Source organism: Balaenoptera musculus, chromosome 5 (assembly GCF_009873245.2).
Source record: "Balaenoptera musculus isolate JJ_BM4_2016_0621 chromosome 5, mBalMus1.pri.v3, whole genome shotgun sequence".
NCBI classification, from domain to species: Eukaryota; Metazoa; Chordata; class Mammalia; order Artiodactyla; family Balaenopteridae; genus Balaenoptera; species Balaenoptera musculus.
Window position 1 is genome coordinate 66,470,069 of NC_045789.1, and position 487,587 is coordinate 66,957,655.

Consider the following 487,587-nt stretch of genomic DNA (forward strand, 5'->3'; position numbering starts at 1 on the left):
CAGAAGCAGAGGGGTGTCTAAGACCCAGGCCCGGCCCTCCAACTTCTTATCTAGGACCCTTCCCTCCTCACTGCACTTTATTGAGCTTGAACAAACATTGTCTTGATACATTAACAACTCTTAAAGTGAAAGTATTAATGATGCATAAATAAACAGGTGGAAAACAGAAGTGTGACCTAGGCATTATTCCTCATTTGTTGACAGTTGATTGGCATCAGCTAGCACAGAAGCCAAACAAAAGGTCGAAAAGAAAACTGGGGAAACTCCTGTCCTATTACTTGGGAATTGCTCAATGAATTTCTGCTTTCAGGATAAGTCTGGGTACCTTGGGATATGAATCCTTGGTAAGCATTTTACCTTCCTGGCACTGGGTGGGCAATGTCCCCTTAAGTACAGGTCTTTATTTGAAGTCAATATGCCAGTGACCTGCTCTAAAATGGTGGATGCCCTAGGCTGCCTCCTGCCTGTGCTGTCAATGTGCCCAATGGCCCAGTTCTGCCAACTGGCCCATGAATTCACATGGAAATCAATTACCAGCTGAGCAAGAGCTATGGGAATCTCTGAGTGCTGACCCGTGCACTGGGATGAAGGCAATCAAACACAGGGTCACCTGGGGTCAAGCCCATGGCTTTGGATAGCCATTTGTCACTTGGAATTGGGCAGAGAACCGTAAACACAAGAGACAGTGAGTGAAGTTAACTAATTATACACAATTGTGGCCACAGCTTGGCCTGATCAGACAGGGCAAGATAGACAGTTAAAATGCAAAATTATATTTAAAAACATAGCCTTTTCCAGCCAGAAATGGTGCAGGCAGTGTTGGAAAGACACGAGTAGGAGTTAGAGTGGCCCAGTCTTCAATTTGGAGGCCGTGAGACATGATCTTGGAGAGGAGTGGGGGGTAATTTTAAGGCTCCCTGACAATTAAACCAATGAAAGCTGCATTACGTCAGCCTCCGGTAACCACCATGACAGTTGAAGTCAAAAACAGAAGGCTCCGAAAAATGCTTCTCCACCAACTACTAACTCTGGGGTAATGTAATCCACAATTCCATGGAAGAGAGGTTGGCTGCTGGACAGTCAATTCAGATTGGCTTAGCCATCTGGTTTATTTTTATAAATAGGGTGAAAAAAAGAAACATATCCAACAGTAGTATGAAGACTTTGGAGTTAAGCAGATATGGGTTCAAATCTCATCTCAACCGCTAGAAACTACGTGACTAGGATCAAATTAATCAATCGTTCTTAGCCTGAGTTTCCTCAACCATAAGAGGAGGATGATTACATCTACCTCATAGGATTGTTATGAAGGTTAGGAATCGTATATGCATGTACATGTAGCAGGAGTGGGTAAAAGTGTCCTCCTCCTCCTTCTCTTCATCATCGTCATCATCATCATCATCACTTGGATGTCTTTGGGCAAGCCACCTCCTTCTTTGCCTTTAGCTTTTTTTTGTCTCAGCATAGAAAAACTATGAGCATAATCCTGGTCATCAGACCAAGCTGTGCCACATTAGGTGCTAAGCCAGAGCTATGAGCTGGGAATGAAGACCAGAATCCTCTCTCCTCTGTGGGTCATATAACACTGCCTTCCTCTCCACCCAGGTGGTAAAGGGGGCTCTGACACCTGCTATTTCTGGGATTAAGTGTGACGTTGCCAAGACCAGGCCTCTGTATTATACACACACACAGAGCTAGTTTCTCCTGCCCTAAGCTATGTATCTGTCCTCTGTTTGACTAGAAGAACTGAAAGTAGCCACAATTAAATATATTTATTTAAATATCTATCAAAAAGCAATAATATGTCAGCTAGTCAATTGCAACTCAACTCATCTATTACATAATTATTTTACATACATTATATTTGATTTTGATGATGGATTTTGGAAGCAGTTAAGGATGTCTGCAAAGGAATCCTGCCCAACAAGGACAGTTTGCCCTGCCTGTAATTTCCAGTAGTATCCTATCCTCCTCACATAAACATAAACACGATAAATCTCAAAATAAGCCCCAAACCCCAAGTGAGAGATATGATTACCACTTCCCCTAGCCCTTGCTGCCTTGTTTTTTCACACTTCTATTGGATTAGGTAGAAACTATTATTCTAATTCTGCCAGATAAAATTTGGGCTGGGCATCTCTCTCTCTTTTTTTTTTACATAAAATAATAATACCATGATTAATGCCTCATTTTTTTTTTTTTCCTGAGAGGAGAAAGGAGTTGCAGTTGGAAACCTTGCCCTCCAGATACTGCTTCCTGACATATGGTGTTTGCAGAAGTCCTATAGTAGAATGTGTTATGAGGAGAGACTGAAGGCTTGGGGTATCATATTAGTCAGAATTCTTCAGAGAAGCGAACCTATAATAAAGAGATTTATTATAAGGAATCGGCTCATGCAATTATGGAGGCTGGCAAATCCCAAGAGCAGTAGTTGGTAAGCCAGGGACCCAAGTGAGCGGATATGCAGTTTTAGTCCAAGTTTGAAGTCCTGAGAACTAGCAGGGCCAATGGTGTAAGTTCCCATCTGAAAGACAACAGGCTCCAGACTCCAGAGCCAATATTTCAGTTCAAATCCAAAGGCAGAAACAAAAAAGTCCTAACTTGAGGGTAGTTAGGCAAGAGGAATTCCCTCTTATTCAGGGGAGGGTCAGCCTTTTAAATTCTATCTAGGCCTTCATCTGACTGGACGAGGCCCACCTACATTAGGGAAGGCAATCTGCTTTACTCAGTCTATCAATTTACATGTTAATCTCATCCAAAAACACTCCCACAGACATATTCTGAATAATATTCCATCAAATATCTGGGCACTTCATGGCCCCATCAAGTTGACACACAACATTAACCATCACAGGCACATATGGGCCTACCTTGTCTGATGATTTTAGTACAAGAAAGTACCAGACAGCATGGTGAAGCAGAAAACGTGTGCTGTGAAGTCGGTTGGACCAAGGGTCAGATTCACCTGTGCCTCTCATTACTCCATCAGCCCTAGTTGTCTCATTAGTAAAATGTAGATCATATTTACTGCGTAAGGTTATAAGTTTAACTGAGATGATATATACAAAACCTCTAGTAAGCAGTAAATACTTATAAGGGGTAGTTGTTATGATTGATAATAATCTATGATGATGATAATAAAATCAGATGTGTAATCTTTACCTCATTAGTTATATTCTCTTCCATATACAGTTTTCCTTACCCTAAGATGAGCAAAATCCCACGGTAAGTGCAAATTTACCATTTCTAAATGTGCAGTCAGTCCCCTACATACAAGAGTTCTGTTATGAGAGTGCATTCATAAGTCCAATTTGTTTGTAAGTCCAACAAAGTTAGCCTAGGTACCCAACTAACACAATCGTCTATATAGTACTGTACTGTGATAGGTTTATAATACTTTTCACACAAATAATACGTTAAAAAGAAATAAACACAAAAAATAAAGAAAACATTTTTAATCTTACACTACAGTACCTTGGAAAGTACAGTAGTGCAGTACAACAGCTGGCATACAGGGGCTGGCATCGTGTGAAGAGGCCAGAAGAGTTACTGACTGGAGGAGGGGGAGGAGGTGGGAGATGGTAGAGCTGAAGGATCGTCAGCAATAGGAGATGGAGGGCAAGCTGCAATTTCACTCACGCCTGACGCTGATGGCACAGGTTCTGGTCCCTTGCTGGATTCAATTCTATCTACCCTCTTGAAAAAGCGATCTAGGGGTGTCTGGGTCATAGCTCTTTCTTTCTCATCATAGATGAAGAGATTGCATTCTGAACAATGACACTGGTTTGCGTTCTGAACGGCTGCTGCAACCTTCGTGTACCGTTCTGCATTCGGGTCCTGTGCCTCAAAAACGAACAGGGCCTCCTCAGATAAAGAAAAGCCCCTTGCCATTTCCTGCATCATGAATTTCTTCAGTTCTTCAGTTACTTCTTCTTCCTCTTGTCTCTCTTCGTCCTTTCTCTGGGCATATTCGCATCTTTGAAATTTCACAACTTGAAGGTTCGTATGTAGGGGACTTATGCACTGCTTAGCTTCCCAAACTATAGGAGATTGGTTAGCTTTCTAGCCACTACCTTTGGTTGAAGAACAGGGCCATTTAATCTACTACAGGCACAATATCTAGGGCCTATGAGATTTTCATAGGACAGGAAAAGTGTTTTCCTTTTGAAAAAAATTCTGGTTCCAAAATATAAAAAGAAAGCTGCGAAATTGCAATTAAAATGTTTAATTAAATATCTATAAAAAGTAATCATATGTCAGTCATATGCAACTCAATTCATCTGTCATGAAATGGAAATTATATTCAATGATGGAAGTGGATGCAGTTTAGGATGTCTGCTTTGATGTGGGGTGAAGCCTCCAGAAGTAAGAATGCTTAGGGTCTCTGAAGGTCTTAAAATAACCCTAACAAAGGCTGGGAAATGTGCATTGGCCAGCAATGCAGAGCAAATGGAAGATATTTGGAGAGAGGAATATGGGGGAATTTGAGACTGACCGGGTGTGCAGGCCATGGCCAGTGAGGCTCATGAGTGCCAGGAAATGGGATGGTTCTGGAGACCCAGTGGGAACAAAGGGGGAGTAAAGGAAGCCCTCTGATGGTCCTACCACCAGCAGATCCCCCACTTCAGCATCTAAGTCAGTGGAGAGAAAGATTCTCTGCCCAAGCATCTTTCAGCAAGTAGGTCAGGGAAAACCATCAGATGGAGAAGGAAGAAGTAACTGCTGACAGGCCAAACCACAAATACTTCTAGCTAAATAGGAACAATTAAGCGGGAGCTGATGCCAAGAGCAATTCTAGTTCTAGTAATTCACTTGTCCTTTCTCATATCACCATTGACATTCCCCCTTTTTGTTCCCTTTCTCTGGCCTTCGTGCTACAATCCATCTTCATTGAGCAGAAGGCTAGAATATGCCAACAAAAACCAGAGAGACTGAGCTGGCAGGGACTTTCCATCCTTGAGTGATGGCTGGAGCACGGGCTCCTTGGAAAAGGAGGCATTAACCATGAGCCAGGGAGATTCCCCTGCAGCAGGGCGGCTGGGCTGCAGTTGCCCACATTGCCACCTGTGTGCCCATCACCAAGGGAAAAGGACATCCCATTATCAGGGGAGGCAGGAAGTGAGTGGCTGAGATGGTAAAAAGAGAGAAGGATGGAGCCCATAAGTATGCCTGACTACCAAGCAACACAAAAAAATGACCAACACACGGAGTCCCCAAATCTGAGGGGGTGGGGCTGTCCCCTCTGTCTGTGTTTTAAGATAGCTTGTCATTGCATGGACCAATGGGCCAAAGCCTCATTACCCTTGGGGGAGGCGTATCCTCCTCTTCTCAAACAAAATAAATAAGGGTCAATTGATAGAACTGACCCCAAACAACCATGACACAAAGACCCTGTGGGCTGATTTCCTTTGATCCTCTTCTCAGTGTCAAATGGCATGTGGTTAGCTCGGCAAAGTTCATATTTGCTATTGAGAGGTTTTCTTGTCTTTTTTGAAAGACTTCCTCTCCAGGCTAAATAAACCACCTCAGGTTCCCAACTTTGACTTAGGGGAAACATTGATTATTTATTTTAACAAACCCTTATACGGCCCTTGCTATGTGCCACACACAATTCTAGGTACATTACAAATACCAAAATATTTTATTCTCGTAACAGGTCCATGAGATAAGCATATATGTTATTATCATTTCCATTTTAGAGAGGGGGTAAAAAATGGAACAGAGAGGTTAAGTAACTTTTCCAAGGTCACACTGCTCCTGAGAGGCAGAACAAGGCTTTGGGCCCTGGCAGTCCCTTAGCCACACTCCATGCTGCCTCACTTCTCTCACTGTGGCTTTCCTCAGATTCTCTTAAGGTCGGGGAGTGTAAAGTTAGTCATGATGTGCTAATGACGATTTGGCCTGCACTAGTTATGAGGGAGCGGCACTGCTTAGCCCCATCTCTGTTCTTAGATTCTGGTAGCAGCTTGGCTTTAAGCCTGGATTCACCTTATGCCCTTGTCTTTCCACAACTCCCTGTTCAGGGGCCCAACAATTTTCTCAGATTGTGTCAGAAAACTCACAGAAGCAAGCAGGGTAGGCCAGGGAGGGGAGGTCAACATCACCAAGAGCAACAAGGGGTGCAAGACACCTGTCCCCTTCTATGTAACTAGACCTTAGGTAGATGCCTGGATCGTTTGCATTTGCTTGTTTACTTATAAGCAGCAGAAATGAACTTTGGTTAACTTTTGTTTGTTTGTTTGTTTAATAAATTTATTTATTTTTAGCTGCGTTGGGTCTTCGTTGCTGCACATGAGCTTTTCTCTAGTTGCGGTGAGCGGGGGCTACTCTTCGTTGTGGTGCGTGGGCTTCTCATTGCGGTGGCTTCTCTTGTTGTGGAGCACGGGCTCTAGGTCCGCGGGCTTCAGTAGTTGTGGCACATGGGCTCAGTAGTTGTGGCTCACAGGCTCTAGAGCGCAGGCTCAGTAGCTGTGGCACATGGGCCTAGTTGCTCCGCGGCATATGGGATCTTCCCGGACCAGGGATCAAACCTGTGTCCCCTGCATTGGCAGGCGGATTCTTAACCACTGCGCCACCAGGGAAGTCCTGAACTCTGGTTAACTTAAGAAAAAAAAAAGAAGAGAAGAAAATAGAAAAAGTAAAAGAGAAAATATTGGAAGGATTCTGGGTGGTTCATAGACTCAAGGAAAGGTTGATTTATCAGAGCAATTAGGCCTCCGAAAGGACTGAAAACAAGGCAGCCTTGGAGATTTCGGTAGCAGGACTCAGGAATGGTCTTTCAGGGTGCTCTCTAGAAATATATTCACCCCAAATATTCCCCATCCTTGTGTCATTCCAGTAAAGATTTCTACTCCCGGCAAATGGAATGTGATTGGACTAGGTCCGGCCACAGGGAAAGCGCTTGGTTAGGCTGTGGGCATGGCGCACGCAACGAGGGAGCGGCGAGCTCCTCCGGAGGAAAGCCGGGAAGGAGGACTGGGGGCTGGGCAGGCACAACAGCAGCTGTCGGTTCCATGCCCTGGGCCCTCCGCGGCTGACCCCCAGCATCTCTGTGTCCTGGTCCTGTTGAAGGCCTGGACTCCCCGCCAGCCCCACATCTGTGTGTCTCTGATCCAGCCCGTTGATCTGGTCCTGATTCCTCTCTGTTTCCTCCCTTGATGGTTTGGTGTTGGTGCTCCGCCCCGCTACCCACGGCTTCCGATGGGTTCATAGTGTCTTTGTAGGAGGGCCTGGCACAGATTTCATTTCTCTTCCTGTATTTGTGCCTATGGATCATTACCAAGTTTTATTCTGTAATTATTAATGTTTGAATGACATTTTCACTTCTGTCATCTCATTTAATCGTCTCAAAACCCCTATGAAGTCGGCAGAGCGGATATTACTTCCCCCGTCTTGTCGATGCGCGATCTGGGGTTTAGACAGACTGGCTACCTCAGTCACGAAGTAATTACGAAGCAAGCAATTGCACTAAAATTTAGGACTTCCAGTTTTGCAATTCTGAGTTGCTGTCCATTTCTCCAAGTGTTATGGTTTCCAGGTTGCTATGCACCTCCCCCAAATAGTGTCTTCGATTAATTTAATAAACATCTCTTCTTTTTGAAAAAGGAAACAATGAGCAAGAAAATGGTAGAAGGAGAGAGGCAGTTTCCTCTGCTGACCAAGCTCTCATGGTCAAACAAGAACGATGTGTGTTCATGTCTGGCTGTTCAGAGTACCCAGTGCTTTGTTCACAAGGCATTCCTGTTTTTAATCCCTTGAAAAGTAACAGTCACAACTTACTCAGTAGGCGAGCAGGACCCAGCTCTCATGGTGGCCGCTCTTCAGCTAACACCCGCAGCTCCGTCGTATCTCCCTCGGCTGTTGTAGGAGAGCCCCTTGCCATCTAGACCTCCGTCAACGCCAGTGAAAAGCCAAGCGCAAATGACAAATAGGTTGTGATTATAAGCGCTGTCAAACCTCAATCCCCACTGAGTCAGTTCACATGTGCTGTATTTTAGGATACAGCAAGCTGTCTGGGTAGCCAGGGGCCTGGCTGCAATGGGTGTTCAAGGATCCTTAATGCTACCTGGAGAAGATCTCGGGGATTCCTCTAGTGCCAAGTTCCTGGGGCTGTGACCACCTCTAGGCTACCTCTTAAATTAAGTTACTTAGGGAAACACCTGTGAATTCATTTATTCATTCAAAAGGTATTTATTAAGGGCCAACTGTGTGCCAGGTGCTGTCCTGGGGGGCTGGAGGGAACAATTTAAATTCCCTGCCGTCACTTAATAATCAGATACCTATAAATGAGCGTGCGTGAGTGTGTGTACACATATGCCCGTGGAAAGGGTCTTCGATATCTTAAAGTGCGAGTCACAGACCCAAGTGCTTTCATAATGCAGGTGATAAGGTAAGTGAGTGAGGCCCAGGGTGGGTGTGCTATCAGTTAGCATAACAAAGCACCTCATCTAGTGGCTTAAGGCAACAGTGATTTAATAATAGAACTTGGTTTGGGCTCAGCTTGGTGTCTCTCCCTCTGGTCTCCCCCGGGCTCATCCATGCGACTGTGGTCAGTGGTGGCTCGGCTGGGGCTGGATGGTCTAGCTTGGCCTTCCGGTCTGGGGTAACCCTGAGTTACCAGCCAGAGTGCTCGGTTTGCCTGCTCACGGCCCCTCCTGCAGGCTAGCTTGGTTTGTTCACACGGTGGCCTCAGGGTTCTCAGCAGCCAGGGACACAAGCCACCACGTGCAAGCACTGTTCAAGCATCCGCTTGTGCTTACATTTGCTCTGGTCCCACTGAGTGAGTCACACGGGCAAGCCCGGAGTCATAGGAGTGTGAAGATGATAATGAAAGGGCACGGTGCCAAAAGGCACGGACACCTTGGCCATGACCGCAGCAGTCTACCCAGATATCATGCTGCAGGCGGAGGGGAGCACGTGACAGCGTGCCTCTCCAGCACGGGGTCGCCACCACCCAGCTCCACGTTCCAGAGGGAGTGGAGACCCGGTGTAGCCAGATCCCTGGAATTGTGAAGAGAGGCCAGAAATCCAGATTTGTACTTAAATTCTCCTATTGGAAATATTGTCAGTTAACGTAGAATGTTAAAATCCACTGTGACCAAACCGAAATACCTCTGTGTTTGGGCTGAATTTGACTCAGGAGCCCCCAGTTCACGGCCTCTGTCATTGGGGGTGGGGCACCGTGGTGCAAAGTGCCTTGGTTCTTAAACATTTGGAGTTTTCAAATAGTAAAACTGTAAAAGGGAGGACTATCAGTTCTTATTTTTGCCAAGGATTTTTTGAAAAAGCAACCATCATCTCTTACCTTCTAAGTTTATAAAAGAAAGAGTTAAACATGCAAAACTAGGAATGACATGAGCTGAGAATAAGTGCACAGTTCTTATGTTATGACAGAATCTCACCAACTCTGTGGTGAACGTGCCCTTTCCCCACTCTTTGCTTATGCCCTGTTTGTCGGAGCTCTGGAGGAGAAAGTGACACTTGGTGGCACCAAGCCCAGGTGTACTGTACTCAGGGGTGTACTTAGCTGTATTGGCTCTTGGTTCAGCTCGGTATTAAAGGGTCCTACCCTCTTCTTTCTGTTGGCAACCTCCTTCCCCAGTCCTGCGTTGTTCCAGGGGTGCCATCCTTACCTCGGCTGGTCTTGACCCCTGGGGTTCCTGGTCTTCACCTGACAACTGGACTGACCTTCATGGGTTCCTATCTGTGGTCTGAAAATCTTAACCTGATTTAGCTCCTTTATGTCCCTGATTTTACTTCCTGTTTTCCTTGTGGAAAGAAAGTAGTGAGGTAGAAAAGGATGGAGAGTTCAGGGTTTGACAGACTTGGGTTCCACTGCTGTTTACTAGCCCTGCGATGTTGCATAAGTTAGCTTTTCTGGGCCTCAGTTTCCTCGTCTGTAAAATGAGCATGACAACACCTGCCACTCAGCACTGTCGGGAGGATTAAATGTGATGTCATAGGATGTCATCATCATGGAAGGAGCCCAGCATGATGCTGGGGGCAGAGTAGGCACTTAGCTTCTGAGCAACAAGCATCTATTCAGCTTTTGCTCTGTACCAGGGGGCATTTCAACAGCGGGAGGAGACGCAGAGCAACGCATATAACTTCCTGCTCAAACCAAACTTACTTTCTAGAGGGGAGAAGCAGACACAGACAAGGAAACAAATAAAGGAATAAAAGGCGAGATAGTAAAGTGCTCTGAAGAGAATATATGAGGGCGAGGGGATGGGGAGAGATTGGGGAAGAAGATCAGCCACAGCGTCGCAGAGGAGGAGATGGCTGAGCCAAGACCCAGTTGACGAGAAGGAGCCAGACATGGGAGGATCTGAAAGAGGCACTTTCTGAGCAGAGGAATTGGCAGATGCAAAGTCCCCACGGGCCAGTGGAGCCTGGGTGAGCGTGGGAGAGAGGGCACCGTGGCAGCAGCAAGAGTGGGAGGTGGAAGACCCCAGGGGAGGCAGGCAGCGCTTTGGAGGCCAGTGTGGTGTTGTGTCTCTTTCTGCCCTTCCTCCCAAATCTGACTTCAGGCTGGTACCTTGTTATCTCCTCTGCCTGACAGTTCAGCTTGGGAATCTCAGCCCAGGACCAAATCTTGACCCTGTTCCCAGTGGCTCAGTGTTAAGGACTTAAGGCTCTTCCCTCCCACCCACCCCCATCCCCCAGATACAACCAGATGCACAATTTATCCCCAGCTGCTAAGACTCATCTTCTTGAGACACCTGTCCTTCCTCACTGTCGCTTGCCCTGATCACGGCTTTATGTCCTGTATTTCCAGGTTTGCATGTAGGTTTTTGCATATTCATAATTTCTTCTGAACTCTTAGATACTTCTCTCACCTCTCCAGCTACACATAAGGTCCTTCAAACAGAATCATCACTCCTCTTTCTTTGGTAACCCCCCGGGCCTCCTACCTTGTTTAGCTGCTGAGTGAATGAAAGCTCCCCTCTTTCCACTCAAACTAAAACTGCCATCACTGTTGACACCACCTTCCTGTTTTATGTTCTTTATAGCTTTATCGCTACCTGAGTTTATCTGGTCCGTTCACTGGCTGCCTGACCCAATGAGAATGTCAATGCCAGGAGAGCAGGGACCTCACCTGTGTTTTCACTGTGCCTGCCCCCAGGAGAGGCTCAGCGAATGGACCAATTTGCACCAGAGACTGGGCCTCTAGTGGGTGCATTGTTCAAGTTAGCACCATTGGTCAGGTGATCCTGACTTCCTTGTGCAATGGAGACACTGTCCTGGAAAGGCATTTTATGCCTTTCCCCTGGGTCTGCTTCTCGGAACTCAGACTCTGGGGCTCTGCCAAAGGTACTCTGCTTTGGGTCAGTGGCAAAATCGTTAATGTCCTGTTATGTCCCTGTGGACTCTCCCTTGGTACTTGATCTAGAGGTGGGGAGTTTTGGAGGGTTGGAAGCTGCTGCTCTGGGGTATACACCTTCCCTGAAACGGTGACTTCATTTGTTTAATTCATTTCAACCATCTCCTTTTTAATTGACCATTTACAATCCGCTAAGACTATAGCGATGGCCTGTAGGGTTAAGAGAAAATAATGGTGTGTCAATGACGGAGGCTGCTCTCTGCCCTCTAACACCCCCCTCTGCCTCCCCCATTGGCTCAGGGAAGATGTGGTTTATATTAGTGACCTGGAGAAAGTTCGTGCCCTCCGGGAAAAGTATGTCCATGAAATGGCAGAGTGATTAATGGTTTATTTGCAGCTCTGACATCCATGCTGTCAGGACCCTTCAGTGGCCTTTGATGTAAAACACACCGAGAGGCCTTGGGTCGTCCTTATCTCCTCAGAGGAGAGAAATCAGAAATGAAGAATGGTGGGCTGAGGCTCTGGACGTGAGGCTTCAGGGGTCCGAATGGTGAAAACAGACAGGGGCCAGGGATGGGGGGTGGGCAGCACTCAGCAGGGTGCCCTGGTGTCTTTCTCTGGGCGCTCATTTTTCCTTTTTTTCCTTGTATCTTCTTCTTCCTTGGGCACCCCTACGTCAACCCAGATCCCTCAAGTCACACAGGGTAATGATTTCACAAATTACGCATGGATGTTCCCAGGAGTAATGTCATGGATCTTTGTACTTCTAAGGGCAGGTGGGTGGGCAGGTAATGGCTATGCCTTGGTATTGAACCACTAATGATAATTTAAAACTCTCTGGCCTGTGGTTGAATTAGCCATGTTTCCTTAAGAGAACAAAAGAACCCCAAATGATCCCCAGTTGCCCAGGACAGAGGACAGAGTTTGCAAACAGCCTACAAGCTGAATCCAGCCCACAGCTGTATTTTGTTTGGCTACAGAGAGCTGAAAAACTTTTTAATAGCTGCCAACATTTAACAATAAGATTTCAATTTCACATAAAAATTTGGATTTCTACTTTCTCTTGAAAGACTGGAGATTTAGAAAAACTGGGCCTGGGCACCCTCACAGCAAAAGGGGCTGAAGTTGAAGAGAGGTTGCTCCCCTTAATTGGGGCAAGGTCTCCTTTCATTTGGGGGGCCCAAATGGTGCTGTGTTCATTGCCATTTATCACTGTGTTTGAACTGTTGTTTCAAACTGTTGTTTCATTTATTCCTAGGTCACTTTATGCATGTCTTGTGTGAGTTATGTAATGCAAATTCTTTGAATCTCAGTGTTTTCATCAGTAAAATGGGAATAGCAGAACCACCCTGGAAGGGTCATTGTGATGTTTACAAGAGATAGAGCAAGTAAAGAGCTTAGCACGGTGCCTGGTATATAAAAAATGTTTAACAGATGGTAGTGATTATCTTATTGTAGACATGAATTTAGGCCTTCCACTCAGTAAAATCCCTCTGGCAGTCCCTTGTTGGTTTTGAAGCTAAATTTATTCAAATCAACGCTTTAGAAAAAGGTTCTGCCGTACTTTATCTATAAAGAATCCCCCGAGGTCAGTAATATTCCAAAGCAGCCTGGATTCTGGAGTTTTAAAGAATTCTTTGGGGACACTGATTGCAAACATTCCACCTTCTGAGGTGAGAATTTAGGAAGCACAAAGTGCCTTATCACTTCAGGGTAAATTGGTATTGAGCTAACCAGAAATGCATCTGGCCAAGAACGAATTCCAGATACAAGAGAAGAAACAAATAGCCCATAAAAAAATATTAGGATATTCTCCAGCAGCTTTCCTGCTTCTATTTCTCTGTCCTCCTGTGGAAAAAAAAATGAGGCAAGGGAGAACAGCAGTTGGTCTAATGAGTCATGACCCATAACGAGACACATGTGGCCTCAAACACTTGACTTCCAGCAGACCTTCTGTTTGCCTTCCTTATTTTCTAATTCCTCCTGTGGTTCTTCCCAGGCTATTACCTACAGCATGGGAATCTGGAGGCGATGGTGTTTAGTACAATTTGATGTATGGTTACAAGTAATCCTGTTTATAGCCATGAAACCTCACTTAGATGCAAGGGATAGGTTTGTTCATTTGGAATGAGGTCCACACTAAGGAGATCACCAAGTCTTTTCTTTTTTTTTGACCATGTTGTGCAGCTTGTGGGATCTCAGTTCCCCAACCAGGGATTGAACCCGGGCCATGACAGTGAAAGCCCAGAATCCTAACCATTAGGCCACGAGGGAACTCCTTTGGAGATCACCGACTCTTGATTATTTTTTCCACATTATTTCCTAACTAGAATGAGCTATGTACTTCTGGATGTGTGCCTCCAAGATGTTATTTTCCATCATGGTTGCTGTGGTGTGCTTAAATTTGCATGAATTAGAATGTTTTTGGCTGCAAGTAACAAACACATAAAGATATTTTGTTATTTCACTCATCAAGAAGTCTAGCGTGGGTTTAGTTCTTTCCTACCAACAGGGCTCAAGTTTTTTTTTTTTTTTTCTCTCTCTTTTTAAAATTTTTAAATTTTTTTTTTATTGGAGTAAAATTGCTTTACAATGTTGTGTTAGTTTCTGCTGTACAATGAAGTGAATCAGCCATATGTATACCTATATACCCTCCCTCTTGGACCTCCCTCCCCCCTCCATCCCACCCATCTAGGTCATCACAGAGTACTGAGCTGAGTACCCCAATGTTCATTGCAGCACTACTTACTATAGCCAGGACAGGGAAACAACCTAAATGTCCAATGATAGATGAATGGATAAAGAGGATAGGGCTCAAGTTTTTGCAGATAGTTGAGATACGTTTCCCATGGCACCCATGGGAGAAACTTAGAATAAAATTCCAGGAATAGAAAAAAAATACTCTAGTACTAAAGCTCTGTTCTATGTCACAGATAAAATCTTACATTGAGAAACAGTTGATAGTTCATGGATGAACTGCACTGGGGCCTCATTTAAAGATTTTTTTCCTGCCACATGTGGGAGAAGAAAAGCCATGTTGAGAGTTTGTTGACATCCATCAGTCAAAGGAGAGATTATCCATGAGCTTGTGTAATGTGGCAGACATCATCTGAGATTTCTGGCTGCAGTGGTAGTGGGATGGCAACTGGATGAGCAAGGAATGCAGTAACATGCTCTGTGTTGGGTGGTTCAGGGCTCTGGTATCTGGAGCAGTAGCTGGCACATGGTGAGGAGGCCTCTTGGGGGTGGTGTTAGAAGGTGCCCTGACAGCCAGAACAGCATCTGAATTCACAGCAGTAATTGCAGAAGGTACAAAGTAAATTCCCAGATAGAGATGGTACCATGAGGGAATAATAGGCAAGTATCTGGGTCAGTATTTCTCAACAAGTAATCCCTAGTCTAGCTGCATCAAATCATCTGGCAGATTTCTTGACCTTGCTCATCAGCCTTACATTTTAAGAATCTTTTGGGAGCATGGCCTGAGAATCTGCATTTTAATCAAGATCTCCTAAAGGATTTGAAGGCATAGAGAACTGATGAGGCAAAGAGAACTGTAGGACTCCAGAGAGGGGTGGCTTCAGAGAAGGGAACTGACTTCTGCATCAGATTTAACCCTGGGAGTATTTGACATTTCTGGCCTCAACCTGAAGGCTAAGAATCTCAGGTTTATACCTGAAGAGGGTTGCATCTTTTGGAAGAGAATTGAAGGCCTCAAGCACATGATCAGCTTTTGGCTCAGGACTTTTGCATAATTTGGGGGCTGTACTGGGTGGGAGGTCACAGACATAGGTCAAGAAACTTTGAGAATCAGAGCAGAATTTTGGCAATCTTTTTTTTTTTCAAAGGATGTAGTCTTTTATTTTTTTATTTTATTATTTTTTTAAGATTTAATTTTATTTATTTTTGGCTGTGTTGGGTCTTCGTTGCTGCTCACAGGCTTTCTCTAGTCAAGCAGGGGCTTCTCTTGTTGTGGAGCACAGGCTCTAGATGTGCAGGCTCAGTAATTGTGATGCACGGTCTTAGTTTCTCCGCGGCATGTGGGATCTTCTGGGACCAGGGATCGAACCCATGTCCCCTGCACTGGCAGGCGGATTCCTATCCCCTGTGCCACCAGGGAAGTCCCAGAATTTTGGCAATCTTGCAAAGCAAAGGTTGGTGTTCAAGACCTGCCAGGAAGAGGGATTGTGTAGAATATACCAGGGTCTCAGTTGAAAACCCAATAGGTCAGGGGAAAACAAGAAATATATTAAATTACAAGAGCCACAACAGAGTTTGATATAACACAACATTTATAGACCTAGTGGAACGTAGGGTTTTGAAACCCTCTTTGAAAGAAGTTGCCATCATCTGAAGCACCGACACCCTTTAATATGCAATATCCTTCATTCATTCAGAAAAATTATTAACCATGGCAAAAGAGAGGATGACAAGAATAAAAACCAAGAAATAAAACAGATCATAGAAATAGTCATGCATTAAAGTTAGCTAACAAGAACTTTTTTTTGGCCGCACCACGCGGCATGTGGGATATTAGTTCCCTGACTAGGGATCGAATCCATGCCCCCCTCATTGGAAGCATGGAGTCCCAACCACTGGACCACCAGGAAAGTCTCAACAAGGACTTTAAAATAACTGTGACCACTATGTTTTAAAAAATAGAGGAAAAGGTAGAGAAAAATATATGATAAAAGAATTTCACCAGAGAATTGGAATCTGTAAGAAAGAATAAAATCAAATTCTAGAAGCAAAGAACAATATCTGGAATTAAGAGCCCATTAGATAGACTTAACAGCAGATTAGATAAAGCAAAATATGGGAACAGGGTAATTGAAAATAACCAAACAGAAGCACAGAGAGAAGAAAAGATTGGGACTGCAGGAAAGATTATTGAGATATGTGGGGCATATGTGTCATTGGAGTCCCAGGAAAAGAGGAGAGAGAAATAATGGGTCAGAGAGAGAATAGGACAAAAGAATATTTGAAGACATAATGTTTAAGAATACTTCCCAAACTGATGAAAGATATTCACCCACAGATTCAGGATATTTTTGCAAACCCCAAGCAGAATAAATACAAAGAAAACCACTTATAGATACATCATAGTAAGACAGTTGAAAATTAAAGGCAAAGAGAAAAGTCTCAAAAAGAGCTAGGAAAACACACACATTACCCTCAAAAGAACAAAAATTAGTCTGATAATTTACTATAAGACAATGAAAAGATATCTTTAAAGTGCTGAAAGAAAAATCTATCAACCCAGAATTCTATACCCGGTGAAAATATTCTTCAGAAATCAAGGGAAAAAAGGATATTTTCAGAAAAGAAAAATGAGAGAATTCATTGCCAACAAACCTCAATTAAGAGAAATTCTAAAGAGAATTCTCAAGACAGAAAGAAAATGATCGCAGAGGAAACCCCAGAATTGCAAGAAACAAAGAGCGACAGAAATGTTGTTATACACCTATGGGTAGGTATAAATGAATATTGACTAAATATTAATCATATATTTATATATGATTATATATAATATTTATATATAATATTAATCATTATATATATTCCCTCTATGTGTGTATATATATAGAATTAAAACACAGGACAACATTAATGCAAAAGTTGAGAAGGTTATAAATGCAGTTAAAATTTTCTAAAGTTTTGGCATTGTATGGGAATTAATAAAAATAGTAATTTAGATCATAGTAAGTTAAGGAAATATTTTTTAACATGTAAGTGAGCACTAAACGAGATGTAAAATGTGCATAAGAGAAAAATGGAATAATAAAAGATATTAATCAAAAAAGGCAGGAAAAGAGACAAAAAGAAATATGGGTTACATATAAAATAAATGGTAAGATGCTAAATAAAAACACCAATATATCATTAACTACACTAATTATAAGTGGACTAAATACTCTAATTAAATCAAGTGACAGTGTTTTAGTAGTCAGATGGCAGGCAGTGATATTGGAGGTTGGAAGACAGTGATCCAAGTTTTGCAGTGACAAACACATTTGTTAAAATTGTGCCTGAGCTCATGTGTCAGGAAGATCAAGTAGCTATCAATTCTTTAACTTCAAGGAAAAGGTTTGGAAGATAGAATGTTAATAGTGTGTGTTGGTTGTGACTGGATGTATTATTAGAAGAAAGAGATGAGTTCAGACAAGGATGAATCTAAGGAGTTCAGATATTTGGGTACTGAAAGATTTAAAAAGCCATCTGCTTCTAGACTCCAAGCAGTAGGAAATAAGATGGAGAAACCCTTTGAAAAACAATGGCTTATTAAGATGCAGATTTATAGTAAAGGTCAGATTATACGGCTTTTCTATCCAGGCTGGATGGCCTGAAGTTGGTTGCCATTAAGTTAAGAGAGAGTCATGAGGGCAAGAGAACAAAGAAATGTATCAGGCTTTAGAATCATATCTAAGAACTGACATTTGCAACTGACTGGAGGCAGATAGATGGGAAACACACTATATTTTTGAGGAAATTTTATTACCAAAGAAATATGAATAAAGAACCATGAAACTGGACTAAAAACCGACATTCCCTACTAGTCATCTCCTACATTCTTTGACACCCTTTAATTTGTATTACACACCAATGGTACAGAGAGCCAAGAATGAACTTTGATAGCTGGGTAGCCAATAGTACATAAAGAAGTAGATTGTCTTGCTGGATTTGGACATCCTAGAGAATTGAAAAGGATAAAGCATATGGTCATGGATCCAACCACTGGGTGGAGTGTCATTTTACAATCTCATTTCTGAGCCACCCTCCACGGTCTTAAAACTCTTTTCACAATTCCAGTCATTGAAGTGGTGGCAGGGATTGTGGAGAGAGCCTCCTCTTAATACCATTGAAAAGTTTTATTCTGCAGTGGGTATGCTTACAACATGTGCCTCTTAGAGCAGTTTTCTGCAATGGGGTCAACATATTTTTCCACAGAGCGAAATCCTGGAAATGTCTGACTAACTCTAGCATCATGCCTTAAGGGGGTAAAATAGTTTTGCTATCTGACCCCAGGAATGTAGGCCTCCTAATTTCAAGTAATTCATCTCATAGAGGTGTTTTTGTGTGTTTGCATGTTTTTCTTGGTCATGCAAACTGTATAGTTGGTCAACTATACAGTCATCTCATTCTGCAGCCAGAAGCAATTTTTTTCTCTGAAACCATCCAGCTTACACATTTTGCTTTCCAACCAGGAAGGGTGTTGTGGGGAACAGTCCTGTCTGACACAGACTGATTCATGGTTACGTTAGAGAAATAGTTACGTGTCATCCTATTAGAATATGAACTTGGCAGCTGGATAAGGCTTCAGTTCAGTTTGCACAAGAACAGGGAAGAACAAGGGTGTTATTGAGCTCACGTGTGACTCTGTGTGTCTGTCTTTTATTATGCAATGAGACAAATAAAAATAAGCGGATTCTTAGAGCCCTAGAGCATGCATGATTTGTCATGAGAACAGGAAGCAGGTTTTCTGGGAAGTCTGAGTATAGGCCCAGTTCAACAGTTTTGAATCTGATGATTTATTTAGGAAGTCTGATGGGAGGAAGCATGACCCTAACTGGCTGAGTCCAGCATAGGAGAGCTGACAACAGGAGGTTGTACTTGATTTTGTCAGTAAGAGGAGTCCTCACTCCTTGCCTCACACCTTCTGAGAGTCTGAGGAAGGTAACTTCAGAGAGACTGTGTCTTGGATTGTGTTATGCCATTCATCTGAGAGATTCAGGAGTGAGAATTTGAGATTTGGGGATCTGGTGATAGAATCTTGCCCTTACAGTTGGCAACAAGGCTGAGGTTGATCCAGTGACTGATCCTTTCCTTCACTATGTATTTATTGAACAGCTGCCATGGTCGAGGTTCTGAGCCAGGCCCTGGGGGTACGGTGGGGAGTGATGCAGAATTCCTGTCCCTGTGGAGTTGACAGCCAATGGGGGAGACAGATCAATACAGAGACTCACAGTGAGGTGTAGGGAATGCTGTGAAATGGGTAGTATAGCTGCTAAGGGAGGCCAGAGAAGGGTCAGCCAAGCCAGCTTTGTGCAAGTGTCAGGGAAGGCTTCTTGGAAGAAATGATGTCTAGACCATGACGTAAGAGATGAGGGGGAAGCAGCTAGGCATAGGGCTGGGGGCAGGGGCAGGGGCAGGGAAATTGGGTGAGGGAAGGGAACAGGCTAGAGCAGGGGTCCCCAACCTTTTTGGCACTGGGGGCCAGTTTCGTGGAAGACAATTTTTTCCACAGGACGGGGGTGGGGGGATGGGGGGGATGGTTCAGGCGGTAATGCGAGCGATGCGGAGCGGCAGATGAAGCTTCCCTCTCTCGTCCGCCGCTCACCTCCTGCTGTGCGGCCCGGTTCCTAATAGGCCATGGACCGCTACCCATCCGCGGCCAGGGGGTTGGGGACCCCTGGGCTAGAGAGTTTTGAGAGAGGGAGTCACAGAGACTGTATTGTGGGAACTGGGAGCAAGTGGCAATTGACTAGATACTAACATGTGAGGCAGGAAAAGTTGAAATCTGAGTGAAGGCAGGAGTCGGATCTTTTTTTTTTTTTAATTTGTCTTATTTATTTATTTATTTATTTACTTATTTATTTATGGCTGTGTTGGGTCTTCGTTTCTGCGCGAGGGCTTTCTCTAGTTGTGGCAAGCGGGGGCCACTCTTCATCGCGGTGCACGGGCCTCTCACTATCGTGGCCTCTCTTGTTGTGGAGCACAGGCTCCAGACGCGCAGGCTCAGTAGTTGTGGCTCACGGGCCTAGTTGCTCCGCGGCATGTGGGATCTTCCCAGACCAGGGCTTGAACCCGTGTCCCCTGCCTTGGCAGGCAGATTCTCAACCACTGCGCCACCAGGGAAGCCCCAGGAGTCGGATCTTGCTGAGCCATGTGGAATAAAGAGGCTGGCCTTTATTTTAAGAGAGATGGGAGCTATTGAACAAGATCGATCTATCTATCTATAATTCTTTTCCATTATAGGTTATTATAAGATATTGAATATAGTTCCCTGTACTATACAGTAGGTCCTTGTTGTTTATCTATTTTAAATATAGTGGTGTGTATCTCTTAATCCCAAACTCCTAATTTCATGTGTGCATTTTTGATGTAAAAGAGTATTTTCCAGGGTACCTTCCATGGAACTCCAAGTTCTTAGATTTTCATGAGATAATATTGAAAAATGGGGTTCCAGGTTAAACAATTCCGGGTAGCCTGAGGTGAAGTTGAATTTCTTTATTAAGAAATTGAATATGCTAATGTGCATTGTGACTCTGAGAACGGAACACGATTTGCAACATACTTAAAAATGTTTTCCTAAGATTCTCCTAGCCTGCCGGACCACAGAAACCTTTTAATTTTTTGGTGGAGCAACGTGAAACACAGGGCTGATTGTAAGCTGTTTGGAGAAAAGACATCGTGTCTCTGTGGCTGAGAGCTGCCTCTGGGGTTGGGGGATCCCAGCCGTCCCCCCTCCGCAGCTTGTGATTTGCATGTGTATCTGTGACAGAAGCACAGAGTGGCAAACACACTAAGGGCTACTGGATTCTTCTCTCCAGGAGAGACAGTTTGTCGGTTTTCTGAATTCTCCAGGGAAACATTCAGAGAATGAAGGAACAGGACTTGGGGAACGGCCATTCCTTTGTCAAAACAAACACAGGCGCCCCTGCGTCAGCAAACCCCATGGAGAGTAACTTGCTCAATATTTGAAATAGATTTTAAAGGAGGATTTGGGATCTTAAACTTGACATTGGGGAGAAAAAAAATCTTCGTTAAGAAAGAACATACGTGAGACAAATGTTGGGCAGCTGAAAACCCTGGGTAACTTTGAAACATCTTAATTTTTAATTGAAAATAAGATATAGAAAACTCTCTCTTAAAAAGCTCACCTTTCAAAAAAAAAAATCCTGTTGAAAAAGGCAAGCTGCACTGGGTGACATCTGCCTAAGGACGTGAAGTTTTGAAAACAACCAAAATGTGAGAGAATTCCTAGGACACATTTGTTGAAAGATCTTAAAGAGCCACAACCGCGATCCGGAGTAGTTTCCTGAAATGTACTTTCTCAAAATATTCTTATCAATCCATATAATTTTCACCAGCTCTTTGGATCTTACCGATATCATCGGAAGGGGGTGATTCAGATTAAATGAACAGATAGACACATGATTTAATAAAAATATTAATAGTAACAATACTCAAGGAATAGAAAGATTCAACTGTTTACATCAGAAAATCACCCCCAAATCTACTATGAATCCTTGATCAGGCTTTTGAAAATTGTAAGAAAATCAGTTAAATGCAGGCCGGCTAAAGCAAAAAGATAAAGGCTGAATCTTACCAGGAAGAGAATATTTTTTCCACCACCAGACTATCTGCCAAGTACTTTCCACAATAACTTTTATTAATTTCATAACCCTAAGAGGTTCGTATCATCCCCAACTTGCTAATGAATAAATTGAGTTCAGAAAACTTAAGAAACTCTCTCAAGCCCTTACAGTTGAGTGTTGAATTCATATTTTAACCCAGATTCTTCATGTAATGAATGCATGATCTCTGTTCAATGTTTCTGCTTCCAAAGGCAAAGTTGTCCCCACCTGAATAAATTTAATTTGAAAGACAAAGATAAAAGATCTCAGACAAGCCAGAAAACTTCTAGTACTGTTTTTAAATGAAACAGAATCCGTGGATGAAAAGAGGTGGCACCAGAAATGAAATCGTTTCTGCAAATCTCTTCATTTTATTCAGCGTACATTGATGTAAGAGTGACCAGGCATAAGTTTAAGCACTTTGCAAATGAGGGTCCTCCTACCATCTCTATGAAGTAGGTACAATTAACATCACCCTTTTACAGAAAAATAAACAGAGAGGTTAAGTAATTTGCCCAGGGTTCCCCAGCTCAGAAGTGGCAGTGCAGGGTCCAGATCCAGGCAGGCAGGCTCCCAAGTCCTTGTTTTTAATCTCTCTGTTAGGTCGCATCTTTGATGCAGCACTCCGGGTCTAAGGACATGCCACATTAGGGTGCCCGGTAAGATGTTCAGCTTTACAGGGTGTCTCCTTGCCTAACGTCAGATGCACTTTAGGCCAAAGCAGATTTTCAAAGCTTTCCTGACTCCTGCCATGTCGAGGAGCATGAGGTCTGCATGTCTATATCTGGTGAGGATCTCGTGACCCCGCACAACCTGTCTGTGCTTTTCTCAGGGGTGGTCCAATTTCCATGGCCACGGCGAATCAAAACCCCACTGGCTTCCCATTTGGGTGGACAGTGGGTAGGGGGTTTGTGTCACCTGTGACATCGAGACCATCTTATTGGCACAGGGTAATGAAGAGGATCACTCTGTGCTCTCCATGTTCCAGAAAAACCCAGATTAAGAGTAACCCTTGCCACTACTAACACACACACACACACACACACACACACACACACACAGCTGAGTCAGGATCCATATGAACAAACATCTGTGCAGAGGCCTAATAGAGCGGTATTGTGCTTGGGATAAGGGCTGAGAGCCCTCCCAGAAATGGTTTTAGCAGAGTCAAGCCTGCAACTGGCCCTATAAATAATTATGACATTGAAAAATAAGGGGGGTGGGTAATAATACAGCACTTTTGAAAAGCAGTTTATTGACTGACAAAGTACTTCATGATGTTAAAATCTTCCCACTGAAGTCCCTTCCCTCTGTCTAGGTCAAGGCATAAATAAACAACGTTTTTTCCCTCTGCTGAAAGACAAATTATGCAAGCTATGAAGCAAAAGATAGGACAAGGTATAAGTAAAATTCTCTTTAAACTGTGAAGTAGACACTTCTATTTGCTTCAGCTGACCATTTTCTTTTATGTAAAATAATGATAAAAACTTCCTTTAAGTTACTTCTATTTTCCATTGGTCTTCTAACTTTACCAAAAGTCCATTTGTTTCTTTTTCATAATTTTCCCTTAGGCAGGTCTAAGGCACAAGATTTAAATTGTCAAGTTTAATCGGTTCTTAAAAGACATGCAAAGTCTTGGAAGAAAACATTTTTTCAAATGGTCTATTTAATCTAGGGAATATTATCTAAAAATATGTCTCCTGCCTCCCGTGACCAGAACCTAACAGGTAGCAGATCTACACGGGTCTGGATTTTTCCAGCCGAAAACACTGGAAAATTTCACCTTGTGGCCTGAACCTGTAAACCCATCCCTTTTTCGGAGAGTTGGTTGCTGGAACGCCCAGGGCGTCTGGAAAGAAGAACGCTTGACTGCGAGGTATGTTGAAGTTTTGCTGAAGAAGAAAATGACCACAATGCTAAGAATCATAACTGACCCTCAGCATTTCCAGATGTGGAACCAAGTGTCAGCATAAATTTCCCCAGATTTGTTTGGAGTCCAGGCTTGGCTCTCAGTGCTGCCCGGAACACACAGGCAGAAAGCGCCAAGGTAGGCCTGTGCTGCCCTGTTTCCACCCAGCATATATCTTATGTGGAAGCCAGCTCCACAGAGAAAAGCAGAGCTGTAGTATTGGCTGCTTTGGAAGGCACTACCTACCTCCAATACCAGAATAAGAAATTCCAAGAAACTGAGGAGCATAGAGACCCAAGAGAGAGGAATCCATCCCTCCCCCATGCATCTTAAGCTTTGTTTCCAGACAAAAATATTCAACTTTCTTCCCCAGACTTCTGTTCCTACACATTTCCGTGTGTATAGATCGTTATATAATCTTTTCAATCATAATTTAAATTATTGAAAATATTCCTTTGGGTAGCTATCTTGTAACTTAATTCATCATTTTCCTGCTATTGGAAATCGGGCTTCTTCTAATGGTTTAACGTAATAAATAACCTGTAATTAGTATTTCCATGGATATGGTTACCTTCAAACCATTTTGTGACGTTTCCTAGTTTTCAGAGTCTCTCTTTCAATGGCACTTACAGGGATCATTGGTGTATGTAGCCCTTTAGCTCTTTAGTCACACCATCACTTGGAAATCCATGAACAGGAAGCCAAAAAAAAAAAAAATCTGAAAAAAATGTCCATTTAATGAAATATAAATGCAAATCTGTTGTGAGATCTACACAAGCCTTTAAAAATCAAAATGATTTTTTAAAATGCAAAAATGGAAAAAATAGTCAAAAGTTCCCACAATCTTAACCATCCTGATGTAATATTTCCACAACCACATACACCAGAATGATACTGTTGTGTTATTTTTGTCCAGCACTTTTGCATTTGCAGAGATAAAACAGCACAGCAAACACTTATATAAAGTGCTTACTCTGTGCCAAGTAGTTTAGTATAAGAGTTTTATGTGATAGTAACTCATTTAACCCTTAGAAAAAAACCTGTGAGGAAGCTATTATTACTTTTCCTACTCTACAAATGAGGAAATCGAGCATCAGAGAGGTTAAGTAAGCTACCCAAGGTCACAGCAGGAAGGTGGCAGGGCTGGGACATGAACCTAGCCAGTTTAGCTATGGAATCTATGCTCTTAACCACTATACTTACTGCCTTTCTAGAATGCACATCTAAGTCTGTATTTGGCTCTCTTCAGTAACGTTACATCATATACATACTTTTGTATATATATGTGGCTGGATAGATTTTATAACAATCATTTTAATTATTGCATAGTACTACCATAAAATTTTCCATAATAATTCAATGAGCCATTCCCCCACTATTGGAAACTGAGTTTCTCTAATTGTTTAAGGTTTTCAATAAATTATTCCATGAACATGATTGTTCAAACCATTTTGCAGAATTTTCTTGGCATACATTCCCATAAATCGTATTTCCAAGTCGAAGAGTAAACATTTTATGACTCTTGATACATATTTCAAGAATGATTTCCAAAAAGTCATTCCAATTTACATCACCAACATTACTATATGAGAATACTAGATTATTTGAAACCTAGCCAGAGTTGGATATTATCAGTTATATTTGTAAAATTCATCATTTTCAGATGTATTGTTTTTGGCAAATGTTTATAATCATGTACCCCCCTCATCTCAATCAAGATATAAAATATTCTTCACCACCCCCAAAAGTTCTCTTTGTAGACAATCTTCTCCTTAGATCTCCAGCCCTTGGCATCCTCTAATCTGTTGTCTGTTCCTATAGTTTTTCTTTTTCCAGAATGTCACATACATGGAATCATAAAGTATGTGTGGTTCTTTTGTGTCTGGCTTCTGTCACAGCATAATGATTTTGAGACTTCGTGTTGTTCCATATATCAGCGGTTGTTCCTTTTTCTAGCAGTATGATATTCTATTGTACGAATGTGTCACAATTCGTTTATCCATTAGCCAGTTGGGTGGTTTCCTCTTTGGACAACTATGAATAAAGTGGCTATAAATATTTGCAAACAAGTTTTTTAAATCTTCTTTTGGGAATTTTTGTCCAAGTAATTTTCTTTACCAGTGTCTTAGGGGTTTTGTTATCTATTTTTATCAGCTCAGGATTGAAAAATTTTTAACTCTTTCTCAAACATACTTTCAACATCTGTTTATCTTAGCCTTTACAATTATTTTTTATCTTTAGTTCTAAATTCTGAAATGTAGTGAAACCAATCAATCTCTTCCCTTCCCTTATTATTTCTTCTATTACTTCTATTTTTTTATATAATTTTTTTCTTTTTGGCCGCACCGTGAGGCTTGTGGGATCTTAGTTCCCCAACCAGGTATTGAACCCGTGCCCTCGGCAGTGAAAGCACAGAGTCCTAACCACTGGACCGCCAGGGAATTACCTCTTCTATTACTTCTATGTTTAGAATTTTGTCTTTTGTCTTCTATGCTTAAAAAATTACTTAGAATTTTGAAAAATATTACATTTTCTTCATTAGTTGGTGGCTGGGATTTTTATATTAAATTTCTATTCACTTGGAGTTGATTTTGATTCATGGGATAACATCTTTAACGTTTAACTACTCTATGATACTATTTGTAAATATCATCCTATCACAGAAATCCATAAAGGGCAGTAAGTAAAGTAAGTCTGTGCAAGAGTTGTGTGTTCTTCCAGGCTTCAAAGAGATGGAATTAGTAAAGGATACAGTTTCCGCTCTTGAGTAGCTTTTAGATGAGTTAAAGATCAGATGGTGTATCAGTCAGGGTTCTCCAGAGAAAGAACCAATAGAAGATATGTATATGTGTGTGCACACAGACACTTATGTGAGATTTATTTTAAGGAATTGGTTCACCCAGCTATGGGGGCTGTGAAGTCTTACGATTTGTTGTCTGCAAGTTGGAGACCCAGGAAAAGTGGTGCCATAGTTCCAGTCTGGGTCCAAAGGCCTGAGAACCAGGTGTAAGTCCCAATCCCAGAGCAGGAGAAGACCAATTCCTCAGCTCAAGGAGTCAGGCAGAGAGCAAATCCTCCCTTCCTCCACCTTTTTGTACTATTCAGGCTCTCAAAGGATTGGATGGTGCCTACCCACATTGGGGAGGGCCATTTACTTTACCCAGTCTGCTGATTCAAATACCTTTTAAAAATATTATTTATTTATTTTGGCTGCACTGGGTCTTAGTTGCGGCACGTGGGATCTTTAGTTGCAGCATGTGAACTGTTAGTTGTGGCATGTGGGATCTAGTTTCCCAACCAGGGATCCAACCCAGGCCCCCTGCACTGGGAGCATGGAGTCTTATGCACTAGACCACCAGGGAAGTCCCTGTTGATTCAAGTATTAATCTCATCTGGAAAGCTCTCACAGACACACCCAGAAATGATGTTTAACCAAATATCCGGGTTCCCCCATGACCTAGTCAAGTTGACACATAAAGTTAACCGTCACAGATGGGTAGTTAAGGTAGAAGGATAATTTAGGTGAGATATTTCCGTTTGTGTCAGTAGTTATAGTCTCTGTAGTCCCAGAATGTACAGCACAACTAGGAGGGCTAGAATGTTGATTTGGAATTTTAGACCTTGTCAAAAGTGTGTGCTAATTGGACTGATTGCCCATCAGCCTGTATCAGAAATAACCAGGCCAAATCTGCAACTGATAGACTTTGCCTGATCTTCTAAATGTGATAACAGTCGACCAAAAAGGCACTTCAGGAAAGTTCACTGTCTCAGCTAACATCTTCAGCCACTCACATCCTCTCTGCTCTCTGTCCAGACTCATAGAGGAAGGAAGTTGAAGGAGCAGAGTAGGTACTAGCTTGACTTGTACACTTAACTGCTTGAAGAGAAAAGGCAGGAGCAGGAGAGTGAGTGGAAAATGGTGCACCAACCATGCCTACTAGTCACAGTGACCTAACAGGTGCCTTGGTCTCTCCCCATTCATGTTAGCAGAATATCCTTCTTTGTTTGGAAGGAGGGTGGGAGGGAAGTGAATAGGGAGGTGGGGAGAAGGGAAGGAAGATCCTCTCTCCTTTTTGTGTGGTTGGCACTTGGGTTTTCTGAACGTAATATCCCTGAGTCTTCATTGTGGCTCTGGAGTCAGATACAGGTTCAAATCTTAGCTCTACCACTTTGTAGATTGCAACTGTGTAAATATATTTCTCTCTGTGTGCATATACACACACACACACGTTCACAGGAAAAAACCCCACTGTAAATCACTAAAGGAGGGAGAATTACCACTCTCTTGGGAATTACTGTGGAGGTGGCATCAGTAACAGTGATCAAACCCTAAGCAGAAGATGACCCTGTCCTAATAACACCAGTTGACATCCAGTGACTGCTTGCCTTGAGCTGACACTGCGTGCATACTTCACATGCCCTAGTTCGTGAAGACGTTATTAACTGATTTTACTAATGATGAAGTTGAGGCTCAAGGGACTTAGATAATTTCCCTCATAACCCTACGTAGTGCTGAAGTGGAGCTGGGATTGGAATCTAAATATGTCAGATTCCAGAACATGAATTCTAACCTTGACACTGTACTTAGTGGCACTAGTGGGTCATTTCGCCTTCCCCTCTTGGGGCTTTTGCTTCCAGTGTTAGACTTTAGAGGGTCTGTGTTTTGTTTTAATAAGGGCGGTGATTCCTCTAAAGGCTCCCAAATCCCCATGAGTATGGAGTCTCTCTGTACGGGTCCAGAAACACTTAGTTTCCTCTCATTTCCTCAATCATATGATGTTTCATTATTTTCATTTACTCTTTATAAAAGAAATCAGCCTAAGGGTATGGAAGCTTTCTCAGGACTAATTCTTATATGGTTGCAAGACAGGCCTCATGGGTGGTTCCAAGGCTCCCGCTATTATAGTTGATATCTCTTCTAGTGACCTTGGATCCCATGCTCAAGAAACTTTCCTGAACCTGTTTAGTGGCTGGACAAAGTGAAAGGCAGATCCTCTCTCTATGGAATCCCAGGGCTGGCCTGACCACGAGAGAGGTGTTTAAGTGGAGGGCTACAAAAGTAACTTGGGGAGAAAGGAATGGAAAGTATTTGACATCTTTGATCTGTTGTCAGATTGGGGCAATGAGAAGTGAGATAGGTCAGCTGTCAGAGTGGAGAGACCTAAATGTGAGTGGGTGGAGGAGACTAGGAGGCTTGCAGAGAGGTGGTGGGTTACTTGCGGGGAAAAAGAGATTGAACTTCTCAGGTGTCATTTGGTAATTTAATGTTGGCCGTGGAATCCATTGACCATCGGTCTTGATGAGCTGCCCTGGCCAAAGAGGTCACGTTTAAGCTTCCCAATCAGAGCTCTTCATGTGCTCTCTGTGCAGGAAGCCAGGCAGTCTGTTGGGCTCATTGTTATTTGTTGTTCCTGCTCCCGCCTGCCCATCCACTCCCTCTTGCTTACGGTAGAAGATTCTAAGGCAGGCAGGGGTCTGGGGCTGCTGGTTTATATCAGCATCTGATGTCTGAGTTGAGTAATCCATGGCTGTCAGACTCCCACAAGAACTATGATAATAGATTTAGGAATATGTGGGAATATGTTCAACTTTACATCTTTGTAAAGACGGTTGCCTCACTTTAAAGGGCAGAGAATTTGAGCCAAAAGATATCCAGACGTGGAATGTGTAGACTTGCTATTTACTCGCTGTGTGACTTGGGTATGTTGCTTAACCTCTCTGAGTCTTGGTTTTCACTAAGGTTAAAAAAGGAACTCAGGTCTCTAGGAACCAGTTCTGTAAAGTTCTGTCCAGGCCCTTGGGAGCAGTAGCTGTGAGTCTGTTACTGATTTACTCAAATTTACAGACTCAGAATAGGTGTGTCCATCACCCTTAGGTAAATTGATTCATTTTCTAAAGAAAGAGAGGAATTCACCACTTAAATGAATCTTCTGGTAACTCCTCTGGTTAATCCAATGGATATAATAATATATATATTGATGTTTAGCCAGTGGTCTTATTTCAACTGAGAAGTTATGTTGGTCGGCTAGGCAATTCTCTTCCTACCCTGAGTATTCTCGAAGGATGCACCACTAGACATGAGCGTCCCCCAGTGGGTCTCCCACATTTATCACCTTTGGGATAACTTCCTTGGCCATCTCCTGGGAAAACAGGAAAGGTGCCTCCAAAAGTCAGGTTTCAGATTTGCATCCGTGCTTTACCTTTAGCCCCCTTCAAAGCTATTGCCATGACAACCAGCCTCATCCTGGGTATCCGGTCAAGAGTAAACTGACATCTAATCCAGTGTGAGAGAGCTTAGGACCACGGCCTCCATATTTAGTGCTGAGTGAGACTCAGTGACAGGATGAACCTCTGGACAACCTGGGCAGGAGAGTGAGGGGCCAGAAAGGAGTACCACTGTGGCCTAGGTGTGTTGACTGTAGCTGGCAGATTTGTGAGCCTGCGTGAAGACACCTTTGAAGACTCCCCCAGTAAGCTGAGGAGACTTTGAAGTGGGTGAGGACTGTTGTCTTGAAAACGAGCAAGTGGGCACTCTAATTTGGCTTTAATCTTAGTGTGACGACTCGGGAGTTCACCAGTTGCAGAAGCCCGTAATAATACGATGGACTCTTCCCAATTTCCTCCCAACCAGCAGGCTCCAGCTCCGACCCTGGAGTCCGGGAGCTCTTAGGTCCCTCACATGTCATCACTCTACTTCCACCCTCTGGGCCAGAGTCAGCTTTTTCTCTCAGCATTTTAGGTCCCTTGAGAAAAATATTTCCTCAACCCGGGCTCCACGCCAGCAACTGATCAAAACTGCCCTCCTCACAGCATTTAATCCAACAATCTAGTTGTGTCCCCTGGTGTCTATCCCTGGAGGCATTTTAATTTTTAATGTAGTTTTAAAAATCAAGGTTATACCGCACAGCATTTAAAGAATCAAATGCATCTACAAAGCTTTCAGAAAACACAGCAGCCTCTCCCCATCCATTTACCACTCCTCCAAAGCCCCTGCTTTCAACCCCTTTGGCCTTTCTTGTGGTCTTTATCCTTAACATGGTTCAACTGCAATTCTTGATTTTTCAGTGTTAAACATCATCTATTGACTTCCAACTATGGAAGATGAGGATTTATCCTTCCCCATCCGCCACCCAAGCCTGCTACACATAGACTTTTTTTTGTCCCTTATCTTTTATAATTTTGGTTAGATTGATATGTAGTACTTGATGACTTTGTAAACTCCATACCTGAGTCATGTATGATTACCTTCCCAGCACAAACATTTGTTGTCCTAAAGTTAATAATGGCTTTGTTTTTACATGTGCTTAGTTTTCTGTGCAACTGTCATTACCATATTCCTTAACTGTCCCCCAACTGTGTATCTCTTTCCGCATCTTCACATACATTAGAGAGTCTATTAATTTTATATGCTCTGAAGAGGTCCCTCCTGAAGCCTGCCCTATAGGCCTGTTCACAGCTGTCATCTTGGGATCTTCCTTCATCATTTTCCTGGACTTTCTCTTCGCCTCCCCTTTTCGTTGGGTCTTCTATTTCCTGCATTCTATGTCTGCCTCTTCCTGGGTTTACTTCCTTGTTTTGGTGAAGTATCTCTGAGAAAGAATGAAAATGAGATAGACTTTTGGAGATCTTGGAGTCTGAAAATCCAAAATCCTTTGATTTCCTCTTCCCCTTCATTATCTTGGGTACTCAACATCCACTCCTATATTGGAAATCATTTTCCTTCAGAATTGTTAAGGAATTGCTCCCTTGTCTTTCAGCTTCCACTGCTGAGAAAGCTGATGCCATTCTGATTTTTGAGATTTTGTATAATGCCTGCTTTTTACTCTGGAAGCTTTTAGAATCTTCTTTGTCTTCTATCACCTTAGATTGGGTTTCCTAGAAACTGAGATTGAGACAGGATTTTGAGTACATGTGACTAATTGAGGGATTAATCTCAGGAGAAGATAAATGAGGGAAGGAGGATGGTTCTGGGGAAAGAGCTAAGGACGTGGTTTGGCTGGAAGTTAGTTTGGCCTGATACCCCGCTCTGCTCTGGAGCACAGATTGTACCAGAGTTGGTTCCCCTTTCGGGACAAGACTCTAGACATTTCCCATCAGTCATTGGTGTGAGCTCTCCTGTGTAGGAGCTGGAGTGGTGGGTGGAACCTCCCAGGAGACACAGCTGCCCTTTGGCTGAGGGCAGTTCCCCAGAGAAGGGGGCTGTGAGCCCAGAGTGGTCAACAGTTGGATGTGCTGGCCCCATACAGGGAATCTGGACAAGGTACCAGTGATGTCTTCTAGACACGTGTTCTGAAGGTCACAATGATTGTTTTTCACTCTGGAAACATATACTAGAGTTCTGAGAAATTTTCTTCGATAGTTTTGTTGAAAACATCATCTTCTCTGGAACTCTTTTTATTCGGATGTTGGAGATGCTGGAATGGTTTTCTGTCATCTCCTTATCTGTCCTTTCCTATTTTCCTTCTCTTTTTCTTTTTGTTTTTTTGAATTTTTGAATTTAATTTAATTTATTTTTTTATACAGCAGGTTCTTATTAGTCATCCATTTTATACATATTAGTGTATACATGTCAATCCCAATCTCCCAATTCATCACACCACCACCAACACCCCTCCCTGGCTTTCCCCTCTTGGTGTCCATACGTTTGTTCTCTACATCTGTATCTCTATTTCTGCCCTGCAAACTGGTTCTCTTTTTCATTTTGTTCTTTATCTTTTTTCTGAGTTTTTACATTTCTGCTATCTTGTTTTTAATTTCTGAGACCTCTTCTTTGTTCTGAGTATTCTTCATTTATTTATTTTTTTATTATTTTTTAATTAATTAATTAATTAATTTTTGGCTGTGTTGGGTCGTCACTGCTACTTGCGGGCTTTCTCTCTAGTTGTGGCGAGCAGGGTCTATTCTTCCTTGCGGTGCATGGGCTTCTCATTGTGGTGGCTTCTCTTGTTGCGGAGCACGGGCTCTAGGCACGCAGGCTTCAGTAGTTGTGGCACGCAGGCTTCAGTAGTTGTGGCACGCAGGCTCTAGAGTGCAGGCTCAGTAGTTGTGGCACGTGGGCTCTAGAGCGCAGGCTCAGTAGTCATGGCACACGGGCTTAGTTGCTCTGCGGCATGTGGGATCTTCCCGGACCAGGGTTCGAACCCATGTCCCCTGCATTGGCAGGCGGATTCTTAACCACTGTGCCACCAGGGGAGTCCCTGAGTATTCTTCATTTAAATAGTCTCCTGCTTCTCTTTTATGGCTGCAATATCTTTTTTTTTTTTTAAGCCTTATTCTTTTAAATTTTATTTATTTATTTATTTATGGCTGTGTTGGGTCTTCGTTTCTGTGCTAGGGCTTTCTCCAGTTGTGGCAAGTGGGGGCCACTCTTCATCGCAGTGCATGGGCCTCTCACTATCGCGGCCTCTCTTGCCGTGGAGCACAGGCTCCAGACGCGCAGGCTCAGCAATTGTGGCTCACGGGCCCAGCTGCTCCGCGGCATGTGGGATCTTCCCGGACCAGGGCTCAAACCCGTGTCCCCTGCATTGGCAGGCAGACTCCCAACCACTGCGCCACCAGGGAAGCCCTGCAATATCTTTTTTCCCAAAGATATTATAGGGTTTTTTTTTCAGTTTTTCTCTGCCTCCAAGTTATTTTCCTCTGTGTATTGGTTTTGTTCCTAATCTTTATAATTGAGATTTTCCCCTAATATGTCTGGCTTGGCTAGATGCTCATATTTAAAAGCAGGACGCTCAAAGGCTGATTGGAAACTCTGAGTCAGTGGGGTTATCGACTGTGAGCTTCATGGTAGGGTGAGCTGGACAAGCCATTTTCTGCAGAACCCTAAGATCTTTAGGTCTTTTCCTGTAAGCTGATCAGATTCCAGTAAGAAGGCTCTGTTAATTTGCTGTGTGGAGGATATAAACCTGATTTCCAGTGTTTTGAGAGCCAAGTAGAGGGAGAAGAATGTCTGAGTTTCAACATTCAGTAAGTATTCATTTAATCCTCCTATTTTTATTACACCATCTCCACCCTCAGCTGTGGCTGGTGTCCTCCAGTCCAGAGACTATGATTTATCTTTTCCAAAGACCAACCCTCTTTCTTCTTCTAGGGTGGCGGGGGAGTCTGTCACCTGGCTCCATGGGAGAGAAGGGATATGAAGGGTCTCAGTGCTTCTTAAACAGACTTTTACTCAATACCACCTCTTGTAAGCTTACCTCTCCCCCAGCTTCTACAAGTACCCCCAATTCCTAAGACTTTTGTGGGTTCTTCACTATAAATTGTGTCTCCACTTCCCTCACTTAAGATTTATCTTTGTTGAGGTAATCAGTAACTATGCAGGCATCTGCCTTCCAACTTCCAAAATTTCGTTGCTATTGTATCCTCTCTGGAATTCTTTGTTTTTATATGTTTATGCCTTTTTGTTTTTTAATCCTTTTACTGTTATTTTAGAGGAATTTCAGGAGGGACTAGACATTAAGACATGCGTTCAATCCAACATCTTTAGTTGAAATCCCCAACAGGATCTTGTAATCTTTCTGCCAGGAGAAAGAAATTTTCACTGAAATTTCTCTCTGCTCCTTACTATTCATTTTAACTGTGTTGAGCCTGCCTTCTTCACTGATAAGGACTGTCCTCATAACCGAAACCTCTTTCCTAGAGTGTACTCCATAACAGGTACATAATAATAATAAATTTTTTGTTAGATATTTATACAACATTGTATACTCAAACATTGTACTAGATCCTCAAAGAGCTTATCTAGTTGGGGAAACACACACACACACAGTACCACAAAGGGTTGTTCTAATATGTTAAAGAAATAATAATCCATTCAGAGATTCTGCAGCAACAGATTTTTAAAACAGCATATTCAAAAATCCACATTAAGATTTCACTAATTCACATGCATAATCCAATTTATCTCGATCCACAAACACTTACAACAGATGGAGTTTTCATCATGTGCTTCTAAGTTATGCTCCAATGTCAAGGAGCTGACTAGAGCTGTAGCATCAGGAACAGATGTGGTCGTGGAATACAAAGCTATTTCCACCTTCCCCCTTCCCCTCTTCACTCTTGAAGGTCATGAAAAAGACCAGTGCCTAGAATCAGCAGAAAGAAATTTCAAAAGTTGAGAACCACAAAGACAACAATCTAGCACACACCATTTGCCATTTGCCTTGGCATTCGCCTCTACACACCCAAGGCTGCTTGCTGTGAACATCGACAACTCTGTTCCTGAAGACTTTCTACCTGATTGCAGGATCAAGTTCCACTTGTACACAGGGGAGCTTGTGTACAATCTGGTATTAATACCAGAGTTTAATTAATACCGGATTCCCTTAGGAATCACCCTTGAATCAGTGGCAGATTGGGGATGTTATGGGTGGGTAAATCCCCCAGCTTCTTAATCCTTCAGTTGGGATAACTCTGAGGCATGTTCTACACTATCTCCCAGAGCACCCCAGCAGGACTGAATTCCAGTTGCCCACCCTGCTAACAGGCTCTGAAATGTACCCTTCATTGGCTTCCTTCCATTTCCTGTCCCACTTCTTCACTTCCTTACCAGTGCTTCCCATGGTCACCCCCTAAATAAACAACTGGCACTCAAATTTTTGCCTGTAGTGAAACCCAGACCTAGACCAAGATCTTCCCTAAAGAATAATGTATCTCAGAGAGGTCATACTCTTAATCTGAACTTTACAAAAGTAGAATGAACCCAAAAGATATACCAGGAGACTGTTACTCCAGATGCACAGAACAGTAGAATAACTCAACAGCCAACCAATGCTTACACAGTTAAATTTTGGAGCCGGAAAGGGTTCAAATGGTAATTCAGTACAACTCCCACTCAAAGCTAGAACCTCTCTTCTAAAGATCCCTGACCAGTGATCATCTCAAGTCTCTATTCGAATATTGCAAAACACAACAGAAAACCCAAAGAAACTCAGCCCTTCATATTTAAGTTCCCACTTTGGGTTGACCTTGGTAGACACTAGAAAAGAAGGAAGATAACAAAAGATGTCCAAAATACATGGGTGGTTTTTGAGTGAGAACAATTTAGACTGTCATCTACAAGAATACCAGTTAAAAGTGGACTTTATACACATTCCCAAGCCATTAAACCAAGCGTTAAATTAAGTTGTTTCTTTGGCAATGAATTTCCAAAAGATTTCCTTCTCTAGTTTCTAACCCATCCTTATTTTCCCTGGATAGAATATTTCCTTCCTCTCTCTCTCTCTTTTTCTGTCCTTCTCTGTTTGAACAAGCATCTCTTGACAGCCACACAGTGGACCCTGTTGACACTCAGTAGATGGTAAACAGTTTTAGCAGCAATGTCCACTCTTAGTCACATAAACCTCATTAGAGACTGCTTATCACAAAGTCTCACCCCCTGGGGGAACAAAGAAAGGCTAAGAAGTAGAGTGAATACACAAATTATTGCCCAAAACAGGAGCTGCTTATACAAAGCACAGTGGCAAACTCAGCCTTCCATAGAGGATGCTAGAACACTGGGCTGTTCGCCATAATCCTCCTCCTCTCCCCCAACACAGAAACACTCTCAGAACCACTGAACGTTTTCAAGAAATATTAACATGAAAGTTTCTAAACAGAAAGCAACCAACCAATCTAGGATGTATTAGAAGCCAGTCACAAAAGTTTAGGAGCTGAGAGCAATTGACTATAGCAGCTAGATGGATGCGAATGTGTAGGGCAGTGTGGTGGAAAGAGAATGTATTTTGGAGTTTGTTAAGATTTATATTTCAATCACCAATTATGTTAGCCGAGGCATGAACTTAGGCTCTCTTAACTTCATTTGCTTCAGCAAAGTGGGAATGATACTGATATTTAAAAGATTCTTTTGGGGAGTAAACAAACATTAAAATATGTTTGGTAAAATATCAGATTATAAGGCAAGGTACCCAGACTAGTTATTATTACCTTTCCTTGCTGCTATACTGCATTTGGTGGCAACAATGCCCTATTGCCATTTGAACGATCCAATCTGAATCAGGTAGCCTTAGTTAATCCAAAGCAATTATCAATTTTAATTAAAATAATCGTTAACATTTTTAAGACTATGACTTACAGACCACTTACTGCATGTAAGGTACTGTTAAGCTCTTTTCATTATCATCTCATAGAATTCTTAAAATAGACCTCTATGAGATGAGATACTTTTCCTGTTTTACAGCTGAGGAAACTACACTTCAGGGAAGTTGAATTACTTTTATGAGGACTCCAACGAACAAGTGGTAGAGCCAGGGTTAAAACTCAAGTCTGTTTGACTATAAAACCTGTGTTCTGAACCATCAGTAGATACAAGGTAACCCATGGTGATTGGAGTTGGTGAGGGTGAGAGCCAGGGCACCCCCAAAGGAGAGGAAGCGGAGAGGGGGGGACACAGAGGAAGGCATTGGCCAGGGGCAGCCTGGAGGACCAAATTTTACATTCTGATGGAGCTAAGTGAAGAGTTTGGCCAAGGAATTAGGTGGGTGGCCTAATGGTCACGTTGTTAGATGTGTTCCGTGAAGGGGAAAAGCTCTTAACGTGAAACATCTAGCTGCAAGGAACCGAAGACTCAACTACCAGTGGCCTAAGCAGAATGGACTTTATATCTCACCACGTCCAGAGGAAGAGTGGTTCCAGGGTCAATCTGGCCATTTGACTGTGTCATCAAGGATCCAGGTCATTTACATCCCGCTGTTCCGCCATTCCCACAATGTCTACAACCCGCTCCCCATCTCCTGCCGAGCTGCATACTTGTGGTAGTTCCTGATATGTCACACAGAAAATCCACACCCAGCAAAGAAGGGGGTGTTTCTTTCCATGTGTCTGCCTCTTCTTATTATGGAGAAAAATCTTCCCAGAAGCCCTGAAAGGGCCACCCCTCAGGTTCCATTTGTCAGACTTGTGTTACGTGGTCGTGCCCAACCAGTTCATGGCAACAGGGAAGAAATTACTATAATTAGCTTAAACTAACCAATGTTCATCTTCTGGGGTGAGGTGTTCCTTTCCCTGACAACTTGGGGGTGGGGCACCTAGACAGAACCAAGAAGAAGTGTGTGTTTGTGTGTATGCACACTTGCATGCGTGTGCAAGTGTGAGCTCTAGGAGAGGCAAACAACAGGGTCGGCCACAAGCAGGCTGCTTGCAATGTCTCCTGAAAGAGATGAGAAGGGAGAAAACGTCCCTGGAATTACTCCAGTAAAAATTAGTCTGCACCGAACTCTCCAAGCCAGAGGTCTCTCTTTTCTCCCTGAGCATTTTCCTTTTATTGTTCGTTGACCCCTTTTGCCTGGAACTCACCTCCTTTCTGCCTGGTCTGCATCAGGCCTGCCTTGGACATCGCATTTCCATGACTGCTGTAACCTTTACCGCTTCCTTTGGTTGGTCCTAGAGCCCTTGTTCTCCAGATCTTTATTTCCCCAACTTTTTTCTACACTTTTAAAAAGAAATATCTATTGACACCATGGATCCCTGTTTAGGAAATGCTAAGCCAACAATGAATTCAGCAGTAAATTATTATTTAAGGGAAAAATAGAACCATAGAGACTGTTTTGGGGAAAGAGCATCCCTCTTAAATATTCCTGTATTTTTTAGTTCCCAAAAAGCTGCTCTCTGTCTTCCATTAGATACCAGAGAAACAAATCCCTCCTCGCCACTCCCAAGGGTACATCCCTGTGGCAATCTCCAGTCACTTTGCTTCCTTGGCAGGCGCTGAACATGATGGGCCCATCCTTCCTCATTCAGATGGCGGCCAGGGTGGGAGGATTGGCCTAATATTAAACAGACCTCCATCTAGTCCTGCAGTGAGCAGTGGCCAGGAGCCCAGCGTTAAAGACATAAATAAGCTGCAGGTTTGCAGAAACCTGCCAGCAACTCTCTGAAACAGGAAGAGGATACTTAGAGCTGTCTTGCTAACTCTCAACCGTGGGCCTGCTGCTCAGGTCTGAGGCTCCCTGGCTGCCGAAACCACCAGCCTTGGAGTTGACTCCAAGGGCACCAGTCTGAGAGGCCGCCTGAGATGGCAGGGACTGCTGATCGGGGAAAGAGCTAGATAACCCCTCCATTTGCAGCAGCAGAAGGGGGTTATAAATGTCATTCCTCTTCTGGGAGACGTGGTATCTGACTCCATTAGACTTCCAGGAGAGCCCAAAACAAACAAACAGAAAAGGAAAGGGCTTAGGATAATGGAATAGGATCAGGGCTGTCGTTGGGGAGCTGCTCCCAGGCACCCTGCGTTCCGGGCCCCCGGCTTGACTGCCATTGAGAACTATGCTGCTGACGTGGAGATGGGGCTGGAACAAGGCTTTGAAACTCTGATGCAATCAAACTAGGCTTTCCTGGGGGTCAGTTTTCTCAAGTCTGAGAGCCATTAGTTTTGTATGAAAAGCCATTATGGATGAATCCAGTCAATACAATTAAAACAGATTCCTTGTATGACAACAAATGATAAGCAATCAGAATGTAGCTGATGGCCTACTTAGTCAAGTAATAATTGATACCATAAAATTTCTATCCAGTGGAAGACTGGAGATCATTCCTTAGAGTTCATGGCAATTAGAGTCAAGCCTAGGAGGTAGAACTCTAAATGTCATTATTCAATAAGGAAATATTTATCAAGCACTATGTGTTCATAGACACAAAAGATGTGTCTCCTTCAAAAGCATCACAGACACATATGAAGTTAAACGATGATTTAAATAATAGAACGAGAGCGCGTGAGGAGTCACAGGCACTATTTGAGAAATTAGAGTGTGTATAGGTTAAGACGCTCATAGGTGGGTTCAACTATGATGAGGTGGAATGGCCTGAGAAGGCCTCTGAGAGAAGGTAGGACTTAAGCTGGGGCTTAAAGATGAAGGATATGGATAGATGAAGGGGAAGGAAAAGGAGGGGTTTTAAGAAAATTGCAAGGAATAATCACGTGTGAACAGTGTTGTTTATACTGGAGCTTTCATGTACAGGTATACCCGTCCACTTATAATCACCTGCCTGAAAATCATTATTATGGTCTTTTTGTTGCTGTTCTCCAAGTGAATTATTTTCCTTTTTAACTGCTTTATTGAGATGCAACTGAAATGCAATACACTGTACACATTGAAAGTATATAATTTGATATGTTTTGACATATGTATACAACTCCACAATCAACACAGTGAACCTATTCATCACCCCTACTGAAAAGTTGTAATCTCCTTTTCAATTTGGAAAGCCAGATATATGGCTTCAAGACACGCATTCTACGCAGATTCTAAAAGCCAAGTCTTCTCCCTTCTTTGACATGAGGGCCCCTTTCTCTCCAACCCAGAACATAGGTTTCTTCTTTTAGTAATGATCAAAGGAACCACACTTCGTTGAGGGCATTTGGCAGCCTGGAATCGGCTTATTTCTTTATTATTCCTAAGCACAATCCCAGTGAGGAAGGTATTAACTTTCTTCCCATTTCAGAGGCAGAGAAAGCAAAGCTTAGGGGGTCAGTCACTTGCCCAGGTCTGATAGGTTGATAGTCTGCTATCAGTAGATGGCAAAGCCACTGTTGGATCTCAAGGCTGCCTGTTTTTCAGGCATACACTCACATGTATGTACTCTGAGACCCTTATAAACCTTTTCCAAGAAAAAGGATCCTGCTAGCCTGGCACACAGGCAAGGAGGATATTGAGGATAAAGTTCTAATCACTGAATCCTGACCATGGATAGGACAGTGAACTCAGGTTGGCTCATTCAGCTTTCAAAAGTATCAATTTACATTCCCTCCAAGAGTGCATGAGGGTTCCCTTTTTTCCATATCCTTTCCAACACTTGTTATCTTTTGTCTTTCCGATTACAGCCATCCTAGCAGATGTGAGATGATATCTCACTGTGGTTTTACTGGCATTTCCCTGATAATTAATCTACACTCCCATGTTCAAATCAACATTATTCACAATAGCCAAGATGTGGAAACATGGAAACAACCTAAATGTCAATGGATGAGTGGATAAATATATCATATATATATATAAACATTTTCTTGATATAGATATATATAAAGGAATGTTACTCAGCTTAAAGAAAAGGGAATCCTGCCATTTGCAACGAGGTGGATGAACCTGGAGGACATTATGCTACATGAAATAAGCCAGACACAGAAAGGCAAATACTGCATGATTCCACTTACATGTGAAATCCAAAATAGTCAAACTCATAGAAGCAGAGAGTGGAATGGTGGTTACTAGGGGCTGGGGATTGTCAATTATACCTAAATAAAGCTGGAAAAGAAGTTAGACTGTGACTTCCCTTCTGTTTCCTATAAAAGAGCTTTGGTGGTCCTGAGTGGGAGTGGGTAAAGTTTCCTCCATCTGCCGCTGTCCCTGCAATTCCACCCAGTCACTCATCCTTCCCAGAACTCAACCAGGCTCTCTTGTAACGGACAGAAGAAGCCCATCTCAGAAAGAAGAGAAAAGATGGGCGTCTTGCTCTCAGAATCTCCCCTGCTGACCTCTGGCACACCGGGGAAGGAGTGTTCTGCTCCGACTGCTGCTGTGTAAATGTCCTGTCAGGCTGTCTATACTCACAGTGCATTTTCTTGGCTTCCCCAGATCTGTTAATTGCCACCAGTTCAGGAACCTTTGAAGGGAAGAAAGCCAGATTGCAGAGACATACCAGTGTTTAGCATGAGCGACTTTCCAGGGATTCCTGTAACAGCAAGGGGCAGGTCCTTTTCTTCAGAAGACAAGGCTTTGCTGCCTCAAGTCTGAGCCTGACTTTCGCTCCTGAGGGTGCTTCTGATGCATAGGAGATGGTCGATTCCTCTTCACGGGCTCTCACTCAGAAACTTGTATAGAGTTGCGGCTCATGACGTGGAATGGCTGTGCTGGATAAATGGTTTTTTGATCATGTGTTTCTGCATCACAATATCCCATCCTCCAAGCCCTTCCAGATAAGGGGCTACCATATGACCCAACAGTTCCACTCCTGGGTATTTATCCAAAAAACACAAAAACACTAATTGAGAAAGATACATGCACCCCATGTAGTGTACATGTTCACTACAGCACTATTTACAATAGCCAAGATATGGAAGCAACCTAAGTGTCCATCGACATAGAAATGGATAAAGAAGATGTGGCACATATATACAATGGAATTTAACTCAGCCTCTGAGTACTGATCTCATCCTCTCTCTTTCTTCCCAGCAATGTTCGCTCCTGGGCTTAGGTACTTCTTTGCTGCATTTATAAATACTCAAGGGGGGTGTTTAAGAGCATATAGTTGCAAAGTACTGTGTCAGAAGGACCCTTCTTTTTCTTCCCTTTCTTTCATTTATTTTTATTTTTAAAATGATGTATAGTTGATATACCATATTATATAAGTTACAGGTGTACTATATAGTGTTTCACAATTTTTAAAGGCTATACTCCATTCACAGTAATTATAAAATATTGGCTATATTCCCCATGCTATACCATATATCCTTGTAGCTTATTTTATACCTAATAGTTTATACCTCTTAATCCCCATACCCCTATATTGCCCTTCCCCCCTTCCCTCTCCCCACTGGTAACCACTAGTTTGTTCTCTATATCTGTGAGTTGCTTCTCTTTTGTTATATTCACTAGTTTGTTGTATTTTTTAGATTCAACATATAAGTGATAATATACAGTATCTTTCTTTTTCTGACTTACTTAACTTAGCATAATGCCCTCCAAGTCCATCCATGTTGCTGCAAATGGCAAAATTTCATTCATTTTTATGGTTGTGTAGTATTCCATTGTGTATATATACCACATATTCTTTATCCATTCATCTGTTGATGGACACTCAGGTTGCTTCCATATCTTGGCTGTTGTAAATAATGCTGCAGTGAACATTGGGGTACATGTATCTTTTCGAATTAGTGATTTTGTTTTTTTTGGATATATACCCAGGAGTGGAATTGTAGGGTCATATGGTAGTTCTGTTTATACTTTTTTGAGAAACCTCTATACAGTTTTCTACACTGGCTGCACCAATTTACATTCTTACCAACAGTGTACGAGGGTTCCCTTTTCTCCACATCCTGGCCAACATTTGTTATTTGTGTTCTTTTTGATGATAGCCATTCTGACAGGTGTGAGGTGGTATCTCATTGTGGTTTTGATTTGCATTTCCCAGATGATTAGCTATGTTGAGAAGATCCCTTCTGTTAAGGAAAGTACTATATATATAAAGACAACTAGAATATAAGAGAAAATGTGACAAGTTCTTAAGAAAGACTTAATGTAATATGGGTCTTCAAAGGAGGAAGAGAAGGTACCCAACTGGGGTGCAGTAGCAGAGGTGTGTTAATTAAGCATATTTCAGAAATCGTATTACTTCATCTTCACAGTAATCCCATTAGATAAGAAAACTCAGGCTTAGAGATATGAAGTAACTTAATCAAGGTTCCACAGTGAGCAAGCAGTAGAATAGAGATTTGAACTCTGGAAGCCTGGCTCTTCTGCCACACTGCAGAAGTGGAACTGGAACTGGCCCGTGGAAGATGAATCAGATTATGATTGGTAGGGTTGGAAGAGGGCATTCCCAGTTTGGAGAACAGGAGGAGAAGATTAAAAGATATGTAGTAAGAATATTGTTAAAAGCATCCCTAGGGAAATTTATTCACTCATCCATCCATCCATCCATTCATTCATTCAATAAATATTTGTTGAGAACCTGTTTTGTACCAGGCACTGTACAGGCTCATAGGAACTATCAGGGTACAAACAAAGACCCCTGCCCTCATGGAGCTGATTCTAGAATGGAAAGACAGATGATAGAAATAAAGTATGTTAGAGGTTGTAGAAATAGAGAAATACAGCTCGGTGAGGGAAAGTTGGGAGTACGGGAGGCGGGGGCTGTGTGGAGTCAGTAACAGTTTACAGTAAGGTGGCAGGGGGTAAACCTGTCCCTCTCTGCTCCCTCTAACTCCACCTTCTCCTCCTCTCATCCATCTGTTTATCCACCTATCACACCAGACTCAGAAACCGTGAAATTGTTGAGGTGGCATCTTAGGACAAATTCTTCCTGCAGCATTGACAACCCCAAGCTGCTGGAACGATCTTGGAACCGGCCTGGGAGGCGTTGCAAACTCAGAAGCTTGTGATCCGGGCCCAGGGCTGAGCGTGGTCCCTGATGTTTCCTGCTCTCCAGGCCAAGTAGGGCTTGCTGCCTTCCTGTTTACTATATCCCACTTTGCCTTCTTCCACACAAGAGGGTCAGCTGCTAGGATAAGGTTGGGTACAAGCCCTCCAGGGGCTGTGCAACCAATAGCTTTGCTGCCCAGTGACCCTTCAGCTCAGAGGAGGCACCGAAGGAATGCAGAGTGTGACTCAGGAAGGGGCGTGCAGAATTCCACTAAAGAAATACAACCCATCCGCAGCACCCTGGCCTGAATTCTGCAGTAAAAATTTCAGACGGAGAGTAACATGTTGAGAGGATGTGTGGAGAGAGACGCTGTCTCAGAGCAGAGACTGCTTCTTAGAGAGCCATTAGGGAACTCAAAAGGAACCCGAGCGGCTTTGAAGAATGTGTGGGTGAGCTCAGAGTGGGGGGTCTTTCTAACGACTCAGTAACAAGGATGCGGAGTAACTCGGTTTTGGTCTAGACCAGCAGCATGTGAGCGCGCAGAAGGTTAAGGCAAGAGAAGATGACTTCTTTAGTCCTTTGTCTCCCCGCCCCCCCTCCCAACTAAAACATCTCCTTTTCTGACCTCCAACTAAGTAATGAATCGGATCACAGACATGTAGATACAGTGCCCTCCCTGGCACTATTCTTTCCGAGTGGGCTCTGTTGACTCCACCTCAGTGTTTTCCAGCAAGACTTCATTATTTTTTCAGGGAGGAAGTAGAGGAGAGGGTTGAGGCTGTCATGGGCTGGTTGAGACAATGTTAAGGTTGGGTGTTGAAAACTCACAAAAAACGAAGGGCCTTTTGTAGTCAGATATTGTTTAATTTCAAAGACCTGAAGATCCCTCAAACTAGTTTAAGTAAAAGAAAAGGGTGGGGGGAGGTGAGGACATATTTTTGGAATGGTACGGAGGCATCTCCCACGCTTGGGTTGGGGGCAGAGTCGGGCTTCGGCAGCGCCTGGTCAGGAAGGCTTGAGCTGAGCCACTCTGAAGGCTTCTCTCTGCACATCTGCCTCTTCCTTCCTTCTCTCTCTGCAACTGGCTTTCTCGATTTCCCATGTACATGCAGACCCTGTCCTAGCTTCACATGATGCCCGGTTCTGCAGGGCACCGACCAGGGTCTCTGGATCTCGATTCTAAATGCCTGCGGGACAGAGTTGGCCCATTAGTTCAGCTATTTAAACTTTCTTCAATTAGGTGAAGCCAGGGAGGACTGAAGTTATTTATTACAAAAGTGGTCACAGAAGTTCCCAGAAAGGAGAGGTGGGGCGGAGGTGGAGAAAGGGGGAAATTTTCCAAGAAAAGGATTTAGTTGGGCAGTTATTCCAGGAAACGGCTACTGCAGGGTCTTCATTAATTGGAATAATGTTTCCTAGAATGAAACAAATACTATCAATTAGAATACAGGTGTGGCTACTCTAATGTACACCCTGCCTTAAAGAAGATGAGCGTTTATTTAACCTCCCCTAACGGTTGTAGCAGAAACAGACCAGCAAGGAGAGGGCAACTCCACGGTGTCAGGACCCATGGCAGGCAGCCTCTAAAATGGCTCCTGGTGACCCTCTCCTCCTGGTCTTCATGCCCTGGTGTAATCACTTCCCCTTGAATGGAGGCTGGATCCTGTGATTCCCTTCTAACAAACAGTGCATGGCAGCGGTGATGGGGTGTCGCTTCTGACACTGGGGTACGAAAGGACTGCCTTCCATTTTGCTGGCTCTCTCTCAGTCTCTTGCTTACTCTGGGGGAAGCCGTCTGCCTCGTTGTGAGCTGCCTCATGGAGAGGCCCACAGAGCGAGAAACTGACGTCAGAGGTCAACAGTCAGCTGGGACCTGACGGCTGCCAACAACCACGTAAGTGAGCTTGGACGTGAATCCCACCTCAGTTGAGCTCTGAGATACAGCAGCCCTGGCCAACACCTTGGCTGCACCCTTGGGAGAGACCCTGAGCCAGAGGATCTAGCAAGACCGTACCCAGATTCCTGACCCAGAGGAACTGTGAGATCATAAATGTTTGTTACTTAAGCCACTATGTTTTAGGGTGGATTATTATAGAGAAATAATACAACCAGTACAGGATACCAGGCTTCTTCCATCTTGTTTCTCTGCTATCCTTCCCATCCACATGGTACAAGATGACTCACCACCTTGCTTGCATCCCAGCCAGCAGGAAGAGGGAAAAAGGAACGGGAGGGCATGGCTTCTTATTTTTCAGGGCATAATTCAGAAGTTGCATACATCACTTCCACTCACATCCCACTGGCCAGAACTTTGTTGCTACCAAGGAGGATGGAAGGGGCGGCCTTGTGCCCAAGTGAAAATCAAGGATACTATACAATGAAAGAACAGGAGAATAGATACCGAAGAACAATTAGCAGTCTCTGCCACAAACACCCATGCCCATGTTTGTTTGCTTTGTGTGTGTGATGAGATTACAGCCATATCTCTCTGGTCCAGAGAGGCCTGGATACATAGAGCATCAGAAAGACTACAAGAAGATGAGAGATGGAAGCCAGCTCCACAGAGCTAGCACGGGGCCTGCATGGCAGGTGACAAATGCACATTTGCTGGAGGAATTCATGCACCAGAAACCTTGGTGCAGGCGGCTCTCTTGTGCAATATTCCTTCAGAGATGACCCACCACCAGCTCCCTTCCTCAGGGTCCACACTTGGCCCAGGAAACGTGAATGCATCCTCACCCTCCCCATCCCAAACCCGGCAAGCACTGACCTTTCTTAGGCAAGCTGCTACTCCACTCCACACTGGCTTTTAGACATTTTAGGTGAGAATACCAGTCTCCCCAAATTTCTTTCTTTTTTAAAAAATAGTTTTATTTTATTAATTAATTAATTAATTTATTTATTTATTTTTGGCTGCGTTGGGTCTTCGTTGCTGCGCGTGGGCTTTCTCTAGTTGTGGTGAGCGGGGGCTACTCTTCCTTGTGGTGCGTGGGCTTCTCATTGTGGTGGCTTCTCTCGTTGCGGAGCACAGGCTCTAGGCACGTGGGCTTCAGTAGTTGTGGCACGCAGGCTCAGTAGTTGCGGCGCACAGGCGTAGTTGCTCTGCGGCATGTGGGATCTTCCCGGACCAGGGCTCGAACCCATGTCCCCTGCATTGACGGGCAAATTCTTAACCACTGTGCCACCAGGGAAGTCCCAGTCTCCCCACATTTCAGGGAACATAGGTTGTGGGTTGCTTGAAGTACCCTACCATGGAGTCCCCGCAAGTCTTTTTACTTTGTGCTGAACAAGAGAAGGACTAGGTGCATGTGCTCTCCGCAGAAATCCTGCCGAGGGCTGGTCCTCTGGTCCACTTCTGACCTGGCTTCTCTCTGCAGAGGTCCCCATAACCCAGCAAGGCCCCCAAGGGCCATTTCCCTAAAGCCCTTCTTGCTTGTGGAGGGTGTCAGGCAGGATGTTGGCAGCAGCCTTGTGCCCAGCTGCGTGGGCTCAGGGGCAGGGGCTGGATGTGAGTAGGAGAGGCCTCCCAGCCGCCCACTGGACTGGGCCAGCCGTTAGCAAAACCACCAGCAAACAAGCAGCGTGCCAGGCCCCGGGAGTTCCGTGTGGTCCGACCAGCCTCACACAGAGCTGCGGCTCCAGCCCTGGGATGGTACAAACACAGTCCAGTGAGGAGGCCCCAGTAAGCCACCAGGGCCTTTTCTGATTTATGGCCCACTAGACTCCCACCAAATTGAACACATGTGTCATAAATGCTTGGTGATTCAACCACCATTTATTTTTTGTTTTTTGTTTTTTAACCTAAGCACCTTGATTATTTCATCTATTGATAATAACATCTTCTCTGGGTTGTGGCTAAGAGTCAAGCTGGGTGAACTTCTGTGGCTCCTTTTAGATCTGCTTTCTGTTGGTGGCTGATGTAGGGGTCAGGGGGACTCGGGGCACACTTCTCTCTGCAGCCAAACTCCATTTCAGATCCCATTAAAGAGGAGGTAGTGTTGTGGTTAAGGGCCCCAGACTCTGGAGCCAGACTGCCTGAGCTTGATTTCTGGTACCATCAGTCACCAGCCGTGTAACCTGGAACAAACAAGACACGCATTAACCGATATACATTCCCATTTCCTCTTCTGTTCAGTTAGGATAACAATCCGTGATGTGTTCAGGATAGGGCCTGGCACACAGCAAGTTCTCAATCAATGTCAGCTGTCAGCATAAGCAGAGGATGCTTGCATACTTCAGTTACGGCGTATTTTCCATCGTGTCACACTGTACTGTGGTTCTGTATCGGCTTGCTTGGTCAAAGGTGCCCAGAGCCCAGCATAGTTGCTGTGTGTGGTGCGTGTCAATCTGATACAGATGCTGATCTTCAACACACTATCCCCAACTGCATCCCATAAAGACCTGGCAGCATTATTTTAGGGATCTCCAATTGTTTCAGCGCAGCCTGCTGTAACAAAACACCAAAACTGTGTGGCTTATAACGGTAATCATGCATGTAAAAGCACTTAGCACAGTACCTGGCAAACAGAAATGTTGAATAAATGTTGGCTATTAGCATTGTGATCATCCTTAAAATGCTTATTGTTGAAAATGAGTGGTGCGATGGTTTTAGGCGATGAGGGTCACCCTGAGAATCACCTGGAGGGCTTATTAAACTATTACTGGTTCCTGCCTTCCAGGTTTCTGAGTTCGTAGATCTGGGGTGGGGCCTGCAATTTGCATTTCTAACCGGTTACCAGGTTACTGATACTGCTGTTCTGGGGACCACACTTTGAGAACCACTGATTTAGACTCTCTCCACGCGTAACTACATCATCCCCTTTCTTATTTCTTTCAAGGGAAATCAGGAGCACACAGAGTGGGCACTTTCACCTTGGCCTTAAGCTTTGTGCTGAGTCTTTTAATGACGATGAGGAGTAGATTAGCCTTCGAGCTCTGTGTGGACGACAGAAGCTCTCACTCTGTAGGAAAAGAAGCGGCAGCTCCTAAACTTTGGGGGAGGAGAGATGGGGCCTCCACGCTACCCTTCCTCCCACTGACAGCCACATGTTCCAGGCAGGAGAGTTTGCCCAGTTTTGCCTGGACTTCAAAGGAGGGTCTGTTGGCCAAATGTCTGCACGTGCTGAGCAGTTGCTCTGTGTTGGGAGCCCCTGGAGTTGCTGCAGCATCAGGGCCTCGTCTTACCTTGGCGGAGTCTGGCTTGAGCATTTCCAGGCTGTCCTGAAATGCTGTCCACGTGCAGCAGTGGAGACGCTGTGCTTCTCTTGTGCAACTTTTGCGATACACCTGCGATCGCTCAAACTCACAAGCAAGTCGGAATTTTATCTGAAGTACTTTGGGGGCTCACGGACAAATATTTTCGGAATGATTGCTGGGAAGGGCCCAGCTGGCGGGGGGATACTGGGATTGCAGAAAGGTTCCCGGTCACTGCTGTGTCCGCCCTTGTCCCTCAGCCCCCGGGATGGGCTGGGCAGGAGAAAGCAGCTGATTTCTCCTTGGGGTTGGCCCTCACTTGATTTAACCACTTTGCCTGATGGGCGGTTTGGAGGTGGTTGTTCCCATGAATGTTGAATGAATGTCTGGGGATCATCTTCTGATTCCACCCAGGATTGGACCCTTGGCTGGTGCTTCCTTTAACACCGGTAGACATTGGCTATGGGAACTACCCTCCAGGTGGCAGCGGGGCCGGCTTCCTGTGTGTGACACCCGAACAGTCACAACGTGTCCCACACTCAGAAGAGTCCACACCAGGTTTAATGTTCTATGGTTACTGTCTTGAAATTCTGAGTAAATTTTGAATGGGCCCTGAATTTTCATTTTGCACTGACCCCTGCAAATTATATAGAGGTCCTGGGTGGCAGTCTCAACCATAATGTAAGAATAGAGACATCAGGAAGGAAATGGATTTCAATCAGAGCTACTGCATCAAGTGAGCTTTCAGTTTTGCCCTCCTGAAACCCTGCGAGCCACTAGTGAAGAAGGACTGCTCAAGGTCACTAACTCCAAGTCAATCCACTCAGCTCTGGGGGCTTGGAAACTTCTGTGATGAAGGGTTGTTGGGTGTAAATACTAGGGTGGTGGGTAGAATCAGGAAGAATCCTTTCACTTTAAAGTTCTTATTTCTCAGTCAGTGTGCCCTGAAAGAAATCTAGCCAGTCTGAGTCAATTCAGATGGAATTGCATTCAGACAGCTTCTCCCCTGATGGAGCAAAGAGGAGACCGCAGTCCAGGCTACAACCTGTCTGCTAAGCATCCTTAGTGAAAGGAACTTATCTCTTTCCTAATAATATCAATGAAAGTCTAGGAATTGAGTTTTATTGGTCTAGCTTGGGTCACGTGCACATCCTTGAACTAATCACTGTAGCCAAGGGGAGTGAAATGCTCTGATTGGCTAGGTCTTACTCCTATATCTATATAGTGTCAGGGGGTGGTCTCAGCCCCTCCATCCCAGGTTTGGTCCTGCAGTGGGATCATAGCTTTTCTAGAGCACTGGTCCTACTATACACCTCTCAGAGTTTCCCCCAGCACTGGGCGTACAGTAGGTGCCCTCAACATTTGCTGTTTGCGATAATGGTACTTACAATGAACACAAGTTTCACCTTCATCTCTCTGGATTCCCATGAAGCTAGGGCCACCTGTCACCCAGAAAGATCCCTCCTACTGAAATTGCCACTGCTTATTCTCCAAATTGCTTTCCTCAATTCAGGTAGGAGTCAACCCCAAACAAACCAAACCAATCCCCCAAAGATATTTATAGCCCCTGACTGTATTGGTTAGCTCTGTTACTACACAATGCTGCTTAAGAAACCACCACCCCAAACTCAGTGACTTAAAACAGCAATTGCTTCTTCTCTTGAGTCTATCAGTGAGTTTGGCTGATCTAAGTTTGGTGTGTCTGGGAGGCTCTGCTTCAAGCTGTGGGTCCAGCCAGACTTCTCTGGGGAGCGCTGCTCCAAATGTGTTCGCTTTGGGCCTGGAATGAAAGGTGGCAACTACTCAGGGGAAACTCCTCTCAGTGCTTTGGCAAAAATGTGCGAGGGCAATTGGAGATACAGAAGGTCTCTTAAGGCCCAGATTGAGAACTGGGTACTGTTGCGTCTGTCCACATTCCATTGGCCAAAGTAAGATATATGGGCAAACTTGAAGTCAAGACATGGGGAAGTATTCTCTGCCAGTATGAGGTTAAGGCAAGGATGTGTCTCTGGAGATGAAGAATTGGAGCTAATTCAATTTACTCCACTAATTCTATTATTTAAAACACTCCATCTGTACTCTAGTCATGACCTGGGGCCATTGTTTCTTGTGCATGTGGCGTCAACAAGATGTCAACTAACCAGGTGCTGAGCAGACAGCAAATGGAATTAAATGGAAACCTTCACCCCATGGTGTAAAATCCCCAGATTTTACCATGGAAGCCAGTTTATTAAACATTTCTTGGAGAGTATGTGAAAATGCTGATATCCTATTCCCAGATGGCATGATAAGGAGGTCTGTGCCCCAGGATTCTGCACTTTTATAAGCACCTCAAGTGAAACAGGGCCCGTGTTTGGGATAAACTGTCTTAATTGTTAACTATGCCGTTAGGTTAATCAATACTGGGCTGCTAGCAAATTTGAGCAGATCTGGTGAAATTCTTAGTGATGGGCATTTAGTAAACTTCTACACAAATGAACTATTTTTTTTTTTAATCTCCCCCATCCTCTTAATTTCTCGGCATGTCACCGACTACCAGTTTTGCAGGTAGCTTCTGGTCTCTAGATACTTGTTCAGCACGTATATCTTTGTGTCATCTTTAGAATCTGAAAATGAGCTTCTTGTGATTGTGCATAACTATGAAAGGTATCCATCATTTTTACTCATTCAGCAAAGTCCAGCTTTTGCTACTTCACTCAGATTTTTTTTCCAGGAGCCACACCTTTTCCTCTTTCAATCTATGGGGTCACATCACAGCTGACCCCACTCCCATAAGCGACCCCTGTTTCCAAAGGAAGGCACATGAAGTCACAATGATGGTTGTGAATAGCCATGTATCCCAGTCTGAACTAAATCTCTGTCCATAGTTTTGCTGGTAGAAAAAAAATTTCTGGAGCTTCTGGGGCTCATCTTGGCCACCACAAAACTAAAACCTGCCTGAGAGTGAAGTCAATACAAAGGAAAGCAGAGCAAAGGATTTTAGGAACAACTCTGAGCACCCGAATCCAACTGTGCCTGAAGGTGTTCTCCTGGACCTTTCCATTATGTAAGCAAATGCATGGCCTGTGTAGTTTAAGCTAGTTGAGTTTGGTTTCTTTCATGAGCAACTGAAAGAGTCCTAAATGATATATCATAGTCTGATATTGAGCCCAATAGGACCACAAGCAAATGAGACTGGTCAGAGCTTAGCAAAGCCCAGAATTCACTCAGCTAGTCACACACACACACGGAGCTTATTCTGATAATCAGACCAGACTTGGGACCAAATCTTATCAGTAGTTATTGAGGTATTTTAAAGCAAAATAGATTGAAAAATGAATACAACTAGTAAATATATCTGTGTATTCTTAGCAAGGTCTAATTGCATTTTAAAAAACTATTCCCTTGGGCTTCCCTGGTGGTGCAGTGGTTGAGAATCTGCCTGCCAATGCAGGGGACATGGGTTCAAGTCCTGGTTTGGGACGATCCCACATGCCGCGGAGCAACTAGGCCCATGAGCCATAACTACTGAGCCTGTGCATCTGGAGCCTGTGCTCCGCAACAAGAGAGGCCGCGATAGTGAGAGGCCCGTGCACCGCGATGAAGAGTGGCCCCCGCCTGCTGCAACTAGAGAAAGTGCTCGCACAGAAATGAAGACCCAACACAGCCAAAAATAAATAAACAAATAAATAAAATTAAAAACAAACAAACAGAGACTATTCCCTTTTAGGACTTCCCTGATGCAGTGGTTAAGAATCCGCCTGCCAATGCAGGGGACACGGGTTCGAGCCCTGATGGGGGAAGATCCCACATGCCACGGAGCAACTAAGCCTGTGCGCCACAATTACTGAGTCTGTGCTCTAGAGCCTGGGAGCCACACCTACTGAAGCCCGCGTGCCTAGAGCCCGTGCTCTGTAACAAGAGAAGCCACCGCAATGAGAAGCCCGCGCACCACAACAAAGAGTAGCCCCTGCTCGCCGCAACTAGAGAAAGCCCGCGCGCAGCAACGAATACCAAACGCAACCAAAAATAAATAAATAAAACTATTCCCTTTTAAAGGCATAACTCATTTTATTAGCACTTTGCTTTATTGCGCTTCTCACATACTGTGTTTTTTTGTTTGTTTTTGTTTTTACAAATTGAAGGTTTGTGACAACTCTGTGTTGTTAGATGATGGTTAGTTAGCATTTTTTAGCAATAAAGTACCTTTTAATTAAGGTATATATATCATTTTTTTAGACATAATGCTATTGCACCCTTAGTATAGTGTAAGCACACCTTTTATATGCACTGGGAAATGAAAAAAAATCGTGTGCATGCTTTATTGGGATAGTCTTTTTATTGTGGTGATCTGGAACCGAACCCTCAATATCTCTGAGGTATGCCTGTGTTTGCATCTGCTACAACAGTTACATTTTCTCTCTCCCAACTCCCACTAGTAACATTTTCAGTGGCTTCCTCCCAGGTATTGCATAGAAGGATCTCTCTGAAATCATTTCTTTTTTTCTGCTTGGCTGTGGTAGAAAGACAGAAGCCTCACTCTGGACAGCAGGAAATAATGCATCACTTTGAACAAGTTGTCTTTTTATTATAAATATGATGATATGGCTAGGTGGGATGGTTTCAAAGAGACAGGATGTTACCTTAAACATTTACAATGCTGTGGTTAAAACAGTCTCCTTAAATTACCTTTTCAACCCATGGAGCTTACATAAATATTTGGCTGTTGGTGACAAGCCTAATAAATCTGTTTAGGATGTTGCAGCAATATTTACTTACAAAGTAAAAGCATAAGCCTACTTTGGCCAATAATTTTAAGAGGGAGAGATGCTACTTTTTAGCACCTTGCATAAATATTTGCAAGACCCATAAATCCAAGATAACCTTGCCTCTTCCCTAAAGCTATTTACTACTTCCTATCATGTTCCACCAAAATGCCACTTTTAAATGTCTTTCGATTCACTTGGCAAAGCTTGACATTTACTTGAGATGTATTGGAAGACATCAACTGATTCTGGGCTGTAATGGAGGAATTCTTAGATTTCCTAATGGCCTAAAGTTCTTTCTTTTTAATTAATTTTTATTGGAGTATAGTTGATTTACAATGTTGTATTAGCTTCTGCTGTACAGCAGAGTGAATCAGTTATACATATACATATATCCACTCTTTTTTAGATTCTATTCCCATATAGGTCATTACAGAGTATTGAGTAGAATTCCCTGTGCCATACAGTAGGTTCTTATTAGTTATCTATTTTATATATAGTAGCATGTATATGTCAATCCCAATCTCCCAGTTTATCCACCCCCCCACCCCTTGGTAACCATAAGTTTGTTTTCTACATCTGTGACTCTATTTGTGTCATATTTTAGATTCCACATATAAGTGATATCACATGATATTTGTCTTTCTCTGTCTGACTTACTTCACTCAGTATGACAATCTTTAGGTCCATCCATGTCACTGCAAATGGCATTGTTTCATTCTTTTTCATGGCTGAGTAATATTCCATTGTATATATGTGCCACATCTTCTTTATCCATTCCTCCGTTGATGGACATTTCGGTTGCTTACATGTCCTGGCTATCATAAATAGTGCTGCAATGAAATAGTGCTGCTGAAAAGATACATGGGATACATGTATCTTTTCAAATTATGGTTTTCTCTGGATATAAGCCCAGGAGTGGGATTGCTGGATCATACTGTAGCTCTATTTTTAGTTATTTAAGGAATCTCCATACTGTTCTCCGTAGTGGTTGTACCAATTTACATTCCCACCAACAGTGCAGGAGTGTTGCCTTTTCTCCACACCCACTCCAGCATTTATACTTTGTAGATTTTTTGATGATGGCCATTCTGACTGGTGTGAGGTGATACCTCATTGTAGTTTTGATTTGCATTTCTCTAATAATTAGTGATGTTAACATGTCTTCATGTGCCTCTTGTCCATCTGTATGTCTTCTGTGGAGAAATGTCTATTTAGGTCTTATGTCCTCTAATGGCCTAAAGTTCTGCACGATACTTTCAGGCTAGGGGAAGAGCTGAACTTCCTTTGCCTCTAAAGCTTGCAAATCAGAACACGAACATTTGGGGAATACATCTCATCATGTCTGACCAGGAACTGAAGGTCACTCTCTTTATTTGACCTCCCACATCATAGGGAGTATAGAAAGTACTTGAAACGAAAGTAGACAGGATGGTGGCTTTTTGGGCAACTGTTTCTCCTGGAGAAACTAAGATGTGACCTCAGTGTTTTGGGCAAGGCTGTTGCACAAACTGGAAAGGATTCTGGCCTTTCTGAAATAGAAATGAGATGCCATCTGACTTCTCTCCAACCTGTTCAAGAGATGAGTTTCTTCTTGATTTCAAGAGATGATTCCCCAAGGGAAAGATACCAACAGTGACAAACATCTCTATATGGACGTCAAACAACAAAATAACCTCTTGATTGTCCAACACATCCCTAAACTGTTGTTTTTTCATGGTTGAGTTTTTCAAAAACTTTAAGAGCTATTTCCGTTTACTACATGGTTGAGAAACAGGCTATGGAAAACTCATCCCAAGCACAAATACCAGAGAATTCCAAAGTGCCCGTCATTTGCATATAACAGTTATGTTATCAGATTTAATTTCCGGTGAGTGTTAACTAAGCAACTGGTAATCATTCTGTTTTCTTATAAACTGCTCACAGTTTACAAGAAAACAGAATGATTGACTTAGAAAAATAATATTTCCAGGTATCATGAGAAATTGCTTTTTTTCCAAACTTATGATGAGGCCTCCTGGTCTGAACATTTCTGAGGAAGGAGAACAGAAGAGGTTTGCTTTGGCATTTACATTATCTAGGGGTGGAAGAAAAGACTACGACCAAGACTTTGATGTTTCTGAGGAGGACGAGATGATTTTGTATTTATCCCTTTTTAGTATGTGAATTTATACCAGATGGTCCATTTAAAATAGACTCCATTCTAAACCACTTTTGAATTAAGTGGGGCCATCCAGAAAGCTCTCATTTCCTCTCTGACAGTAGCTGGTGTGAGGTCAGCCTCCTAGTAGTGGCAGGGCTGCTACACTTGCTTCTGCTGTCAGCCTGCAGGAACTCACCTGCACTGCCATCCACTAGTAACAGACGGCCAAAAGTAACTGCAGTGAGAGAAGTCCTAGCCAGTGCCTGCCAAACGGGTCACAGCATTTTCTCCTGTCTCTGGGAATGGTGGAGGCTAACGGTACTTTCTTGTTGTGTTTCATTTATTCCTGGGAGAATTGGGAAAGGTGTCACAGAAGGTTCAAGGAGTAGATTAGTCAGGTTGCGCTAGGTGCTGTAACAAGCATCCCCAAGACATGGCACTAGGCTCTGGGGGCACAAAGTAAGCAGAACAAAGTCCTTGCTCTCACAGAGCTTCCATCTGAGTGTAGCTTTCAGGGTTACACTGAGTGTCTAAAGTGAATAATCCTTTCCATCAAATCTTGGCTCTGGACTTTTCCATATCATGGTCACTCTCTGTAAGGGGTGGACCTGGATGAATGGATGGTATTTACATACAGAAAAAAGGGAAGGAGAAGCAAAGAACTCAAGCAGCTCTGTTTCCTGCCCCCTAGAAGAAATACCTTCCAGTTCCTCTCACTTGATCCTCCTTCAAACATCTTAGTCTCTTCTGTGGTTTCTGGTCCTGGCTGCACATTAAAATCACTGGGGAGCTTTAAAAAATATGGGAGATTTTGACTTAGTTCGTCTAGGAGTGGGTACTGGAAATGAGGTGGTTTGTTTTTGTTTTTTAAACTTTCCAGGTAATTCTGATGGGCAGCTATGGTTGATAATCATGGAGTCAGCATCCTTCTTAGGCTGGTGGCAGTAGTGAGACCAGTTTTTATTATCGTGGATGCAAAGCATTAAGCTAAAATGAGCTCAGATGTTAGGGAGCTGGAAAAATAATTTGAACATTTTGCCCTGTAGGCCTCTGTCTCTATGCACAAACCAGCACTGAGCATCTTCCATGTGCCATATATGTGATGAAAGGCAATGGAGAAATCAAAATAAATAAGCTGTAATCCCTAACCTCTAGCTACTCACGGTTTATTTGGAAGGGATAATACAATTAAGCCTACAATTACTGTCCAATGAGAGAGATGAAACATGAGGACAGGAATAAGTTTCTCTGATTTGTTCACCGATGTGTCCACAGTACCTAGATATTGCCTGACACAAAGTGGTGCTCAATAAATGTTTGTCGAATGAATAAATTTGAACAGTTAGGGATGACATGACAAAGGATTGACACCTTTATTAAGTATGTTGTAAACACAAGCAAGAAATGAATCAATAGTTAAAAATAGACAACTCTATAAAGACTCAAACAGAAAATTAACCAAATTGAAAACAGGAGTAAATAATAATACAGAGAAAAGTTTAACTCAATTAGTAATAAGTAAATTAAAATACAAATAAGTTCAATCTTTCTTTAATTAAATTAAAGATAGTATAAATAATCTATGGGAGGATGCAGGAAGGTGAACATTGTACACTTTGCTCTTGGCACCGTACATTAGTACAACAATTTCTAGAAAGCAATTTAGAAAAAAATACAATCATCCCTTAGTATCCATGGGGGAATTGGTTGCAAGACCCCCACAGATACCCAGACTCAGGGATGCTCAAGTCCCTTATAAAAAATGGTGTAGTATTTACATACAACCTATGCACAGTCTCCTGTATAATTTAAGTCATCCCTAGATTACTTAATACAAATGTAAAGGCTGTGTAAATAGATGCCAGGGTGCAACAAATTCAAGTTTTGCTTTTTGGAAGTTTCTGGATTTTTTTCCCGAATATTTTAGATCTGCAGATGGTTGAATCCTTGGATGCGGAATCCATGGATGGGAAGGCCTACCATGTTAAGCCAATAAAAATATTCGCACCAGTAAACTCATTCCTGAGAGTCTATCCTAGGAAAATGGACCAAAATATGAAAAGCTATATTTTGAGGATATTCACCATATTTTTATCTATAATAAAACTAAAAACAGTCAAATGCCCCCAAACAGAGCAATAATGAAGTAAATTACAGCCAACCCATTTAATGCAATATTATACACTCATTAAAGGTGATGGTTCTGAGGAATCTCTCAATGTAGAAAAATGCTTATGCCGTTATATGAAGAGAAAATGTGAGATACAAAATTATATATATCTCTACCTTATAATAATTTTTGGAGTGAAACAGAAATAAAGATTACATTTTAGAAATATGCTGTGTGTGAGATTGTTTCAAGATGGTGGAGTAGAAGGATGTGCCTCACTCCTTCTTGCGAGAGCACTGGAATCACAACTAACTGCTGAATGATCAACAAAAAGACACTGGAACTCAACAAAAAAGATACCCGACATCCAAAATAAAGGAGAAGCTGCAATGAGACGGTATGAGAGGCGCAATTACAATAAAATCAAATCCCATAACTGCTGGTTGGGTGAGTTACAAACTGGAGAACACTTATACCACAGAAGTCCACCCACTGGAGTGAAGGTTCTGAGCCACATGTCAGGCTTCCCAACCTGGGAGTCCGGTAATGGGAGCAGGAATTTCTAGAGAATCAGACTTTGAAGGCTAGTGGGATTTGATTGCAGGACTTTGACAGGACTGGGGGAAACAGAGACTCCACTCTTGGAGGACACACACAAAGTACTGTGTGCACTGGGACCCAGGGGAAGGAGCAGTGACCCCATAGGAGACTGAACCAGACCTACCTGCTAGTGTTGGAGGGTCTCCTGCAGAGGTGGGGGGTGGCTGTGGCTCACCGTGGGGACAAGGACACTGGCAGCAGAAGTTCTGGGAAGTAATCCTTGGCATGAGCTCTCCCAGAGTCTGTCATTAGCCCCACCAAAGAGCTGGGTAGGCTCCATTGCTGGGTTGCCTCAGGCCAAACAACCAATAGGGAGGGAACCCAGCCCCACCCAGCAACAGACAATCGGATTAAAGTTTTACTGAGCTCTGCCCACCAGAGCAACACCCAGCTCTACCCATCACCAGTCCCTCCCATCAGGAAGCTAGCACAAGCCTCTTAGATAGCCTCATCCACTAGAGGGCAGACAGCAGAAGCAAGAAGAACTACAATCCTGCAGCCTGTGGAACAAAAACCACATTCACAGAAGGACAGACAAAATGAAAAGGCAGAGGACTATGTACCAGATGAAGGAACAAGATAAAACCCCCCCAAAACAACTAAATGAAGTGGAGGTAGGCAACCTTCCAGAAAAAGAATTCAGAATAATGATAGTGAAGATGATCCAGGACCTCGGAAAAAGAATGGAGGTAAAAATCGAGAAGATGCAAGAAATGTTTAACAAAGACCTAGAAGAATCAAAGAAAAAACACTTATAAGAATTAAAGAACAAAAAAACAGCGATGAACAATACAATAACTGAAGTAAAAAATACACTAGAAGGAATCAATAGCAGAATAACTGAGGCAGAAGAATGGATAAGTGACCTGGAAGACAGAATGGTGGAATTCACTGCTGCAGAACAGAAAAAATAAAAAAGAATGAAAAGAAATGAAGACAGCCTAAGAGACCTCTGGGACAACATTAAATGCACCAAAATTTGCATTTTAGGGGTCCCGGAAGGAGGAGAGAGACAGAAAGGACCTGAGAGAATATCTGAAGAGATTATAGTCGAAAACTTCCCTAACATGGGAAAGGAAATAACCACCCAAGTCCAGGATATGCAGAGAGTCCCAGGCAGGAAACACCCAAGGAGAAACACGCCAAGACACATAGTAATCAAATTGACAAAAATTAAAACAAAGAAAAATTATTAAAAGCAACAAGGGAAAAATGACAAATAACATACATGGGAACTCCCATAAGGTTAGCTGATTTCTCAGCAGAAACTCTACAAGCCAGAAGGGAGTGGCATGATATATTTAAAGTGATGAAAGGGAAGAACCTACAACCAAGGTTACTCTAGCTGGCAAGGATCTCATTCAGATTCGAGGGAGAAATCAAAAGCTTTACAGACAAGCAAAAGCTAAGAGAATTCAGCACCACCAAACCAGCTCTACAACAAATGCTAAAGGAACTTCTCTAAGTGGGAAACACAAGAGAAGGGAAAGACCTACAATAACAAACCCAAAACAATTAAGAAAATGGTAATGGGAACATGCATATCGATCATTACCTTAAATGTGAATGGATTAAATGCTCCAACCAAAAGACACAGTCTTGCTGAATGGATACAAAAACAAGACCCATATATATGTTGTCTACAAGAGACCCACTTCAGACCTAGGGACATATACAGACTGAAAGTGAGGGGATGGAAAAAGATATTCCATGCAAACGGAAATAAAAAAAAAGCTGGAGTAGCGATACTCATATCAGGTAAAATAGACTTTAAAATAAAGAATGTTAAAAGAGACAAGGAAGGACAAAAAATAATGATCAAGAGATCAATCCAAGAAGAAGATATAACAATTGTAAATATTTATGCACCCAACATAGGAGCACCTCAATACATAAGGCAAATGTTAACATCTATAAAAGAGGAAATTGACAGTAACACAATAATAGTGGGGGAATTTAACACCTCACTTACACCAATGGACAGATCATCCGGACAGAAAATTAATAAGGAAACACAAGCTTTAAATGACACAATAGACCAGATAGATTTCATTGATATTTACAGGACATTCCATCCAAAAACGGCAGATTACACTTTTTTCTCAAGTGCGCACAGAACATTCTCCAGTATAGATAACATCTTGGGTCATGAATCAAGCCTCGGTAAATTTAAGAAAATTGAAATCATATCAAGCATCTTTTCCGACCACAATGCTATGGGATTAGAAATCAATTACAGGGAAAAAAACCGTAAAAAACAGAAACACATGGAGACTAAACAATACATTACTAAATAACCAAGAGATCACTGAAGAAATCTAAGAGGAAATCAAAAAATACCTAGAGACAAATGACAACAAAAACACAATGATCCAAAACCTATGTGATGCAGCAAAAGCAGTTCTAAGAGGGAAGTTTATAGCAATACAAGCCTACCTCAGGAAACAAGAAAAATCTCAAATAAACAATCTAACCTGACACCTAAAGGAACTAGAGAAAGAAGAACAAACAAAACCCAAAGTTAGTGGAAAGAAAGAAATCATAAAGATCAGAGCAGAAATAAATGAAATAGAAACAAAGAAAACGAAGCAAAGATCAATAAAACTAAAAGCTGTCTCTTTGAGAAGATAAACAAAACTGATAAACCTTTAGCCAGAGTCATCAAGAAAAAGAGGGAGAGGACTCAAATCAATGAAATTAGAAATGACAAAGGAGAAGTTACAACGGACAACACAGAAATACAAAGCATCCTAAGAGACTACTACAAGCAACTCTATGCCAATAAAATGGACAACCTGGAAGAAATGGACAAATTCTTAGAAAGGTATAGCTTCCAAGACTGAATCAGGAAGAAATAGAAAATATAAACAGACTAATCACAAGTAATGAAATTGAAACTGTGATTAAAAATCTTCCAACAAACAAAAGTCCAGGACCAGATGGCTTCACAGGTGAATTCTCTCAAACATTTAGAGAAGAGCTAACACCCCTCCTTCTCAAGCTCTTCCCCAAAATTGCAGAGGAAGGAACACTCCCAAACTCATTCTATGAGACCACCATCACCCTGATACCAAAACCAGACAGAGATACTACAAAAAAAAAATTACAGAACAATATCACTGATGAATATAGATGCAAAAATCCTCAACAAAATACTAGCAAACAGAATACAATAACACATTAAAAGGATCATACACCGTGATCAAGTGAGATTTATCCCAGGGATGCAAGGATTCTTCAATATATGCAAATCAATCAATGTGATACACCATATTAACAAAGTGAAGAATAAAAACCATATAATCATCTCAATAGATGTGGAAAAAGATTTGACAAAGCTCTACACTCATTTATGATAAAAACTCTGCAGAAAGTGGGCATAGAGGGAACCTACCTCTACATAATAAAGGCCATATATGACAAACCCACAGCAAACATCATTCTCAATGGTGAAAAACTGAAAGCATTTCCTCTGAGATAAGGAAAAAGACAAGGATGTCCACTCTCACCACTATTACTCAACATAGTTTTGGAAGTCCTAGCCATGGCAATCAGAGAAGGAAAATAAATAAAGGGAACACAAATTGGAAAAGAAGAAGTAAAACTGTCACTGTTTGCAGATGACATGATACTATACATAGAGAATTCTAAAGATGCCACCAGAAAACTACTAGAGCTAATCAATGAATTTGGTAAAGTTGCAGGATACAAAATTAATGCACAGAAATCTCTTGCATTCCTATACACTAACAGTGAAAGATCAGAAAGAGAAAATAAGGAAACAATTCCATTCTCTACTGCAACAAAAAGAATAAAATACCTAGGAATAAACTTACCTAAGGAGGTGAAAGACCTGTACTCAGAAAACTATAAGACACTAATGAAAGAAATCAAAGATGACACAAACAGTTGGAGAGATGCACCATGTTCTTGGATTGGAAGAATCAATATTGTGAAACTGACTATACTACCCAAAGCAATCTACAGATTTAGTGCAATACCTAGCAAATTACCAATGGCATTTTTTTACAGAACTAGAACAAAAAAACCTTAAAATTTGTATGGAGACACAAAAGACCCCAAATACCTAAAGCAATCCTGAGGGAAAAAAACGGAGCTGGGGGAATCAGACTCTCTGACTTCAGACTATACTACAAAGCTACAGTAATCAAGACAATATGGTACTGGCACAAAAACAGAAATACAGATCAATGGAACATGATAGAAAGCCCAGTGATAAACCCAGGCACCTATGGTCAACTAATCTATGACAAAGGAGGCAAGGATATACAATGGAGAAAAGACAGTCTCTTCAATAAGTGGTGCTGGGAAAACTGGGAAAAATTTCATAAAAGAATGACATTAGATCACTCCCTAACATCATACACAAAAATAAACTCCAAATGGATTAAATACCTAAATATAAGAGCAGACACTATAAAACTCTTAGAGGAAAACATAAGAAGAATAGTTTGACGTAAATCACAGCAAGATCTTTTTTGACCCACCTCCTAGAGTAATGAAAATAAAAACAAAAATAAACAATGAGACCTAATGAAACTTAAAAGCTTTTGCACAGCAAAGGAAACTATAAACAAGACAAAAAGACAACCCTCAGAATGGGAGAAAATATTTGCAAATGAATCAACAGACAAAGGATTAATCTCCAAAATATATAAGCAGCTCATGCAGCTCAATATTTAAAAAAACAAACAATGCAATCAAAAAATGGGCAGAAGACCTAAATAGACATTTCTCCAAAGAAGATGTACAGATGGCCAAAAAGCACATGAACAGCTGCTCAACATCATTAATCATTAGAGAAATGCAAATCAAAACTGCAGTGAGGTATCACCTCACACCAGTTAGAATGGACATCATAAGAAAATCTACAAACAACAAATGCTGGAGAGGGTGTGGAGAAAAGGGAACCCTCTTGCACTGTTGGTGGGAATGTAAATTGATACAGCCACTATGGAGAACAGTATGGAGGTTCCTTAAAAAACTAACAATAGAATTACCATATGACCCAGCAATCCCACTACTGGGCATATACCCAGAGCAAACCATAATTCAAAAAGACACATGCACCCCAGTGTTCATTGCAGCGCTATTTACAATAGCCAGGTCAAGGAAGCAACCTAAATGCCCATCGACAGATGAATGGATAAAGAAGAGGTGGTACATATATACAATGGAATATTACTCAACCATAAAAAGGAACGAAATTGGGTCATTTGTAGAGACGTGGATGGACCTAGAGACTGTCAAACAGAGTAAAGTCAGTCAGAAAGAGGAAAACAAATATCATATATTAACACGTATATGTGGAATCTAGAAAAATGGTACAGATGAACCGGTTTGCAAGGCAGAAATAGAGACAAAGATGTAGAGAACGAATGTACGGACACCAAGGGGGGAATGTGGCGGGGGTGGGGTGGTGGTGGGATGAACTGGGAGATTGGGATTGACATGTATACACTAATATGTATAAAATAGATACATAATGAGAACGTGTTGTATAAAACATATAATAAAATAAAATTCAAAAGAAAAGAAATATGTGTGAAAAATATGTGTGTACTAAAGACAGAAAGGAATTATACAAAAATTATAAAAGTTATTGCTAAAGTGATGGGTTTATGAGTAATTTTTAAAAACTGTTTTCCAAGCAGTCTATGATATTATTCTATTAATCCTATCATTAAAAATAACACTAAAGTTTTTGTTAAGAAAACAACACCAACAAAGGCTTATGAAAATACCTAGAAAGGAGTGTTAAGGGCAACTCATCAAAACTGATGGAAATTGATACTTAGCTGCTGTTCAAGAATGAATATATTAGTCAGGATAAGATAATGTTGTAACAAACAGTCCCATCTCAGTGACTAACACAACACAACACAACATTATTTTCTCACTTCTAATTGAGTATTGGGTATGTGGGCTTCCATATGGTGATTCTGGGACTCTGGATCTTTCATCCCACAGTCCTATGGGATCTTGAAGTCTTCCACATCCAGCCATCAGATGATGGGAGAGACAGAGCATGCAGAATCCCACAGGACATTTTAGAAGCCAGATCAGGAAGTGACCCACATCACATCCACAAGGATACCATTGGCCAGAACTAGACATATGACGCCATCTAGATACAGTGGAACTGGAAAAATGTAGTCTTCCAATGTGTCCAGGAAGAAATTGAAATCGTTTGGTATTCATAAATTATTGTCTCTGCTACAATTAATGATACAATAGAGGGAGGAGAAATGGTGTGCTGCAGGTGAAGAGGCTAGCATGTTGGGGGTTATTGAGTACCCCAGTTTGGCTCAAGTTGAAGACTGAAAGAACATGATGCCCTTGAGGCATGCAGCATTTGAGGGTGGAAAGATGACAGATTAACCTACAAGGAAGTTTGAAGCCAGATTGTGAAGTCCTTTCCATGTTTTGTCCCTTAAGTGGCTTTCAACTCTGGCCTTTATACAATGGAGAGCCAATGAAAATATTTAAGAATCATTACATTTACGTATTAGAAAAGTAAGTCTGGCTATAGTACAGAGTATATATGGGAAAGGGAAAGGCTGGGAAAAGGGGGATTTATTAGAAATTTATATTTCTAAGAGCATTGTTGGCCTCTTTAATTCATGGAGGTCATGTGGACTTTCTGTTTTATGGTCAAATGGTACATGAAACATGAAATCAAGGTGTCCGGAGGACCACACTTCCCCTGGAGGCTCTAGGGACTGTCTTTTCTTTGCCTCTTCCAGCTTCTGGTGGCTGTAGGTTTTCCTTGATTGTGGTCACATCATCCCAATCACTGCCTCTCTGGTCACATCACCTCCTCCTCTTCTGTCCGTCTTCTCTTCTGTGTGTCTCTCAATTGGACACTTATCACTGGATTTAGCACCCATCCAGATAATCCAGGATGATCTCCTCATTTTAAGAGCCTTAACTTAATTGCATCTGCAAGATCCTTTTCCCAAGTAAGGTAACATTCACATGTTCTAAGGATTAGGATATGGACATATCTTTTGGGGGCCATCATTCAACCAAGTGCAGAGGCAATACACTCATTTAGACATAAGTTCATCAACTCCTCCATGTGAAGGGGTACATGCAGCCATTTTTACTCTTTGCTGCTTGGGGACCCACACTGTGTCCCTACTGGACTGAGGAGGCTGAGGGGAGGGAGAGACACTGAAAGCGGTGGAAGATGTAAAGACAACTGCAGTTGCTTTACAGTGTAAATACAAATATTAGGGAAATAGGTACTGACTTTCACCTTTTCTTATTCTCTCTTTTTCTGTTGTTATAGGTGTGCTTCGTTATTTAGCTTTTTTTTAACTTCTACTTCGCCATCGTAGAGTTTCTCTCTTAGCACAAATTACATGCTGTCATGTTTCTCAGTGAGTTTACATGTTGCCCTTCCCTTTCATACCATGAAATAAGGACAGAAACACCTATTCTTCTCCGCATCCTCCACTATAGCACGCAGAACAATCCTCTATGGAGTACAGAATCCCACAAATGGTGGTGAAGCTTTGTGCGTATGATGGGAGTCAGAAAGGGTGGCTGTCAGGTTTATTTCAAAAAATAATCATTTTCTGGTTCTGCTGCACCTAGGGGCAGGGCAGGAATAAAGACACAGACGCAGAGAATGGACGTAAGGATGCGGGCAGGGGGAAGGGTAAGATGGAATGAAGTGAGAGAGTGGTATGGACTTACATACACTACCAAATGTAAACTAGATAGCTAGTGGGAAGCAGCCGCATAGCACAGGGAGATCAGCTCGGTGATTTGTGACCACCTAGAGGGGTGGGATAGGGAGGGTGGGAGGGAGACGCAAGAGGGAAGAGATATGGGGATATATGTGTATGTATTGTTGATTCACCTTGTTATACAGCAGAAACTAACACAACATTGTAAAGCAATTATACTCCAATAAAGATGTTAAAAATAAATAAATGCAAAAAACAATAATCATTTTCATTTACCCAACCGGGTTGAAAACTTGTCTACACAAAGGCCTGAATGCAGATTTTTATAGCAGCTTCAATACTTTGAAGCAAACAACACATCCTTTAGTAGGTGAATGGATAAATAAACAGTGCTACAACCAGACAATGAAATATTACTCAATGCTAAAAAGAAATAAGCTATCAAAGAACATAACGACATGGAGGAACTCTAAATGTGTATTAGTAAGTGAAAGAAGCCACTAAAAGGCTACATACTATATGATTTGAAATATATGACATTCTGGAAAATGCAAAACTATGGAGACAACAAAAAGATCAGTGGTTGCCAGGGGTTGGGGGAGAGAGGGGTGAGTAGGTGGAGTGCAGAGAATTTGGGGGGCAGTAAAACCACTCTGTCTGATACTATAATGGCGGATGCATATCATTATACATTTGTCAAAACCCACAGAATGTGCAACACCAAGAGAGAACCCTAATTTAAACTATGAACTTGGAGTGATTATGATGTGTCATGTAGGTTCATCAGTTGTAACAAATGTACCACTCTGGTCGGGGAAGTTGATAATGGGGGCATATGCGGGGGGATAGGAGTATACAGTAACTGTATTTTCCACTAAACTTTGCTATGAGCCTAAAACTGCTCTAAAAAATAAGATCTGTGTATTTTCAAAAAGCCAATCATTTTTTTTCCTCCCAGAAAATGTCAGTGTTTCATAATTACAAGACCCAACTTGGAGACTGCCTCTTGAGCAAGTTTTGCCGTCTTCTCTTTTCCCCTTGAGGATAAAAACCAAGGTTGATATTCAGACCACTAGATAAATAATATTTCTGGATTAAAATGTAACACTAAGAAGTCATTGAACTAGCATTTCTTCTGAAATGTTAGTCCCGGGCAACTGAGAACACTGCCCTTTTGATGGTGTTCATTGGAAAGGAGAGGATAATTTCCCAGCCCATCTCTTAAGGACAGCCCACCGAGGGAACAAAACTGCCTGGGCCTGAGTGTTACAAAGAAGGCCGTGTTCCCCTACAGGGCATCATTCCCCTGGCTGCTGGGCAGAGTCAGACAGACGTATTCTATGGTGAAAAACTTAAGTGTTTGGCATCCAAAAGTGATGTCATACCCACCTAACTTTTGGTAAATGTGGGTTTAGTTAGATTGGTTGCATTTCAAGACTAAGAGGAAAACTGGAGGATAAAGTTGGTTCCTTTTGATCACATCCTGGTGCACACAGACAGAAATCAAATAGAAAAAGCAGCTGTCATCAAGTAGTGAAAATATTGGGATAAAAAATAGACTGTGAGGCATCACAAAGAAATTCTGCAAGGCTGAGTTAGCTGCAGTCAGCCATGGGGGTCTGTTAAATGCCTGCCAGCATTTCCCTCTTCTGCCCTCTTCTGAGTATTCCAGTACTCAGTGAGGTTGACTCAGGGCTAAAGGATCTTTGAAACCACCTGATTCGAGAGCAGCCTGCCCTCTCATGGCCTGAGTGGCCCCCCAAGGCCCCCAAACAGTAAGGCACTGATGTGCTTGCCAACTTAAGGCCGCCCTACCCTGAGAGTCCTGACAACCACACACACATACACGATAGATTTCCTCACCTTGTTCTTTTTTTTTTTTTTAAATGCTTCTCTCTCTTTTTTTTAAACATGGATTTAATTAATTAATTAATTAATTAATTAATTAATGGCTGTGTTGGGTCTTCGTTTCTGTGCGAGGGCTTTCTCCAGTTGCGGCAAGCGGGGGCCACTCTTCATCGCGGTGCGCGGGCCTCTCACTATCGCGGCCTCTCCTGTTGCGGAGCACAGGCTCCAGACGCGCAGGCTCAGTAGTTGTGGCTCACGGGCCCAGTTGCTCCGCAGCATGTGGGATCCTCCCAGACCAGGGCTCGAACCCGTGTCCCCTGCATTGGCAGGCAGATTCTCAACCGCTGCGCCACCAGGGAAGCCCCTCACCTTGTTCTTTAAGGTTTAAAAACTTTAAACTTTTCATAGGTGTTTCAGAGATAGAATCTTCATAATATAGGGACAGGTAGCAAGTAATTTAATAATAAACCCCTTAATAATTTATTAATAATAAATAATAAATGAATAATATCGTTCATTTAATAATAAGCCTCATCAGTGCCAGCCACAGTGTTTGGTGTTGGGAGAAATCAGAGATGTCACAGACACAGGTAATACATCCAGAGACTCCAGGCCCAGGCAGGTAATGTGACGTACTCCCAAGTAGCAATAAGGCGAGGCAAACGAGATGGTAAACGCCATGAAAGAGGCTTACCTGACAAACGGCACGGGCATGAAGGATTACTCCAGCTGGGGGAACGGAAGAGGTAATGCTAGTGATATTAGAAGTCAGTCTGGGAGGGCAGGACTGGGTCTGCAGGCAGAGAGATGAGAGGACAGAAAGCATCCTAGGTGCCATTTTATCACAAGCTCCTGGGGAGGAGATGGCCTGCGTTTGTAAGCGTGATAGGAGGCGGGGCCGGGAGACGGAGGAAAGTCAGGATTAGCCCCACGAGGCGCTGCACCCTAAGTGGACACCTCAGACACGGAGCCAACAGGGGTGCGCCTTGCCTCCGGGGGGACGTGTGGGGACATAGGAAGGAAGTGGGAGGAGTGGTGAATGGTGGACTCAAGTTGGGAGAAGGATTTAAAAAAAAAAAAAAATTTTCTTTCTTACTTGTAAGTTAGAAGAGTTAAGAGTTCTGGCCACGTGTGTAGGCTGAGGTGAAGAAACAGGGGAAAGGAAGGGATTGGAAACTCGAGGAGAGAATTGACGGGGAAGGGCATAAGGAACGAGCAAAGACTTGGACCAGAATGTTCACAGCAGCTGTATTTGGAATAGCCCCAAACTGGAAACTCAAATGTCCATCAATGGGGGAATGGTTAAAGAAACTGCAGCGTATTCATTCATATGGAAAGGAAAGCTAGAATACTGGTATTTTATGAACAACCTGGATGAATCTTACAGACTCAATGCTGAGTGAGAGAAGCACAAAGTTGAAATAGAACAGACACAAAAGAATTCCTATTGTATGACTGCATTTATATGAAGCTCAAAAATAGGCATAACTAGTGTATGGTGATAGAGGTCAGAATAGTGGTTGCCCTTGAGGGGGGTGCTAGCTGGGAAGGGCCACGAAGGAGTCAGCTTGGGGGGCTGGAAATGTTCTGTATCTTGACTGGGTGGGGATAGAACAGGTGTGCACCTATGTACAAATTTATGGCACTCTACAGGTAAGATTTGTGCACTTGATGTAGGTTATTCCGAGAGAGAGAGAGAGAGAGAGGAGAAATTGGGCAAAGCAAAGAGGTGGATGAGATAAAGATAGGAGGAGAGGGGAGGGTGTAAGGGCAGGGATTTTAAGGTAGAGTGAAGACAAATTGCACTGTTGCCTCCAGCTTCTTCATCCATCCAGGTGCGAGCAGATAAATGCCTCACCTGGAGGGGTGGGGATGACGGGCCTGGGAAGACAGGGATGGGTTCTGCAAAGGAATAGTCTGCAAGACGTTGTAACTTAGCATGGGACTTGACGGGCATCTGAAGAAGAGGAGGGGATCTCAGGTGCTCCCGAGGTCCGGAATCTAGATGTGTGCCCTACGTCGTTGTGTCCAGTAAATGGTTGTTGACTTACCTACTAGGCGCTTATCCCATTTATGGAACCTGACTACACATCTAATTCATGGGCTGAGTTGCCAGGAGCGTTCAGAGGATAAAGAAATATCTCAGGGAATACTTCAGTATAACATCAGCTCTCTGTCTTATCCTTGATAAGACTGAATGGGGTGGAATTTGGAGTTTTCCCCAAAATCTGTTAAATGCAGTCACTCACAATGGAGCTGATGTCACTGTGAATTGAGGGGGTGCAGTCACTCGCAATGGAGCTGATGTCACTGTGAATTGAGGGGGTGCAGTCACTCACAATGGAGCTGATGTCACTGTGAATTGAGGGGGCCTATGTATGGGTTCACAATGCACACACAGCAGACACCTGCTCTTCCTGATACCGATTAGTGAAGCCAGTTCAGTAGCCCTGGGCAGAAAGCAAAGGTAAGGAGAGGCAGCGAACCCACTGTGGGCATAAGGCTTCACCTCCCTGGGCATCATCAGAAAAGCCAGGGAGGTACAGTGGGGTTGGCCCTGCCCTGCCATCAGCCTCATGTCCTTCCTAAGGCACCTGGAGTTCCACTTGGATGGAGTTGTTATTCTAGGTGACAGTGAGACTCAGAAAGTCAAGAAATTGGGCCATCAGGGATGCTGAGAGCTGGGGCAGAGATGTTGTCCAGCTGGCGTCTTCTGGGCACTGACCCTGACTTCTGATCCCAGCTGAGGATATGGTCTCATTGGTGCTGAGTCCAGGTCAGATCCAGGAGAGCTTACTGCTTATAAACAGTCCCACAGACGCAAGTACATGGGTTGTTAGTGTAAGTTCTTCCTGGGGTGGGGTGAGCCACCCCAGGGTGGGCTAAAACGACAGTGGCCGAGCAAGCCTGGGTTGTTTTCTCAACTCTGGCAGAGCCCCATCTGCAGAGTGCTGCCGGCAGCTGTGTGTTGCAAGGGGACCCAGCAGCAAAGGAAAAACCCCACCAAGAAACACGTTGCATCTGCTCCTGCCTTGTGTGACCACTTCCCTTCCCTTTCTCTCTGTATCTTGGCTACATAAACAGGATTGTCACACAAACATGTGCATGCAACACGCGAGAGTGCGTAAGAGCTCTTCAGTGAGCGTGTAACTCGCTGAAGCAGTGCTCTAAGGCATTGTGACCGCATCACAGGCTTCGGAGAGAGGTGGGCATGAAGGTCTGGGGTGTGGAGGACTCAGGGGACATGAAAAGCATGAGATGCACCACTGGCCTTTGGAAAACATACGGCTTAAAATATGTGCCACCCCATGTGGGCCCAAAAGACAACTCCATGCCAAGCGAGTGGTATGAAAAAGAGGTGTTGAGAATGGACAGGGGTCGAGAGAGAGAAAAGGACAGGGGAGGGGAGGGGACAGGAGAGGAGAGAGCTGTCAGCAAGGGCAGTTGGAGAAGGAAGACATCGTGATAAAAGGACACTTGATCTGGGGTCTTAGAGGAAGCAGCTTACATTTACAGTGAGAGAGAGAGAGAGAAAGGAGAGCATTCCAAAAAAGGAGCTGGTAGGTACAAAGTCCTGGAGGTAGGAAAGTGGACAGAATGTTCAGGCAGAGAAGGAGCAGAGACTTCGTGCCCTGGGAGTTAGCTCTGTCGGGCAGAGTCCGACTTTGCAGAATCAGCAAAGTGTAACTCAAATATTTTATATACATGTGCATCTCTCTTTATATAATATAATTCATATATAATCCTATATATGAATATAGGAGGGTATGGGGTAAGTAGAAAGTGGGAAGATTAAGAAATTTTTTTTTATTTGGGTAGAGTTGTTTTACAATGTTGTGTTAGTTTCTACTGTACGGCGAAGTGGAGTTCCCTGTGCTATACAGCAGGTTCTTATTAGTTATCTATTTTATACGTATTAGTGTATATATGTTAATCCCAATCTCCCAGTTCATCCCACCCTCCCCCTTCCCCCCCTTGGTGTCCATACGTTTGTTCTCTACATCTGTGCCTTGCAAACAGGTTCATCTGTACCATTAAGAAAAATATTTTTAAAGGAATAGTGACATATAACACCGATCGTCGCCAAGTCAGTATTGCGTGCCTAGTTAATGTAGCAAAAAGAAAGGCAAGGGACTTCCCTGGTGGTCCAGTGGTTAAGACTCCACGCTTCCAATGCAGGAGTGCGGGTTTGATCCCTGGTGGGGGGAACTAAGATCCCACATGCTGTGCAGTGCAGCCGAAAAAAAAATAAGAAAGATGAGGCAGCTCTGTGGCCGTGCTCCCTCAGTTACTATCCCACGGGGTGACCTAAGCCGTCCCCTCCAGCCTCCCCAAGGTCTCAGAGCATCCCAGCCCGGTGGGGCAGCCATCGTGGAACCTGGGCTATGTGACGGGCATATCTGGTTCCATCCTGGCTCTGCCACTTTCCAGTCATGTGATCCTTGGCAAATTACTTGCTCTAACTGAGCCTCAGTTTTCTCATCTGTAAATAGGAACAGTGCAATAGGACCAATCTCAGAGGGTTGTTGTAAAGTTTAATGAACCTGGGAGGAACAAAGCCCAGTGCTGGGGACCCCTCAGCAAATGTTAGCTACTTTTATTATTATTACAAGGTAGAGGCGGTGACAGTGTTCTCTGCTTCTGCCTCTGTTCTCTGCTCTCTGCCTCTGCCGCATGAGTGCTAAGACTTGTGTGCTTACAAGGGTCCCATGGTATGAAGCTCTGGTTGCCCACCCAGTAGCCAGTCTCTCCTTCTTCCTTAGTGATTGACCCTTCATTTTATTCAACATAGCAGTGTACCTAGATTAAACACACACACACACACACATACACACACACAGACACCTATTTTCCTTGCTTCCTTCGCAGCTATGGCCCATCCTGTTCTGACCAATGAGACGTAAGCGCTAGGTGTACCCTCTATGAAGCTCTTTAAGTGAGCCGAGTCACAAAGCATATACCACTTTGCCCTTCCTAATCTTCCTCCTTCTTCCTGCCTAAAATGTAGATGTGATGGCTGAAGCTTCAGCAGCCTGGCTGAACCATGTGGTCATCTAAGGATGGAAGCCTTGAACTAAGGCTGGATGGGGAGACAAGGAGCAGAAGGGTCTCAGACGATGATAGAGCAGCATAATAGTCTTAGGATGTCTATCTCTTAGCTCTCATTACATGATAGACATAAACACCTACACTGTTTGAGTACTGTGTCTATGATACTCACCACTAATTGTAAACTGGAAATGATACATTTCCCCATGACTAAAAAGTGGGATTAGGGGCTGGAGCTGGCTGAATCGATGCTGGGATCCTAGGGTAGGCAACTGGTTTCTTCCATGCCCTCGCCTCTCTCTTTTCCTCTCTCTCACGCTAGTACACACCTGCAGTGGACTGAATGGTGGACCCAAAAAACTTATGTCCATGTCCTAATCTCCAGCACCTGTGAATGTTACCTTCTTTGGATGAGGAGATCATCCTGGAGTATCTGTATAGGTCCTCAGTCCAGTGACAAGTGTCCTCATAAGAGACACACAGAAGAGAAGACAGAAGAGGAAGTGATTGTGACCATAGAGGCAGAGATTGGAGTGACGCCGCCATGAATCAAGGAAAGCCATCAGCCACAGAAGCTGGAAGAGGCAAAGAACAGACTGTTCCCTAGAGCCTCCAGAGGGAGTGTGGCCCTGCTGACACCTTGATTTTGGGTTTCTGTGTTTCTCTCCAGAACCATAAGAGAATATACTTCTGTTGTTTTAACCAATCCAGTTCATGTTAATTTGTTACGGCAGCCACGGGAAACTAATACATACCCACTGGCACACTGCACCCAAGCTTGCATCATGCAGGGTGGGAGCCTTGAACCCTTTGCAACTCTTCAATAAATTCTTCTTGAAACAAACGGGCATGTTCTCACATCAGAAACTTGCAGGCCAGGCTGCTCTCCCTTCCTCAGGGATAAAGAAGCCAGCCCACAACTCTGACATTCCCCGCATACTCCCCTGCACAGACTCTGTAAACAGCTGTGTTCCAGTGGCAGCTGCATCCCTATCGTACACAGAAGAGTAAAACCATTTGTAACCATCTGGAGGACACAGCCTGATCCTCTTTCCTCTGAAATGTCTCCGAGTTTAGAAATCTAAACACATATTCTAGTTTGTCAAACTTCCTGAAGGACTGGGATCTATTACACGGTTGCATAATACAATTAAATGACCGCCCTGCCTGCGCCTCTCTCCACCCCCGCGCCAGGACCAAGTTTAGGAGAGGAAGTAGGCTGGAGAAGATGGGCCGGAGGATGGGAAACACAAGGGCAGAGAAACATGGGCAAGCATGTTCAAGAATCAAGAACCTTCCAACGGACTGTGGAAGGAAAACCTGCCACACTACATTGGTCAGAACCGGAAAGCAACATAGGGTGGTGGCATGTAAGGTGACAGTCATGAATCTGAGCCTGGGTTCTTCCTCTAACCTGCTATGTATCCTGGACCAATTTGATATGTATGATTTCTCTTACTTATCCACAAACCGGGGTTAGTAACTACATCTTCCTCATGGAGTTGCTGTGGAGATTAAGTGGGATAAATGTGTGAAAAGTGCTCTGGGCAGTACCTGGTAAGTATACACACTTACCTGGTAAGTATGTATAATTAACAGAAACCCCTAGTGTTTCCTTTTCAATAGAATCCATGGTAATCAAGACACTAGGCTTCTCCCAGTCACAGAAGTCTATCAACAGTGCATCCGTTTCCTGTGGACAAGTTGCTCAACTGCAATCTTTCAAGGACTTCTCTTTGCATCTTTATTTTTGTTTTTAAATAAAGCTGGCCCAAGCCTCATACCACAAAATTCCTCCACCCCTCACTCATGCCTGTAATTCCCATTGCTAAAGGCTTTACTCCTCTAGAATCCAGAGGGGTCAGCAAACTTTTAAGGGCCAGAGAGTAAATAAGCTAGGTTTTGTAGGCTACCTGTGGTCTCTGGATTTGGCCCAAGCGCCATGGTTTGCCGACTCCTGCTAGATGAAGGTTTAAAGAGACTCACAGTTTTCTGATTAGATTAGCCATCTGCATAAAGGAGGCTCTGGGAGGTATCTAAGAGAGAAAGGAGTTTTCTGTCTTCTCTCCATCAGGAGAGGAAGAGATGGCAATGGTGGCCCCCAAGGGAAAGGACTCATTGAAGGGATTAACTGGCTATAGGACGTAAAGCAGACCTGGAAGACAGAGTCAGATCCTGACACTGCCTGATTCTGCCTGAACCCAGCCTGTTTCAGAGTTTGCCGCCATTAGTGAAGAACAGGTGAGAACCAGACTAACATCTGTGCTTCAATATGGCTCTCTTCTCACTACTCAAAAGTGCTGTCATTTTCCAGCAATCCAACCCAGTATGATGCTCAGAAATTAAAATGCCAAAACCTGATTTCATAAATAATTCACTCATGTTGATAGGTTCTCCTCATCCCATAACCTTTCATTCCAAGCAGCAGAAGACAGGGCTACAATTTTAACTCTGACAACAGCAAAGGATCCCCATGGATGATAGAATGAGATCATAGATACGATCCCCAGGGCCAGGAGACTCCCATCTACAGTTGGTAGAAAACTGGCTCGTGAAGATACTGGCCACCGGGCCAGGTTCTAACAGATCCGACTTCACAGAGAGGAAAAGAAGAAGGCTGAAGTTTAATTAAATTGATCCTGGAAGGAATGTAGACTACTCTGTGATCAAAAGAGAAAGTGGAATAAATCAAGTTTTTCTTTATCCAGGAATCACACACACAAAAAAATAAACATGCTTAACAAAATCTGGAATGAAAATCCTTAATGGTTTCCCCTGAGGTATATATATCAAGGGTCTTTGTTTCCCACTAAGAGTTTATTCTTGGGACTTCCCTGGTGGTCCAGTGGTTAAGAATCCATCTGCAATGCAGGAGATGCCGGTTTGATCACTGGTCGGGGAAAAAAGATCCCACATGCTGCGGCGCAACTAAGCCTGTGTGCCGCAACTACTGAGCCCACACGCCACAACTAGAGAGAAGCCCGCATACCGCAATGAAGATTCCCACATGCTGCAACTAAGACCTGACACATGCAAAAAATAAATATATTTTTTAGAAGTTTATTCTTTCCCTGAGCTTCTATATATACAATATATTAGTCATGGTTCTCCGGAGAAACAGAACCAATAGGATACATGGTTCTGTTTCATATATATATGTGAGAAATTGATTGATTTTAAGGAATTAGCTCCTATAATTATGGGGGCTGGCAAGTCTGAAATCTATAAGGCAGGCCACAGGGTAGAAACCCAGGGAAGAGTTCATGTTGCATCTCAAGTCCAAATGCAGTCTACAGGCAGAATTCTCTCTTCCTTGGGGAACTTCAGCCTTTCTCTCTTAAGGTCTTCAGCTGATTGGATGAGACCCATCCACATTATGGAGGATAATCTGCTTTACACAAAGTCTACTGGTTTAAATGTTAATTTCATCTGAAAAATACATTCACAGCAACATCTAGATTGGTGTTTGACCAAATAGGTGGATACCATGGCCTAGTCAAGTTGAACACATAAAATTAACCACCATACCCATTAATCTATTGTTTTTTCTTTGGACTCCCCATATTAGTCACTGGTATTGGATCATCTAATTGTGACTGTGCCATCCTTATCTGGGATGATAAAAGGGAACAATAGTAGACTATTCCTGAATGGCAGACTTTATACATTAGAAATGGATTTGACTGCAAGTGATATAAAATTGAAAGAACAATAGCTTAAAAGGAAGAATTAACTTTCCTCCTATATCAAGAAATCCAGTGATGCCATGAGACCCATATTCTTTCTATCCTTTGCTTTGCTATCTTACATGTGTTGGGTTTTTTCCCCCCTCATGCTTATTGCTTCCCTCACGCTCATAGTTTCACGTTAGCTGCAGTAGCTCTGGATGTCACATCAACATTCAAGGCACAGAAAAAATAGGGTGGGAAGAAAGAGTAGTATCGGCTATGCCTTTTCCCTTTTATTAGGAGAGCAAAGCTTTTCCAGAAACCTCCCTGGCAGTCTTCACTTGTTTCACTGGATAGACCTGTCACATGGCCACCTTGAGCTGCAAGGGAGGCTGGAAACATTGCTGCTCCAAACAGAACTAGGGTTCTGTTAGCAAGAAAAAAGGAGATGTGACTATTGAGTGGGTAACTTATAGTGTCTGCCACAAGGACAGTATACAATTATTTTTATCTGGATTTGAAAAGTGTTTCTTTAGTTCTGCATTCTGTCATTCATTTAATAAACACTTACTTCTTCTATATGATAGGTCTGTGATACCACATTTAATACAACAATGTACTTGCTCTTAAGAAAATTAAGTCTATACTGGTTTCCAAGAATAAACCGCTTATTATGAGAGAGAGGTGATAGAAGAGGGATACACAATTCATTCTTCAGGAAGAAGTGGGTGGAAAACTGGGACAGTTTCAAAGAGGAGGTGATGGTAGAACAAAGTCTTTTTTTTTTTTTTTTCAGACAAGGCTTTACTGGGGCCCCTGCTACAGCAGGGGGGAGCGAAAATAAGTAACAGGCTCCCTTGCTCGCTCCCCAAGGAGGGACGAGCTCATTCCTGTATGGGGTGAGAGTAGGGGTGTGTCCAGGGGTCTGGCCGGAGGGATGGCTTAGGTGCTTTGCCCACCCCTTTGGTGGTGTAGAGTACAGGGGGTATGCACAGTACCCTGCTTTTGCTCCCAACATCTTGTTTTTGCTCCTGGCTCTTCAGAAGTAGCAGTGGGATTTGGTCCTTTTGTTTCTGAACAAAGTCTTAAAGGATGACTAAGAGTAGGCCTTGGGGATGAAGAGGCACAGGTAGAGAATAAGCAAAGGCCTGTGGTGGGAAGGCAGGTTATGTGAATCAGTCAGGTTTCTGCAGGAAAACAGACACCTCCTCAAGTATTTACAACAGAGGGAATTTAAAGCAGGGGATTGGCTGTATGGTAGAGAGAGATGCTGAGAGTTAAACATGGGATAATGAGTCCATGCAGGAAAAGGCATCAGCAAGAAGCCGCTACAGTAAGTCCCCTACATGTGAACGAGTTCCGTTCTGAGAGCGCGTTCGTTAAGTCCAATTTGTTCATAAGTCCAACAAAGTTGGCCGAGGTACCCAACTAACACAATCGTCTATATAGTACTGTACTGTAATAGGTTTATAATACTTTTCACACAAATAATACATAAAGAACAAACAAACACAAAAAATAAAACATTTTTAATCTTACAGTACAGTACCTTGAAAAGTACAGTAGTACAGTACAATACTTGGCATACAGGGCCTGGCATCGAGTGAAGAGGCCAGAAGAGTTACTGACTAGAGGAGGGAGAGGAGGTGGGAGATGGTAGAGCCGAAAGATCGTCAGCAATAGGAGATGGAGGGCAAGCTGCAATTTCACCCACGCCTGACGTTGATGGCACAGGTTCTGGTCCCTTGCTGGATTCAATTCTATCTACCCTCATGAAAAAATGATCTAGGGATGTCTGGGTAGTAGCTCTTTTTTTCTCCTCATAGATGACACAGTAGCACTGGATTGCATTCTGAATGGCTGCTGCAACCTTCACGTACCATTCGGGTCCTGTGTCTGAAAAACTAACAGTGCCTCCTCAAATAAAGAAAATCCCCTTGCCATTTCCTGTGTTGTGAATCTCTTTGGTTCTTCAGTTACTTCTTCTTCCTCTTATCACTCTTCGTCCTTTCTCTGGGCCTCCAATTCCATCAGGTCTTCATTAATAAGCTCCTCGTGTTGCACAGCAACAGTACTGTACAGTAAAGTACACAAAAGCACAACCACTTGTAGAGGATGCACGCACGTGACAATGTACGCCAGACACGTGAATTAACTTATGTGACTGGACATATGAACGCACGTTCACATCTTTGAATGTTCACAACTTGAATGTTCGCATGTAGGGGACTTACAGTATCACCTCTCCTAGAGGGAAAAAGAAGGGACAAGAAGCTGAAACCACAGTGCGCCTCTTTGGTAAGAGCTGGAGCTATAGAAGAGACATAATTACTGCTGCAGAAGCCACCAAGACAGCAAGGGGAGCAATATCCTATTCTTCCCATCCTCTGTTATTTCACCAGTGCCTCTCACTGGCCTAACCTAACCAGCTGGCCATCTGAAACAATGCAGCCTGCAAGCGTCAGCCGTGGTGGATAATAACAAAGCAAGGGGAGGGTGAGGTTGGACTCAGGGCAAACAGGCCCAGGACCAGTGATGCATCTTCGGGGAACTACGGGTTTCACTAATGTGCAATAGTGATAGCCAACATTTATAAGCACTTATTAAATGCCAGGAAGTATGCTAAGTGTTTTGTACGCATTCACCTATTTACTTAGTGTAGGTTAGGTACGTAAAGAGGAATGGCAAGAGATGATGCCGCAATATGGAATTAAAAGCAAGGCTCGGGCTTCCCTGGTGGTGCAGTGGTTGAGAATCCGCCTGCCAATGCAGGGCACACGGGTTCGAGCCCTGGTCTGGGAAGATCCCACATGCCGTGGAGCAACGAGTCCCGTGAGCCACAACTACTGAGCCTGCGCGTCTGGAGCCTGTGCTCCGCAACAAGAGAGGCCGCGATAGTGAGAGGCCCGCGCACCGCGATGAGGAGTGGCCCCCGCTCGCCGCAACTGGAGAAGGCCCTCGCACAGAAACGAAGACCCAACACAGCCAAAAATAAAATATATAAATAAATAAATAAATAATTACTATTAAAAAAAAAAAAAAAAAAAAAAAAAAAGCAAGGCTCACACAACTGAGGGCTTATAAACCGTATCAGTGTTTTTGAACTTAGTCCTGAAGGCACTCGGGAATCAATGAAAGCTTTGAAGCAGAGGAATGATATGATTCGATTTGTATTTCTGAAAGGTCATTCCATGATTGTGTCTGAAGTCCTGAGCATTGGTAATTCATCAAAGTAAGTAATGGATATATGACTAAGGAGACTTGGGAGTGTGACCAGCTTCTCTTCCTGTTTTCTCTGTTCATCTACTTGGAGCAGAAAGCATCACTTCTGAACACTTGTGTCATCTGTTGACATACTAGGATCTTTGTTTACTTTAGCTCAGCAGAACTGGAGCAGTAGACCTTTTAAAAGCAAAATATTTATTACCAATCTATACAATAGTTACAATAGTTAATGTATTAGTATATTACTCACTTCATTAACATAGTTCTGGAGAAATCTACGTCCTAGTAATGTTTTAGAGATGGTCTTGCTCTATCTGCTAGTCCCTTAAAGCATATGTAGTCCTTATGATTTGGTTTTCAACTTTTAAAATAAATCAGTGTCATTTGTCATTGGGTATGGAGGTGGCAGTTGGAGACAGAATCTCAGATTAACTTGAAGTGTTGACACAATGTTATCACAGAGCCGAGACTTACGGCCCTCGAAGAGATATTTAGAGTTTCTTTCTTCCAACAACCTCTTCTAGATGAGAAAAGTGAGCCCACGCAGATAAAGCCACTCGCCCAAGGATTTGAAAGTAATTAGTGGTGGTAGCGCTACAATCCAGACTCTCAGATCAACTCCTTTTCAACTTGCCTTTATTGCCAAGGTGTCTAGAGCTAATAACGAAGTTGCTATTTTCAGAAATATTGCTCAGGTGATGGAACTCTCATCTCAATGGACTTGAGCAAAAAAGAGGGTTTACTGGCTCAGGAAACAGTTTAGGGGGATTCCAATTTTAGGCGTGGGTCAGTCTAGGGGCTTACTGCAGTAGTCAGGACTCAGCCACCTTCCATTTCTGCTTTCCTCTGAGCAGGTTTCATTTAGATAGGCGCCTCCCATGATTGGGCAAGGAGGAGACCAAAGTCCAGGCTCACAACCTATCTTCTCAGCATCTCTAGTGAAAAGAACTTGTCTCTTTCCTAATAATATCAATGAAAGTCTAAGAATTGAATTTTATTGGTCTAGCTTGGGTCATGTGCCCATTCTTGAACCAATCACTGTAGCCAAGGGGAATGAAACGCTCTGATTGTCTAGGTCTGACTGGTATGTCTATATAGTGTCAGGGGCTGGTCTCAGCACCTCCGTCCTCAAATTACATATTTGGAGAATGAGGGCAGTAAGATTCTTCAAAGAAGATCAAAGTTCCATCAACCCAAGAAGAGAGAATAGGTGCTGGGCAGGCACAAAACTGAGATGTACTCTAGACGCTGAGACTTGTGTCAGATAACAGAGTGGATTTCTAGATAATATATTGGTGAGGTTTTCCTGTTGGCTATTACCCTGCTGTAGGAAATAATCCCCTTTAGGTAAAATGAATTTCTCATGTGCAAAGCACATGTACACCCACGGAATTCCGAGGAGTCAGTTATTTCTGAGGCTTTGAGTCTTTGGAAAGATGGTGATGCTGAGTAGGGGACTTCACCCACCTACCCCTCTCCTACCCCCATGGATTGATCGCTTTTGAGTCCTAAGCAAGTCTCTGGGAAACTCTCCCTTAACAAAGAGCTCTTGCCTTGGCCCTGCTTTAGAGGCAGTACTCCAACAAGTTTAACAAACTGAGCATTTGACACATTAGGTGCTCAGAGGTGAGAAAGGAGTTCGAGGTAAGGTGAGTGTGCCTGCTCAGAACTACCCCCAAAGAAACAGGGTTCCAAATGAATCTGAGCATTCAAATGAAGAAGCAGCATGCCTTTGGGCATTATTCTCTCTTGCGGGGCTCTGCTGAATTTTCATGCTCTGTGTAAATAAGCAAAAGCAAGCCAACTCTTGTAAGCAAAAATATATGGAATTTTATTCCACTGTAATTTAAGTCTCACTGCGTCTATTCACTGCCTCTGTTCTTTTTGTTTAAAAATGCATAAAGGATAGCCATGGAGGTTTGATGAAGCATTGTCTAAAAGCCTCCATCTTCCCTCAGAGAGCAGAGATAAATGGAGAACTTTGTAAGCATGATTCCAAGGCAGAAACCTTTTTATTAAAATCTGAAAAAAAATTTAAGTATATGGCAAAACACTATTAAAAAGCTAAAGAGCAAAGGACAAACTTTAAAGAAATATGTAACTTGTATTAAAAGCTGATAACGAATATCTTTTACATGTAAAGGGTTCTTATGAAGAAAAAGAGGAATACTGTACCACAATAGAAAAATGCACTAAGGGCATGAATAGCAAGTTAATGAAAGAAAAACAAATGGATAATACACATATGAAAAAAGTTCATTTTACTAGTAATTAAAGCAATGCAAATTGAAACAATGAGACACCACTTTTACACAATCAGATTAGCAGAAGAGAAAAGTGACGCTACCCAGAGTTAGCCACAGGTAGAATAGATGGGAGTGAGGACTGATAAAACTTGGAGTGGAAGGTGGGTGAGTGGAAGGTTGCAATTTGGAAACAACCATTCTAGGAAGCCTCACAATATGCACAGTTTTGACCTGACACCTAGGAATTTATCCTAAGGAAATAAGGAATTTGCACAAAGATTTAAGGCTACGGGTTGTTTATAAGAATAAAATACTGGAAACAACCAGACTGTCTAATACAGGGGAATTAATTAAACACACTATGACATGTTCATTGTAGTGGGAGAAACAAGTAAATTATAAAAAAAAGTTTAGTGTTATCTGTCATTTGGTTTTCTGTGGAAAGCTTTGGAAGAATATTTAAGAAAGTGTTAACAGTGGTTTTCTTCTTTTTGGCCCATGTGTACTTTCTCATTTATCTTAAATGAACACAAATGAAGATTGTAACATTAAAAAAGAAAGAAAAGACTGAGGAATGGTAAACTGCCTAGTTGAACAGGGACCTTTCAGGGACCTTAGGCATCCCCTCCCAGCTGGGAGAGAGACGGATACTTCTGCCTCCTTTCTGGGGTGTCCCTACAAATCTCTTGGGAAGACAGAACTGAAACACCCATCTGCCCTGCTCAGGGCAGCTTCTAATTTCATGGTGGGTGTCTGTGCCCAGTTCTATTGCATTGGGGGAGCCCCTGAAGCAGGGATAAGCGAGCCTGGCCAACACCAGGGGATTTTGATCTTTATGCCTTGACAAGCGATTCCAAGGCTTAACGAAGCCTTGCTCACTATGCCAACGTGAAGGAGAAGGGGCTTTTCACATACTCCAGGGCCGGTTTTCCTTTTACTTTAGAAATATAATGTTTCTTGAATTCTCTGTCATTGCACGCAGACGTTTATCAGCTTTTACAAGAGAAAAAGAAAAGTGGAAGGAAAGACGAAGGGAATTCGAGTCAGCTCAATTTGTCCCCAGATCCTACCTTGTGTATGTTTTAAGTCTGCTTGTTCGTATCTCCTTCTGGATTCTAAAACCCCTTGATAAGATTCCCTTTTGGTATCTCTATGCCTGTCAGGGAAAGAGGCTCAGAACTGGTCAGACCCTTTCATCTCTAACTGATAAAGCTGTGTGTTTATTTAGATTCGGTCATATTGAATGAATCTCAACAATTACACATTACACCCTCCATCCCCTGAACAATAGATGTTCCCTTTGCCCCTTCCCTTAGGCCTGGACTTCCAAGGAATTTGAGAGATGTGAATCAGGGCTCTGAGAGGGAATAATAGAAATATTTCTGAGGTCCAGGAGTATTCAGAACTGACATGCTTTCCAAGGCGTCTATCCTTCCTAATCCCTCACTCTAACCTCAACTCATCTCCTTTGATTTCATTTGGTTTTGTTTCACTTTTCAACGTAGACCCTTCGTGGCTCTGATCGTGCCTCATCTGGATGGAATTGCAGCATTATCCTCTCCCACCTGATGGATAATTTCCTGCACTGAACGTTGCAAGACAATCTGGTGAACACTCCTTCCCACCCAGCCAAAACGTTTCATAATTCTTCAACCCTTCACTAGGGGATCCAGCTCAGAAGCTGCAGTGAATCAGAAGAGGATGAATGTTTCCTTCGGTCTTATCTTATTTTTTTTCTTTTAGGTTAGTTTCTAAGTGTATGTCTTGAGCTTTATCTGGGCCTGTTGGATCCTGTGGGTTGAATTCGGCTTCAGAAATCAAGGGACTACATCTCCATGACCATCCCCTTCACTGCTGTCTTTCTAAGTAACTCTAAAAAGGTCACAGAGAGTCGATATACTTTCTTTCCCATCTGTTTATAATAAGGCCTCAGACAGCCCCATCGGGTTGGATGAGCCTAGTTTATGGAGTGTTTAGAAATCCCTGAAGGACACTCGTGCCCCAAAAGCCTTTTTCATAGTTAGCAGACCTGCAGCTAGGAAAGCAGAGAGTCTCCATAATGGGGTAATTAGTTCCTCTTACAGCTCTTACAGTCAGCTTTGTAATGGAGTTTTCATCCCATTTCCAGCTCCTCTGCCCAGGTTCCCCATATGTATTAAAAATCTTTGCTTCTAATGATAAATAAATAGTGTTTTTGTTTACCCTAGAAAAATTGCACATATTCTAGAGGAAGGGGAAAGAGACATACAAACTCCAGGAATTTCTGGGGGTGTCTTATATCTTCTTTTTCATGATCGTGATGATGGTTTCACAGGTGTATACATATGTCAAATCTTATCCAGGTTGACACTTTAAATGTGTACAGTTTATTATATGTCAATTATACCTCAATAAAGCTGTTGAAACAAGAAAAAACAAAACCCTATATCCAACATTGCCCATTTCCAATGCCAAGAGTCCTCTGTACTGCCCTGCATTGTTACTAATAAATAGGTGTTTAAGTTAAAAAACCAAAAAACTCTGCAAGGAAATAATGTTGGCCCAGGCAAAACTTTCTAAAGTGTTACATTTTATCCAACTATTATTTGGCCTACTTTCAGAATCTAAGAGAACTTAAAACAAGATTCTGTTTCCGGGAAAAGAGATTTAAGAGTAACTTGCCATCAGAAAGAAAGCAAAGTGATAAAGTTCCACCAGAAATTATGGAAGACCAAGCTGGCATAGGACCAGCTCCTGGTATACACAGGAGACAACTGGGAATCCACTCTCAAACAACCTTTAACATTTTCAGCCTTTGCTCAGGCACCACCTTAATTGTTATCGTAGTGTTAACTTCTCCCCAGTTCTCGTGGCCTATGATTTAGGCAATATTTATTGGTCATTTTTAAGGCTAAAATTTCCAACAAGACTCTATGGATTGGAACAGGAAGCATGAAGCAGGGAAAGAGAAGAGTCAACGATCATTTAAATGGTGAGAAATTGCCTTTTCTCTTTCACTATCAAATGTATACTAGTGTTGCTAATTTACTTAGATCAAATGTTAAAACTGTTTGTAGTCGGGGAACGATAAAGGCGTTCTTAAAGTAACTGAATATTCAAAAGTAACACGGGATTACACTCACTGGAGAGGGGTAAACAGCAGGGCTCTGTCTCCCATTGGGTCTTGGTTCTCTCTCCATGGTGAGGGTGTAGGAACGGGGCCAGGAGTTGTAAAGCAAGGACATTTCCCACCTGATGATGGCCAGCCTTGTTTGTTTGCAATATACTGTGCTCTGTATGTGTTGTTTTTACCTATACCTCACACTTTAAAATAGGTGTAGCACTCCCATTTTATGGAGAGGCAATCTGAAGCACAGAGATGTGAGGCAACTCGCCGAAGGTCACATAATACTAATACTAATATTAATAGTAGTACTAAAAAAACCAAGCAACTAGATAGCACTTACTGTGAGCCAGGCAGGGAGTACACCAACTGCTTTACATATATGAACACATTTATGTTCCTATGAGGTATGTTCCTAATATCGTTATTCCCACTAAAGACTAGGACATAAGAAGGGGGCAGTAGCTCATCCAGTCACACATTTGATAATCGATAGAGTCTGTTCTTCACTAAACACAACATTGTGTGTCTTTCTAGTATATTGTAGGCACTCAGTCAGTAGGTGTTTGTGTATGTGACTTTTTTGTGTGTATCGTTGGGAGAGTAGGTTCTGGACCATAATAAAGTAATTTTCCTATTTCTAGCCCAAATCCCCTATTTAGCTCAAACGATTAAGGCTAGATTGGAGTTGACCTTCACTGCAGTTTATGCTCTGCCAGGGCCACAGAATGGCCCATATGACACTGACCAATTTCTATTTACATGTTCTGACACCCCCTGGGGCACTGCACCCACCCCCTCTCCCAGAGGATCTAGAAAGGCAGTTAATCACAGCACTCAAGCAAACTTGACCATGGAAGTGAGCATGTGTTGGATACTCGACCAGTCTCAAGCCTCTCCATGGCCACAGGAACTGGCCCAGCATTTAGCATTTGATCAAACAAGAACCAGTTAGGGTACTTTGTTGGATTGCATATTTAAATGCTCAGAGAGAAAACCTCTCTGTTTCCTCTGGAAATTTTCATTAGGAGTGGTTATGCTCAAAGCTGTAAGAGACCATGTTCCTCTTCATGGCAGAGGTTCAATCATCATGGGAGGAACTGAGGCCCGAATACCAAGAAAAGCAAAGACCGGCAGTGGGGACAGAGAGGGAGAGAGAGCAAATGACATCATTTGAGTCTTAAAGGATCCTCAGGCCCTCTTGATTTCTAAATGTCCTAGTTATATGAACCCATTTACTTCATTATTTAAGGTGGTTTTATTTGAGTCTCTTTCATTTGTTACCTTAAAAGTACTGACAAATACAGGAAATATTCTTTTTCCTTTTTCTTAAATATTAAAATTATACCCACTCCAAAGTTACTTTTGATAATAATAAGCATTATACCTACCATATTATGAGGGAAAGTAATTGCAATTCTTTAAATACTCATTGTGAGAATATTATTCTATTTATTTTTAGCTAAGTCCTTCTATGGACTGTAGTATCATTAGGGAGGAAAATAGGATCAAAAGATCAATATCATCCTCTCTATCATAATTAGAACAGAATCAAAAGAGTGGAGACGTGATTTGGATACAAGTAGTGAAATCCTCTGGGTCTGAGAATAAAAATAGACTCTGTATTGAAAATGATTCCCTTGGGCAACATGAAAGATTAACCGGGATCAGTAAAACTTGGGGCAACAATCTAGAATTTCCCTTTAAACCAGAATGTATTTGAGAGTTTTCCTACAAAATCTATTCCACTTGAATAGATTTCAAAGACTAGGGACTACCAGAGATAAGAGTCCTTTTTAGCCCCATATGCTTCCTTTGGTCCCCAACTACCTGAGGGTCCTCCTTTAGGAAGTCATCCTTTTGATTACCATTCCCTCTTTCTCTAGTTTTCCTTGAGAAAATTTCTTTGCAGGGTAATATTACGTCACTTTTGTCTTAAGACAGTAACTTTATAGTATTTAAGTGCATGGATTTAAGCCAGACAGCTTGGGGTCTCATCCTAGCTGCACCATTTACTAACTATGTGACTTTCCCTTTACTTTACCACCCCACACCATACCTTATTTTACACCTCTGTAAAATGGGGATAATAATAATAATAGCTACCCGGAGGGTTACGGTGGGATTAAAGAAGATAACACACGTAAGGCTCTCAGCATGGTGCCTGGCACATAATACCTGTTTGATAAATGTCAGCTATTCTCCTGAGAGTGAAACATCCTGGCTGTGTGCAAGGGGCACTGAGAAACCAGCCAGGAGCACTGATGCTAAGCCTGCATCTCCAAATACTGTCGACGTGACCTTGACCAAGCGCACCTTGGTTTTTCTCACCTGATAAAAGGCAATACTAATGGCCCTCATGCCAAGTTACCAGGGATGGCAAACCTGAGACCGGGGTTTGGAGGACACAATGAAGTAACAGAAATGAAAGAGGTTTGGAAAGAGTAAATGGATTTTACAAATAATCAGTACTATCAGGGGGATAGTTTATTCATAGTTTATAGTTTATTCATTCAACTAATATTTAAAAGGTGTCTACCAGGTGCAAGGACCAAAAACAGTTTTATTTTCAAGGAGGTGGCAAATCTTGCTCTATGATGAAAGAAAGTCAGACAAGAGACTAAAATCCAGATAAAATTAGGGAAAATATAAGAAATGGGAGATGAGGGAAAGACCAACCTCGCCTTCTCCACACTTTTGCAACAGGCTAACTCCACAAGGTTTTCCTGAACCTTCCTCAGTGTGGCCAGTCCAGAGCCACTTTAATGTCATCTGTTCTTCAAGCCAGTCCAAGGCAAAGTTAAGTTGGACACGTATTTCTAAACAGCTTGGAAGGGAAGCTACTTCCACACGTCATGCCCTTGGCTCTGAATTAATGCAAGTTGCTCTCCAAGGAGCAGAATATATATATATATATATATATATATATATATACACACACACACACACACACACACATACATACACACACACACACTATATATAAATGTATATAAGTATATATTTATAACTTATATAATATAATTATATATAAATATATATGTATATAGATATATTTAATTGTAGTAAAATGCACATAAAATTTACCATCTTAACCATTTTTAGTGTACAGTTCAGTGGTATTAAAGACTTTCATAATGTTGTCCAACCATCACCACCTTCCATTTCCAGAATTCTTTTTATTTCGTAAAACTGAAACTCTGGGAATTCCCTGGCGGTCCAATGGTTAGGACTCGGCACTTTCAGTGCTGAGGGCCGCAGGTCCGATCTCTGGTCGGGGAACTAAGATCCCGCAAGACGCATGGTGCGGCCAAAGTTTTAAAAATAAAAAAAAATGTTTAAAAACTCTACCTATTAAACAACATTCCCCATCTCCTCTATACTCCCAGCCCCTGGCAACCCCCATTCAACTTTCTGTGTCTATGATTTTGACTGTTCTCTGTACCTCATATAAGTAGAGTCATGCAGTATTTGTCTTTTAGTGATTGGCTTATTTCACACAGAGCTTTTTTGGAAAAGGTCTGAGATCATTGTCCCTGGAAGTTTGGGATGTGGCCACATTCCTTTCCTTTATTTGCGGGCCCACCAGTTTATGAGAAGTTCTCTCTGTAGGTTTCAACAACAGCCAGGCTTCAGTAAAAGCGGGAAAGGGGATGTATGGCTTTTAATCCAAGCGGCAGTGTCTGGTTCCTTGAATTTCACCTTTTTTGGCTGCTCTCCGTTTTCCTTCACTTTCCACGTAAACAAGGACTTGGGGGCTGGGGTGGCTGGTTTGTGAGCCGAGGCCCCTCGGACACTTTTGTCCAAGGAGTTTAATGGAGGCTTCTGAAGTCTGTAAAGCACAGTGAGAAACAACAGCTGCTTGTTCGCCCCGAGCCCCCATTAATAATGAGATGTGCCTTTGTCATAAAGGTAAACACACTGAAATGGGAACGTTACCAAGAGGCCCTGCGAGAGGCTTATCAGCAGGGGGAGAGGCCAAAGGTAAAGGTCACCAGGGATCCAGAGCCATCAGACAGAGGTCTGATGCCACTGTTGCCTTGGGAACAGGGCTCCGCACCCAAAACCTGGAAAGAACACGGGGTCTGTGTGTCCTCATCTGCTACATCTGGGCTCCCAAGACATGATCTCAGCTAAGCAGAGCCCACCTCCTTCGTACAGCTGACTTTTTTAAAAAACATGCATTCCAGAATTTATGCTTCCACATGGAGATTGCCCTCAAAATCACCACGCCATGGGAACATCATATTGTCCACCAGGGCCACCTGGAATGCTGTTCTGCACAGGCCTACAAGCAAAGACAAAATCCTGTGAGCTTTCTCAGTGGTGGCAAGTCAAACTTCGGCTTGGATTTTGAGACAGATGGTGAAATCTGATAGGGGAAGCGTGTGATCAACACAGTCATTTTATATGGGGCGGAAAATAAGGCATGAGGGCTTCCCTGGTGGCGCAGTGGCTGGGAATCCTCCTGCTAACGCAGGGGACACGGGTTCGAGTCCTGGTCCAGGAAGATCCCACATGCCATGGGGCAACTGGGCCCATGCGCCACAACTACTGAAGCCTGCGCACCTAGAGCCCGTGCTCCGAAACGAGAGAGGCCACCACAGTGAGAAGCCCGCGCACCGCAACGAAGAGTAGCCCCCTCTCACCGCAGCTCGAGAAGGCCCGCGTGCAGCAACAAAGACCCAATGCAGCCAAAAATAAATAAATTAAATAAATAAATTTTTTTAAAAAAAGAGCATATGGTTACTTTGTGAAAAAAAGAAAAAAAGAAAAACAAGGCATGAGTTCATATAAAACAATAGCTGAATGTTAATTGAGGCAGGCCAGGTACTAGTCTAAGTGTTCTGGATAGAATGTCCTATTTAATTCTCACCATAACCCCATGGGCTGAATAGTATCATCTCAATTTTACAGAGCAGGAAGCTGAGATACAGAGACGTTAAGTAATGTGCCCAAGTTTACGCAGCCACCGAGTGGTAGAGCCAGAGTCCAGGCCCAGGCTCTTAACCATTCACTATGCCAACTCCATGATTTACTTGAGTCACTTCTTTACTAGAATTGCTGAATTAGAGGTTACCAAAGGGACTTGTGACTCAACCTCTTACTCTTCCCCACGTCCACAAGGCCTGGAGTCTCTCTATTAGAGTTATTCCTCAGGCATTTTGTTTTGACCACAGCTCCTGTTAAAATACATGTGCTTTGCTCTGGAGAGAATTTATTCAGATGTGTCTAAAACATTAAAAAGACTCAGAGAGCAAGGAGATATAAACATGGAAAACAAGGCAATGCATTTTGATGGGACAGGAAGTAGTGAGAGATCCTGATCTTAGAGTTCCAGGGGATGATAGTAGTCTGGGTACCCCATCCATCCATCCATATATCCATCTCTTCATCCCTCCCTCCCTCCATCCATTCATTTAACAGATATTTATTGAAGGCCTGTGATGTTCTAGGAATCATGCCAAAAGCTGGGATACAATGTTGAGCAAAAACAGACTGAGCCACTCTGAGAGTTTAGAGTCTGGAAGGGGAGAAGTAAAATTTGAATTGTGATAACATCTGGGAAAGAGAAATACAAGGTGCTATGAAAACAGATAACAGGGGGTTGGAATAGCATGATCTGAGGGCACTGGGTGTTTGGGAGGAGACAGAAAGAGATGCCAGATGAGAGGCAGGGAGGGGCTCAGCATGGTAGGTGGTGATGAATGCTCGACACAATTCAGCTAGATCCCCAAGTTAACTCTGCTTCAATGTTTCGTGATGGACAGGTACATATATGTGCATACTGCCTTAGCCCTGTGAAGGAAGTTATGGTCATAGAGTGTGCTATTTAGAGAGGAAGAATTAATGACTTTGAACATGCACTCAGCCCTGACTCTTTTCCTCCCTAACTTTACAGCTATGTCACTTTGACATCCTCCACTGTAGTTACCTCGTGGATAAAATGAAAAGGTCAGACAGACATTGTCTCTAAGCTCCCTTGAGAGTCTGCGTGTGGCTGTGATAGGAGCCCGGAGGGCAGCCACCACTGTCTGTCTTTGGTTGTCCTGGTGTCTCTGTGGAAACTGAAAGACATGAGGGGCATCCAAGGCAGCATGGCGGTCAAGGCATTTGGTGCCAGGGAGTCCGAGATGGGGAGTTGGGGGAGAGCAGAGATGACTTTCTTCCCTTTGTTCTTGGAGGGGGGAGAATCAGGTGAAAAAGTCTCGACACTTAATATGCTATAATCTGAAAGCTGGGCTCATTTAACAGGGACCAAACCAATTCATTTTGGAAACATCCCAGAAGACACGGTTTGTGTGGCAAATTCATAATATATGGAAGAGTGCAATCCAAACTCTTGCTAAGAGTCCATGTTTCAAGCACTCATTTATTTATTAATAATGTTAATAATAGTAATAATGTTCATTGATTGTTTACTATGGGCTAATTCCTTCACATTCATTTTCTCATTTCTTTCTCACATTAACTATAAGAAATAGATACTGTGTTGTTATTATCCCCATTTTACAGATGAGGACACAGAGGTCTAGAGATGTCATGTGACTTGCCCAAGATCTTACTGATGTTAGTGGTACAACCAAGGTTGGAATTGAAGTCTGACTGATTGTGAAGTCCAGGCTCTCAAACACTACTCACTACTGACTCTGTGGCAAAAGAGATGATTGATATCCAGATGTTTACCAACCTGTTACTTGTTCATTAAGAAAAGGAGGTCTCTAAAGACACTGAGGCCAACATTGCTAGATTTTACAGATGAGTAAAATTCTAAAACTATTTGGGAGTCAGACAAAGGGGTGTCAAATTTTTGCTTTGCTAAATGAACAAGTTATTTTTTTTAAAGCCTATTACATCATTATTTCTTGAAAGAAAAAATAATTTAAAAATCAAAACATAATCCTGCAGCCTGTGGAACAAAAGCCACATTCACAGAAAGATAGACAAGATGAAAAGACAGAGGGCTATGTACCAGATGAAAGAACAAGATAAAACCCCAGAAAAACAACTAAATGAAGTGGAGATAGGCAACCTTCCAGAAAAAGAATTCAGAATAATGACAGTGAAGATGATCCAGGACCTGAAAAAAGAATGGAGGCAAAGATCGAGAAGATGCAAGAAATCTTTAACAAAGACCTAGAAGAAATAAAGAACAAACAAACAGAGATGAACAATACAATAACTGAAATGAAAAGTACACTAGAAAGAATCAATAGCAGAATAACTGAGGCAGAAGAAAGGATAAGAGACCTGGAAGACAGAATGCTGGAATTCACTGCTGTGGAACAGAATAAAGAAAAAAGAATGAAAAGATATGAAGACAGTCTAAGAGACCTCTGAGACAACATTAAATGCAACAACATTCGCATCATATGGGTCCCAGAAGGAGGAGAGAGAGGGAAAGGACCCGAGAAAGTATTTGAAGAGATTATAGTTGAAAACTTCCCTAACATGGGAAAGGAAATAGCCACTCAAGTCCAGGAAGCACAGAGAGTCCCATACAAGATAAACCCAAGGAGAAACATGCCGAGACACATAGTAATCAAATTGGCAAAAATTAAAGACAAAGAAAAATTATCGAAAGCAGCAAGGGAAAAATGACAAATAACATACAAGGGAACTCCCATAAGGTTAACAGCTGATTTCTCAGCAGAAACTCTGCAAGCCAGAAGGGAGTGGCATGACATATTTAAAGTGATGAAAGGGAAGAACCTACAACCAACATTACTCTACCTGGCAAGGATCTCATTCAGATTCAATGGAGAAATCAAAAGCTTTACAGACAAGCAAAAGCCAAGAGAATTGGGCACCGCCAAACCAGCTCTACAACAAATGCTAAAGGAACTTCTCTAAGTGGGAAACACAAGAGAAGAAAAGGACCTACAAAAACAAACCCAAAACAATTAAGAAAAGGGTAATAGGAGCATACATATTGATCATTACCTTAAACATGAATGGATTAAATGCTCCAACCAAAAGACACAGCCTTGCTGAATGGATACAAAAACAGGACACATATATATGCTGTCTACAAGAGACCCACTGCAGACCTAGGGAAACATACAGACTGAAAGTGAGGGGATGGAAAAAGATATTCCATGCAAATGGAAATCAAAAGAAAGCTGGAGTAGCAATACTCATATCAGATAAAATAGACCTTAAAATAAAGAATGTTACAAGAGACAAGGAAGGACACTACAGAATGATCAAGGGATCAATCCAAGAAGAAGATATAACAATTATAAATATATATGCACCCAGCATAGGAGCACCTCAATACATAAGGCAACTGCTAACAGCTATAAAAGAGGAAATCGACAGTAACACAATAATAGTGGGGGATTTTGACACCCCACTTACACCAATGGACAGATCATCCAAACAGAAAATTAATAAGGAAACACAAGCTTTAAATGACACAGCAGACCAGATAGATTTCATTGATATTTATAGGACATTCCATCCAAAAACAGCAGATTACACTTTCTTCTCAAGTGCGCACAGAACATTCTCCAGGATAGATCACATCTTGGGTCACAAATCAAGCCTCGGTAAATTTAAGAAAATTGAAATCATATCAAGCATCTTTTCTGACCACAATGCTATGAGATTAGAAATCAATTACAGGGAAAAAAATGTAAAAAACACAAACACATGGAGGCTAAACAATACATTACTAAATAACCAAGGGATCACTGAAAAAATCTAAGAAGAAATCAAAAAATACCTAGAGACAAATGATAGTGAAAACACGATGATCCAAGACCTATGGGATGCAGCAAAAGCAATTCTAAGAGGAACGTTAATAGCAATACAATCCTCCCTCAAGAAACAAGAAAAATCTCAAATAAACAATCTAACCTTACACCTAAAGGAACTAGAGAAAGAAGAACAAACAAAACCCAAAGTTAGCAGAAGGAAAGAAATCATAAAGACCAGAGCAGAAATGAATGAAATAGAAACAAGGAAAACAATAGCAAAGATCAATAAAACTAAAAGCTGGTTCTTTGAGAAGATAAACAAAATTGATAAACCATTAGCCAGACTCATCAAGAAAAAGAGGGAGAGGACTCAAATCAATAAAATTAGAAATGAAAAAGGAGAAGTTACAACAGACCCTGCAGAAATACAAAGCATCCTAAGAGACTACTACAAGCAACTCTATGCCAATAAAATGGACAACGTGGAAGAAATGGACAAACTCTTAGAAAAGTATAAACTTCCAAGGCTGAATCAGGAAGAAATAGAAAATATGAACAGCCCAATCACAAGTAATGAAATTGAAACTGTGATTAAAAATCTTCCAACAAACAAAAGTCCAGGACCAGATGGCTTCACAGGTGAATTCTCTCAAATATTTAGAGAAGAGATCACCCATCCTTCTCAAACTCTTCCAAAAAATTGCAGAGGAAGGAAAGCGCCCAAACTCATCCTATGAGGCCACCATCACCCTGATACCAACAACCAGACAAAGATACTACAAAAAGAGAAAATTATAGACCAATATCAGTGATAAATTTAGATGCAAAAATCCTCAACAAAATACTAGCAAACAGAATCCAACAACACATTAAAAGGATCATACACCATGTTCAATTGAGATTTGTCCCAGGGATTCTTCAATAAATCCAAATCAATCAATGTGATATACCATATTAACAAATTGAAGAATAAAAACCATATGATCGTCTCAATAGATGCAGAAAAAGCTTTTGGCAAAATTCAACACCCATTTATGATAAAACCTCTCCAGAAAGTGGGCATAGAGGGAACCTACCTCAACATAATAAAGGCCATATAAGACAAACACACAGCAAACATCATTCTCAATGGCGAAAAACTGAAAGCATTTCCTCTAAGATCAGGAATAAGACAAGGATGTCCACTCTCGCCACTATTATTTAGCATAGTTTTGGAAGTCCTAGCCACAGCAATCAGAGAAGAAAAAGAAATAAAAGGAATACAAATTGGAAAAGAAGAAGTAAAACTGTCACTGTTTGCAGATGACATGATACTATACCTAGAGAATCCTAAAGATGCCACCAGAGAACTACTAGAACTAATCAATGAATTTGGTAAAGTTGCAGGATACAAAATTAATGCACAGAAATCTCTTGCATTCCTATACAGTAATGATGAAAAATCTGAAAGAGAAATTAAGGAAACACTCCCATTTACCATTGCAACAAAAAGAATAAAATACCTAGGAATAAACCTACCTAGGGAGACAAAAGACCTGTATGCAGAAAACTATAAGACACTGATGAAAGAAATTAAAGATGATACCAACAGATGGGGAGATATACCATGTTCTTCGATTGGAAGAATCAACATTGTGAAAATGACTATACTACCCAAAGCAATCTACAGATTCAATGCAATCCCTATCAAATTACCAATGGCATTTTTTACAGAACTAGAACAAAAAATCTTAAAATTTGTATGGAGACACAAAATACCCCGAATAACCAAAGCTGTCTTGAGGGAAAAAACGGAGCTGGAGGAATAAGACTTCCTGACTTCAGACTATACTACAAAGCTACAGTAATCAAGACAATATGGTACTGGCACAAAAACAGAAATAGAGATCAATGGAACAGGATAGAAAGCCCAGAGATAAACCCACGCACCTATGGTCAACTAATCTATGACAAAGGAGGCAAGGATATACAATGGAGAAAAGACAGTCTCTTCAATTAATGGTGCTGGGAAGACTGGACAGCTACATGTAAAAGAATGAAATTAGAACACTTCCTAATACCATACACAAAAATAAACTCAAAATGGATTAGAGACCTAAATGTAAGACCAGACACTATAAAACTCTTAGAGGAAAACATAGGAAGAACACTCTTTGACATAAATCACAGCAAGATCTCTTTTGACCCACCTCCTACATGGAAAGTGAAATGGAAGTGAAAACAAAAATAAGCAAATGGGGCCTAATGGAACTTAAAAACTTTTACAAAGCAAAGGAAACTACAAACAAGTCGGAAAGACAACCCTCAGAATGGGAGAAAATATTTGCAAACAAATCAACGGACAAAGGATTAATCTCCAAAATAAACAGCTCATGCAGCTCAATATTAAAAAAACAAACAACCCAATCCAAAAATGGGCAGAAGACCTAAATAGACATTTCTCCAAAGAAGACATACAGATGGCCAGGAAGCACATGAAAAGATGCTCAACATCACTAATTATTAGAGAAATGTAAATCAATACTATAATGAGGTATCACCTCACACCAGTTAGAATGGGCATCATCAGACAATGTACAAACAACAAATGCTGGAGAGAGTGTGGAGAAGAGGGAACCCTCTTGCACTGTTGGTGGGAATGTAAATTGATACAGCCACTGTGGAGAACAGTATGGAGGTTCCTTAAAAAACTCAAAATAGAATTACCATATGACCCAGCAATCCCACTACTGTGCATATACCCAGAGAAAACCATAATTCAAAAATAGTCATGTACCACAGTGTTCATTTAGCACTATTTACAATAGCCAGGTCATGGAAGCAACCTAAATGCCCATCGACAGACGAATGGATGAAGAAGATGTGGTACAGATATACAATGGAATATTACTCAGCCATAAAAAGGAACGAAATTGGGTCATTTATAGAGACGTGGATGAATCTAGAGACTGTCATACAGAGTAAAGTAAGTCAGAAAGAGAAAAACAAATATCATATATTAACGCGTACGTGTAGAACCTAGAAAAATGGTACAGATGAACTGGTTTGCAGGGCAGAAATTGAGACGCAGATGTAGGGAACAAACGTATGGACACCAAGGGGGGAAAGTGGCGGGGGTGCTGGTGGTGGTGGTGGGATTAATTGGGAGATTGGGATTGACATGTATACACTGATGTCTATAAAGTGGATAATTAATAAGAAACTGCTGTATAAAAAAATAAATTAAATTAAATTAAATTAAAATTAAAACACTAAGAATTAAATAATCTCAGAATTTGAAAGCTGAATAAATTTAAACCCATGAACAAATCACTGCACAATTCTTGCTTTTCTTTTTGCTTCAAACCAGTGAAAACAGGGCCCTAAACCACTGACTGGCACCAGTGAAGGAACTAATATTGGGAGTATCTATCCATTGGCCTCTTATTAACAACACTTTGATTTTGAATCTAGCTTAGAAAAAAATAAGATGGTATTTCTTAAAATCTTTTACAAGTCAGACTTTCTACTAACTTCATCTGGTTTCTATCCTCCCCCACCATATAATTAGTCTGAATATTTGAGGTTTTCCTATTGTCTCCAGTAAGGTGCTTGGAGACGAGGTCAAATTAAGGGCAAGTCTCACAGGTCAGAGTATTGTTTTGAGCCATATAAATGTGTCTCTTAATAATTTTTAAAAAATAAAATCACTGAGTTACTGAAGTTATTCAGTGTTCAAACCAAATGGGCGAGTGGGTTTGGGGCCAAAACCAAAGACCATATTTTAAAGATGACCAATGATTTAAAAATGATATTCCATCACAACTCAAATAGGCAAAGAGAATTCACTTCAGCCATGAAGTAGACATGGGTCTGATCGACGTTCGGGTGAGTCTGATTTGTTTGGGGCCAGTGACCTTTCCCTGCTCTGGTATTTTTTCAGGCCTTTTTTGACCATTCAGCATTACACAGTTCTTAGTTTATGAGTCACAGGTTATCTTGAGTGCAGCATCTCCTTTTCTGGGGGTGTACATGAAGTTTCAACCCTGTAAGCTGTGTGCCATCATCTTACTTCATTATTCGTTTCTTTGACACTTTGGGAACAATCTGTCGAAAGTGTGTGAAACATCTGAACATCTTCCTTTTAAAATAAAGCAAAGCAGATGAGGAAATACTATCTCAGTGAAACTTTTTAACATTAAAAATAAAATGCTGCACTTGATATAAGAGAATCACTAATCTTAAACCCAAGTCTTCATATCTTCAAGTCACCCAGATAATTTGAATGGTGCAGACATCATACTTCAGGATTTTAACCTTTCATTTCCCCCTTCAGTTTTCAGAGTGATTCAGAAGACAAATAAAAGTAAAGATAAGGGCTTTGAGATTTTTAGTAAAAAAATTTCCCATCAGTATAGCCTAGGGCTATGGACTTCTGGAAATAGACATATCTGAATTCCCATGTGAGTTCTACCACTTACTTTTATTTGACCTTGGGCAACTTAAGCTCTTAAGTCTCAGTTTCCACATTTATTATAAAAGAATGAAGCAAGACACTATATGTAAAGTTCTTAGCCCTATAGCTAGTACATAATGAAAGTTCAAAAAATGTGACAGAGACCCTCATAGCTCAGCAAACATTCTAAATGCTCCCCTACATTTCCCAACTACCCTTGATGTTAGTTGGAACAAATGGGTCATGAGCATATTGTCACATTGGGTTTAGGCAGTTAAAAGCTGGGTTGTATGCTCTTTCTCTCCCCCTGCCATGGTGATCTTGAAAGGCTCGTTTTTAAAAATCTATATATTTTTTTACTGAAGTATAGTTGCTGTACAATATTATATAAGTTACAGGTGTATAATATGGTGATTCACAATTTTTAAAGGTTATACTCCATTTATAGTCAAAATATCAGCTCTTTCCCCCGTGTTGTACAATATATCCTTGTAGCTTATTTTATACCTAATAGTTTGTACCTCTTAATCCTCTCCCCCTACACCACCCCTCCCTGCTTCCCTCTCCCCACTGGTCACCACTATGTTGTTCTCTATATCTGAGTCTGCTTTTTTATGTTATATTCACTAATTTGTTGTATTTTCTGGATTCCACACATAAGTGATATCATACAGTATTTGTCTTGAAAGCCCCGTGCTGACATGGCGGCATCACAGGATGGGGGGATCCTGGATCCTTGAATCGAGGAGAACTCCTGCTGAGCCACATCTTTTTTTTTTTTTTTGACTGCTTTGGGTCTTCGTTGCTGCATGTGGGCTTTCTCTAGTTGCGGCGAGCAGGGGCTACTCTTTGTTGGGTGCACAGGCTTCTCGTTGCGGTGGCTTCTCTTGTTGCGGAGCATGGGCTCTAGGCACGTGGACTTCAGTAATTGTGGCACGTGGGCTCAGTAGTTGTGGCTTGCAGGCTCTAGAGTGCAGGCTTAGTAGTTGCGACGCATGGGCTTAGTTGCTCCACGACATGTGAGATCTTCCTGGTCCAGGGATTGAACCCGTGTCCCCTGCATTGGCAGGCGGGTTCTTAACCACTGAGCCACCAGGGAAGTCTCCACATCAGTTTTTATTGTAAAGACACATCAAACTTTTTCATATAAAGACCCTAAAGTTTTGAAGTAGCTTATGTTAATTATCTTAATTCACCTAGTGATTGAGATACATATATACTTTCATTCAAATCTTCAGACCACATTTCTTGTACCAGGAGGCATGTGCATGGGGCTATGTCAGCTCCCCTGGGTAAGAAACTCAGAGAAGCCTCTCCAGCTCATGCATAATCTGTCCCTTCCTCACCTGTAACAGGAGAAGCTCATTTTAAGAGTATGACTTCCAACTGGTCAGTTACCAAGTCCCTGGCAAGAATCTGCCTACCTGATGGCTATGAGTTTGCCAAGATTTCCAAATTCTCTTCACAGGTGATTTCTACTCACTACAAGCATGTGTCACTTTTACAGTCCAGTGTATTATTTTTTTTTAGCTTAAATAGTAAACTTAAGACCTGAATGAAAGTTGAGTGTATTAGTTTCCTACAGCTGCCATAACGAAGTACCCCAGACTGAGTGGCTTAAACAACAGAAATTTATGTTCTCACAGTTCTGGAGGCTGGAAGTCCAAGATCAAGGTGTCAGAAGGATTATTTTCTTCTGAGGCCTCTCTCCTTCCCTTATAGATGGCCATCTTCTCCCTGTGTCTTCACACGGTCTTTCTCTGTACACGTCTGTGTCCAATTTTCCTCTTTTAATAAGGATGCCAGTCATATTGGATTGGGGTCCACCCTAACAACCTCAGTTTAACTTAATTACCTCTTTTAAGACCCTATCTTCAAATACTGTCACATTCTAAAGTACTGGGGGTTGCTTCGGTGTATGAATTTCAGGGGAACACAATTCAGCCCATCACATGGGGCAACCAGGATTTCAATGAGAGGCGAAGCCCAAACATTGGTGCTCTTGGGCTTTCAGCTTCCCGTGTGTGAATCTGAGATGAAGGACTCATAAAAAGAGTAAATGCACATGTTGTGGCCCAACAGTGAGATTCTTGGACCCAGTTACCAGGCAGTAGCAGCTGGTCAATCTGTACAATTTTTACTTGAGCTAATTTGGATAATCTCAAGATTGATCATTGATCTATCCAGAGCCAGTTAGAAGAATATACAATTTAAAAACTCATTTAAGGGACTTCCCTGGTGGCACAGTGGTTAAGAATCTGCCTGCCAATGCAGGGGACGCAGGTTCAAGCCCTGGTCCGGGAAGATCCCACATGCTGCGGAACAACAAAGCCCGTACGCCACAACTACTGAGACTGTGCTCTAGAGCCTACGGGCCACAGCTACTGAGCCCACGTGCCACAACTACTGAAGCCCACATGCCTAGAGCCTGTGCCCTGCAGCGAGAAGCCACTGCAGTGCGCACCGTAACGAAGAGTAGCCCCCGCTCACCGCAACTAGAGAAAGCTCTCGCGCAGCAACAGAGACCCAACGCAGCTAAAAATAAATAAATAAATAAATTAAAAAAAAAAAAAAAACTCATTTAAGGTAGAAATACGAGTGGACTTTTCACTAGTTTCTCTGCCTCAAGTTAGTAAACAATAGCAGAAAACGTAAAAGCAAAAGAACAGTCGGTTCCCACTTTGCCCTTTAGCTTTCATGCTTTTGTTTAGTTTGTGTTTATCAGTCAGCTGGAACAGGAAAACTGGATCAGCCTATTTACTGACTTAGTCTGAGTGGCTGGTAGTGTGCCTTCCTCGGGGGCATACTTCCAATTCTGCCGAGGAAAGACTGTATCTGAATAAATAAAACTTGGTCATAATCTTTCCCAGTGAGAGGAAAATATTTTCTTTTAAATTGATTTTACTCCGCTTTTTGAACATGCAAAAACCCAATTTGAGATTTCATATATGCTTTAGGGTCGTTTCACCGTTTCAAACTCGTGCATAGGAGTAAAAACATAAAAGGAAGTTAAACTGAGACCCTTGGAGCAGGGAGATGTGATTAATTGCGGGCCTTTTTAAGACAAGTCACTACACAAAGCAGAGTAATAAATTAATAATGCCTCAGAACATGAGTTAATAAAGACGGCTTTGCCTAAGGGGCAGATGATAATTTGTAAAGGCCTGTGCAGGCAAAATGTCTCAGACAGCCCTTGGGAGGTAAAACAATTGGGAGGAACATCCACCGTGACAGCCTTCTCTTTTGCTGTAAGAAATGCAACAAATGAATCTCAGATCCCAGAGCTAACTCAGTTTAGATTAGAAAGAAAACTGTTTCTTTTGACCTGCACGGACTTAGGGCAGGGATGGGGGGCTGATTGGCGGCGGTATTGGAGGGTCTCCAACAAAAGCCTCAGTGATCTGAGCCAACACGCCACGTATTTGCTGATGGCCCAGACGTCTGCAAGTGGGCACTGTGGAAAATAAAGGTGGTCAGTCTGTCAGGCCAGCGGGGTGGGTGATGCTGCAGGGGTCTGCGGCCCAGCTTCTAGCGGGGAGTGGGCTCGGCTGCGGTCTGCCGGTGCTCAGTGACAGCCGCGGTCACCCAGTCCGGCTTCTTACTGGACTTATTTGAGGAAAACAAGCCGAGAGCACTGTGGGAAGAGCCCTGTGCTCAGGGTCGGGGTACCGGATTTGAGTCCTGACTCTCACCCATGGATCCAGTGTGTGCTGGCAAGTCCCCTCTCTGCCAGGGGCCTCTGTTTCTTCATTGGTAAAATGAGAGCTGAGGGGTTGCTTTCTAATGTTTTTAGCTGTCTGGCTTGTTCCTCAACCCAAAGCTTAAGTGGAAGCCCAAGGAGCTGGGCCTCTGGTTGTAGCAGGAACGAAGGTGACCCCCTCCCCAGGCCCACGCCACCCCAGGGACGTGCTCAGAGACCACGGCTTAAAAGCCTCAGTCCAAAGCAGTGCTTCTGAAATGTGAACGTGCAGTAACATCAAACACAGATTCTGATTCGTCAGTTTGGGGGTGGGGAGGGGTAGTGAGGTAGGAGCTGAAATTGTGCATTTCAATCAGGCTCCCCTCTCCCCCGACCCAGGGTAAGCTGGTACTGCTGGTGCACGAACTCTTCTTTGACAAATGAGATCATTTCTGTTTAGCTCCAAAAGGCTACGAATTCTTCTGACCCCTGACCCAGTGCCCATCATTACCCCTCCAGTGATGGAGAGGTACCAGGAGCAGGTTCGCTCTCTGTCACTTTCTCTCTCTCTCTTTTTTTTTTTTTTTAAAGACAATCAGATGTTTTTATTTATTTATTTTTGGCTGTGTTGGGTCTTCGTTTCTGCGCGAGGGCTTTCTCCAGTTGCGGCGAGCGGGGGCCACTCTTCATCGCGATGCGCGGGCCTCTCACTGTCGCGGCCTCTCTTGTTGCGGAGCACAGGCTCCAGACGCGCAGGCTCAGTAATTGTGGCTCACGGGCCCAGTTGCTCCACGGCATGTGGGATCTTCCCAGACCAGGGCTCGAACCCGTGTCCCCTGCATTTGGCAGGCAGACTCTCAACCACTGCACCACCAGGGAAGCCCCTCTTTCTCTCTTAATAGAAATGTGGTGGGGACACTTGTGGGCTCCACAGCCTTTAGGGGTGTTATCGGCATTTAGTAGATTGAAGCTCAGGAAGGGCTAGATGCTCTGCAAAGCATACAGCTGCCTCACATGGCAAAGAATTATCCCCCATACTGCATAACTTTGCTTTCTTTAAGCTCTGCAGCCAACAAAAAGCTTTCCCCCTTCTTCAGCTTTTTATTTTGGAAAATACATTTGTCTCTCAGTATCCATGGAGCATTGGTTCCAGGACCCCTGTGGATACCAAAACCCACGGATGCTCAAGTCCCTTATATAAAATGATGTAATATTTGCATATAACCTAGCCACATCCTCCTGTATCCTTTATCTCTAGATCGCTTATAATACCTAATACAATGTAAATGCTACAGTTACCGGTATAAGGCAAATTCAAGTTTTGCTTTTTGGAAATTTCTGGAATTTTTTCCCAAATATTTTTGATCCATGGTTGGTTGAATCTGCGGATGTGGAACCCACAGATACTGAGGGCTGACTCTATTCACACCTACAGAAAATATGCAAGAATATTTCAAAGAACACCTGGGTACCTTTCATTTATATTCTCCAACTGGTAATATTTTGGCACTTTTGCTTTATTATTTTCTCTGTGTATATATAAGAAAATCTCTTTCTCTCTCCTTGGCTGAATCATGTGAGATTTAATTACAGACATCCTAATACTTTACCCCTAAATATTTCACCTTAACTTTTCTAATAACAAGGACATTCTCTTACATAACTGCAGATTATATACTCAGGAAATCTAACACTGATACAATTCTCTTTTACATTAATAATTTGCAGTCCATATTTATAAATTTCCCAAGTTGTACCAATAATGTCCTTTTTAGATTTTTTTTTTAATGCAGAATATAATCAAAGATCTTGCCCACATGGCTTTCTAACACCCACTGGACATTCAGGTGCATAAAAAATTAAATAAATCTCTTTGCATCTGAGCCTAGGATCTAACTTTATATGTAAGTACAAAGCAATTTTTCCATAGTTTTAATAAATATTAAATGTTACACAAATGCATTTCCTAGGTAACAAAATAAAGAACATGCTTTGATTTCTCTGGAAATTTAGGTAAAGTTGTTCACCATTTTGGTTAAGTCACATCACTGAGGGCAGTGTCGCTTATGGGGTTTGGGTTGCCAAATGACACACCTGCATTGATCTGCGTTTGTCATTGGAGCCCTCACAGTGACTCCACATGCATGTGTGAGCATTTGACTACTTAATTATGGCTTCTAGTTTATGCCCACCTATTTACATACTGAAACACACAATATTTTATTAGAAAAAATTTTTTTTAATTTCTCTTTCACTTTACAGTTAGGGCATTGTGTTGACATTTTTGTAATTACTCATTATGGGTAGGTATAATAACAAATTTTATTTCTGGATAATACAGGGGGTGTTGCAAAGTATTTATTATAGAAAGAGTTGTTGACCTCTATGAGAATGTGTAACATTAGAAAGATTATCAAGTGTTGGTGAAGATGTGGAGCAACTGGCATGCTCAGACACCATTGGCAGGAATATAAAGCGGTACAACCGCTGTGGAAAACAGTATGACAGTTTCTTAAAAAAGTCAGGGGCTTCCCTGGTGGCGCAGTGGTTGAGAATCTGCCTGCCAATGCAGGGGACACGGGTTCGAGCCCTGGTCTGGGAAGATCCCACATGCCGCGGAGCAGCTGGGCCCGTGAGCCACAACTACTGAGCCTGCGCGTCTGGAGCCTGGGCTCCGCAACAAGAGAGGCCGCGATAGTGTAAGGCCCGCGCACCGCGATGAAGAGTGGCCCCCGCTTGCCGCAATTAGAGAAAGCCCTCACACAGAAACCAAGACCCAACACAGCCAAAAATAAATAAATTAATTAAAAAAAAAAAAAGTTAAACATATACCTACCACATGATCTGGTTGTTATCTTCCTAGAAATTTATTCAAGAGAAATAAAAGCCTCTACACAAAGGTTCACGGCAGTTTTACTTGTAATAGCCCAAAATGGAAGCAACCCAAATGTCCATTAACAGATGAATGGGTAAACAAATTGCAGTTTATCCATACAATGGAATACCACTAAGCAATAAAAAGGAATGAACACGTGATACACACAAATCATAGGTGAATTTCAAAATAATTTTGCTGATTGAAAGCAGCCAGAAAAAAAAAAGAGTACACTTTGCATGATTATTGACAATTATAGAAAATTCTAAAATTCTAGAAAATATGAACTAATCTATAGGGATGGAAAGTCAATTAGTGGTTGCCTAGGGGCAAAGAGTGGGTAGGAAGGGGCCTGAGGGGGGGGTTGCAAAAGAACAGGAGAAAACTTTTAGGGGTACTGGTTATGTTCATTATATTGATTGTGGTGATCTTTCACAAGTGCATACATGTGTCAAATCATATCAAATTGTTTACAAGTATGTGAAAATTTAAATATATCAATTATACCAAAATAAAACTGTTAGAGAAAAAACGGGGCTGCTGTAAACACCTGCCCTATAAATGCAGTTTATACAGCATCCTCTGCAATCTGGGCCCTTATTGTCTTTGTTTAGGTAACTACTGTTCTCTTGGGTGGTGGATCCCTAATGCACTAAGTTAATTATGGGTTTTTTTAAATCCCTTTTTCCCCTAATTATGGTGTATTTTTTCCTTTTTTGGATTAGGTGTGGGGATGAATAGCCATTCTGGACAATGAAATATGAGGGAAAGTGTGTAGGTCAGGCTTCTGTGAAGGATTTACTTCCTTCAAAGAAAGACAGAAAGAGAAGGACCCTTACCTTCTTCTTGACATGTGTATGTCCAGATGTGATGTCTGGAATTTCTGCAGCCATTTTATGACCATGAGGGATGGTGGTTTGGAAACACAGCTAACATGTTGAGGTGGGAAAAAGAGAGACATGGAAAGAATCTGGGTCCTTGACAGTCTCTAGACTCTATATTATGTAGTATAATAAGTTCCCCCATCTTGTGAGACAGTTGAGTTTAGATCTTTTGTTACATGCAGCCAAAGGCATACTACTTGATATATTCCTTATCTTTTAAGACTCAACTCAAGCACTACCTCCTCCAGGAAGTCTTCCCTGATACCTGCTCTCTTCTGGGCCTGGACTGTGTTATATACCCCTACTTTGTGTTCTCGGGATATCCTTTTAATGGCCCTTTTTTACACTGCATGTATTATCTAATTACAATTCTCCTCCTGCATTGATTGAACTAGGAACTTCTCAGGGCAGGGCTGGGTTTCATTTGTTTCTACTGCACCAGAACCTAGAGAGTAATTAGCAAATAGTAGGCATGTAATAAATACCAGATCAGCTGAATTGAAACTCTCCTTTTCATGTACTAGCAAATGAGTCTCAATGTCCTCCAGTCATTACCAACCTAATTAGATTTCTCACATCTGAGAATTCCTTTCTTCTGTTCCTCAGTCTTTTGTGGTTGCTCTTCCCTGAGTATCTTTAGAAACTGGAGTTATCTTTGAAGTCTCCCTGCAACTACAAAAGGCCACCTTCCAGGTGTGCCCTTGCAGGCTGCAAAGGAAGGAGGAAAGGGGTTCCCTTTCTCCACTTTTGGGGCACTACCTCTCCAATTTCTCCCTACTGTGGCCTTGGCTCTTTGGGGAGTGTTGGCTTTCCTGTCACAGAAGGACAGTTGACCTAAAGACCTGTGCCTTCCCTGCCTCTCCCCTGTCTCCTCTCCCGAGTGTGATTTGGATTATTTTTCTATAGCTGTCTTGGCCCAAGTGGGCCAGGATTTCTGAATTCTCTCTATTAGAACATTTCGTGTGTCCTTTGGGGCCCTTCCCTATAGCACCAGCTCCAATGACACTGACAGGTAATATTTTTCTGTTTCCCAGATCATTACCAGTGAAAAAAGATGTAAACCCAGAGCTGGCCAACCCCCTGCCCCTGGGGGCTCCTGCTGAACATTTTTCTTCCCTTCCTTGGAGCCTCAGGCTGGAGGCAACATTATTCATCATTTCTTTGGCTGCAAATTGTGCAAGAAGATGGATTCCATTTTTAGAAAATGGAATAAATATAAAATGGTATCTTCTCTCTCCTCTCTCCTCCCCTCCTCTGTCTTCCCCTCTCCCCTGCCCTCTCCCCTCTCCCTCTCCCAGCATTTCTTCCATATCTTCCCAGATTAGTGCTTAAGCACACAGACTCTGGACTAGACAACCTGGTTGTGGATCCTTGTTCCATCACTTAATAGCTATATAGTCTTGATGGAGAAACTTAACGCTTCTGTACCGTGATGTCCTCATCTCAAAAGCAGTGATAATTATGCTTAATTGGGTCATTTTAAGTATTAAAATGCAGTATGTACAAGGTTCACAAACATACCTAGTAAAGATAAATTCAATACAGGTGTTAAGTATAATTGCTACTACCACCTCCACTGATACTACTACTGGCCAGCATTATTGAGCACAGATTATTTATTATGTGCTTGGTGTTTACTATACTAAACTTTAATAACATAGTCCCTTTTAAGCCTCATGACAGCCCTAAGAGATGGTTCCAAAAAACCCACAGTTTTTGAATGCTCTGTGACAGACTCTTTTCTAAGCTCTGTACACTTATTTTATTATTTAACTTTCATAACAATCCTATCAGGTAGCTACGGTCAAGGTCCAGCTGACACATGGGAAAACTGCAGCTGGGCTTAAAAATCTTGCCAAAGTCACACCGATTTTAAGTGGAGAAGCAGGGACTTGATTTCAGGTCTGTGTAAACTTGTGACTCTCAAACATTAATACGCATCAAATCATCTGGGGTTTGTTAAAACACACGTTGCTGGGGTCTCTGATTTAGTAAGTCTGGGGTGGGGTCTGAGAATTTGCATTTCTAATAAGTTCCCAAGTGATGTTGACACTGATGGTCTGGGGACATATTTTAAGATCCATTGTATTAGTGGTAGGCACGGATTTATCCTTAGGATAGGCGTAATCCTTTATTTGGTGTCTTGAATTTTGCTATAGAATCTTAACCGAGAGATATAGTTCTCATCATAGGAACAGAGGGGAACATTTCATGTTCATCATCCCACTCATGACGTTCCAGGGACATTATGACTTCAGCTCAGAATCTTATTTACAGGCTGGTGGTTTCGTGTTAGTAGTGCTCAAGGAAACAGACTCTCATCTGCATCCCATGCTCTGGTTAGGCTGGTCTCCTTGTTTAGATTTATATTCTTTTATTCTGTCTTTTCCCACAAAGAGGTCATCAATTCTGGAAGTTTTCCTTGCAAACGAACCATAAACCTGAGCACCAAGAGATGCTGATGTTGTAGATTTCAAATGCCAATATGTGGAGAAAATCAAGCACCAGATTGAAGGGGTGTGATGGTTAATTTTATATGTCATCTTGACTGGGCAGTGGGTGCCCAGATTAAACAGTATTTCTGGATGTGTCTGTGAAGGTGTTTCTGGATGAGATTAGCATTTGAATGGTTGGATTTAGTGAGGTGGATTGCCCTCCCCAAAGTGGGTGGGCATCATCCAACCCATTGAGGACCTGAATATAACAAAAGGTGGAGGAAGAAGGAATCTGTTCCTTTTTCCCCTGCCTCACTGCTGTCCTGGGACTCCAGCTTGCAGGCAGTCAGGGAACTTCTTAGCCTCCATAATCCCATGAGCCAATTCCCCATAATTAATCTTTCTCTCTCTTTCTCTCTCTATATGAGCTTGAGCGCAGTGATCAGCTCCTTGCCAAGGGGAAATGGATCCTAATAATTCATGGCATTTGGTGGCTTCATAATTAATCAAACTAGGTGGCTGTGATGACATACAAATGGAAGCAAGGACTGTGGTGCTGGATGGATTCTCCTGAGGGCACCGGAGCATCTACAAACAGCTAAGTTTCTTTCAATCTCAGCTCAAGTCATGATCTGAGAGCCAGAAAGTTTCCATGGCAGCCCTAAAAGAATCTTTTATTTATTATAGCCACAGGCTCATATTGCTAAAAATCAAATAAAATGTAACTGGGAGGGTTGCAGAATTGCAATGTCAGTTGAATTCACAGCCTTACCAAGTTTCTCATGTAAAAGTCAGGGAATTGATTGGAAAAGAATGAGACACTGAAACCTGGAAGGGGGACATTATGTTGGAACTGATACTCTAGCACCCCCACGTCACTCTGAGCCCCCCTTGCTAGTACAAGTAGCTCATCCTCCTGTGTCGGAGGGGACGAGCCTTCCTGTGATTGAAAGCCCTGTGGTGACCTCACCCAGGACAGAAGGCTTGCAAGGGGAAGCTCATTCTCCTCAAGACCCACCACAGATACCCCTTGTTGTCACTAAAACAGTAACTAGGGTCAAATCTCAGTGTGCCCAGCGGTCCAGAACATGTAATGACCTAGGAGGAAAAAGCATATATACGTTGTAAGATTTTGCTGACCTAAAACCTGAAGGATATGTATGATAATGGGCTTTGTAAAATATAATACTATGTCTTTTCTTTGGAGCATAACCAAGTGTCCTTTAAAAACAAAAAAACACAAAAAACCTTCATTTTATGAAAGAGTTATGGAGAGATTAGCCTTCATAGAAACTAAAGATGTATTATAAATCTACAGTATTTGAAACAGAATGCTGCTGGTACATAGGTGAACAGAATAATCAGTGGAATGAAATAGAGCCCAGAGAAATACCCAAGTATGAAAAGTAATTTGATTTATGGAAACAGTGGCATTTTATATAAGTGGTCAAAGAACAAATCAGTCAATCAATCAATAGTGTTGATACAATAGGCTAGTGATCTGGGGAAAAAAAGAAAGAGAGAAAGAAAGAGAGAGAGAGAAAGGGAGAAAGAGGAGGCTGAGGCCCTGCATCGCACTTAAAATAAATTTCATTTTGGTCTGTTATCTGCAATATGTAGAAAATCCATAAAAACTTTAGAATAAAGGTAGAATTTTATCCTCTGAAGCAGTGAAGCTCTTTCAAACAGGACATAAGACCCAAAAGGTATAAAGAATAGATTTGACCACACAAACGTTTTAAACAGAAAAACAAACACAGAAAGCCAAGAGACGAAAAACAAATGGGAACATATAACTGCCACCCATATCTCAAAGATTCATTTATTTAATTTACAAAAAAACTGCTGTCATCCAACAAGAAAAGGTTGAAAACCAAACAGAAAAGTGGGGAAAAAAAGATTAAAACAAGCATCTTACACAAAAATAATTACAAAGAGCTATTCACAATATAAATGGATGCTTGACTCTACTCAGAGTCAAGAATATGCATGAAAACAGCACAAGGAAAATAGCAGAAAGATGGATGCTCTCCAGTGCTGATGAGGGTGTAGAAAAAGGGGAACTGGCCTACACTCTTGATGGAAATACAAATTGATTCAGTCTTTGAAAGTTAGGCAAATCTATCAAAATTTAAAATGTGTATGCTCTTTGACCTAATTTAAAATATTTATGAGAGATATGCTCATACAGGTGGATAGGGGTATTTGAACAAGATGCTCATTGCTGGCTTGTTTGTATTAGTGAGAAAAATGCTGGAAGCAATCTGAATGCCCATCATTAGAGAACTTGTTAAGTAAATCACTTTTCACCGACGTGATGACACTGTAGGGCCACTTAAAACATTGAGGTAGATCTAGAAGCATCGACACGGAAAGATGAATAGAATATATTATTAAATCAAAAAAGTAAATTGCTGAATGATATTTATTGTATAATCTCATCTGTGGTCAACCAAAAAAATATACATATAAATGTATAGAAAAACTCTGAGTTTTTACCTCTGGGGAGCAGGATGAGGGAGGCTGTACTTGACAAGTGGCGTGAGATTTTTACTTTTTATTTTATACAATGCTCATTTTTGTAAGCATATATCAATTTTATATTTAAAAATGCATTCCTTTCTCTTCTTCTTGCTCTCCTGCCTTTTTTTAAAAAGAAGCTTCCTTCTCTTTCTTCTTTGGCAGTTCCCTGCTTCACAGGGCCTTCCCTCTCCTCCATTCTGGATTCTGCCAGAATAATCACTCTCAAGCTCCAACAAGGTCGGATGACCCCAGGAAACAAGGAGAAGGCACTGACAGGTTGAGAGGCAGGAGACCCGAGTTCTCCTTCTTAGTTTTGTCTCCATCTAAGGAAATGATCTTGGGTAATTCATTCAACCTCTGTGAGCCTCGGTTTCTTTGGGTGATGCGACAGTCGGAAGGTTTCTTCCAGGGTCTATGTCATATTGATGACCTGAGCAAAGACCTGTTCCAGTTCATCAGTTTTCCAGACCCCGCCCTTGTCTCCTGGAGAGCCATCTTCTGCCTTATATGGGAAGCTCCCAGCACCTTTCACACGGAGGTGCCACTGACACTGATGGGCAACAGAGGGCTTTTATTCCACCTCAGACCTGCTCTATTTCTGGGCTGCTATCAGCTGTTTCCCATCTCAGACTTGCCTCTGTTATCTAAATGGCCTATTGGGGGCTGGGAAACAGATGCTTCAGCCATCAGGGAGAGCCGTCTTTGTCTAGGTTTGAAGTGGGTTTCTCTGAACAATCCTGTCACTCAAATGCCCGGGTGGCTCCTGAGTTGAGTCTAGAGACATTGCAGGTTGGGTCACCTGTATATGGAAAGACTGTAGCCCCAGGCTTTATGACCAACTCTCTAAATGTGACATAAACAACGCCATAAAAATGACATTGGGGGTTTGTGTGTGTGTGTGTTGAGTGACTACCTTGTCCTAAGCACTCCCTCTGTGCCTGCCAGCATGCTTGGTGCTTTACATAGGACCATACCCTAGAATCTATGTGTTATTAATCCCATTTCACAGATAAAGAAAACTGATTCTCAGAGGGAGAAAATAACTTGTAAGCACATCTATAAGAGACACTTTGGTTTTAAGAAGCTGAATCAAAGGGTATGCACAAAAACTTTCTTCACCTCTATCAAGCCTGCCCCTTTGTTTTGCTTTTGGCAAGGATGTAAAAGGTCCCCAGACACCCTAGTGACTATCGGAGGAGAATGAAATGCATTGCTGATCTTTTCTCAACTCTTCCCCCACTGCCACCTCCACCCCCCAAACACCACCAAAATTTGATTATTTCCATTTTCTTTCTTCACCAGATATTTGTTTACATAAATAAAAACCTTATGGTTAGCACTTCGGCCAAGTTGTGACGTGGCAGCTGGGTGGGGGAGAAGAGGACCAGAGCTGAGGAGACAGGGTACAAAGCAAATGTTTATGTGTCATTTAAAATATGGCCTGTGCCTGTGTCAGACGTTTGCACAAAGCTCTGAATCAATTTTGTTGATTCAGGCACTTTTGGAAGGATAACCAACATATCTTGAAATATGAAGCCAGGAAATATGAGCTCCAACTTCACTGGAGCTCATTTTCCAGTGACAAGTTCCACCTTATCTCAAGTGCCTCCATTCCTAAAATTATAAGCGTATGTCCTACCGCCATTGAAAATAAATTTGTTGAGACAACAAGCTGGCATGGAGGGAGACAGTGTGCAAAACAGGAAACCACGGCAAGTGCTTCCATATTTCTCCAGCAGACACATTACTTTGCAATTTTCACTCGAAACAACTATAGAAGTTAGTATTTTATTTCCTGGACCTATAAAAGCCTAATTGGTGCCCACATGTCAGACTAATATTTCTTCCAGCCCTTTAAACTCTGCAGTAAGATTAGGATAGGAGAAAAAAAGAATAATTGAGTTCTCCTTGGAATGAGATGACATCACCTGAAAATGCCCAGACTCCACCTATAAACTGTTGGGGGTATTTCCTTTACTTTCTCATGTCTCCTCTCTTTGTTCACAAGGAAAATTCCACCTAGCCTTTGCACGCTCCCTCTCTGTGATTTAAAAGCCCCAATTGCGTCTTTGTGGACCTAAAGATTATTCTAGAGCCCCTGGTGAGTTTGGTAGTATTCCCAGAAGAAGATACACGTAAGCGTTTTAAGAGAACACAAGAAACTGCTTCCTCATTCTTGAATGCGAGGACCTTCTGGGAGAGCAGGGATTTTTGTCTGCCTTCTTCAGTCTGCATGCCTATTGCCTAAGATAAGATCAGGCACATTCTTGGTGCTTCAGTAAATATTTGTTAAATAAGGAATAAATTATAGTAGACATCTGCAGCTGTTGCCTGCCTGTATTCATTCCCCTCTTTCTGGGAAGAGCACCTGGAGCTTTTTGGGAAACCTCACCTTTCCCACTCTCAGTGCACCTGGCTCAGGTAGAGGTGAACTATCCCCAGCTCCAGGGGTGGGCACATGTCCCAGGCCTGAATCACTGGCCACAATGATTGGTTCAGAGATGGGCACATGATCTAATGAGTGTCCAATGAGAGTGAACCTTGAGGATTTTATGGGAACTCTGGGGATAAGAGTATGTTTGTTTGCTTGTTTGTTCCCCACTGAAACTGCTCTCTCTAAGGATACTGTGAGCCAGGAACTTCAGCCTTCACATCATAGAGAAGTCCTGCTTGGGAATCAACTCAATATAGAGAAAAGATGGGCCAAGAGATAGAGAGAGGGATTGAGTTCTACAGACATTGTTTAATCCTTAGATCTAACTATACCTAGGGCCCCAAATCTCCTGGAGTTTTTAATCATATGATCCAATAAATTCCCTCAAACCAGTTTCTAGAAATCTAATATTTTAAAAAATAAAATAAAGAACTGAATTAAGGAAATGTCAATGATTTTACCACCCCGGTAACTTTGGTTTCTATTAGAATGTGTCCATACTTGACTCAACTAGTCAAGAATCAGGCTGCTATTTCTACACAAAATGCAGCAACTGAAACAATATAGACTTTTTTTATTCCCCCATGCAGAAGTCTGGGAGGCAGTCCAGGCTGTAATAGTGGCTTAACTAGGATTCTATCTTGTTACTTTGTCATCCTCAAAATGTAGCCTCTCCTTCATGCTCTCATGGCCCAAGATGGCTGTTTGAGCTCCTGCCATCATGTGTCTTGCCACCAGTAGGAAGAGAAAAAGGAGAAAGCGGAAGACCATGTTCGTCCCAAGGCACCGTCAACTTGGAGAAAGGTACAGGTGGGTGGATCAGAAGTGAAGCTGAAAATAATTCCTCCCTCCCTCCTTCCTCCTTTGCTTCTTTCTTCCTTCCTCTCTCCGACCCTCCCTCCCTCCTGCTTCTTTCTTTCCTTCCCTTCCTCCCTCCCTTCCTCCCTTCCTACCTTCCTTCCTTCCTTCTTTCCTTCTTTTCCTTCCTTTCCTTTCTTTCCTCCTTCAAGCATTCATTGAGCACCCATTATGTACCAGGTACTGTGATGAGTGCTAGAGAGACAACAATGAATAAGGTAGATTATTAAAAATACCACAGGTCCAATTTTAGGAGGTAACAGCTCTCAGAGAGAGATCTGGGACTTCGTTTTTACAAGATTGAGAAAGCCCAGCAACCCCCAACTTCCAAAAGCCTGGGGACTTCCAATCTAGCCCATACCTACCAAACCAGGAAAACAGCTCTTACCTGCATTTACCATTTGAGTAACATTACTCATGTGTACATATTAATTTTCTCCATCACATGCATGTTATAAACTTTTGATGTTTAATCATGTTATTAAAGACTTTGTCTCTTTTCAAAGGAAATTCAGGCAATCACAGAAAGATGAAAAAGATATTTCTTTCTCTATAAAATGGAGACAATAATGTTACCTGCTTTGTAGATGTGTTGTGAAAATTAAATGAGATAATTCATATAAAATGCTTAGCATAATAAAGATGTTAACAGTTTTTAAAATCATTTTTATTATATTTTCTGATCAGAGAACATTCTTTCTTTCTCCCTAATTCTATTTGGGGCACTTGGTAGTGAAAGTGTCTGGATTTTTTTCTTAATGAATATATATGGCTTTTATGTTTAATAATTTAATATCCAAGAAGAATGACTATTCTGTGTTTGTAAAAATGAAACATGCTCATTATGAAGTATTTAAGCAATGGAGAAATGTACATGTTTATAATAACCCCAAATAATTATCATTTGATGAATGATATCTCACATCTTTCTAAGCAGATGTATTAATTACAATGTTTTCCGTTCCAAAAAATATATAAAATCTGATTCAAATTGGTTTAACTCATATGGAAATGTGTTGACTGCCCTAATTGATGTTCAGAGACCGGGTAGTCTGACCCAGCTTCATTTTTCTGTGACTCTACCCTCTGTCTGTGGAGGTGTAAGCCTCAGGCTGGCTTCACTTGTGGTAAAAATGGCTGTAGCTGTTCTAGGTTTTGCACCTTCCCACACCAAGTCCACAGGGAGAGAAGGAACCTCCCATGGTGAGCGTGGTGGGTGTACTGTAAAAACTAGGGCACCTTTTTCCCCAGAAGTCCCCAGAAAACCTTCCCTCAAGCTACGTTGGCCTTACTTAGCTGGGTCACAGCCCATTCCAGATTCTGCGGCAGGACTATGCCACGTTCTGGCTGCCTTCGCCCTGAGCTCCCTGGGATAAGGAGAAATGGGATTATCCTGGTAATTATCCACCCCAGAGCTGGAGCTGGGTTCAGAGTCCCCTGAAGGACATACATTTTCTGGTGGAGAGATGGATATCTAAATGAAAATCAGGGTACTATTTGGAAGGGAGAAGAGAGGAGAGGGGAAGGTATGCTAAAAGGAGACTGGAAGACACAGACCTAGAGAGGAAGAAATATTTTTACAGAAATATGAGCATTTTACACATGCTATTTTTAATAAAATAATAGATTTAATATTACTTGAATTAAACATTAGAAAAGTAAAACTAAAGTAAAACTGAAGGAATTGCTGCCCTTTCGTTAAATGTATCTTTACCACAAAGGTTATTATTTCCTTAAAATAGCCTCTTGGGGAAGTAAGGTTAAGAAGAGAAATTATGAAAAATATTAAGATGTTGTAATCATTATTATTATTATTTTTTTTTAATGATGATGAAAGCTTGATGGTATTCACATTGCTTAATTTGTGTCATGCTTTACTTATTTATTTATTTATTTTTGGCTGTGTTGGGTCTTCGTTTCTGTGCGAGGGCTTTCTCTAATTGTGGCAAGCGGGGGGCCACTCTTCATTGCGGTGCGCGGGCCTCTCACTATCATGGCCTCTCTTGTTGCGGAGCACAGGCTCCAGACGCGCAGGCTCAGTAATTGTGGCTCACGGGCCCAGTTGCTCCGCAGCATGTGGGATCATCCCAGACCAGGGCTCGAACCCGTGTCGCCTGCATTAGCAGGCAGATTCTCAACCACTGCACCACCAGGGAAACCCCGTAATCATTATTTTTTTAAGAACAGTTTTCAATTTTAAACAGTATGGAATGACTTGTGTATATGAAAGATGCACTTCCTCCCATCTCACCACCCCTCACCTCCCAGGGCTAACCCTGCTACTGGTTTTACAGTATCATAGTTTGCAACATTCACATCCTGTTGTGGAAACATTACTCCCATAATTGTGTCATATCATCAGTTCGGTATTTAAGTGAATTATATGTTCATGATACGTCCGTTTTACCCCAGCTTGTCCCTTCCCAAATGCTTTATTTTGCCTCATCTTTAAATTGACTGAGTCTCATCACTGAATAGTTGTTTCAAGAAAGACCCATGGGTGTGTCTTCTCTTCTCCTTTTCTATGTCAGAATATTTGTCTCTGGCTTTTATACTAGAACTCCTCTTGGATGGGTGAAATATTCTTGAGTCACAATTTCCCTCAGAAGTTCTAGATGATGCTTCATTATATTCTGGCATTGAATATTGATTATCAAAGTTAGAGGCCAACCCAATTGACTTCCCTTACTTTTTATGTCAGTATGCCAAAGGACTTTTTTTTTTTTTCCTTTAAGTCCTTGATGTTCAATAAGTTAAAGAGGCTGTGTCTCTGTTATTCAGTATCTCCTTTCCTGGGTCCTGTTGTGCCCTTTCAGTCTGCAGATTCATTTCTTCATGTGTCAGAGAAATTTTCTTATTTTATATCTTTGCATATTTAGTCGGTCCTATCTGTAGATTCTCTACTTTAGGAATAACAAACAGGCTCAAATTGCTTTTTGCTTTTCACATACATTCACTATGTTTATCTCAAACATTTTTTTCTGTCTGTAATTTTATTTTGAGCTGTGTCTATTCAGCTTTTTGCTATTTTTATTTATTTATTATTTCCATAAGAATGCTGTTTTGGTCTTTGATTTGTTTCTATAGAACCGAAATGTCCATTTTTTTCCAGATCTTTGTCTTGTTTTATCATTTTCCCTTTGGTCCTCAGTACGTTGAATTCATATTCTTATTAACCTGTTCTATAACCCAATATAGCCAGCTAGTTTGCTTCTTACCAGATTTGGAGGTTTTAATGAAAATGCTCAAGACTTTTGATAATTCAAGGTTTCCAGGGTGAGCACAGGATTAGAGCCTCTACTCCTCTAAAAGCTCCCCTTTCTTTCCTTGTCTTCTCCTTGTTGAAGTGCATGACATCACTTCCTTATTTGTACCCATTTCCTTATTTGCTTTCTACTGCTAATTTCCTTTTCTTGTTGGTTTTCATTATTTTTGTTCATATACTAGATAGCAAGGGAGGAGAATCTCTACTTTGCCTTCATTCAGCCATCTTTCTTCAGAAGTCTATATTATTTATGTTCACTTACACTTATAAAGTCAGAAAGAAGTGATCTCCATTACTTAAAAAAAAAACAGTGAGATCGTGTGAGGTTTATCAAACACTTTGAAGTCCTATGCAAATATTATTTTTAAAAGATGAGATCGTAGAATCTTAAGGTTGGAATAGACCTAGGATCTTATGTTTTAATCCCACACCCAACTAAGAAATCCTCCTACAGCATTCCTGATAATGGCTTCTCCTGCTGTCTGTGATGGGAACTCACTGCTGGGCAAAGCCAAGTGGATTCAAGCGATGGACAGCTCTCAGCGTTGGTAGTTATCTCTGTGTATTAAGGCAAAATGTGCTTTCCTGAACTTCAGCCTAGAGATTCAAGTTCTGCCCTGCTCACCAGGTGGCAAAACGGGCATCATTTGAAGTTGTCACAATGTGGAGACATCAGCATACTGAAAAGAAACAAATAATAATGAAAAGATTTAATGGGGGACTTCCCTGGTGGCGCAGTGGTTAAGAATCCGCCTGCCAATGCGGGGGACACGGGTTCGAGCCCTGGTCCAAGAAGATCCCACATGCCACGGAGCAACTAAGCCCGTGAGCCACAACTACTGAAGCCCACGTGCCACAGTTACTGAAGCCCACGTGCCACAGTTACTGAAGCCCACGTGCCTAGAGCCCGTGCTCCGCAACAAGAGAAGCCACCGCAATGAGAAGCCCATGCACCGCGACCAAGAGTAGCCCCCGCTCGCCGCAACTAGAGAAAAGCCCATGCGCAGCAACAAAGACCCAATGCAGCCAAAAATAAATAAATAAAATAAATAAACTTAAAAAAAATTTAATGGGCTGTATAGGAACAACGCAGATCACAATAATTTGTGTGAACTGTTTTCTACTTGTGCCCCCAAAACATACAGCAGGAAAAAAAAAAAGTATTTTAACTGTAAAAATCACAGATTAACTTTGTAGCAAGGTAATCTGAATTTAACTGAATCCTACAAAATTTTGTTAAAGGCTCATAGGTAGGTATTCTTACAAATGTTGGCAACCTTTAAAAAAAATTAGAAAGATTGCTCCTGATATGTGGCCATTATCACCTCTCTCGGCCTCTCAGGCTGCTGAATAAGCACTTGTTGAGTGAGAAACACATTTCCCAGTGGGTCAAACCACTTCTCAGGAGGAAACAGCCTGAGGACCACTTCCTAATCTGCACACTCCTGCCAGGCAGTGCCAAATGACCCATTTGGAAATATTTTTTGGACAAATCACTGCTCTTGTAGCCAAATGTTTTGAAAATACTTCAAAAAAAAATCTTTTCAACAATGCCGATTCTAATCTGTAACAGAAATGTATTTATATTTTACAGATTTTTTTTTTTTGCATTTTGCATCAGCTCAAATCTCCCTTGAATATGCTTAGGAGCTTCTGATGGTCTTTTGTTCTCCTTTTGAGAGTAAATGTGTCTAAGGAATTTGTGTGGTACTTCAATACTGACACTTGGGCGTTAGATAAGAGGCAGATGGAGGGTGGTGTAGAGATCCAAAGTGGTAGAGGTTAAGAGACCCCTGACTCCCCGCAGTCCCACCCCCGCCTGCTGGAAAGCCCACGTGCTTTGCTGATTCTCCCCACAACCTCCCTAAATGAGGCTGACATCTCTGTGCTTGAGAACTGTGGAGTTTCATTTTTCTTTTACTTTTTAAATTTTTTATTGAAGTATAGTTGATTTACAATGCTGTGTTAGTTTCTGGCGTATAGCAAAGTGATCCAGTTATACATATATATATATTTCTTTTCACATTCTTTTCCATTATGGTTTATTACAGTGGAGTTTCATTTTTAGATCAATGCACACAAACTTTAGGTAATCCTCGCCCAATTCTACATTTTCAAAAGGACTTTTTTTTTTTAACATCTTTATTGGGGTATAATTGCTTTACAACGGTGTGTTAGTTTCTGCTTTGTAACAAAGTGAATCAGCTATACATATACATATGTTCCCATATCTCCTCCCTCTCAAAGGGACTTCTTTAGAATGTTATTTGTTTATTTATCTTTCCTGAGGACTGGGTCAAAATCTCTTCAGTTACAAAGGTGATGACCTCAGGGTTTTTTTTTTTCATCCTCCTTCTCGTTTTTACTTCTGGGAAGGGGCAAGACAACCCTGATGGGTTATCCCTCCATCGCTGGTCTGGTGTGTGAGAGCTTAGAGAAGAGCCTCCCCAGCGCAGGGCCTTTCCCTTAGACTAACAAAGGCTCAGAGAGAGAGGTACTTGTGGAGAGATACTGTGTGCCGGGCCCTTTGTGTACAGTGCTTCATCTAATGTTCTCAGCACCTCCCTGGAGTGAGTTCTATCTTATTCCTGCTTCACATGTTGGGAAATGTAGGTGCAGAGAGGTTAAATGGCTTGTCCAAGGTTACCCATCTTGGAAGCAGAAGAACTCGAACTCGAATCTAGTCAATCTGATTCTAGAGCTTGTGCTCAGAAAACTCCCCCCACCCCACCACGGTGCTTCTTCCCTACATATGAGGGTATCGAGTACCTACACGGAAAACACTTTATCAGCAGCCTCTGCTGTGCTCTCCTGGTAACTCACTCAGATGATCATCTCCAGCGAACCTCTTGTGAGGACCTCACGAGGTGCTATCCTTACACAGGGTATCGGGGGCCTGACGGGCTTGCTATTTCCGGCAACATGGTGGATTGCATTACAGAAAGCCCTCCTGCTATGAGACACCTGGAAAGGCAATATAAAATAGAGCTAGCATCCCTTTAAACGTCAAAATGGGCTCAAAAGAGAGAAAAGGAAATTCCAGGGACCAAAAATGAAATGGAAACTGAAAACCAGCGTGCAATCTGCAAACTGAAGCTGGGGCTAGCTGGGGGGATTTGATGACCTCAGAAACTGAGGAGTTGGGGATTTAGAGGTGACTCTGGGACAGCAGGAAACCTCAAACTCCCATGTAAAGTTCTGACTCCTAGTGAAAGGGTAAAGAGAAAAAAAGGCCCCCAAAAGACCAAGGGAAATGACAGGCAAGCTCACGTTTCTCGGAGTGAGCGCTCAGCGGGGGAAAAATTTGAAACCCCAGTCCTGCCCTCACTAGCTTTGGGCTTCAACGGTGAACTCCCTATATGGCTCCTGGATATTAAATTAGCTTAGAGACAGCTCTTAGGTGCTCCCAAAGTTCCTGGCAAAAGCAGAGGAGAAGCCTTACTAGAGAGACATCCTCAAACCTAGAGCCCCAGGGTTCCTGTGGATAAAACACTAGATGAAATGAATTCACAATCCAAGATGTTTAAAAACACCAAATGCATGAGCCAATGCCAGCAGGCAGAGCCAAAGAAGTATCAGTCTTTCCAAAACCAGATCTCAGATAGAGACTATAAAATAAGAGCATATAAAGTGATTAAAGGTGAGAAAGAAGTAATGAGAAAAAAGAAACCATCAGTTTTACATTTGGTAGTGTATATATGTCCATGCCACTTTGTTATAGAGCAGAAACTAACACACCATTGTAAAGCAATTATACTCCAATAAAGATGTTAAAAATAAATAAATAAATAAAAAGAAACTGTCAAAAAGACTAAGCAGGTTGTGCTAAGTAGAACTTTGAGAAAGGAGCACGGTTACAAACTTAAGGGCAGCTGAAGGGAGAACCAGGGAATCACTTGATTCAATTCTGGCTGACATCTGAGACAGATGGAAAAATTTCCAGAATGCTGTACAGGGAAACAAGTGGTCCCAGGAAGGCAGTCTTGGGCCTTTTACTGGAAACAATGGACAAGAATAGCTCGTTTTTGTACTGGAACTGCCCTGTCGTTGGCAAACCCTTTTTGTAAAGGTCCAGATAATAATTATTTTCAGCTTTGCCAGCCATGTTTTCTGACTGTCACATAGTCTTCTTTGCATTTTTTACAACTCTTGAAAATGCAAACATTCTCCTTAGCTCACAGGCCTCAGGTGGGTTTTGACTCAAGGGCTATCGTTTGTGGACCCCTGTGCTGGGCTAATAGTCTGTGGCTCTCCTGGACATCTGCCACTGAGTGGGGAGAGCCTGCCTGAGAATGAAACCACTCAAAGGAAGGCCTTGCCAGGAAGGGGACAAAGAGAACACAGATTCCTGATGGCAGGGTTTGAGTGTCTGGACCCACCATATACAAAGATCCAACCAGGAATTTTTAGTTATGTGAACCAATAAATATTCTTTTTTAGAAAGCCACTTTTCCTTGGTTTTATGCCACTTATAAGCAATAGAGCAACGTGCAAATTTAGCAATGCCCTTGAAGCTCATTTTAAGAGAATCTTTAAATCCTTTGTGTGTGATAGTCTGCTTGCCTTAATATTATCTAAACAGCAATCGATTTTGTTCAGGAATTACTGAAAACCAGATGACTGCATCATTATTTTACAATCAATTGCTATGTGGACAGAAAAAGAGAAGAGAGGAAAATAGTATTTTTGTGTGTGTCCAGCACCGTACTGAGTGTTTCACCTGTGGGCTCATTGAAGCGTGACAACAGTTTGGTGAAATATACACTAACCCTATTTTATAAATGAGAAAACTAACCTTAGAGGTGAAGTAACTAGTCCAAGGCCACACTTAGAAAGTGACAGGCCCACTGCTTGATCAGGACTGTTTGACTTCAAAATCTGTTCTTTTCTTAAACCCCACATTGCAAATGTCTTAGATAGGGGTCAGCAAACTTTTTCTGTAAAGGGCCAGACAGTAAATATTTTTGGCTTTGTGGAAACGACTCAACTCTGCCATGCAGAGCAAAAGCAGGGTTGCAGAAAGATCTAATACATGATTTTAAGTTGTTTGCTCTATTGTATGCAATGTCACCCCTCCCTGTGATCACTTGGTCTTTAGGAAAATGCTTTGTTTTCATGGTTGCTTTCGGGGTGGGGAGAGTCAGAGAAGAAGTTGTATGTTATATAGGGGCTGATGCCAGAGCAGAATTGAAGAACTAGCTACAAGACATAGAGCAGAGCGAATTTTGATGAAGTCAGGACATGAGAACTGAATTAATCAGAAGTCTATAAGAACTTCTCCCCAAATTTGGAGAACCCTTGGGAAGTGCTTTAGGTTTCCTTAATCTGTGCAATTGGAATTGGATCCACCTTATCTAGAGTTTAAAGGCCCAGGTGACCCTAGCTGATAGCTGAGTTAGACACTTACTCAACAAGTATTGAATAAGGCACTCTCCTTGCTTCTGGGAGCTCACACTCTGTGGGAAACAGATTTAGAAACAAATGTGTAATAAGGGCTCTGACAGAAAGATGCTGTGAATGCCTGAAGGCAAAATGATCCATTTTCCCTGGGGTGTCAGGGAGGGCTTCCTGTAGGAAGTGACCTTTCAAAGGTAGGCCTTGAAGGATGAGAAAGAGTTAATTGCTCAGAGAGGCAAAGGGAGAATCTTCCAGCCAGAGGGAACAGGGGGCGCCCAAATGGGAGTCAGGAAGTTTCCTGTGAGAGAAAATGAGGAGAGCAGAGCATGCAAAGGTGGGTCAGGGCCAGGTAATTTTGTGTACTTCTTTTTGTCCTCTGTAATGCTTATTATATGAGGAAGGTGCTCTCAGGTGGGTTAACATCTATTATTTAATAAGAATTTGGATTTGATGAGGTGTCCCTTTCCTTTCTTGTTGCTCTCTGGAGTGTTAAATATTTGGTGGCCTTAGTGACATCATATGGTATTTGTCTTTCTCTGTCTGGCTTACTTCACTTAGTATGACAATCTCTAGGTCCATCCATGTGCAAATGGCATTATTTCATTCTTTTTTATGGCTGAGTAATATTCCATTATATATATATATATATATCTCAATCTCACATCTTCTTTATCCATTCATCTGTTGATGGACACTTAAGCTGCTTCCATGTCTTGGCTATTGTAAATAGTGCTGCAATGAACATTGGGGTGCATGTATCTTTTTGAATTATGGTTTTCTTCAGGTATATGTCCAGAAGTGGGATTGCTGGGTCACATGGTAGTTCTATTTTTAGATTCTTAAGGAATCTCCATACTGTTCTCCATAGTGTGTGTACCAATTTACACTCCTACCAACAGTGTAGGAGGGTTCCTTTTTCTCCACACTCTCTCTAGCATTTATTGTTTGTAGATTTTTTGATGATGGCTATTCTGACCAGTGTGAAGTGATACCTCATTGTAGTTTTGATTTGCATTTCTCTAATAATTAGCAATGTTGAGCATCTTTTAATATTTTATTTATTTATTTATTTATGGCTGGGTTGGGTCTTTGTTGCTGCACACAGACTTTCTCTAGTTGCGGCGAGCATGGGCTACTCATCGTTGAGGAGCACGGGCTTCTAGTTGCGGTGGCTTCTCTTGTTGCGGAGCATGAGCTGTAGGTGCACGGGCTGCAGTAGTTGTGGCTCGTGGGCTTAGTTCCTCCACGGCATGTGGGATCTTCACGGACCAGGGCTTGAACCTGTGTCCCCTGCATTGGCAGGCAGATTCTTAACCACTGCACCACTAGAGAAGTCCTGTTGAGCATCTTTTCATGTGTCTTTTGACCATCTGTATGTCTTCTTTGGAGAAGTATCTATTTATAATTGATTATTTATGCTGTCAAAGGTTGTGTGTTAAAAAAAAGCACAGGCTTGAGTTTAAAACGTGACCTTGATGCTTCTTAGTGAAGCACAATTTATTTAATCACTCAGTTTCCCCCTGCATAGAGACAGGATAATGTTATCTATGTGGCAGAATTATGGTGATGAGCAAATGATGTGACGTTAAGTAAAATTGTCAACCCAGTGGCCATCACATAGTTGGTACTCCATAAACATTCCCTATTTTCCAGCTAGATGGGTTTTCTTTGTACATGATTCCTTTTTTTTTTAAAGTATTTGTTTACTTATTTATTTATGGCTGTGTTGGGTCTTCGTTTCTGTGCGAGGGCTTTCTCTAGTTGCGGCGAGTGAGAGGGGGCCACTCCTCATCGCGGTGCGCGGGTCTCTCACTGTCGTGGCCCCTCTTGCTGCGGAGCACAGGCTCCAGACGCGCAGGCTCAGTAACTGTGGCTCACGGGCCCAGCTGCTCCGCGGCACGTGGGATCTTCCCAGACCAGAGCTCGAACCCGTGTCCCCTGCATTGGCAGGCAGATTCTCAACCACTGAGCCACCAGGGAAGCCCTGTACATGATTCTTTAATGATTGTTAGAGGTTTGGCATTTTCCAGTAGGGTAGCCCTAGCCACATGTGGCTACTGAGCACTTGAAATGTGGCTCGTGAGAACTGGATGTGCTGTAAGACTTAGTGTGAACTTAAGAACTGAAAATATCCCATTAGTATATTTGCATATTGATTATACATTTAAATGATACTGTTTTGGATATATTAGGATAAAAAAAATTCTTAAAATAATCTCACCTGTTTCTTTTAAATTTTTTAACATAGGCTAATAGAAAATTAAAAATTACATTCACGGCTCACCTTATATTGCTGTGGGACAGTTACAAGTCCAGAGGAGTGATGGAATTAAATTGCAGGGCTTCTCTAAAGCTCAGTTAATCAATTAAATTTTTCAATGTTTTTCATCTTTTGCTGTAAATATCTAGTTGCCTAAAATTCAATGGAGTTTTTGAAAATTGGGTTAGGTACTTAGCCATTAGAGTACAGGTTAAATGACTGATGAAAAAAAAATTCAGTTGTTAAACCTTTTCTGTTTTTGCATTTTCACCACCATCTGTGTCATCTGAATACCCTGTCCTCTAATGCAAGTGTGAAGTTTCAAGCACTGTCTCTCTGTCTCACTTCTGATGGATGGAATCCCAGAGCTCAGCTGCGTGCTCTACTCTCTGTCCCTCCTGCATTGCACACTGAATTCATTTTCTCTTTATGCGTGACAGTGCCTTCACTTTTTGAACACCTCATCTTTCTTAGAAACCATACAGGGATGTCCCTGGACTACGGGGGAGAGTTTTTTGAACTCTAAATCAGCAGTAGGTCTCAGGTTTGACATTAAAATCATTTAAACACACACACAAATGAGGAAACCCAATATAGGGGGTATGGTTTATATCAAAAAAAAAAAATCCAATGCACTAACTGTCTTTGGGCTACAGAGAAAGGTTGAAGGATTTCTTCATACACTGTATGTCCTCTTCCTTGCCACCATCTGTCCATTCTTTTGCTGGGGGAGGCAGACGAGTTAATGAGGCTCCCATTAAGCACTTATGCAGGTGGAGGCGGAGAGACAAAGCAGAGGGAAGTCGGTTTTCACTATGAGGCCACATCGACTTCACAGTCTCCATTTCCTTCTCTTCCCATCCTCAACTCCCCTAACCTCTCTTCCAACCCTAATACCCTTCCACGGTGGCTGCTTCTTCCTAAGGACACCCATGATCTCCATATCACTGAATCCCATAGATGCTTTCAGCCATATCCAGGGATAACCTTAATGCCCACATCACTTATCCAGCATTGTCCTAGGGTACCACAGCTGTGCTCACTGTCTGCCTTTCCTCATCTCCCAACCAACACTCTCCAGTAGGCTTTCTCCTACCAGGCCCAGCAGTCTTCTAAATGGCTCCTTCAGAGGTCACCCATGACACACACAATGCTACCTCAATGGTCTCTTTCAGTTCCCGTCTTTCTTAACCTCTCACCAACATATCACTCCTTCCACCTTGAGACACTCTCTTCCTTGGCTTTCCAATACAGTCCTTATCTGCTTTGCTCCTGGGTCTTTGGACACTCCCTCTCTATCTGCTTTGCAGGCTCAATTTCTTCTTGGCTATTAAGTGTCGGCTTCCCAAGACTTGGCCATGAGCCCTGTTGTCTTCTTCTATTCCATACTATCTCCCTCAGCATCCAGCAACCATAACCATTTCCAGAGTTTAAACAACTAAAAATTCTGATAAGTTTCAAGTTTATACCCTCAGCCCAGAAAGGTTTATCCAAACCCATATACCTAACCTCTCACTTGACATCTCAAGTTGAATGTCTCAAGGATATTCAAAATCAACAAGGCCAAAACAAACCCCCAAAGCCAGGTTCCCCCTACCTATTTCCTCTTTCAGGGAATGATAGTGCTATTTATATCTTGCATGAGCCAGCAGTCAAGTCATCACTTTTGAAACCCTCCCTTTCCTTTACCTTTACTGTTTTTTCCATTATATCATCCAGTCCCAACACTCTTATGTGCTAAAAATCTCTCAGATCCATTCACTTCTTTCCACCCTCCCTGCCAACCCCCGGGCCACAGTTACCATCATTTCTTGCTTTGGACTGCTTCAGTAGCCTCCAATCTTCTTCTCACTCCTCCCCAAACACAGTCACCGGACTCATCTGGCATATTGAGTCTCAGTCCTGTTGAGTCTTCCCCAACTTGGTGTCTTTCCAGAGTATAGAAGCCCTGGGGACTTTGGGATATGGCCTGGGAGCTCCATGACTCCTAAAAGCACGAGGGTTTACCAGGAGTTCAGAGAAGGAGAAAGTTACTTCCGGCAAGTGGGTCAGTGGAGGCTTCACAGAGGATGGGTTTGACTCTGAAGGATGGTTAAGTCCCAATCATGTGATACAAGAGAAGGTCACTTTAGAGAGTGGAAACATGAACATAAACAGGGAAGTGGCAAAACACCAGTATTGATTCATTGCTTTATTGAACAGTGAATTATTGAGCATTCTTTATGAGCTAGGCACTGCTAGAGGGGCTGGCAATAATTTGATGAACAAAATAGACATGGCCTCTGGCCTCGTGAAACTTACAGTCAAGAGGTGCTGTGTGGGGAGTGCTTGGGGCACAGGGCACACAGTGGGGATAGTGGGAAGTTATGCCAGAAGAAAGGGCGAAGGCCAGATTGCAGGAGGGCCTTGAGGAGCAGACAAGGAGTTTTAGACTTTAGACTTTCAGTCAAGACCCATAACCTCAAATGCTGCCAGGGGATGCTCAGGCAATGTAAATCAGGGAAGTGGTCTGGGTGTGAGGCAAGAGGAAGAGTAGGTAGGGATTGGGGCAAACTGGAAATCCCAAACTCTATCCAAAGCCATAAGTGATTATTCAACCATAGCTAATTATTGCTCTTCAGGGGTGTGGGCCCAGAGCCTCTACTATTGAAAGAAGTAAACATAGGATTTTAGAGAGATTTTTGGCTTGTTAAATTTTGATAAGTAATTCAATTCACTTATTTTTCAAAATACCACGAAGGTCAATCAAACTGTGTCGGCTGGATGCAGTTTGTGAGATACTTGTTTGTGGCTCTGCTTGATGCAGATGGGAACCACTTAACATCCAGAAGACTGCTCATGGGTAAAGTGGGTTGAAGACAGGAACCTTTAGGCAGAGAGCCCACAGGAAGTGGCGCAGGAGACAAAGAATGAGAGTCTGGGTTAGAATCTGGACAGCGAGAAAGAAGATGGACCTATCCCGGCAGGATTTGGTCTTAGCAATCGAACCCCATGCAGTGCGCCAGCCTCCCTTCTAGCTGGGGCTGGGTGGCCATGTGAATCATTCTGGCCGATGTAATGACAGCAGGTTATTGGATAGGGCTTTAGGAGCAGTTTTCAAAGGAGTACACCTTTTTGTCCTTTCTCCCTTCCACCTTTCATCTTTCTGGGATGTGGACGTGATGATGGCTGAAACTCCAGCAACTATCTGAAGCCAGAGTCAAAGACGATAGAGAAGACAGATGGGAAGACCAGGGTCCCTAATATCCACAGAGCAATCACCTCAGCCCTGGCCTGCCCACTTCAGGATTTCTACTTGAAAGGAAAATAAGTTTCCTCTGTTTAACACCTGCTATACATTTTCTGTTATATACAGTCTGACCGAATCCTAACTGAGAAAGCAACTAACTGAATGTAGAGAGAGGGATTGGGGGGGCAGTCGTGGGGTGACAGGAGTCTGGATGTGGGTATAAGATATTGGAAAGACAGGAGTGGCAGGAAGCTGGACACACATTAGGAAAGGCAGGTATGAAGGCGTAAAGGACCAGTGAGTACTCACAATGTTTCAGATGTTGCTTGACACACATTAACTCATTAAAATCTAACAACCACTCTATAAAGATACATTCTATAACCATTTTACAGATGGGAAAACTAAGGCACAGAGAGACTAAGTAACTTACGCAAGATCTCCCGGCTAGTAAGTAGTAGAACCATGGGTGTCCAAGTGGCCCATTCCAGAGCCCACACTTATAACCTCCATGCTGCGCCACCTACACTGGGCATGTGGTCTGTTCCTACCATCACTCCCAAAGCAACACCTCCTCCCTCCCTCTTAAGTGCTGCTCTCCAGCTACACTGCTTCCTCTTGTCCTTGGAAATGCCAAGTCCTTCCTGCCTCAACTCAAAGCCTTTGTCCTAGCTGAACTCTCTGCCTACAAGGCTCTTCCCTCTGATATCATTGTGTGACTGGCTCCTTCTCCTAATTCTGGTCTCAGCTCAAAGAGCCCCTCCTCAAAGAGGCCTCTGTATCAGTTGTTGGAGTACCCTTGCAATGCATGTTTCTTGTGCAGAATTATAAGCTGTATCCACATTCTCAGACATCTACAGTTATGTTTCTGCTTTTAAGCTAAAGAGAGTGATCTATTTAAAGAAAAAGCCAAAACAAAAAAAGAAACTTGGGACTTGAGTGCCAGACAGTCATCCATGCCCTCAAGGAATTCTTGGCCTAATGACGAGGCACACAAGAAAATCCACATGTCTGGTGCATTATCAGTGCTCCTAGGGACGTGCGGGTGAGATGCACACCAAGGGCAGAAAGACCAGCTTCTGCAGAGGCTGCTGCAAATAATTGAGAGTGAAAGTATCAGAGTTTGCTACTTGTTCCCAGTTTTTTGTTGGATATATAACCACCAAAAACAGTGACTGCATTTCCCAATCTGTTTTGCAGCAAATGTAGCCATGTGACAAAGTTACGTGGAAACTAAATGGAGTTTCCTAAGTGGAACTTCTTAGACGGGACCATCAGGGGAAGAGTAAGACTTTCTTTGGTTCCTCCTCCTTCCTGTGAGCTAAAATGTGCATCTGAGAGCTGGATCTCAAGAGAGATCATCATCATCTTGGCTGATGATGTAGAAGCCATGTGATGAAGGAAATGGAACAGTGATAGAGGAAGAGCTTGAGTTTTAGAGAATTGGAAAAACATATCTGTCATATGGGAAGAAGGAAAATCAACTTTTTATAGTTTACACCACTGTTAGTTTTAGTTTTCTATCACCTGTGACCAAATCTAATCTTGAGTCAGGGAGTATTAGATAGTAAATGAACCTGGAAAGATAAAGCCAAAACAATAAAGTCATTTGAAGGAATATCAAGAAACTTGAAATTTATCCTGAAGCAATGAAAAGAGAGTGAATGTTTTCTAGCAGTAGATGAACAAGATAGGATTCAGATTTTTTGAAAAATGACTCTTGGGAGTGAAAACATCTTTGGGAAGCATGGATGGGAGGGGGCAAGCCTGGAGTCAGAGAGGACAGGTAGGAGGCTGTTATAAGTAATGCAACGAAATGGTGAACTTCTGAACAATAGTAACAGACATTGAGTAGGAGAAGATGGGTTGCAAGGAAATGAAAGGGGTAGAACCTCTAGAACTTGATCTATTGGTGTTCTGGCTGAGGAGAAGGGAGCACCTTTACTAACTTCCAGTCTTCTGACTTGAGCAATTCCATCACTCACGAGTGGAAGACATTAGAAGGAGCAGTTCACCAGGCTGTAAAAGGGAGACCATCGCTAAGGACATGGAAACAAGTGGTGGCAGATTCTGGAAACAGAGTGTTATTAACCCAGTTTCAAGATTGCAAGTCTGCAGAGTCAAAAGCATGAACCAAGTGGATTGGGTTCAAATTTTGGACAAACTACGCCCATGTTGCTTGACCTTAGACCCATTTATTTAAGCTCCCAGATCTTCTCAGCTATAAACTGGACAGGATCACAAAGACCTCACTGGGTTTTGTGAAGAATAAATGAAATTCCTAGCAGAGTGTCCAGGCATACTAAATGGTATGTCCATACTAAATGGTCAATACATGGTAGGTGTTGTTATTTGCTGCTTGTTAAATAGTCAGGTCATCCTCGTGGGAGTATTTTTCCTTCCCCATGCTGTGGATTGAATATTCGTGTCCCCCCAAAAGTCATATGTTGAAGACTTAATCCCCAATGCGATGGTATTTGGAGGTGGGGCCTTTGCGAGGTGATTAGGTTTGATATGGTCATGAGGGTAGAGCCCCCATGTTGGGATTAGTGCCCTTGTAAGAAGAGGAAGAGACTTGAAACCTCTGTCTGTCTGTCTCTCTCTCTCTCTCTCTGTGTCATGTGAGGATATAATAAGAAGACAATAACCTGCAAACTAGGAAGAAGGCTCTCATCAGGAACATAATTGGCTGGCACCTTGAACTTACCCTTTCCAGCCTCCAGAATTGTGGAAAATACATTTCTGTTGTTTAAGCCACCCAGTCTCTGGTTATTTTGCTATAGCATCTTGAGCTAAGATACCTTACGTAGTCTCTTAAAGGTTGTTAGTACATGGCACAGCAAGCAGGACCTTCAGTCTCAACTCTGAATATACAGCACATTCTCAATAAAAACAAAGGGAATAAAAGAGCGAGTGTGTCCTTGCTAGTCCAAGGAGGTAGTAATAGGTAAACCTATTCAGGTTTACCTTCACTTTGATTCTCTTCCTGCCCTGAGATCTCTCTCATCTTCTCCCACTGGCTGTATACTCCGCCTAGAAGTTCCAGCAAAGAGTTTTTTAAATTAAATGTTCCTGATAAAGATTTTGGTAAATTTCTTGATATCTTAATGTGGTATACAAATGATTCCTTCTCTTTTATAAACCATTTTTTTCTTTGAACGAATCTCAGTTGACATTATAGGACCAAAAAAAAAAAAAAAAAAAAGAATCAGCATGGCGTATATAATATTAACCAGCTATGAGTCTGGAAGAAATTCAAAAACCAGACAGAAGTCTTTGATTTTTAAAGCATATTTAATCATGTTTTAAAGCAAAATGAAAGACCACAAATCTATTCAGACATTCCAAACAGTGAAGGAATAATTTTTATCAAAATCTGTAACCTTACTCCCGCTGAAAGAAATTGTCCCTAAGCAGTGCTGAAAACCCTGTCTGAGACGTGAATCTGAAAACACTGTGTATTTTTTCAATTATATTTTGGAAGCATTGAATGTGCTCAATGAAATTCCAGAATTAATCCACGCTAGTTTCACAATAGGCACTGACTCATCCAAAACTCCTCCCCTCTTTCCTTTTGGCAAAGTCACCCTTCTTCCTCACCCCCCTTCAACACACACACACACACACAAATTCAGTTAGAACCAACGGCTATGATACATCAAAATATTCACAGTTAATCCAATAGACTTTCATTTCTGTTTCCTGCCTCTGTTTTCCCCTCCCAGATGGAGGGAAAACATCTCACTTACCACCTGGACCATCTCCCAGATGAGCCGAGATGCAGGGCACCTCCCCATCTAAGGGGGTAGGTTGGCTCTTCCTGCCCATGAATTCAGGCTGCTCAGCAGTCTTTCATGGAACGACAAGAGAGCTATGTGCTACTGATTCCCACAAAAGCTGAGACTGCAATGGGTTGACATTTATTGTGCCATGATCAGAGAACAAATGATTCACCTAGAAAGAGACACAGTCTTCCAAAGAGATGGATCATTTTAATTCCAGTGCTGAAGAGGTAGAGAGTCCATGAAACAAATTAGCTTCAAAATCCACGGCTTTAGCTCATAAAATATTGTTCTCTTTTTTAAAAAAATAACTATTTTTTGAGATATAATTACATATATAAAATTTATCCTTTTAAAATGTACAATTCAGTGGGTTTTAGTATATTCACCAATTTCTACAACCACCACTGTTATCTATTTCCAGAACATTTTTGTCATCCCCCCAAAAGAAATACCATATCCACTAGCACTCAATCCCAATCCCTCCAACCCTCCAACCCTAGGCCATCACTCATTTACTTTCTGTCTCTATAGGTTTTCCTATTCTTGACATACATTTTGTATAAGTGGCTGCATGTGGCCTCTTTTCTGGCTTCTTTCACCTAGTGTTTTTAGGATTCTGGATGAGAGGTTTTGATGATATGCTGAACTTCTCTTCTAACAGTCTTCCAATATCGAGTGCCTCTCCCTCTTTAAGTGCTGTATATGCATAATCTCACTTCATCCTCACAACGGTGGGATGAGGCATATACAACTATATCCATTTTACAGATAAGGAATTGGGGCTTAGAGAGAAGTCAGGTAACTTGTCCAGGGTCAGACAGCTAATAAGCAATAGAGCAGGATTTCAATCCAGATCCATTTGACTCTAAAGCTGGTAATCTTAACCTCCAGCCTCCAGGATTTTTAGAGACGAGTTCTGATTTTGCTGCCCTTTCCAGTCTCTTCTTCTAAACACAAAAATGTAGATTGCAAAGATGCTTGAGAGTTAAGGCAGTTCCCTAGGGCCTGGGCTGGGTGGGATGAGTCTGTGAAATGCAGCACAGCCAGTCAGCGAGCTGAGTATCAGCGAATGGTGGCTGGAAATCTAAGGGCCCAGGAATCCCAGAAACTATAAGGAGAATGACCCCAGGGCTTCCAGCATACCAGCCGGGCAAACAGCTTGGGGTGTCTGGTTGAAGCTTGGAATGCCGCTAACATCCCTGTTTGGGTCTCCAATTGGTGGACTAATAAATCAGATTATTCACCAACAGAAACTGATCTTCTTGTTGAATCTTGGAGAAACATAAAAGAAGAGTCCTCTTGCCCATCCCATTGCTATGATCCACAGCAAGGCTCAACCTAAGAATCTGAGGATGAGATTCAACTTATTTTTTTTTAATATTTATTTTATTTTATTTTTGAATTGAGGTATAGTTGGTTTACAATCAACTTATTTCTGAAGACTCTCCAAAGAGTGACAAAACATCCAAGCAGAAATCTGTCAAAAGCTGTCAATTTTCTAGTTTCTCAGGGAAGAAATGACATAAATTATAACTGAAACCCCCAGCTCAATCTTTAACCTTCATTCAAGTCTTTGTTCCAACTCCTCCTTTGAAATTTCAAGAACCAAATGGTCAGGAATTATCAGCCTCACTTCTCCTTGTTTCCACCTCCCGACTTTGAGAGACCCTGACATCCACAAACTGTGACACGGCTCAGAATGGGCTGCATTTGAGCAAATTAGAGGGTCTGAGTAATTCTTCCTTAAAACACTGGACCCTGGATATGTTTTGAATGCAGGTGCAGAGGAAATGATCTTCAAATGATGACAGATTATTAGGCACATCGTTAAACGAAGCCAACCAAACTCAAATGTTCAGTCCTTCATCCTGGTGCAACTTTAGGCTTGAGTTGAATCCTTATTTTTCTTTCTTTCTTTTTTTTTTTTAATTGAAGAATAGTTGATTCACAATTTTGTGTTAGTTTCAGGTGTAGAGCACAGTGATTCACTATTTTTGCAGATTATACTCCATTACAGCTTATTACAAAATAATGGCTATAATTTCCTGTGCTATACAGGAGATCTTTGTTGCTTATCTATTTGATGTATAGTAGTTTGTATCTGTTAAGCCCGCACTCCTAATTTCTCACACCCTGTTTCCCTCCTTTAAAGGGGAGAGAGAACATCGCTCTCCCCTCACTCCAAAGGGAGGGACAGTCCTGCTGCCTGGTCCCCGCTGTCCTTCTGCTATTTCTGGCCACAGGAGCTTTTGCCTCAGGCTGAACCCGAGTCCCCTGACATCACACCTAGTTCTGTGGTCAGAGAAGAGCGCCTCTGACATCCTAGTCTGCGCGTTCCTAGGTGCAAGGCAAATTCCTTAACCTCTCTAAGCCTGTGTTTCCTCCCTTATTCAATGAGACTATTAATACCCACCTCTTAAGGGTGTTAGGAGGATTAAAGGGAATAAAATATGTGAAGCCCTCAGCAGAGCGTTTGACATGTAGTAAGTCCCTATAAATTCCTCTTGGATATTTGGAAGCACATCCCAGTGAGATACTTATACTGTCTTTATTTTAGCCTGCAGGACACACATATGATTTAGAGAGGCCGGGAGGGAATAAAAACGTGAGCTAGCTCTCACAGGTGCTTGCTGGTATGAGCACTGAATCTCGAAGGGAAAAGCTTTCGGAAGGCTTGGAAATGGAATTGTTTTTGTCATCTGCCCTCCTCCTCTTGGTGGAAGAAGGAATTAAGGCGTAATTAAGGAGGAGCCTAAACAATGGAAGATTCTGAGGCTAGAGGTGAAGGCCTCACTTCAGAGTGCGGGAGAGAGGAGAGGAGGGAAGCAGGCCATGAGGGTAGGGCCCGGGAGACAGCCTTGGCCATTGCCAGCCGTGGGGTCCAGGGAGCTGTTAGGGACAGGCACCCCTCCTCCCAGGACCCATGATTTGGTGAGGGGAGCACAAGATGATTTCAGTCCCCCACCATTTCCCTCACATCTCCGCAGATAAGTCCTTGACCAGGACCCAGACTTCACAGCCTCAAGCAGTGGCCTTGGGCTGGGGGTAGGTGTCTGAGTTTGCATTTGGACCAAGAGTCCAGAACCAGGAAGATAAGAGCAAGTAGGCTGATATCTGTGGAGGGCAGGAGAGGAAGAAGGGAGGGTCTTAGCAAAGTGTTTCTCTATATGGAACTGAGAAGGACCCTATCAGGCCTTCCCAGGACAGACACCACCCCCCCCATGTCCTCCGCCTGCCTCTTGTCCATAGAAAAACTTTAGCCTCCTAGGCATTCCCTGAGTTCCAAATAATAAATTTAATCAGAGAAGTGAGAAAATGCAGAAATAAAGGAAAACAGTCAAGCAAGACAAAAATAATAATAGTTGAGCCATTAAACAAAGTCAAGGACCTTTAGTTCCTCCTCAAGGGCTATAGACAGTATTCTGAGCCATGTCCTGTGAGCTGTTTTGCAGATACTAAGATCCCCACCAGGTGGGAGGAGTTAACTATATACTGACCATGAGCACGTAGACCCCAGACCAGTTGGAACCAGGAGGTTAATGATGTTGATTCCTAATTACCTCACCACCAACCAATCAGAAGACTGCTGATCATGCACCCCACAATCCCCGTCCCTCACCCCGTCTTTAAAAACCTTTCCCTGAAAGCCATTAGGGAGTTCAGGTCTTTTGAGTACTAGCTGCCTGGACCCCTAGCTTGGTACCCTGAAATAAATGCTGCACTTTCCTTCACCATAACGCAGTGTCAGTAGGTTGGCTTTACTGTGCTTGGGCAAGTGGACCCAAGTTTGGTTAGGGAATGCATACTTTGCCGAATTTGTGAACCACCTTAGCAGGTTGGGTTCTTCAGAAACTGAAGCTGAGATGAAGACTGGGCTATAAGACATTCCCTAGGTATCAACACCTGTGAAGCACAGGGGAAGAAGTAGGATTGGACCTAGAGGAGCTGCCGGCTGAAGACTCCTGACCATACTCCCTGCAGCTAGGCAGCAAGGCCTTCCTTAAACGGTGATCTGGGTGATGCCTTTCCGAGTGGGCCACAACTACCAGTCAACTAGCACTGAATTAGCAAGTAGTGAAACTTTGCTCCTGGGGAAACGCAGGGGTTAGGTTCCTATGAGCCTCTGATCACAACATTGTCACCAGCAGATCAATACGTGACCTGGTTTGATGTGTGTTTCTTTTTAAAGACACTTTTTAAACTATATGCTATTGATTCATAGACGTTGAATTCAAAGTCAACAGGACTACAATTCAGGCCTGAGCAAAACTTATCTAACACACATGTTTTCTGCATAAAGCTCATCACAGTGTTCTAGCACTCAGGAACACTAGACCCGCTTCAGAACTGCACCTGGGGGCCATTTTATTTTATTTTTTTTGTGTGTTAATGTTCTCTTTTAATCTTTTTTTTTTAACATCTTTATTGGAGTATAATTGCTTTACAACGTTGTGTTAGTTTCTGCTGTATAACAAAGTGTATACACGTATACATATATCCCCATATCTCCTCCCACTTGCGTCTCCCTCCCACCCTCCTTATCCCACCCCTCTAGGTGGTCACAAAGCACGGAGCTGATCTCCCTGTGCTATGCGGCTGCTTCCCACTAGCTATCTATTTTACGTTTGGTAGTGTATATATGTCAGTGCTACTCTCTCTCTTCATCCCATTTTAAACAGCAAAATCATCAACAAGAAGCACAAAAAAGTGGCACTAAATAGACCTCGAAAAGGACACGTTTACAGTGTGGGAGCTGAAAAAAGAAGGCAGCGAGTCACCTGTCCAATCTCAGCTGAGAATTTGAGGGTTGGGCAACCCAATTTTTTGTCCCTCTGCACATCTGCAAATGACCGTGGAAGCATTGTAAGTATTGGCTTTGGGGTCACAGATAAATTTTAGCAAGTAGGTGAATTCACAAATTCAGAATCCATGAATAATGAGGATCAATTGTGCTTACTGTTTATTAATTGCCTCCCTAATAATTTAAAATGTTAGTCTACTCTCATTCTAGGTAACATTATTGATGAAATCATGGTTTAATTTTGCAGGATATATTTTTTCTAACATACATTAAATGGAATACATTAATGTTACAATTGTTCATCTTTACACCTCCTAAAATCATCTCACACCTCCCCCCCAGAGTGGTGCACAGACCTCAGGGGTCCGCGATTTTTGAGGCTGCATTTTTGTGGGCAAGGATTTGATATGTACATGGTTTGGTCTGACACAGTCTCAGGAAATCCTTCTCTCTTCGGGGTTTCTGATAGAATCATTCTTTTGTTCCAGGATCTCTGGGCTAAGAGGGAATTCTCTTCCATATTCCACTCAGCATAAGTTATGTTTATCCTTTACTTGCTCATAAAACAACAGCTTGTGTTTAATGTGGATTGATTCAAATAAGAGAATTCAGCAAATTTCCAAATCCACCAACTTCTTCCTGTGTGGTTAAACGTTCCTATATTTGGTGAAAATGGAGAAAGGAAATGACAAAGTATATGGATATTATCCTGAAAGCTATTTGTTTGCTTTAAAAATCATTTCTCCAATTTATTTTTCATAACTTCGTGGGAAGCAAAAATAATTTCTGTGAAAGAGTTGGTTTTTAGGCAAAAATGCCATTTAATCTCCAAGTACACTGTAAATTACTTTTAAGTGTTACCTGGCATTTGTAATCTAAGATGTCCAGAGTCAATAACATTGCAAAGATTCTCTGATAATCACGGGAATGCAAGTTTATTTCCTTCAGTGGAGAGTCCATTAAAAACATATGAGCTTTTTAATCAGCCTCCAGCCTCTCTGCCGTGATGTGATCTACCTACATTTTTCCATAATTTGTAAGCATCAACTGAGGCTTTATTAATAGATGAAGCTAAATATTTGTTAATTGAAAGTGGAGGTGATTTAAACCAAACCAAAGATAGCATGTATAAGTTTTTTTTTAACATTGAACCTATGTTCAATGTTCAGGAACCTATGTTCTGTTTTCTTCTCCTTCATTGTGCTTTTCTTTTCTTTCTTTTTTTTTTAAATTTCAGCTTTATTAAGGTATAATTGACAAATAAAATTGTAAGGTATTTAAGTGTACATTGTGATGACTTGATATATGTTGTGAAGGGATTCTCCCAATCTAGTTAACTAACATATCCATCACCTTACATATTTTTATCCTTTCTTTTTTTGTGTTTTGAGAACATTTAAGTACTACTCTCAGCAAAATTCAGTCATACAGTACTGTGTTCTCAACTATAGTCACCATGTTTTACATTAGATCCTCAAACCTTATTCATCTTACAGCTGAAATTTGGTACCCTTTTACCAACCTCTCCCTATTTCCCCAAGCCCCCAGCCTCTGGCAACCACTGTTCTACTCTCTGTGTCTATGAGCTTGACTGTTGTTTTTTTTTAGATTCCACATATAAGTGATACCATGGAGTATTTGTCTTTGTCTGTCTGGCTTATTTCACTTAGCATAATGCCCTTAAGATCCATTCGCAAATAGCATGATTTCTTTCTTTCTCACAGCTGAATAATATTCCATTTTGTGTGTGTGTGTGTATATATATATATATGTGTGTGTATATATATATATATATATATATATATATATATATATATATATATATATATATAATGTATATATATATGCCACATCTTCTTTATCCATTCATCTGTCAGTGGACATTTAGGTTGCTCCCATGTCTTGGCTACTGTAAATAGTGCTGCTATGAACATGGGATGTAGATATTTCTTTGATATCCTGTTTTCATTCCCTTTAAATATATACTCACGATTGGAATTGCTGGATCATATGGTAATTATATTTTTAATTTTTTTGAGGAACCTCCATATTGTTTTCCATAGTGACTGCAGCATTTTACATTCCCATCAGCAGTCACAAGGGTTCCCTTTTCTCCACACCCTTTCCAACTCTACTATCTCTTGTCTTTCTGGTGATAGCCATTCTAACATGTGTGAGGTAATAACTCATTGTGGTTTTGATTTGCATTTCCCTGATTAGTGATGTTGAGCACATTTTCATGTATCCAGTGGCCATCTGTTTGTCTTCTTTAGAAAAATGTCTATTCAGGGAATTCCCTGACAGTCCAGTGGTTAGGGCTCCGTGCTTCCACTGCAGGGGGCATGGGTTCAATCCCTGGTCAGGGAACTAAGATCCCCCATGCCGCACGGTGTGGCCAAAAAATTTAAAAATTCAAAAAAAAGAAAAAGAAAACTGTCCATTCAGTTCCTCTGGCCATTTTCAAATTGGATTGTTCTTATGCTATCGAGTTGTATGAGTTCTGTACATATTTTGGATATTAACCCCTTATCAGATAGATGATTTACAAACATTTTCTCCCATTCAATAGTTGCCTTTTCATTTTGTGGATGGTTTCCTTTGCTGTGCAGAAGCTTTCTGTTTGATATAGTCCCATTTGTTTATTTTTGCTTTTGTTGCTTTTGCTTTTGGTGTCACATCCAAAAAATCACTGCCAAGACCAACGTCAAGGAGTTACCTCCTATGGTCTTTTCTAGGAGTTTTACAGTTTCAGGTCTTACATTCAAGTCTTTAATCCTTTTTTTTTTTGTAGTTATAAACTGTTATTTATTTATTTATTTATTTTAACATCTTTATTGGCATATAATTGCTTTACAATGGTGTGTTATTTTCTGCTTTATAACAAAGTGAATCAGTTATACATATACATATGTTCCCATATCTCTTCCCTCTTGTGTCTCCCTCCCTCCCACCCTCCCTATCCCACCCCTCTAGATGATCACAAAGCACCGAGCTGATCTCCCTGTGCTATGCGGCTGCTTCCCACTAGCTATCTATTTTACGTTTGGTAGTGTATATATGTCCATGCCACTCTCTCACTTTCTCACAGCTTACCCTTCCCCCTCCCCATATCCTCAAGTCCATTCTCTAGTAGGTCTGTGTCTTTATTCCCATCTTGCCCCTAGGTTCTTCATGACCTTTTTTTTCCCCTTAGATTCCATATATATGTGTTAGCATACGGTGTTTGTTTTTCTCTTTCTGACTTACTTCACTCTGTATGACAGACTCTAGGTCCATCCACCTCACTACAAATAACTCACTTTCATTTCTTTTTATGACTGAGTAATATTCCATTATATATATGTGCCACATCTTCTTTATCCATTCATCCGATGATGGACACTTAGGTTGCTTCCATGTCCTGGCTATTGTAAATAGAGCTGCAATGAACATTTTGGTACATGACTCTTTTTGAATTATGGTTTTCTCAGGGTATATGCGCAGTAGTGGGATTGCTGGGTCATATGGTAGTTCTATTTTTAGTTTTTTAAGGAACCTCCATACTGTTCTCCATAGTGGCTGTATCCATTTACATTCCCACCAACAGTGCAAGAGGGTTCCCTTTCCTTCACACCCTCTCCAGCATTTATTGTTTGTAGATTTTTTGATGATGGCCATTCTGACCGGTGTGAGATGATATCTCATTGTAGTTTTGATTTGCATTTCTCTAATGATTAATGATGTTGAGCATCCTTTCATGTGTTTGTTGGCAGTCTGTATATCTTCTTTGGAGAAATGTCTCTTTAGTTCTTCTGCCCATTTTTGGATTGGGTTTTTTGTTTTTTTGATATTGAGGTGCATGAGCTGCTTGTAAATTTTGGAGATTAATCCTTTGTCAGTTGCTTCATTTGCAAATATTTTCTCCCATTCTGAGGGTTGTCTTTTCGACTTGTTTATGGTTTCCTTTGCTGTGCAAAAGCTTTTAAGTTTCATTAGGGCCCATTTGTTTATTTTTGGTTTTATTTCCATTTCTCTAGGAGGTGGGTCAAGAAGGATCTTGTTGTGATTTATGTCATAGAGTGTTCTGCCTATGTTTTCCTCTAAGGGTTTGATAGTGTCTGGCCTTCCATTTAAGTCTTTAATCCATTTTGAGTTGATTTTTGTGTATGGTGTCAGATAGGAGTCCAGTTTCATTCTTTTGCATGTGGCTGTCTTGTTTTCCCAACACCATTTATTGAGGAGACTGTCCTTTCCCCATTGTATATTCTTGGCTCCTTTGTCATAAATTAATTCACCGTATATGTGTGGGTTTATTTCTAGGCTATTCTGTTCTGTTGTCCTTCATTGTATTTCCTGTTGGGTATGAATGTCCATGTCTGGGTTTCTTTTGTAATTCTCCCCCAGTTTATTACTTTACAATGGTCAGGTGGCCCCCTGGAGTGGTTAGAGCCTCTTGAACTCTCACCTCTGGCCTTGAATAGCCTCATCTGTAGTCTCATACACAGTACACGAATGATCATTTTCTACATGTGCCAGGACATGAATAAGGTTGGGAAGCTCCTCTCAAGATCAAGGTTCATCTTGGCTTTGGGAATCTTGAAGGGTCCCTTACTGCCTCTATCCTCAGTATGTTTGCTGGACTCTCTCTCTAGTACCTGGTCACCAGTTCCCAGAACAACTGGCCCATCTTTAGACTTGAGACTGGCTTGCTTCACTCCTATGGCAGAGACTGACTTGGTGGTCACCCAACCTGCTTCCTCTCCTGAGCTTAGGTACAAACTACGTCTCCCAGGCCCTTTCATCCAGGTGGGAGTGTGAGACTAGCTCTTGCTGATGGAGTGGAAGTGAAAGCGATGTGTCACTTCTGAGTCAAGGCCGCTAAGAGTTGTGTGCCTTCTCCACGTTTTGCACCTAACTTCTTCATCCAAAGTGTCCCTTGCATGTTGAAGATGGTTGCTAGGTCCCTACATGACTGCCCTTTGTCCAGCTACCCCACAGCCTCTAACTGAATGAAACAGACTTTGATGTGGATGAAAATAATTTTCTTATGGTGGTAAGCCCTAAGACTTCAGGATTTATCTGTTATAACAACTAGCATTACTTACAGTAATCAGTGCAATTTCTTTGTCATAGACATTCATGGTGTTAGGAGCTGAACTGTGTCCCCTGTAATATTCATACATTGATACCCCTGGTATCTCAGAATGTCATTGTAAGTTCTTTAAAGAGACAATTAGTTTAAATGAGGGCATTAGAGTGGGTCCTAATCCGACATGACCGGTGTCCTTATAGGGAGAGAAATAGACCAGGGGTGCTAGTGCACAGAGGGACAACCGTGAGAAGGGGCAGCAAGAGGGTGGCCTCCTGCAAGCCAAGGAGAGAGGCCTCGGAGGAAACCAAGCCTGCCAGCTCTTTGATTTTAGGCTTCCAGCCTCCAGAACTGTAGGCAATTAATTTCTGTTTTTAAAACCGCCCAGTCTGTGGGATTTTGTTACGTCAGCCCTAGCAAACTAATAGACACGGTCAAGCCTCCCCATGTACCATCTTGTTTCCTTCTTATTTCCCAAAAGGTTTGCTCATTAAAAATACTGTGAGCAACTGTGGGTCCTCAAAGATGCTAGTCTTCCCAGCTTTCCTGTCTCTGCCATTATTATCTCTTATGACCTGCGATCAATTTTGGTAATTCCTGTTCTTACATAAATCCAAACACACACACCACACATATTGCTTTTGCTTGATATTTTCTAATTTCATAATGGTCTTGGTACCCGAGGTTTATTCAATACAAGTCTTTACCGAGGGCCACCCAGGATTTGAATTTAGCCCAGTCCGACACCCCACAAGGAGCTAATGGGTTAGATGAACACCAGTTCCAAACATTTCTGTAAGATTCTCCTATTACTGTCTCTCCTCCCCAGCCACTGCCTCCAAAGCCAGTCGCTAACAAACCTCCTAAGTGATAGGTTTCTCTGGCGCAGGATCTGTCTCTGGAGACCGTGAACATGAGCACCCCTGCCCGGTGTATGAGTGCAAAGTCAGCGGAATCACCCATCTCCCTCACTACACTGGAGCCAGGCCCTGCCTCTGGAATCTACAAACTTGTCGAATTGTGGCAACTGTCATGTTAAGCCAAAACCAAGTTTTGCTGATGGAAGCAAGATGCACAATCCAGGGCAGCCCACAAACCCCAAGACACCGCCTTGCAAAAGCTTTGCTCTGGCTCAGAGCTTTTGTCTAGGTAACCACCTATTGATAAATGAAGCTTCCAAAATGTCCACAGGGGCCACCTGCTTGGCTAACTGCAAGTATTTTACATTCAACTTAGGGAAATTGTTTAACACAGCTCCCTCTACTGGGCTATTAGTCACTCTGAAGTTTTTGGTGTCATAAAACCTGGGAGAAAGGAACCAGCCCAGTTTCCAATTGAGGAACCAGCTGATAGAAACAATGAGGAAAGGGCATTGTCTGATGTGAGAATACTAGGTTGTGTATAAGTGGGATCCTCTGGGTTTTTGCCAATGCTTTTTGGGTGGTCTGCCACATTGGGTCCCTCTGCATCTCAGCAACTTGTCATCTGAGAAAAAAGGGGGCAGTAATCCTGACAGGCCTTCCAAAAGGTACAGGTTAATACGATTACAGCATTTTCTTCTAGGAACAAATATGTTTCCAAGTTTAGCTCCACAGGAAGTCAACAAGCATGAGAAACAACAGGGCAAAGGTGTTCCAGAAAAACAAGCCAAAACACATTCACAAAAGGGACCCTTTCAAAATAAAGGCAGACTGAAAGGAAGGCAGGCAGTTCTTCCAAGAGTCTGATCTGGGACATCAGTGGGAGTTCCAGGCTTGGACCAAAGGCCATTCATGACCTTTGTCCAAGTGCTACAGACTCTTAAACAAGGACAGTCCTGATCTGCCTCTTTCATCCTGTAACAGGAAGCTCTAAAGCAGGGGATGAGGCAAAGAAAGTCACTGAAAATGTGTCTCCTCTCTCTACAGAGCTCAGGGTCATCCTGGTCTCATTTGGCACATGGAGTGAAGATTACTCTCAGCCCAGCCCGAATGGAGTGTCCAGCCCCCTACACACATCTACATGTCTGCCCAGACTCCAAGTAAGCATTGCCTGTGTTGGGGTTTGAGAGAGTCCAATAAGGCAAATGGAGATCAAAATGACAGTGCTGATAAAAGCTGGGTTGGTGAGCGTGGCTTTAAATATATGAACCAAGTGGCTTTCCGATCACCCCCTCTGTGCTGAACTTACTTCCTAGGCATTTGCTGGGAAGGTTACAATGAGTAAGTTCCTGGCAAAAGCCTGACTCTGTAAAGTTTACGGCACAGGAGGGCAGAAGGAACAGTCCCCGCCAAAGAATGACTGAGTCACTCTGTCCCAGTTCCCTCTCCTGAACTCAGTGATCAGATAAGTCATCCCTCTCCCGCCCCAGGGAGATGAATAAAGGGGTGGTAAGAAGCCAGGAGCAGTGCTCTAGCGAAGGTGTCCACGTGGAAGGAAGCATCAAGACAAGGAAGTAAGTGTCCCCAACAATCTCCTCTAGAAGCCCCCGTATATACTCACCCTCCCTCCCTGTGTGAGGGCACAGGCGGGCACAAACACACACACACACACACACACACACACACACACGCACGCACACCCCACTAGCACCTCCCAAGAAGACTGAGTCTGGATTCCTCCCCATGCTTTCATAGCCTGTGATGATATCTATCACTGCCCTTAATATTCTGCGTCACCACTATTTTTCTTTTCTACTTCCTCCATTAGAGCTTGAACTCCTGGAAGTCAAGATTGTATTGCATTGCTTTTTTTTTTTGTTCCACTTTTATTGAGAAATAATTGGCGTACATAATTGCATAAGTTTAAGGTGTAAAGCATGATGGTTTGATTTCCATACACTGTGAAATGATTGCCGTGACAGGTTTCGATAACTTTAACCATCTCATAAAGATACAATAAAAAGAAAAAGAATTTCTTCTTGGGAGAAGATTCATCTGGATTTTTTCACTAATCATGATTTTAAGATTCTTCCATATTGTTGTATATATTAATATTTCATTCCTTTTGCTTGCTGAGTAATATTCCATTGTATGGACATACCAGACTTTGTTCTTGGGTTCAGCAGGTGATGAATATTTTGTTTCTTTTTTCTTTTTTTTCTTCTAGTTTTACTGAGATATAATTGAGATACAGGACTGTGTAAGGTTAAGGTGTACAGAATAATGATTTGACTTACATATGTCATGAAATGATGACTACAGTAGTGTAGTGAACACCCATCATCTCATATAGATACAAAAAAAAAAAAAGAAAAAAAATTTTCCTTGTGATGAGAACTCTTAGGATCTACTCTCTTAACCACTTTCAGGTATAACGTACAGCAGCGTTCATTTTATTGATCATGTTGTACGCATTACTGATCTCTGTCTCCCTGGTACTAGCACATAGTAGATGCTCAAGAAATGTTTCTGGAAGGGAGGGAGGAAGGAAGGGAGGGAGGGAGGGAGGGAGGGATGAATAACATGAATAAAGAATCAAACTGTGGGAACCCAGAGAGGAAGGGCTTTTTTCTAGATACAAACTAAGGCTTTGACTCGGTCTAAGGGCACAGCTGCCTCAGTCCTGTGGTTATCCTAGAGCAACCCTGGAACCAGCCAACCTCACAGAGGCTGCCAGAGTAGAGAGGATCTGAATCTGAACTAAATTCCTCCGAATGCCCGGGTTTCCCGGGTTTCATCAGTCCCCTGATGGATCTCCATGTCCTGGCACTGGTCCCTCAGCCTGAGTGTGAACCTTTCCTGTGGATCTGGTGAGGTCCCTCCCAGCTCCCCATATGCTTCCCACCCTCCCTCCTCCAGGCTGACGGACCTGCTAGTTCCTGGCTGGAGACCTGGTTTGAGTATCTCCGACTTGGGAAATGCAAGACCCTCTCACAACTGAAGTACAACGGTTAATAAAATATGAGCCAAATATTCACATACTATACATCATACTTTTTTCTTTTTTTGGCCTGTGTAGACTCAAATACCATCTTGCCTAGAGAACATAACATACTGAATAAGTATTGGTTGGATAATTAATTGATCAATGTAATTACACTGATAACAATTACACTGATAGCAATTACAGTGTAATTAAACCTTGATCAATTACACTGATAACAGGTACAGTAGCTTAGACTTTGAACAAGGAAGACTGTGGAAAAGAGGTGCCATAAACCCCTACTGACTTTTCTGGGAAATGTGAGGCAGTGGTTACGACACGAAAACTACCCCAACAGGCTTGTGTATGCGTTCCACCTCTGCCGCATCTTTGACATGTCCTATAATATTTCTAAATTACAGTTTGCTCTTCTGTAGTCTGGAGATGATCATTGTACCGACCTCATAGGACTATTCAATGAGAAATAAAATATAACAGCATAAAATGCTTAGTATTTTATCTGGCACATAGTATAATATTTAACAAAATGTTTTTAAAAATTGTAGGTGTTTTGTTATTTTTATGACTTAGGATTCTGGGGCAATGCAGGGGACCAGGATGAAAGATCATCATGAGTTCAGGGGCCTGTGTCGAGGTGGTAAAGCCCAGGGTGACCCCATGCTGTGTCACAGCTCTGTGAATCTCCAGATGTGCACAGATGGAACAGTTTTCTGCAAAATGAAGTGTAAATGGAGTCACGGGCGCTTACAGGAGCTCAGAGAAAAAGTTAGGAACAGAGGGTTCAATCACTATAGCAAGCTCGAAAAGAAACCCTGACGAGGAAACATCGTGCTCTTACCTGGAGACTTTGCTCTTGGGCTCTCAGTCAAACTCCATCCTGTGAAGGGGAGTGGGGAAAGAGACAGAGACAGAGAGAGACCAAGAGAGACCAAGCCAGCCCCTCTCATGCCTGCTGCCGGCCAACCCAGCTGTCTCTCAGAACCTGCTTCCCGCCTTGCTGGTGAGGAGAGATGTGTCCCTTGGCCCAGTAGCCATCAAAGGTCTTAGGGCGTGGAGGGATGCCTGCCAGGGAAAACAAAAGGACCCCGCCTTTTGCTGCCCGGGGAAATCTCTTGGGGATGCTGTAGAGTGATGTCCGCCCATGTGGTCATGGAGGGAAGAAGCTCACCCACGCTGGGGACCTTGAGGGATGGTGAACTGCAGAGTTGGGGGAAAGCCCGTGGGCTATTTTAGGCCAGGTCCAGACTGGAGTCAATGGAGGTTTTGTTTATGTAACATCTGCAGAAGGGCCTTTGGAGAAAATGACCCCGGTCTCTGGGCCAGGGCTGCAGCGAGCAGGGGTGTGGTGGAAGCTTCCTGTTGTTCTTGGGCAGGCTGCCCAGCTGGTTTTGCAGCTCCTCTCCTGGAGCCATGGCTCCTCACTGCCTACTCCTTCCAGTCAGCCTCGCTTCAGCTACCTTCCTATGGGGTAGCACAGGCAGGGTGTCCCACAGAGGGGGAAACTCAGGCTCTGTGCCCCACAGAGCTGCCCTCCTAACCTCAGGCCTCCCTGCCTACTCTGCGGCCTTGGATGCTTCAGGGTGTCCTTCCTGCCCATTCCCTTGGCTGAATGGGTTTACTATCAGATGCAGTGGTTAGGGAAAGGGGCAGGACCTGAATCCAGCTCGACCATTTGGTACTTGCTCAATCTAGGAAAAGTTGTATAATCCCCTGTGTTATTTATTACAGGCAAATATGTATATAAATACACCAGACATAAATAATATATGTCAATTTCCTTCCTACCAGCCTTGCTCAAAGGCATTAGGACTATATTGGTATCTTTTTGAAACGCAGATTCCCTTGGTACTAACGTCTGAATGTCGTGTCCCTCCAAAATTTGTATGTTGAATTCCTAACTCCCAAAGTGATGGGAGTAGGAGGTGGGGTCTTTGGGAGGTGATTAGGTCATGAAGGTGGAGCCCTCATGAATGAGATTAGTGCCCTTATGAAAGAGCCTCCAGAGAGATCCCTGGTCCCTTTGCCATGTGAGGATACCACAAGAAGTCTGCAACCCAGAAGAGAGCCCACAAAATTTATATTGGCACTCTGATCTCAGACTTCCAGCCTCCAGAACTGTGAGAAATCCACTTTTATTGTTTATAAGCCACCCAGTCTATGGTGTTTTGTTATAGCAGCCTTAACTGAGTAAGAATTAGGAAGGACTTTTTGAAGTTTAAGTAAACTTTACATACATAAAAATGTACAAACCTGAAACAGTTTTGTAAATCTGTTTACCTATGTATCTACCCATGTAACTACTAGTCAGATCAAGATACAGACTGTTTCCTTCACCCTTGTGTGAAAAGTTCCTTTGTGTCCCTGTCTAGTCAGTGACTTGCTCACAACCAATCTACCCGTCTTAGTCTGCTCAGGCTGCCATAACAAAATAGCCCAGACTGTACGGTGTAAACAACAGAGACCCATTTCTCACAGTTCTGGAGCCTGGAAGTCTGAGATCAGGGTTCTAGCACGGTTGAGTTCTGGTGAGGGCTGTTTTCCTGGCTTGCAGATGGCCATCTTCTCATTGTGTGTTCACACGACCTCTTCTTTGTGCACCAAGAGAGAGATCTTGAGAGAGAGAGCTCTCTGTTGTCTCTTCTTACAAGCACACTAATCCTATCAGATCAGGGCCCCACCCTTATGAGCTCATTTAACCTTAATTACTTCTATAAAGGCTCTGTCTTCAAATACAGTCACTTTGGAGGCTAGAGCTTTAACATATGAATTTTAGGGGAACAGAGTTCAGTCCTTAGCACAAACACCACCCCCCTCCTCCCCCAGTCCCTGGCTGTAGCCAATACTTCACTTATAATACTTCAAATCTGAAAGCAACCCAATGTCCATCACCACAAAAATGGATAAGTAAACATTGTACAAGTAAAGTCACACAATGGAGTATTCTGCTGCAATAAAAAAAGCATGGCTACTGGTACATAGGATCCATTCTGGGTGTTTGCCTGATCAAGGCCTTTGGTACTTACATTCTGATCTCTGCCTCCATTGCTCCAAAGGCTGGTTTGTTCAAACCAAGTTTAATTATTCCCTCACATTTGAAAGCAAAATTTCAAGTCTTTCAGGACCTTGGCTAACCACTCACAATCCTCCCACCATGGGGTAATGATGGAGATCCCTGCTCATAGCATGAGTGGTTTTCAGTAGAGCCTTGTTAATATGAAACATAGCTCTCTTAGGGGAGAAATTGACTTTTAATTTGGAATTTCTATTGTTTTCATTAAAGAACAATAGGGTACCCACTTGACCAAGGAAAAAGCAGTTGTTTCAAATTAGGTATACTTTTGAATTAAGCCAATATTGGCTTAATGGGTTTTACCCAAGATGTTCTTCTACACATTGGAGGTCTTATTAAGTCTGAGAAAGATTGTGGTAGATTTCCACATGCATTGTTATTTGGCCTTACACATTGTAAAGTATCAAAGTCAGTTTATTTTTAACAGTTGTGTTTTAACGGATTGAGCTAAAACTGTTGAAGAGGAGAAAAGATTTTTATAATAATCATCCCTTTTGAGGTGGGGAGTTTTAATGCACCAATATAATTTATTTTAAAGTGAAGGCAGCTAGAAGTTGAGATCTGAGATAACAAGCCAACCTGCTTGCAACTCTGCAATTCACACCCATTTCCGAGACTGGGTTTTCTATTCCTGGAGGTTTCATTCTGGTTTCTGTGAGTCTGGTTTTTTATCCAGGGGTCTTGCTTGCCTGCTGTCCCAATTTGCCTTTGGTTTTTTGCACTAAAAGGATATTAAAATGGCCAGCAGCAGAGAAGCCAGTGAAGTATAGAGGAAGGGTCTGTGTGTTAACATCAGGGAGACCCATGTTTTGGGTCCTATATCTTCCCCCTGCCTGGCTATGTGATCTTGAGCAATTATTCCAAGTCTCAGTTTCATTATCCATAAAATGGGGATGTTGATGCCTACCTCTGATTTGATAAGAATTTAGAAATAATATCTGTGGTGTGCCTGGCACATGGTGGTTTATTCATTCAAAAAATATTTATTGAGTACCTAACACGTGTCAGACTCATTAACAGTGGGGACAGAGCAATGAACAAAATGATCTCTGCTCCCATGGAGCTCATGGTTATTCAATAAATAGCCACTATTCCAATTGGTACATGAAAAGATGCTCAACATCACTAATCATCAGAGAAATGCACATCAAAATCATGAGATATTGCCTCACACCTATTAGCATGGCTATTATATTTTTGAAAACTTAAGTGTTGGCAAGAATGTGGAGAAATTGGAATTCTTGTTGGTGGGAATGTAAAATGGTGCAGCCACTATGGAAGACAGTATGGAGATTCATCAAAGAATTAAAAATAGAACCACCAAATGATTCAGCAATCTCACTTCTGGGTATTTATCCAAAAGAATTGAAATCAGGATCTCAAAGAGATACTAGCATTCCCATGTTCTTTGCAGCATTATTGACAATAGCCAAAATGTGGAAACAACCTAAATGTCCATTGATGGATGAATGGATAAGGAAAATGTGGCATATACATACAATGGAATACTATTCAGACTCAAAAAAGAAAGCAATCCTACAACATGCAACAACATGGCTGAACCTGGAAGATATGCTAAGTGAAGTAAGCCAGTCACAGAAGGACAAAGCCTGCGTGATTCCACTCATAGAAACGGAGAGTGGTTGTCAGGGGCTGAGGAGAGGTGGAAATGGGAAATTGCTATTCAATGAGTATAAAGTTTTAGTTCTACAAGATGAATATGTTCTAGAGATCTGCTGTGTAACAGTACCTGGAGCTCACAGGACTGTGCAGCACATATGAAAACTGTTGAGGGTAGTTCTCATGTGAAGTGTTCCTACACAATAAAAAAAGAAAAAGAAAAAGAAAAAGAAATGTTCTAAATCTGGATTATGGTAATGTTTGCATAACTGTAGATTTACTTAAATTCATTGAATTTTATGGTATGTAAACAATACCTCAACAAAGCTGTTTTAAAAAAAAGTCGATGGAATATTATTCAGTGCTAAAAAGAAGTGAGCTACCAAGCCGTGAAAAGACATGAAGCAACCTTAAATGCATATTACTAAGTGAAAGAAGCCAATCTGAAAAGGCTGCATCCTCTATGATTCCAACTATAAGATACTCTAGAAAAGGCAACGTTATGGAGACAGTAAAGAAGATCAGTGGTTGCCAGGGGTGGGATGGAGAGGAAGGGTGAATAGATGGACCACAGAGGATTTTTAGGATGGTGAAACTACCCTTTATGATATTATAATGATAAATACATGTCATTATATATTTGTCCAAGCCTACAGAATGACAACACCAAGAGTGAACCCTAAGGTAAACAGTGAACTTTGAGTGATTATGGTGTATCAATGCTGGTTCATCCTGGGACTAAGGTACCACTCTGGTGGATGATGTTGATAATGGGGGAGGCTACATGTGTAGGGGGTCAGGGGGCATATGGGAAATCTCTGGACCTTTCTCTCAATTTTATCATAAACCTAAAAGAGCTATAAAAAAATAGTCTTATAAAAACTTAACAGCCCTATCTCCTTAAAGACTGTTCAGTGTCACCACTCCGCCCAAAACTTCTTTGCCTGCTCCGCTTTTGTTTCTCATAATCACCTAATATACTATATAATTTATCTACTATAGGTAATCAATTCTGAGTTGCACAATTTTTTATACATTCTAACATACATGAAATCAGGATTTTTAAAAATAATTGACAGCGAGTATTAGCGTTCTGTCTTTTTTTCATGGCACACAGAATAATGGTACATCTTATATCATTGCCATCTTAGAGATGATAAACTACGGTGTTATGTTATTGTTTCTTGGTCTTTTCTGCCCTCTAGAATATCAGCTCCACAAAGGTAGGGGTCTTTATTTCCCTGCTGTATTCCAAATCCCTAGAACAGTGCCTGGTACATAGTAGATCCTCAGTGAACACTTGTTGCGTGAATGAATGAATGATTGGATGTCATGCCTGTTGTTAATAAACTGATAATAAAACAAAGGAACTGAAATGAAAAGACAAGATGAGTTATTAGTAGAACAATCTATTTCCATTATTTCCTCACTATTCTATCCCCCAGATACCAGGAAAAGAGCCTAGTTAGGAAGAATGTTAACGAGTCACCAAGACTTATCCTCCAGGGCAATAAGAGACTTCCAGAGACCTTTGGGAGGGTTGAAAAGAAGGTTACTGTGGTTAGTTAGCTCCGTGCCGGAAGCTTCTGTCCATACTGTCTCCCTCTGAAGCACTTATTCATGACATTCCCTAGAGATGCTGGGAGGAGTCCAGTCCTGCAGGAAAGTGGCTAGAGGGTCCCCCTCAGTGGGCAGTTCCTCTCTTCCGACACTCCCCAGGGGTCCAGGAATCACCTATCCCCCAGAGAAGGCTCAGCCTTTTGGTTTTGTTTGCCAGTCACGGCAGCTGGCTCTCAGGAGCTGTGACATGAGGCCCCTGAGGTTGGGTTGCGGGTGGGTGGCTTCCTGGGCGTCTGGAGGGGCTGCGGGCATTCATTCCTGATGCCCAGGGGCAGAACTTACACCAAGGCCTGGGTATGCGAGCCTGGGAAGAGTTCATTCCTTGTTAGATGAGCCTTTGCTCTGGTTCACATTAGCTAACACTTACCGACCCCATTACAGGCTGCCTCTTTATTTTTCCTTTAGTTTCAAGGGAGAGAGCTGATATTGTCTCTCCCCACGCCAGCCCTCTAGAGTGGATGAGGGGGCTGGGAGTGGGGAAAACCCATTTAGGGGACGGGACGGGTACAACTTCCCATGGAATCAAGACCCCCTTCCTCATGCAGCTTCAAGCTGCTTTCCCTTTTCTCTCTTTCTCTCAGCCACTCACCCATTAGGCCCAGCAGCTGAGGCCCACGATGCTCTTAGGGCCCACAAAAGTGTTTTCATTTCTTTTATAATCAAAAGGAAAAACAAATGAAATTTCAGGGGTAAAAAATGTTTTTGTTTTATCTCACAGCAGCAAAAAATGGAAATTTTAGGATTTCTAAAAATCGATGACATTTTGCCTGAAAGAAAAAATAAATAAAATGTTGCAGTATTCAAAGCTCTATCAAAAATTTTCATTTTGATATTGTCATGAGGAAGGAGCCCACGAAGGTCATATGGTGGCCCTGCTTGTTATGAAATCAGAAAAGTGATGTTGTCATTTCTGGGAGGCCAGGTGGCTTGAGAACATTTGAGGCTGCAGCAAATAGTGGGGACATTTAAGGGAAAAGGCAGGGTGGGACAAACATTTCTTGAGTGCCACTCTGTGGTAAGCCTGATGCACGGTATTTTAGGTACATTATATCATTGAAGCCTTACAACTCTGGGAGGACATCTAACAACCCACTTTTTTTTTTTTAACATCTTCATTGGAGTATAACTGATTTACAATGGTGTGTTAGTTTGTGCTTTATAACAAAGTGAATCAGCTATACATATACATATATCCCCATATCCCCTCCCTCTTGCGTCTCCCTCCCACCCTCCCTATCCCACCCCTCTAGGTGATCACAAAGCACCAAGCTGATCTCCCTGTGCTATGTGGCTGCTTCCCACTAGCTATCTATTTTACATTCGGTAGTGTATATATGTCCATGCCACTCTCTCACTTTGTCCCAGCTTACCCTTCCCCCTCCCCGTGTCCTCACGTCCATTCTCTACGTCTGCGTCTTTATTCCTGTCCTGCCCCTAGGTTCTTCAGAACCATTTTTTTCTTTTTTTTTTAGATTCCATATATATGTGTTAGCATACGGTATTTGTTTTTCTCTTTCTGAATTACTTCACTCTGTATGACAGACTCTAGGTCCATCCACCTCACTACAGATAACTCAATTTTGTTTCTTTTTATGGCTGAGTAATATTCCATTGTATACATGTGCCACATCTTCTTTATCCATTCATCTGTCGATGGACACTTAGTAACCACCCACTTTTATAGTGAATTTAATGAACTACCCAGTTCCCCTGACACCTCCCTGTGTATTTCCCCTTTCTTAAAAAAAATTAGTTCACAGGTTCATGAAGCCTTCTCAATGATCTTATCCAAATACTGTTTTGGAATCTTTTGAAAAATGCCTTTTCCTTTTTGATCCTTAAATTAGAACCAGCAAGATGGGTTTTGACAGTCCGAGGTCTGCCTTAAGTTCCAAACAAGTTTTGACTGTATTCTAAGATGCACCTGGCGTCTTGGGGGGGTGGGGTGGGGCGGGGCTTGATTACTTAAGGCAGCCTGCCTTGGAGAAATGTGTGATTTTTACTGATCTTTTTAAAAAGCATATTTCAAATGTCCAAAGGTAATTTTAAAAACAATTTCACAATCAGATTTTGGTGGTGTTGGCCCCCATGCAAACACCCATACTGTCCACAGAATGTGGCCTACGGGCCACTCAATTAGGATAAGCAGAAAACAAAGCCTACCCACTGGAAACGAAATCCTGTAAAATTTGGCCCAGAAAAACAAACAGTGCTAACTCCAGGAGCTCTGGTCTCTTGATCGGACAACTCATTTCATCTGTATACAGAAACCAGGAAGGCTGACTCAAAGAGGTGACTTTGCACTTAATCTCAAAGGATAAGTAGTAAGTAGCTAGGTGAAGAAAAGGGGAAAGGTACTCAAGTACAGGGAACAGTGTAAGCAAAAGAACATGCCTGTTTGGGACCTACAGGTAGTTAGGGTACAATAGGAGAAACGGATGCATGAAATGAGGTTGGAAATGTGGACCAACTCCAGCTCATGTCCAGCTAAGGAGTTTTGACTTCCTTCTTTGTGTGATGGGGAGCTATTGAAGTCTATTAAGCAGAAGAGAGACATGATGGGATTTATGTTTTAAAAAGACCTCTCTGGAAGTCCTATGGGGAAAGAAGTGGGTTGTCGGGGAGCTAGGAAGACCAGCTTCAGAGGTTGCTCAGTAGAACTGTTGAAAGATGACAAAGATCTATAGAGTGACTCTGGGTGTGACAAAGAGGAGGGATTTAAGAGACATTGGAGTAGCAGATTCTAAAGACTTGATGACCCGTGGCGGAGGGTGGAGAGGGGACTGACTTGAGCAGAAAAAGATGAACATGACTCTCCCAAGTGTCTTTTGGGTAATTAAAGTAAATATATAAATTCATCCAAAGACTATTTATTGAGAACCTCCTATGTACCAGGCACTAATCTAGGCACTGGGAATATGGCTTTGAACAAAATAGGAAAAGCCCAAGTGGAAGAGGCTCTAAATAAGTAAACAAAGAGATAGTAGAATTTCAGATTGTGTTAAGCCTTATGACAAAAAATAAAGCATGGTAAAAAGATGGAGCATGATGTTTATTTTATGCAGGAGACAAGGACTGATTCTCCAAGAATCATTAGGGCACAGGAAAGCCACGTGAAGATCTGGAGGGAAAGACATTCAAGCAGAGGGAAGAGTGGGCATAAAGATCCTGTGACTGAAACAAGGGGGGGCTTGTTTGACAAACAGTGAGAAGGTCAGTGTGGCTGGAGCTCAGTAAGTTAAGTCACAGGATAAAGGAGGGTAGCAAGGGTTAGATTCTCACAGCTTTGCCCACCGTGACCGTGAGTGTGGATTTCATACGAAATGTGTTGGGAAGCTATTAGATGGGTTTGGGTAAGGGAGAGACATAATTTGACTTATGTTCTTCTTGTTGATGTTGTTGTTAAATTATTCTGGTTGTGAAGTATAGAATGAATTTTAGAGATGCATGAATGGAAGCAGTAGTCAAGTCAAAAGAAAGCGGCAGCTGAGACTTGGGTTGTAGCAGTGAGAGTGTTGAGAAGTAGCTAGCCTTTTTGTTTTTTTGAGGGTGGAAAAATCAGGACTTGCTGATGGATTGAAAACAGAATCAAGAATCACTCCTAGGTTCTTCACCTGGAAAAACAGTTGAATGTTGGTACTCTTTACTGAGGTTGAGAAGAGTTGGGAAGGAATAGGTTTTAAGGCAATGAAGGAGAGAATCAAAGGTTTTGTTTCAGACATACTTCACTTGGAAAGCCTATTAAACATCCAGGAGGAAATATGGGAAGACAGCTAGACACACAGGTCTGGAGTTCTTGGGGAAGGTTTGGGTGCAGATAAAAATTTGAAGGTGTTTGATGTCATGAGATTGAATGAGGTCACAAGGGAACTGAATACAGATTGGAAAGAGAAGGTGGTCCAGGATTGATTCTTGTTCACTCAGGATGATAATAGTTGAGTGGAGAAGAAGCAGCCAGTAAAGGAGGTTGAGAAGGAGATGACAATGCTGGTAAAAGAAACTTCAAGGGTGGTGTCCCAAAGGCCAAGTGAAGAAATTCGTTTCCAGAAGGAAGGAGTGAGTTTCTATGCCAGATGCTGCTGAGAGGTCCAGTAAAATGAGACCTGAGAATTGACCACTGGACGTGGCAAGATGGAGATGATTGGCAACCTTGACAGAAGCTGTTTTGGCAAAGTGGTGGTGACGAAACACAAGGAGACTGGGAGGTGAGAAAGTGAAGAGAAGGTCCATCGACGATGTTTTAAAATGATTTTCTTTAAAAGAGTACAGAGAGATGAAGTGAGAGCCGGATGGGGGCAAGAGGTCAAGGGGATTTGATCTTGTTTTGTTTTCACAGCATATTTATGTACAGATGGGAATTATCCAATAGAGAAGAGAAAGCTAATGATACAGGAGAAAGCAGAGGAAATTGCAGGAGTCAAACCCTTGACTAAGCAGGAGGATGGGATGCAGTGCACAGTGGAGGGGTTGGACTTAGGAACAAGTATGATCCCACCTGTTGTAAGAGGAGGAACGGCAGAACGTGGAGGAACAGGTGCCTGGTCCTACCAGGAAGAGTCCTCTCGGGTTGGTTTTACTTTCTCAGGAAAATAAAGCAAAGTATAGTAAAATAAAGGAAAGGAAAGGAAAATAAAGCTGAGAGTAAAGAAGTAGAAGGGATGTTGGAATTTTGAGAGGCCGGAGATGGGTAGGGGGAGTATAAAGAGTAGCCACGATGTTTTTTTAAATTCATTTATATTTATTTATTTATTTATTTTTGGCTGCGTTGGGTCTTCGTTGCTGTGTGCGGGCTTTCTCTAGTTGCGGCGAGCAGGGGCTACTCTTCATTGCGGTGCGTCGGCTTCTCATTGCGGTGGCTTCTCTTGTTGCGGAGCACTGGCTCTAGGCGCGCAGGTTTCAGTAGTTGTGGCACTCAGGCTTAGTAGTTGTGGCTCGCAGGCTCTCGAGCACAAGCTCAGTAGTTGTGGTGCACGGGCTTAGCTGCTCCGTGGCATGTGGGATCTCCCCGGGCCAGGGCTCGAACCCGTGTCCCCTGCATTGGCAGGCGGATTCTTAACCACTGCACCACCAGGGAAGTCCCTAGCTGTTATACTGAGAGAGCAAGTTGGGTGGCAGTTGTATTAGGATTGCCAGGCAGTTGGAAGTGCTCACCTAAGAGATATACGGTCCTTAATTGTTTTCTACCTTTTTTTGAAATTTAACTGACATATGACATTTTATAGTTTAAGGTGTAGGACATGTTGATTTGATACACTTATATATCGTGAAATGATTACCACAGTAACCTTAGTTAACACCTTCATCATGGCACGTGTTTCCCATCTCTTTTTTTGTGGTGAGAGCATTTAAGAGCTACTGTCTTAGCAACTTTCAGGTATATACTACAGAGTTGTTAACTGTAATCACCACGCTGATCCCCAGAACTTGTTCATCTTAGAACTGGAAGTTTGTACCCTTTGACCAACATCTCGCCGTGTTCCCCATCCCCACCCCGCCCCCCAGCCACTGGCAGCCACCATTCTACTCTCTCTCTCTCTCTCTCTTATTTTTTTAAATGAAAGATTTTAAGATGTGACTTGCAAACTGGACAGTTCCAAATTACTTCGAAAAACTTTTATTGCCAGCATCGACAATAAATTAAGTGGATAATGCAACAAGACAACTATGGGGAAGGACAGCTTAAAATGGATACATTCTAGTTTCCTTTAAAAAAAAAAAAAAGGTTGTTATTCTTTTTTTTTTTTTAAACATCTTATTTATTTATTTATTTTTGGCTGCGTTGGGTCTTCGTTTCTGTGCAAGGGCTTTCTCTAGTTGCGGCGAGCGGGGGCTACTCTTCCTTGTGGTGGGCGGGCTTCTCATTGCGGTGGCTTCTCTTGTTGCGGAGCACAGGCTCTAGGCACGTGGGCTTCAGTAGTTGTGTCAAGCAGGCTCAGTAGTTGTGGCACACGGGCTTAGTTGCTCCGTGGCATGTGGGATCTTCCCAGACCAGGGCTCAAACCCGTGTCCCCTGCATTAGCAGGCGGATTCTTAACCACTGCGCCACCAGGGAAGCCCCAAAAAGGTTGTTATTCTATATTCACATAGCTCTGTGTATCTTCCTATTTTTTTCCATTCGTGATCACCTCCTGCACGTTGTCGAGAGCGCAAAGTTAGGAGCCGGGAGGTACTCACAGGTTTTAATATTCTTACTGCCCGCAGCTCTCCGGAGCTCTACACTGTTTCTAGGAGTCTGGCTTTTTTAGATTCCACGTAGGAGATCATACAGTATTTGTCCTTCTCTGACTTATTTCACTTAGCATAATGCCTGCAGGACCCACCCATGTTCTTGCAAATGGCAGTATTTCCTTCTTCCTCGTGGCTGAATAATACGGTCTCAGGTGAGTTTAGTCAGGCTGGTTAACTCCAGCCAGTTTAGCCACATGGGTGCAGGTGTAATGTAGGAAGAGAAAAAAAAGAGATGACACTTCGGTGGAGGGAGACATTATGTGGTAGGAAGACGGAACTCAGCTTGGCCTGTGTTGGCTTTAAAGTATCTAGGGAGATGCAGGTAAAGCTGTCTGGTAGACAGTTGGAAATGAGGAGTTTATGTTATAAATAAAGGTTTGGGAATCACTCACTGATTCAGCAAACATGTACTGAGTGTGTCTGGTGTGCCAAATGCTGTTCTAAACCATGGGATATAGCAGCAAACAGACAGAATCTTTGCCCGCATACAGAGCTCGCACACTGGTGAGGAAAATCATCCTGTGTAGTTCAGAGGTTTCCCAAGAGAGAGACGTGGAGTCCAGGGATGGGTGACATGGTCCTTTGGTATGTGGCTAGAAAATATTTGAACTTCCACTTCTATATTTCTTATCTCCTTAAACATCTAGCTTTATATGTGTCTTATTTTATAATATGTTAACACAGTAGTACATCTATTATTACATAATAAATATGTGTATGTTGGGAGATGCATGCTCAAAAATTCTTTACTGACAGAGGTGCTTGATCAAAAAGACTTGGAAAACACTAGCCATATGTGAGATAGTAGAGGAAGAAGGATCGTAGTTAAGTTCCTTCCAAACTGACACTATTGAGGATGTATATAAGGAATTAGATTCACTTTCTACTGGGCCAGGTCCCCGAATATCCCACCATGTGTGGGGAATTAACATTCCTAAGTGATGAGACTTCCAGAAATGACACAGGATAAAAATATCAAAAAGAACTTGATTATGATTGTGCTGTTGAGAAACAGGACAGGCTGCCGTGTGACACGGTGGACACCATTCGGTGGAGGCAAGATGATCATTGGTGAGGCTGGCTGTGGATGAATGTGGGCCTTGCGGGACCCCGTAGATTTGACAGAGAAGATTTGACCATGCAACCCTCAAGTGTCTTGTAACTCTAAGCATCAATGGGTATATGAACAATGAGCTGTGACCTCGGAATTATAGTAATCTCTTTATGCAAAGAGTTGGATAGAAGAAGGGTGAATCATAGCCTTACATCTACAAACAGAGGGGAGAGGCTCTGCCCAGACGGCAGCCAAGGGAGAACTGAAGAACACGTTAGCATTTCCAGCTGACTTCACGAGAGAGGGTACCTGAGGAGCAAATGTGAACATTTTGGTTTCTGTGGTTGTTATTTTCCTATAGTGGAGAAGAGTGACTCACGGTGTCCCCACGGCCTGATGAAAATCACCCTGGAGAGGCAGCTCAAAGTAGTGGAAAGTTACTCCAGGTTTACAAATAAGGAGACTGAAGCTCAGAGAGGCTAAGTCACTAGCCCAGAGTCACCCAGCTGATAAGTGGTAGAGCTAGAATTAAAGCTGGGGCTATCCAACTTAAAATCCCACGTTTTCTCTGCTATGTGGTAAATTGAGGACATGTCCTAGGAAAAACACCAAGGGCTGCAGGAGGAAGAAGCAAGAATGCATTCATCGGGCTTCCCTGGTGGCGCAGTGGTTGAGAATCTGCCTGCCAACACAGGGGACACAGGTTTGAGCCCTGGTCTGGGAAGATTCCACATGCCGTGGAGCGACTAAGCCCGTGAGCCACAACTACTGAGCCTGTGCGTCTGGAGCCTGTGCTCCGCAACAAGAGAGGCCGCGACAGTGAGAGGCCCGCGCACCACGATGAAGAGTGGCCCCCGCTCGCTGCAACTAGAGAAAGCCCTCACACAGAAACGAAGATCCAACACAGCTAAATATAATAAATAAATAATAAATTAATTAATTAAAAAAAAAAAAGAATGCATTCATCTAGAAAAGGTGGGCTGCTATAATGAAGAGAACCAAGAATTACGAAAACCAAACAGTGGTTTAAACGAGATGGCAACACTTCTCTCTCACACATAAACGTCCAAATGTAGGCAACCCTGGACTCATATGCCAGCTCCATTGTGTTGGGGACCAGGCTCCTTTTAATTCTTGGCTCTGCCATCACTTGTGGTGTTGCCTTCAGCTGCATGGTTGAAGATGGCATTGTGCCCACTGTATCCACTGGGTCAGCATTTCATGCCATAGGAGGAGAGAGAAGGGAGTCCCTGTGTCCTCTCAGTTGTGACCATCACTGCACACTTTGCTTCCACTCCCAGACCCTTGGCCAGAACGAATCACATCGCCACACCGAGTCATGCGAGAAGCGAGGAAACATCTTCCTTCCAGGGACCTATGTGCCTAGTTAAAGCTCAGAGCCTCTCTTTCTAAAAGAAGAAGGGGAATGGATATTGATAGACAACCAGCAGCCTCAGACCCAGAAAGCTACATCTGTTAGAAGAACAAGAAAAAGTACACAGAGGAAGGATTTAGACTATTCTAACACAAAGTGAGGGAGGGAAGTCCAGGCCTGGGAAAGAGCCTGGGCAAGGGCAGAAGAGACAGGCCTCTTACAGAGAAGGGCTTGTAGCCAAGTTGGCTGAAGAGCTTAGTAGTGCACACAGGGAACATTCAGAAACAAGGCTGAAAATTTTTGTCACGGGCCTTCAATAGATCAGGTGAGGAATTTGTACCACCTCTTTGTAGGCAAGAGATTGCAGGAGTATAATCAGAAAAAGTTATGATTAAGGTTGCACCTGTCAGAGATTTGTTCTAGCAGTTGTGTGCAGAGTGTAGATAGAGCAAAGGCAAGACAGGAAGCAGGGTGGGACCGTGGAAAAACGCTGGACCGCATTCAGGAGGCCTGGCCGCAAAGCCCAGCTCTGCCACTAAGCAACTACTGTGCCGTGGTTATGCATCCAGCTCTGGAGTTAGGGCCCTGTGTTCCATCTCAGCTCCACCGCATACTGGACACGCAGAGAAACCAGATGTCTACTGAGTGTGCTTAGCGCACGCTGGGCACGTGGTGAGTGTTAGCTTGGCTGTGACCTTGAGTAAACCTCTCTCCTTAGTGAAACACAGATTCCTTAATTAAATGTTTAGTTGATTTCTAAAGCTACTTTTTGGTGTAAAATTCCCTGATTCTAAAAAATAAAATGAAATAAAATAGCAATCAAATAGAATTCCCTGATTATATGAGTGTGATACAACTATTTAACACTGGCTGAAGATATCTGAAAATAATATTTTAGAGCAGTTTTGTTTCCCTTGGGTAACATGATAGTATTGATAAATTGACCTTTCCCCCAACCCCAAACTGAATTATAATGATCTGTTGATTAGAGGAAGAGAATTCTATTCGAATCATATTTTACTCAATGCAAAATAATGCTGCTAGTCCGGGACATTGAGGCAATAGTGCCACCCAGCTTTGTGCCTCTGTCTCCTATCTTAGAAGAGGAACGAGAATTCCATATAACCCATTAGTTTCCTGAATCAAATTGGGAGGTATGTTCTTTATCACATTCTTTTGAGGAAGCTACTAAAGAGATCGCTAGGTCCAAATGCACCTTCTAGATAGATTTTCTACTTCCCAGGATTGGGAGAGCAGGGTATGCAAAGGAGTGACACCTCTGTAGCTAAAAGGGGTGGATGGATAAAAGGGAAACACAGGCAGCCAGTCTGATATCGTTTAGTCCATGTTAAGGGTTAAATTGTGTCCCCCAAATTCATATGTTTCAGTCCTAACCCCCAGTACCTCAGAATATGCCCTGAGTTGGAGATAGGGTCTTTACAGAGGCAATCAAGGTAAAATGAAGCCATCAGAGTGGACTCTAATCTAATACAAATGGTGTCCTTATAAAAAGGGGAAATTTGGAGACAGACGTGCACATAGGGATAATGTCTGTGAAGACGAGGGCAGAGGTCAGGATAGTGTTTATAAGCCAGAAAACACCAAAGATCACCAGAAAACCACTAGAAACCAGGTGAGAGGGACGGAACAGATTCTCTCACAGCCCTCAGAAGGAGCCAATCCTGCCAACACCCTGATTTCGGACTTCTAGCCTCCTGAACTGGGAGACAATACATTTCTGTCATTTAAGCCACCCAGTCTGTGGTACTCTGTTACAGCAGCCCTAGGAAAAGAATACAGTCCTCATCACAGAGAAGGGGAAATGACCAGCACTTGCAAAAGTGCCTGGCACATATGAAGTGTTCAATAAATACTTGTTGGATGGATAAATTCATGAGGAAAGTTTTGAACGAACCAATGACCTGCTCTCTCTTCAGGAATCCTCCTTCTGTTGTAAATTGCACACCCGGCACCCTTTCTGGAGAACGAGAGAGGGGAACGGGGGTCATGAGAGCAGGAAGAAGAAGAGGCAATAACCTCCATTTTTTAGCAATTCTTCCCAGGCTGTGGGACTCTGGGCTTGGCCAGTCATGCTCAGTCCAGGGAAATTGCCTAGGAGGGTTGACAAACTACCATTTATTATTTACTATCAGAGTTCAGAAAGTAGTCATCTCTATAAATCCCCTTAGTTATGAAAATCAGCAAAACAGCTTAAAAAACATTTGGAAGGTTTGCAGACTGAGGGTAACCTCCGGTGTGTATTTTCAGAGCAGTTTTCCACTTCACTGTGAAAGACATCTGAGTTTCTGAGAAAATATAATCCATATGTTTCTGGCCCATTTATCCTGAAAACCTCAGGAAGTCTTGCTTTCTAAGCACCATGCAAGAGAAATGCTGGAGACCTTTCAACCCGTTCTCTGCGAATGAGTTCTATTTCCTGTCGCCATCTTCACTGGCAAAATCTTCTGATTCAGTCCTAACCTGTTTCCAAATCTACTCTCAGAGCTCACCTGTGAATTTTCTAGTTGTTCTTTTTCAGAGCACAGACCCATCTCCCAAAGGGTCTGCCTTGAATGAACTTCACACACAGGTGATACAGTTCCAGCCCTAGGGCATGCTGTCATTTCCTAAATAGCAGAGATTTGCTTCATTTCTCTGACCACCTCTCCTCCGTGTATCACTTTACAGAAGGTGGTAGATGATTTCTTTTAGGTTTTTGGATATTAAAAAAATAATGCAAAATAGTAACACACCAAAAAGTTGGACAGGGTAAGAACTTGCTCAGTGTTATTAGAAACAAAACGTTTGTCCCATGCAGGTCAGAAGAGGAGAATTTCATAATAAATTCTTATGTCTCCTGTTCAGAGACACATGAAGCTCTATTCCAGGAAAACTCCAGATTATATGAACCACATGGGACTGAGCGCTTTCTGTTTAATGCCTCTTACAACTGGCCTCTTTGGGATTTGTTATATTCAGTTGTTTATTGTTTTGCGTAGGTAGGTAACTTCAAAACTCTCAAAAACCCCATCATTGTTTGTAAGCAGCAAAAAAGAAATTTAAATGAGAATTTTGTCTTTGAATTGAAAACATTTTATTTGTAAGAGATATAAGAGGGAGAGAAACAGTGAATGCTAAGGGCAGAAAACATATGGGTCTTGGGACAAGCTGAAAAATGTGAGTAAACCAATTGCAGAGTCGGCTGACTCAGCTGCATGCTCACCGTGCTGTCATTCCCTTATAGACACGGGGCATCACACCCCTGAACAAGGCACAGAGCCTCGCAGTCTAAGGTCTTCTCAGGCTTAACTCCTGTATCGCTTGCCCACCCTGAACTGCACGTTCCGCACTTGAGGAGTGAAATCACAGTAAACGCTCTCTGTTCTGATTTGTGACGGTGAAGAGCAATTTGAGTTAGCAAAATAGCTGAAGTGCATTATTTTTTTAACCTCCCATGCCTAGTGTGGAATTAATTCACATTCCTCATTTCATGATGTATGATTGTAAGTTGTCCTTGGGCAGTGCCTTCCATTCTTTTTCCTTCCTTCCATTTTCCTTTCTTCCTTACTTCTTACCTTTTATCTCCCTTCCATATCACCATCCATTCTAACATGTTATATGTGTTTTTGTATGTACGTGTGTTTGCAAAATGAATAATGTGCTTTTGTACATATGCATTTTAGTTTTGCACGTTGTATTGTGTTATAGATCTTATGATACGCGACATCAGCATTTAGTCATCTGCTGTCCCAGGGATGGATATGCAGACTGCCTTCAACAATTCAACCCACAAATAAGCTTGTTATGAATTCATTTATTCAACAAATATTTATATGAGTCTCTACTATGTTTCAAGTGTGGTTCTAGGTACTTAGGATATATCCAAAAAAAAAGGCTGATTAAAAATTCCTCTACTTTTAGAGTTTATAATCTAGCAGAGAGAGAAAATAAATTAAAAGATAATAAATAAGTAAATTACATAATATGTTAGAAAGTGATAAATGTGACATAGAAAGAGAAAAGGTAGATCAGGGTAGGCAGGATTAGTGCTGTGGGGAAGGGGCAGGCAGCAATTTAAATAGTCTGTCAGGGTATTCATTTGAGCACAGAGATGAAGGAGATGAGGGGGGGAAATCATGCAGAGACCTGGGGGAAGGGAGATTCAGGGAACCGGCACAGCCACTGCAAAGCCTTCAAAATTAGAACATGTTCAGGGTACGGCAGGAAGGCAAAGTGACTGGAGCAGAGTGAGCAAGGTAGAGAGCAGTAGGAAATGAGGACAGACCATGTAAGGCCTTGGAGGGCACTTTTGATTTTGATCTTAGGTGAGGAAACTTTGGAGTGTATTGAGCAAGAAAGTGTCATGATCTGATTTGTATTTTAAAAGGATTGCTCTGGCTGACATGTTCAGAAAAGACTGCATGAAAAACAAGGGTGAAAGCAGAGATTCTGGTTAGAAGGCTTTTGTAATAATATGAGCACAGGATGGTGATGGATGAGATCAGAATGGAAGCGGTAAAGATGGCGAGAGGTGGCTAGATTTTTTTTTTAACATCTTTATTGGAGTAAAGTTGCTTTACAGTGTTGTGTTAGTTTCTGCTTTATAACAAAGTGAATCAGCTATACATATACATATATCCCCATATCCCCTCCCTCTTGCGTCTCCCTCCCACTCTCCCTATCCCACCCCTCTAGGTGGTCACAAAGCACCGAGCTGATCTCCCTGTGCTATGTGGCTGCGTTCAACCATCTATCTATCTTACATTTGGTAGTGTGTATATGTCCATGCCATTCTCTCACTTCATCCCACCTTATCCCCGCCCCCGCCATGTCCTTAAGTCCTTTCTCTACGTTTCCATCTTTATTGCTGTCCTGCCCCTAGGTTCTTCAGAACCATTTTTTTTTAGATTCCATATATATGTGCTGGCATATGGTATTTGCTTTTCTCTTTCTGACTTACTTCACTCTGTATGACACGCTCTAGGTCCATCCACCTCACTACACATAACTCAATTTCATTTCTTTTTATGGCTGAGTAATATTCCATTGTATATATGTACCACATCTTCTTTATCCATTCATCTGCCAGTGGATACTTAGGTTGCTTCCATGTCCTGGCTATTGTAAATAGAGCTGCAGTGAACATTTTGGTACATGACTCTTTTTGAATTATGGTTTTCTCAGGGTATATGCCCAGTAGTGGGATTGCTGGGTCCTATGGTAGTTCTATTTTTAGTTTTTTAAGGAACCTCCATACTGTTCTCCATAGTGGCTGTATCAATTTACATTCCCACCAACAGTGCAAGGGGGTTCCCTTTTCTCCACACCCTCTCCAGCATTTATTGTTTGTAGATTTTTTTTTTAACATCTTTATTGGAGTATAATTGCTTTACAGTAGTGTGTTAGTTTCCGCTTTATAACAAAGTGAATCAGTTATACATATACATATGTCCCCATATCTCTACCCTCTTGCATCTCCCTCCCTCCCACCCTCCCTATCCCACCCCTGTAGCTGGTCACAAAGCACCTAGCTGATCTCCCTGTGCTATGCGGCTGCTTCCCACTAGCTATCTATTTTACATTTGGTAGTGTATATATGTCCATGCCACTCTCTCACTTTGTCCCAGCTTACCCTTCCCCCTCCCCATATCCTCAAGTCCATTCTCTAGTAGGTCTGTGTCTTTACTCCTGTCTTACCCCTAGGTTCTTCATGACCATTTTTCTGTTTTTGTTTTTAGATTCCATATATATTTGTTAGCATACGGTATTTGTTTTTCTCTTTCTGACTTACTTCACCCTGTATGACAGACTCTCTAGGTCCATCCACCTCACTACAAATATCTCAATTTCAGTTCTTTTTATGCCTGAGTAATATTCCATTGTATATATGTGCCACATCTTCTTTATCCATTCATCTGTTGATGGACACTTAGGTTGCTTCCGTGTCCTGGCTATTGTAAATAGAGCTGCAATGAACATTTTGGTACATGACACTTTTTGAATTATAGTTTTCTCAGGGTATATGCCCAATAGTGGGATTGCTGGGTCGTATGGTATTTCAATTTTTAGTTTTTTAAGGAACCTCCATACTGTTCTCCATAGTGGCTGTATCAATTTACATTCTCACCAACAGTGCAACAGGGTTCCCTTTTCTCCACACCCTCTCCAGCATTTATTGTTTGTAGATTTTTTGATGATGGCCATTCTGACCAGTGTGAGATGATATCTCATTGTAGTTTTGATTTGCATTTCTCTAATGACTAATGATGTTGAGCTTTCTATCATGTGTTTGTTGGCAATCTGTATATCTTCTTTGGAGAAATGTCTATTTAGGTCTTCTGCCCATTTTTGGATTGGGTTCTTTGTTTTTTGATATTGAGGTGCATGAGCTGCTTGTAAATCTTGGAGATTAATCCTTTGTCAGTTGCTTCATGTGCAAATATTTTCTCCCATTCTGTGGGCTGTCTTTTTGTCTTGTTTATGGTTTCCTTTGCTGTGCAAAAGCTTTTAAGTTTCATTAGGTCCCATTTGTTTATTTTTGTTTTTATTTCTATTTCTGTAGGAGGTGGGTCAAAAAGGATCTTGTTGTGATTTATGTCAAAGAGTGTTCTTCCTATGTTTTCCTCTAAGAGTTTTATAGTGTCTGGCCTTACATTTAGGTCTTTAATCCATTTTGAGTTTATTTTTGTGTATGGTGTTAGGAAGTGTTCTAAGTTCATTCTTTTACATGTAGTTGTCCAGTTTTCCCAGCACCATTTATTGAAGAGGCTGTCTTTTCTCCATTGTATATTCTTGCCTCCTTTATAAGGTGACCATATGTGCATGGGTTTATCTCTGGGCTTCCTATCCTGCTCCATTGACCTATATTTCTGTTTTTGTGCCAGTACCAGACTGTCTTGATTACTGTAGCTTTGTAGTATAGTCTGCAGTCAGGGAGCCTGATTCCTCCAGCTCCATTTTTCTTTCTCAAAATTGCTCTGGCTATTTGGGGTCTTTTGTGTTTCCATACAAATTGTGAAATTTTTTATGCTAGTTCTGTAAAAAGTGCCATTGGTAGTTTGATAGAGATTGCATTGAATCTGTAGATTGCTTTGGGTGGTATAGTCATTTTCACAATGTTGATTCTTCCAATCCAAAAACATGGTATATCTCTCCATCTGTTTGTATCATCTTTAATTTCTTTCATCAATGTCTTATAGTTTTCTGCATACAGGTCTTTTGTCTCCTTAGGCAGGTTTATTCCTAGATATTTTATTCTTTTTGTTGCAATGGTAAATGGGAGTGTTTCCTTAATTTCTCTTTCATATTTTTCATCATTAGTGTATAGGAATTCAAGAGATTTCTGTGCATTAATTTTGTATCCTGCTACTTTACCAAATTCATTGATTAGCTCTAGTAGTTTTCTGGTAGCATCTTTAGGATTCTCTAAGTATAGTATCATGTTATCTGCAAACAGTGACAGTTTTACTTCTTCTTTTCCAATTTGGATTCCTTTTATTTCTTTTTCTTCTCTGATTGCTGTGGCTAAAACTTCCAAAACTGTGTTGAGTAATAGTGGTGAGAGTGGCCATCCTTGTATTGTTCCTGATTTTAGAGGAAATGGTTTCAGTTTTTCACCACTAAGAGCGATGTTGCCTGTGGGTTTGTCATATATGGCATTTATTATGTTGAGGTAAGTTCCCTCTATGCCTACTTTCTGGCAAGTTTTTATCATAAATGGGTGTTGAATTATGTCAAAAGCTTTTTCTGCATCTATTGAGATGATCATATGGTTTTTATCCTTCAGTTTGTTAATATAGTGTATCACATTGATTGGTTTGCATATATTGAAGAGTCCTTGCATTCCTGGGATAAACCCCACTTGATCATGGTGTATGATCCTTTTAATGTGCTGTTGGATTCTGTATGCTAGTATCTTGTTGAGGATTTGTGCATCTATGTTCATCCGTGTTACTGGTCTGTAATTTTCTTTTTTTTGTAGCATCTTTGTCTGGTTTTGGTATCAGGGTGATGGTGGCCTCATAGAATGAGTTTGGGAGTGTTCCTCCCTCTGCTGTATTTTGGAAGAGTTTGAGAAGGATAGGTGTTAGCTCTTCTCTAAATGTTTGGTAGAATTCACCTGTGAAGCCATCTGGTCCTGGGCTTTTGTTTGTTGGAATATTTTTAATCACAGTTTCAATTTCAGTGCTTGTGATCGGTCTGTTTATATTTTCTATTTCTTCCTGGTTCAGTCTCAAAAGGTTGTGCTTTTCTAAGAATTTGTCCATTTCTTCCAGGTTGTCCATTTTATAGGCATATAGTTGCTTGTAGTAATCTCTCATGATCCTTTGTATTTCTGCAGGGTCAGTTGTTACTTCTTTTTCATTTCTAATTCTATTGATTTGAGTGTCTTCTCCCTTTTTTTCTTGATGACTCTGGCTAGTGGTTTATCAATTTTGTTTATCTTCTCAAAGAACCAGCTTTTAGTTTTACTGATCTTTGCTATTGTTTCTTTCATTTCTTTTTCATTTATTTCTGTCTGATCTTTATGATTTCTTTCTTTCTGCTAACTTTGGGGGGTTTTTGATCTTCTTCTCTAATTGCTTTAGGTGTAATGTTAGGTTGTTTATTTGAGGTGTTTCTTGTTTCTTGAGGTACGATTGTATTGCTATAAACTTCCCTCTTAGAACTGCTTTTGCTGCATCCCATAGGTTTTGGGTATTCGTGTTTTCATTGTCATTTGTTTCTAGGTATTTTTTGATTTCCTCTTTGATTTCTTCAGTGATCTCTTCGTTATTTAGTAGTGTATCATTTAGCCTCCATGTGTTTGTATCTTTTACAGTTTTTTTTTCCTGTAATTGATATCTAGTCTCATAGCGTTATGGTCAGAGAAGATACTTGATACGATTTCAATTTTGTTAAATTTACCAAGGCTTGATTTGTGACCCAAGATATGATCTATCCTGGAAATGTTCCATGAGCACTTGAGAAGAAAGTGTATTCTGTTGTTTTTGGATGGAATGTCCTATAAATATCAATTAAGTCCATCTTGTTTAATGTGTCATTTAAAGCTTGTGTTTCCTTATTTATTTTCATTTTGGATGATCTGTCCATTAGTGAAAGTGGGGTGTTAAAGTCCCCTATTATTATTGTGTTACTGTCGATTTCCCCTTTTATGGCTGTTAGCATTTGTCTTATGTATTGAGGTGCTCCTATGTTGGGTGCATAAACATCCTCAATTTTTATATCTTCTTCTTGGATTGATCCCTTGATCAGTATGTAGTGTCCTTCTTTGTCTCTTACAATAGTCTTTTTTTTTAAAGCCTATTTTGTCTGATATGAGAGTTGCTACTCCAGCTCTCTTTTGATTTCCATTTGCATGGAATATTTTCTTTTCCTTCCCCTCACTTTCAGTCTGTATGTGTCCCTAGGTCTGAAGTGGGTCTCTTGTAGACAGCATATATATGGGTCTTGTTTTTGTATCCATTCAGCCAGTCTATTTCTTTTGGTTGGAGCATTTAATCCATTTACATTTAAGGTAATTTTTTATTTTCCAGGTAGTGTCATTTATTCATATGTGTACGTTTTGTTTATGTCTAATTCCTGAATTTCTGAATTTCTGGAATTACTGTTGTTAATAAAAATAAAACAAAAAATATCTCTCATGAATCATGAAAACTGTCTGATGACTTCTAGAATAGGAGGTTATATAGAAGAAAATTAACTATAATTATAAATTTACTGGCAAAGTCAAAGTTACACAAAGTTCTGCCAAAATCACAGCTCACAGTGAATGTTCCTTTCACATAATTACTTATTTCAACTCTTGCTAGAAATGTTCTTGATGTATAAAGAGCTTGGGTCCTAAAGTCAGAGACTCATATTCAAGTCCCAACTCTGCCACATGCTGCGAGACCCTGAGCAAGTTATCTAGCCTCTCCGAGCCTCAGTCTCCTTAACCATGAAGTATGTGTAACAGACCCCACCTCTTCAGAGTTGTGGGGATTAAAATGAAATAAAGGTGTACAGAACACATAGAAGTAAGCTTGGCACATGGAAAGCAGTAACAAATGACTGCAGTTGTTACTATTATTATTGTTGCTATCACATATTAATCAAGAAACAAAATCGTGAGTACTTTAAGGGCAGTGACCATGTCTTATTTTTGTTCAGCCCCGGATCCCCGGCACCTAGTAGTGGCCTTAAATGTTTGCTGATTAAGTATACAATTAATTAATTACCTCCTTGCACCTCAATCTCCTTCTAAGGTAATTATTGATATGTATGTTCTTATTACCATTTTCTTAATTGTTTTGGGTTTGTTTTTGTAGGTCTTTTCCTTCTCTTATGTTTCCTGCCTAGAGAAGTTCCTTTAGCATTTGTTATAAAGCTGGTTTGGTGGTGCTGTATTCTCTTAGCCTTTGCTTGTCTGTAAATGTTTTAATTTCTCCATCAAATCTGAATGAGATCCTTGCTGGGTAGAGTAATCTTGGTTGTAGTTTTTTCCCTTTCATCACTTTAAATATGTCCTGCCACTCCCTTCTGGCTTACAGAATTTCTGCTGAAAGATCAGCTGTTAACCTTATGGGGAGTCCCTTGTATGTTATTTGTTGTTTTTCCCTTGCTGCTTTTAATATTTTTTCTTTGTATTTAATTTTTGATAGTTTGATTAATATGTGTCTTGACGTGTTTCTCCTTGGATTTATCCTGTATGGGACTCTGCACTTCCTGGACTTGATTGACTATTTCCTTTCCCATATTAGGGAAGTTTTCAACTATAATCTCTTCAAATATTTTCTCAGTCCCTTTCTTTTTCTCCTCTTTTTCTGGGACCCCTATAATTCAAATGTTGGTGTGTTTAATGTTGCCCCAGAGGTCTCTGAGACTGTCCTCAATTCTTTTCATTCTTTTTTCTTTATTCTGCTCTGTGGTACTTATTTCCAATATTTGTCTTCCAGGTTACTTATCCGTTGTTCTGCCTCAGTTATTCTGCTATTGGTTCCTTCTAGAGAATTTTTAATTTCATTTATTGTGTTGTTCATCATTTTTTGTTTGCTCTTTAGTTCTTCTAGGTCCTTGTTAAACGTTTCTTGTATTTTCTCCATTCTATTTCCAAGATTTTGGATCATCTTTACTGTCATTACTCTGAGCTCTCTTTCAGGTAGCCTGCCTATTTCCTCTTCATTTGTTTGGTCTGGTGGGTTTTTACCTTGTTCCTTCATCTGCTGCATATTTCTCTGTCTTCCCATTTTGCTTAACTTACTGTGTTTGGGGTCTCCTTTTCGCAGGCTGCAGGATCATAGTTCCTGTTGTTTTTGGTGTCTGCCCCCAGTGGGTAAGGTTGGTTCAGTGGGTTTTGTAGGCTTCCTGGTAAAGGGGACTGGTGCCTGTATTTTGGTGGGTGGGGCTGGACCTTGTCTTTCTGGTGGGTGGGACTGCATCTGGTGGTGTGTTTTGGGGTGTCTGTGAACTTATGATTTTAGGCAGCCTCTCTGCTAATGGTTGGGGCTGTATTCTTGTCTTGCTAGTTGTTTGGCGTGGGGCATCCAGCACTGGAACTTGCTGGCAGTTGGGGGGAGCTGCGTCTTAATGTTGAGACGGAGGTCTCTGGGAGAGCTCTCACTGATTGATATTACATGGGGCTGGGAGGTCTTTGGTGGTCCAATGTCCTGAACTTCTCTCTCCCACCTCAAAGGCTCAGACCTGATACCAGGACAGAGCACCAAGACCCTGTCAGCCACTTGGCTCAGAAGAAAAGGGAGAAAAAAAGAAAGAAAAAATAATAATAATAAAATAATTTTAAAAAAATGTTTTTAGTTATTAAAATTTTTAAAAAGTAATAGAGAAAAAAAAGAAGAGAGCAACTAAACCAGTAAACATATCCACCAATGATAACAAGCACTAAAATCTATACTAAGATAAACATAAAAATTAGAAACAAGTCAGTCACAGACAGCAAACCCCAAGTCTACAGTTGCTCCCAAAGTCCACTGCCTCAATTTGGGGTTGACTCGTTGTCTATTCAGGTATTCCACAGATGCAGTGTACCTCAGGTTGGTTGTGGAGATTTAATCCGCTGCTCCTGAGGCTGCTGGGAGAGATTTCCCTTTCTCTTCTTTGTTCGTACAGTTCTTGGGGTTCAGCTTTGGATTTGGACCCACCTCTGCGTGTAGATCGTCTGAGGGCATCTGTTCTTCGCTCACACAGGACGGGGTTAAAGGAGCAGCTGCTTCGGGGGCTCTGGCTCACTCAGGCCGGGGGGAGGGAGGGGTACGGAGGCGGGGCGAGCCTGTGGTGGCAGAGGCCGGCGTGACGTTGCAGCAGCCTGAGGCGCGCCTTGCGTTCTCCCGGGGAAGTTGTCCCCGGATCACGGGACCCTGGCAGTGGCGGGCTGCACAGGCTCCCGGGAGGGGCGGTGTGGAGAGTGACCTGTGCTCGCACACAGGCTTCTTGGTGGCGGCAGCAGCAGCCTTAGCGTCTCATGCCCGTCTCTGGGGTCCGCGCTGGTAGCCGCGGCACGCGCCCATCTCTGGAGCTCGTTTAAGCGGCGCTCTTAATCCCCTCTCCTCACGCACCGCGAAACAAAGAGGCAAGAAAAAGTCTCTTGCCTGTTCAGCAGCTCCAGACCTTTTCCCGGACTCCCTCCCGGCTAGCTGTGGTGCACTAGCCCCTTCAGGCTGTGTTCACACCGCCAACCCCAGTCCTCTCCCTGCGATGCGACCGAAGCCCAAGCCTCAGCTCCCAGCCCCACCCGACCCGGCGGGTGAGCAGACAAGCCTCTCGGGCTGGTGAGTGCTGCTCGGCGCCGAGCCTCTGTGCAGGAATCTCTCCGCTGTGCCCTCCGCACCCCTGTGGCTGCGCTCTCCTCCGTGGCTCCAAAGCTTACCCCCTCCACCACCCGCAGTCTCCGCCCACGAAGGGGCTTCCTAGTGTGTGGAAACCTTTCCTCCTTCACGGCTCCCTCCCACTGGTGCAGGTCCCATCCCTATTCTTTTGTCTCTGTTTTTTCTTTTTTCTTTTGCCCTACCCAGGTACGTGGGGGAGTTTCTTGCCTTTTGGGAAGTCTGAGGTCTCCTGCCAGCGTTCAGTAGGTGTTCTGTAGGAGTTGTTCCACATGTAGATGTATTTTAGATGTATTTGTGGGGAGAAAGGTGATCTCCACGTCTTACTCCTCGGCCATCTTGAAGGTCCCCCTCAGGTGGTCAGATTTGAGACAAATTTTAAATCTAAAACTGATAAATTTCTCAAAGTTCCATTTCTACTTAGGTTGTAGAAAACCACAAGAATACATTGCTCCCGTAGTAACAATGAGAAAAATCTGGAACATCTATAAAATCATAACTTTTCTTAAGTCCATCAGAGAACTGACATCTCAAGGCAACCAAAGAAGTGGAATTCAAAAAAGTGACAAGATTATCCTAGGAGAAACAAGATACACAGACTGTTCCCCTTTTGGCAAGACTCAGGGAGAAGAGGTGGCTGCCATAGAAGAGAGTTGGAAGAAACAAGCTAAAATTTTACCAAATTCCTAAAGGCTTAACGTGGCTGTTGTACCAGTATAGTATAACTGGGAGCTATAGACACAAGGTGAGTTTTCACTCAAGCTCTTCTCCATGAGCCTCTAACAGGTATTCACAGGAGTTGAGGGCAGGGCAGGGGACCAGAGAGAGCACCCCTCAGTAACCCAGGTGTGTAGGAAATAATTAGATGCCATTGTAAACAGGTAAAAACCACTGCATGCTTCCCCAACCTTTCTGTCATTCAAAGCAAAAGCCTTATGCTGCTGGGGGAAATACAGCAAAAAATCTCACCTCCAGAGCTCCTTGGGGAGGGGTAGAGGGAAAACCCATCTGCCTTTGGGGGAGGTATATAAAAGCCTCCTTCCTGCCCCCCAGGAACCAGGCAGAGATCCACTGCTTCTAGGGGAAGGATAGAAGCAAAAACCATCTTCCCTGGAGAAGGGGCAAGAAAATCTCTTGGTGCCTGGATCTTGTATCAATACAAAGCAGAGGTCTACTACTGCTGGGGAAGGGACAGAAAAATATCTCCTGTCCAACAGTACACACCAATATGAGACAGAGTGTTGCTGCCATGGGGGGCGGGGAGGGGAATAGCAGGAATGGTGAGAGGCCCTCCCTGCAAGGCCAAGTGCACAGTCCCTGCCTAAGATTGAGGCTGGACCAGGAGAGTTGAGAATCCCCTCCTGCCCCAGATCAGAAGCTTAGCACCAAGCAACAGGCACCACTGCAACAAGTCCACTGCAGGAGGAGGAGCAGGAAGAGGGAAGGAGAACCCTTTTATCGTGACTGCATACAGGGACTGCTGAAATCTGAGGGTGCAGCAGACATTCAGAAAAAGTTACTCTGGTGCCCGAGCCCTCTCACTAAGCAGAAGGTAAGACAGGGTACCACTGGAAGAATGTGAAGTGTGTGATGCACTGAAGGTAACGACAGCAACAGTAAACCCCAATGCAGCTCAACCACCGAGTAGATTGACTCACTTCCCCCCCAATAAAGGCCTGACAGAAGAAGAGGCATGCCCACTTCTGGGACTGAATGCTACTTATCTCTCCTGTTCTTCAAACACAATGCCTGGCAGTCAATGAAAAATAATGAGATACAAAAAAGCAAGGGAAAAAGAAGCCATTGTTTTTTGGTTTTGGTTTTGTTTTCCCTAGTTTTATTGAGATACAAATGACATATAACATTGTATAAGTGGTGGGTGGAGGTGGATCTTGTCCCTCTGGTGGGCAGGGCTGTACTCAGTAAAACTTTAATCTGCTTGTCCACTGATGGGTGGGGCTGTGTTCCCACCCTGTTGGTTGTTTGGCCTGAGGTGACCCAGCACTGGAGCCTACAGGTTGTTTGGTGGGACTAACGGTGGCCTCGGGAGAGGGCTCACACCAATGGGTACTTCCCAGAACTGCTGCTGTCAGTGTCCTTATCCCCACAGTGAGCCCCAGCTGCCCCCTGCCTCCGCAGGAGACCCTTCAGTACTACCAGCTAGGTCTGGCCCATCACTTATGGGGTCACCGCTTTTCTCCCTGGGTCCTGGTGTGCACAAGACTTTGTGTGAGCCCTCCAAGAGTGGAGTCTCTGTTCCCCCAAGTCCTGTGGAACTCCTGCGACCAAACTAGCCTTCAAAGTTAGATTCTCTGGGGACTCCTCCTCTCGTTGCTGGACCTCCAGGCTGGGAAGCCTGACATGGGGCTCAGAACTTTCACTCCTGTGGGATAACTTCTGTGGTATAATTGTTTTCCAGTCTGTGGGTCGCCCACCTGGTGGGTATGGGATTGAGTTTATCACGATTGCGCCCCTCCTACCATCTCGCTGTGGCCTCCTCTTTGTCTTTGGATGTAGGATATCCTTTTTTGGTAGGTGCCAGCGTTCTTTTGTCGATGGTTGTTCAGCAGTTAGTTGTGATTTTGGTGTTTTCGTAGGAAGGGGGTGAGCTTGTGTCCGTCTACTCCGCCATCTTGAGCTAATCTCCCACCATCACTATACTTGTATTTACATTCATTAGCCGGCTGGTCACAAGGTCACCTCTAGCAGCAAGGGAAAGTGGGAAAGCAAGTCCATTTCCTCAGCAAACAAAATCTAGGTTCTGTAAACAAGGAAGAAGGGAGTATGTGATATTGGATAGACAATATCAACAGAATCTGCTCTGTGAATATTCACTGTGACAGTGTATGCAAAAGAAGCTAATATGACATCTGGCACATAATGGATGCTCAGTAACTGTATGTTTTTAAAAAGCTGAAGAGATGGAACTTACTTGAGATGGAATGATAGGAGACGGCCTCTATATCAGAGTGAGTCAGGTTCTCACACTTCAAGAATGACAAATTAAAAGTTTGTACTTGATTTTGTGAATCCTTAAAAATACTCAGCAAAAATAGTGCCATACACTCGAAGAGCAGAATTAAGAGTTGGAGAGAGGTTGCTGTCTATATATCCTTAACGGGTGGGATGGTTATCGTAAACCTAGAGGAAAGATACTGGGCCAGATGCAGAGAAATAGCAAATGTCACAGGAAATAAGCAAACGCAGAGGTAGCTTCGGTTCTGAAGAGGACTTTTGAGAGGTGGAAGACAAATAGCGTATGGAGTCTGTAAGTGTATTGTATATACACACATGTGCACTCTATAAAGATTTCACAGGCCGCCAAGCCATTCTTCAGAATCATGATATAGGAGAGGCTTCCATACACGAAAACAAATTATCTCAACATATCCCTTCTATCAACTCTGCAAAGTTATTACAAGACGATTAACTTTGTTGCTTTTAAGAAAGTTTAAGGCATAACTTTTAGAGTCTGTGTCTACATAGTCTAAGCAAAGAGAGGAACTGACTTAAACTCTGAGTTTTTTTAACATGATAACCAACCAGTATAATGAATTTAAGCTTACCACAAAATCCTTTCCATAATAATAAATTCTTTTTGTGACATTTCTGACGATAACAATTATAGATCATAATTTTCATCTCTGCTTAATTTCTTGAGGGTGCATGAGTCTACAAGTCAGAAGTATCACAGACACCATGGGTACCTAGCCCTTTTCTAGAGACCATTCTGAATCCCCAATGCCATTTCCTTTTCTATCTAATGGAAAATGGTGGAGCAGGGTAACTACAAAGATGTACCAGAACATCCCTGTAGGGATAGCAGTTAGGAGAACATATATTTAGTTGATATCATCTTGTTTCAAATAGTTGTTTTCAGTCAATATCCAGTTAGGGATCTTTTTTTTTCTTTTTTTTTTTCCAGTTAGGGATCTTAATCAGGTTGTAAGACAAAAAAGATATGTTTGAAATGATTTCTTCACTATGGATGAATTATTAACTGACATTACCATACAGTTAAACATTATAACAAATTACAAACATACAACATAGGAATGTTTCACTTTGACCACCAATCCTTCTTTACCTAAGAGGGTTACTGTATTAGTTTGGATACAAGCTTTGATGCCTTAATAAAGATCCCCAAACAACAGTGATTTCACAGAAGTTTGTGCTTTCTCATATAGAAAATCAGGAAGGTGATCCAGGGCTGGTATAACAGTTTCACAACCACCATGAACCCAGGCTCCTCCTAATCTTATTGTCCTGTCGTCCTCAACATATGACTTTTATCTCATGGCCTGTATTAGTCTGATAGGGCTGCCGTAACAAAATACCACATACTGGGGGGCACAAACATCAGAAATTAATTTTCTCACAGTTCTGGAGGCTGGAAGTTCAAGATCAAGGTTCCAACATTATTTGCTGGTAACTGCCTTTTTTCTGTGTCCTCACATGAACTTTTTTCTGTGTGTGTGCATATCCCTGGAGTCTCTTCCTCTTCTTATAAGGGAACCAGCCCTATTGGATTAGGACCTTACCCTTATGACCTCATTTAACCTCAGTTACCTCCTTAAAGGCTGTCTCCAAATACAGTCACGTTGGGAGTTAGGGCTTCAACATATGAATTTTTGGAGGAAACAGTTCATCCATAACATGGCCCAACATAGCTGTTCTAGCTCCCACCACAATATCCACATCTCAGCCAGAAGGCAGAGAAGGACAAAAGGGAAGGGCACAAGTCCTCTCTTTAAGGGCATAGTGAGAAATTTAAACACGTCACTTCCACTCAAATCCCATTGGCCAGATACTAATCACATGGTCAAACCTAACTGCAAAGCATGCTGGGAAATAGATGCTTTAGTGAAACTTCCATGTGCCTGGCTTAAATTTCTATTCAGAAGGGAAGAATAGATGTTAGGAGACGACCAGCAGTCTCAGCCACAATTGGAAAGGTTCTGTTGTCCGGTATAATCATATCAGCATCTCCATTTGTCCCTTCTGTCTCCATTTCCCTTTTGTACCCCTCTGGTTCCCCCCAGAGTGTTGGTTCCACTCAGTGCAACATGGGAGAAGCCTGGTACATCCTTAGAACTGAAGGCTTCTTTATGGCATCCATAGAAGGCATGGAAGCATCATTAAACCAAAAGTTGTCTTTCCCTTTGGGTATGAGGAGATAAAATATAGAAGGGGATGATGCAACCAGCAATGTAAGGGTAATTAGGGCAGAAGGCAGGGTCAAGGAAGAGAACTGAGATTGGAAATATTAGAGCACTGTGTCTGCTGGTGGGAGTGATAACCCTTTGTCCTATTTTTAAATCTCTCCAAAAAGAACAGACCATTTGTGGGGGAGAAGACATTTAGAGCCAGTTGACTTTCTATACTGTTTCATTCTGAGCAAGAACTGCCTCTTGTCTCCTGCTTCCTGTTTCTTGAAAGTGGAATGTCTCCTTTCGTTAACATTTTTAATCTGGTTACTCCAAAATTGTGCAATTTCCTGCTATTTCTTCTGTGGTAATCTAGCCAAGTTCTGCTTTGGAGGACTCTCCCCTCTTGCTTTAAGGTTTCCCAAAAGCCCTCCATTTAGCCTTTTACTCTTCCATGCCTTTGTGGGAACACTTTGTTCTGGCACTCATGGAACAGCTAAAAGTGCATCTTGTTACCTTGGCCCCATTTCAATCAGCAAGTATTTATTGAGCGCTATCTTTGCTCCAATGCTGTTCTAGATCCTGTCGAATATAGACATAAAAGAGTCTGAGGTCTGGAAAGCACCTTAGAGATAGCTGCTCCTTTTCCAAATGAGGAAACTGAGGTCCAAGAATAAACAACTTGCCCCAGGGTCATGAGGCTGTTTAGAAAAATAACCTGCTGAGTTTTCCCATTTCCTATTCTCATTAGGATTTATCCTTTGACTGGGAAGATGAAAGAAAGTGTGTGGAACATTATGGCACCTTTTCTAAGCCAAGCTTCATGTTTTCAGTATGTTATGTAAATTGCATCATCTCCCAAAGAACTTAGTAAGATTACTCTGTGAGAATTCAACTAAAAAAAAAAAACCCCATAAAGTAATTAAATTATGCACAATAGCTTGTCCTACCCCATGGCCCTATCTAGATGAACTAATAATACAAATTCTGGACATGCAAAGCTAAGGACCAGATCCTAGATCCACCAGGTGCTGATACTTTGTAGGGACTCTTGGAGAACAATGAGCCAGGAATCTAGGGGTCTGCCTTACTCTTGGCCTTATGTAAATTGCTACATGTATCTCATTCTACCTTCCAAACAGTCCTGTGAAGTGAATATCACTATCCCCATTTTATAGATGAAAACATCCAGGCTTAAAAGGGGAATTCCCGGGCGGGAGTCTGGCCTGACTGCCAAAAGATTGCAATGGAATTCAAGTTTTATTGATGTGTCTTCTTATCCTTAAGTGCTAGAATAAGTCACATCCCCCTCTTCTTTGTACAGCTTTCCAGCACAGAATGGTGCAAGAGCGTGAGACAGAAGCACTTAGGTGGACAGAGGTTTGGCCGTCAACATGAACTTGACGGTGAGTGCTGGCCCTCAAAGCTGATCTTTCCTTGCAGCTCTGAGGCTCATGCCCTTCCCTGCACAGGAAGAAGAGCTCTTTCAGGATGAGGCAGGATAAGACCCTAACCCTCCAGAGTGGATCTGAGCCCTCTGGAAACAAGCAGGGGCTAGAAAAGACTGTGGGAATTGTGTGGGGGTGGGGAGAAGAGGGAAGTAGACCAGAGAAGATGCTTGGGCCAGGTTCCCACCTGAGATGGCTCTGTTTGCCTGAAATGCGATTCCAGGGGAAAGGCAACATTTTGAACCATCTTCTGGACCCATATGATTGCTCTCTTTATGGAACTGAGTTCTGCCTTCGTAACCTTCCAGACATTGCAAGCCTAAGAAAGGAGTTATATATTTGTGTGTACATACAGAAAAAAATGTCTAAAATAATATTCATAAAAAATATGCATGATTAGCTGTGATTAGAGTGGAAGGGTTTGGTGCTTTTTAATTTCTTCTTTCTACTTTCTGTGCTTTTAAAAATAATAAGCCAGAATTATTTTTTAATCGGAAAAAATGAGGTATTTTTTTCATTTTTCATTGTTATTTGGGAAACAGAAACCACCACATGTATCCACTAGCTTCAAATGTGATTGCTGCCTCAGGGATGCTTGGAAGTTTCAAAACGACTTTGTGTGTAAAGTAATATCCTCTGGCCACAAAAACAATTTGAGAAGAAATAGAAGAAAAGAAGATAGAAACCCGGTTTTGAATTTGAGAGTGTGTCTAGGTTATACCAGTCACACATCATACCCTTTCTGGTTCCAAGAACAGGCTGTCTGGTATTTTATGTCCCCACGCAGCATCACCTTCAAACTTTCCCACTATTTGCTCACTGAGCAGTTTACAGCTAATTGTGATTAGCCAGGATCTAGTATAAGAAGCTCACAAAACAAATAGGGAAAATGAGTGAGGTTTTCCCAAATCGGAATCCAAGAAGAGAGATGATGATTACTCCACAGGGACGACCAGGAAGTAGACAAGAATCAAAACAGGTAAGAATCAAAATGCCCCTGAGTATTTTAGAGTGAGGCCAATTCAAGTTGTCCTGGAGAACGAAGGCAGGCTGGGGATTTCCTTCTTTGCAGGCCTCTTAGCAGTAAACATGTGAACATCTAACAGGATTTATTTATGTGGTTGTCCTAATAAAGGCACAGAAATGGACTTCATCAATTTCCCAATGTGTGGTTACAGACAGTTCATATTTTACTTTATCTCAAGAGGAAAACAGCACTGGGGACCAACCCCATCCTCCCTCTCTACTTTGACTTCCAATGAGTGTGGTTTTTTAAAAAATTCATCACCTATATCTAAAGGTTGTAGTCGTCAGAGTCCAAATTATGTAATGGATCAGGGCTGGATCACTTGAAAAAGAGACCAGATAGAGGGAGCTGGGGGACCTGGATCAGATTCCTTCCATTTTTGACGAATTGGGTCTTCGTTGGAGAAAGATCACTTTCTTAGGTCTGTGTTGTCCCACAAGTAGCCGCCAGCCACATGTGACTATGTAAATTTATGTTAATTAAATTAGGTATAGGAGTCTCTGGAGGCACACAGACACAGACAGGAAGTTCCTGAGCTTGGACCTTCTCCTGTTTTCATCTTTCTGAGATGTTCGAGAGTGGTAACAAAAAGTATTGGTTACCTCAAAAAAATGGGCAATGAATTTTTCTCTTAAAAGAGTCTACTATCTTTTCGTGTGCACAGGAAAAAGTTTAGAAGGAGACACACTCAATGACTAACAGTGAGACTCAGAGTGGGACTATCCCTCTACAAGAGGGATGGGACGGCCACGGGACAGAAGGAGAATGAGGGTTGGGGAAGGAGACGCTGAAGGACTTTCATTTGTTCCCTTATCTACCTCTGGATTGTTGAGATTTTTGGTTTTTTTTGGCTGTGTTGGGTCTTTGTTGCTGCGCGGGGGCTTTCTCTAGTTGTGGTGAGCAGGGCTACTCATTGTGGTGCGCGGGCTTCTCATTGTGGTGGCTTCTCTTGTTGCAGGGCACGGGCTCTAGGCACGCAGGCTTCAGTAGTTGTGGTCCACGGGCTCAGCAGTTATGGCTAGTGGGCTCTCGAACACAGGCTCAGTAGTTGTGGCACATGGGCTTAGTTGCTCTGCGGCATGTGGGGTCTTCCCGGACCAGGGCTCGAACCCATGTCCCCTGCATTGGCAGGTGGATTCTTAACCACTGCGCCACCAGGGAAACCCTGGCTGCTGAGATTTTTTTCTTTCATGGGGATGCTATTAATTTTTAATGGGAGAAAACTTAATAAAGAGACCTAAAAATAAATAAGCAAGCAAACAAACACATGGATCCAAAATTCTAACCAATCTCATTTTTCTTCTCTAAGAACAAAGATTGTAAAGAATAATAAACAAATGTTCAGGAGGAAATCTTGTTTGTTTTCACCCTCCATATGTTTGGCCTGGTCCAAAGCAGCTGGCGTGGTGTTGTTTACCCACGATGTGTGCGTGACTTTGGTTGGCTTCATGTCCTGGGCTCTGCAATTCTAAAATTAATACGAGGCTAGCTGGAAACTTCCCCTCCTTCAATGCTGTAGAGGCAGAGATTCGAGTTCTTTGATTTGCTTGATAAGTCCTTCCTTGCATTTAAGAGATATCTCTTTGTCTTATTTAGGGGTCAAATTCACTGAGATGCTGAGTTTGCTCTTTATCAATATGGTAAATAGAAACAGAAATGTCCCACCCTGTAAGGTTTAGCTGGCCCATTCTCCTGCCTCCAAGTACTTAACACTAACTTCTACCAATAATATGCCAATATGTGTTACCATTCCCTTGGTCAAGCTGTCGATTTTCTTATTTAAAGGAAATTCGTGAAGTCATTAAGCTCAGAAAATGATACTCTGAGATGTTTTCTCAACTCTTTGTCAACTTCCATTTGTATTTGGCTTTTGATGAATTATGATGTTCCATATACACTAGCTGGGAAGCTTTTAAACTTATTTAACAGTAAAAAGACTTGGATGGTTGAAAATTAGATAGATAGATAGATAGATAGATAGATAGATAGATAGATAGATAGATAGATAGATAGATAGATAGGAAGAATATATCTCTATGATATATACCTATGTATGTCTATATGATATATATATAGTCTATGAAGAATAAAGTAGGAAGTTGCTGAAGAAGGTGGAGGGACCCTTAGACAGCACAAGTAAAGTGTAAAACCTGTGAAAGAAGAGCTACATGGAAGGAGGATTGAGTAGGAAGAGCTTCAGCCTACAGTGAGGTCCAGAGAAAGTCTCTGCCAGGCTGATGAGGAGGCTTGAGCAATGGCAGCCCATTAGAGGATCCCTCGTTGGGCAGGAAAGCCCAGTTCCAGTGGCCCCCACTGCTCAGTCATCGGCAGGGAGTGGCCCGGGCAGCGTGGCCTTGGTGTGAACGCTGCCATGGATCTGATGGTGGGAGCAGGGGGTTGTCGGTACACAACGCTCCCCATGGCAGGTTCTCTTGAGGGAGATCTGAACAGTGCAATGTATGGGTCTGCTAGGGCTGCTATAACAAATACCACAGGCTGGGGGGCTGGTACAACTGAAATTTATTTCCACCTTGTTCTGGAGGCTAGAAGTCAGAGATCAAGGTGTCAGCAGGGTTAGTTTCTTCTGAGGGCCACGAGGGAAGGATGTGTGGCAGGCCTCTCTCCTTGGCTTGTAATGGCATCTTCTCCCTATGTCCCCACATTGTCTTTCTCTGTGTGTTTCTGTGACCACAGTTCCCCTTTTAGTGAGGACTCTAGTCACTGGATTAGGGCCCATATTGGATGATGACTTCATTTTAACTCAGTTACCTCTGCAAAGACGCTGTCTCTAAGTATGGTCACATTCTGAGATACTGAGGATTAGGACTTCAACACTTGAATGGTGGAGGGGGGAACACAATGCAACCAAAACGTGCACCTCCATGCCACCACAATCCACCCCTTACACCACAAAGCTCTGCTTCTCCACACCGGTTCAGGAAGCAGCTCCTCCACATTTCCCACTGGCCTCTCTTCCTGAGGGAAAACTGAGAAGAGGGAGGTTAGCAGGACAAACCACTGCTCCTTTGGCTGCAGTGGTCTCAGGGCAGCAACAGTTACTCAGCCTCTCCCTCCACCACTATCCATCCTAAACTAACCCCCTCCCAGCAATCACCTCAGCCATTATTGGCGGTTCACCAGATGGTGTGAAGTTTGCCATGCTAATCCCCTACTAATTTACCTGCAGTGAGATTACCATTGAGGGCAGTACAATCTGAAGCAAAAATTTTTTTGTTTGCCATCAAAACTGCTTTCAAGATTTCATTCCCTTAAATAATATCCTTTCTCAGAACATCAGAGAATAAGGATCCTGTTTTCCAGTGGAGACTAGCAGAAATTGGAGCCATTTTGAATTTTTAAACTTTCCAAATATAGATGACCATTTCTTGATGAATAATTATATAAAAATTTGAAAACTGGTCATGGTAAAAGGGCAGGGCAGAATATAAGTTTCCTGGTCCATAGTAGGGACACTTCCAATTAATATTTCTGATTCCCTCTTATTTCAACAATAAGTACTTGGCCTTTGCACAGCCAGTTACGTTGGAGAGCACTTTTTAAAACCAGGATTTTCCATCACTTAAAAAATGAATTAGCTTTTTCCCTTTGTACTTGTCGCTAATGAGTCATTTTAAAATGTTGAAACTTGTCATTAATAACCTTTCCTGTGTTTGTAGCAAAAAGAGTAGAATCAAGCAGGAGTTCCATGATTATTTACGGAAGCTGTGCTCTGGATTCTTCTTTCAAGATTTCTTAGTTCTGTTTAAAATACAATTTTAAAGTACCTGGGTTACAATTATTAAATTTTCTGGGAGGCAGCATAACGGAGTAATGTTTTAGTTCAGTTGCTTTCAGCTGCAAGTAACAGAATACCTCCACTGAGAGTGGTTTTAAACAGAAAGGAATTTAGTAATCTCACAAAACAAGAATTTGAGAGGTAGACGGGCAAGGACAGGGTTGGATCAGCAGATCAGCAGCATCCTTAAGGATGGAAGCTGTTTTCCTCTCTCCACTCTGACATCTTCAAGGTCGGCAGCATAGGTGCAAAAAGGCTGCCACATTCTAGGCAACACATTTATACCCCACAATATCTGGAAGAGAGAGACAATGAAAAAGAGAGAGAGACAGAGATTTCTTTCCAGGCATCTTCTTTTATTAGGAGGGAAAGTCTTCCCCAGAAGTTCCCTCAGCTGACATCTCCTGAGGTCCCATTGGTCAATACTGGATCACACGTTCTAGCTGCAAGGGAGGCAGGAAGGGAACACATCTCCAGCCTCTTCCAGGAAGGAAGGATGGCAGCCAACAGGTTGACCATGCTGAAGTTGATGTGGTCAGAACCTCTGGGAGAATGCCGGTTCTTCCACTTAATACCACTATAAACTTGAACAAGTTATTGATACTTAGTTACTCAGTGCCTTAGTTCCTTCCTCTGCTGTGTGAAGTAAATTCAATGATACATGTAAAGCCCTTTGAGAAAAACAAATATCGTATCTTAATGCATATATGTGGAATCTAGAAAAATGGTACAGATGAACCAATTTGCAGGTCAGGAATAGAGACATAGACATAGAGAACGGACATGTGGACACGGGGGTGGGGGTGGCAAGGGGAGGGTGGGACGAATTGGGAGATTAGGTTTGACATAAATACACTACCATGTGTAAAATAGCTAGCTAGTGGGAACCTGCTGTATAGCACAGGGAGCTCAGCTCCATGCTCTGTGACGACCTAGATGGGTGGGATGGGGGGTAAGGGGTGGGAGGGAGGTCCAAGAGGGAGGGGATATAGGTATACATATAGCTGACTCACTTCACTGTATAGCAGAAACTAACACAATATTGTAAAGCAATTTTACTCCAATAATAATAATTTAAAAAGCCCTTTATAGTATCTGCCATATGCTGCCTATTAGGCATCATGGCTATTTGCTAGAATCACAGAGGTTCTCCTGGGGCCTGGGGTTCATCCAGATGCTCTGGCTGAAAATTTGACAGACATGTCGGATTTAAGCTGCTGTAATGTTAAATTTTTATAGGACCCTAACCACGATGGCTGTCTTTAATTCTTCAGACTTAATGCTTAATATTGTCATATATTTTTAAAAGCTTTTAGTTGGCAGCCTTGTCTACTAAACTTATTTCCAAAAAAGCCCTCAGAGACGGAAAAAGTGTCTTTGGGTCCTATGGGAGGTGCCAACCTCCTCCAAGATTCCGTCTACTCCTCTCTCACGTTGCTCCTGCGTCTGACTCCTTGGTCTGTTCTCACTACAGCTTAAAGCAAGTACTAGTTTCACACAGTCCTATACCTCATCTCAGCTCTGTTTCCCAATCTCCTGGCTTCAAACTAGGGCAAATTCAGGAAGAGGACGGAAAGTAGCTATTAAGATTTTCCTTTAAAATTTGATACACTGTTAAGTGGGATGGAAATTGGCATTCTGAAGTGCAATTTGACACGTGAAATATTTAAATACATAATTCTCTTGACCCAGCAATTCCACTTCTGTGAACGTAAGCAAGAAATAAAGTTCATAAAGCATTGCTTGCCTTAGCTAAAAATTTTTAACAGCCTAAATGTCCATTAATAGTAAATATGTTAAATAACTGTGGCATTTCCATATTATGAAATTTCTATATTGGAACATTTTTTAAAACATGAGGGAGATCTTTATGTACTGACATGAAAGGATGCTTACCGTATATTGTTGAGTTTAAAAACAACAGAATACGGACTGTTGTTTATCATATTGTATCAGTTTTCTACTGCTGTTTAACAAACCATCCCAAAAGCTATAGTGCCTTAAAGCAACAATATTTATTCATGATTCTGTGATTTGGCAATTTGAGTTGGGCTCAGCTAGGACAGCTTGTCTCTGCCGTATGTGGTGTCAGCTGTGCTCACTCATATCTGAGGCCTAAGCAGAGGTGACGGGGACAGGGCCCTCCACCTGGCCCCTCTCTCCTCCTGTTCTCTCATCCCCAAGGAGGCTAGTCCGGGCTGTTCACATAGCAGCAGCACTCCAAGAGGGTGAGAGCAGAAAAAGGAAATCTGGTAGCTTGCCTCAGGACCCTGACAATGTTATTTCCCCCAGTTTCTATTGGTCAAAGCAAGTTGCAAAGCTAGACCAGAATAAAGGAGTGGAGAAATAGACTTCACCTCTTAATGGGAGTTGCTGTCTCAAAGCTGTCATCCAGGATGCCCCCCGGTCATCCTCACTTCCTGAGATCCATGCCTCTGTATAGTCCCTCCCTTATTGAACCTGGACCAGCTGTGTGATAACAGAACTTCTGAGGCTAGATCATACCACACCTTGCACCTTCCACCTTGCTCTCTTGGACCTCTCCCTATAGGGGAAGTCAGATGCTATTTCATGAGGAAATTCAAGCAGCCCGTGAAGAGGCCCACATGAAGAGGAAATGAGGCCTCCTGCCAACAGCCGGCACCAATATGTCAGCTGTGGGAGTGAGCCACGGTGGAAGCGAATCTTCCAGCCCCAGTCAGATCTTCAAACAACTGCAGCCCCAGCCAACACGTGACTACAACCTCATGAGAACCCCCAACCCCCCTGGAACCTGGAATCACTTGGTCAAGCCTCTCCCTAATTCCTGGTCCATAGAAGCTGAGAGATAGTAAATGGTTAGTGTTCTTTTAAGCCACAAAATATTAGAGTGATTTGTTACACAGCATTAGATAATAAGAGATGCAAATAATTTATGACCTCTGTGTGTGTGTGTGTGTGTGTGTGTGTGTGTACACACACATAAATATACACATATACAACACAAAGATAAATATTGTCTCTCTGTCTATCTATCTATCTAATGATTATCCCTAGAGACTGGGAATAAGGGGGTGTGTGTGTGTGTGTGTGTACACACATAAATATACACATATACATACACAAAGATAAATATTGTTTATCTATCTATCTATCTATCTATCTATCTATCTATCTATCTATCTAATGATTATCCCTAGAGGCTGGGAATAAGTGAGTGTGTGTTTGTGTGTGTTGTTGATGTCGGGCACTAAGAGGCAGAAAGACATATTTTTTAGTTGAGGCCCTTTTTTCTTCAGACTTGTTTGAGTTTTTTCCCTAAGAATGTTTTACTTCTATAATTTTTTAAACAAAAATAATTTCTCTTGATATTCAAAGCATTTGTATGTACACATGAATATGAGTAACTGGGCTGGGGAAAGAGGTACAAATCCATTTAAGAGTCTTCAGCGGCCCTCTGGCACGATTGCTCTGGACATTTCAGTTCTAATAGCTGTGCCGCATGCCCCCAGAACATCAGCACAGGCTTGGTGTACTGAGATGAAGGCTCTCTGACCAAGGATAGCATCGAGACTACAGTAATAAGGCAACAACAATGAGATTTAAGCATCCGTTTTCTTTTTAAATGAGGTTTTCCCGAAAAGACAACATCCAACCTAGTCACTGAAATGCAATTAGTACATACAGCTGGATCGAGTTTAGAACACTAAGAATCTGTTTGAAAAAACAAACACAAAATGGGGTCCAGCTGTCTGAACCAGTTTAGAGAACGTCACATTTGAAGACAGAATGCGTTTATATGTTTTCCAATCGCTTTTTCATTGCAATGTGGTTTTAAAAATCAACCGACCCAATCACTTCATCAGTGCAGTTGACCAGGCCTTTTCAAAATAAGGAATCTAAAGCCTTTTGTCCCCTGAAAATAGAGATAAGTGTCATAGGATCTTGGGATTTTTTTTTCCTAAAGTCTGAGATAACTCCACAAATTCCCTTCTGGATTGTAAGAAATCTGAGTTCCCCTTACATTATTATCTTCATTCATAATAGTTATTATTGTGATATTTATTTATTATTTATTAAGTATTTACAGTATCTTCAGGGCTGGAAACAAAATTCTAGAGGAGACTATAGTCTTTGCCTAATAGATTACAGTTCGGTCCTCTTCTCTATGACTGTCCCAGAATGTACAATATTTAGTCTCATGGCATTTCACACAGTCCTGAAAGAGGCAGTTTCACCTCAAAGGGAAATATCCTTAACTTAAAAAAAAAAAAAAAAAGCATCTAATAAGAAACTAACAGAACACTGTAAATCAACTATACTTCAATAAAAAAATTAAAAATTAAAAAAAATTTAAAGCTTAAAGAAATATATATGTAAAGACATCTTTCATGGAGCTCATAAGCGGATTGCTCAGAATTTCTAATATTTGTGACTTAGTGGAAGAGTTCAAATCTATGTGTTCTTCCTACTCTGATTAAAAACTTACAGACATTGCAAAGAAAACTGGATTTTTCTTGGTGTAACAACTCGTTTTATTTTTCTTTATTGCCCAACCTCTGCCCCCAAATCCCCTTCAAGACAGTAATCTGGGGCACCTAATGTGTATAAATATGAAAAAGACAGCCTTTCCCCAGAGATTGCAAACAGTTTTCCCAGGAACCTGTTAGGAGAAACTGCAGCCCTTGAGAATTAATTTGGTGTTCCTGGCATGCAGGTTTGAGAGCTGGATATCTGATTTGTGTGCCCAGCACCAAGACTCACTGTGGTTTTGAGCAATCCCCTACATCCTTCTAGGCCTTTTCCCTTCAATGACATGATACTGATTTGTGAGCAAAGCATTGTAAACCTATTATTACATGGATGACGAAAGTGTAGAACAGAAATCCTAGGTATGGAGATGGGACGCATGGCTGTGTGCATTTGTTTGGGTTGACTCAAGGGCAAAGCCGCTTTTTTTTTTTTTTTTTTCCTGTTTTTTGGCTGTATTGGGGCTTTCTCTAGTTGCCGGGAGCGGGACTACTCTTTTTTTGCGGTGCACGGGCTTCTCACTGTGGTGGCTTCTCTTGTTGCAGAGCAAGGGCTCTAGGCGCTCGGGCTTCAGTAGTTGTGGCACGTGGGCTTCAGTAGTTGTGGCTTGTGGGCTCTAGAGCGCAGGCTCAGTAGTTGTGGTGCACGGGCTTAGTTGCTCCGCGGCATGTAGGATCTTCCCGGACCAGGGCTCGAACCCATGTCCCCTGCATTGGCAGGCGGATTCTTAACCACTGCGCCACCAGGGAAGTCCCCAAAGCCGCTTAATATAAAATTCCTCAGGGAGTTTTCCTGGGTTTTGTTGAAAAATCTAGGCTACAGAAAGACTTCATTTTACCTCTGGTATCGGAGACAAAGGAAACACCTGATTTACACACTTTCTAACTCCAGTGTGAGATTTATTTTCGTGTGCATTTTATACATAGGTATAGAAAAGATGTTTATGAAAGAAACAAGTTAAAATACAAACACAAATTACCGACGTTGGGGGGAAGCGGATGTCTCCTTCTGGTTGAGGACAGAAATCTAGAGCAAGGGGGACTCTTAATACAGCATCTGCGTTCTGAGGAGCTGGACGGAGACCAATGCAGAGCTTCCTGCCACCTTTCCTGAACTATAAGACCCACGAGAGTCTGACTCCTCTAACCAGTGAGGGGGAAGAAAATTGAAGCAAGAAAGCAGAGGCTGGTGTCCTCAGGGCTGGCGTCCCCACATGGCCTGCCTATAACGGGGAGACAAGGGCCACACAGGCACGCCCTCCCTTCATCCGAGACTCACCAGACAAAAGCCAAGAGGCAAAGGGAAAGAGGCCCTTGCTTTTCAGTGCAGCAACCCAGTACCTCGCATAGGGGGCCCAGGGAAGGACCTGCTCACCCTGTTTCACCAATCAGATTGGTCATTACTTCTCCTCTTGGGAGCAGCAAGATGGGAGCTAGGGAGGTGGCTGGAAGTGACGTCCCAGATTGCTCCTTCCTGGGGAATGAGCAGGAATTTCCTTCAGAAATATGGACAGGAAAATAAATGTTTCCGGGCTGTGCCTCAACCCAAATAAACACAACGCCTGTGTGAGTAAATTATCTCATGGGCCTCCCCAATGCCATCCAACACATGCTCACTAGGAACCAAATTAAGATGAGCAGTCAGGGAGGACGTAGCTGGTGATGAGTCACCATATATTTGACGATTCATATGAAACACAAAACGGGCCGCTCCCGCTTAGAAAGAATTTTTGTTCTGAGAGGTCTGGTTTTTCATTTTGGGAGGTTTTTTTGTATGTTGGCTGTTAGAATTTGGAACGCATTTTCCCCTATAAACTGATGTTCTAAATCTAAATTGTGTTTGGTTTCCCAAAGCTGGTCCCCCAAAGTTTTTATAGCAGTACAATCTCTGCTCTGCCTTACTGTCTTCGTGGGGAACGAATTACAAATCCAACACGGAAAGTCAGAAATACATCAGTCCTGGGTCCATACCAGTCCGTCCCCCTCTCCTCCCCCCACGTTTCCCTGGGCTGCGGGGTGGCACTCCCAGAAGCAATAGCAAGTGGTTCCTTGGAAGGGAGACCTTGGTTAGATTCTCTAAGACCACAGTTATTTGCTAATTCTCTACATCTACACAGGGAAAACTATATCTGCCTATGAATAAGGACAAGTAAGTACCTCTCGACAACTATTTAAGAAACTCTTCCTTAAGTGATCTGAATTGAGAGAAAAACAATTTTTTTTCAATTACTCATTCCTTCATTCAACTTAAAAAAAAACCAGGAACCTGGTAGGTACCAGGCCCTGGACACGTAGCTGCGAACAAAATAGACACAGTTCCTGCTTTCATGGAAGGAAACCTAGCTGTAGGTGGAGGGGTGGGTGTGGGAGGGTAAATTATATAAGTTCTATATTAAGCAAATAGGCAAATAAATAATATACTTACAGATCACATCAAGTACTACAAAGGAAATGGGTGTGAGGGGAATATGTCTCTAGGAAATGACATTTGAGCTGAGACCTGAAAGATGAGAAAGAGGCAGGAAGAGAGTGAGTTTGTATGCTTTTGGCAGGGGAGCTAAGGATGGGGGGTGGAGATCAGTACAAGCCAGCCCAGGAATAGCAAAGCTGTGAGATGGAGAAAAGCTGGGAGTGTTCAAGAAACTGAAGCCAAGCTAGTGTCACCGAGGTAACATTGGCGAGGTGAGCGGGGATCAAATTATGCCAAGGCTAGCAGGCCAAGTCGGGGATTTTATATTTCCTCCTTATTGCACTAGAAAGCCTTGAGGCTTTTAGATAGGCTAATGGCATCATCTGAATTGCTTTTGAAAAAGTCTGCTCTGGCTGGAATGTGGAGTACAGATTTGGTAGACAGCTCAGTAATCCAGGTGAGAGCTGACGATGGGTCGGCAATTGTGGTAGTGGAAATAGAAGCAGTGGTTGCAGTTGATATCAGTTTTGGAGGTGGAATTGTCAGAACGGACTCATGGATTGGCTGTGCCACTGGAGGGAGAGGCTGCAGCGTTGCTTCTATTTCCACTACAATTGCCGACCAACCTTCAGCTCTCACCTGGATTACTGAGTTGTCTCCTAGCTGGTGTTTGAAAGGACCATTGGCTGACATGGAAACAAGAAGAGATGAAGCGTTGCTTTCGGATGGGTGGAGTTGGAGATGGTAGTGAGACTCTGAGAACACGGTTGGAAACTCAGAAAAGAGGTCTGAGCCAGAGATACAAATATGGGAGTTGTTGGCATGGGAGATGGGATTTAAAGCCTCTGGGTGGAGCTTCGGACTCCTCACTGCCTCTCCCATTTGTGGGCACGGGTGGGCAAACTATCAGTTATGTGCTTAGATGAGGAAAAGAAAAGCAATCCATAATGGTTTAAGGAAACCATTTTCTACCTCCTATTTTGATAAATCCATGTTCACCCTAAGCATCTTATAAGAGTAAAAACAAGCCTGAGAGAAAGCTTGCTCAGGTTCTGATTTCTTGATCACAGAATACTGAAATATGGGGGGGGGGGGGAGCGATAAATTAGGAATTTGGGAGTAACATATACACACTACTATGTATAAAATGAACAACAAGGGCCTATTGTATAGCACAGGAACTATACTTAATATTTTGTAATAACCTATATGGGAAAAGAATCTGAAAAAGTATATATATATATATGAATATATATATATATATGTATAACTGAATCACTTTGCTGTAAAACTATCACCTGAAACTAAAACAACTATACTTCAATAAAAAATAAAATAAAAATAATACTGAAATAGCTCCTCTAGCATTTTACATAGCTCAGATTTAATATCCCTCCTTCAAAATGCACCCAAAATGAGGACATTTTCTCTGCATATAACTGGGCATGTTACTTTTGTGGGACACTCTAAAAATGGGCAATTTTTCCTTGCATGGCAAAGTTGCATTTGCTTTCCCATGATGATTAAAATACATGAGGATTTAAATTTCATCTAGAGGTTTCTGCTGAGTTGGAGCCTGTCATTCATCTGGAACATCCCACACCACATGGAAAGGACATTCTAAAGCCATGGAGTTTGAGTAGACCCAGGTCCCCATGCTGTGAGCTGCCAGGGAGTGAGTAATTCTGGCTTTGGAAAGGGCATATTTGTAAAGCTAAATTAATACGTCCTGTTTTTCATCTGTGACTTCTCTCTGTTTCCAATAGTCAGCTGTCTTGGTTACATGACCATGCAAAAAAAGTTTTTTGGAGGTTTGTGTGTTTATTGTTTATCCCAGAATGGACTCAAATCTTGGAACCAGTTCAATCAGTACTGATCTAGATGCTCAAAGGAGAGGAAGGGGAAATAAAATCCATCTACCTTACTTACCTTTCTTAATGGAGACCCCCAAAGTGTCTGACCGTTCCCAAATCTACTGTCTTTATCCCCTGCTGGTGAAAAGCTGTGAAGCAGATGAGGAACATGAAAGCCTTCATTACATCAGGTCCTTTCCAATATTTTGGTTTTCATTTCATGCGATAAGGTTGAAAGGCCCATTTGACTGTTATAAATTGCCTCTTCTCATCAAAGAACTCCAAGACCAGATTCTATAAACATATCTGGACACTGTGTTTAGTTGTAAACCACTGGGGAAGAAAAATGAAATGACATCTAAACTAAATGCCCGGCCCCTTTCCAGTCTTCTTTTTTTTATTGCCATAAATCCAGTAAATAAGTCTTTAGTTTCTGTTGAGAATGAAAAGCTGACCAGCCTCAAGTTTAAAGGCGTATGTGGACCCAGAGCAAAGTACCCCCAAGCTCCACCAAACCAAATGCAAACGTCCCAAGGGCAAGCAGCTGCCCTGATGTTGCAAGTCATGTATTTACAAAAATGGACAATTTGGACTTTGCTGGGAGGCATCTCCCTGTCTCCTAATAAAAGGTTTTACTTTCATTTGACCAGCGGCCAGCTGCCCTGGGTAACTGCACAGGAGAGCTACATGCTAACAGTTGGAAGTAAAGATGAGGCCAAAAAAAAAAAAAAAAGTTGCAGTAGGACCCGAGGACTGAAAATACACATGCTGATTTCTTCTCATCAAGCAGAAGTTTCCAGGCTGGAACTTAGAATCGTTCATCCCCTGGATTATTGATTAAAAGAAGCCTGTAACTGTTAGGCTGCTAAAGTCAAAAAGACAGATTTGTGATCAGGCCATAACTGAAGCGCACACAGAGGCCAAGAGATTTACAGGGCACTTCCTTGTGGGTAAATCAGAATCACAGTGGAGAGCCGGGTGACAGCAGTCAGCAGTACCCCCTTGGATTAAAGAGAAGAGAAGGCTCTGGGCTAGGTGTGTCCTATGTACAAGTTACATAAAGGTAGCACCAATTCATAACTCCAGGGAAAGACCACTTAACTAAACAATGAGCCATGTTTCTGTTTAGAATTCTATTCCCAGACCTAAGAGTTTATTTAAGCAACTCTTTGGCCATCACTGGAGCTGTCAGTCCACAGAAGTGCTTAAGCTGACTGTTGGGAAAAGCAAGGCTCAGAAGAGCATCCTTCCAGAAAGGCAATTTCTACATTTTTAACTAGCCGGGTGGCTTTGCAGGAGTGACTTAATCTCTCTAATCTTCATTTTCTTCATCTACAAAATGGGAATGAGAATGACAGTATTATGTCAAGAATTATATGAACTAAAAAAAAAAAAAAAGAATTATATGAACTAACACAGGTGAGGTCATTAGCCCAGGATCTGGTGGACAGTAAGTTCTCAATAAATGCTAGCGACGATGATGCTGCCGATGATGACCGTGACATTGAAGAGTAAGTAGAAGAAATCTTTATATAAACAATAATCCTGTATCTTTAGAGGATATCTTTATTTTTTTTTAACATCTTTATTGGAGTATAATTGCTTTACAATGGTGTGTTAGTTTCTGCTTTATAACAAAGTGAATCAGTTATACATATACATATGTTCCCATATCTCTTCCCTCTTGCGTCTCCCTCCCTCCCACCCTCCCTATCCCACCCCTCTAGGTGGTCACAAAGCACCGAGCTGATCTCCCTGTGCTATGCAGCTGCTTCCCACTAGCTATCTATTTTATGTTTGGTAGTGTATATATGTCCATGCCACTCTCTCACTTTGTCACAGCTTACCCTTGCCCCACCCTATGACCTCAAGTCCATTCTCTAGTAGGTCTGTGTCTTTATTCCCGTCTTACCCCTAGGTTCTTCATGACCTTTTTTTTTTTCTTAGATTCCATATATATGTGTTAGCATATGGTATTTGTTTTTCTCTTTCTGACTTACTTCACTCTGTATGACAGACTCTAGGTCCATCCACCTCACTACAAATATCTCAATTTCGTTTCTTTTTATGGCTGAGTAATATTCCATTGTATATATGTGCCACATCTTCTTTATCCATTCATCCGATGATGGACACTTAGGTTGCTTCCATGTCCTGGCTATTGTAAATAGAGCTGCAATGAACATTTTGGTACATGACTCTTTTTGAATTACGGTTTTCTCAGGGTATATGCCCAGTAGTGGGATGGCTGGGTCGTATGGTAGTTCTATTTCTAGTTTTTTAAGGAATAGAGGATATCTTTAAAAGTCTTATCTGTATCTTTCAAAGTCTTGCTAGCGTCAGCCGTAAACTTGCTCCTTCTTTTCCTTTGTCTACAAATGTTTGCCAGTGTTCGGTTACGAGAGAGGCTGCCTATGGAAAACCTTTGAAAGATTTGGCAAGACATTGGAGCGGTCAGGATTGCTTGATTTGTCCGATACAGATCTCACGCTTCTGATATAAATGCACACTTCTTTACATATATAAAAATTAAAAGATGCCTGGGATTCTGAGGTCCATCCCGGCAGCGGCCAGCTCCTGCCTCTTTAGGAAGTGGTCCCAGCACGATGATGTCCCAGTCTGGTGAGCACATGGAGGGGCAGTGACCCTGTGTTTATTTCCTTGTTGATTTCCCTTCCCTGGCTCCAAGCTCATTTTCCCATTGCCTGCAGGAAAACAACATCCAGGGGTGCGGTAGGCCTGACTTGGCAGCCCTAAAGGTGAACAAAAGGATCCCGGCTTTGGCGAGAGCGAAAGGAAGTTGGAGGGAGCCCCGGCCCCATCCAAACCAGAGCAGACTTGTCGTCGATGCTCCTGAGTGGCTGCCCTGCGGGGGCCGCTCTCCCTGGAAGCTCCCCAGAGGCTGCTCTCAGGTTTATGCATCAGCTCTGTGCACAGCCTGCAGCAGGGCCACAGGACCAGCTGATTAACTCCAGGGCAGAGTGGTTCTCGTGCATGTCTGGAAGACGGGGCACAGGAAAGAGAAGGGAAATTTTCCTGGGCTACTGCTGAGTCAGAAAAACTCAGCTCCCAAATGGACTTTACCTGGAGGCCTCACGCGGCTGGAAACTGATCCGCAATGCGGCAAAGGTAAGAGGCCTGCTTCCTCCCGAGGGTGGTATCTCAGGCAACTGGGGAGAAGTTTGCCCCTGACTACCGCAGCCCAGCCTCCACCCAGCCCACTACACACACACACACACACACACACACACACACACACACACACACACACGCACACCCCAGCTTGTTGAGAATAACCCAGGAATATCTAGTTCTGTCTTTTTCAAAGCACTCTAGAAAGGCCTCAGGACATTTGCTCTCTTTATGTTCGATTTTTTTCTGCATTCTTCATGGACACCTCTTCCTTTACTTTCAAAAATAAAAACTACTTTTTTATTTCATTTTTTACTGGCCAAAACAGGTCAGTAAAAGCATAAGTAATCCCACTAATGGTGACTGGGTTTATATAACATTATTCTTCATCAGTATTCAGAACACATTCACAGGTTTTGTCCCATTTCTACCGGAGAAATAGGCATTGCCACTGCAATTTTACCCTCGGAGACACTTAGGTCCAGAGAAATCGTGCTTTGCCCAGCAGCACGTAGGAAGGTGAGTGACAGACCGCTCACCTCGTCTCCACTCCTGCCTCTTTTCAGTAGAATGGTGACTCTACTTTCTAAACCAAATACCAGACTACACTCTCTGCCACATATTCTGGCAAACGATCTGATGAGAGGATGGAATTTTAGCAACTGGAACTCTCCTAGATAATCCAGATGTGGAGAGTCACAGTATCCAGGACTACGCCACCATGTTACGTATCCCTGTTTACTTCCATCCCTGGGCATGGATGCCAGTTCAACAAATGTCGCTAAGTGATGGCCCCAGTGCCCAGCTCTGTGTCACATGTCAGGGCGTGGTGCAGACCGTATGCCCAGGAGGTGCTGAAGGAGTACAGAGCGGGGCCTGAGAGGGGAGGTTGTGTGTGAGAAGGCTCTCCACAGGAGGGGAGCTTCACACTTGGGCTTAGCATGAAGTACGGACTTGTACTGAAGGAGAGCTTTTCAGATCAGCACGGCCCCCCCAGGTAGGGAGGGAGTGGGCATTTACAGCAAGAGTGCGACAGCAGGGCAGGGGGTGCAGAGCACGGACCGGGGAATTAGACCACCTGGACATGAATCCTGGTTCCACCACCTACTAGCTCTATGTCCTGGGGTAACTCAGTTAACCCCTCTGACCTCAGTTTTTTGATATGTAAAATGGGAATAATGGCGGTACCTACCTCAAGGAGTTGTCTTCAGGTTTAAATGAGATAATGCATGTAAAATCTTTGCTGGCACGTAAGTGCTCAGTACATACTAACTACTTAAATACCATGTGCCTGACTCCATGGGAGATGCCGGGGATGCAGATGAAGGGAGCCCTACTCTCAATTTGATCACAGTATTGTGAGTTAGTTGTGTGCCACTAACTCTATGCAGTGTGGTAAGGGCTGTGGGACGGCAGAGGAGGGATCTGCTCAGTCGGTGAGATTTTGGATGGTTGTTCTGGGCGGCCTGTTGGAGGAGGTGGGAAGAATCTTCACAGCAGAGGCCCTGTGTGTAGGAAGGTGACATAGAACAGAGCTACACGGACTTGATTTTGAATACCAGCTTCATCTCCACCAGATGCCTAGCATAACCATGCCAGTCTGCTCAGGCTGCCATAACAAAATACCACAGCCTGCATGGCTTAAACAGCAGAAACGTATTTTGTCATCGTTCTGGAGCCTAGAAGTCCAACATCAGGGTTAGGCCACTCTCCTTGGCTTGCAGACAGCCGCCTTTTTGCTGTGTCCTTGCATGGTCGTTCCTCTGTGCACCTGTACCCTCGGTGTCCCTCTGCATGTCCAAATTTTTTTTTTTTCTTCTAAGGACACCAATCAGTTGGATTAGGGTCCACCCTAAGGACCTCTTTTTAACTTAATCACCTCTTTCAGGGCCCTATCTCCAAATCCAGCCACATTCTGAGATACGGGGCTTCAGCATATGCATCTAGGGGGATACAATTCAACCCATAACAATGAGCCTGTTACTAAGCCTTTCCAAGCTTGATTTCCTCATCTATAAGATGGGGACAATACTTTAAAAGGAGAACCATTGTGATGATTATAAAAAGAACACATGAGCCACCTATCCCAGTTTCTGACCCTTAGGAGGTGCCCAATAGGCAGTGGTGGTTATTATCAGCATTTTAGGCCAAGCCTCAAATGAACTTGGGATCCCCTGCACAATCCACATTCCAGATAGACACCAAAGAACTGGGCCTTAGTTATCCCACAGACTTCCCCAGAGGACAAACGGACCCTCAATGTTTCTACTTCCTTGGTTCTGGCAGGGAGCCCATCATCAGATAAGTCAAGTGGCCGGCGTGATCAGCCCTATAGATACTGTGTTCTCTCTCTCTAGTTATTCAGGAATCTGTCCATTCTTTACTAAATGAGTGGGGTGAGAATGCCCATCTCCTACACCTCAGCAGAGAACCAACATGTAGTAGACACACCCTGAGTCTACTCTCAGGGCAGCCACTCCAAGCTTTGTCCTCCCAAAGCAGCCTCTGGGTACCTGTGTCCTGGCAAGTCTGAAAAACATTATAATTCCAACCTAAGATATCCATTACATGTAGATGTAGCCATAGGTATAGATATAGATATAGATTATTTTGAAAAATCTCAGACTTACAGAAAAGTTGCACGTATACTACAAAGAATTTTATACTATATTTTTCCTGAACCCTTTGAGAATGAGCTGCCAAAATGATGCCTCATCTTCCCCAAATACTTTAGTGTGCATTTCTCATAAACAAGGACATTCTCCTATGCAACCACAGAATCAGACACTTAACGTTGATACATTACTATTATCTAATCCTCAGACCCCAGTAAGTTTTCATTAATTGTCATTGGATCCTCAGATTAGTTCAAGTTTTTGTCAGTCGTCCCAATAATAGCCTTGATAGCAAAAAGAGTACTTTCGAATCAAGCACTGCATTTAGTTGTCACATCTCCTTAGTCTGCTCCAATACGCAACCTTTCCTCGGTATTTCTTTCACTTTCATGACCTTGACACTTTTAAAAAATACAGGCTAGTTATTCTGTAGAATGTTCCTCCCTTGGGGTTTGTCTGAATTTCCTCACGTTTAGATTCAAGTTCTACAACTTTGGCAAGAATATCACAGAAGTGATGTTGTGTTCTTCCCATTGCATCCTATCAGGCGGCAGATGATTTTAAATTTCACTGAGATCACTGGATTAAAGTGGTGTCTGCTAGGGTACTCCACTGGAAAGTTACTCTTCTTCCTTTTTTTTAATTAATAAGTGTTCTTAGAAAAGGACCTTGAACTTATGTAAATATCTCATTCCCAAGCTGTCAATGTGCCCTTTTGACATGTTCCCATCATCATTTGAACACTTCTTTACTTCCTGTTACAATGACATGTTCCAGCTTTAAAATTAGCTATTTCTCCAAGGAGCTCTGGTTCCAGGATGTGTGGGATTATTTAGAATGCCAATTCTGACTGCCCGGTGTGCTCACTGCTAATTTAGGTATTGCTGTTCCCTGAGTCTTTCAGTGGACAGAGCTAGTGTGTGTATATATACATCTATATTATTTCTGTAGATGATCCATATATACTGGAAACCATAAATTCACTCTGGTACTTCCAATTCCAATCCAGCACCACAGGGCTCATCCTAGCTTTCTCCCTTTCCATATTGTAAGTTCCCTCTCTAACACTTATGGAGCCTGATTTCCATTATCCTTAGTACACTTGCTTATTTGATCAGTCCCCTGAATGTAACCAGCTGCTATCATGACCCCTGCCCCCTTCCCCACACACGTGCCCTCCTCATCCCGCTTGGATTCTGACGCTGCCCATCCAGGCTCCGGCCCTTGTGCGGGTCAGCCCTTCTCTGTGGCTGATCTCTGTACCCTGTCTGGGCCACCATATCTCCTCCACCCCCCGCAAGGGTGACTGCCTTACTCAGCCCACATAATAGCTTTTTTTTTTTTTTTTAAACATCTTTATTGGAGTATAATTGCTTTACAATGGTGTGTTAGTTTCTGCTTTATAACAAAGTGAATCAGTTATACATATACCTATGTTCCCATATCTCTTCCCTCTTGCTTCTCCCTCCCTCCCACCCTCCCTATCCCACCCCTCTAGGTGGTCACAAAGCACCAAGCTGATCTCCCTGTGCTATGCGGTTGCTTCCCACTAGCTATCTATTTTACATTTGGCAGTGTATATATGTCCATGACACTCTCTCACCCTGTCACATCTCACCCCTCCCCCTCCCCATATCCTCAAGTCCATTCTCTAGTAGGTCTGTGTCTTTATTCCCGTCTTACCCCTAAGTTCTTCATGACCTTTTTTTTTTTTCCCTTAGATTCCATATATATGTGTTAGCATACTGTATTTGTTTTTCTCTTTCTGACTTACTTCACTCTGTATGACAGACTCTAACTCCATCCACCTCATTACAAATACCTCCATTTCATTTCTTTTTATGGCTGAGTAATATTCCATCGTATATATGTGCCACATCTTCTTTGTCCATTCATCCGATGATGGACACTTAGGTTGCTTCCATGTCCTGGCTATTGTAAATAGTGCTGCAATGAACATTTTGGTACATGACTCTTTTTGAATTATGGTTTTCTCAGGGTATATGCGCAGTAGTGGGATTGCTGGGTCCTATGGTAGTTCTATTTTTAGTTTTTTAAGGAACCTCCATACTGTTCTCCATAGTGGCTGTATCAATTTACATTCCTACCAACAGTGCAAGAGTGTTCCCTTTTCTCCACACCCTCTCCAGCATTTATTGTTTCTAGATTTTTTGATGATGGCCATTCTGACCGGTGTGAGATGATACCTCATTGTAGTTTTGATTTGCATTTCTCTAATGATTAATGATGTTGAGCATTCTTTCATGTGTCTGTTGGCAATCTGTATATCTTCTTTGGAGAAATGTCTATTTAGGTCTTCTGCCCATTTTTGGATTGGGCTGTTTGTTTTTTTGATATTGAGGCACGTAAGCTGCTTGTAAATTTTGGAGATTAATCCTTTGTCAGTTGCTTCATTTGCAAATATTTTCTCCCATTCTGAGGGTTGTCTTTTGGTCTTGTTTATGGTTTCCTTTGCTGTGCAAAAGCTTTTAAGTTTCATTAGGTCCCATTTGTTTATTTGTGTTTTTATTTCCATTTCTCTAGGAGCTGGGTCAAAAATGATCTTGCTGTGATTTATGTCATGGAGTGTTCTGCCTATGTTTTCCTCTAAGGGTTTGATAGTGTCTGGCCTTACACTTAGGTCTTTAATCCATTTTGAGTTTATTTTTGTGTATGGTGTCAGGGAGTGTTCTAATTTCATACTTTTACATGTACCTGTCCAATTTTCCCAGCACCACTTATTGAAGAGACTGTCTTTTCTCCACTGTATATGCTTGCCTCCTTTATCAAAGATGAGGTGACCATATGTGTGTGGGTTTATCTCTGGGCTTTCTTATCCTGTTCCATTGATCTATATTTCTGTTTTTGTGCCAGTACCAAACTATCTTGATTACTGTAGCTTTGTAATATAGTCTGAAGTCAGGGAGCCTGATTCCTCCAGCTCCATTTTTCGTTCTCAAGATTGTTTTGGCTATTCGGGGTCTTTTGTGTTTCCATACAAATTGTGAAATTTTTTGTTCTAGTTCTGTGAAAAATGCCAGTGGTAGTTTGATAGGGATTGCATTGAATCTGTAGATTGCTTTGGGTAGTAGAGTCATTTTCACAATGTTGATTCTTCCAATCCAAGAACATGGTATATCTCTCCATCTATTTGTATCATCTTTAATTTCTTTCATCAGTGTCTTATAATTTTCTGCATACAGGTCTTTTGTCTCCTTAGGTAGGTTTATTCCTAGGTATTTTATTCTTTTTGTTGCAATGGTAAACGGGAGTGTTTTCTTAATTTCACTTTCAGATTTTTCATCATTGGTGTATAGGAATGCAAGAGATTTCTGTGCATTAATTTTGTATCCTGCTGCTTTACCAAATTCATTGATTAGCTCTAGTAGTTTTCTGGTAGCATCTTTAGGATTCTCTATGTATAGTATCATGTCATCTGCAAACAGTGACAGCTTTACTTCTTCTTTTCCGATTTGGATTCCTTTTATTTCTTTTTCTTCTCTGATTGCTGTGGCTAACACTTCCAAAACTATGTTGAATAATAGTGGTGAGAGTGGGCAACCTTGTCTTGTTCCTGATCTTAGTGGAAATGGTTTCAGTTTTTCACCATTGAGGACAATGTTGGCTGTGGGTTTGTCATATATGGCCTTTATTATGTTGAGGAAAGTTCCCTCTATGCCTACTTTCTGCAGGGCTTTTATCATAAATGGGTGCTGAATTTTGTCAAAAGCTTTCTCTGCATCTATTGAGATGATCATATGGTTTTTCTCCTTCAATTTGTTAATATGATGTATCACGTTGATTGATTTGCGTATATTGAAGAATCCTTGCACTTCTGGAATAAACCCCACTTGATCATGATCCTTTTAATGTGCTGTTGGATTCTGTTTGCTAGTATTTTGTTGAGGATTTTTGCATCTATGTTCATCAGTGATATTGGCCTGTAGTTTTCTTTCTTTGTGACATCTTTGTCTGGTTTTGGTATCAGGGTGATGGTGGCCTCGTAGAATGAGTCGGAGAGTGTTCCTCCCCCTGCAATATTTTGGAAGAGTTTGAGAAGGATAGGTGTTAGCTCTTCTCTAAATGTTTGATAGAATTCGCCTGTGAAGCCATCTGGTCCTGGGCTTTTGTTTGTTGGAAGATTTTTAATCACAGTTTCAATTTCAGTGCTTGTGATTGGTCTGTTCATATTTTCTATTTCTTCCTGGTTCAGTCTCGGCAGGTTGTGCATTTCTAAGAATCTGTCCATTTCTTCCAGGTTGTCCATTTTATTGGCATATAGTTGCTTGTAGTAATCTCTCATGATCATTTGTATATCTGCAGTGTCAGTAGTTACTTCTCCTTTTTCATTTCTAATTCTACTGATTTGAGTCTTCTCCCTTTTTCTATTTATGAGTCTGGCTAATGGTTTATCAATTTTGTTTATCTCCTCAAAGAACCAGCTTTTAGTTTCATTGGTTTTTGTTATTGCTTCCTTCATTTCTTTTTCATTTATTTCTGATCTGATCTTTATGATTTCTTTCATTCTGCTGGCTTTGGGTATTTTTTGTTCTTCTTTCTCTAACTGCTTTAGGTGCAAGGTTAGGTTGTTTATTCGAGATGTTTCCTGTTTCTTGAGGTAGGCTTGTATTGCTATAAACTTCCCTCTTAGCACTGCTTTCGCTGCATCCCATAGGTTTTGGGTCGTCGTGTCTCCATTGTCATTTGTTTCTAGGTATTTTTTGATTTCCCCTTTGATTTCTTCAGTGATCACTTCGTTATTAAGTAGTGTATTGTGTAGCCTCCAGGTGTTTGTATTTTTTACAGATCTTTTCCTGTAATTGATATCTAGTCTCATAACGTTGTGGTCGGAAGATACTTGATATGATTTCAAATTTCTTAAATTTACCAAGGCTTGATTTGTGACCCAAGATATGATCTATCCTGGAGAATGTTCCATGAGCACTTGAGAAAAATGTGTATTCTGTTGTTTTTGAGTGGAATGTCCTATAAATATCAATTAAGTCCATCTTGTTTAATGTATCATTTAAAGCTTGTGTTTCCTTATTTATTTTCATTTTGGATGATCTGTCCATTGGTGAAAGTGGGGTGTTAAAGTCCCCTACTATGATTGTGTTGCTGTCGATTTCCCCTTTTATGGCTGTTAGTACTTGCCTTATGTATTGAGGTGCTCCTATGTTGGGTGCATAAATATTTACAATTGTTATACCTTCCTCTTGGATCGATCCCTTGATCATTATATAGTGTCCTTCTTTGTCTCTTGTAATAGTCTTTATTTTAAATTTTGTTTTGTCTGATATGAGAATTGCTACTCCAGCTTTCTTTTGATTTCCATTTGCATGGAATATCTTTTTCCATCCCCTCACTTTCAGTCTGTATGTGTCTCTAGGTCTGAAGTGGGTCTCTTGTAGACAGCATATATATGGGTCTTGTTTTTGTATCCATTCAGCCAGTCTGTGTCTTTTGGTGGGAGCATTTAATCCATTTACATTTAAGGTAATTATCGATATGTATGTTCCTATTCCCATTTTCTTAAATGTTTTGGGTTTGTTATTGTAGGTGTTTTCCTTCTCTTGTGTTTCTTGCCTAGAAAAGTTCCTTTAGCATTTGTTGTAAAGCTGGTTTGGTGGTGCTGAACTCTCTCAGCTTTTGCTTGTCTGTAAAGGTTTTAATTTCTCCATCAAATCTGAATGAGATTCTTGCTGGGTAGAGTAATCTTGGTTGTAGGTTTTTCTCCTTCATGACTTTAAGTATATCCTGCCACTCCCTTCTGGCTTGCAGAGTTTCTGCTGAAAGATCAGCTGTTAACCTTATGGGGATTCCCTTGTGTGTTATTTGTTGTTTTTCCCTTGCTGCCTTTAATATGTTTTCTTTATATTTAATTTTTGATAGTTTGATTAATATGTGTCTTGGCGTGTTTCTTCTTGGATTTATCCTGTATGGGACTCTGTGCTTCCAGGACTTGATTAACTATTTCCTTTCCCATATTAGGGAAGTTTTCAACTATAATCTCTTCAAATATTTTCTCAGTCCCTTTCTTTTTCTCTTCTTCTTCTGGGACCCCTATAATTCAAATGTTGGTGCGTTTAATGTTGTCCCAGAGGTCTCTGAGACTGTCCTCAGTTCTTTTCATTCTTTTTTCTTTATTCTGCTCTGCAGTAGTTATTTCCACCATTTTATCTTCCAGGTCACTTATCTTCTGCCTCAGTTATTCTGCTATTGATCCCATCTAGAGTATTTTTAATTTCATTTATTGTGTTTTTCATCATTGCTTGGTTCCTCTTTAGTTCTTCTACGTCCTTGTTAAATGTTTCTTGCATTTTGTCTATTCTATTTCCAAGATTTTGGATCATCCTTACTATCATTATTCTGAATTCTTTTTCAGGTAGACTACCTATTTCCTCTTCATTTGTTAGGTCTGGTGTGTTTTGACCCTGCTCCTTCATCTGCTGTGTGTTTTTCTGTCTTCTCATTTTGCTTATCTTACTGTGTTTGGGGTCTCCTTTTCACAGGCTGCAGGTTCGTAGTTCCCGTTGTTTTTGGTATCTGTCCCCAGTGGCTAAGGTTCATTCAGTGGGTTGTGTAGGCTTCCTGGTGGAGGGAACTAGTGCCTGTGTTCTGGTGGATGAGGCTGGATCTTGTCTTTCTGGTGGGCACGTCCACGTCTGGTGGTGTGTTTTGGGGTGTCTGTGGCCTTATTATGATTTTAGGCAGCCTCTCTGCTAATGGATGGGGCTGTGTTCCTGTCTTGCTAGTTGTTTGGCATAGGGTGTCCAGCACTGTAGCTTGCTGGTCGTTGAGTGAAGCTGGGTCTTGATGTTGAGATGGAGATCTCTGAAAGATTTTCGCCATTTGGTATTACGTGGAGCTGGGAGGTCTCTTATGGACCAGTGTCCTGAAGTTGGCTCTCCCACCACAGAGGCACAGCCCTGATGCCTGGCTGGAGCACCAAGAGCCTTTCATCCACATGGCTCCGAGTAAAAGGGAGAAAAAATAGAAAGAAAGAAAGAGGATAAAATAAAATGAAATAAAATAAAGCTTTTATAAAGCAAAGCTATACAGACAAAATCTCACCCAGAAGCATACACATATACACTCACAAAAAAAGGAAAAGGGGAAAAATTAATATATCCTGCTCCCAAAGTCCACCTCCTGAATTTGGGATGATTCGTTGTCTATTCAGGTATTCAACAGATGCAGGCACATCAAGTTGTTTGTGGAGTTTTAATCCACTGCTTCTGAGGCTGCTGGGAGAGATTTCCCTTTCTCTTCTTTGTTCGCACAGCTCCTGGGGTTCAGCTTTGGATTTGGACCCGCCTCTGCATGTAGGTCGCCTCAGGGCGTCTGTTCTTTGCTCAGACAGAACGGGGTTAAAGGAGCAGCTGATTCGGGGGCTCTGGCTCACTCAGGCCAGGGGGAGGGAAGGGTACGGAGGCGGGGTGAGTCTGCGCGGCAGAGGCCGGCATGACGTTGCAGCAGCCCGAGGCGCGCCGTGCGTTCTCCTGGGGAAGTTGTCCCCAGATCACGGGAGCCTGGCCGTGGCAGGCTGCACCGGCTCCCAAGAGGGGCGGTGTGGAGAGTGACCTGTGCTCGCACACAGGATTCTTGGTGGCGGCAGCAGCAGCCTTAGCGTCTCATGCCCATCTCTGGGGTCTGCGCTGATAGCCGCCACTCGCCCCTGTCTCTGGGGCTCCTTTAAGCGGCCCTCTGAATCCCCTCTCCTCGTGCACCAGGAAACAAAGAGGGAAGAAAAAGTCTCTTGCCTGTTCGGCAGCTGCAGACTTTTTCCCGGACTCCCTCCCGGCTAGCTGTGGCGCAGTTACCCCTTCAGGCTGTGTTCACGCAGCCAACCCCAGTCCTCTCCCTGCAATCCAACCAAAGCCCGAGTCTCAGCTCCCAGCCCCACCCGACCCGGCGGGTGAGCAGACAAGCCTCTCGGGCTGCTGAGTGCTGCTCGGTGCCGAGCCTCTGTGCGGGGATCTCTCCGCTTTGCCCTCTGCACCCCTGTGGCTGAGCTCTCCTCCGTGGCTCTGAAGCTTCCCCCCTCTGCCACCCGCAGTCTCCGCCCGCAAAGGGGCTTCCTAGTGTGTGGAAACCTTTCCTCCTTCATGGCTCCCTCCCACTGGTGCAGGTCCCGTCCCTATTCTTCTGTCTCTGTTATTTCTTTTTTCTTTTACCCTACCCAAGTAGGTGGGGAGTTTCTTGCCTTTTGGGAGGTCTGACGTCTTCTGCCAGCGTTCAGTGGGTGTTCTGTAGGAGCAGTTCCACGCGTAGATGTATTTCTACTGTATCTGTGGGAAGGAAGGTGATCTCCGCGTCTTACTCTTCTGCCATCTTGCCCTATCTCTCCACATAATAGCTTTAAGGACTGAATTATTTAGGAAGAGAAGGGAAGGTAAAGAAGATATTCATTCACTTTTAACATTTTTGAAAAACTCAAAAAAAGTCATTCTGTGACCCATGGTAAGCATTTGTGCGAGTATGTGTTGTCACTGTCTTTGCTTTGTGGGGAGCAGTCTCTTCCTTACGAATTGGGCATATGTCCCCAGTACCAGGACTGAAGGCATGAGGTTCACACTACTGATTCTATTCCATGCAACACTGTTCCAGTCTATATGGACATAGGCTGCTCACTGTCTGCTCAGGGTACCAACAATATTTCCAGGCTGAAAACTACTATTTGAGCAATCACTGCTCCTTTTTCTATTCTGAGTCCTAGTCTGGGCTCTGCCTTATTTATTTATTTAAAACTAGATAGTAGGGGCTTCCCTGGTGGCACAGTCGTTGAGAATCTGCCTGCCAATGCAGGGGACACGGGTTCGAGCCCTGGTCTGGGAAGATCCCACATGCCGTGGAGCAACTAGGCCCGTGAGCCACAATTACTGAGCCTGCGCATCTGGAGCCTATGCTCCATAACAGGAGAGACCGTGACAGTGAGAGGCCCGCGCACCGTGATGAAGAGTGGCCCCCGCTTGCCGCAACTGGAGAAAGCCCTCACACAGAAACGAAGACCCAACACAGCCATAAATAAATAAATAAATAAATAAATAAATAAATAAATAAATAAATAAATAAATAATAAAAAAACTAGATAGTAAGCACTTACTCAAAACGAGGTACTTGGCTAGGTTGGAACATAGAGATTTAAAGCCTTGGTCTCAGCCCTCAGGGAACTCTCAGTCCACCGTGAGATGCAGACAAGAGTCAGACAGTTATAAATCTGTGCAGCAAAGTGCAATGTGAGCTGTCTGAACAGCCTGCACCTATCCTAGAGGGCACCTAACCTAGATGGGGTGGGCAGAGAGAAGATGCCCGAGGGGAACCCTGAATGGGCAGGGATTAACAAGGTAAGGCAGGGCAGGAGAGGAGGCATAGGGAAAAGTGTGTGGAAGGGCCAGAGGCAAGGGGAGGGGCTGAAAAGGCAGGTGCAGGTTGGTGGAGGTGTGTCACACTTGCCAGTTTAACATGGTTGGATTTTTTTTTTACCATCTTTATTGGAGTAAAATTGCTTTACATTTTTGTGTTAGTTTCTGCTGTATAACAAAGTGAATCAGCTATATGTATACATATATCCCCATATCCCCTCCCTCTTGCGTCTCCCTCCCACCCTCCCTATCCTACCCCTCTAGATGGACACAAAGCACTGAGCTGATCTCCCTGTGCTATGCGGCTGTTTCCCACTAGCTATCTATTTTACATCTGGAAGTGTATATATGTCAGTGCCACTCTCTAACTTCTTCATAGCTTACCCTTCCCCCTCCCCATGTCCTCAAGTCCATTCTCTACATCTGCGTCTTTATTAACATGGTTGGATTTTAGACTTTAGGACATGAGGCTCTGGAGCCCAACTTTCTCGGTTCAAATCCTGACTCTGCCACTTACTAGCTGTGTGATCTTAGGCAAGTGACTGTTTTGTGCCTCAGTTTCTTTCACTGTAAAACTGGAGATTATAATCGTACTTACATCATGGGATTGACATAATGATTAAATTAGTGATTTTACATAGTGCACAGAAAAATACATAGCATATAAAAAACATATAACAGAGAGGGCAGACAGCAGAAGCAAGAAGAACTACAATCCTGCAGCCTGTGGAAAGAAAACCCCATTCACAGAAAGACAGACAAAATGAAAAGGCAGAGGACTATGTACCAGATGAAAGAACAAGATAAAACCCCAGAAAAGCAGTTAAATGAAGTGGAAATAGGCAACCGTCCAGCAAAAGAATTCAGAATAATGATAGTGAAGATGATCCAGGACCTCAGAAAAAGAATGGAGCACAAATCAGAAGATGCAAGAAATGTTTAACAAAGACCTAGAAGAATTAAAGAACAAACAAACAGAGATGAACAACACAATAACTGAGATGAAAAATACACTAGAAGGAATCAATAACAGAATAACTGAGGCAGAAGAACAGATAAGTGACCTGGAAGACACAATGGTGGAATTCACTGCCACAGAACAGAATAAAGAAAAAAGAATGGAAAGAAATGAAGACAGCCTGAGACCTCTGGGACAATATTAAATGCAACAACATTCACATTATGGGGGTCCCAGAAGGAGAAGAGAGAGAGAAAGGACCCGAGAACATATTTGAAGAGATTATAGTCGAAAACTTCCCTAACGTGGGAAAGGAAATAACCACCCAAGTCCAGGAAGCACAGAGAGTCCCAGGCAGGATAAACCCAAGGAGAAACATGCCAACATAGTAATCAAATTGACAAAATTAAAGACAAAGAAAAATCATTGAAAGCAACAAGGGAAAAACAACAAATAACATATAAAGGAACTCCTATAAGATTAGCTGATTTCTCAGCAGAAACTCTGCAAGCCAGAAGGGAGTGGCATGATATATCTAAAGTGATGAAAGGGAACAACCTAAAACTAAGATTCTACCCGGCAAGGATCTCATTCAGATTTGACAGAGAAGTTAAAACCTTTACAGACAAGCCAAAGCTAAGAGAATTCAGCACCACCAAACCAACTCTAAACAAATGCTAAAGGAACTTCTCTAAGTGGGAAACACAAGAGAAGAAAAGGACCTACAAAAACAAACCCAAAACAATTAAGAAAACAGTAATAGGAACATACATATCTTTAATTACCTTAAATGTGAATGGATTAAATACTCCAAACAAACGACACAGGCTCGCTGAATGGATACAAAAACAAGACCCATATATATGCTGTCTACAAGAGACCCACTTCAGACCTAGGGACACATACAGACTGAAAGTGAGGGGATGGAAAAAGATATTCCATGCAAATGGAAATCAAAAGAAAGCTGGAGTAGCAATTCTCATATCAGACAAAATAGACTAAAATAAAGAATGTTACGAGAGACAAGGAAGGACACTACATAATGATCAAGGGATCAATCCAGGAAGAAGATATAACAATTATAAATACATATGCACCCAACATAGGAGCACCTCAATACATAAGGCAAATGCTAAGAGCTATAAAAGAGGAAATCGACAGTAACACAATAATAGTGGGGCACTGTAACACCTCACTTACACCAATGGATAGATCATGCAGACAGAAAATTAATAAGGAAACAGAAGCTTTAAATGACACAATAGACCAGAGAGATATCACTGATATTTATAGGACATTCCATCCAAAAACAGCAGATTACACTTTCTTCAGAAGTGCACACAGAACATTCTCCAGGATAGATCACATCTTGGGTCACAAATCAAACCTTGGTAAATTTAAGAAAATTGAAATCATATCAAGCATGTTTTCTGACCACAATGCTATGAGATTAGAAACAAATTACAGGAAAAAAAAAACCCATTAGAAACAGAAACACATAGAGGCTAAACAATACATTACTAAATAACCAAGAGATCACTGAAGAAATCAAGGAGGAAATCAAAACATACCTACAAGCAAATGACAATGAAAACACAACAATCCAAAACCTGTGGGATGCAGCAAAAGCAGTTCTAAGAGGGAAGTTTATAGCTATACAAGCCTACCTCAAGAAACAAGAAAAATCTCAAATAAACAATCTAACCTTTCACCTAAAGGAACTAAGAAAGAAGAACAAACAAACACAAAGTTAGTAGAAGGAAAGAAATCATAAAGATCAGAGCAGAAATAAATGAAATAGAAACAAAGAAAACAATAGCAAAGTCAATAAAACTAATAGCGGTTCTTTGAGAAGATTAAAAAAATTGACAAATTTTAGCCAGACTCATCAAGGAAAAGAAGAAGAGGACTCAAATCAATAATATTAGAAATGAAAAAGGAGTAGTTACAATGGACACTGCAGAAATACAAAGCATCATAAGAGACTACTACAAGCAACTCTATGCCAATAAAATAGACAACCTGGAAGAAATGGACAAATTCTTAGAAAGGTATAACCTTCCAAGACTGAACCAGGAAGAAATAGAAAACATGAACAGACAAACCGTAAGTAATGAAATTGAAACTGTGATTAAAAATCTTCCAACAAACAGAAGTCCAGGACCAGATGGCTTCACAGGTGAATTCTATCAAACCTTTAGAGAAGAACTAACACCCATCTTTCTCAAAATCTTCCAAAAACTTGCAGAGGAAGGAACACTCCCAAACTCATTTTGTGAGGCCACCATCACCCTGACACCAAAACTAGACAAAGGTACTACAAAAAAAGAAAATTACAGACCAATATCACTGATAAATATAGATGCAAAAATCCTCAACAAAATACTAGCAAACAGAATCCAGCAACACATTAAAATGATCATACACCATGATCAAGTGGGATTTATCCCAGGGATGCAAGGATTCTTCAGTATATGCAAATCAATCAATGTGATACACCATATTAACAAATTGAAGAATACAAACCATTTGATCATCTCAATAGATGCAGAAAATGCTTTTGACAAAATTCAACACCCATTTATGATAAAACCTCTCCAGAAAGTGGGCATAGAGGGAACCTACCTCAACATAATAAAGTCCATATACGACAAACCCACAAGGAACATCATTCTCAATGGTGAAAAACTGAAAGCATTTCCTCTAAGATCAGGAATAAGGCAAGGATGTCCACTCTTGCCACTGTTATTCAACATAGTTTTGGAAGTCCAAGGCACAGCAATCAGAGAAGAAAAATAAATAAAAGGAAAACAAATTGGAAAAGAAGAAGTAAAACTGTCACTGTTTGCAGATGACATGATACTATACATAGAGAATCCTAAAGATGCCACCAGAAAACTACTAGAGCTAATCAATGAATTTGGTAAAGTTGCAGGATACAAAATTAATGCACAGAAATCTCTTGCATTCCTATACACTAACAACAAAAGATCAGGAAGAGAAATTAAGGAAACAATCCCATTCACCATTGCAACAAAAAGAATAAAATACCTAGGAATAAACCTACCTAGGATGTAAAAGACCTGTATTCAGAAAACTATAAGACCGTGATGAAAGAAATCAAAGACGGCACAGACAGATGGAGAGATACACCATATTCTTGGATTGGAAGAATCAATATTGTGAAAATGACTATACTACCCAAAGCAATCTACAGATTCAATGCAATCCCTATCAAATTACCAATGGCATTTTTTTGCAGAGCTAGAACAAAAGAATCTTTAAATTTGTATGGAAACACAAAAGACCCCGAATAGCCAAAGCAATCTTGAAGGAAAAAAACGGAACTGGCGGAATCAGACTCCCTGACTTCAGACTATATTACAAAGCTACAGTAATCAAGACAATATGGTACTGGCACAAACAGAAATATAGATCAATGGAACAGGATAGAAAGCTCTGAGATAAACCCATGCACCTATGGTCAACTAATCTATGACAAAGGAGGCAAGGATATACAATGGAGAAAAGACAGCCTTTTCAATAAGTAGTGCTGGGAAAACTGGACAGCTACATGTAAAAAATGAAATTAGAACACTCCCTAACACCATACACAAAAATAAACTCAAAATGGATTAGAGACCTAAATGTAAGACCAGACACTATAAAACTCTTAGAGGAACACATAGGCAGAATATTCCATGACATAAATCACAGCAGGAACTTTTTTCACCCACCTCCTAGAGTAATGGAAATAAAAACAAAAATAAACAAATGGGACCTAATGAAACTTAAAAGCTTTTGCACAGCAAAGGAAACTATAAATAAGATGAAAAGACAACCCTCAGAATGGGAGAAAATATTTGCAAATGAATCAACGGACGAAGGGTTAATCTCCAAATATATAAACAGCTCATGCAGTTCAATATTAAAAAAAACAAACAACCCAGTCAAAAAATGGGCAGAAGACCTAAATAGACATTTCTCCAAAGAAGACATACATATGGCCAAGAGACACATGAAAAGCTGCCCAACATCATTAATTATTAGAGAAATGCAAATCAAAACTACAATGAGGTATCACCTCACACCAGTTAGAATGGGCATCATCAGAAAATCTACAAACAATAAATGCTGGAGAGGGTGTGGAGAAAAGGGAACCCTCTTGCACTGTTGGTGGGAATGTAAATTGATACAGCCACTATGGAGAACAGTATGGGGGTTCCTTAAAAAACTAAAAATAGAATTACCATATGACCCAGCAATCCCGCTACTGGGCATATACCCAGAGAAAACCATAATTCAAAAAAACACATGCACCCCAATGTTCATTGCAGCAGTATTTACAATAGCCAGGTCATGGAAGCAACCTAAATGCCCATTGACAGAGGAATGGATGAAGAAGATGTGGTACATTTATACAATGGAATATTGCTCAGCCATAAAAAGGAACAAAATCACATCATTTGTTGAGATGTGGATGGACCTAGAGACTGTCATACAGAATGAAGTAAGTCAGAGAAAAACAAATACCATATATTAACGCATATATGTGGAATCTAGAAAAATGGTACAGATGAACCGGTTTGCAAGGCAGAAATAGAGACACAGACGTAGGGAACAAAAGTGTGGACACCAAGGGGGGAAAGCAGAGGCGGGGGCGGGTAGTGATGGTGGTAGGATGAACTGGGAGATTGGGATTGACATATATACACTAATATGCATAAAATAGATAACTAATAAGAACCTGCTGTATAAAAAAAAAGCATATAATAAATATTAGCTGCTATTATTATTTCCCAATAGGTGGATCAAAAACAGATTAGGTCACTGGCAAAGCAGAGGCAGCAAACATACCACTAATTAAAAGAAAGAGAAATTTAAAAGAATAGATTTGGGCATTTCACAAGAAACTCTGAAATTGTTATTTTGAGAAAAATCAGAACTTTATTGCCCTTCTGTAAGCTCACTTTATGGCTTACTGTTGTTTTACTTTTCATATATTTGGAGGAATCGAGGCCATCACAATCTTTTCATTGTTTTGGCCTCTAAAGGTCCTAGCGTTACAGAGGAGACAGACTATGGAGACCTCGTCTCTTCTATTGGTTTATTCACCAAGACCTGTTAGGACTGGCTGTTATACACACCCATTGAGGTCCAGGCCAATAGCCATGTCACATTGTTCTGACAAACCCAACACCAACCAAGGCCACCCCGAAGCTGAAGGGGGACCATCTTGAAATTCAATTATTGTTAAAATAGTTCTACACCCTGAATGTGTGTTGGGGGTGGAAGGGTGGAGAGTGAAGAGACTCTTGAAACTGTCCTGAAAGTCTGTTTGAAAAGGAGTTGGCAGCATTTCAGCAGTGGCCTTCTAGCCTTCTGATGATGGAGCTGTGAGGCCGTCCTCATTTCCCTACAATTCACATCTGCTGAGAGCCGGTGGAACCAAAAGTGGAAGCTCAGAAATGTCAGTAGTGCATCATACTTTAAAACTTCTAAGCATCAAAAGACACAATCAACAGAGTGACAAGGCAACCCATGGCATGGGAAAAATATTTGCAAACCATATACTTGATAAGGAGTTAATATGAAGACTATATAAAGAACTTCTACAACTCAACAATAAAAACAACCCAATTTTTAAAAGGGCAAAACAGACGTTTCTCCGAAGAAGATATACAAATTGCAAATAAGCACATGAAAAGATGCTCAGTGTCACTAATTATTAGGAGATGCAAATCAAAACCACAAGGAAAAGGAAATACCACCTCACAACTATTAGAATGTCTGCTATCAAAAAAAAAAAAATCCACAAAATAACAAGTGTCAGCGAGGATGAGGAAAAATTGGAACCCTTGTGCACTGTTGGTAGGAATGCACAATGGTGCAACCACTGTGGAAAATGGGAAATTGGTATGGTGATTCCTCAGAAACTTAAAATAGTACTACATATGAACCAGCACTTCCATTTCTGGGTATATACCCAGAATAATTGAAAACAGGAACCCAAACAGATATGTGTATACCTTTGCTCATAGAAGCATTATTCACAATTGCCAAGGGATGGAAGAAGCCCAGATGTCCATGGACAGATGAATGAATAAACAAAGTGGGGTATAAACATACAATGGAATACTATTCAAACTTAAAAAGGAAGGGAATTCTGACACATACCACAGATGGATGAACGCTGAGGACATTATATATTAAGTGAAATAAACCAATCACAATGGGACAAATACTGTATGATTCCACTCATATGAGGTACATAGAGTAGTCAAATTCATAGAGACAGAAAGTGGAATAGTGGTTGCCAGGGGGGAGGAGGGAATGGGAAGTCTTTGTTTAATGGGTACAGAGTTTCAGGTTGGGGAGAGGAAAAGAGATCTAGAGATGGATGGTGCTGATCGTTGCCCAATAATGTGAGTGTACTAAATGCCCCTGAGCCGTATGTACCCTTAGAAATGGTGAAAATGGTCAATTTTATATTATGTATATTTTACCACAATTTAAAATAATAATTAAGAAATGCCAATAAAGCCTGGCTTTTTTTCCTTAACAAAGGGATTCTGGAAAAAATGGTTAGGCAAACTTGTAGAAGGAAAAAAATCCTATAATTTATATAGAATTTTCCACATCTCAGAGTTTCCTAAAAATGTTAGAGACCTAAATTTCAATACTGGACTTTTATTTTAAAGCTTTTCTCTGAGAAGGTAAATACATAAGAAAATAAGTCTTGGTCAGAACTTGGGCATGCTCTCAAAAACGAGGTATTGTCTGCTAGATCACAAAGAACCTACAACTCTACCAATGATATAAGGAGATTGTCTCCTAAAACAAATAAGATCAACATCATATTGAAGATACAGAAATGAAAGAGGCACTGCAAGGTGTGTTTGGTTATTCAGTTGTGTGTGTGTGTGTGTGTGCACACTCGCACACGCTCCTAAAACATTTTAAGCTTATAGTTCTTGACTGGTGGCAGGGGAGCCAGATATGTGAAAGGAGTTTAAGAAACATCTACACTGATGGTCCCTTCTGCCCTGAAAGGCAGAGAAACAGACCCAGCATGAGGCTGACTCTGAATTCGAGGTCACAGCCTGTGTCGGGAGAAGCATCTACCTAACCCCTGGTTCTGGGACAGGAAGAAAAGAGGAACTGACACAAGAAGGGGCTCTTCCTCCCTCGTTCCTGAATATCTGACCAGGAGGCCAGCTCTGACCCCGGAGGAGCCCTGCCTTTCAAAGTCTCCTCCACCTCTAAGCTCACCGGTTCACTTTATCCCCTCAGGGGCTTTAATTTCCTCATACGTAAAATTAGAACAATAATGAAATACTAGAGGGCAATGGTGCTTCATTAGCCATAAAATAGATGCGGGTTTTTATTTATTTGTGTTCTACTTCATTCCACAGAGAAACTGGTGGCTACAGCTGGCACATACAAAGTAGAACAGTGGCTCATGCTAACATGGCCCGTTTCTGGCCAGCAGAGGGTTTTTAATTTTTTATACTTGCCACCAACATCTAAAAATCAGGAGATTTCATATAAAATCCAAATTTCAAATTCTGTTAAAATGTAGTAAAAACCTAGCCACACTGGTCCCACTTTCATGCCTTGATTCACTCACCTAGCAGATGTGGATTGGGTGACAGTTCTGTGCCAGGCACTGTTCTGGGTGCTAGGGATATAGCAGTGGTAAGAGAGAGTAAACAGATAAATCAGATAATTGCAGAAAATGATAAATGCTATGAATAAGCACGGTTAGGGGCTAGAGATTGACAATGGAGGAAGGGGACAATGCTATTCGAGTAGAATGTCCAGGAAGGACCTCTCTCTGTTTGCCACAGTCCACTCCATGCCCTATTACCCCGCTTACTTCAGTCATTTACTGCTACCTGTCTGGCAATTAGAGGCATCTGAGGCTAAGAACTCTGCAATACAATGACGGGAAATATAATCAAGAATTTAAATTAGGAACAGGGGAAATGTAAATAAGGTTAGGATAACAAGAGCAGAGGAAATAATAATCAAGTGTGCATGCCACAAGAGCCTTCATCATTGGTAGAGCTGGGCATCAGATTTAAACCTGAACTTCCTGGCAACTAGAGCAAAAGGGAGATCTGTTCAACGACATCATCCTCATTTTCAGAAAGGAAGAAAGAAAGCCATTCCTTTATAGGCACAAAGCTTTCCTCACCTAAACTTGGAGTAGAAATTGACCACATCAGACTTTATAAAGGGAACTGTGAGTGATATAGTGATCAATATCCTCACCAACACATGCACAGAAGTATGGTATTTCCCACTGATCAGAGTCGTTCATTCAAAACCTTTTTGTCGAGACACTAACATAAGCACTGGCGATGCAAAAATGCCTGTTGTTTTCCCTTTTTTCCCTGGTGTCCATAGATAAGAGATGAGGGCGTCTCTTATGAGAACATTGTTATATGAAAGGTCAAGATAATGCCATGCAGACCTCCTGCTCCTGCTGATTTCAATTCACAGAGTATCAGAAGAATGGACAGAATGCCTGTCACTCAAACTCCCTTCCTTCCATAAATCTATCTTCTCTCAGCTGGTTGGACAGAAGGAAAGTAAAGAGTAGAATTAACAGTTCTTTGTGACATTCCTCAGTGACAGCCACTCCTATTACTAAAAGACAATTTCTGTGGTCCTTGAACCTTTTGACTTAAGTAAGTAAATCTCTTTCTTTTTATGGACTAGTCCAGCGGGGAAATGCTAATGTTACACATTCTGACTGCTTAGTACTGAGACCAGCCCACGTGAGGAAAGGAAGTTCCTACATCTATTCATTCACGCCCTGCACAAGAAGCCTCTGCCACACTCCTAGGCTGGTGACCAAACACTGGGAAATCTAGCCTGTCTTCTAGAATGTTCCTAGGCAGTTCTTTCATCGCTTCAGTGTCCAAAGCTTCCTAAGGGTTCCCTTGCCAAAGGAGCCCAAAGGATTCTTGCTTTGTGTTAGCTCCATTGTGTATGCCCCAAGTGCAGAGCATACCTATGTTTTTAAATGTGTCAACCCCCCCGCGAGAAAACACACAGGCAGGAATATAGTTAAACCAAGTTTTCTGCCCTTATTTTTTGGCCCGGGGGCTGCCTGGCTGAGTCCTTGTCGCCGGGATTGTCTCCTGGCTCACTGGCGATTTTGTGGGCTCACTCTCCTGCAGTTGGCAAGAATCGAGGCATTGTCTGAGGGCCAGGGCCAGGCATTACTTCTCCCTCACTCTTTTGAAAGCTGAGAAGAGCCTTTTGACTGGGCTGGTTATAATCCTTACCCAGACTTCCTCCACTCCATTACCATACCTCTCTGTTACTCTGACTAAATATCCCCTTTGAGCCAACCTCACAGAACTGGTTCTCTGGGTTTGCAACAATGACCTTCCAGAAACACCCTGAGCTCAGTCTGGCTCGAGCCTCACAGTCTCTGCTTGGCCATCTGGCAAAGAGGCCCTTCTGGTGCCAAAGTAACTGACCCCACGTGAGATGTTATCCAAGTCACTTGACATGGAATCCTGCTCCGTCCTGGAAGGGGACAGCCCAAGAGTTCCCAAGGATTTGCTCCAAGAGTCCCAGCTAGTGCTGTGTTTCTGACAAACTTCATTGTGTAAATTTCTTTCCATGGACCATAAACAAATATTTAGGCTTACATCTACACACATGCATAAATACCTCAATATAGACTACATTTTTTTTAATTTAATTTTTATTTTACATTGGGGTATAGTTGATTTACAATGTTGTGTTAATTTCAGGTGTACAGCAAAGTGGTTCAGTTATACATATATGTATATCCATTCTTTTTCAGATTCTTTTCTCTTATAGGTTATTACAGAATATTGATAGAGTTCCCTGTGCTATACAGTAGGTCCTTGTTGATTATCTATTTTATATATAGTAGTGTGTATATGTTAATCCCAACCTCCTAATTTATCCCTCCCCCTACCACATATCCCCTTTGGTAACCATAAGTTTGTTTTCTATGTCTGTGAGTCTGATTCTGTTTTATAAATAAGTTCATTTGTGTCATATTTTAGATTCCTCATATAAGTGATATCACATGATATTTGTCTTTCTCTGTCTGACTTATTTCACTTAGTATGATAATCTCTAGGTCCATCTATGTTGCTGCAAATGGCATTATTTCGTTCTTTTTTTTATGGCTGAGTAATGTTCCATTGCATATATGTACCACATCTTCTTTATCCATTCCTCTGTCAATGGACATTTTGGTTGCTTCCATGTCTTGACTATTGTAAATAGTGCTAAGACTACATTGTTTTAACTTAAATCATTTTTCATTCATTTCTTTTACCACTAAAGTGAAGTTGAAAATACAGTGCATCCAACACACCCATCGGGCTTTGTTTCTGAAGGCTAAGTGTTATCGTTACTAAGACTTTTAGAGTAAATGCTTTGTAGACTAATGAAAACTTGTCACCAACGTGCACTGAGTGTCCGGGAAACACCTGGAAAAGGTGCGTTGAGTTCAGCAGGTGCTCAACTTGTGAAATAATAATAATCGGTGACTTACTGAGTTCTTCTTATGTGCCAGACGCCATCAAACTCTTTACATGGCTTGGCTTATCTTGTTTAATTCACATGATTGTGAAAGGTACTATGATCATTTCCATTTTTCAGGTAGAAAAACTGAGGTTTAAAGAGGTTAAGTAATTTGCCCAAAGTCACCACGCAGCAGGACTGGGTTTGAAACCAGGTCTGTTATACTTCAAAGCTCTTAACAGGAGGTAGAAGGGAAGGCAGAGGAAGGTGGTGAGAGGGTGAGAGGTCTTGGGTAGCCCACCCTTCATGACCCCTCAAGCTTCCTGATCAACTCTCTACGTCCATACTGTGGTGCTTGTCTAGTTAATGGACAAAGAACCGCTTTTTCAGAATCTACATCAGTCATTTTCTCTGTTCGTTCTGATTGACACCTGATTAAATCATCAAGATTGAGGCTTCCCAACCTCGCCAACACTGGCATTTCGGGCTGGATGTTTCCTGGAGGTGGAGAGCTGTCTTGTAGCGTATTTAGTAGCATCTCTGGCTTCTGCTTATTAGATGCCAGTAACATCTCCCCAGTTTTGACAATCAACAATGTCTCCAGAAGTTGCCAAATGTCCCCTGGAGGGCAAAACCACCCCATGCGGAGAACCACCGCACTTGATACAACGAGAGGTGAAAGGAGATTAAAGTTCCAGAGGTGATGGTGACATTCCCCAGAGGGCAGGAGTTTCTGTGGGTCTGGCTGGGAGGCCTCTGGGAATTCTTTAGGCGAAGCAACCCCACTCCTAGTCACCTTGCCATTCTGACCTCAAGCTAAGTGGAAAAGGCCAAAACTAATCACCCAAAGGAAGCCTCGGGCCCCATAGGCTAGCATGCGGGTGGAGCAAGGGGGAGTCCCTCCAAAAGGCCCTGATGGCCATGATTAACCTTCCCAGTGTCACCATTCTGGCAGGAAATTTGTGTCTAGCTGGGACATGGTCCTTTCTTCCATAGCCACCTCTGTGGCATTCATTTAATCCCAAGCATAAATGACCAAAGAGTGATCATGCCAGATATGACTTTAGGGTATACAGGGTATGCGGGAAGTGCCCAGGCTGGTGCTGGTGTCTCATGGCTTATCACAAGGTGGCCAGTGGGACACCAGAGTCCTTTGTCTGAGGCCCCACATTGGGCCTCAAATTTAAAATTTTGACATCCTCTCCCATGTTATATACATGCTGAATTTTTGCACGTGGTCAAAAGCACTAATTTGTTCAATATATACATTTAAAATATATCACGCTTTTCACATGTCTATTTTGGAATTTCTTTTATTTTAAATATCCCAAGAGCCTCAAAAAGTGGGCATGGCCCAGGCCTGTCTTAACTTCTGACATAGCCTGCTTTCATCATTATAAGGCAGAGCAAGGCACATAGGGAGAGTGATCTCCAGGGGCTAGAAGGCCTTGGGCCCCCAAATTGTTCCACATGTGCTCTTAAGTGCTGAAAATTCCATGAAAACTGTCTACGCGATGTCTTACATTCCAGGATAATTCTTTAAATAAAAAATATCCCTGGGAGAATGTATAATGACCTCTCAAAACTAAATCATGAGAAAACAGACAAGCCAATTTAAGAAATGGTCAAAAGATTTGGACAGTCACTTTGCCAAAAGAAGATTTACAGATAACAAGTAAACACATGGAAAAGATGCACAACATTATTAGTCATTAGGGGAAAGCAAATTAAAACCAGATTGAGACACCATTACATACATTTTAGAATAGCTAAACCTAGAAAGGATGACCATACCAAATGTTGGAAAGCATATAGGAGCTGCAACTACTGGTGGGAAAAAAAATGGTACAACCACTTTGGACAAGTTTGGCAGTTTCTTAAAAAGTTGAACTGCCGTACGATCCAGCCGTTGCACGCCTCAGAATTTACCAAGAAATGAAGGCTTATATCCACACAAAGTCTTGTACACATATATTCACAGCAGCTTTATTTGTAATCACCCCAAGCTAGGAACAACCCAAATGCCCATCAACAGGTGAATGAATGGACAGACCACCATGGAAAACTACTCAGCAGTAAAAAGGAACAAACTTTTCATACATACAATATGAATGAATCTCAAAAGTATTTTGCTGAGTGGAAAAAGCCAGACAAAAGAACATTCTGTCTGATTCCATTTATATAGGATTCTAGAAAATGCAAATAATCTATAGTTATAGGAAGCACATTTATGGTTGCCTGGGGGTGTGGAGTGGAGAGACGAGCGAGAGGAGGGATTATAAAGGAGCATAAGGGAACTTTGGGAGGTGATGGACATGTTTGTTATCTCAACTGTGGTGTGGACGAAGAGTGTCACCTGCCATGTCAGTGAACAAAGGATGTTGCGACCATCCAGCGAGCAGCCACTGCAGCCCCCCCAAACTGTGCACCCTGAGGGCATTCAGGATGGAGAAAAGCAGGATCCAGGCCCTAGATAGTTAAGGTGCATATCAAAGGAATGATTTCAATAAGCCCAGACTCTTGCATCTTCTCATACATAGAAAAGTGCTACATTTATTAACTTGAGATGTCAGGTTTTCTTTAATTAATAGCAACCTTTTGATGTTCCGACTACCCAGTTTTTGTTGCAAAGCTTCTATATGTTCTGGCCCCTCCCTTACCTCTGTGGTGCAGTCCCTCAGAGGTACCTGAGAGGCTATCTTCTGGGCTTAAGTCCTCAGTTTTGTCCGCCAAGTAAAACATAATTCCCAACTTTTAGGTTGTGCACTTTTTTAGGTCAACGGTGGTGATGATTTCGTGGGCATATCTGGATGCCAAAATTGATCAGATTGTACACATTAAATATGTGCATTAGGCTGGAGCTCAGGCACTAGGGTGCTTGAGGGTGACAGAGGCACAGTCATTAATTAAATCCTCCTGGGCAGTTTCTCCGTCTCCCTCTCCTCGGGCTGAGCACAGAGGCTGTAGCCATGGTTCTTGAGCGCTGCCTGAATTGTGTTACTAGAGTCAAGTGTGAGAAACTCATAAAAAATGCAGCAGCTTCTGGGTGGGTGAAAGCCCGGCTGTGACACCCTCTCATACTACCTGAAGGGCACCTTTTATCGGGGTAAGTTCTCTTGGGGCCAGAAGAGATTAGATCAGAATACACTGGATACACTTGCAGAGCTGAAAATCCCTCCTTCTTAGACAGGAGAGAGAAGAGGGGCCCTCCCAACCAGAGTGGAGAAAGTGGCTTGGATCCTCTCCAGCCTATTTAGGCCAAAAAACCGTGCAGTGTCCCAGTGTTCATTGAGAAAATCAAACGCGCACGCACACACACACACACACACGCATGCACGCACACACGCACGCGCGCACACACACCCACACACAGCGGCACCAGAGCCCAGCCGCCTCTGAGGCTGCGGTCTGCAGGTGCAAACTCCAATTAGAGCAGCCGGCCTTCCAATACCTTTTCATCCCGAACAAGGACTGGGTCTCAGCCCCCGCCAGGGATTGAGGAAGGTCCCGGAAGGACTGCCGACCAGACGGGAGGAAACAAAGACTGTCCAAAGAAAAGCAGCTCATGTGAGTCCAACCTGAAACCCTCCCTTCATTCTAAATACTCTTGTGAGAATTAGCCAATGCACATTTGGTGAAAATCTGTCACTGGCCGCAAGGAAACAAACCGCCTTCCAAGGCCCTCCACTTCCTCTGCTAAGTTGGGGAGTTTTCTTTTGCAAACCAGCGAGGCGCAGTATTTCTATAATGGCACAGTCTCCTTGCTTGTTTCCACCATTGACAACAGTTCCCCCTAAGCTGATGTGTTTTTCAGAGTTACAGATGCAGGGTGGTCCCTCTGTAACTGGTGGCTCTTTATCCTCAATTTCACCTCAAGGCTTAAAAGGCTTGTGCCCCTCATTGTTAGCAAATAAGCATGTGCTTGATATGCTAGCCAGTGCTCTATTCTCAGCAAAAAAGCACTAAGACCACAGACTCATTTTCTCTACTCCTCGTCTTCTCCCTCCTCATGTTTCTTTTACTGACTTTTTAAAGAGAAGGCTGAAAGGTCAAGAAGCTGATACGGAGCCCTGTGCTTCCTCTATAATCAAGTCAGCTTGTTCCGCAGCCAAGGAAGCACTCCAGAGGGAGAAGGACATCTCTGCAGGGGAGTTAATTCCTGCTGAGCTCTCCGGGCTGCTCTGCTGCTGCCCCAGCCACCACCCTCCTTCAGGGGCTGTTTCCTCCCCTTCCCAACCATCTGGCTTGTTTTCTAATGTCTAAATCTCCAAAGGAGTACCAACAATTAGAAATGTTAACAAAAGAATGTTACAAACATTCTCGACCTTTCTAGACTTCTCTTTAAAACTTCAAACATTGGTTTCAGGTCAGAAGGTCTGAGTTTGAGTGCTGCTTCAGGCTTCAGTCTCCATCAGCAGCCTGACCTTGAACAAGGCATACATTTCCTCCTCTGTAAAAGGGGAAGTCCAGTGTTCATCAGTCCTGAGACACTCATTCTTTAGCATCTTAACATATCTGAAACTGCATGGTCTTTTTGTTTTGTTTTGTTTTCCAGTTGATTGTGTGTCATCATTTAACAGGCAACATACTGTTTTCTTTCTGGGTGGTACATAAAATAAACGTGCATATTCCACCCTTTGGCATCTTAGAAGTGATGAAATACAAGAATAATGATACTTACCTCATGTTATCTTGAGGACTGGGCAATGCTACAGCTTCACAGGGTTGATGTGAAAAAGTAAATAGAGTGTGAAAGGATATGAACAGTGCAAAGCACTTGCAAATTAGGGGATTATTATCAGGACTGGGAGTATTTTCTTGCTCCTGGAATAGATCAATCTTTTACTTTTGAAATTACTCAGGAAATTTCATGAAAGTTGCACCCACGATCTTCTACGACTATATTTTTCATGCAATGGTTGGTACAAACAGATTAGTTTAGTGGATCATGAAATGTTTTTGTCATTGGAAATGGATTCCAAAAAGAGTTTGAGAACTACTGCTTTGGGAAAAGCAAAACACAAGTTCTTGGGAGGCCAGAGCATTCCTTTCTCCATGTCTATGATGTTGCAAATGTGAGGTTACATGTAACTTGATTATTGGGATTCTCCCATTTGCATTATGAGATTCTTTGCCAGTGGAAATTGGATTTCCGCTCATAAAACTTCTTTTGCATATGTTCTGTTGTCTCAGTGGTAAAAGGGATGTGAAAAAATTGAGGCAATAATTCAGTCCTAAGTTATTAATACAACCCAAGATTCTTCCATGTAGGTCATCCAGATTATTACCTAAATTGCTTTTTTTTTTTTTGGAAGGGGTGGATGGGAGAAGGGTTACCTAGATCCTGTGTATAAGAGAAAGCTTACAACACCTTCACTCCAAACAGAAGTTTTAAACAACAGATCTTGGCCTTGTTTCTTTATGCATGTTGGTTCGTTCCTTGATATAAAGGAACAATAGAAATCCAAGACATTTCTCTGGAGTCTAAATATAGACTATGATGGGATCCGCTGGTTGTGTGTGTAGGACTGAATGTCTGCTGAGCATTTGCTCCCTGAGAACAAAATATAGAGATCTGCTGTCCTATTACCAAATGCTATCAAAGTAAATGAATAAATGGAAGGGGGTAGAAAACCAGGGCTGCTTCTAATTGCCATTTCGTTAGGTGCTTGTGTATAACTGTTTCAACACACCTAAATATGAGCATTATTTCCATGTTTCTAGTATCAAAACCTGGCACTCGAAGGTGAGACGATTTCTGTTAAAGTCACAAGAGTGAGGAACAGAATCACCTTAACACCCAAATCCTGTCTCAAAGCCCTGCTATTCCATTCTAAGGGGCAAGAAGGGCCAACCAGTGTCCCTGAGATGTGGTGACAATCGCCCTGCCATCCACTTTTCCTACCACCTTCTCCGAGGGGAATTGCAAAACTGGCTACTTTATTCACATGGTTGTCTTCTTACCACACAGTGACATGCAGAAGCAGATGCTCGCTAATTTTTTTGAGACAATGAAGTTTTGTCTTTCGCAAGCCTGTCAAGCCTTTCGCCCCACCACTCCTCCTCCCTTAAAGAGAGAAAAAGTAATAGAAGTGCGGTCCCAATGAGATACCTCTTCGATTTCTGTTCTGAATAGCAGGTATTGTCCTCAGAGGTTATTGCTTCTGGAGAGCCGGCCAATAAAGATTAGCATCTCCTTTGCTTAAATGCAGTGCAAGAACACAGTTTTTAATTGGCCTGCGCAAGGTCACACAGGAATATGAGCAGTGGAGCCGGAAGTGGGGCCCCAGTGCTGTAATTCTCCTTCATTGGCTGTAGCAGCCCACACTGCTGTTTTATATACACTTAGTAAATATTTACAGCCTTAAATATCTTCCCCATCACTGTTAGGACAAGAAGTACTTTCACATACATGCATGTGCATGCGAAACAGATGTGAGAAATATAAACTTGAATTAAACGGACACAGCACCCCTGATAGTAGAAGTACTAGACTAAAACCCGGGAGACCCAAGATTCAAGACGAACTGCTTTGCCCTTTCCCATCTCTTGGTTGTTCTTTAATATTCTGAGCAGAGAGTACACCTTTGACTAAGAGACCTAAAATCTGTGCCCACCTAGAAGTGCACTGATGAAAAAGGATGAGCAAAGTCTTCTTTGTGTTGCAGCCTTCCCAGGCTCATGATGCCCTAAAACACCCTATGTTGGAAAAAGTAGTAAAAGCCCATTATAAGATGGCTGGGTTTTGTGTTGGAAAGAATATTGATCAAATTATGCCCCTACCTCCCAAGAGACTTTTTTTTACATTAAATCATATATAACTTACACCAAGATATTGATTCTACTTCTCTTTATAATAATATTGAAATACAGTTGACCCTTGAATAATCTGGGGGTTAGGGGCATCAACCTTAACCAAAGTTGAAAATCCATATATAACTTATAGTCAGCCCTCGGTATCCATGTTTCCCCGTATACACGATCCACATCCTCAGATTCAACCAATGTTCAATCGTGTAGCACTGTATTTACTATTGAAAAAGATTACATATAAGTGGAACCGCACTGTTCAAACCCATGTTATTCAAGGGTCAATTGTAATTGCAATATATTAACACTGAATGGACCCATTGTACTCTAATCACATATATTCTTTAATATAAGATACTTGAGGAAGGAGAACATCTATCTGAATGGAAGTTTATATTTTTAAAATTAGATTTTTTAACTTTGTAGTGAGTTATGTAACATCACCTCAGTTCAAACCAACTAAAGAAAAAGAGAGATTTCATTGGCTCACCTAATTGGGAAGTCCAGAGGGGCATCCGGTTCAAAGAATGTCCGTGTTCTCTTCTCTCTCCACATCTGGCCTCTGCACATCTCTCGTGCTTCCGCGTGTGTTGGTAGCATTCTGTCTACCCCCACCCCACGTGACAGGAAAGATGGATGGCAGGCCTCATCCTAACAGCTTGTTTTCAAAAAGGTGGCGGATGCTGTCCTTCTCCCTCTTATTCCAAAATGCTGGAGAAGGATTCCGATTGACTTGATGAACCATCTACCCCTTGGACCAAGGCCTGTGACCAGAGAAAGTGGATTGTGCTCAGCAGAGGCTGGGTCCTGTGCCCACCCGTCCTGCAAGGGGGGCGGGGTGAGCCGGTGGGGCAATGAGACGCCATGATCACAGCCCCACTAGGACCAAGGGGTGGAGAAGGAGATCCCCAGGGGAAAGGGAGTACTGATGCCAGAAGGAGAGGAAAATGTAGTTGGGCAGACACAGAATATTGCTCAGCTCAGACTGTTCCATTAGACTTATGATAATAATTATTATTATAAAAACCCACTTGAGCAGCTGGTATTGGGCGCTCCAGGCTAATGTGTGACTTTCAGATTTCCCACCCTCTTCATTGGAGAGTGTCATCATGACAGACATGACTTACCATATACTCCATGCCCTGGAGAGATGAATTGCAATGGTTTCATAATGTTATTAGCAAGAATATTTGTAACAAAATATATTGTTCTCAATCAGTTTCTGCACAGGGTTCCAGTGCTTCCCCAAAAAAACATTTTATGAATTCCAGGAGGTCCCTTGTGAAGTAGCTGGCACGTATTTTGCTATAGAGCTTTCCTGGTGATGGAGAAACTAGGCCCTAAGGAGGTTATGCAATCTCCCCAAAGTCCCACAACTAGTTTGTGGCTGAGCCAGTAAACTCTTGTCTCAAGTCCTGACTGTGGGGATCAGCTCCCTCTGCTCCACTGTTGGGTCCAGAAATTGAAGACTGAAGTTGATGAGGGTTCTTTATGGCAAGCACTAGTGTAATTGGCTTTTAATGGCCTTATTTTCATCTTACAAGGAAAATAGCATATCCTTTCCTGGCTAAACACTGTCTCAGAAAAAGCTACAAACCAGCCTCCTGAGTCCTGTTGATAAAACTGAACGCAGCCTAATTCTGCTGAGCTGGCAAAAATGGATAACTTCACTGCAGCTTCCCTGGCCATGGCCCACAGAACAAGGATCTGTATTTCTGGATATTACTGTATCTCTTTCTTAGTCTATCATGGCTGGAGGAAGTGGAAAACACTACAAAAAATGAGGTGAGAAACCTGGGAAAGGGAGATAGTAAAAGGAAGGTATAGAAGGAAAGAAAGAGAAAGAGAATGGAGAGACTAAGAAAATCATCATGCATGGGGACCAAAGAGAACAGTGGAGAACCAAGTTTAGAGGGAGATGGCAGGAAGGTTCCAGGAGGCAAGAAAACTTGACATTACTGGATCCCTACTATGTGCCATGGACATTCACATCCATTCTCTTGTTGCATGTAATGTCATCTTCACAACATCCTTGCAAGGGATGTGTGGCCATCCCACATTGTAAAGAGAAGAAACAGAGGATCATAGCTTCCAGGTAACTTGATAGATTCTTGCAGCTGAGAAGTAATAACATTGGTGCTGAACCCAGACATATCTGACTCCCAAGTTCATATTCTTTCTGCCCCAACCTCCCCATCACCCACATACTATCTAATCACTATTGTCATAAGACAGGTTATCTAGAGGCAGAGCCTGAGACAAGAATTCTTGTACACAGGATTTCTTGAGGAAGGGTTCTCAGGAGAAGGGGAGTTAGGGAAGCAGGAGAGGGCAGCGAAATTGTAAGCAAAGATAGAGCCACAGTTACTCTAGCTTTAGCCTGATCTGACAGAGAACATGGATTACCCTTCAGAATTCATCCCACCTTGAGGCAAGGGAGTCAAACTCCGACACCCCTGCTATTCAGTCATTGTCTGTGGGCTGTCCCTCCTGGCCAGGGTAGAGAGGGGTATGGGGGGTGTAACATCTCAGGGGAGCAGCTGTGTAAGAGAAGGGGGCCCTGAAGAGAAGAAACCACTGCCCCAGTGGTCACTGGAGACCCATGCTGAGTGCCAATGTCAGTTCCAAAGGCCTGGCCAACTGCAGCAGCCAAACTGAAGGTAGTAGACCTCACACTGGGGCAGTTTCTGGATAATATGGCCCTAGATCTGCCCCTCCCAACCCCCCTTGGTCCCCTCAATGGCCCACTTGCCTCCCCTCACAGGTGAAGATTCAATGGATTAGAAGAATCAGAGGACCAGGATCTTTGAAGGTACCCAATGCCTGGTTTCACTTTCACTATATTCATATATTTATCACATTCAAATATTTCACCACATTCATATTTATCACCAGCACTTTCTGCACTCTCTCTTCCTTGCTTTTCTCTAGCAGATTTTATTTCAAACATGTGGTAACTATGGCATCTCACTAAGCCAGGGATTCTCAAGGACTTTAAAAAATATATACCAGTGCCCAGGCTTTCTCTACCTGCAAGGGGGTTCTGAATCAATTCACCTGAGATTTATTTTTGAGATTTATTTTAAGTCCCAGAGTGATTCTAATTGCAGGCAGGATTGAGAATCACTGTACCAGGCATACCTCAGTCACTTGGGGCCAATATATTAGAATCACGTGGGCACTGAAAAAAATACCCATGCTCAGGTCCCATCCCCCAGAAATTCTGATCTGGTCTTAAGTGGGGGTCTGACATCAGGGTTTTTTAAAGCTCCCCAGATGCTTCAAATGTGCAGCCAATGTGGAAAGTTGGGGGATTTTTTTGAATCGTGCCATGGGGAAGCATAGGGTGGTTTGGAACTGTGTTGGGATCAGAGTCCTGATGAAAAGAAAAGAGGCCTCCGTGGACAGTAGCAACAGAAGTGAAAGAAGAAACTCTCACTTTTAATTTGAGAGCCAACAGCCAGTTTGATTAGATTTCCTATCAAATATAAAGTAAAACTAGATTTTTCAGGAATCTTTTTGTGTCTTCAGGTCTTCCTGTTGGAAAGCTTTCTGTTAGAAGTTTTCTGTTGGAGGTCCACAGGAGGATCATCCCAAAAATGGTGCGAGGAGAAGGGGATTATTGTACCTGAGATCAGGCCCAGAATTAATTTATCCAATCAAGATTGTTCAGGCGCCTATATTATCCCACCTGGCTCCTGATCGTTCACCCCCACTGGATATACAGACCCCATGAAAACCAGCCACTGCGTACTGAAATTGTTTCCAAGTGGCTGCATCCCTCACATTCACGGGCCTCTGCCCCCTCCCCCCTCCCCCCACCCCCTCCCCCAATTCTCCATATTGACCCAGTCCATAGTACTGCACTTCTAGCCCAGTGGGCCTCACTGCAAAGTTCTCACCTAGTTCCCCTCACTGGCTTACCTGGACTGGCCTGCTCAAACTGGCCTCTGCATCCAGGTAGGCCCTGACCCACCCAGGTGGGCTCATGTCCTATCCTGATTTGCACCTCCAACTTCTAAAAGTGATACAGTTGATTCTCCATATTCCCAGTAGCTATATTCCATAAAGTCACTGCAAACACTGTATCAGCAAATACTGAACATTGTTCCCAGGAGAAATATAGGGTTAGCTCCCTGCAAGCTTCTGGACACGTTCTCAGCAATCAATCAATATATAACCTTTAAGAGTTTGATAGTGTCTGACCTTACACTTAGGTCTTTAATCCATTTTGAGTTTATTTTTGTGCATGGTGTCAGGGAGTGTTCTAATTTCATACTTTTACATGTATCTGTCCAATTTTCCCAGCACCACTTATTGAAGAGGCTGTCTTTTCTCCACTGTATATGCTTGCCTCCTTTATCGAAGATAAGGTGACCATATGTGTGTGGGTTTATCTCTGGGCTTTCTATCCTGTTCCATTGATCTATATTTCTGTTTTTGTGCCAATACCAAACTGTCTTGATTACTGTAGCTTTGTAATATAGTCTGAAGTCAGAGAGCCTGATTCCCCCAGCTCCATTTTTCGTTCTCAAGATTGCTTTGGCTATTCGGGGTCTTTTGTGTTTCCATACAAATTGTGAAAGTTTTTGTTCTAGTTCTGTGAAAAATGCCAGTGGTAGTTTGATAGGGATTGCATTGAATCTGTAGATTGCTTTGGGTAGTAGAGTCATTTTCACAATGTTGATTCTTCCAATCCAGGAACATGGTATATCTCTCCATCTATTTGTATCATCTTTAATTTCTTTCATCAGTGTCTTATAATTTTCTGCATACAGGTCTTTTGTCTCCTTAGGTAGGTTTATTCCTAGATATTTTATTCTTTTTGTTGCAATGGTAAACGGGAGTGTTTTCTTAATTTCACTTTCAGATTTTTCATCATTAGTGTATAGAAATGCATACGTGTTTCTGTTTATAGACTCCTTACTTAATGTATAGTATTGATTCATTAACATTGAACTCATGACCAATAGCACCATAACTCGAGCCTGAATGAAGCTTATCTAACACACCTGTGTTCTCTGCAAGGCACATCACTGCCTGTTATACTTAGGAACACTAGACAGCACTTCAGCACTATACTTGGGGGCCATTTTAAACAGTGAAATCAACAATGGAAAGCACAAAAATGCAAAAAAAAAAAAATGTGGCATTAAACAGACCATGAAAAGGACACGTTTACAGTATGAGAGCTGATAAAAGAAGGCAAATGTGTCTGAGTGTGTCCACGGATGACTGTGAAAGTGCCACAAGCATTGAATTTGGGGCTACAAATACATTTTAGTAACTAGAGGAATCCACAAGTATGGGATCCACAAATAATGAGGATCGATTGTGTAAGCATCCTGTTCTGAGTGACAGGATGTTTTAATGCCTCGCTATTAATTTAAAAGCCTATGTTCTAAGCAAGAGCTCCTGAAATATTATCGAGCTCAGGTCCAGAGAAAACTCACACAGTGCTCTTACCCGTCTTTTTTTTTTTTTTTTTTTAAGCAAGAAATTATTTCTGTGGCAAAATACTCATATTTCTAAAGATGATTGAAGGTTTTTTCCCCCCAACCAATGAAACATAATAGAAAAAATCAGTATCGGTACATTGTGTAGATTTTGGCTTTTCGCTAGAAGAGTGTTTTGTTGTAATGGGAAAAATAGATATATTTGTGGTCTTTATTGTGGATTCATAGAGAGGATCTTTTTTTTTCTTTTCCTTTGTTCAAAATGGTATCATTCATTTAAAAAAATCAAACCGTGGTGTCTCTGTCATGTAAAACAAAACAAAAGACTCCATCCAAGCCAGGGGTGTTGGCCTCAGTGTTGTCCGGCTGAGATCTGTTGAGAAGAGGCACAGACTAACCACCACCACCCTGATCACCCCAAAGATTGAGCAGAAAATGGAAGTGGGTGTCTTTTTCCTCCCCTCCCAGGTCTGAGCCTGTCTCTGACCTCTGGTTCCGTTCTGTTGCAAAAGGCTTTGCTCCTGGTTCAGAGCACCCTTGGGCTGGGCTGCAGCCTGTGTGCAGATGGGCCATTTGGAAGGCACACTGCATCTTTTACAACACTCTTTCTTTCCAGGTCTGGGAGGGAAGCCACGCTTTGGCACTGCCTTGGACATATTTGAAAGGATGGGCCAACACAGAGCAGAAAGAGCCAGAGCAAGCTCTTAGCACTGAAACTCTGTCCCTTTGCTAGAGGTGGTGTGAGCTTGGTCTGTTTCTTGGTGGCCATTATTCTAGCTTCCAAGGGCAGCATCCAGTCCTGTTTCATTTGTGGATGCACCGAGGGATGGCTGGAGGCAGGGAGGAGGGGGCTTCCCCACCCCTCCCGTCTCAGGTAGCCCCCTAGTCAGCCCAAACAAACATTCTAAACCTGCGCCCTTGCCCCGTGCACTCAGCTTCAAGAAGTCTGTACTTGCGCCATCCTTCCAACCAAATGGCTGCCTCCAGGCTTTGCCTAATGGAAATCCTGGAGATGATTCTGTTCCCAGTGAATTTAATTTTCACTCCCACTTGAAAACGTGAAGGGGCGCTAAAGCAAAATGCCCTCAGGTTGGAGCATTGTGAACTTGACACCCACGATCTTCTCTTTTCCTGGCTTCCTAAATGCAGTTTCCCTCAAAGACTTGTGAAGTTGGAATTATGTAAATCCTGGGTCCACTTGACCCAGGGGAGCTGAGCACTCCCATTGAACACCCACCTGGAATCCTCCCATGGGAAGTGCAGAAGGAGAACTGGCTAATTAGGAGGGCGCAGGCTCCTTAAAAACCACTTCCGGATCCTTCAGCAGGGCAGCAATGGCAGTGGAGGCTTTGACAGGTTCTGGGTCAACTCAGAGCATTACACTTTTTGAAAATTTTAGTTTTTTTATTTTTAAAATTTTGTACATTGTTTCATTTTTACATAATTCTAAACGTTATTTTCCATTTACAGTTCTTACAAAATATTGGCTATATTCCCTGTGCTGTACACTGCATCCTTAAGCCTACCTTACACCCAATCGTTTGTACCTCCCACTCCCCACCCCTATATTGCCCACCCCCGGCCCCACTGGTAACCACTAGTTTGTTCTCTGTATCTGTGAGTCTGCCTCTTTTTTGTTATACTCACTAGTTTTTCGTACTTTTTAGATTCCACATATAAGTAAGATCATACAGTATTTGTCTTTCCCTGTCTGACTTATTTCACTTAACATACTGCCCTCCAAGCCCATCCATGTTGCTCAGAGCATGACATTTGAGCAGATTATGGCATCCATCTTCAGAGGGGTGCTAACTCAAGACCGACTTACCCATTGGCACATTTTAGAAAGAGAAATAAATTACTTTGCTTCCATACAGCCAACAGTTATTTGATTCCTTTAATGTTTGAATTTGCTTTAGGTTGGGAGCATTTATTTGGGGATTATATCATTTTATTGGAGTCAAAGGAAAAAATCAATTCAAAGCAAAAAAAAAAAAAAAATCTCATTTTTTTGATGGAGTTGTTTGTAACTGAGTTCTTTTCAATGTAAGAGCTCACCATCCGTAGGAATTCTTATGGAAGTAATGTGAGAGTCAACCAAGCTATTTGGAAGCAAATTAAACTTTCAACAAGATGGCTCAGCTCTCTTAGAATCAGTTTAACAAAACTTGATTGGGCTTTTCTTACAAATGTTAATGAGCAGTTCACGGTGGGAAAGATGATGAATACAGCCTGAGGACCACTCTGTACCTTCAAGGACAGTGAGAAGAGAGTTAATAGGTAATCAATAACTCCAAACCCGGTCCCCTTCACACCATCTAGGGGAGTCTTTTTTTTTTTTTTAATTTTATTAATTTTGGCTGCATTGGGTCTTTGTTGCTGCGCGTGGGCTTTCTCTAGTTGCAGCGAGCGGGAGCTACTCTTCGTTGCGGTGCGCAGGCTTCTCACTGCGGCGGCTTCTCTTGTTGCGGAGCACGGGCTCTAGGCGCGCGGGCTTCAATAGTTGTGGCACGTGGGCTCAGTAGTTGTGGCTCGCGGGCTCTAGAGCGCAGGCTCAGTAGTTGTGGCGCACGACCTTAGTTGCTCCGCGGCATGTGGGGTCTTCCCGGACCAGGAATCGAACCCGTGTCCCCTGCATTGGCAGGCGGATTCTTAACCACTGCGCCACCAGGGAAGTCCATAGGGGAGTCTTGTTACACTAGGTAAGCTTTCCTTCTCCCTGAAGACACCACTGGCCTAAGAGACAAAGTCTGGGTATGAACTGTCCCATGCCACACAGCCCCATTAAAACCTATGAATGTACCTGGGGCGAATGCGGTTGAGGGAACAAGAAGGAGCCATGTTGGAGCAGGTGGCGCTTTCACATGCCGTTCTTGTCCAACCAAGCTGGCCTCAGCTCCTTGGCCACTCATTATATACAGTGTTTTTTCTCAATGATGTGTGAAGAATGAAGGTCCAGTCCTCCAGACCACTTGCCACTCTCCTAGCTTCACTTTTCACTTCAGGCTCTTGGCAAAGATGGGCATATGGTGTGTTTTTTATTCGATTTCAAAAGTAAAATTAATATTCAAGTCTGGTTTTTATGATTATAAAGCTCAGTTCTGAAGCCCCTCAGACACCATGGAGCTTTCTTTGGAGCACAAAAGAGCTGAAGAAGAGCTTGTTCTCCTTCCTTGGTATGTCTACTTATGGTAAAAAGAATGTAAAGAAATGATTTTCGACTGAGAAGCAATGTGATTCTCTGTATTGGCTAACCCCCAATATTGTCACCTGTCCATATGGCTCTTGGTGCCCTTCCAACCTGTTCATCGTGAATCTTTTTCCAAATGCTGTTAGGCCCAGTACCTAACACAATCCCTTGCTCAAGGGATGTTCCACAAATACTTGGTAAATGAATGAATGAGGAAATGAACACTAGCTTGCAGGTAGCTAATCCCTACTTATTTTTTCTTCTAAAAAAGCTTTACTGAGTTATAATTCACATACTACAAAATTCATCCCCTTAAAGTGTACAATTCATTTACAAGGTTGTGCAACCACCAACACTATCAAATTTCAGAACATCTTCATCACCCCAAAATGAAACCCAGACCCAGTCACGTCCCTCTCCATTCCCCGCTCTGCTCAGCCCCTGAAAACTTCTAATCTATTTTCTATCTCTATGGACTTGACTATTCTGGACATTTCTTTAAAATGGAATCATATGATATGGGGCCTTTTGTGTCTAGCTTCTTTCACTTAGCATAATGTTTTCAAGATTCATCCATGTTGTAGCATGTACTTCATTCCTTTTTATTGGTGAGTAATATTCCATTATATGGATATACCAATTTTGTTTATCCATTCATCAGTTCATGGAAATTTGAGCTGTTTCCATTTTTTGGCTATTATGAAGAATGTTGCTATGAACATTTTTTTTTTTGGCCATGGTATTCTATTTATTTATTTATTTGTTTATTTATTTATTTATTTATTTATGGCTGTGTTGGGTCTTCGTTTCTGTGCGAGGGCTTTCTCTAGTTGCGGCGAGCAGGGGCCACTCTTCATCGCGGTGTGCGGGCCTCTCACTATCGTGGCCTCTCTTGTTGCGGAGCACAGGCTCCAGTCGCGCAGGCTCAGTAGTTGTGGCTCACGGGCCTAGTTGCTCCGCAGCATGTGGGATCTTCCCAGACCAGGGCTCGAGCCCGTGTCCCCTGCATTGGCTGGCAGATTCTCAACCACTGCACCACCAGGGAAACCCCGCTATGAACATTTGTGTACATATTTTATATGGACATATATTTTTAATTTTTTAGGGATATATATTATCTAGGAGTGGAATTGCTGGGTAATATGGCATCTCTGTTTAACATTTTGAGAAACTACCAAACTCAGAAGTGATTGTACCTTTTAACTAACTAATTTACTTATTTTATTTTTGGCTGCATTGGGTCTTCGTTGCTCCACACAGGCTTTCTCTAGTTGCGGTGAGTGGGGGCTACTCTTCCTCGCAGTGTGCGGGCTTCTCATTGCAGTAGCTTCTCTTGTTGCAGAGCACAGGCTCTAGGCGCTCGGGCTCAGTAGTTGTGGCATGCGGGCTCAGTAGTTGTGGCTCACGGGCTCTAAAGCACAGGCTCAGTAGTTGTGGTGCACGGGCTTAGTTGCTTTGCAGCATGTGGGATCTTCCTGGACCAGGGCTCAAACCTGTGTCCTCTGCATTGGCAGGCGGATTCTTAACCACTGCGCCACAAGGGAAGTCCCGAGTGTACCATTTTAAAAACTCAGCAATGTATGAGGTTTCCAGTTTCTCCATATCCTTGCCAATATTTGTTTTTTGTTTGCATCCTTGCCAACATTTGTTTTTTTGTTTGCTTGGTTGGTTTTGTTTTGTTTTTGCCATATTTAAGTAGTTCAGTGGCATTAAGTACATTCACTTGCTGTATAACCATCACCACCATCCATCTTCAGAACTTTTTCATCTACCCAGCATGAAAATCTGTACCCATTAAACAATAACTTTCCATTCCTCTCTCCCTAAGCCCTTCACAACCACCATTCTACTTTCTGTCTCTATGAATCTGACTACTTTAGGTACTTCATATAAGTGGAATCACACAGTATTTGTCCTTTTGTGACTGGCCTATTTCACTTAGCCTTATGTCTTCGAGGTTTATCTGTGTCATAGCATGTGTCAGAATTTCCTTCATTTTTAAGGTTAATATTCCATTGTATGTATACACCACATTTTGTTTATCCATTCATCCATTGATGGACTCTTGAGTTGCTTTGACCTTTTGGCTATGCTATATAATGCTGCTCTAAACATGGTGTACAAATATCTGTTTGAGTCCCTGCTTTCAATTCTTTTTGATACATACCCAGAAGTGGGATTGCTGGATCATGTGGTAATTCAATGTCTAATTTTTTTTGAGGAAATACCATACTGTTTTCCACAGTAGCTGCACAATTTTACATTCTCATCAGCAATGCACAAGGGTTCTAATTTCTCCACATCCTGGCTTGACTTATTTTCTGTTTTGCTTTTTTAAAATAATAACCGTCCTAATGGGTGTGAAGTGATATCTCATTGTAGGCCAACATTTGTCTGTCTTTTTTATTTCAGCTATCCTACTGGGTGTGAAGTGCTATCTCATGATTTTGATTTTTATTTCCCTAATAAGTTGTGACGCTGAACATCTTTTCATGTACTTATTGACCATTTGTATATCTTCCTTGGAGAAATGTCTATTCAAATCATTTGCCCTGTTTTCAACTGGCTTGCTTGTCTTTTTGTTGTTGCATTGTAATAGTTCTTTATATATTCTTTTTAAAATTATTTCCGCTTTATTGCTCAAGCACAGAAATTGAGGCGAAACTGGAGAGTTCTTTATATATTCTGAAGATAAGTTCCTTATCTGATATATGCTTTGCAAATATTTTCTCTTGTTCCTTGGGTTCTCTTTTCATCTTCTTGATGGTGTCCTTTGGAGCACAAACGTTTTTAATTTTGATGAAGACCAATTTATCCTTTTGTTGTTTTTTCTTATGTGTTATATCTAAGAAATCATTGCCTAATTCAATCTTCAATTCATGAAGATTGACTCATGTTTTATTCTAAGAGTTTTAGCTTTTGCTCTTGCATTTAAGTCAATGATCCGTCTTTTAAAATTGAAGTATAATTGACATATAACATTGTATTCGTTTTAGGTATACAACATAATGATTTGATATATGTGTATATTGCAAAATCACTACCATTAAGTTTAGGTAATATCCATCACTACATATAGTTAGAAATTTTTCTTTTTTATAAATTTATTTATTTATTTTTGGCTGCATTGGGTCTTCGTTGCTGCACATGGGTTTTCTCTAGTTGCGGCGAGCAGGGGCTACTCTTTGTTGCAGTGTACGGGTTTCTCATTGCGGTGGCTTCTCTTGTTGCAGAGCATGGGCTCTAGGCGTGTGGGCTTCAGGAGTTGTGGCACGCGGGCTCCGCAGTTGTGGCACACGGGCTTAGTTGCTCTGTGGCATGTGGGATCCTCCCGGACCAGGGCTCGAACCTGTGTGCCCTGCATTGGCAGGCAGATTCTTAACCACTGTGCCACCAGGGAAGTCCGTTACAAAATTTTCTTAATGTGGTGAGAACTTTTTTTTTTTAAAGAAATAGTCACAAACTTTATTATGTTAAAGAGGCAGATTAGAAAACAGTATTATGGTATTATCTAATTTTTAAAATGTTTATGAATATATTGCTTTTATAAATAGCTCGAATAGACATACACTAAAACATTACCATTAAATCCAAGGAAGAAGGGATATATGTATACGAGTGGCTGATTCACCGTGCCATACAGCAGAAACCAACACAACATCGCAAAGCAACCACACGCCGATCAAAAAATTTTTTTTAATTAAAAAAAGTTGTGGTAAGAACTTTTAATATCCACTCTCTTAGCAACTTTCAAATATATAATACAGTATTGTTAACTGCAGTTACCATGCCAATGATCCATTTTGAGTTAATTTTTATATGTTATATGCCTATAATTTTTAAAATATTAATCAAATATATATAAATCTTTTTAAATACTATTGAATTTATTCCTTACTCTGCAAAAGAGGGCTGTTGTTGAAATGTTGGGCAGTTTCCTTAACTAGAATCATTTTCTTATGAATTCTTTAAAAATGTAGAAGGACGTTTACATGTAAAAATTTTTTTCTTGTTTTTAATCATATATACATTGTATTTAAGAATTTAGAAAATCTTTGAGTATATTTTTAACCAATCATTTATTAAATTTTTGTGTGTCTAACGTGCACAAGCAGCTCTCCAAGCGTTGGATGATCTGCAGGACCAAATGCTGCAGAAAGGTCAAGGTGAAGGACAACAAGGAAAGGCCTTTGGGTTTGGTGGTTAGAGATCACAAGTGCCCGTGAGGATGCAACTGCAGCAGGGTCAGGGGTGGGCAGTGAGGGCCGGGAAGTCTCAGCAAAAGAGACCACTTGTTGAGGAAAGGAGAGAAATAGAGTAATTATTAGAAGGTACAAAAGAGTCAAGTAAAGAATTATTCAAAACAAGGGAAACTGGAGCATGAGTGTATTGAGAGGAGACAGTCAGTAAGAAGGTGAGCCTGAAGATCCTCAAGAAAAGGAGAAACTGAGAGTCTGCTTCTCAGAGGCAAGCAGAAAGGATAGCGTTAAAAGCATAGGTTACAAAAGTAACTTGGAAATCAGAAAAACCTATATTCCTTTAAGGAGTAACTACCTATAAATGTAATCGATTTTTCAGTGCAAGGTTGTCATTTAAACTAAAAGAAGTTCAAAGCGTAGAACTTGAGCTCCAGGTGCAAACAGACCTGGGTTTACATTCTGGCTTTGCTACTCATTAGCCGAGCAGCTGTGGGCAAGCTATTGAACTCTTCTATAAAATGGGATCAATAATAGACCTACCTCATAGGGCTGTTTGTGTGAGGATTCTAGGAGGACTACATATAAATTTCTAGATAGTTACACATTCTCTGTAGCTCTAGCAGAAATGAAACACATCCATGTTACTTCAGTTGAGAATTCAATTGGTTGAAATGATATTTTATTCTATCCTAACCCTCTTCCTACCATTTAGTCACAGTACTCTTGACGAATATCTGAGAGGCACATACGGTGTGTGTAAGAATGGCTCTTGACTCATTTTCATTCATGTTCTATGGAGTCAAACCTCTTTCCCCTTCCATCCCCTGGAGTGAAGGAGATGAAGTTAGCTCTCATTTTAGTCAAGCAATTCACAGTGGCGGACTTGGATGTATTCTAGCCGTACTGCGTGCTCAGTCTAGGATGATGGGTCCTGAGTGACAACATCAGCACTAGATTTCACTGTTTTGAAATTTCTTCCAGCCCGAGCTAGGATAAGTTATTAAAGCTCTTTATGACTACATACTGCCACATACCATTTTCCTTAATCTCTGGTTAATGAAAAGACAAGCTCTTTCCACCTTTCTTGTACAACCATATTCATTTCTGGGCAAAACTCATGAAAACTTCCCCCTCAAAGAGTAATAGTTTACTTCTAAGAGAAATGGAATTGTGAAAGAAAATACCATTGACTTCCAGTTACTGAAGTTAGATTTTAAAGTCCGGGGACATAGACGAAGGTGAGCGATCTTTCTGGCAACATATGTATCAGCCCCACTCATTCTCTCATCTCTCCAGAGATGCTGTTTTTCCCCAGCAAATACAAGTAACTGCGCTGCGTTAGGGGTATTTGGTTTTCTCAGAAATTTTTCGTTTTCTCAAAAATGTTTTGTTTATACTTTTAAACCTTTTCCCTCTCATGAGCATCGTTCTTTGTTTTCTTTACTGTATCCTGTTGTAATAAGAGGATTTTGTTTTTATACCGATTTGGAAAACTTCCTTCCTGGCATTCAGATTCTCTCTTCCGATGTCAGAATGAGAGATAATGGTCCTTTGCCAGCCCTTGGGTGGGGGAGTGATAGAGAAACAAGGGGAGCCCTAGTCTCCCCAGGCCGGCCAGGTTGACGGTCTCCGTGTGTGAGAGCTGCCCAGTGTGTGCCAACAGGGCTTCACTGTTCCCTTCCGCGACACCGGGGCCTTAACATGCAAGGCTAGTGTTGTGAAAATTGTCAGTATTTTCTAATCGATGCAATCTTTGAGGCATCAATGGGGTTTCTAAAGTACTGAATCACTCAGAACAAAGTTGGGTTTATTGCAAATGCCAGCTTTCTTGATCAAAATCCACTCTTCCTGGCTTATGACACGCCTACATCTTTCTGAAGCAGGTTCCATTCAATAGTTTCCTTCTCATGAAAAACTTAAAATACAATATACCATGTTTTTTAAAATGTCTACGGAATTAAGGGAGGCATATAGCTTAGTGTTACTTGCCTATGAAAGAGATTTTGAAAGCTGATTATCCTCCAGAGGCCTGTTCAAATAAAACCTTAATTTCCCAAAGTTGCCTACATTAGCTTACAGTAATATCTAACAAATATTAGAACTTTAGTGTTTAAAGCGATCTATGATGGGGTGGGGGGAAACCTAAGGGACTGCTTAGTCCAACTCCCTCACCTGTTAATGAGGAGACAGAGCCCAAGGAGGTGAAATGAAAAGACCAAAGTGACTCTCCCCGGATCAGCGCCGTGTTCAGAACCCAGGTCTCGACCCCACGCTCACATCCTGTCACGTCCCGCTCTCTGTCTTTTGAGGTGGGATCTGGTAAATCAAAATATAATGAGAAATCATAAAGCAATCTTTTCAAAAGGAGAAACTAGATTTTCTCTTTTAACCCCTGGCCACTTCCCAGTCCCCTGTTGCCCTAAGTTTCTGTCTGGTTCTCTCTGATGCTTATGAACCAGAAAACTGACCAGAATTATGTGACTGAGACAGAGGGGAGTATAAGTCCCGAGGTAAAATTCACCCAAGATGTGGTGTCTGCATTGAGTACTTGTCACATCTCATTCATCCACACGTTGTTTCATCAAAGGAACACTGACTGAGCACCCATTATGTGCAACGCGGCAAGTAAGTCCCGAGTCCCTGCAAATTACAGAGGAAAACAAAATGATCTCCCTGACCTTGAGATGCTCTCAGTCTAGTACTGAAGACAGGTAAATAAACAACCTGCAGTCCGGGTGCTGTCATGAAAGGATGTCCAACTTCTCTGGGGGTCAGAGGAGCCAAAGGAGGGAAGGGCATTCTGGACAGAGGGTGCTGCACAGAGGTTATAATTGGGCGGTTTTGGAGAATGGCTCGGTCCTTCCCAGTAGCTAGAGCTGTACTTCTGAAACTTCAATATGCATGCAGATCACCTGGGGTTCTTGTTCAAATGCAGATTCTGATTCTGTAGGTCAGGAGTGAGCTCTGAAATTTTGCATTGCTAATGAGTTCCCAGGTGATGTCAGCGCGCTGTGGCCCCCCCCCCCCCCCCCCCCCCCCCCCGCTTTGAGTAGCAAGGAGCTACGGAAAAGATGAAGTAGGGAAAGAAGTAGGAGCCAGTTAGTAAAGTATTTTGAAGGTCATGCTCTAGAATTTGGATTCTCTCCGGAAAGTCACAGGAGTAACAAATAGACTTGAATAACCTGAAACTACTGTCGGCTTTCTAAGTTTATTGGAAGCTCAATAAGGCATTTCCTCCGGGAAGTTTTCTCACCGTTCCCTGGGCGGAGCGTCACGTCCATACCTTAATTTAGAGCCAATCACACTATAAGGTAATGCTGAGCCACCCATCTATCAAATTCACTTGACTCTAAGCATTAGAAGGACAGTAATGTCCTTTTCAGTGTTGAAGCCTCAAGACCTAATGCATCTAACACCTGCCACTGTATCTGACTCATAGGGGTTTGTCCATAAACTGTGATCCTATGATATTCTTGCTCTAGATCAGTGGTTTTCAAATGTTCACATACATAAAAATGACGGAAGGCTTGTTAAGACAGAAATTGCTGGATCCCACTCTCAGAGTTTGTAATGCAGTAATTCTGGTCTGGAGTCCTAGAGTTTGTGCTTTAACATGTTCACAGGTGATGCAGATGCAGCTGTGATTACTTCCTACCAAGCAGTGTTAACAAATGAGATAAAGTAAGTTAATGGCTTAAAAGTATGGACCCTAAGCTGTGGAATCTTGGGGAATTAGTTAACCTTGCCAGGCCTCAGAATGCTCACCATAAAATGAAGGTGGTAATTATAACACCTACCCCCTAGGGCCAATGTGAGGATTCAACGAGCTAATATATATAAAACACTGGGGAATTGTTAATAAGTATTAATTGTTGTTGCTAAAAAACTCACCTCAATGGCTGATGGCACAGAGAGAATAAAACAGCTTCGTAACAAAGCTGCAATGTGTTTCTTTACAGGTAAACTTGGCAAATGTGAGCCTAATTGTTAATTTCTGAAATCTGTAGGAATATCATAGCCCCTGTTGCATTTTTGTAAGCACCGTTTTAATATTTTTTAATCTGTGAAACACTAGCTGACTCCACATTTGTTAAAAAGTGGCTATAATAAAAAAGATAGACAATAACAAACAGTGGTGAAATTGGAACCTTCATACACTGCTGGTGGGAACGTAAAATGGTGCAAACACTTTGGAAAACAGTTTAACGGTTTAATAAGTTTTTCCTTAAAAAGTTTAACACAGTGTTACCATTTGACCCAGCAATTCCATTCCTAGGTATATACTCAGTAGGATTGAAAACATATGTTCTCACAAAAACTTTTACATGAATGTTCATAATAGCATTGTTCATAGTAGCCAAAATGTGGAAAGAACCCAAAGTCCCATCAACTGATGAACAGTTAAAATGTGGTATATATCCATACAAGGGAATAGCATTCAACCTTAAAAAGAAGTGACGTACTGATACATGCTACAACATGGATAAAACTTGAAAACATTATGCTAAGTAAAAGAAGTCTGATACAGAAGGCCACATATAAATGAGTCCATTTATATAAAATGTCCAAAAGGGGCAAATCCATAGAGACAGAATGTAGGTTCGTAGCTGCTGGGGCTAGGGAAAGAAGAGAACTGGGAGTGACTGATAATGGTATGGAATTTCTTTGGGGGATGATGAAAATGTTTTGGAATTAGACTGCGGTGATAGAGAGTGGTGATAAACAGTCTTGTGATGATACTAAAGACCACTGAATTGTACCCTTAAAAAGATGAATTTCATTGTGTGACTTATATCTCAATGTAAAAAAATTACTTAAGACCCTGTAATCCTACTTGGTGAGAATAACATTTTCATCTTAGAGTTGCACTGTCCAGTAAGGCAGCCACTAGCCACGTGTGGCTCTTGAACTCTTGAAATGTGGCTAGTCCAAAGTGAGCTGTGCTGTAAGTGTAAAAAAATATACACTGCAATTCAAAGACTGTTTTTAAAAAAAGAATGTACATTATCTAAATACCTTTCTAATACTGAAGTGATACTATTTTGGATATATTTAGTTAAATAAAATATAGTGGTAAAATTTACTTATCTGTTTATTTTTACTTAAAATGTGGCCACTAGAAAATCTAAAATTCTGTTATGTGGCTCACATGATCCTTCTATTGGCCTGATCTGCCTCCAGGGTCCTCCTTAGTAGGTTTGAGTCTTTGTAGAGACACAGGAAAGTGTTTGCATCTGGGGTTAGTGAATCTGAAGCTGGTCCTTTTCCTTTACATAAAGGGCTTTGTATCCAGCGCTTGATTAGCTCTCTTCCATTAGCATGACTCAACACATGTAAACAGGGCAATTCAATGGATGCTTCCAGTTTTTGTTCTTTGAGCAGAAGGCCACCTGCAAAAACAGAGCCTTGTTATCTCAAAGAGCAAGGTTCTGCACCATTATTTTAGAAAGTACTTCTTGTGTCTCTTGCTAATGAACTACACAGCAAGTCATCTGAAAAAAAATTTAAGGCGTAATTTCTTGCCTCCTCACAGTAATTTTTTTCCAAGGCTCAAGTCTGTGTCAAAGTTTTCTTAGCCTTGGCATAAATTTCTAGGTATCAGTGAAAATTGATCATAAAAATTCTTCTGGAAGGGAAAATTTGTTTTTTCCACATCTTTATTGGAGTATAAATTCTTTACAATGTTGTGTTAGTTTCTACTGTACAACAAAGTGAATCAGCTCTACATGTACATATATCCCCATATCCCCTCCCTCTTGCGTCTCCCTCCCACCCTCCCTATCCCACCCCTCTAGGTGGTCACAAAGCACTGAGCTGATCTCCCTGTGCTATGCAGCTGCTTCCTACTAGCTATCTATTTTACATTTGGTAGTGTATATATGTCCATGCCACTCTCTCACTTTGTCCCAGCTTACCCCTCCCCCTTCCCGTGTCCTCAAGTACCTTCTCGACGTCTGCGTCTTTATTCCTACCCTGCCACTGGGTTCATCAGTACCGTTTTCTTAAATTCCACATATATGCGTTAGCGTACAGTATTTGTTTTTCCCTTTCTGACTTACTTCACTCTGTATGACAGATTCTAGGTCCATCCACCTGGGAAAATTGTTTTTAAATAAACTGAAGACAAGGATTAATTTGGTAGACAAAGTAGTTAAGGGCAAATTATTTGAATACTGTAGAAATGTCTATCAGTAAGGAAATTAAGTAGGTTGATTGCTTTTAAAAAATCAATATCTTTTTGTTATAAAAACAATATATGTTATTTTGAGAAATTTCAAAAACGATGAAAAGCAAAGAGAAGTAAATAACCAACAATTCCTAATCATACTTCCAGAGATAATCATTGTTAATATATAGAGGCCTATCCTTCCAGGGACAGAAAGGTCAAAATAATCCTATATAGAGAAAATTGGCCCCAATTCTATTAACTGTTGGTCAGAAAATAGAACAGTTATTTTTCACCTAACAAAAATAATTCTACTGGCACTAAATTTTGAGAAGATAAATCAGATTTTTACAAGTTTGTTTATAATATCCCTATGTTACAATTTACTAGGTGGACTTAACGTAATCCTTTAGCCTTTACTTCAATAAAACAAGAAAGATATTTACATTACACACATCAAAGATGTGGGTGGGCACGTCTCTCTACATTTTTCTCTTCTCTTCACCAACAAGGTTGTATAAAAATATTAACTGCTTCCCCATAGGCTCATGTATGTTGTGTAGTATCCACGTCATGAGGCAGAAGGATGGATTTTTCACTGGAGTTTTTATGGACCCACATTCAAGTGTTTCCCCAGCTGTGTTTTCAGCTTTGGGTTGCTAAGCTTCTTGAAAAGTAATCAGTTTTGATCATCTTAAATCCCAAAGTAAATTTTCTTTTCTGGAGATTACTCTAGTTGCTAACACAGGTTAGTCTGGGCTATTGAACCATATTTTAGTGCCGTGACATCCAAACATGAAAGCTGTGGTTTTGCTTCGAGGTGAAAGGGTGATTTGAAATATGACTCTTATTCTTCCCTGCAAGAGGTGAGGTCTCAGAACTACTTTGCTCTTTTTTTAGTTGTATCTTGTCTTATTCTTTGGCCATTTCATCGTATAAGTCTGCTCTCTTCAAAATAGTGTAAATGCCTTTAAAGCCAAGATTCTTATATGATGTTATTTTTTGTATTTGTTTATATGTTTTATAACTTTCTGTGTACACACACAGACACATACTCTCAGTAATACTTGTTTCTTGACTAATGAGAAGTACAGTGATATTTAAAAGTTTTGGAGATTGTCATTTATAGGTGATTTCTTGTTAGATAACTTTTATAAATGACTATGTTTAATATTCCGTAGTTTAAACCTTTCAGCTGTAACCATACAATTAGCCACGAAGAGTCAGAGTGTTTGCTAAGCACTAAGGCTCTGCCATGTAACCGTGCTAGCTTGGGCAGATAAATTAGCCCATCTGTGCCTCAGTTGCCTTATGGAAATGATAGATTACTAATTAACTGAATTAGTTAATTCATGTAAAGCGAATAGCGTGATGACTGGCATATTGATAAGGTGTCAATAAACATTAGCTGCCGCTTCTGCCACTAGTAGTACTATAATCAGTACACTCTTGACCAGTGAGATCAGTTCCTCCACAAGTGGAGAGAGGCTCTCTTCTTCTGTGCTGGAATCTTTGAGAGCTTTCTATGTGGAAAAGTGAGGCAACAAGGGAATATCTGCAGAGCTGGCCAGCTAAACCAAATCAACAACAAGTCGCTATTCGTTTTGTGACACATGCAGGTATTAAGAAAATGAGATGAAAGCAGCAACAGGTGTCCCAGGAGACACTTAATTTGGTCAACATGTGCTAACCTCCCACCAGCCATACGGTGCTATCCTGGGTATGGGTTACTGAAGAGTAGATATAAGATGTAGTGCCTGCCTTTGCAATCTTCTATCTCCCAGGAACTATTAAATACATGATATTTAGGAGTTAGTTGTGTCCATGCAGAGAATGTGTTTTCCCAGATTTCTAGGAAAAAAATTAAAAAGGAGCCCTGTTATACATGAAACACTAGAATAGAGAAAGAAAAGATAGATACTCAATTAAAACATCCAAGCCACTCTATTAATCAGCTATTGCTGTATGATAAACCACTTCAAAACTCAGTGACTAAACCAACAACCGTTTATTATTTCTCATAATTCTGGGGGTTGGTTGAGCTACTTCTCTGTAGATTTTGCCTGGGATCACTCGTGAGGTTGCCTTCAGCTGGAAGGTCCAAGATGGCCTCACTCCCATGTCTGGGAGTCGGTGCTGGCCATTCGTGAGAGCCTCCATTCTCTTCCAAAGGTCTCTCATTCACCAGTAGACTTGCCTGAGCTTCTTTACAGCATGGCCATCTCAGGGTTCCAGGAGGGCAAGAGTGGAAGCTGTAAAGTCCCTCAATGCCTAGGCTCTGAAACTCCCACGGCATGCCAAGGCCAGTGCAGGCAGAATCACAGGGGTGGAGAAATGGTCCCTAATTCTTATTGGGAGAAGCATATCATATGGCAAAGGGGTTGGACACAGCATCAGTTAACTAATTCTGCATTAACAAACCATCCCAAAAGTTATGGCTTAAAACTAATCTCCCACAGCCTATTCGCCTTCCTTTAACATGTGTCATTTTCTCTTTAGTGACATGTGTCATTATCCCTCCTGTTTCTGCGGTTAATCAGTTTGAAATGGCATGACAAAGCTAGGGTCAGTGACTTGAGGAAAAAAGAAAACTACATTTCTTTCTCACTCTCAGAGTTCAAAAGCAGATGAATGAATTGAGGAATAGCTCCAAAAGTCAACTTGGGATAAGATGAAGAGAGGACATGTTTCATTAAGAAGAGGAGCCAGATTCTGAGGGGGGGCCACACCCCTTGGGTCCTCCCTGCATCTGGAGCTTCCTTTGAAGTGAAGGAAATTGCTCCACCACAAGGAGGCGGAGGGAAGCAGGTGGATGTGAGCACAGACTGTGAAACTAGTAAACATTCTGTAAACACCGAGGGGGCGGTCAGCAGCGTGGGCTGACCAATGGTATCTCGAGTTCGTTTTCTTGTCTTCTTATATTTTACCTCATATTTGATCCTGAAGAAGTTCACAACTTAGACAACTTTAAAGTTCTTGGACTTATGACCTAAAGAGCAACAGGTCATTATCCAGGTACCTTCACCTTCTGGCTTCTCTGTTGTGGGGAGAGAAGAACCATGACCCGACCCCCCTAGAGAAGCTGCTCCAAATGGTGTGATTTGCTTTACCTACAAAGGTTAACCTGGGAGTCATTTCACAGAAGGAAGTATGGACAAGAAGGGACAGAGGTAGAAAGGCCAAAAGATATTCATTTCTAGAAAGAAGTTGGAGCCTTTCTGAGCGCTGTTTCTGAGATGAAACACTATGCCATGGGAAAGTAGGTCTTAGAATTAAGAATGGGAATCCCAGAATCAGAAATTCTTACCTGGGGAATGTTTTGGTACAGGGGTACAAATGGAATCGCAAATGTTCCTAGAAAGGAAGAAGTTATCTGGGAGGCAGAGCCCTTTGAACTGGCCGGGTGAGCTCTTTATGTCTGAACAATACACATTCATACATTTTCACAAATGCATGTATGTGATGGATTTAAACATAGGTACATGTGTGTGGTCATGTGTGGGTGGTCTTTTTGTTTGTTTTCCTTTTTTTTAGGCTTGGTGCCTACTCTTCTCTTACAAGCATATCAATTCCCAACCCACCACCTACCCAGATAACCCTTATTAATAATCTAATAAGTATCTTTCCTATTTTTACTGATGGCTATATAATCATATAAAGATGCACACATACACACACAGGTGCTTTCTGATCATTGTTTGTTTTACAAAATAGAAAAATATTACCCCTTTTTTTCTGCACTGTGCTTTACTCAGTCAACAATACCTTCTGAAATTCCTCCTGTCAATTAGCAGAACTCTATGTCATTCTTCTTGATGGCTGTGTTGTTCTATCATAGGCTATGCCATAGTTTATTCAGCCATTCCCTATTGCTTGAAACATTGTAGCTTTCACAGACAATTTGAAAAAAATAAAATAAAACAACTCCCTCCTTCCAAAAAAACACTTTATATGAACCCTTATGTTCTAGTGACTTTATTTCTATTGGAGAGTTTCCCAGGAAAAAGATTTCTGGCCTAAAAAGTATATGTATTTTAAATTTGAAGTAGATATCGCCGTACTGCTTCCCCAAGAGGCTGTAGCATTTTTCATTCTGACCATGAAAGTGATCCCTTTCCTACAACCCAGCCAGCAAGAGGTGTTTCATATCTTTTAAATTTTAGACAATTTGGTAGGTATAAAATGATATCTCATTGTTAATTTGCATTCCCCTCACTTTGGGTAAATTTGAGGATCTTTCCTTGTTTCTCAGACATTTGGATTTGCTTTTCTGTGAATTGCCCATTCACAGACTTTGTCCATTTTCCTACTGGTTTGTTCTTTTTTTTTTTTTTTTTTAATATTTGTTTATTTATTTGGCTGCACCGAGTCTTAATTGCTGCATGAGGGATCTTCGGGATGTTCGTTGCGGCATTCAGGATCTTTTAGTTGCGGTATGCAGGATCTAGTCCCCTGACCAGGGATCCAACCTGGGCCCCCTGCATTGGGAGCATGGAGTCTTAACCACTGGACCACCAGGGAAGTCCCCTGGTTTGTTCTTGTTTCTCTTGTCAAATTATAATAAATATTTGTATATTATAAAAATTAAATATACTATGCATGATATGTATTTCTGCAAACCTACTATGGTCAATGATATTTTTATGATATCTTTGCTTTAAAAGTTATAATTTTAGAGTCAAATATGCCTATCTTTTCTCTTGTAGCTTTTGACTTCTCAGTTTTGATCAGGAAAGTTTTCCTGCACAATATAGTACATATAATCTACTAGATTTTCTCACAAGAGCTTTGCTTTATCTTTATATTTTTACTCATATATTTGTACTATATCCTTGGATGTGCAATCAAACTGGGATCAAATAAGGTACTTATTTGAATACAGTGGCTTTCTACAGAGTTCTAATAACTGGTGAGGAAGTCTCTGCCCCATTTTTACTTTTCTAAAGTTACTTAGCTTTTCTTTAGTATTTAATTTTTTTCTAGAAACTTTAAGATCACTTTATCCAATTGCCAAAAACAAACAACCAAAATACCCACCTTATTGTGAGTTTTCATGAAATCCATACACAATTTGAGGGAACATTTTTATGGCATTGAGTTTTCTCATCCAAGAATATGGCATGTCTTTCCATTTCTCCGTTTACATATTTTAGTATGATTTTGTTATTTCCTTTTTTTGTTATATCCAAATATTCCATAGGGGTTGATTTTAAATGATTTTTTTCCATTCCTATTTTATTGCTAGAGTAGAGAAAAGCTAATGATTTTTTTTTTTTTTTTTGGCATATTTTTGGATCCATCTACTTTACAAAATTCTCTGCTTAATTCTAGGGGATTTTTACTAGATGCCTTTGGGTTTTCTAGGTTTACAATCATATCATCTGCAAAAATAGATCATTTTTCCTCTTCCTTTCCAATGTTTTTTCCAGTTTTCAAATTTGTTGCCATAAAGTTTCAAATTATATTTTCTTTTAATATGTTTAGTCATTTTAATATCTGTTCTTTCTACTTCCTGATCTTTTATAGTTTTGCTTTTTCTCCTTTTAAAAAATTAGGTTGTTTATCAAATGTATAGATTTTTAATACAACAAGATTTTAAATTTCTTTATGTATTCAACTACTTTTTTCCTTTCTATTATATTAATTTAAGATTTTACCTTTATAATCACTCTTTATTGTTCTTTTTCTCATTTCTTAGAATGTGGATTTAGTTTCTTTACTTCTCATATTTATTCTTTCACAAGGAAGGGCTTTTGGCTGTAAAATTTTTCTAGTATAATTTCATAGAGTCTTAGAGTATTTTACAAAGGTTGCCTTTTCATAGCTTTCAAGATGGTTGGTTATTTCCCTCTTGATTCTTCTTTAAGCCAAGTATTTTCTAAGTATTTCTTAATTTTCAAGTAGACAGTTTTTGGTCATCTTTTCATAATTTTTTTTCTTATTCATTGAATTAGGATCAGATAATATAACCTATAAAATCTTTATTTTTTGAATTTCAGAAGTTTTCTTTGTAGTCAGCTACATGATCAGTCTTTATAAATGTTCTGCAGGCATATAAAAAGTAATGAAAATTATCTTTATTTGAAATGTAGGGTTTTGTTCAATTATTGTATTGGGAAGCAGTATGGCACAGAGATTAAAAGCAAAGACTTTAGGGAAAATATGTTTATTTTCAATCTTGAACTTACCATGTGACCTTGACCACATTTGTAAGATGTAAATAATAGTATCTGCCTCATAGGGTCTTTGTGAGGATTAAATTATTTAGTATTCATAAAGTACTTAGAATAGAAATAAGCACATACCAAATGCTATATAATTAATTGTTTGTAAACAAAAAGAATTAGTCAGTTCATATGTCCTTATTTCCTTCTTTCACCAGAATTGTCCAATACAGTCAAAGAGATATATTGGGTTAGTATAAGTTTTTTTGGTGTTTTTGAGGATGGCTCGTGTGTCAGAACATTATTCTGGTACTATTTTCTTTTAATATAAGTTTTAAATTATTAAAGTGATAGATTTTTAAATGTAATCCTTTTTTTCTTTAGATTTTCAATGCTGATTTTACTTCCTTGAATTTTTCTTATCTCCATTACTTTTTTTTTTTTAACATTTGACCACACAAATTAGAATTTCTTTGCCCTTTAATAAACTTAGTCCCAATCTCATTCTTCCTTAACTAAGTTGCCTTTTCCCCCAAACAGTACATAAATAACCATTCTCATTATACTTTAGAATGCTGAATTTCCTTCAGAGCAGTTCAGGCAAATTAAGTAGCCTGTATAATCACAATGGATTACAGATGTGCTCCCAAAATGATGTTAAATGTACTGAGTTCCACAGTCCATTCATTCTTACAATTTCCAGTGCCATTCATTTTTTGTGTTAATCCAAGTTTCTGTCTCAAATCATGTTCCTTCTCCCTAAAGAAATCCCTTTAAGATTTCTTGTAGTTCATGCCTATTAGTAATAAATGATCTAGGTCTTTGTTTATCTGAAAAAGTCTGAGTTTCACTTCATATTTGCAAGGCTCTTTCACTGGGTGTAGAATTTGGGGTTGACAGTTTTTCCCTTCCAGCATTTTAAAGATGTTCCCCCATTGCCTTAGGCTTTATTCCTTTCTGACCAGAAGTCTGATCTTTCTTATCTTCCTTCCACAGGCCTGATCCATGAGGAAGCGTTTCTCCCACCTTCTACCCTGCACCAGTCTTTCTCAGGAGGTCTGTGGAGAAGAGCCTCTGATTAGGTATGACTCCTCTTTTTACCTGCGACTCCCAGGGTGTCTATACTCTCATGATAGCCCAAACTTGACTTTAGAAATTTACTACAGATTTTAGCTGAATTTTTCTTACTTGCTTTCACGGCAGATCTGCCTTCTTCCCAATGCTCTGCTTCAGATTAGCTAGTACTCATATTTTTTCCTTGGAAGTGCCTATCTTCTCTTAGATTTCAGGCTAGCTGGTTGCCCTACAACTTCAGATCACTAATGGGCCCCAGAAGAGTTATGATTTTGTAGATTATTCTACTTTTTCTTAGGGTGTGAGTGATGTTCTTTCCAGTTTTTTATTTTCTAAGAAGAATCCATCTACTTAGATTTTAAGTGTAATTTTAAAACATTATTATTTAATTTATACATCTAGCAAAAAAAAAATATATATATATACACACACACATATATATAATCCCTTCTTAGGGTACTTTTATAACTTAACTTATTAATTTTTTTAACATGTTCAACTGCATGGTGAATTATAAAGATCATATATTAAAATTTCTTTTTAAGTATTCCAATTATCTGTTGTAGTAGATTGTATTTTCCAAAATGGCTACCACACCACAATTCCCATCCCATATGCTCTTCAATGTGACCTTGACACTTCCCATCATGACATAGAAAGTATTTTTTCATCCCTTTGAATCTGGGTGGCCTTGTGACTCTTTCTACCATTAGAATATGGGAGAAGTTATGCTATACAAGTTCTGGTCATAGACCATAACTGACCTGGCAGCTTCCACTTCACTAGGCTAGTGGAGACTCCAAGTCTTGCAGTGATCTTGTGATCCAGGTTCCTTGGATTCTCCCTTAATTCTCTGATGAGTATGTGAGGAGAGAGAAGTTGTTTTAGCACTTGTTTACAGCCTGTTCATCTTTTTGTTACTTGATTCTATTCTCAAGTATTTTTAGATCCTTTCAACAACTCTTATAGATCATTACATTACCTCACGTTATTTTTGTGCATCTCTTCTGTCTTGTCTGATTTTGTGTTCACAATTCCAAGGTCATTCTAATGGCATCCTAAAGTTATCCACCAGAACTGTGTTTCTTAAAAATCAAGTTGTTGTTATATTTCTAAAAGTGTTTGGTTTATAGTTAGATGTTTAACGTTTGATGCATACTTTGGTGTTTGATGCAAATGGGATTATGACTGTTATACCTTCTTTATAAAAAGTATCTTTTATCATAATGGAATATCTTTTTTTTGTCCTGTTTAGTGATTTTAAACTTAAATTTTACCTTTGCTGATGTTAATACGCTACTTCAGGTCTTTTTATCTTTTCATTTGCCTCCTTTCCTGCCCTCGTTTCATCACGTTAACAGCATTTAGTTAAACTTTGTGTTTGAAAGCCTCTGAAATTTACTTATTCCGCAAATATTTATTGAGCACCTACTATGTCTTAGACTATATCTGGGCATTGGTGTAAAAAACAAAGATCCCTGATCTTAAGAAATATTATGGGAGGAGACAGACAATAAACAATACACTAAATAAATAAGCAATTAACATAACGTGTTAGAAGTGATAATGATGTGGAAAAAAGTAAAAGTAAAGCAGGGTATGTAAGATTGGGAGTACAGGGGGGAGGAGTTTGTAATTATAAATAGTGGTCATGATAGACCCCACTGAGATGGTGAAATTTGAGTCCGAATTAAAGGAGGGAGGAAGCAGTCCATGTGGACACCTGGAACCTGGAAGTGTTCCAAGCAGGAAGAACAGCCAATACCAAGTTGTAAGGAGGAGGTATGCTTGCTGTGTACGAGGAAAAGCCAGGAAGCCAGTGTGGCTGGAGTAGAGTGAAAGGGAAAAGTCGTAGATGAGGACTGAGAATCGGCATGGATCTGGCAACAGGACGTCATTGGTACCTTGGCTGAGGGTGTGCGGTTTTGATGGAGTGACGGGGAAATGCCATGTTCTTCATGATGGTGGATATGCTTAATTCTACTTCTCTCCAATTCGTTTATGATTGGTTTGATTTTATTTTATAAGCTTTTTCTTTTTCCTAATTTTCACAAGTTTGATCAATATCTGAGGTGGGATATCTCCAGTCTAAATTCCTTGAGTTTTCCGCTGCCCAGCCCTAAACTCATTTCTGTCTTCACCTGCCACAAGAAGAGGCAGGGATTTTTAGCTATTCTTTCCTGCAGACCTTTGGTACAGAGGAAAGAAGAGGGCTGTGTGTGACTTTGGGCCACTGTATCAATCTGGGTGGCAAACAGGTGCTGTAGTCAAATCCAGTCACTGAAAACAGCTTATGAAAAGGGGCCATTTCCAAAGGTGAGGGAGAGGGGACAGTTGCAGACTCAGGGCTACTGACAGTGGTGTTTCGGTGGGTGGGTGAAGGCATTTACCACGCAGGAGAGAAGCAGTGGCTAGAACTCTGAGAGAAAGAGAGCTTGTGCCGCTGTGTCAGAAAATGAAAGCACTCTATTACTCTGGAAGGGGAGTTTAAATGCACGTAAGAAGCATGTCACTCCCTCAGAATTCTATACCTCCAAAGCGTCATCTTTTCCAGTTTCCTGCTCCTGCATTGCTCTTTTCTTGGTGACCTGTGACCTGCTATTCCCACCCAAGCGGTTCAGCCCCATCCCAGACATGGGCACAGATTTTCAGTCTTGGAGAATTATATGAAAGCCAAATTAGTCTGTCTCTGACTTTGGACTGATACTCATAATTCTTTTCTGGTTACAAGAAACAACAAATCCAGCTAGCCTAAGCACACCCCAGATACCAGGTGTACCCCCTTATCTACTCTTTGGAGCTCTAGTTCAACTTGGCCTAAACCCCAATACCACCGCCCATGAGAGTTCAGAGTCCTTGGTACAATCTCCGGGGGCTCCTGGGTTCCCTTCTCTTGCTCCTCCCTGTCTCCAACTCCCACATCCTCATGGGATCTGTCACTTCTGCTTCTTGTCAACCTGGCTTTTAAGTCTAGACATTTCATCAGTTTGCCCCCCAGGTATTCCCATTACTTCAGCATGTTGTGAGTATAAAAACTTTAATAACAGGTCACATTTCATTTGGTCTCAGTTTATTTTTTCTTCAAATACTCTCCAGTTTAAGGAGGCCGTCCTGTGCTTATGATAAGAGAACAAAGAAGTCCACAGCATTGGTTGCTGGTATATTTTTACTGGGGCGGGGGGGGGGGGAAGTAATATAAATTCTTTCCTAGGGAGAGTAGAGCAAAAATCAGCAGCTCCTCAGAAACTTGGAATGGACATAGCCTCAATTTGATAAATTGCCCTCCATCAGATTCACAGAACAACAAATGGATTTGGGTGGCTCCCCTGATTATGGCACCACCACCATCTGTGAGAATTGTTAGTATGTGTGGTGACCCCATGTTGCAGTGGAATGGCCATCAGAAATAAGTAACTTTCCGTTTGTGAAAACATCGCCAAATATTCTAGGTGATATGACAGTCCATGTAACTAGGGATGATTTTCAAAATATTTAACAATCAGTACAGCACGGGCATCAACCAGTCTGAATAGACCTGAACAATCAGAAGAGATGTCAGGAGTAAACACCCAGTACAGCCCCAGCTGAATATCTACCCTGCCTATGACTTAATAGCAACTCTGCTAATTCACATCATTTTGTACCCAGATGCTTCCTTTCTCCTTCCCTTTCCAAACTATACTTTGCCCATTCATTCATACATTCATCCATCCATCCATCCATCCACCCATTCATTCAACAAACACATGATTAAGCTTTTCCACGTGCTTTCCCAACCTTTCTCAGCTCCTGTCCTGTTGTCACTCACACAGGTATCTTCCCTAATTAAGTCCTTGCGTGCTTAACCTCATCCTGGCATCTGTTTCTCACAGGACCCAGACTAACTCCTAATGGTGGTGTCAAGATCATAGACAGCAGAGCTCGCTTGTTACATTTGGGTCAATCCATCCTTGGATCATTACAGAGGGTAACTTCACTTTCGTTACTTTGGGCAGGCGCATTGACAGACCCTGATTACTCTTTCTCACTATGTTCCTCTTTCCATTTAAGCAGGGATGAAGAGGGTAGGTAGTATACAGTTTCTATAGAACAAGGAGATTTGTAGGTAGGGGGGATGGGGACAGGGAGGAATAATGGCAATCAGTTTAGAACGTTTGGCTTTGAGATGACTAGCACTTGGGACCTGACCTGCTGGTGACCTCTGGCATGTGGTTCCTGGTCCTTTATTCTGGAAACGATGCTACCTTCAGATTGGTAGAGGGTAGATCAGAAGACTCACAGGTCTTCTTCCACCTTCAAGTTCAAGGAGTTTGGTGTGTGCAGCGTCCCCTTGGGGCAGAGATGAGGAGGGGACATGCCCAGCATGACTGCTGTCCCCTCTGCCAAAACTGCACAGCTATATGACATTGAAGAACAAGCATCCAAAGTGGGAGAAAGGACTGAAGGCCAGCCTCTCCCTTGCCACGTGGATCATGCCACTTCAGGGGGACAGGCTGAGCTGAAAAGACCAGCCTCGCCGCCCTAGGCTGATGGCCGGTACTGACATTGACAAAGCCTCAATTAAGGCAGTACAAACAGAGAACTTGGAGATCTGGGGCCTCTATTACCCAGGCCGGTTTATAACACTGCTCCTAGCTCTTAACTCTCTGCAAATGTTCATCGAACTGAGCTGAATGGATTTGAAAATAAAATGCAGGCATCTTTCAGACAGTCTCATACCCCAGGGAGAATGAGCTTCTGCTGTCTGCGCTTTGGCACCTTGGTTGCAGTTGAGGTCAACATTTCCAATGCAGGATTAGCTGAGCCACCCAGTAATGGGGGACTCCAGGAAAGGTTCATGATGGCAACAACCCCACATTCTCATAATTGGCGAGGGAGAGTAGGAGGGGAAAGTATTCATTACTCTGGGATAATCTAAACTTCGACTGGAAGTGCAGCTTCCACGCTGAACTTGGGAGGTGCTGGCAGCTCCTGGAGCCAGAGTTACCAGAACTGGCCATGGAGATGCCTTCGTCCACATCACCGGAATCCATGTTCACTGCTCCACCTTGCTGTGGCTTCACGACCACCGGGAAGCACCCTTGTTTACTCCAGGCACCTCATCATGGAGTAGTGGCAGGTGCCCAGGGAAATTCAGCTCTAAGAGGGGCGGAAAAGAGAGGCAACCATCCAGGTTCATTGTCCGAGCTGAGAGGAGCATCTTCACCAGCTCATGATCTGAGAACAGACAAACGAACTTCCCTTTGCTGAGACTCTGTTAGTCAGAGTCAGACCAAGAGCTGTCTCCACATTAATGGTGAGTGGTTTTCCTGATATCCCTTCTTATATTCTTTGACTTAGGAGAACTGAAGGACAGGATTCTTGGCATGATCCCCCGTTTTTGAGAACCTGCCCTCTCTTGGATGGAAGCAGAAGTTCAGTGGGAAGGAAAACACTTCCCTATCTAGAAAGTTAGCTTCTTCTGTGCTTATCACACCCGAAGGAACCAGCAACGTTGATTCCCCTCTTGCTTTTGCCTTTTCCACTCCATCCCTTATTGGGCCGTTTTGTGTGTGTATCTGTGAGTCACTGTATGTTACTAGTTATTATGAACTTTCAACTTTCTCAGGAAAAAGTTTGAAGAAGTTGGGCTCTTAGGCCTAGACAGAGCACTCCATTAGACAACATAAAAGACAGCAAGTATATGGAGGGTTTGTGAAGAGAATGGTCGTATGGTCTTCTTCACTGAGGACTGAGTATACAAAACATAGAATTAAGTGGGATTTAAATTATACAACACTGAAAAAGCTTATGAAGTTTGAGGTGAGGATTTTAACTAAGGTTTACCAAAGTCGTCAACTCCTCTTTAAAGGAATTTCAATTCGTCTAAATATCTACAGATGTTACTGTCACCTGAGAGCACAGGTCTTTTTCAAGTTCTTCTCAAGGTGCCAGCCAGTGCTGACTGTGGGCATGAAACTCTGAGACCACATTTGAGAAGTTGCTAGTTTTTCTACCCACTCAGAGAACCCTCCTCTACAATCGTGAAAATTGTTAAAGGCGTAAGAAGCCTCAGGTTCTCTGGAGTGACACACACAGAATCTAGAAGCAGGACAAGACCCTGTTCCCATGAGCCCCCTTCTTGGCTAAGGGCCAAGGCGAGGCTATGTGGAGCCTGGGAAAGCTACAGGCTCTAAAGTAAGCAGATCTGCACCCCAGTGTCAGCGCCGTCATTTACTAGCTGGGTGAACTTGGGCAGAACTCTTTAACAACTTAAAGCCTTTACATGAGAAGAAACAAGCTGACCTTCCTCTTTGCTGCAACTGCACAAGCACCCGGTAATTTCCACCTGTGCTTTAATCCTTTGTCTTTAACTCTGCTTCTCCATTGATAATGAGTTCCTGAAAACAGAGACTCTTCTCATCCTTAACAGTGTTTAACAATTTTTTTTGAATAAGTGAATGAATGAAGAATGAATGTCTAGAATGTAGTATTACTGTGAAAATTAAATGTAATAAAGTTAGTTCCCTTCCCAAAGTCTACAAGCCCAGACTCCTGGGAAAAGGAAGGAGGGATAGTTCCAAATTTAACCTAACAATGGGAATTCCCTCCCTTCCCTCATTCCTTCCCTTGTTTTATAGTCATCTTTAGTTCTTTTAACTAATATTTATTGAAGGCACTGGGCTGTGTTCCTTCCAGGCACTGGGCTACGTCCTGAAGGTCTAGGAAAAGTCGTGTTCACTAGCTGACTGTCTAGAGAGCAGATTGTCTGTAAAAAATTACAATCAGAACAATAACTGCTGGACTAGGGCGTGAGGAGAGCACAGCGCAGGCGCGGATGTCGGCTCGGGAAAGCCAGGGGAGATTCTGTACAGGAGGTGGCATCTGTGCTGAGACATGAAGAGGGAGAAGGAGTTACCCAAGCTGAAGGAGGAGAAATACCTGAGTGTCAGGTTTGCCTGTAACCTGCTGGGCATGTTGGACAAGTTACTTTACCACTCAGAGACTCAGCTTCTTCATCTGCTACGTAGAGCTAGCTCATGGGGTTTCTGCCAGGATTCTGTAAGAGAATATATACAAGTGCATAACATCAATCCAGGCGATGGTAAATGAGCAAGAACTGTCAGGATGGTGCTGCATGGGTAAGAGCCTAGCAGTGAGAGACACTGTGCTGTTATGGGAACCACACTCAGGTTTGTTGGGATATCCAAGGGGACCCCAACAAACAGTGACTCTCCTAAGTTTGGAATAATTGGAGAAAAATTCAAAAGAGTAATCATGGAGGCCAAAATATCGCCTTTCAAATGGTAATAGCTAAATTGGAGAATGAGGCCTGGAACAAGGAAAAACAGAGCTTGAAGGCACCCGGCCTGAGCAGATCTGGGCACGGCAGCTTCTCAAACAGAAGCCTGCCTGGGGAAGCCTCAGCACGTGCAGCAGCAGAGGAAAACTCGGGCTCACTCCCAAGACAGAAAGGGGAGGAGAGAAGCCAAGCTCGCCTGTGGTTTTTTTCCATTTTTCCAGTGATGGACTTGCAGGGGCAGAATGAGTGAAGGGCGAAGCATGGTCGGAGTTTGCTTTGGAAACCACTCTCCTGTGGAAATGGGGGTGTGGGGGGGCAGTCCCTCTAACACAGTGTTACCAGGGCATGGGGGCTGGGGCGTGGGTGGTATTCTGTGGGTGGAAGGGATGTGGAGGTGTTGATGAGGTATGATTGGCAGGCAGGGGCCAGGTCATGAAAAGCCCAGCGTGCCAGGCAAGGCAAATGAACTGAAGGTGGGATGACTGCAGAGAAGAGTCTCAGACCAGGACTGCCGAGGAGACTTGACTAGCGCGGCTGGCATTGCGGAGCATACAGATATGGTGGCACCAACCATCGTGCTTATAGGAAGAAAGAAGGCTGGCACCCTGGTTCTGCCAGGCCATTAGGAAGTTGAGGATGCAGGCGAGGAAGTGGGATCTGGACCAGACAGGCTTGAAGTGAAAACAGTAGGGAACAGTATTCTTGGGCAGCCTCTAGGAGTCAAGAACCAGGGATCACAATCAATTCAAAGAGGAAGGTAAAATTTGGGTAGGGGAGTGGAAAATCTGAATGGCTAAAAGAATATAGGAGAGAGCAGCATTCTCAGATTTTTTTCTTGAAATTGAAGATTTTTGCATGATAAGAAGATCCAAGCGGTGGCCCCGAATATGGGCAGCTTAAGAGGAGTAGTGATAAATGTCCTTAGAGTTGACAAGGTCAAGGATGTAGAGGGGTTGTCTACAAAGACATGGAAGCCCCCAGGATGAGGCCAAAGTTCAAAAGGAGAGGAGACATTTTACACCTTTGGCACATGGTATTGGGTCAGTTATAGTAGCTATATATGATGGAACCAAGAAAGAAAGATACGAAAACCTTCAAAATAGCAACAACCATCAGCAAAAAAATTGAATAACCCACCTGGTTTATGCAAGGATGGAGTCATAAAAACATAGATATTCACATTTGTGGAATATAGGCCTTGTGACATTTACAGAGAGAGAAATAATGATGTCTTTTTTTGTTTTTCTACTAAAGAAGAGTGTGCCGTGCTGGCCGCAGGTGTGTGTAGGAAACGGTCACAAAATGTGTGCCACCTCCAGTGACCAATGTACTCCCTCTCCCGCCAAAAGCACACAACCCAGAGAGTGCTCCCAAACTGTACATCCATCAAGTATCCTAGAAGCTCATCTAGAAGCCAGATAACACATGGGCTGTGAGTTTATGAGAGAAATGCAATCTCTTCCGCATACACAGAACCAGACGGCATCTATCCCATCAGCTGATATCTGTGATTATCACTATTATTTTCCATAATTGGCCTTCTGGGTTCTGCTTACTTGTAACTTGCTAAGTACTTGTAATTATCCAATAAAAGATTTGGAGCTAAGCTAGTTCAAAAAAGAAACTGAGGCCAACATGATGCAATATGTACAGCAATTCCATCTCATAATGCTAAATACTTTCAGCTAAAGAGATGCCTTTTATTACAATCAGATGGAATATGTTCACTTTTGCTGTGGCATTCAGTCATCTTAGACAACTCTACAAATATGCTGTGGGGGAAGAAAAAGGAAGCAAAGAGGGGCTAAAGTAGTTCTGACGAATCTTGAGGTATGGTCTTAGCAATAGTTCATTGCCAGGAAGAATCCTTGAGAATGCCAACCTTCATTGTAGTGATCTAGAAGGAAAGAGCTTTGAAAACAGACCTCCTTTCCCCCCATAGATTTCCCTGTCAAGATACATAAAAGAATTCAGACTAATCAAAAAGCCCAAGTGAGCTGGCTGGCTAACTAGGACAGGCCCAACCTTGAGTTCAGAGAGCTTTCTAATGTATTCCACCTGTCTCTCCAAAGAACAAAGTTTACAGGATATGTTGATGGCAAAGGAGGCTTGCTTCTAAAGAGTGAGATGATCATATGGTAGCCGAAATGGCATATCGTAGAAGCTCAGCACCAAAAATACTGTCGCTCTTAATAAATGACCCATGCCCTAGATGCTGAATTTCTTTCTCTTTCTTCTTCCCTTCCTTCCTTCCCTCCCTCTTTTCTTTTCCTTTCTTCCTTCCTGTCTTTCTTTCTCCCTCTTTCTGTCTTTCTTTCTTCCTTTCGCTGTTTAATCGTCATGAGAGAAGTAGCCAGCAGTAATGCGAAGACGTGAAGGGTCAGCTCTTGAGGCTGTTTATCATCTGGCCCACCTTACCCATCCAAACCAAGCATAGGATGGCTCCTCTTTACCCCAGCAAGGTGCACTTTTCATTGTCTTGTCCTTTCCCTCATCCCCCTCTCATACCTTTCTCCCCAACACACACAAGTTGGGATCATCCCTGCCTCCACCTGCTGTCCTGCCTGGATTTGTGTGCCCTTCTCAGCTATCTCTCCAAATCCTAAAAGGTTTGATCCATGTTCCATTCTCCATGAAATCTTGCCTAATGACACCAGCCAACACCAATCTTTTCCTTTCCTGATTATCCCTCCCATTTACTCTCAAACCAAGGATAGAAATGGCTGCTGTGCTTGGACTTGGGTCTTGAAGATTCCAAGGTTACCTCTGAGCTCAAGGGCACCACGGCCTTCTAGCAATGACAGTGAGAATGATATGGGAGGAGGGAACAGAGCGGTGTGTGTCTAGTATTTGCCAAGCCTGGTCTAAACCATCTAACTTGGTAGTGGTTGTACTGGAACTTAATATTATGTTGTCCATATAATCCAGTTGTATGCAGTTCTATGCTCTTATGACCCTTCTGATAACATTTGCAGATTTTAAAGGGATAGACTGTTGAAGTTTTAGAGAGAAATAACCATAAATGATGTCATAGAGAGTTACAACCGATCATTCTTGAGGGGCCCCTCAAGTTGGCCTTCCCTTCTTGGGGTTGGTTTGACAGACCCCAAAAAGATGATTTTGAGGATGCACCCAGGGATGATGGATTTCCTGGCGTGTTTTCTCATAAATATATGTATAAAGGTATCCGTATGTATATATGTTCTATATTTACATACTCAATGTATAAACCAGATTAGTAATTCATTTGCAATTGGAGACAGTCCTTCCCAGAAACTACGCTTCCCAGGGCTACTTCTACAAGACACTTCCTTCTGAATAGAGGTTGGGTAAGAACTTTGATTAGTGTCCAGGAAGTTGTCCAGGGAGCATGAAATCAGAACCTTTCCCCATTTTTTTCCCAGTGGGTCAAACTGCTCTGGCCCTGCCATTTGCTGGCTGTGCTGGCTTTCAGCAAGTGTTCAGCGTCTCTATGCCTCGGTTTTCCAGCGTCTATGCAAATAGTAATAGTACCTAACTTATAGGATTGTGGTACAAAGTGCTTACAACACTTAAGTAGCACCAGCTAAGCACTTATTCAGTGTTTGTTTCTTATGATTATTGCGTATATCTTTTCACCAGTACTTTAGAAATAGCATTTCCATAAATAATGCAACAGCCCTAATGGAATAATGAAGCCCATGTTGATTTTTTTAGTCTTTAAAGATTATTCTAAATCCAGGAGTACCAAGTCGAGGGGCTTACTGTGTGAGATACATCTACTTTTTCCTTTCCTTTTATACACCGTTTCTGGGAGTAAGCTCCACTCATGGTTCAACTTCTGTTCTCAATTTTTATTCATCAAACCCCAGAAGCAGAAGGCTGTGTATCTGAATACAGCAAGTGAAGCCCCATAGACTCCACGGCTTTAGAAAACGCTTTCTGCGCTGTCACTTCCTGCAAATTCTTTTACCCAGAAACCGTGTTCCCCGTCTACCCTCCCTAAGTCTGTGATTTTCTCCCCCTCCCCGGTGGGGCCTGGCGCCCTTCAAAGATGATTGACACACACGGAAGGCAACTGTAGGCTGGCCTTCTGGATGATTCACCGGGCTGGCGGCTGGGCTGGCCCTCCTGCTGGCGGGCCGGTACTTATTCCGGAAACACCGGCAAGTAGAAGGTTTTGCTGCCTTAGTCTTATTTTGTTGTCGTTGTTAATAATAAGGTAGTAGCCACACCTACCATAGTTTCTATTGGATAAAAACGTGAATGGGTTTTTGTCTGTTTGGTTTTTTTTTTAAGCTTCAGCTCTCTACTAAGTGCACCCTTTCCCAGGTGGGGCAGGTAGTCTAGAGCACTCTGGGACGGCTGGGGAGAGAAGCCAGCTCTTTTGCAAGTGAAGTATCCAGAGCCCGCCCTGCACCCCAGCCCTTGACTAGAATTTCTCCTCCTTCCCTCCCTGGTTGTTTTACAAGGTATCGAATGACTGGCGGCACCCAGTCAATGTGGAGGCCAAGAGAATGGACTCAACACCTTCCTCCTCTCCCCCTCTCCATCCCTCCCTCCCCTCCCCTCCCCCCTCCCCCCTCCCCTCCCCCTCCCCCTCCCATCCCCTCCCTCCCCCTCCCCTCCCCTCCCCTCCCCTCCCATCCCCCTCCCATCCCCCTCCCCTCCCCCTCCCCTCCCCCTCCCCTCCCCCTCCCATCCCCACCCATCCCCCTCCCCTCCCCCCTCCCACTTATCCTTCTTCCTCCACCCCTCCCCCAGCCAAAACACCAACCAACCAATCCAAAAACCTCTGAAGAAGGACAGTGTTAGAACTATGGAACCAAAGCATTTCCAGTAGAGGGGAAAAGCCGGAATTTCAACTTTTTTTTTTTTTTCTTCAAGGGAAAAAAATAGAATATATCTCTGGGCAAGCAGGCCAGCCTCCCGGGAGGGAGAACCCACGATTTCCCCAGGTAGTACATTCCAGATAGTGAATAAATTGTCCAGAGATACTGGACGGGGGCAGGGGGGCCACAGAAATACACGACATTTAAATACAATGATGGAAGCTGTTTACAGTCCTCTGAAAGATGCCAAAGGGTTTAACAGTCAGTCGCAATAGCTCACAGCAGCCGCTGTGACACCAGAAGAGTTGTAGCGTTCCAGTCTTTTCCTACTGGAAAAGCTGAAGCAACACAATGACTTGCCCAGGGTCACGCACCATGCTTGGGACAGAAATAATCCTGACTGCTCCTTCCGGGCTCTACCCAGCTGACAAAGCCACCTTATTACTGTACTATCGTTCGAATCAGAATCATTTAAATTGCTCCTAATTGCAGGCCAGCGGTGAACTTTAACCTCCGTGTGACTCTGCCAGGCCAGGGCGCTAGGAATGACGGAAGTTTCCCAAACTCCTGAATATGGGATGAAATGCTGGGGGGGGAGGGGGTGGGGAAAAAGTGTTTGAAAACTTGACTCTGAAACTACTAACAAGCATCATATTTAGATTTTTTTTTTTTTTAATGAATTTGAAATGTCACCTCTCGCACTTGGGATCCAAATGGATGCCATTAAGAAAGGCGATTTGGGGGTAAATCTCAGATATATTCCAAGCAGTCAATCTTCACACACTTCCTTCTTATGCTCATTAAATGACTGTTTTGTGTTTAAAGATCCTATGTTATCACTTATATGTGGAATCTAAAAGATAAAACAGTCTGTTTCTGTATATATGTAACGAAACAGAAACAGACTCATAGAGAACAAACTAGTGGCTACTGGTGGGGAGAGGGAAGTGGGGAGAGGCAAGATAGGGGTAGGGGATTAAGAGGTACAAACTAATACTATGTATAAAATAAATAAGCAAAAAAGATATATTGTACAGCACAGGGAAGTATAGCCATTATTTTGTAATAACTTTAAATGGAATATAATCTATAAAAATATTGAATCACTACACCTGATTCAATATTCAGGTCGTACACCTGAAACTAATATAATATTGTAAATCAACTATACTTCAATTTTAAAAGATAAAGTTTTTAAAATGAAGAAAAGTAAATAAACTTTCTTTTTAACTCTTTTGTAGGCAACTATTAGGAGGGGGTGGGAGGAGGGGACTGAGGAAGCAACCAGGAGTATAAATTCAGATCTGCCCACGGGGCTGGGCACGCGCTGTGCTCAGGAAAGAAAGTAAATTCCATAGGGCTAATTGCTCTGATTCATTTGTCCAAGCAGAGACACCACCTACCTGCTCCCAGGTATTCAGGTAAATGACAGGTGGGCGGGACCTACTGACTGTTTCAATAGCTAAGGTCCCAGCAATGTTTTATCTGTCGAGGCTCCCGTGATGTCACACATTTCCTGGTCTCCACCGACCAGTGCCTTCCTCCTTCCTCAAGGCACCTGTACGACCGGTGGAGGCCGGTCCTGCTCAGGTGGCCCAAGGAGCTGCTGGATTAACCCACAAGGCAAGAGAGCTGCAGAGTTGCTGCTGCTTTGAGAGCCCCAGGCAGCACTCGAAAAGGTGAGCTGAAACCCTCCATTTTTCTCTCTGGGCATTTAGACCACTGGCCCCGGAAGGATCTGAAGGAAGAATTTGAATGAAAAACATAAGCTGAATGGTTTAGCCCTGGGTGTTTGACCCAGAGGGAGAAGCCCTTTTTGAAAGGAAAAGAGATGCCGTTGTCATTCTGGTGGCACAGGAACTTTCTCCCAGTCCAGATATTTAATCCTTTTTGTTTCTCTTAATCATTAATCCTGCCTCTGCTTGTCTGGGAAGTTGAACTAATTATTATTTTTTTAAACCCTGAAGTGGAGTGGGGACTTTTTTTGAAACTTAACTCAAAGATGCAGACCTCTTCAGCCCGTGTTGGGAGGGGGCTGAATTCAGAGTTGCGGTATTTGCCTTATTTTGTCTTACCTTCTGCGTTCACCGGAGGCAATTTCCATCTAAACCTGTGAGATGACCTCAATTTTTTTTTCTCCTGCAAGTCTGTTCCTCCAACAGGTAAGCTCTGTTGCCCTTACTCAGCAGCCCTGCGCTCCAGCGTTCCTCCCTCTTTCTACTCTAAAAAAGTCTACTATTTTCTTTGTTCTTTGTTCTTTTTCAAACCACTTTGCAGTCTGGATTAAAATTGTTTACGTTCAGACCCTGAGTGCCTGCCTGCTGACCTTTGGTTAAAGTAAAGATTATTTCCTCAGTGTTTACAAGAATATGAATTCAGGTCTGATTTGTAATTTTTTGGAACTCTTCCATTTTTTGCCTCTCTTTCTTTTCTTAGCAAATATACCAAGGAGATTGTTCTGCCAGGACCTTTCTTTTTTAAGTAATTTTACCTCTAGGATCCATTTTTGCTTTCCTAATCCTGACCACACAGCCTGTTGCTACTTCTGTTCTTGACAGCCCAATAGCCACACTGCACTCAGTTCTGCTGTTAGGGGAAAAGTAAGCCATCTCCAAACCCAGGTCCCTGCTGGGAAGAGCTGGAAAAATGGGGGAGAAAACTCGACCTGGGAGAGAGGCATTTCATTCTGGATTCCTTCATGGGCTATTTTTCTGAGATTTCAGTTAGCAAGGGAATAATATGTTAGGAATATTCATATTCCTATGAATACTCATATTCCTCCACCCAGAAATTCAAAGCGCATGGCAGTTCTCCAAAAGTATAAATTGAAACAAGCTGAGAACACTTTGGTCTCAGACAGTTGCTTCTCCCCCGAGACTCTGCTCCGCACTTGTTGCCAGTTGCTCTTACTCCTCAGAGGCTTATATTGCTCTTCAAGTGACCTTCGAGTCTGTCCTTTTCCCCTGAGCCCTGTGCTTGGGTGGTGACGGCTGCTTGTCCCTCACCAGTGTGCTCACTTGATTCCGAGTTTTGTCAGCAGAAGAGAGAAAAAGATCTCTTAGATCCTGAATCTTCCGGATAAAATTGTGTCTTTAAAGTCACAAACCTCTCGACAAGATTGCCTTTCCTCTGTTGGCCATGGTTTGTTAGTTCTTTGCATAGTAGTTCATGTATGGTTAAAGCAATCATTTCATCACTATATGTCAGAGCCCCTGGCTATTAAAGGAAAAAAGCCAAGGACACTACACCCACAGATATAAATTTATTTATTTATTTATTTATTTTTGGCTGTGTTGGGTCTTCGTTGCTGCGTGCGGGCTTTCTCTAGTTGCGGCGAGCGGGGGCTACTCTTCCTTGCGATGCGTGGGCTTTTCATTGCGGTGGCCTCTCTTGTTGCAGAGCACGGGTTCTAGGTGCACTGGCTTCAGTAGTTGTGGCACGTGGGCTCAGTAGTTGTGGCACACGGGCTCAGTAGTTGTGGTACATGGGCTCAGTAGTTGTGACACACAGGCTCAGTAGTTGTGGCACACAGGCTTAGTTGCTCCACGGCATGTGGGATCCTCCCGGGCCAGGGCTTGAACCCGTGTCCCCTGCATTGGCAGGCGGATTCCTAACCACTGCACCACCAGGGAAGTCCCTACACCCCCAGATATAAGAAAGGGAAAAAATTACAGAGACTGGAATTCACAGTGATCCAGAATGCAGTTGGTGTCTTGGATAATGTATACATGAGTTTTGTCCAAAGGGATGAAAAGATCCACAGTGGTTCCCTTCCTGTAGTAACTCCATCCCTTGGTTAAGTGGCAAAAAGGCTTGACTGAAAAATGTACAGTCTCTTTCATTTACATCTTCCTTATATTACTTCTCTGAGCCTCAGTTTCTTCGTCAGTAAAACAAGAACTAATAATCCCTACAGTATAAAGTGGTCCTGAGAAGTACATGAGGTAACATATATAGAGCATCTATATACATCCTTCTTTAAGGCATTTATCTGGGTTGCTTGGAAGAGATAGTCTGACCTTACCGAGATTAAAGGTCTAATGTGATTGCAATTGTTAGGGGCCCTGATAGTTCTTGTTACCGTTATTAATTGTAAGTAATTAACACCAATGTTCACAGTGCAGAGAAAGGAAACAGGCAGGAGGCAGGAAAATGCTTAAACTGTGTCATTAAACAGGCCAGGCAGATTGGTCTCCACCGACCTCCCAGGCAGGGTTTAGGAGCTGTCCGCCACTTGTTACTCCTGCCTTTTCCCTCCTCAAGGTTCTCATCCCACAACAGTCCCACAAAATGTGGTCCTTCGCAGGCCTTTGGGGGAAATGTCCTGCTGTCATTTGCTGTAATCTGACTTGGCAGGCAGCCCTCTCTGCCTTCAGTTGTGCTATCTGCAGGGCAGATTGGTGCTTGGTCTCCTCCAGGCTTGCAGATAAACACCCTTGGCCACAGCCTGGTGAGCTGCAGGGCCAAGTCGCTGGGAGGAGGAGCCTTGGACTGAAGAAGGGGGACTTGTAGGTCTTTTGGATATGATAATTCCCTCAATGGACTATCGTGTGTCCTTTGATGACCTTGAGCCGTTGCATGAGGGCAGGCATGTTCCCAGGGCCCTGGGACCTTCTCCAGGTCTCACCCCATCCTGAAAAGATAAGGCAACTGTTCGCCATTCAAGAGCAAGGTAACAGCTTAGTGGGTTGAGACCAAGGGTTCAAAACCTTGATCCGACTGCTAGCTTGGGAAAACACCTCAACCTCCCTTTCCATCAGTTTCCTTGTTTACCTTTTCCCGCAAAAGGGACGCTAACGTGGTGTGCTTCACACGCCCCTGGGCCCCATAACAGAAGCTGGATGGGCTGCACACCTAGGTGGGTAGGTCAGGTTGACTGCAGGGGAGTGGGCAATGCCTCCCTAGGAAATATTAGTCTTATTTATTGAATTCTAGGTGGAATGGTGCTACTGCTTTAGAAGAGTGGCCCGGTCTCAGCCACCAGACTCCCTTGGTTCAAAACCCAGCTCCACCTCCTACTAGCCTTGTGACCTGGGATGGGTTATTTAACCTCACTTTACCTCAGCTGTAAAATAGGCTTATTGTGAAGTTGAAATGAGTTGAAAGGTACAAAGTGCTTAGAATAGTCCCTGGCACAATGTCAGCTATTACTAGTATTATTTTCTTGAAAGGAAGGCACCCTGGGTAAAATCAGTCAGATCTGGGTTAGAGAGCCAGTCCCGCCATATAATTACTAAACTAAAGAAGCAATTTAATATCTCTTCGTGTGAGTTTCATCATCTAGAAAACAGAATACTTACCAAACCCAGTGCTGTCACGAGGAATAACTGAAATGGTTTTATATAAAGTGCCTGGTATATAGTAAGCACTCAATAAATGTTAAATTGTATATTACTATAGGAAACAATTGTTATATTGGATACAGCTAGACTTCTAAGGCCATGCTACAGTTTGGATATGATAATGATGGAAACAGTAGTAACTTGAGAACCAAAGATTCTCTGAGCAAAACAGACTTCCCAAAAGGCCCCCAAAGGCTTAAAAGGAGAACCTGATTAACAAAGATTATCTTGTTTATCTTGGACTTCCAGGGGAGGGGAACTGCCAGTTGAAATGCCTGAACCTTTGCAGAACAGTGGGCAGTAGGATTCTGCGATGTAAATAAACAGTGGGTTTTCCTGGAGCAGTGATTCCTGGCTTCCTGGCTTGCAGTGTCTCCTTTTTAGATTTGAATTCCTCACTGAAAGTGGAGAAATAGGGTCTGCTAGGATTCTGACTACTTAAAAGGCCATTTTGTAAGATGCTACCAAGAGGGGACGTATGAGGGATGCTCTAAAATGTGTCCTCCTCATTGTCTCAGTATCCGTGGACTCCCCGGTGGTACATAACTATTCTTGATATTTCTGTGCTGGCATCACATAGACTCACTTTCATGTGGGTGGCAAATTTATTGTCCTCTGACAGGGCCTCCAAAGTATCAAGGGCTTTTCAAAACCATTTGGAAGGAAGACTACATCACTCTTTCTGGGTTAATAGGATTTAACCATCTGTTATCTCCAAAGAATAAAGGTTTACATGAAAGCCATACAAATTGCAAAGCACAAAAACTGCACTGAGCTGAAATCAAAAACAGAAAATGTTGGTTGTCCCCTATAAACTTCTTACATTCATCTTTTCCTCTTACTTTGTTCTAAGGGACATGAGGACACCACAGTGACCTGTTGCTTAGTTACCCACAGATATATTTCATATCAGTATAAGGAAGAACTTTCTAAAAATTAGAGTTGTCCAAAAATCCAGTAGTTTGCCTTTAGGTCACTAAGCAACAGTGACCTGTTGCTTAGTTACCCACAGATATATTTCAGATCAATACAAGGAAGAACTTTCTAAAAATTAGAGTTGTCCCAAAATCCAGTAGTTTGCCTTTTAGGGCACTGAGTTCCCTGTCACTGAAGGTGATTGTTTTTTGGTATATTTAGTACCTGGTACATGTTTGCTGAATGAATGAGTGACAAAGAAGATTTGTGTTTCTCTAGCAGCATATGCCGCTCATCTGTAAAATAAAGACTATAATCACTGATCTCATAGGATCATTCTAAAGATTAAATGAGAAAATACATGGAAAGTACCCAGCATAGTATCTTGCACTTAGTGAACTGCTCATTAAATAGTAATAATCATTATGTTTTATTTTATATTATATTCTAAAAGGAGAGAAGGGGTTCCTGGGATTCAGGTAGAGGGTAGACAAGATGACCTCCAAATTTGAGATTTGCGGTTTCTGTGCTTATCTCTCTATTCCTGTTCTCTTCACCCCTGCCCTTCTGTGTCTGCCTTTCTAGAAGAACTTCTCCCCCCTGTTCCAGGGAGCCATGCTCCTTGACATGGTAGATTGACAATACACTCCTAACAGTGGTTAGGTTCTGTCCCAATTAACCAGAGACTTTCTTTTTTTAGTATCACTAATATGTGACTTGAAATGTGTGGACTTAAATTCCACCATTATTTTCCAATGACTCTTAGTCGCTTCTTGTGTTTGATGCATTTGTCACAAGGACATAAAAGACTTCACCAACAGCAGAGTGGAAACTCTCCAAGAATTTTCTTTAATGGCCTCTTGGTGCAGAGCATGACAACAGCGCACATATGATGGTGAGGACTAAATATGTCATTGCTATTTGTTGAGATGATTTACATAACTTGCTTATGACTACTTCTGTCAGTCGCATGGCCTGTTTGAATAGTACGCTGTGTGTTTAGGCTTCTGCATACTCATGTTAATACATGAGTCATCCGGTGTTTTCAAACTCCTCATTAATTATTATCATTATGCTTGTATTATGTCTTCCACAGCACACATACAAACTCAGCTATTCTACCTGTAGTCTTTTTTCCCCTTTGGGACCCTAGCAAATTTGGTTTAACAGTCATCTCTGAAGACTTCTGTGTTCTAACTTAGCAATGGATTAAAAGAAAATTATTAGGTTTTTATACCAGGGCAGAACTGCTATCCCTAAGTATGTAGCTATCTAAGTGGCTGCCACTCAGCATATTGTCCCTAAACCCTGAACCGTGCAGACAAGCGTCGGAGAGGATCCTGGGGAATGTGTACCGCATTCCTGGGGAATACCCCTGGAAATACAGAGACCCCATATTCACTTCATATTGCTGCTGTAACGAATTAAACTTGGCATCTTAAAACAGCAGACTTATTTTCTCACAGTTCTGGAGGCCAGGAGTTTGAAATCAAGGTGTTGGCAGAGCCTTGCTTCCTCTGGAAGCTCCAGGAAAGAATCCTTCTTTGCCTCTTCCAGCTTCTGGTGCCTCCAGGTGTTCCAGGCTTGTGGCTGCATCCCTCCGGTCTCTATCTCTGTCTTCACATCACCCTCTCCTCTGTATCTGTGTCTTTTCTTCTGTCTCCTAAAAAGACACTTGTCATTGGATTTAGGATAAATCAGATAATCCGGGATGATCTCATTTCAAGATCTTTAACTTAATTACATCATCAAAGACTTTTTCTAATAAAGTCACATTCACAAATTCTGGGGGTTAGGATATGGGTATGTCTTTTGGGGGGACACAGGCCCCTCCCACTACTTATAGAGAAATTCCTTGTCCACTTAGAGGCTGAAATATTGTGCAGAATCCAGCAAGGAGAGTTAGAATTGGCAGTCTTCACCACTACCATTATTTATTCCTATCTTCAGAGTACAATAGTTAAGTGTTTCATATTCTAAAGACCTACTGAATTTTTTTAGTCAATAGTGTAATTTATCTACAACAGCAAATCAGTAGGGGTTTCCCTGGTGGCGCAGTGGTTGAGAATCTGCCTGCCAATGCAGGGGACACGGGTTCGAGCCCTGGTCTGGGAAGATCCCACATGCCGCGGAGCAACTGGGCCCATGAGCCACAATTACTGAGCCTGCGCGTCTGGAGCCTGTTCTCCGCAACAAGAGAGACCGCGATAGTGAGAGGCCCGCGCACCGCGATGAAGAGTGGACCCTGCTTGCCGCAACTAGAGGAAGCCCTCGCACAGAAACGAAGATGCAACACAGCCAAATAAATAAATAAATAAATAAATAAAAATTAAAGGTGCTAATAATTAAAAAAAAAAAAAAAAAAGCAAATCAGTAAAGGTCATTTTAGGTTGCTTTGATATACAAGTAGTATCCTGGTTAAGGAAGTGATTATTCCACTGAACCCTGAGCCCAAAGCACAAGTTTTCACTTCCAGGAGCCACGTTTTCAAAGGGACCTTAACAAACTAGAGGGCATCCTGGGTGGACCCTTTACCACTACCTGGACTACCCAGGAAGACAACTGGAAGAACCAGAGACAAAAAGACAAGAGAGAAACCACAATACTGTCTTTAATTTGGGGGACTGGCATGTTTTGAGGGAATGAATGTGATCTATGTTACACTGAGTGGCGGAACAAGAGCCAAAGGTCATATTAACAAGAGGGAAGCATTCATTCAGCTGTTGGCAAACTGATGAGCTCCCCATCACTGGAGGTGTTTCAAACAGAAGCTGATAGGTCATCTGTCTGGGATGTTGTAAAGAGGATTCTTGCACTTGGTGAGAATCTAAGATCATTACCCAACTCAAAATCCTGTGACTTCTAAATAATTTTAAGATCTCAAATATAGATCATCATGTGGGAACATCAGACACCAGCGGGTGGATTCCTCTTCCTCTTCCTTGATTGAGGAATTTGCTCAGGTTCTTCCTCCCACCTGGATTTCTTCCCACTTGCCCAAATCCCATTTATCTTTCATGATCCTCTCTGAGGACCATCTGTTCCATGAACTTTCCTTGACTGTTCTGGGCCAGACTACACTGCTCTCTTACTCCTTTCCCTCCATGCTTGTGTCCCTGGCTCCTGTTTTGGAGGACCATACTCATTGTGGATTCTCTTGCAGTGTTTTAACTTTTTTTTTTTCTATATGTAAGCTCCATTTTCATAATAGACTTAAACTCATTGAGGATGAAATTGAATTGCTATGGGAACTCCCACAGAAATGCAGACAAATATCAGGCAGGTAATAGATGATACGTGAACACCTGTAGAATTGAAACAGTAGAAAAATGTTGAGAATTCAGATACCTTCCTCCACCTTGTCCTTCCTTCCTTCCTTAAAACTTGGTTGTCTGTTAAAAAAGAATGATAAGCGTTTCCTGAGTATGTTTTTCAGCCTTGAGTGGAAGAAGGCCAGCCTGCTTCTTTACCATGCTTCTCCTCTGACATCAGCACTGCCCAGGACCCTATGGCAACTAGCTGCATGAACAGAGCCCTTGGTCAATGCAAAACACTCTACTTTCATTTTTGTTATTGGCAGGGGGTCTGTTCCATTTCACCGTGTTGGTAGACCAGAAACTGGAAGGATATCTCTTCTGGGCCAGAGTTCTTACAAACAAACCCAAGTTTTAAAGGTGTGCCATGACACCCCAGGGAAAAGACAGTAAAATCTGTCAAGAGAGGCAAAGCTCCTCGGGCTTGTGAAAGTCCATCACTAACTTCTAAAACTTGCATCTATTTGGCTTGCCACCCGGGACTCTTCTCACTTAACACTTCCCTTGTTTTTCCCACTTTCTGAACACCTATGTTCTCAGTTATTGACTCCAGATATATTACATTGTCTCCTTTTAGTTCAGTTCTTTCATTTCCTGACCACATTTCAACTTCTTTAAAGACCATTTATATATTTTTTTTCTGTCTTTTCTAGTGTTGGCAACACTATGCAGACTTGTGTCATTCACAGACTGCGTTAATGAATTGCTTACTCTCTCGGAGACCATTGATTTAGATATTAAGTAGCAGCAGAGCTAACCTAGACCTTTGCAGCAGCCCATACGCACCTGCCCTCCCTCTGTTCCCTCTGTCTGTCCTCTGCAATGCAAATGGCGCCCCTGCCTTCCCAGCCTCCACTTCCAACCTAGGCTCTTGGTTCAAAGACAGTTTTTATCCCATGTGTGACTATTTTTATTCAGGTCACTAAAGCACTAATTTCTCCCTATTATATATGTGTCTATAAGCTAAGGAATAGCCCACAGAGCATTTCTTCATCCTCTTATACACCTTAGTTCACAGTTGGTATTTATAAAATAATTGATGGCACTTTGATACCTCCAAGTCTCACATAATTTATCTATAATTTAACTGTAAATTTACTTTGTTTAATAGAGGAAGATAGAGTTTGCCCTAACTTTAGCAATTACTTTCCCCCAATAATCTAATTTAGGAGTTGAAGCCAGAGCTATAGCAGTGGTTAGACGAACATGCCTGCTAGATAATCATTTTAGAAAAAGAAACGAGGCCGCTGGTGTGAAGAATTTATTGGCACTAGTCCACCCTATTGCTCTGTGGGTGTATTTCTTTTTTTTTTTTTTTTAATTTTATTTATTTATTTATTTATTTTTGGCTTTGTTGGGTCTTCGTTTCTGCACGAGGGCTTTCTCTAGTTGCAGCAAGCGGGGGCCACTCTTCATCACGGTGCGCGGGCCTCTCTTGTTGCAGAGCACAGGCTCCAGACGCGCAGGCTCAGTAGCTGTGGCTCACGGGCCCAGTTGCTCCGCAGCATGTGGGATCTTCCCAGACCAGGGCTCGAACCCGTGTCCCCTGCATTGGCAGGCAGATTCTCAACCACTGCGCCACCAGGGAAGCCCTGTGGGTGTATTTCTGGTCTTCATGGTTCCAGATGGTGTTCCTGACTGTAACTGTGATCTCTGCACTGAGGTGTGGCCTTAGTGACCAGTTTGAAACCAACTCTGCAGCCTTTCTGCCCTGCAGAGCTTCATCCAAATTTTAAAGTATCATCAACAACAGGAAAACCTTAAGCTCAGTTTTGTTTTAACGGCTAATTCATCTTGGATTTTTAAAACAATTTTTATTTGAAGTATAGTTGATTTACAATATCGTGTTAGTTTCAGGTGTACAGCACAGCGATTCAGTAATATATATATTCTTCTTCAGATTCTCTTCCCTTATAGGTTATTAGAAAATATTAAATATAGTTCCCTGTGCTATACAGTAGATCCTTGTTGGTTATCTATTTTATATATAGTAGTGTGTATATGTTAATCCCAACCTCCTAGTTTATCCCTCCCCCCAACCCCACAAGCTTAGTTTCTTGAAGGGAAAGACTAAGGGATCCTTGGTCTTTACGTGTTTGAGACACACTGTAAAACATTAAGGTTGGTTGAAGGGATTCAAAGATTTTGAACATTAAATAAGTCAGCAAAAATTATGAAGCACACTGAGTACAGTAGGGCAGAGTCTCATGCTGTTTGTATGGCCACAATCCACAGCGTGTCCTTGCTCTAGAGAGCAGTTTCTATCACTTGACTGGGCTCTCTTATACACTCACAGAACAAAGCTCTTTCAGGATCCAATAGTTCTGTGATCATTTTGGGGACCTGGCTGTAGGTTACACTTTCTTCCTCTCATTTGAAGCCGGTTCTTCCTCTTGCCTCATGAGCCCTTCAGCAAACGGCTCACCTGGTGCCTCTATCAAGTATAACAATCAGTTAGAGCAGTCAATTTAGACCTTGGTTAAAATTTAGTGGCACACCTGTGACAAGGTTGTAATTCTCCACTTTTGCCATTGCACCTGGCTGGGACCAGGGCGGGTGCAAGGAAAAGATTGAGGCCCACAGGAGGTGTTGGAAACAGATCTGGGTCCTAACCACAGCCTCAACACCCTACTCTCTCTACCTGAGTCTCTAAAAATAACAGTGACAGGGCCATGAGTAGGTGAGGCAAATGCGGCACTCACCTTAGGGTGCAAATTTTAAGGGGGCACCAAAAAAAACACTTAGTAATCACTGTAAGTAGTATTTTAATGTATTATTTTTTAAAACCAAAATTAATGCAAAATAAATCCATGGTGATCAAAATTTAAATAAAGACAAGGATTGGTAGCTCAAGTTATCTAAAGGTTATTTAAGATTATCACTTAGTCAAAAGAAATTGTCAAACATGGCAATTTCCTCAACTGAAAATCAGACAGGAAAAGAGGTAGATTTTGAAAATAGTATTGATGGGCTTGCTTCCTTTAAAGCCAGGGAAATGAAACTATGGGAAACAAATTTTGGTTTTAGTATAAGTAAAATATGTAAACTTAAAATAATGTTGTACATTTAATATACATATTTTTCATGTTTCCCACATTTTTTCAACTGTCTTAATGATCTGGGGGAAAATTAACCATTAAAAAAATACACAAAAACATGTATATCAGTACTCACGTTTCCTTTTGCCTTAGGCTGCAACACGGACCACATAGTGCGGATAGGATAAAAGTATCTGTTATTTAGGAATGTCTTCAGTGGATTTTTTCTGACACTGTTTGTCATAGGCTAAGTAGGAATTTTCCAGAAGCAAGGCTTTCTGACCGATAAGGGGAGAACGCTAATGGTCCAAGGTGCCTGACTAATAAGGCTCCTCACACGCTGTCCTTCTCAAAGAGCATCTGGAGCTTCAGGATTTCTAGTTTATCCCATCGCCCACCCCTCCGTCAGCGGCCCTTGGCCTGCCACTATTTTAATTTTTTCATTTATTAGTGAATTTCAGTGAAAGCTCATCAGTGTTTATCCTCTGGATAGGAAAAATTATCTCTGATTTACCATTTGTTTAAATGATTTCCATTTCTTTTGTGTTACGTATGTCAGGATATTTTAGAACAACAAGAGTTGTCAAAATAAAGGAATGCTTACAAACAAATGGGAGAGCCCCAAATTCCCCAAATACCATCCGTTCTTCAGATCAGATTATACGTTGAGAATTCTAATACTGGAACTGTTTAGCCATTAAGGACTTTATTCTGTTTATATAAATCTAACTAATGCCACTAAATATCTTTGCATTTTCTAAACTGTTCCTAGCCCTTGCTTTTGCTTTTAAAAGTATCTACTTCTCTATTTTATTACCCTTAATATTTTTTTCCCTCTGTGGCCAAGATTTGCTAATAGATTCCTTCAGACCTCAGGGCAGTGTCCTGTGCTCAGCCCCGGCAGGACTGCAGTAACAGCCAAGGCGTGTATTGCCACCAAGAAAGCAGATGCAGTCTTTGGCTGTGGGAGCAGTTGGTTATTCCCGCTTCATTCTGTCCTGGACGCTATCCATACACTGTAGGAAGGACACTGTTAAGTTGGGAGCTTGCAGAAGAGTGTGGTCAGCCTCTTGGAGTCTGAAGAAAACCTGAAGGAATGTCAGATGCACCTAAGGCTACTGAACCTAGGGGAGGACTTGGGGGCTGTCTTCATATAATTGAGGGATTTAAGGAATTAGACATATTCTAAATGGCACCCATGAGGGGGTGGGTGAGTTCCAGGGAGGCAAATTTTTGGTCACTATATGGACTTCCCCTCCCTAGGAGATTAGAGCTATCCAAAGGCAGAATGATCTATTTTATAAAGTAATTAAGGCCTATTTCATCTAAGGACCATCTCTCAAGGCTCCCTTTCAACCCAAAAAGTTTCTGGCTACCATGATTCATGTTTGTCAAGGGTAAAGTACCAATGCAGGACACACTGCCATTTGACTACAAGGATACATTCTTTTTAATATTATGAGGTCCCATTACTATTGTTTGAATAGCGCATGGGACTCATGCAACTATTCAAGAGATGCTTTAGAGTCATGTCTTGACCTTTCAGTAGAAGGAAAATGTGAAATTGTCAGTGCAGCATGCCAGATGACATGTTTATCCAGCACCTTTCCGAAATGGAGTATATGGATTTTTCTGACTACATCGGATAACCATTTTCTATAAAGCCAGGGTGCATTTAAAGGAAACTTAATGGGGCAATAGCCACCAGGGACCCCATTGTTCTGGTAGGTTATCTCATACGAAATTTTTTCTACTTCCAAATAGGCTATATCCCAAAGGCTGTTCTTTTGTGTGTGTGCTTTTTTATCATCCAGTTTTATTGAGATATAATTGACATACAGTACCGTATAAAGTATACAGCATTATAATTTGACATACATACATCATGAAATGATCACCACAGTAAGTTTACTGAGCATCCATCATCTCATATAGATATAAAATAAAGGAAAAAATTATTTTCCTTGTGATGAGAATTCTTAGGATTTACTCTCTTTAATATATAACGTATGGCAGTGTTGACTTTATTAATCATGTTGTACATTACATCCCTAGTGCTTATTTATCCTATAACTGGAAATTTGTATCTTTTGACCACCTTGACCCATCCCCCCTTCCCCCCACTCTGGTAACCACAAATCTGATCTCTTTTTCTCTGAGTTTGTTTGTTTGTTGAAGTATGATTGACCTACAGCACCATGTTAGTTCCTGGTACATTGCATAGTGACTTGATATTTCTAGACATTACAAGATGATCACCACGATAATCTAGTTATGATACGTCACCATATGAAGATACTACCCATTATTATTGACTGTATTATTTCACCCCCTGACTCCTTCATTTTGTAGCTGGAAGTTTATACCTCTTAATCTCCCTCCTAAAGCCTGTTCTTAAGAATATTAAGTCTTCAGTCTATTGAATTTTCCAGTGCAGGCGACAGTGTACCTATGACCTCTAACGACCCTCTTGGCTGCGGATGGTGCTGGTTCACGTTTGCTATGAAATGTATCTTTGTTGACAAGCCACAGACGTTTAGAATTTGAAAGTTAGGTAGAAAAAGTTCTGGACAGATTTCAGGCAAGATAAACCAGCGGGAAAGGAAGCAGGGATTAAGGACAAACAGAAATGGAGATTTTGTTATTTTTCCTGGCACTTCCTGGCGTGACACTGGTGGACTACACATCTCTATAAAAGTCCCCTCGGGTGTCTCTTCCACCCCACATAAGAGGAGAAGGAGGAAAAATGGTTCCCAAGTCACAAGAGCATTGTATCAAGGCAGAATAAGAGTTCCATCCCAAACCACACACCCAAGGAGGCAATCTACTTCCTGCTCTTTCTCACTCCAAACTGCAAAAAAGGCACCCTGCAGCTCTCTTGCCTTACCCCAGCCAGGATCAGAGTGCTGACAGCTGACACATTGACTGATGTGGGTGGATAGGCCATCTCACTTTTAGGGGAGAATATAGTTTACCTTTTAAGCCTTAATCATTTTTGATAATTTCTTCTCAATTCATCAGCAAGGCACATATATGTCTAAAAACATGATACATCATACATGCTTATAAGATGTAAACTGGAAATAAGAAACGTCAGGTAAATGATATGAATCATATTTTTTTTAAAGTCTACCTAGTTCTTTCTTTAGAGCCCAAACTGTTTTGTCAGCCAGTTCTCTTTTAATCTGTGTCTATTCGTATAGGCTTTATTTAGTCTAAAGCGAAGTTGAAAAATATATACAGCAGTGCTTACATTAATATTATGTGAAGAATCTGGTTTTCTCATAGGGACAATTGCCAGGGAATTCAAATTGGTCTCAGAGAAAAAAGAAAGAAAACAAAAACAAATTAGCGTTGGAGCTAAAACCTGCCGTTTTTGCTTGCCCAAATTCACTCATGCTGTGTCAGGCATTTTAACACTCAGTAAAGTCAAAGAATCTTTTTATTCAGAGATCTTGGGAAAACCCATCTGCAATGTGGCCTAAAGAGATTTTTAACCTTCTAATTTCCTGGGGCTCTTTTATTTAGTTAGTTACATTTTGGGATTCTGACTGGTCATAATCAAAAAAGATGCTGGGAGAAAAGTGGCAAAATGGTGAAGAGCAGTAAGGAGTCAGTGCAACTCACAAGTTACTTACCTACTGCACCTCAGTTTCCTCATCTGTTAAATTAAAAACAAAACAAAATCCCTGGGGATTTGTAAGGATTAAATAACATAATATATATAAGGCCCCGGCATAGCGCCTGGCACATGGTGCCTGGCATACTCAAAAAGCTGTTATAAAGAAGAAAAAAAAAAAGATTTTCCCAAAAGCCAACCACCCCAAAATAAAACACCTCCACTTTATCAGCACAGATACATAGAACTCTATTTCTGAAAGGGATTTCACAGTATCTAGTCTGATGGTTTGCTTTTTTTTTTTTTTTTTTTTTTTTACTTAAGCCACGGTCCTTTGAACCAAATATTATGAGGACTCTAACGTGTGAAATAAAAGTGGAGCTGGGTCTGGGTGGAGTGGAAAAGTGGACACAGCCCACCATCCCCCCTTCCCTTCTCTGGAAGACCCTGAGGCAACTGACACACCTTTCAGAGCAGCGTGAAAACCAAAAATCTGGTCCAACTCCACCTTTTCACCAACAAGGGAATGGCCTAGAAATGTGGCGTTGTTTTTCCACTGGTCCAACCAGAGCTATCACCTGCATTCCTATCAGTCTCCCGTAGCGCACAACAAGAAAGAACACGTGGGAGTATTTGACCCAACTCTTACAGGTCTAAAGATCTAGAGATTTAGTTCAAAATATGTGAACTTCTTTTCCTATAGCAGATGATAACCTTTGGGTGGCCCATTTCCATTTTCATGTTTATTTTTCAACTGTTTTTCATGCCACTTAAAACATTTCCTGTGGGGTTCCAGTACCTTCTATCAGCCTTGAGGACAAAGAGAAGCTGTGTAGGTTTCCATGAAATTTGACTAGAAACAAGTTCACCCCCTCCTGCACCCTCTACCTTAGCTGCCTGTGGTCTCTCTTAATGCTAAATAAAATGCTATGATTTCTAAATGTTTCACATTCAGGGTACTTTACTTCCACCTCTTGACCAGAGCATTCTTCAAGCCATATTACTGCAGTACAGAAATGTAAACACGAAGCTGACTCAGTGAAAGTTTGAAGTCAATGTATTTTCTTTTTGAGATAAGGCTATGTTTGTACAAACAACCTCGGACTTGATTTGGAAAAGAAAAAACTGCAAGGCAGTTTATGACTGCTGTGCTGTTTCCAAACGTGGCTAGTTTCCTGTTAGGTTATTCATGTGTCCTTATGTTCCTGTGGAAAGCTTCAAGTTATTTTATTTACTTTCAGAAAAGAAGAAAGTTGAGTTGGGGGCTGGGGTATTGCAGGATTCTTTGTTGTCATGAGCGTTGACCCAGAGTCCCCTAGCGCTGACCTCTGTGTGCACTGCTTACCCGGGCTTCTCATTACTGTGTTCATGTCCACCTCCTCCGGACTGGGGACTCCATGAGGGCAGGCATGTCCTTTAAAGCTCTCTTGAAAGTCTCCCCCATAGCCAACTCATTACCTAGCTCAAGGTTGGCTCTCAAAAAATGTTTTTTGAAAACAGAGATGTTTATGATTATCATTGTTACTCATCTCACATTACTGCAGCCCATTAATAAAAATGACTGAAGGCCAAAAAATATGTTTATTGACTGATCAGGAGACTTCCTAGATGTTAATCAGACATGTTGAAAACTCCATTTTAAACTCTGATACTAAAGGAAAATACATAGTGTGATAGTATTCTGCTAGTTTGAAAAAATATATATATATAATTGAATGAAAGAGAACTATGAGAACAAAGCAAAAAGACCCCTTAGAGGAACTCTAGCTTTCAGTTTCCAGGCCAATTGAGCTAGACTGGAGACAGAAGGACTTCAGTAACAAATACATGTAAGAATAGTTAATATTTATTGGGCACTTACTATATTCCAGGCATAATTCTAAGAGCTTTATGCCTCATATCTCATTTAATCCTCACAACAACCCTCTGAGGTAGGCTGTTATTATCCCCACTTTACAGACATGGAAACAGAGGCTTAAATCATTGGCGCACAGTGGTGGTGGGATTGGCCCAGGCGGTGTGGCTCCAGAACCCACTTTACCACTACATGACTGAGTAAATGAAATGCATACAGAAGAAAACAATGCTTTCGTCATCGTAAAAATACAACTGCCCCAAGAGCTTTCATTTCTTCTCAGATGATTTAGCTGAAGACCCTGAGGTCCTATATTTTCTGAGTTTTGGAGAACGGTAGGGAAGACAGATACGAGAAAGCCATCAGAGCGTTAACTGTTCTTCTTCTCGTCCTGCTCTGACACAGAATTTTATAAATCACTGGGCTATTTTATTAACAAATTACATTTCAGAGGGTGTATTTCTGGGCATTTCCCAGATCTTACCCCAGTAATTTTCACTACACCAACATGAGGACGTTAAAGGGAAATATTATTCCTGCTGGGATAGGTGGTTAAACTGAGGCATAAGGAGGCAAGGCTGCTGGCTCCAGGTCATGTCAGTCACCTGAGTGGGCACTCAGCCCTGGCATTCTGAGTCACGGCCCGGTTCTGTCCACTGGCAGCACCGCCTCGCACCCATAACCAAGATGAGCAGTCTTGTTTTCTTTTAGGTTTGTGGATGGCTCCTAGAAGATCTTGATTCTCTCCGGAGGATACATCGTTTATCTGGGTCGGTTTCCTGTCACACTGCCCTGTCCCCACCCAGTCAACCATGAACCAGCTGGACCCTGCTGAGGACCCAGATGCCAGCCCTGCCCCGCTGTGTGTGGTGTGTGGCCAAGCCCACGCCCCTGAGGAAAACCACTTCTACACCTACACGGAAGAAGTGGACGATGACCTCATTTGCCACATCTGCCTGCAAGCTCTGCTGGACCCTCTGGACACTCCCTGCGGACACACCTACTGCACACTCTGCCTCACCAACTTCCTGGTGGAGAAGGACTTCTGCCCTGTGGATCGCAAGCCTGTGGTCCTGCAGCACTGCAAGAAATCAAGCATCCTGGTCAACAAGCTCCTCAACAAGCTGCTGGTGACTTGCCCGTTCACAGAGCACTGCGCGCAGGTGCTGCAGCGCTGCGACCTTGACCATCACTTTCAAATGAGGTAGGGAGGGGCTTCTCCCCGGCCAATCCTGTGAAGCCCCGCCCTCAGGGCGGCCGCTGGAAGGGTGGGGTGTTCCAGGGCCCGGCTGCTTCCCGAGATGCCTATTTCTCTGGCTTCTGCTTTGCAACCAATGGAAGGAGTCATTCAAAATAAGAAAGGTCTTAGGTATTAATGGCTGTGGTTCAGGGTGAGGAAACAGTATGTGGTAGAGTTGTGGGGTGTGAGTTGCGTGTGTGTGTTTATAGGACTGGGGTTTTTTGTTAAAATATACATCACATAAAATTTACCATTTTCAGTCTACAGTTCAGTGGCATTAAGTACATTCATATAGTTGTGCATCCACCACTACCATCCATCCATCTCCAGAACTTTTTTCATCTTCTAGAACTAAAACTTCATACCCATTAGAAAACAAACAAACACACACACACACACAAAAACTCCCATTCCCTCCTCTCCAGCCGCTAGCAATCGCCATTCTACAATAGTTTCTGTCTCCATGAATTTCACTGCTCTAGGAACCTCATATAAGAAGCATCACTCAATGCTTGTACTTTTGTGACTGGCTTAGTTCATTTGTGTCCATTTGAAATGTGAAAGATACTGGAAAATCTGATGAGCAGCTTTCTCTGAGGCTCCTGGTCCCCAAAAAGATTTCCTGGAGGGCATTGCTTATCTTTTTTGTTGTTATTAAATTTATTTATTTATTTATTTATTTATTTATTTATTTATTTATTTATTTATTTATTTTTGGCTGTGCTGGGTCTTCACTGCTGTGTGCGGGCTTTCTCTAGTTGTGGTGAGCAGGGGCTACTCTTTTTTTTGGTTTTTGTAAAAAATTTTCTTTTATTTTTTTTTTATACAGCAGGTTCTTATGAGTCATCCATTTTATACACATCAGGGTATACGTGTCAATCCCAATCTCCCAATTCATCCCACCACCCCCACCACCCTGGCTACTTTCCCCCACTTCATGTCCATACATTTGTTCTCTACATCTGTGTCTCAATTTCTGCCCTGCAAACGGGTTCATCTGTACCATTTTTTTGGTTCCACATATATGCATTAATATGCGATATTTGTTTTTCTCTTTCTGACTTACTTCACTCTGTATGACAGTCTCTAGATTCATCCAAGTCTCTACAAATGACCCAATTTCGTTCCTTTTTATGGCTGAGTAATATTCCATTGTATATATGTACCACCTCTTCTTTATCCATTAGTCTGTCGATGGGCATTTGGGTTGCTTCCATGACCTGGCTATTGTAAATAGTGCTGCAATGAACATTGGGGTGCATGTGTCTTTTTGAATTATGGTTTTCTCTGGGTATATGCCCAGTAGTGGGATTGCTGGGTCATATGGTAATTCCATTTTTAGTTTTTTAAGGAACCTCCATACTGTTCTCCATAGTGGCTGTATCAATTTACATTCCCACCAACAGTGCAAGAGGGTTCCCTTTTCTCCACACCCTCTCCAGCATTTGTTGTTTGTAGATTTTCTGATGATGCCCATTCTAACTGGTATGAGGTGATACCTCATTGTAGCTTTGATTTGCATTTCTCTAATAACTAGTGACGTTGAGCAGCTTTTCATGTGCTTCTTGACTATCTGTATGTCTTCTTTGGAAAAGTGTCTATTTAGGTCTTCTGCCCATTTTTGGATTGGGTGGTTTGTTTTTTTAATATTGAGCTGCATGAGCTGTTTATATATTTTGGAGATTAATCCTTTGTCCATTGATTCATTTGCAAATATTTTCTCCAAATTCTGAGGGTTGTCTTTTTGTCTCGTTTATGGTTTCCTTTGCTGTGCAAAAGCTTTGAAGTTTCATTAGGTCCCATTTGTTTATTTTTGTTCTTATTTCCATTACTCTAGGAGGTGGGTCAAAAAAGATCTTGCTGTGATTTATGTCAAAGAGTGTTCTTCCTATGTTTTCCTCTAAGAGTTTTATAGTATCTGGTCTTACATTTATGTCTTTAATCCATTTTGAGTTTATTTTTGTGTATGGTGTTAGGGAGTGTTCTAATTTCAGTCTTTTACATGTATCTGTCCAGTTTTCCCAGCACCACTTATTGAAGGGACTGTCTTTTCTCCATTGTATATCCTTGCCTCCTTTGTCATAGATTAGCTGACCATATGTGTGTGGGTTTATCTCTAGGCTTTCTATCCTGTTCCATTGATCTATATTTCTGTTTTTGTGCCAGTACCATATTGTCTTGATTACTCTGGCTTTGTAGTATAGTCTGAAGTCAGGGAGTCTGATTCCTCCAGCTCCTTTTTTTTCCCTCAAGACTGCTTTGGCTATTCAGGGTCTTTTGTGTCTCCATACAAATTTAAAGATTTTTTGTTCTAGTTCTGTAAAAAATGCCATTGGTAATTTGATAGGGATTGCATTGAATCTGTAGATTGCTTTGGGTAGTATAGTCATTTTCACAATATTGATTCTTCCAATCCAAGAACATGCTATATCTTTCCATCTGTTGGTATCATCTTTAATTTCTTTCAACAGTGTCTTATAGTTTTCTGCATACAGGTCTTTTGTCTCCCTAGGTAGGTTTATTCCTAGGTATTTTATTCTTTTTGCTGCAATGGTTAATGGGAGTGTTTCCTTAATTTCTCTTTCAGATTTTTCATCATTAGTGTATAGGAATGCAAGAGATTTCTGTGCATTAATTTTGTATTCTGCAACTTTACCAAATTCATTGATTAGCTCTAGTAGTTTTCTGGTGGCATCTTTAGGATTCTCTATGTATAATATCATGTCATCTGCAAACAGTGACAGTCTTACTTCTTCTTTTCCAATTTGTATTCCTTTTATTTCTTTTTCTTCTCTGATTGCCATGGCTAGGACTTCCCAAACTATGTTGAATAATAGTGGTGAGAGTGGAACATCCTTGTCTTGTTCCTGATCTTAGAGGAAATGCTTTCAGGTTGTCACCATTGAGAATGATGTTTGCTGTGGGTTTGTCATATATGGCCTTTATTATGTTGAGGTAGGTTCCCTCTATGCCCACTTTCTGGAGAGTTTTTATCATAAATGGGTGTTGAATTTTGTCAAAAGCTTTTTCTGCATCTATTGAGTTGAACATATGGTTTTTACTCTTCAATTTGTTACTATAGTGTATCACATTGATTGATTTGCATATATTGAAGAATCCTTGCATCCCTGGGATAAATCCCACTTGATCATGGTGTATGACCATTTTAATGTGTTGATTGATTCTGTTTGCTAGTATTTTGTTGAGGATTTTTAAATCTATATTCATCAGTGATATTGGTCTGTAATTTTCTTTCCTTGTAGTATCTTTGTCTGGTTTTGGTATCAGGCTGATGGTGGCCTCATAGAATGAGTTTGGGAGTGTTCCTTCCTCTGCAACGTTTTGGAAGAGTTTGAGAAGGATGGGTGTTAGCTCTTCTCTAAATGTTTGATAGAATTCACCTGTGAAGCCATCTGGTCCTGGACTTTTGTTTGTTGGAAGATATTTAATCACAGTTTCAATTTCATTACTTGTGATTGGTCTGTTCATATTTTCTATTTCTTCCTGGTTCAGTCTTGGAAGGTTATACCCTTCGAAGAATTCGTCCATTTCTTCCAGGTTGTCCATTTTATAGGCATAGAGTTGCTTCTAGTAGTCTCTTAGGATGCTTTGTATTTCTGCTGTGTCTGTTGCAACTTCTCCTTTTTCATTTCTAATTTCATTGATTTGAGTCCTCTCCCTCTTTTTCTTGATGAGTCTGGCTAATGGTTTATCAATTTTGTTTATCTTCTCAAAGAACCAGCTTTTAGTTTTATTGATCTTTGCTATTGTTTTCTTTGTTTCTATTTCATTTATTTCTGCTCTGATCTTTATGATTTCTTTCCTTCTGCTAACTTTAGGTTTTGTTTGTTCTTCTTTCTCTAGTTCCTTTAGGTGTAAGGTTAGATTGTTTATTTGAGATTTTTCTTGTTTCTTGAGGTAGACTTGTATAGCTATAAAGTTCCCTCTTAGAAATGCTTTTGCTGCATCCCATAGGTTTTGGATTGTTGTCTTTTCATTATCATTTGTCTCTAGGTATGTTTTGATTTCCTCTTTGATTTCTTCAGTGATCTCTTGGTTATTTAGTAATGTATTGTTTAGCCTCCATGTGTTTCTGTTTTTTACGTTTTTTCCCTGTAATTGATTTCTAATCTTATAGCGTTGTGGTCAGAAAAGATGCTTGACATGATTTCAATTTTCTTAAGTTTACTGAGGCTTGATTTGTGACCCAAGATGTAATCTATCCTGGAGAATGTTCCGTGCACACTTGAGAAGAAAGTGTAATCTGCTGTTTTTGGATGGAATGTCCTATAAATATCAATGAAATCTATCTGATCTATTCTGTCATTTTAAGCTGTCTTTCCTTATTAATTTTCTGTATGGATGATCTGTCCATTGGTGTAAGTGAGGCATTAAAGTCCCCCACTATTATTGTGTTACTGTCAATTTCCTCTTTTATAGCTGTTAGCATTTGCCTTATGTATTGAGGGGCTCCTATGTTGGGTGCATATATATTTATAATTGTTATATCTTCTTCTTGGATTGATCCCTTGATCATTATGTTTTGTCCTTCCTTGTCTCTTGTAACATTCTTTTAAAGTCTATTTTATCTGATATGAGTATTGCTACTCCAGCTTTCTTTTGATTTCCATTTGCATGGAATATCTTTTTCTATCCCTTCACTTTCTATCTGTATGTGTCCCTAGGTCTGAAGTGGGTCTCTTGTAGACAGCATATATATGGGTCTTGTTTTTGTATCCATTCAGCAAGCCTGTGTCTTTTGTTTGGAGCATTTAATCCATTCACGTTTAAGGTAATTATCGATATTTATGTTCCTATGACCATTTTCTTAATTGTTTTGGGTTTGTTTTTGTAGGTCCTTTTCTTCTCTTGTGTTTCCCACTTAGAGAAGTTCCTTTAGCATTTGTTGTAGAGCTGGTTTGGTGGTGCTGAATTCTCTTAGCTTTTGCTTGTCTGTAAAGCTTTTGATTTCTCCATCGAATCTGAATGAGATCCTTGCCAGGTAGAGTAATCTTGGTTGTAGGTTCTTCCCTTTCATCACTTTAAGTATATCATGCCACTCCCTTCTGGCTTGTAGAGTTTCAGCTGAGAAATCAGCTGTTAACCTTATGGGAGTTCCCTTGTATGTTATTTGTCTTTTTTCCCTTGCTGCTTTCAATAATTTTTCTCTGTCTTTAATTTTTGCCAATTTGATGACTATGTGTCTTGGCGTGTTTCTCCTTGGGTTTATCCTGTATGGGACTCTCTGCACTTCCTGGACTTGGGTGGCTATTTCCTTTCCCATGTTAGGGAAGTTTTCGACTATAATCTCTTCAAATATTTTCTCTGGTCCTTTCTCTCTCTCTTCTCCTTCTGGGACCCCTATAATGCAAATATTGTTGGGTTTCATGTTGCCTCAGAGGTCTCTTAGGTTGTCTTCATTTCTTTTCATTCTTTTTTCTTTATTCTGTTCTGCAGCAGTGAATTCCACCATTCTGTCTTCCTGGTCAGTTATCTGTTCTTCTGCCTCAGTTATTCTCCTATTGATTCCTTCTAGTGTAGTTTTCATTTCAGTTATTGTGTTGTTCATCTCTGTTTGTTTGTTCTTTAATTCTTCTAGATCTTTGTTCAACATTTCTTGCATCTTCTCGATCCTTGCCTCCATTATTTTTCCGAAGTCCTGGATCATCTTCACTATCATTATTCTGAATTCTTTTTCTGGAAAGTTTCCTATCTCCACTTCATTTAGTTGTTTTTCTAGGGTTTTATCTTATTCCTTCATCTGGTACATAGCCCTCTGCCTTTTCATCTTGTCTAACTTTCTGTGAATGTGGTTTTTGTTCCACAGGCTGCAGGACTGTAGTTCTTCTTGCTTCTGCTGTCTCCCCCCGAGTGGGTGCTACTCTTCATTGCAGTGTGCGGGCTTCTTATTGCAGTGGCTTCTCTTGCTGCAGAACACGGGCTGTAGGCATGCGGGCTTCAGTAGTTGTGGCACGTGGGTCAGTAGTTGTGGCTTGTGGGCTCTAGACCACAGGCTCAGTAGTTGTGGTGCATGGGCATAGTTGCTCTTGGGCATGTGGGATCTTCCTGGACCAGGGCTCGAACCCATGTCCCCTGCATTGGCAGGTGGATTCTTAACCACTGCACCACCAGGGAAGTCTGCTTATCTTTTTATGTAAGGAAAAAATGTCTCCCACTTTGGCCCATGATTATTAGAATTTTCTCTGTATGAGAATTGGCAACGTCCAACTCTCCTTTGAGGAGATGTGAGGTATTTTCAACTAAGTTTTTAAAAGGAGAAAATTAGAAACCTTTTGTCCTTCAAGCAATTTGTTCTGCAAATTTTTCAGCCGAGGTACACACACTGGTGGTAGAACACTGGTCTGACCACTCCTGCTGGTGGCCAACATCACCCACTCCACCTGTCCGCCTCTTACTTCATCCACTCACATTGTCATGGTCCTGAATGTTCCTCATGTGGATGGCCCAGGGGCACCCCTGGGTCTTGGGCATAGGAGTCACTCTCTTAGAGCATTTAAGGTGCTTGATAAAGCGTGAACAATAATACCACAGTTATTTTGTAAGAGGAAATTTGGAAGCTGGTATTTATCTTGGTTCCTGTTGTAACAAGGGCAAGAGGCAGGTGCAGGTGTTTTTTCTAAAGGTCACATTCCTTAAGTCATGAATCTGAGTCTTTGTCTTTGGGGACATGCAGAATCTCTAACATGGAAGTTTGAGTCCAAAGCAATGGCCTGGGTGTAATGCTTCACACATGTTTTCCATATAATTATGTCAGTGAACTCACTTTTCTCCCCTAGATGTTGCACCAAATGCATCTATCTCAGGTTTCTGGGCTGCCTCTGACCCTCTGTGATTGTTGGTGTGTAAACTAGGATGTGGCTCTTCTCTGATTGCCCGGAAGGAAGTGTGGCCAGAGGAGAAGGGGTAAGGGAGTCTATGTGTGACCTTTGCTGCAAGTTTTACCCAGGTAAGAGAGGCATTGTCTGGAGGGGTAGTTGGTCTGGGGTCAGAGGTTAGATGCAGACAGATGCTGATGGGGGGCCAGGACCAAGACTGAGGTCACACTGGGTAGGGGAGGTGAGGAGCATGAGCAGGAGAAAAGGCTCTGGTAGACCTCCCTCCCACATTCCTGTGTTCCCGACGCTTGCCGTCTATATATTTGTTTTGGGAGGTGTATTCATTTCCTATTGCTGTTCTAACAAATGATCACAAACTTAGTGGCTTAAAACAAGGCAACTGTGTTATCTTACAGTTCTGAGGATTCGAAGTCCAACACGGGTCTCACTAACATCAAGGTGTTGGGAGGTTAGTTCCTTTTGGTTCTAGAGGAGAATCCCTTTCCTTACGGCCTCCAGCTTCCAGAGGCCACCTGCGTTCCTTGGCCTCTGGCCTCTTTCTCCATCTTCAAAGCCAACAGCGTCAAATCTCTCTCTCTCTTCTCCCATCTTTCCCTTCTTTCTCTCTGTCTCTCTCCTCTCCTTCCATTACCACATCTCTTTCTATGACTCTAATCCTCCTGCCTTTCTTGTATAAGGACACTGGGATCCACTCAGTGAATCCACCTGGATAATTCAGGCTTCTTTACTCATCTCAAGATTTAACTTAGTCACATCTGCAAATCCCTTTTGCCATGTGAGGTAACATATTCACATGTTCTGAGGATGAATAGGTGGACGTCTTTGGGGGGCATGGTGGTCATTATTCTGCCCACCGCCTGACTTTTGCAGGGGGAGGGGTGGAGGGGAGAGAGACAAGGAAAGAAATAGGAGCACTCTCTGGAGAGAAAGTGGAAACACAGCAGTCCTTCCTCAGCCCCTGATCAAGAACTGATTTGGGGCCAAGAATATCCCTAAAAATTGGGATAAGATAGCACCTGGATCTGAGAGCAAGGCCGGAGCAGAAGTGGTGCAGGGGAAGGACTGGGAAGAGCCAGTGGGGGGCGGGGGGCCTCTGGGGTGCAGAAGAGAGATGACACAAGTGCACCTCAGCTGCCCAGAGTGGGAATTTCGTTCCCCTGCCCACGCAGGCCGTGTGACCCACACACCTCAAGGAAGCCTGGGAAAAAGACCTGCTGAACCCTCAGCTGATAACGAGATGCACATGTGAAAGACAACAGTGAGGAAAGAATCCAAAGCTAGTTGAAATCATCTCTCTGAGCTGCGGCCTCAGAGTCCTTCACAGGCCCCATCAGCACCCTCGATGAGGAGGAAACTCTCATGGAAGGGAGATGTTGGGCCCCATGCTTGCTGTGAGTGTCTCCACGCTTCAGCTTCCTAAGTAGGTTGAGACCAACATTTCCAAAAATATGTTATATTTGTTAGTCATCAAATGCTTAATATACACTTCCTTCCCTCAAGCTTCCTGAGCATTAGCCAGGATTCAGAATTTGGAGCTAATCCAGAGCCTGACTCTAGAGCCCTCTTGGGCCTTGTGCCTGTGACTGGGCCGGTAGACTACCTCCTCCTCCCCTTAGAAGAGAGGTTAGATTAAGTAGTTGCTACCTCTGGAGTCCCTTAAACTAGGAAAACTCAGAGGTTACCAGGAGGTAAGTGTTTTCCTTACATTCCTATATGACGCCCCCAGGTTGGTGGCTGTTTGTATGTGAGTGTGGTCATATGTTTGTACTAGAAGACAGATTTATTTATCATGTTTGCATTCTTGGTTTCAGTATTTAAAATGGAATGAGTTAAAAACAATATTCTTTCGGACTTCCCTGGTGGTCCAGTGGTTAAGACTCTGGGCTTCCACTGAAGGGGGCATGGGTTTGATCCCCGGTCAGAGAATTAAGATCCCGCATGCAATGCGGTGCAGCTAAAAAAAAAAAAAAAATATTTGGCTGATGGCGCTTTGATGAGTATAAACTAGGCAGGCTGAGAATCGGCCTAGAATGGAGAACTTCACTGTAATTCTGGTTGAGAACCACCGGGAGACTGATGTGGACCCACACACGCCCTTCCAGGGGGTCCTAGAGAGCTAACAGTTCAGGGCTTCATGAGAAACTCTGCATGTAGGTTTCTCCACCTGTACAATGGGAATTTATTTCAGCTGGCTCCTTGAATACTAAGCTCTTGCAGAAATGAATCACATTTAGAATGTTTCGATTGTCCCTTTAGAAAAGAACATGTGTTCGAGAACTGTTTTCCCAAGGTCTCTGTTCGTGGCCTGTCCATAGGATCACGCTAATAGTAACAGTAGACTTGAGCCAGGGATGCTGGCTGTTTTTCTGCAGAATCCATGTCATTTGTAAACATTGTTATCTTACTACTTCAGACACTGGGTTGAATGTAAATCCTGAAGTAAAACATGTAGGACCAACTGTGAGTGTGCATGCCTGGCTGGACCAGCAATGACTTGGACAACTATTTCTGACTTCAGACTAGAGAGTTCTTCTGTGGAAGTAGATCTGAGCGTGTGAGCTAATGTTTGGAATTTTCTGGATAATTCTGTTGACTTCTGCCCTCTTAGATCCTAGCAGACTCCTATCACATGGGTCTACTCTAAAGAATGCCCACGAGGGCGATGGGCTTGTTGAGTCAAATGGCAGCCTCCCCAACCAAGGGACGTTGGCAGTGGACCTGGTGAGGGCACAGTAGAGGGTCAATTCAGTGCATCTCTCTTGACCCAGACCAGCAGTGAGAGGGCATGTGGAGGCGAAGCTTTTCCTTCCTTGATCCTGAGTGGGAGTTATCTTAGTCTCAAGGCTACAGCTCTATGCAATATCATCATCTGCATATATAATATTTATCAATGATCCACAACAGGCCAGGCCCGGAATGAAAGAAAAATCTATATAAGCCATGATTTCTGCCTCTGAGAAAATGACCTTTGAAAGGTAAAAGAGAGAATTTGAAAACACATACACATTGAATTGTTTCATGGGACAAGTCACATTGCTCTTGAGTTTCTCTCTCATGGAAGATAATAAAAATGGGAGGTAGTGAGGTTGACCCTCCTTCAGCATTTACTAGCACGAATAAAGAACTCATTGTTCAGTGTTTTGAAAACAGCCCTGAATGAAAACGTGATGGCATTAGCACACCTGACTGAAGGTTCTCTAGGGTTATTTTCTTGATTAACTTTAAGCCCAATGTCCTGGAAGTTTCTTCCCCAAAGACCTACCCTGGAACCTCTCCTGACCTTTTCTTCTATCAGGGACCCTTTTCTGTAGTGTGTTCCATAAACACAGGCTCAGCTAGCTGCCTACAGGGCAAGGAAGATTTTACTGCCAGAGTGAAGGTCTGGGGAGTATTACCCTATGGAAAGGTGGGCAGGTGACAAGTCTTGTTGGCCATTTCAGCCTGGGTCAACATCTCCACCATAACTGTGTTTGACATACATCCTTCATGTGACTTTCCAACCCTGAACTCAACTTTCTCCTGGCCCTACCTGGCTGAGGGCTGCTCTTTTAGCTCTCCTGGGCACGAAAGAGATGAGGCAATGTCTTTGCGTTACTTTCTGAGAGAACCATTGAGTGTCCATCGATTATGCTCCAAGCAATTCTTTAAAGAAACCACAGTCTCCTGGGCACTTATTTCCAGAAATCTTCCTTACCTTTTTCCTTTCTTCCTGGACATTTTATTATCCATCCATATACATGCTCAATCTCTGCCATCACTCTCATAAAGTTTGAAGTCCTTTTTTGCTAATTTGCCTCTGATCAAGAAAGATTGGTCCAAAAAATGGTCTCTTTAACTGAGTTGAACTCTCTTTCATTCAACAAATATTTATTGAGCATCTACTGTGTTCTAGGCACTGTGGTAAGGATACAATAGAGAACAGGACCAGTAGAACTCCTGCCCTCAACGAGTTCCCTGTCTAGTGAAGAGAAAAGAGACAAGAAAACAGGAGGTGATTGGTGATGGGTGATGTCTGAGCTGACATTTAAGGATAAATAGGACTCAGACAGGCAGAGCCTGGGCACAAGGATTAGGGTTAGGACTGTTTACTAGCAAGGAAGCTACACAGCAATCCATGAGCATTTGTAAGTAGGATTTTATTTCCAAAAGATTGTATTAGGTAGGATTACATCTGATGGCAGGCAATAAAAAATTCAGGTTATATTGTTCTAACTATGTAAAAGTTTTCTTGTTCTCATTTAACACAAAGTCAGGGGCTAGGAAGCCCACAGCTAGTATGATGTTGCCATGATGCCATCAGGAATCCAGGCTCCTGATTTTCAATTAGCATTCATCCTCAAGTTTGTCACCTCATGGCTGCAAGATGGCTGTTCAAAATCCATCATCACATCCAAGTTCCATGCAGAAAGAACCAGGCAGGAAGGGCAAAATGCAAGGTACAAAGTGAGACTCCCTCCTTTAAAGAGCTTTCTGGGATGCCTCACCCAGTCATTTCTTCTTATACCTCATTGGCTAGTATCATGTTACATGGCTGCCTATCTATAGGAGAGGCAAAGAGCATCACCACCATGAACAAAACTTGGGTGCTGTTAAAAGGAAGAAGAGGAAATTAGATATTGGATAAGAAACCAGCAGTTTCTGCAAGAGCGACAGAAGCAACAACAAAAAAACAATACCTTCATTTTTATATTGCATCATATCCATTTATGCATCTTATCCTATGGAAATACAAGGAGGTGAAAGGCAGACATCCTTCTTTTTTCACAGAGACTTGGAGAAGCAATCTGACCTGCCCAAGGTTATCAGAAATACAATCCAGTACACTCTGAAGCCCGCAGCATATGTCATATATGATGTTGCTTATGAGTTATGCTCTATACAGTAGATCTTGGACATTCAAGAAGAGTATGTCCCAGGACTCTGAAACTCTATATTCAGGAAAAGACCGTAACATGTCACATCCCTAACAGAGCAGGAGGAAAGAGAAGTCAGGACCAGGATAGCAAAGCCTCTTGGAAATAGATGCTGAGCGAGCTGCCAGCTAGTCTCATCCACTATTACTAGTGACTGTTAATAACAGCATTTATAACAATAGTGAACACTCATTGAGTCCTTTGTTCTTACAGGCATTATTTCATTCCACCTTCATAACAACACTGTGAGTTAAGCATACTATCATTGTCTTTCCTCTACAGAGGAGGATATGGAAGTTCAGAGAGGTTAAGCAACTTGCCCAGTGTCACACAGCTCATTTGTGGCAGAGCTAGGGTTCAGACTCAAGCCTGTTTGACTACAGCATCTAAACTCCAAACCTAATTTCCGTTTTACGGCTCTTCGCAGGATCTGACTCACTCTTGCATACCAGACAAAGAGAATGGAATTCAAATTAGGACCTCAAAAAAATTATAAATTAATAGATGCCATGCTTTCTCAAGGTTGCTTATCTCAGATCTAAAGTGTAGGAGTTAAATCTGTACATTCTCAGGCTCTACCGTAGTTAACTCTTTCAGCCCTGCCTTGGGTGAATGCAGACCTCTGATGCCAAATTCCCTCTGACTACACTGTTTATTGCACTTGGTCTCATCCTGGAGATTTTTGTCTGGTCTTCTTGCTGTGAAATGGAGTTTGCTGTAATTGCTTGGTTGCCATTAATGTAACTATCCCTTTGAGCCATTTCTATTAAGGTTTAGGCCTTCAGTTAGCAAAACGGATTTTAATGTTTGTAAATATAATATGAGCTAGAAGGAGAGGAGTCTGGGGCTTCTGTGACATTCCAGAACTTAGGCGTGCAAAGTAGCCCTAGTGTTAAGATAGACAGTACAGTCTAGAATCACAGCTCTCAGCGCCGTAAGAGATGATATGGCCCAGCCTCTACAGAACCAGGTCGGTAAGGCATTATTAGCTCCATTTCAAAGGTGAGATGACTGAAGCTTAGAGCTTCAATGAAATGCCCAGAATCCGACAGTTAGTATCAGAGCCTAATTCAATTATTCAGGGGAGCGGGAGGAATGGAGTGACTTTTGTTCTTACAGATCAGGAGCCTATGTACACTGTTTGGACAGAACTTTATGTCTGTCTGTCAAGGCTCTTTACTAGTCTCAGAGAGAATGACACAGCCTATTCTGACATAGGGACAGTTTGCAGCTTCACAAGGAAACCATCACTTCTCTTGCCTCTGTCAGTGTAGTCAGGACAGCAACAGGTAAAATACCTGAAATGCATATTCTAAATATACATGTATAGGTGGAGGTGGTTCACTTTAACATTCCTGTGTCACAATATCCAAAGATTCACTTTGAGCTCAGGGCTCCAAGCTGTGTTCCAAAAATGCTGATTTCATCCAGTGTCTTCCTCCAACAAGCTGGAGGACAGCTTCTGAGTATTTGCTTATTCACACGGTGGGCTCTGAACATGTCACGTTCATGCCCTCTTCCAACACAGATTAGCTTGCAGCCCATCTGCTCCCAGCCAGTGATGTAAATGTACCAGCTGCTTCCCAAGAACCAGTCGGCATCCTGTAGGAGGGGCAGGTCCCTGTCCCAGGTCCCTTTTCCTGCTGCCTGCTCTCAGCCTAAGCCCTCTCGCCAACCATGGTGGGTCCCTCCGTTCTCACATCTCCCCATCTGAGAATCAGAGCACACAATCCTCTTATGAGCCCATGATTTATCAGCACAGCTCCAGCTAAGGGCTCTAAGTCTGATTCTCTATGATCTACTGATTGTGGGAACATGGCAAGGGTTGTTTAAAGGGACTGGGCTGGGCTGGGCCCCTGCAGTTGACAGACAGAAGGTGGCTGGGGAAAAAGCTGCCCTCTAATCGGAAAATGAAGGCGCTTCTGTTGCTGGTCCTGCCTTGGCTCAGCCCTGCCAACTACACTGACAATGTGGGCAACCTACACTTCCTGTACTCAGAACTGTGAGTCCCCCCTCTCACCGTGCCTGCCTGTGTTTGTGTATTGGGTATGGTCGGGGGTGGGACCTGAGTCCGTTCCTTGGCTGGTATGTCGGTTTAGAGGAATAAATTCCACATGCACTAGATGCACTTGGACAAAACACACTGCCGGCAGTTTCAAGCAGCGTGCTTAGCTGTCTGTGACTTAACAAAAAAACACCATCTTACTGATGCAATGCTTTCCCAACAAGGCATTTTCTTCCCTGCTTCTGTGCCAACACTGTTTCTCTTTGTTGGTACTCTGCTTTTTCTCAATAGATGTGTCTTCTCTTCCTTCCATAAATAGAACCAAAGAACAGTTAAGAACAGAGGCTGCGTGCACAGATGTGCAGTCTCTATCAGGCATTTCTAGTTATGAGCAGATATCATCCTTTTTTGAGACAGTCAGTCTCCATACCTGCAAACACAAAGAGTATCAGTACAGAGGCAAGATAGCCCTATAGGTAAAAAAAAAACTACATCCATTTTGTTTTTATTTTTGATAATTTTTATACATGGGAAAGCAGAAAGAACGCCGCAGTGAACACCCATATTCATGGCACCTAGATTTAATGATTAACATTTTGTCACTTTTGCCTCATTTGTTTTATTTTTTTACGGAAGTGGTTTGGAGTAGATTGCAGTCATCATAACGTTTTACCTCTAAATATTTCATTATGCATCTCTAAAAAAGAAAGACATTTTCCTCCATGACCTATGCCCATTTTGTAAGAGGAAATGACTCATGTCTCCAACCTTTACAGTGATATTTTTCTGGCTCTTTTTCGTTAATAAGCTTTGAAAGAGGATTGCAGACTGATGTGAACAGCTTCTAGCAATCAGGTGAAAGGTGCTGCTGTGTGTGCCTCAGTGTTTGCAGAATTTACAGAAATGTAGTTCTCCTTACTCACCAGACAGGTGAAAATAGCAAGAGTTGGCTTATGTATAAATTAGAGTCAGTGGGCAAATGAAGAGGGACTCTAGAAACAGAGTCCGAAGAGCCCAGACTAGAAAAGCTTGACTAGTCAGATTTAGATAGAGATCCCCACGTGTTTAGATATAACCAGTGCCTCTGTTATAGTTAGCCAGACTAACCAATTTGCCCAGCACAGTAGATGCTCAATAAATGCTCCATAAGTAGAGAAAAGAATGAATGACCTGGGTCTTTGGAGGCACGTCATTCATTTTGAGGACTCCTCATTTCAGGATTTCCTGGTCCTACCTTATTGGAATGTTACCCCAGTCCACCTTGGATAAGAAGTTTCAAAGAGAAAGTAACTAGCTTAAGCCTGAATAGTGAGCATCTCCGGGGTGATAATGACATTGTGGAAGCTTTTCTAGACAAATATACGATGGCAGAATTAATTGGGATGGTGAAAAGGCCCTTTCCTCTCTCTTGATGGATGCCGAAGGTATCTGTGAAATCTAGTGCCAAAAAGCATTCCTCCCCACCCTTGTCACCGGCACCCCTCCACCTCCACCCCCAGCCCCCATCTGCTATCCTTGTTAGTTGCTGTATTAGTTTCCTAGGGCTGCTGTAACAAATTACATACACAAAACAACACAAATTTATTCTCTCACAGTTCTGGAGGCTAGAAGTTTGAAATCAAGGTGTCAACAGGGCCACACCCTGTGAAGGCTGTAGAGGAGAATCCTTCCTTGCCTCTTCCAACTTCTGGTGTCTCCAGGCATTCCTTGGCTTGTGACTGCATCCCTCAAGTCTCTGCCTCTGTCTTCTCATGGCCTTCCACTGTGTGTGCTCTCTAATTCTACATCTTCTTCTCTTCTTATAAGGACACTTGTCACTGGATTTAGGGCCCACCTGGATAATCCAGGATGATCTCATCTTGAGAGCCTTAGCTTAATTGCATCTGTAAGACTCTTTATCCAAATAGGGTCACATTCACAGGTTCTGGGTGGCATATCTTTTGGGGGCCACCATTCAACTCATGACAGGTGCTAATGAGGAGGCTTTCCATTGAGTTATTCTGTTTTATAGCCTAATTAAAGGAAGGCTCTTCATACTGGCTTACAGTTTTCTTTTCTGCAAATACATGAATCAAAGGCAACTTTTCTGTTGAATAACTGAGTGAACACAAGCTGGCCATTCTTTCTGAAATGTGAAGAAATCCAGGAAGCGTGATGCCAGAAAATTGCAAAGACCATGTTCCCATACTGATTTGACAGAACTTTCTTGGAAGCTTCCAGTTGCTAGGGATGCTTTATAAGAGAATTCTGTGCAGCTGTTACCTGATGCTGCTGGTGATAATGAACTAATCGGTGAATTAATGACACATTGCAGGTACTGTGGCAGGTGCTGGAAGGAATACGGGCAGTAAAAAATTAGTCACACTACCCACCCTCTAGGAGTTGCCGATCTAATTGAGAAGATAACATTTATGCAGATAAGAAATATGAACAATGATCCAAGGCATAAGAGGGTAAGTCTTTAAACAGTAGGGCAGGTAAGCCGTTGAGAGGAGGTGGAGATTGTGCATTTCAGTGAAATTGATCAGGGAAAGCTTGGGGAGAAGTTGGGGGTTTGAGTGGGATCTTGAAGTAATTAGGGAGGAATTAGGCAGAGTCGGAGATGGATGGAGACAGCGTTTCAGGCAGGGTCAGTTGCACTGGTAAAAAGGGTTAGGAGGTTGCTAACCCTTTGGTTGTCAGCAAAGGTTTGGAAAACAACTGAGAGCCGTGAGTGGTACTGCTGGGTCTGCTCAGCATTCTCAGAGCAGGGGCCGTGGGGTGACGAGGCGCTACCGTAGGCCGCTGGGATCTCGAAGGTGGAGGGGACTCACTGGGAAGCGTGGGAAGCCAGGCTTCCCCCTGCCACCACATCTGAGCTTTGGCATCCGGGCCTTCGGTGAGGCTTGCCCCGTGTCCCGAGCTTGCAGCCGCAGAGCTCCTCCTGGATTTTCCTTTCTCTCTGACACCAAGGCTCTCTCTCAGGCTGAGTCCTGTTCCCTCGGGGCCCTGCTGGAAAACTGGAGCTAATCCAGTAAACAGATTCAATCTTAAGAGGTGGCACCTGGAGGTCTCAAACTCAAATGCCTACAGGAACCAGGGCAGGAGTTATCTGAACATGTGACTCGTTCGGGTATAAGACCAGAGGAAGAGGTGAGGCCTCTGAACAACTGCTGAGAAAATACGTATCTATATATATATAATGTCTAAAGGCATTTAAACCCAAAATAAAACAAAAGCACCATGTCCAATCCAGCAGATCGCTTCTGCCTGGTTTGGCCTTGAGGACCAAGAGTTTATGACCCTGGGCAGCTGCTTCTTTAAACATTTCCATTGACACCTGTTGCCATGACCCAGAGGAGAGTGAATTCCATGGAAGAAGCCTAAAACCAGAGTATTTGGTGTAAAGGAGTCCCAGTCAGAGGTTAGGGGACAGGGAGTCAAGGACTGCTCTTGGGGTCTACAAAAAGCATGCTCTAAGGATCAAGGGCAATGCTTTCTTCTACAAGCCCTCACCCCCCCCGGACTCCCACAAACTCTTTTTGAACTTCCTAGACCCCCAAGCAAATTTATGAAATAGACTTTGAGTCTCGCGGACCTGAGCTTGGATCCAGCCTTCTCATCGTTCTGGGTCTATTTACAGCCTCACGTGTGACAAGACTTACAGGTGAATGAAGTCCTTGGAACAGCGTGGGTTCTGAGGACCCCCCCCACACAGAAGTACTGAGGGCCCGGTTTGTCTTTTAAAATGCAGATGTTTGGGCTCTAAATCAATTCACTAAAACAAAAATCTTGGCAGGGGAGGGTGCCTCCATTTTCCTGCTTAAGTTCCCCAGGTGGTTCTTATGGAACCCATCCTATTTTCGTGCTTAACAAGCTCCCCAGGTGATCCTTATGGGCACTATAATTTAAGAACCTTTAGATCCAGCTCAGAGGTCGACTCACTCTGACTTCCCCGCCATGGAAGATCATCTCTCTCCTCCTCTGCGTCTCCTCTGCTGTGTATCACCTGCAGCGTTCCTGTCTGTCTCCTCTGCCTGGTGAGTCCTTAGAAGGAGAGCTTTTTGAGAGATGTTCATCTCTGTACACCCAGCTTCTGCGCAGTATAAGCTTAAGTTGAACTAAATGAAATGGATTTGCCTCATGTCTTGGCTAATTCCTCGGCAAGCTGGCCTTATCTCAGGTTTTGCAGGAAGCAGCACCGGGCATGAATAACTGACATGGCTGCTTCTCTGGTTAGTGATCTCCCATGGCTTTTGTAACATTTGTTTAAATATGTTGTTTAGCCAAAATCCCAGGGAAAATCCTTAGAGTTTGGTGGGGTGGTGAGATGCATTTTATGGTCCAGCCCCTACTCTCAAGAGCCATTTACAGAAAATTGAAAGTTTTGTCATCTTTCCCTAGCCTTTCAAATTTCTAGCTCCTACAGCCCCTGAAAAGACTTCTTACTTTGTGTCCTATTTTGGTAGATGGTGTGTTCATGCCCATGGTGTAAAGTCTGAGTGAGTTTTGAGTAGGCGTACAGTAAGTTGGAGCCCTGTTTTTCAAAGTAGGTAACTGTCCATTGTTTTAGAGATGAAGGTATTGATAAGACAGCTAGGCGTGGTCGCTGGGGGATGAGAGGTCCCTGAAACTGGTGCTACTGCTGTAGCTGTGTGGCTTCTCAGAAAGCCAGGGCATGCTGGCTCTCTTTCTAGCTTACAGTCAAATATTCCTGGTTGGGAACCGGCACCACTATGAACACTACCCATGCCCGTATCTAGAGACAAAAATTACACTCCCTCCCCTGACTCCTGTAGAGATAGTAGCTCTAAGGAGGGAAGGTTTATTCCCCCTAGAGTTTTGTGCTCGCGAAATTAAAATGAACAACTCCAGTTTTGCAACTTGAATCATTTAAGGTTGTGGAAAAATGTCTCCTGGAGAAACTGCCAAAAGCAGCAGGAGTTATGAGGCAGCCCTGTGTGTGTCCTTCCTGGGACACATGTCTCGGGTCCAAGGAGCCCAACCACCCATAGCCTCCCTGGCAGAACTTCCCTGAACCAACCTGTACAACACCCGTCTGACAAATTCCACTGTCTTTGTTGGGGCTCACGGGCCAAAAAGAGCCTTAAATCACACCCAGCTGGGCATTCTGGGCTTTCGAATGAGGAGATGGTTTGCCCTGGTCCGACTTCTCCGTTTCCCCTTCTCTGGGTAAAGGTCATGCAGCAGCGCCAGTCTCCTCCCTGCTGGCTTCAGCCAGACTTGGCCATGAACTACACAGCCTGGGGAGGCATCTTTTTTTAAGGGCACAGGGCATATCTAGATTGTTGCTGTTGGATTCTTTCTTGTGTGAATGAGGAGGAAGAGGGTTGAGGGAGAGGAGTGCAGTGGGATGACCTCAGCGTCCTTTTCCTCCTCACTTCATTTGCACTGTGTTAACGACTCCCAACACTTTCCAAGTTTAAACCAATAGGGCGAACTCTATGGGTTTGCCAGGAAAAGCTTTCCAAGTTGAGTCTCAAAGAAATTGTTTCTTTTTCATCAAAATTGAAAAGGGGGAAAAAAAAAAAACCTGCTGATCTCTGGATTTTTCTCATCCTATGTTTTGAGAATCTGAAGTTGAGTTTAGATTAGGATTTAGAAGGAAGGAGAGAGAGTTTACAGAGGAAATGGAGTGAGGTGGAGAAATCCTACTCCAATGGAGAGGAGCAAAGCCAGGGCCCATCTGGGTTCAGTGACTCTCAATGTCTTTCAAAGAGTGGCAGCTCCACACACGTCTAATAGGGCATTTTTTCTTAAATCTACAACTTGTGTATTTGGAAGGAAATTGAAGCCGCATGTTCCTGATCTATTTACACTTCACTCATCAAAATGGTGCTTTGTAATGATTATTTGTCCAAAGAGCATAGTGATTCCGTTTAATGGTCTTATTTTTTTTCTCCTTGAGAATTAGCAAGTTCTCTTTTGCCAGCAGAAAAGCAACACCAGTCCCAAACCATTTGCTTTCTGGTCTAAAAGGCAAAACCCGAGGGCTTCCAGGTACCACTACAGTGCTTGGCAAATTGTGTCTTTCTTGGTGTCACCTGACTATGTCAGGTGGATGAAAGACAAAGTGGAGTTGTTGGTTTTTTTTTTTAATATCAGGCCTCACTGATTGCTTCATGTTTGGTGATTTTTTTATTTTATTTTTATGATAAATCTCAATGCAAAAGTAGAGTATAAGGAATCCCCATGTACCCTAATACCCACCTCCAATAAGTAACAATTCATGGATATCTGTTTTCCTCTGTATCCTCCTTTGAAGCAAATCTCAAGCATCATATTTCATCTGCAAACGTTTTAGTATTTACCTCTAAAGGATAAAGATTCTTAAGAAATGTAACCATAACACTAATATCACACCAAAAACAACCATAATTCCTTAACATCAAATATGCAGTCAGTTCAAGTTTTCCCTTTTGCCTCATAACTTTTTATAGTTTTGTTTGAATCGTGAGCTAAATAAAGTTTACACATTACAACTGGTTGCCATATCCCAAGTCCTCCTCCCTTCCCCCTCCAGACTCCATGGAAGCAAAGGTGTTCTTGAGGTAAATTCTGAGGAATATAACTTTGGAAAACTCCCAATATTGGGTTAGTAGCTGAAAAAGAAAAATACAGCAATTATTTTAATTTCCTATCAAATTGAGGGAAATGTAAGGAAGACAAGATCCAAAGCACTGAACAATCTTGTGAATTTAACCAAGATGGGTGTTTCTGATGACCTTGTCACCCAGAAGCTTTAAGAGAGGGAACTTAAAGAGGATGGGGAAATATCTTCTCCCTAAGGTGATAATCTCCCAATTTTTTTTTTTTTAAACTAAGTCTCAATTGTCTTATGTCATTGCTGTATTCTTAGTTTTTTGGGTTTTTTAAAAATTTTATTTATTTATTTTTGGCTGTGTTGGGTCTTCGTTTCTGTGCGAGGGCTTTCTCTAGTTGCGGCAAGTGGGGGCCACTCTTCATTGCGGTGCGCGGGCCTCTCACTATCGCGGCCTCTCTTGTTGCGGAGCACAGGCTCCAGACGCGCAGGCTCAGTAGTTGTGGCTCACGGGCCCAGTTGCTCTGCGGCATGTGGGATCTTCCCAGACCAGGGCTCGAACCCGTGTCCCCTGCATTAGCAGGCAGATTCTCAACCACCAGGGAAGCCCCCAATTTTTTCATCACAGACCTGTATCAATAAATTTGTTCATATGCCTGTCATACATATGATTTATAAATTATGCACATGTATTACTGTATTATATCCATTGTAAGACATACAAAAATATTGTTAAAGGATCAGGAAATTCTACATAAGAGTTCTATTACAGTCTCCGCACATTCCTCATGGGTGTCATCACTTTGGAGACCACCGGCGGAGGAACAGTCTCTCAGGACTGGCTGGCATCAGAACACAACCCCTTCATTAAAGTAAACGGGAAATTTCCACTGCCAGGCTGTGGGATTGGCCTTGGAAGGGCAGGAAATGGCCCTTTTCTGCAAGCCAACGAAAACTTGCAGGCGAGAGAATGACATCTTTTCTCCTAGTTATTTTCCCCCTTTTTGACCATCCCTTCTTTTGCCTGGCCCATGTGGACCCCCCTCTCTCCCAGCTTCCTCTACCCCGAACTGCACCTGCTTTCATGAACCCCAAGAGTGGGGCCAGGGGAGGGTCCAGGGTTATGAAAACTGAAGCATTTATTTATTTTTTTTAATTTAATTTTATTTATTTTTTTATACAGCAGGTTCTTATTAGTTATCTATTTTATACATATTAGTGTATATATGTCAGTCCCAATCTCCCAATTCATCCCACCACCACTCCCACCCCGCTTCTCCCCACCTTGGTGTTCATACAGAAAACTGAAGCATTTAGAGGAGTCCTCTTCAAACAAACAAACAGAATCATGAATTCATACTGGCTAGGTCCCCGGTCAGGTTCTTGGAAGGGCTCATGCATGCCTTGAGGTATAATCATAGGTCTTACAGTAACCCCCCTTCCTGTGAGAGCACTGAAATCCCAACTGTGTGTCTGTGTCCCTCCCCCCTCCTCATTTCTCTTTCTCTTTTAGTTCCCTGTAGAACCAGCTCTGGGAACTCTGGTGCCCCTCTAAGCCCACTGCTCCTGTGTTTAACTCCTGCCTATCCAGAGCTTTCTTGATGATCAGTGGGCCAAGGGAGTACCTGTGGCCCCTTCCTCACCCTCTTCCTTCATTGGCAGTTCTACCCAGAAGAATAGGAGAGAGAGAGAGAGAGAGAGAGACCAGGGCCCCAAGACCATGAGGGAAGTCCCTTTGTCACCCTGAAATCCGTAATCAAGTGGCCCACCATTGGAGGGTTGGAGGTGAGATAACTTGGTGATTAAAGGCACATGCTCAGGAGTCAGGCTGACTCAGCTTTCTATTCAGTCTCTGCCAGCTGAGCAACCTTGGGCAAGTTATTTAGCCTCTCTGAGCTTTTCCTCATCTATAAATGAGGGTAGTAACACCTGTCTCACAGATTGTATTGAATGCAGTTAAATAAAGCATTTAGTACAGTTCCTGGTACATAGCAAACCCTTAAATTATGGGTTTTATTATTAGTAATAGCAGTAGTTATTAAAACAACTAATCAATTCTAAGATACTTCTTAGTATGAGAGTAGGCTGCATCTTGTTAGTGGCACTGTACAAAGATAATGGGCAGTGCTGCTTTTTTCTATTTCTGTAAAATAATGGTGCACCTACAATAGATGGAGTCTCGATTTAATAACATTTGATAATAACTAAACTTCATCCACTGTGAGCAGGGATGGGCTAAGGTCAAGGAAATGGAGTTGCTGCAACCATACATTCCCTCCCTCCTTCCCTCCCTCACTGAAGAGGTAGGTAAGTGCCTCACCTGAGCTGAGAAAGGGGTGACTAGCATTCCTGGGTGAAGCCTGGGGAGGCACCTGAGCCATCTGTCAGTGGATGAGGGCCCCGCCTCCTACACAGCTCTGCTTCCGTGGTGGGTCCTTCTCTCTGGACCATCTTCCACGCTTCCTCCGTGCAGTCATTCCTCACCACTTAGCTCCTTGTCTTGTTACCTTGACATTGCAGCTCCTACTTCTCTTTTCCTCTTTCCTACCCATCTTCCCCCTTCCCCAGTTTGCACAGGAACGCTGGATCCAGCATGTCTCTTGGCTGGTGGAATCCGTGGCCCAGAGCCATGGTTTTTTTCGAGCCAAAGGGGACTGTGGAGATGATCCAGCCCAGTCTGCCCATTTTGTAGAAGAAACTGAGGTATAATAATTCACCCAAATAACTCAGTCCTACCAGTAACAAGTTGTGTGACCTCAAACAAGTCATGACATTTTTGGGGAGACAGTGCTAACGCATTCATTATTCTAATGTTTCCTCAGGAAACAATGAAACGAGTTAGTTGTTAAAACTTTAACAGCTTTGGGCAAAGCAATGGCATAGATGTGATATAACGATGCATGTGACCACACACGTTGCCTTTAAGGAAGTGAGTGTCCTCTGAGGGTATATGACCACCTGGGCATGCTCAGAGAGGCCTATCGTGGGACTTCCTTGATCAATTTTGTACAAATGCAACCTGAGGCCATTTGACAATAATAAAGCTTCATATTGGAATGTGGCAATCCGAGGATTTTCATATAATTCCAAGGATTTCATATACAAATGGTGGCAGCAGAGAGGCAGGGCGGAGCCCAATCATGAAACAGTTACAAGCTTCAGCTTGTAGTGATTAAAACCGTGGCTTCAGAAGTCACTCAGATCTGAGTTCAAGTTCTGGCGTATCACCAGCTGTGTAACTTTGGATAGATTAATTACTTAAGCTGGGCCCCAAGTTTCTCATCCTTAAATCAGTTTTTAACGATGGTACCTACCCTATGGGGTAAAAATTAAATATACACATGAATCACTTAGTAGATGCTTGGAGCATTGCAAGGACACTGTAAACATTAGCCATGGTGATGATAAACTACCTCATTTGAACCTCATAGCAAATGTAGTGAACCCCCATCTTATTGATGAGACAACTAAACATCGTTGAGGTTAAGGAAGCTCCCCAAGATGATCCAGCCAGCCTGGAATGCAGGCATCCTGATTCTAGGACCAGGGCTGCTTTTTCTCTGCATCTCCCTTTGCTGCCATGGAGATGGCATTGCTGGGGGGTGTCTCAGGTTGTTCCAGGCCTTTACAATTCACTAGAGCCAGGTCAGGGGACTGAGACGGATTCTGAACCCAAAACTTTTCTGGGTGAAATATTTGGGTAGTTTCTCTGGCCAGTTGAAATTATGCTGAAGACTTTCTAGCATGTACAACTATTTTTTCCACTGGAGTAGGCATAAGGGGGCAGACTACAAGTGGTCCCCAAGATGTTCCTTAAAGTAGTCAGCCAAAAATGTTTTTTGGCCTCATGAGCTAATTGATGGTAGATTAAAGAGGATCAAAGGGATTCTGTTGCAAATGCATTTGGAATAACCCTTCCCTCCAAGACGCTGCTGCAGTTTTTATAGAAAAACATCTGGGCACCATCAAAAGTGGAAGCTCCCTCCACCCTCACTCCCCCCCCCCCATGTGACAAACCCTGTGAAGGTCGGAAGTGTCATCAGGGATGTGCAAGTCATGTAGCATTATGGTCATGAGTGTGGACTCCAGAGAGCCAGACAGACCCTGGACCTGTCACTTGCTAAGTGTGTGTCTTAGCTGCCCTAACCTCTGAGATCAGCCTTATGGAGGACTAAGTGAGATCACGTGCAGCTCCAGTACCATGCCTGCCACGTGAGCATTAATGGCCAATGTGAGCTCTTCTTACGCTTCCATCTTTGCTACTCTATAAGCCAACTTCCTTTCTTTGCTCCCTGCATATTCTTCTATTTTAAAAAGATACCCATGTGGTGGTATTGGGTGGTGGTGTCAGTGTCTGAGTTCTAAAGTCTTCTCCCTGAGGAGGTTCCCCTCTTTTGATCTCCTTGGGTTCTACTCAGGATGGCAGCCCAACTCCATCAGGGAATTATAATTCCTTTTAACATCACAAAAAAACGATTCAACCCCTGAGAGGTACTGATTCTCCATGAAAAGGCCCCAAACACTGATAGTCAGCTTCAGAGAATTTAAAAGTCCAAATAGAAACTAGACAGGAATGGTGTCTAGGACTCAAATACAGGACGGGGGGAGGGTAAAGGAGACTATGAAAAAGCGTTCTTTGTAACTCAGGCATTGTTTCTTTAGTTACAAAAGAACCAGACAATTTAGGTTATTCTGTGGGAAATGTGGTCAATTTGTTTGTTTGTTTGTTTTTTAATCCCCCATTCAGTTGCTTGGCATCAGTAAAGAAAGCATCAGGTCAATGAATTGATTTTCTCACCGTTCACTCAGTTTCTCTGCACATAGATCCATCTCCTCTTAGTTCCTTGGTTTGGTTGATAGAGTTAGATCAAGGCATGTGGACCTCCAAGGAATCCAATCATTTGGTTCGCCTTCAGATTCTTTATTTAACAAAAGCAGGGAATTTCTATTCATGAAAACAGTACCTTACAGAAACAGACTGACTGCTTAGTACAGTAGACATAAATTAATATTCTGGAAAAATCCAGCAAGACATTTCCCACTTCTTAGAAGTTCTTATTCTCTGTTCAGCGTTTTGCTTTATAAGTGTGTGGGTTTCTTTTCTTTTTTTTTAAATTTTCCAAACTAGGCGACCAGTGGTAGATGAATTAGTGTGCATTTAGGTAAGGAAAAGAAAGCATTCATTTCTGGGAAGCGTATAATTTAATAACAAATATTTATTGAGTACCTATGAAATAGCAGGCATGTTCGAGACTGAGGATTGTGCAATAAACATATTCCAGTGAGAGGCAGTAAGCAAGAAAATAAATAGCATATCAAATAGAAATAAGTGTTGTGAAATAAAACAGCATCTCTTTGCCGTGGTTTATTGATATAAGGAAGACTCTCTTACATAAAGGAAGAGACACTTGAGCAGAAACCAGAAGGCAGTGAGGGAGGGAGCTGTCAGGGCATCTGATGTTGGGATGAGCGTGGGCTTTGGAGTCAGGCTGTGCTGTTTGCAAACCCTAGATCTGACACTTTCTAGTTCTACGTCTCCTTACGTGGCCTTAACCTCTTTGGCCTCGGTTGTCTCATCTGTGAAATGGGAATGGTGAGTCCTACAGCACAGGATTCCTGTGAGTAGCCAGTGATACCCATGGAAAAAGAGCTGGCATCTGGGCAGGCTGGGCGATGTAACTTCCTGCTGCTTCTGCTTTCATCTTTCTTTGCTGGATTATTCCTGAACAAGGGTGGGGGAGGTATTTGTACCTAGTTAAACCTTACTCTGGGTCTCATGCTCTGAATATAGTTTTCATTGGAATGTCAAATACCAATGACCTCCCTCTCCACACACCCCCATTCTTGCTCGGTGTGAATTCATGGTTAATTTTCTCATCCCTAAATTGTGTTGTGTTCTCTATTTCTCCAGCTTGTTCATATCATTGTTTTCAATGGATTCTCTCCAGTTGCAGATGAGTCTGTGTCTAACCTAGTTTATTTCTTTTTCTTCCACCTTCTCCCATCTTCTGTGGCCCTCTCCACCTGGGTGTCATCCATAAATTTTGTGACACCCCATCTCGGGTTGTCCATCAGGGTAATGATTGAGACTGATGTGATGGCGGATTGTTAAGACACCTTCTGAAACACGTCCTTATGACTGGGCTTAATACCTTCTTTGTTTGAAATTTCTGTCCATTTTCAGCCCCCCTTCTGAATCTTTAGACTAATAGTGGAAATAAAATCTTTCCCAAGACACCGCATGTTCACCTTAATGCCCCCCTCCCCATCCCTTTACATTCTTAACTACAACAAGAACTGTATTAAAGTCTTCAGCATAATCTCAGACCGCTCATCTGCGGTCCTCTAAATGCAGATAGTTTTGTTTATTCATCCCTGGTTCTGAACCTTTTAAATTTTGCCTCCTTAATGTTTATTCCACAGCTTTTAAACCAGCAATTGCATATATCATACACTAATTTTTCACTGCCCTTTCCTTCTGTTTTCTTTCTACATCACTATCACATGTTGTTGGTCTTTTTCCAATGTTCTGACATCCCCCTGTGTGCAAGGTAATTTTTCAGAAATAATTATTCATCTTTACTGCACCATTGTTCAGTAAGCATATTAGTCAAATTCTTTTATTCCCCGGGGGTATATGTCATCTGGAGCAGCTGATTTATGTGTGTGTGTATTTGCCAAATATTCCTGTACCTAATTTTTTCTTGTCAAAATTTCTCTGTGTTAGTTTAATTCTTCAAATTTTTATTTATACTTATTTATACTTATAAAGATATTTTTTAAGGAGTTTAGCATTTCATGTGTTCACATTTTCATTTCAGTGTTTGTGTGTTTTAAAAACATAGATCTGTGTTCTTTCAAGCTTCTTGGCCTAATTTTTTTTACGACTCAGGGTGAGCTTACAGATTTTAAAGCTATTGCTAAGTGTTAAATCCTCCTGTTTCAACTTATGTGTATTCTTCTCTGTTGAGCTTAATAATGTCCATTGTCTGAGCATCTTACTGTTCTTGTCTTAAGTATTCAGAACTGTTTGGTGATCCTAAGAGTTTCTGACACACGTCTGAATAGATGTCCTCTTTTTCCACTTGATATAAATAGAGACTGGAATTAAAGAATTATGAACTATAAATTTCTTTCAGAAAAAAAAGCAATGGACTATGCTCATCAGCCTTTTAGAAACCAAGTCTCATCTTCCCAAAGTGTAGAACTTTCCACCATGCAAATAGTTTGGCACTGATTTTTCACTCTTTTCCTCCGAGAAATCATTGTATTCAACCCAGCCTCTCTTTTTTTTTTTTTTTTTAACATGACCTTGCCAAGTCAAATGATTTTAGAGAGCATTTTGCTGAAGTTTATTCTGTGTCCTGACTTGGTCGATACCTCCACCCAGCCACTGGAGAAGCCTCAGTCATAGAACACATTCCTGCCAGTTATTTTTAGAATCTATTCCAACACCTTTATTTTACTAAAGACAAATGTTTGACCCCAATAAGCAAGGACACTTAAATCTGTAACAACTCTTTGCCAATGATGACTCCAAGAGAAAGCTCTGTTCCTGATGCAATAATCCTTCTTTTTCTTTAAATTAATTAATTAATTTATTTATTTATTTTTGGCTGTGTTGGGTCTTCATTGCTGCCCTCAAGCTTTCTCTAGTTGCGGCGAGCAGGGGCTGCTCTTCGTTGCGGTGCGTGTGCTTTTCATTGCGGTGGCTTCTCCTGTTGCGGAGCACGGGCTCTAGGTGAGCGGGCTTCAGTAGTTGTGGCTCACGGGCTCTAGAGCGCAGGCTCAGTAGTTGTGGCACTTGGGCTTAGTTGCTCCACGGCATGTGGAATCTTCCCGGACCAGGGCTCGAACCCGTGTCCCCTGAATTGGCAGGCGGATTCTAAACCACTGTGCCACCAGGGAAGTCCCAATCCTTCTTCTTAATGAGCTTTGCAAGCTGGTGTAGCACTTGACTTGGAGGTTGGTGTCGGAGTACATTTAAGTGAAGCTGTTGGCAAGAACAGTGTAGTTGCGGTGCCATTTTATTTTATTTAAATGCATTGGATTTGGTATTGATTAGTAGCCTGAGCAAACAGAACTGGAACAACTCAAAATAGTAAACTTCCTGTTTTAACTGTGGCCAAGTCAACCTTTGTCGTGGATGATCCAGCGAGGACGGCAGAACTTAACACTAACTACCGCTAATGGCAAAAGAGGGAGCAACCTCGCAGCGGTGGATCCCCCTGCAGCTTACAAGAAGCGGTTGTCACTGTCCTCTGAGAGCAAACTTTTACTCTTAAAACATGCAGTAAACAATGTCTTTGATAGTATCAGTTTTAGATAACAGAAGTCCTGGTATTTGGAGACTTCTGTATACATACACTCTAAAGGGATCAGAGCAGTGGTTAAAGCAAACAAGTGAGAGCTGAATCAGTTTCTGCAAATGAAAGAATGTTTGTATAATCTTGTTCCTGCTACTAGAAGAAAAATGTCAAAGTTCTAAAATATTACTTACTGAGCCCCAAACTAACCACGCCTCCACCTCAGGGCCACTTTCACCTGAGACAGTCTGCATTCTGCCTGCAGAATTTGTATCTCTCTAAATAAACTTGCTTTCACCTTTAAAAATAAAATAAAAATAAAAAATAAAATATTACTTACAGAAGTTCTAAAATCTTATACTGAAACGAGTCATTTTTAAAAGAAGAACTAAGGAACATGTGAGCATTTATCAGCCCAGACGTAACTCGTGGGTAAATATCTATGTACATCTTAATGGACAGGAGGTAAAATAATGTTCCCACTTCTTGAGACTCTGCATGATTAGAGGACCAGAAGGGTAGGAAATATTGCTGGGGACCTTCTGGGAAGGGAACAACGGACATCTCTCTAGCTCAGGTCTAGCCTTGGGCAGCTTCACCTGACAGAGGGTCCTTGTGGCCCCATTCGTGCCAGAGGGAGCCCTTAACCCATGTGGGCTCCTTAGATGAAGCAAGATGGTTACACAGCTGATCCGATTTTAGTCAAGAAATCTACCTTATTTAAAGCAGAAAAAAGAATTGAAACAGATTAAGCCCTTGGAACTGACCCCGCTTTCAGTGGGACCAAGTTGATTTCATCCTCTTTCTGGAGCCCCTTCAGCCAGTCGGCTCTCCGGGAGTCGGGCAGGTGAAAGTGCACGAATGTCAGTCGGCTGTTTGGCTTACTCCCTCTGATTGCTTCCAGAAGGTGTAGAACATGTTGTCCCTATTGAGGGTCTTCAGTTACCTTTTTTTCCTCCCCCCACCCCCCTCTCTCCCTGCCCCCCCAAAACAGCCCTTGTTCCGGTGTGTTCATGTTTGGCCTTTCCTGGCCATGTGAAAATCATGAGACTAGACGCTAATGACACCTTCATTTTGAATCTTGTGTCATGTCCCCAGTGAGCTGTACACCTGCGAATTTGAAGTATCTTTCAATCACAGCTTTTGAATTGCAGATGAATCGGCAAGACTTGGGCTACATGGGGAAGAGCTTTTATCCAAACACATGCCATGATAGTGGGCTTAAGCCATCTGGCAGAGCAAGCGGATTGATGGCTTTTCTAAAATGTAAGACTTAACTCAGATTAATTGGACCAAATTTGTAATTTAGTGGTTTTCCAGAGATGAACCCTAATCCATTCAGCAAAGAAGCATAGGGGTTCTGATCTCCTACCCCACCTCCAGTTATGTGTGTGTCTCTTTCCTGCATTTCACCTGGAGTTAGGAGCCCCAAATGCAGTAGAACTGTAAGGAAAAGCTGTTCTAAACAGCAAAAGACGGTGCTGCCAAAGGTGTTTTTCTGTCACTGCTGATCCTGGCTCTTAGGCTTGAAGGTGAGGTCTCACTCAACATAGTGGGTTTGTGGCCAGGGTAGTAGAAAGGGGTGCACATAAAGCCCAGACACCATAGTGTCCCAGCCCCAGGAGCCATCCAGGCACCCGCCCTGAGGGCCCTGTATATTACTCACTTTCGATTCCTCTCTGTTCTGGGTAATGGGCTTGGGAGTGGGTTTTTTTTGTGATTGTTTGTGGGTTGTTTTTCGTTTTTTATGAGACATTTATATTTAGCCAGTGGCTGATTGAAACCAATTGCTATGCAAATTTCATTACATACTTTGGGTCCCCTAATATTTCACATTCTGAATGAGAATAGAGAAGCAGTTACTGACAGTGGCCGAGCTCCACGCAGCCTTAGGATACTGTCTCAGATCGGCCCCTGAAAAGAAGGAACTGGATGGACCAGAGTGTGTATTTTTATGAGGAAGCAGTGCTACTCATGGAAAGCTCTTTCCATTTTCAATGACAAAGACCTTCTCTGCCTTGGCTGTGTGATAGGATGTGGTTTGGTGGGACTCCTGTCAGACGGGGAGGCAATGCAAAGGAAGGTGCCAGGGCTGCCCACTGCTGAGGGGCTTGGGCATCACTGAGTCTCATGAGGCTGACGGCAGAGCCTGGTGGCTGGGTGCAAAGTTGGGTTAGAGAGAGTGGAGAGAGTGAGAAGATACTAATGGAGCCTGAAAAGTGGCCACATCCCAATCCTTTGTAACTTCTCACTGTGTGTGCATGTGGGCATGAGCTCGTGCCCTCCTATAAAAGGAATAAAACTAATCAATGCTTTCCAAAGAACCAGCATCTGGCTACCAATTGATAGAAACACCACAGCCTCCCTCCCTCCCTTCTCCACCCAGAAGCGGGACTGGACATAGGATGAGAAATTGGACCTCAGACAAAAGATTCATTCAATTAAGAAAGGATGAACCTAAGGCTATTGTACACGTAGAACTTCAAGGGTGTTGTTTACCATTTCGAAGCATGTATAGGCGTTCTCACAATTCTTTTATGATTTGCTGGGTGTTTGCATAAAAAGTGCCAGGTGTTCATGCAGGTGGCTGCCTTTGAATATATATCTTTTTCACACAGTTTAAGGCAAATCACTTTTCACAGGAAAATCAATGTACCTTCCCCACTGCCACCCTAAAATGCAAAGGGAACAGACCTAGAGGTGAGTCTTTTCACTAGTGGTGTGCTAATGACCAGCTTAGGCTAGAAATAAAGTAATAAACGAAAGGGTAAATTTTCCTGAGTAACCAGGAAGTGATCGCTGCTGAAACCATGTTAGCGATACTTAGAATCTGCTACCAGCAGAGAAAGTAATGCTCCTGGGGTTGGAGCAGAAATTCCACCCTGATGCTAATATTTGCATCATAGTGTAATAAATGCAGTCTCCCACATCTTTTGTGTTGTTGTTCGCCCAAGTCAATGCATCATTAGGTGGGGAATCAAGAAGAGGAAGAGAGCTGGCTAATTATAGAAAAACAAAGGAGAAATTTCTCGTGAACACTTTGTGCTTCCTCAGTGCAATCAAAGTCTCTTGAGAGGCATTTAGAGCATTCATCCAAGGAAGCTGTGTCACTTCAGTATCTAAAACTCTTTGTAAATAAGTGACGTGAGAACAGAAGCACTAGACTAGGAATGCCGTGGCCTGAGATCTAATCTGGAGTTAGTACGTTAACACTGCTAAGCAAGTTTTGATAGAGCACAATTATAGAACACACTGAGTTCTAGGACAAAGGTGGAGGAGAAGGGGGAAATCTTTTTAGGTCAGGAGTTGCTTGTGGTCTAGGCACCCTTCCATTCAGGGACATTTCTAGATACTTTGCTATGACCATTTTGTGCTTGTCTGCCAAAGTAACAGTTCCTCAGGGGCAACCTCAGGGGCCCTACCATTTGTGTTAGGGTCGTCTTCCAAAGGAGGGGTGCAGTGAGAATCTCTTCATCTTCGCTGGATGATGAGTGACTTCAGTTAACGGAGGAAATCCTGTTAGGCGTTTCCCATGAGATTCTCACGAGAGTCTGTTTGATTTGAACTTGAGACTAGAGGAGGTATATTCACAGAGGGCATCGCATTTATGTAGAAATGGCCTTAGTTATTCTCTACCTATTTCCTCGTGGTCAAATAAGGAAAACCATGTTATGTGGAATAACTAAACAATGGTAAGACAGTTACTTATTAAAAGCAGGTGGAAAGACTTCAGGTCAGGGTCAAGTGATTAACCCACAAGGCTTATACTGGTGCAGTCCCTGAAAACCTCTCAGAAGTACTGGCCTTGACTAAGTCTAATACTCCAGTATTTGAGGTTACCCTTTTGCAAAATGGGGGTGCTGGTGCCTTAATCAAGTTATTAGATGCTCTACCAAACGTAGGAGTAAAGATAGTCCCAACCCCGTGTGCTCATGATCTGAGCCAATAGATGAATGAGAAATAACAGGGGAAATGAGATTGATGTAGCAGGAAGGGGAGACTGGGAAGTATTTATTTACTTGGCGTCCATGCAGTGCTGGGGCGAGGGAGCTGATTCAGCGACGTGCGGCTGACCATTGAACCAACTCACATTTCCCTGGCTTTTGTCGTCCCTCATTTCATTCCAATCTATATCAAGGGAGTAACATGTTTTTTTATAATAATGTTTACCTTTGAGAACGTTAACGTGGTGTTTTAAAATAGTCACTAATAGAATAGAATGGTAAAACTAATAATAAAAATAATGTTCAGTTTCATTACAATGTAGTGAGCCAATGTGTTTTATTGAATTGATTTCTCATGTGCCCTTGTAGGTAAACAGAGTAAAATAGTTTGCTATTCTGGATGGAGGGGAGATATTTCATTTCTGGCCATATCAGGATGCAGGTTTTATGTCATGGAAATAATATTTCATGAGGAAGACAACAATTGTAGTAGAATTTGCAAAAAGGAGAAAGAATCATGCCTTAAGCAACCAAAACAACAAAGCCTGGTCTCAGTTGTTTTTGGGATCTACAGAGCCTAATTAAACAGGCTTAGCTTGTAATGGAAATATTGGTGGGTCTCATATGACTTTGATTATATTCTTTGTGTTCCTTAAAAAAAAAAGTCTAAACCTTCAAATTATGATGCAGAAAGAAAAGTCTGCTTCTATTTCTCTTCGGATTCTTTACAGCTATGAGGAATCATAATTATTCCAAGAAAATGATAAACACCTTCATCAACTCAACTCCATGACTTAATAGAAAAACATTTCCATTTACAACAGGTTACCGCTACTGGTTTCTTTCCTTCCACCTACAAGCACAATCACTTCTTTCCATTTTAATTTTTTTTTTTTGGTCCCTCCACGTGGCTTGTGGGATTTTAGTTCCGCAACCAGGGACTGAACCTGGGGCCATGGCAGTGAAAGCACTGAGTCCTAAACACTGGACCACCAAGGAAGTCCTCATTTTAATTTTTTAAGAGGTCCTTTCTCAGACCTTCTCTCAGTGATCCTTACAGCAGTTCAGTGAGTTAGACAGGCCAAGCATTATCTTGGACAAGGACACCAGGGCCCCCCAGAGATAGCAGCTTGGCCCAAGTGTATGGCTGCTGTAGAGCAGAAACCATCTGACTCTCAATATGGTGCTCTTGAGCACTAGAAGATAGTTGAGAGGTTTCTCCTGAGCTTTTTCACATCTTCCCTTCGCCTTCTGTGGCGCGACCAATAACCAAAGTACAAGCCCTAGATGTAACTCCTGTTCTCCCCATGATCCACTTATGACACTTAAGGTTGAAGATATGGCCCTACCCAGAAGCATAGCACACTGCCAAAGAGGACTTGCAAACTCTTGAAGAATCAGTTAAGCCAGCAAAGCTATAATGATGGGAAACTTGGCAGAGGCTGATGTTTCAGAGGCACAGCTGCTCAGCATTCCCTTGCCTTTCTGCTTGGGGTAACCGGACCCTATGTTTACTCATGCCCACGGTTCCATTGTAAGTCCTATTAAAGTCTCCCATGGGTCTTATGTGGAATAAATTTGTAAAGTATATTGTGACTGTCTTTAGTGCTACTGATTTGAGTGTATTCCATGTCTACCTTAACCCACCCTCACTGCCCTGACGACCTGATGTTGTCAGCTAGTTGACAACACATGGGTAGAAGTTCTCAAACCTCAGAGTACATTGGAATCACCTGCAGAGTTTATTTAAAAACACAGGTACTTGGCACCCCTCTAACCCACAGAGCGAGGTTTCTCAGCCTTGGAGTATTGATGTTTAGGCTGGATGATTTGCTGTTGGGTGCTGTCCTGTGCATTGTAGGATATTTAGCAGCAATCCCGGCCCCAACCCATTAGATGCCACCAGCACCCTCCCCAGCTGTGACAACCAAAACTGTCTTTAGACATTTTCAAATGTCTCTTGGGGGGCAAGAGACTCCCTGGCTGAGAACTACTGTCTTTGGAATTCTAATTCCTAATGGAAGAGTGGAGCCCAGGATTCTCTTTTTAACATGCTTCTCAGGCAAATCGAGTTGCTGCGTGTGACTTATTGGGCCTCTTCTTCTCTTCAACACCCCGTGTCCTTCAGCCCCTGCTTCCACGGTCGCCTAGAGGATTACTGCAGTCTTAATAAAAGGTAAAGCTCGGTTCTCCCCTTCCCAGGCCAGGCCAGCTGTGCCGCCCAGAGGCAATTAACTAAATAAACAAAATCCTGCTCTGTGCTGCTGAGTGGCCCTCTCTGCATCCAGGAAGCATATGTGCTTAATACCAGAGCCCTTTCCGGGGGAATGTCCCTGCTGCTGTTGTATAAGCCAGGAAAACAATAAATAGGCTCCCCTGATGGGATCTTTGGACCCAAAGGGAGAAAAGAGCATCGGTGTAGCTGGCTTCTGGAGTGGGAAATATCTAGAGCAGATGATTCTTGGTAGCAACTCCTGGGGCAGCCTGGAGCCTTCCCTGACGGAAGGCTGGACCTGAATTCATGGGCAGGTGAGGTAGCCTCAGCAGAGACCCATCAGCCTGCAGCCCAGCACAAGCTGGGCACCAGCAAAGCCGAATCTGACGCCTTTGTTCTAGCGTGAATGACTTGGATGCTTTCAGGAATTCAGCTGTTTAGTCTGTCTCTTGTGGTTGGAACTTCCTCTCCAAACAGTCATATTGGGGATGTTATTTTACAACTGGCACGAGGAGAATTTCCTATGGTGACTATAAGTGCTGTGCTCTGGCCGAGCTGGTCCATTCAAGGCGGGAAGGCCTTCTGTGGGGCTCTTTACCCAAAGCGAACATTTTGCTTAAGCCCGGTTGCAGTTGGCAACACAAGGGTTTCTGGTCTGTGGGTTTCCTTGAGGCTTTAGCTGTTGTAGCTGGTGGCCTTGTGTCAACAGGTGCTTTCTCGAAGAGGACACTGACTATATTGATGGCATTGGTGTCCTTGATCCACCTTTTCTTTTTTTTTTTTTAATATAAATTTATTTATTTATTTTTGGCTGCGTTGGGTCTTTGTTGCTGCATGTGGGCTTTCTCTATTGCGGCGAGCAGGGGCTACTCTTCGATGCGGTGCACAGGCTTCTCATTGCAGTGGCTTCTCTTTGTTGAGGAGCACGGGCTTTAGATGCGTGGGCTTCAGTAGTTGTGGCTCACAGGCTCTAGAGCACAGGCTCAGTAGTTGTGGTGCACGTGCCCAGTTGCTCCGCGGCATGTGGGATCCTCCGGGACCAGGGCTCGAACCGGTGTCCCCTGCATTGGCAGGCAGATTCTCAACCACTGCGCCACCCAGGAAGTCCCAGTCCACCTTTTCTGAAGAACTTAAGCCATTGCAGTTATATTTAGAAATAATGTGCCCTTTATTTGTTTCTCATTGGAAGGCTGGAATAGATGCTTGGGTGTCCGCCCATGACTCGGATATTTCTTATAACACCAGAGGCCTTTAACTCCTTTCCAGAAAAAAGAACAACTGAGGCAGAAGGTGGTTTCTAATCCTCAAAGAGGCCACACTGTGTCTCCTAAGCAACCCTGAAGAGACAGAAGTAAATACATCACCAGGATGGTGATATGATAGGACAAGTCCTAAGTTCCCTCTTAGAACTCCAAGCGTTGTGGTCCCATGTCAAGAAAAATGAAGTGCAGAAATCGTGGTTTACCAGCAGCGTGGTTCAAACGTATCACAAACGTGAGGCATTTCAGTCTCACGTTTAATGCTCATTCACAGTTTACACAATGATCGTGAGTTCATTCACCTCCCTTTACATTCTCCCCAAGCTTATATGTTTACATAGCGGGGAAGCATCTGAGCAGGCAAAAGCAAACAACCAGCTTCAAGCTAAAATAATTTATACTAAAAACATTTTGAAAGCTAAATATTGTCCTAACCACTGTCTGTTTCTCTGTGCCTCATCCAGGAAGCTGTGGGTGTAGACTAGGAGACAGACTCGTGTCTGAGCCAGGCTGAGCTGTGGAATGTTAAGATTATTCGGGGCAAGAGAAATGATCAAATTCAAGCCTTCACTTTACAGATGAGAAGACTGAGTCCCTGGAAAATTAAGTGGTTTGCTTTAGAGAACACAGCAAGCTGGTGCAGAAAAAGGACAGGTGGCATTTCTTAATTTCTGACCCAGTTTTCTGCAAATCACAGAATTCTGTTGCCCATAAAGTGTTCTTTCCCTGCCTCATGTCCACAGCACTTCCTCGCTAGACAAAAGTAGAGAAAAATTCTCAACCAATGCCAATTGAACTTAGCTTACTAGAGGAAAGAGAAGGCTGAAGTTGCATGTAGTGTGTATTAGTTTGCTTGGGCTGCCATAACAAAGTATCACAGGCTGGGGAGCTGAAACAACAGAAATGTAGTTTCTCACAGTTCTTGGGGTAGGAGTCTATGATTAGGGTGTCAGCAGGGTTGTTTTCTTCTGAGGGCCATGAGGGAATGATCTGTTCTAGGCCTCTCTCCTTGGCTTGTAGATGGCCCTCTCCTCCCTGTGGCTTCATGTGGTCCTCCCTTTCCACCCTCTGTGTCCTAATTTTCCTTAAGGACACCAGTCAGATTAGAGCCTACTCTAATGACCTCATTTAACCTCAGTTACCTATTTAAAGACCCCCATCTCCAAATAGTGTCATATTGAGGTACTGGGGGTTAGGACTTTAACATAAAGCTGGAGGGAAAAAACTCAGTCCATACAGCATAGGTACATGCATGTTTTTGTGCAAAAGAGAAGATGGAAGAGAGTAACAGAGAGAGAGAGAGAAGAACATGAACAAGGTCCCTTGGAGGCCTGTCAGAGAGGCATAATCATTTCATGCCAGGACCTTGGTGGGAGAAAGAAGAAGAAATAAGAAAGGAAGGGAAGCTGGGCTTCTACCTGGTCAAGTACATGGGCCCTGAGGACTCCTTATCATTGTCTGACAGGGCTGGGTGTACTTGAGCTTGGTGTGTTAGTCTTCTAAGAGAACAGGCTAGAGGCTAGGGGTTAGAGCATCATTGTTCATCACTGTGCAATTAGACTACCCAGGAGTCCAATACGAAGGGAGAGAGGCTTAAAAGGGCTAGTTCTGTACTGCCGTTATGATAGCCACGAGCCTCGTGTGGCTATTGGACACTGGAAATGTAGCACTTCCAAGTCCAGATAAGCTGTAGACGTAGAAGAGTCAATTTCAGGGATTTAGTATGAAAAAAAATGTAAATTATCTCATAATTTTTCTATTGATGTTGAAATGGTAATATTATATACTATGTTAAAATATGTTAAAATTTCACTTGTTTTTAAAAATCTTACATTATAAAATATGGTGACTAGAAAATTTTAAATTACCTATGTGGCTTTCATTGATTTTTCTTTTGGACAGCTCTATGCTCTAAACTATGCATGGAAAAAAAGACTTGAATGAAATTAAAGTTATACTGTATATTTTAAAATATATATTCATATAGTTTCTAACCTTTTAAAATATATATATTAGTATATATTTTATATATTTATATATATTTATATTTAAATATAAAATATTAAAATATATTTTAAAAGGTTAGAAACTATATGAATATATAAGCAGTTTTCTATCTTGCACTTCTTATTTAATATTGTACTTCCTAATGTTTAATATTCGTGATTGAGTCATGTTTCCATTTTATTTGCTATTCTTTAAAGCTATGATTTTAAGTTTGTAAGGTAGAGTTTTTCAAACATATGCAAAAGTAGAGAGAATAGTTTAATGAACTCTTATGTGTACATCTCCCAGTTTTAACAATTATCAACATTTTGCAATTTTATTTCATCCCTGCCCCCCCCCTTTTTTTTTTTTGCTGGAATACTTTTAAACAAATTCCAGACATTATGTAATTTTACCCAGAAATAAATAATTTTACCCAGAAATACCTCAACAAAATGTTTTTCACTGGCTACCTAGCATTCTGTCTTTTGGCATGTCGTAATTGATTGAACTATTCTCTAGACATAGGGACATTTACTTAGCCATATATTTAAATTTTCAAATTTTAACTCTCCTAAGTAATCTGTGATGAGCATCCTTTAATATAAATCCCTGTTTTTTTAGACTGAAGTCTTAGAAGTAGAATTACTTATTCAAAGTAGGAGATTTTAAAAGTGTGATACATACGCTAAGTTGCTTTCTAAAAATTTAAGTTCCTGCTGTAAGCTTTTATCAAAGTGCTTCACTTTAAACACTTTGACCAGTACTTTGGATATTATCAATGCCAATTTGATACATGAAAATACTATCTCATGTTGTTTCTTTAATTATAATGTTATACTTTAACTACAAGTGAGATTGAACAATTTTTTTCTTCTGTTTCACTGGCTAGGTACACGTCGCCCCTTCTCCCTTTGACCTTTGTTCTCTTGTTTCCTGGGAATCTCAGTCTCCACATGAATGTAGAAATATGTGAATGTGATTCTAGTAGATTGGTTGCCTCAAAAACCAGCACCTGTACTATCCTCTTTTTCAGTTGGAATAACATCTCTCGGTCTCTGTCTCTGGACCAGGGAGAAGACAGAGGCATGGAAACATTCTCTCTTCCTCCCCAACCCTGGGCCGATTCTGTTCTGTTTGATAAATCAGTGCGTATGGGGCAAAGTAGCTGTTGGGTTTCTCAATCCAACTCCAGCACCCCTATCTCCTAGACTGTGTCAGTTCATTGCCTAAGTTTTGGTGTTTTAAGTTTTTTCATTCTCTCTCCCCACCCACCTCTCGTGCCTTAATTGTGTTGTGTTGACCTCTGTTTTCATATATATATATGCGTGTGTGTGTGTGTGTGTGTGTGTTGGTCAGGACTCTTTAGCTGTAGATGTCAAACAAGCAAAAATAGGACGGCTCGTACTGAAGACCTCAGGCATCACTGGATCTTGGGTCTCCATGCCTTCATCAGTAAGGTTCTCTCTCACCGTCTCGCGCTCTGCTTTCCCCTGGTATGGCTTCTTTCACAGGCAGCCTCTTCCTACCAATTGAAATGCAGAGTCCCAACTTGGATTGATCTGATGGGAGTCACATCTCCATCTTGGACCCAATCCGTTTAGCTATGGGTACCCTGATGGGTAAGTTAGATCACACGCCTTGCCCTTCCCTCCTCCAAGAAAGGTGGTGCCAGGGTAGATATGGTCCACCAGTCTGTATAGGCTGGCTTCAGTTAATATTGGTCAATGATCTATTCTCACTGGTTGCTATGTAGGCTGTTCTTGCTTTTTATTTATTTTTTAAAATTAAGATATAATTGACATATAACTAGACTTATTGTGGCAATCATTTTGCAGTGTTTACAAACATCGAATCATATGCTGTATACCTGAAGCTAATATAATGTTAACATCTAACTCCATGCATAGTTATCAAACTTTGTTCTTGTGATGAGAACTTTTAAGGTTTATTCTGTTAGCAACTTTCAAATATACAGTATTAACTATAGTCACTGTGCTGTACATTACATCCCCATGACTTATTTATTTTATAACTGGAATTCTGTACCTTTTGACAGACCCCTTCACTCATTTTGCCCACATGTGCTAGCCCACCCACGCCTGCCTCTGGCAACTGTCAATCTGTTCTCTGAGCTTGGTTTTCTTTTTTAATTACACATATGAGATCATATGATATTTGTCTTTCACTGTAACTTATTTCACTTAGCATAATGCCTGCAAGGTCTATCCATTTGTTGCAAATGGCAAGATTTCATTCTTTCTCATGACTGAATAATATTCCATTGTATATATATCACATTTTCTTAATTCATCTATTGATGGACACATAGGTTGTGTTCACACCTTGGCTATTGTAAATAATGCTGCAGTGAACACGGGGGTGCATATATCTTTTCAAGTTAGTTTTTGTTCAGATACACACCCAGAATTAGAGTTTGATTATATGGTAGTTCTAATTTTAATTCTTTGAGGATCCTCCATATTGTTTTTCATAGTGGCTGCACCAATTTATATTCCCACCAGCAATGTGCAAGTGTTTCCTGTTCTCCACATCCTTGCTAACACTTATCTCTTGTCTTTTTTGATAATCGCTAATCTTTTTTTTTTTTAATTTATTTTATTTATTTATTTTGGCTGCGTTGGGTGTTCGTTGCTGCTCCCGGGCTTTCTCTACCTGTGGCGAGCGGGGGTTACTCTTTGTTGTGGTGCACTGGCTTCTCATTGCAGTGGCTTCTCTTGTTGCTGTGGCGAGCAGGGGCTACTCTTTGTTGCGGTGCACTGGCTTCTCATTGCAGTGGCTTCTCTTGTTGCAGAGCACGGGCTCTAGAGCGCAGGCTCAGTAGTTGCGGCACACGGGCTTAGTTGCTCCACGGCATGTGGGATCTTCCTGGACTAGGGCTTGAACCCATGTCCCCTGCATTGGCAGGCAGATTCTTAACCACTGCACCACTAGGGAAGCCTGATAATAGCTATTCTAACAGGTGTGAGGTGATATCTTGTTGTGGTTTTGATTTGCATTTACCTGACAACTTAGAGCATGATGTTGAGCATCTTTTCATGTATATATTGGCCATCTGTGTATCTTCTTTGGAAAAATGTGTTTTCAGATCTTCTGCCTATTTTCACGTTGTTTGTTTTTTGCTATTGAGTTATATGTTATTTATATATTTTGGATATTAACCCTTTATCAGATATACGATTTGCAAATATTTTCTCCCATTCAGTAGGATATTTTGTTAACGGTTTCCTTTGTTGTGCAGAAGTTTTTTAGCTTGATGTAGTCCCAGTTGTTTAATTTCACTTTTGCTGCTTTTGCTTTTGGTGTCAGATTCAAAAAATCATCACCAAAACCAGTGTCAAGGAACTTGTTCCCTATGTTTTCTTCTACGAGTTTTATGGTTTCAAGTCTTTAATCCATTTTGAGTTATTTTTTGTGTATGGTGTAATATGGTGTCTCAGTTTCATTCTTTTGCATGTGGCTGTCCAGTTTTCCCAACGCCATTTATTGAAGAGATTGTCCTTTCCCCATGGTATAGTCTTGGCTCCTTTGTCATAAATTAATTGATCACATACGTGTGGGTTTATTTCTGGACTTTATTCTGTTCCATTGACCTATGTGTCTGATTTTATGCCAGTAGCATACTGTTTTGATTACTATGGCTTTATAATATAGTTTGAAATCGGGGTGCATGATGCTTTCAGCTTTTTTCTTCCTCAAGATTATTTTGGCTATTCAGGGTCTTTGTGGTGCTATACAAATTTTAGGATTCTTTCTGTGAAAAATGCCATTGGAATAGGGTTTGCATTGACTATGTAGATTGCTTTGGGTAGTATGGACATTTTAACAATATTCTTCCAATCCATGAGCATGGAATATTTTTCCATTTATTTGTGTTGTCTTCAATTTCTTTTATCAATCTCATATAGTTTTCAGTGTACAGATCTTTCACTTCATTGGTTAAATTTATTCCTAGGTGTTCTTTTTCATGTAAATGTAAATGGGATTTTTTTTTAACTGTCTGAAAAAGAAATTATTAGTGTATAGAAATGCAACAGATTTTTGTATATTGATTTTGTATTCTGCATCTTTACTTCATTTGTTTATTCTAACAAAGTTTATTTGGTGGAGCCTTTAGGATTTTATATAGATATATGTATATATATAACATCGATGTTATATATATCCTCTGCAAATAGTCACAGTTTTACTTCTTCCCTTCCAGTTTAGATGTCTTTTACTTCTTTTTCTTGTCTACTTGATCTGGTTAGGGCTTCCAATACTGTTCTGAATGAAAGTGGTGAGAGTGGGCATCCTTTTGTTGTTTCTGATCTTAAAGGAAAAGTTTTCAGCTTTTCACCATTTAGTAAGAAGTTAGCTGTGGGCTTGTCATATATGCCCTTTTATTATGTTGAGGTACATTCCTTCTATAACACTTTGAGTTTTTTTTAAATCATAAATGGATGTTGAACTTTGTCAAATGCCTTTTCTGCATCTATTAAGATGATCATATGATTTTTGTCCTTCATTTTGTCAATACGACGTGTCACATTGATTTTGCAGATGTTGAACCATCCTTGCATCCCTGGAATAAATCCTTCTCAATCATGGTGAATGATCCTTTTAATGTATTGTCAAATTTGGTTTGCTAATATTTTGAGGATATTTGCATCTATGTTCATTAGGGATATTGGCCTGTAACTTTCTTTCCTTGTGTCTTCCTTGCCTTGTCTGGTTTTGGTTTCAGAGTAATGCTGGCCTTGTAAAATGAGTTTTGAAGTACTCCCTCCTCTTCTATTTTTGGGAAGAATTTGAGAAGGATTGCTATTAATTCTTTGAATGTTTGGTAGAATTCACTAGTGAAGCTATCTGGTCCTGGACTTCAGTTTTTTGGGAGACTTTTGATTACGGATTTAATCTCCTTACTATTGGTCTATTTTTTTCATCTTTTCAAAGAACTGGCTCTTAGTTTCATCTTTTCTATTGTCTTTTTAGTTACTATTTTATTTATTTCCACTATGGTCTTTGTTATTTCCTTCCTTCTACTAACTTTGGGCTTCATTTGTTCTTAATTTTTCTAGTTTCTTGAGGTGTAAAGTTAAGTTATTTATTTGAGATTTTATGTTTGTTTGTTATTTGAGGCTAGGCATTTATTGCTGTGAACTTCCCTCATAGAACTACTTTTGCTGCATTACGTAAGTTTTGGTATGTTGTACTTCCATTTTCATTTGTCTCAAGATATTTTTAAAATTTCTCTTTTGATTTTTTCTTTGACCCAGTGGTTGTTCAGTAGCATTTGTTTAATCTCCACATATTTGTGAATTTTCCAGTTTTCTTCTCATAATTGATTTCTAGTTTCGTACCATTGTGGTCAGAAAAGGTACTTAATATGATTCCAATCTTAAATTTACTAAGACTTGTTTTGTTGCCGAACATATGATTTATCCTGGAGAATGTTCCATGTGCACTTGAGAAGAATGTGTATTCTGTTGCTTTTGGATGGAGCATTCTGTATATGTCTAAGCCCATCTGGTCTAATGTGTCATTTAAGGCCAGTGTTTCCTTATTAATTTTCTGTCTGAATGAGTTATCCATTGATGTAAGTGCAGTACTAAAACCCCCTACTATATATTGCATTGCTGTCTATTTCTCCCTTTAGGTTTGTTAATATTTGCTTTATATATTCAGGTGCTCCTATTTTGGATGCCTAGATATTTACAAATGTTATATCCTGTTGTTGGATTGACCCCTTTATCATTGTTTAGTACCATTTTTTGTCACTTTTTACAGTCTTTGTTTTAAAGCGTGTTTTTTCTGATATAAATATAGCTACCCCAGCTTTCCATTGGTTTCCATTTGCATGGAATATTTTTTTCCATACCTTATTTTTTTCCATACCTTCACTTTCAGTCTCTGTGTGTCCTTACATTTGAAGTGGATCTCTTGCAAGAAGCATGTAGATGGGTCTTGTTTTTTTTATCCATTCAACCACTGTCTTTTGATTGGAACATTTAATCCCTTTACATTTAGAGTAATTATTGATAGGTATGTACTAATTGCCATTTTGTTAATTGTTTTGCAATTACCTTTCTTCTATTACTCTCTTCCTTTGTGGTTTGATCACTTTCTTTAATGTTATGCTTAGATTCCTTTCTCATTATCTTTTGAGTATCTACCATAGGATCTTGCTTTGTGGTTACTGTGAGACTTACATATAAAAACTTATATTTATAACAGTCTATTTTAAGTTGATAAAGCTTAAGTTTGAACACATTCTAGAGCTCTACATCTTACTCTTCCCCTCCCTTCACATTTTATGTTTTTGATGTCACATTTCACATCTTTTTTATCTTGCATATTCCTTAACTAATAATTATAGTTATTATTTTTCCTACTTTTTTGTGTTAACCTTCATATTAGCTTTACAAGTGATTAACCCACTACCTATACTATATATTTACCTTTACTAGTAAGATTTATACTTTCATATATTTCTTGTGACTAATTAGCACATTTTCTTTTCAACTTAAAGAAGTCCATTTAACACTTTCTGCAAGGCCAGTGTAGTAGTGATGAACTCCTTTAGCTTTTGCTTGTTTAGAAAACACATCACTTTCAATTCTGAATGATAACTTTGCTGGGTAGAGTATTCTTGGCATTTTTTTCTTTTAGCATTTTGACTATATTGTGCCACTACCTTCTGGCCAGCAAAGTTTCTGCTGAAAAGTCTCCTGATAAGTCTTATGAGGGTTTCCTTGTACGTAACAGTCGTTTTTCTCTTGCTGATTTTAAGATTCTATCCTTGTCTTTTTTTTTTTTTTTTTTTTTTTTTTTGGCTGCATTGGGTCTTCGTTGCTGCACAGGGGCTTTCTCTAGTTGTGGCAAGTAGGGGTTCCTCTTCACTGCAGTGCATGGGCTTCTCACTGCGGTGGCCTCTCTCATTGCAGAGCATGGGCTCTATGTGCACAGGCTTCAATGGTTGCAGCACACAGGCTCAGTAGTTGCAGCACACAGGCCGTAGAGTGCATGGGCTTCAGTAGTTGAGGCGCATGGGCTCAGTAGTTGCAGCGCATGGGCTCTAGGGCACGCAGGCTTCAGTAGTTGTGGCACGTGGGCTCAGTAGTTGTGGCTCATGGGCTTAGTTGGTCCATGGCATGTGGAATCTTACCAGACCAGGGATCAAACCCATGTCCCCTGCATTGGCAGGTGGATTCTTAGCCACTGCACCACCAGGGAAGTCCCTCTCTCCTCATCTTTAAATTTTGACATTTTAATTATAAGAAGCCATGGTGTGGGTCTCTGTGGTTCTTCTTATTTGGAACTCTCTGGGCTTCCTGGATCTAGATGTCTGCTTCATTCCCCAGGTTAGGGAAGTTTTCAGCCATTATGCCTTTAAATAAGTTTCTACCCCTTTCTCTCTGTCTTCTCCTTCTGAGACCCCTATAATGAAAATGTTAGTCTGCTTGATGTTATCCCCTAAGTCCCTAAGCTATCTTCACTTTTTCTCATTCTTTTTTCTTGTTGTTGCTCTGATTAGGTTGGTTTCACTGCCCTGTCTTTGGGTTCACTGATCTTTTCTTTCGTTTCATCTAGTCTAATGTTGAACCCCTCTAGTGGGTTTTTTGTTGTTATTGTTTAGTTATTATATTCTTCACCTCCATGACTTCTATTTGGTCCTTTCTTATATTTTCTATCTCTCTGTTGAAATTCTCACTGTGTTCATCTATTCATCTCCCAAGTTCAGTGAACATCTTTATGACCATTACTTTGAACTCCATTTCATTAAGGTTTCTTCTGAGGTTTTTTTTTTTTTTTTTTTAATGAAAGCTTCTTTCTTTCTTTCTTTCTTTTTGGCTGTGTTGGGTCTTCATTTCTGTGCGAGGGCTCTCTCCAGCTGCGGCGAGCAGGGGCCACTCTTCATTGCGGTGCGCGGGCCTCTCACTGTCGCGGACTCTCCCGTTGCAGAGCACAAGGTCCAGACGTGCAGGCTCAGTAGTTGTGGCTCACGGGCCCAGTTGCTCCGTGGCATTTGGGATCCTCCCAGACCAGGGCTCGAACCCGTGTCCCCTGCATTGGCAGGCAGATTCTCAACCACTGTGCCACCAGGGAAGCCCTTTTCTGAGGTTTTATCTTGCTCTTTCATTTGGAACATATTCCTCTGTTTCTTCCTTTTGCTTGACTCTCTGTGTTGGTTTCTAAGACTTGATGAAACGGCCACCTGTCCCAGTCTTGAAGGAGTGGGCTCGTGTAGGAGATAAACCTCATCATTCAACACTGCCTGAGCTCTTGGTTGTCTCTCAAACCTTTCTGATTGTCCAACAGCCTATTTTATTTTTAATAGCTCCCCATAGTTGAGGGTATGCCAAGACCTGTCAGTGTTTCAACGAGAAGGATCTTAGTCAGCATCTAGATTCAGGTTGATTGGAAGCCAGAGCCTCAGGCAGAAGCTGTTAAAGTATACAAATATATACAGTCCTGCAGGCCACCAGAGCCACGTGATCTGGAGGTGTCTCCTGAGTGCAGCTGCAAAAAGTGAGGCTCCAGATGTGTGTATAAGCTGCTTTCTGTAAGATACCACTGAGTTATGGCAAGGCAGAGGGAGAGCACAAAGATGGTGTCCCCCAGCCTCTATTCCCCCTGAGAGCACCTCTGTAGGCTCCTAGGTGTGTGCCGAATCTGAAGCTGGCCCCTCAGGCCAAAGCTCCAGGACTAGCAAACATTCCTCTTTCATAGAAAGGCTGGGGGTGTGTTTCAGTCTGCTGTCTGTGCAGTGCCCTGGGGGTGGCAGCCTGCCAAGAGCTATCTCTGGTTGTTACTGTCCCGTGGGACCCAGCGCTGTAAGGCCTTCTGGCTACTAGAGCCAGACGATCAATGGATATTCCGTGGGTGGCAGTTGCAAAAAATCAGGGCACCAGATGTAGAAATTGAGGTACCAGGCCTGTAAGAACTCCCCTCCGAGTGATACTGGTGCTCTGGGGAGCGTGAAGACGGCGCCCATCCTCCCAGGTCTCTGGGAAGGACTACAGTCAGCCCTCAGATGTGTTTTTAATTCGATGCCCGCCTCTCAGGCTGCAGCTAAGAAGATAAGCTAATGGGCCTCTTTCAGGAGAATGAGCCCCTGGGTCTGTTGCTGTGCCCCGAGGGTGGTAGCGGTTTAAGAACTTTTTCTCCGTTGGTTGTTGGTTACCGTCCTGTGGGACCCACAAGAATCAGCCTCTCAGGCCACCAGACCCAGGCGATGTAGAGGTGTCCCCCTGGCCCCAGCCACAAAAAATCGGGGTGCCAGACCAGAGTATAAGCCCGTCTCTAGAAGATGTTGGTGAGCTGGAGGCAGGCAAGTGGAGGGTGCAAAGATTGCATCCCCAGCCTCCATTCCCTGAGTGCACCTCCGTAGCTCCTAGAAGTTTGCCAAACCAGAGGCTGCACTGAGCCGAGCTCCTGCACAAGCAATAGACGCCTTTCTCAGAAAGACTGGAGGTGTGTTTCAGTCTGGTCTGGGCAGTGCCTTGGGGTGACCTGCCAAGATCTCTCTCTCCAGTCGCTGCAATCCCATGGGACACAGGGAGGCAAGCTCCCCTGGCCTCAGAGCCAGACAGTCAAGGGGTGTCCCTTGGGCAGCAGCTGCGAAAATGCAGCACCCCATGCGTATATAGAAGCTACCCTCCAGCTGATACTGGCAGTCTGGAGTGTGGCACCCACCAGGAAACAATGGCACCCGCAGGCTTTAGCAAGGCAGAGGGAGAGCGTGTGCCTGGTATCCACCAGCCTCTATTCCTGGAGAGTATCCCAGCAAGCCGCTGCCCCTCCGGCGGACACTGCTTTAACATTAGCAAATGAACGTCTTTCCCATAAAGTCTGGGTGCTTTTCAAAGAGCTGCTTCTGTGTTGTGCCCTGGGGCGGGTGATTCCAGTCTTGAGAGCCCTTTTAGAGTCATTTTTCAACTTGCTACATCCTCATGGGTCTCATGTACATGCACTCCGCTGGTTTTCAAAGCCAGGTGTTTGGAGGGACTCATCTTTCAGGTGCAGGTCTTAAAAGACTGGGTGCCTGATGTGGGGTTTTCAGGCAGAAGCTCCGGATTTGAGTTCCCTCCTGGTTGTGGGACGCTGTGCCAGGGGTGGGGCTTATGGCGAGCTTGCGTCTCAGCCTCTGTCTCCTGCTTCCGTGCGGTTTCCCTCTCATCTGCTCCCAGGGCAGGAGTCACCCAGCTAGTTCTTCGTCTTTTTTCCATAGAGATCGTTCCAAACTGTAGCTATAGATTCAGTGTGTCTCTGGGAGGAAGTGAACTCAGGACCTGCCAGAACCTCACGCTAGCTTTTTAAGTCTTTTCCATATCATCCCCGGGTTAGCCTACATGACTGAATACTTGAAGTTCCTTCAAATGGAAGAGCCATTCTCAGAGGGAAAACAGACACAAAGGGTTAGGCAACAACGTTAGGCAAGATTCTAAGGTAACTCAGAAGACAAATTAGAAAGACAATTAATTGAACGTGGGCACTTAAATTTAGGTAAACTTCGAAAACTTAAAACTTTATTCCCAGAAACTGGAACATAGTAGGCTCAAAATTAATATTTTGTGGGTTGAATGAATGAATGAAAGAAGTAGACTATATCAGACCACAATCATCATCATCATCATCTAATTGCTGGAGGCATTTTGCCTGTGTAATGGGATTAGAATCCCTCTGCTTGCTCTTTGATTTTGGGGGAAGATCTGAATCGCTCAGTGAGGGGGTAGCTTTCACAAGGTCTTTGTCTTCAGAGTCCACTAGCTGTCAGCCCCAGCACTGCCTTTCCCTGCTGCGACCCCCTGCTGTACTCTCCACCTTCTGCTGTTGGATCTGTGGGCATGGGTTTTACCGATCCAGTGAGGAGCCAGAATTCAGGCTTGGCTGAGTGATGGGGACAGTGCCGAAGAAGGTAAAGGCACAGGAAGTGTCCAGAAGCATCAAAGCATTTCCTGGGCATAATGAAGAGTTTGAAAAGGGACTGGGCTGTGCCTGCAAGATGAGCCAGGGATGCCCTGGGGCTGAAGACTTTTATAACAACAGAGCCGAACCAGGCGTGTGTGTGTGTGTGTGTGTGTGTGTGTGTGTGTGTGTGTGTGTGTGTGTGTGTGTGTGTGTGTGTGTGTGTGTGTGTGTGTGTGTGTGTGTGTGTGGTGATTCTGGGTGCGGGGAATCAGACCCCTTCTCAAGGATTTTGAAGCCATCAGAGAGTGAGTACCACACCAAATTAGGAAAACATTTAAATGGATAAATTCCTAAAATAGAAGAAAGTTAGTTACAATGGATAATTAAACAACCCTTGACTTAAGCTTTTTTTTTTTTTTTTTTTTTTTGTACCGTGAACCTGGAAGTCAGCTAGTTCATTGAATATGTAGAAGTAGTTTCAGTGAATGGATATAGTTGTATCTCAGTTTATAAAGATGCAATGAAGAAGTTGACCTGGTGCTGAGAATATAGAACTGAATTTCTATAAATCCCTAGCGATATATTTTAGTTGCAACTAAGGTCATAAACACAAGCTTGGGTTGTTTTTTTGTTTTGTTTTTCCCTCCTTGGGTTTTTTGGGGTTTTTTTTTTTTTTTGGTGGGGGGAGGGGAGGGATGGTCAGGGAGTCTGAAATTTTATTTGACCCAGCATATATTTGATCTCTAATTCATGCATTCCCTACCCCTCATTTAGGCTTCATTTGCTATTACTTCATATTCTATTACTTTACTTTCTACTACTCTCTGATGAGTGTATACCTTACAAAGAGGACTTTGCTCTACATTTGAATTCATTCTACAAACATTGTGAGCCTTCCATGGAGCTAGCTGCTGAGGATATAAAGATTTTAAGACCCTCTATCATTAAGATACTCACAGTTTAACTGGAGAGACTGAGGAATTCACAACCAATAAATGCCCAAGGTTACAAAGTTTCAAAAGAAAAGGGAATAATTTTACCCTCAGAAGCCTAGTAGAGGCTAAGCAAGCAGAGACTAGAGCAGATAGAAAGGCACTGAGGTGGTGGCCATTTGGCTACTGGAGGGAGAGCCTCTCATGGCTGTGACAGCGAAGGGGTGTAGATTGTTCTGTACCTTTACTAGATGCTTGGCCAACAGTTTTCGTTGGACTTCAAGATTTCTTCTAGAAATTGCCATTCTAATATGAAGTTATACTTGTTGATTTCCCCAGTGGGTGCCAGGCATGGGTGGATTGACTCACTGGTAATTCAGACATGAGAATTCAGGGTAATGGAAAAAGTTCAGAAGTTGTGTGTCACTTACACAGTAACCAGTCCTCATCATCTTACATCGACATGTATAAATTTCCCAAATTGAATTTCTAACGTAAACATAGGAATGGACACTTAGGAATGTGTCCAGTGATTAAGTTTTTTTGTTTGTTTATATCATCATTGATTAGAAGAGGTTTCTTGTTGAATGTGACTTAAATTATCCTGGAATCTTTATTATATTTTTTCTTTCTAAAAAGTTCCAAAACATGCTATAATTTTCTTTTAGGCAGCTTCTAAACAAATAGCCTGTATTTTTAAAAAATTGAATACCCATAACCAAGCGATTATTTTGGTTAAACAGTAATTAGATAGACGATGGCAATTTGCAAAGTCCAATTTGCAAATTACCCCTTTTTTATTAAATGACAGGGTACATGCTAGCACTGATCAGGTGGTATTTCCTAAAAATGTGATTGAGCTAACAAAGAACCTCATTATTTTAACAATCAGCCCAGCTTGCCTGTGCCTTCCCCCAGGGACACCCCGTTCCCACCCTTCCGAGTCCTCTCCCTGAAAGGAAGGCGCTATTTCAGCCACAGGATAATAGCATTCACTCCCACGTTTTTGTTTGTTTGTTTGTTTAATTTTACTGAAGTATAGCTGATTTACAGTGTTGTGTTAATTTCTGCTGTAGAGCAAAGTGACTCAGTTATACATACATTCTTTTTCATATTTTCTTCCATTGAATATAGTTCCCTGTGCTACACAGTAAGACCTTGTTGTTTATCTAATCTATATGTAATAGTTTGTGTTGCTAATCCCAAACTCCCAATCCTTCTGTCCTCCACCCTCCTACCCCCCTTGGCAACCACAAGTCTGTTATCTATGTCTGTGAGTCTGTTTCTCTTTCGTAGATATGTTTGTTCATGTCGTATTTTAGATTCTACATACAAGTGATATCATATGGTATTTGTCTTTCTCTTTCTGACTTACTTCACTTAGTATGATAATCTCTAGGTCCATCCATGTTGCTGAAAGTTGTTTCATTCTTTTTTATGTCTGAGTGGTATTCCATTGTATATATGTACCACATCTTTATCCATTCATCTGTTGATGGACATTTAGGTGGTTTCCATGTCTTAGCTATTGTAGATAGCGCTGCTATGAACATAGGGGTGCGTGTATCATTTCGAATTATAGTTTTGTCTGGGTATATGCCCATGAGTGGAATTGCTGGATCATATGGCAATTCTATTTTTAGTTTGTTGAGGAACCTCCATGCTGTTTTCCATAATGGCTGCACCAACACTACCACATTTTTGATTCAAGAACCTTCTGTGACTGAGTCTCTACCTTTAAGAAATCTTAAACTTGAGCTATTTCTAGTCACCAGCCTGACTGACAGTTCTTTCCTTATGGTGGTGATGGCCAGTCAACTTTGTAGACTAAGGGACAGACATATTTCTGAGATTTGCTGAGATCAAAATAGAGCTGAAATTGCAGACAAGAAACCAAACATCTTCATGTGTGGTTAGCTAGATAAGCTAGGCTGAAAGCATAGAACTGAAAAACTAGAAGAAAGGAGGTGGGAAAAGACATGTTTAAATCCTCCTGGTTTACCAGCTCTATGACTCTGGGCAAATGGCAGAGCCTTTCATTCGTTTTTTAAAATCCGTAACAGGGAGGACCCATAGCCCACATCGAGTGGCTCTGGGAGCTCTAAATGAGAGTGAAAGAGAAGCATGAGAGCATGTGAAGTATGTGAAGGCCCTGCGGCTGCAGAGACTACAAAATATAGATGACTACTGTCTGTGCTACACACAAGAGCTTTCTGGAAGCTTCCAAATCAAGCAGAAATTCCCACCTGTGCACTCTAAGTTTCCCTCCACACTAAACCTCCTTTAGATCATGTGCAAATTAGAATAAAGCACCCCCTTCGCAAGTGGACAGAGACTTTTTAATTTTTTTTTTTTTTTTTTTTTTACAAAACGGGCCCCTACCTCTTGGCAGATGAATCCTCTGCTGGCACTTGGCTTGGGAGGCAAAGCACTAGCTTGGACCCCTCAAGCCCTTGCTTGGGCACTTTTGTGCAGGATCTAAACTGCCCAACTGTGTGTGTTTCCCCTAAACCTTAGGAAATGCAGTGAACTTCCCAGGTATTGGATTAGTTCTGTAGGTAATGTTGACCGATAATAAGATATGGGCTTGAAGTGATATGGACCCATTTTTCATTTCTTGATCTGCCATTTACCAGTTGTTAGAATTGAATGACTTCCAGGAAAATCATCTTGGTCTTCTTGTGTGATCTTGGGTGAGTGACTTAGTGTCTCTGAATCTGTTTCCTCATCTATAAAATGGAGACCCAACAATACGTAGGCTGCCCAGTAAATGTGAAAGGTACCACGTATGAAAGAGTAGTACAGGGCTCAACAAATGTCCGCCCAGCTGAGTCCTGCTTCAAAGCTGGCTCATTGGTTATTCCCGGGACAGGAAACCTCACTTTCCATCACTAGCTCTTCAGACCACCATAAAATTTCAACAAGATAATGACCATAGTGCTACCAAGGTCCAATGAAAGCCTTGTTGACTATAATTTTAAAACGGGGACAGTGGGGGAAAGCCCACTTTAAGTTTAAACATTGGAGTGTTTCTTATCAAACCATATCTTCCAAAACACATCGATGCTATTAACATAAGAGAGCAGATGTTAGTGAGCCAAATCTCCTGGTTTTCTGGGAGAACAAAGACTTATCCGAAATGTCAGTTTTATGTAATCCGATTGATGGTCAATTTAAGAATAGGCCGACCAGCCAGATGACAAGTTAATAGAAAAAGTTTTCTTTTGAAAATCAGTTCTAAGTATTATAATTAATGAAATCCTTTAATTACCCAAATCTCTGTCACTGACAGGCAAGCAGGAAGATGGGGGAACAGTGTAAATGGAGCCCTCAGAGGGTATTTTAGGACAATTAGAAAAGAGTGTGTGAAACTATCTGAATCCAGAGTGATTTCTGCAATGTATCTGGCCTGTCTTCATTTGAAGAGGACAAAACTATACTTCCAAGTTCACCTATGAATCAGAAAATCCATGGTTTCCTTCTAGTAGACCACTGTCTAATTTTACATGAGATATGCATATTCATACTTGAAAGCTCATTATACATCTTGAGATACTCATTTTCTTTTTTTTTTTTTAACATCTTTATTGGAGTACAATTGCTTTACAATGGTGTGTTAGTTTCTGCTTTATAACAAAGTGAATCAGTTATACATATACATATGTTCCCATATCTCTTCCCTCTTGCATCTCCCTCCCTCCCATCCTCCGTATTCCACCCCTCTAGGTGGTCACAAACCACTGAGCAGATCTCCCTGTGCTATGCGGCTGCTTCCCACTAGCTAGCTATTTTACGTTTACGTTTGGTAGGGTATATATGTCCATGTCACTCTCTCACTTTCTCACAGCTTACCCTTCCCCCTCCCCATATCCTCAAGTCCATTCTCTAGTAGGTCTGTGTCTTTATTCCCATCTTACCCCTAGGTTCTTCATGACCTTTTTTTTTTTTTTCTTATATTCCATATATATGTGTTAGCATACGGTATTTGTTTTTCTCTTTCTGACTTACTTCACTCTGTATGACAGACTCTAGGTCCATCCACCTCACTACAAATAACTCAATTTCGTTTCTTTTTATGGCTGAGTAATATTCCATTGTATATATGTGCCACATCTTCTTTATCCATTCATCTGTTGATGGACCCTTAGGTTGCTTCCATGTCCTGGCTATTGTAAATAGAACTGCAGTGAACATTTTGGTACATGACTATTTTGAATTATGGTTTTCTCAGGGTATATGCCCAGTAATGGGATTGCTGGGTCATATGGTAGTTCTATTTTTAGTTTTTTAAGGAACCTCCATACTGTTCTCCATATTGGCTGTATCCATTTACATTCCCACCAACAGTGCAAGAGTGTTCCCTTTTCTCCACACCCTCTCCAGAATTTATTGTTTCTAGATTTTTTGATGATGGCCATTCTGACCCGTGTGAGATGATATCTCATTGTAGTTTTGATTTGCATTTCTCTAATGATTAATGATGTTGAGCATTCTTTCATGTGTCTGTTGGCAATCTGTATATCTTCTTTGGAGAAATGTCTATTTAGGTCTTCTGCCCATTTTTGGATTGGGCTGTTTGTTTTTTTGTTATTGAGGTGCATGAGCTGCTTGTAAATTTTGGAGATTAATCCTTTGTCAGTTGCTTCATTTGCAAATATTTTCTCCCATTCTGAGGGTTGTCTTTTGGTCTTGTTTATGGTTTCCTTTGCTGTGCAAAAGCTTTTAAGTTTCATTAGGTCCCATTTGTTTATTTTTGTTTTTATTTCCATTTCTGTAGGAGGTGGGTCAAAAAGGATCTTGCTGTGATTTATGTCATAGAGTGTTCTGCCTATGTTTTCCTCTAAGAGTTTGATAGTGTCTGGCCTTACATTTAGGTCTTTAATCCATTTTGAGTTTATTTTTGTGTATGGTGTTAGGGAGTGTTCTAATATCATACTTTTACATGTACCTGTCCAATTTTCCCAGCACCACTTATTGAAGACACTGTTTTTTCTCCATTGTATATCCTTGCCTCCTTTATCAAAAATAAGGTGACCATATGTGTGTGGGTTTATCTCTGGGCTTTCTATCTTTTTCCATTGATCTATGTTTCTGTTTTTGTGCCAGTACCATACTGCCTTGATTACTGTAGCTTTGTAGTATAGTCTGAAGTCAGCCTGATTCCTCCAGCTTCATCTTTCGTTCTCAAGATTGCTTTGGCTATTCGGGGTCTTTTGTGTTTCCATACAAATTGTGAAATTTTTTGTTCTAGTCCTGTGAGAAATGCCAGTGGTAGTTTGATAGGGATTGCATTGAATCTGTAGATTGCTTTGGGTAGGAGAGTCATTTTCACAATGTTGATTCTTCCAATCCAAGAACATGGTATATCTCTCCATCTCTTTGTATCATCTTTAATTTCTTTCATCAGTGTCTTATAATTTTCTGCATACAGGTCTTTTGTCTCCTTAGGTAGGTTTATTCCTAGATATTTTATTCTTTTTGTTGCAATGGTAAACGGGAGTGTTTTCTTAATTTCACTTTCAGATTTTTCGTCATTAGTGTATAGAAATGCAAGAGATTTCTGTGCATTAATTTTGTATCCTGCAACTTTACCAAATTCATTGATTAGCTCTAGCAGTTTTCGTGTAACATCTTTAGGATTCTCTATGTACAGTATCATGTCATCTGCAAACAGTGACAGCTTTACTTCTTCTTTTCTGATTTGGATTTCTTTTATTTCTTTGTCTTCTCTGATTGCTGTGGCTAACACTTCCAAAACTATGTTGAATAATAGTGGTGAGAGTGGGCAACCTTGTCTTGTTCCTGATCTTAGTGGAAATGGTTTCAGTTTTTCACCATTGAGGACGATGTTGGCTGTGGGTTTCTCATATATGGCCCTTATTATGTTGAGGTAGGTTCCCTCTATGCCTACTTTCTGGAGGGTTTTTTATCATAAATGGGTGTTGAATTTTGTCAAAAGCTTTCTCTGCATCTATTGAGATGATCATATGGTTTTTCTCCTTCAATTTGTTAATATGGTGTATCACGTTGATTGATTTGCATATATTGAAGAATCCTTGCATTTCTGGAATAAACCCCATTTGATCATGGTGTATGATCCTTTTAATGTGCTGTTGGATTCTGTTTGCTAGTATTTTGTTGAGGATTTTTGCATCTATGTTCATCAGTGATATTGGCCTGTAGTTTTCTTTGTGACATCTTTGTCTGGTTTTGGTATCAGGGTGATGGTGGCCTCGTAGAATGAGTTTGGGAGTGTTCCTCCCTCTGCAATATTTTGGAAGAGTTTGAGAAGGATAGGTGTTAGCTCCTCTCTAAATGTTTGATAGAATTCGCCTGTGAAGCCATCTGGTCCTGGGCTTTTGTTTGTTGGAAGATTTTTAATCACAGTTTCAATTTCAGTGCTTGTGATTGGTCTGTTCATATTTTCTATTTCTTCCTGGTTCAGTCTCGGCAGGTTGTGCATTTCTAAGAATTTGTCCATTTCTTCCAGGTTGTCCAGTTTATTGGCATAGAGTTGCTCGTAGTAATCTCTCATTATCCTTTCTATTTCTGCAGTATCAGTTGTTACTTCTCCTTTTTCATTTCTAATTCTATTGATTTGAGTCTTCTCCCTTTTTTTCTTGATGAGTCTGGCTAATGGTTTATCAGTTTTGTTTATCTTAAAGAACGAGCTTTTAGTTTTATTGATCTTTGCTATTGTTTCCTTCATTTCTCTTTCATTTATTTCTGATCTGATCTTTATGATTTCCTTCCTTCTGCTAACTTTGGGGGTTTTTTGTTCTTCTTTCTCTATTTGCTTTCGGTGCAAGGTTAGGTTGTTTATTTGAGATGTTTCCTGTTTCTTAAGGTAGGATTGTATTGCTATAAACTTCCCTCTTAGCACTGCTCTTGCTGCATCCCATAGGTTTTGGGTCATCGTGTTTTCATTGTCATTTGTTTCTAGGTATTTTTTGATCTCCTCTTTGATTTCTTCAGTGATCTCTTGGTTATTAAGTAGTGTATTTTTTAGCCTCCATGTGTTTGTATTTTTTACAGATCTTTTCCTGTAATTGATATCTAGTCTCATAGCGTTGTGGTCGGAAAAGATACTTGATACAATTTCAATTTTCTTAAATTTACCAAGGCTTGATTTGTGACCCAAGATATGCTCTATCCTGGAGAATGTTCCATGAGCACTTGAGAAAAATGTGTATTCTGTTGTTTTTGGATGGAATGTCCTATAAATATCAATTAAGTACATCTTGTTTAATGTATCATTTAAAGCTTGTGTTTCCTTATTTATTTTCATTTTGGGTGATCTGTCCATTGGTGAAAGTGGGGTGTTAAAGTCCCCTACTATGATTGTGTTACTGTTGATTTCCCCTTTTATGGCTGTTAGTATTTGCCTTATGTATTGAGGTGCTCCTATGTTGGGTGCATAAATATTTACAATTGTTATATCTTCTTCTTGGATCGATCCCTTGATCATTATGTAGTGTCCTTCTTTGTCTCTTGTAATAGTCTTTATTTTAAAGTCTATTTTGTCTGATATGAGAATTGCTACTCCAGCTTTCTTTTGATTTCCATTTGCATGGAATATCTTTTTCCATCCCCTCACTTTCAGTCTGTAAGTGTCTCTAGGTCTGAAGTGGGTCTCTTGTAGACAGCATATATATGTGTCTTGTTTTTGTATCCATTCAGCCAGTCTGTGTCTTTTGGTGGGAGCATTTAATCCATTTACATTTAAGGTAATTATCGATATGTATGTTCCTATTCCCATTTTCTTAATTTTTTTGGGTTTGTTATTGTAGGTCTTTTCCTTCTCTTGTGTTTCCTGCCTAGAGAAGTTCCTTTAGCATTTGTTGTAAAGCTGGTTTGGTGGTGCTGAACTCTCTCAGCTTTTGCTTGTCTGTAAAGGTTTTAATTTCTCAATCAAATCTGAATGAGTTCCTTGCTGGGTAGAGTAATCTTGGTTGTAGGTTTTTCTCCTTCATCACTTTAAATATGTCCTGCCTCTCCCTTCTGGCTTGCAGAGTTTCTGCTGAAAGATCAGCTCTTAACGTTATGGGGATTTCCTTGTGTGTTATTTGGTTTTTTTCCCTTGCTGCTTTTAATATTTTTTCTTTTTTTTTTTTCACACACACACACACACACTGTATTTTATTTTTCAAGAGATAAATAGACTGACACCAAGCATTGTAGATGGATGACCACAACAAAAGCAACAATGATTGCAATTACCAAAGACAAAACACACTCATGCTATGTCATAATATTGACATTCAGTCCAGTAATCCTCCACTGTAACAGCTCCTTTATTTTGCAGTGAAAATTGATTTGTATATTCTTTGCTTCTGAATCCTTGTGGGATTTTTTTTTAATTCAAGCAAAGTCACAAAAATTATAATCATCCTCATCACTTCACTCAGTCCCATGTAATTAATTTTTTTTTCATATTGATCTTTTGTTAGCACTTTTATGAGTTCATCAGTTTTTCATTAAAGTTCTGAAAATGCTTATTCATTCAGTTCAGCAGTACAGTCAGTTACCAGAAACTGTACTTGTCAGAGTCTTTTCCATGAATTCCTTGAAGATGAAACCCTTTTATAGTAACATATTTGCGAAAGCATCACAGTACACCCAGAACTGTCTGTAAATGACAAAAGGCTTAAAAATGACCATGGTTAAAGATTTGATGAAAGTTCATAATAATGCAATTGACAAGGAAATTTAGTTATTTCTGAGATATACATTTTAAAGTAATAACTAGAATTATGACTTATAACATTATACCAGAACATATAAGATTTTTAGAAATTTCATGTAATGTCTGAAACATTTATATTAACATACTTCCATACAAATATCCCAATGAAAGTTTAGTATTAGTTGTTTTGTTTGTTTGTTTTTATACTGCAGGTTCTTATTAGTCATCAATTTTATACACATCAGTGTATACATGTCAATCCCAATCGCCCAATTCAGCACACCACCATCCCCACCCCACTGCAGTTTTCCCCCCTTGGTGTCCATATGTCTGTTCTCTACATCTGTGTCTCAACTTCTGCCCTGCAAACCAGCTCATCTGTATCATTTTTCTAGGTTCCACATACATGCATTAATATACGATATTTGTTTTTCTCTTTCTGACTTACTTCACTCTGTATGACAGTCTCTAGATCTATCCATGTCTCAGCAAATGACTCAATTTCGTTCCTTTTTATTGCTGAGTAATATTCCATTGTATATATGTACCACATCTTCTTTATCCATTAGTCTGTCGATGGGCATTTAGGTTGCTTCCATGACCTAGCTATTGTAAATAGTGCTGCAATGAACATTGGGGTGCATGTGTCTTTTTGAATTATGGTTTTCTCTGGGTATATGCCCAGTAGTGGGATTGCTGGATCATATGGTAAATCTATTTTTAGTTTTTTAAGGAACCTCCATACTGTTCTCCATAGTGGCTGTATCAATTTACATTCCCACCAACAGTGCAAGAGGGTTACCTTTTCTCCACACCCTCTCCAGCATTTGTTGCTTGTAGATTTTCTGATGATGCCCATTCTAACTGGTGTGGGGTGATACCTCATTGTAGTTTTGATTTGCATTTCTCTAATAATTAGTGATGTTGAGCACCTTTTCATGTGCTTCTTGGCCATCTGTATGTCTTCTTTGGAGAAATGCCTATTTAGGTCGTCTGCCCATTTTTGGATTGGGTTGTTTGTTTCTTTAATATTGAGCTGCATGAGCGGTTTATATATTTTGGAGATTAATCCTTTGTCCATTGATTCATTTGCAAATATTTTCTCCCATTCTGAGGGTTGTCTTTTCGTCTTGTTTATGGTTTCCTTTGCTGTGCAAAAGCTTGGAAGTTTCATTAGGTCCCATTTGTTTATTTCTGTTTTTATTTCCATTACTCTAGGAGGTGGATAAAAAAAGATCTTGCTGTGATTTATGTCAAAGAGCGTTCTTCCTATATTTTCCTCTAAGAGTTTTTTTAGTGTCTGGTCTTACATTTAGGTCTCTAATACATTTTGAGTTTATTTTTGTGTATGGTGTTAGGGAGTGTTCTAATTTCATTCTTTTACATGTAGCTGTCCAGTTTTCCCAGCACCACTTATTGAAGACACTGTTTTTTCTCCATTGTATATCCTTGCCTCCTTTGTCATAGATTAGTTGACCATAGGTGCATAGGTTTACCTCTGGGCTTTCTATCTTGTTCCATTGATCTATGTTTCTGTTTTTGTGCCAGTACCATATTGTCTTGATTACTGTAGCTTTGTAGTATAGTCTGAAGTCAGGGAGTCTGATTCCTCCAGCTCCGCTTTTTTCCCTCAAGACTGCTTTGGCTATTCAGGGTCTTTTGTGTCTCCATACAAATTTTAAGATGATTTGTTCTAGTTCCGTAAAAAATGCCATTGGTAATTTGATAGGGATTGCATTGAATCTGTAGTTTGCTTTGGGTAGTATAGTCATTTTCACAGTATTGATTCTTCCTATCCAAGAACATGGTATATCTCTCCACCTCTTGGTATCATCTTTAATCTCTTTCATCAGTGTCTTATAGTTTTCTGCATACAGGTCTTTTGTCTCCCTAGGTAGGTTTATTCCTAGGTATTTTATTCTTTTTGTTGCAATGGTAAATGGGAGTGTTTCCATAATTTCTCTTTCAGATTTTTCATCATTAGTGTATAGGAATGCAAGAGATTTCTGTGCATTAATTTTGTATCCTGCAACTTTACCAAATTCATTGATTAGCTCTAGTAGTTTTCTGGTGGCATTTTTAGGATTCTCTATGTATAGTATCATGTCATCTGCAAACAGTGACAGTTTTACTTCTTCTTTTCCAATTTGTATTCCTTTTATTTCTTTTTCTTCTCTGATTGCCGTGGCTAGGACTTCCAAAACTATCTTGAATAATAGTGGTGAGAGTGGACATCCTTGTCTCGTTCCTGATCTTAGAGGAAATGCTTCCAGTTTTTCACCATTGAGAATGATGTTTGCTGTGGGTTTGTCGTTTATCGCCTTTATTATGTTGAGGTAGGTTCCCTCTATGCCCACTTTCTGGAGAGTTTTTATCAGAAATGGGTGTTGAATTTTGTCAAAAGCTTTTTCTGCATCTATTGAGATGATCATATGGTTTTTATTCTTCAATTTGTTAATATGGTGTGTCACATTGATTGATTTGCGTATATTGAAGAATCCTTGCATCCCTGGGATAAATCCCACTTGATCGTGGTGTATGATCCTTTTAATGTGTTGTTGGATTCTGTTTGCTAGTATTTTGTTGAGGATTTTTGCACCTATATTCATCAGTGATATTGGTCTGTAATTTTCTTTTTTCTGTAGTATCTTTGTCTGGTTTTGGTATCAGGGTGATGGTGGCCTCGTAGAATGAGTTTGGGAGTGTTCCTTCCTCTGCAATTTTTTGGAAGAGTTTGAGAAGGATAGGTGTTAGCTCCTCTCTAAATGTTTGATAGAATTCGCCTGTGAAACCATCTGGTCCTGGACTTTTGTTTGTTGGAAGATTTTTAATCACAGTTTCAATTTCATTACTTGTGATTGGTCTGTTCATATTTTCTGTTTCTTCCTGGTTCAGTCTTGGAAGTTTATACCTTTCTAAGAATTTGTCCATTTCTTCTACGTTTTCCATTTTATTGGCATAGAGTTGCTTCTAGTAGTCTCTTAGGATGTTTTGTATTTCTGCAGTGTCTGTTGTAACTTCTCCTTTTTCATTTCTAATTTCATTGATTTGAGTCCTCTCCCTCTTTTTCTTGATGAATCTGGCTAATGGCTTATCAATTTTGTTTATCTTCTCAAAGAACCAGCTTTTAGTTTTATTGATCTTTGCTATTGTTTTCTTTGTTTCTATTTCATTTATTTCTGCTCTGATCTTTATGATTTCTTTTCTTCTGCTAACTTTGGGTTTTGTTTGTTCTTCTTTCTCTAGTTCCTTTAGGTGTAAGGTTAGATTGTTTACTTGATATTTTTCTTGTTTCTTGAGGTAAGGTTGTATAGCTATAAACTTCCCTCTTAGAACTGCTTTTGCTGCATCCCATAGGTTTTGGATCGTTGTGTTATCATTGTCATTTGTCTCTAGGTATTTTTTGATTTTCTCTTTGATTTCTTCAGTGATCTCTTGGTTATTTAGTAACGTATTGTTTAGCCTCCATGTGTTTGTGTTTTTTATGTTTTTTTCCCTGTAATTGATTTCTAATTTTATAGCATTGTGGTCAGAAAAGATGCTTGATATGATTTCAGTTTTCTTAAATTTACTGAGGCTTCAGTTGTGACCCAAGATGTGATCTATCCTGGAGAATGTTCCATGGACACTTGAGAAGAAAGTGTAATCTGCTGTTTTTGGATGGAATGTCCTATAAATATCAATGAAATCTCTCTGGTCTAGTGTGTCATTTAAAGCTTCTGTTTCCTTATTTATTTTCATTTTGGATGATCTGTCCATTGGTGTAAGTGAGGTGTTAAATTCCCCCACTATTATTGTGTTACTGTCGATTTCCTCTTTTAAAACTGTTAGCATTTGCCTTATATATTGAGGTGCTCCTATGTTGGGTGCATATATATTTATAATTGTTATATCTCCTTCTTGGATTGATCCCTTGATCATTATGTAGTACCCTTCCTTGTCTCTTGTAACATTCTTTATTTTAAGGTCTATTTTATCTGATATGAGTATAGCTACTCCATCTTTCTTTTGATTTCCATTTGCATGGAATATCTTTTTCCATCCCCTCACTTTCAGTCTGTATGTGTCCCTAGGTCTGAAGTGGGTCTCTTGTAGACAGCATATATATGTGTCCTGTTTTTTTATCCATTCAGCAAGCCTGTGTCTTTTGGTTGGAGCATTTAATCTATTCACGTTTAAGGTAATTATTGATATGTATGTTCCTATGGCCATTTTCTTAATTGTTTTGGGTTTGTTTTTGTAGGTCCTTTTCTCCTCTTGTGTTTCCCACTTAGAGAAGTTCCTTTAGCATTTGTTGTAGAGCTGGTTTGGTGGTGCTGAATTCTCTTAGCTTTTGCTTGTCTGTAAACCTTTTGATTTCTCCATCGAATCTGAATGAGATCCTTGCCAGGTAGAGTAATCTTGGTTGTAGGTTCTTCCCTTTCATCACTTTAAGTATATCATGCCACTCCCTTCTGGCTTGTAGAGTTTCAGCTGAGAAATCAGCTGTTAACCTTATGGGAGTTCCCTTGTATGTTATTTATCGTTTTTCCCTTGCTGCTTTCAATAATTTTTCTTTCTCTTTAATTTTTGCCAATTTGATTACTATGTGTCTTGGCGTGTTTCTCCTTGGGTTTATCCTGTATGGGACTCGCTGAGCTTCCTGGACTTGGGTGGCTATTTCCTTTCCCATGTTAGGGAAGTTTTCGATTATAATCTCTTCACATATTTTCTCTGGTCCTTTCTGTGTCTCTTCTCATTCTGGGACCCCTATAATGCGAATGTTGTTGCGTTTAATGTTGTCCCAGAGGTCTCTTAGGCTAACTTCATTTCTTTTCATTCTTTTGTTCTTTAGTCTGTTCCACAGCAGTGAATTCCACCATTCTGTCTTCCAGGTCACTTATCCGTTCTTCTGCCTCAGTTATTCTGCTATTGATTCCTTCTAGTGTAGTTTTCATTTCAGTTATTGTGTTGTTCATCTCTATTTGTTTGTTCTTTAATTCTTCTAGGTGTTTGTTAAACATTTCTTGCATCTTCTCGATCTTTGCCTCCATTCTTATTCCGAGGTCCTGGATCATCTTCACTATCATTATTCTGAGTTCTTTTTCTGGAAGATTGCCTATCTCCACTTAATTTAGTTGTTTTTCTGGGGTTTTATCTTGTTCCTTCATCTGGTATATAGCCTTCTGCCTTTTCATCTTGTCTATCTTTCTGTGAATGTGGTTTTTGTTCCACAGGCTGCAGGATTAGTTTTTCTTGCTTCTGCTCAAGCTTTTTCTTTAGTAGACCTGCTAGTGTTGGAGGGTCTCCTGAAGAGGTGGGGGCTGGCTCTGTCTCACTGTGAGGACAAAGACACTGGCAGCAGAACTTCTGGGAAGTACTCATTGGCGTGAGCCCTCCCAGAGTCCGCCATTAGCCCGACGAAAAGCTAATATTTTTTCTTTGTATTTAATTTTTGATAGTTTGATTAGTATGTGTCTTAGCATGTTTCTCCTTGGATTTATCCTGTATGGGGCTCTCTGTGCTTCCTGGACTTGATTAACTATTTCCTTTCCCATATTAGGGAAGTTTTCAACTATAATCTCTTCAAATATTTTCTCAGTCCCTTTCTTTTTCTCTTCTTCTTCTTGGGACCCCTATAATTCGAATGTTGGTGCGTTTAATGTTGTCCCAGAGGTCTCTGAGACTGTCCTCAGTTCTTTTCATTCTTTTTTCTTTATTCTGCTCTGCAGTAGTTATTTCCACTCTTTTATTTTCCAGGTCACTTATCCGTTCTTCTGCCTCAGTTATTCTGCTATTGATCCCTTCTAGAGTATTTTAAATTTCATTTATCGTGTTGTTCATCATTGCTTGTTTCCTCTTTAGTTCTTCTAGGTCCTTGTTAAATGTTTCTTGCATTTCCTCTATTCTATTTCCAAGATTTTGGATCATGTTTACTATCATTATTCTGAATTCTTTTTCAGGTAGACTGCCTATTTCCTCTTCATTTGTTAGGTCTAGTGAGTTTTTACCTTGCTCCTTCATCTGCTGTGTGTATTTCTTTTTTCTCATTTTGCTTATCTTATTTTGTTTGGGGTCTCCTTTTCTCAGGCTGCAGGTTCGTAGTTCCCATTGTTTTTGGTGTCTGTCCCCAGTCGCTAAGGTTGGTTCAGTGGGTTGTGTAGGCTTCCTGGTGGAGGGGACTAGTGCCTGTGTTCTGGTGGATGAGGCTGGATCTTGTCTTTCTGGTGGGCAGGTCCACATCTGGTGGTGTGTTTGGGTGTCTGTGGCCTTATTATGATTTTAGGCAGCCTCTCTGCTAATGGATGGGGCTGTGTTCCTGTCTTGCTAGTTGTTTGGCATAGGGTGTCCAGCAGTATAGCTTGCTGGTCGTTGAGTGAAGCTGGGTCTTGGTGTTGAGATGGAGATCTCTGGGAGATTTTTGCCGTTTGGTATTACGTGGAGCTGGGAGGTCTCTTGTGGACCAGTGTCCTGAAGTTGGCTCTCCCACCTCAGTGGCACAGCCCTGATGCCTGGCTGGAGCACCAAGAGCCTTTCATCCACACGGCTCAGAATAAAAGGGAGAAAAAATAGAAAAAAAGAAAGAAAGAGGATAAAATAAAATAAAGTAAGATAAAATAAAATAAAGTTAATAATTATTTTTTATTTTTTATTTTAATAAGAAAAAAAATTTTTAAGTAAAAAAAAAAGAAAAAAAACGGACGGACAGAACCCTAGGACAAATGGTGAAAGCAAAGCTATACAGACAAAATCTCACACAGACGCATACACATACACACTCACAAAAAGAGGAAAAGGGGAAAGAATAATATATCTTGCTCCCAAAGTCCACCTCCTCAATTTGGGATGATTCGTTGTCTATTCAGGTATTCCACAGATGCAGGGTACATCAGGTTGATTGTGGAGATATAATCCGCTGCTCCTGAGGCTGCTGGGAGAGATTTCCCTTTCTCTTCTTTGTTCGTACAGCTCCCAGGGTTCAGCTTTGGATTTGGCCCCGCCTCTGTGTGTAGGTCGCCTGAGGGCGTCTGTTCTTCGCTCACACAGGACAGGGTTAAAGGAGCAGCTGCTTCGGGGGCTCTGGCTCACTCAGGCCGGGGGGGGGGGGGGGGGGGGGGGGGGGGGAGGGGCACGGAGGCGGGGCGAGCCTGCAGCAGCAGAGGCTGGCGTGACGTTGCACCAGCCTGAGGCGCGCCATGCACGTTCTTCCGGGGAAGTTGTCCCCGGATTACGGGACCCTGGCAGTGGTGGGCTGCACAGGCTCCCGGGAGGGGCGGTGTGGAGAGTGACCCGTGCTCGCACACAGGCTTCTTGGTGGCGGCAGCAGCAGCCTTAGCGTTTCATGCCCGTCTCTGGGGTCCGCGCTGATAGCCGCGGCTCACGCCTGTCTCTGGAGCTCGTTTAGGCAGCGCTCTGAATCCCCTCTCCTCGCGTGCCACGAAACAAAGAGGCAAGAAAAAGTCTCTTGCCTCTTCGGCAGCTGCAGACTTTTTCCCGGACTCCCTCCTGGCTAGCTGTGGCGCACTAGCCCCTTCAGGCTGTGTTCACGCAGCCAACCCCAGTCCTCTCCCTGTGATCCGACCAAAGCCCGAGCCTCAGCTCCCAGCCCCCGCCCACCCCGGCGGGTGAGCAGACAAGCCTCTCGGGCTGGTGAGTGCTGGTCGGCGCCGAGCCTCTGTGTGGGAGTCTCTCCGCTTTGCTCTCCGCACCCCTGTTGCTGCGCTCTCCTCTGTGGTTCCGAAGCTCCCCACCTCTGCCACTCGCAGTCTCCGCCCGCGAAGGGGCTTCCTAATGTGTGGAAACCTTTCCTCCTTCACAGCTCCCTCCCACTGGTGCAGGTCCCATCCCTATTCTTTTGTCTCTGTTTTTTCTTTTTTCTTTTGCCCTACCCAGGTACGTGGGGAGTTTCTTGCCTTTTGGGAGGTTTGAGGTCTTCCGCCAGCGTTCAGTAGGTGTTCTGTAGGAGTTGTTCCACATGTAGATGTATTTCTGATGTATCTGTGGGGAGGAAGGTGATCTCCGCGTCTTACTTTCCCACCATCTTCCTGGCTCTTTATTCGAGATACTCATTTTCAGTGATCAAAATATAATATTCTTTGTCTATAACAATCCTTTACTTATCCTTAGTCAGGAACATAAACCCATGCCTAGGTTGATCTTTCCTTGGAAGATTTCTGGAGGGTCCTGTTACTTAATCTACTTGGAGGTCTGTGCAATTTTTATATGATAATAAACAACTCATAACAGATGAAATGCCCAACATCTTAATAAAAGTTTAAAATATCTAGTTCACATCCAAAGGATGTTGGCACCAAATTCCATCCTATAAAGACATGAGTCCCTGTGGTTTTATATAATACTCTGTGACTTTACTTCCCTATTTCCAGCTCCCAGTGTTGGCAGATGGGTAAAAGCTGGATTGAACAACTTGGAAGTCCACGTTGTCCTAATAAATCTGGGAACTCTGTTTACTCCCTGTGGAATAATTGGACAGATTAAACTGTTTGACCCCCATTGATTTCAGTGCAGTTCTCCGATGATAGATTTTAGTCTGAACAGGTTGAGTGATAAATTAGATGGTTGGCAAGCGGCCAAAATTTAGGTTTCCCTTATGTTCTTTTTCTTTTCTCTTTCTTTGCTATCCCTTCCCTAGGGATTGTTGAATTCCTAGAGAAATAAAACGAAAACGAATGAAATGGATTGAAACCAAAAAGGCAACTTCTGAGCTCACAAGTGATAGAAAGTCAGGGCTATTGCTATGTTTAGGATTCAGTCAGGGTAATAATGGTCGAAACCAAATACTGAAGTGTTGAAGGGTCATGGTACAGACAGAATGTTTAACAGGATGCAAACCCTAAGCTCTGCTTATTGGAAATCATTAAGAACACATGGTTGGTAAATTGTACCTTGAGACATTTACCCACTTCAAGGATCTTATAAGCTGTGTGTCTGTGTGTGTGTGTGTGTGTGTGTGTGTGTGAAAGAGAAAGTGAAGAGAGTGGGAGAGGGGGTGTGGAAAGAACCCTACTATCAGTGTATTAACATGCCTCTTCCCCTATCCAGTGGCTGTTAACCTTGGGTGAACCATAGAATCACCTGGGAAGATTTTTAAAAGAGTGTGTGGAAATAAATGGGATGATGGAAAATTTAGGAGTATTGTTAAAGTTATTTCAATTTTAAATGAGGCTATCAAACCAGGAACAGAGTGACATTTTTACATAGGTTGTTGGAATCAGGAATCTAATTATTAAAATATTCCTGCATCATCACTTAACAAGTGTTCACTGAGAGCCTACCATATATCAAGCACTCAGCATAGCTCCCAATAAGGATTTATTATTTTAGGCTTATAGAAGTTAGAGCTGAAAGAGAACCCAATATGTTCTATTAAAAGGTTTTAACCTTTTAACCTGATAGGGAAAACTTTAACGTGGCTTATTTTAAGCCATAAAAATCCATCACTGTGTTTATTGAGGTGGACTTTCGATTTACCCTTTGAGCTATATGTAAGTTTTGGGAATATGCTGTGATCATGCTGGCCATCTCTTGATGGGTTGTTTGCCTGATTATATCTTAACTATATCATGCAAAGAAAACTGTAAGAATTCAACTAGTTGCATTTTAGATGAAACACTGGTTTGTGCAGCACGTTGTAACCACCACCCTCTACCCACTCCCATGCCCCCCGCCCAGCCCGTGCACTGTGGAAGGTCAGGGTTAAGTAGATGCTCTCCAGTGGAGTAAATGGCAGTGAGACATAATCCTTCCCTTTTGCAAGTCCAGATGATGCCATAGCAGGGAAAGAAGCCCTATTCCCCCCCACCTCTTTCCCTGAGGGAGCTGCACACCCACTTCCCACTACCCCAGACATTATCTCCTCAGATGGTTCCCAGCACAGCCTTCTGGGAGGAGTGAGGGAAATAACTCAGTAGTACCCTAGAAGCCGGGACACCTGGTCACTCAGACATCAACAGTGAGAAATGTAGGCTACACATTGACATCAGCTGGGGACCTTTACAAAACACTGACGTATGGTAGACCCACGCAGAGATTCTCATTTAATTCGTCTAAAGTACCTGATAGGCTGGATTTTTAAAAAGTCTTCCCAGGTGATTCTTTTCATAAGGTTAAGAACCACTGGATAGGGGAACAAGCGTGTCCATACACTGATAATAGATTTATTTACTAATATCAAATGCCTTAAGAATGTGCATTTCACTTGGTCCAGTTATGGAAGAAACACAAGCATAAACACGTATATGTGTGTCTATGTATTAAAAAGAGATTGGAAGAATAAATACTAACAGACTAGCAAGAATTTTCTTTGGGGGTAGAATTATGGGTTTTTTCTTTTCTATATTTTCAAAAATTTCTTCTCTGAACCTCTATTGCTTTTGAAATTTAAAAAAGGGACTATTTCTATTTGATTCTAATAAAACTAAGAAGTATTTCATGAATATCTATCATGCCTTCAACTGTGTATGCATGGTGGAGGATACAGGAGACATGGTCTCAGGGGGTTTGCAATCTAGTCAAAGAGATGTAACCAGTGTCCATCAACATGTAATGAAACACTGAGTCCTGGGGTTAAGCAGGTGTGGTTCAGACCATGTGTGTTCACCTCCTGTCTTGTTTCTGTGCTAGATCACTAACTACTAGAGGACAGAGTCTTAGGAGCACCTAGCCTTGGGGCTTACGTTTGGAAGCCACTCGGGTATTTGTGGAAGGAAGGAATGAGTTCAGAGAACAGAGAGATTACTATGAAGCGTCAACGGAGAAATTAGACGTGAGATTAGATTTATCATTGGATAAAATGAGTCGGAGTGGCCACCGTTCAGACAGATGCAGGTGAGAGGCCCGTGGTGGAGGTCATTGCGTATGAGGAGGGACAGTTTGCAGATGTGCTCCACTGCAGAAGCCTTGTCGAGTGCAGTGACTGTGCCACACCAAAGAAATCGGGCAGAGCCGTAGCCGAAAAGTAGGCCTGGCAAGAGAGAGGGAGAAAGAGGTGTTCTATTATCCAATAAGTCAATAAGAGAGTCAGGATTTCCTGCATCTGCTCCCTCCGCCATTTGCATAACACAATTTTGGGGAAATGAAATATGCTTCACAGAAGTCAGGTTGTTTCCTTTCAGTATACCGCAAGGGAGAAGCAGCTCATTTAGCAAATAGAAGTTAGCTGGAAAAATAGGAGTTTTGTTTCATGCAAAAAGAGCCAAATATCTTCTCATGACATATTCTCAAACACAGAGTGAGGAGGAACCCACTTTCTCAGTACCTGAGAGTCGTGTAAAGCGCACCCAGGAGGGTTCCGGACACCCAGCCCAAAAAGCGCTTGGAAAAACTGGAGCGTTTCGTAGTTATCCTAAGGGCTGGAATGGAGGGTGCTTTGAGGAAAGAAGGAAACGCTTTAAAATGTCATCTGGAAATGATTTCCACTCGAATGCCCTGCTACCTTCTCCCACCCCTCCCCCATCCCCAGGCCAAGCTGTCACCTTTGAACAGCCCCCAGGGTTGTGCAGACTTCACAGAAATTTGAGGCCCTCAAAGACTCATCCCAGGCGGCTGGAAACCTAGGCTGCTTTCAGAGTTGTTCGGAAAACCTCACTGGGCGGTCAGTTCCGATATTTAGAAACCCTCACCACCGTGAAATCCACCCTTTCCCATTCCCCGAAAAACATTTCCTACTCAATCCTGAAATAGAAAACACAATTGATCCTTAGCCCAGTTTCCCAAAAACGAGAAGCTGGACTTTGGTCATTTCGAAGTGTTTTAAAAGTAAAGATGATAATTCTGAATGGAACCAAGAATTGCATGAACCGAAATGTTAGCGGAAAAGAAGACAACCTCCCCCCGCCCAGCCATGCCCCTCACTCTCTCACTCTCTCTCTCTCTCCCTCTCTCTCTCTTTCTCTCTCTCTCTCTCTCTCTTTCTCTCTCTCTCTCTCTCTCTTTCTCTCTCTCTCTCTCTCTGTCTCTCTCTCTCCCTCTCTCTCTCTCTCTCTCTCTCTCTCTCTGATCCATGGACAGTTGACGGAAAACTCCAATCATCTATGGTATGGGAATTGTCTGCTATCCCTCCCCCAAAACGTCCAGGAAAACAACTCCGTGACCCCAAAGATGCTGGAGACTCACAGAGTGGGTAACTATTGTGACGTCTCTGTGAGGAACTGACCTGGCAAGCGGGACTGTGCCTGACCCCTCGGCCATCCCTCATTAACCACTGTCAACTTCGCATCTGGTTTGGGCTCTGGAATTCTTAGGCATCACCCCAGGGAGGAGCACTGGTATTTATCAGGCACTACTGCCTATCAGCGTGGGTCTTCCTAATTAAACAGTGGAGTCGATTCTTCTAGTTGCTGGAAAGCCCTGGAATTGTGAGTGTTTGGGACCTGCCAGGGCTGCTGTGAGGCTGAGCTGAAGCAGCGGTTTGGGGGGTGGCCTTTTGGAGGCCCTGCTAAGAGGGTGTCATCTGAGCACACACCGGGAGGCACCTGAAACCACAGAAGCTCCCACCTCACTCATTTGTTTCTATTAAAACTTTGGGCCAAATAAAAGGTAAAAAATGTCACAGAGTACATGGTGAAGAGCATGTGCCTTGGAGTCATGACTCTGACTTTGAACTCTGTTTCTGCCCCTTATAAGGTGGCCAGCTCATCCTGGTTTGCCTGGGACTGGCCTGGGTTTAAAACTGAAAGTCCTACATCTCAGGAACCCAGTCAAAGGCAAGCTGGGGCGGCCAATCACCCTAGGTGCTGTGTGACCCTGGGCAAGTGAACCCTTGTATTACGTTTCCACATCTGCAAAGTGGGCATGATAATTACGTCTACCTCATTAGGTGGTTGTAAGGATTGAACGAACAGAGGGGAAAGTGCTTAAAACCGCCTGACCCATGTTAAGGACCAAGATAACTTGATAGTTACACACGGTTTAAATCAGCAACAAAATCCCAGACAGAGCTATGTTTAATTTTCCGCTCCTTTGCCTTAGTGCTGTGTCATCTTGGATAAATTACTTAACCTCTCTGAGCCTCGTTTCCCCCCCCTCTGTAAAATGGGGATAATATAAGCCAGCTGGGGCAGTGTTTTGTAGCATAAGCCCAGCTACTATGCCTGGTGATAAAGACCAAACATGGAATAAGTAACAGCTCAGGTGACTACTATTATGACTTGTTATTAATAGGACAGGAGGTGATGCACTCCTAGCTGGCATGGGACAGATACGTTGGCCTCTTTTCCCCTGATAAATTGTTTTCCACCACAAGTGCTGTGTATTTGAGTATCTGAATGCCTGGACTAAAGAGCTCCCTCTAGAGGAGGAATAAGTAAATCACAAGAAGTTAGGCACCCACCGGGTGGAGATCGTTTTAAGCAGCTGCCTCTTAGGATGCTTGGAGCCGTACCTCTTCTCAGGTAATTAGGTTGTGCTTGGAGAGGAAGAATGGCAGGGAGACAGCAGACCCCAAGGCACATGGGGACCGTGCAGCTGTCTCCCTCCACCACCGGCCCACCAAGTGTGCTCTGCTGACAAATGGCCCTGTTGACAGGGCAGAAGCAAAGGCACAAGCAGCTCAAAGCTCACGGCTCATGCCTGTCAGCTGCAGGCCTGAAGATGCCGACTTGATTAGAACAGGCCACACTTGCCAGCTCATGCTGTTTGTATTTCGCATAGCAGCCACTCAGTAGCTGGCAGTGAACGATAGCTGTAGTGAAGAGTATGTGGTTATAAAGAACCTTCTCATGTTCCTTGCCTTTTTTTCCTGCCTGCTACATTGCAGTCGCTTCCAGATCGTCAGCCACCAGAGTACAGTCCCGAGGTACACACCTCAACCAAAAGCCTGTCTGCTTTGGCTTCAAATCCCAGCCCCTCCACTTACCAGCTTTGTGACCTTGGGAAAGTTACTTAACCTCTCTGTGCCTTAATTGCTTATTAGCAAAGTGGCGATAGGGATCGTCCTCATTGGGATGATGTGAGGACTGAATGAATTAATATGCACAAAGCACATAGAATAGTGCCTGGTCCATAGTAAGTGTACAGAAAGTGCTGGCTGTAATTATAAGTTGTTATTAATATGTGAGTTGAGATTTGAAGGATAAAAAGATGAAGCCACGGGTTGTCTGACAGACCTACCTCTGCAAACTAACAGAAGAAAATAAAGGAGAGCTGCTAACATTAGGTAAAAGAGTATCCGCTTTTCCCTGCCTCTCCCAAAATAAAAATAGACACTGTGCAGAGACAGGCCAGCTGTTTCTCATGCCTGTACAGCACCGGGTCATCAATCCCACAGGAACACATCGGCATGTTTGGTAAACTGAGTCACATGTGCTGGCTTAGTTGTCATCGGACCATTTGTTTGTGGAGCTGATTCCACCGTAAGAGCACCCCGCCCCTCACCCCACCTCACCAGGCCCAAAGGACTGGGGTTCCAGCTGCCCAAATCTTGGCCTGCATTTCCACGTCGCTTTCCAGTTTGTTTTAAATTTCCCTTTCTGGGATTCATTAACAAGTGAGGCAGGGGCGGTTGGAATTTCTGGGGATGTTTTCCCCGTGGTTTGGAGGCAGAAGAAAGGGGCTAATGAGAGGAAGGAGAGCACAGTTGGTGGTGATGTAAGAAGTCCCTCAGTTCTGCAGGGTGAGGGCCTTTCACTCAAGTTCATACTCAGGGTCTAAGCTGACTCCCGGATGGTGGGCTTGCCCAGATGATGACCCTTTTACTTCCTAACCGATGTTTGCTTCACCCATGAGTACACAAAAGTGCTAATGACTTTTTTTTAATGTATGGCTTCTGGTAACTTCATGAGTGGCCATGTATAATTCAATCCCAGGGTACATGAATTTTAACCTAGAGGAGAAAAAGTAATCCAAACAAGGAAGAATTACTTTACTTAATATCCTTAGAACTAAAGAGAGATTAGTTAAGAAGCTGCAGGTATAGTGAGTGAAATATAGAATGGAATTATCCAATCTGAACTCAGAAAATTCCCCAAAGAGTTCTGGTACTTAGGACCTGGCTGCCTGAAAACCAGGGCGGTCGTATTATTAGAAGTTGTGTTAGTGTTGAGTCTTTTCCAAGTAAAGTGATCAGGACTTAATTAGCAAGGGTGGGTCCTGCTGGAGTGTGGGCTTGGAGAGCTCAAATGCATCTGTTTTGGAAGATGATGACTGATGCGTTTATTTTTATCTTAAACATAATAAAGATTTCTAGTGTTTTGCATTTAAAAAGTCATGAAATATTATCATGTATTTAAAAAACATAGCCTGTCTTCCTCCAAAAAAAAGAATCAAGACAGCCTGCAACAATGAAAACATATCTGTGTCGGCATGATTAAAAGTATAAACAGAAAGCATCTAATAAAAGGAGCTAGAAAAAACATAGCGTAAGGCATTATGCTAAGTAAAATAAGTCAGAGAAAGACAAGTACTGTATGATCTCTCTTATATGTGGAATCTTAAAAAAAAAAAAAAAAAAATCACAGATACAGAGAATAGATTGGTTACCAGAGGCAGGGGTGAAGGGGGCCCAAAGGTACGAACTTCCAGTTATACAGTAAGTCATGGGGATGTATTATACAGCATGGAGACTACAGTTAATAATCTGCACAGCATATTTGAAAGTTGCTAAGAGAGTAGATCTTAAAAGTTTTCTTCACACGGGAAAAAAATTTAACCGTGAATGTTAACTAGACTTAACTGTGGCGATTATTTTACATTATATAAAAATATCGAATCATTATGTTGTACACCTCAAACTAATATAATGTTACAGGTCAATTATACCTCAATAAAATCTATCAAAGGGAATAAAACGTATCTAGGCGAGCACAATTAAAAGCATAAACAGAAAGCATCTAATAAAGGGAGCAAGAAAGAAACACAGCTGTTCCCAGAATCTCTCAGGCTGCTCTGACACACGGCTGACCCCGTGCCTGTGAGCGCTGTGTGCAGTGTCGAGGATATAGTGGTGAGCAAGACACGTTGGACTTTTACTTTTGAGGGGAGACAGTGATTTAAAAGAGAAGTAAGTAAACACACAGAATCATTTCCAAAGACGTTAAGTGCTGGGAAGTGAAAGTGGGCGCTGGAGGGAGAGACGATCCACGTTAAACGACAGTCACGGAGCCTCCGTGAGGAGGTGACTTTGAGCTTTCTGTTGTCCCCTTCGTCCCTCCTGCTCTCCCCTACTCTCTCCCGTGTTGGCATCCGACTTCTCAATGCCCACTTGTCTCCTGTGCCCACGGGCATGGCTTTAGCCCTGCTGAACCCCAGAAGTGGCAACAGACGGGTAGTCAGGCGGCCTCCAGCACCACCCCCAGCATCTGTCCTCCTCTTTGGTCTCACTTCAGCTCTGTACTTTCTCCATCAATGTCCCTTGGGATAAAGTCTGCATCGAATTCAATAATCCTGGCATCTACCGTGCACTTGCATCCTTCGGGTCTTTAAATGTGGCATTCACACCTAGTCTGTCAGACCAATGTCACTCACTTTCCTAGACGCAGCTCAGATGTCACCTCTTCTGGGAAGCCTTCCTTGGTTACCCCAAGCAGAGTGAGTGGCCCCTTTCTCTGAGCTCTCCCAACACTTGGCTCATACCTCCATCTCTCTCTGATAATGTGGCATGGCAGTTTTCTGTTTTCATGTCAGTCTCCTCGCATGCATACACTGTATAGTATGTTTCTTTGCATCCATAGTGTCTAACATTATGCTTGATATACAATAATTATGTTGATTACTGCTTATTGAGTTGCTACTATATTCCAGGTACTGTTAGGGACTTGGCATGAATCTTTAAATCTCACTGTAAATAAACATTGTGCCCATTTTACATCTGGGAAATGAGGCTCAGAGGAATCATGGAATTTGTCCAAAGCCGCCAACTGGTAGTGGCAGACCTAGGATTCACACCCAGATGTTTTAAACTTGAAAGCCTGAGCTTGTTCCACATCACTGTGCCCTCTTTCTCAGGAGGTCCTCCTTATGTGCTCATTGAATGAAAAAGTATTTCGAAATCACCCATCCTGTTGTAGCAGCATAATCCATCAAAAGAAGGTATATGGCAACTATTTATTCCTCCTATATACATAATAGTTTTACAACACAGACCCAATAAAATCCTATTAAAGTCATCAGGGAAGTATGTGAAAAAGAAGAATTTTTAAAAAGTCTCACTTTTCCCTCTTTCCTCTCACTTTTCTCATCTCAAGTCGGAGTGCAGGGAAATCACGAGCTTGCTGAGGGAAAAAGGGAGCCTGGCATGGGTATCACAACCAACCACAATTATGTGTTAGCAGGACTGTGTGGGTGAATCATCAATTCCCAGTTTGGTAATTTCAATAGACAGAACACCCAAAAGGGGACTTCAGCTCAATTCAATAAATGTTTGCTGAGTGCCTGCCCTAGGAAATCCATATGGTATGTGGACCCTCTGAAAGGCACCAGGTGAGCAAGACTTTGTCCCTTCCCTCCAGCCCCCTCCAGCCCCGCGGAGCAAGACGTGCCCAGAGTTGACTGGGCAGCTGAGGCAGGGCTGGTGTGTCTTGACCGTCAGCCAGGAGGGACATGGGAATCCATGAGCTTGCCCTTTCCCAAGCACCAATATGATGAAGCCCTCTTGGTCCTAAAGGGATAAAGTTTTCAAAGTTTGGTTCTATTGGCTTAATTATGGAACTAGACTCCCCCCACCCGCGCCCCATTTGGAGTTTGTACTCTATAGAGAAAAAATGAGCAGGGAGGAGGAGCAAGGAAAAATAAGTAAGGTTAAGACATGCCAGGGAAAAAGCTGCTGTTTTAAAAAGGGTACTCAGGGAAGGTAGACTTTAATCACGGACCTGATGGAGATGAGAGAGCAGACCAGACAGGAATCTGGAGCAAGTGTTGCGGAGAGAGGTGGAGGGGGCCGTGGAGAGACAGCAGAATGCAAGGCCCCTGAAGCAGGAGCGTGCTGGGCAAGTGTGAGGACCAGCAGGAGGCCAGATGAGCGGGGGATGGAGATGAGGGGACAAGTAACAGGGACAGAGAATACAGGGCCTTGTGGGCCATTGTGAGGACCTTGTGTTTTAGTAACATGGAGAGCCATTTTAAAAGGATCACACCGCTGCTGTGTTGAGAATAGATGAGGCAGGGCAGAGAGTGTAGAAGCAGGAAGACCTCTCAGGAGGCCATTGCAATAACCCAGGCTTTGAAGATGGTGGCTTGGACTAGGGCCGTGGCGGTGGAAGTGATGAGAAGGAGTTAGATTCTGGATAGATCTTGCTTGACTATTGTTGGAGTGTCGAGAAAAAGAAAGGAATCGGGGCTGACTCCGGGGGTTTTGGTTTGAACAACAAGAAGGATGTAAGGTAAAACGGGGAAGAGGTGGGAAGAGCTGGTTTGGCAGGGAAGGTTGGGGTGTTTGGATGTGTGAGGTTTGAGATGCCTATTGGACATGAGAGTGAAGATGTGGCATGAGCAGTTTGATGCAGGGGTCTGGAGTGCAGGGGGTGCTCTGGGCTGGAGGCCAGGCCATGGGAGGGGAGAAAGCATGGCCTCACAGCCTGGATTCAAATCCCAGCTCCACTCTGATTGGTAGAAGGGAAGAAAGCCTTATCCAAGTTTCCGCACCCTCATCTGCAAAGTGGAGGTGGTTTAATTGACTTGACAGCTGGGACCACTGGGAGGGTTTAAGAAGACCACGTATGTGAAGCATAATGCACAGTACACAGTAGACCAATAGATGTTAGCTCTTCCCAGCCCCCTTCTGTGTTGCCAGACCCTGTGGTGAGGCCATGATCAATACGGCTCAGGGATGGCCTGGGCTGTCAGCCTGGGGAGTTGGGACTTGACCCGGTAAGCACTGGGAAATATTTCCATGGGAATTTTTTGAGCAAAAAGAAATTGTGTTGGTATGTTTGTGGTTAGGATGGATTGGATGGTGGGGAGAAGGGGAAAGATTGGGAGCAGGGAGATGGGCTAGGGTGTGTTGCAAAGCCCTGGAGGCATGGTGTCAGGAGGGCCAGGGTGGAGGCCCTGGAGATGGAGTTGGGAGCCAGGCACACATGACTGAGGCCCACGCTCAGCCCCCAGGGTCACCAGCACCCTGACACAGACTTTCTCTGAGCCAGAGCACTGTGGTTCCTTGAGGGTCCCGATAGCCCCTCTCCCAGGTGCCTTGTCTGAGGACACGAAGGAGAGCCTGCAGCTCTCTGACAGTGATCACCTCTTCCTGCAGCGGGTGATGCAGGACCTTTAAGGTCCATCCATGTTGTTGCAAGTGGCAAGGTTTCATTCTTTTTCATGGCTGAATAATATTCCGTGGTGTGTGTGTGTGTGTGTGTGTGTGTGTGTGTATATATATACACACACACATATATATATATACACACACACACACACACACACACACACATATATATATATATATATATATATATATATATACACACCACGTTTTCATTATTTAGCCATCAGAGGACACTTAGGTTGTTTCCATGCCTTGACTATTGTAAGTAATGCTGCAGTGAACATGGGGGTGCATATATCTTTTCCAGTAAGCATTTTCGATTTCTTCAGATAAATACCAAGTGGAAATGATGGATCATATGGCAGTTCTATTTTTAATTTTTTGAGGAACTTCCATATCATTTTCCATAGTGGCTGCACCAGTTTATGTTCCTACCAGCAGTAGGAACATCCTCACCAACACTTGTAACCTCTTGTCTCTTTGATAATAGCCATTCTAACAGGTGTGAGGTGATATTTCATTGTGGTTTTGATTTGCATTTCCCTGATTAGACAGTGATGTTGAGCATCTTTTCGTGTACCTATTGGCCATCTGTGTGTCTTCTGTGGAAAAATGTCAATTCAAATATTCCCTTTTTTTAATCGTATTATTTTTTTGCTATTGAGCTGTGTGGGTTCTTTATATATTTTGGATATTAACTTATTATTAGATATGATTTGCACATATTTTTTCCCATTCAGTAGTTGCCTTTTCGTTTTGTTGATGGTTTCCTTTGCGGTGACAGAAGCTTTTTAGTTTGTTTATTTTTGCTTTTTTTGCTTTTGGTGTCAGATTCAAAAAATCATCTCTAAGACCAATATCAAGGAGCTTACCATCTGTTTTTCTTTTAGGAATTTTATGGTTTCAGGTCATACATTGAAGTCTTTAATCTATTTGAGTTAACTTTTGTGTATGGTATAAGATAGGGGTCCAGTTTCATTCTTTTGCATGTGGCTGTCCAGTTTTCCCAACACCATTTACTGAAGAGACTGTCCTTTCCCCATTGTATATTCTTGACTCCTTTGTCATAAACTAATTAACCATATATGTGTGGGTGTATTTCTGGACTCTGTTCCATCTATCTACATCTGGCTTTTTGCCAATACCATACTATTTTGATTACTATAGTTTTGTAATATAGATTTAAATCAAGGAGTGTGATGCATCCAGCTTTGTTCTTCTTTCTTAAGATTGCTTTGTCTATTTGGGGTCTTTTGTGGTTCCCTACAAATGTTAGGATTGTTTGTTCTATTTCTATGAAAAATGCCGTTGGAATTTTGATAGGGTTTGCATTGAATCTGCAGATTGCTTTGGGTAGTATGGACATTTTAACAATATTTTCCAGTCCATGAGCACACAATATTTTCCCATTTATTTGTGTCATCTTCAGTTTCTTTCATCAATGTCTTATAGTTTTCAGTGTACAGATCTTTCACTTCCTTGGTCAAATGTATCCCTAGGTATTTTTCATGCAGTTGTACATGGGATTATTTTCTCAATTTCTCTTTCTGACAGTTCTTTGTTAGTGTATCGAAATGCAACAAATACTCATGTATTGATTTTGTATCCTGCAACTTTACTGAATTCATTTATTCTAACAGTTTTTTTGGTGGGGTCTTTGAAGGTTTCTATATATAATATCATGTCATTGCAAAGAGTGACAGTTTCACTTTTCCTTTCCAATCTGGATAACTTTCATTTCTTGATTAATGGCTCTTGGGCTGGTCTTCTTGAGGCAACACTCAGTGAAGGTCTGTAGAGGTTGCTGCACCCTTGAAATGGAACACCACTGCTCACCACAGTACCCCACCTGGCCTGATTAGCGTATGAATTTGCAAGCCCTGGTTTCAAGTAAGAGCAGACTGGGCAATTAATGATCTCTGTATGAGAGCAGACTCAATGTTTACCTAATTCAGAAGTGAACTGAGAAAGAAAGAATGCAAAGGAAGTTAGAAGGCTCAAGGGGAGGTTGTGTAGTTTCCCAGACTGTTATAATGAGTATACTGAGGCTCAATTTGTTGTGGAACAATTTTATTCTTCTGTCATCAGAAAGGAGCCCTCCCCGGGACTTCCATGGTGGTCCAGTGGTTAAGACTTCGCCTTCCAATGCAGGGGGTGTGGGTTCGATCCCTGGTCCGGGAGCTAAGATCCCACATGCCTTGGCGCCAAAGAACCAAAACATAAAACAGAAGCAATATTGTAACAAATTCAATAGACTTAAAAAAAAAAAAAAAAAAAAAGTCCACATCAAAATATCTTTTAAAAAAAAAAGAGAAAAGAAACGAAAGGAGCCCTCCCCTGCAAACTAGCTTGTGCCACCCAGCTGGCCGAGCTCTGAGCCCCTCAGAGCCTCTGTGAAGTATGCCGGGGGTCCATCCTGCTTCAGGTCAACCCCCATTAGTAGTGAACTCATAGACTCAGGAATTTTTGCAAGGAGGGTCATTTTCTCTTCTTACTCCCCCCCCACCCCCCCTCTGCCTACCCTTGCAAAGAAGGCAAAAATTCCATGGCACACCCACCCAGTGTCAGCATTCTTATATTAAGACAGATTTGCCTCTACTCACTTTGATATAGGAGCTCAGGATCTCAACTCTGTTATTAACAAAACTGGTCGTCAGAGTTGCTTTGAACAGTTGGCATATCCAAAGTGGTTGAAAAATGGTTTTCCATGTTCCTTGTGTGCATCCTTCAAGTTCATGGCCGTCGCCCATCACCACCTGAGAGTACTTAGTGCTCAGGGATAACTAAAGGGAGAATAAATCCTGCTTGCTTTGAACACAGCCCAGGGTTCAGCATATGTTCCTGTACTGGCCAAGGCTAATCAGCTCTTTCCCCCTCCTCCCCTCACTTGTGCCTGTAAATCAAGAGGCCCCAGGATTAGTCAACACAAAAGAGATAATTAGTAAGTACAAGCTGCTACCTTCATAGATCACCCTGTGCCTCAGATTCAAGCTAAGCCAAGAAGCTGAAACAAGCAACATTGCACAAGTATGAGCCTCTTTAGCAGAACCATTTTTATACAAGGTTTATGAGTCTGAATGTTTAAATCTACCATCCCCAGATACTGTAAGGATGTCTGGGATACGAGGCCAGAGGGGAGGCTTCTAAGTCATTTTATGAGGTTTTCCTTTCCTGGACTAAACTGTGTCTTTGGAACCCCAAGGATTTGAAACAGAAATGGCTTCTTAATGGCATAGTCTTGGGATTCAGAGATGTTTAAATACCTTAACCCTTCTCACAGATGTGGCAGCAGAATAAGATGCTACTTTTTTTCCACTGGGATATGCTATGTCCCCTCAGAAAGCCCTGGCTTGTGCCTTTGCCAGCCATTTGTCCAATTGGAAAATTCATTTCCTGCTCTGGCAGGGCACATGGTCAGGGGCATTGCTGCCCCAAGAAAAGAAATACTGTTTCCAGTCCAACGAAATAGCCTAGGAACTTCCTAACCAGGCGTTGTTAACCCGATACTGCTGGCTTACAGAGAAGTGTTCCACTCGTATGTTTATGACTTTGGAGCTGCTCAAATGCACGCTGGCTTTTATTTTTTCCATCACACAATGTTTCTTCCAATTTTTGAGTTTCTCATATCAACCACTTTGCTATTTTTAAGCAGAACAATTCAAAGCCAAAGTAGCTAATCAGAACAGTAAAACCTCACCAATTCAAGCAGGGAGCTTGTACTCTTTCAGTGAGGGAAAAACTAGCATTAGAAACCGGGGGCCTGTTTCATCTTCTATAAGATAAGGATGTAGGGTTGTATAATCAGAGTCCTTTTCTACTAATATTAAAACCACATTTCATCAAATCATCATCATTGATTATAAGAAACATCATATTTTATGTACCAACAAGAAAAAAAGTTTTTATTTCTTTTTTTTTTTTTTAACTTTTTTGTTTGGTTGCACCGGGTCTCAGTTGTGGCTCGCGGGCTCCTTAGTTGCGGCTCCAGGGCTCCTTAGTTGCGACATGCAAACTCTTAGTTGCCGCATGCATGTGGGATCTAGTTCCCTGACCAGGGATCAAACCCGGGCCCCCTGCATTGGGAGCACAGAGTCTTAACTGCTGCGCCACCAGGGAAGTCCCCTAACAAGAAAATTTTAAAACTGCCACTGGTTAAATCATTCCAAAACACCTTTAAAGATATCCCTGCAATGCATGGGTTGGTCAGATCAGACTTTGAAATCCATTCAGACAAATATGGTGACCTTTCCTGCCCTCTAGTTGTACTGTTTGGCATGAACTAGGCCTGTCCTTTTGGGTGATCTCAGTAACAAAGTGTGACATCACTTTTCATCTCCTTGGGGGTATCTTTCTTGCTAAGCAAATAAAGCATTTGCTTGTCTCTTTGCAAGAAAATCAGAAATTGCTGCCCTCCTTCTAACGACAAATATTTACCACCAATATCAAATTTACATGCCACTGCTCCGTTTTTGAGACTTTCCATATATACAGTAACTTTTCATTGCAATGCTTAATCATAATGTAATCTTTTCTAAGACATTGAAGAGCAATTAAACTCAATGGCATAGTACCAAGAGTGGAGGCAACTCAATGGAAGGGACGAGATGGACACCTGTGACCATGTTTCCTTGGACAGTGGCATTTGTGTCATGACTGCAGCTTGGCAACTGAAGCTGTGGGACCCCATCAATCACCCACGCATCCTAATCTCAGAGAAGTTAAAATGTGACAAAACAGGCATCTTAGAATGGTTGAATTATGGAAGTAGCTACAATCTGTTGAGAATTTCCTATATATCTGGCAAGATATGTAGAACTAAACTCTTGACAAGACTTAATGTCAACCAGACCTTACAGCAACCCAAGATGTATGTGCAGATTAGAAAATTTAACCAGGTTAACAAAATTGTCCCAGATCACCCAGCTATGTAAATTTCAGAGCAAGGATTCCCAACCAGACAAAAACCATAGATCTGGTTCTGTAGGCCATATAAATCATGTGCATATCAACTGCAGACTGCTGTTTGATTCCATTCATAAGCATCACTCCAAATAGGCTCTCAAAGCATTATTTAAAATAGCTCAACCATATAAGGTTTTCTGTAATGAGTTGGTAAAAATAATTTATAAATTAACATCCATTATATGCAAATGGCCACTTCTTAAAGGGACTCGCCCATTTGATTTTTGCCTCCATAACCACTGGGGAGCTGGTTTGGCTGTCTGCGGCACTTCCTCACCACAGTGAATGAGAGAGTTAAATCCTCACCATTTGCTGATCAAAACCTGACCTAAGAGCTGAGGCGACTTGCCCAGTGACAATGGAAGTGCATCCATAGCAAAATATGGACCTAGATCGGCTCAAACCTCGGTGTCCTGGCCCTTAGGCTTGCTGTTTAACATGCATGGGGAATGGATATAGACCTGTTTTTTAAAGACCATGAATGTTGTTTTACCTTCCCAATGTTAAAAGACGTGAAAACTTTTAGCACATGGGAGCCCCCAGCCCCTGGTCCTGGCCACTCTGAGACCAGCCCAGAAGTGGAGACTGGAAACCAGCAAGCCTGCCTCTAGAGAATGTGAAGCTGAACCAACTCCTGTGGCTTTGTAGTGAGGGCATTTCCGTTTCCATGGACAGTTAAATTTGGAATCTGGGAGGAGTTTTGTATTTATGGTCAGTGGTTTGGGAACTAAACCCCAAAGAAGGGACTGAGAGGGTGACTAAGGACTTTCATGGTCAAAATAAACACCAGCAAGAAGGAACTACCACATCCAAATAGTTGAAGACTGCCAGCCTCAAGCCCTAATCTTGTAGACCCCATGACAGCTCTCGTAATTTGCATTCCAGGGGCCAGTGTAGAGAGTGCTTTAACAGAATGCTGTAGACATCTTTTAAAAATTGTTCTTTCAAGTCATTCATTCATTTGGTTGGCAAGTGTATGTTGACTTACGTCCATGTGAAAAGGAAGAGGAACCAGGGGTGAGCAAGTCAATTTCCAAGGGTAGCAAGCACGTGTACTTGAAGAGGCCTGGTTGAACAATGCGCAAAGCCTTCTCTGACCTCCTGCTGGTTTTGTTGCAGCTGCAAAGGTGCCTCCCACTATGGCCTCACCAAAGACAGGAAGAGGCATTCTCAGGATGGCTGTCCAGATGGCTGTGCCAGCCTCACAGCAACAGCACTCTCCCCAGAGGTTTCTGCAGCTGCCGCCATCTCCTTAATGACAGACGAGCCTGGCCTAGACAACCCTGCCTACGTGTCCACAGCAGAGGACGGTCAGCCAAACAGCCCCCTGGACTCTGGCCGGAGCAACCGAACAAGGGGTGAGTCAAAGGGGTGGTTGTCCGGGAATGGGCTCCTTGGCCTTGGGATTGCCCTCTGTGGAAAGTTATAGAAACATTTTTTCAAGAGAAAAACGTTCTGGTAGTTTTGGCAGCAACCCAACATCCAGTTCTCCAGAGTGAAATGAAACCGCGAGGACCTGAGATCATTAGAAATGTGTGTAATCTGACCTGGTGAAAGGGGTTGAAGTTAGACCTAGTGATTCATCACTCCCTCGGTGTCCCTACCTTCCCATCCAGGTGGCTCGAGAAAAGTGCTGTTATATTCCATCCAGCCCAGGAAAAAAACCAAGCAGATTTTAAATAAACCATCCATATTGCATTGTAGAAAACTGAGAATATACAGATAAGCAAATTCTATCATCCCACCACCTAGAAGTAATCACCGTTCACATTGTGTTGTGCGTGTCTTACCAGCCGTGTCCATAAAAGAGGACTTCTATGAATGCGTAGCTACTCTCCCTCCCTTCTCTCTTGTCCTCAGCACGGCCCTTTGAGCGATCCACCATCAGAAGCAGATCTTTTAAAAAAATAAACCGAGCCTTGAGTGTTCTTCGAAGGACAAAGAGTGGAAGTACAGTTGTCAACCAAGCTGAGCAGGGCAGAGAGAATTCTGAAAACACCACTGCCCCTGACGGTAAGTGGCCTCCCAGTAAGCCTGGGCTTCCAGAATGACGACTCCAGGCGTGATGACAACCAGACCACACCCCCGCCCCGCTTTCTATGACACCTCTCTTCCCAAGGGCATAAATATTTCTTACCTTGATTAGCCTACTTCTTGCATAAGCAACCAAAGGCAGAAATTATTGTTCTCTTTTTACATAGATTGAGGGAAAAGGTTTTGGAACCCTTACCTTCAGGTGCTAGCTTAGTGCAAATAAAGAATAATACAGTTTGTTTTTTTTTAAACAGAATTATGCCTCTATTTATTTATTTATTTATGTCCGCGTTGCGTCTTCGTTGCTACGCGTGGGCTTTCTCTAGTTGTGGCGAGCAAGGGCTACTCATCATTGCGGTACACAGGCTCTAGGTGCATGGGCTTCAGTAGTTGTGGCATGCAGGCTCAGTAGTTGTGGCTCATGGGCTCTAGAGCACAGGCTCAGTAGTTGTGGTTCACAGGCTTAGTTGCTCCGCGGCATGTGGGATCTTCCTAGACCAGCGATTGAACCTGTGTCCCCTGCACTGGCAGGCAGATTCTTAATCACTGTGCCACCAGGGAAGTCCCAAGAATAATACAGTTAAGTGAAGAACATTTAGAACGGTGCCTGGCACATAGTAAATGCTATGTAGGTATTTATTCTTATTACCACTTTGTGTGATGTGTGGTTCTGAGTGTTTTCCATGCATTAACCCATTTGATCCTCAACAACTCTTTGAAGCAGCTACTATTATTATCCGTGTTTTACAGATGAGGAAACTGAGACACCAGGAGGTTACTTAGCTTGCCCCAAATTGCCCTTCTAAACTTGGAATCCAGGTTAATGTGATTCTAGAATCTATGCAAAGGAAGTTTCTGGATCTTAGATCCTATGTGTTTTCCCCAATATAAATGGAGCTGAGAAAATACTGTCCTGTCCTTTCTTTTCATCTAATATTAGACCTTTACAGCAGTAATAATAGTAGCTTAAAATTTTTTTTGAGCTTTCCTGGGTGCCAGGTAGTGCTCTAAGTTATTTAAAGGTCACAGTGCTAAGGATAGTGATCGTGGTTCTCATTTTACAGAAGAAACTTAGACTCCGAGAGATTGGGTAACTAGTCCAAAGTCACCCAGCTGGAAAATGGCAGACCTAGGATTTCAACTTGGGTCCTCTGGCTACAGATCCCACTCATTTACCCACTGGATTAAGCACCCTCCACTCCTTCGAGGTTGGGAGGTAAATCCGAAACCACCTTCTTTATCATGTTCTCAGAGAACTTGCGAGCAGTCGTATAAGACCCCTGCTTATCCCCTCTCACCCTGTACACACGCTACATGCTCTGACTACTCTGAACTTATTGCCGTCCTGTAAATACTGTGTCTCTCTCACTTCCATGTTGTTGTCCGTCCTGTACTCTCACGCCCCTTCAGCTGGCATCCTAATTCCTCTTTCCAGGCTCAGCATAGGCTTTGCCTCCTCCTGGGAGCCCTCCTTGACTCCCTCAGTCCTCTCTCCTTTGTGTTGTCAAAGCACCTGTATCTCTTATAGCAATGTCACCTTTCATCATAACTGTACCAATGGGGGCAGGGGCTCTTTATCTAAGTCTTTGTGTTTTCAAGGCCAAGCACAATATCTGGCACATAATAGTTTTTGCTGAATGTTTCTGCAATGAATAAAAGGATTATAACTTCCTTTCTGCCAGTTTTCCCCCTTATTAAAGGCTCCTTAATTCCATTCCATGTAAAGTTTTCTCCTACCTGAATAAGATTGATTTGCATGTTTATTGCAGAAACTTTTAAAGTAAGAGATTACTACGTGTAAGACATTGGCCTAGGCTCTGTGCTTTTTTTTTTTTTTACTGAAGTATAGTTGATCTACAATATTATGTTAGTTTCAGATGTACCACATAGTGATTCAATATTTTTATAGATTATACTTCATTTATAGTTATTATAAAATATTGGCTATATCCCCTGTGCTGTGCAATATATCCTTGTAGCTTATTTATTTTATACATAGTCATTTGTACCTCTTAATCTCCTACCCCATTTTGCTCCTCTCCCCTTCCCTCTCCCCACTGGTAACCACTAGTTTGATCTCTATATCTGTGAATCTGTTTCTGTTTTGTTTATCTGTTTTTATTTTCTAGATTCCACATGTAAGTGATAACATACAATATTTGTCTTTTTCTGTCTGACTTATTTCACTTAACATAATACCCTCCAGGTCCATCTACATTGTTGCAAACAGCAGAATTTCATTCTTTTTTATGGCTGAGTAGTATTCCATTGTATACATACCACATCTTCTTTATCTATTCATCTGTTGATGGACACTTAGCCAAGCTACGGAAGCAACCTATCTTGGTAAATAATGCGGCTATGAACACTGAGGTGCATGTATCTTTTCAGATTAATGCTTTCGTTTTCTTTGGATATATATCCAGGAATGGAATTACTGGATGATATGGTAGTTCTATTTTTAGTTATTTTAAAAACCTCCATACTGTTTTCTATAGTAGCTGTATCAATTTACATTCCTACCAACGGTGTACTAGGGTCCCCTTTTCTCCACATCCTCGCCGTCATTTGTTATTTGAAGACTTTTTGATGATGGCCATTCTGACAGGTGTGAGGTGATTAGCGACGTTGAGCATCTTTTCATGTGCCTGTTGGCCATATCTGTACATCTTCTTTGGAAAAATGCCTTTTCGTGACTTCTGCCCATTTTTTAATCAGGTTGTTTGTTTTTTTGATATGAGTTGTATGAGCTGTTTATATAGTTAAGCTCTGTACTTTTATATAAAGATTATAAAATCCAGCTCCTGGCTCCAAGAAGTTCATTCCAGACTGAAAAAATAAAATAACATAAAGAGTGAGATATAGGGCTTCCCTGTTGGCACAGTGGTTGAGAATCTGCCTGCCTGTGCAGGGGACACGGGTTCGAGCCCTGGTCTGGGAGGATCCCACATGCCGCGGAGCAACTGGGCCCGTGAGCCACAACTACTGAGCCTGTGCGTCTGGAGCCTGTGCTCCACAACAAGAGAGGCCGCAATAGTGAGAGGCCCGCGCACCGCGATGAGGAGTGGCCCCCGCTTGCCGCAACTAGCGAAAGCCCTCGCACAGAAACGAAGACCCAACACAGCCAAAAATAAATAATAAATAAATAATAAATTTAAAAAAAAAGAGTGAGATATAAATAAACGAAAATGGCAGCTGTCGGGAGAGGAGCACCACTTCCCAGTGGGACAGTGTAATCCGTGTTTAAGGAGTGGTTATGACCTGGATGGGCATGGGGATCTTGACTGTGTGTTGGAAAGTAGTGGGAGATGAGGTTAAGGCTGGATTCGAAGGGTCCTGGATGCCATTTAGGAGTCTTGACTTGGGGCAGTGAACACACCTGAAAGGTTTTGCGTAGAGTTATAGCAGGATGGAAGCTGTGTTTCAGGAAGATGAAGATGGCAGCTGTGTTATGTGTGCAGGGGCTTCAAGTAGGAGAGAATGGATTTCCTCAGGTGCTCCAGGAAGCTATTACTCCACAATGGGGTGAGGTACTAAGACTCAGTGAGGCTGGTACAGGATTTGTGAGGCAACAAAGCTTTTTAAAATGGCATTAGGACCTCATTGCTTCAGTAAGTCACCCGCGGTTAGTATGGTGAACGCCCATGGTTTATCCATCCTTTTCATATCAGTAAAGAGACTGGCTTCACTACTTATCAGCTGCGTGACCTGGCCAGGTTACTTGACTTCTCTAAGCTTTAGTATTTCATCATCCAAAAAAAACAGGGATGATAATAATCTATTTCAAAGGGTTGCTGTGAGGACTAAACAAACAACAAAATATCATGCAAATTGCTTAGCTCAATGGCCAGCATATAATAAACACTTGGTAAATGATACTATATCCCTTAGTCCTTAAGTAAGGACACAATATTGAACAACTGTTTCTTTTCAGACCAGCACTAGTTTGGCAGTTTAAAAATTAACTCTCGAAGGTCACTAGGGTCTCATTATTGTAGCTCTAATTAACATTTCCAAGTGTGACTGGGTATGTCCTTTCAGACTATCAAACATCCTTGATTGGTTAGATTTGGGAGCATGGTTTTTTTTTTTTTTTTTTTTTTTGGAGCGTGGTTTTTGTAAATCTGCTGGGAAAAAGAGTAGAAAGGGAGGGGGAGGAGAGAGAGAAAACCAGCAGCTTTGATGATAATTTCCAAATCTTTCTTTGCTCAAAATGATTTTTTTTTTAAGAACTTCCATTTCCTTGTCACCAGACCTGTTCCAACAAATACTTGTGGATAGAGCCTACTTAAGGTAATCAAGATAGTTTAAACATTAATTGAACTCGATCACCCAAGCCCTGTTAGCACCAGGAGCTGACAGATGAAAGCTGCTGCCCACAGCCTCACAGCAAAGCCCAATTGCTTACATTAAATTAACTCCCAGTGGGGGGTAAAGACCCACATTTACAACGTCTCCAGCTTCCTCTGGCCGCTAAATTGCTTTGTTTATCATGTTCTGCAATACTTAGAAATAATTTTAATTCCTTCTGTATTGTTCCTAGAGAGTTGAGTACTCATTCATGAACTCGTAGTTCATTAGGGAAAATGCATTAAGGTCATGGGTTTTGAAAATAGAAAGAGTGTTTTACGTAGAACCAGGCCTGCAGTTTTGATCTTTCCCGGTGACATAATTAAGGGCGAATCATAGGGCAGACGCAGCTGTCAGCAGCTACAGGAGACAAAAGCATTAGCGCTCTCAGCATCCTAACTCGAGCCTCAAGCAACTGGGGAGGAGCTGCAGCTCCCGTCAGACTAGGTGCTGCGGGGCCGGCATTTCCTGGTGTCCCCCCCATAGGCTTCTATTCCAACCGAGGCAGAGAACAGCGCCAGTCGTTGCTTCTGGCTATGGGTCTGTAGACCAAGTCCCCTGTGGACCCGTTGCCGGCTGTGGACCCCTGGCTTCAGGGGACTCTGAGGAAGGTGACAGGAGAGAGCGTCATCAGGAGCCCCGGGTTCTGACCTGGCTCTGAGAACCACCACCTAACTGCCACCTCCAGCCAGTCGTGTCACTTCTCCTCTCCGAGCTCATGCATCCTCCCTTGTGAAACAAAGGTCTGACCGTCACTGTCAAACTACACAGCCTGAGAAGCATTTCTGTGTGTGGGCCCAGCAGGGCGGGGGCAGGGGGACCAGTGAAAGATTTCAAGGGGAAAGAGTCCTCAATGAAAAGGTAAAGTTTGGAAACCCCAGCCTGGGTCTCTGAATCTCCTTTTGGCTCTGAATCCAGCCATACAAGCAGATCGGGTACGAACCTCTTGACGCCACCAGCTAGGCCTGGGCCTCTTTCCTTGATCATGAATTAGGCCATTTGACTTCCCTTTACTGACAACAGGGTCGGGTAGAGAGGACTGATTCACTAAGCCTGAAAAGCAGGGCCTCCCAGGAGGAAATCTTCAAAATGATCAAAAAGAGCAGAACAGGCTTGTTCTGTTTTGCCCCTTGATTAGTAAGTGATCAAACTGCAGTCCATTCCATAATGACTGTTCGTTCATTCCTCTTCATTCAATAAACATAGGCTGAAGTCTCCTGTGTACAGAGGTCTGTGCACAGAACTACAAAACAGCCAGAAATTATGTCCTCAAGGATCTTAGAGTCCAATGGTGGGTATAAGAAATGGGCATGAATAATAATAAATAATAATAGAAGGCTCGGTGCCATGAGAAATAAAGCTTTATGGGAAATGGGAAGTTTAGAGAGAGCAGGGGAAAAGGGATCAGGGTAGAGTTTAATTAGAGGGGATCATTTTATGCAGGCCTTGAAGGAAAAATTGGGTTTAAGCCTAGAATGGAAAACATTCCAGGCAGAGAAACTTATGCTGGCACAGAGGCAGGAAGATGGAAAACATGTACAAGGAACAATGAATAGTTTAGTTTGGCTGGAACCAAAGTTTGGCAAGAAAAGGAGTGGTTGGAAATGTCCATTGGGGGGGTGTCTTAAATACTGTCTCTGTCCATTTTAGTCTTTCCAAGGTTGTATCACCTGATTCCATATGGTGAAATTACCAGAGTCAAGATCAATCGAGCGGATCCCAATGAAAGCCTCTCCATTAGGCTTGTGGGAGGCAATGAAACCCCACTGGTCCATATCATTATCCAGCACATTTATCGTGATGGGGTGATTGCCAGAGACGGCCGGCTACTGCCAGGAGACATCATCCTAAAGGTAGAGACCACGGCTGTGGAGCCATGAAGAGGGGCTTAGCAAAAGTCACTTCAGAGCAAATCATTGGGTGGGTGGGTGGATGGATGGATGGATGGATGGACGGACGGACACATGGGTAAAGCACCAACATAAATGTGGAGCCGTCACTTTCCGTAGTTCTTATGTTGATATGACTCTTCATACAAGATTTGTAATCTGAGATAGGTCCCTAACCCTTCTGTCTTTCTTGTTCTTTTTTTTTTGGCCATGCCACACAGCATGCGGGATCTTAGTTCCCCGACCAGGTGCCCCCTGCAGTGGAAGTGCGGAGTCCTAACCACCGGACCACCAGGGAATTCCCTTTCTTGTTCTTTTGATCTCTCTCTCTCTCTCTCTCTCTCTCTCTCTCTCTCTGTATAAATACTGTCTCTGTATCATTTTGTCTCTGTGTTCCCCTCCTTCCTCTTCTGCTGTCTTCCCCCTCCCTTTTCTCTACCTCTGCGTTCTTCTCTCTTCCTTCTCCTCCTCCCTCCTCTCTCTTCCTCTCACCCTTTCCTCCCACTTTAAGTAGCAATAACATAAAACAATATAAAACTGCAGCCTATATTGTCTTAAATTGTTTTTAGAGCAGATTAATGGAACATTTTATATTTTATCTAATCACTTACATTCACACACCCCTCTAAAGTAAATTTCCTATAGCTTAATGGCCCTTCACACACACACACACACACACACACACAAACCTCTAAGCCATCCTGCCAACCCACAGACATTCCAGGGGAGACAGGTGGTAGAAGAGAACATGTTGGGCATTACTGTCCTCTGAGGCTTGACCGAGGGGAAGGGTGCTAGGGAGGAATTTTCAGAAGAAGAGAAAGGATAAAGGAAGAGTTGTTTATCAGACAGAAGTCCAACATGTGCCAAAAGTGATAAGAAAAAATCCCTGCCTTGGTCATATATTTCCAGTCTGATACTCAGATGACAGTTTCATCCCATCCCTTCTGGGTTGCTGAGGGGCCAGCTCCTAATACATCATGAGCTGTTTCTTTGGCACAGAAACTCTTATTGTTTGGGATAAGAGGAGAAGGAACTTAAAGCAGTTATTGTAGAAACACTGATATTCTCACTGGCCTCCGAGGTGGAGTATGAGGCAGGGCCCGTCAACCTCAAGGGACAGTCAGCCGTGCAACCAGCGACACTCTGCATGGCTTTCTCCCAGTTCTGTGGAAACTATGCTGCCTGGGAGGGTTGCATAAGGAAAACCTTTTCGATTCTTGTGGCCTTCAACTGGCACTTGCAAGCAAAAGAGCTGCCAGGAGTATTTAGCAGGCGACCCTGACTTTCTTTTGGCCTGGGTGTGATGGGGAAAACCAGACACGGGATAAGGTGTCAGAGCAGAGCCAGGTCTTTGAGCTCACCTGTGCTTGGACAGAGGTGATGAGCCTTGCCGAGCACGAGGGAGCCTCCATCCATCCCTGGAGATGCAACAGAGGACAAGCGATTGCACGGTGCAGGCAGGCCCGTGAAATCTCATTCCAAGATTCTTCTAACAGTTGGCTGCAAGTACAGGAAATCTTACCAAACCATAGAAATTCAAGAAGGTTGTTTCTCTTCTGTGAGGCCTCCTTCCTTAAGCACAGAGTGTAGTGCTGCTGTGAAATTATTTTCTTCCCAGGCAGTGACCACCACTGGGAGCTGAAGCCTCCAGGCTGGGCCTGCCTGGAGTAATTAAAACCAGAAAGCCCCATGCAGCATCAGCCCTGAAGATCATTAGTGAGGCACAAATGAGTGGGCCAAGCTGGAGGACATTTAAGCAGCCTAATAACGTGATCCCGCCTTTCAATAAAAGAGCCTAGAAGCTTCCATTCACATCAGTTTGTTTGAAACTGTAGAGATTTTTTTTCTCTCTTTGGCTGAGAACATGGGCAAAAGACCTTGTAGGTGACCACCTGGAGACTTGACACACACACACACACAGACACACACACACATGGTAGTGGGTCCTGGAAGTTCCAGTACAGGTGATCCAGGGAGAAAAATTCATCTGGAGATGTTTGGAAAGAAAATGCCAACTCAGTTTGATTTAAACAGTTTAATGTAATCATTAATCAGAAATTTTCTTTTCTTCTTTTGCCTTTTCCCACTTTTTCTTCCTTTTCCTCCCCCCTTCAGCTGAAAAATAAGTTTAGCAAGCAACAGAAAGGAGGGTTAGGACTATATAAATAAATTCAAGGGCCTGTGTAAGGACAAGACTGAAGAAAGATGGTGTCTGCTGAGAGAGAGTTGAAAAGGTGTGCAGGTAATACTCAAGGAAACCGGGTTACAAGTCCTGTTGGAAGATGGGGGTATTTGGACAGAGAAGAAGGTGACAGAGCAGAGTGGTCCTTCAGGAAGGGCCCCAGTGAGCCTGTGGGCTGGGCCTTTTGGGCAGGCTTGTGGCCGGTGGGGCGGATGGCTCGGTCGCTGCAGATTCTGAGGTCCCCTTGCCCTAGGTCAACGGGATGGATATCGGCAACGTACGGCACAACTATGCCCTGCACCTCCTGCGGCAGCCCTGCCAGGTGCTGTGGCTGACGGTGCTGCGGGAGCAGAAAGTCCGGAGCAGGAGTGATGGGCAGCCCCTGGACACCTACGAACCCCGGGATGACCATTTCCATGTGATCCTCAACAAAAGCAGCCCGGAGGAGCAGCTTGGAATAAAACTGGTGCACAAGGTGGATGAGCCTGGGGTGTTTATTTCCAACGTTCTGGATGGTGGCGTGGCGGACCGACACGGTCAGCTGGAGGAGAACGATCGTGTATTAGCCATCAATGGACATGACCTTCGGTACGGCAGCCCGGAAAGTGCAGCTCATCTGATTCAGGTGGGTCATGGGTCATTACAAGATCCCAGTCAGAAATTGCCAGCGTGATCAGGAACACTCATCACCCTGACCCACCTACCCTGTTACTACCCTGTGTGACATACAGTGCCTCCCTTTCGAGGAGCTGAGGGTGGAGGGCCAGGGAAGAATATTACTCCAGCAAATGGTGTGTCTTGGGGTCATGGCCATTCCGTTGGTGTTGCCAGCCATCCAGTCTGACTGCAGGTAAACACGTTGGGCGAGGTGTTGCAACCTCACCAGGTTAAGATCGCTCAAGGTCAGCGGGGTTGTGTCATCCCTGTACCTAGTATGATAGTCATAGACCCAGGGCTCACTCAGATGTGTTCTGGACACTTCCAAGACATCCGGTTGTACCACTCCTGTAAGAAGCTGTGCCATGTGCCCTCCAGGGATCCTGTGGACGAGAAACCACTGTAGGACTGGCTAAGGCTGAGCCCTGTCTCCATGGCTAAGTCCAGCCCCCTTCGAAAGCCCAAGGGAACTCAAGTATGAACCTAAGGAAGTCCCCCTATACGAGAGGCATACAAATTATCATTACTCAGGCAAATAGAGCTCATGATAGCCTGACATTAGTTCAAACTAATCCACTCTCCTGACAGGCGCGATGTTACCAAGCCCCAGCATGCATCCTGTTGACTTTGGCTGGGTCACCATGAGTTTTTCTTTTTGTTGTCGTTGGTTTTGGGGTTTTTTTTCATTGACCTATAGTTGATTTACAATGTTGTGTTAGTTTCAGGTACGCAACAAAGTGATTCAGTTTTACATATATATGTATAATTGATCCTTTTTCAGATTCTTTTTCCTTATAGGTTATTACAAAATATTGAGTGTAGTTCCCTGTGCTATACAGTAGGTCCTTGTTGGTTATGTATTTTATATATAGTAGTATGTATATGTTAATCCCAAACTCCTAGTTTATCCCTCCCCCACCTTCCCCTTTGGTAACCGTAAGTTTCTTTTCTATGTCTGTGGATCTATTTCTGTTTTGTAAATAAGTTTATTTGTATCTTTTTTTTTAGATTTCACATATAAGCGATATCATGATATTTGTCTTTCTCCGTCTGACTTACTGCACTTAGTATGATAATCTCTAGATCCATCCACGTTGCTGCAAATGGCATTTTTTTCATTTTTTTATGGCTGAGTAATATTCCATTGTATATATGTACCACCTCTAATTTATCCATTCCTGTGTCGATGGATATTTAGGTTGCTTCTGTGTCTTGGCTATTGTAAACAGTGCTGCAATGAATATTGGGGTGCATGTATCTTTTTGAATTATAGTTCTCTCCAGATATATGCCCAGGAGTGGGATTGTAGGATCATATGGTAACTCTGTGTTTAGTTTAAGAAACCTCCATACTCTTCTCCATAGTGGCTTTACCAACTTTCATTTCCACCAGCAGTATATATAGGAGGGTTCCCTTTTCTCCACACCCTCTCCAGCATTTATTATTTGTAGACTTTTTGATGACAGCCATTCTGACTGATGTGAGGTGATACCTCATTGTAGTTTTGATTTGCATTTCTCTAATAATTAGTGAGGTTGAACATGTTTTCATGTTCCTGTTGGCCATCTGTATGTCTTCTTTGAAGAAATGTCTATTTAGATCTTATGCCCATTTTTTGATTGGGTTGTTTGTTTTTCATCATGAGTTTTTCTAATGTTCTCTGAGCTTCCAGCTTTATTCCTAGAGAGACAGGCTTTGTTCTGGGCTCTTGTATTCTAACCCTTTAATCCACTTCATTTAGCCAAAATGTATTAAGTTTTTGCTGCTTGCCTAGCCCTAGATTAGGTAAAGAGAACAGGGAGATGATGACCTCTTAGGCTGGTCTCCCGAAGGAGTCCACAGTCTAGTAGAGGAGGTGGACTTTTTCTAAATGACTGCCATGTGGTGTGACAGTGTGTAATGGGGAAATTAAGTATAGTGCTGGTGTAGACAAAGGAGAGATTTTTTTTTTTTTCCTGAGATGGGGTCTAGAAATTCTTCACAGAGGAGGAAAATCTTGAACTGGGGTTTTGATGGATCAGCAGAGGTTCTCTAGGTGCATGAGGCAGGGAGGGTCATTCTAAGAAGACACAACACAAAAGAATGTTTCCCCAAAAGCCAGTTAGGGAAATGGTTAACACCTGGAGAGTGGTATACATTTTTAAAAGCAGCAATAGATAAGGCAGGAGTGGTAGGCAAGGGCCAGATCATGTAGAGTTTTACAGGCCATGATAAGGAGCTCAGACCTTACCCCCAAGGCCATGAGGTGTCATTGGAAGGGTTTAAGAAAGGAAGTGACATGATTTTCTAGCAAGATCTCTCTAGAGGCAGTGGAGAGCTGATAGGAGAGGGGCAAGAACAGAGGCCTTGTCTTAAGATGCGTTTGCAGTTATCCGGCACATCATGTCAGCTTCCACTTCGTGACTGAAGTATTAATTCTTCAAGTATAGACAGAGAGTCAGCAGCAGTAGCTGACTGGTCCTTGAACAAAGTTCCATAGAGGATGACATTCAGAAGACAGAGCCTACTCTCAAGGGCTTGATCATCTCAGTACAAACAAATCTCCCTACCCTTGGGTTCCAGTCATGGAGTTCTTCCAGGCGTGGGCAACTCTTTTCACTGTCGTATGTGTGGCATCTTATCCCTCTTTTTTGAGGAGAACCAAGTAGTGGATGAAACTATTGTCATTTTAAAGGTGGAAAGCCTGAGGCAGAGGGTGCAAGGGGACTTACCTGCTTCCTCCGTCCACCAGGACAGGAAGTACATGTGGTGCTTTGGTCCCCGAGCTGGGACTTTTGATGGTGCCCCAGTTCCAAGGTGATTCTTAACCTGATGGACGTCCGTCTGCCCTATGGGGCCTGAGGTCATGCCCTGTGGAGCAGGTGGAGAACAAAACCAGAGTTACAAGAGACATTTCCCTTCCGGAGTTTATGCCATCTATTCCCAAGTTCACATGCCCAGCTCCAACTTCTCTGAACACCACACTTACATAGACAGCTGCCTACTTGGTATCTCCATGTGGCTGTCTAAAAGGCATCTCAAATTTAATGTCCAAAAGTGAACCCTTGACTTCTTCCTCCTCCACCCCTTGCCAAACCTGCTCTTCCCCTCAGTCTTTCCTCATCTCTAGAAATGACACCACCATTTACTCAGTTACTTGGACCAGAAAGAATCGTTACTCTTCCACATCCCCTGCCTGCAATTCATCTCTCACCAACTCCATGGCTTGGATCAGCCAGGCCACCATCATCTCTGGTCTAGGCCACTGCAAGAACCTCTTAACTGGTCTCCTTGCTTCCATATTCCATGATCCTCACCTCTCTCTCTACTCAGCAGCTAGAATGACCACTTTACAGAGTCAATTCCACCATGTCGCTTTCTTGCCCTCAGCTCTCTGATGCTTCCCAAGGCACTCGGATTAAAATTCCAAATCCTTACAGTGGCCTGCAGAGCCACGCTCATCTGGTCTTCAGTTGTCTCTGCAACCTCATCTTAAGCAAAGGGGAGAATTTCTGGTATTCTCCCCCTTGTTCAACCATGCTCAGTCACACTGCCTTCTTGCTATTCCTCAAACATTTTTAAGAACTTTCTCAACTCAAGGCTGATGTTCTTGCTGTCCCTCTGATCAAAAGACTCTTACAAATGTCTGTATAACTCCTACACTTCACTCAGGTCTCTCCTCAAATGTCACCTCCTCAGAGACAACTTCGCTGACAATCCCACTTAAAGTAGCATCTCCCACCCTCAATTCTCAATTCTGTATCCTCTAATCTTCTTGATCTTCTTTTTTTTGGCCATGCCACGTGGCTTGTGAGATCTTAGTTCCCCAATCAGGGATCGAACCGATGCCTGCTGCATTGGAAGCGCTAAGTCTTAAACACTGGACCACCAGGGAAGTCCCTAATCTTCTTTATCTTCTACCAACAAATTATTGTATTATTACCTGCCAATCTAGCATAGTATAGTACAGTAGAGTATTATATCTCAAGCCCTTAGAGATATGCCTGGCAGTAATAGGCACTCAATAAATATTTGAATGAATAAGTTTAGTCAAATTATTAAAATGTATAATTATATATAATTCACATATTAATTCCATCTCATAGGGATATTTTTTGTCAATCCATTTACTGAAGAACAAGCACCAAATCCACTTTTACATTATTTGTCCCCAAGGTAGAACTCTACTTTTTGTCGCCTTGAATCTGCTCAGTTATTATTGGTTGAGCACCTTCTAAGTGCCAAGAGGTGTGTAGTACAACGGTGAACAAGACTGACACAGTCCTGGCCTCTTGGAGCTTGGAATACATTCCCACCTCTCCTCAAATACAGTTAAGTCAGCACTGAGCAGGTGGTCCAGCCTGTATGTGCCAATGGGTGAGAACAGGATATAGACAATGTTTATGAAAATATTAATCCATGGAAACGGAAGAGCCCTTGGTTTTTTCTTTGTGAAGAAACTGCACTCTGAGCATGATTGTTTTCTCCTTAAAAAGCAGACTCTTGGGTGATCATCAATATTTTTTTCCCTGTTACACTTGTCAACTCCCTCTGCAGGTCAGTCAGTGCAGCTCACATTCTGAAGATATCTGCCAACTATCCTTCCCAATAGGTGAAAGAAAAACTCCCTTACTCATGTCACTTGGAAAACTCTTGATTACATATGACATTCTACTTTTGTAGATTAGTAACAGAAGAGGAAAATATTTTTTCCCTGAGAAAGTTAATTTATGAAATAAAATCTTGCCTAACAGTGGAATTTCCTAAAAGATTCTTCTGCTTACCAAACAAAGCCAGTGTGCTTTATAGGCAGTGGAAGAGGAGGGAGAAAAAAAAAAAGCTTGGCCAAAACTAGTTGGAAAAGAAATGGAAAAAGTAGAATGCTGGGCAAACTCAGTTAAGCGATCTCAAGCATGAATTTTATTTATGAGATACTCGTAACACGCACCAGGCTGAGGCGATTAAACTAAATGCCCTTCAAAAGCTGAGACTCAAATTTCCAACCAATCCTTGGCTGCATTGGCCTTGTGTGTCCACTGCATGAATCATATTTGCCTTACAAAGAAATTCCCAAGCAACATGTCCTTTTGGTCATGTTTTCTCCCACAGTCCCACGCATTCTGCCTTTTTCTACATTATTTCAGGGAAAAGTTATGACGGAGAAGCCACAACTGTTTTAAATTTGACCAGCTTTACATATGTGGAGCCCTAACCTTGGCTTACTCAGCAGCAGCCCTAAGGGCCGGACTCCAGAGTTAGACAGATGGAGAGTCGTACTCCTCTCAGAGACAAACCCAATGGAGACAGAAGCTTCAATTATGGGGCAATTGCCTTATTTAGCAACTTAGTACAACTTTATATTTCTCCCTTGTCAATTTAAGCTTTTTGAGCACCATGACTAGAATCTCTCTACGAGAGTTGTTGAACTGTCTGATGTCATACCTAAAATAATAGAACAAAGATATATGGGCCAAAGGTTTGAGACCCTAGGGGGGGAAAAGACATTTCAACATCCCAAACCTGGGAGGTTCCACGTATATCTACCCAATATTCAATATGAGAATGATTTCTGCTGAGAGTTATGCCTGTTTTGAGATGCTCTCATCTACCCGCAGTTACGGATCAGTGAATTCATATTTAGGAGTTCAAATATATACAGTTAATAAATGAAGAAAGCAATGATGGATTTCAAATTTGAGTATCTCTTTTTTATGCCTTTTTTTCTTAGCCAGCTTCCCAGATTTGATGCAGAAGTTGAAATAATTCAAAGCCATTTGCAGAGGTTGTGATACAATGGGTTTTCGTTAATACTGGCCCGTGTGATACTTTTTCCCCTCACATGAATTAATATTTAAATGAGAAGTTACTTCACCAAAGAACAATTGACAAGAAGCTTCTTCAGACTTTTTAAAAGAATGTGATAGGTCTTTAGACAGAGCCAGAAATTAAATAATGGACTACTCCATTGCCTACATTTGTTCTAAATACGTGATTCCAGCTCATGAGTTCTGGGGCAGAACTTTTGTCCCCTGGAGCCAGTAAGAATTGCCAAGAAATAAGACCTGACAGTTCTGTGTGTGTGTGTGTGTTTTATAGACTAGCACAGCTAATATAAAATCAAATCCCTATCTAAACAAATTTTCTTAATGCAGTATGGTAGTAAATTTAATGCACATAAGACTAAACAGTTTTTTTTAATTTTAAAAACATTCTCTTGAGCTGAATTCTTAGAGTCCAAATGATTTTTATACAGGGCTCCAAATTCCATGCATTCATGATTAAAGTATGACTTGCAAAACTGTTCAGCCTTTCAACTCAGAATTTTATGAGTGAATCTCCTGCCCAGCTACACTCCAAATATTAGGGGATCTTGAAACTTCACTACCCTTCTCCAACTCTCATATTCCCCGACATGATTTTGTTTTGTTTTTTTACCATGGAACAGAATCAGAGTAACTTCCAGATACCATAAAAGAAATGGTGTTTGAGGACTTAGGTCATTCTGCTTACTCAGGAATTAATTTCTTATTTTGAGCTTGTCACTGACATCTGTATGACCCTGTATAAGTCCGATTGTCATCGTTAATTTCTTCGCACTTAAAAGATATGCTTCTGGGAACATAAAGATGTACCTGGAGCTAAAGTCTAGTGGGAAAAATAGATCAAATTGCTGTCTCAAATCTTCTTTTCTACCCTTGTCAAATCCTAAGGTCCTATTCAGCACTTTTCCTCAAAGCCTCCTTAATTTCTCTTTTCCTTGGCCAGACTCTGGTCACCCTTAAGTCACTAAAGTAGCTGCTGCCTCTCCAGAGAAGATACTCACAATTCTTTTCAGAATGTACCAGGCTCTATGTATGCCAGGTGCTAAAGTCTCAGTGGTGAACAAATCAACACACACCAGATCTGCTTTCACCAAGCTCATTTTATAGGGACTAGAAACAAACAGTGCACCATTAGCTCATCCTAGAGTTGTAATTCTGGAGCCCTAACTTATTGCTTAGTGAGACGTATTTTTTTTTAACTTTTTTTTATTCAAGTATAGTTGATTTACAATGCTGTATTAATTTCTGCTGTACAGCAAAGTGATTTAGTTATACATATATATATTCTTTTTCATATTCTCTTCCATTATGGTTTATCACAAGATAATGAATATAGTTCCCTGTGCTATACAGTAGAACCTTGCTGTTTATCCATTCTATATATAATAGTTTCCATCTGCTAATCCCAAACTCCCCCATACCCCCTCCCCCTTGGCAGCCACAAGTCTGTTCTCTGTGTCTGTGAGTCTGTTTCTGTTTTGTAGATAAGTTTATTTGTGTCATATTTTTGATTCCACATATAAGTGATATCATGTGATATTTGTCTTTCTCTGTCTGACTTCACTTAGTATGATAGTCTCTAGGTCCATCCATGTTGCTGCAAATGACATTATTTCATTCTTTTTTATTGCTGAATAATATTCCATTGTATATATGTACCACATCTTGTTTATCCATTCATCTGTTGATGGACCCTTAGGTTGCTTCCATGTCTTGGCTATTGTGAATAGTGCTGCTATGAACATAGGGGTGCATGTATCTTTCTGAATTACAGATTTGTCTGGATATATGCCCAGGAGTGGGATTACTGGATCATATGGTAATTCTATTTTTAGTTTTTTGTGGAACCTCCATACTGTTTTCTACAGTGGCTGCACCAACGTACATTCCCACCAACAGTGTAGGAGGATTTCCTTTTAGTGAGAGAGATTTCTGTTTCTCAAATGTTCTCTTGCTCACTGGCAGGACCGTTAGGCAAGGATTTTGTTTCTGTACCTCATTGTGCAGTATGTTGCCATGTCAACAGGAATGGCTGACAGCTTTGTTATTTTTCTAGCATATCAGTGGGTAACCTTGTTCAGATGCCTCCTGTTGTCTGTATTGCCAGGTAGGGTCCGTGTGCCACATGTGATCTCAGAGCCAGGTTGCACTGCTGTGATGTGTTTCACAGCAGCGTCTTGGGAACTTCCCTGTCATCTTTCAGTTATGCAGTAATAACGAACACAGACATCTATGGAGTTCTTGGCTCCATAGAACACAGAGACAATCCCTATGCACACGTGAAATGGCAAAATGGGAACTCCATCAGTGAGGTCCCAGGTGCAGCTGGTCCATCCAAAAAAAGTCCCTGCTCTGCTGGTCAGACCAGGATTTGTCTTCTAGGTCCAAATCTCATACGCACACCCACCTCAGCTTTATTACAGCAAGTCATCAAGAGTTCATCAAGTTTTTGAGGTGACTTGAAAACATGTTAAATGGTGAAGAAACTAGGAATACTTGACCTGGAAAGGAAAAGAGGTCAGGGAGGGCAATGAGAGCTATTTTCAAATAGGCTTGTCACATGGAAATTGATTTGGGGTTGCCCAAGAGGGCATGACTAGAACCAATGGGCAAGCAAGGGAAAGACAAATTTAAACTCAACCTAAGGACAAACTTGCTAATTAGTGCTGTCTAAAAAACTTGCTAATTAGTGCCTCACTGCCTTGGGACACAGTGAGTTCCTTGTCATTGGAGGCACTGAAGCATGAGCTGAGTGACAACACAGCAAGGATTTTGGAGTGGAATTAAAGCACAAACTACAGAGGAAATGTTGGATTAGATGATGTCTGCCATCTCTTCTGTAGCTGTGGCTTCCTGGCTGTGTGCAACCAGTGCTCTACAGTTCCCCGGAGCTTTGTGAGCACAAGATAGATGAACTGAAAATGATACTTGAGCCCTAGCTGGAAGGGGAGCTAAAGTGGGGCAGCCCCCAAAGGTGCGGGAAGAACCATCCCCACAGTTAAAGCTAGGCTGCCTCACTCTGGGATCCTTGGAAAAGAAACCAGTGGAGAATGCAGATGCAGGATGAATTTTTTTAAAGAAATGGTCATTAAGACCTCTGATGCTAAGGCCTGAACCAAGATGGCGGAGTAGATGGACGTGCTCTCATTCCCTCTTGCGAGAACACCAGAATCACAACTAGCTGCTGGACAATCATCAACAGGAAGACACTGGAACTCACCAAAAAAGATGCCCCACATCCAAAGACAAAGGAGAAGCCACAATGAGATGGTAGGAGGGGCGATTTTGCAAGCACAGCAAAATCAAATCCCATAACTGCTGGGTGGGTGACTCACAGACTGGAGAACACTTATACCACAGAAGTCCACCCACTGGAGTGAAGATTCTGAGCCCAACGTCAGGCTTCCCAACCTGGGGGTCCAGCAACGGGAGGAGGAATTCCTAGAGAATCAGACTTTGAAGGCTAGTGGGATTTGATTGCAGGACTTTGACAGGACTGGGGGAAACAAAGACCCCATTCTTGGAGGGCACACACGAAGTAGTGTGCACATTGGGACCCAGGGGAAGGAGCAGTGAACCCAGGGGAGACTGAACCAGACCTACCTGCTAGTGTTGGAGGGTCTCCTGCAGAGGCGGGGGGTGGCTGTGGCTCACCGTGGGGACAAGGACACTGGCAGCAGAAGTTCTGGGAAGTACTCCTTGGCGTGAGCCCTCCCAGAGTCTACCATTAGCCCCACCAAAGAGCCCAGGTAGGCTCCAGTGTTGGGTTGCCTCAGGCCAAACAACCAACAGGGAGGGAACCCAGCCCTACCCATCAGCAGTCAAGTGGATTAAAGTTTTACAGAGCTCTGCCCACTAGAGAAACACCCAGCTCTACCCACCACCAGTCACTCCCATCAGGAAACCTGCACAAGCGTCTTAGATAGCCTCATCCAACAGAGGGCAGACAGCAGAAGCAAGAAGAACTACAATCCTGCAGCCTGTAGAACAAAAACCACATTCACAGAAATATAGACAAGATGAAAAGGCAGAGGGCTATGTACCAGATGAAGGAACAAGATAAAACCCGAAAAAACAACTAAATGAAGTGGAGATAGGCAACCTTCCTGAAAAAGAATTCGGAATAATGATAGTGAAGATGATCCAGGACCTCGGAAAAATAATGGAGGCAAAGATCGAGAAGATGCAAGAAATCTTTAACAAAGACCTAGAAGAATTAAAGAACAAACAAACAGAGATGAACAATACAATAACTGAAATGAAAACTACACTAGAAGGAATCAATAGCAGAATAACTGAGGCAGAAGAACGGATAAGTGACCTGGAGGACAGAATGGTGGAATTCACTGCTGTGGAACAGACTAAAGAAAAAAGAATGAAAAGAAATGAAGACAGCCTAAGAGACCTCTGGGACAACATTAAACACACCAACATTCGCATTATAGGCGTCCCAGGAGAAGAGAGAGAGAAAGGACCCGAGAAAATATTTGAAGAGATTATAGTCGAAAACTTCCCTAACATGGGAAAGGAAATAGCCACCCAAGTCCAGGAAGCGCAGCGAGTCCCATACAGGATAAACCCAAGGAGAAACACGCCAAGACACATAGTAATCAAATTGGCAAAAATTAAAGAGAAAGAAAAATTATTGAAAACAGCAAGGGAAAAATGACAAACATACAAGGGAACTCCCATAAGGTTAACAGCTGATTTCTCAGCAGAAACTCTACAAGCTGGAAGGGAGTGGCATGATATACTTAAAGTGGTGAAAGGGAAGAACCTACAACCAAGATTACTCTACTTGGCAAGGATCTCATTCAGATTCGATGGAGAAATCAAAAGCTTTACAGACAAGCAAAAGCTAAGAGAATTCAGCACCACCAAACCAGCTCTACAATAAATGCTAAAGGAACTTCTCTAAGTGGGAAACACAAGAGGAGAAAAGGACCTACAAAAACAAACCCAAAACAATTAAGAAAATGGTCATAGGAACATAAATATCGACAATTACCTTAAACGTGAATGGATTAAATGCTCCAAACAAAAGACACAGGCTTGCTGAATGGATACAAAAACAAGACCCATATATATGCTGTCTACAAGAGACCCACTTCAGACCTAGGGACACATACAGATAGAAAGTGAAGGGATGGAAAAAGATATTCCATGCAAATGGAAATCAAAAGAAAGCTGGAGTAGCAATACTCATATCAGATAAAATAAACTTTAAAATAAAGAATGTTACAAGAGACAAGGAAGGACACTACATAATGATCAAGGGATCAATCCAAGTAGAAGATATAACAATTATAAGTATATATGCACCCAACATAGGAGACCCTCAGAACATAAGGCAACTGCTAACAGCTGTAAAAGAGTAAATCGACAGTAACACAATAATAGTGGGGGACTTTAACACCTCACTTACACCAACGGACAGATCATCCAAAATGAAAATAAATAAGGAAACAGAATCTTTAAATGACACAATAGACCAGATAGATTTAATTGATATTTATAGGACATTCCATCCAAAAACAACAGATTACACTTTCTTCTCAAGTGTGCATGGACCATTCTCCAGGATAGCTCACATCTTGGGTCACAAATGAAGCCCCAGTAAATTTAAGAAAATTGAAATCATATCAGGCAACTTTTCTGACCACAATGCTATAAGATTAGAAATGAATTACAGGGGCTTCCCTGGTGGCACAGTGGTTGAGAATATGCCTGCCAATGCAGGGGACATGGGTTTGAGTCCTGGTCTGGGAGGATCCCACATGCCGTGGAGCAACTAGGCCCGTGAGGCACAGCTACTGAGCTTGCGCGTCTGGAGCCTGTGCTCCGCAACAAGAGAGGCCGCGACACTGAGAGGCCCGCGCACCGCGATGAAAGTGGCCCCCACTCACCGCAACTGGAGAAAGCCCTCGCACAGAAACGAAGACCCAACACAGCCAAAAATAAAAAATAAATAAATAAACTATTTAAAAAAAAAAAAAGAAATGAATTACAGGGGAAAAAATGTAAAAAACACAAACACGTGGAGGCTAAACACTACATTACTAAATAACCAAGAGATCACTGAAGAAATCTAAGAGGAAATCAAAACATACCTAGAGACAAATGACAATGAAAACACAACAATCCAAAACCTATGGGATGCAGCAAAAGCAGTTCTAAGAGGGAAGTTTATAGCTATACAAGCCTACCTCAAGAAACAAGAAAAATCTCAAATAAATAATCTAACCTTACGCCTAAAGGAACTAGAGAAAGAAGAACAAACAAAACCCAAAGTTAGCAGAAGGAAAGAAATCATAAAGATAGAGCAGAAATAAATGAAATAGAAACAAAGAAAACAATAGCAAAGATCAATAAAACTAAAAGCTGGTTCTTTGAGAAGATAAACAAAATTGATAAACCATTAGCCAGACTCATCAAGAAAAAGAGGAGGGACCCAAATCAATAATATTAGAAATGAAAAAGGAGAAGTTACAACAGACACAGCAGAAATACAAAGCATCCTAAGAGACTACTACAAGCAACTCTATGCCAATAAAATGGAAAACGTGGAAGAAATGGACAAATTCTTAGAAAGATATAACCTTCCAAGACTGAACCAGGAAGAAATAGAAAATATAAACAGACCAATCACAAGTAATGAAATTGAAACTGTGATTAAAAATCTTCCAACAAACAAAAGTCCAGGACCAGATGACTTCACAGGTGAATTCTATCAAACATTTAGAGAAGAGCTAACACCTATCCTTCTCAAACGCTTCCAAAAAATTGCAGAGGAAGGAACACTCCCAAACTCATTCTATGAGGCCACCATCAGCTTGATAGCAAAACCAGACAAAAATACTAGAAAAAGAAAATTAGAGACCAATATCACTGATGAATATAGATGAAAAATCCTCAACAAAATACTAGCAAACAGAATCCAACAACACATTAAAAGGATCATACAACATGGTTGAGTGGGATTTATACCAGGGATGCAAGTATTCTTCAATATACGCAAATCAATCAATGTGATACACCATATTAACAAATTGAAGAGTAAAGACCATATGATCATCTCAATAGATGCAGAAAAAACTTTTGACAAAATTCAACACCCATTTATGATAAAAACTCTCCAGAAAGTGGGCATAAAGGGAACCTACCTCAACATAATAAAGGCCATATATGACAAACCCACAGCAAACATCATTCTCAATGGTGACAACCTGAAAGCATTTCCTCTAAGATCAGGAACAAGACAAGGATGTCCACTCTCACTGGTATTATTCAACATGGTTTTGCAAGTCCTAGCCATGGCAATCAGAGAAAAAGAAAGAAAAGGAACACAGATGGGAAAAGAAGAAGTAAAACTCACTGTTTGCAGATGACATGATACTATACATAGAGAATCCTAAAGATGCCACCAGAAAACTACTAGAGCTAATCAATGAATTTGGTAAAGTTGCAGGATACAAAATTAATGCACAGAAATCTGTTGAATTCCTATACACTAATGATGAACAATCTGAAAGAGAAATTAAGGAAACACTCCCATTTACCACTGCAACAAAAAGAGAAAAATACTTAGGATTAAACCTACCTAAGGAGACAAAAGACCTTTATGCAGAAAACTATAAGACACTGATGAAAGAAATTAAAGATGATACCAACAGATGGAGAGATATACCATGTTCTCAGATGCGAAGAATCAATATTGTGAAAATGGCCTATACTACCCAAAGCAATCTACAGATTCAATGCAATCCCTATCAAATTACCAATGGCATTTTTTATGGAACCAGAACAAATCATCTTAAAATTTGTATGGAGACACAAAAGACCCCGAATAACCAAAGCAGTCTTGAGGGAAAAAAATGGAGCTGGAGGAATCAGACTTCCTGACTTCAGACTATACTACAAAGCTACAGTAATCAAGACAATATGGTACTGGCACAAAAACAGAAACATAGATCAATGGAACAAGATAGAAAGCCCAGAGGTAAACCCACACACCTATGGTCAACTAATCTATGACAAAGGAGGCAAGGATATACAATGGAGAAAAGACAGTCTCTTCAATAAGTGGTGCTGGGAAAACTGGACAGCTACATGTAAAAGAAAGAAATTAGAACACTTCCTAACACCATACACAAAAATAAACTCAAAATGGATTAGAGACCTAAATGTAAGACCAGACACCATAAAACTCTTAGAGGAAAACATAGGAAGAACACTCCTTGACATAAATCACAGCAAGATCTTTTTTGATCCACCTCCTAGAGTAATGGAAATAAAAACAAAAATAAACAAATGGAACCTAATGAAACTTCAAAGCTTTTGCACAGCAAAGGAAACCATAAACAAGATGAAAAGACAACCCTCAGAATGGGAGAAAATATTTGCAAACTAATCAACAGACAAAGGATTAATATCCAAAATATATAAACAGCTCATGCAGCTCAATATTAAAAAAAACAAACCACCCAATCCAAAAATGGGCAGAAGACCTAAATAGTCATTTCTCCAAAGAAGACATACAGATGGCCAAGAAGCACATGAAAAGCTGCTCAACATCACTAATTATTAGAGAAATGCAAATCAAAACTACAATGAGGTATCACCTCACACCAGTTAGAATGGGCATCATCAGAAAATCTACAAACAGCAAATGTTGGAGAGGGTGTGGAGAAAAGGGAACCCTCTTGCACTGTTGGAGGGAATGTAAATTGATACAGCCACTATGGAGAACAGTATGGAGGTTCCTTGAAAAACTAAAAATAGAGTTGCCATATGACCCAGCAATCCCACTACTGGGCGTATACCCAGAGAAAACCATAATTCAAAAAGACACATGCACCCCAGTGTTCATTGCAGCACTATTTACAATCGCCAGGTCATGGAAGCAACCTAAATGCCCATCGACAGACAAATGTATAAAGAAGATGTGGTACATATATGCAATTGAATATTACTCAGCCATAAAAAGGAATGAAATTGGGTCATTTGTTGAGATGTGGATGGATCTAGAGATGGTTATACAGAGTGAAGTAAGTGAGAAAGAGAAAAACAAATATCATATATTAACGCATATATGTGGAACCTAGAAAAATGGTACAGATGAGCCGGTTTGCAGGGCAGAAATTGAGACACAGATGTAGAGAACAAACGTATGGACACCAAGGGGGAAAGCAGCGGGGGGGGGGGGGATGGTGGTGGTGGGATGAACTGGGAGATTGGGATTGACATGTATACACTGATGTGTATAAAATGGATGACTAATAAGAACCTGCTGTATAAAAAAAAAGAGAAAACCTATTATTAGGTTTTATAGACATGTGCAATTTAAAACAAAAAAACACCTACTGTTACCTTGAAAACAAAAAAAGATTGTATAAGAGAATTGCTGATTGTTAGTGTGTTGGTGTTTTTATCAGTAAAATTACCAAACTCTACTGCTTTCATAGTTTAACAGTTAATTCTCTTGGCTTATAGCTGCTATTGAAAAATCACAATCCCTCTCTCAGATTCCAGGACCTGAGCCAGTCTTAGACCCAGAGTCTATCAAATACAGTGGAGTCTATGACCTCTTGAGGATAGAACTATAATGCCATGGGAAGAGTTATATAGCAGCAATTTCTTTCAATCTTCCCACAGAGTGACCTTATGGCTGGAAATTCCTTCGAAGGATAGGCAGAGTTATTGCATCTTGCACCTCACATGTAACATTCTATTATATACTACAATGTCTTTGGAAACAAAAAATAAAACTATAATTATTTGTAAAAAAAAAAAAAAGACCTCTGTTGCTAATGGATGGAGCACTAAGTGGAGACGAACTCTGTAAATAGCTTATTATTATAAATCCAACTACAGCTCTTATCTCTGTAAGAAGAGGGACCTCCAGTCAAGCGTGTCTGTACTATGTCATAAAGGGGGCTGTGTACATGGTCTGTTTGCTGTGGGCAGCACAATCTCAATGCCCCAACAGGTCAGTTTGGGGTCCTCTGTTTTATGTGTTTGTGTAGAACTATACCCTGTGGCAATTGAGGGGGCACGAGTGTGGTAGCTCTTTACTTGATAGTTTATGAAGCTAATATATCAATGCAGTGACCAAACCCACATGAATTACAGTTTACCAAATGTTATTTTTAAGCATATGCATATGTATATATATGGTTAAAAAGCAGCAAATGCTAGAGTACATTTGGTTTAACTCCAATCTTCCTTCGCAAATGAATAGGTAGAGCCTTTGGCTAGGTCACACCTTGAAGTACAGGTACTCTACCAACTCTTGCTCTGCCCTAGTTATTACTGGCTAAGCAGCCACCGCATGGACCCATGCAACACTGGGTCAGTACAAAGTCTCACTCGGCTCCAAAGCACAGCTCAGCAAAATGCCTCTCCTGGCCCCTTGGCATCTTTGATTTACATCTCTCTGTGAAGCTTCTGGTCCGTGTTGCATCCTGACAATATGAGCAGTTCTTATCAACCATAGTGGATTTTGTAGAGAAAAGAGCCATTTCCAAGCTGAACACGATGGAAGATGCTTGCCCTGTGAGGCATTAGTGTAGCGCTCTCAGACTCTTCCTTCCAGCTGTAAGAGATAAGATCGTATTATTTTGAAATGGGCTAAATATAAATGAGGCTGCCGGCCTATGGCTGCCTTCTGTGACCTCTGCTTACTCCCATCGTATAAACATTATAGGCAGTTTTGAGTCAAATCTCAAAAGAGCAGAGAGAAAGTCATTAAACGAAACAAAGACAAGCCTTTCCATGAGAACTGCTACTCAGTTTAGCCGTCTGGTTTTCTCTGAATATGAGATTGTCCTGTTTTTTTCAGCTGGAAGCAAATTGGTCCACCTCAGGAGGACTCCTTTGTGTGCTTACCCATATCTTCTTTCCTGGCACCTGCTTCTGACTCTCCCTGAAGTAGGACAAGCTCCCGAGGGCAGGAGCATGTTCCCAAGGCTCTTAGTGCAGTGGATGGTCAGAGCAGGGCACCTGTCAGCCACAGGGACAGAATGTTTGTAGAAGAGACATGCCGACAAGCGGAGGTCCACAGGGGAGAACATGGAGGCCATCAGAATCCCTTCCCCCTAGCCAAGGAAAGGAGAAGAGGGAGTTAATGCTTGGGCTCTTAGAGTAGAAAGAAAACGATCCAGCAGCCAGGCTGTGCAACTGGTAACCACTGTGTCCAGAATTTGTCTAGATCAAAATCTAGAATGTTTAAGGGAGAGAAGAGAAGAGAGGAGAGGAAAAAGTAAAAAGGATTTACCTCTAGCCTGGTCTGCCACTTGAAAGAGTCACAATTGTTAAACAGTCCTTTTGCCCAAATTACAGCATCCCAAGAAATGCAAGAAAGATGCTGTGCTCCCTCTTCCTTCGAGGGTTTTTTTTTTTTTTTTTAATTTATTTTTGTTTGTTTATTTATTTTTTGGCTGCATCGGTCTTAGTTGCGCCATGCGGGATCTTCACTGAGGCATGCAGAATCTTTCATTGCAGCGCCCGGGCTTCTCTCTAGTTGTGGAGTGTGGGTTTTCTCTTCTCTAGTTGTGGTGTGTGGGCTCTAGGGCACGTGGACTCTGTAGTTGTGGCGCACGGGCTCCAGAGCACGCGGGCTCTGCAGTTCGCAGCATGCAGTCTCTCTAGTTGAGGCGTGCGAGCTCAGTAGTAGTGGCCTGCGGGCTTAGGTGCCCCATGGCATGTGGGATCTTAGTTCCCCGACCAGGGATAGAACCCGCGTCCCCTGCATTGGAAGGCGGATTCTTTACCACTGGACCATCAGGGAAGTCCCGAGGTTTGTTATTTAAATGACAGACCTGCTGCCCCCATCTTCCTGGCACAGATTATGTGAGTATGAAATAAACAAGCTCCTGCCATTCTCTCCTTCATTCAGTCTTTCTGTGACTCCCCTCTTCTCACACTCAGCCCACACTCACACCAGTGGAAAGAAAGGCTATCTGGTGTTAAGGGCCATTTCTCGACACTGAATCCAGCTGGTCCTGAGAGTTAGAGCCAGGATAAACACATTAGCCCATTTTCCACCTTCAACTTCAAATGCTCGGAAAGAAAGAGCATCAAATAGAATCTCTCTGAGAGCAATTTATAAGGTGGCTGGTAAGAGCTGGGGATCCAGCCTTTCAGGGAATTTATTTCCAAGTAAGTTGATACCAGGGCTATTTATTGGGGTGTATTCCTGCCAAAGTCGGCATTTGAAAATCCAGTGAGAAATTCGTGCTGGAAAATGTGAATTAAATAGTTCTTAGGCTACATCTTGGCATTTGGGATTTTGCCTAGTAAGTTGATTCAGTATGTAAAAGTCTCAGATTTTCTCAATTATCACGAGGTGGTTAGGCCTGCCGCCGCTGCTGGTCCAAAATGCATATGGTACAACATGTGGGCCTGGACACAAACACACCACCACCACCGAGATCCTTCAAAACGTCGGAGTTTCCCTGAAGATAAGGAACACATCTGGGCTCAGCAGTTGAAGTTTTGACTTGAATGTTTGCCACTTCTTATCTTTTAGTAATTTTTCCTTCAGAAAGTTCCAAATGAGATAACCTCATTTGGACAAGTGAGGCCTATGGTATAAAGAAAGAGACAGTTATTACAAAATACTCTTCCAAGAACTGAGTTTAGTTGGCTAATACCATAGTTCTTCATGTCAGCTTACTTCATTATTGTTTCCTGGGCTTGTTATTTTTATCCTGTTCCGACACAGGCTTTATATATGATGAGAGACGCCAGGGAATTCAAGATAGGCAAATGAGCGGAGGAAGGGTATGTAAGCGATGACTGGGCAGGGCAGCGGAAGTGATGGTCAGGCTTGATGTGAAGGAGACTGAGTGAAGGACTTAAACTTTCTTTGTAGGGTTTCCTACATTTATGTGAAATGAGTCAACTCTCCTGGCCCACCGTCCACCATGATGTTTACAATAGACACTGCACTTTCGCAGGTGTTTTTAAGCATTCATCTAACATATAGCCACCCAACTGATGACCCCTAAGCTTCTTCAAGAGATCGCTGAGAAGAGACATTAATATAAGAATGTAAAGTCATAAAGGTTTGGGCTGGACCACTGTGGGGATTTGATTTATTGGTGGGTTCTTATTGCTTAAGGTTTTAAGACAAGGTCCCTGTTCCGGAGAGTGGGAGTGAGTTATGGGTCATGCGAAGGCAGCTGCAGAGAGGCAGGAAGCGAATATCTCCACTCGCATTGTCTGAGCCCATGGAGAAGAGCGTGGACTTTCCGTGGCCTCCTTTCACGACCTGACTTGTCCATGGTATGACAACCGTGCCTGTGAAGGAAGAAGGCAGGCGGGCCGCTGTCCATCTGTGCTGTGATGCTGAGCCTGTCTGGGGATGAGATGTAGAGGGGAACGCCTAGAACTTATTCCTCTCTTCTCCGCCTTCCTTGTCCTCAATCCTAGCCTTTCCTGGTTTCTAATCAAATCTAATCATGCCTTAGCCACGGTCAGCTTTTACTCAAGTGACGGGGAGGTCAGCAGACTACTTCATCTTGGACCATCAGGGAACCTTGTTATGGATGTTTCACAGGTCCAAGTTCTAGTCTATCTGGCCTGCAGATCTGGAACCTCAATAGTCAGCAGTTCTGGAATAATGACCCACACTCTCAGACACAAGTGAAACTCATCTGTGGCAGAGAGCCAATAGGTAAATTTACGGTGTGCAATGAACCTTCCTAATAATCAGTGCATTTGCTATTTGCAGTGCTCTGTCCAAGTGTCAGGGTACATAGCAGAGAGGACTAGTCATCACAATTAGTGGCTGTCACATAAAAAAGGATCAAGGCAAAGGCCTTTAATCAGGCTGCATTATAACCTGCCGTCATCCTCAGATTTCTGAAACGCTCATCCTTTCCAATGCCCAAATGTTTGAAACTGTCAGACACAGGATTCCTCTTCCTGCAGTGGTAGTGTTGCTGCCACCAACTCCATTTCTTTCTCTTTATTGTTTACCTGTGGTCTTAGACCTTTGATCTGGGATTTGGGCTGGGCTACCACTTTACGCTGTACATTCTGTTCTAGCTGGAAAGTCCTACAGACATGGCTTGTGCGCAGTGGAGCCCATTCATTAAAAATAAATTAGCAATGTCCAACAGTGTCTTTTCAAAGACTGTTGAATGAGTCAAACCTTCCCTAGTTTTTCCCTTGAAGCGATGTTCATTACCCGATTTAGGGATAAAGGAAATAACTCAAGTTCTTGCCAAATTACAAAGCGGGCATGACCATGGAAAATACTAGAAATAATTTTTTTTTCATAAAAAAAGGTAAAACCAAACTCATATCTTGGTAAGCCACTGGTGCTGGGTGCTTTGAATGGAAGCTCAGAGTGGCTAACACTTGTGTCTTATCACGCAGGCCAGTGAAAGGCGCGTTCACCTCGTCGTGTCCCGCCAGCTTCAGCAGCAGAGTCCTGACATCTTTCAGGAAGCTGGCTGGAACAGCAGCGGCAGCCGGTCCCCAGGGCCAGGGGACAGGAGCAACCCTCCCAAGGTGAGGCCCAGCCAGGGTATGTCCACAGCTCCTGCAGGGAGCTCTTTCTTGGGAAGGCTGCATACTTGAACATTTTTAAGTGTCACCTCTGGACTTCATCACTTAAACACTATTTGACTTGTCTTGTGAAATGGAAAGCCCCAAATCCCATCTTCGAGAACTGGTGAGATAACAGGTGTCTTTCATCCAAGCAGGAGAGAGGAAGGTGCGTGAGAGTTTTGAAACCTGATCTTGAAAGCCAGACCTCATATGGGGACCTAATTTCTAGCCTAAGCCAGATGGATGTCGTGTTTTTCCAACAGGCATTTTGTTTGAGGACTGCTCCCATTCACTTTGAAATGAAACAAGAGGTTTGCTTGGTTTCTAGTTTTGAAGTTCCCAGTCTGCCTGAAAATTAATGATTCCCCTTTAGTAAGTTTGTTTTTGCAAGAAGGACCAAGGAAGATAATAAAAACACTTGAAGTTCATGTAACATTAGGGAGTAGTGGGATTGGGACAAACCAGAGAGCATATGTCCTTACGGCGTTAAATTCCAGAAAAATTTTAAAACACTGTGGATGAAGCGGAATGCATCTCTAGGTAGAATGCCTTCTTCAAGGCAGCAAAATGTGGCCTATCTTTAAGTGAGGTGACTGACTCAGCGTGATATGTACTTCTGTCATGGCTTTTATTAGAGGCAATACTGTAACCTCTCCATTTGGATGGGTATCTAAGCAACACAAACCTTGTTTAGTGCAAATTCAGAGTCCTATAGCCTTGGCTCAGCATCCTGTTGTGGTGGCAATGAGTTTCTAGCCATCATTCCTCCTGGGACCTGGTTTCATTAAATCACTTGTCACTAAAATCTTATAGGTAGCCCATTCTTCTTGCAACAGAGATTAAGGAATACCTACATTCTACATAAGGCTGTGTTTCAGTTTGGAATAACTCATGAGTTTGAGTTTTTGTGCAGTGGATACAGAAACAGTACTCAAATTTTTGATTTTGGAATACCTCTGCTTTACATACTGTTAACTGCACAGCCTACAAAGCTACACCATCTCTCCTTTCTCCAGCCAGCCAGACAGCCATGCCCCATAAATCCATAAATTTCAGGTTTATTTACAATAAACAATCTAGAAAAACCAAGTACCTCCTGCTAAAACCTTTTATGGATAAGGACTCCCTGGTGTCTTTTTGCTAATAAATACCATTAGTGTTTAAATTAAACCAATGGTATTTTTTTTTAATTGCTTATGTATTTCTTACACAGGCATTTTTAATTTAATTTTATTTATTTATTTATTTATTTATTTTTGGCTGTGTTGGGTCTTCGTTTCTGTGCGAGGGCTTTCTCTAGTTGCGGCAAGCGGGGGCCACTCTTCATCGCGGTGCGCGGGCCTCACTATCGCGGCCTCTCTTGTTGCGGAGCACAGGCTCCAGACGCGCAGGCTCAGTAATTGTGGCTCACGGGCCCATTTGCTCCGTGGCATGTGGGATCTTCCCGGACCAGGGCTCGAACCCGTGTCCCCTGCATTGGCAGGCAGATTCTCAACCACTGCACCACCAGGGAAGCCCCAATGGTATTTATTAAAGGAAAACTAGCTTATTAGCTCAATTAATTAAAGTTTTAATCTAATTATAGTTGAGGTAACTAGACCATATTATATTCTGGTTCATTACACCACTAAGAATGAAGCTTCCACCAGCACTATGGGCTTCATAATCCCTTCTGCCTAACCATCATGAATCATGGAAACAGCCGGGGTAATCTGATAAAATTTTTGCTGCAACCTCCTGTCATGTGTCCAGTTCCTGGAAAACATATATAACAGAATGGCCTAGTGGGAAATTGTAATTATTTTCATTTTAATTTATAGTTCTATCTGCCTTCTGAAATGTACACACACACACACACACACACACACACACACTGGCATATTTAAAATTAAACTAAGACATATAGACATTTGATGATTTAGTTTTTTATGATCCTACTAAAGTTTTGTTTTATTTAGGAAGCAACATGGCTTTTTGAAAGTAGGAGCTTAAATGATTCAAAGAAATACCAAAGAAGGCAAACCAAGATTTGTGAGACAGAGAAGTTTTTAGCCAATTGAAAAGTTAAAGAATGATAGGCACCAAATTTAGAAGTGTGGTTACCTCTGTGGGAGAGGAAAGGGAACGTGACCAGAGGAAAATCACAGAGGGACTTGAGCTGCACACAGAACCCGTATTTCTGATGCTGCGTTGCAGAGTACACGGGTAGGTCATTATGTTCATCTTTATACTTTTATTATACGTCTGAAATGTTTTCTTTTAAAAATCCCAAGCAAACATTCCATAACGTGTTTTAAGAGCTGAATGATGAGTATACAGGTGCCCATGATACTTTTTAATCAGTTTGAACTGTGTCATAAAAAATTATATTTTTAAACATTAGGGAATATTCTGAGGTCTCCACAGTAGGGAAGCGGGTGGGGACAGAACACGGGTGGAAAAGAAGATCTCTGTCGTATGTAGCTCTTCTTCTCCCAACCAAAGTTAGGCAACTCCGGGTGTGAAGGGTTCGGGGTGTGGGGGGATGATGACTGGGTTTTTCTGTCCCTAACATGGATCTCTCTCTGGCGGGGAACCCAGTGGCTGTCAGAGGCACAGGACACCTTGATTTGGGGGTAACCCAGACATTCGTGCTGAGCACAGCTGTACCAGCTCAACAAAGCATGCCTGTGCTCATTGCAGCGAGACTGCTTGGTGAGCACTGAGGAAGTGTGATGGAAAGACTTTGTCTCCAGGGACTTGTATCTGAAAGCACAGACAGCACACCTCTGCAGCCAGGAGGACATAGCTTTCAGCATTCAAATCTTACATGTCATGTATTTTATTTGACAGCATTAAATTTGGTTTGAGTTCTCTATTCAGTGAGACAAATTCTTTCTGGAATAATTGGGTAATTAATTCTTTCATGTGTGTTTTTCCACCGTCACCTGAAACTTGATAGATTAATTTATATCACGTGTTTAAATGGTACCTCTAAAAGCAGAGCGGTGTACAGGGGAGAGCAAGGATTTAGGGTCAGACATCCTAGATTTCAGCACTCAATCTTTCTCCTGCCAGTTGCGATTCACTGATCAAATTTTTTTTTAATGGTGAGCCTCGGTTTGCCTGGCCTGACACATGGAAGTAAACAACAAATAATTTTTTCTTTTCCTAAAGCAGTATCTGGCCAGTCTGTACATTATTCAGGCAATATTTATTCATGACAAAATAATTAAAGCCTCAGTAATACTCCCTATTAACTGGAGTGGCAGGAGAGAAGCCAATGGAACTTCTGGAATATTTCATAGGATATGTAATTTTGCTGCTTTTACATGAATTTAGTAACACATTTTTTAACCAAAGTATTCTCAGATAAAAGCCATACCTTCCATTTAACTGCATTTCTTTTAGCCACAGGTTTGCAGCATGTGGGCATTCTGACCCATTTTATAGATGAAGTCAGAGGAACCTGGAGTGATTACAGTGCTATAAAATCTCTCGCTTATTACTGTTAGAACCCAAATAGCAACAAACGATGTTCAGACTTCCTACTAGAAAGGCAATTAAATTATCGGAATTTTTTTCACCTGGGTAAACATTATAAATGCTGTATTGCTAAAACCCAGTACTGGATGAATTGTGGGAAATTAGCATTTTCACAGCATATTGTTGAGATTATAAATGATAGAGCTGTTTCAAAGGTAATTTATCAATATCTATCAAAATGTTAAACGCTCAGGCTCTTTGATTTAGCAGTTATACTTCTAGGACATTAGCCTGAAGAAATATTTACACAAGTGCACAAGATATGTGTGTCTAAGGATATTCACAGTGACACTGTTTAATTTTGTGAAAGACTGTAAAAAACCCAAAAGGTCATTAATGGTGGATATGGCATATTCACACGATGAAATACTAGGCAGCTGTTCAAGAAGAGATAAAGTGTGTGTGTGTGTGTGTGTGTATTTACATCAAAAAGATGTCCTTATTTTCCAGAGCATTCCATATGTGTATAAGGCATCACCTTGAGAGATTGACTAACTACCCCTACAATACCGCAGGCCCCCTGGAAATAATGGAGTTAAGCCCTTCTTTGAGAGCACAGGGAGTAAATGCCTTATGAATATCCCCAGAAACAAGCTGAAGCAGCAGGGCAGCCTGTTTGAGTCTCTGGGTTTAGAGCTTTGCCCTGAGTTGGGGGCATTTCAGAACTGCCTGCATCTCCAAGCTGGGATCTTTTGAGAGCTATTTGTGGTTAAAGGAAGAGACATCCTGAATCTAATTGCTTTTTAAAAAGGAAAAGTCATGTACTAAGGACAGATCTTGAGATCCCCTCCAAGTCTACTCCTTTGCCTCAGCTGGAATGCTAGGACCACTATGTTCATACTGTTACTTGCTTGTCTTGTCTTGAAACTTTTCTCTGAAGAAAGCCCCATTTCAGTTTTACAGCCCTCATCTGACAACCAGTCTCTACAGGGCACTTCAAAGTTCTAAGGTTTATATAAACACAACCCAGACCTTACAAGTACTAATTGTAACATATACCTTGCTATAATCTTAATTTCCAATTTATTATTCTATTACTATCAAAAACAATGTGGCAATTTGCAATTCATCCATCCATTTATTCGACAAACATGTACTTACCATCATCAATGTGTTAAACACAATGTTCAGGGCTAGGGATACAGTCACAGGGCATTACCGTATACAATAAGGCCATTAAAACAGACGTGGGTTATTTAAAACCATAGGAAATCATCAGATAATAAATGCACAAAAATCCTAGGCTTGCTTCATAATGAAGCATTAAAAATTGATTCTGTACATGCAAGCATTAGTTCTATATGATGTCAACCATCAAATTTACAGAAGTTTAATTATAATTCATTTGATTTGTTGCATAGATAATATATTCACAGGGTTCAAAAAATGGAAAGTATATATTAAGTTTCTCACCCTTCCCTGATCTGCCCAGTTTCCCCCTCCACCCCCATGAAACCACTTTTTCTTCCAGAATTTCTTTATGAAAATGCAAATATCAGTACAAATTCTTATTTCCCTCCTTTTTTTTTTTTTTAAATGAAAGGTAGTGTACTTATATTTTGTTCTGTAGCTTGGTTATTTTTGTCAGATGTGTTTTTAAATTTTCTTTCTTTAGATAGAACTATAAGCTATGTTTTGAACCATAGACTTCTTTGAGGTTTGATCAAGGGTTATAAGTATTTATTTGCAGTGCAAATGCCCACCTAGTCTCTTAGGTCACTGCCCAAGCAGGAAGGAGAATAACTTTTTAGAAAAATATATATTGATACATATTCATTGATAAAGCAGTACCCTTGACCTACTCCTATTGCTTCAAGATAACGTTGAATGTGGCTTCAATGTTTTTAATCTAGTGTTGTTGAATCAAATCACAATTAATTTGCTTTTGAAAAGTTGGTCTACAATGTGTATTATATAATGTATATGTTTTATGTAATAAAATTAAAGGCTATAACTGCACATTATTTAGGACTGCTAAAGTAAGAGTAAAGTTGTCAGCTGGGGCAAACCTAGATATCGGTGAGTTTTTAGAGTATAATATCTAGGAAATTCATTATTTTTCTTTGAGGATTTCTGTAATTCATTACCTGCATAAATTAAACTGGGATTATTTAATTTAAATATGGTTACATTTTTTAAAAAAAATATATGGTTACATTTTAACTTAGAAAAACTTCCTGATATTCATGCATGACAAGAGTTTTACGAAATGTTGACTCACTGTATCAGGAATAAATGGGTCACCTGAAAAATTTTGGGTGCAATTCACTTTGTATACTTAATATTTCTCCAGTGGTCTCCAACCTATTCCTCTTCCCATTTTTTACTTCTCCCATTTGGAATATAAATTTTCTCTGAGTCAGCCTATGGAATTTGGGGTAATGTAACTCTGTTGAGTGAGGACCAAGTGAGGAGTTCTCTGCATCTGTCTCCCTCTCTCTCTCCCTCATTCTATGTACGACCAAGAACCACCATCATATATTTATGCAATCGTGGTAGTTTTTTGTATGTAAGAAATGCAGGGGCTTCCCTGGTGGCGCAGTGGTTGAGAATCTGCCTGCCAATGCAGGGAACACGGGTTCGAGCCCTGGTCTGGGAAGATCCCACATGCCGCGGAGCAACTAGGCCCGTGAGCCACAATTACTGAGCCTGCGCATCTGGAGCCTGTGCTCCGCAACAAGAGAGGCCGCGATAGTGAGAGGCCCGCGCACCGCGATAAAGAGTGGCCCCCGCTTGCCGCAACTAGAGAAAGTCCTCGCACAGAAACGAAGACCCAACACAGCCATAAATAAATAAATAAAGAATCCTGGTCAAAAAAGGTGATGATTTACTTTCTAAAAAAAAAAAAAGAAATGCAAACCCACTTGTGAACAAATGTGCTATATTTGTTTTTCTGTCTGCACCTTCAGCCCCTCCACCCTGCGGTCACTTGTCATGAGAAGGTGGTAAGTGTCCAAAAAGACCCCAGTGAATCACTCGGCATGACCGTTGCAGGGGGAGCATCACATAGGGAGTGGAATTTGCCAATCTACGTCATCAGTGTTGAGCCCGGAGGAGTCATAAGCAGAGATGGAAGAATAAAAACAGGTAAAAAGTAAAGAGACTTAAGGTACTGGGGCAGCAGAGTGTTAAAAGGAATTAGCAGCTTACTGGGTTAGGTAACTGTTTCCAGAATTAACAAGAGAATGTGAGGGTGATCTGGCCAGGGCATCTGTTACCCATTGACCATGATTGGTTTGAGTATAGTTCCTGGACTGGGTTTCACCCCTCTTGGTTCATGTGGGTTGATGTGGGCCACCTTGCTTGCTGGTAAAGTGAGTATCTGCAAACAATGCCAAGAATTAATAGGGAAGAGCTACAGTTATGAGCAAGTTGCCTTGATTAACTGGCATAATTTGGTTCCATTCATTCTAAGTAATTCTTTGGTGGATTGATCCAGTGATGAAACTGTTCATGAATCGTTCCATTTATGGGTTGGATAGGAGAAATAATTTGATGGATTTTGATTCAGTGAATATTTATTAAGTGAAAATACCAAGCCAGGTACTTTCCCATTGATGAAAAGTGTTTCACTACTTTAATCTTATGTGACTTGGGCTCCTTAGAGTGAAGGAAGGAGATGTCCAATTTGTATCTTTGATAGTAATGTCAGTTCCCATGGATGGGTAGCTGATGGTTGAGCCGATATGCCCTTTCAGGGTGTTCAGATTCAAGAAATAAAATGTGGAGTTTTTGAAGTACAGTTGCTCAGCCTGAGGGGCCACAGGGGGGTGGCATGTGTGAAGGGGTTCAGTCAGCCAACCTAACGGTGCTTCTCTGGGGTTCAGGATGCACTCAAGGCCTTTCCCATCTTTCTCCTCCTGTCCTTTTACTCTTGCTACGGTTATTCTGTGAGAGAAAGTTGATATTCAAAGGAGGCAGAAAAACAGGAGGGAGATAAAAAGATAGGAAATGGAGGGTAGGGGAGGTATGTACTTCAGTTTCTCTTTTCTTTTTCACCCAAGCACCCAGGTGGGGAACGATGTGGTCAACCACGAAGTGACTTATTAGTGAGAGAACGTGAGCAGAGGGTTATATGATAGGATGGCCCGCACACAGTAGGGGCTTAACCAGTGGTAGCTGTCAGCACCTTTGCACTGGATAGAAACGGAACCTCTTCTTCCCACCTCTTTAGGAACACAGTTCCAGGCCCATTGTTCTTAACTGCCGCAGACTCATCTGTCAGACTCTCTCATGGGAAGCTTATTATTTATTCATTCAACCCTTATTTATTGGGTGCCTACTACATGCCTGGCTCCGTGTGGGTGCTGGGCGCTTTTGCCACATGCTCCACCTTTGTGCTAAAAATGGGAAGAAAAGAAAAAAAAAAAGGAGGTTTTCTTTGATTAAATAGTGAACGTGGCTATTTTATCTCCCTTCCTTCCTTCCTTCCTTCCTTCCTCCCTTCCTCCCTTCCTCCCTTCCTTCCTCGCTTCCTCCCTCTTCTTTCCTTCCTTCCTTCCTCCCTCCCTCTCTTCTTTCCTCCCTCCCTCACTTCTTTCCTCCCTTCCTTCCTTCCTCCCTCCCTCCCTTCCTTCCTCCCTTCCTCTCTCCCTCTCCCTCCCTCTCTTCTTTCCTTCCTTCCTCCCTCCCTCTCTTCTTTCCTTCCTTCCTTCCTTCCTCCCTCCCTCTCTTCTTTCCTCCCTCCCTCTCTTCTTTCCTTCCTTCCTTCCTCCCTCCCTCCCTCCCTCTCTTCCTTCTTTCCTTCCTTCCTTCCTCCCTCCCTCTCTTCCTTCCTTCCTTCTTTCCTTCCTTCCTCCCTCCCTCCCTTCTATCCTTCCTTCCTCCCTCCCTCTCTCCCTCTCCCTCTCTTCCTTCTTTCCTTCCTTCCTCCCTCCCTCTCTTCCTTCCTTCCTTTCCTCTTTCCTCCCTCCCTCTCCCCCTTTTTAAGGCAAGAGCCAAATACCAATAGGTGTGCTTTAGAATCCCTCCCCACGTGATTTACCAGCGCCTTGGCACATGCGCACTGCTCGCGACTTGATGTGTGAAAACCCAGCCGCATGTCGACGTGAGGCTAAGGAAGTGCCCCTTGCCCTCCCCACGTACCCGCATCCCAGTCAGTTCCTGCCCCTTTGCCTTTCCAGTTTGCACTCTCACTAAGAATGGCTTCTGCTTCTCCGGTCACTAGGTGACGTTTTGTTGAATGTGAACGGGATCGAACTAACAGAGATCAGCCGGAGCGAGGCGGTTGCTTTATTGAAAAGCACATCCTCCTCGGTGGTACTTAAAGCTTTGGAAGTCAGAGAACGTGAGCCCCAGGAAGAAGGCAGCAGCCCAGCAGCGCTGGACTCCAACCACAGAGTCACGGCCCCACCTGGCAACCGGTCCCCCTCCTGGGTCATGTGGCTGGAATTACCACGGTGAGTCCCAGCGTGACCTCCTTGCGGAGGTGTGGGAGGAAACGATGATAGTTCTTAGATCACTGTTTCACTCTCTTGGGCTGATTCAGGGCACTGACATGTTAATGAGGTCCAGACTTGGTTGCGGGTCTATTTGAAAGAATTTGTGTTCCCTTTTGTAACTGAAACTGCAGTAATTCTTGGGCAGGGACGAAAGCCTGGGTGTGGAAACACTGTTCGGCCTTCGAGGAGCTCGTAGGGCTGCCACGTTCGACTGTGTGGGTTGTTTGTGCGTCAGGAAGCTCAGTCGACAGAGAGAGGGCGCTGTTTTCACACACTCTGGAGGAGGGCAAGGTCACCTTTTCCCAATAGGCTAGTGGCGGGCCTAGGAACTTGCAATGAGGTAAAACCCGTCTGTGGCTTCACCTCTCCAGCTCTCCGGTGGCCCCAGCTAAACCCAGAGCAACGCAGCAGCACATTTTGCCTTTGCCCAGATGTTGGGTCCTGTGTTGATTGAGGGCCTGTCTCAGATCACCTTTCCCTTGTTCCTGCTCTTGAAAAGTCCTCGTGTAAACCTTCAGGAAGCAGCTAGTTTGTCATCTCAGTGAGATGTAACTAGAGCCTTAGAGGGGAGCCAGATAAATGTTTCGGAAAGTTCAGGAAAGAGTTTGAGGGCAGCCTTGCTAAATGGCTAGATACAGAAATCAAATATTCGAAGGACAGATAAATTGGGGTTTGCTCACCTGCATCAGAGCGTAAGCTCTTGGCCTTCAAAGGATTGCCTTAATAATTCCAAATGCACGACTTAAATGTTAAACATTAGAGTCACTGATGATGATATTGCTGGCAGAGGATTAAATGAATGAAAGTAGGATGTTTGGTTTTAGTACATTTTTCTCAAGGGTGGAGATAGGTTGGTCTCTCTTTCTCTCTCTCTTTTAATTTTAAATGAGGTTTTAAAAAACATCCCTACCTCAAATACACACTGAGATTCCCTTTTTAGCCTTCACTAGTTGATAAAATATTTTTTAAATGAGTACATTTTAAGTTAAAAACTGAGCATTGAGTTTAAAATTTTTTTTAAGTTTTTTAAAAAATTTTCTTCCTGGGTGGAAGAAGAGAATGTTACTTTAACTAAAATCATATGAAAAAAAATTTTTTTCTAAAACTTCAATCTATTAAAATGGATCATTTAAATAAAAGTTTTGTGCTTGAGAGCTACTTGTCTTATAAAACAGAGTCCCTTGCCGTTCATTCATGTAAAGACAGAACAAATGTGAGATGTGTTTTACTTCACATACAACCAAGTGAATGGCTTTCTCTCCCTCTCCCTTTGCCCTTGACTTTGGGCACAGCACTTCCCTGCTCTTATCAGAAGTCCAATCTGGATTTTGCTCATTTCCTTTAAAAGAATAGAAAGTATGAAGCCAGCCAAGACAACACTGGTTTGCAGTCACCCTGGCAATTCTTAGTTTCCTTCATCCCCTCTTCTCCTCGTAGTAATAAGCACAGTGAACATTCAGAGGGCACCAAAGGGGAGAGAGAGAGTGAAAGTGAGTCTTCCACCCTTGGTGCCTCAGATCTGCTCAACAGAGGTCGCAGTTACCAATGACTTGTGTAATTTTCCAGAGAGTGTCTATGTCAGAGGTTGGTAAACTTTTTCTGAAAAGGGCCAGAGAGTGCTGTCTCTGTTGCCACTATTCATTTCTGCTGTTGTGGTGTGAAAGCAGCCATAGACAGTCAATACATAGATGACTGGGCATGCCTGTTTATTTATAAAATTGGGTGTTGGGCTGGGCTGTAGTTTGCTGACCCCTAGTCTAGGTATATATGTACACACACACGTACAATGGTAACATACACACTATGATGTACCGTAATTTTTTTTTAATCTAAGAATATACTTTGGGTATCATTTCACATCAGTACACATCAAGCTGCCTCGTTCTTTTCTATGGCCGACAGTATTCTCTTGTATAGAAGTACCATATTGATTCATCCAGTCCTGTTGGTAGTGGACACTTAGGCTGTTTTCATCTTTCATAAGCAATGTTGCAAAAAGAATTCATAAGGAAGGTACAGTGATTCTCATTGCACTGTTGTCGTGTCCACTGCCAATAGGAACTGGATAAAGAAATCATGCTATATCTGTACAACCCTGTGATAGGTTACCTGGTTATAAAACTATCTGATCACCTCTTTTTGGATTTTGTAGGCATTGCATCACTGACTCGCACTGAGTGGTGATGTGGAGAAGTGAGGCCTGCCTCATTTCTTTCCTTCTCTGTGTGGCTTGGTCTTTCTACCTGACATCCAAGATAAATGTTCTGTTATTTGGCGTCTTCTTTTCAGGGAGTCCAGATATGTATTTGTTACCTCTTTTTGTTTTATATCTTTCATTTTCTCTTGAATCCTTTTCAATTCTGTTTCATTCTGCTTTCTTTGCTTGTTTTGATCTGTCCTTCATAACCCTTACTGTGTTTTCAGTAGTACATCTTTGCCTTTGTAGTCACTTTCATTTCTGTGTTCTTATTTTTCCCTTCCACGTCTTTCTTCTCGGCCCATTTCTTCTCCTCTTGTCTTATATCTCCCCTTGAAATCTTATATCTCTGCCTTGATCTCTTTTACAGAGCCGTTGTTTCAGAAGTATTTTAAATTCACAGTAACAGGGTTGGTTATAAATTTCCTTTTCTCTAGCAGCATTTCATTTCTGTGGCAGCATTCTTCTGGTGAGTGGTTTTTGTCTGTTACTGTTTTTACTGTTACTCTCCGCCTTTTCTTTTATAATGTGTCTCTGGTTCATTTTTTAACCTTTGAGCTAAATTTTTCCTGGAGTGGCTGTTTGCTGGAGGTTTATAATAAAAGGAAGGAACCAGGGCCATCTTGCAGGTTGGCATTTCTGATCTTGACTGCATAGAGCCCCAAAGGTGCCAGGTTCTCCCTCACTGATGCAATACCATGGGCATAAATGTCTCTAGTCATTTGGCATTAGTGATGTCCTAAGAGTTTCAGGCCTTAGCAAAAGTTACTTGCCTGCCGGAACCACTAGAGATTTAGGCTGCAAATCGTTTTTTTTTTTTTTTAATTCACAAAGAAGACATTTCCCTCCAAGTTATACATTTACCCAGTCAAACCTTTTCCCCTTTTGCTTAACAGATTTTGAGGGAAAACTATTTGCCCTAAAGTATGATCCAGCCACTTACCTAAGATTCCCTACCAGTGAAGAAAAGTGATATGTCAGCAGGTCTAGAAACAAACAATCTCTTTTCTAGGACATTGTGATCATGTCCTCAAGTGCAGTCCAACACATAGAATGAATGTATATGAAGAGGGTACCATTAGTATGCTGAACCAGTGGGTGTCAGATATAATAAACAGTAGCAGAGAGTAGAAGTAGGTTATTAAGGACAATGCAAATATGTCTCACCCTTATCAGGGGTGCCTTTTGTGCACCCCTGGGCAGTAGCTCCAGACATGGGCTCTAAGCTATACAAATTATCAGATGCCATTCAATTGGAGGGGATTCAGAAAACACTGAAGACCTTCTGCTTTATTCACTGTTGGCTCTCAGGGCCCACACTCCACATCTGGAAGTCTTTGAAAACATGCTCTCATCCGGACTAGTATGATAGTAATACACATTAACTCATTTCTTCTCTTGCCTAAGAATTTAACCTTTCACTTTCCTGAACTTCATAAAGCATTTTGATGAGGATTGTCTGTATTGAAGAGGAGGGAGGCAAATATCATGGGTGGTTTTTTTTTTAAGTCAAAAACTTTTACATTTTAACTATAGGACAGGGACACTGTCAAGTACATCCAAACCCGGGATAGAAATAACAACTGCAACAGTAGCTCCTACTGATATAACCTTTTCTGTGTGCCAGGCACTCTGCTAAGAGCTTTACATGTTCTTTGCATTTTTCACTCATTTAAAACTCACCTCAGTCCTAGCATCTAGGTACTAATATTATCCCCACTTTAAAGATAGGAGACTGAAGCACAGAGTGGTTAAGTAACTTGCCCAAGGTAACATGCTAGTTAATATTGAAGAACTGGGATTTGAACCAGGCTGCCTGGTTGGGATCTTAACCACTATGCAATGTTTGGTGAGCATCCTTTAAGAGGATGTGAAGCCTATATTTAGCTTTTATAATTTGGGTCTTACCGTTTCTCTCTCTACCATAAACAAGTTCTGCAGGAGTGTAAATGCCTCAGATTTCTGTCATTCAGTGGATGTTTCATGCACCCAGCAGCAAAGTATGTATTTTTCTTCATTGCTTAGCCTCTTAGGCCTCAAATTTCTTGCCATTCTCCTCCCCACCTCCCACCATTACCTTCTCTGTGTGATGTTTGCTAATAAGTCACAGTCAGTCAGGAAGCAAATGAGTAGCTCCTAGCTAAGTCATTTAAGGAGCAAAATTAGTCTTTTATAATTGCCCCAAACTCACCTATATTTATGGTGGGATATGAATGCACTTTAATGTGTTTTGTTGTAATAGTGGGTGGAGCCTCCACAGGAATCCCTAGTGTCTCTGTAGGTCTTTAAATGGCTCTGCTTAGCAGGCATTTGTTGAATGAAATAATCAATAGAGTAAGTTCTAGGAATAGCCCTCATGGACTTCATAATATAGTAAGCAACAACATGTCATAGTAAATTATTAAAAATTATGAATTAAAGAAGTTATAATTAAAATATTATGTAGGCACAGGGTGCTTTGGGAACCTAGAAAATACATTGGAGTGAATGGTGGTATGTTTCATCTAGCTGGAGGATATAACCAAACTAGGAGAGTTAAGAATATCAGTTACTTTTCACAGTCATGCTACGTAACAAACTAGCCACAAAACCTCAGTAGCAGAAAGTGAAAGTCAAAGAGGGAAGATGGAAGTGAGGCTGCCCACATCTGGAGCGTGCAGGCCAAGCCTGCAGAGCCCTGGGCCCACAGCGAGCGGCCCCTCTGATGTGCAGAATGCCCGTTCCACAGGGAACGTCAGACACAGATCAGCTTCAGCTGATCCAGGCCAGGCGTGATTGATCTTGGCTGGCTCCCTCATGCATTTGCAGCCCTTTCTGGGTCGTTTAGGTGGCTCTGCTAATCTTGGCTGGCCATGCTCCTGGGTCTAGATTTGGCTGGCTCTGGCCAGCATCCCACTGATGATCTTACGGCTGAATCCAGAATTGGAGGAGGGCACCACAAAATTATACAATAAGTGGCACGGATGATACCAGGGAAGGGTGATGACTTGGGGCCATTAATGTAATTATTTTACACAGTAAGGAAGAATGAGGAGATGTTGGTTGTTTTGGACATGTTGAGGTTGAGATACCAGTGGAACATCAAGTTTGATAAACATATCTACAGCAGCAATTCCCAAAGTTTTTGTTTCAAGACCCCTACACTTATTTAGAGTATTGATGATCCCCAAGAGCTTTTGCTTATATAGGTTATACCTACTAATATTTTACCTTATGATAAATTAATCTGAAGAATTTTATTAAATCATTTAAAATAATCCATTATATATTAACATAAATAACATCTTTTATAAGAAGCAGTATTTTTAAAAATTACAAGAGTGGCAGTGTATGTTTTTTTGCAAACCTCTTTAATGTTTGGCTTAATAGAAGATAACTCTGGACTCTCATATCTACTTCTGCATTCAGTGTCCTGCCAGATCACCTCTCACATGTCCTCTGGAAAATGGCACCATATGCTTGTAAGAAAATGAGAATGACTCATTAATGTTATGTTGAAATTTTTGTATTGGTAACATAAACATTTTAGATGATTATTTTTATAGTTTGTCCACATGGAATAAAATATTAAGAGTCAAGGTCCAAAGTGATAATTAATGAAAAACCCAATGGTCAAAAGGGTGAGAAATACTTAGTTTCGAGTATTGCTCCATGTACCCATTTATATGTTTTAAAGAACGTTAAGACATATTTAATCATAACCTTGGGTAAGAAGCACCCACCAGCTCTCCTCCAAACATTGGGCATAGGTGGGAACATAATGCTCTAGTGTCTGGGGAACAATTACCTGCTTTGAACATGAGCAGTCAGTGAGCCACTGTGTAAATGTGGCGTCAAACACACCACAACTCCTACAGGATAAATTTACTAACATCAAGTATTACTGTGAAATACAGCAAATGAATATTTTATAATAAAAATATGGTTATGTTTCATTTAATGAAATTCATATTTTTCAGCAATTTCAGCGAAAGAAATTATTGTAAATGATATATGACAACAGATACAAAACAAAATTGAGTTGAATTTTAGCACTACATTTTAAAGTTACCCACCAGACAAACCCAAAGCTTGTTTTACTTCAAATGGGAGTCGAAATGCCATGAAAAATTCATGTTACATTGATTAGCAAGGTCAGTAACAAATGTAATGACCAACTTCATCACCAGAACATTTCTCAAGAGACTTTTTATTGGTTTTTCAAAAAAAATTAGTATTTCAAGGTACAGTTTATAAACAAAATCACCAAATCTTGACTTTTACCAACATGAAAATGCTAATTCTCTTTCAAACCAGTTCCTGGACTGGGGGATTTTGGAGTCAAATCCAGCTGCTGACATACCTCTGTCATTAACTGTAACACAGTTTTGTACTTAGCCTGCACCTATGTTAACAATGATCCAACTGCCACCGAATAATAAAAGGAACAGCTTCCTCAATCTAATTTTCTATTTTAGCTGAGGGTTCTACCCATTGACAAAAGACCTGTGGTCTTTCTCCCATTCCTGTTATAACTTGCTATTCAGTTTACCGCCGGTTTTTTTCTCCTTCAGTATGAATCATTCTTACAATCTTTAAATGCACCTCAATCTCCATTCACTATATTACGCTGCCTGCATGCAACCTATCAAACGTGTAGAACTATGTATAAACTGGTATCTTTCAAGTCAGAACTTCAGCCAATGAATTAATTAGGGTTACATTTAAATTTTTTTCACTGAGATATTAACCATTTATTCAAAGAATTTTTCCTTCATTAAAAATTATTTACATCCATAAGGAAATAAAAATACGGTATCTGTAAGTATGCTTGAATGTGGTTCATCAGTAAAGATTTAGGCATAACTAACTTTTTAATATAAGTTGAGAAATTAAATCTTCTTTAAGCCAGAAATGATTCTTTCCCAGTAGACATATAAACAGAACATAATAGATGGTGTCACTTTTAAAAGGGTGGTTAGCTCTGGAAAAGAGAAGTTCAGTTAGAAAAAGCCAGCTAAAAGCACAAAGGTCACTGGGCTATGACACAATTTTGAGTGAGACCCATCCAGTGCTATTAAGCCTAAAAAAAATAACGCCAATAAAGGGAATGGGAGATGAATCACAGTAATTACTATGAGTTCAAATTAACCGTGCATTTACATTGATTTCGTTCTATTTCAGGTACCTGTACAACTGTAAAGATGTTATACTGCGAAGAAACACAGCTGGAAGTCTGGGCTTCTGCATTGTAGGAGGTTATGAAGAATACAATGGGAACAAACCTTTTTTTATCAAATCCATTGTTGAAGGAACACCAGCATACAACGATGGAAGAATCAGGTAATAATAATGACTACTTAACAAAAAACTTATATTCAAAGATTGTGTTTTATACGTGCAAAAAGCCTGGCCCCATTTGAAATAAGGCACCTATTTATTGTATCTTTTTTTATTGGTAAGAAATTTAAAACATTTATGCAGCATTCCATTTCTAAGAAATCCAAAATGATTTGTTAACTCTTGGTCCCATACAGCAACTTCCTATACTTTTAGCATTCTTTCTAAAACAAGCTGAACGATAGAATTTGAAGAATTTAAGTGAGGGGTGTAGGGAGAACCTTAATTAGAAGTATTGATAATATGACTAAAACTGACAGATGAAGCAAAAACTAGGACCACCACAGAAACTTGCATTAACTTCAGCCGTGGCTCAAAATGTTAATCATGTGCCTTATTTATTTTTTTTTAGATGTGGTGATATTCTTCTTGCTGTCAATGGCAGAAGTACATCAGGAATGATACATGCTTGCTTGGCAAGGATGCTAAAAGAACTTAAAGGAAAAATTACTCTCACCATTGCTTCTTGGCCTGGCACTTTTTTATAGAATCAGTGATGGGTCATAGAAAAACAGGAAATCACAAATAAGCTAAGTTGAAACAATCTATTTATCTTGTCAATTTTTGCATTTGAAGGCTACAATGTAAAAATATAAACTTTAATGTCAGAAAAAGGATCTAATGAAAAGCCAATTACACCTCAGAAAATATAATTCTCAAAATATAAACATTACTAATAGTTTTTACTCAGTGTGGAGCATTTCTCATTACTCTGAACTTTAAGTTTATATTTTTCTATTCAATAAAAAGCTCTTAAACAGCTGACATGGTTTGTATGCCCCCACTGAATTCAAATCATACAGTTAAATTAAAATCTGGTATATGCTGAGGTCTGCAAAGGGCACATTATGGGCATTTTAAAAACAATTTCCAGACAGAGGATTTTAAAAGTGCATTGCTGAAAAATGTTCATCAAATGAGAAATAAATATTTTTCAAAAATTATATAGCTGTCTTTTAGTATGTGATACTAAGTTCATTTCTATTATCACTATTTAAAAGTTCCTAGTAATTCATTCTTTCAAAACCATGTTGCTACCATCACTGACAAATACCTTCTAAGGGCTATCCCTAAAAATGTTCACAGAATTATATAAACTTGTACTTTCTTAAATGTAATGGGAAATGACTAATCTAAGGCTCTTATTTATTTTTATTCACAGTATAGCTAGTAACTGTATACAAACTCTACGTGCTGCTCAACCAATGAGCCTTGGAAGAAGCATCAAGAAAGGCCAAACCAGCTTGACCTAGCTCATAAAAGATGGCATTGAGGCAATTCAAATTTGTGTCACAGTGACGAGTATTTGTCCATGTGCCTGCCAGAAACTACATTTAGGGCAAGTTATTTCACAGGCCACCCAAATACCGTTAGATTTTATTACTTTGGATAGAAAAGTTCCCCTTTAGTTGTTTCACCATGAACCCAAATTTTAGAACACTGAAAACCTGCTATCAAAAAGTTGCAGTATCAAAACTGTATGAGGAGTTCTTTAAGATGCAAAGCAACAGTGCCACAGCAGTGATGATAAAAGAAAGACTGACTAGTTTTAATCTCAAGACGACTCAGAGGTGCATTTTGATGCATTTTGCAGTGCAGCTTCTTAAGAGACTGGTATTTGATTAACTAACTAACTAACTAACTCAAGGAAACTGGCCAAGAGGGAACCCTTGACCTTTATCAATCAATCAGATATTATGTACACAGCTAAACATAGCTCTTTAAATTCCCTGCTGAGTGACTCATTACTTTCTTCGATACAAAGTCATTACTGTCTTTTTATTTTTTAAATATTACAAGACAAAGATTTTTAACTTAACATGAAAAATTCACTCTTTTATTTTAGAAGAAAAAAGTTAAATTTTCATACTAACAAACAGAACAAGACGAAAGGCAAATTTCTTAAACATCATCCAGAAAAACAAGAAGGTTTATAGCATCTACTCCCGGCACTACCGCACACAAAAGGCCATGACCACGCCTATTCTGCAGGTGCGGCTTCGGTGCTCTCCTGTTCAGGGGCAGGCTCGCTGCCGGCTTCTTTTCCTTCTTTGCTTCTTTTAGATTTTTTGTGCTTGTGTCTCCTATGACTGTCTCCTTCTTCACTTTCATGGCGACGTCTACTATTACTAAAGAAAAAAGGTGTATTCTTAAAAATGTTTAAGAAGTAGTGACAGATCAACCTACTTTAGGTAAATTCTCGGTATAACAGTGGGTTTTAAATAATCTAATACTTTCTTTTTCTCAAACACATTTTGGGGAGTAATCATTTTTTATGTGACTTTTATGCTGAGATTATATTTACATTTAATGCTCACCTTCACTGATATTCTCCTAGAACCCTAAGAACCATATACGTTAGATTATGAGACTGACACACTGCCCACTATGCCAAGAGGGCCGCCAGGGCCCATATACTTTATTCTAAAAGACTAACTACAAATTAGAAACTGAAGCACTAGATCAGAACAGGAAATACTTCCTAGAGTTGATTTTAGGCAAACAATAGGCATTAAAATTTAATGCTGATTTTTTTTGGGGGTGGGGGGGGGACTACAAGGCCCTGAATTTTCTTTGATTAAACTGAACATCAGTTTGTTTAATAACATTTACTACTAAAAACTGATTCAAATGACAAATTCCTCTCCCCCACCCAAGATAATGTAGTAAGTCTAATTCTCATATTTTTTATTCCATGCTAATTTTGACTTATGGGAATTATAATCTGGTTAGATTTCAATATCTTTGTTGAAACCTATAAGGAACCAACTATAGTCTTCCAATTAGGAACACATATATGCTCTAGTGGTTACTTTTAGAAATGTTTGCTTTTACTTCCTGAAGTCAAATCAATTTCTCTTGGCTTCAAAATGATTCACTATTAAAGAGCAAACCTTCGAGAGGACTTGTGTCTGGTTTCCTCTTTCTCTCTGTGTCGTCTTTCTCTGTGTCGTTCTTCTTTCTCCCGACTTGCTCTGTGGCGCTCATAGCCTCTTTCCGCATACTCCCTGTATCTGTATCGTTCTTCATCACTGAAATCAGAATAGAAACAAGTTTTCTTGACAACTGGATTGTTGATTCTGAATGACTTCAAGCTACAAAAGATGTGACCTGAGTCCAAACCGGAAGCCCCAATGTTAGCATCTTACACAGAATAGGTGCAAAGTATATATTTGTTGAACTGAGAGGAAAACAATGCTGTTCCCAAGTTAGTACTAGATCTAATACAAGAATACAAAATATATAATAATTACACATTATGTTAAAGGGCCAAGTCTGTTCTGTGCTTTCACAGTTATAGGGTAGAAATTTTATATAAATGCTGTTTTTCTTCAAAAATTGGGAGCTGTAACTGATTTAAATTTTAATCAGCAGCTCCGTTTTACTTTTTAGATAAAAGCATGTTCGTATATCTTAGATTTCCAACCAAAATTCTTATGATATTTATAAAATCTTAGGCACACAGTTAAGATTCTAAAAATATATTAAAAATATTTGGTTTATGACGACATAGTGGAAAGTAGATAAAGGTTCTTAAGTTTTTGAATCACATAAAGTATATATTCACCTAATGAAGTGGTATAAACATTAAGAACAGAGTGACATCAAAGCAACTTCCATTTTCCAGTGAAAATTAGAAAGGCAATTGTAAACTGTCATATTGGCATTCTTAGTAGATGTGCAAATTTATGAATACAGGCATACCTCAATGATATGAACCGTACGTTCAGTTTCAGACCAATACAATAAAGTAAATATCACAATAAAGCAAGTCCACGAATTTTTGATTTCGCAATGCATATAAAAATTGTTTACACTATACTGTAGTCTGTTAAGTGTGCAATAACATTATGTCTAAAAAATCAATGTACATGCCTTAATTAAGAATACTTTATTGCTAAAACATGCTAACCATCACCTGAGTCTTCAGCAAGTCATAACGTTTTGCTGGTGGAGGGTTTGAAATATTGTGAGAATTACCAAAATGTGACAAAGAAACACGAAGTGAGCAAATCCTGTTAGAAAAGTGGCGCTGATAATAAAGTGTTATGAAAAAGACTGGAAAAAAAAAAACAACTTCCACAATATCCACACAAAATGCAGGCAGAAAATTGCCTGTGGACATACTTGAATTCTGACATCCCAATAACTTAACACTGTCTGTGTGATGAGGAAGGCGGGGCAGGGGGTGGAGGGGGGAGGAGGAAGCTGGAGGGAGGGGACCATGGGAACAACTTCAAATCCATATTAAGCTCTGCCTCCATTTTCTGATTCTGGAGAGAATGGACCTAGTGAAACTGGGACTGATGGTAGTCATCTTTACCTTCTTAGACCTGTCTCTCTTGTCGTGTCCTTTCGTGAAAATGCAGACATACTTCTATTTTTCTCTTAATCCTTCAAGTCTAGTTTTTCTTTTTGTTCAGCATAGAAGTCAACATTTTCTACATCCTAATGTCAGTAAACTCTCTTAGAATGAATAAAAATATCTTTTAGAACACTGTGTGCTAAAGAGCTTTGGTTTCTAGAAATATATGTTTAATACAAATTATTAAATTAGAATTTGTACACAGCGTCAAGATGTTAAGGAATCTGAGAGAGAATAACAGGAGACAGAATCAGGTGAAAGTATAAGCCATATAAAAACAAATCAGCCTAACTGTGGTCTCTTAGCAAAAGTGGTAATTCAGGAGTGTGACACCTAAAGCCAAGTCATATTGCTGACCAAGTTATTATTGCCTGTGATAATTTTTAATGTTATTTTAAAAAGTATTCATATATGCATATATATATGGATTATATATATATACACACACACACACACACACACATATGGACACATATATACATACACAAACACGATTTTTTTTTCTAATCATAAATGTGTACTTGGCACTGGGAAGGTGGAAGCGTGTCATCAGAAAGGCAATGCACCATGACAGGCAGTGTGGAGTAGCAGGAAGAGTCCGTGCAGAGCAGGCCCAGGAACATGTCCTGACTCTGTTATGTACTAAGTGTATGACCCAGGGTAAGTTACTTAACCTCTGTGAACACTCAGTTTTCTCATCTGTGAAACCGGCAACAGTCTTTTTCAGGGCTGTTGCAGAACTGGCAATAAATAACAAAGTGTTTGGAACAAAGCAGGCCCTCAAATGGCCGCTAACAGGCAGGCTCACCATCTTCATTAAATTTAATGTTAAAATTTTCAGAAGCAGAACGCTTTTTGTAAAGGTGACTGTTTCTAACAAAGTTTCTAAAGGAGAATAAACTCACACCTACCATAACAAACAAATATTAGCATTAATATTATCCTCTTTAAAAATGAGGTTCTTTGTAATGATTCCAACTGGATTTACCTAAAAATAACTAAGGTCAATTATCTCATAATTTGTCCTTTGTAACCCTCTTTTTTCCCTCTCACCGTAACACCAATTTTTGTTAGCTTTGAGGCCTTTAAGATTCTGAAGGCAGCCATCTGATGGGACCCTTCCTACAGATGGTGGAAGATTTGGTCTCGTACACAAAATATAAAGACCCCTTCTCTGATAAGCAGCTGCAGCACAAAGGTTTCTCTGAGCCTGGAAATCATTAGAGCTCATTTCAAACACCCTAGAATGACCAGCCTTCTCTCTGGCCCACAGTTAAGCGGCCTAAAAAACAGATGTTGAAACTGGTCTGTAATTTTCAAAACAATGACTGTAATTTGTAACACAACACATATTACATGCCATATTGCTGAAATCTCAGTCTTGAGAAAAAAATGGCCTTTACTTATACTTCATTTGGATTTTCCAGAGAACACTTTATTCCTGGGATAATTCAGAACAACACAAAATTCTTCCACCTTTTTTTCCCTCTCTGGCCTTGAACTTTTAGTCAGATTTAAGTAAACATTACTCCTGATGCCCTACAGCTAGCAACATGAAAATCAAATATGGTTTAACCATTAACACTTTTAGCTTCAATAAAAATTAAGTAGCATTTGTGCATGAGTGTGTTTGAAATGGACAAAGAATTTTATAAACACTATTATTTATGCAAAGAAAAGTTACGAGCTCTAGCAGAGCAATTCATTTCAGACTTCTTTCCTATGAAGTTTTGCATTAAGCTCCTTACCGTGTGAACATGTACATTCTAGAGATAACAGTACTATCTCAAATATATTAATTTTAACTACATTAGAAACAATTCAACTTCCCAGAAAGTAATGCCCTTGAACTTAACAGAATTCATGCACTTATGTGACTGAAGTTATTAACAGCACATGTCCCACCACACAAACTCAAAACATATACTTCAACATACACACACATACACACAAACATGTATGTATGTACCATACCTTTACTTATTTAGTCAATAAAATGTTACCAGGTGCCTACAATGTATAAGCCATATTATTAGGAGCTACAGGAAGGAAAAAGATTAATAAATCCTATGGAGTTTCTTCTTGCACTTTTTTTACATAAAGTTTAAACTTCTAACCAGTCCTAGCTATCGTGACAATATTATATGGTTAAATCTATAACGACAGTGTATGAGTAATTCTGTATCCTCAGCACACAACTCTGTGCCTGGTACATAACAGGGACTCAAAAAATGTCAGTTACGTGAGAGAGTGGCATTTACATATATACACTACCAAACGTAAAATAGATAGCTAGTGGGAAGCAGCCGCATAGCACAAGGAGATCAGCTCGGTGTTTTGTGACCACCTAGAGGGGTGGGATAGGGAGGGTGGGAGGGAGGGAGACGCAAGAGCGAGGGGATATGGGGATATATGTATATGTATAGCTGATTCACTTTGTTATAAAGCAGAAACTAACACACCATTGTAAAGCAATTATACTCCAATAAAGATGTTAAAAAAAATGTCAGTTACATGAATGAAAGAATGAATCTGGTTCCCCACCACTCCGGAAAGAAGAAAAAAAAAAAAAATCAAGTAGAGAAAGAGTAATAAAAACAAATGAAAAGTAATAGAATTTTTAAACTACCTAATTTCAAGACTAGAAAGGATTTTAAGTAATATCTCAACCATATTTCCAGTAGATAGTATGGCTCTACTGTTGCTTTAATTTCTCTGTTTCCATTTCCTCATCTGACAAATCAAAATTTAGATTGGATAACCCTTAAGGACCTTTCTGGATTAAGAAGTATATGATTACATGATCACATCTAACAAAACAAATGCTGTCTGAATCAAGCACATGCTCACATCTTGAACTGATATATTACTTCATCTCATCCAGCAAAATCAGAAAACTGTGTACCTTACATTTATCTTATCCATAAAAATAGCTGATAACAAAAAAAAGTTATCTTTAACTTATTTCATTCTACATTGTGAAGGTACCTAAATGGATATGTTAATTAGAAAGATGCCCAAATTAATGCTTTGATATAAAGGTTGATTTTTATCCATTTCAAAACCTATCTAGCTAACACAGTTTCACCGACAGTTTTCAAGATTGTTTTTTCTCTATTGTATTCACCCTCCTCCCTGACACGTGTAAGTCATTTTATTCACTGACACATTCATTATGTTCCAGGCATTACTGTACAAAGTGCTGAGGATACAGAGATGAAAAATGATAGTCAACACCCTGAAAGAGAAAGACATGCTTTAAAGAAAATACATAAAATGCTTAGGGAGCATGTGAAGGAATAATTAATTCTTTCTTTCAGGTTCAGAGTTGCTCACAGAAGACATATAAATATGAGTTGAAACTTGAAGAATCAGTAAAAGTTTGTGAGGCAGAGAGGATAGGAATAACATGAAGAAGGGAAGTGTTAAACTATGAGGCTTTCCAGAAGAGCAAGTAGTTCAGTGTAGCTAGAGCATGCAGTATACTGCCTTGGGAGAGAACCGGGGTTAAAATATAGAAAGGTGCACTGAATTTGTGACTTATGGATCATAAAAAGAATTCTGACTTTATTCTTTATGCTAGCAATAAATGAATTCTTTCCAATGGCACAGAAAATTTTAGGGAATCAATTTCTAGATCCCCAACTTCCATATTTATTCTTTCCTAAACATGAACTGCCTAATGATACACCTGCAGGTAACACATATGCCACTTCTCTGGCTAACCTCTCCTCCATCAAGTTCCTGGCCTTTTACAAAAGAAAGGCACTCTTTTCACCAATTTTACTATAGTACATTATTGGCTCAGGGTATAAAAACCATCATGCCATCAAATTTAAAGATCTAATTTAAAATATTAGTGTCAGTAAGACCTATTTTATTCAAAGAACCATAAACCTTCTATGCGGCTTTAGGCCTTTCTCTCTTATACATCTGTCTGCTACAAAGTATGAAGTAAGAAATGGAATATTTTGGCCTGTGTCCTGGGATGTTCTAACGTCAGATATCGTGTAGAGTAGTGTGGTGGAGTCATAAGAATTTTCCCTGAACTAGTTAAAAAAAAGAAAACCAAAAATTCCTTCTGAAGGAAAGCAAAACAAAGTGCTGGGGAGGCAGCACCTTATTTTGAGTTCTGTGACTATTTTATCTTAGACTTAGATAGGAAATATGGATTAACTCATTTAACTGAACAGAAAAATGAAGTCAGACTTTTCTCCCATAGAAATTGGGTGTGATGTGGCTGGCTGGCTTGACAATAGGAGCTGTCTTTTACCAATTAAGTTATTTGGTAGCTATTTTCCATAAATAGAATGGGGGAAATTTGCAGCTCCAGGTTTGCATGAAAATAAATATCAAATACACATAAAGGTGTTTCATTTCTTAAAGACATTTTGGAAAAGATATATTTCCATTTTCCTAACCCTTTCTAAGCACATTAAGATGAACAGGGTACCTCTAAAATAAAGAGTATTAAGTATAATTGGTAGTCTTCTGATAAGTCTTGGTAAAGCCCTTTTGGTGTTCTTCCAAGAAACTGAGAAAACTAAAGACTTTGGAAACAGGGTCTTTGCAGATGTAATCATCCAGGCAAGATGAGGTCAGACTGGATTTGGTTGCACCCTAATCCAAAGACTGTTATCCTTATAAAAATAGGGAAATTTGTACACAGACACAGAGAGGAGAATGCTGTGTGAAGACAGAGACACAGATTGGAGTGAAACATCATCTACAATCCAAGGGATACCAAGGATTGCTAACAACCACCAGAAGTTACAAGAGAGGCGGGGCACAAACTCTCTCAAAGCCTACAAAAAGGAACTAAACTTGCTGCCACCTTGATATCAGACCTCTAGCCTCCAGACCTGTGAGAGTAAATTTCTGTTGTTCTAGGCTAACCAGTTTATGGTACGTTTATTGCAGCAGTCTTAGAAAGCAATTACACCGAGTAACAATCAGTTGGTTTCCAATTATCTGCTTTTAAGAAAACTGAGCCATGAGCTAACAGATTCTTAAAAATAACTTTTGATGACAGGTTAGCTGTGTAATTTTGACATATCACTAAATCTTAAAGTGCTCAAATAATTGAGTGACAGAGCCGCAACAAAATTCCATCAATTCTTATTTACATATTTTATGTGAACAAGGTTTCTCAATGCTTACATCTATATATTAAAAAAAAAAAAAAAAAAAGAAAGAAATATAATTAATGGCAAAGCCTTTTTTCCCCTAACAGTAGTAACATTCATTCATGGATACAAATATTATTTAGGGATGGGAAGAAGCTCTTTCACCACATTAAAGAATGTAGTTCTGTTAAATTATTTTCATAATTTATATTATATTTATATATAAAAATAACTAAAATCAAAAATTTTTTAAATACTTAATCTTATGGTCATTAATTTTTTAATACATTTTAACTTACATAGGTATGTTGCAGGGAAGATTGACAGGATGGATCAATTAAAAAAACTTTTTCAAGAAAAAAAATATTTTGCATTAGAATAAAATTCTTTGGGGGTCGTGGCTCAGAAGTAAGAATTCAAGCACAAAAAGAAGCAGAGAATTTCCAACTGTTACAGAGCTTGTTTATACATTTTTAAAAAATGGATAATGATGTTTAGCAAATCACTATAGTATTCTTAATCCACTGGATATATTTAATAGAGTAATGATAACTTTATTTTAAAATTGTGAGATTTATAACAGACTGGAAAATATATCTATATAGCCAACTATCTATACTTAAGGTGAAAAATTTTTGATGGCAAGATAAAAATATGTGAGGAGGTATGACGTTTTCAAAATTGTTTTAAGGAAGAAATGAACAAACAAATTTGAAGACTGCTGCTTTAGACAGTGGGAAGTCCTTATGAATAAACAGCCTTGATGCTTTTAAAATGGCTATCCTAACTACTCTTCAAGCAATCCTTTCCCAATTGTAGTGGATTTTCCATCCTGGCACTGAATATAAATTCTAAAGTGCATATAAAATACAGGTGTACAAATTCCTGCACGCTGAACATACCTGTTGAAAACACTCGGCGTGGGACTATGATCACGCTCCCTCTCTCTCTCTCTGGTGCGTTCTCTTTCTCTGTCTCGATCACGATCTCGTTCTCGGTCTCTGTCTCTATCTCTATCTCGGTCTTTCTCTCTTCTTGAGTAATAGTCCCATTGTTTGCTGGTGTCCACAAGACTAGGCCATGAAGGAGCAGAACCAGGAAGGTGGGGAAAGGCAACTACAGAGAAAAAATAATAATAGTTAAAAACAAAAGTTATGGGTACTTAAAAAACAAAAAAGACCAAAAAAAGTAAATATCCCACAAAAATCCTTCACTAGATTAAAAAGAAAATTATTTTATATATAGAATATAGAAATAACATATGGTGAATACCCACAGTCTGGGTAAATACCCAGAAACAAACCTTAAAGATCTAACATATAAAGACTCTTCATTTTGCAAGGTGAACAGCAAATGAGAATTAGATACACCACGAACTTCCCAATACATCAAAAATGTAAACCAGAGGGGGGCTTCCCTGGTGGCGCAGTGATTGAGAATCTGCCTGCTAACGCAGGGGACACGGGTTCGAGCCCTGGTCTGGGAAGATCCCACATGCCGCAGAGCAACTAGGCCCGTGAGCCACAGCTACTGAGCCTGCACGTCTGGAGCCTGTGCTCCGCAACGAGAGGCCGCGATAGTGAGAGGCCCGTGCACCACGATGAAGAGTGGCCCCCGCTTGCCACAACTAGAGAAAGCCCTCGCACAGAAACGAAGACCCAACACAGCCAAAAAATAAATAAATAAACAAATGTGGGGGTTAAAAAAAAAAAAAAAAAAGTAAACCAGAATACATAAGGACATCTTCAAAGTGCTAAAAGAAAGTAACAATCAACCTAGAAATATGTACTCAAAATTATATTTCAAGAATAAGACTAAAACAAAGGCATTCATAAACAAAAATAAGCGAAAGTTATAAACAACAGAGTTCACCAAAAAAAAAACTTCTACCAGATATATGCATATTATATTTCAAGAGTAACCACTAAAAAACAGAAATAAGTATATTATTTCAAAACAATGTAGGGAAAAATAGAATTTTTAAAAAAATCACCTGAAAAATTCAGTCAATTCAAAACAGAATTAGAAAGAATGTGGGTATGGGAGACAAGTGTAAATAGCTCAAAAATCACAATAATACAAAAGGCATTGAATTATTTAATCAGTTAAGTGACAGAGATTATTGATTTGTACTTTTAAAAATTCTACCTAAATGCTGAAGAGACATAAAAAACACACAAAATGGTTGAAAGTAAAAGAATGGGAGGAAAAAAAGGAAAATACTAATAAAATAAAATAAAATACTAATAAAATAGTAATAAAATAAAATACTAATACTAATATCCCCCAATTTCCATATGAGTAGCTGTATTAAAGCAGACTCATACAAAAAGGATTACTCGGGGAAGAAAGGATGACTACTTGAAGGTGGAGGATGCAACTGACCAAGAAGACAGAACAAATTAAACTTCCAAATATCTAACACCATTGCCTTACTTTTTAAACAGTAAAAACTAATAGAAATAATGCAGGTAGAAATAGAAAAATCCACCATGATCATGGGAGATTAACATACTTTTTCAATTACTGACACTTTAAGCAAACAAAAAAATTACTATAGATACATGAGGACCGAGAAAAATACCGCTAACAAAGTTGACTGAATGGACATAACATAGAATACTGCCCAGGGCAGGTAAAGAATACTCATTCTTCTCACCCATATGAAACATCTATAAAATTATACTATGTACTTTCAAAGGATAAGTATAATAGACACCATGTTCTCCGACCACCATACAATTTAAATTAGAAGTAAAAATTAAAAATTATGGGAAAATAATCTCCATATATATCAAATTTAAAACACACTTCTGACAACTCAGGGGTCAAAAAAGTCATAAATTTAAAATAATTTAAAAACCGAACATAAATAAAAACACAATATATCAAAAGTCTAGAGATGAAAACTGTTCTGGAGGGAAATTAATCTTAAAAAACACTACATTAGAAAAGATGGAAAGTGAATGAATTAAGCTTTCAACTTATGAACCTAGGAAAAAATAGAATAATCTAACAGAAGGGAGATAATAAAGATAAAAGTAGAAATCAAGTAAATAGAAAACTACCATACAATAAACAAAGCTAAAAGTTGGTTTTTAAAGACTAGACCAATAAAACATGATAATCTTCTGACAAGATTAAGAAAAAAAGAGACCTCATAAAAATTATCAGAACCAATAAGGAACTACAACTACAGACACTGCAGAGATTAAACAACACAGAGAATATTATATACTTTCGACCAACACATTAAGTAACGCAAGAATGAAAAGACATCTTGACTAGTCCCATAATTATTAAAGACATTAAATCCGTAATTTAAAACCTTCCCACAAGACCAGATGGCTTTTACAGGTGACTTTTACTACAGATCACTCTAATAATATACAAACTTCCAGAGAATAGGAAAAAAAGATTATTGCCTAACTTATCCCATGTGGCTTGTATAACCTTAATACTAAAACCAGTTAAGGACAGTACAAATAAAGGAGAATCACAGAACAATCTTACATATGAACTTAGTTGTCAAAATCCTAAATAAGTCAGTGTTTATTTTTAAAAAATAAAAAGGTAATCAATCATGACCAAGTTAGGTTTACCTCAGCAAACAAAAGGTGGCTCAATATTAGAAAAATTTAGAAATCTGCCACATTAACAGAGAAGGAAAACAATACGATCAACTCAGAAAGCATCTGATAAAGCTCAATATCCGTTCACAGTTTAAAAGCCCTTGGAAAACAAGAAGAGATTTTCCTTATACTGACATAGGGTTTTATCAAAAACCTAAGAGTAAAAATCTAGTAGTATAAATATAAAAGCATTTCCTTTAAAAAAAAAAAGGGGGGGGTGTCCCCAGACAAGAACTCCACTTTCAGTACTTCAATATTATACGGAGATCCTAGCCAGAACAATAAGACCGAAAAAAGGGGGTTGGGGGCAGGGGGAGGTGAGGAATAAGAGTCTGAAACGGAAGGAATTGCAGATGATACTGCCTGAAGAAAATTCACAGACAAATTATAGTGAGAGTTCAACAGGTAACAGGTTACAAGATCAACATATATACTGATCAATATATATACATATAAATAAAACAAAAACCAATTATATTTCTAAATACAAGCAAATACAAACAGTACATGGAGCTTAAATGAATACACCATTTATAAGAACAAAAAAAAATATTAGGTACCTGTGACTAAATCTAACCAAAGATGTGCAAGAAGTGTATGGAGACAATTATAGCACTCAGCGGAAACACATTAAAGAACACCTCCCTAAATGGAGAGTACTTGTTCATACATTAACTCAATGTTGTAAGGTATGATGAATTCCTACAAACTGTTCTAGAGCATCAATGTAACAATAACATGGTATAGTAAGAGAAAGGACTCTGGAGCGAGGCTACAAAGTTTCAAATCCTGCCTCTGCCACTTATTGTGTGACATTAGGAAAATGGCCTTAATCTGGCTGTTCTTAAATTCCCTAGTCCATAAAATGAGGGTCGTAACAGTATGCCTGCTTTATAAGACTGTCAGGGTTACATGAATTAACAGTGTTTGTCATACTGTACACATAATATAAGAGTTAATTATTAATAAAAATCAACAGAGTTTTTCATGGAACTTGCAAAGTTGATTCTAAAATAGATATGTAAGAGCAATGGCCCCAAAATACTTCTGAAGCAGAATAAGGTAGATAGATTTTGCTGGACCAAATATCAGATTTACTATACAACTCAAAAGTAAGGTAGTGTGGCATTATTAGCACAGGGACAGTTAAATTAACCAAATGAATAGTCTAGAAAGGTAAGAAACAGATCCATGCATGCAGGGAAACTTGATACACGAATGGAGAGATGACACTGTAGATCCCTCAGGAAGGATAAACAAGTAACACTGGGACAATTACATCTTTACTTTATAACGTAGGCAAAAATTAATTCCAGATGGCTTAAGAACTTACACAGGAAAAAGAAATTTGAAAACTCTTTTTGGGGAAAAATGTATTAAAGAATATCTTTGTATACTTGAGGTAGAGAAACTCATGGTTCAAATATGAACCCAATTAAAATGTGGTATGACTTTGCACAGTTGATGAAGTGTTAAAAAAAATGATACTTTTAATGTATTTGCCATAGAAAATTTCTTCTTTGAGGGGCTTGAGTATAATTATCGCTATAGTACAGAATATTTACACAGTCATAATAATGCGACTATGGTTTATTGTTTAGCTTTTAGAATAAAATATTTCTCAGGGCACAGATAATTTCGGTTACAAGACAGAATATTAGAAGTATAGCTGATCAAAGCAGGGAGGCAGAGATGGAAAAAGAGGTGAAGGCTTGGAAAGACACACAGTAGTAGAGACTGATAGTACATGAAACAGAGGGTAGGTATATAAATAAAAAGAGGAAGAAAGAGTAATATAATTTCACTTCAGGAGAATAGGAGAGGTGTAATGATGGTGAGTAAAATACACATCTATCACACTAGGAAGATAACAGATGGTATCTAAAGTTATATAATCAAGAAACAGGGTGATAAGCCTATGTAGAAATGCCATGCAGACCATCAAAAGAACTAAAAACCATTAAAAATGTTTGTCTCTGCAGTTCTTCAATATTCCTGCAAAGATTACTTTTTAACTAGGTATTACTTTATAAGCACAATCTTAATACGCACATCAAGAAAAATCACTGTTTCCATCTACAGTTACTTAGTAGTGTTTGAGGATGAACTACAAAATTCTAAAATAAACAAAGGTAAAACAGAATTACCAATAAAGGGGCTTCCCTGGTGGTGCAGTGGTTGAGAATCTGCCTGCCAATGCAGGGGACACGGGTTCGAGCCCTGGTCTGGGAAGATCCCACATGCCGCGGAGCAACTGGGCCCGTGAGCCACAACTACTGAGCCTGCGCATCTGGACCTTGTGCTCCACAACGGGAGAGGCCGCGACAGTGAGAGGCCCGCGCGCCGCGATGAACAGTGACCCCCGCTTGCCGCAACTGGAGAAAGCCCTCGCACAGAAACGAAGACCCAACACAGCCATAAATAAATAAATAAAAATTAAAAAAAAAAAAAAAAAGCAACAGTCTTTAAAGATTATTAAAAAAAAAAAAAAAAAAGAATTACCAATAAAGAGGAAGTAGTATTTATCATCTTCATTCCAAGGCTTTGTTTGACTGGGATAAAGAAACCTAACTTTCCTCTATTTAATTCTTGTGCTATGCTTTATCATTGTTAGTACTAAAGACATCCTCATTAAAGGGGGGAAAAAAGCTCATCTCTGAGGGGGTGGTAAAGAGTGAGCAGAAAACTCTTGCTTTTTTATTAAAAATATGCATATATTACTTTGAGAAAAAGTTAAATGCTTAGCCAGTTTTTTTAAAATCAAATCTTCCACAAGGAAACTGCACAGGTAATCTCAAGAATAAAGTCTTATTCTTTCTGATATGGGCTATTCCTCAAGTTCATCTGTACTGAAACAAATACACAGGAATTTAATGACAAAGCAGAAAATGTTAAGTGCCATAAAAAAGGTAAAAATAAATTTTAATTAATTTTATAAGTAATGCTTATCGAGTATGTACATATTATAGGCACTGTGCTGAGTCCTTTATATTCAATTAACAGATGTGAAAAATAACCACCTCCAAGTGCAGAAAAGGGAAGGAACTTGGAGCTTGTTGGAGATTGGGATAATCAGAAAATTAACAGCTAATATTTGAGTGTTTATTAAATGGCAGGACTAACGTGCTTCAGTGTATTCTCTCTGATCTTATGAGGAAGAATTTTGCTCTCCATTTAATGGTTAAAGATCTATAAAAGTCACATAAATAATGAGAGGGGGAAGCAAGATTCCAACCCAAAGAGTATGACTTCCTGGGAGCCCAGGGGAAAAAATGTGATATAACCACTGAAACAAATAACAGAAAGACCACCTTTTGATGTGAATGAATGGAATATGTGGCTTTGAACAAGGTGGGTCTGAAGGACAGTACAAAACCCTGACACAGATACCTAGAAGGTTAACCGAAAGTATATGACTGATACTATGATCTGATCTCTCACCAAGACTTACAAATTCTACTCCATAAATGCCTTTGGAACCACTAATTTTCTCCATCCCCCATGGTATCAGCTGAATTCAGGACTATAAATTTCTTCCCCTGGATTACTCTAACAGCTTCTTGTTCTCCCAATCAAGCAGAAATCTCTGCCCTTCCCACCTTTCTCCCACCCTACAAATCCCCAATTTCCTCACAGTAAGTAGCCAGAATGGACACTTTTCAAATGTAAACCTAACAATTATGCAAATCAGCATAAAACTAAATGGCTCCTCACAGCCCTCTGACTGAGGTCTAAACTCTACAGCATGGCTGTAACGCCCCACACCATTTCTTATCTCATCTCTAGATGTTCATCGTATTCTCCACACTCCGACCACACCACACTTCATTCAGTTCATAAAGCCTACCACACTCTCTCACACCCCCATGTTTCTGAACATGATTTGAACCCCAAATCAAATCATCTACACCCCACTCCAGTGGAGTGGGAGACCCCTCCATCATGCTCCTATGATACCCTCTTCTGTCACCCGGTTGTTTCCTCACTAGCTTATAATTTGTTGCAGGCAAGCAAACCTATGTCTAGTTTACTGCATCCTTAAAACCTAGTACAATGCACAGCTCTTTTAAAATAAATGAATGGATCAAGAAATCTAAGCAGAAAGTGGTATCAGAAGGCCTTAGAAGGGATAAAGTTGTCAAGAGTGAACATGAAAGAGAACCTGCCAAATGATCTAGAAGAAAAGATAAACCAGTGAGGGGGAAAGATGAGAAAGAGGTTAGTCAGATGCCGTGAGTTAAACAAAAAAGATTATGGACAATGAAGATCGACAATTTGGTGACAAATCCTAAATCCTTTTAGGAAAAGGCAAGGGACAAATATCCCCGTTGTGTCACCATTTGTTAATTTTTAGAAGTATAGTTGATAAAGAAATGAAAAGTATTCTGTTAAGTAACCTGGAATATATGTAGGACCTAGTTCTTCCTGTAGTAAATATTTTTTAATTGCTCTGTAAGATAGTACTTTAAACCATGGAAGTATGTTTCTATTGTTTTAAAAGTACTTAAGTACTTTACTGATTCAAACTGAATCTGGGCAATTAAAAAATAACACTTACCATTGCCATATGGAAAAGCACGTGCAGAACGACTATCATAACCAGAGGAATGTCCACTGTCGAAGAAAAATATATTTTTATGTGTTGCAAGGAAGTTCTGAATTTTAATAATTTGGTGCAAATGCAAAACGTAAGGCAGAATTACGGCTTTTATTTAACCACCATATAATGGTAGCTGTAATTCTGTAACTTTATTTTTTAATACTTTAAAACACAGGCTATTTAACCTCAAAACCTAACACCTACTTGTAAAGAAAATATAGCTTGTTAGTACTAACATGAGTAATCCAATCAATTCAGCCTGACTCACAGTAAGTAACAGAAACTTTGAGGTTAACAAAGTATTTCAGACTTTAGTTAAAATTTTGCCTTAAAAAACTGACTTTAATGATTAAAAATCAGAAATTCAGCCCTACTGATAGAATCAACAAATACTACTTTTTAACATTTTGATCGTGAAAACAAATATATGTTTAACAAGAACTTAAAATTAAATCCTATGGTCTCACAAGTCACACTTCACTGAGTTTTATCATTTCGTTTGAAAAACATATGCATGGTTTGATGTTATTGATGTAAAGTTCTCACAATTTTTTTTTTATATAGTTTAAATCACTTTTTCAGAAATACAGTATTTTTTAGAGTTTATCTGCCACTTAAGAGGAAATAATAATAGCTACCATTTATTAGTTATTTCTATCTGCAAAGAATGGTGCTGATGCTTTATATTCACTAGCTGTTTTTATCTTCACAACTCTATCAACCCCCCATTTGGTAAAAGAAGAATCTGAGTCTCAATGAATAGTTTTGAACCTTGCCTAAGAACACAAAGCTGGGAAATTCTGAAGCCAAATTTGAACCAGGTTAGTGTGATTCCAAAACCTGTGGGGTTAAACATGGTATTGCCATCCATGAGGTAAATGTTCTTTACCACAGCATTCCAAATAACATAAACCATAAACGCAGGGTATGAAAAATAAGGCTATTGCCACGCAGAAGGGATCCAATCTTCCTTTGTGGAAGCTGAGTTGCACTGGGTAGCGAGGAATAAGGCAGCTTTGCTCTGTGGTCCCTGAAAATAGTTATCCTTACTTAATCCTAAAACAGACATGCATTATTCATGATTACTAGTCATCTGTTTGTACATCCCACAAAACTTGACTACAGCCAAGTTTTTACAATCTAGGGGTTTCTTTAATAAGAGTATCGTAAATCAAAGCAAGATATTTCAAAATACTATCATTTAGTTTTCTTTGTCCTGTTTTGTTAGTAGGCTATAGGTCCAGCATCTTATATAAAAGTAACTAATATAGATCTAGACTTATGAATTAAAAGGCAGGTACTATTGTTTATAAAATTAAACCTCTGAAAATATTACCAAGATACATATGATTCTTCTGTCAGAAGCCTATCAATGATAAAAAAGTTTACAGTATCCATACTGATTACCTTTCTATTGTTGGTATAAGAGATGGAGGTGGAGCGCCTGGTGGAGGAGGAAAACCTGAAACATTCAATCATAAGATAAAAAAAGTTAATAGAACATACACTTAATGCCAAGAGTTAAAGTTGCTGTGTGTCACTAAATTTCTCTGGGGATATAACGTGCTTCTCTATGTTATAATGGACAGAAAAAAAATGGAGCTTAAATTTATGAACAGATTTTTGGAGGAATATAACTTTAAGTGAACAGTCTGGTCTAATACACAGAGCACAAACTGGGAGTCAGGACACCCGGTCTTATTTTCAGCACCACACACAGCCCATTTTGTGAGTGTGAGAAAGTTAATCTCAATGCCTTACCTTTTCCATATATAAAACAGTAGTAGTGTTGCCACCAGATATATTTTAAGTATTTTAGAAGAAAAGCAAATAAAATAGCATTTACCTCTTTCAAAAAATATTTTGAGAGTTTAGATGTATAGAAATTTCCTTAAAATGTATAATTTATAAATAAAATCTTACCAGTAAATATATAAATGCTTAAGGCTGAGAACATCCATCATAAAATACGTTTTAAATAGCACAACCCTAAAGAACTAATTTATAAAGAAAAGCACATAATACAGTTTTTTAATTAGTTTAGAAAGGAAATAATTTGCACCTTTATATCATGAGGTCTGCATTCTGAATAATTCACAAAACCTAAATGAAATACCACAGAGTATGGCTACAAGGGACCTTAACAGTTAATCTACTCTGCACTTTCAAATTCAGATAGGCAATAAAATATCCCAACAAGACTTGAAGATTCTACAGCTTATGATACCAATTCCTTATGACACCAATTCCTGCCAAGCTTTAATAACCCTGACTATTAGGAAGCACATTAAATTATATAATTTGAACCTCTCTCACTACAAATCATATGCTGATCTGCATGAGGACAAAAAGCAATCCATCGAAATACATGTTTGAAAACACTTCCACTAAGCTTCCTTTTCAGTATTCTAGGTAAAAATGAATCCCAGTTCTCCTAGTCCTTCTCAAAAGTCCATTTAAATCCATTTTTAGCCCTGCTTCAAGCTGTTTCAAATTCACCATGCTCATCTTCACTGTGTCCAGTATTAGGTTCTCCTCTATTAAACATCCTAGCAGTGTAAAATTTAGCAATTACTACATTAGTCCTAGAGTCACAATCCTACTTTATATAGCCTTAAAATCACACTTCTTTTTAACCTATAAAGACACACCAATGATTCCTTATGACTTTTCTTAATAAGTCTTTTTCAGACATATTCATACATAATCAGTGACTCTCTATCCCACATCTAAATATGTACACTATCCCATCCCATGCTATCTAAACTCCACTATTTTCTGTTTATCAAGGTCATTTTGAATTTAGACCCACCCTTCCAAGCATTGTCACCTCTCATTCTCTTTATACTTTACTTTTAAAACTGAACTCAGTAAACACACTTGCTATCATATTTGTATCACACTACCAAAAAATTAAAAAATTAAAAAAGAACTGAAAAAAAATGTAAAAAACACTGGGCCACATATAAACTCCTATTGATCATATCTTTACAACAATGAACAATTTAATCACTGCTCTATGAACAACCATCTGCCCAGCTGTCAACCTATCTGTATGGTTCAGAACATACTTCCTCACAACACTGAGTTATGCCAGCAGGGTAAAAAAAAAAAAAAAAATCAGAAACCATGATAAAGTCAAGATAAATGATCTTTCTCTTCTCTTGCAGTCACTTCATCATATATAAAAAATTCACTGGTCTGAAAAAACAATTTTTAATAAAAATTTATTTTTAATCCTATACTGTTTTCTTTAATAAATTGATATGGTAAGAATTTTCTCAGAATCTCTATTTCTACAGAAATGGGTAAGACAAGTATAAGAAAACTAAATATCTTAATCAAAACTCGAATGAAGCAAAGGCAGAGCTGAAAATAGGACCTTGAAATCCCAATAGCCTATTCCACATTCTAACCACATCAACACTGTCCCTCCTGTAACTGTAAGCTTGAAATTTCATGTTTATTAACAATGATGGAGAAAACATGAAAAAAGTTTTACCTGGAGGTGGTACAGTTATTGGAATACCTAAAAAACAAGTGATGAAATTTAATATAGTAATTGGATTTCATAACCTGTTATGTATTTATGCCATCACCAAAGAAAACCTTGAAATAAAACCCCTCGCCTCATTGTCCTGGCTTATTCAGTCAAAAGCAGCATTCTGTTTTCTTGCAGAGGACCAACAATTCAAATGTAACGTCAGACTTCCTGACGAAATCCCAGTCTAACAACTTCATAACAAGGTTTCCCCCACTAGTTGTAATCACAAACGAAGTGAGACATCAGTTAAAAAAGCACACCTGTGCATACACAAATATCAAACTCCATGAAATTAACACTAAGTTTGATAATCAACATCTGATCTTGTTATTTTAACAGTTTAATAGGGAAAGTGATCAATGGGTTCTTAAATACTGCAGGTAGTGCAAGGTAACTTGGAAGATGATGGATATTCACTTTAGTAAAGCTACGAGGGAGGTTCAAGTGTTAGTGTGAATTGTTTTACTGTTGTTGACAGGAGTGTGGAAAGGTTATTACTTCCCTTGACTTGTGGGAGCAGAGATGGGGGTATAGCCAATTCATATATATAAACCCCTAGGGCACACTAAGTCTACTTCTATAAAAGTCAGTAAATACTAATTTGAGTGACTCTCACTCATTAGCACACATTATAAACTTTAAGAAATAAGCTATGTATAAACATTCTCAATTTACATTGGTCGAATGTGCCCATAAATCCTAATTTAAAATTTATGTGTCATGCAAATTACAACAGTTTGTTTGAAGAAAAATGACATTTCTAAGTAGAAAAATTTAAAAAATAAAAAACTTTTTCAAGGAAAATTTTATACCATAACTTCAACAAAGTCAGAATGGTTTACTAAATCCAATCTTAAAAACTGCATCAAAACTATTCCCAAAGAGGAAAAAGTAATCTAATTCATTAACTAAATGCATAGGAAAAAACAGTGAAAAAAACTGCTTTCAAGTGTTTGCTTGTCAATGAAACATCTGTCAATAATTTAACTTTTTCTGTGCATGTTTTACCAGAATAAGAGGTTTATACAGAAAGATCTTAAAGCAGCAAGTGGCCTTAAAATGGAGAATGAAGCACCTTATTTAACCACCCATGCAATAAAAGGATATGCTAAACTTACAAAACCAAGAAGATTGAAAAAGATATATAAGGCAGCCATCATGTTTCAAAAATCATTAGGCATCCACAAGTCTACTAAAATGAGCTACACTTCATGGTAATTCTCATCCATCCTGAGGTACCTTGCTGCTTCCTATATTACTAAGCTAAAAGAATCCAGCAAACAATACAAACTAGCAGAGTCCCAGACACCAAACTAAATGGGAAATTAAGGAAGGTAGAGCATATTAAATGTTCTTAATGTCTACTATTACTTGATTTTCTTTAGAACAGTACAGATTTTTTTAGAGCACTACTGGACTTCACTATGTGACCTAGTTTTCACATTTAAATACATGACTATTTAAATGAATGACTATTGTCCTAGGTGTGTAAGATAAAAAACCATACCAAATTCAGCAACCCACTCTGTAATCCTAATAACTTTACCTAAGTAAATACACGAGCAACATGCATCACTTCAGCTAACTACAATGTGAATTCATGTGAAATAAGAAAATACTAGTCAGCCCTCTCAAAATTTAGTCCTCAAAAACATTTATCAAACTTTCACAAAACATAAAAATAAAAGAATATAACCAAACTATTAAGTATGCTACGAAGGTAGTTAAAATTACAAACATTTTGCTTTAAATTTTAATCTTACTACAGTAGTATCATAGGACAGATTTTTAAAAAATCAACTGAAAAGAATTAAGAACACAAAAATTATGCAACATAGATAGACAGATATAGATGTCTTTCCAAACAGTATCTACACATCAGAAAGCTGGCATGAGAACTTATAAAGGGTCCTTCTTGTGAGACCTATATTTCATCTAAGATAATTCAATGCAAATCTTTATTGGTTAGGTGTTCACTGAAACAGAACTTAAAAGTTGATGAAACACTATACAACCCATTCTTTGACAATTAGCAGATGTATTTTCAAAATGCTACTAAGAAAATTTAATATGTGATATAATGTTAAACCAACACAATTTTCATCTAAAATAATCACCATTCGGTATTTGACTTTTGTTAACAAAAGAAACAATGTAATGAAAAAGAAAATGCATCTCTAAATTACCGGTCCTGTCTCCCTCAACAATCCCACCTTTCCTGGCCAACATACATGCTGCCCAGCCAACAGGCTTGAAATACACAAAGCACGCACTGTGTTTCTTTTTTGTATCCTTTATCTGTAAAATGCGTAGGGAAAAAATGTTTGTTTTCCTGGAAAGTTTTGTATACAACAGTAAAAGCCAGATTTCTATTACAGGCCAAAAGTTTTTGGAAAAGTAATATTCAAGTTCTAAAGGGAATGATGAATAGATTAGTGGTTTTGAAACTTCAGGGGCCATCAGAATCACCTCAAGAATTTGTTAAAACACAGACTGCTGGGCCCCTCCCCTACAATTTCTGATTCAGTAGGTCTGGAGTGAGGCAGAGAATCTGCATCCCAAACAAGGAGATGATGATATCGCTGACCAGAGACCATACTTTGCGAATCACTGGATTACATTCAAACTTCTCTACTAATTGCACTGCTGAGCACCTCAATATTCAAAACATATAAAATAAATTCCATTTCAAATTTTTATGAAACAAACAAAGCATGTGACATTCTGAAGTAAAACAATACAGCTGTATGACAGCCTATACTATCTGGCATCTTCAAAAGAAAGAGAATAGGATTTAACTAATTCCAGTATGTAATAAGTACTTGTAAATGTAAAGAAGCATACGGGTGGGGGGGACCTAAAATCCTATTTAGGGACTGAAGGAATTGATGCAAAGAAACAGAAAGGCAGCAGACCAGCAAAACATATCAAGAGGAACCCATCTAAATTTCAAAAATTCTCAAAGTTAATAGAGGCTCTGTACTCAAAAGATAAATGAATAAAAATTATCTATGAACTCATTCTCAATGTATCCCATCATTATTTTATATAGCTATGGCAAAAAAGAGTTATGTGATAGGCAATCTCTGACATGGCTTCCAGAGATCCCTGCCTCCTGGTATTCATGTCTTTTTATACCTCTGGTATTTATATCCTCCCCTTGAGTGTGGGCTAGATGTAATGACTTATTTCTAACAAGCGAAATACAGCAAAAATGATGGGATGTCACTTCCGTGACTAGGTTACAAAAGAGAGTGACTTCTATTTTGCTGGTTTCCTCTACTGTGTTCTCAGCATTCACGCTTTGATGAAGCAAGCTACCGTGTTGGAAAGGAAGTGAATCTTTTCAACAAAGAGGTCAGTGAACTTGAAAAGAAATCTTTTCTTAGTCAAGCCTCTGAGATGACCATCTCAAAGCCTGTGAGAGAACTTGAAGCAGAGGACCAGCTAAGCTGTCCCCACATTCCTAACCCACAAACACTGTTCAATAATAAATGTATGTTGTTTTAAGCCACTATGTTCTACAGTAATTTGTTATGGAGCAAGAGCTAACTAATACATATAGTTACTAGCTATCATTTCTCTATTCAGTTCAAATGAAAGAAAAAAGCACAGCAGAAGAACTATGTGAACTATGCTTCCTATTTCTCACTTGGAAATTACAAATTTCATCAACACTAAGTATGTTACAAATAGATAGGCTGATCACTTTCCTTATGTCTCACCAATTTCTACTTTCAAGTCATCAAGCTCGTAAGTAAATTCTGCACAAAAAAACTGAGTACAAAAAGTTTTATAAAAATCTTTAAATCTTACCTTCCACCACATGCTTTTCTAGGTATCAATATTTTAAATACTGTATATACACATACATCATCTACCACGTACCCTTTAAAAAAAAAACAGGATGTAGACTACTATAAAATTATTTCTTAATAAAGTAAAATAATCACAAAGGTGCAAAAAGGAATGGAAGCAATTTTAAAGAAAAAATATGTTAAAAGGTGCTATGGTCACTAAACTTAAAGCAACAAAAATAGTTATCAGCATACTCCACACCTAAAAAGTAAAAAAGATAATTTTACATTAACTATAAAATGGATGAACTATTTTATCTTTATTAAGATCTCTTAATCCTCCCATTATAAAGTAATCTAAAAGCCTATGGAAAACAAAAATTCTATGTTAGACAAATAAAAACGTCTCTGATAGAAATATCAATATTTTTACAAATAACTTGTAAAGGAATTAATCTCTACAAGCTCACATCTAATGGCAAAGTGACTGGAAGAGTAGCACAAACAAAAGGCAAATATTAAACCATAATTAAATTCTACAAAATACAGCATCTATGGTGTATTAAAAATATAACTATTATAAAGGGAGCGTCCATGGGGAAAAAAGACATTTAAAAAAATCAACATCCTGAAGGAGCTTTTAATTTCTATTAAAACTTAAATTTAAATTAACTTTAATTGTGCCAAAAAATACTATTTGTTACAGATAATTAGCATTATACCCTACTCTGAGATTACTGAAAACACTGACAGACTTGGTTTTTTAAAAAAAATACAGAAAAACACAACAAAATAGAAAACGAGTACTGTTCTCAAAAACTTCAAGAAATTATTTTTCAAAAGGTATTTCTAGAAACTACATTTTTAAAATGCTTACATTTTTGGCAAACAGCATCAGTTAATATGCAGATTTGCTGTGTAAGACCAAAAATCTTCATGGAACTATAAAATCAGCTTAATAAATGTTATATTCACAAAATAGCTTCTCAAATAAAGGGACAAAATTGTACTTCCTCAAGGATGCAGAAAATATTCATCGAATACAGGCCAAGCTTCTGCCAAAGCAGCAGTTCTCAAAGTGTTATCTGGAGCTTCCTGGGCGTCCCAAAGGCCCTTCTAGGAATCTGCAAGGTCAAAACTCCTTTCATAAACACTAGGATGTTATTTGCCATTTTCATGCTCATTCTCTTACAAGTGTACAATGAAGTTTTCCAGAGGCTGCATGACATGTGAAATCACAACAGATTTAATGTGGAAGCAAATAGGAGACTCCAGTTTTTTTCTATTAAGCCACATAGTAAAGAGATTTGCAAAAGTGTAAAACAAGGCCACTGTTTGCACTAAATGTTTTTTGTCATTCTGGAAAAATAATTTTTCATAAAAATGTTATCTTAATATGTAATGGGATTATTACGTATACTCTCAAAATAATATTTTAAATATAATATTTTAATTTCTCAGGTTTAATTTCTAATAAAAAATAGGTATAACACACATAAATAAAAGCTCTCTGGGGTCTATAGTAATTTTTAAGAGTATAAAGGGGTCTGTAACCAAAAAGTTTGATAGCCGCTGTGCTAGAAACCATACTGCTACCAGGAAAATAATCTAATTTTAGATTATCTAATAATCTAGTTTTCTGGTTCACTAGAAAATGAAAATAATAGATTTTCTGAAAATTAAGGAAGATCTTGAATAACCAGTGTTTGTTTTCAAGCTACTGTTAGTATGGTGGCAAGGAACCATATTAAATACTTTTTCATTTAAAAAAGCTAATCCAGAACTCACAACATTCATTTAGGACCTTACATGTTTGTTGTACTCTCCAAAACAAAACCTCCTCTAGTCTCCGTACAAATCCATTGTGGCCAGAAATACGACTGTGGCCTCTCTGTCACTTTCATGTATGTTCTAGATGTATGTGTATTTGAGGGGGAGAGGAAGCAACACACCTCTTCTTTTCTGTTAACTATCTGACAGTAAAAGTTCCTTGAATGAAGCTGTCTCTATCAATTCATCGTTGCTAAGGAGTAACTGTCCACTCATGCAAGAAGCCACATCTGTAATCTTCCAAGAGCTGACCATAAATTTAATCCTCCACACCAGGGCGTTTCTGAGAGTGAATAGTAATAATTAAGCTGGGACAAAAGGTATAATAGGACTATTCCAAGCAAAACTGGATAACACCCCAAATTAAGGGCATTATACATCATTACTATATTTGTTCCATCATATACAGAACTACAGTCTTAAACACTTAAGCATTTGAAAGCTAATGTTAACAAATGCAACATTAAAATGTTCAAATTAATTCTCCAAAGATTTTTTTTCATTTTTCCTTTTATTATTTCTCAAGGAAGCAAAAAGAAAACCCAAGGTTTCTCAAAAACAAATGGAGTACTTTTTAAGGCAGTACTTACAAAAAGACTCCTGAACCACAGCTTTCTTTCATTAGTTGCTTATGCTTCTTAAGGTGATCTAAATTACAGTAAACTCTACAGAATATACTGTAAGCATGTGACTCTGTGGTAAATGGTAACTGAAAATGTGGCTTTAATCAAGGCCTACATTCATCTGGTATATGTATATATATCTATGCAGCCATACTGTAGTTTAAAGCCAGTGCTCGTTCTGATTAATAAGTGCCTGTACCAACTGTCAATGTGAAAATCCCTTTGGTGTTATGGATACATAAATATCCTGTTAACTCAATTAGCTAACATATTAAGGGAATGTCAGGTATACACAAGACCTCTGTGATTAGCACTGCGGGGAAACATAAATGGAAATACACAGCCTATGCTCTCTCCAACAGCTCACAATCTAGTAAAATAAGGAGTAATCCAGATAGTCTCAATTTACAAATATTTGGTTTTAATATGAATTGGTATCTTTCCCTTACTACCACCCCCAGCAAATATACCACAGATAGGTACTGCTTAACCAGCATTAGAATTCATCTGAATTTGTATTCCTTAAGTGCTGACAGGGATGACATGGAAATGTTCTCTAAGGATAAGCATCAAAGGAAATCTGGACAGGTGTTTAAAATATGGAAAGCATGTAGCTGAAAATTAATATTAAATAGACAGCTTAAGCAATAATCACTGGTACTCTACAGTATAATGCCATAGATAATCTAAACATAATTAAAAGATTTGTCATCCTTATAAACAGAGGTTATATGGCAAAGAAATGGAATGATTTTGCCATTTTGAAAAAGAACGCACATCCAGATAATGCCATTGCCTATCAATATCCTACAGGGCTTCTAAATATTCTTACACCAGGGAAGTATTTATTTTTTTATCATTAGTTCATACCACCTCTCTCTCACTTACTTTAATAAATAGCAAGTGTTGAAATACATGTTAGCCATCTGGGAAAATACTATATTAGCTAGTAAATAAGAAAATTCTTTTAAATCACCTTTAGTAGCTAGTAAAGCTTAAATAAGATTACAAAGCAATGTAAAGACTATTAACACATACATTGATCACCTTTTAGTCTCATTAAATCAAATACGTTCAAAATTAACTATTGCTACATTTTATCTTTTTCATAGGACAAAGGACTCATTTATGGATCACTGAATCCTCATTATTTTCTCTTTTCATTTAGTTAATTCTCACCACATTAAAGATTCAAGAGTCACAGATCCAGGCACAACTTCTGAATGGGTTCGGATTCAGAACAAGCAATTTATTGTTGGAACAAGAAATTCACTGAACTTTAGAAATAATGTTATCTGGAGTAACCTCTCCAGTCTTCTCTTTCCTCTATTTTTGAGACTACAGGTTCCCTAAAGCTGTAGTCAGGTTTCATAATTATCCTTTTTGAAAGCAGAAGTAATCTCAGAAGAAAATCAAAGGCGTTGTGCTTGTGGGGCTAATGTAGGTGAATTTCCGAGGTCAAGGATGAGTATTACAGGGAAGATTAGTCACACTCTTTAAGTGCTTCTGTACTCTAATTACAATCACCACCGCTTAAAACAAAGACAACTCTCTTGCAAATGCAAAGTGAGTGGACAAGCCTCTCTAGTATAAACTGATTTTATTAATAGAAAGCAAATTTTAACATATGTAGCGCATGTAGTTCTGGTAAGGACCAGGGGCTAATTTTTAACATTTACTACTGGCGCTCTCCCTAGGAAGAAAGTAATTATTATCTCAATCAATCCTGTTAGTTTCATTAAAAATTGATTAAGGGATATAAATATTGAAAGCCTGTTGTGAATAAAATAACAAAGGTCTTCAGACAAAAGGATGAAAGTATAAAATTTGGTAATTATTTGTGAATTTTTTTCTACTGTCACTGATTTAGTTTTTAATAAATAACCAAAAGTGACTAAGAATATGATAAAAATTGACATTAATTTTCTCTCTTGTTTAATAGAAGTAAATATCAGATACCTGGCACCCAGAAAGAGTCTCCTAAAAGGAAACCAGTATACAAAGAAAGATGACCAGACAGACTGAGATTTTCATTTCAATCCCTTCACAGGATATAATTTTTTTGACCTACGCCATTCTGAAAGTATCTTTAAATTTTTTTGCAAAACAAGTTAATACGATTCAATGTGAATTTATACATACACAACTAGCAACTTTAATTTGGGGATCACTATCATATTTTTGGATAACAATTTTAGTGTCTGTCCATTCTTCCCTATTTTAGTACACTGCTTCTTTGCTTTACTGAAATAGTAAGACACGTATACATCTGTTTCAGTGTGAACCTACTGAAGATTTTACATAATCAATTTCATATTCTATTACTTTTAATGTAGTACAATCAATGAAGATGCTATTTTCAAATACATACTTTAATTGTTAAATTCAAAATTTTAAATACACTCATAGATTATTTTTCTTTCAAAATCAAATGTCTTATTTACTATTTACCTGGTGGTGGAATCAGAGGTGGAGCAGTGCTGACAGTTGGAGGAGGTGGAAGAAATGGAGGAGGTGGAAGGTGAGTGGGAGGAGCTCCTGGAGGGAAAAATGGCGGTGGTTTGCTAAAATTGTTGTCTACTTCCGTAGCAGATCTTTCAGAAAGGACCTAAAATTAGAGCATAGTTAATTAAAAAGATGAATAAATGTTCTTATCTAAGATTAAACTCAGTAAGTGAATCTCATTTAATCTAAGAAATAAGTTTTATTCACTTCCACATATTCTGGGGGAGCAGGAGTAATTTTTCTGTGTGTGTGATATGTGTGTATATTATACAGATATTATACAGATGTGAGTATTCACTCTCAAACACACTTTTTTAAGTGTTCATATTCAAAGCCTAGACAAAACTGAATCATTACAAATAAAATTCTTAAGGAATAATTGTTTTAAAAATATTCTAAACAAGAGACAATTAAGTACTTCATAAATAAAATGTAATGAGTATTATCTTTGTTACCCAACCAAAGTTAAAGTATTCAAATTAAGGCGATATAATCATTAGTCATAGATACTAGCATTAAGAAATTAACACAGCAATAGAACCCGATATTCACTGTACCAAGGCCTGTCATTATCAGGTTGCAAAGTAAGAGACTGTAAGGCATGCATCAATAGGGTGCAACTAACAGGCAGCCAGATACATAAAAAACTTCTTCATGTGAGCCTTGTACCTTTAAGAACAAGGGTTTATACTTAAAAAGTAAAAGTATTTGCAAAATACTGATCTATGTGAACAGGTAAGGGACAGAAACCAAACCTACAGGAGAGTGGCACCTAGAAGTCTGAATTTTTGACAAGCTCCCCAAGGGATTCTGATGTGCAAACATGTTTGAGAAAACTAGAAAAAACAGGCAACATGATGTTATATATTTAATTTATACTTTCCAAACCCTTGCTGGCTAAAGCATATCATTTAAACATATAATCTCCTTTCATTAACTTTTCCTACATTTAAGTACAGTAATTTTTGTAAGGCTTATGCTGATAAGCTAGTTTTTAAAGTAGAAAGCAGTATTATTTTAAGAAAGCATGGCATTTTAATGGTGGGGGTAAAAAAGAGGATTATCTTCCATTTTAGAAATAATTTACCTTTAAAGGTGTTAAAAAGAACATTTACATAATTTATTAAAGGTAATAAAGAATCAAAACACTGGACATCTTTTAAAGTACTCAGAGAAAGAAAATAAATAATGAAAAAAAGTGTGGTCAAGCTAATAGCTGAAAGTCTCAATTACTCAAAGTTCAAACTTGAATTATACAAGCTCCTAATAACTCATCTTCTTTCATTCTTTCACTTGAAAAACAAGAGATGTACTTCACCCAGAAATGTCACATTAAATAAATTATGGTATAGTCATACAATAAATCTATCATGAGGAGGTGTTAAATATTTTTAAGAATATGGGAAAATGCAAATGATAATTTTATATGGAAAAAAAAAAAGGATACACAAAAATATAACCATAGTAGTATCTATCCCAATCTTGCTTAGTGACGAGGAAGAGATGTACCAAAATGTTAAGAGTGGTTATCTTTAAGAATTTTTTTGTGTGTGTGATTTTTTTTTTTTTTTAATTTATTTATTTATGGCTGTGTTGGGTCTTTGTTTCTGTGCAAGGGCTTTCTCTAGTTGTGGCAAGCGGGGGCCACTCTTCATCGCGGTGCACGGGCCTCTCACTTATCGCGGCCTCTCTTGTTGCGGAGCACAGGCTCCAGACGCGCAGGCTCAGTAATTATGGCTCACGGGCCCAACTGCTCCGTGGCATGTGGGATCTTCCCAGACCAGGGCTCGAACCCGTGTCCCCTGCATTGGCAGGCAGACTCTCAACCACTGCGCCACCAGGAAAGCCCAAGAGTGGTTATCTTTAGATGGCAGAACTATCGACAGTTTTATTTTCTTCTTTAAACTTTTCCCATATTTTCCTTTTTTAGTCCAATGAGCCTATATATCACATTTATAGCAAGGAAAAAAAAATATCTTACTGAAAAAGATCCAAAGGTTATAAATTTTAAATGGAACAGCTTTTGTAATAACATGGTGATTGATTCCACATTTTAAATCCCCTTTGTAGCACCTAAATCACCTTACACGTAGCATAGTGCTATGAATGAATAAATTAAATTAGAACACAGATATAATCCTTCATTTAAAAAAAAAAAAACTTTTAAAATACTAAACCTGTATGTTGCTGTTTTCATTTGCCCGTCGCCTTCCTTCTACTCGGCTGATAGTTATAGTCTGACCAATAACATCAATTGCCCCAGGTAATCTCCTGTAACATAAAAATTAAATCATTTCAGTTTCACCTAATTAGATGTTTGGACAATAACACAAATATTAGGTGAGAAATAAAGCCTAAAACCCTTTGCAATGTAATTTAAAATAAAATCAGATCACAACACACATTGAAAAAACATCACTTAGATCTCACTACTTTGCAGTCATAAAAACTAAGTTTTATTAATAAGCTAAGACCAACACACCCAACAATGATCATAATGCTAAATTTTAAGTATTTTTGTAGGTTTTCTTCAAACTTTACTATTTTTTAATAGTCTCCAAGTGAATTTATCTTTGTGGAACTGAATCAGTAGCAAATGCTAAACAAATGGAAATAAAAATTTTTGGCCACTATAATTGTAACACATATCAAAGTTCTATTACAGAAATCTTAAAAATTCCTCAAAAGGGCTTGAAAAGAAATGATGCTCATTTTGATACATAAAGGTTATCTTCCTTAGTGATTTATTCTGAGAATTAGAAAAAATAAATAGGGAACCACTTTTTCATTCTTGATAACTTGCCTTTAGATAGAAAAATTCAAATATTTAAATGCCAGCCCCACCTCCAATTGTATTTACAACCATTAAAGTTTGTGAGTAGATGGAAAAACAGTCTATCACAAAATAATGCTGCAAATTTAATAGGAAAATCTAACAATAAAAGAAAATAAAATAACATTAAAAGCCATTTTTACGTGTAGCTAAGAACCTTGTAAAAATATATATGCTTAACAAGATACAGAAGTCACTTGTAGGAATTGGCAATGAAAAGTGGATGCAAATTAGATGAATTTCTCTTCATCTATCTTTCAGTTCTGAACAATTCTGTTTTTAAAATTTTATAGAAGTAAAACAATCAAAGTACAATAGATCCTTCAGGTCACCACAGTTATTAGGTTCCTAAAATGACTAATAACAGCAGCTACCAATTATTGAATGACTACACTCTATACCTAAACCTCACAATAACCCTTAACTTAAAAAATTAATATATACTTGTTAGAGATGATAAAGCTAGAGCCAGAGTGATGTCACTGACCTCAGTAATAATTACATGGCAAAACTAACTTTCACACCTGAGTCTTCCTGATTCCAAAGCCTCAGACCCCTTCCCTTGAGCCATGCTGCCTTCTAGCAAGATAAGCAGCCTTTGAAAAACTTAAGACTTTTGGAAATCAAGAACTAGTGAAACTATGTTTCAAGTAAACCTTGAAAAGCCCCATAAATAATTTTATGCTCACAAAAACAAGAAGAGAGCCCTATAAAAAGTCTATAATGGCATTTGAAATGTCTTCAACTACATAGTTAATTCCTGCTTACCATCCTGCCACTTAAGATTTCTGTTAATACATTTAAAAAATGTTCAAGCCTTTCTGACTTTATGCCTAGGTCATTGACCCCCTAGGTTCCCTCATGATCTCAAAGATCAAAAGTGATTTTACTTAACTTGTACACTTCAGTGCAGCTGGGAAACTATCCTAACAGTCACACATTATAAAAATTGACATACTTCTGACAAAACAAATATTGCTCTAATTTTTTCCTAAAACTTAAAATACTTACAAAGCTATGACCACTATAATTTCATATCAAAGCACATGCCATCGGCTCTCCCATATATAAACACATCTCAGATCCAACAGCCCAAAAGATAAAGGTGTATATTCTGAAACCAGGATTGCCCTCACCATTTATTACTACCTAAACTTCACTGTAAAAAAAATCCTTATTTCTACCCTACTATTTTCTTTTCCATTCTCTTCTATTCTCAATCGCTGGATTCTCCCCTCTCCATCTTCTTAAATTTATTCCCATCAAGAACAAATTCTCACAAATTTGTTTGGATTTGCAACTTGGATTATAAGTTCTCTGAACTGTTAAAAGTAGCAAAAGGGGAAAGATTCTATAACTTTTGACCATGGATTTCTAAGGACTTCTGCTTCCAAAAATTCTGGGACACATGGGAGTACTCATTTATTAAAGTTTATCTTCAATATGTTCAGAGATGTCTGATTACCTTTTTCAGCTTTAAATGGATTGCTCTATCACTAAAGATTCAAAATGGTAAATACTATGTTTCTAAAACATACAGGACTTCCCTGGTGGTGCAGTGGTTAAGAATCTGCCTGCCAATGCGGGGGACACGGGTTGGAGCCCTGGCCCAGGAAGATCCCACATGCCACGGAGCAACTGGGCCCGTGTGCCACAACTGCTGAGCCTGAGGTCTGGAGCCCACAAGCCACAACTGCTGAGCCCACGTGCCACAACTGCTGAGGCCTGCATGCCTGGAGCCCGTGCTTCGCAACGAGAGGCCACGACAATGAGAGGCCCACGCACCGCAGCGAGGAGTGGCACCCCGCTCACCGCCAACTGGAGAAAGCCTGCACATAGCAACGAAGACCCAACAGAGCCATAAATAAATAAATATTTTTTTAAATAAATAAATAAAATAAAATAAAAACATACAAATGAGAAATTAGCCTTAATAAATGTATATCACTAGAGGGAGTCTAGAAAATTGCAATTCCTTGTATGTCCATAATAGTAACAGCTCCTTGCCCAAGCATTTTTACCATACAAATTGATTTACCTTAATCAGAAATTTTGTTAGAAATATTTTACAAGACACATATGTACCAAAGTAACAAAAATCACTTAATATTTAACACAGGTGAATAATTAAACCAATTCTGATGTCACATTATGGAAAACAATATTGAACCACATTATTATTAAAGTTTCTGATGTACCACTTTCTATTTCAATGAATAAAAAAATTTAGTAGAGCTTCACCATGAGGATCTACTGTAACTTGGATTTCTACATAGCACAGGTTTGACTGGGTTTACAAATTTGTTCAATAAGGCAGACAGCTAATGCAGTTATCAAGATTCTCTTCTCTATATTGGACTCAATCATATAGTAAAAAGCTGAAAGAGAGAGCAACTAACCACAGTGGACAGCTACAGTTTCATTAATCTACAGTTTAATACAGGCAGTGAATATTCACAAGAACCTCTACCTGTCCTCCTAGCACAGATGAATATGAAAACATCTCTGAAATTTTAGTGGAATTAAATTAAAATGACATATTTTGATGATTCTGATGTTCCAGAGAGGGTATGAGAGCTACTTACATAGATACAATAGAAATCCTAAGAGTAACAAAATCAGAACCAAGGGAAAACAGACAAAAGGTTAGTTATTAGTCTTTGGCCACAAATTTATCTCTGAGCTTATTTTTTACCAGCCAAAATAAAGAACAGTCTTCATAACAAAAGTCTTTAATGTGCATTAAGAGAAAAACAAAGCACTAGCTCTGAAGATTACTGTTCTTGGTAATAACAATTGCTAGTATTTATTGAACACCTACTATGGTGCTAGGAAAGCACTGTTTTAAGCACTTTATATAGATTTACTCCTCATAATAATCCTATGAGGTAGCAACTATTATTATTCCCATTTTAAAGATGAAAGTAAAAAGAAAAAAGTTTCTCCTCTGAGTCCATCTTAAGTGAAAGTATGATAGAGTACAGTAGTTTTTAAACTTTTTAAACCACAAAACAGTTATTTAGGAAATACATTTTACACAGCAATCCAGTATATACATTATATTAAAAAAACCAAATATTTCATAAAACAGTACTTACTTACACTTACTATAAAGGAAAAAGAATAACATTAATATCAAATATGATTTTATTAATATTTACAAATAACACAGGAAAAAAAACAAAATAAAACCAAGAAATATTTGGTGGCTGAGACCAGCAAATTGATTTCACACCCCACTAATGGATTAGGGGTTCTCAACTTTGCCTGCACATCAGAATCATCTAGAGAGTGTTTAAGATCCCCAATGCCCAGAGTGCACACCAAATACTTAAATCTGAGTCTCTCAGGCCTAAGCATCAATATTTTTTGTAGCTCGCCACGTAACTCCAATACAGTGCTAAAGTCGAGGACTACAACTAATGGCATGCCCAAAGAAGAGACTTATATTTTGTCTTCTTCTAGAAAGAACTTAAAGCAGTTAATAAAAATTAATGTTTTTATTACTCAATAAATTTAAAGTCATATCTAAAAAGGTTTAACAATTATGGTAAGGATTTCATTACATACATACTTTCATATTGATCTTTTGAGTTCTGTGGACTGACAGTACTGCTTCTATACTTACATTCCATTTTTCAAGTGGAGACTTCTTAATAAAAAAGAATTCTGTCTAGAAAAGTGATACACGTCCAAAAAAAAAAAATTACAGAATTTAAAAACTGTCTTCAGGACATTAATTTCCTATCACACCATATTTAAAGAGACTGGTAAAGCCTATGATGGGAGCAGAGATCCAAAGGGAACTAACACTTTAGTGGGTGCCCTGCAAGAGCGTTTTCACAGGCTTAAAAATTATTTCATCCGTAAGTACACTGAAAGTAAGGTGTAAGTCCAATCAGTTTCATTTTCACAGATGTGGAAAGAGGCTCTTTTGTGAAGTGCCGCGCCAACGTCAATATTCAGGCTTGGGTATGACCAACTCCAAACCCCCTCCTACCCACAGAATGTTTTCCATGCTAATTTTCTGGGTCCTGAATTTTTAAAATGTCATATTACTTGTCAAGCTATATTAAAAACAAACAAAAAACCTTGAATACTTAAAAGGTGAAATATGCTAAAATTTGACTCACTGGAGGACATAAATTGTGTTTATTAGGGCAGCCAAGTTTACTTACTTTTGTGCAGAGCTTGGAATAAAGCTTTACCAGCCATATTTATGCTTAGTTGCATTTTTTAAATGTATCACTGATAGGAAAAGATATGTTTCTACAGGTAATTAAAAAAAAAGGCCTTCATATGTCCAATCACATAAAATCTTACAAGCTACACGTATAACAACATGCATTCAGAGTGCTCAAATGCTATGAAGTACAGGTACGTTTTTTCAGTAAACGACTTCATCAAGACATAATAGTAAGCAGCAAGAACAAATGAGGGAGTCAATCTTAGATTTAATGTTCATTTAACATCCACTTTTAAGTTTTGTTTGTCTATTATAAAACATGCAAGCAGGTTTAAATATTTTAGTGATTCTACATTGTAAAGCAATTTTTACTATTCCTCCTTCAAGAGTCTGGGTTAGTTTAAAAGTATTCTGATATTGGAAAACAAGCTTAATAAAACAACCTAGAATTTGCAACTAATTACCTAAAAGGAGCATAGTTTAAGACTGTAAAATGGAAACAAAATACAGAAATAAACTGGACATTGGCATAAGGTTATAGCAATCATCCATATTGCCTATTCCAATTTTCTGTGTTCATTAAAACTACTTCATTCTTCTCACTAATTCGCTTTACAAGAGTTACAAATCTGTACAAAACAAACTTGCACCAATAAAATGTTATTGTTGGGCTTCCCTGGTGGCGCAGTGGTTGGGAGTCTGCCTGCTAAGGCAGGGGACACGGGTTCGAGCCCTGGTCTGGGAGGATCCCACATGCCGCGGAGCAACTGGGCCCGTGAGCCACAACTGCTGAGCCTGCGCGTCTGGAGCCTGTGCTCCGCAACAAGAGAGGCCGCGATAGTGAGAGGCCCGCGCACCGCGATGAAGAGTGGCCCCCGCTTGCCGCAACTAGAGAAAGCCCTAGCACAGAAACGAAGACCCAACATAGTAATCAATCAATAAAATAAATAAATCTTTAAAAAAAAAATGTTATTGTTATATACTATAGTTAGCTTACAGATTTAAAAAACACTATAATATATAAATTAAGAGTAACAGGGTGAGAAAAGTCTGGGTCTCCAAATACAGTAATTTATGAAAAGGATCTCAACCATCATTTAATCGTTCTTTACAAAGAGACTTAAGGAATGCTTTAAAAAAAACTCCCCATTTCTCAGTTACATTAATTACAAGAGCTGGAATCTCATTTTTTATCTTATGCTATAAGAAAGTATATGTAGCTTTCACCTACAGTTGTTTTTTCTTTTTAATTTTCAAAAGCACAAAATACACACTGAAAATACAGTGTCAAATTTCCTACTACCTATACTCCCTGAGACTAATCACAAAATCAGAATAGGGAGTTTTCTGAGTTACCAAACCATCTTTTGGGGTACGGGGGGGGCAGGGGGCGGGTAGCGAGGGGGAAGTTATATAGTCTAAGCACTGAAATGTATCACTTTCAGATTTAAAAACTAATATTTTCCTTATAAAATGGCCAATTTACTTCAAGAAATAAACTGTTATATCAAAAGCATAACTATTTTAAGATAAAAATTATAAGTCAAATGGTTTATATAAAAGAAATTTCAGATGTTAAAGTAATAGTAGCATGGGACTTCCCTGGTGGTGCAGTGGTTAAGCATCTGCCTGCCAATGCAGGGGACACGGGTTCGAGCCCTGGTCCGGGAAGATCCCACATGCCGTGGAGCAACTAAGCCTGTGCACCACAACTACCGAGCCGAGCCTGCGCTCTAGAGCCCGCGAGCCACAACTACTGAAGCCAGCACGCCTAGAGCCCGAGCTCCGCAACAAGAGAAGCCACCACAATGAGAAGCCTGCGCACCGCAACGAAGAGTAGCCCGTGCTCACCACAACCAGAGAAAGCCCACGTAGCAACGAAGACCCAGCGCAGCCAAAAATAAAATAAAATAAATACATAAAATACAAAACAAAACACACATTAATACAGCATCAAGCTGCCCAGGAAGAAAGCTTTAAATTCTTCACCAAAAAAAACAAACAAAATACACTCCCATATACTATTACCTTATTTAAAACTTCAAACGATAAATTAAGAAGGTATCTTAGTCTGTATTTCTAGTCAAGCAAAGTATAACTGCTTAGATTGTATAGTCAAGCAAAGTATAACTGCTTATTGTTGGCAATGCATTTTCATACCCTAACACACTTGCTTCTCATTACATCGCTTAGGATAGAAATTATTATTCCCATTTTCACAGGCTCAGAGAGTTTACAATATCCATCCAAGGTTTGTATGCTTTGTAAATTTAAGATTTAGAACACAAACCAAAATTCTATGGAGGGTGGATTATGAAGAAAAAGCATAGCAACAATAAGGGAGACAGTACTTCCTAGACCCACTTAATAGAATGGCAGGTTTATGCACTGTAGTTGGGAAATAAAGATTGGAAAGATTCAATGGCGTCCAATTTTATAGGTCCTAAAGACCGGCTCAGAGGGCTCAATTTTATTCCAGGTAGTGAAAAGCACCCAGGGGTTTTTGAATAGGGTATGATACAAGATAGGAAAATTGAACCTGCAGCAAGGGGAAGGAAAACATTTATTGAGCACCCATTAGCATGGTTCCAGGCAATTTATGTTATAAAAAGCTAGAGAGACGAGGGGCCAGACATGAGGTGATAAGGGCTGATTCATAAGGTAAGTGTAAAAACCCTCAATTCTATACTGAAACAGTGTAATTCAGGGGGGAAAATGGTACAGCCTAGTCAAAATTTATTATCTTTCTAATAAGATAAAACAACACTGATGACCTAAACATCAGGAGTATCCAATGTTTAAAAACAGCCTTACCTTAGATCAGGTGATTCGGCCCTCCCATATTGATCCTGCCACTTCCCAACGCTTGAATTGGCTTTTTTGGAGGCAGTACTTGTCTGAGACTGAGAAGAGGTGCTGTTTCTGGTGAGATAAATTTTCTATGTTTTTTCTTACATACTGTTGTCTCTGACCCCCCTTGTTCTGTTTCTTTTTTCCTTGACATGCTTTTTCTAAAGTCCTTTAGCATGTTCCGATAGTATCATTCTCTTCAAGTTATATGAAATACTTGTTGTGGAACTAAGACTGCTAGTGGTATTCAAATATAGATGTCTTTGTTATCAACATTTTATTAATTCTAGAATATTTTTAGAAATACTTCTCAAAATAGACAGTATGATGTCAAAATGCAGAAATGAGAAAAGAACCAAAGGCTTACTTCAGGTTATATATATTATCCAGAAATAAATTTCAGTGCTTTTACAAATTAATAACATTAATTTCTGCAGTTTCATAAAACCTTATTTGAAATGTTGGTATTTCTTTCCCTAATTCTTCAATAATAGAAATAAATATTGTTAGTGTAACCAGTTAACAGCAACACTCTGTTTCATAAAAGCCTATATTAAACATATATTTCATTAAAATTCCATTTCAGAATTAAAGTCTTTCAAAGTAAAATTCTAATAAAAGTTAATTTTATCCCTGGTGGTCACCTATGTACACTCTTGCCAATCCTTTAAAGGAGTAATAAGACACTCTTTCAAAGTAATAGGAAAAACATGTTTATGTAGCTGCTTATTTATGTAAAAAAAAAAAAAACAACACAGGAAGACTAAGCCAGTAACTAGATGAAACGGTTTATTGACAGGAGTGAAAAAAATTGCAAAAAGAGTGACTAATCTGAGTATACTTTTGGATAGTCTTGCCTTTGGAACTATGTTAAATGTTCTAGATATGTAGAAAGTAAGTCAATAAGCATGGAGGAAAAGAAATGCTAATACTGAACAGAAACAGAAACAATGGATCAAATTATCTTTTAAGTGATTAATGTATATAACCACTCTGAAGGAAATTTCTGAACACAATATTTTGACTATATACCCTCAATCTAAGAAAAAGAAAAATTGAAAGAAATCTTGAATTCTATTTAATAGGTTTGTTTTTTGTAATGGTAGGTGCACAGTTCTAATCTATTTTGTCTGTATTTCAGTATTAAGCAAATGAGTGTATATATTGAACTTGTTGGAACTAGGTTCTCACTGTGGGAAAAAGGAAGATGCAATACAAAATAGGGAAAGAGGAGTAGAACCTGTGGTGTCAAACTAGAAGTAAAAGAAACATGACTATATGATTAAAATTTTATAAAAATAACATACATATGGCAATTTCACATTGAAATTGCTTGCTTTTTCCTAGCTCTGAGTGCTGAAAAAACCTAGAAATAGTGACACCCCAATAGCAAGGAGCATAACTATTGCCAAGACTGTGGTTTCTAATTACCATTTCCCACTAAAAAGCATCAGGATTCCTTCAAGAAATGGCTGCTTCTAGGGAAGGGGCAGGGAAAGTACAACGTAAGACTGAAACATCAGAAAATAAAGAAATCCTCAAAAAAAGATGATGGGGACATGTCAAAAGGTCAGAGGAGCCAGTTTGAAGAGGCTCCCACGGACCAAATCTGGAACAATTTGAGCATCAATATGAATTACAGTATATATATATATGTGTGTATACGTATATACGTGTGTGTGTATGTGTATATATATAGTTTATATACCCCATTTATAAGCCTCACACACACTCACACATAAAATAAAAATGAATGAGTCTAATAATAAATAAGTAGGTGAGGGAGGTGGAAAAGCTCATTTTTAAAGTAGAATGCCAACTAATAAACGTAACAGGAATAACAGAGTTAGACAATGACTATTTTCAGTCATTACAGTAAAAATAGATTAAATCAAAAATCATAAACGGACATTAAAATTCATGGAAAGTTCAAAGACAAATGGAATATTTATGCAGTCCCCTCACAGATTACTTATTTATACAGTAACTTTGCAGAAACGCAAAGGACACCACCACGACTAAGTAATTAAAGTTATCACCACTAATAATGGGACAAACTGACATCATGCACCTACAGGCTGATTCACTGAGAACACCACGTTACTTATGTAGTATTCCTGCCCCAAAAGCAAAGCCTGAATCTAATAACGTGGGAACATCAAGCAAACCCAGGCTGAAGGATGATTTACAAAATAACCAGATTGTACTCTTCAAGTCCATGTCAACAAATACAAAGAATGTTCAAGAAGCTGTCCCAGATCAAAAAAGAATAAAGAGGTAAAAGAGTTAATTGTAATGAATAATCCTGGACTGAATCCTAAATCAAGGAGGAAAGAAAAGAACTGCCATGAAAGATATTATTGAAATAATCAGCAAAATTTATGGCTTGTATATTAAAGTACTGATTCATTATGAGATGTTCTGACATTGATTAACTGTTTCCTATAATTACGGAACACAATGTCTTTGTTCTTAGGAAATATATGCTGAAGTATTCAGGGGTAAAAGGGCACAATGTCTACAATTAGCATTCAAATGGTTCAGGAAAAAAATATTTTTGAGAAATTATAAAGCAAATATGGCAAAATGTTAATAACTGGTGAATCTGAGTGAACAGTGTATAGACTTTAATACTTTTCTTGCAACTCTTTGTAAGTTTGAATTTTTTTCAAAATAAAACATTAAAAAAATGAAAACAATAAATGAAGGGGGCACAACAGGGGCTGCTGGTAGTAAGGGTAACATTCTGCTTATTCATCTATATGAAAACTTTTAAAGATTAAACAAAACATTCTGATATATCAAATATTAACAATTTGCTGGGCAGTACAGAAAGTTAGAAATCCAACATTCCTACTGATAAAGTACAAAGAACCATTAAAAAAAATTTTTCTGTGTAAACATACCATTAGCCATTTATGTATTAATATGGCAATCTAAGATTTTAAACAACAGAAATACAGTGATTAGGTCAGTAGTACACTTCATTACTGCTAAATATTTGCTGTACAGTCTCTATTATGACTTACATGACATTATTGTCTTCTCCCTAAAGTCAATAAAATTTTACTTTCAAAAACATCTAATTTCCATAAATACAGAGAATAAAATGGAAATACTTTATAAATATAAAGAATAAAACACAGATATTTAGGGAAATACTTCACAGTGGCTGAGAAGTATCCTTCCCATCAAGCGAAGATGAATCCAGAAAACAAACTTTTCTAATGAGCAATGAGTACTGTTCTCTGCATCCAAAAGTGACAGTATTGACATGTTGCGTCTGTTTCTACAAACTGTGGTGGTAATTATCCATTCTTTTCAGCATAAGTGATGAATCTGCTAATTTTTGACATTTTTTTTTTTACTTCCTTCTTACTGTGCCTTATTCACCAGTGTCCTCCCATCACTCCTTATCCATCTCTCCTTCATCTCTCCTTAGATCCATGATCCATCATTATAATCACTCTCTCAAGTACACTCTCACCTTCCTTGCCCCTCTCTCCCTTGGGCATATTTGCCTGGTATAACTTCAACCCCTGCTAAATCCAACTCTAGCTACTCTTCATGAACACATGAATACCTGACAAGGGAAAGACAAACACACCCAAACAAGCTGACTTGTTTCATTTTCAACCTATGGCCATTAACCTCAAGAAAAGTTGGAAATGTACAGTCTCTCCCCATGTCATAAATTTTTCACTCTGCTCATTCCCATCAGCATATAAAAATGCTGTGATTTCTCCCACCTGGAAAAAAAAGCCATCTCTTCACCCCACATTTCCCTCCAGGTAACTGCCTAGCAATCCTGCTCCTTTCCCCCAGGTTTATTCACACACCTCTAAATAACTATTTCAGGGCTCCCCTGGTGGCACAGTGGTTGAGAATCTGCCTGCCAATGCAGGGGACACAGGTTCGAGCCCTGGTCTGGGAAGATCCCACATGCTGCGGAGCAACTAAGCCCGTGCGTCACAACTACTGAGCCTGCACTCTAGAGCCCGCGAGCCACAACTACTGAGCCCCTGTGCCACAACTACTGAAGCCTGCGCGCCTAGAGCCCGTGCTCTGCAACAAGAGAAGCCACCGCCATGAGAAGCCCGTGAACCGCAACGAAGAGTAGCCCCCGCTCCCTGCAACTAGAGAAAGCCCACACACAGCAATGAAGACCCAACGCAGCCAAAAATAAATAAACAAAAAATAAATTTAAAAAAAAAAAAAAAAAAAAAAAATAACTATTTCAGACCTCCTCTCCTCTCAAACATTCAACACCCTCTTCCACTATTCTCATTTTCACCAGATAAGTCTGCATTCTATGCTGCTGGAAAAAACTGAAGCAATCAGAAAGAGAACTTTCAGTTGTTTCCATCACCATTAACCACCCACCTACCTTCACCTGCCCTTCCTCCTATTACAATGAGCCAATTGTCCATGCTTCTCTTTAAGGCTAAATCCTCCACTTGCATGTTACATCCCACCCCCTCTGACCTTCTTAAGGACACTGCTCTAACAACTGTCCCTTCTCAATTCTCGCATCATCAATTTTCCCCTCTAGTAACTCATTCTCATAAATATAAAAACATGCTGTAATTTCTTTCATTTTGGCAAAAAACCCTCCTCCTGACCCCACAATTCCCTCCAGATACTGTCCCATTTCTCTGTCCCCTCAAAAGAGAAAAAAGAAAAAAACTCAAAAAATTGTTCATTCTAATTCCTTTCCTCCTATTCTCTCTTGAATCCATTCCACAAAGTCTTTTTTTAAATCTTCACCTTATACCACTGAAAATGTCCTGGTCAGAATCACCACAACCTTTGCATTTTAAAATCCAACAGTCATTCCCAGTCCTCTTCTACTTGGCCAATCAATATTTATTTGATAGTTAAAACATTCCTCCTATTTTGAAACACACCCTTTTCAAGACATACACTGGGTTTTCCTCCTATTTGATTAGTCATTCTTCTCTACTTGTCTCCTCTTACTGTTCCATCCTTATTTTTCTGACCTGCATTGGAGTGCCTCAAGGCTCTGTCTTCTTACTACTTCTCTATTAATACTTACCTCATTTACAATCTAATTCAATTTCACAGATTCATTTAAGTACTATTTAAACACTGATCACTCCCAGATTTGTACCTCCAGTCCATACCTTTCCCCTTACTCCAGATCTACTTATCCACTTCCCATGCAAATATTCCACTTGTATAACTAGTAGGCACCTCAATTTTATCAGATTCTAAACTGAACTTTTGGTCTCCTCCCTCCAAAAAGCATTCCTCCTATAGTCTTTTCCGCCTCAGATATAAAAGATCTTTTATGTCTTTTGAAATGTATCCAGTATCTGACTGTGTCTCACCATCTGCACCACTACCACCGTGGTCTAAGTTACCATTATTTCTTGTCTAGATAACTGTTACAGCCTCCTAACTGGCCTCCCCATTACTGCCCTTAATTCCTCTGTAGTCTGAGCTTAATAAAGCAGTTAAATTTAATTTAACTTTAAAGACTTTAAAAACCTAAATCAGATTATTTCATTCCTCTGCTCAAAATCTGATGGTGACTCCCCATATATTTCACTTACAGGGAAAGCCAAAACCCTTATAATGGCACAATGTCCTATATAATCTGGCCCAAATTTTTAAAAAAGAGGGGAGGGGGGTGGAAGTGGGCAAAACACAGAAAAACTGCTATTGATTTTTAAAAGTTCAATTAGTTTAATTATGATAATAACAAACATCCATAGAATATTTATTATGTATGTACCACTGTGCTAAACACCTTACATAAATTAATCCATTTAATATACATAACTATTCAGTGAGAGTATTATGTAGTATTATTACTGTATTTTATAGATTAAGAAATGAAAGAACAAGAAGATTGGGCGATGTGCCCAATACACACTAGCTAGTAATACACAGCTAGTGTAATTCACAGCTAGTAAGTAACAGAGCCAGAATTTGAGCCACAAGTCTGGCTCTAGAGTCCAAGCTCTTAATATCATTCTACAATGCAGAACACCATAAACTCAATGAATGAAGGTTGGCCTCTTTTAAAATATGAAAAAAAAAAAAAAAGAATACTACATATTAAAAGAATCAATATTCCTCAGCTATCATAACTTCTTAGACAAACACTTTTATGAGATTGCATTTGGTTTAAAAAACCTTATTTGGAAAAGTCCATGACTAGTAATTGTTTTTTTGTTTTTTGTTTTTGTGATTTAGTCATTTTTCCCCTTATGTTTTTTTTTAATATCTTTATTGGAGTATAATTGCTTTACAATGTTGTATTATAGTTTCTGCTGTATCACAAAGTGAATCAGCTATATGTATTCATATATCCCCATATCCCCTCCCTCTTGCGTCTCCCTCCCTCCCACCCTCCCTATCCCATCCCTCTAGGTGGTCACAAAGCATCGAGCTGATCTCCCTGTGCTATGCGGCTGCTTCCCACTAGCTATCTATTTTACATTTGGTAGTGTATATATGCATGACTAGAAATTGTTAGGAAGAGACAGTCAAAATCTGAGGTAGCTTTATGATATTGAATTTTGGCTGAAAGTTTCAAAACTCTTTATTTTAGGGCTAAATTACAAGTTTTCTTTCTGCATTCATATAGTATGAAATATCAGAATGACAAAACCAGGAAACTACATAAAATAAATTTAAGTAAGTAACACAAAAGGTAAATGATCTGGCTGAGAACTAGTAATAGTTGAGTTACTGACTTGTTTCAGGCTCACAGAAATAACTGGTTTAAGTCATCTTTAACCCAAGATTAAACTGCTGACATAAAACTTCCCTAGTCTTGGCTTATCCTTTACCATTTTCCTGGTAATGGGCTAATCACTTGTGATGTTTAAGTTAAAAGGACATTTGCCAACATCTTTGCCTCTTACAGTTGGTACCGTGTAGAACTCAAAGTTAGGTATTATCACAACAAACCAAAGAAAGAAAAGAAAATGATTTTAATTTGAAAAATTTCTCAGGCTGAAATTTCTACAACCTCTTTTACTAAAATCAGTGAAACATCTTTAGGCCAGTATATCTAGACTTAGGAAGTTCAATAATTCTTTATGTAAGAATAATAAGCACAGAAAACAGCACGACCATTGTTGTCACCACCTGTCCTGAATGTGAGATTGTTGTTTCTTTATATATACATGTAACTATATTCCATTGTTCATTTCTTGCTTACCTAGATTTTTTTAGATGAAATAGCACCCAGAAGAGTTTTTCACAAAGAATTCATTTTGTACTAAAACCAAGTAGAATGTTCCAGTTTTTTGGTATATCATTCAGAGTTTTTATACTTCATATAGCACTAAAGGTGAAGATACCAATGCCTTCAATAAACTGAATCATCAATATCTCACTAACCTGCTTGGTGGGAGTCCAGTCTTGAACAAAGAAGGAGGAGAAGTAAACTCAGCTTTTGTAGATGGAAGCGCTGTTTCCTTCTCTGAATTTCCAGTTCTTCCCTGCTGTACCTTAAAAAAAAGGGTTATTAGCTTGTTTAATTCAACGGAACACTCAAACCTAATACAGTAAAGATGTTAAAATAAATTCATAACATTTGATTTGAAATTAAATATGAAGAATGCTTCGTTGCCCAGTATATAATAAAATTAAACTTATTTTAGAACAGCATTAGGTGAAAGGCACCAAAGATGGATTATGGGACCAAAATGTTCCCAACTAGTAAAAAGTTCAAATTAATGTCACTTAAAAGTCCAATAAACTATAACTCTTAAGGACTTTCATAAATTCTCTCAGACCACTATAAGTCCAAGATACTCAGTTAAGACTCCATGTTTCAGAGTTCAAGAAAGGCCTTGAAGAATTCAGTATACCCAGAAGCCTGAAGTCAGTCATCTGTCTCCTTAATCCCTCTTCTCACTCTTTATGTTCACTTTCAAGCCAGTTATCCACTTACTTCATAATTTCTCCCATATTTGCCCATCCTTTGTGCTCCTGCCAGATCGTTTGAAGTATGGTCCAGTCATATTCCTTTAGACTGGTGAAAATCTTCTTTATGCTCTTTTGCTTTTATACTCACCTTCCTATCTTAAAAATCGTCATTAATTTATTAAATTTAAATAAAGTTCAAGTTGCCCTATACTTAAATAACATCACTAAATCTTAGGCCCTATTTAAATTCTACTGCCCCTGTTCAGTCTAAATTCAGCATCACTCTCCTTCCTTATGAGGCAAAGGCCAAGAGAATTTAGACACCTTGACTCTGATACATTCAAACCACTGATTCAATTCCAGAAACCATCTACCTCTCAAATAAACATTATGTGGAACTCATTTTCAAATAAAATATTAATGTTAATACTAATTATATGAGAGATGATGAGGATCAGCACTAAGACAATGAGGATAGAAAGAAAGAAATAGATTTGTTAGACATTTGACAGGTAAAACTGACCGAATGTGGTGACGGGAAATAAACATGATTTATTCATCAAACATTTACTGAATATCTATTATGTACTGGAAACTGAGACCACAGAGAGAAATACAACAAAATTCCAGACTGTGGGAAAAGACAGACACAAACCACCAAAGCAACACAACAACTGTTATGAAAAAAATATCCCTGGGATAAAACATACTATGAGAACACAGAAGAAGAAATGCACTATTCTTCCTGGGGATGTAAGGAATACTCAGAGTTGACACTATGGTCTCAACTGTTCCCCTGAGCTCCAATAATTTATACCCAGCTTCTCACATGTCTTCTAAGCATCTCAAACTTACATGGCCAAAATAAAGCTACTGATTTCCCGCTATCCCCCAATCTGATCCTCTCCAAGTCTTCTTCCTATGAGTAAATGGCACCAAGTTGCTCAAGAAAATAAAAACAAAAACAAAAAACACCTAGCAATGATCCAATACATATGAACAACCAATGTCAACTTTACCTTGACAATATATACCAAATTCAACCACTTATCATTCTGTCCACTCCTAAAACTCAGGTCAAACCCACCACCACAACTCATCTGTTCTACTACACTGTCTCTCTGCTTTGATCTTACCTCTCTAAAATCCATCCTCTGTACACAGCCAAAGCAATCTTATTAAAAATGTAAATCAGCTCATGTCTCTCCCCTGCTCAAAATTCTCCAATAGCTTTCCGATGCAAACAGAATAAAACCTAAACTTATCATGGCCTACAAGGATTTATGGTATGGGCCCTGCCTACCTCTCCAACTTTGTTTTCCTCTATTCCTCCCCAACTTACCTTAACTATGTCCAGTCACAATAGCCTTTCCTCTTGTTCTTTTTAACAGGTAAGTTCCTCCTTTATGAGGGCTTTTGCACTAGATGTTCATTCTGCTTTAAAAGATCATCATGGCTCAAGTATTGTTCAAATGTCTCCTTGAAGTGGCCAATCCCAATCTCTATCATATTATCTCTATCATATCATTTTGCATTTTCTTCATAGAATTTCTCACATTACCTTAAGTCCTCTTACTTATTTTATGTTTATTGTCTGCCTGCTGCCACTATAACATAGGATCTCTGAAGACATGGATGGCGTCCAGTTCAAATCTGTATCCTAAGTGCCTAAATACATTGCCTGGCATGTAATGAGTGCTCAAATGTATTTGCTATTTGATTGGCTTTGGGATTTAGCTTTAAATGTCACTTCTTTAAAGTCTTTCATAGAACATGGAGTTTATATAATTTTTGGCATGATTATCTAATTACTACCTATCTTTCCCATTAAGTCAGATAAACTCTTAAGACCACCAAGTCTATGTCTATAATGCTTACCTCCCCTCTCCACCCAAACCTAAGACACTTCCTGGCATAGACAATGCTCAATTAAAAGTTGGGATCTGGAGAGCAACTGGAACCCTAATACTGGAGCAGAGCAGCAAATCTGGTCTCACAGAAAGGGAGCTCTACTGGGCACCAGAAGGCCTGGATTCTAGTCTCTGCTCTTGAGGCTTTGAGAAAGTCTTTAATCCTTCTATCCCTATTATCAAATACCAGTAACAACTACTCAGTCTATTTCACCAAGCTCTTCTGATGATCAGGGGAGATAATGGGAAACCACTTTATAAACATGGGGTATTAATGTTATTCTGCCAAAAACTACATAAACATTAATATCTCTGGAAAGGCAATTTAAAGAAAGTAATAAAGATAAAATAATATGTTAAATCTTAAAAATAAACACGTAAGTAAACAAATAAATAATAAAAATTGGGAAGAAGGAAGGGAGAAGGGTTGGAAAGAAGTAGAAAGAGGGGCAAGAGATTATAAACTAAAGAGTATTTACAATAGGGGAAAAAGTGAGAAAAGGTATCAGGAAGACATGGTACATTTTCAAACATGTAAAAATTGCTTGTGTTTCCTAACTTAGTTTTCTTTTCTTGTTAATTTCTTCATAATATGATTATGTATGTATGTTTACTACATATTACTACATAATATGTAGTAAACAATTCTGAAAGTCTTCACCATTTTAGCAACCCTCCTAATCAACCTGCATTATCATTATCACTTTGTCTTCAGATGTTGCACTCAGCATTACATAGACTCAAAATTTGTTTAATCACAACATAATGAGATTATTTTTTCCACATGATCTAATATTTTAAGAAATGACTGTAAGACATTATGACTGATTTTATAAAAACAAATTATCAGATTTTTACTCAAATTATGCTGAAACTTAATTATTTTGTAAAATTTCCTTCAACTGCCCTTCATAGCATTATTTATAAAAGTTTAATACTACAAAATAATATCTAAAAAGAAATTATTGTGAAACACCCAAATAATGGATTATGCAACTATTTATAAAGTGTTATTTATCAAAAAACTTTAATAACCTAGGAAAACATTTACATGTTAAGATGAAAAAAGAAAAAATAGAAAATCACATAAATTATTTATTACAATTTTGTTTCAACCCACAAGAACAAAAAGACTGGGAAGGCAACAAAAGTTAGGACTTTGAAAGCAGATGAAAAAATAGTAACTGAGCAGACCAAAGAATCTGAATCCTAAGTCAGCAATGAGAAAGCAAAGACACATTGATTTTCACAGCAAGACCCGCAAAGATTCAGGAATTGACAACTCTAGCTCCCAGAACATTTCAAGCAGCCAAGTATAAATATAAACCCTCTAGGCAGGATACTAGAATGTCTTCTCTGAAAACTCAGATTATCACAAAAAGAAAAAACAAAAAGATAAAAAACAAAGATAAAGATACTGACATCAGAGACTGTGAGAAAAACTTAGCCCTACAGTAAAGCCTACAATCAACAAGTTCTACCCACATGCACAGAGCTTCCAATCACCTTTTCAGTGGCCCCTTCTCTCGTGAGTTAATAATGGGCAAGGATCAACAAATACTTGAGAAAAGTCAAAGTCAGAAGCCAAAAACAACAAACTTAAAAGATGAACTTGTAGAAAACAGACCATGCACAAAAAGAAAACTTTACAGAAACAATCTATCATTAACATTAAGATCTTTTGAAAGACAGAGGGAGGAAAAAATACTGCATCACTGCATGCATGAATACAAATAGGCTAAAGTTAAATACTGAAAGAAAATCTTCTTGGATATTCAAAAATACAATAGCAGAAATGAAAAAGTGAACAGAAGCATTCTAAGGCTGAAGAAATCTCCCAGGTAATGGAAAACAAAGAGAAAGGAAAAGAGAAAAACTAAGAAAATTAAAGGAACCAGCATAAGGAGGTCCAATTTTTGAATAAGAGGTCCAAAAGGCAGATGAAAGCAGAGAAAAAGTAAAAAAAAATAATAATAACATAAGAAAATATCCCAGAAGTGAAGGATATGTACTTCCAGATTAAGAAGGTACAAATGAAAGCTTGGTACAATGGCTGATAACAGACCAAGACACATGCTTATGAAATTCACAACACTGGTGACAAAACTCATACATGCTTCCACAGAGGAAAAAAACACATCTATGCAGGTGTGCACCCGTTCTCACTAGGCACTCCTCTCTTGCCCTCACCCCAAATTATGTAATTATACAACTGCTTTTGTACCCAACTGAGTGATTTTATTTTTATACTTATTAAATTTCATCTTTCATTTTGCTAAAAAATATATAAAAAATCTTTTATATTGAAGTATATAAAAAGACTTTAAGAATGTTAAAATGTTGATAAATCACTTGAGACACTGCCATAATAAACACATGGCAGTTCACTTGTACTATTCTATCTACTTGTTAGAATGTTTGAAAATTTACTTAAGTAAAAAAAAAAAAACTTATTTTAAAGATGCTGATGAGTTGCCTGTCTCTCACTTGACTAAGGATGAAAAAATATCTTTGTAGTAGATATGAAAATAACTTAAATTTTGATTCTTAAATTTGTTCCTTTGTCCATCCACCAGTATCAGTCTGGGTCTTTCTTCATTTCGTACCTATAGTACTCCAACAGCTCCCTATCTAGTCTCTGTCTCCCTTTTTCCCTCTTACATTCTATAGCTTACCCTGGTACCAGTTCTCTTCTCAAAACCAGATTTGCTCATACTATTATCCTACCCAAGAACTTTGAGATGGCTTCCTACTGCCCATATATATGTCTGCAAGCTAGTTTTAGATTAAGATCTTTCTCATCATTTCTACCATTTCCAGGCTTCTCTCCTCTGTCATCTACCCCAACTCTCCTTGAATGCTATCTGGTTTTGTTCACATTGCTCTCTCTGCCTACAATGTTCTATACTCCCCTGTCTCCTACTAATGAAAACTCACTCATTTTTCACTTATCACATCCCATTTGAATCCTTCTAGACTCTGCAATGCAGGATTACCCACTCTCTCCTCTGAACTCCCTACTGCATTTTGTCAATACACCAACATAACACTTGTCACAATGCATCATTGTTATCAGTTCACATGTACACATCACTCAGATCATGAGCTCCTTGAATACAAAGACCCTCTTTTACTGTAGCATCTAGCACAGTGCTGGGCACACTGAAGGTACTCAGATACATCAAGAAAGCTGGACAAGCTTTTTTCCTTCTATCTCTTTCTCACCAATCCTACTGATTATAGTTCAAATGGTAGATAAGTGGACAAGAGCTTGGACTTTATCCAACCATACCATACACTGCTGCCAGAATACTGTTACTACAAGTCACTCTCCTGATCACTAACAGGCAGTAATTCCTCCAATTCATCTTTCTGGTTTCTAGGCTTTCTAAAATTAAACCACACTCTACAAAGCCATGTCTTCTGTTCTTCTCCAGAAAGAACTCTCTGATCCAATAAAGCTGATTTCTTAAATAATTTGACTATACCTGTCAAATTCAAGTCCTTATTCATTCAGAATTAAATAAATCAGAATGGAACAATGACCTCCTCTCACATGATAAAAAGAAGCTTCAAAATAATTTTTCAGTAGACTGTATGTATATAACTTATAAACAATGGCTACCTTCAATAAGAGACCAGACTCTAGGAGTTTCTTTTTATCCTTTAGTTTTAGAAGTTTACTGCAAAAAGACAAAGTATAGAGGAGCTGGCAGTTTAAAAAGGCAGTTCTCATTTCTGTTGGAAGAAAATTAAAAGCACCATTGCAAACAAACTATTTCCTCATCAAGATAACTAATTTTCTAATTATTCATTGTAATCATGAAAAACAATATATTCCATGTCTCAATAAGTAGATACCACCAAAAAGAACTTGATGACCATTTAAAATAAGATAGACATCATCACACACTTTCAAAATATTTACAGCAGAACAAGAACCAAATACTTACCCAAAGTAGGATGTAAATTAAAATTAAATTCTCTATACAGAACTGTGTCCAGCAGAGCGGCTACATCTGCGGATATAGCACATGCATTGCATAAGGCAGTATTTTGGTGGACAGGGCTGTAGCCCCAAACGGGACACAGAGAAGTTCCTGCCCACAAAAGTTCCCTGGGTATATAACCCAATCTAAAAGTCACTCCCAGTCTTCGTCCCAGTGTCACTCAACACAAGAATCAAGAATTAAGAATTAAGGTAAAGGAAGAAGAGTTTACAATCAGATTTTGAAAAAAGTTTGTAGGTTGCTGTGTATCACACAAGTATGAAAATATATTATTATTCTTGGGACTGATCCTGTGGAATGGAGAAGCCAGAAGTCAGACTTGATACCCAAGTGGTATCAACCTGCAAGTCCCTCATTAAACCTACTCCTTTTAATATTAATTTAAAAAATCAATGACTTTATCCTAATTCTGTTGAGTCTTTCTTGGCGACTGTCAAAGAACACCTAAGATTCTTGAGACATCTTAAACTGCAGAAGACATTACACCAAAGATTTCAGTCTCATACAGATATTAAGCAGTATGTCATCTACCTTACCATTTTTTAACAGAAAATTAGGACAAATAAGTCTCCAATTCTGATAAAGATTATAGCGGAATCTACAATGAGTGCTTAGCCTGTTGGCATGAACTTTTATATCCTACAAGCAAACACACACTTGACTCAAAATAAAATCACAACATATAGCAAGAATAGTTTTACTTTGCATTTGTTAGTATAATAGGCTATAATTCACATGCTTGCAAAAGTGGAGATAAAACAACAATCAGCAAATTTGTAAGTCACCAGGAAGCTGAAGGTTTGGAAAAAAGGTAGCTATTTCCACTTTAATCTTGTCCCTCGAGTAGTGGTATGGGAGCAGACTCAAGAACAAAAAATGAGAGCAACCAAGGATAATTTACTAAAATTCACCTTAAAAAGATTGAATCTGCCATCTTGGATCTCTGCACCTGGTGTAACTTCCATAGTACAGTCTTCGGCCTAAGTTAAATAACATATTCCCCATTAAGATACCACATAATTTTTAATTGATAGGCCACATAAAGACAAACCAGCTGTGGCTAGACTGTGAATTGAAACTAAAAACATCAGATAATCATTAATATGAAACTCTGAAAGGGAAGGAAGGGAAAAAAAACAAACATGGTAAAATGGAATTTTTAAACTATCATATAGCATTTAACCACCTTTATAGGGAAAAACTGATGTATTTAGGGAGCAAAACTGGGATGGTAGAAAAGGCTGGGGTATTTTGGAATATCTACTAATTACCGTAATTTTATTTGTAGTAGAGGTAACTGGTATAACTTCCAGTCCCATTCGTATCCTCTTTTGTTTTTCACAGTAAGCTTTCCAGGTATCTTCATTAAACCCATAATTAAAATAATCAGAAAGATCAGCACCTAAAGATAAAACACACTTATAGTGTACAAATATTTCAATTCTATTTTTATGCAGCACATAAAATATAATAAACTGTAAAAATAAATTTAGAGTTTTATTAGTCTCATCTTCTAATTTTACCAATTCTCCCAATTACTACCATAAAGCAACAGGACTATACAAATTTTTGATCAAAATTACTCTCTTTAGAAATGGCATTATAGGGTAAGCTGGGACAAAGTGAGAGAGTGGCACAGACATATATACACTACCAAATGTAACACAGCTAGCTAGTGGGAAGCAGCCGCATAGCACAGGGAGATCAGCTCATGCTCTGTGACCACCTAGAGGGGTGGGATAGGGAGGGTGAGAGGGAGCGAGATGCAAGAGGGAAGAGATAAGGGGACATATGTATATGTATAACTGATTCACTTTCTTATAAAGCAGAAACACACCATTGCAAAGCAATTATACTCCAATAAAGATGTTAAAAAAAAAAGAATTGGCATTATAATAAAACAATATGCAAGTCTACTTTTATACAATGCTAGGCCACCTGTAAGATTTAATAATACAGGTTCATTATTACTCATGTGCTTAAGATAATGAAAATTACATTTAAAAAATAATATTCTAAATTGATGCTGAAAAAAAACTTTTCTAATAATTGTTTAGACTAAAAATCTTCTGAAACTGATATAATCCACAATAATCTTACCAGGTTTACGCCATGGTTTATCTTCAAAAGAATCCAAATCTACCTCTAAAAGTGGCACTCCATTAATGCTTCCAGGTGCATCAAGATCTACTCCTTTGACTTTCGTTCCTACTTTAGAAAATTACAAAATGGTGAAGGAACTATATTAATAAGAAGCTGAGAGATACCACAGACAAACAGAAAACAATGACACCTTTTTACTACTATCAGCACTAAATATGGCCAAGATTCCAAACAGAGTAGTAATGGTTACCACAAATAAAAAGTGAGGTCAAAGTTTATGGTGTAGCTATAAGATAAAACAGAGAGATTAGAGACTTTTTGTTTATAATAAGGGATTCCTGTACCAAGAAGTTAACTTCCATGTTTTACATCATTGTCTCTGTACAGTCTGTGAGCTGTAAGAAAGGGTTGTAGAACCAAAAAACAACGGCAACAACAAAATAAAACCACACACACATGACAGGAACCATGTGACCCACACAGCCTCAACTATTCATTATCTAGCCATTTACAGAAAAGTGCCCATTCTATGATATATGGTCAAAAACTGCTCTTTTTAATTGAGCTGTAATAGCTATTAAAATCTATTCATGACCTATTCAGATATATGCCCTATTTTCTATTGATGTAACTGCAAATACAAATTTTACCTGTAGTTCCATAAACTCTTCCTCCTGTCTTGATGTTAAGATTTACAGGTGCTGTACCATAACTCCTAAAAGCAAAATTAAAAAAATTATCCTGAGATGCTTAAACAAAAGCAGCAATATATTCAATATGTACACATAAATTATATACCCACATATTAACTAGATAGACTGACACTAACTCAAACATTTTAGAAAATGTTTTAAACTAATTTAAAAAGTCTGTCACTTGCTTAATAAAAGATAAAAACAAATATTTTTTAAAAGTCTGACTAATTTTCCATCTCAAAAACGTACCTGCGATTAACTCAATATCCCACTCTAACAAACTTTCGAGAAATTTGGCTGGGAAGGGAAGAATAGTTTATATGCCTTGTTTTCACTTCCTTGCCTCCCAGTCATCCAACTGGACTTGTGAAAACTCACAGCTTCTGGTCTGCCTAACAATTTCCATCTTTTGTCTCCAATGTATTAAATTTATGAGACCTAGGTTATTCTGCTTAAAAAAATAAGGATATATTCAATAAAATATTCAAATAATTGTATAAAGATCCACTACTATAAATGCAAGAAGTATGAAGGAGCCTAAAATAAACTGGTATTGTCAAGTTGTACTATCATTACCAACTTGAAAGGTTTAATCATCTCATTGACTAATTCTCTAATAAATGCTTAAGCTCCAACAATACATCACATATAGTTCTAAGCCAAGGAGAGAAAATGAGGAGCTGGACAAATATGGTTCCTGCCCCATGATGCTTACATTTCAACAAGCTAAATTCAGCACAGGGAAAGCACTCTGAGATATCTATATATGATGTACAAAAGTCCTAGCTGTTTGAAAGTCAAAATACAAAAACCAAGGACTGTCTCCAAATGGTCCTCTTACAGAACTGCTAAAGGATAAACCAAAACAGTATTTATAAAAGGTTTACCGTAGTTCATTAAATGAACTTCTTTGCTTCCCACCCAGCTACTTTCCTTCCTTCCCCATTCTGCCCTTTAAAACATTACTTTTCTTTTTTAATGCCTCCAAGCCTTCACATTCATTGTGTGTAAAGAACCTTAGCTGTCTGGAAAATTACACTTAAGTAAATCTGATACCGTTCAATAGCACCCACCATGAGGTCTCAGGATTCTCTAGGGGCTAGATCCTATACACTTGGATGTCTACAAAAACTTAAAAATAAATGTATCAAAAAATTTTATCTTAACCTGCTCCTCCCACCTGACCCATATATGGTAATACACTGCTATATACACACTGAACTACTCTAGAAAGCTCCAAGTCACTGAATCCTTTGTCTCCCTTTCCATCTACAACCAACCCATTACCCATGTTATTTCCATTTATTACTCACTCAGATATATCGAATTCTTCCATCTATCCCTATATTACTGCTGCTGGTTTAGTTTGGACTACCATCCCATCTGGATGATTACTTCAAATCTATTAACTAAGTTCTATCTAGTCCATCTCAACTACTACTGCTAGAGTTATATTTTCAAACAGTGTGCCCTGCCTAAAAACCTTTAAGGGCTCCATGATGACACAGCAAAAACATCCTAACTCCCCTCTTCTGTGGTTTCAAGCGTCCTCTCTCATCTACTTTATCCTCCAGTCTTGTGGTTCATCTAAGTCATGCTTCCACTACATCTAAGTAGTTTCCTCTGCCAAAATCATCAGTCCTCTTCCTTCTGTCTCGAGAATTATTCAAGCAAATTCATATGTTACCTCCTCTAGGATCTTCTCTTCAACACATGCAGACTTTTAGCAACTGTCCTCTCAAAGCTTTCAAATCACCCGGTACATGTTTCTATTCAAGCACTTACACTGCAAGGAAAGTATCTGCTCACATGTCTATCTTCCTCACTACTTTTGATAAATAAGGACAGTTGATATTCCCATCATCAATTATTAGAGTGCCAAACAAACTGCCTTTAAAAAGTGTTAATGAATGAGCAGCTGAATTTCAAAGATACAGCTAAGAAACCACTCCTCTATACAAGGTAAATTATTCCTACCCTAAGATTTGATTTTCCTCATACCTTACTTACAGATACAATAAGCTCTGTAACAAAAGTATGTCACCTAAAAAAAATTCTAGTCTTTAACTTCTAACACCTTATAATAAACCAATTTAGTATTGTTCCTTGAAAATAATTTGCTCTTTAAATTTGCCTCTGAAATGCTGTGCACAAAGTAAATATTCATCAAATTTTATTTTCTCCCTGGCTTTCTTTGTTTTCAATGGATATATCTTGAGATATTAAGGTTAAACAAGCTTTATACGCTTCAGAAAGATCTGTAACTTACTTTGAAATGCATAAAAAATACAAAATAAGGGGACTTCTCTGGTGGCACAGTGGTTAAGACTCCACGCTCCCAACGCAGGGGACCCTGGTTCGATCCCTGTTCAGGGAACTAGATCCCACATGCAAGCCGCAACTAAGTCTTCGCATCCCACAACTAAGGAGCCCATGTGCCGCAACTAAGAAGCCGGCAAGCCGCAACTAAGACCCAGCACAACTAACTAAATAAATAAATAAAAATTTTAAAAACTACGAAATAAAAAAGATGGATTGATGAGTGGGTGGAGGCATGGAGATAGGTAGGTAGGTAGGTAGATAGATAGGTGATAAAGCAAACACAGCAAAATGTAAATTGTATAATCCAGGTGATAAGTAAATAAATGGGTGTTCACATCAATTCCTTAAACTTCGAGTGTTTGAAAATTTTCATAATCAAATGTTGAGAAAAAAAAGTTCAAAGACAATTGTGTTAACACGCAGTCAATTTAGTGAATAAACACTTACTAAATACTATATTTAAGGCAATGTAAGGAATAGGAAAATTCATAAACCACTCAAAGAATTTAGAATCTAAAGGTAATAAACACGTGCAAACGTAATTCAATCCATGAAACTGGAAATTGTTATAAGAAATAAAGTTCAGATAAAGTACTATGGGAGCCTATATGTATTTAATATTTGCATGCAAGTCCCACCCCAAAATTGGTCATATTAATAAAAAGTAATCACCATTTGCTTTAATTGTTCTGTACTTCAAAATACAAATAATTTTATATTAAATATAAGTATTTACTAAATATGCAATTGATTATTATAGTATTATGTTAAAGTGTTCCTTCTGCATAATGCAGACGGATAAAGGCCTATTAGCATAAAGGCTTACTAATATCATAGCTCAACACTAATTATTTACTGTAAGTGGGGATGAGGAGAACATCAAGAGTTATCCTAACTTGAATAATTTAGTCTCTTCTCAAACCTGCTCCCTAAAAAAGTTGCTAGGGTCTTAAAATTACATCAGCAGTCATTATTATAATGCAAAACTGATTATGACAATTGAATTACCTTTAAGCTTCTTGAAATAACTTTTGAAAAAATTTCTCTACTTTAGAAATAAAATATTCAAAAGGATTTATGTATATATTGGTTCATTTCAGATAAGGCTGCTTAATGAACTATAGTGCAATTAAGGAAAAATTTACTTTATATTCCCAACGCACTAGTACCACATCATACATCCAATCTGAAAAGAATAGAGAAAACATCAACTCATATTCTACCACCATAACAAAATCACAATCTGTACTTTATTCCCTCCCAATCTTTCTGTAAGATTCTTTATGTGCTCAAGGAGTCAATGACAGTCCATTCACTTGATCCAGCTTTACAGACTATAAACTTTGAGACAATCTATTGGCATAAATAGCATACAGGATAATTAACCACTTGAAAAATACACTATGAAAAGCAAAAAGAAATACTTTTGATATTGTTTTTATCAGACAAAAAAATTAAAAACCTAAACTGAACTCTGGATAAGTAATAAAATGTAAGAACAATATAGATGTAAACAGCAATTTAAGGTTTTCTATTTCTAATTAAAGAATCTGGGGACTTCCCTGGTGGTCCAGCGGTTAAGAATCCGCCTTCCAATGCAAGGGATGCAGGTTGGATCCCTGGTAAGGGAACTAAGATCCCACATGCCACAGGGCAACTAAGCCCCGTGCACCGCTACTGAACCCGCACGCTGCAACTAGAGAAGCCCTTACTCCAAAACTAGAGAAGCCCGCGCACTGCAAAGAAGAGCCCATGCGCCACAACAAAAAGATCCCGTGTGCCGCAACTAAGACCTAACGCAGCCAAATAAACAAATAAATTTTTTTAAAAAAAGAATCTGTATCACTCAATTCATTTGTAAAAACACTTCAATATCAGGAATCAAAAACTGCTGCTGCTTCCACGTAACTTTACCTAATTAACTTTATGTTTAAGAAAAAAATATTTTCATGGTGAAATTCCTTTTAGTCATGAGATATATTGATACTTGACATATAACACTGTATTAATTTTAGGTAAACAACATAATGATTAGATATATATATAAACTGCCAAAATGATTACAATAAGTTTAGTTAACATCCATCACCAAAGATAGTTACAAATACATTTTTTCGTGTCAACAGATTTTACCTACGTCTTAGCAACTCATCACGTGAAATTTTAACGAGTTCTTTCATATCATGGTAAGATGAAAAAATGTAAAAACACTGGAATCAACCACTAATTGTTTGATATAGACACAGTACCTTTGATTTAAGCACACAGTTGTTACTTGAAAATAACTTACCCATACTGTGGTGCGCCCGTTTTAATGTCTCCTATGGTGACATGAACGTCATCCTCATCATCATCACTGTCGCTATCACTATCGTCTTCAGTCTCTGTCACTTTCTATATCAACATAAACAACCACAAAATACACTCAATAATCCATTTCAGCGTCTGATATGAGTAACTGAAAAGGTAACCATTTTGCATTTTTTGAGCTAATTCTAGAGGAAAAAGTTATAGTGCTACAACCTACTTCAACTCATTTACAGCTTTGATGTTTTGCATGATAAAAAGGGATAAGAATGTGAAGTAAAACCTTTTTTCAACATTGTCTTTTTGTAAATAACACCACATGTATTTTTTCCTACTATTTATAACTGCTCCTCTTGCAAAAAGGATCTAAGGCAATGTACTAAAATACCTAGAAAATAAATTTTTTAAAAATATTTGAGGAATTCTTAGCAAAAAGAACATGAAGAGGAAAACAACTAATTTTAAGGGTCACAGTGTCATCGTTAAAAGCACCAAATAGTTAAAAAGTAGCTCACTTATTCTTGACATTCATGTACACACAGAAAAGGCCCTGCATGCAAATGATTGAGGGAATACTTTGTTTCTATGAGTAAAAGTAGGGACATTTATGAAGGCTTTATTTTGGCTCTAAAAGGCTGTTCTGTGCTTAGTCACATAATAGTAAATTTAAAAAGTAGATCACCAAGGCTAAGTACTTTTTGTATACAAGTTCAAGCTTGCAGAATAACAATTTCCTTCTTTTTACAGGATTAAAATGTTAAAATTCTCATGGGACCAATGATTTGTTCACCCCCCGCCACAAAACATCACTTTTAACAGGCATGAGGTCAGACTGTCACTTATATAAAAAATAATTTTTGCTAAAAAACTTGACAAACTTGGGTTGAAAGACTCAATGTTTGCTTTGAAAACCAGGTTCACTATGATCTATCTAATTGACCTATGACCACTAGGTTCCTTGGTAGCAATAAACATCAAGCCTTTGCACATGCCCCATTTCATCTGAACTCTCCTCCCACTATTTCTTCTCATGGTTACACTTTTTTGACAGCACCAGATGACACAGGAGATATAAAAGGGGCCCGATCATGCAAAATACTGGCAGTCATGTTAAATTTTGGTTTTCTTCCTAAGTGAACGGGAAGCTATTGATAAAGATTTTAAACAGATAAGTAACCAGATCTCAAAGCCTTATGTTACCGGTTTAGGTACGCCATTTTCAGGAGTTTCATCTTCAATTCCCGATGGAGGATTAGCACTACAAACAACAAAAATAAGTACACAACTGGTATTACTTTACTGAAGTACAGACAGAGCATACTAGTATTTTTAATCTATGTCTGATAGTTTCCTGAAATTACTGTCTCCACCAGAGACGAAAAAAGATGGTAAAAACTGCCTGTCCTATTCTGCTATTCCTAATGTCCAACATAAAACGTGTACACTCAACACTGGAAGTAGAATGGAATTGCCTCCACAATTTGTTAATGATGCCAAATTTGCAATTTGACGGTGGGATATAATTTGAGTTTTTACATTTTTAAAATATGCATCATACTTAATCAATTTTATTTATCCTAAAACTACACTGAACTTCAAAGTATTCTAGGAATTGCCAAGGGCTATGTAACACACACAGTTTCCTCTTTCCCCTGGTGCCCAAGGAACTCAGATGTGCGGTATGATGACGTTAACCCAGTACTGAGTTAACACACACGCTTCCTCCTAGTTTTCTGTTTTATCAGTCTTATTGGATATATGTCCTTTGTTATATAAAAAACAAATTTTAAAATTAAAAAAAAAGTTTATTTTCATGTAAGACTGCCTTCCAATTTGACACTAAGGAGCTCCAGACCTAATTTTGATGCATTAAAAAATAATTACTTTTTTAAAGCCAGTTAATACTTGAATTTGCCCTGTTACAACAAAATTGACATATAACAATAAACACTTATTTTCAAGAGACTCAAGCGTATGGCCATTAACCATGAAATAAAACTTCTAGTACCATGGTGCAATTGGTTCCTTATATTTTTAATAATTATGAGTTTGAAAGTGGGAATTAACCATTAACTTCATTTTATAGATAAAGAAATTGAAATACAAGGCAACTGACAATTACTTAGTAGCATTTCTAGGAAAACCGTCCAGATGTTGATATAGTTCAAAGCTCTTTTCACTGGGTTTCTGCTAATCTCTTCTAAACCTCACTTTTTGTCAAGCAGTTTCTATATAAACCAATTTAATCTCTATAGTGGTATTCTGTAACACAATCTCCAGACAAAACAAAAGGAAGGACAAAACCTGAAAACTTATCTGTTAAATTTTCATAGTTCTACTGCTTGACCCAAAAAAAAAATTGCAATTATAATTATTCAGTACATTGCTCAGATATAAGTTGAGCTTGTTCTTTATGTCACAAAACAGTATGTTTAGCCACAACTTGGATATAAAACAAGACAGAGACAGCACAGTGCAGTGGTTAAGAACAGTTTTAACGATGGGCCAATCACAAAGAAGCTGGGGAAAACTCTAATGGCAAAGACTCGGCTCAGTTAGGGCAACGAAGTAGGTACTGCACTGGATAGTAAAACACAAGTTTGGCAGAGCTCTCTTCCCCAACAGACTTTTAAAAGTTTTAATTCTCTATCACCATTAAAACACTAGAAACATGATAAAATTATAAGCTTTATCTACAAAAATAACATTTTAAGGGTAGATCTTTTCCTTTGGATGAAATAAACTTAATAGCTTTCCAAATAAAGTGTTAATAAGGAATATGAAGACATTCTGACAGTGATAGGGAACGGAGAAGGGTTCCTCTCCAATCAATTTAATCAAGCTGTGTATTGAGGAATATTTAATCAGAAAATAAGCTTCAAGAATTGCAGCCAAGAACTAATATTAACAAAGTAAAATAAAAATTAGTTCACAAAAATGTGTATCTGATTGTTATCATTAATTTCTTGATCAACTGAAAAACAGGGTATGAAGAAATATTACTTTCATAACTATTAAACTACACAAATCCCAACTCTGTGGTTAACTGAGAGCAGGGTTAGGAACTGGGTTGGATATATCCATTTCAAAACTAAATGACAAGGGCTTCCCTAGTGGTCCAGTGGTTAAGACGCCAAGCTTCCACTGCAGAGGGTGGGGGTTCGATCCCAGGGGGATGTTCCGCATGCCATCAGAGGCGGACAAAAACAAAAAACAAAAAAACAAACAAAAAACCCTAAATGGCAAGATTTCAGATGATATAGCAATGAATAAAAGAAAAAACAAACCAAAAAAATAAATTAAAAAAAAAAATCTTCCAACATAGGGGTATTTTTAAGCGAGGAACAATAATCTCAGCACTCCCTGAGCTGTTTCCACTTCTCACTTCTTCCCTCCATTAACTTTAAAAAATCACAGCTTTGAGATACAATTCATATACCACACAATCCACTCATTTGAAGTGTACAACTGAAAGGTTTTTAAGTACGTTTACAGAATAGTGTATGTATGTATGTATCTATCTATCTAATTCCAGAACATTTTCATCACCTCAAAAAGAAACGTTATATATTTATAGTCGCTCTCCATTTTCCCCTGTCCTTGTAACTACTACTTTCTGTCACTTTGGATGTACCTATTGTGTACATCTAATATAATAAGAAATACAATATGTAGTTCTTTGTGACCGGCTTCTTTCATTTAGCATGTTTTCAAGGTTCATCCATGTTCTAACACATATCAGTACTTCATTTCTCTTTACTGCCAAATAGTATTTCACTGTATGGATATACCACTTTTCTAAATCTATCCATTTGATGGACACTTGGGTTATTTCCATTTTTTGGCTATTATGAATAATGCTGCTATATATGGTAGCTCTACGTTTAACCTTTAGAGGAACTATCAGACTGTTTTCCATAATAGTTGCACCATTTTACAATCCTACCATCAGTGTATAAGGGTTCCAATTTCTCTGTATCTTCACAAGCACCTGTTAACCATCTGTCTCTTTGATTACAGCCATCCTAGTGGGTGTGAAGTCATATTTCCTCCTCTTTTAAACCCAAATATTATTTAAAAGTCCTTTTTGTAATCACGCCTCCCCCATTATAAGACACTAAGGCATGTGCTCAGTGATGTCAGAATATCCATGTACTTGTATCCATGAGCTGTTCTGAAATTTAGAATAAGTTTCTGGCTCCCTGATATGTTCTGTAAATGATACTCAGACCTTTCCAGTAATCTAACAAAGGCAATCAATCTTATAACAAATTCATTAATTCCACTTCGAATTTTAAATAAATACGAAACATTGAAATTATAACCACGATGCATTACACCATCAAAAATATTAAGTTGTAGAAGTAGTTACCCAAGGAATTCTTTATTTTTAAAAAATTTTTAAGTTAAAACTTTTTTTCTTAGTAGTCTGATGGTTATACTGTATACTCCACTACTGAGCTCATTTAAGAGTACAAAGTTACTTAATAGTGAAAAATATCCAAACCCTTACTTCAAAAACATTTTGTCCCCTGGGCTACTAGCAAATAAATAGAATTGGTATAAGATTACGTCCTGAAATAGTAATAAAACGATAAAGGACTCAGTGTCTTGCTATCTTTGTCAAAATGTAATCAAGCCAATGATGATAACGAAATAATTCTGACAATCTGTTGACAGGACCACTGTACCGCACAATCTGCATAGGCATCGACAAGAAATTTCACTAACCTGGCATTTTCTTCTTCTGGCCTTTCAACTTCATTTTCATCTACCAAAAAAAATACATAAATAAATAAATAAAATTAACAAACAAACCACTCTTAAAGAAACCAGTATTATGAAAATCTGAAGTGATCATCACAAGCACTAACCTAGGTCCTTTGCCAAATCACTGTGCACATGCACGTCCCATGGGCCTATAAGCACATCCAAAGTTAGATCACCTTATAATGACTTAACAAGATATGTCTTTTATGAAAAATAAAGAAATAAAAAAAAATCAGACTTTACTTCTATAAAAATAAAACTTAAGAAGTATTAAAGATTTCTAGACCTTTGTAAAAGAAACCCTACACATTTACATTTCAAACAGTACTACGAATGCTAAATCTTGCCGCCAAAGATAACGTATTTTACAAGTTTATCAAAATCAAAGTTTGTCGAAGTCACATCATCAAGGAGCTGCGTGGTGCCCAAACGTGCACTTTTACTAAACTATCCTAAAGACAATCAAGAATACGCATTTTAGGCAAGGAACAAACATTAACTTTCAAATCTAGTACCGGCAACAGACAAGAAGGGGCTGTGACTTCATGGAAGTTAAAAGCCAGATGTCAAATAACTCCCTTTCAAGGGGGAAGTAAAAGATGCAGTAAATTTATTTTATGAAAAAGATATACACGAGGTGATACTGAAAACCATAAGCCTAAGGGACATGAGGTACTTCTACGTGGGTTAAAACGCAGTCTCTTAAAAAAGAAAAACTTCACCTTAATACAGGAGACATTCGGGGTTTTCTTTATGGGCCATAATGTATTCCATCTCTTTCTTTCTCTCTCTCTCTCTCTCTTTAATTAATTATTTTTAAAGCACGACTTTCACACAAGGAGGTACCCTTGCAGGTGCATTCCATACAAACTGACCATCAAGAAACAAGACGTTAGTTTTACAGCATCAACTTTATTTAGCTATTATTACAGAATGACTGTTCCTGGGACAGGAAGGGCATCCCACAGTCAAGGGGCAAGAAGAGACACACCAACACAGCTGAGAATCGATATAAGAAAACAAGAGGAATGAGCACAGAGGCGAGGCGGCCGAGAAGCCCGGGAGGAGTGGAGGGCGATGCTGGGGGCCCGGCCCCTGGTCCCCTGCCCAGCGGGGTCCCAGCCGCCACCGGGTGGGTGCGTGTTGGGGGCGTGGGCTGGGCAGGAGGAGGCAAGGGGGGCGGGGGACGCACACGCCGCGCTCGGCCTAAGTCAGGCCGCATGAGGCTCCATGCAAGAGGCCCCAGGCGGAGGCGTGAGGGCCCCAGGACGCCGGCCGTTCGCGGGCCGGGAAGGGAGGCCTGAGAGAACCCGGGAGAGAGAGAAGGGACAGGAAGTTCCGTACCGCCATAGAGCCACTCTTCCTCCTCATCCCCTCCGGTCCCGCCGCTCAGCTCCGACACTAGGCGCTCGACCTCGCCGGCCGACATGGCCGCCCCGAGCACAACTTAAAGGCGGCGATCAACAGCCCCCTCCAACCCCTTCCCCAGCCTCGCTGCCCGGGGTCTCGAGAGGGGCGCGAACCCCCGGCGAGCGAACGAAGAAGGCGCGAGACTCAAATCCCGGGTAGATGGCCCGGCGGCGGAGGCGGCAAAGAACACGACTCCGGCGCCGCGCCGCCCGCGCCCGCGCACGCGCAGCAGCACCCAAGCAGCACGGAGTCTCTAGGTGGCTTCGCTTCCGCGGCGGCGGCCACCTGAGCCTGGTTGCGCCTGCGCACCGTAGTTGGCCCCGCCCCCACGGGATCTCGCTTGCCTTTTAGCGTGGCTTTCTCCCGTGACGTCCTACGTAGGCTACGATTCCCCTCCCCCAACGTTCCTTCTGATAACTTGCATTGCTTTTGCTGGAGAGTGCGCCGTTGTTACTTTCTGCCTGCGATGCTTGCTTTCTCGTTTTGTTTTGCTTTTTTTAAATCTTCCGGAAGGCCTTGTTTCATTCTTTACTTGTATCAGACTTGATACAGAATCGTTGCCTTATCAGTCCCTGTTTCTCATTAGAGAAGAAATCATAATTCATACCCACTTTCCTGAAAAATTAATCTTAACAGCAAACAAAAGCCAAACTAAAAAATGAATAATGCATTCTCTTTGTCAAAAAGTCAAAGACCTTCTCATCCACTACCCTCCTTTCCAGAAGTGGCCCTTGTTTTTCTGTTTCATGTGCAGCATTATGAAATTTTATACATATTTGCTACACGTGTGTTGTTTTGGTGAAAGAACCTGAGATTAATGAGTCTTAAAGGGTACAATATTGTATGTATCATTGTGTAGATTTTTTTATTTGATTGGTTGGTTTGGTTTTTTTTTTTTTTTTCCTCAGCAGTGTCTTGGAGGTCCTTTCCATATTTGTGTATGTCAAACTATGTTCATTTTTTAAGGGCTTCATCGTATTTTTTCATTTATTTATTTAACAATTATTGAATATCTGCTGTTTAAGAACTAGGGAAATAAAAGTATGAGTAAAACACAGCCCCTGCCCTTGGAGAGCTCTCAATTTATTGAGAAAGGCAGAAGGGTGGTAAACAATTAACTCTCCTACAAGGGAAAAGCTGGTCTTAATAGAAGCACAAAGTGTTTTTATACCACCAATGCCACACCATCTCATGCTATTTAAACAAATCATGTGGTTTTAATTTCCCTAACCTTTGAACATTCCTCTATTGCTATTCTCAGTCTCCCTTATCTGAAGAGGATAATCCCTTGCGTATTTCTAAAGTCTGTTGAGATACAGTCAACTTTTGAAATCTTTCCTGAACCCCATTTCTTTCTTTATTCTATAAATACTTATGGAGGGCCTACCAAGTGCCAAGGACGCTTCTAAACTATGTAGATTCAGCAATGAGTAAAACAAAGTCCTTCCTCTCGTGAAGCTTTCATTCTAATGAAAGGGAGACAGACAATAAACATATAAATGTACAGTATGTCACATAGTGATAAGGATTATAAAGTAGGGTAAGCAGGAAAGGGGGACCCCGAGCAAAGTGATGAAGAGGGATAGGATGCAATTTTATATTAAGTGGTCGGGGAAAGCCACTCTAATGAGGTGGTACAAAAGTAGAGACCTGAATGGAGAGAAGTAAACCGTTGTGAATTTCTGGGAGAAGCCCTATCAGATGGAGAAAATAGGAAGTGCAAAGACCCTGAGGCAGAAGCATACTTGGAGCATTCAAAGAACCCCAAATGTAGCTGGAGTGGAGTGAAGGAGAGAGAGGATATATAGATGAGATTAGAGTTATTCTGGAGTGGGTAGTGCAGAGCTAATCATTCCTTTCCGCACACTATGCTGATTCTGTGGCATGTGTCTATCACATCATATAGTAATTATTTGACTACATATCTGTTTTCCTAAGACTCTTCACCAAATCCTCCTTCAAACAGGGCATCTTCTTATATGTCGTTCTAATTCCTGGTGTGGTGCCTAGCACTTAGGAGATCTTCCTGGCCTCTACTGACAGTAACGAAGTGAAGATTTTACATTCTGCTCGAGAGTATCATAAGGCAATCACTCACAGTCCTGTCTGTTTATGTTTCTATTTATCATTCTATGAGTCTGTAATGACCTTTGGTGGTTTCATGCGAGAACCAACTGCCTTTTGCTGAGGAGCCTCTTTCTCCTTTCAGCTGCCTGAAATGAGCTTGTCATTCAAGGCATTACTTAAACTGAACTGAAGAATTGATGAATAATAATTGATGCATCAGAATCGCCTTCATGGTGGAGGTAGCATTTGAGCTAAGCTTTGAAAATGAAGATTTTCACAAGCAGAGAAGCCCATAAATCACTAATAACCACTCTTAAAAAACCTCTTCCTTCCTTGCTTCCAAACTGAGTTCTTTGCCTGGATGGACTTCCTTAGTTAAAGGTATCTTTATCTCCCACCAGGGGAGACTTCAAAGATAGGTAGCTTGAAGATATTATATAAAATTATGACCTTATCAAACTACAATACCCCATATATTCTGATGATATTTGTTTTCCATTGTGTGTGTGTGTATGTGTGTCTGTGTTGGTGTGTGTGTGAGAGAGATCTGCTGGTTCTTCGCAAAAAAAAAAAGCCAAAAACAGGGCTTCCCTGGTGGCGCAGTGGTTGAGAATCTGCCTGCCAATGCAGGGGACATGGATTCGAGCCCTGGTCTGGGAAGATCCCACATGCCGCGGAGCAACTAGGCCCTTGAGCCACAATTACTGAGCCTGCACGTCTGGAGCCTGTGCTCCGCCACAAGAGAGGCCGCGATAGTGAGAGGCCCGCGCACCGCGATGAAGAGTGGCCCCCGCTTGCTTTAACTAGAGAAAGTCCTCGCACAGAAACGAAGACCCAACACAGCCATAAATAAAAATAATAAATAAATAAATTTAAAAAAATAGCCAAAAACAACAAAGCATCAGTTTTAATGTATCTATCTCTGAGAAGTACTGGAAGGGAATGCTCAGTAGGTGATGATTATAATGATGACGGGAGGTAAAGATCAAATAAAAGTGCCTTGCTCAGTATCTAGTAGATATAGTAAGTACTAATAGATGTGTTTTGAATAGATATGGCATTTAGGCTCGACTATACTATTCATTGCCAACTTTAGTTATGTCATTTCAATGTTCCTCACTTTCCTTATCAGTAAATTGATATATTAAAATAGCATTTTATACCCACTTCTTGGAAGGATAACAGAGGTAAAATGAAGTTTCAAATGTGAAAGCATTTGACAAGTTAGAGGTGACTGGTAAAAGAAGTTTTCATATATTGAGGTATGGGGAAGTCATTCTGGCTTATCCGTGAGTTAACTTGAATTTTATGCTAACTAGCCTGTTTGTGGCCTTTGAAACATACTTTGTACCTCTTCTTTAATTATTAAAGAAAAGGGCACGTTGACCAGAAGTAAAGAATGTCCATGTTAAAAATAAAGATTAGGGACTTCCCTGGTGGTCCAGGGGTTAAGACTTTGTGCTTCCACTGCCAGGGGCGTGGGTTTGATCCCTGGTCAGGGAACTAAGATCCCTCATGCAGCGCAGCCATAAAGTAATAAATAAATAAATATTAAATGCCTCCCTTCCTGGGTCACCAGTGCTGGTACTCCTTCAATGATGAGACTAACTTTCCAGGTGCCAAGACCATACTATTCGCCGTGTAACTGCTGATCTTCCTTCTTTTTTTTGAAACCACGTAAGAATGTACCCCTGACTTGTTTGATGTTCTTTCTTCTGATAAGACATAAAATTGTGCTGAAGACTATGCTTCTCCGGAGCAGTTCCTCAGAGTTATCTGAGAGGCTGTCTTCCAGGCTATAGTCCTCAGTTTGGCAAATAAAACTCTTTTCTATCCTATTATAAATTGTTTATTGATTATTTTCTTCAACATATGTTATGGTTTAGGCCTTTTGTCCTTTGGACATCCTGAGAAACTGCACATGTGTAGAGTTTTCCTTCGTCTCTAGATACCACAACAAGGAATTAAGCCTCAATTATCCATCTTCCTCTGCATTCTGATATATTTTAACACTAAATTCTATGTTGCTAGTTGTTTCTGGCAATTGTGTCATCTAGTCACATCTACACTGCTATGTAAACTTCACATTCTTTAAGGGTGAAAACAAAATTTTTTTGTTCACCAGATTCTCTCTTACAATATCAAGCAAATGGAAAGTGCTTAGTAAATCCTTAAGTGTTGATCATGAATAGAGAGGACTTAGAAATGAGATGGAGATATGCTTGATTTTATGAGAATAGAAAATAATTGCTAGCTATTTTGAGCAGAAAAGTACAAATCACATTTAAATAAGGTAAATCTGATGATTTTAAGCATGTAACTTTAGCAAGAATTCATCTAACTCTGCCATGATGTCTGAGATCAAGAAATCAATTTTTTCCTGGGTTTTCTTCTCTTTTCTGTCTACCCTGTCCCCCAAGGTTATTTCATCCAACCCCATGACTTTTAATACTATGTGATATATATGTATGACTCCCAATTTTCTGTCTGCATTCTTAATTTATCGTTAAGCTCAGGGCAAGCTGCTCACTCAGATGCTTCACCTGATGCCTCTCTTGGGTATTTAATAGGCATCTCAAACTTATGCCCAAAACAGAACTTGTGAATTCCCTT

General features: G+C 41.0%; 2 protein-coding genes across 25 annotated transcripts; one reads left to right on the top strand and one right to left on the bottom strand.

Moving 5' to 3' along the window:
- Positions 1–196,588: 196,588 nt before the first annotated feature.
- On the top strand, positions 196,589–416,524 carry LNX1 (ligand of numb-protein X 1). 7 transcript variants are annotated; one of them, XM_036851979.1, is made up of 11 exons: positions 196,589–196,908; positions 253,355–253,440; positions 368,683–368,921; positions 369,424–369,576; positions 375,598–375,800; positions 378,275–378,646; positions 398,865–398,999; positions 405,473–405,650; positions 407,731–407,962; positions 415,365–415,523; positions 415,933–416,105. In XM_036851979.1, exons 2-11 carry the CDS (start codon positions 253,364–253,366, stop codon positions 416,066–416,068), a joined length of 1,884 nt encoding a protein of 627 aa, XP_036707874.1. In that variant the 5' UTR covers positions 196,589–196,908; positions 253,355–253,363; the 3' UTR covers positions 416,069–416,105. The 7 variants fall into 7 exon arrangements, with proteins under 7 accessions (XP_036707874.1, XP_036707869.1, XP_036707868.1 ...); XM_036851974.1 differs by lacking the exon at positions 196,589–196,908 and adding an exon at positions 284,320–284,812 and having other exon boundaries at positions 253,353–253,440; XM_036851973.1 differs by lacking the exons at positions 196,589–196,908; positions 253,355–253,440 and adding exons at positions 267,038–267,204; positions 284,320–284,812 and having other exon boundaries at positions 415,933–416,524.
- Positions 415,334–483,191, bottom strand: FIP1L1 (factor interacting with PAPOLA and CPSF1). 18 transcript variants are annotated; one of them, XM_036851981.1, is made up of 20 exons: positions 482,842–483,163; positions 481,602–481,646; positions 481,459–481,498; positions 477,928–477,985; positions 476,711–476,814; positions 472,054–472,118; positions 471,401–471,508; positions 470,572–470,702; positions 470,212–470,280; positions 462,850–462,959; positions 455,437–455,544; positions 452,065–452,109; positions 447,781–447,874; positions 445,550–445,706; positions 436,807–436,833; positions 434,712–434,766; positions 433,263–433,318; positions 425,975–426,188; positions 418,475–418,612; positions 417,103–417,709 (listed from the first exon to the last, which is right to left on the bottom strand). In XM_036851981.1, the coding sequence occupies exons 1-20, from the start codon at positions 482,924–482,926 to the stop codon at positions 417,562–417,564; spliced, it is 1,857 nt and encodes a 618-aa protein (XP_036707876.1). In that variant the 5' UTR covers positions 482,927–483,163; the 3' UTR covers positions 417,103–417,561. The 18 variants fall into 18 exon arrangements, with proteins under 18 accessions (XP_036707886.1, XP_036707876.1, XP_036707880.1 ...); XM_036851985.1 differs by lacking the exon at positions 452,065–452,109 and having other exon boundaries at positions 462,850–462,953; XM_036851983.1 differs by lacking the exon at positions 452,065–452,109 and having other exon boundaries at positions 471,401–471,511.
- Positions 483,192–487,587: the final 4,396 nt, after the last annotated feature.

Bases quoted from the DNA above. Each gene is read 5' to 3' on its own strand.
- LNX1 (XM_036851974.1), top strand. From the start codon at position 284,421: ATGAACCAGCTGGACCCTGCTGAGGACCCAGATGCCAGCCCTGCCCCG. The intron at 378,647-398,864 runs GTGGGTCATGGG...CTTATCACGCAG, and splicing joins GTGCAGCTCATCTGATTCAG to GCCAGTGAAAGGCGCGTTCA. The intron at 415,524-415,932 runs GTAATAATAATG...ATTTTTTTTTAG, and splicing joins TACAACGATGGAAGAATCAG to ATGTGGTGATATTCTTCTTG.
- FIP1L1 (XM_036851981.1), bottom strand. From the start codon at position 482,926: ATGTCGGCCGGCGAGGTCGAGCGCCTAGTGTCGGAGCTGAGCGGCGGG. The intron at 481,647-482,841 runs GTACGGAACTTC...ATGTGCTTATAG, and splicing joins GGAAGAGTGGCTCTATGGCG to GCCCATGGGACGTGCATGTG. The intron at 481,499-481,601 runs GTTAGTGCTTGT...TTTTTTTGGTAG, and splicing joins TGATTTGGCAAAGGACCTAG to ATGAAAATGAAGTTGAAAGG.